This window comes from Colias eurytheme, chromosome 12 (genome assembly GCF_061535395.1).
Source record: "Colias eurytheme isolate Ceu_HAF_F1 chromosome 12, ilColEury1 Martin Lab GWU primary, whole genome shotgun sequence".
Classification (NCBI taxonomy): Eukaryota; Metazoa; Arthropoda; class Insecta; order Lepidoptera; family Pieridae; genus Colias; species Colias eurytheme.
Window position 1 is genome coordinate 9,022,080 of NC_142991.1, and position 576,716 is coordinate 9,598,795.

General features: G+C 33.1%; 21 protein-coding genes and 5 long non-coding RNA genes across 30 annotated transcripts in view; 13 read left to right on the forward strand and 13 right to left on the reverse strand.

The window, feature by feature from the left end:
• Positions 1-45,069: 45,069 nt before the first annotated feature.
• LOC149904201 (protein CFDP2-like) lies at positions 45,070-45,642 on the reverse strand. The gene has a single exon (XM_090108218.1). The coding sequence runs from the start codon at positions 45,640-45,642 to the stop codon at positions 45,070-45,072; it is 573 nt and encodes a 190-aa protein (XP_089964344.1).
• Positions 45,643-54,731: 9,089 nt separating this feature from the next.
• LOC149904202 (prolactin-releasing peptide receptor-like) lies at positions 54,732-56,054 on the reverse strand. Its single transcript, XM_090108056.1, has one exon. The coding sequence runs from the start codon at positions 56,052-56,054 to the stop codon at positions 54,732-54,734; it is 1,323 nt and encodes a 440-aa protein (XP_089964182.1).
• Positions 56,055-89,347: 33,293 nt separating this feature from the next.
• Positions 89,348-108,159, reverse strand: LOC149904203 (peptide transporter family 1-like). The gene is made up of 14 exons (XM_090108076.1): positions 108,102-108,159; positions 104,607-104,688; positions 104,159-104,300; positions 103,788-103,874; positions 103,179-103,453; positions 102,181-102,263; positions 101,670-101,840; positions 101,038-101,163; positions 100,659-100,781; positions 100,078-100,397; positions 97,954-98,158; positions 97,431-97,517; positions 92,439-92,588; positions 89,348-89,604 (listed from the first exon to the last, which is right to left on the reverse strand). The coding sequence occupies exons 1-14, from the start codon at positions 108,129-108,131 to the stop codon at positions 89,443-89,445; spliced, it is 2,043 nt and encodes a 680-aa protein (XP_089964202.1). The 5' UTR covers positions 108,132-108,159; the 3' UTR covers positions 89,348-89,442.
• LOC149904204 (uncharacterized) lies at positions 106,700-107,524 on the reverse strand. Its single transcript, XR_016457353.1, has 3 exons — positions 107,147-107,524; positions 106,959-107,038; positions 106,700-106,884 (listed from the first exon to the last, which is right to left on the reverse strand). It is a non-coding gene; the product is annotated as an uncharacterized LOC149904204 (long non-coding RNA).
• A 3,425-nt stretch (positions 108,160-111,584) lies between the features above and the next one.
• LOC149904205 (uncharacterized) lies at positions 111,585-120,263 on the forward strand. 2 transcript variants are annotated; one of them, XM_090108070.1, is made up of 7 exons: positions 111,585-111,750; positions 111,953-112,179; positions 113,304-113,421; positions 113,581-116,062; positions 116,517-116,782; positions 117,898-118,102; positions 120,083-120,263. In XM_090108070.1, exons 2-7 carry the CDS (start codon positions 111,963-111,965, stop codon positions 120,149-120,151), a joined length of 3,357 nt encoding a protein of 1,118 aa, XP_089964196.1. In that variant the 5' UTR covers positions 111,585-111,750; positions 111,953-111,962; the 3' UTR covers positions 120,152-120,263. The 2 variants fall into 2 exon arrangements, with proteins under 2 accessions (XP_089964196.1, XP_089964197.1); XM_090108071.1 differs by having other exon boundaries at positions 111,960-112,179.
• A 2,193-nt stretch (positions 120,264-122,456) lies between these two features.
• Positions 122,457-132,688, reverse strand: Abp1 (Actin binding protein 1). 3 transcript variants are annotated; one of them, XM_090107753.1, is made up of 9 exons: positions 132,507-132,688; positions 130,510-130,681; positions 128,921-129,158; positions 127,715-127,812; positions 127,314-127,390; positions 125,905-126,033; positions 124,713-125,434; positions 124,350-124,445; positions 122,457-123,983 (listed from the first exon to the last, which is right to left on the reverse strand). In XM_090107753.1, the coding sequence occupies exons 1-9, from the start codon at positions 132,587-132,589 to the stop codon at positions 123,832-123,834; spliced, it is 1,767 nt and encodes a 588-aa protein (XP_089963879.1). In that variant the 5' UTR covers positions 132,590-132,688; the 3' UTR covers positions 122,457-123,831. The 3 variants fall into 3 exon arrangements, with proteins under 3 accessions (XP_089963879.1, XP_089963878.1, XP_089963880.1); XM_090107752.1 differs by having other exon boundaries at positions 125,905-126,045; XM_090107754.1 differs by lacking the exon at positions 132,507-132,688 and adding an exon at positions 132,015-132,112 and having other exon boundaries at positions 125,905-126,045.
• Positions 132,689-133,907: 1,219 nt separating this feature from the next.
• LOC149904207 (ciliary microtubule inner protein 2B-like) lies at positions 133,908-143,204 on the forward strand. The gene is made up of 5 exons (XM_090107882.1): positions 133,908-134,059; positions 140,782-140,883; positions 141,329-141,481; positions 141,956-142,152; positions 142,560-143,204. Exons 1-5 carry the CDS (start codon positions 133,989-133,991, stop codon positions 142,790-142,792), a joined length of 756 nt encoding a protein of 251 aa, XP_089964008.1. The 5' UTR covers positions 133,908-133,988; the 3' UTR covers positions 142,793-143,204.
• LOC149904208 (uncharacterized) lies at positions 138,620-139,501 on the forward strand. The gene is made up of 3 exons (XM_090107729.1): positions 138,620-138,872; positions 138,955-139,056; positions 139,154-139,501. The coding sequence occupies exons 1-3, from the start codon at positions 138,785-138,787 to the stop codon at positions 139,363-139,365; spliced, it is 402 nt and encodes a 133-aa protein (XP_089963855.1). The 5' UTR covers positions 138,620-138,784; the 3' UTR covers positions 139,366-139,501.
• On the forward strand, positions 139,746-140,768 carry LOC149904209 (uncharacterized). The gene is made up of 2 exons (XM_090107883.1): positions 139,746-139,842; positions 139,980-140,768. Exons 1-2 carry the CDS (start codon positions 139,746-139,748, stop codon positions 140,171-140,173), a joined length of 291 nt encoding a protein of 96 aa, XP_089964009.1. The 3' UTR covers positions 140,174-140,768.
• Positions 143,205-144,661: 1,457 nt separating the features above from the next.
• Gorab (Golgin, RAB6 interacting) lies at positions 144,662-150,957 on the reverse strand. Of its 2 annotated transcripts, XM_090108151.1 has the most exons (5): positions 150,751-150,957; positions 150,403-150,635; positions 147,041-147,446; positions 145,989-146,129; positions 144,662-145,690 (listed from the first exon to the last, which is right to left on the reverse strand). In XM_090108151.1, the coding sequence occupies exons 1-5, from the start codon at positions 150,846-150,848 to the stop codon at positions 145,402-145,404; spliced, it is 1,167 nt and encodes a 388-aa protein (XP_089964277.1). In that variant the 5' UTR covers positions 150,849-150,957; the 3' UTR covers positions 144,662-145,401. The 2 variants fall into 2 exon arrangements, with proteins under 2 accessions (XP_089964277.1, XP_089964278.1); XM_090108152.1 differs by lacking the exons at positions 150,403-150,635; positions 150,751-150,957 and adding an exon at positions 148,359-148,574 and having other exon boundaries at positions 144,668-145,690.
• Positions 150,958-152,627: 1,670 nt separating this feature from the next.
• LOC149904211 (proline-, glutamic acid- and leucine-rich protein 1-like) lies at positions 152,628-165,311 on the forward strand. The gene is made up of 13 exons (XM_090108159.1): positions 152,628-152,837; positions 152,906-153,053; positions 153,156-153,276; positions 153,474-153,596; positions 158,644-158,780; positions 159,740-159,895; positions 160,408-160,503; positions 160,831-160,984; positions 161,911-162,026; positions 162,346-162,445; positions 163,366-163,545; positions 164,018-164,187; positions 164,443-165,311. Exons 1-13 carry the CDS (start codon positions 152,834-152,836, stop codon positions 165,242-165,244), a joined length of 2,307 nt encoding a protein of 768 aa, XP_089964285.1. The 5' UTR covers positions 152,628-152,833; the 3' UTR covers positions 165,245-165,311.
• A 368-nt stretch (positions 165,312-165,679) lies between these two features.
• Positions 165,680-168,308, forward strand: Tcs3 (Probable tRNA N6-adenosine threonylcarbamoyltransferase Tcs3). The gene is made up of 6 exons (XM_090107988.1): positions 165,680-165,885; positions 166,120-166,341; positions 166,777-166,927; positions 167,257-167,363; positions 167,515-167,681; positions 168,052-168,308. Exons 1-6 carry the CDS (start codon positions 165,771-165,773, stop codon positions 168,292-168,294), a joined length of 1,005 nt encoding a protein of 334 aa, XP_089964114.1. The 5' UTR covers positions 165,680-165,770; the 3' UTR covers positions 168,295-168,308.
• Positions 168,309-168,680: 372 nt separating this feature from the next.
• LOC149904213 (GEL complex subunit OPTI) lies at positions 168,681-171,281 on the reverse strand. Its single transcript, XM_090107995.1, has 4 exons — positions 171,081-171,281; positions 170,903-171,006; positions 170,623-170,752; positions 168,681-169,353 (listed from the first exon to the last, which is right to left on the reverse strand). The coding sequence occupies exons 1-4, from the start codon at positions 171,180-171,182 to the stop codon at positions 169,303-169,305; spliced, it is 387 nt and encodes a 128-aa protein (XP_089964121.1). The 5' UTR covers positions 171,183-171,281; the 3' UTR covers positions 168,681-169,302.
• A 1,863-nt stretch (positions 171,282-173,144) lies between these two features.
• Positions 173,145-180,402, reverse strand: LOC149904214 (mini-chromosome maintenance complex-binding protein). Its single transcript, XM_090108067.1, has 10 exons — positions 180,133-180,402; positions 179,832-180,014; positions 179,469-179,626; positions 178,966-179,155; positions 178,252-178,498; positions 177,935-178,052; positions 176,497-176,676; positions 175,746-175,989; positions 175,157-175,321; positions 173,145-173,402 (listed from the first exon to the last, which is right to left on the reverse strand). Exons 1-10 carry the CDS (start codon positions 180,235-180,237, stop codon positions 173,190-173,192), a joined length of 1,803 nt encoding a protein of 600 aa, XP_089964193.1. The 5' UTR covers positions 180,238-180,402; the 3' UTR covers positions 173,145-173,189.
• A 6,431-nt stretch (positions 180,403-186,833) lies between these two features.
• On the forward strand, positions 186,834-188,321 carry snf (U1 small nuclear ribonucleoprotein A snf). The gene is made up of 4 exons (XM_090108027.1): positions 186,834-187,036; positions 187,215-187,453; positions 187,544-187,809; positions 188,127-188,321. The coding sequence occupies exons 1-4, from the start codon at positions 187,033-187,035 to the stop codon at positions 188,284-188,286; spliced, it is 669 nt and encodes a 222-aa protein (XP_089964153.1). The 5' UTR covers positions 186,834-187,032; the 3' UTR covers positions 188,287-188,321.
• Positions 188,322-189,070: 749 nt separating this feature from the next.
• On the forward strand, positions 189,071-196,607 carry Ilk (integrin linked kinase). The gene is made up of 8 exons (XM_090108008.1): positions 189,071-189,334; positions 190,339-190,504; positions 191,230-191,414; positions 192,216-192,385; positions 192,756-192,901; positions 193,921-194,145; positions 194,592-194,780; positions 195,353-196,607. The coding sequence occupies exons 1-8, from the start codon at positions 189,246-189,248 to the stop codon at positions 195,539-195,541; spliced, it is 1,359 nt and encodes a 452-aa protein (XP_089964134.1). The 5' UTR covers positions 189,071-189,245; the 3' UTR covers positions 195,542-196,607.
• Positions 196,608-197,545: 938 nt separating this feature from the next.
• On the forward strand, positions 197,546-198,208 carry LOC149904217 (uncharacterized). The gene is made up of 2 exons (XR_016457351.1): positions 197,546-197,624; positions 197,702-198,208. It is a non-coding gene; the product is annotated as an uncharacterized LOC149904217 (long non-coding RNA).
• A 2,514-nt stretch (positions 198,209-200,722) lies between these two features.
• Positions 200,723-228,863, reverse strand: LOC149904218 (F-box only protein 32). The gene is made up of 9 exons (XM_090107624.1): positions 228,679-228,863; positions 228,437-228,487; positions 207,752-207,842; positions 207,313-207,502; positions 206,715-206,896; positions 206,056-206,148; positions 205,309-205,463; positions 204,398-204,506; positions 200,723-201,354 (listed from the first exon to the last, which is right to left on the reverse strand). The coding sequence occupies exons 1-9, from the start codon at positions 228,777-228,779 to the stop codon at positions 201,259-201,261; spliced, it is 1,068 nt and encodes a 355-aa protein (XP_089963750.1). The 5' UTR covers positions 228,780-228,863; the 3' UTR covers positions 200,723-201,258.
• Positions 228,864-230,630: 1,767 nt separating this feature from the next.
• Positions 230,631-230,959, forward strand: Ccdc56 (Coiled-coil domain containing 56). Its single transcript, XM_090108126.1, has one exon. It carries the CDS (start codon positions 230,696-230,698, stop codon positions 230,957-230,959), a length of 264 nt encoding a protein of 87 aa, XP_089964252.1. The 5' UTR covers positions 230,631-230,695.
• mtTFB1 (mitochondrial transcription factor B1) lies at positions 230,959-232,047 on the forward strand. The gene has a single exon (XM_090108123.1). The coding sequence runs from the start codon at positions 230,959-230,961 to the stop codon at positions 231,976-231,978; it is 1,020 nt and encodes a 339-aa protein (XP_089964249.1). The 3' UTR covers positions 231,979-232,047.
• On the reverse strand, positions 232,047-436,038 carry LOC149904221 (tRNA dimethylallyltransferase). Its single transcript, XM_090108121.1, has 7 exons — positions 435,861-436,038; positions 352,169-352,306; positions 350,454-350,854; positions 266,467-266,590; positions 238,964-239,079; positions 232,638-232,848; positions 232,047-232,447 (listed from the first exon to the last, which is right to left on the reverse strand). Exons 1-7 carry the CDS (start codon positions 435,996-435,998, stop codon positions 232,133-232,135), a joined length of 1,443 nt encoding a protein of 480 aa, XP_089964247.1. The 5' UTR covers positions 435,999-436,038; the 3' UTR covers positions 232,047-232,132.
• On the forward strand, positions 287,738-289,940 carry LOC149904222 (uncharacterized). The gene is made up of 3 exons (XR_016457341.1): positions 287,738-288,272; positions 288,396-288,457; positions 288,532-289,940. It is a non-coding gene; the product is annotated as an uncharacterized LOC149904222 (long non-coding RNA).
• On the reverse strand, positions 348,003-349,777 carry LOC149904223 (uncharacterized). Its single transcript, XR_016457342.1, has 3 exons — positions 349,257-349,777; positions 349,068-349,129; positions 348,003-348,993 (listed from the first exon to the last, which is right to left on the reverse strand). It is a non-coding gene; the product is annotated as an uncharacterized LOC149904223 (long non-coding RNA).
• A 1,291-nt stretch (positions 436,039-437,329) lies between the features above and the next one.
• Positions 437,330-452,038, reverse strand: LOC149904224 (uncharacterized). The gene is made up of 3 exons (XM_090107690.1): positions 451,719-452,038; positions 449,437-450,085; positions 437,330-440,799 (listed from the first exon to the last, which is right to left on the reverse strand). The coding sequence occupies exons 2-3, from the start codon at positions 449,972-449,974 to the stop codon at positions 440,252-440,254; spliced, it is 1,086 nt and encodes a 361-aa protein (XP_089963816.1). The 5' UTR covers positions 449,975-450,085; positions 451,719-452,038; the 3' UTR covers positions 437,330-440,251.
• Positions 452,039-537,146: 85,108 nt separating this feature from the next.
• On the forward strand, positions 537,147-538,651 carry LOC149904225 (uncharacterized). The gene has a single exon (XM_090108171.1). The coding sequence runs from the start codon at positions 537,147-537,149 to the stop codon at positions 538,581-538,583; it is 1,437 nt and encodes a 478-aa protein (XP_089964297.1). The 3' UTR covers positions 538,584-538,651.
• An 11,490-nt stretch (positions 538,652-550,141) lies between these two features.
• Positions 550,142-576,716, reverse strand: part of LOC149904226 (uncharacterized) — a 143,963-nt gene continuing 117,388 nt past the window's right edge. The window contains exons 5-6 of the long non-coding RNA XR_016457335.1: positions 558,010-558,068; positions 550,142-550,944 (exon numbers count right to left, since the gene is read on the reverse strand). This is a non-coding gene — a long non-coding RNA (uncharacterized LOC149904226). The remainder of the gene's footprint in view (positions 550,945-558,009; positions 558,069-576,716) is intronic.

The following is a 576,716-nucleotide window of genomic DNA, read 5'->3' on the forward strand; positions in this document are numbered from 1 at the left end:
CCAACAAAAAAAAAAGACGTGTGGCACTCGGGGACTGCCGCGGTAAAGCTATTGCATCCTATGCCTTCAAGCCACACCTCCGCGCCCGTCGGAGTGGGGAGCGTGAGGTTTTTCGTTACTAAATTTCTGGATTCGGTCCCCGCGCTCAAGGCCCGCGATAGAAGCTATGCAATAGCTTAAAAATATTGAGATAAAACGAATTTTACATAAAAAATAAATATGAAGGTATATTTTTATAACAAATACTATTATTATATAAATTTTCTACACTTGGATATTTAAAAAAAAACACAGAAAACGGTATAAATAATACATTGATCTCATTTCAATAGCTGTTTAGGGTAATATGCCTAATAAATGTTTGGGCAGTTTTATTTGAAATTCGGTACCTAATCGGTAGCTTAAATGTTGAAATATAATATGTTCGGACACAACCAGCACAAAGTGCTAATTAAATTATTAAAGCCTAATAATATCTTTGCTTACAATAGTACCTATTTATGAAGTATTACATCCTTCTACACAACCTAGTTTCAAAGTTATAATCGCAATTGAAAATGCGTATTCTATCAAATGACATATGTTTGGAATGTTAAAACTTTTTGCAAAATGGCCATACCGTACGATACTTTGTAAATTATAGCTCCGTACTGAAGGTACGATTAAAATGTTCTGAACAAGATAATTACTATGAAGAGTGGAAGAAAGAATTTTCTCCTCTTTAATTTATTGAAGTGAAACTTGTTTATCGGGGTTGGAAAAAAATTTAGTGTACCTAACATTTTTTTTACGCGTGACATTTTTCCGTTACGCGCCATCTTTTTCTTATCCCTACCACGCGTGATTCGACGTATTTCGACGAAAAATAAGGTCATATAGAAGTTACACTTCTTACGTGTGTACACTAGTACACGCACACATTTTTCTTTATAACCGTAATTATGCTGATGTACAAACTACAATGTACATGTGTAATTAATATATTTAAAATAATACACGCTTTCTCCCGCGAATTCATTCCCGATACTCTAATTTAGGTACTTAATTTTCTTTTTAAGTCAACTAGAATGTTTTGTACAAATGAATAAAAGGTTCTAGGTTCAATCTCTGATATCGACAAAAATGTCATAAATCAAATCAGTAGATAGTAACAGAATATAGACCACTATTTTTCCCGAAAGCGATTATAAGAAATCACAGGGGAAAAAAGCAATTTGGAAATAAATTGGGCCTTAAATAAAGGATAGACAGTTTCTGAGGTACATTGGTGATAAACTATTGGTATATCCTACTTCCTTAATTAATATTATAAATGCGAAAGTAACTCTGTCTGTCTGTCTGTTAACGCTTTCCCGCTTAAACCTCTCAACCGATTTTGATGAAATTTGGCACTGACAATCTTTAGACCCTGAGAAAAAACATAGGCTACCTTTTTTGAAGATGTGTGTGTGTTTGTTATTCTTTCACGAAAATATTACTGAACCGATTACAATGAAATTAAGCACACATATAGAGGGTAACTTGGATTAACACATACATAGTATAGGTTCTATCCCGGAAATCCTACGGGAACGGGAACAATGCGGGTTTTTCTTTGAAAGCGCGGGCGAAGCCGCGGGCGGAAAGCTAGTTACTGATAAACTAGAAAGCCTTTTATTATTGAAAAACAGAAACCATTCGTAACGTTTAACGATAAGTTAAAAAAACACGCAAACGTACAAACGAAAACAATACTTCTTGGGTACATTGGCACATTAATAATTGACTCATCTAAACACGTATAACTTGAGCTTATTTCTATAACTTTAAAAAAACATGTAATTAAATAAGAGCACAAAATACAGGTGCATTTTATTCCTTTTCTCGCAGACCAATGAAACGGGAAACCCGACACAATTGGAGAGAGATCACTCGCAGTACGGACAGCTTTACGTACTCGAACGAGAAGTTACTAGACTGTTAAACTAACAATTTCCAGGTTAAAATTTATTGCTGCATTATCCAGTTAAATCCTTATTAGGCGAGTCAACACAGAGTGAGCAGCCTCGTAATTGATGCGCGAGCGAGCTGATAATTAGGCCGAGGAATTCGCTTGTGATGTCATTTTCCTCGGCCGAGCCACGTCCACACTGACCGAGCTTCTTCACGCGGTAATTGCTTCGCGAGGATGCTCTCTCTATGTGGACTGGCTTTATTTTAATTAATGACTTTATCATACACACTTTATGTGACTTTGATGTGATTTTAAAAATAAGTGTTAAGTAATATTTTTTTATAGTTTTAAAATCTTGCATAGATACTCACATCCTCCGAAGACTCCTTAGCCGTGGCTTATGTTCGATTCTTACCGACTAAAACTGCTGGATGGACTTGATGTCTATATAGCTAGAATTCGTACACTCTAGAAGATTATCATCAGTCATCACTAGTAAAATTCAGTTGCGATCGTGATATTTCCATACATTCGCGAGGCTGCTCACTCTACTGCTCCCACCTCATAACCAATCATTAACTTTAAAGCTACTATCCAGGTAATTAAAAAGGTCGTTATAATATATTGGCGCGGTGGTAATTATAGACCATTGTATATTATCCTCTTAATCAAATGAATAGCTGCATTCTGATGTAACTGATGAGGCATTCTGGACATAGTTATTAGGATATTGCTCTGTGGGCAAAATTAATCAATGGCTGATGTTACTGAGATAAATGTATTAGGTGACATTTGACACTTTGTGCAGTTATTAATTATACGTGACGTGACACTAATGCGTTTTAATGAATGGAATAGAACGAATTAAATGGAAATTGTAATTGGTAGAGTATTAGGTATCGATCAATTTTTGAACACTAAATATGGTAAAAAAGACTCGTATTAGTTACACCTATATTTATTAAAAAAACCACCTAGCTTATTAAAAAAAATCATATCTATAAAATAAAGCAATTGATATCTTTATGTCTCTAAAACTTTCGGTTCAAATATAGTTTTTATTATATTCAAAACGTCTACATTTTCACCAATATGGACCTTTTCAAAGGTGTTATTATTTCACACTCACACAATAATATAGATTTCATGCTAAAATAATTATGTAAAGTTTATAGGTAGTAAAGGGAATCTTACGTCACTCCTAGCTCTATTAAAGGGGCATTACACAACATTTGCATCGGTCGTTTAACTTGACAGCGTCATCGTAACGTGACGTCATCGTCGTAACATGACGGCGTTGAAACGTTACGTCACTCATTTGTTTAATTAATTTCCTTCTTAGCGATATTGATTTGTTTTAGCGTTTCTAGAAGCTGCTAGCAATATTTGTGTCGTGCTTGTTAGATTTCTTTTTCAATCCTGACGAAATACTAAAAGAAAAATGTATTGTTTTCAGCCGTTTCAAAATATAAGCAGCTAAAAAGCCTTCCTTAAATTTATGTTACTTCTTTAAAGTTATATTATTTATCAGTCAAGAACAGATGAATGATCTAATGATTTAAATTGATTTATTAAATTTGTCTCTCTTTGGATTAAGATTTTTGTAAAGAAATTGAAAACTAAAGTCAACCCGGGCGGAGTCGGTGTGAAAAATAGATTTTAATTTTATAATAAAAAGGTGATAAATATAGGTCAAAGTAAGCTTCATTTTTTGGAAAGGACCAAAGGCTCCCTTTGAAGTTTGTTCAAAGGTCATGATCATGAAGCAAAAGTTTCAAAAATAGTTCTTAGTAAATAACTATGATCTATCATCACCCACATTTAATTTAGTAGTTATAAAAAATATTATTTTTGGTCAAAACGAGATAATTACTTTATCATAACTGAAGAACTACTAAAAACTATAGGTACCTATAATATAAAAACACACATTATGGTATGTTAGAAAATCCGAACGACAGTATGAAAAAAAAGTTCAAATAGATATATTTATTTAAGAAAGCTAGGAAACTAAATCAGATAATTCTTGGTATTTATTTATATTATAAAACTCTTTGCATAAATAATATCATAAACTTTATAAATCGTGGAATTAAGATATTCTGTGTACTGGCGATTAATGTCCTTTCTTTTGGTGTCGTAAAGAAAGACAAATTAAGTAATTTAATAGATTGTTTTCCTCTGTAAATCAGAATTCTCTCAGGAGCTAAATATATAGCCAATCCATTTCTCTTCATTAGCCACTTTAAGTCATCTCTAATGTTCCAAAATTTATTTGATATAAATTATTTATTCTTTTTCACTTTTGAAACAAATGATTGAGAATAAAAACTATTACATTCACTATAACAGTATATATTAGTTTCATTAAAATTGTATGAAAAATAATTAATAATATACAGCTAAAAAACGCGGCGTTTCAACTGCGTCATGTATTTCCCGACTTAATCTTTCATAAAATGTGTATCTGCGTTTTCATAGTTAATAGTTATGTAGAAGTTCTAACTAAATAGTGTTTGAACAACTAACAAACTAAATGACAGGATTAAATATTATGTCTCTTATAACGAGGAATTAAGTGCAACATTTAGTTCAAATAGATGTTTATTTATTTAAGAAATATAAAATATACTGAACGAATAAATCCATACTAATATTATAAATGCGAAAGTAACTCTGTCTGTCTGTCTGTCTGTTACTCAATCACGCCTAAACTACTGAACTAATAATTTGCATGAAATTTGGTATGGAGATATTTTGATACCCGAGAAAGGACATAGGCTACCTTTTATTGCGAAATATGTACCACGGGCGAAGCCGGGGCGGACCTCTAGTTATTTATAAAAAGGTTTACAACGTACGAAAGTATATGATTGCTGTTTTCATTAAAAAATTAATTACATAAACGATAATAAAAATTATTGTAAATGCGTGTATACTTCGTTCTAATACCTTACATCTCAAAAGTTATGATTAATTTCAATTTAAGTAAAAACCTTGTAATGCCTTTTGTCTAGTTTTTTCATTAAAATCGACCTGTCAATACGCTCTATATTTTTAACTAACGATAAAAAAGCTCTAACTTCAGCATATTTTGTGCTGTGTCCATTCATTTAGAATATCAGAGCGGTCCAATAATATTAAAATTTAGTTTTGAAAACATATGAATCTTTAAAATTATATTAACACAGTTTTCGAAGCAGCTATATTTTTGAATGGACGTCAAATTAACCAATGCTAACCAATTACGTCTTGATTAGGAATTATTCAATGGAGATTATTTTCTATTTATTCCAGTAAGAATTTACTTTATTTATCTTGTTTACGAAATATACAAATCATTAGTATTATAAAATAATTTGAATGTTAATTTATATTAACAATATACTTTCGAAACTTGTCTTTGTAATACAAAAAGTATATCCACATTTTCAAAATATGTAATATAGAAATGAATCGCGAAATGTGTTGGTAAGCAAATAACTCGAGAACAGCTGAACCGATTTCGTTAATTATTCTTTTTTTATAATATTCCTTGAAGTTTCTTATGGAGAAGCCGAAGCCGGGACGGACCGCTAGTAGTCAATAAAATAAAATTTCTTTTCAAACAGTACAATAATACTAACTATTGTGGTTATTGTCACAGTTTGTGAATTAAATAACAAGACACAAATTGCCCTTTTACAAAATTATTATCATCAACTCACCAGTACATTTACAAAAGCAAGAATGAACAGAGGGCTTAGCAACAACCGTTATTAATCATCCCGCTGTGAACTCTTTCTGTATGATTGATCGAGCCACACTAGAATTTTATTTACTTACGAAGCATATTCATAAACTCTATTTGTGAATCTTTTGTACGTTTTTTATTCAGTTTCTCATAAGGGTACATTGATAAAATATTGGCTGTGTTATATCTTATATATAAAATTCTCGTGTCACAATGTTAGTCTGCATACTCCTCCGAAACGGGTGGACCGATTCTCATGAAATTTTCTGTGCATATCGGGTAAGTCTGAGAATCGGCCAACATCTATTTTTCATATGTACCACGGGCGAAGCCGGGGCGGGCCGCTAGTATTAGCTAAAAAAAATGCTGAAAACAGTATTTCTGTAAAAAAACACGTACGTACATTAATTCATATTAAAGTTATAAACGTCTTTATTTTTAGAAGTATTAGGTTAGAAGAAATAGGTACATAAGAAATAGGTAATATTTGAATCATAAAATTGACTTAGTTCGGTTTGATTTCCTTTTCAATTTTTAAATATAAGTTAAAAGATTAAGATTAATACTAAAGTATCACTTAAACCTAATTCACTTAAAACAAAACCTCACCTTTTACCAAGTTAAATTTTTAATGCCTTAATTTCCCTACAGAAATGAGACGTTACCTCTCCTAAAATTAAAAGCACTTGACAAAATGAAACAAGAACGTTATAAAGATATCTAGTCTGTCAGTTTGGTTGGCACAACGTCTTACAGGGGATTTTCAACTTCATTAAGGGGACGTCCGCTATATTATTTCCGCTTTTCACGATTAATTTTAATAGAAAAAGTTTTACCTGTTTGTTAAGGGCATTTATTAAATCTATTATATCGTCGTCGTTGGCCTATGCGTTTATGGTGATGACAGACGGCTTATGGTGTGATGCATGATCAATGTTTCCTGTGTTGATACACTTGAATTTAAAATATAACTACACAGTATAAAGCAAGGTCGCTTCCTCTGCCCTATGTCTCTATGTATGCTTAACCCTACAGTAGTCGAGTATCTAAAAGTGACGTGTGAGGTTACACGCGTAGACCACGCGAGTACTGTAGGGTTAAATCTTTAAAACTGCGAAAAGGATTTTTATATGTTTTTTTTAAAGGTAGAGTGATTGAAGAGGTTTTAGATTATTATTTATTAGGTTTAAGACAAAGCGGACAGAGCTGCGGGCGGATAGCAAGTAATGAAATAATATATATATTACTAGCTTTCCGCCCGCGGCTCCGCCCTCGTTTTCAAAGAAAAACCCGTTCCCGTAGGATTTCCGGGATAAAACCTATCCTATGTCCTTTCTCGAGTATCAAAATATCTCTATACCAAATTTCATGCAAATTGGTTCAGTAGTTAAGGCGTGATTGAGTAACAGACAGACAGACAGAGTTACTTTCGCATTTATAATATTAGTATGGATATTGAGCTTCAGTTACCAATACCTACGTATATCTTTGATGCCATTATATTTTGGATAAGCTTTAATGCATCTGGATATAAGTGGATAAAGCTCTCGGATTACCCAATATTGAATTAATATGAACGAATACTTAAAGAGTGTTATCAATTAATATTGTGTAACGAACACAAAGACTGAAAAATTATAGAATCGTTTGATAATGCGCATGGAAAACTATTTACATAAGGATTAAAAAAATTCATCCCAATATTCTGAGCTTAGGCTAAATCTTATGCTTAGAAAAAGACATTTGAAAGGCCGTTAAATCGGCTAACCCAAATATAAATCTAAGAAGAACAGCTAAAAAGTTATTTATAAAATAATCACTAAAGTCTTGATTTCAATGAAAGGAAATGGAGAATTTATTCACAAATCAGTTAGGCTGGCGTCGGCCAGTCGGCCTCCGTCAATCCATCAGTCAATTCCTTTAGATATTCCTATTTTCGTGTGCTTTGATTAGTTGAGATAAACATCAGCTGTAATTTACAACGATATTATGTAATTAAGTCTATTATTTATGATATAGAACATTAATCTGAAAACTTTCCTACATGAGTAAAAATAATATTACAGATATAACATACAAGCATTGCCCTGCGGCATCACTCGCATTACTCGGCTCCTGCTGGTCTTAAGGTGATAATATATAGCCTATGACCTTCCTCTATAAATGGGCTATCTAACAGCGAAAGAATTTTTCAAATTGGACCAATAGTTCCTGAAATTAGCGCGTTCAAACAAACAAACAAACTCTTCAGCTCTATAATGTTATAGTATTACTATTTTGAAAATCATTCTTGTATAATTCTATTATAATAAAATTAAATTGCTACCGACTCTACCAATGCGTCTATTTTTTTAACTTTTTTGTTAAAGCACCAGGAAGGTTCTTATGGAGAGAAAAATCGAAAAAGGGGCAATAGGCATAACAACGTACGCTGGGGCAGCTAGTTAAATCTCAATTAATAAGTGAAGAAAGAGCATTGTACCCAAATTTTACTACCGATGATATAAATAAAATTACATACATTATATTCATTTGATTTGATTGATGATGTATTTGACGCACACACACATAAAATATTTATTTATTTATGGTTATAGTCGAATTCTTACCATTGTACGTACGACCACTAGTAAAAGATAAATCCTACTACTATTATAAAAGCGAAAGTTTGTAAGTATGGATGTATGGATGTTTGTTACTCTTTCACGCAAATACTACTGAACCGATTACAATGAAATTTAGCACAGAGGGTAACTTGGATTAACACATAGGATAGGTTTTATCCCGGAAATCCCACGGGAACGGGAACTATGCGGGTTTTTCTTTGAAAACGCGGGCGAAGCCGCGGAAGGAAATCTAGTACTTACTAATTAAGCAGATCAAATAAAAGGCTTGGTTTCACACTGAAATATTTAATGTAATGTAATGTGGATGTAATGTAACACAAAGCGGTATTCCATCATCTGACAACGTTGGTTGGTTCGCCCTTACGTTGTTATCTAGACTGATAAATAATTCAAATACATTAAAGGTACGATATAATTCAGTACATTTGAAACCCTGTTGATATGTAATGTTACAAAGTAGCTGTCAAACTTCCATTATATGGAGTAGGTATTTAAGTGTGTAATATAACGGCCGGCCGTACACAGATCGCTTCAAGCAGTTGAAGCCGACGGCTTAAAGCCGCGACGGTGCGGTGAACTATAGACATTCATTTACTGCCGTACACGGACTGCTCGAGCAGTCGCGACCGCTTCAAGCCGTCAATTCGCTGACAGCGCGAGCAGTCAACGACTGACCGCTCGACCAGTCCGTGTACGTCGCTCAGCCAGGCGTTACCCGGCAATTTCGACTATGTTCAACCTCTATAAAGTCTGGTACAACATAAAGCACAATACCGAAAAAAATATATAAAATAGGATGGTCTTTGATCTTTAATTGCTCGCGAGGACTTTTTTCCAAAGTTAATAGATTTCTAGAAAAAAAATGTGTCGTGGTCATCGATTTTTTCGGCAAATACTCTATAAACTTCGTAACCTGCTGACTTAGAGCTCTGAAAATTTTATGTTTAATAAATTATCAGTTACACAACAGTCCCTGACGAGGATTTTTTGTTTCACTGATTGGTATCTTTTTAAAAACAAAATGCGAGGAAAAAAGAAGGTGCAGCGGGAGAGGTTTGAGATCCGTCAAGTATGGTCAAGGTTATTAGCGCATGTATAAGCCTTAACTGCTCGAGCCGCCCGTGTATGGCCGCTCTAAATGTAAAGTTAAATGTTTATTATTTTATTTTTGAGTATGGCGAAAAACGAAAAAGAATGGCGTGCACACGAAGAGGCCTGTACTCAACTTTGGATTAAACGAGGAGAAACAATATTATTATAGAAAATAAAACAATTAAGTATGTGTTATTTACCAATTTCTATTTTCTTTTACAAAATATTTTTCGTTAAAAATACTCTAGAAGAGCCATCTTAGTAGATAAAGCCACCATTTTTCAATGTGTTTTTTTTATAACTACTCTTACTTTCTATGTATAGTGATTTTTTTTCTTTTTAAGCTTTGCCAGATCAACTCTATATTTCATTATTTCTGGAACATAAATTGTACGTGAAAATTATTCTAAAGATTACATATTTTAGTTAAAACAATACCTATATTCTATGACTTGCAACCTGAATCCATTGATCGCGACTACATATTAAATTCCTTGCGCTAAATACACAGTAATACCAACAGGTCGGTATTGTGTTGAACTCGTGTGTTATATACGTCATGTTACTGTTCATTATCATAATAATTTATTTAGATATTAAAGCATTTTAAAGTTCTAATCAGATCAAAGACAGGCAAACGAAAATGGTGTTATGGGTTGTAGGGGTGAAAAGTTAACTCTATTTACAGGGAAGGATGAAAAAATGTTCTGCTACATTGTGAAATAACAATTCAAAACCATCGTATTAACCATTGCTATTAGAATGATAAGAGATTTATTTTATTAACCCAGCTACCCTAGCACCACTCCAATAGATAATAATACATTTAAACGGACACTAACATACACAGAATGTTCTTACCTCTTCTTAAGTAAGTGTGTTTTTACCTATCTAATGTGTTACTTGTCAATGTGCTTTGTGTTACAATTGAAAGCACAGCAAGCAATCGAATTTCTCACCCAAAGGTATATCTATAAAATATAATTACGGCCTACGGGACACGTGTAGCTCCTAAAACCAACTCCCAACTGCATCTTACACTAACTTCATTTGTAAAACCTAGTTAGTCGGATACCGACCTACGACCCGTACCATGATGTTTTATAGCAGTATTATTTCCAGTGTGGGACAGAGATGGCGATAGATCCTGCTTATTATATGCGAAAAAAATGAAAAATATATTTATTTAATTAAAAACCATAAGTTTTACACAGTTACAATTGTATTTATGTTGCACGTTTTACATTTGAAAGAAAGAAAGAAAGAAACATTTATTCCAACACACACAACACATATATAAAATAGCATTGTAAATTTTAAATAATATGTAATAGAAGATATAAATATATGTGTGGTTGCATGCGCTAAAAAAGGAAGCCACTCAGGATACCTGAGGCATAATACCTCAGCACTGATTTTCAATGACCCCTTATGACATCCAGAATGTCAGCCGCTTTAAGTACTGGATAATAATAATAAATAAGGCTAAAAAAAATAATAATAAATTTGGCTTTGTCTAGGTTTATAATAAAGGTTTACCAATAGTACCCACACTAGGCAAGCCTGTATCGTGGGCACTGAGACGATTATACAAAAAATTTGGTGTCCTCGGTATAATCAACGCTGATAACAACACGTCCAAAAGCATTATATGACTAAGCTACAGGATAATCAAAAACAAGTTAAAAATGCAAAAGTTTTTGAGCATGTATGTATGCTTGTTACTCTTTCACGCAAAATTTGCTGAACCGATTTTCATGAGATAGAGGGTAACTTGGATTAACACATTAGTTAGTTTTTATCCAGGAAACCCCACAGGAACGGGAATGTGCGGATTTTTCTTTTAAAACGCGGACGAAGCCGCGGGCGTGAGCTAACCTACATAGCGCTGTCATTTTTCCATAGTGGAAATAATACTGCTTGAAGACATCATGGTACGGGGGTTGAATTCGTTATCGGCTTCTGTATAAGAGGATTTAGTGACATTGTGTAACTTCGTTTTGGAGATTACGGCCTATTAGATTGAGATTATGTGCAGGTGGTTTATATAAAGTTTGATTCAATAATTATGTAGCAGGTTTATCTATAGAAGGCCTTGGATTGCAGTTTACACGCTTTTGGAATACAAATGTTCATTTGCATGCAGATGTAGTTATATCTTCAATTAATACTCATATGAGTATTACTCATATGGTTTACTTAATAAATGAAAATTATACCAAAATCATATAATACATACAATACAAGACAAAAAAAATAAAATTCAATGCAGACTTGAGTACAATATTGATTATAATTTTCTCCTTTTCTTCCTATTATCAAATGCAGATTTGCAGAATTCAACTGTTACATTTTATTATAATACATATACAAATAATTTGGAAAATCCAAAAGTGCACGCCTCATAATTTTTTTTTAATAAATATTTATTAATTATTATTTTTGTTTATTTAATAACAATTAAACCACATCGAATCAGACCCTGAAAAATGAAAGGGTTCTATTCCTGAACATACTCAAGCGTAAGAGAAAAAAAAAGACTCGATAAGTAAAGTATTTCGGTCGCTATCGTGTTAACAAGAAAAAGGATCCGCACATACAGACACACGGACGTCCAAGACAGAACTTTTTTAAACTGTTTTTTAACTAGTTTAAATAACAAAAATGACATCAAAAATATCATGAACGTTAAAAATAGTGTTTTTTCTTAATATGTGTGTATATGTATTATCTTACAAGTGCAATGTATGATACATAAAGACATTTTAAGTTTGAAAAATCAGATGTTTTGCGCGAAGTGACAGTAGTACCCACCTCAACGCTTCGCTTCTGAGGCGTGCAATAACACATGTTTCTAAGATCGCACAAATTATTGCTCAAAATAAACATAGATTCACAATTTATAAGTCATTATGTTTGTAATAATATGAATCAAATGAAATCAAAATATGAATATGATTTGCGAACATTATTACAGCGGTTGCTATAAAAATAGACGATGTTTTTTGTAAGTGGCTATTTAATATTCAACATTGGAATTGTTATAGCGAAGAGAATTTTCCTTTATTTATTTCATTGCAAATGAGTGAATAGTGAATTTAATAACAAACAAACAAACAATGTTATAATAATTCACCGCCTACTTGGTACTTACACGTAAGAGTAATATTGACGGGTCTTGCTTTCGATTCCCTGGTGAGACTAAGAAAAAAAAAGACGTGTGGCACTCGGGGACTGCCGCGGTAAAGCTATTGCATGCTATGCCTTCAAGCCACACCTCCATGCCCGTCGGAGTGGGGAGCGTGAGGTTTTTTCGTTACGGAATTTCTGGATTCGGTCCCCGCGCTCAAGGCCTGGGATAGAAGCTATGCAATAGCTTAAAAAGGCACAAAAGGCTGATCACCTATCTTTCATAAAGATAAGTGATTAGTGATACGAGGACACGCAAGTTTAACTCTTTTGTTACCAGAATGCCCAATCTTTATCTAACTTAAACATTTTGAATCGTCATAAGTATACCTATATAATAATTAATACTCACCATTTACCAAAGTTTCAAAAAGCGCTTTCTATAGAGAACAGGTGACTTAAAAAACATTTTTTATTGATGACACAACAATGTTAGGTATTCTAGAATCCTGCAGACCCAGGTCATATCTCCAGGGATCTCGTATTGATGAAAATGGTAATTTCATCAACATTTCGAATCCTATACGGACCTTGGTTGTGACGGAAGGCGACTTGTTTATTTAAAGATTGGGTATATTAGTAGAAATGTTATTTGAACTAGCACTGACATTTTTTTGCTGTTCTTAGTGGTAAACATTTTAAACAAAACAGTTTAGGAGTAACATGTAGAGCGTGTAAAAATTAAATAACTTTTTCAAATTTAGCTTTACATTTTGGCTAAAAACTAGCTGATGATGATAATTTATTACCGAGCAATTTTTTTTCTTCGTCTCCTACGAGATTCGAACCCAGACTCTAGACAAATGGCAGACACGTTAAATATTCGAATCCGCTATCTATAGTAATTGACATAAGCGTATACGCTTTAAAAAGGTATGTACCTTTTACTAATGGTTCAGTACGGCAAGGAGGCGATAGAAGCATTAGAATAAGTAAAAGTGGGTGAAGTCGTAAATTGAATTTTACTACGGTATTATAACACACTCGGGACATACGAGCACCCTTGAAGATGTATTTTATTCCCTCATTCAATTTGTTCCCATGTGTCTAACTTATAAGGATGGATTATCTTGGTCGGTTTTGCTAACATTTTCGGATGTTGATACACTATGTTTATTGGCTTAAGAAATAAGATATTGGGAGATATTATTATAAAATTCGGGTCTGAACATGTTTATACACTATGTTTATTGGCTTAAGAGATACATATTTTGGAGATATTATTAAGATGTATATCTATGTATTTCTTTATGTAACTAATATGGTATTTGTATGTGTGTAATAGCATAGATTACAGGGTTATATAGAGTGTGTAATTTTATTAACATAACTCATTCTACTGTTTACCACCATAGAAAATTGTTTATACCTATAATTATCTATTAAGAAATTTTTGTTTATTAATATCTAGTACATGCTTGTATCTCATATAACACTTAAATTCCTCTAAACAACAGACAAAGCGATATCAAACATCTGAAACTTACATGACAAACTTACGAACTCATATCAAAAGCCGCAACGCGAATATCCTTTAATATTTACATAGATATTCATGTAAAATCGTGAGCGGCATATAAACGGGTTGTTGTTATTGATATTACAAGGGTATATTGCGAACATCACGCAGTTACTTCGACACGATCTCCCTTGTAATTATATCAAGGCGTGTGCGCTAAAATGCTGCATATCAAATAAGCAAGGGATGAAAAAAGAGTAACCGAGAACCTTAATTACTTGGGAACTGCGACTTATAATTTGTAACAAAAAGAGGAATTGTCACTTATGACTAGCTATTAGCGAATGCGGCCCCTTTATAATCTCTAATAATAACTCATTAATTATTTTTAAAACTATATTTGGGTATTCATTTTACAATTGACAGATAGTTTTGCTCAATCAGTTTTAGTAATAGCTAAATTTAATTCTCAAATATGTTTAAATAATCATTCGTTGAACACATTTTAGAGCATTATTTTCAATAATTATAAAAGTATACTAAGTAATTCGTACCTAAACAATTTTATACTCCTTGATAAGAAGTATATCTGCTCTACATTAGAGCAAAAGCAGCATTTTAGCGCTGTATCGGATAGATGTGTGAAATTCTACCCCATCTGGGTGCCACGAATAAATGCAATTACAAGAACAAACTACTTTCTATCACACCATACAGTTGAACAGCTTTGTAATGTGATTTGTTAAAGAAAGAAAACTGTTTATTGCGAACACATACGGTGTAAACACGGATATAAAAGTTATAATAAAAATAAACTGTGTTTTGTATTATTATTGCAATTGGTTGTAGATACTATTTATTACGATAATGATTGCGTATGTGAAAAAATGTTTTAAGTTTTAGATGACTTTTATGGTTATTTTTTCCTGGGAGAAGTATATAATATTAGTTGTCAAAGCGGTTTACACACTAAACATATTTTTAAGATTCACATTTTCCATTTAACATTGTTTATAGATCTATTTATTAAAATAAAATAGATGTAATATACGCACAACATGATCACAACACATCTCATAATTTATGATCATAATTGACAATAGCTTTAAAGCGCTTAACGCACAAAATTAAATCGCTGCAAAATAGCGCTAAAAATAAAGCTAATTCCAACAGCTATCAACCGAGGCGTTACAGCGCGTTCAGCTTTAAATGCAAAATAACTATGAAATCGATGAAGCCAATCCATCGCTTTATTGCTTCAGGCTGAATACATTACTGTTTTAATTACGTTCGCGATACGATTTTTAATTTCATCAACCGCTAGGTAAATGACTGAGGGAGGAACAAACAAAGCCCTTTACAAAGTAGACATTATTAAACCTATGTGAGAATGAGTTTAAACTACGGTTTCGCATTATCATTTTCATTGTAACTATGTTATATTATGGATGTATATATGTTCTCTGTTTATACTATTTTATTTATGTATTTTAAACTTTATAAATGCACCTCTTGCCCATAAACTAATACTTACACTGTTTTTCCTTGACCACCAGGTTGTCTGGAAGAGATCGCTGTCTTAGCGATAAGACCGCCTGTTATGCTCAACTGTGTCCATTTATTTTATATATTTACTTTTGTAATTTTTATGTATTGGTGCACAAGAAAGTATTTTTGTTTGTTTGTTTGTTATGTTTTTGGCAACGTCAACTTGGCGATAACTATTGATGGATATCAGCTTGATTTGTATTTTTAGAAACGTCAAAGGGAGTGAAGCATTTTTCTCATATCATTTTTTAAATCAATAATTATTTCACTAAAAAATTTATAATACGACAGTAGGATCACATACATCCCCCCAACGGTCCAGGCCTTGTCGCGGCGGAGGGGCTCAGTAGCTCAGAGTTATGGCCCTCTGAGTGAAGCGAAATTGGACCAGCGAGGGGCTGAACGGCTGGTTTAGAGTCGGGGAGATTCGACCGGCCCGACGGCCAGGGCTAGGTGTGGCCCAGCGGCCGCTGTGTGCGGCGTGGGATTGCGGCCAGAGGTCGTGGCTTGGCGGACCCCGTGTCCGCTAGGCAAAGGTGGCGCTGAACGGCAGTTGGGGTTGGAAAGCCTCGACTGACCCGACGGCAGAGGTCCTGTTTGTGGGCCAGAGAGGAGCCGGCTTTTATGCGGCGGTGGATGGCGGCCAGAGGTCGCGGCGCGGCGTGCTCGCTGGTTTAGCAAGCCACGCCGTGCAGCGGAGGGCGGGATCCCGACGCGTCATTGTGATGACGCGCGGAGACTCCTGCATAGAGGTGTGGGGCGGCGGCCGCTGTAAAACGGCCGTCTGCCAACTCGTAATCCGGTCCGTGGGGCCGGACCGAGGGCCGCCACCTCTGGTGAGGTGGGGGCTGCGAGGTAATCTCTATAAAAGTGCGCCGGAGGGTCCCCCGACGTGTAACACATCGGAGGACCTTCCGGCGTGCACCCTCCGGCCGGACGGTGTTGGGGTCGGGGGTTCGGGGGAACGCGGATGATGGAGCGGGGAAAGATCCATTGTCTGCGCGTTGGTGGCGTAAGCCTTCGTTCCAGCAGCCACCAGCGAGGGGGGTTCTAGTGGTGGGCCTGGAAACGGGCATCTGCTGGGCGGGACACGCGGTAGAGTCGTAACCGTTCCCGCAGTTCCGTCCAAAGCAGCGCGATGGAACAGAGTGGGGTTTTAGTCGGTAGAAATCCGACATAACCACGGCTCCATCCCCGGGAGCCGGGGGTATCTAAGAAGATTTCCCCACTATAAAAAAAAAAAAAAAAAAAGGATCACATACATATTTTTTACAAGGGATACTTACATCTATTAGGTACTTGCATAATGGTAACCAGTTTGAGTAATCTAAAAATAAATAAATACGTAGAATTACAAGCACTTAATATTAAATCATTTAGAAATATTCGTACCAGTTACTAAAAAAAGATACTAGTTCATTTCTCCCTGCAATCTTTTACACTTCCCTGTATCTACGTTAATTCTGTTAACCGCATTTTCTACCAGTCAAAGGATGCATCAATATTCATTAAGACTAGACCAGAGCCATGCATAAATACATTTTACCCGGCAATCTATTTGCGAATGAAATTAGCGAAATTAATTAACGCTTTAGAACACGTTTGCATTATAAGCACTCTTTTCTTTTGAACTTTTTGGAGACAAGATTTTGCGGTTCTCTCTTTTTCGTATATGGCTATAATGAGACAGTTATTAAGTGCTAGAAATAATAAAGGTTAATAAGCTATTGCATAGCTTCCATCGCGAGCCTTGAGCGCGGCGACAGAATGTAAAAATTCCGTAACGAAAAAACCTTACACCTCCCTCTCCAACCGGCACAGTGCAGCGATGCGATGCTATGCAATAGCTTTACCGCGGCAGTCCTCCAGTGCCACACGTATTTTTTTTTGTTCCCTATATACATTGTGTGTGGAAAATATGGAAAGAAAATAGAAGATAAGAATTTAAACAAGGAGCTTTGTTTTTACTTTACTTATCATCAGAATCGGTTCAGTAGTATTCACTTTTACTCTCATATTAGTGACACTTGAAATATAAATAAGGTCTTCATTTCACTTCGTATATGCGTAACGTAAAAGTAATACAAGTAGTATTTTGAAACTGATGAGAAATAACTATCTCAAACTGTTTGATTATATTTTATTCATAACCACGAAATTAATATTCATGAAAATGCAGTGATATTGAATTTTAAATTTCTGTCCAAAATGAATTTGATTTGTTATATCTTTGATTCAAAATAAAGTTATAAGTAAATTTTATTAAGATGTTATAGTACGAAAAGTTTTTATTATTCTAAAAATGTTTTTAAATTATCATAAATTATAATTAAATATAATAGGTACAATATATTAAACACAAACGGTATGTGTAAAGCTTCAGTCATTATATGTATAACTTCATTATATTATTACGACACAAAATATGTTATTATCGTAATATAGCACTATGCTAAACTACACATGATACATCTTAATATTACTATTATAAAGGCGAAAGTTTGTAAGGATGTATGGATGTATGGATGTATGGATGTTTGTTACTCTTTCACGTAAAAACTACTGAACCGATTACAAAGAAATTTAGCACACATATAGAGGGTAACTTGGATTAACACATAGGATAGTTTCAATCCCGGAAATCCCACGGGAACGGGAACTATGCGGGTTTTCCTTTGCAAACGCGGGCGAAGCCGCGGGCGGAAATCTAGTGATACATATATATAATATTATATCCTTTATCATAGTTATTATTGCACTACCCATTTATGTATTTATTCCTCTATTGTACCAAAGGTTGTCTGGAAGAAATCGCTCTAAGCGATAAGACCGCCAATTCTTGTACTTAGTGTAAGTTATATTTAAGTTTTTGTATTTCTTGTTTTATTATCTTTAAGTGCAATAAAGTATTTATAAATAAATAAATAAATATTATATACAACACTACTTATGATAAATATATAATATTATTTTTTTAAGCCTTTTATTTAAATTTAAGTTTTCCGAATTAGTTTTGCAAGTTGAAACTTAAAATTATAACAGTAATTTTCGTTATCCTTCATATTAAACCAATTTTATTAAGTTTGCAATAATATTCCAAGCTTATTTTTCTGTAGTTTTGTAAACGATATGATTTGCATTTTTATCGTTTGATCGTCGTTTCGTATAAACATTTCGCTAAGTACGCGTGACGTTTATTGTTCGATGCAATCTATTTATTCGTTATACATTTTTATAGCTGTGTTATCTTCCATGTAATGTTATGTGATTTTCCACTGGAAACGGGCCTGGAAACGGGCAACTGCTGGGCGGGACATGCGGAAGATTGCGAATGTGTACCCGCATCCCGTCTAAAGCAGCGCGTTGGTACACGGTGGGGTTTTAGTCGGTAGTAATCCGACATAACCCACGGCGCCTTCCCCGGGAGCCGTGGGTATCTTAGGCAAGATTTCCCCACTTGAAAAAAAAATTGATTTTCCACTTATGACTTTATATTATTATAAACACTAGTAAATAATTCTTGTCCTCCTAAAAGTAGAACTACTACTAAAAGTACACATAATGGTTGCCAAAGAATCACCACTAAAGAAGTTTGTAGGATTTCTTTTCTCTAACTGAAATCCTAAAAAAATATTACCCGGAAAAAGCCAGAGCGAGCAGGTTGGTTTTTATAATTTTTAAAAACATTAAAAATTCAATCAAGCTGCGCTAAATTAGTAGCAAAATGTAGAGACGAAGGTTCATTTCGAAACCTATGCTTATTCGAGTGAAAAATACCTGTAATGATTAATTCAAGGTCTCTAATGTACTTAGATCCTTTACACACATCACTATGTGCACAAATAAATGATTCAATAAACAATAAATATTTCATTTTAAACTTTATGACGTCATATTAATTTATTTACAGCCCATTTAGCCTATAGATTACACCAAGCATTCTTGGTTCCAAATTCGTTCGAACTAATTTCGCAAAGGGTTCGTATTAACTCTGTTATAATAACCCTCGATCGAATATTGTACACAATGTGTATGGCATTCAGATTATTTGGGGACAAAATTAATTGTTCTCACAAATTGCAAGTGACAGAACGGTAATCCAAACATTTTGTAAGACTTATACGTAATTATTCCAAGAATATTGTAAGGCAAAGTTGTTTAATTTACTGTTGTCAGATAATATTGGTCAGGGATTTGGCGCTATGCTCAACAACTTAGGGCTTAAAGTTACTAATGTTTGTACGCCTAACAGTTCATTTAAATATATAATCAAATCACTGGATAATTTCAGCTTTAATAAGAATAATATTGTAATTATATTATATGGGGACAGTTTAAATATAAATAATAAGGATATTGATGTAGGATTAAAAAAAATGTTAGATATTAGTAGTAAGACTAAATGTAAATTTATGTTGTGTACCTTGCCATACCTACCTGGTTTAACACAAGAACAAAATAGATTAATTCATAATATGAATTTAAAATTGTATAACCTAACAAATCATCATCGTGATGCATTTATTTACTTTGACATTAACTCATGTATTAAATCTTTTACTTTGACAAAGAATACAGTGTATCTGCCATATAGATATAAGCGTGAACTTGCTATGTTAATAGCATATAATATTAACCAGTCTGGTACATGTTCGGTATCAGACCATCAATCTACTATAATTTTATGTAGTAGTAATTTTATACATCAACCTAGATTAAGTGTAGAGAGACAATCTAGCCCTAAGCTAGATTTAAACTAGTATATAAGACAACAGCTAAGCAGTCTTTTTCCATTGTGCATCAAAATATTCAAGGCTTGGCTAGCAAATTGTTAGAAATAGAATTGTTTCTGAATGGTAACAATATTAAAATATTTTGTGTAACAGAACATTGGCTTAAACAATGTCAGTCGTTAGTAAATATTGAAAATTACAAATTAAAAAGTATATACTTTAGGACGCAGGCTATTCACGGAGGTTCTGTTATTTTTGTACATGATAGTGTAAAATGTAAAGAACGAACTGACATTGTTAGTCTTTCTGTAGAACGGACCATTGAACTGTCCTGTGTGGAGCTGGAGCGTTATGTTATTGTTTGCGTTTATAGACCCCCTTCCAGTGACTATAATATGTTTGAGACAGTCATGGAAGAAATATTAAAGCGTCTAAGCAGGAGTAAAAAAAAAGTTATAGTATGTGGTGATTTTAATATTGATTTACTTTTACAAACACAAACGGCTACACGAATTGTTAATTTGTTTCAGTCATTCAATCTATATAAACTTTTTAACGAACCCACACGAATTACACCTACTTCTGCAACTTGTATTGATAATATATACTGTGACTGCATCTGTTTAGAGAAAAATATTCTCAATACATTGACTTCGGATCACTGTGGCCAGAAAGTAGTTTTTGAATGGGATTGCATACCTACATTTAAAAGGATTAATGTTAGGCCTATAACTAAAAAAGGCATTAATAAATTTAGGAATAATATTAATAAAAACCTGCCCGTACTAAATGATCAATCCTATCCTAATAGTCCGTGTGAAATGTTTAAAAATCTTTTTAATTTAGTACATAAAGAATTTGAAAAAATATTTAAAGTTAAATCTTTAGATATTACCAAGGATTTACCATTTAGTAAATGGGCGACAGCTAGTATACATAGGTGCAGGAACATTCTTTATGAATTATATGGTATGAAGCAATATAATAAAGACCCATCTTTTCTTAGTTATGTTAGAAATTACTCGAAAATTTTTAAAAAAGTTTGTTTCACTGCAAAGCGTTTGTATATCAAAGAAAAAATACGCGACTCTGATAATAAAGTTAAAACAGTTTGGTCAATTATTAATGGTGAAATGGGTAAAAGCAAATCAAGTAATACCATAAAACTTGTAAATAATGACAGGGTTATTGACAAAAGTGCTGATGTTGCGCTTGCTTTTGAAGAATTCTTCAGTAGTGTCCCTGCTACTATTACTAATAGTTTAAATTCGTCTTCAGCACTTGCAGAGACCTTTTTGAGGGACCATGTTGCGGAGTGCAGTACATTATTTGAATTACGACACGTAACTGCTAATGATATTGTTACTGTCTTTAAGACGCTTAATCTTAAAAATACTTGTGATCTTTGGGGAATGTCCGTAAATTTAGTTAATAATATAATAGAAAATATTGCGCAAAATTTAGCTTCCATATTTAATAAGTGTTGTGACTATGGTACATTTCCTAATTTACTAAAGCTTAGTAAAGTTATACCTTTATTTAAGAAGGGCGATCAAGAAGACTGTAACAATTATAGACCTATCTCTATTTTACCAACATTAAGTAAGGTATTCGAGAAGTTAATATTAAACCAATTGAGTAGTCATTTTGCATCTAATAATTTACTGCACACCAAACAGTTTGGTTTCACAAAGGGGCGCTCAACCACAGATGCTGGAGTTGCACTTCTAACACATATATATAAGGCATGGGAAAACTCAAAAAATGCTCTAGGGATATTTTGTGACCTCTCCAAGGCATTTGACTGCGTTGAACATTGTACTTTGTTACGTAAACTTAATCACTATGGAATTAAAGGAAAAGCACAGAACCTCATAGCGTCATACCTGCATGATAGGATACAGACTGTAGTTGTTAATGGAGAACGTTCTAGCGGTGCGTCAATTAACATTGGTGTTCCACAGGGGTCAATTTTAGGTCCCTTCTTGTTCTTGGTATATATCAATGATCTTCCCTATTATTTGCAGGATAGGTGTGAAATAGTTCTGTTTGCAGATGATACCTCATTAATTTTTAATGTGGATAGGCATGACCCAAATGTTGACGAAGTGAACAGTGCTCTTTTACACATATCTGAATGGTTTACTGCCAATAATTTATTATTAAATGCCAAAAAAACCAATTGTGTTGAATTTTTACTTCCTAATGTAAAAAAGTTGAACAGAGATATTACCTTGAACGGGGAGGTATTGCATCCTACTGAGTCTACTGTATTTCTAGGGTTAACATTGGACGAGAAACTACAGTGGGGAGCCCATGTCAACACCGCTGCAGGTAAGCTCAGTTCTGCTGCATATGCAGTCCGAAAAATAAGGCATCTCACCGATGAAGATACGGCTAGATTGGTTTATTTCAGCTACTTTCATAGCATTATGTCCTATGGAATTCTACTGTGGGGCAGGGCTGCAGATATAGAAACTATATTTATCTTACAGAAAAGAGCCATTCGCTCTATATATAATTTACGTGCTCGGGACTCACTAAGAGATCATTTTAAGAATACTGGTATCCTTACTGTACCATCACAGTATATATTTAATAATATTTTGCATGTACACAAAAGCTCTGACTTACACACAAGAGTAGGAGATAGACACGATTATGGCACAAGGAACAAGAATAGAATTGAAATGCCATTTTTCCGATTAGCTAAAGTTAAAAATTCATTTATGGGTCAAGGTATACGCTTATACAATAGAATTCCTCACAATATTAAAGAGTTTAGTAGTTCTAAATTTAAAACTTACATAAAAAATGTACTAGTTCAGAGAGCGTACTACAGTATTCAGGAATATATGGACGATAAAGACCCATGGAGGGTTGTCGCGTAAAAACCACAGGACAGTTCTTTGGCATATTATGTAGTTAGGTAGATATAAGTTACATACTATGTAAATTTATTGACATTATTTAAAAGAGCAACTATGGAGTTTCTTGCCGATTCTTCTCCATAGATACTGCTTTCCGAATCGGTGGTAAATGTTATAAATACTATGTAATGACGATTCGAAAGTGCTACTAAATAGTAGTCTAATTGAATAAATGAATGTTTGAGTTTGAGTTTGTTTGTTTGAGTTTACTTTGATAAGATGTTCGGGATATCAACTTCTGAATTATTGAGTTGTAACTTTCATGTATTATTTATTTGTTGTTTCTGATATTCATTTCGTATAATTTGCTTAGAAAGCTAGTTTAAAAGTTAGCTATACCTATTCACATAGGTATAACAATGATTTAAAATCACTACATAATATAAAACAAAGTCGTTTTCTCTGTCTCTATGTATGCTTAAATCTTTAAAACTATGCAACGAATTTTGATGCGTTTTTTTTAATTGATAGATTGATTCAAGAGGAAGGTAGGAAGCATATAATTTATGAGGCTTTAAACAAAGCGAGCGAATCCGCCGGCGGAAAACTAGTGTACTTTAAAATAAAAACACACAAGTAACATCCTTAAGAAAGGTTACAATTAATCCATTTTTATACCAGAAAAATGTGATTAGCAAATAAAATTTTATACCCTATTCCTTGCATAACTTTAGGTTGCCAGCATCTTTCGAAGATACTTCTAGAAAAACTTTAAACTGCACTTTAAAAGTTCAGTTACGTTCCATTACTTAAAAATGCTTTTAAGTGTCCTTTGAAGATTTATTTGTTAAAGTGCCAATGAATATTTTAAAGTCTACGACATTGTTTTACATTTTTGTTTATTAGTTCAGAGACATTTCAATGCACTAAAGCTTAAATTGATTATTATGTTTTAAATTTATAATCTGAATATATGAATATAAGTATTTAGCTAAAGAAATGACGAAGTAAAATACAGATTACTAAGGGACGATTTTTCAATGCTTGGATAAAATTTATCCGTCCAATAAAGTATTACACGATAATAATATTAAAATGTCACAACTGTCACAATGTCACATTTGTCAAACTGTCAAATGCGGGCAATTAGAATACGTTTTTAAAATGGTAGTTTTATACATTATTCGACGAATAAGTTTTAACCAAGGATTGAAAAATCAGCCCTAAATGAATCATGATGTTTCATTTCAAGCAACTTTTTTCTTTAGATCTTAGACTCTAGACATAGAATTACTTGGAAGAAGAATAAATTATTTAATATGGTTAAGAAATAGTGATTTGTATTCGAACAATACAATAATTATAGAGGTATATCTGAGTGTATCTATATATGAAAATCCATTGAGTAATTCAGAAAAAACATTGTACCTATCCAGTAGAAAATGTTATTTAAAATATTTGTTATCGCTACATAGTATAAAACAAAGTCGCTTTCTTTGGTCTATGTCCTTATGTATGCTTAAATCTTTAAAATATCGCAACCGATTTTGATGCGGTTTTTTATAGATAGAGTGATTCAAGAGGAAGGTTTTAGTATATAATTTATTAGGTTTTAGACAAAGCGGGCTTATCCGCGGGTGGAAAGATCGTGGTTATATTATACATATATAAATAAAATAATTTAAGAGATTGAAATTCATTTCAAAAAGGGATTAAATATGGAATTAAGGTGAGATGAAGAGATCAGCTACAATTCCATTGATAAACCTATTTTTGTATTTTTCTTTTACTTTTCGTTGAAATGTCGTTATGCTTTGTTTATTATAAGTTTTTTTTTATGTCTCTGAGGCTTTATAGTTTCTAAGACTTGAAATCTTTTTATAGAGACATCAGCAAAAATAAAATATTTCTCAACTCGTTCGGAAACGAGATACTTACGTATAAAATATTTTGTGAACATTTTTAATTAACCGATCAATTAAAAAAAATCTATGAAGCAAAATTGTCGCGGTCCTTGAAATTCTTTCTTTTTTTAATTTCTTTTTCTTATGTGTCTGGCCAGTTACAATTATATTTTAACAAAATAAAAAAAGCAATGTTTTTTTTATAATTTTTAACAGACCAGTCCCAAGAGCGAATGATTAAAATAAGATTTAAAATCGTATGCTTTTACGCTCAAAACTTCAAACGAATTTCAATAATGGACCGTGCGTACCTATATAGATTTTTAACATTAATAAAGTCAATGCACCATTCAGCTCAAAGCCGGGTAATCCTTAAAGGAGCCGGGTAATCCTGGAATCCACTTTTATGAAGTTCTTTGTATCGGATTTGGTAAGTAAATTTGAAAATGTGTTTTAATACAAGAGTATTAGGCTGTAAACGTTGAAAGTACAAAGCGACGTTATTAAAACTTCAGAAAATATCAACAATATGTTTTATTATGTTATAATCTTTCATCTTCTTTGAAAAAGATAAATAATGGCTCCGTTTTCAGTTCTGACACCTTATTTGTCGTCCTGTTGAAGGTTTATTTACTTATACAAGTAATTTAATAATAAAATACTCTTTGAGATTAACTCATCTGATTGAATAAATACATAATACATAAGCCCTACAAACTCCATGTCTGTCACTGAAAATAACACGCGGTAATTTCAAGTGAATGCTTTCCACTAGTGGCTTTACCCGCGTTCTCTAAAACATACATCTTATATATAAAATTCTCGTGTCACAATGTTAGTCTGCATACTCCTCCGAAACGGGTGGACCGATTCTCATGAAATTTTCTGTGCATATCGGGTAAGTCTGAGAATCGGCCAACATCTATTTTTCATATGTACCACGGGCGAAGCCGGAGCGGACCGCTAGTATAATCTAAAATCTTCCTCTTAAACCTTTCGTTCTAAGCATACATAGGGACAGACAAACAACGGGAAGCATCTTTGTTATGTAGTTAGTTAATTAATTTTCTTCAATTCAAATAATATAAAATAGGCAACTTAATAAGAACTTTCTTTTCAGCCGTATTGTCTCTTATGACTCAATGATAACTTTTTAAAAGTTTTTTCAAGCAAATAAGTGTAAGATAATTGGACCTCGATCCTTTTTATTCAAAAGGCATGATTAATGATCATTATCTATTGTCTGATATAAAATTATTTCGACTTCGCGTTATCAATCATTTTAATAATTTGGTTCGCTAAGGTTTCTACTTAAACTAATACTAGTTATAATCGCGGCTTTGGTCCGTTTTATTTATTATTTTTTCTACAAATACATTAAAAAACCTAGTTTTTAAGATGGTTAACCTCTGTAGTCTATACCTTAGTGTTTTGCTGTTTAAGAGCAATCAAATAATTATTTTGAAAAGTGGCCATGTTAAAAGATTTAAATCGGTTGCTATATTCTACACTTCTACATAGGTACTTATTTTAATTGTTTACTGAAATAAATATAATACTAATATATAGCAATTAACGCCTGAAATTGTATTTTATGTGCCATTTTGTGATACCTCAGTTTGTAGCCAAAATGATGAGATAAACTTTCGCTTCCCAGGAACGTCGTATACTAAGTATATTTACTGGAATACACCGTTTCCAGTAGGTTGTTCGTCAAAGTTTGAAACTACTATATTAATACATTTGTTACAATTAATGTATATGATTGTTTAAATCTTAACTTCATTCGAGGAACATCTTATTTTGTGTCGACGTTTTGTTTAATTTCTGAAATAAAACTTTAAACTTTACTGTCATGCCAATAATTAAAAAGAGCTTACAGACAGAATATTTATGGTAGCAAAAACACAACTCCATTTTATGTAATATTTTCAGGTTCTATGCAATTTTAATATCGATCAATTTAAATTGCCAGTTATTAGACGAGATATTTTTATTTTCCCGCCATATTTTCTATACAAATGCTAGTTTCCAATTTCGAATATCAACAACGAATAATAGCTACAGACTGCGGTCTGCGACGCTCATTTTGTTGTTAGCGTGGTTATAAATTGGCATTTTAAAATGGCGTCTGATACTATATATTTTTATTGAGTGCTTTGTTATTATTTATCATTTTTATTTTTAATTCGTATTTTATTATTTGAAACCTACATTGAATAATGACGATTAAATGAAGCTTTTATGGGTGCCATCGTGGATAAAGTTTTATGTATTAGGTACTATACATATTAATCATTAGCCGCTCTTTGTATATATCTATTATAAGCTATCTTTAATACTAATATACTAATATATATTATAAAGGCGAAAGTTTGTAAGGATGTATGGATGTTTGTTACTCTTTCACGTAAAAACTACTGAACCGATTACAATGAAATTTAGCACACATATAGAGGGTAACTTGGATTAACACATAGGATAGTTTTTATCCCGGAAATCCCACGTGAACGGGAACTATGCGGGTTTTCCTTTGCAAACGCGGGCGAAGCCGCGGGCGGAAATCTCGTCTTTAATATGTGTTACAAACTTTATTTCTGTGTAGGTATGTACAATAAAGAGTATTTCATTCATTCATCAATTAATATATTATTCCAATATAACTTACCTGGCATATTACGCTGGATGTTGAACGCTAACAGCTTTCCTTTGGAATCTATATTCATACGAGTTTTAAGTACTGTTAGGTTATATACTAGAATGAAATTATTATTATTTATTTTTTTAAATATTTACCAAACACCTGATAGCTTCCTTACGAATAAATAAGTCATAACACAAAAAAACCATAACCAAACCTTAACTCCATTGTGGCATAGGTACACAAAAATCCAAGTTGAATAGTAATCTTCCTTACCGCGAAAAACATCGTATCCAGCCCCTGTACCATCTCGTCTTAAAGCGTTCTTTCCAGTGTGGAAAAAAGACAGCGCTATACAGGTCGTATAGAGCCATCGCATTCACACACTGGATATAATACTGCTATAAAACATACGGTTCCAGAACCTTCTAGTTCAAAGTATACGTCACTTACGTTATACAATATGTGAAACTCACTGAAGGGTTAAACCCGGATTGCCCTCACAGGTTGAAATAAATCCGAGCTTAGTAAAAAAACGTGATAAATTGTATCACAGAGGGCTTGAATGCTTCAAATGTATACACTTGAAACGGGAACAAAAATCAATAATAAATAAGGAAGGAATAGAATGTATTCAATATTTAGTTGTAAAGGAACGAAGAAACTTTTATCGCTTAGGGCGTAAAAAAAAATATGCAAGGTGTAATTTAAAAATCTATATCTACAAATGTCTTCTAACATTATAAAGCTGAAGAGTTTGTTTGTTTGTGTGAACGTGTAGCTAATCTCAGGAACTAGGTCCGATTTGAAAAATTATTTCGGTGTTAGATAGCTCATTTATCAAGGAAGGCTAAGACCAACAGGAGCGGAGCACTGCAGGTAAAACCTCGGCCCAGCCAGTGTATAATATAAATCTATTCAAACTAATAATATGATACCAAAAATTGTATAAAATCTATGTCATTTTCTTACGAAGAATACTAAAAACAGTTCTCTGAAATGAAATTTTACACGAATAAAATTTTTAGTCATAAAATCAAGTATTTTTATCGTATGTTAATTACCTATAATCACAAACATTTCAATGCATAGCAGTAGCCAGTTATTCTTTAAATTACATAGTGCTTGAAAGTAAACAGCTATTATTACAACAATAACAGGAAAAGAGAGAATAAATTTACTTATTCCGCACTGAATGTAAATGTGAGCTCATTACTGTTTTTGCTGAAATTGTAAATGATGAGTTAACTTGTATAATTAAAAACACATGTAAAATGATATTCATGAACATTTTAAGTACATTGTTATCTCCGATTTTGATACATGTTATATATTATATATAACATGTATCAAAATATATAGTTATATAGTATACAATTTCAGAGGAAATAAAAAAAAATCTGTTACAATTAGGTAATTTATAAAAAAGGAGCGTGTGTGCCGAGCACACGTGTCAGAAGTGAAACTTCTTTGGCAAGATTCAAAAATATCACAATCGTCGCCTTACTCCATGATGTAACGGTATTGCCATGATGTGACCTTGAAATTTTATTCTCAATAAATCATAGTCATTTTTTTAAAGGAATAGCAATAGCAGAATGTATTAGAACAATGTTATTATTGAATCTTCGATTTACTTTGAAAGTTGTGTTTCAACATAATTCTAGTTTATAGATTATCATCAATACAATACGATACATAATTTGAAACACGAAAGAAAAATTCAATTCTCTATGATTCTATATCCTCAGTTAAACAAATTGAGTATCCAATTTTGCGTCCGTTGATATTTTATACAGATCGTACAAATATTTCTTCAAAGACATATCTTGACCAACACGTATTTATTACCCATCAAGTAGGCAACTATATTGAGCAATGGCGTCGTCAATACAGTAATTAATGATCTAATTTGTAGTTAGTCATAGCAAATCAAATTATATTGTGATAGAACGCTCATCAAATCATTAATGTCATACTGTCAGAGTTTAAGTTGAGATCTCTTTAACACGCTTATTAGATTCACCTGTATGTTTGTATGTTGTTTGTATGTAATCGAGTTATTTATATTCGATTTTGACTCGCTTTATTGGAGGAGGAGCTCGCTTACTATGGGGTTTCTTGCCGGTTCTTCTCCATAGATACTGCTTTCCGAATCGGTGGTAAATTTTAAAAATATTATGTAATAATAATTTGAAAGTGCTTCTAAATGAAGTCTAATTGAATAAATAAATGTTTGAGTTTGAGTTTAAACGGACAATTTAAATTTAATCTTATCCTTCAAATCGTTTTCAAGGGTCGGTGATAATACAATGATTTCATCTCTACTTGTTTTTAGTATTGTTAAACTGTATTTATAAAAGATATACACAAATAGAATACAGGAACCATTATAACTCTCTATGTAGAGTAAACGTTACAAATGCTATAATTAACAATTCGCATTTAAGCTAAGGATATTGTTTATATTCAGAAAAAACTGTTATATTTTCTACCTCTAGTAACTATCTTAATATATATAAATCTCGTGTCACAATGTTTGTCCTCAATGGACTCCTAAACCACTTAACCGATTATAATAAAATTCGAACACCATGTGCAGTTCGATCCAACTTGAGAGATAGGATAGTTTAAACATGTAGTTACCACGGGCGAAGCCGGGACGGACCGCTAGTTGAGGTATAAGTATCACTTATGACGCATTGTCATGAGCCTGTTGCTTCATAATTCATATATGATTTATTTGGATTGAATTGTATGACGCATTTAGACCAAAAAAAGATAGAGCTAGAGCATTATTTCGTGATCTTTTAGTGCAAGTAAAACCTCATATTCAGTATTGTTCAGTATTAGAACATTGCATAGAATATTTTCGAACGCACTAAGAATAACGAAAGAATGCTCTACACGTTTACACTAAAATAATTTGACATAGTCAGGTTAGAACAAGGTTACAATGAGCATTCGCTCGTTTGATCTAAATGCACCGACAGAGGTTTCTTTTATTCTAGTATTTATAAACATTAACTAATTTTCACAAAAATCGCTTTAAATAATAGTATAATTAAACTGATGTCTAAAAACATTATTTAATTTACGCTGATCGATTCTTTATCTTTTACATATCCCATATAAAATAAGGCACCCGAATCCAATTTATTAAAATATGGATAAACCCTTTCTTCTGCAGAGATATTAGAAAATTAAAACATGCAAGAAAATTGCTCAGGGGCAAAATCTTATGCATGCAAATTTGTTACTTAAACTGTTTTGGAATAATGCCAAAACTCCCAAGATGCTTACTTAATAAACGTCCCTGTATAAATCGTTAAAAATTCTATCATTTTAGATCACGCTTCGTGATTTTCATCTTATTTATTTTTACAATAGCAAATTGTCCCTTTTTAATCCCATAATACCTAGAATAGTCATTTAGACTTTCGTAAATTGTGTTTTTTTTCCAGTAAGAAAAATTTATTTAAATAGACTTTCGTAAATTATTAAAAATACTTCAGTGTGTTCTATCTCTAATACATTTTCAGAATCGGATCTTTCTCAGAAATCTCGCTTTTGCATCTACCATTTTAAGCGAACATGTGTAATTGTGAGCTTACACAATCATGGTTAGCAGTTAACTAGATTCGCTGAAATAAGTTCATACATAAGTAATTTGGATTAACATATTATTAACTAGCTCTCCGCCCGCAGCTTCGCGCGCGTTTTCAAAGGAAATCCCTCCTAGTTCCCGTTCCTGGGATTTCTGTGATAAAACCTATGTGTGAATTAAAAATGAAGCTAAATTTCATGAAAATCGGTTCAGTAGTTTTTGCGTGAAGGAGTAACAAACAAACTTACGCCTTTAGTAGATGTAATATTAAGTAGTGCTTTTGTCGCGTTTTCGGGCACAGCTAATAAAATAACAAATAACAAAATACCAAAAACAAAAAATTAAACTACACCCATAATCAATACAAAACAAAGCATACAAAAATATTATAACACATTTCAACAATTAATTTATTTACGATTATAACCTGGTAACGGCGCCATAATTCCATTTGTAAATCCACAAAATCCAATTATCGTAATGTTCATTAACCATTGGATATATCAGCAAAAACAGTTTCGGTCAAATGAAGTTTCTTTATTTACCCAAGCGTGCTATCGATACGAATTATTCTGTTTCAATAAATACTCTTATTCCTTCACATTTCGATTGGAAAAGAAATAATAGATATTACATATTGTTACGAATAGTGGAAAGAATTTTCTTGATCATCCATTGATGGTGCTGAGATTTCGATATAGAAGTTATTTGAAAACATTCCATCCTTACTCCATCTCATATTATTCGAAACAAAAGATGGTAATAGACTTCAATTATGTGGATATGACTGGCCGATTGGCTTGGTTGGTAGTGACCCTGCCTTACAAGCCAGAAATCGTGGGTTCCATTCCCACCTATGGCAAATATTTGAGGGATGAACATATTTATGTTTGCTCTGTGTCTTGTAATTATATATACATATATATGTATTTATGTAATATTCATGTATGTTTATCAGCCATTTGGTTTCCATAACACAAGCGAAAGCTTACTATGGGATCAGATCGTGCCGCGTGTGAAAATTGTCCTGAAATATTTATTTATTTTATTAATTTATTTTACTCTGTATACAGATAAATAAAGTAAACATACAAGCAGCCAAAAATGTATTTTCGATACAAACAAAAAATATCAATATATGTATATCAATTTCACAACCACAATAACAGGAAAATTATTTGCTCGCGTCGAGTTTTATTGCAACACTAGCGACCCGCCCCGGCTTCGCACGGGTGCAATGCTGATACTAAATACACTACAGAAAAACTGTGAACGTTGTACAATATAAAAACAAAGCGGCCCGCTCCGGCTTCGCACGGGTATAAAATATATAGCCGGGCGGCCGCCGGCCGGTACCGCCGCAAACGCTACGTCCCGCAATTTTTAAATCTGTAATATCTTCGAAAATATTCACTTAAATCATACGGTGTAAAGGGCCATATAGATCTATATTAAATGAACAATGTATTCAAGGTATTTAATTGGTTGATTAATGCTGTATTGGTTAAAATCGTTTCGAAAATTAGCCATTATTTGTCGTAAAAAGTAAATGACAAAAATAAGTTATTGTGGGTTATCCATAAGAGATAGACATATACCATCGCGGACTTTTCTGTAGACCTTTTCAATGTGTATAAATACTTAGTACATTATTTTGATAAAACTCGTAGGGTTCAGCCTGCGTTTGCAATGTAAGCGGAATAAATGTAATTTTTTACGACATCACATTAGAAACCTCAAAAATAACAGTACTTCTCCACTATTTAATGGATGTTATTATACATATAAACCTTCCTCTTGAATCACTCTATCTGTTAAAAAAAACTGCATCAAAATCCGTTGCGTAGTTTCAAAGATTTAAGCGTACAAAGGGACATAGGGACAGGGAAAGCGACTTTGCTTTATACTATGTAGTGATAGTGAAGTTTCAGTTTTCTCGCGTTGAAAACACATTGTATACTTTTATCATGATCGATATATCTTTATGTATTGTCATATCACGGATATTTTCATCCGACTTCAAAAAATAGGTTCTTAAATGGACTGTTAAAGTGAAACTTTTATTACATCGTCTCAAACTTTTTGGTCTGTGTAGCTCATGTCGCGTGTATCGCGGCTGCCGAGTAGGTATACCTACTCGGCAGCCGCGATACACGCGACATGCGCTACACAAAGCAGTGTTCGGAACCGTTCGAACAGTTTCACTTTTACCGTGGTTTCATAAAACCACACAACATTTTTTCTTTTTAATTTCTATTTTAATTTAGTTAAGTTCTGCCAATTTGAAGGTGGTTTATTTTTTTGTATTTTTTTTAATAATCAGTAGGCAGACGTTTGAACACAATCCCATCTGATGGAAAGCGGCGATGTGGTCTACTTGAATGCACGTCTGTCTAGGAGGAGCCTTTTCACCCTAGCTTTGAAGAGGTCCAGCCCCCCTAGACAAGTGGCTTTCTATTAGCGTAAAGTTCAATAGAATAGATTATGAATGTATGAGATTGACGTAAGCAATCGTCGTCGTCGTCGTAAGCCACTTGTCTAGGGGGGCTGGTTAAACAAATATAATGAAAGTTGTGTTAAAATGACGCAGGAAGCAATATTCCGATAGAATATTTTCTAAAACTAGTGAGATGATAACCGTAACTGTAAACTATCATTACACACACCAGGCTCCAGCTGCAATGCATGGGAAACTATAACATAGTTTCGAAGCATTTGACTCTAGATTTTATAGATTTTCTAGTTAAATATGTCTCCGAGTATTAAAATGAAGATACACAAATTAGCAGTTGAAATTAGTTATTAAATGATTTAAAATGCACACGCTTTTTATAATATACAATACTATTCTAGATTCCCTTAATGTATATTTTGAACAAAATAAATAATTTGATTCGATCGCAAGAGCATATTACTGGCAGTTTACAGTTACTTAAATAGTAATTAATATCACATTTACCAAATTATATTTCTAGTCAAGAACGTAATTAAAAAAAGAAAAGAACATTTTTGATCTAGAAAACTCCACACGTTACCTTTACTAAGAAAAATATTCATAACGATAATAACCGGAGCGTATAATTAGTTTCACCTTTTTTATCAAGTCTGAACACTCGTGTTCGTAACACCTTTGGCACAAAGGGGTTTTATATCACTAGGTACATAGTATAAAGCAAAGTCGCTTCCTAATGTCTGTTTGTATATTGTATGTTAAAGCTACACAACGGAATTTGATGCAGCTTTTTTAATAGATAGAGTGATTCAAGAGAGATTATATGTATAATTTTTAGTTTATGTATATAATTTATAATGTATTAGACAAAGCGGGCGAAGCTGCGGGCGGAAAGCTAGTTGTATAGTACATATATTTTTTCAATTCGTATTGAAATACTTTTTACTGTATGTTTTAAAACTAGAGGTTGTAGTTTAATTGAAGTAATTTTGAATTTGAGAACAACGAAATAATTCCTTAATATTTTCTGAGTACCTACGTTTTTTCTCCTTCCTTGAATTTTAGTTCCTATTGTAGTCTTCGCATTTAAAAAAGATACAAATTGAAATTTATATCAGACATGACTTGATTTTATAACATTGAATCACATCTTTCTTGAAATTAAAAGTAGGTACGAATCTATACGTACAGACATTTTTTTTTAATTATTAGATAGCACAAACCAAATATAGATAGCTTTCTCTCATTAAAGAAATCGTCAAACTTTATAATATATTAATCTTTCAAACTGTATATTAAATTAATCTTTCTCTCATTAAAGAAATAGATACTTACCTATTTATAGAAATAATAATATAAAAGTAAAATCTAGTGATAGAAAACGCCCTCAATAATTTATATTCAATTCAAAACACGTGTCTCTGTAGTCTCTTATTTCTAAACGAATCGAACATCAGAGGATTTATATGAAAAACTAGAAAGAATCATTTCTTTCTTTGATTCAGTATTTGATTAGAAGCTGATAAAATTGTAGCTACATGAAACATTCTAATCTTACTAATGAGTATAGAGTGTATTACTTCTCTTTTGTTTCACAAATATATGAAGAAAAAATTGTTATAACAAATCAGGGGTTTTCTAATTAATAATTAAATTTAATGATTAATGAAAAACTTGTAACCTGCGGGTTTGATTTCTACGAAACGTTTTATACCTATGAAATAACAACCAAGTCCATAATCTTAAGCTGCTTTTCATCATCTACAAACTAATAAAATTCTGGCCATTCATAATCGTAACAAGAAATAAATCAACTGTAAAGTTGTTTTAGAAAATTACCATTCAATACAAAATAAACTATGCATTTAGGGATAAATAGTAATCTTAAAATACTGAAAAATATCAATCATAACGATCTTCAGATATTTTTTGTTAATTCAGTCATCGTTTACCATTTGTATGAGAAAAATATTAAAACACACATTCATGACGTGAACCTTAATAAAACATTTAAAAAGCTAAAACGATTAACAACCAAACTTTGGACACCGGAATTAATCGAATAAAAATTTAACTTATCTCCAAAGAGTTAAACGTGGCGAACTTTCAAAATGCAATTATTTAACTTATTAAGTGATTTAATGAACTTTTATTGAAAAGTATGCAGAAGTTTAGAGTTTTCTTAATGAATCCCGTGGTTTTCGCGTAAAGTTTCCTAAGACATTTTCGCGCTTATTAGGAATTTTTCTATTTATTTAATCATATTTTTTGTGTGCATTGTTGTAACGATTTAAGATTCCGCTTTAAATTGTATTTATTCGTTTTATTAACTATTAAAGACATTAAAATAAACTGAAATTGTGTTCCGATATGTAATCGATTCGAAAGTGCTTCTAAAAGAAGTCTAACTGAATAAATAAATGTTTGAGTTTGAGTTTAATTAGTAAGTTTATTACAGCTCTATGATATTAATTATTATAACATTACTTATTTCGTCACCGTGAAACTAATTATTTTAATGTAATTGTATTTCATTACTATATTTTGGACGAGAATTTCATTTACGCAAATAATTAATTAATTTACTTTAATACAGGTCTTATCCCAAATAATACTGTTGTATTATTTACAATAAACAAGTTATCTATAAAATAAAAGCTCATACAAAAATATATTAAGCTATACTACTAAAATTGCACTGCACTGCATTTTATTATCTAAGTTTATATTTACGAAAAAGTAAGTTAACGGATTAATTCTAAGAATTATTAATTATATATATGGTTCCTAGGAAATGTATGTCATTCCTAAAATAGCTTGAATATGTTAAATAAATTATAGCTGTAAGTATATTTTAATTAATCCAAAATCGTCCATCAATTCTGACTTAAAACATAACAATGAAAAAAATACTTTTACCAATTATATCTCACACACAAACAAAAAACATATCTGCTTCAGCAATATTATAATACTTTACTATATCAAAATGATGATTAATTATCTTTTATTAATCACTTATCCACAAGAGCTTCAAAATTATCGGGTATTTTCCGATAGGTTCGTTGCAAACAAATGAAGGAGTCAAGTTTTTAGTCAAGGTTAAAAAATAGAGTTCGAGAAGTGTGCCTGATTTAGTAAAAGCTCATTTTCACACTGTTTGTATGCATTTCCTGAGAACATTTACTATGGTGGTGTTTATTTCAAAAAATTATCAGTATAATACCATGTAGGTTGTACCACGTGACGTCGAATGGTGCAATTCTATTGGTCGATATTTGGGTCGGAAAAATAATCACAAATATATAACGCCATTAGTGTCAGCAAGTTTCGTAATATAAAGCAAGTTATCAGTATAATTTAACAGTTAACAATAATCTGTTAACAATGTTGCCAACTTCCGAAGTCGAACTTCCGAGTTGCAAGCGCTTGCTTAATTGTTCTCAATATATGTAAATAAAGCATTAATTAATAATATGTGTTGTCCTGTTTAATAATACTTCCTAGTAATCTTCTTTATATATAAAAATGAATCGCAAAATGTGTTGGTAAGCGCATAACTCGGGAACGGCTGAACCGATTTCGATAATTCTTTTTTTATTATATTCCTTGAAGTACGAGGATGGTTTTTATGTACAGAAAACGTAAATATGTACCACGGGCGAAGCCGGGGCGGACCGCTAGTATTATTATAAATGCGAAAGTTTAAGGATGTGTGTGTGTGTGTGTGTGTGTGTTTCTCTTTCACGCAAATACTACTGAACCGATTACAATGAAATTTAACACACATATTGAGGGTACATACACATAGGATATGTTTTATCCCGGAAATCCCACGGGAACGGGAACCACGCGGGTTTTCCTTTGAAAACGCGGGCGAAGCCGCGGGCGGAAATCTAGTGCTTTATAATTATTAATACATATTCAATAAAACATAGTAAAAAAAATGTATTGGAAGTATACATATATTTTTTTTAAATACATTCAGACTTATGTGTTTTCTTCCATCAGAAAATATAATATTATCTTCTTATATATAAAAATTAATCCAAAATGTGTTGGTAAGCGCATAACTCGAGAACGGCTGAACCGATTTCGATAATTCTTTTTTTATTATGTTCCTTGAAGTACGAGGATGGTTCTTATGTAGAGAAAAAGTAAATATGTACCACGGGCGAAGCCGGGGCGGACCGCTAGTGTTGAATAAAACGTTCGAAGGATTCAACAAAAAGAAGGAAAGATTTTAGTTTTTAAGCGTAAAGTACTTTAAAAGTGAATTGAAACATATTTACTGAAAGAACAATAGCTTATTCTAAATATAACCATCATCATATTTATATCCATTTTTCATACAATAAAATAATATCCTTGCAGTATAAAAATAATTTTTAAAAAATTTGTGTATGTTAAATCAGCTGAGATTTTAGCGCAAAATTACCCAGTCTTCCTGTGAATATTTTTATGTATAAAATTTTTCGTTTATGCTATGATGTAGGGTTGGCACCCATCATTTTAACGGTCAATGTCTATTCAAATTCTATGTTTTTAATTAGAAAAGTCTGTCTTCATTGACAATAAAATTTGAATTACTTTTATTTTAAGATTTTCTTACGATCTACATAAAATCAAAATTGGAACATTTATTCACCAAAACTTCTTTAAAAATGCTTTTTTATCATCATTTAACAAATATATTACCTATTCGAAAGCAGTTTCAACAGAAAACATCATCAATTTATTGTGCACAATAATATATTCCATAATAAACTTACTTAAAAGAACTTGTATCAAAAACATACCAAGTCAAAAATAAACTTCCCAGTCCCATAGGCACAAACTATATCCTAAATAAAATTAAGTAGACCCAGAAATATGTTTCGGTTCAACCCTGAAAGTCGGTCTATTCACAATTAGTGATATTGTGTGTGATGCAAATAGCTTGTGTCTCCTGGGACGGAAAAATGTTATAAAAATATACTTTTCAAGTCTCTACGTGTAGCGTGTGATTGCAATTATTCAGTGTGTTTACATATTTTTACAGAAATGTTTGTTGTAAGGGTTATTCTGAGTGTTTATTTTTGCCATTTACAGCTACTTACACCTACTTTTTATGGATTTTCTTTCGATCGGGTTTGAAAAAGTTCTCACATCTACTAACTGTCTACTAGTACTAACTATATAAATGAATACAATCCCATACAATTATGCTTTCTGAAGATAAAACAACAATTTTAATGTTAACCTACTAATTAATAATGATAGCCAGAGCGCCCAAAAACTTGTTATTAATCATGTCTTACACAGAAAAAGCAAACACATTGATATAACATATCATTTTTTGAGGGAGTCTGTTGAAAATTAAATACATGTGTACTAGCGATATGCCAGCTGACATTTTTAAAAAATCACTTTGTGCAAGCAAGCATTACAAATGTATTAAAGCTCTGGTGATTGTTTATAATATTGTATTTGGTTTCATATGATGTAGTGGGGGTGTTGTTTTTAATCTATGTACATCAAATGAAACCTACGTCATCTAGTGAGTAAGAGAGTGAGGAATGTATTACTTTTGTGACTGTATGAATTGTATTGATGTATCGGTTCATTCGTTCTTGCTCATTAAAGACACTTGCCTCTTGTTCGCAATCAGATACACGTTGATTTATTTTATTAATAAAATTAATACAATTTTCTTGATCACTTCTAACGTAAGTATAAGGCCTATAGAGTTTAGTATACGGCCTAAAAATTGTCTGAAATTAAGAAAAAAATAGTATTACACATAGTACAGAAATGGAAAACGAGTTTCCATTTTGTCATTCTCTGTAGCAAATAATGCTTATTTCTCGACATTGGATTCAAATCGCTGGTGTAAAATTAACTTCTGTTATAATAACCTAACTTTTGTCGTAAAAAAGTGTTTATTGTTCCTGTTATTTAGAAAGTACTTAAAACGTATAAATAACAAATTACGAAGTTTATAATTATGAAAGCTGGGAATATTCAATTGGATTGCTTAAATAGAATGTTGAATTTGTGTCTGGTGTTTCGTAGAAAATACTGGTTTTATAAAAGTAAGCAATAATTTTATTCAAACTTTGGTAAATTGATATACGCCTTCTCATAAGCCGCCAGTCATAAAGATACAAGCCGTTTGGGTGCCAAAGAAATATCTATACTAATATTATAAAGCTGAAGAGTTTGTTTGTTTATTTGAACGAGCTAATCTCAGGAACTACTGGTCCGATTTGAAAAATTCTTTTGGTGTTAGATAGCCCATTTATCGAGAAAGACTATTGTAGGCTATACATCAATACGCTAAGACTAATAGGAGCGGACCCACGCGGGTGAAACCGTGAAGCGCAGCTAGTCATATAGATATACATACACTCGAAAAATATAACACCTCCTTCTGTCGCAGCCGGGTTAAAGTATAATATTTAAATATTTTTACATTTACGATTCTACTCACAATTTTATATATTGTGCTACTGATAAATATTATTATTGGACAATAATATTTATCAGTGGCAGGAGACAGGAGTTGACACTCCATAACGGGATTTGTAGTTTTGCAGAATAATAGGTACAATTGAAATAGCTTGCCTGTTTGCGGTTAAAATATCATTACTAAAGTTGTTAAATTTTATAGAGAAATTATACAATCGGTTATTCGTTATGAAGGCATATATTTATTGAAATATATATCAAAGTACTACCGAAATTTAAAAGTATCTAAATGTTATAACGTTATTTATGGATGTTAAATTTATTACTTATTTGTGATTGAATGTACGTCTCTTCAATTTTCATATACGGAAATGCAATCAATTCACATCACACACAGTATAAAACAAAGTCACTCTCTCTGACCCTTTGTCCCTATATTTAATAGATAAAGTGATTCAAGAGGAAGGTTTTAGTATATATAGTGTTTAGACAAATCGGGCGAAGCCGCGGGCGGAAAGCTAGTTTCGGATACTAAAACCGACATATTGACTGTCTAGATTTATTGTCGAGCCAATTTAATAGGCAACATTTGACGTCTATCAATGTTATCTTCATAGGGTGGTAACCTGCTTAAAAACATCGATTAAAGTGAATTAATCGATACGGACTTGAAACATTTGTCAATCGAACTTGAAACACACGTCAATAATTTATTATGATTTTTTTCCCAAGTAATCTATGCATTCGATTCTAGATGTCAGATTTCGATTTTTAGAGTAACGTCTCTGGTATTTAAAAAGAAAAAAGGTTTATTGACACAAAATTGTAGCAACGTCAATTCTTTAAATCAGAAATTGTTTATTATGTTTAGAATGGTTTATCAGTTAAATCAAATCCTAAAATTACTTGTATCGGTGATTATTATTATAAATATGTAATCGTAATTGAAAAAAGTTAAGCAAATGTGCAGTTCTAACAAAACGAAATATCATTTTATTCTATGTCGTCGTTACTAGGTTACGTTGTTGAATTTTGTTGAACTGTCAAATGTTGCCTATTAAAATGGCTCTACTATAGAGTGATAAAAGCTAATATATTTAACGAAGCTAATAAAACAATACATTACAAAATCAGGTTTGAAACTGTTTAAAAATATCAGTAATTGATGGTTAATTTATTCTACCGTAAACTTAATATACATTTTGAACTTTAATGTATAGAGAAATCTCATCATAATTATCTGCTTTATCTAAGATTCCTTACACTGAAAAGCACATTTTTAATATATTCCATAATATTAAAGAAACCGCAGTCTGTTATCGAAGTCTGTGCATGATTGACAGGATTTTATTAAATTTACACAATCGCCGCGTCTGCCGGGTTCTAATTTAACTCCAACTTATTTTTTATGGGACCTTATTTGCATGATAAATCTTAATATTAATTAACAAAACTTTTGAAATTAACTGTTTGAGCGAACGCAAAGATTAGATGACGAGGAGAATCTTGTTTAATCTAGTGGTACGATATTTGACTGCCTTCTTGGTACAGTGGTTGACGTGTGAGCGTAGAACCGAGGAGTTCTGGGTTGGATTCCCGGTGAAAACGAAGAAAAAAACATTTCGCGGTCTGGCAGGACACAGAAGGCTGATCACCTATTTGTCCCTAAACAAAATCGATCAGTGAAACAGATGTATAATGCATCTGCTCCTTACCCCATTATGTCCCCACATGGGAGTTCACTTTTACGATATATAAATAAAAAAAAAAATAAAAATCGTTTATTTGTTTCAAAACACAGTTTACAATCATTTTAGAATACACTAGTCCCCACACTAGGATCCCCTGTGTTGTGGGAAACTAGTCTCTTCCTATGTTACAGAAGTATTTTTTAGTTTCTAAAAATTAAAAGCTATACATTGCATATGGAAAGCATGTTTGTATATTTCATTTGAATGATTTTTTTATTCAATAAAATTCGTGACTGTAGAAAAATTCGGCAGGCATAAGTTGTTATTTCAATTGCGTTTCCAAAACAAACACAACAATCTCACATTCGTATGCGAATTCCAGATTCTTTCCTACTCTATGTTTATAGTAAAATATTTTTGTATATACGTTACGATCCTTATTCATTTTTAATTAGCTTTGATGTTTCTGAATCAGCTATTTTTACTTTGACCTATACTAAATACTTACAGGAGATTCATTAATTACTATAATAATTATACCCGAGGAACTGAATACTAAAATAATAAATAGTCATACATTTAATTCTTGTATATTTCGGTGCAACTGTTGCTAAGTTTGTAGGTATGTTGGTCATTAATATTTAGTGTTGTTGTAGTATTTTATTCTCTATTAGAGAAATTTATGATTAAAGCTGTTATTAATATCACAATAATTTATTATTTCTTGTGGGACTGTAGCCAAAGATCCATAGAGCAAATAAATTTTGAACACATTGTAAAAAATTGTTTAGTCTGTTGGAGTTATTTGAACAAAAATAAGTCTGTTAAACATAAAGAATCCCAATATTATGACATATAATACTGATGTTTTTTATAGCGTTGGTAATGTATTTTTCTACATCCTAACCACATATTATGTGAATGAAATTATTTCGCCTCTCAGCTATAATTTTCTGTGACCTACATAGCGTGGAGCCCTAATAAAGCATTTCGTGCGTCACAAAATTGATAGGATTACCGCCCCCTACTGATTACTGCTTCAATCCTTATATTAGCTAAGAATTGGTATACAGGGTGTCAACTGAGATGAGAAATCATCAAAAACTCTATAAAGTACTTCACAAAATTGATTAAATTCAATATTGCTAAAACAAAATACATAGTTTTTGTTTTCAAAAACATGCATATTATGACTGAAACTTATACGAGTCGTTTTAATCATTCACTTCTCTTATGAAACCTATGCAGATATTAAATTACCATCAGAATTGAATAACACTAATGGTTTCAATGATGATGTTCTAACATCATTCTAAAATAAAGCATATATAACAAATACGTAATGCTTTTTTCTTCCAAATCGACCTCATATTTCAGACCTGTCCGAAACAAATCTTCGACTACCTAAAATATCATCCTGTATATTAGGTGCGAATTGGTATATATTGCTAAAAGATGCCTCCTAGGCTTTGTTTAATAATAAATGAGTTTTTCCAAGACGTAATCATAATATGGCTTAAGGTTTATCGTTTATAAAAAGCGGCCATAAGACATTTTTCCAAGAAAATAAGACCAGACTTTCGTTAATCTTTATGTTTTTTTTTATGAATGAAGTACTTTATAGATTACCTACTGAATTATTTCATAAACATGTTTTTAGTTTTTACCGTTACCACGAGTAAAGCTCTCGTGATCATAATAATAAAATATTCAAAACGTTGAATTTAATACGTTTAAAAATATTAATACCAATTGCCCAAATAAATAAACAATAAATTAATTTATTCACATACACAACTGATAAACTCATTTTGAGAATTATTTTTGGTCCTGTACTTTATATTGAATAAGATTTTATATATCAACTTATGATAAAGATATAGATTATTGACCAACTTTAACCTATATAGTATACTAGCTTTCCGCCCGCGGCTTCGCCCGCGTTTTCAAAGAAAAACCCGTTCCCGTAGGATTTCCGGGATAAAACCTATCCAATGTCCTTTCTCGGGTATCAAAATATCTCTATACCAAATTTCATGCAAATTGGTTCAGTAGTTAAGGCGTGATTGAGTAACAGACAGACAGACAGGGTTACTTTCGCATTTATAATATTAGTATGGATAGCTAAAGAAGATATTTCAACGTTCCAAAGTAACCAGTAAAAGTTATTTTAATAAAAGTTAAATTTTACAAAAATAGAGTAAGTTTATTACAGTCTAGTTTTATAAAAAATTATACAAAAATCTTGCAAAGTATTACTTTGTAATGTAAATGTAAGCATGTAAAACATAATGTAACAGGTCGTTATATAAAATTTAGTGAACTGAGACAATTTGCTTGCTTACAAGCTATAAAATTTATATTCTACAACCCTTATACCGTGTTTAGGAGGCAATATCGTCATATAATATCGATATAAAGATGATACGGCACATGACTGAAGTACCTTTTCTTTAATAGTTTCAAATAAAGTAAATTTTTGAGAAATCACGCTCTTTTCTTTAATTTTTTCTGATCTTTTTTTCAAACTTCCTTGTTAAGTGAAACTTCTTTGGGCGCATTGAGAGTATAATATCAAGGGTATAATCGTCATGGCATACCGACACGTCATGGAGTGAGGCAACAACTTTAGTATCTTGCCAAAGAAGTTTCACTTCGAATACATAAAAAAGCGTGTGCGCTTTTTTATTTAATTTATTTCATCGAATACAGCATATTAATAGTTCAAAGCCCAGTGTGAGATTTTATACAATTTATAAAATACATTATTGCAAGTTTTCAAATTTAAAATTCAACTCCAAATATGTAGAAACATAACTGTATTTCAGTGAACGTGACGGTACCGCTCCCCCTTTAAAGTGAAACAACTATCGGAAAGATCGAAAAGGTTGTTTTGGGATTCCCTCCTCCCTCCTTAAGTCGAAATCCTCGAAAACTCCAAAATGATCACGACCCTCAGCAGTGATGCTGAGGGTCGTGATCATTTTGGAGTTGTGATTTCCTAGTTATTTTACGCCATTTGTCTCGATCTTCTGCGATGTGGATTGCTTCAGGTACGCTAGTTTCTACGGTCGTTTTAATTTGATCTGACCAACGCATTGGGCTACGGCCTCGGGGCCTTTTTCCTTCTACCCTGCCAGTTAGAAGGACTTTAAGTTATAAAAGTCGTCAATGTCCTCTTCCTTGGCTTTTTCTGTGGGGGCATATATTTGTAAGATATTAAGAATGTGAGGTTTAGCATTGATCTTCAGGGAGATGATTCTGTCAGAGATAGGATTATAGCCCATTACGTATTTTGTCATATGTGAGGGAAGAAGAAAGCCCACGCCATTTGCGCTTTTGTTTTCGGAGCCAGAGAAGTACAAGGTGTTACCAGAAGCGGTTTTAAAATGTCCTTGGCCCCTCATATGTGTTTCGCTAAGACCGAGTATGGAGATGTGATGATCGGATGCTTCTCTATCCACGATTGTCAGTTTTCCAGCCTGAAGTAAACCACGAACGTTCCAAGTTGCGAAGCGGTGTTCTTTACGTAGAGGTATCCTTTCTCCGGAGTTGCTTTTACAGTTAACATTAGTTCTTCTATCGGATTCTTCACAAAACTCAATAGAAGCTTCGGTAGCATATTTCACATCACTCAGCCCGGTTACTGAGTGACGCCGATGGTCAGTCGGATCGCATGACATTGGCACATCTGTAGTTACACTTGTTTCCATAATGATTCTCATAGGATTTACTCATGGTGGGTTCCCACGTCCTTCCATGGCAGGATTTTAGAGGGGTATTTAGTCCCTCAGGATTACTGCAGCCCATCTTTGAGTCAGGTTAATTAACCGCCGCCTGACGCTCGGCATTGTTGATTTTACAGCTGGGTGGGTGGAGTCCAGCTAACCCTCCTCTTTTCTCATCCGGGCTTGGGACCGGTAACGGCAGAGTTTTGGGATTAAATTACTGCAAAATCTGAAAATGTATGTAAACAAATTACTACAGAACCTTACCTATTAACATTCACATTATAACATATTAAAGAATTTAAAAATAAATATTCCTATCGAGATTTCAAACTCATATTTCTTAGGAACTCTGAACTGCACCCTCAAACCAACTTACCAAAAGAAAACGTATACAAATGCACACAATAGAACTAATAATATATTGTTTACAAACTAGTCCATAGAAATAAAGTCCAAGACGATAGCACTGGAAACTATCGCTTAAAATTTCTTAATGACACCGCATTGCCTTGTAAAGCCGTAGTTTGTAACTACGTGAGATGTGCACTTTAATTTTATGAGTTGAAAATTTAATTTAACTGCTGCATTTATCCAATTGTAAGAAACACGCTGGCAATTAAAAGTAATGTTCTTTGATATTCAGAGCTATTGAAAACTATGATATTAAACACTAGCTGTGCCCCGCGGTTTTACCCGCATTGCTCCACTCTTGTTGGTCCTAGCGTGATGATATATAGCCTTCCTCGATAAATGGGCTATGTAACACCGAAAGAATCTCAAATCGGACCAGTAAGTAGTACCTGAGATTAGCGCGTTCAAAAAACAAACTCTTCAGCTTTAAAATATTAAGATAGCTTATAACATAACATAATAGTTATAATAGATTATAACATAATATCTGTAAACATAAAAATAAAACAATGAAGTAAGTGAAAATCATTTCAATGAGTCATTTTAAATGAAGCTTACGCTAGCAGAATATGAATGTAGCTTAACTTTACTTTCCTTCAGTAAAGAGTGGTGTGTAGGTGTAATTGTGTCACTTATTAAAATTTATTTTATATAAGACAGAGTAAAGTAAATATGTATGTATGTAAGCATATGTCTTCTCAAGAAAATCCTACTACGCTATCCTACTAATATTACAAATGCGAAAGTTTGTGAGGATGTGTATTTGTGTGTTTGTTACTCTCTCACGCAAACACTACTGAACAGATTGCAATGAAATTTAGCACACATATAGAAGGTAACTTGGATTACCACATGGGATAGGTTTTATCCCGGAAATCTTACGGGAACGGGAACCATTCGGGTTTTTCTTTGAAATCGCGGGCGAAGCCGCGGGCGTAAAGCTAGTACTTTATAAATACTAAGTCGTACTCTGTGTAAAGACACCTCAAACCACTGAATAAAATCTTCACTAAATAAAGAGCTATCTTACCAATCCTGAATATTTTGGTCACGTCCTACCATTCCACTGTTGGTTTAGAACCTGGCAAGGACTTGAACTAAATGTTACTATTGGAACTTTCTAGAATGTAGAATGCATAAAAGTGCAGTTAGAATTTTTAAAGACTTTAATGTAAACTTTACCTCTAAAAGCTCATTTGACACTTATTTATAAAATTTTACTTTAAAAAAGCTGTTAGATAATAACAGTTTTAATATAATTGTATGGGATAACAACAATACGACTAAAATCGATAACAATGATAACTACCAACAAATATATAAACTAGTAATGAGAGTTAGATATTAAGTGGCATTAAAACAATTGTGGTACTTAACAATAATTCTTGGATTAACCTGAAATATATCATTGAAAAAGCATATTGCATCAAGGAAACATGGAATTCAAAATTAACAAAATAAACTTGTATAAAAAAATGTGATAACCTAAGGTGATAAGAGTCTAATTGATGAGTCTAAGATGGCCAATAATAATCACATCGTTCACTTACTAAACAGTACATAAATAGAGAGTACCACTGCATTCATTAAAAGAAATAACGTAAAAGTTTGTAAAATATTTTTCTAATTTCCATAAAATCTTGAATAGTTCTTGTTATTGTGGTTAATTGGTTTCAAGGCCCCAATTAGTTAAAAGGTTGCTAAAATACCCTTATTTAAGTTACTTAAGTAACTAGATTGGACGTTTTAATTGATTTTAATCAATCATAGCGCTTGTAAACTGATTTCTTAATGTTTTTATTTCTAACTGGCTAACCACGACTTTGTTCAAGTTAATTTTGCCATCGTCCGACATCAAAATATGTTTAATTCAGGATCAAAATGTAAAGCTTTCTTCTGCTGAAGGAATTTTCAAAATCGATCCAATAGTTTATGAGTAGAACACACCGTTTAAACCAACAAAAAAATGAACACTTTCCGGTTCTGGTAGTATGTACTACCAGTCATAACAAATACCTATATCTAATTACGTACAACACATTATAATCTTCAACGTTTTCAATAAAAATACATAACAATAACAACAATTATATTTCACAAATACGACACAAAAGAAGTCAAAAAATATCCTTTGTGCATCATTTCTATAAGAACCTTACATGTTCCATACAAATTGAGAAGCAATAACCTTTGAGATCTCTATTGCTATTAATCATGTTCAAATCAAAATGCAAAACGAAAGCCTTTACTTTATTATTGGATTTTCATAGAAATTGTTTCGTGAATTTATTATGAAAGGTTCGACGCTATCTGTTACGTAGTCGAGCACGTTTGACGTTCACGAATATCTTGTATGCTACCTGCACTGATTTCATTACGTATTTTTAGTCTTGAAACTTTTGATAGTAATTTTTTAAATAAATTTCCTGCAAAGAATACAGAATAAATATGTATAATAAATTCTATACAATCTCCGAAATACTTACCCCATTAATTTGTACTAATTCAGAAAATTTTCTGTTTTTTTTTTCGAAATTAGTTTTTATTGTATGTGTAGTTTGTTTAAATGTGAACGTATACACCTAACGTTTTATAACGTTTGGTAAATAAATGACAATTATTTTATATCAGTAATTACGACTAAAAGAAATTTCTACGAACATGATTTTCTGGAAAAGTTCAATGTCACGATAGCAGCTAATATGTGCCATATAATCCCAGACACATGGATTTTTCCAAGAAAAAATATTTCTTGAAACACAGATTATATTGGGGAAATAATAAAACAAAATTAAATCCACGTTGATTCGTGGCATCATATTTTTTCATGGCGTTCTTTTCCGACTAAGCAGTAAATATGTAATTACAGTTTTAAGCGTGTATGAAATGATTCCGTATTTCAGTTAGTAATCACACTGGGTGGACGGAGAATGAAATTATTTTGGATTATATAAAAAAAGAAGGATTTAAGCAGTTCCGGTTGTTTCTTAACAAGAGCTATGACAAAATAATATAACAAAAAAAAGTGACATTTTCTTTACGGGCAATATATCTGATATATTTAGACATCGGATACATTCAGCGTAAATGCAAGATGTACGACAGAGTAGGTACTCTGTCGTACATCTTGTACGTATTTTTTTTATTTTATAGGTATAAAATAAAAAAATACGTGTGGCACTCGAGGACTGCCGTGATAAAAGCTATTGCATAGCATCGCATCGCTGTGCCGGTTGGAGTGGGGGGGTTTTAGGTTTTTTCGTTACCGAATTTTTACATTCGGTCGCCGCGCTCAAAGTATGAGGTAAAAGCTATGCAATATATATATATATATATATATATATATGCAATATATATATATATGCAATATAGCTATGCAAAGTTTTGATACTATTCCATCCATCATAGAGCTGCAAGCTGGTAAATTTAGAGTTCGATTCGGTACAAGGCTTGCATACAGTATAACATACAGAATTATATTAATTACTATTAGCTAATAATAGCTTCGACCTTCACTTTCAAGCTCAACGGGAACATTCCAACCTAGATTATATACCTAGGTAAATAGTGAAGACCCGTCTCCCCTAGTGGCTAGCGGGGTAAGGGGCAGATGAATTATGTTTCACTTCGTTTCGTCTTCTTCGTTAAGGGACGAGGGAAGTAGGTGAACAGCCTTCTGTTTTCTGCCAGACCGAGACATCTTTTTGAAGTGAAACTTCTTTATCGGGGTTGGAAAAAAATTTAGTCCAACATTTTTTCGTTACACGCCATCTTTTTCTTATCCCTACCACGCGTGATTCGACGTATTTCTGTAAAGTTGCATATAGTAAAAATTTTTTTGAACAATAAGGTCATAAAGTAGTTTCACTTCTTACGTGTGTACACTAGTACACGCACATTTTTTTTTTCTTCGTCTCCACGCGTCAACCACTATACCAAGGAGGCGGTCAATTTATGATTTAAATAGGTAAGGGGTTAAATAAAACAAGAATTTTACTAAACATTTAATCGTAGCTAACACAAGGTTCAACACATCCTCTAACACTAGATCAATTCAAAAGGCATTAATAAAAATATTCTTCGAATATAAAATTGGGAATATCTAGAGATTAAATCTATTATACATTATTAATTAATTATTGCTATCTTAATTTTAGAATTTAATTTCAATCAAACTTCTAAAATATCGTTGATTATCATACATTATTGCTTTTTGGAATTACAAAAACGAAATTATTTTGTGAAATATAATTGGAATCTTTTAACAAATAAAAATCACTACATAATATAAAACAAAGTCCCTTTCTCTGTACCTATGTCCCTATGCTTAAATCTTTAAAACTACGCAACGGATTTTGATGCGGTTTTTTTTTAATAGAACGAGTGATTAAAGAGGAAGGTATATAATTTATTAGGTTTTAGACAAAGCGGGCGAAACCGCGGGCGGTAAGCTAGTTTCTAATAAATATTAAACATAAAGCAATATAAATAGATGAAAAGATATATAAATAGAAGAAAAAATGTTATAACATTGTGATCATTTCATATGATTTATTTTGATATTAACTCTAAGAAAAATACCCTTGTAACCTGAAGTACAGTCTACAGAAATATTCATAAGATAAGAGACAAGTTTTATAATATAATAAACGTATATAATAATATTTTACATATTACTTTCTAAAAAACATTACAAAATTTTAATTTCACTTTTTCTTGAACGAACACCTTCCATACTTAGATATATATATCTTCTTATATATAAAATTCTCGTGTCACAATGTTAGTCTGCATACTCCTCCGAAACGGGTGGACCGATTCTCATGAAATTTTCTGTGCATATCGGGTTAGTCTGAGAATCGGCCAACATCTATTTTTCATATGTACCACGGGCGAAGCCGGGGCGGGCCGCTAGTATATATTATATATTTTAATTTATATGTAGAACTATTATTAATAGATATTTTCTTTTTCTTCGATATTAAGGCTTGTGTTCTGAATTACTTTTTTGTTTCACAGTGTACTCTTAAAAATAAATAATATCTTGTATATTTTTGAGTTTCGCAAAAACCTTACAAATTATCGTATGAAGAAAAACATTAGGAATCATTATATCAATGTGCGTATTAATATCTATATTGTATACAATTCATCGTTCTTTTAATATGTTTATTGAAGTGAAATTTCTTTAGGCGCGTTGAGAGTAGAATTACAAGGTCGCGTCATGGCAGTACCGTCACGTCACCTTTGAATCTTACGAAATTACGAAACTTAAAGAAGTTTCTTACTAAATCTTAAAGAAGTTTCACTTCTGACACGTGTGCTCGGCACACAGGCTCTTTTTTTTCTTTCACGATTGTATTTGCTTCAAGCCATCAAATCAAGGCCCAACAAAAGTGAGTCTATTGGTAATATCTAAATAGGCAAAAACATATAAACATACAAGTTACAACGTGATAACTTCAATATAAGTAAAAAAGAGTAATACAATACTTTACGTTAAATTTTCGCGGTTATTTTATACGTAGATCAAGTAATCATGAAAAACTGCGATGGGATGTATCACAAGAGTTCCCTTTCTTCTTATATAAAGTGAAATATATAATATGTATTTTGGTCCTATTTTGGCGTATTTTCCCAATGTTAAAAATCCGTTAAAAAGCTTTAATTCTCAATCTAACACTCGCATAAAACCAAAAAAAATAATTTTGTGCATATTAATATTCCATACGAATGTTCAGATCTTAAAGTTTTAAGGCTACTGTATAACTAAAGACAAACTTCACAACTGTAATAAAGTTATGTTTGTGTGGTTTGTATGTATGTATAGCCTTTCCTTGAATCATGTCGGAAGTATGGACCATAACTAGTAACTAATAACACGTGTAAGGATTAATATAGGCATTTAACATAGTCATATTATGTGATTCAATCATTAAAATATTTCTTTATTTACGGTGATGTTTTGTGAATTTCATACTGTATATGTAACAATAGGACAACAGTAATATATCTTCTTCTTTATATATAAAAATGAATCGCAAAATGTGTTGGTAAGCGCATAACTCGAGAACGGCTGAACCGATTTCGATAATTCTTTTTTTATTATATTTCTTGAAGTACGAGGATGGTTTTTATGTAGAGAAAACGTAAATATGTACCACGGGCGAAGCCGGGGCGGACCGCTAGTAAGATAATAAATATTATTTTTACGATAACATAAGGTATATCTAAAACATGATATAGCAATTCAAACTTATTAATACATATTTTTTGAACAAAAACGTGTTTGGATTTTTTATCATGTATTGCACATTTATTACAAAATCAAAATCCATTATGTTTATTCTTTGTAATTATTATATAAATAGTCTATTGAATCAACCACACTTGAAATACAAGTATAAAATTATAAAAATAATCACGTGATCAAATAGTGTTTCTTATCACAGACAAATAAACAAGATAGAATAACAAAGGTTATAACAATACTGATAAGGAAAATCTTAAAACATCAACAAAGAATAATTATTACACAAAATATTGAATTATAAAAATATGTTAGTATCACATTATATTTACAATAATAAAAAACGATTTTATTTACATGAAATTTCGAGGTACATTTATATTATTGCAATTCATTCTGGAATATTCATATAATACCAAGTATTTTATCTTACTTATCAATTTGTACCGTCATTTTTATTCAATTTTTCTAATACTTTTCTCTACAATATTTCAAACTGATAGACAGTGGCAGTGCTAAAGGACTCCTAAATATTAGTGCACGTACAAAAGAACCGAATTATTTCTATCCTAAACTTACTTTATACGGCTTCTTATAAAGATCAATGTTTTGATCAAGTCGTATAAATGTAAGAAAAAACTTTGCAAATAAATATATGTAAGGACGAGCTGGGTCTCAAATTACCAAGGGCAAAAAGTACATTTCTTCTTATTTATCAAATATAAAATAACTGTGTTTATTTCTAACAATTTATTGTAAATACAGCTGAAGTTAGAGAACACAATTTTCATTTTAGTAGAAACATAATATTGAAAACAAAACTTCAAACTTGAGAAGAGATAAAGGTTAAGAACAATGTTGATGGAGGACGCAAAACATCAATCTTAATAAGAAACCCGACAATCGGAGAATAACGACTTAGCAGCAAATCTTGAGTGCAATGGAAATTTCGTAAAATTACAAGACGTCTTGTGGAGAGAAACTCTTATGTATTTTAATCACACTGATTGTGTCTGACTGACTTCTAAAGTTTTAAATTCTCAAACTCATTTACTTGAAAATTTCATTACGTATTACATGATTTGGTATTTTAATACGAATAAATATTATTAAATTTTACCTACTCTATTTTTAAACGTCATTCCAAAACGAGAGGTGCATGGCATATCTTTTTATGTTTTATTTTTCTTATTTTCAATATGCATAAGTAAGTTAATTAAAATATTTCGAAAATCAGTATGGCGATTAATATGTTTTTTTCTATTATTAAAAGCAAATATCCTTTGTTTACTATTTAATATGCCCGCTTACACGTCAAAGACAACTGATCTCAGATATTATATAGTCTGATAAGATATGCTGAGATGCAGGTACATACAACGGCATGTAAACAACCTTCCCATATCAATTAATACCACTATAGTAACTATAAATCGCAGAAATTTAAGATTTCTTGTTGGATCACCTCAGTTCTTTTGAACACGCTCTTATTAGCTTTACCTGTATGTATGTAACTGGTTCGTTTAGACTTCATTTACACCCGCTTCAAACAGATTTACTTCAAATAATCATCATCAAGGATCGGTGACAATACAATATTTTACCTTATTAATGCGGTTTTTAGGATTTTTTTTATAAGTCAATTAGTAAATGGTTTGTTTGACGATATCTCATCAATACCTAAGGTACCTTTCACTGTTTTCCCGAATAATTCAGATTCGTGTTCATAAAATAAATTGACACTGTTCTCTGTCTATTTATTTCTCTCTCTATTTAAGTAGGTATAATAAAACAAAATAAAAATCATTAAATTGAAAATTGATTTAAAATATTTTAAATAGTGCACTTACACACACACAACTACAGTGCAGTGCTGAACACAAGAACAGTGCATTTCTTATTTAATTAAAAACTATTATTATATGCTAATTAATAGATAGGTATATATTTGCGAATTATTGCACTTCAAATTTGCTGCGCAAATCGTTCTATTCTTTTAACTCTTACTATACTCCTTATATATATTATTCATTCAAAATGTAAATCCATAATCATAAGCGTATTCAGAGTTGGAGAATTCTTCCTAAAATCATTCTAAAAATATCATTAGATAACTCTCCATATTCGTTTCTTCTCATACCTGGGAACGTCTCCAAAAGCGTACCTGGAAATAGAGATTTTTAAGTAAAAAGTTTCTGGAATACATTAAAATTGAAGAATTGAAGTAGATAACAATATATGATTAAACGGACACTAATTTTTAAAGTTGTTTTCCATAATGGAAAATTTGTTTTACCTACTTGGCTAAAAAGGGCCTATACCACATTAAAATAACATACGATCGAAAGTTAGTCAGAATACGCAACTTTGCTGAAACAAATTAGACCATACGTACCCGGGCAATCAACCGTTAGAATTGACTCTGTGTCGGAGTGCCATCAAACGACTCCTCATTTATAAGCCGCAATTTTACCGACTCCCTTCTCAAGTTGTAACTGGTCGAAATGTGACAATGTTTCACGTCCACATTCAAAAGGTCCTCGTTTAATTCGACGCCGCTCTTTTCAACGTCCGCGGCGGCACTCGGCTTCCTTTTATGCCTGAATGAAGTGCCCCTCTGCGAGCTCGACCCCATAAAACTGTCCGTCGCCGTGTTCCCATTGAACGTTTTCTCTGATTGACAAGCCCCTAATTGCTGCAACGGTATGTTCCCTCGCAACTGACCCCCCGTATCTATACACGGTATCAGTTGCTTGAACTCCTTGCGGAAGTTCTCGTTCATCCACGCGTATATGAACGGATTGTAACACGTCGAAGACATTGCTATCACATGGCATATGAAAAATATCAAAAAGTAAAAGCGCGAATGAATTGCGTAGATATAGTAGTCGTTATATAGATTTGTAACGTTTAAAGGCAGCCACGACAAGCCGAATATCGTCACCATGGCTATGAGCATTTGATTCGTGCGCCGCTTCCGATTTTTATCGAACTCCTCCTTTCTTGTATTTTTGCTCGCCGCTTTAGCTTTCGCTCTGTCGTTCAATTTGAAACTGACACACGTATAGCAAAATGCAATCACTGTGAACGGCAACACGAATTGCAGCACAGAAGTCACCGATCCGAATATACGCCGCAGTTTCTCCGACGGCCAAGTCTCTTCACAGAATCTACCGATTTCCAAATCGTAATACGTCATGTATATCGCGTACGGCAACGTAACCGTCACCGAAAAAGTCCATATCATAATAATAACTGTGATACAAGTCTCTATTTTCATTCTCGGTCGGAACGGATATATGATTACAAAAAACCTATCAATAGCTATAGACATAAGAGTTAAAGTGGATATGTATACGCTGCAACCTTGTGCGGAAGGCATCATGTGGCATAATAACGAGCCCCAACTCCAGGAACCCCGGAACGAATATAGGGGAGTGAAGGGGACAGCAAATAAGCAAAGTAGTATATCAGAAAGAGCTAGATTGGTTATGAACAAGTTGGTGACTGTCTGCATGGCTCTGTTTCGGATTACGACGTAGCAGACTAATAGGTTTCCGAGTAGCCCTAGCACGAATATAATGGTGTAAACGATGCAGAAACTGGTCTGGACCCATTTGTTGTCGATTATGTTTTCGTAATTGTGTATTTGCTGGGTGGGAGGCGCGCCATCTTGGGTGTCGTTGTACTTCTCCGTGACATTAAGTGCAGTGTAGTTAAGGGTGCCATTCATTCTTGTCGATCGAAGTAATTCCAGCTATAAAACTCGGCAGTATTTTCAGGAGATGTCAACTTTACGAGCGGTATTTAATGTTGGATCTGTAACAAAATATAATGCGTTTTAATGTTTCTGTTTTGAGGTTTCGCAGTATAAAAGGTATTATTGTCAAGGAGTAACACTACAACGTAGCCTTTGATTGTAAAGTTCTATTGTTGTTCTTCGAGAAGGGAATAGCTCAATAATTACTTAAGATATTAATAACTACTAAATAAATATAATTATTAATTATCGGCAAAGTCCTTGTATAGAAGCCTGTGAAATATTTAACGTATCAATGAAGATTATTGGAACAAAAACAAGTTTAAATACAAAATTAGTATCTCTGTGATGGCATATCAGACATTCGGCATATCCATGCTTATGGCGGTGATCTTTAAGAACTTGACTCATAAGATACCATTAAACAACACTCATTTAAAATCTTATTAGATACTAGCTTCTGCCCGCGGCTTCGCCCGCGTGGTGTTTTTTCGCAATAAAAGGTAGCCTATGTTCTTTCTCAGGGTCTAAAGATTGTGCCAAATTTCATCAAAATCGGTTGAGAGGGGGAAAGTGTAACAGACAGAAAGACAGACAGACAGAATTACTTTCGCGTTTATAATATTATAGTAGGGATAACACAATAAATTTTGTTTGGAATTCCAAAATATCACTTTGTTTAATATGTAAAACTTATGTAATTAACCTTTGTGATCATTAACAAAGACGTTATTACATATTAAATTCGTTTAATATATGCTAGCCATTGTAAAAGTTCGTACGAAACAAACAATAAGGAATTCCTCCTTTTGTTAAAGTTTTGCTATTAGCATAATAATTACGTATGAAGCATTGAACCCGATATAATTTGAAGAAAATTGGAAAGGTTATACAAGGCATAATTGATTTTCATTCTAAGCGGACGCTGAAATATACAATCGACTTTACTTGTTCAAGTACTTTGATAAAAATACTAAAACTTGTTAATTTATTATTGTAGTACTTTATGAGATAATTTTAGTTTTGGAAATGATGTTACAAGCCACTTTTAAACGACGTTTCAAAATGGATCTGAGGTCCTCAATTCTTAGCGTAGGTGCTTGTTTAGGGTACCAAATATTTATTTATTTATATAAATCAAAACTATATTGGATGCTTTTGATTTAAGGTAAGTACAAATTCTCTGAGTCTTTTTTCTGAAAATAACTTTTTTATTGCAACGTCGATAGTTGTTTTTTATCGTGTCTGTAACATAGGTACGAACATAGTTTTAAAAATAATTAATATAAACTTCATTAAATTTAATCTTACCTATATAATTAATGAATTAATTATAAATGAGCTGATTTCGAACCCTTTCTAGGTATAATCTTAATTTAAAACGTGAAAATGTCAACGATAGATTGAAAGAAAATTTAATCTTATTGCTTTTCAAGGAAGCAAGATTTGCCGAAAGGGTTAAAAAGATTTTTTAATCTCCGGAGATTGAAAGCATCCTGCCATCTTATTCTTTTACCTTACGTAATCCCAATAGTTCAGAGAATATACATTTCGATTTTATTAACAAAAACTTTTATAGTTATTATAAAAATTTTAAGAACTAGAATGAATAAAACCTTTTTGATCTTGCATACAGAATTTAATGAGATTGGTTGAATATCAATAGGTACATATTATCAGCAAAAGAACGCAAAAAAGCCAGCAGGCAACTACGAGTATTACTCACAAGTCATTATTATAATACTTATAGCAAAAAAAATACCAAAAACATCATTTTTATAATTATAGCAACAAAATATTTACGGGCGTCTGTACTTAAGAGGAAGTTGATACCAAAAAATCAACTTCCTCTTAAGTACAGACGCCCTGAATTTGAAATTTTACTTTTTAGCTTATAGCCTACAATGCACACATTTTTCAATATCAATTTTTCCCCGAAACGATATGGATTTTTTATTCTTTCAGAATGTTAGCTTCAAACGCTCGGTCCTAAGGGTGTCAAAATTCTTTCACTTCATTTTGCTTTTATACAAGAAGCTTATATCTAATACACTGGAGATTGCACTATGACCATTAACTTGTCACAAGAAAATATAACCTTGAATGACGTCAGTGTTGTTTTTTGTCTCTTTCTGTGGGTGACAACACTGGTTTGTATATTCAGGATTTTTCGAAATAAAAAAAACTAAAAATCATGGTCTATAAATAATTACGACATATATTTTTAACAGTATTTATATTATAATATTACTGGTCAACTTACATGAATAATTATCATCTTTATAGGTACATACCATTTTAATTGGTAGAGAATGATAGTTTTAAATAACGCTTGATAACTTTTGATCTCATACTACGATTTTTTAATTAAAATGAGTGCTACATACATTAAAACATCGTTTTGGTTACTCAAGCTTCAGTCTAAAACTTTTCAATATTCCAAAGGGAGAGTTGCATCGCTAGTGTTGATATGTGGTAACGATATTACAGTTCTCAGAAATTCGTATGTCTTTCAGGAGCTGTACTTACGGTTACTAATGGTTTCATGGTGGTTAATTATAATATAATTAAAATTACTTTATCAGTTGAGACGCAGTAACAAGAATGTGGTAAATAAAAAGGTATAGCACTTTTCAAAAGGTATTTTTTTTCTGATCCGTAATCCTCAGGCTTAAAGTGCAAACTGCATATTCTGGCATGTTGATAAATTTTACCCTTGATAGGCACTATGGACAGCCATTTATTTCTTTTTATTTCATTTTTGGAAAGCTGAAATACTTACGTAAAACAAAAAAATATTAGGTTAAAAAGTATAAATTTCAATGTAAAAAAGAACAAACCACAATATGTGAGTGCAATACCGATGTCGTGTGTCATTACTAGTATAAAAAATTTTAAAATGGTGTTCTAAATGTTCATCATAATATTGTTTAGCAATATGTCGCTATCCGTAAAAACCCATCATCATGGTTACCTTACTTGTTAAATTTGTTTGTTGAAAACTTGTTGAAAAATGATGAAAGTATTAGGAAAAGAACTTATTTAACATGATTGCTTAGTAAAATGATGATAAATTTGACGATTTTTGCCATTAAAATGATTCTAAACAGATAAATGCATGAGTATTGAGGAATATTGTAAATAACGTTAATATACACTTGCCTGTGAAATTATAGGCCAGAATTTGGTGTCCAAAAACGTCTGCAATTTTTCACAATGCAATACATTATTAATATTCGGAAAATATTTATTAAATACGCAACAATATTAACTTATTAATTCGAAGCGACGCAATTTTTTTGACACTTATGCCATATTGTCAAAGTGAGAGTTGCTACAATTTTATTATGGTAACTACCCATAATCAGGGAATATCGCTTTTTAATAATTGGTTCAGATACTTATTTTATTAAGCATAAATAATAATTGTCTCATCCAACAATGCTTCTGAATGACGTTGTTGGCAATTTATCAACAAACTCATGTACAAAAACTAACCTTTTGCACAGAATATTACAGCATACATAGTAGCCTTGGGAAAACTTCGTATTAACAGTGGCAATACCAAGTTAGGTGTGAAAGTGATAGAACACAACAATTTTCTTGTTACACGTCAAATGTTCATACCGAAATCTCCAGTGTATAAGATATAAGCTTCTTGCTTTTATACTTTTCGCTGTGCGATCTGTCATACACACCATGTGGAACAAACATTGTCAATAACAGTGAAACGAATAGATGAACACATAGAAATAAGGCATATTTCCATGTATTCTTATCACGCTCTTATATCTTGTCAAAGAACCCACGAGAAAGATTTTTTGGTAATCAATTTCAGTATAAATCACTGTAAGGAATCAATTTTTTTGTTAAGAAACTTTATATTACGAAGTCGCTTGTTCCATATCTGGTGTTTTTGATAACTAAAAGGTTCTGTGATTACTTATCCTTTTACACCTACCAAATGCAGGGCATAATACCTAGGCTTTGTTAGTTTGCAATTTTTTCTTTTTCATTGTATGTATGACTTACATTTGATTTGAAATAAAAAGCAATATTACTTTTACAGAGATATAGTTACACACACAGGTTACACATTTATAGCAATAATTGCACGTCGCAAAAGCAACATTTCCGCTGGAATTTTCCAGAATATCCCATCAAACTTCGAACAGTACAAAATGCAAAAGTTCATCTTTTGTATTTGACACTATTTACTTTTCTATTGAAAGTAGAGCGCCAGCTTGCAGCCAACTTCGTCCCAGCTTATTTAGGTTATGAAAATAATCACAATCAGTTCGTTTATCCGACAATCTCATTTATTTTACAAAACTTTGAATTGAAAACACTTTCAAAGGAAGTGAAATGGATTAAGCTGTGTTAAAAAGTTCTTAGAATAGACGACAAGTTAATACATCGGGAATTAACTTCAAACACACCAAACAGAAGACTTTAAAAATACATAAATAAAATAGTTTGTTGTTCATCTTTTCCTTAAATTAATTTAAAACTGTGTAAGTATATGAATGCGAATGTATTATATAGCTTATTAACTGCGGTATTATAAAATTACGCCATCACGCATGTTAATTCTAAATTATTAAAACCTCCTACCATAAATAGCATCTAAATTCTTAATAATGCAAATTGATATAAAGGAATTCTGTTTAATTTTAATTAAACAGAATTCCTAAATAATATACTTAGTGCAGTGCAGTGAAAATAAATTACGGTCCTGGTTTCCTAAGAGAAATATATGCATGCGGTAGAGCATATATAAACGTGTTTCTTCGCGTAATACTGTAAATAATGGATACTGGTGTAATACCCCTTGAAATATTCATTACAATTACATTGTTAGAATGCAATTTTACGAGAAACAAACTGTTACAAAGGGTTTTTGGATGCTGTGCGGTGTGTAAATGATGTTTTGGTACGTATTTGAAAGAAAGAAAATAAAGTTTTTTTTTAAATGATTAATATTCATTTTGAAAGACAGGAACATTTTAAACATGTAAGAAGATATTTTTGATCGTGAGGCCGGTATTGAATGGTACAGCATACAGCATTCTGTATGAATACAATGAAGTGCTACGGAAAATCGTAGCAATACAATGAAAATCGTAGCAATGCAATGGTATTGCTACGATTTTCCGTAGCACTTCGACTAAGCTACGCACAACCTACGCCAGCAACCGAAATTCCTCTCTGTCTCTCTATTTAGAATTTTTTGTTGGAAGGTATGGTTGGACAATCAAAAATTTTGTTATAATATGAATAAAACGATTAAGTGAAGAAAGTTTAATTTCTTCCACAGAGAACAATCATTTTTCTGGAGAAAACTTCAAATATTACAAAAAAATGATCTCCAAATTCTCAATTATATTGGAATAAAATATTTGTAATTCTTGCTCTTACCAACTCATCAAATACTATTCTAGGAAAGTTCATATCACGCGTATAAAATCGAATAAATTCCTTTCCATTTGGATACACTCTTTGTGCCAAATACACTCGGTCGAGTGCGAATAGACCCATATCTTGCAGAGGTTTCCTATAAGGCGGGTCTACACAGAACGTGCGGCCTATGCTTCGAATTTAAAACTCAAACCCAAATTCAAACATTTACTTATTCAATAAGACTTCTTCTAGAAGCACTTTTGAATCGTCATTACATAGTTTAGTTTTAACATTTACCACCGATTCGGATAGCAGTAGGTATCTATGGAGAAAAACCGGCAAGAAAATGCTTCGCGAGGAAATTGCTTCGCGAGGCTGCTCGCTCTGTGTGAACCCGCCTTTATCAATTTTAACATATCAATTTTGTATCAGCATTTCCTTTGTAAGAATATTGTTTATATGGGAATGCTGCTTTCGGGGTGAGAAATGAGAAAATCTTCAGATTGTTTTGGGTGATTTGAAACAGACATTATTGTTAGTTGTTTATATGGCGAATACAGGTGAAATATGTATTGGTAGTATATTATACATATGTATAGGTAGTTTATTTTACAACTCTAGTTTTCTAGGATACTTTTTACGAAAAACCCCTGTAGTTTTAAGTATATATGAATATATGTTTTTACACTCGGATTCAATTTATATAAATCTTATGGTATTGATTCAATCATAAAATATTTGGTATTTTTACGTACCCATATTGTATCCTTAATAGTACAATTTATGCCTCAAATGTAGTAAGACAGAGTTAGTAGTTATTCATTACAATGAATAGCAATCAAATATATATTATACATTGAGATAATATTACTACGTATGGAGGAGACACCACGAACAAAATCTGTGCGCCATTTTTTTGCTCTAACTAAGTTTTAAAAATTATTATTTAGTTAGGTACTTAACGATGAAAGTTATTCCTTTGCACTTTTCCGTATTATTTGTATTATTTGTGCAATATCGTAACACACACGAAGGCATGTTTGATGCGTTTCACTTTAAAACCATTAAAAAATACCGCTCAACATACGTCACATGACGTATGTTGAGTGGAACATAAGTGATGTAGGCGGTGTCGTCTCCTATTAATATTATCTCAATGATATTATACAAATAGTTAATTAGGAATTATCATAAATATTGAGTCTATTCTTCTGTTTCAAAATGGGACATGAAAGTATAAAAACACAAGTAACAGTAACAATACGTCGAAATATTCCGGTCATAATGCGACGTTTATAATTTATGTAAACATTATATTGCAATAAAATTATCATAAAACGTGAATAATAATTACCATAATCAGTTTAAGATATTCTCATCAACATTTATTCCAATTTTAAACCTTAAAATGGGGATATCAAAATTTTTAGGTTATGTCATAAATTTACTTACAAAATGACAACCGATGGGTCCACTGCGTTATTTCTTTTTTATGTAACCAGCCAGTATCACTAATACTAAAACCATAGATTAAAAAAGTAGGAAAAATAAGTATTAATACATTTGTTTTTGCGAGGTGTCAGCATCATAGCATGACATGCGCGGGACAAGTTTGGCGCATGCGTAGTAGCATCGAACACAGGTAATTAAAAGTGTTAAATTTCCGCTCACCGGCGTTTTAGGGCTTGACTTTGTATACGATAATGAAAAATACAGCTTTCGATCGAATAACTTTGGTACGACAACGTTTATTAGTACCTACGAACCATTTGAACGAATGAATTTTTATATTTTACCTCTAGTTAAAAAAAAACGTGGCAATATCACAACAGTAATTGTTTAAAAAAATTATATTTAAAAATCTCGCATATTTATAAACATAAAAATATTTTTTTTTACCACCACACAAGTTGTCGTAGTCGTCTAAGCCGTAAGCTTTCAACCTGGATCATTTAACTTAGCAACAAAACATAAACAATTTATGAGAATCAACGCAAATCAAAATGGTTTTATGTTTTTAATTAATAGTTGCTTGTCAAAATACATCAACGTAGACACCACAAGAGCCTACTCGTGTAAGTAATATCAGCCCAAAATAACATCAAAGGGTCTTAAAATAATTCTGTGGCTTTCTTCAGCATAGTAAATATAGCAAGTAGAGATAATTAATACTATATGAGATATTGAAAATCAATAAAATAGTAGCTAATAATAATTTTTTTGACATTTCAAGACACACCTTGGGCTTTAATTATTGTTTCTTATTCCACGTTACTTCAATTTTTTTATATCTCAAAACGCAAAAGCAATGATAAATATTATTGGAAATTTCAAATGCATTCAACGAAACAAAATCACTATAATGATAACAATTAAAGTAACAGAAGAATATTCTATACCCTCAAAGACACATCTAAATAATTTAAAACGTCACCACATAACACAAACCGTAAACATTCTAAAGTCGATAATACATATTTTGCAGCATTACCAAGCAGCACTGTCAATCTCGGATCTTATTCAAACAATTTCGCGCTAATTTTGTTCTTGTTTGAGGTATAATTGCGAGGCAATTACTAGCACGCCTCTTTGCTATTCCATAGCTATGTGGAAGAACATTAAAATGGCATACAAATCGTAATATACAAACTTGTGACGGCATGTGTGTTAAATGTATTTAATGCTTGTTTACAAAGGTCTTCTTCCTTGCCTTTGTTATTTGAGATGAGCACATCTAAGACATTTTTGTCGGTATTTAGCAGTTTGAGGCTATGTTTATTTCTATAATTAGGTACATATCTACTTATCTTATGAACTAAAATATTTTGCGAGAGGCGTATACGATATATTTAGCTTTGATTGACTTGAAGTTTCTACCATAAGAGACAAATTAAGCCTCAAGTAAGTCAATTAGCCTGATCTTAACGTCGATACACTGAGACAGTATATTGTGGTCCAATTACAGAATTGTTCACGTGAATACATCTGTATTTGCCACTTCAGTGGGAGGACAATTAGAACACTACTGATAATCTTGGGATACATTACCTAAATATCTATATTTATCATCTACGTCCAAAATTGAATTAAAGCCCTCCTCTATACCTAGAGGATCAAAGACGCAATTGTAATATAACCTACCCTTAGGTACGGAAAATAACTTACGTAGTAACTATTTAGTATACACAATATTATGTATATAGTATAAGCTATTTTTAACGCAAACCAACTAAAAATAAATACTAGCTGACCCACACAACTCAACTAAGACACTTGGTAGATAATAAATAACAATCATTTTTTTAACAAATTTCATTGATTCTCTGCTACTATTGCATTAGTAGCAAGATAACCTGCGGCATGAGCTTGACCTTCATTGACAATCAAAAACAAAATACATATTTCTTCTTCAAATTTAAATTATATAATATTAGGTACAGATTATTCACATAACGTATTTACGTGAGACACGGCCTAATCTACAACGAATTTCTTGTATATTTTAGGTACGCTTCTAACAACGTTAAACAAACAGAAACTAGCTTTCAGAATAAATGGTCTTTTAATCTGTGCATCGACAGGACAAATATCGTAGTGGAAGTCCCTAGCGTGTGTTTATTAAAGCCATTGTACGGAAAGTGAGTCGGAAATCGCAAGCCTATTTTCCGATGAGATATTACGTTACTATCACTGTTTTTGTTGTAACTTTTTGCAACTATTTAAGAACAATTGTGGCAAGAAACAATATGTAATATTTGTATTCATTTAAATATGTGTTCATTAATTAATATTTTGTATAATATTAGTATATTGAATTGTTTTGATTACGTTTCTATAAAATTTATTAAAAGTTGAAACTTGCTTGTTTGTATTTCGATTATTTCGTTTTACGAACGTTATTAAAACAGCAAGACTTTTTATTAAGTAACGTTCTCAAAACAACAGATATTCTCTACCCGTAGTGTTTCTTTTTTTGCATTGATTTTATAAAAAATAAGTCTTATTTCCGTATTTCTTTCATAACTTCCAGGCCTATCAAATGAGTCTTATTTGCTAAATAAACACAACCCACTCGGTATCAGCCAAACTCGCTAATGGAGTCAAATAAGAAATTATTGAGTTCTCCATCAGTGTCGACTTTCAGCTAACTTACAAAAGGTTGATCCATCATGCCGAAAACTTTTTAATATAAACATAACTTTGAGGTCATGTAGATATTTTTCTAGTGAACTTTGGATTACTCTTGACGTACGTTTGGACGTTCCTCGTATGAGATAACATTTTTCTTCTTACTGTAATAGAATTTATAGAGTAATGGAATCAAAGTAAAGTAACAAATATGTTAAATTATGTCTGCAAGCTTTAAAGTTTTATATTGCTCTTATTATAAATCGCAGTTGAAATTCATCCAATTTTTTTTTTTAATTTTTACATACAAGAAAAACGATAGATTTTTATGTCAAGGCATGACCAATTACTTATAATCCTACAGACACGTATGACAAGCGTTTCTAACCACTACGTGATTGATCGATGGAGGTGAATGACAAACGGCCTGGCGATCGGTTAATCAATTTTTTCATCAAATGGCTTGTCATGCAGCATGACTGTGTGTGCCCTTTATTGTAATGAAGAGGAGGTTTTTTTTGTCTATTTATAATTGATCAAGTATTTGACTACCTACTGTAAGTTAGACGGCTATACAGGGTGTAATCGTTAAGTGTGCACAGGCGATTATTCCGTAAATATTGCAGATATAAAAAACTGATATCGAAAGTACTTTACCTAATGAGTAAAATGACAATAATAACTTTTTTTAAATATAACGAGAAATATCTAAAAATTTAACTTTAAACACTCTCGCCTTGATAACATCTAGATTATACGTTTATGTAAAAAAAACCCACTGGCAGAGAATTCCAATCCGTAGCAGTTAAATTTTATGTTAAAAACTAATAAAAACCTATACTTTTTTTCAATGTATCAGATCTTGAAGTTACTCCTCCAGATTTGATGTATTTTGTATGGTTTTTTATGGATATAGGATTTTGTATGAAGAGCTTTCATTCTAACAATACAGTGCTCCAACACGATAGTACCTACATTTGTAAAGTCGAAATATAACATAATAACTACGTAGAAACTTAATTTCCTTTTCCAATGAAATGTAACTACATCGTTAAGAAGTCATTGCGACAAATGAGAAAAACTTAAAAGACATTTGAATACCATTTTGTGTGAAGTGAAATCTTTCTCAAAATCCATAGAATTAAGCGATATGGCAAGACACATTAAATTTGAACTCAATCGTTTGGGATAATCTTTTTTACTATCATAATGGTACTGTGTCTTTTTATGAAGGGATTTGAAGTGCTATTTTTCGTTCATAATTAGATAGAAATAGAAGATTAAAATATGAATAAATTAATACCAAGGATTTTTTAGTCACATCACCTGCGAATAATTAAGATTCTTGAATAAAATTTTGACAGATTAACAAGGAAAAAGGACGAAAAAAAAGTGAATCCTTACAACTTTTGCTCTATCGTACCAAAAGTGTTCAAGTGCTATAAATTTACGACCACTGACATAAATGATAAGCGGAAAATTATAATATCTTGAAAAGAACAAGTGTAATTCCATCTATGCTGCTAAATTTCAAAACCAACATAAAAGCGAGCTATATATTCCTTGTGTAATCTAGTATTAATTGTAACGTTTAAAATATTTAATCGTAATGAAACCTGTTGATAATTGCTCCAGAAACACCTCATAATAGACAATGCTAGATTAAGTATGGGAATTATTTTACATTTTTTTAGGGCGACTATCCACCAAACCTTATTTTTTAATTACAAACCAAAAATTTAACGACATCTTTTCCTTGTTGAATTTATATTTTTGGTTTTATGGCATTCAAATGCTTTATAAATATAAATTTATAAATTTACTATTTTTATTACATATTGGTTGAAATGGTTGTTAATCATCTAAATAGATGGCGCGCGGTGTGTCCCTCCAGACACATAAAACTGAAAGAATAGAATAAATTCGATTGCTCTGGCGGGTCACGAGTGGCTGAGTTGGTTAGGCATCCGCCCCGGAATGGCCCGAAAGGATGCGGGTTCGAGTCCCGCCTCGTGATCGAATTTTTTCTATTCTTTATAAATTTATATTGACATCTTTTCCTCTAAACTCAGTCTGAACTTAAGCATTCAGTAATATCTCCAAACTCAAGGTACGTTTACACTTACACGTGCCACAAACTTAACATGTATACCGCGTTATCAATAATCCTACATAAGATCCTCGGTGTTGCCAACGTTTATTCGTACCATAATCACTTAACCTCGTGACGTGACCAGAATTACTGAGAATTTTAGTGTCGGTATAGCTCCAAATTGGAAATATAGAAGACTAGCTTTCCGCCTGCGGCTTCGCCCGCGTTTTCAGAGAAAAACCCGTTCCCATAGGATTTCCGGGATAAAACATATCCTATGTCCTTTCTCGGGTATCAAAATATCTCCATACCAAATTTCATGCAAATTGGTTCAGTAGTTTAGGCGTGATTGAGTAACAGACAGACAGACAGAGTAACTTTCGCATTTATAATATTAGTATGGATTTAGCGTGTTTCTAATGAGACTTTGTACGTGTAGCTTGTATTTTGTAATAAAGGAATAGAGGATAATACTTGTATTATAAACGGTATCAGAGAATAGCTCATAGTAATAAGTAGATTAAATAAACTTGAAAATTTAAATTGAACTAAGCTTGACTAGTTTCTAATGTCCTAAATCATTGTTTTATTTACTGCACGATGATATTGTTATCATTTTTGTAGAATGATGTGAATTATTATAATAATTTCTCCGGAATATTAATTTCATTAATGAAATTGGTTGGTGGAAAAAGGTTAAAGTTTGATTGTATGACCTATTTAAACATCACCTGCATCATCACTACATAGTATAAAACAAAGTCCCTTTCTCTGTCCCTATTTCCCTATGTCCCTTTGTATGCTTAAATCTTTAAAACAACGCAACGGATTTTGATGCGATTTTTTTTAATAGATAGAGTGATTCAAGAGGAAGGTTTTAGTATATAATTTATTAGGTTTAAGACAAAGCAGGCGAAGCCGCGGGCGGTAAGCTAGTTTGCTATAAGTTTTAAATTCAAGAATCACCACATATTTATTCACATTAGTCCATTCACTTATATTGTGCTTATATTTTAGTAAATGTAACAATATTCAAAAAGACATGAAGTCTGAGCTTGTCAGAGTCACGCAATAACGCTTTCCATTTAATAGCGTGCTTCAGGGAATAGACAAATGGCTAAAGCCTCCGGATAGTCCTTTTTCATTACGACATTCAAATAAAGCCAGCGCTCTAAAGTCGAGACCGTCATCGTACCATAAAGTGATGTGGGTTGTGCTTTTAAATTTATATTTAAAACTAGCTGTTGCCGGCAGCTTCGCTTGCGTGGAAAAGATAAATTTTCATGGTATAAGTTTTCATCCCCTATTTTATCCCTTTAGGGGATGAATTTTCTAAAATCCTGTCTTAGGGGACGCCTACGTTATGACATCTACCCAAATTTCAGCCCGATACGTCCAGTGGTTTGGGTTGTGCGTTGATTGATCACTATATCAGTCACCTTTGATTTAAAATGTATAAGAAACAATTTTTACTAGGTACTTTTTAGGTGTTAAAATATATCTCATTTATCTAATAACTTTGATCTGGACGTTTTGTAAAAACGTAAATAAGTCTAAAATTGCTCAATTCAAAATATAGTATGGATAAAGTTTTTAACCAATAAAAATTATTAACCTATTAGGTCGGTACTAATGATTATAATATCAATATGCGAGTAATATAGGTAATCTTGTCGGATTTTAGAGGTTGTATTACATAAATTATTCTGTAACACATGTATCAACTTTGTTAACATTTGTGAGCTACATATTAGACTAGCTGTGCCCCGGAGTTTCACCCGCTTCCGCTGCGCTGCTTTGAGCATGATGTATTAGTCAATAAATGAAGAACCTAACAAAAATATTTTTAACAGGAATAAATAGTTCCTAAAACTAGCTTTTCCAATATGCATTTTACCAAAAATTAAACCGCCTTGATATTTAGTCAGAACCAAACTAAATCGAACCAACCAGAAGGCAACCTCATTTAAAAAAAGAATAATCAAAATCGGTTCGCACCATCGAAATTTCTGAGGTAACAAAAAGGTAACAAAGTCAAAATAAAAATATTCGAATTGTCCTTGTCATGAAGTCGATTGAAAATAGTTGTTTCGTCATTGTGTAGAAAGGAAAGTAGCAATTAATTTCATCTATTCCATAAACGTTTTAAAATAAGATACTCAAGGTTTTGAACGCCACAGCAAGGGCAGATTAAACTCAGGTCGATATTTTTACAGTTCAGCGAGCTTTGCTTTATTAGATAGAAACTTTGAATTTTGTTTAAAACTGTTTCATTTTAATTGGATTTTATAGCATACTAGCGGTCCGCCCCGGCTTCGCCCGTGGTACATGTTTACGTTTTCTCTACATAAAAACCATCCTCGTACTTCAAGGAATATAATAAAAAAAGAATTATCGAAATCGGTTCAGCCGTTCTCGAGTTATGCGCTTACCAACACATTTTGCGATTCATTTTTATATATAAGATAACAAAAACAACAGGGTTGGGCGATTCGGTCAATCTTCTTTATCAGACTTTACTCATTTTATTAATATCTTTTATCGCTCATGTTTCGGCTTTATCATAACATATTTGTAATAATAATATTATTTTCTCTTTTAAAAAGTTTAAACACTCCATCATCTTCCACATCAACCAACATCCCCTCTCCATTTTAAGGAGTTGAAGTATTAGGAGTTGATATTTTTCTCGCAAATTGCCTTTAAGAAGAAGAACGAAGCGAAGCTATGACAAAAAGATGTAGTAGTAGTGCCTTATTTTAAAACATTATAACTATAATTTTTTGAAATTACCAATAACCTTAAATCACCATAATGTTACAAAAAATCTCTATATTCCCAACATATTTTCCCACACTACATTATTATTGCAAACTTACTAAAGTTGCAGCATTTGCGGTTGTTGTTGCAGCAAATTTCCCTAATAACGATGCAAGTGGAATATCGCATTAAACTTGTTCTCTATGCATAATAACGCGTTAAGTTTGATCACGAAGAATATTGCTCAAGTTATCGAGAACAAAGTTACATGCCAAAGTAAAAGAGTGTTTTATAAAATGGATTTAAAAAAGCTGAAGAATTGGAATATCGTTTTATCCATTGAGGTATTAATTACTACTACGTATAGAGAGGACACCACGAACAAAATCTGTGCGATAAGCGCGGTGCGGTGGTGCGGGGCGCGCGTGGCCCGCCAAAATTTTTGCTCGAACTAAGTTTTAAAAATGATTATCTAGTTAGTTAGTTACTACACGATGAAAATATATGAAGATTATTCATTTGCACACACGAAGGCATTTTGAACAAAGCACGTGTTGATGCGGCAAGCGGGGGGCACAGACTATGAGTTTGAGACGCTTGGCTCTACTACAGCTCTGTTACAGCGTAGTAGTAGCTAGAATCGATGTCCTCTCTAGTACGTAGTACATAGTAACTCAATAGTTCTGTCGTTCTTTAGGAATAATTTGACAGATGTCATATGACGTTTGTGAATAGTGAACGAATTAATGAAGCGGTTACTGAACGAAATGATGTAAGTATGGGTAAGTATAGAATATTTATTAGATAAGATGTGTATTCTCATAACAAGGTATATTACGGTAACTAACATACTTTGATAAACCCATAGATGAAGAATTCTTTCCAAGATGCCAGATTTCCCATTTATGAGGTAAAATTTATGTAGCTGGCAGCCCAATTCTTCACACACACTAGCGTCTTTACAAATTGCCTTACACACACTACAGAAATGAGTTGCCGCACTCACAGAGCTATTGTTTTTAGGTGGGGCGGTATCTAGTCGTAGCGCGCGCGCGGAAGACCAATTCCTTAATCTAAGGATAAACCATATTCTTTATTAAAATACTATACGAATATGTTTGCAAACAAATTGAATTAAGATATCAGAAAAGAAAAATGCGCTAGAAGGCACATGTAAATTAGAGGACCCAAATAATATAATTTCACGGAAATGAATATTATTTTAATGTTATCCTTTTTAAGACAGATAAAACCCTTAGGCATAACATCTTGTGGGCAGAATAATTTAATAAGGGCTTTAATAATTTCTAAGAATTACGAAAAAGATTTTATTTATTATTATTTAGGAAGGATTTATTATTAAACAGCCATCTGGACGCCGTCCGGTTGGGCGTCCTAGGTACCGGAACCGGAAAGACGAAATCGCCAAAGACCTGCGCACCCACCAAATCGAAAACTGGCAAGAGATAGCGCAGAATAGACTAAAATGGAGGCTCTTATTGTCGGAGGCCAAGACTCTCTTTGGGTCCCTGCGCCACTCCAGTAAGTAAGTAAGTAAGTATTATTTAGGAAAATAAAGGCGAATTTACAATTCGATTGTATTATTAACTAGCTTCCGCCCACGACTTTGTACGTGCATCCCCATTTTTCCCGCAAGAATTTCGGGAAATCCCTTCTTAGCGGATGCCTACGTCCTAACATCTACCTGCATGTCAAATTTCAGCCCGATACGTCCAGTGGTTTGGGCTGTGCGTTGATAGATCACTATATCAGTCACCTTTGAGTTTTATATATGTTATAGTCAAAGTCCGATACACAGTCTCTTCGCGGAAGGACTGGTTTATCCTAGGTTTGGCCAAAGCCATCAGTCAATCCCCGAAATACATTTCAATTTCGCCCTTTGCCTGAAGTATTTTTAGTCAAACCCAGGAGCTCCTAACTTTTCAGTCAAACGTCGAAAATAAATTATTCTGTTTCGGTTTTGGCCTAGTCAATCCTAGAAGCTACTGCAATTCTTCTAAATTATTAAAACAATTAACATTAATGCCTCACCATGTCAGAAAAATGATTAATTTGTCACTTTAATTACCTAAGAAATTATTAAAACAATTAACATTAAAGTTAATGCCTCACCATGTCAGAAAAATGATTAATTTTTCATTTTAATTACTTAAGAAATTATTAAAACAATAAACATCAAAATTTTAAAAATGTTATTTTTTTATACTTAATCTTATACAAACTAACCTCCGTACCTATATTCCAAAGCATTTATTTATTTATTTTATACTTTATTGCACATCGTACAAAAGGCGGGCCTAATGCCACACGGCATTCTTTCAAAGCATCTCAAATATAAAAGTGAAAATCACGTAAGCTGACCAATCAGGTGTCAGAACTGGCAGAGTTAAGCGGTTCTTAAGACTTGAAAGCTGCTTAAATGATAAAATGCTTCCAAATATACGAAGATAAGACACTTCATACCTATATCGGAGTTTGACTCGTCAAACCCCGATTTAATAAAATTGTGTTTTGACGTTTGCCTGACCAAATTAGTCTCTCCCAGGTTTGACGAAAATTGTTTAGTCAAAGGCCGAAAATTTACATTTGTTTGGGCTTTGACTAAGTCATTCAGTCTGACCTGAGGATTGACCAGTCCAACCTAGGAGCGCCGGAGCTTCGGAGTTTGCCTATAACATATATATAGATACAGCATTTCCTCTAGCATGTGTTTTTTGCATGTAAGTTTTATATCATTCTATAGTACTCGCATTATAAATTCAAACATCTTGTGACACGTATTTAAACAGAAGTTTTCACTCAGAAAACACAAGCAATAAATAAAACAGCACTAACACTGAATCTCTCGCACTTTTGAATTTATAAGCGCAAGGAAATGGAAAAATAACAAGTACAGTAGTGAAATACTTTTATAACACTTCATATAAAACAAATGGTCTGATAGAATAAAATATTACTTCCTCTACGAGTATGACGCCGTACCTTTTTGTGAGACATCATATTTCACAGAATACTGAAATATTATATATTCCACGTTTTTGTTTAAAATAGAACAAATAATATTCTTGTTGTGTATTCATAATCATTTGTTGTGAATAGTCATGATTAAATTTATTTTGCTTATAGTAATAGAGTAACTTGAGTAGACTTTAAAAAATAATGTAATCAATATCAAAATTCATGACATGTTATCCTAAATACGAAATATTACCATAAGATGCTGGAAATTCACTCGAAAATAAATCCCGTATCATAATAAAAATGTGCGGGATAACATAATCGCCTGGTAGAGATCACTCTGAAGTGATAAGGCCGCCCCGTTACACATATTAAAGCTGTAACTTTGTCATTTATTATTTACTTTTATATTTTATACAATAATGTGTGTAATGAAGTGTCAAATAAATAATATAATCACAATCCGTCCTCACTGGGATCGGGAGTTACCATTTGAAAAAAGAAGAAGAAGAAGTAATATAATCACAGTAAAACATTGTTTCATTTATCAGAACACATAACAAATTTAGATTTAAAACTGAAACAGCAAGATACACTTATATTTAAATTGTAATACTTTTGAAACATACATTTTTGTATGCTTTGATAATGTCACGTAGCATCTGCATAACGAATCGCAATTTTGTTACGTTTATATTTTTGTGTTCAAATATTTAGTTAATTTAGCTTTAAAATACAACTGTTTCATATTTAACAAGTACTGTTTTAGAGACGTGTTAACTGTTAATTTTGACACAAAATGTACGTAACGCTGTTAGTATATTATCTGTGATAAAACTTATATAAAATACCTATAGCACTGGAGCATGGATTCTTGGAGCTTATTAATATTACCTCTAAAGAAAAATTATTTTTAACGCTACATCGAACGCTAATGAAAATGTCTCTAGGATGTTTATTATCTATAACTTCAGGATTGATCAGGACATTTTGTGGTCTTTACCACATGAATGCTTACTACGGTAAATGAAAATTTTAAATTCAATATAGGTATAATTAAGCCTTTTGTTCATATCTATTATAATGATCTAATCGGTGAAGGAAAATATGCTGATGCGTCGTAGAAACAAAATTTTTAATCATCATCATCAGCCCATATAATATGATGTGCCCACTGCAGGAACACGAGTCACCTATCCAGGCCATAATCCAACACGCTGGTCAAGTGCACATTGATATAATTTTTACAATACATGAATTTTCCCTTACAATAAATCCTTGTAACTAACCTCTAAGAAAGACTCTTTCCTTGCACTTACCATAAGTTGATACATAATCCTTACTAGTATGCTAGTACATATTATAAATGCGAAAGTAACTCTGTCTGTCTGTCTGTTACTCAATCACGCCTAAACTACTGAACCAATTTTCATGAAATTTAGTATGGAGATATTTTGATACCCGAGAAAGGACATTCGATCCCGGAAATCCCACGGGAACGGGAACTATGCGGGTTTTTCTTTGACTACGCAGGCGAAGCCGCGGACGGAAACCTAGTAATAAATAAATGATGATAACCAACGAATTACTACTGACATTTATCATCCTAAGTGCATTGTATCACGTCCAAGTACGTTCATGCCAAACATCAATATTCAAACGCTATACCACAGGCTATACGTCGTCTCAAATATCGTTTCAACAAATAGGAGCAAATACAACAACTAACGTATTTATTCACGCCTCCAGTCGCGTGGGTCCTATAACTGTTACACTAGGGAATGCAAATCCGTTTACTTTACAAAATCCGGATTTTGAAAAACGGATTTATACAATAATCCGGAGAATCCGGATTTAGCGGATTTTGAATGAAAAATTTGACTTTTCCGTTTGAAACGTTTATTATTATGTAAAATCAATAAAAAACATGAATCTTAGTTAAATCAAATGTATTTATATTTTTCAATACCTAGAAATTAACTAGACAAACTCTAAAATTCTAATACTTAAAATAAAAACTTTTACACTTTGGTAAAGAAAAAACATAAAGCAGACTCCTTGTCACATCCATCAGACATAAACATTATAACAAAACATTTAATATTTTCTTAGATAATAGAAACAACATAAATTGCAAACAGAGTTTTCATCATATACAAACATATTAAAACGAAACAGCTTCAATTTTCTAAATCAGTAAGCAAAATCCTATTTTGCTTTTTCATTCTTTATTAGTAATGATGACAGTCTTTCCATCAGAGTTCTTATTTTTATCAAAATCAGTAATAACAAAATTCAAATTTTCATGAACACAACTACACACAAAGTATAACTTCAATAAACAAGATTCTACAAAGTTAAAAAAAATACTTATTAATCATAGCTAAAATAAAACATTATAAATGGAAGCTACTCTATTACTTAGCCTGTCTTCACTCGAATACTCGAAGCTGCGTAAGCTGAAATACGTTCCAGTCGACGCTTCGAATGGTGATAAATTGTTGTAAACAAAAGTCAACAGTAATGCAATGTGATAAGATCTAAATTCAAACGTATTATTTCTAGGCCCGCTTCGCGACGTGTCGCGATTCGCGCCAAATTCGACTGCTTGCGCGGGAACGGGATGCACTTACAGTGCCATCTATCGTCTAACGCAAGAAACATTTGAACCTATAAATATTGTAATACTGTGCTAATATGTCCGAAAAATCCGGATTCCATTCTTTAAATCCGGATTTAAAAGCCTATTTAAATTCAAGCAAAATCCGGATTTATCGGATTTCGGGTAATCCGGATTGCATTCCCTATGTTACACCGATTTATGTTTCTGTTTCATTGTTTTTCTTCTTTCTATTCTGAATGTGCGATAAAATATAAGTCGAAAAAGACTATAAAGAGACAAAATACCAGTGTCAAAAATCGTTCGATTTATTTAGTAGTCTAGATAACTTGCCTGTTCATGTTTACTGCCTGTCAATATCACTGTAGAATATTTTAGCTAGTGTTTATTCCACCAAAAAACTTTACTAGAACTGCAAATAACCGTTCAGAAACCGAAAATTTAGGTACCCATGTACCCATACAAATCTATACCTATATTATAAAGCTGAAGAGTTTGTTTGTTTGAACGCGCTAATCTCAGGAACTACTGATCCGTTTTGAAAAATTATTTCAGTGTAAGATAGCCCATTAATCGATTAAGACTATAGGCTACATACTATCACTAAGACCAATAGGAGCGGAGCCACGCGGGTGGAACCGCGGAGCACAGCTAGTTCTATATAAATACAATTTAAGCCACAACATATCTTAGGAAATAATTCTTTAAACGAGTTCTGTCACCGTCTGTGAAACAGGAAGGAGATAACGTTATTTATTACCTAACTACCTTTTGTGCAGAACACAAAAATTTTTTTATAAATGTACTTCTTGCCCTGACAGTCCATTATAGTGTGATGTTGCTGAAAGTAATGTTTCCTAAACATGTGTTGGTGTTTTAATCAAATTCATACAAGAGCCTGTAGCGACGAAACATGTATCATATTATCATGTCATCATCATCATCAGCACATATAAGTTCCCACTGCGGGGACATGGGCCTCCTATGCCCATATTATCATATATAAATTACAATAAGAGCAATCTATATAGACAACAGTTATCCCAATTACTATAAAATTCGAAAGAGATGTACACAATTCATTCATTTAGGTATCTCAATGGGTTAGTAATATACAGCATTATTAAAGAACTATTAGTCCAAAAAATATTCAAGTATTTATATTAACAACTAGCGGTCCGCCCCGGCTTCGCCCGTGGAACATATTTACGTTTTCTCTACATAAAAACCATCCTCGGACTTCAAGGAATATAATAAAAAAAGAATTATCGAAATTGGTTCAGCCGTTCTCGAGTTATGCGCTTACCAACACATTTTGCGATTCATTTTTATATATAAGAAGATTATTAAATGGTGATTCACATAATAATATCTTATAATTAATAGAAAATGCATTATTATAGACGATAAAACATTGTTACTAGCATTCTGAAATGAGCCCTAAGGAGACGATATAATAATAACGTAATTACCCAACGTCTTTTAGATATAAAAATTAATATTCATAGCACTTTGTTACTTTACATAATTTTCCTTTACCAAACGCCATGAACGCCCTTTTTAATTAAAACTTGAGGCTATCGCTCTGGAAAGTGTAACTACAAATTAAATTGAAGTTTGACTAAAATACACTTCGACTTATTGTTTAATAAATATAATTTGAATGAAGTCAATAACGACAATAATTCAATTACGTTGGATATTATATCTTTAGGTAATTCGATAATTTCCTTGTGTTTTTTTTTCAAATTCAAAAAATTTCTAAAGATAACGCTATATTATAGAAATTTATTGAAGTGAAACTTCTTTATCGGGGTTGGAAAAAAATTTAGTGTAACATTTTATCGTTACGCGTGACATTTTTCCGTTACGCGCCATCTTGTTCTTATAACTACCACGAGTGATTTAACCGACGTATTTCTGTCAAGTTGCATATATAGTAAATATTTTTTTGAAAATAGAGTCATAAAGAAGTTTCACTTCTTATGTGTGTACACTAGTACACGCACACATTTATTTTTATCATTTCCATTTGTTAATGTTTGTATTAATAATTAATTATTCCAAACAAGAGACACGGTTGCCCTTTAACGTAGCCTATGGCATTTCGTTTCACACTTGAGATAATTGAAACAATACAATTATCAAACAATAGATCCATTCAAGCATCACAACGAAGATTTATATAAAATTACCCACAGTCCACATACCTACATCTATACTAATATTGTATAGCTGAAAAGTTTGTTTGTTTGTTTGAACGCGCTAATCTCAGGAACTAATGGACCGATTTGAAAAATTCTTATTATGTGTTAGCCTATTTATCGAGGAAGGCTATATTATATCATCACGCTAAGCGTGATGAATAGGAAAGGAGCAATGCGGGTAAAACCACGTGGCACAACTAGTGAAATATAAGTGTGTTAAAAATAAATAAATTATAAACAAACTATTTCATAGAGAAAGTTTTGAGAATACATTCTCATCCTCTAATACAATATGTATATCTATATAAAATTCTATTGTCGCGATTTTTTTAGTTAATCTTCTCCAAAACAGCTGGACCAATTTTCATAAAATTGTGTGTGAAATGCAGAATAGCGTTTGCTGGGACAGCTTGTATAATTATATCAAAAGGTAGAGAACGATATTAAATTTAAATACCTAGACCCAACATTTTGAACTATGAAACAATAGGTTCCCGTTTGAAATTATTTATTATGCATGTGGCTCATTGTTTAGTATTTAATATAATATGTATCTTCTATACTTCATTTAATGCCGTTATATAAACAGTTTTCACTGAATTTTGAATTAAAGCATATAATATTTCAAAACAAACGAAACATGATACCGAGTATACCTACATTGAATCGGGGCATTATTAAATTATTTTACCCTCACGAAAACTATAATTTCCCTCTAACAGAATTTATTAATATTTGACTATAAAATAAACGATATTTTCTTCTATGTTTACCTACTCACAACATGTTATATCTTAGTCTACATGTGCATGTTGATATATGTATAGGCCAAGTGTAGATATAGGTTTTCCAAATTACTGCTTTCGTCTCGTCGTATTATTGAGTCGGTGGTAAATGTTAAAAATATGTTATGACGATTCAAAAAAGCTTCTAGAAGAAGTCTAATTGAATGAATAAATATTTGAGTTTGAGTTCGATCGTAATTCATTATTATTTAGGTACTAGCGGTCCGCCCCGGCTTCGCCCGTGGTACATGTTTACGTTTTCTCTACATAAAAACCATCCTCGTACTTCAAGGAATATAATAAAAAAAGAATTATCGGAATCGGTTCAGCCGTTCTCGAGTTATGCGCTTACCAACACATTTTGCGATTCATTTTTATATATAAGAAGACTAGCGGTCCGCCCCGGCTTCGCCCGTGGTACATATTTACGTTTTCTCTACATAAAAACCATCCTCGTACTTCAAGGAATATAATAAAAAAAGAATTATCGAAATCGGTTCAGCCGTTCTCGAGTTATGCGCTTACCAACACATTTTGCGATTCATTTTTATATTATAGATTATCAATATCTATATCTACAAAAACAAAAAAAAACATTGACTGTTTTGTTATAACATGATTTAATTTCTGAATATTACTATTTTGACGATTAAAAAAAAATATAATGAATAACAAAAATAACAGAGAAAGAACTCACTTCGAACAGATGTTAAAACATTAAAAAGATTTGAGTTTCTTGTTCAAGAAAGTTCATAACCTTTTTTGTATAAAAATTTATTGGAAAAGTATTGCTACAAGATTGCTAGAGCCATACGGTATAACTTTATCTTCCTCATATTATTTAAATCTGTAGTTTCAAATGCATTTTTTTTATTTAAAAAAGTTTTTAGAAAATGTCGGTCTATAAACTGACCGGACCGATGTTGTTGTTTTATGTTTAACTGAATATATTTTCGAAACAAAATAAAAATGCAACCGAAAACTTATATCTCATAAAAAAACATTAATCATACAAATATTATTCTAATAAATTTATTAAAAATAACTCTTCTTCTTTGTTATGGCCGCTAAAATATAACATTATAAATTAAAACTTGTTAACCCTACCCTCTGTCTCTAATTTATTCAAACTTAAATTTTTTTATTAAAAAATAATAAGAGAATATACTCGCTATCCATCTAAACTAGTCTAACACAAACATTATCCATCAGGACCTATGAAAACAACGCCAGCAGCCTTCAATATTTGCTAATCTGCCAACTCTATCTACACTTTACTTAATTGGCAACTTTCACACAAACAACCGAGTTTAAATATAGATTATAATTTTTAAAATCGGACCTGCGGTATCTGAGATTAGCACGTTCAAGAGACAAGCAAACAAACTCTTATACTTTTTACTATACATGTACATATATGTATGTATTATACTTTTTACTAATGTTATAAAGCTGAAGTATGTATATATGAATTAGTATAGATATCGTAATTTTTGTGACGTTTGCAATGTGCCAGTAGGTATTAATTATTTAGTAATCTGTGGAATTGTTGCGATAGAGCATAGAACTTAAAGAAATTCTGTGTCTGGCAGGCAAAGGACAACTTTTCGTTTTCTGTGGAAAATCGATCGGTAAACCGGAAATACATATTATGATGAAACTATGCTGCCCTTTACAGCAAACAGGGGAACTTCACTTCATACTTGCTATAAATAAATCAATTTTAATAAATAAATAAATTTAAAACCAGTCTTGAAAAAAAACAAGTAAAACGGCGCTATAATTTTTTTTAATATAGAGTTTATTTTTAAACTCACTTGTTTTAAAAAAATCAAAGAAATTTATGAAAAATAACGATCGTATAATGATTATAAATTGAACTCTTAAAAACTAGTTAATATTAAGAGTAACTATGACGCCGCAGCTGGCTCACGTGGGTAATCTTTCAAACCACTTAAAAAAGGTTTCTCAGCAAAATATCGAGACACAATTTGATATTGTTAAGTCATTCACAAATTTAATTAGATAAGGTTAGGATTCGTTGACTTCCAGCAAAATTGATTTTAATCTATACTATAATCTATACTAATATTATAAAGAGGAAAAGTTTGTAAGTATGTATGTATGTATGTATGGTTTTCACGCAAAAACTACTGGACCGATTTCAAAAATTCTTTCACCATTAGAAAGCTGCATCTTTACTGAGCAACATAGGCTATATTGCATTTTAAAAAAAATTAGAGATCCTTACCAAAAATGCAATAATGTAACCCAAGGTGTAAAAAAATCCTCAATAAAACTTCTGTCATCGCGTGCGCTGCGGAATCTATTGAAGATAGAACAAAAAAATGTTCTACAGTATTATAGAATGGATCAATATCTACAAGAAAGTCCGCGATACCATATGTCTATCTTCAGTAGTTATGTTACTACAACAACTTTTTTACGTTTTCAAAGTAAATAGAAGTGCCGACAGTAATCAAACCATGTTATCCATACACATATATTAATCCTTATCCCATTAAATGATGTTTTATTACAGACTGTTTCAATACCAGCAAAATACTTTTTGTATGAAAAGAATTGGATATTCCATTCAAAAGATATAACGAATTTGAAAGTGTCAATCTACAGAAAATAGTAGGTATACTGTTCGAGCAGGCCGTAGTGCGGGGGTCACGGAGGAATTCTACCAATATGCGTCTTGACGGAACACAGTGGGGTTTTGGTCGGTAGGAATCCGAGATAACCCACGGCCCCTCCCCTGGAGGCCGTGGGTATCTATGAAAGATTTCCCCACTAAAACAAAAAAAAAAAGGCCGTAGTGCGGGACGGGGTAAAGGTGATTTTCATGTGATTAAAAATTAAACCTATAGTCCGACCTATAGTAGACTTTTCACTGTAACGATATCGCTATCTATGCGGGTGAAACCGCAGGGCATTGCTAGTAATATTATAAAGAGGAAAGGTTTGTTTGTATGTATGTATGTATGTATGGTTTTCACGCATAAACTACTGGAGCGATTTTGATGAAATTTGGCACAGATAACCTTTAAACCCTGAGAAAGAACATAGGCTACCTTTTATTGCGAAATATGTACCACGGGCGAAGCCGGGGCGGACTGCTAGTACAAAATAAATCGTTTACAGCGAAGTGTGACGTTGATCACGGCATCACGCGTGAACGGGTGGACCGATTTCGATATTTTTTTTAATATAATCCTTGAAGTACGAGTATGGTTCTTATGAAAAAAAACATAAAGATGTACCATGGGCGAAGCCGGGGCGGACCGCTAGTAATTTATAAAAAATAAACTTGACTTTTAAAAACATCTCAGTGCTCCCATGTTATTTCTTTCATGAATCTGCGTTCTAAATTATATATGTATATACGCCTAGTGCCTACCTCATTTCACCTACCTATATTTCTTACATAAATTCTAAAATAGGTACATCAATCTTATCTCAACAATCGTTTATAATCAGGTACCTAAGTGAAGATTTGTGGCGTTTATAGGAAAATCGTAATTCTGATTATGGAATATGAACTGAAGTAGGTATACGAATTTTTTCTTCTGTAATAATACGTCAGTTCTTTAATAAAATAGTGTTAGATAAATTAATTCAACGCAAACAAGAAAGTTTTGGTTTAAAAATACGAAAATGTGTTTTGTAACTAATCGAAAATAAACTACAACTGCGCAGGTAACTGGATTCGATTTAGTAGAAACCAATTTTAAAAGTTTTCAAGCCTGCATTCAACTACAAAGGGAATTTATCGGACATTTCTTTTAAAAGTTTTCTAGGATAAAAAATGTATATTGTATTGTGTCGGTGTGTGAATATTTATAGTCGATTTTTGAACATATTGTTTTTATTAAGGACCAGTTTTACGAATTGCTGATGAAGACACTGATTACCTCTACCTATTTTTTCTTTACAGATTAACTAAAAAACGTATACGGAAGTTGTGAAACAACTTTGGCTATATAGGTATGGTACTGAATTTATAAAAGTATGTGACATTTCGTAAGTATGGTAATTTGATGGTAATGATAGGTCAGATTTTAGGTATCGGCGTTGTGTAAGCATTACAGAATGTAACAGAAATGTTAAGATAATGATACGAATTGCGAATTCCGACTTCTAAATCCTAAGGATATTGTTTATTTCACTATATTGCGAAATTGCGCGCCAAAGCGATCCTAAATAACCTCGAATTTTATCCAATATGTTGCTCGCGCTAATTAATTTCCAATAGAGCGAAAAACAAACAATGCATAGTTGGAACTAGCCTTTTATTTTTATTTATCAGCTGGAATGAGCCTGTCCGTCCGAAACTGCCCGAAGTTTACGCTCGAAAAAACACCGAATCGAATATTAGTTTATTAATAATTAGCGACACGCCCCCGGCTTTGTCCGCTTTGTCTATAATATAATCCTAATAAATTATATACCTTCTTCTTGAATCACTCTATATATTAAAAAAGATCGCATTAAAATCCGTTGCGTAGTTTTAAACATTTAAGCAGTACAGGAGTAGGGATCAGAGAAAGCGACTTTGTTTTATACTATGTATTTATGTTATAGATTTTATTTACAAACTCAATAGTTTTGTCCATTTGGAAATAAATAATACAGAATTTATCGAATGGAAAGCAACCAATTTGGAACTACATATTTGGACATAAAAGGGGATTGTTTGACCTTTGTCAACGAATTTCTTAATGTTCATTCGAGTGTAATGAAATATCAGATATTTGGTAATCAAATTTTATTTACATTATTCTTGCAAGCTTCCTATTTTTTATAATAAATGAATACTTATGATGTAGTGTATTATTATATCACTAGCGGTCCGCCCCGGCTTCGCCCGTGGTACATATTTACGTTTTCTCTACATAAGAACCATCCTCGTACTTCAAGGAATACAATAAAAAAAGAATTATAGAAATCGGTTCAGCCGTTCACACGTGATGCCGTGACAACGCGAAACGGGTTTCATTTTTATATATTACTAGCGGTCCGCCCCGGCTTCGCCCGTGGTACATGTTTACGTTTTCTCTACATAATAACCATCCTCGTACTTCAAGGAATATAATAAAAAAAGAATTATCGAAATCGGTTCAGCCGTTCTCGAGTTATGCGCTTACCAACACATTTTGCGATTCATTTTTATATATAACTAGCGGTCCGCCCCGGCTTCGCCCGTGGTACATGTTTACGTTTTCTCTACATAAGAACCATCCTCGTACTTCAAGGAATATAATAAAAAAAGAATTATCGAAATCGGTTCAGCCGTTCTCGAGTTATGCGCTTACCAACACATTTTGCGATTCATTTTTATATATAAGATTATATATTATTATATATATGAATAGATGTATAGATAAAGAACATCCATGAACTTTTTGTAAACATACACTGACACTATCTATATGCATGTATTATACGTAATTTTTTTATTTGTAGAAGTATATTTAATAGGGAAGATAAAAATTTTTCAATTTTTAATTTCTATATTGGCGTTTAAGGTTAATTTTTAATACTAGCTGTATATCTTATATTTCATCCAGAATATCCTCATATATGCTTTAAACTCGTTTTTCTTATCGACTTAACTATTCATCCTATTCCATGTATATAAAAACGATATAACTTGAAAATTTTATAATATCCCTGCTGCGTTCGACTTAGTCAACTGTTTTAACTAGGTAACACCTTGGTAAGCCTGGATAAAAGAGAATATAATCCATACAACTTGTTTATCGCTATATCAGTTTTGTAAATTGACAAGAAGTTATGTGGTCAGAAATGATTAAAAACTATGAAAGTTGTAAGTATCTTATGAAGCATGTATTAACTCAATGTTAAAAGCAGTTTGCATTAATCTTCCGTGATTTCAAACTACTGAATAAAGAACACATATCTAAGGATTACATTAAAACGCCTATTCCTAAAATTCAGACAGGTAAATATTTCACATATTGTAATACTTACATTTCTTTTTGTTACACGTATTCACTAATACCTTTTATACATTTATATTGATAGACATGCTGCATCTACTAAATCATTATTACATGAATTATCATGTGACGACAATGTTTGAACCCTTTTATCCAGCACTAGCTGTGCCCCGCGGTTTTACCCGCATTGCTCCGCTCCTGTTGGTCTTAGCGTGATGATAAATAACATATAGCCTTCCTCGATAAATGGGCTATCTAACACCGAAAGAATTTTTCAAATCGGACCAGTAGTTCCTGAGATTAGCACGTTCAAACAAATAAACAAACTCTTCAGCTTTATAATATTAGTATAGATTGCCTAATTTACCAAATAGAACAATCACATTCAAACAAGCTCCAACAATATCCATACCCAAGTGCTTCCCTTTATACATCAATTAAAAATTTCAGCAGAAATGACCAGCTGTGACAACGCTCGACCATTCAGAGTAATTTTGGATTGATTAATGAACGAATCGTCCATCATGACGCTTTACCCTAATCAAGCCTAATATTATATGTGGTGTGTTTTGAATGTGTTTAGTATTAGATGGATTTAAGGGGGGTTAGGCGGTCAGCGAAAATTCAGCTATTCGGGCCTGAGGTAAGGGGTGAGGGGGTCCGCGTTTAGTATGGAATCAACGTGCTCGAAACTAAAAATCGTAAGCGCCATTCACATTTTTATCAAAAAGTGAATTAAATTTATCTAGTATTTTCTACATTTAAAACAGTCACGAAATCGAGAAGGTAAATACCTATGTATTTGTGATTTTATACGAATTATTATCGTAAAATACGGTTGTAATGAGCATTTATATGATATTTTAGAGGTAACTTCAGGATTTTTTTTATCGAGCAAAATTTTTCCAATCGTGTTTTGGAAACAGTCATCCCATCACACATACGTTCTGTAATACATATTAGAAATTTCAGTGCGAAAAAACTTCAATATTTTCAGTTATAGCTCATAGAAAACAGTCCATTTTTCCGTTTTCACCTACTAAGGGCCCTTAAGATTTAATTGGGCGACGTGGGTTCAGGTATTAAAGAAATATAGAAAGCGTTTTATTTGCCATCATGCAAACAAATATAAATCTTAATAATCAAGCTCACAGAAAAAAAAGCAATGGTGGTAAAAAGGACTCACCGTCAGCAAAGCAGCAACCATTAATTAAAAAGTTTTGCTGATGTATGTAGGTACAGAGAAAGCTAGAGACCTAAGAAAGGACAAAAGATTGTTTTATACCTGAAATCCTACGGGAACGTGAACTATGCGGGTCTATCTCGACTACGCGTGCGAAGCCGCTAGCAGAAATCTAGTATGAAACAATTAACATTTGAATCATCATCGCATTAGTAAAATAACATATCACGGTAGATAGTATCAAGTCATAACGTTAAATAAACGAGGAAACCAAGAAACTTGTGTATCATGCACTATGAAGCTTATCCGGTAATTTCTCACGCTGACTTACGAAATATTTCCGTAACAAGGCATTAATAACTTCACAAAGTACTACAGTTTCTTGCGGACAATCTTGATTGCACATTTGATAAAGTCCTGCTTCATATTTTCCAAGAGCTTCCTTTTAAACCTTACTAAGTTACTAATCTTTCTAGCTATGAAAAGCTTAACATTATGAATAATATAATACTATTGAATATTGGCCGTATTCAGGAATATTGTTCGTTTTAAAAGAAGGTAATAAAATATATGAATGAAGAAATAAAGGAATATGCAAAACATGAATCTCATCTTACCACTATTAGGTAACAATACAAACGGCAATTCCTTCGTGTATGCTTCATAAAGTTTTTTTCAAACCTCTAATTCATTTAACGTGCTATCAATTAGTTATCTATGAAAATTTTCTCTTCATTTTAAAACAATTCGCCAAATAATAATACAATTTTCATGCGCTTTGTTATTCCAAATATCGTGTTTTGTTGAAATATAGTTAAGACTTTATGTAGCGTGATTTTGTATTGTTTCAAGTTTCAATTATATAATCGTTAACAATTAAAGCGGTTATTTTGCAGTTTCGTTACAAATTGCAACCATTGTAGTTTCATAACAATAAACGAACAAGAGTTTCTAACAAATAAAATGCGCCATTTTTAAAGCCCTTTTACTGGTGAAAGGGAAATATCGTTTTTGATTTTTTCGTTTTGAATTTATGAATTTTTATTGCGGGATATTGATGAAAAGCCGTTGATAGAAGTGTCATATATTTTTGCACTGCATGATTTAGTTTTTCTGTACTATTCGGAACAATGACAATTAAAGAGCGTATAACAAAATATTTTATTTGATTTCAGCAGAATTTTTATTTATCTTCGTTTCTTTCGTCAAATAATTTGAATCTTATCAATCCCTTATTTAGTATGTCGGCGCAACGACGATAAACGACTACCCTCAAACTACTAAATAATTATAACTAGCTAAAGTTTACTTTGATCTTTTTAAATAAGTGGTTGATTCATTAATCAACCACTAATGAAACAATTAAATTAACGAAATAATTAATGTTTGTTAAAACTGATGAAAATTCATTGTAAAAATTCGAGTGGCAACACTCAAACTAATTCTTTCGCTTCGCTTTAAATACGAGCGCCCGACGGCACAGAGCACATTCACTCGCCGGCCGTTGGAGCGTTCGGAGCTCTCTCTATAATTACGACGAGGATAAAAAAGGCAGAAAAATACCCACAGGCGTTCTTCTTCGAGTATGAGCGCTTGCCCTGATGATGGTGACGTCGGAATTGCTGACGTCACCCTTTTTAAAAATAGCCTTTGGCCTTTTCTTCCGTCAAGTATAATAAAATAATAAATTGATGACGATAGTAAGTAGATACAAATAGGTACAATGTCATAGCTAAATTTTGGTGTGCAGTTAAATGTATAAATATAGTGAAATAAGGGTATTGAATAAGTGAGCATTTATTTTATTAAAAAAAACTAAAAACACACGTTATTTTAAATACATATATAGAAGCTGTGAGGGTCGAAGCTTCGCTATAAAGTTAATTCTATTTATAACAAAGGTATCCTCCAATCGATCTTTGACGACCGTCAATCGGTCAACTTGCTGTCCTAAAATCTATTTAACCAGATTTTAATATCTCTATGTACATGTTAAGACAAAAATATTAAATTTTTAATTAAAATGAAAAAAATATTAAATAATTTTTAATAAAAATAATGAATTTGTTTTCCTTATTTTTTTACAATACATTCACTCACACCCACAATCACAAGGCAAAGAATATTTGACCCTTTCCAAGACAAGAGATGAACTTCTAAAATACATGCTTACAATTTGTAATATACATAAACATTCCTTATTTTCGTTAATATTTATTAACTAACTATTTAGTTCAATTGAATTAATATCATCCAAACTTTAGAAGCACAATAAAAACATCGGTAAATATAAAATGTCGGTTCTAAAAATAAAACGTTCAAAACTAAAATAAGCAAGAAAATTTTCCATCACCATACTATACGAGTGTGTAATTACAAAAATAGATCAAATAAACTCGACGCAATTACCACATACAAGGACAAAATCATATCGATGTCGGGGTGGGATGGAGGGTGGAACTGTGGAACTGATTTTTACGAATTTTTTTTTAAAGGTAGGTTTTCCCATTTCAATTGTCCACTTCCTACCATTTGGAAGCGGAAATAATAATTAGTTTGTTGAAAATAATTTTATAACGCAGTCTCACCTGCAGACGAAGCCGAGGGTTAAATCAAGTAGGTACTAGGGAAAGTTTCAATCAAATCCGTCCAGTAGTTTTTGTACAAACAGTTTTACAGTATCAAACATCCATCCTCAAAATCCATATCAATATTAGTAGGATATAACCGATAGGGTGTGAACTTAAGTGCGTTTAAACATTTGGGTCAGGACCGACACTTATGGAAATCAATGAGGATATATTATGCGTCATATAAAAACCACAATAAAAACCGTCTTCCGGTTGTAAAAGATTTTCGTACGTAAGATATTTCCTTCTAGACGATGCTGAGTCGCATGTTTTGCAGATTTTTACTTTGATAGGGAGCGAGCATTGGCCAAATGATTATTACAGATTTTAAAATGAATAAAAATAGGAAATTTTAAATGACAGATTTCATTAAAGCACTGAAACTAAAAACTCACACACAACCTATAATTTATTACAATGGAAAACAACCAGAAAAATATTATTTTGTTTTCGTGAGAATTTTGTTTATAAATAAAAAACCTGTTAATAAATAAATTTGTTTATTTTCCTTTCTTGAAATACATTTCTTTATTTACCTATTTTGCATTAAGCCTATCTATAGCCAACTTATTTCTATACAATATCACAGTTCTATAATTTTAATTATATTATAATACATCTTCCACTAGTTTTACTTTTTGGTACAAAACTTCACTATTATTCCGACTCTTTTCCGATTTATCTTCTTTAATCTTATAACTTCGTGACATGTAGTACAATACTGCTATTGATGTAAACATCAGTCCTGAATATATGAAAGACTGCGTTTCCTGTTAAAATAGAAAATAAGATTATTATAAAAGTAACTAAAACTTTGATATTAATTTGAAACACTTAACGTATAACACGTATTTGTGCCCAAAATAATTATCTAAATACATCTTTAATTGATTAAATTTGTTTCCTACATAAAAAAAAATTATACTGACCTAAAATTAAATTGAAGTACCTAATAGAAACATCATTATGAGTTTTACATATACATAGTAGCTATATAATATACATTTGACTAAATTACTTCGATTATAGCCTATATACAAATGCCATTTAGTTTGTTTACTAAGAGCCTAGATTCGGCTTTACCAAACTCCCGTCAATTAGTGACTAATTGTCGCAACCACAGACGTACATTGAACAAGGGAGTGATACGATTAAATGTGCTCAGTGCTGACCGCATTCAAGATCCCCGTATATCATTTAAATTGTCATCATGATACATAATATTATATAACTACTTTAGCATTAGAGATACCTTTTCGTTAGAAAACCTAATTTTATATGTTATCTTTTCGATATTGCATGTATCTTTAACTACTATATTACATTCTCATTAAAACGATAAGACAAATACATCCTAAAATATATAATTAATAAGTACAGTTTTTTAAGTACAGTTTTAAGTACAGTTTGCACTATGAAATTTTGATGCCTACCTATATTTTTTTATAAATAAGTTACACTTTAAATAAATGGCAATAAACATACCCACAATAAATAGATATTGTACTTAATTCGCAATAAAATCCGACTCTATACATCTATTTAAACAAGATAAAAAGTAAAACAACTAAAACCCAACTACGACAAAAAACGACGCTGAAAAAGTATAAAACAAAAGTTAAATTGATGAACTAATAAAGAAGCTATTCAACGAAAAGATGTGAATTATATGCAATCAGCCCATGAATACAGGTAAAGTCACAAGCAAATGCTAGTAATATATATATATATATATATATATATATATTCAAAATGTGCAAGTAAAAAGCTTTCAAATGATACCAAACACGGCATATTTATCTTAACTTTATTTTTTTACGCTGTATGTTTTGTCCGCTAGAGGGCGCCACATTAGATTTTGTGAAACCCCATATAGCCTATAACCAGCGGACAATTAAGACGCTTCTAATGATATGTCATTTGTCGAATTCTGATAAGTAGTTTAGAAGTTACGAGGGAACAGATGAACATACATACATACATACATACATATATACATACATACATACATACATACATACATACATAGCCTGTCAAAATCATAACCCTCCTTTTGCTTTGCCGTAGTCGGGTAAAAAAGCGTTTCATTATTTTCTTTAAACCATCAAAAGCGTTCCGTTACACTTCACCCTTCTATTGTGAACTGTCAAAATGACATTTCCCGCATATCGGCCATATTGTGCTTCGAGGTGAAATCATTCCTTTGTTCTATGTATTTGCTATGTGGCCTTCGTACACGTGTCCACGTGTGAGTCTAGGTACAATACTAGATTCCTATACATGTCTAATGGACATTAGGTTAATGCCTAGATATATATATGTTAGACTAGAGCTTTATTACGAAAATCTAATTACAATCTCAATTAATGGTTATCTTGTAGCTATAATGTGGATAAAGGCTGTTTTGGGCATTTTAAAATCATATTATTATTAAACCTGTCATTTTTAACAGCTACAGCGAACGTGATTACGGAAGTATATTTCATTAAAACTATGTCAGGAATTTTCTAATTTTTTTTTTTGGCATTCTGCATTAAGGTAGTATTTTACCTTTTTATTTTATTCTTACAAAAATTTTTCCTAGACTTCAAAATATCATTCGTAAAAAATATTCCTGTACCCACCTAGATAATCGTATCATTGAATATAGTCAGTTGTTACATTTAAGTAAAACAATGTTTTCGCCTACGCTCACGTATTTATTTATGCCCAAACATAACCAAAAACTCCTTTATCCAATTGAAAAACATTGAAACGAAAGCACAGAAATTTCCCTCCTTTTAGCTATGTTAAATTTTAAAGCTGAAATAATATAATTTGTGGAGCTTTCGCCAGCGAGTGCTTTATGTTCTAAATAAATAAACAAGCGAGATATCATTACATTATATTTTTACGTTGGAAATACACAAAATATTTTCACAAAACTTTATCTTTAATGGAAAAGGTACGACTTTGTTGTCAAATCAAATAAATGTAAAAGAGCTCTTTACTCGGTTATTTATTATATTTTTATGGACTTTGACGAAAAACACTTTTATATTCTTTTAAAAACATAAGCTTTTTATTATTAAGTAACTTTCAATATCCCTACTAATATTATAAATGCGAAAGTAACTCTGTCTGTCTGTCTGTTACGCTTTCCCGCTTAAACCTCTCAACCGATTTTGATGAAATTTGGCACAGACAATCTTTAGACCCTGAGAAAGAACATAGGCTACCTTTTTTTGCGAAATATGTACCACGGGCGAAGCCGGGGCGGACCGCTAGTTGATGAATAAGTGGAACTGCTTATCAGTTTTCCAAATTAGTTTATTCGACCTGTTCAATATCTATTTTATTAAAAAACATATAATTAAATTACCTTAATTAACTTGTTCCATTTCGATTAATATTAAGTACCTACTCTTTAAACGATTTTAATATAATTTATCTACATTCTTTTTGATTAAATATTATCCAACCGCCTAGCAAATATTTCGTAGTATTTTCGATTACAAAACTATTTTTCATGATATCTACACAAAAGACATACACACCTACAATATAGACAAAATATAATTATATTATATCAATGATATACTAGTATAAACAAAATCATAATTACCTGTGTATAGTTAACAAAAACCCTTGTTATAACTATTATAATGACGTTTCCGAACGCCTCAGTGAGCAGGAAAAACGCCGTCATAACTGCTTTCATGCTGTCCGGAGATTCTTTAAACGAGAATGCATTCCCGGTTATTGCGAAAAGTACCTGTAATTGTTATTTATTTATTTTTATTTTAAACACTTTATTGTGCTGTCAACATAACAAAAGTGGGTACAATAGGACTTAAACTAGAACAAACAACACAGAGGGCGGCCTTATTACTAACAAGTAATCTCTTCCAGGCAACCAACAGATTGTGTGAAAAACAATATTACTATAGTAAGGATTAAAAGATGTACAATATTATACATCTTTTAATCCTTACTATATTCTTATCTAAACTAATATTATAAAGCTGAAGAGTTTGTTTGTTTGAACGCACTAATCTCGGGAACTATTTGTCCGATTTGAAAAATTCTTTCGGTATTAGATAGCCCATTTATCGAGGAAGGCTATAGGCTATATATCATCTCGCTAAGCCCAACAGAACCGGAGCACTGTGGGTAAAACCGCGGAGCACAGCTAGTATACAATAATATTATATACTGTAACAAGATTTCGGCCCGCGGCTTCCCACCCGTTGTCTAAACGTTAACAAATCGTATTCCTAAACTTTGTCTAGAACAACTGTATCTAATAATACAACCCAATCAAATCCTAATTATATTATGTACGTTTAAACATTCATTAGTAAGATCTTTAAAAAACTAACTTAAGTTAATTTTAGATTTAAATGTATTATTTTCACTTCACACATCCAATTCCGTATCTCTAATAAGCCTAAAACCGACTAGTTCAAATAAAGGGGCATAGACCAAAACTCATAACCTAAATTTGAAACCTAATTAGAGTTCGGAGCGAACAGGCTATGTAGCTAGTACATATATTCAGACGCGCCAAATAAAGTTACCTATTTTCATCTTCCTTGCCCATAAATTCGTCTAACTTTAACGCACAAGAAATCTTTATTTTATCTTCTATTTAGTTTTTACAATTACCCGTAAAAATTTTATAGCCATCCCTCACCTTGTATTTAGACCGGACTCTCAGTGGAGTTTCGTTTGCAAAAATCGCGGACCTAAATCTGACTTCTGATATATATTGTATAGATCCCAGACATTCTATAGACAGATGTTGCCAACCAGTTTTGTGGTCCCCCTGCCCGCACCCCGGTAATTAAATATGGCATACAAAGAAAAAAATAATAATTTCCAAAACATGCCGTGTGGGGTATCAAATGAAAGAGCTTATTGAGTAGATCACGAATATATAGCATACTATATACATTTCTTACACTTTCTCTAAGATTTTTTAGAAAATTTACGAAAATGGTCCATTTTTGAGTTAACTTTAAACCACTATAGATTGACAACTCATGAATATATTTTTTAAATTATTATTTTAAATAATTAACAATAGTCCATTGTTTACGATTCAATATTTCGTACAGTGAAATAGTTGCATGGGGGAGTGGGGGGAGCATTCAAAGATGGCGAGTATATTTTCAAGTTCATATAGTATATAGTTATTTTCATCAAATCCACCACATAGCTCACTTATATAATATTACGAACTATTGAATCATAAACAATGGACTGTTGTTAATTATTTAAAATAATAATTTAAAAAATATATTCATGAGTTTTCAATCTATAGTGGTTTAAAGTTAACTCAAAAATGGACCATTTTCGTAAATTTTCTAAAAAATCTTAGAGAAAGTGTAAGAAATGTATATAGTATGCTATATATTCGTGATCTACTCAATAAGCTCTTTCATTTGATACCCCACACGGCATGTTTTGGAAATTTTTATTTTTTTCTTTGTATGCCATATTTAATTACCGGGGTGCGGGCAGGGGGACCACAAAACTGGTTGGCAACATCTGTCTATAGGATGTCTGGGATCTATACAATATATATCAGAAGTCAGATTTAGGTCCGCGATTTTTGCAAACGAACATCTCCTTGGAGCCTGCTCTAATTATTATTTTCATGTATTTTACTACACAATTTAGATATAGCTAAAATTAACTATTTAGGCTGTTTTTTTTTAATTTACCTTACCAAATACGCTCAAGAAACAATAACCCTCTAAATAGAAATCCAACATTGAAGTAAAAAATACATCAGAATAAAAAAGTATCATATGTCAAAATGTATCATTAAAATACCCATCACGAACGTCGGAAAAAAGGGGAAAATTCTTCATTCTTTCCGCAAGTAACATAATATGGAATCATAATTATATGATAACAGGAAAACATAATAACCGCAAAAGAATATTAATATTTAAAACGAAAAAAACATGTAACACGTTTTGCGCGCCAAAACGCGATCTACTCAAAATCTACACAGGGAAACAAAAGCTTTACGCCACAGATAAGATAATAGTTACTGAAGCAATTTGGCTCTGGCAACACTGAATTGTCAATGCAAACGATCCAAGTTCCTTGGAATAACTACTCATTGACTCGACTGCAACGGTAGAATATAATGTTCGCAGTAATATGAGTTTAGCCTACTTTAGGGAAGATATTAATAGGCTAAGTTTGGTGTGAAAAGCTAGGTAATTATCCGATAAATCATCGGATTGTATAGTCCTACCATTATAATACATCTACACCACTAGTTTTTAATCAGTACAAAAAATTTTACAGGGTGTTAAGTATCCTTAACCAATCATACTTGTGTAAGAAATAATTAAAAACACTAACAAACAGAAATGTCCCAAAATTGTCCACATAAATATGTAAAAATTGTTAAACCTATAATTTAATCAATGACCCACACTAGGTATTGTGTTGTAATTTTCTAGCGTACGATTTCGAGTAGGTCCGCCGCACAGATCCATTGATAAATCCCGGCAAACTCGCGTCCAAGCTCGCCATTCGCCCATTCCTCACCCCGCCACCCCCTTTCCCTCTGCGGCCTGCGCCCGCGTCGCACCCCAACGGCCCCCCGCCCCAACGCGACAAACAGTGCCAAATTGTTAGCGGAAGTGAAAACTTGTTTTTTTTCGTCGCGTTTGTTTACGTTCTTCCCGGTACGATGTCATATCAATTCACATCACGGGATTATGTACTTATGCTTCGTGCGTTCTTTTTGAGTGGATAAAATGCGAGTGCAGCAGTACGTATGTACAGATAAGAAGTACCCGAGTCCCGAACGCTCGATCGCCAAATGTACGAACCGTGGTAAATGCTTACCAGCAGGCGTTGTCACAAAATGTTTTCGTGTAATGTACTAGCGTATTTTGAAGAGGATCCTCGACGTAGTACGAATGTCGAATAACGCTGCGGTTCATGAATTTCTCACAGCGGAGTTTGGAAGTCAGTGGATCGGTCGAGGCGGGCCTGCAGCTTGGGCTCCTCGCTCACCTGATCTCACACCCTTGGACCTCTTTTTGTGGAGTGAAATTAAGTGAACAAAAGTGAGCCGGTTAGTGTCGAACAATTAAAACAGCGCATATTGGATGAAGTGAAAAGACAAAAAAACGTAGGTACTTCTCTCGTTAAAAAACAATTTAATAAAACGTTCACGTCTGTGTATTGACAATGGTGGTGGAAATTTTGAAGGACAATTGAAATACTTGTAAGGTTAGTTAAGATTATTGTAAATACCAGCTGATTCTAACTTCTTAAATACGCCAAAATCGTTTTTTCTTTCATTACAAATTAGGTATTGTAAAAACAGCTGATTCTAACTTCTTAAATACGCCAAAATTGTTTTTTCTTTCATTACAAATTAGGTATTGTAAAAACAGCTGATTCTAACTTCTTAAATACGCCAAAATCGTTTTTTCTTTCATTACAAATTAGGTATTGTAAAAACAGCTGATTCTAACTTCTTAAATACGCCAAAATCGTTTTTTCTTTCATTACAAATTAGGTATTGTAAAAACAGCTGATTCTAACTTCTTAAATACGCCAAAATCGTTTTTTCTTTCAATACAGAATAGCTTATTTTATTTTGATATTGTTTCTTTTGTAATTACAAAACAAATTTTTTTTTGTACAATTTAATTTTTAATTTAATTTTTAATAACAATTTAATTTATTGTAAAAAGTAATTATGCCGGTCCTAAGCCTGGATGAAGTACCTATGAAGGGGAGATTTGAATTTAGGAATTAAACTAAATAAAGTTAGTAACTACCTACATGTCTTGTTTCATTTTATTGTCCAAGGTTAGGTAATACTATCAACGAATAAGTCAATGAACTCTGCAATGTGTCTATGATTTTAGTGAGACTTTCTTAAATAAACAAATGGTTATATCTTTGCTATTTATCGATATTATGTAATTCTTACATCATACATATGATAATAATGTATTCGCTAATATGTCCTTAAAGTTTTTGTACTGATTAAAAACTAGTGGTGTATAGGTGTGAGTGACTCTAAAAAGTTATTTTCTATTTCTATTAATTTACACATATTTTATAGAAGCAAAAGTCATGAACATAATCAATACGCGAAAGGTTACATGTATATCTTTCGAACACATCCCCCCAAATATCTTTGAAATACATCTTAACTCTACTAAGGTAACATTAACAAGTTTCAAATAATTACCTGATATCTCAGCTTGTTAAAAGTTATAAAGCGATTCGATTTAAAAACTTTTAACAAGATTCAGACAACACAGAAACTTTTGAAAAGGTCAAGTTAATTTTTTAAATTTGAGACGATTATTGGGTTATTTATAGCATAAGGAAGAAAGGCAGTGTTGACATTTAATGCCAGTTAATGAACGCAAAATTAAGCTTAGTTTAAATAATTTGTGACCGCAGTCACGTTCCTGTAATGCATTCTGAAACAGCGTAGTCTTTTATCAAAAAAGCTAATTTCGTAGGACGCTATTTTTCAGTACAAATGAAGTCCATTTTTATAATGTTGTCTTTTTTAATACTTATTTTTTTTTTTGTTTTTTGTGCGTAATTAACTTACCTCTGCTATTGAAATTATAATAAACTGAGGCAACAGCCAGGCCATAGTGATTGAATTCGGTTCAGTTATGATATTTATGGAAGTCTCCTGAAAATAATGATCAAATTTTAAATCCTATTCATAACATAAAACATTTTAACACTTATTGCTCTGAACTCAATAAATCTTCGTTTCAATAGAATTCATCTTAAAGTTCATTTTCAGTACAGTCATTCCTAAGAATAATCGAAATGAGTGTATCACCAAGAAGTTCTGCTCTTCCAAATGAAAACCACCAAAAACAACTTGCAAAGCACACAAAACGATTCAGCTACAAGCAAAAACACCAAACTACACAACACAAAGTTTTTTAACCCGCCTCGTTACAATTTACAAAGCACAAAATATTATGCAATAAAATCATCAAAGAACACAAAATTCCCTGCATAATCCACCTTCCTTGCAAAGTACAAAAACACATCAAGCAAAAAACACGAGACATTCAACCTAACACCCTTAATTAACCATATATTCCTTCACTCACATAATGATCTCCAACCATGATCGCATAAACACCACCGCTCAGCATACTCAGGTCCTTCGAGATGGAATTCACTCTCAAAGAGTACTCCGACGCAAAAACCTCAGTTCGCTTTGATATACCACTATGAATAAGACACTCTACTTCGTTCCTCCTTTCATTGAAAAGCGATATGGTTGACGCATTTACCTGTTTTGAGACGAAGAACCTGGAATATGTAGATTTTTCTTAAGGGAAGAAATACAGAGTCAATTGGAAAAGAACTGGCATATTTAAAAAAGGGTTTGTGTTCGCTTAAATAATAAATACACTGTGTATGAGTAAATATTCAAAATACCAACGAAAACCATTGAGATATTATTACTAGAGAGGGCACCACGAACAAAATCTGTGCGACAAGCGCGACGGCGCGGGGCGGGCGGGGGACTTTATAGATATTCTGCCTCTTATTTCTTATAAATTTAAACCAATCAATGTAACAAATAAATATTGTTAATCTTATTAAAAAAATATGAATAAACTTATCAATTAAAACCAATCAATGTAACAAATTAAAATTGAGTTTGAGACGATTGACTCTAACTCGTGTTAAAAAAGTGTAGTAGCGATGTCCTCTCTAGTACGTAGTACATGTAACTCAATGACAAAAACAGTGTTTCTTTTCTATTATTAAAATATTTTTATGATGTGTACAAAATATGTAATGATTACATTAAGTAATTTCGAATTCAAGATGGAATTTTATAGGAAAAGTTAAATAATGTAGCTACAAGTTTATATTCACGTTTGTATTCTTATTAAAAAAGTTACCACTCTCTATAGGTACATAAACATAAAGTACACGGAAATTACAAGTCAAAAACATTAAGGGAGAGGAAGAAGGAAGGAATAAAGAAAATATACTTATTGGGAAACTTTGAACCGGGTTAATTATTGGGAGGAATTATTCCGAAATAAATTTGGACTAAAACCTGTTCATCGATATTAAAATTTATAAATTAATACATTTGAACAAAAATTCATTTATATCGTAGTTATGAATGAAATTGTTGGATTTTATTTATTTATATGTACTTGAATTAATTATTACGGTTCATAGACACAAGATAAAATTTTGTTATTTTGTTTGCAGATAAGTAATCAAACATCTACCATTAAATAATAATACGAATAAGGAATCTAAAAGGATAAGGGATACCTACTTCTGAAAAGCTTAAAACCACATTAGCGATGTAAACAGCATTACGAAACGTCTTAACCATTTTCTATACACAAATTTTCCTCAATTCACCCCAATGTGGATTAAATATATGTATACGATATAAAAACATACGACGTGCATATTATACGAATGATCCCTAAATTGTATTTTAACTTTTCAGTGCAAAAAATTCGTGATATATTGCGAATGACGTCATTTATTTTTAATATAAAGTTTAATTATGAGTTATTTAAGTATTTATTTGGACAAGCAAAAGGTTTAATTGTAAAGCAGAAAAGGGTATTGATTAATACACATAAAATGCCCTTCCTACAAAGTTAATTTGCCAATAACTCTTGAATTTTTAATCACTACAAAGTCAAACCCAAGCTTTTGTATAATTTAATCAGTTACAAACATTAATTATAAAACTTAATTCAGGAAAAGTTAAATTTGACCGTCTCCGGCAAGAATGAACAAATAATTATCGAACCCGTATTAATGGCTCGAGCACGTGGAATGTTCCAATTCCTAGAAAAACTGGGATTTACTCGAAATAATTTCAGAACGTAGTGTTTTAAATTTCAAACCACAGTTTCAAACGCTAAGCTCCACAGATTTAGATACACGATCCAATTTATTAATACGGCACCGAAAATTCTGGAAATTATTAAAGAATCCGTCTAAAGGTTCAGTTGGTCTATTTTTCAGCTTTACGCAGACTACCTTTAGTACGTAGGTTTTTATTCGGAAAAAAATGACATAGCAAATTGTTATGGTTTTAGTGTGTTATGTACCAGTCATACTTTAAACATGCTTTAACCATACATTTATCAAAACATTGCTATATTTTTCATTTTTATAAGTCGTTATTGTTACATACATTCCACAAAATAAACAACGACATAATACGAAAGTCATCTCACCTAACAACAGGAAGTCCCGATTTGCTCTTATCAACATTATCCATAAACCTCGTCACTTTATCACCCGTTAAATAAAACGAAACAGCATTATTTTCCTCTAGCCAAAATGTTTCGTTTCGCGGCTCTATACAATTCCCGCCTAAAGTTAACGTCAGATTCTCTGTCCCTCTCGCAGGTATGTGCTTATTTTTGTAGAGCGAAAGAGAGGGAATCGTGTATATTATGTTTTGTTCGTCGTTATAAATTGAAACAGAACAAGGGTTGCCATTGAAAATACGAATTTGTGAATATCCCGCTTGCGGCAACTCTGGATATGTTGTCTGAAAATTGAGAGTATTTTTAGATGTAAACTACCTTAGGTATTAAAAAAATTAATAAATATAATATAAAATACCTATAATTTAATTAATAAGGTTAAGGTAGTGATTATTTAATTAATTCCCAAAAATCTCAATATTTTATCGTAAATTATATCGTTAATATCTAAAGGTCCAATGATTATTTTATAATTAGTTTAATAAATACTTTAATTAATTAATTAATATTCGATATTTTTGCTTCTTTTAATAAGAATTTCTTACCTTTATATATATTTCGACGAAGGCCGAAGCAATAAACGCAAACCCAGCCAATATCCCCCCCACTGTGAGCCTGTGTAATGGATTCTTCAAAATATTACGCTTTTCTAAATTTGGATACACGTACTAAAAACAGACATATTTCTTTATTATATTATTATAATATTGATGTTGAATAAATAATAACAAAAGCTAGATTTATTTTATTTCTTTTAATAAAATGACTCCTTACGAAATAAAAGCATGCCACAAATGTTACCATAGACAACCAAAATCATCGACAATAGAATTAAAAAAAAAAGATTCAAATAATTTTGGAACGTTGTTTCATATAGAAAAAGAAATGCTAACTGCGCAATTATAGAAGTGAAATCGGACTAACCTTTTGTGACAAAGGGATGAGAATTAAAATGCAAACGGGTGCAATCACTTGCAACTGATCTGGCTTAACCGTAATGAATCCCAGGGATCCGTTCATCTTTGTTGCTTGTAATGTCCATCTGGAACCCTACATTGAAAAGGTAATTAAACTTTACTATTTTCAAGTATGTTATCTTTTGCAATTGTAAAATTGTTCAACGTAGGTAAATATTTCAGCTTATCAATTAAACAAAATTAAGGAAATGTAATGTCCGGGATTCTTATTTTCTTTTATTATTTTCTACCTGAACGAATGAAAGAATATGTAATTTAAATAAAAATTTAGAAATAATAGAAGTACCTACCTACCTAGCTTAAAGTATTAACATGTATTTTTATGATAACTAACTGATTCTGAGACTACCCAAGTTGGTTTTTATAATAATTTATTGAACCTACGGAACCTATCAAAACTCTTACTCACAAATGATATGTTAACGCAAAAGGGATTTTTCAATGCACACGAAGAACGTTCCGATTAAAAAGAAGGCTTTTCGATTGAAAACGTTTTCTTTTTCTGTATTTTAACAATCTAATGGCTGAGACTTATGATCGGAAGAATAAATAAGAGATTGAAAAGGATTAAATTCTTACCATCTGATCTAATAGAGCCCAAAACATCGGTATTACAGTAAACAGCTTAAGTAAAGATAACGTTTTCTTCACATCTCTTATGAATGACTTGTCATACTTGTGTTGCACGGTGTCCAACCAATGATCATTTTTATTCATCTTTCCTTTTATAAGTGTGGCCTTTAAACCTACCTGATGAAATATGTCAATTTAGTAAAATCTTACGATTATAAAATTAATATCAATATTAAAATTGTATTTATTACTAGCTGTGCCCTGCGGTCTTACCCGCAGTGCTCTACTCCTGTTGGTTTCAGCGTGATGGTTTATAGCCTATAGCCTTCCTCGGTAAATGGGCTATCTAACACTGAAAGAATTTTGCAAATCGGACCACTAGTTCCTGAGATTAGCGCGTTCAAACAAACTCTTCAGCTTTATAATATTAGTATAGATTAATAATTCAGAGTCGATTTTACTAAAATTATTTCATAGTTATTATGAGACTAAAACTATAATTATTAAATATACTCACAAAAATGCACTTTACAAAATCAAACAGGACAGTCCCGTTGGGTTTGTTTATTACGTATCTGCTCTGTGCACTCACAAAAATAACTAAAACAAAAACATTATTTAGGCTAAGTTACCTTGTTTTTAGAATTATGTTGAATATTTTAAATGCATATTATGTATTAAGAAGTTTCTCGTCAGTAAAATTGGTTAAATTCCATTAAATTCTAGGAAAATTTTCGAATGGTATGACGTCATGATAATTTTTTATACATTAATTGAGTAAATATCAATATTTAATGCTCAAACATGATATAATAATAGATCTTTATCTGTGCTGTAATAAATCTTCAGTAGGTATTTCTAAATTTACGCAATATTTGAAGTTTGAACGATGATAATGTTATTTGTAATTTCAATAAACTTTCATTGTAACATTGGAATAATAAATAACTGAAAATAAACGACCTTTGTAAAGATATACGGAACTAATATCAATGATCAAGGCACTTGTGAATACAAAAGAGAAGACTCTATTAATAGTGATATGTCAGTTCATATCTAGGTGTAATAATGAGTTTCAGAATTTACTATATTCATATAGATATACCATAGACGTTGGTGGTTGAGTTAAATGCTTGAAAACTTGGCTAAGAAATGTATCTATTGTATACGTATACAAAAAAGTAGGTACCATTTGATTAAATAGTTCTTAGCGAAGTATTTATGAAATGTCACTTTTGCAATAACCAGCGTATCGTATGAAAATTGGACAATAAATTAACTACTGGAATGTAATGTAAACGTATTCATATCGAATTCAATAAATTTTCACTATAAATCTTTTATCCCAACCAACTATAGGCGATTTTTATCATTTGATGAATATTCTTGATATATCTGTGCTTTGCCAATAACGAAATAACAAATAACGAAATAAGTATTGCTTATATCAATTCAACCATTCAATTACTTAGATAATTTAACAATATTATACGTATATGTAATACCTTTACTTACCCATAGACAGTAGAACGACTAACCCAGGAGCGCCAAACGCGAGCGAATAGCAGTCTTTGTCCCCAAAACATTGCACCTCCGACCTCAATATTGGCGACACTATCTTCGCTATCACACTGCCCACACACAACACAAAGTATAAGATACTGAAGTAGATAGCTAGATACTTCTGGTGTTCAGGTGATTGCAATTGTTCACCACCAAACGCAGTAGTGCATGGCTTTATACCCCCCGTACCGAGGGTTATCATAAACAGGCCCAGGAGAGTGTATGTACTGAAAATAATAGTCAATTGTATTGTTGGCATTAAATACACATAATATTTTCAGGAAATAAAATAATTGCTCAAGGAAGAAGAATGAAGCTGAATAGAGTTAATAATAATGAATAGTTAGAACAAAGTGACGAGAAAAAAGAACACTAGCTACTGACATAAGACACAGCAATACAAAAATAGCCTTAGAAACTTTCTTGAAGACAAAACTATATCTGAAAAAAGTTTCAGACACTATAGTGACTCAGTTAAATCATTAATTTTGCCATATCCTGGCTGACTCTACATTTCCAAAGTTATTATTTAAGTGGGTTCTAGAATTCAAAAGCCCTTACTTTGCAGGTAAATTGAGCACTGGAATCGCAGTCACAGCCACTAATATATTGCCAGCTGCGTATATAAACATCAAATATAGAATAGTCCTAAAAAATAGCAATCTTTATTATCCTGGAAAATGAAGCGTATAAAGAAAATTATTACACATTAAAATGTATATTGTAGTGTCTAGATATATTATACGGAATGGCATAAAATGTCACACATGTAACTATAATAGTCGTAAATCAATCGAAAGGATCCCAATGAAATTGGGTCGTGTAAACTAGAAATATTGCTATATTTGTGGTCAAAACTTCCAAGAATTTAAGACCAGCAGCGTAGTCTTTGGACCGTCAAATATTTCTAATAACAACTCAAGCAAGTTTACCTGAACTTTCCGAGCCAGTTATCAGCAAGGATACCGCCGATAATTGGGAACACGTACACAAATGTAGTGAACACGTGGTAAGTCTCCGTTGCCCCTTCATCAGTATAACCCAACTTACTTCGTAAGTATAAGGTAAGGAATGCTGGAAATACAGTATTATTTCTCGTACATATTAGTTTTATAAAGATGGTTTCTTGATATTGTAAAGTTGGTTGCAGATGTTGTCACTAGTCAACACATAGGTTGAACCAAACTCGTTCTATTTACTTATTCATAATTTAGTGTTAAGTTGCTGAAAATAAGAACGACGATGATATCCCACTCAATTATACACTACATTTATCTATTCAAATCTTCCTTTATTCATTACCAATAAACATCTGCCTTGAAAAGCAATTCATGAAATTATGTTGTTCTAACTGAAAAAATATTCAACTTATTTCCATACCTTTCATGCCAGAAAATGAGAAGCGTTCACAGAATTCGGTGAGAATTATGAAAAATACGATCCTTGGAAAACGATCCTTAACCTGAAACAACGATTTTTATTATTGAAACACGCACCTAGACTAGATAATCTTATATGTAGTTATGTTTCTGTTAATATCCTGTAGTCAAAGACTGTGTGCTATATTGAAGCATAGAACCATAATATAGAACTCATGTTATTAAGTTCAAGAGATTGTTAGAACAAGCTTATCACAAGAATTTCTGGTAAGTATATAAATCATTTTAGCTGGACACTCAGCACTCTTTGTATCGAGGAAGGCTACGTAACATCATGCTACGATTAACAGAAATGGAGCATCGATAACAAAGTTGCAAAAATTTTAATAAAATCTTCCCATTGCATGTGTCAGATAATTTTCAATTGTAATAATACGAATTAATATTTGAAACTTTCCCAAATTGTATTTTATTGCCTCCATAATATAGTATAACTAACCATATGTATAGTATTAGTAATGTCATAATATATTGCAGATTATTACACACAGACAAACGTGCATTTTATTTCTACCTCTATCTATCCTATGTTGGTGAATTATTCATCTATTTACTGAGTTCCTTTGAAGTCTGAAGACGACAGCATTGACCTTTATTTCGTTTTTATATTCCTCCTATTTTTTTTTTCCTTTTACCAGTCTTTAATATATGTATTATCTTTTTATTATATACTTTTAAAAAAAAGCTTAAATGTATACCTATTACAAATTACGCGTAAATAATTTATAAATATTTTATAAGATGTATGTAAACATGTGTGTAACAAAGTGTTAAGACGATACACAAAAAAAAATCTACTGCTTGGCGGGCGGAGTCTAATAGCTCGCTATCGCGAACGCGGGTGTGCGCGAAGTCATTCTTGCAAACTCGACGCGCTGCCGCTGGCCGACTCGGGACAAACATGTATGGAGTCGTCTTACAGTTATAATATTCTTATACATATATTTAATTGTTGATTTATTGGTTTTATTTTCTTGCTTATAAACAAATAATCTTCTTTTTAACAACTACTTAGACATTATTAATAATTATTATTATTTCGTAATGTTTACTTTATTACAAAATAATACAGGTTATAAATAATCTTTAAAATAACAAAAAATATTGTTACTCTGAAAAAATGAAATGGTACTCAATAACGCGGACTACTGAATGGATTTAGATAGAATTTGATGCTGACGTAGATATTACGTCATGCCCAGAAATGAAAGGTAATATTTCTGAAAGAAGTTATAAACCCTAATTCTTCTCAGTCAAAGTCAAGAGTGGAAGATATCATTAATACAGTAAAACTGATGCGAAACTTTGGATGTTAATTTGTATATTTTTTTGTTAGTTGTTACTTAATCACGTCAAGACTACATTACCAATTTTGATAAAATATAGCTAATTGCCTGGATTTACACATAGGATACTTTTTATCCGAACTGAACACTTCTGTGGGATAAGACAGGATTCACGATATAATCTAATTCCACGCGGGCAAAGCCGCGGTCGGAATGATATTTTTTTAAATAAAAAAATTGTTAAAAAAAAACACAAAATATATTGACGCATGTATTTATTTTTTGCACTCTATTATAATTGTAATTATTCATTACAAATAATCAAAATAAAATAGCCAGAACAAAGTTAGGCCCTGGTAGGGTAGGTAGGCAGGTACAGCAATGTAAGACGAACACTGGCTTATTTATACCAATAATAATGTATTATAAACATTAAATTAAATTTACTTTCTAACAACAAAAATACATAATATTAGCTAATGTGAAAGCGAATCAACCAATCATCCCACAAAAATGAAATGTGCACACAAATATTCATCCAAATCGGTTCATGTCATTGGGAGGAGTGACTGCAGCGCCATCTTCCGGGCCCAATTGTGTTTCCAGATCAACCAGGAACTCAATTTAATATACTTACACAAAATTTTTCGAAATGAAAACTCACATTACTATGTAAATATGAATATAAACCTGTTTTATTACTAAGCAATTTCCCGCACAGGTGTAGTAAGTATAAATGAAATAAATATCAACATCAAATTCTTTATACAACATACTTATCTACCACCTTCTAAGAAATGTAATTCTTGAAATTATTTCGTATTTTTTTTAAATATAATACTACTCCAATGAGCTCCTGTTCCATATTATGTCCGCCATACTTCCACTAAGTTCACCATGATTTTTTATTTCTTTGCACTTTGTTGCTTTTTGCTAAAAATGGAATCATGCGATAAAACCAGTAGAGCTTTGATAACATACATTTTTGACTGAATAAAGGTACTTACGAAGGAATGGATTCACATTGTGAACAATCAGTGGGTTTATTTTCCTTCTGGATTCCGGATTTCTGAACAGATTATTTATGCTATAAATGAAAATATCTTACACATTCGTTATGTACTTAAAACAGGGGTACATATCAAACATCGTCTATAATACAATTATCATCAAATTTAAAATAAAACCAACTTACTTCATTAATTTGCTCCAATTGTAAGCATTCTTTTTCCTCCAACCTTTATGTTTCTTCTTCTTATTTTCTTTATTGTCCCCATTTGTCTCATTTTGTCTTATCGTGTTGTCACCCTTTTTTACAATTGCGCGAGCGACACAAGTTCCCCGTGTGACGGCCGTAGCGGGAATGACTCGTGCAGCGATCGGGGTAGGAAGGTACAGGGCGGCTCTCGCTATATTGGCTGGTCGCGCGCTAATTTCAAGTATTTCTTGTTTATTTCAAAACCATCGCATATTTCAAAATTCTAACACGGTAGACGTATAGGTTGTATATTTTATAGTTAATATCCAAAAAGTCGTAACTTTACGTTTGTTATTTTGAAGATGCCAGAGATTAAAAAAAAATAACAATGGTAACTTTGTATTTTTTTTCTATCGAGAAAATATCATGGAATCATGTTTCTAAAACGGTAGACGTATTGTGTTACTATTAAACTTTCTTGTCAAGAATTTTCATCACGACAACTTTAATAATATAAAAATTACGAAGGTTTGAAAAGGGCCGTAAATGTTAGAAAAATTAATTCATCACCTTAAATTAGGTACCTTCCTACTAAATATTGTATTGAGTATTGATTACTTACAGGGAATTAATTAGGAATTGTAATCGCTAAATCTTCACTAAAATATTTATCAAATGTTTATTACCAACCAGTCCCGACAGAAAAAAATAAAAACGTCTACACTAAATTTCTTTTAACATTTTTAAGTCCCTACTAAATCGTTTTTTTTTTTAATTGTTTACTAACTGTTTAACGCCTGCAAAGGAAGAAGATTAATAAATCACTGTGTGACTGTATATTTTTGTATTATTATTGACAAAAACTGTAACACAACAGTGTTGCATTTATTTTTTCCTATTTAACTGAGCTTATGAATGTATTATAAAGTAAAAAGTACGCAAAATTACTAACCTGTGTCTGAACATTATCTATTTTCTCCATTATCACACACCACCGACAAACACGTGAACACAAATAACAAGACAATAATTGTAATAGTAATTTATATCTTTGGTTAATCAAACATGCCGTCTCATACCGCTGAATCTATTTATTTTAGCATTACGTGCTCTTTGGTGTAACTCATTGACTTTGGGTTTGGAACGAAGTTCCTTATCGTGGTACTCTGGCTGGAGGCTATAAGCACAGTATTACAATATTATTATTGTAATAGGTAGGTACTGTGCTATAAGCGAGCGTCACGAAAAATCCTCACGACACTTTTGCTATAGTGCGTATATTCCTTCATTAATCATTTAACTCTTCAAAATATTGTTAATTTATTCAATGCAATAGGTACTTATTTCAATACGAAAGGAACTTCGTTCCATTCGGGTGTCCCACATGCGACACCTCAGTCGACACATCACTCATTTTATTAATGTTTTAGGCCTGGGTTAGGCATTCAATCTGTGACTTTCAATCGGTTGTAGTACTTGTTAATGTCTAGAATTTCAACGCGAACGCGACAATGTTGTGAAATTTTCTATTTTCTACTTATATTACGAAGAATATTTAGTTCGTCAGTCCGTGTCTTGGTTTGTAAAAATTTATCATGATCATTACTGAAATAGCTCAACTTTTGATTATAATCTGTTGGGTCTAATCTGCTGGACTTTCACCATGTGATCAATAAATCATTCTAATGTTATTTATTTCATGCCCAGTGGGAACAGATCCACATAATCCACGTTATAGGTAATATTCACTAAATCCAATTTATATTTACAAACACAATAAATAGGCTACAAAGTATAAACCCAAAGCATACAAAGTTTTGAATGAATGCGTTCAGTAGTTTCGGCTTGAGCTAATCATCGCATAAGACAAGGACGCGAGGGTGAAGCTGCGGACAGCAGCTAGTTATAAATTATGGTTTTAACTTTAATCTACATAAAGGTATTCCAGGTTTCGTTATATGTATACCTATTATGTGTACCTATCAAAAGCACAATTATTAAATAGATCTACAAAATACCCCTTTGCTGGCTGATATGTAAATCAAATTACTTGAAAACCTTTTCCGATGTATTCAATTCCCAAAATGTAAGTCCTTCGACAATCAGTTACAAATTCTACGAATTTTATTCCTTACCTACGAATAGGCTGACAATTTAAAAAATATAAATTCTTATTTTTCTCTTGAGATGCCTTAAATAAATGACTATCTACCTACTTAGAATAACTAATTTTAGAAACGGTGGTCATAAAACGGTCATTTTTCTAATCGAAATTTTGATTATAATCTGTTGGATCAAATCTGGGACATGACACAAAATCCCGAGGGATAATGTGAAATCTATACTGGGTCCGTAGTTTCATCAAATTCCTCGAATATCATCACTAAGCCTCGTATTCATAGTAAACATTTGCTGAGCAGCAGTTTGACAATGTTGCAGAAAACTTTGTTTAAATGTTGTCGCTTCTCGGGCGAGAACATTTTAATTTCTAGGGTGCAATATCGATTCTGCAATACGCAGAGTTGCAAATCTGCAACATGTTGATACAACTTTATTGTTTAACAAATGTTTACCACTTACCAGGGATATGGGGATTCCTAGCAAGATAAGTCAAGGTAGGTATGTCGAGGCGCCAAATCATTATAATTTATAAACTGATTACACAGCTTTTGCACAAGGCTCACGCGTGGAATTTTTATTTTTAACCGAATTGAAATTAAATACGAGAAAAAAGTTACTACTAGTTACTAAAAAAATGAAAATAAATTTATCGTTTCAAAATCGTTCCGCAACAAATCTTTTCTGCACTTCAACTTAAAAAATATAAAATAATCTGAACAGAGTTGTATTCGTATTAAATTATACAGCACATGTAAGTATGTAAACATATTCAGAATTCGTAGAAACTTCTTTTTATTTATAGTAAGGTAATCTGGGGGCTCGGCATTCGGCAGTCATGTCCCCGCCAAGTCGAGCGAAAAAGCGGCACGGTCGACGTTTCTCGAAGCAATTAGGGCCTCTTAGACCCCCTAAAACTTTGTTGTTAAAAATTTACCTATCAGGAACATCAAAATAAAGTTTACTCCTGAAGAAACTTTATTATTTACCACGCGTGAAGCAGGCGTGTTATACGATATAGGTATTTGAACACGCCTACGCTTTAGAATATTATCTACACAAGATGATAATAATACTCGGTGTAATGATTGTCCTCTACGTTATAACTTATAGTAAACATTTGTAGATAGTTCAATCTTGAGCCTCTAACAAAAATAAATAGTAATCGTAAGTCATACAAATATCGTTGTGAGATGATGTAATATCAAATAAATAAAACCGAAAAGTTTACTATGGAGATATAATATTTGTAGAACAAATTCATGTATTTCTGTGCAGTAGTAGGCGCATGATAGTCATATCCTACTTCCTATCTAAGTATATTTGTACATTCTTAATCCTTAAAGTCCTCATGACGAGATAAAAATAGGTAGGTGCACGTAAAAATACATAATGGAAGCAGTGCAATATAGAAATTATTCGGAAATTGTTTTGCATAAAGTTTTTTATAACCGTTCTTAGATCGTTAGATAATCCACGCGGGCATAAAATTTTTCATCCTTCCAACTTCAGCTAGAATATATTAATTGTTCTGTACTTCCAACACAAGTTTCCTGTCGCTATATAGACACCCACGCACAATAGAAACACGTGTAAAATTTGTAATTAGTAAACTTTGACCTACATATTGAATATATCTATCTAAGATCTATTTTATTAATACTTTATTAATAAAATAATTTGAGAATTCGTAAACTTATATTGTATTGTAAACTACGAAACAAGCAAAGTTTTCATCTAGTTCAAATAACTTAAAATTATATTCAATTTTATCTTGTTAACAAATGTCATCATTTAATACAAATTATAAATTATACTGTAATTATGAATGTCTCTGATATAAAAATAATTATTGCTGTAATGCAATGTACACAATCAGTAGGATTCCTAATTTATTATGTTAAAAAAAACGATTAACATATTTATAGTACTAGTTATATTAATTAAATCTGTTCATTAAAATATATTATTTACTCGATAACTAAAAGGCTTGTATCTAAAAAGTAAATTCGGTATGTCTGTCAATTAAGAGGAATAAAATATGAATAAAATGCTAATTACGTTCCATTTTAAGATTTTTGTAGTTTATTTATTCATTTATTTCTCATGTAGATACATCGATTTTTTTTGTATCGTATGATAAAAATTTAAATATATAACTAACTTTATCATAAATTTTAGTTTTCAAAAATCATAGCTACATATAAACCACAGAGCAAGTAATATATAGGATAAACCATAGAGCAAGATAAACTTGATGTTAATACTACGCTTGAAAAGGAACGTGCAAAATTTAAAACTTGTAAGACAAACGGACTTCGTTGACTCTTGGTCGACTCGTTGTTTGTTTTAATTTTTTTCCGCTGTAAAAATAGTGAAAAGAAGAAAAAGAGTAGAAATATTAATAAAATGTGGATACTGAGTGAATTACTTTAATAAAGACGTTATTCACGGATTGGTTTAAAACAAACTTAATAACTCAAGTAAGTTATATTTTCTTTATACATTTTCTCTATATAAAATCGTGAATTAGAATAAAAATCTAATGTATACATCTTATTTGTTTTGCTTATACTGTTTTCTCCGCATTGATATTATTCTAAACGACTTCAGAATATATTGAAATTCTATCTCATCTGTAAGACTATAAAATATCAATTTTCAATTGTTGTTTCATTTTGTTAGTTTTTAGAAAATGTCGAACAAATCAAGAATACCATCGCCCGCGCGTTCCCACGGTGCCGTTACACCAAGGAGATATAATCCTAGAAAGAGCAGAAGTGTGGGATCTCCGGCATGTTCCATTGGCTCCACCAGACTGGCATCTGTTGTTAAAGATGTTATGGAGTTGTCACCCATGATTGGAAGAAGATCTGTTCTGAACGATTGCACAGATATTATTGCTCCTCGAAGTAAGTTCAAATAAAAAATACTTTCAATTGAAACTCCTATAAAGAATTTAAGCAAAATATAATCTGTCTCAATATACACTCATAAATAGTTTTAATAAATCAGCGCTGTTCAGGCGTTGAAGCCCGACAGCATGGTTTGATAAATTATTCTATTTTTTATTTAATATAAGTATCTAGTTGTTAACATGTGGCATTAAATATTTTTTCTTTCTTTCTTCTTCTTCTTAATATGTTGGAAGTAGTCATAATAATAAAATATTATATGGAAAACTAGGTTACCGCCTGCGGCTTCGCCCGCTTTGTCTAAAACCTAATAAATTATATACTAAAACCTTCCTCTTGAATCACTCTATCTATTAAAAAAAACCGCATCACAATCCGTTGTGTAGTTTTAAAGATTTAAGCATACAAAGGGACATAGGGACAGCGAAAGCAACTTTGTTTTATACAATGTAGTGATTTGGGTGTTGCTTTCCCTGGCATTCTGTAATCATGTTTATAATAACGATGCGCTCTGACTTTTCACAGATGCACAATCACTTGTTCTGTTAATAAAACCTGCATTGAAACCTGTTATGTAATTTAAAAGATCTTAGTGTACATAGAGGTAGGCTCCAGGAATCAACTTAATTTTTGATACTATGTAGCTTGTTATGTATGTTTGCATGTTTGTGTATCCAGATTATATAAATCTGGATTGTATTTTTTACACTGCTTAATTTCTAACTACAATTACTTATTAGGTTCAAGTAATTGAGCATAGCAAATTTGTCTATATACTATTAATTAAGATTTTGTCTGCATGTGAAACCATGGGACACAGGTAGTCTATTATACACTACATAATTTAAAACAAAGTTGCTGTTGATGTCTTTCTTTCTCTGTGTATACTTAAATCTTCAAAACCAAGTGATAGATATTGAAGCATTTTTTTAAGTAGATATAGCGATTCAAGGTTTAAGCATATAATTTGTCAAGTTTTAAACAAAGCGGACAGAGAGCTTAATAAAATACACTGTAATGTTAAAACACCAATTATAACTCAGGTTTAATATTTGACATTCATCAACATTCATATTGACAACCATAACCATATAGAATTAATGAAAAAATTCAATTCATAGGGAATAGTTGGTGGAAAAATTTGGATGAAAATTCAAGAGAAGTGCTGGATGTGCTGCAAAATAAAGAAATGGTTGACGCTTTTAACATTCTTGAAGAATTTGATGTTGAAACATTGAGGTAAGGAATATTTTGTTATTGGTAAATGCATTGTATTCAATGATAAAAAGGTCAAATTCATATCGAATAAGATTGCATGCAAATACACATAACTTAATGTTTGTCATAGTAAAGAAATATTTATGTAGTATTTCAACACATTCTTTATTATTATTTCAGCCAAGGAACAAAGACTTATTCAGTCGATCTCCAAAACAGCAGTGATGAAGAATCAATAAAAAGCATTGTTATGCCACATCGAAAGTTATTTGCAGGAAAGGAAAACCCTACACAAAAAAAGTTTCAAGACAGAATAATGAATAGAAGAGAAACGCTTAACTCAACTGAAACACAAAAGAGTAGGATAGAGTGGGATAAAGATTTAAGTATAACTCCAAAAAGTCTCTTCAAACGTCAGGAGAAAAGACCTCAACCAGTATTTCCAGCAGCTTTACTCAGTATTTCAAATAATAAGACAATAACAAATGACAAAACGTTACCACCAATGCAGCCGAAAAACCAAGGTCGACACTTATTTGGTAATAGACCTGTTACTAAACAGAAAAATATGTTCGTCGATTTCATTGTTTCCGACAGTGAAGAAGAAATCCCAGATATGCAACCGAAAATCTTTACATTAAGAAGGCAATCTCTCCAAAAACGACGCGCAAGCTCTATTTCCAACATGAATTCACCAAGTCTAACTGATATAGAAATGGACTGGAAGCACTTGCCTTCTTCAACTATGATGGAACATCAATTTGAAGATCAAACAACCCCGAAGAATCTTAGACGCAGCATTATATCGGGAAATAATGAAAAACAGAATTCAACTCAGGATTTTGTACATGAAAAACAACAGCAAAGAGAAAAAAATGATGACAAATTGATGGACATGGAAGATGAAGCTGATGTAACACTTACAAATAAATCTGTTAAGGAAACTTCTAGAACTCTTAACAAATCTAAAAACAGATCAAACTTTAGTCACCGTGTATCTAACAATTCTTTAACGAAATCAAAACATGCTGAAAGTCATGATAATAAAAAAACACATAACAAAGAAAGGGAAGATAGTTTTAGGACTCAATTAAAATCTGTAGCAAAAGATCTGAATAAGAGTAAAAATAAACAAAATGTGAGCAAAGCTGCAGATACAATTGATGGTAAAAAATCAAGTGATGTTCAAAATAACGTAGAAATTAATGATATGAATGAAATTCAACAAGAATCAAGTGATGAAGAACTAGAAAATAGCCAACTTCGTTATGAAGAAGATGAAGCTAAAAGTGAAGATGTAGAAGACAATTCAAAAAATGCACAAAAACAAACCGACAAAAAATCAGTGACAATGAATGTCATAGATGGTAAATCAAGTCAAAATTTACACAAAACTTTACAAGATAATAATAGTAGTAAGACAAACAAAAATAATTCAAAAGCTGAACTCAACATATCAAAACGTAAAAATAGACAATCGGCGAATGATAGCAAGCGAGAAGAAAAACGTAAAACTATTGAAAAGAGTAATAAGAGTACAGGAAAACATACTGACCCTCCAGTTTCGAAGGAAAATATGGAAGCCATAAATATAAATGAAGCTGAGAAAGAACTAGAACAATGTCAAAATAACGATAAAACCGACGAATCTCACCCCAGTGAAGAAATAGCTAATTCCATACATGAAACAATTATCACAAATAAAAACGAAACAGTAAAATCACTAGAATCAGTTCTCAATGAAAAATCGATCGGCAATATGTCAATAATAGAAGGACGCAATACGAGCGTGAGAAAAACAAAGAGTATAATACCTAAGAATCTGACTATACGTCCGAGTTTAGCTCCAACACGCGACAGTATAGAATTCTCAGACGGAAACAATTCAAGCGCCAATAACACTCATTGGGATTCACACAGAACAACTAGACATACTATGCGACAGACTTTCGGTAAAGATTTTACTCCGAGAAAGTCCTTACGAACTTTGATTATGGAGAAATCAGCAAAGCGTCAAACTTACTTGAACGATAATGAGGAAATTAGCAAAATGCCGCAAGCGAATTCCACAGAATATCCAGAATTTGCAAGTGTTGCTGAACATATGGAGGTGGGAGAAAGTATTGAGGAATCAGGCCATACAGAATCGAATCAGGAAGAACAATTCCATGTAGAATCGAACCATGTAGAATCACGCCTTGCAGAATCCACCCAAGAAGAATCAAAGCATGCGGAAACAGAGCACGAAGATTCGGAGCATGTGGAATCGGATCATGAAGGATCGGACCATGTGGAATCGGAGCATGAAGAATCGGAGCATGTGGAATCGGAGCATGAAGAATCGGACCATGTGGAATCGGAGCATGAAGAATCGGAACATGCAGAATCAGAGAATGAAGTATCGGAGCAAGAAGTGTTAGACCATGACGTATCAAACCATTTAGAATCCACCAATGAAGTATCAGACCGTGCAGAATCAGACCATGCCGTATCAGACGATGCAGAATCAGACCACGAAGAAACGGAACAAGAAGTATCAGACCATGTTATATCAGACCGTGAAGTATCGGAGCATGAAATATCAAAACGTACGCGTCAGACCACATTAGAAGCATATTTGCAAAAGATTAAATTGGAGAAAATCGAGAAGAAACGGAAATTGGTAAGGTTTGACTTAAAATATACTTTTCTAAGTCTGTAAATATTAAACTTACAGGCTTATCACCTAAATTTGGTCGAGTGCAGTCCATTTTGGTTAAAAAACCTACTAATATTATAAATGCGAAAGTTTGTGAGGATGTGTGTGTGTTTGTTACTCTTCCACGCAAATTCTACTGAACCGATTACAATGACATTTAGCACACATATAGAGGGTAACTTGGATTAACACATAGGATAGGTTTTATCCCGGAAATCCCACGGGAACGGGAACTATGCGGGTTTTTCTTTGAAAACGCAGGCGAAGCCGCGGGCGGAAAGCTGGTATATAACAAATTTTCTATTCACTCCAACCAATGACTTATTTGGACTTTAAACTAGACGTATTTCTGCTCTCAAATATTTGCGTCACTAGTAAAAAAAAGTTTTGCTTTTCATAATTTATTCTTCACCTGCAGGACGAAGAAATAACGAATTCACTCAAAAGGCAGTTTGAAAATGCGCACATATTCAAAGTTCCACTAAAACCTGCTATAAAAAGAATACAAAAGACAAATACTAAACCCAAAAAATATGTAAGAAAACCTGCAATTCCTTTGGCTGTGTTACCAGACGAGATTTTAGAAGATTTGAAATATAAACCTCCAAAGAGATATCAACCCAGAAACGCATCATGGGCCACTAAAAGATTGTACAAGTTTCTGGAAACTAAGTTGGAGCCGAAGTAAGTATTTTTAAACATCTATGTGAAAATCTATGCTAGTAATGATATCAGCAAATTCGAATCAAGTCTTTACAAGCAAAATCTGCCTATTTGCCATTGAGGTATTATTATAGAGAGGACACCACGAACAAAATCTGTGCAACAAGCGCGGCGGCGCGGGGTAGCTAGTGAGTCATACATTTTGTAGATATTCTGCCTCTTATTACTTATGAATTAAAACCAATCAATGTAACAAATAAATATTGTTTATCTTATTAAAAAAATATGAATAAAATTATCAATTAAAACCAATCAATGTAACAAAAAAAAATGGTTGACTCTAACTCATGTTACAAATAGTTTAGTAGCGATGCCCTCTCTAGTACGTAGTACATGGTAACTCAATGCTATTTGCATCTTAGACCTGCAGGAATAGCAATAAGTTTACACTGAATCTATTGCTTAATTAGATTTTATAGTCTACTAGCGGTCCGCCCCGGCTTCGCCCGTGGTACATGTTTACGTTTTCTCTACATAAAAACCATCCTCGTACTTCAAGGAATATAATAAAAAAAGAATTATCGAAATCGGTCCACCCGTTCTCGAGTTATGCGCTTACCAACACATTTTGCGATTCATTTTTATATATAAGAAGAAGAAGAAGAAGATTGAAGGATTTAAAGACACTTATATCTACACAATTATTAACTGTTATGCTCATCTTGAATTAAGACGAGTATCAGCTATGCTGTATACTCAATACCATTTTATTTATAATTTACTAGCTGTGCCCCGCGGTTTTACCCGCATTGCTCCGCTCCTGTTGGTCTTAGCGTGATGATATAAAAAAGCCTTGTCGATAAATGGGCTATCTAACACCGAAAGAATTTTTCAAATAGGTCCTACTGGACCTACTGAGAGACTACTGTTTCTGAGATTAGCGCGTTCAAACAAAGAAACGTTTTAGTATAGATTATTTTAAACAAAGCTAAGAATTTATTTTTTTCGTATATAATATTTTGTTACTGTACAAAAATTTACATAACTTGTTTAGTATGTACTTTATTAATGATTACGAAATTATTTATTTACATTCCATTCTTATTAATTGTTAATTTATGTATTTTTCCTTCCAGATACGATTACAAATCCCGAGTTCGCGCGGAAAAATTAGTAGAAATGATATACAACTTCACTCGCGATATAAAACGTTTGGAAGTCGCGCCGCAACATTCTGTAGATGCGCTCAAATATGAAATGGCGCGACTCAATATTGTTAACACGCATTTTAAATTCTATGAGTTTATTAAAGCCTATATGCCAAGGGAGGTGCGGATTAAGGTGGGATTTATTATTATTATTTAGGACTTATTTTAATGTAAATAAACTATACAGGGTGTAATCGTTAAGTGTGCACAGGCGATTATTCCGTAACTATTGCAGATATCAAAAACTTTAAACTGATATAAAAAGTACTTAACCTAATGAGTAAAATGACAATAATAACTTTTTAAAAATAAAACGAGAAATATCCAAAAAATTTACATCAAATGCTCCCATACATTTAATATGAAATATGACTAAGTATTCTTAGCATTTAATATGAAAGATTTTATTGGATTTTGTGCATTCATTACTTCGCAAATTTTAATGAAAGTTTATTTAGAAACTGTAAATAGAGCTCGATATGGAATACAATGGTATTTCAGAACAAGGATGTCATTTCGAACATTTGCTTTGAACACAAAATGTATGAGAGCGTTTCATGTAACATTTTCGGGTATTTCTCGTTTTATTTTTAAAAAGTCATTATTGTCATTTTACTCATTAGGTCAAGTACTTTTAATATCAGTTTAAAGTTTTTTGATATCTGTAATAGTTGCGGAATAATCGCCTGTGCACACTTAACGATTACACCCGGTATATATCTATCTATATTTATAAAAGAAATTTCTTTCCAATTGGTCTATTTAAATTGTACTGCTGAATACCAAATTCTATTTTTGTTTATCTATATTGTTCGGTACCTAAATACGTATTCAGCCATAATCTTCACTAATATTATAAATCTGAAGAGTTTGTTTGTTTGAACACGCTAATCTCGGGAACAACTGGTCCGATTTGAAAAATTATTTCGGTGTTAGATAGCCCATTTATCGAGGAAGGCTATTTATCATCTCGCTAAGACCAATAGGAGCCGAGCACTGCGGGTAAAACCGCGAAGCACAGCTATTATTGTAAAATATATCTCTATGTAAATGTAATCTTGACCAAAACCGTGAAAAAACAATCGTGAAAGGATAGCAAACATTCATCCATCACACCCTACTCACTAACTTTCCCGTTTATAATAGTAGTGGGACTCTCCAAACAAAACCTTGAGAATTTAAAACATTATTGAAATTATAATATTTTCAATTCAAGGCTTTGTAGGCGATTAATTCGCTCATAATATTTTGCGGTTTTATTAGCTTACCGCCCGCGGCTTCGCCCGCTTTGTCTAAAACCTAATAAATTATATACTAAAACGTTCCTCTTGAATCACTCTATCTATTAAAAAAAACCGCATCAAAATCTGTTGCATAGTTTTAAAGATTTAAGCATACAAAGGGTCATAGGGACAGAGAAAGCGACTTTGTTTTATACTATGTAGTGATACAACATACTCATTAAAAATTATATAAAACTAGCTGTGCCCCGCAGTACTCCACTCCTGTTGGTCTTAGCGTGATAATATATAAGTAGCCTATAGCCTATATAAATGGGCTATCTAATACCGAAAGAATTTTTCAAATCAGACCAGTAGTTCAGATTTATAATATTAGTATAGAATATAGATTATTATTAAGCTAAAGATAGTTTTTCTTATAAAAAGAGCTTTTTAAGCTCCTAATATGTTCATGTTAGGAGCAAAAATGTTTCAAAATTGTGGTTAAATGTTCTTTTTCAGAGCAATCCAAATTAAATTGGTTAGCTTTTATATACAATGGAACACATTTTTATCTTATGAATGAATGAATGAAAATACTTTATTGTACACCTTATAGAATACATTTTACAAACTTAAAAATATAATATAACAATGTATTTTTAAGTTTGTAAAATGTAGGCGGCCTTATCGCTGGCAGCGATCTCTACCAGGCAACCCAGAAAAGACGAGGAAAATAAATGAGTCAATAACATGGTGGTGCAAAATAAATAAAAGTGCCAGAATAATAATTTTATTATATATATACTATACCTACATATATGCAGCTTACATTATTAAATATACATACACAAATAATTTTCTCATAATTAATATATTATTTTCTTTTACAGGTGGTACCATGCATATCAAATAAGATACCATTGCCGAAGCCGAATGTATTTGCGCCCATTATTCAATAGACTTTACCTGAAGAATTATTTTATTAAGATTTGTGTTTTAGTTTTGTTCCAATCATTTGATATCTGTGTTGCGTAATTTTATGAATAATGATAATAAATAATTTAAAATTTAGATTGTGTTTTATTTAACTTATTTTACAAATGGCTAAAAATACCATTGGTTATGATATAGCATAGGCATTCTATTGATATTTATGCAACTTAAGTAATAACTAATAAGCAATAGTTGTTAAAATATCAAACTTGAACTTTATATAAATTATCCACTTAATAGTGAATCTTTTAAAATCATGTCAATTTTACATAATATGTACATATACATATCCAGTAAATAAAGCCTTTTTTTGGGTTAACCTGGCACTAAATTCGATCTAACTTCTATAATAAAACAAAGCTGATGAGTTTCTATATGATACCGCTAATTTCATGAACTTCTGGATCAATTTTGATAATTTTTCTAAGATATTTACCTACGTGTTCCACAAGTATAAAATTCTCTCGTATAGTCATGTAGTATTCTTCTTGGAAAAGGATTTAATTTTGTGTATATTTGATATGTCTGCGCATAAGTCGCATTATTTTTAACCCACAGTTTTAACCCAACCCCTATGTTGTGTTCTACATTACATACCTATACCCAATCAGGTGGTCATATGAAGTACTTATAACAAAATAATAATGACTGTTTATTGTGTTAAGGTTCAAATTAGCTCAGCAGAGGGATATTGAAGAAAAATACGTGTATGTATTCACTTTGCCTGTTTATTTCACACTTATTCATCGTATCTATGACTATCAATACACAACAAAAATTCAATTAATGTAAAATTCTCCCGAACAATGACCAAAACTCAAAATCTCGTAATCTGATATTAGCACTCATTCACCATCGAAAATATCCACAACACATTCAAATAAATTCTCTCGTTCAGGAAATGGATGAGGGTAAATAATGAAAAGCAAGTTATCATTTAAACTAGGATTTATTTCGAAAATAGGATACAAATGTACACTATGCACTATGTTACAATACGATGGAGCACCATACACACTTGAAATTATAAGGTTGGGGTTACATAAGTGTACGTTGTGTTCACAGCGGTGCAAAAACGCCTTTATAATCGAAAACTAAATTGTAAATGCAACATTGAGTATAAAATAAAGAATACATTAAAATATCTTACAATTTGTGACTTATTATAATGATTTAATTATTAGATAATATTAAAGAATATTGACAAAAATCAATGACAACATAAAAATAAGTTTACAAATAATCAATAATAATAAGAATAGATGGCAATTAAAAATAAAATTACATAATATAATCCAAGTTATTTATGATAAAACTTTCATTAAAATTATATACAGTACAGAATACATGCAATACTTTACTTTATCGGTTCACAACTTGTCAAAAGCTTTTCGATAATTATTGTAATTACTTACCACAATAAAAGAGTGTCTTAGTAATTTTTATTAGTTAAATATTCCAAAAATTTCTACACATTACTTGGGATTACACGAACGTACAAAGAGTATAAAATTGGGTACAAATTGCTTTGGCACTACTAAGACACAATTTTGAGTACAATATTTACCTACAACTTTAAATACAATTCAGTAAGACATTGACTTACAAAATTAAAAATTAAATAAAATCCTAAATCTAGTTTCCAAAAAGTCATTAACTAAATTTGACTAAGACAAATACCGACAAGAGTCAGTCTTTTATTTATATAAATAAGCATTAGGCTCTTTTATTGCAGCAAAAGTGCTGAAACGAATGTCGTATTACTCAGTCCTAGTCGGTATCAGTGCAACATGGCAGTAACATAAATTCATTAGGAAATTAAGTCGAATAACGCATGTTCATCGCGAATCAAAAACATTTGTTAAATATTTGAAACCCAAATAAAATTTAAGTAACTACCTATGTAGTTATGTTCGTGAGTGAAGTTTGACATAAAGTTATTATGTTATTATATTATTTAAATCTTGTACCAAATATATTACATTGGGTTCAGCTATTAAAAAATGTTGTCATGTATTTTTCCTTTAGTTATATTGAAGTTCTATTGTAATGAGAAATAAATATTAATGCCAATAAGTTTAGAAAATTTAACTGAAAAAAGAAACCAAGCATTCATTTATATGATGCTTTTATACCAAACATCAAAAATTTTTGTTGTAATTATTAATATAGAATGTAATATTGATATGAAAGTTTATTTCAAAATAATTAAAATGGAAAACCTATACTTACAATTTTAAATTCATATGGAAGCATTTAAACATTGCATTTAAATAAAACATTCTACAACTATAGATAAAACTTAACATAGTAATCACAATATACATAGATAAAAATAAACTTGTCTTTACTTATAACTGTTTACTATATTGTTGTTAGGAATATTATTATTATTGCATATAAAATAGCACTCAGCGTTTCGGGATTATGGATTTAAATGCCTGCAATTAAAATAAGCTTTGTGGAATAGATACATTTAATAATTTAAAAAATAATAGATTTATATCGTACGAATGTTTTTATCGACCATTATGTAATAATATGATGAATGTAAATTTATAAGTTTAATGTTTAATCCATTATTTATAAAGATTAAAATGGATAATAATATATTATGTATACTAAGAATATGAACGAATAACGTGTACGTGTATATTAATTGGGTACGAAGTAATTGGAGAAAATTTATATAAAAATTAGACCTTTATAAAAAAAACCATATGCTAATCATTTTGCGAAGTTGGAGATGTATATCTATGGTTATACTATTAATAAATTATTGTGACATAGTAAAATGCAATTGTATCTATTAAATCACCTATTATCAGTAATTCTATCTATTATTGGTACATACTATTGCTTCTTTATTTATTAAAATGACAAAAATAATGTCTTCTACTAACAGTGACTATACTAAAAGTTGATTTTAGAAAGATTGAAAAGTTAAAATCTGTTATGTTTTAAAATTATTTTGTCTTTTAATACTTTCCTCTACTCTATCAAGATTCGGGTGCAAAATCTTGTGTGTGAATCTAAAATGTTGGCCCATAATTTAAACCACATGTTGAATCAAATTACATTTATCTAGCAAGTATACACCCCAATAAACCGTTTTTCTAGATATAATATAATCTATACCCTTCCTCCTTGTGACGGATATATTTTCCATGATTATTAGATGTTAAGAATTTGTATACTTACTTCTTACTTACTTAAATATGAGATGTTTTACATTTATATCAGAAAGAGTAAAAGGTGTTGGATATAAAGATAGGAAAAATAGGGATATGATTCTTTGGGTATCATTTTTTATCGTTTTGGAAATGCGATGTAAATTGTAATGAAAAATAAAATAAAAATTATATTTAAAAACGGAAACGGAAAAAAAATCGGATATCACAAAATCTGAATGAATGGATTAAAATTTCAAAATGATATTTTTTTTATGGCAACTCCATGCAATTGGCGGGAAAGAATCTAAAACGTCACAGCTGTCACTAGCCTGTTATGAATGAAAAAAAAAGAATAATTTGAAAAAGGAATAAGGAAAGACAGGATAGGATTTGATTTGTTTTTTTTATTTAGCGCGGGATAATTTGAAAAAGGAATAAGGAAAGACAGGATAGGATTTGATTTGTTTTTTTATTTAGCGTGGACTGCACGGTAGCAGTTCGACGTAGTTGGCGGGAAACAGGCCGAAGACGCCATGCGGCCCGAGCCCTTGCCACCAGCCCGCGTCTATTTGTTCGATGTGCGTGATTATGTCGCCCGGATCGAATGTTATCTCTGATTCGTCCGCTGCAATAAAACAATTATTATTAATTTACATGAATTAACAAAAAATATACATATTTTTATTCAACGAAAAGTTTGTAATCGATTTATTACTATGATATTATTTTTATGGTAATGTTAAACATAATTATAGAAAAAAAGTGGAATGTTTTGAAAAATATACAGAAGTGAAGTCCCATGTCCCCGAGTGGGGTAAGGGGCAGATGCATTATGTATAGAAAAATATACATAATACATATTAAATAGAGATTTGCATGTTAATATTTTTACATATTTTTTAAATTACGTGTGTACCGGAATTCCGAACAGTGTACTTGAGAAATAGCATAATAAACAAGATGACTTAATTTTAATTTAAAAATAAATTACCTGCTTGATAGTCATACAAAGCTCTTGCAGTCAGTCCCGGATCGTCATCCAAATCTTCGTAAATCGAACTCTCTTCCAGTGTCTCGGGAGATACATCTGTATTTACATTAAGAAAATTATAAATTATTAGAGACACACCTCATATTATTTTACTTTTATACATTTTTAAATCTATTTTATAAAGAGTACTTTCGACTTCTTTTTTGCTCAATACCACAACTAATTGCCCGTTAAAATGAAATAATTTTAAATCAATTACTATAAATCAACCGTCAGAGCCATAGTTTCTAATACTTGTTTCCATGGCTATGAAAGTACCAACCATAAATAAATTACAATTAAACAGATCTTTAAAACCCTCACCTTCATGTGTATTCCCGTTCTCCTTTTTATAATTAACATTCTCTATGACCGTGTTCTGTCTACTGAGTTCGGGGTCATTATTCTTACTGTACGGCGACCGTTTTATCGTACTAAATTTATTATCAGAGTCATCGTCATCATTTTCATTCGAACTCGAGTAAGACGCGTCGAAAATATCATTTTCCAGAATATTCTGTTTAATCATCGGCTCACATTGCTTCAAGTCCCTATAGTCTTGATATTCCGTGTAATTAATAGCGCTGAAAGAACTTGGCTCGTTTTCAGTACTGGGACTTAGATCTACAGACGGATCTATAATTGGTTCGTATTGTATCTGTGACGGAGTCTCTAAGCTCATTTTGATCTTGTCTATGTTCTTTAGCGGGCTTGTCTTTGGTTGTTCTTCTTCTTGCAGTGTTTTTGCGTTTTCGTTGTCTATGGTTGGAAGTTTGCCTGTGGGCGGTGGCAGCGTGTCTATGGTTGGTTCTGTGTTTATGGTTGGTTCTGTGTCTATGGTTGGTTCTGTGTTAATGGTTGGTTCTGTGTTTATGGTTGGTTCTGTGTTTATGGTTGGTGCTGTGTCTATGGCGGGTATTTTGTCTATGGTTGGAGATTTGACGTGCACAGGTGATGAGGGCTGTGAAGTGTTTTGTGAGAAAGCGTTTATACGCTGCGCTATCACCGAGCTTCTGATCGGTTTTTCTGGTGTGTTAGATGATGATCTGTAAGGATAAGGCTTTCTATAATAATAAATGCAAATTATGGAATTTTGAAAATAAACACCAAGATTATTAAAACACCAAGATTACATACCAAAACCAAATTCGCTTTTATATTACTGTTATTACTATACGAATAGTATAAAAGTTTTATACTAATTAATAATTCAGCTTTCATTTGATTTATCAAGTTTGTAAAGAGATTTAATCCATACAGTGGCAAGCAAATTTTGTTATAATGTTACTTTGAGTATTCTTTCCATCTACAGTATTATCACATTCCCTTTAAGGGCCGAATTCGTCGAATAATGTATAAAACTACCATTTTAAAAACGTATTCTAATTGCCCGTATTTGACAGTTTACGTGACATTTTCATATTATCGTGTAATACTTTATTGGACAGATAAGTTTTATCCATGCATTGAAAAATCGGCCCTTAGTGATATAACAAAATTAGTTTACTGTACTCGCCTGTGAATCTGCCCTTGCGCCAAGTTCCTCTGGAACAGGGCTCTCGCGGTCGCTGTGGAGGCTCCGATCAGTTCACGAGCCTCCGCTGACCGCTCGTGGGCCTTCGCCCCCGTTCTCTCTGGGCGAGTGCTGGAATTCACACTGCGTAATGTTATAGTATGAATGAATGAATGAAAACGCTTTATTGTAACACCCTTACAAACAGGAAAAAGACATACATATACAGAATAGAGACATGCACAAATGGCGGCCTTATGGCTTTAGTAGCCATCTCTTCCAGGCAAACACAAGATAAAAAACATAAAATCATGACAGAATGTGGTGGTTTAGCTGTAAGTATTAGATTAATAATTCAAAAAACAAAAATTCAAAAAACAATATGTACATAAACATACAGATACATAAGTGCATAAATTAAATAAATATCATATTAAAAATATACAGGGTGTCCCACTGTTGGTATACTAAGCTCAAAGGAGGTTATAATTTTGCATACGCTGAGTACGTAAAAAATAATTAAAAAATTCCAGATTCATTTTTTTTTCAAATAGATGAATTCTTAAAACTCTATGTGTACACCCATAACAAGCGAGCCGCCCAACTTTGCCACCAGCACGTGAGCTATCGTTTAAGATTATGTTTTCATAGATAAAATGCTCATATAAGAGAAGCGGTATATGCCGGCTGCGCGAAGCTAGAGAAGAAAACATGGATTTTCAGGAAAAATTTAGAAAAAATTTTGAACGTAATTTTTTTTTTAAGTATTTTTTACGTGATCAGTGTATGCAAAACTACAAATTCCTTCGCGCTTAGTATACCAATAGTGGGACACCCTGTATACTTAAATACAATAAGTTATCACTTTTTAATGTAATGTTTATTCAGTAAACGTGGTATATGCGATGCAAAAGATAGATTGTGACGTCAAACTTGTCAAACAAATAAATAGTCTAAATTAAGGAAATTAATTAAAATAAGGCAATGTTAACACTTAAATTATGTGATTGGTGTCAAGAAAGTGACTAAAAGTGTGAAGGAATAATTATTTTTGTATAGCATTTTATACTCATACATACAATAAAAAGAAAACTGGCGTCTGCCTTACATAAAAAAGGCTCAGCTCAATATACTTAAAGTATTAGGAACTTGATGAATTTTGCATTCATCAAGTCATTGATATCCACCTAATAATATACGCATACAAACTTGTGTAATATCCTCATAAAATATTTTATTTATAATCTTTATCGCATACAAAAAATAAAATACAAATTTCGCACGCAGGATATTTGATGCAAAGGGCGGCTTTATTGCTTCAAGCAATTTCTTCCAAGCAAGCCGAGCAACCAATGTATTAAAAAAAATAAAATAATCATCATAATTTAAGAAGTAATTTATAAAATACATACAGTTGTTCCGCTTGGTCCCGTTTCGCGGCTTCCCTCTCGTCTCGTTTCCTAACTTCTTCTTCCGCTTTCCTCTTTTCCTGTAAAAAAAAATGTTAAAAAAATAAAGCTAATATAATATCAATGTTTCCTTTAACAAGGATAAAGCCTGTTAAAAGAAACATTGATATTATATCAAAAAGTTCTTAAAAAAATGTATGCGTGTACTAGAGTACACACGTAAGAAGTGAAACTTCTTTATGACCTTAGAAAAGTCACGAGTATGGCGTAACGCAAAAATGTCACACGTACGGCGTAACGCAAAAATGTTACACTAAATTTTTGTCCAACCCCGATAAAGAAGTTTCACTTCAAAAATAACCAAGCAAAAAGGTACATAATATAAAATAATAAATAATTCAGACCTCTTCTCTCCTCTTTCTTTCCGCTTCAATTCGCTTCTTCTCTTCTTGTTCTTCTTTCAACCAAAATTGGTCCCTTTCTTTTGAGTTTATTTCTTGAACTGTAAAAAAATATTTAAACATCAACAATTATGATTGTAAATTTAATTTACAATTTATTTCTATGAATAAAGCACTTCAGGATCAATAAAACATTATAGCTTGTATAATTACACGAAAATTAATTTGATACGGGATAACTTGTATACATTTAAAATATCTTTACAAATTAAATGAAATAAGGCACAAAATTAAACACATCCATACTTAAAATTATGAGTAGGAATCACAATAATTTCCTAGCATTTCATTCAACGATCAAAAATCTACCTCTACGTAGCGTTTTCTTTCTTTTCTTAATTTCCTCAGCCACTTTCCTCGACAGTATAACGTCGTATCTTTGTGAATTCAATATACTATTCATTATCCGACCAATTATTTATATTTTAGTTGAATAGCATTCAAATGCTTAGAAATATAAATTTTTTAATGGCCAAAAACACGGGGTATTTTTTCAAGTATTTAAAAACTTATACAACTTGATTGTCTAAAACCTGAGGTGCGACTGTCGCGTGTGTTGAATTCATGTTTACAATTTGCACACAATGCACTGCCAATTATTGCATTGTTCCCGCGAAAATGGTAAACAATATTATACATGAGTATGGAATGCAACCCATTTGTTTTATGGAATTGTTTTTATATATTTATATTATTATAGGGAGGGGATTAAATTCTTTTGTTAGTGTAAATCTCTGAACACAATTTTTCAAAGAAAATAGCTTTTGAATTTGACTACTGTCCTAAAGTAAAGTTTTATTTTGTATATTTTGAAAATTAATCTTATTAAAGTCTATTTAATAACTTAATACATTGCCCTAATATCCTGATTACCCATTATTATTATTTTTTTGCTTTTCTCTATTAAATCTCAACCTCTTGCGTAACAAATACAGAAAAAAATGTATGCGTGTACTAGAGTACACACGTAAGAAGTGAAACTTCTGTATGACCTTAAAAATGTCACGAGTATGGCGTAACGAAAAAATGTCACGCGTACGGCGTAACGCATAAATGTCACGCGGACGGCGTAACGCAAAAATGTTACACTAAATTTTTGTCCAACCCCGATAAAGAAGTTTCACTTCAAAAACAAAACAACTTATTTACCTGGATTAACCTTCTGATAAGCAGTTCCCACTGGTCCACTGGGCGGCAGGTCCTCATTCCTATTGGACTTGAAGTTAAACGCTGATCCAGCCTTTGCCAACTGATCCAAAATGATTTTCTCGTCCAAATCATCCTCGGTTCTTGCATGCATGGTTGTGTGGAAACCGTGAAAGAATTGCGCAACTTGCTTGACGTGGTTCGCACATGTACCTTTACGGACTGTGGGAGCGCCTTCGCCCTAAAATGAAAATGATAGTTGTTATAAAATTGTTTGATTTTTAAGCTATTGCATAGCTTCTATCGCGGGCCATGAGCGCGGGGACCGAATCCAGAAATTCCGTAACGAAAAAACCTCACGCTCCCCACTCCGACGGGCGCGGAGGTGTGGCTTGAAGGCATAGCATGCAATAGCTTTACCGCGGCAGTCCCCGAGTGCCACACGTCTTTTTTATTTTTTAAAAAGAAAAGAAAATCGAATTTATTCTATTCTTTGAGAAATTAAAAATAATATGCTTGACTAACACTCTCTTTATTGTCATAGGCTGGTGCTTAAGGTGCTTATAGAAAACTTGCCAGCTAGTTTTAAACACATAGAGCTAACTTTATATAATCAAAGATCTCAATAGAACTAGAGACATTTAAGTTTATGATTTAAATGCAGATATAAAACCTTGGTACCGGCAAATATTGAAAATTAAGGAAAATTATAAAAAAGAATTAGCCAAATTGCCGTTTCGCCGTTAAAACATTTATCGATTCATTCTCATAATAAAGATTTACAAATTTATCACGAGTTATTTCCTCAATAAATTAAATAAACACTATAAAAAGCAATTTTAACACATGATTGCATTTAACATTAAAATAATTAACATTACATACATACACAATGTATATAGTGAAAGTTGTGTATCACACATTGTAAATCAATTCTTGAACTCTGCTGATATGCTTGTGATGTGAATAATTTATAATTATATTTATAGAATCTGCTGAGATATGAGCATTCATTTAAGGACATGAACGATTGCGGAAAAATTACATTTATTGTAATATACGTAAAATAAATTGTTTGTATTTAATATGGTCTACACATATGCTATTTTTTCATTTAATGTGTTGTCCTTTACATCTAATTTTAAGGATTTTATGCTGCTGTGATTTTATTTCTAACTATAAAATGATAAATTCTAATTAAAACACAAATACTTGATTAGCTAACATATCCGAAAATCAGATAAACAGATAGCCAAATATATAACAGGATGCAATAAAATACTTTAATTTCATAGAATTATTTCCCTACAACTGATTATAGAAGATAAAAAATAATATTTGATATTAGCTATGGCCCACGGTTTTATACTGCTCCGCTCCTGTTGGTCTTAGCGATGATATATAGCCTATAGCTTTCTTCAATAAATGGGCTATCTAACACCGAAATAATTTTGCAAATCGAGCTCTTGAGATAAGCGTGTTCAAACAAATTCTTCAGCTTTTTAATATTATTATTAAATATAGATTGTATTTCAAACTTGATTCACAATATATTTACAATAAACAATAGTTATTATCTAATCTGTACATACCTGCCAATTGATAAGGACATATTTAGATATACTACTATTTGGAATATCAACTTTAAGGAAGGCGTATTGTATCTTTCCACTGTTGAACTCATCAACAAGCTCCATTAGTCCGCCATCTCCCTTGCTGATAAATTTGAGATCATTTGTCAGTCCATCGTAACCGAATAATGCCCTGAAATTAAATAATATGATGTTATTAACACGATCTGACTAATAGAAAAAAAAAAGTGAAGTCCCGTGTCCCCTAGTGGGGTAAGGGGCAGATGCATTATGCATACATCTGTTTCACTGATCCATTTCCTTAAGGGACAAGTAGGTGATCAGCCTTCTGTGTCCTGCCAGACCGAGACATTTTTTTTCTTCGTCTCCACCAGGAATCGAACCCAGGACCCCTCGGTTCTACGCTCACGCATCAACCACTGTATCAAGAAGGCGATCTGACTAATAACTTCTAGCTAATCTTTAGTACAATCTAATGTGTAAGCCACAACCAAAATTAAAATATTATGAGCTACCTCACATATAAAGAGTTTTTGTAGAACATGGAAGGTTGATTATTACGGTTGATTATTACTATTAGATACATATGTTAAAAGTCATCATAAGACTACTACAGCTAAAAATATATGAAAAGATTTGTATTTACATATTTAACTCTTCCAAGAACAAACACTTGGTTGAAGCCTTATATAGTAGGTAGAGTTACTTGGTAACAAATACCTCCAATATACTTTCTCACTCATGTCAAGATATTTTTATTAATAAGGACAACAATAAATTTACTCTATTCTCCAACAACATTGTAAATATAAATTACTAGATTTCCGCCCGCAGCTTCGCCCGCGTTTTCAAAGGAAAACCCACATAGTTCCCGTTCTGTGGGATTTCCAGGATAAAACCTATCCTATGTGATAATCCAAGTTACCCTCTATATGTGTGCTAAATTTCATTGTAATTGATTCAGTAGAATTTGTGTGAAAGAGTAACGAACACACACACACACACATCCTCACAAACTTTCGCATTTACAATATTAGTAGGATAGGATACTACTATAGTTACTGTTTGTGCTAAAAATTCATTTTGTACAATAATGAGATAATTATAAAAATAGACAAAACAGTATTGAGGCTAATCATGGATTAATAACTAAATACTACTATTAGGAAATAACATTGTAGTTCTTCTTTTTCACGGCTCCTATCATATTACAACTTACAATGGTAAAGTAATTGATACTAGTGTTTTGTTTCTGAACAAAATGCTTGCAAAACCAGAATATAATATGTTAAAATTAAAGTAATTATAATATCTACTCTTATAAGAGTAAAAGAATTAAAAATAAATTATATTTTGTATGATTGCACGATGGAGAATATGAAAAAGTCATTTCTTTTTTTTGTGATAAATGGGAAATTTAAGAAATATACATATATGTTATTTTAATAAAATATGAGACAACACCTATACATAAATGAATACACCTACTATGTTATAATACTCACTTCAATCCCACACAATGTAAAATTGGCAATTTTATTTGTGCTACTTAACATAAAATTACACATGTACAGTTATGTGAAATAATAAACATTTATTCAAACAAAGTTGATACGTGTGACTCTAGACATTCGAATTAAAAACGAAATGCAACTTTCCATATATGGGAAAAACCAATTACAAAGCCTTTCTAAGTACATAAAAATTCATAACATATGCTTATGCTTGCATATTATTTATAGATGTTTTATTTTATTCAGTCGTTGCAATATTCCATTGTTTAGATTTTATTATATTCTGAGATCGTTACACATTATACTTTCATTTTTTTTTCGAATATAAAATATATATAAATGGTAACTAGGTTTTCAGGAAATAAAATATATTACATATATGAATACATCCAAGACAACAATCCTTTTACCATGTAGTTAATAATTTCTACTGTTTATTAATTTTAATAGGTAGGCTGTAATATTAACAATTAATGTGCTCACCAGTCAGTCTCACTTTTCTCGTCCAATACATCATTCCACGCTGCAACGAGCGCAGGCTTGTGTTTATCTAAGTTAATAGCCATTTTACATTATTTATTTAACAGCATAAAAATATTAAATTTTATGTAAAGCCGACAAATCGTCTGACTCACAACAATCTTTCTTGAACTCTACAAATTACAGATTAAATAAATCACTGGAAAATGTAAAGTTCATTCAACTGTCAGATACAGATAACGTATGGAATGATAGTCTGTGCTTCAGTTTTCTAAACAGATTATGGCTCTTTTAAAATATTATATTTTATTTAATGGACATTACAATTAAAAAATAATATTATTTTAATGTTTTCATAAAGTGTACTATATTGTTTTTTTATCATTCTATATTATTCTTACTGATTCATTTTTGCACGCCTCATAAGCGAAGCGTTGAGGTGGGTACTACTGTCACTTCGCGCAAAACATCTGATTTTTCAAACTTAAAATGTCTTTATGTATCATACATTGCACTTGTAAGATAATACATACACACACATATTAAGAAAAAACACTATTTTTAACGTTCATGATATTTTTGATGTCATTTTTGTTATTTAAACTAGTTAAAAAACAGTTTAAAAAAGTTCTGTCTTGGACGTCCGTGTGTCTGTATGTGCGGATCCTTTTTCTTGTTAAAACCGATAGCGACCGAAATACTTTACTAATCGAGTCTTTTTTTTTCTCTTACGCTTGAGTATGCTCAGGAATAGAACCCTTTCATTTTTCAGGGTCTGATTCGATGTGGTTTAATTGTTATTAAATAAACAAAAATAATAATTAATAAATATTTATTAAAAAAAAATTATGAGGCGTGCACTTTTGGATTTTCCAAATTTCTTTTGATTCAAATTATTTAATGATAATTCTTATCGGACAGATCTATCACCTGAATATCTTGATTGAAGTAAAGATATTTAATTTATTACACCTCAATAAAAATAATATCTAACATTGGACAATACTTTGATGGCACCGTTTCGTATTGTATCGTAACTTCCGGTTATCTATTTTAAAATTTAAATAGGCGCGAAAACGAAAACATATTGCCTCAAGTTTCCTCAGCTTCACAAAATTAATATTTTAACTAATTGTTAATGTGTATCCAAATGCTTACTTTATTTTTTTAGTACACGAGCCAATTTTAATAGCCTTACAAAGCAGATTATGTACATACATTAATATTCCTTATACTTATGGCTATTTTATTATTTTTCCTACTTTACTATTTTTATATAACAGTTGTCTCTATTTATATCCTAAACTGAATATTTATTTTAACCTAAATGCGCGCGCATTTTAACTTTGCGAGTGGAATATGTAAGTATAATATATACAATCGTTGCTACCATTCTTTAGTATCGCAAAACCTTTAACAGATGACTTACGTTTCTTAGTAAACGATATGTATTTACTACGATATTAAGAAAAAACTTTTAAAAACATGTGGGTGGATGTAAGCGGTCGTGAAAGGCAAAATTATTTAACACAAACGAACGGTTCATTCATACCTGGGTAAGTTTATTTTTAACTGAATACCTAATAGAAAATAGAATACTTTTTTTTGCGTTGTATTAGTTTGCGTGCAAATGCTGTGACATCAAGACACAAGGTAATTTACTATTACCACGGTCTATTAATATTAACTCGTCGAACTTGTAACCATTTTTGATCTCATGTATTGAAATAAATGGTAAACTTTAATACGTTTTATAATGGTTATAAAAATACTATCTAATTAAAAATTACTATTACTAAAATACTTATTATTTAATTTAATAATGTAGATTTCATAATATTATCTTTAGGTGTGTTTAAAACGTTCTTTATTATTCAAATTTTTGAATAGAATAAGAATTTATTTACCCGCGCCTGCACCTGTACTTATTCTGTTTACAAAACTATTTTTACTCCGAAAATAGAATACATAATAATATGTAAGATTAGGATAACAACTTGGTAAAAATTAAAAGAAGGTCCAGAAAGGCGGTCTTATCGCATTCGGCGTTCTCCTCCAGAAGAGCAGAGTAAAATTATAAAATGGAAGAGGGTGTTTTAACTTGTAATTTGTATACGTAGTATATTATTATTAGTCTGTGGTTTTAACTAATATTGACTGTAAAATTCGATTTCCTGCAATGTCCTACATCTTTTAATGGCAAAGTAGTCATAATATTATGTACGTTTCAAAGTCAAAAAGTAATAAAAGAGGCAATGCAAATAATCTTAATTAATGTATTTGGGGAAATTTGTTAATTGCTTTCGGTTACGTAAAAGGCATTATTTCGGTCAAAGCTTCGTTGTTGAGATTTTTTGGTGACGTTGTTCTTGACCTTAACCTCTTTATTAATTACAAACAAAAAAAAACACACTCTACTTACCTACCTTATAAAGTAACGTACCTTGGAGTTGTTGTCAATTAAACAAATCAAATCAGATAATATGTAGGTACCTACATATTTATTGATTTTGTTTAAAAATAGTTTAAACATTTACACTTATCATGGTGTTTCGATATTTTTGATATACTTTATAAAAATAAAACAAATGTGACCTCATTCGTTACTAACTAATTTCAATTCTTTATCAGTATCTTTTCATTTCGTTATTCTATTTAGAAAAAACAAGTAGAATGTAGAGTCTGTAGAGCTAGAAACCGAAATCAAAAAATACGTCTCAGAATGAATTTGATACAAAAATGACTCTATACCTAGGTATAAAGTACATGACGAAACCTTTTTGCACTAATTCCTCTGTCTAAGCCTAGATTAACCGGTCGCTCACCTATCCAGTTCATTATTTTATGTGTAGGTAATTTATAAAATAAATTGGCACAAGAACTCTGATCAGTATAACCCCAATAAACAAACGATTCATAAACAGACATTTATAGGGCGTCTGGAAAAAACTAAAAAAATAATAATGTTATTATGAATCTGAACGTATCTGTACTATGTATAGGGTAAATGTGGGGTAAATGCACCAAAAAACGGTTTTTCAAAATGTACTCATAGTATCTAGGTTTAAAAATGTTCCATAGACAAACGAGGAAAAAATATATTTCTAATGTAGAATATAAACTGTAGGTAGATCTAGTTTTGAAACGGACCGTTAGCGAGTGCCAGAAATATCGGAAATTTAAAGCTAAACTCATTCCCATTTCCCATAAAAGAAATACGATAAAATGGTTACTTTATAAATGTAAAATACAGAGAGATTAAAGATGAATACTGAATACACTAATTTTTTTATGAACACACTAACTTTGCGTAACTTTTTACGTTTGTTTACTTGATTTTTGAAATACTGCCTACTAAATGTGTGAAAAATTTTAACTTTTAGAAACTTACAACCATATTATAACTTTTAAAGCATAACTAGTTGATGTTATGGAAATTATAGTTTAAAGGTGAAGTTGCTAGCGATAGTTTCAACAAAGCAAGTTGGCAACAAGCCCAAGAACAATTTTTCTTATAACTAGTTACCTACAAAAAGTTCTTGAAAATTTAACACACAAATGCAATACACAATCCTTAACTAAAACCTTACTTCATATTACTCTATGCCTTACTTCCTACGGTAAATACGCGTTGTTTTAACAGTATTCTAATCCGTTGCGATTTTCACCTGTAAAAATTCGTAACTAAATCTCAACCTTCAGATTTACATTTAACCTTGAGGTAGCCCGCGACCTGGTGCCAATCGATTAACCCCATTGATGTAACTGATAGTCACAAGAATGTAGGGGATGCGCTATTTTTCGCTGCACGCAAAAGAAATGTAGGCAGATACAAATTAGCAACGGTGTTAAAGATCTGTTATGATGAGTCGATGGATTACATGTCTGAACGTTCACTTTATAATAGGCTTAAAAAAATTAAAAATGAATTAACTATATCGATTCCATAATAATATAATTTTCGAAGCTAGTATAAAGATTATTGAATTTGTAATTGTAAATAGTTGTAAATGATATGTATTTGTAAATGCAGTTGACACTTGACTGAAATTGTGATTCTTGAAATAGGTTCTTAAATTCTCCTAATTTCGTAGTAATTTCTAACGTGTTGCCGGCAGTGATAGCCGTAACTACGAAGTTATTTTTTTTTTATTATTATAAAACAAAAATATAGCGAGTTTATGTAAGCGTTATCTCAAAACAATGTGTCCATTAACACCTTCTTATCGACTCCTTTACATCAAAGCACTTTAATGCTTTCTTTGTATTGTTCTATTGTGCAGGCTTGTCTATTATGCTGTAAATGATGCTAAGATTTCAACACGCCTTCCTTTTATAAGATTTTCTTGTGGCTATACCACCCCATTTAGAAAACATAATCTATTCCGTTACCAGCTTACTAATAATTAATAATAGACCAAGTTGTTCCCTGATATAATTTATCGGGAAAAGTTTTAACGTCTCATAATTATTTACGGTAATCGTAAGCTGCACGAAATATAACTGAATAGTATTCTAATTAAAAGCTATTCAACTAATTAGGTATTCGACTTGAACATTTCTGCGTACAAAGTTGGTATAATTATGATTTTATCACCATATTCGACGCAGCAAGGCCGCCCCGCGCTCTCCGTTCCTGGCACCTAACTATATCTTCATGATATATGATTAGATACAGGGGTAAATTGCACTGCAAGATTGAAGATACCTACAAGATTATGTAGAACTTCATAGACGATAAACACTAGAATTGAAGCCAGCGTTCCCAACCGTACGATAATTATCGTACAAACACGATAATTTGGTGCCTACGTACGATGTACGATAGCATGTTATTATCGTACGCTGATTTTACGATAATTTCTATCAGGCAAAATTCGAGAATTTATATTATTTCACCCATACAAATATGAAATTTTGACGTGTTTTAAACTTGGCGCGTTTATTGAACATAAAGTGGAAATGGAATCGGTTCAGGTCTGTAGTCTGTACCCGTAGAGTGAGAATGACATTCTCACTCTACGTCTGTACCACGCGTAAAACCAAAGAGTATAATGAATATTATGCTTAGATTATACAGGTGTATATGTATAATCTAAGATATTATGGCACGTAAAACGTTTGGGTTTCAGTGTCCGTTGATTTGACAGCGGTAGTTAAACAAACATTAACTATAGAGAACTTGCATAGGTACTTATCAATATTACAATTTATATGATTTATTTATTTATAATTGACTTTATTCTAAAAAGTACGATAATTTCGAACCAAAAACGCCTAATGTACGATAATTTTACGCCCCTGGTACGATAATCAGCTCACTTCAGGTTGCTAACACTGATTGAAGCTTTCGACACTATCAGAAATAAATAGTTATAGCTCATTTCCATGCTATCTGATTTTAACTTCCTTCGTCGAACCCTGTATTTAGAATTTTGATGTTGATGAAGCACCAAAAACGTTTTCGTCGATTAGTAAAAGAGAAAAGAAATTGCATTTTACTTACTTTGATAAAACTAGGTCAAGGAAGTAGAGCGTAAGGTAGACGTCAAAAAATTCGCCTATTTTTCATTTGAGCTAGGAGCTAGGTAATTAGGTATATCGTCGCACAATTATATTTTAAATTTGTATGATAACTTAAAAAAAAGTCGGTATAACTATGTAATTGTACCATGGTTGCTATATTTTTTTAAATATGACGAGGTATTTTCACAATTGTGGAAATTTTCTGGAATTTCAAGCTTTCATTTGCTAGATGCTAAAAAATACTCAATTTCTGCTCAATCCAAAATATCAATACATTACACCTACTGTTGATAGTAGGTAGAGCCGCAGTAGGCCTTGACGAGTCGCGTGTAACGTTGAAATCATTGATCTGTTTAAAATTTTATAACAGTTAACAAACCAATATTTGTTAAAATAGTTCCATACATTATTGACAGCTCTACAAAGGTTAGAGTCTGTGGTTAGCGCCTTGCGAGTAGTGCGTATGCCGTATGTAAACATTACAACCCAAATGTTTTTTCTTTTAAATACCTATCTGGACATGTGTATTGAGTATAGATAGTATAGTTTCGTAGTGTTGATTGCTGTTGCATACACATGATTACCCTTGTAAGAAATCAATGGAAAAGAAAACAATAACACGTTTTTACCAAGATATTGTGATTCGCGGTATCGTGAGAACTGCGCACGTTTGAAACGTCGCTAATGAAGAATCGCGTGAAAGGCGAAACTTACGCATAGATAATACGCGCGAAAAAGATAGAAAACAAAATTAAATGAATTCCAAAATCAAAATTCTAGTAACTCTTTTATCTATGGTAATTGCATTTGATAATAGACGATGTTTGTTATTCAGGGGAATGTGTGAGTAAAAATACATTTTCTGAAATTTCTATTAAGCTTATAGGTCACATCAAAATAAAAGTATAGTGAAATTTACCTTTAGGTGTGGCACACTGTCCTCGGCACATGCATCCATACCATACGCGATGTAATGGTCAGACCTTATCACAGAAAACATGTGATGAACCGCAGGTTTATGTACTAGGTAAGAAGCAAAGGCGAATTTTACTATTTTTTTGTGAAAGTAAGGGGATAGATAAAATAATAGGTGATTGATATAATGTATCATTTTTAAATTAAAGGATATACGTGTGGATGGTCCAGATGTGATTGCAACGGCGACCTTCTCCTGGACGAAAGATCTGGTACATGCATTACATCTGATGTCTGTATGGATATTCCAGAAAGATTACAAGCAAGAATGGATAGAATGAAGGAGCGTAAGAGGGGCAGAAGGCTCCGGATGTCAAAGAAGATTAAAATAACTGAAGATGAATTGACGCATTTGATTTAATATTTTGATTTATAAACATGCGTAATTAATCAACGGAATTGATGTAGGCACTAGACAATACAGTAAACTCAGTAAACTGGTTGAATATTAAAGTATTTTTATCGGAACAAAGACTCTTTTTTATAACTAAAATATAATAAAATCATTAACCAAATAAGTAAATAACCAATGCCTTAGGTACATGTACCTAATGCCGCGCTCTAATGACAATGTAACTTTAGAAACTTTTTATTTTTGCGCACTTTACTACCTACTTCATTTGTTTCTTATTTCCATTCATGTTCTGTTTATGTTTACTGAAATAAACGGAAATCGTTTTATAAATCAAAATGACACAATAGCGCAAACCACCAGTGTGATCACAGTTCTCCGCTATAGTTATGTTAATTCTTTTATTTTTGTGTTTATTGCAATTTACTGGTTCAATGTATTACGCTAGAGTTGGAAACCCTGGTTGCCTAATGTATAATTCAACATGTAAGTACGTACATAAATAGAAAATGATCCTAAAATATAAACATAGGTACGTAATGAATAAAGTCAACAAGCATAATTCATTGGATTTCCAGATAGACAATTAAAAAGTTAAATCATTTTTGTTTTCAAATTCACAGGCGTAGATGAATGCCCACCTAACATGCATAGAGTGAACAGCGAATGCCGCCCAACGCCCTCACAACGCACTTGCGACGAACCCGTCGCGTTATCTATGGGCACCATTTGCGACTGGTCGCGTTGCGACTGCGACTTTCCGTTCGTGCTCCACCTCCCCTCTGGATATTGCTTCGCGTATGAAGATTGCCCCTGATGTCGGTTTTATTAAATCAAACCCGTGAACCGTTAAATTTATAAATCTTCCAATTCCAATAAATAAACGATAGGGTGAAATAAAATTCATATTTAAATTGTGTTTCATTTCGCAGCAAATATTTCTGAATATTGGCTACCAACCTCTAACCTATTTATATTTTTAAAACATGTTTTTACTTATTTAGTCTCTGAAATTAGAAGCGATAGCTACAACCTGAGTGAATTAGATAGTTAGGACATAACCTAGATTTTGAGTTTAATTTTTCAATCAATAAAGGAACAAACGAAAGCAACAATGTATCATGTAGGCTATCTAATAGCTTACCTAAGCTAAGTAAAAAAAATGAAAAACTTACTTAGGTCTTAGTTAGGTACTTAGGTAAGAAATCCTGCATCCCCGCATAAGGGGAAGCGGCGAAGGCGAACATTCCACTTGAATCCAAATTAATAAAGTTATGATAGCCTTCTACAATGCAATAAAATAAAACCTTAGATTTAAACGAATACCACAGATAAATGCGTTTCAATCGTGTACTAGACGGTCTCGCTTGAATTGCATTACAAGATATTCAATAACCAAATTAATTTATCTCTTATTTATTATAGATACACTGGCCACTGTCCCCTGCTGAAATTTCGTTACGGAAAGTGCTATGGCGACAACACAAGGCAGATCTTAAGAGAAATTCGTTCCAAAGGACTTTTTAAGTAAGCTATCGGCTATAAAAATAAACTACTTAATTGGAAATCAGCCAGTGTTCTAACCGAACAGTAAAATCGTATACTTATGTAAATAAGGATTGAGGGAAAATCTTGTCATACACTTTCATTAGTTACCTACTTATTCACACTATTACATTTACATTTAAAGCACTGCTATTGCCTATTACTCATCTTTATATCAATACTTAGGACATCGTTGATCAGTACTATACCTACTTAGGTACTATGTAGTATCTATTTAGTATTCTGTGGTATGTGGTATACTATGTGGATTGTAAAGCCTGAGTAGGTAGGTACGATTAAGTAGTTCATGTTCAATAAAAACTTCGAACTGCTTTCGCATTTTGTGTCGTCAAACGTCTACATGATTTGTCTATTGATTGAGTTACCTGGGGAAAAATAATGTCTAAAACTTTATCTACCCCTACAGCAAGCCACTAGAATACAGGCCGGGCGATAACTACGAGATAGACAACATGCCTCGGCATGAGCGGCCTTCACGCGACGTGTACGATGGAATACGAAACCGACAACCCACCTACATGACCGGATACACCGGATACGTTCCAGGGATGAATTTTGCGTAATAACTATTAATTTCCTAATCCTATCTAATATTATAACTATTAATTTCCTCATCCTAACTAATATTATAAATGCGAAAGTTTGTGTAACCTATCCTATGTGTAACACATAGGATAGGTTTTATCCCGGAATTATCCCCACGGGAACGAGCACTATGCGGATTATTCTTTGAAAACGCGGGCGAAGCCGCGGGCGGAAAGCTAGTGATGCTATAAATCTTTACCAAATTCTATTAATTAAACCGTATTCAGAATTTGAATCTTGAAATATTACATACGTAAGTATGCCTTTGTTTCTCCATTAAGGACTTTTTTATGGTCAATCCGTTAACGCCTATCGGCCAAATGAATTACGGTATCCTTTGTATGCTATCGCTTCTGTAAATTCCGAAAGTAATATTGCACTATAGAAGTTTTAGCTAAAATTTGACCTTCCATAACATGTTCAATAACCGTATTAATAATAATTCTAGATACGGTAAATCATACGGTCGCACAGCAGACGACTGTATGGCGGACTTCTCTCGTAACCAACGACAATTGAAACGTAAAGCGGATTTGAACAAAACCTATGTGCGCTCAAGAAGCGCGCCCAAAATGGAAACGATTCACTCAAGAGACGAGATCAGACGCGATTTAAGCAGATTTAGGGAGATCAATAAATATAAAGGTAAGTTTTTAAGTGAAACTTCTGGCGCATTGAGGGTAAAATCTCAAGGTAGCGTCATGGCAATACCGTCACGTCATGGAGTAAGGCGACAATTTTTGGTATCTTTGAATCTTAAAAATATATATTTATAAAGCATTTGAATATTAAATTTATATTTATAAAGCATTTGAATGCCATAAAACCAAAAATATCAATCTTTGAATCTTGCCAAAGAAGTTTCACTTCCGACACGTGTGCTCGGCAACAAGCTCTTTTTAATCAGCAATCGATGTTGAGGCAGTAGCTGCACGTTTATCTACAGGAAAATATGTGCGAGTACTATAAATAAATTCAATATTTATAGCTACAATGAAAACAACTTGAACATCACTATTATTTAATGGTCAAAATCATATTTAAATTTTCAGAAAACACAATATCACCAGAATTCCCGCCTATAGCTGGCTACACTGGACACATACCTCGCATCAAAGGTTCGGAAGCATCTCTCAGCCAACGATATCATTGCGCAGCAAAACGAGGATTGGAACTAATTCAAATTGAGCGGGAAAATCGAAAGGAATTACAGAACGCAGACGCTAATATACGCGCCATTTTGAAACCGAACGATAAAAAGTATTCCTATTGGAATTGGGGATAGCATACGGGAAGAAGAATGTTCTTTACCAAATGTAGGTAAAGGACGTTCTTCTTTAAGCAGAATACAGTATTGTTAAAAGTAAATGATATTATTTACCGAAGAACAGTATTTCTCGTTGTTAGCGTATTGTAAGCGTTAATATGGGCAATAATGAAATAATTTTAAAAATATTGTTTACAAAATTGTCTCATAACACAAATACAGTGTTATAGCAGATTTTATTACGGTAATAGTAATCATATATGCGAAAAGCAGAAAATTCATATTATGTTTTTAATAATTTATAGCTGTTACCCTCACGAACTTTTACAAAAATACGTTTTTATGTCTATGTTTTTATATAAATACTCCATCCGTCCTAATAACTTTTAGCACTTCATAATATTATATTCAGAAGATTTAGTTGAAAGTAGGGTTTGGGAATTCTCGACAATTTCAACGTCCCGGGACACGAGACAGGCTACGATCAAAGTCCCGGGACTTCCCGGGACTTCGAGACTTTTTTTAAATATAAAATTTGAACTTTGATTTCTGGTGAAACGTATTAATAAATAATTTGGAAAATCCAAAAGTGCACGCCTCATAATTTTTTTTTAATAAATATTTATTAATTATTATTTTTGTTTATTTAATAACAATTAAACCACATCGAATCAGACCCTGAAAAATGAAAGGGTTCTATTCCTGAGCATACTCAAGCGTAAGAGAAAAAAAAAGACTCGATTAGTAAAGTATTTCGGTCGCTATCGTGTTAACAAGAAAAAGGATCCGCACATACAGACACACGGACGTCCAAGACAGAACTTTTTTAAACTGTTTTTTAACTAGTTTAAATAACAAAAATGACATCAAAAATATCATGAACGTTAAAAATAGTGTTTTTTCTTAATATGTGTGTGTATGTATTATCTTACAAGTGCAATGTATGATATCAGATGTTTTGCGCGAAGTGACAGTAGTACCCACCTCAACGCTTCGCTTATGAGGCGTGCAAAAGGGATTTTTTTTTAAATCAACATTAATTATCGGTTAAATCAACATTTATTAAACATAAAATATAATCACAATAGTTTTAACTTTAATATGTCAAATAATTGGTATGTTTATTCCTATAATCACAGATTAACTTTTAATTTAAAACAATTATTAAATATTATTATAAAGAAACTTAGTAACAATCATACTAACTTTAATATCATGTCATAATCATATTAATGATAATTTGGTAATTTTTATAATCACAGATTTGTTTCCTTATCTGTAAAACAGACTTTTGAATCAGTCTTTCAAATTATTAATCAGTTAAAAAAATAAAATTACTTTGATTTTATAAAATAGGCTTTTAAAAAAATCAGAGCATTAACAGCTTTGTCCGACAATCTGATTTTTGTAGTAACGCCACCGGACAAGGAAAACACTCTCTCATTTTCAACAGAAGTCGGTTGAAAATAAAAATTAATACAATACATACGACTATCGTGTCTCGTCTCGAGTCTCGACCCAAAAGTCCCGGGACACGAGACAACGAAATTTACAAAAAGTCCCGGGACTTCGAGACACGAGACGTCCCGGGACCCAAACCCTAGTTGAAAGTGGTATTTTAAACAAATCCGTCTAAACGGGCTCACAGACTAGTACCCACATCTAACTAAGAAATATCAATAATCAACTCGATCTAAACACACTTAACTATAACTTTTTTCAAAATCGGCAAGTATACTGTCAATACAATACTTATTGCAAGGAAATAAAAACAACTCAACGCAATTATCAGATAATGCAAAATGAACTAAAAATAAGTCACAAAACCATGACCGGTGACCTGGAAAGCGTTGCAGTATTAATTAAATGTGATTATTTTCAAGCATTCCAAGAGTATATGGAATAGTATACTCTTTTTGCCAATGCACAAAAACATAACTGGTGCAATCATTATTTACTTCGCGTAAATATTTACTCTTGTGCTATGTTTCTTTTACATTTCCAGACTTTAGATTAAATTGATAAATTAAAAGATGTTTTATAAATAAATATTCGTTTTATTTCTTAAATTTTTAAACTTAAATATACACTTATTTATAAATAATTGCCCTTTTTATTATTAACAATTTCTAATAACTATGCATATTATGTTATTAATTATTATTAGTCTTGTTATGATATTGTGTTATACACAATTTAAAGAAATATAAAGTACATATCCATTTGTACACATTATAAGGCACATAATAACAAGAAAGTATGATTATTATAAAAGGTAATTGAAAAATAATGAATATACGAATTTTAAATGCATTATAATCGATAGCGCATTTAAAAATGCTTATCTGAGCCATAACATTCATTTTACATTGATACAAACATACCTCATTCAATACAAAGCTTTGTACTACAAAAGTAAAAGAGTATAAAAATATACCTGTAGTTTTAAAAATGTCATAGTAATACCATTATTTATATACTTGTCAAGGAATCTCTTATCTAATATCATTAGATTAACAATAATATCATATATTAGAGTTAGCACCTTAGTACATTAGATGCCATATTGCACCAAAAATTGTATTAAATTTCTATTCCCATGTCTATAACTACATATTTATAAAATTCTATTTTTCATTAAAAATTTCCACCATCTTACCAGTCTTTTCGTCTACTCCATCTATAATAACAGGCCTATCTTCTGTTGGTGTTACCACACCTGACATTTCATTTAATTCTTTATTTTTATCGTTGGCAAGTTCTAACATAAGCGTTTCTAGTTTCTGAGCTTTTCTTGTTTCATTATGAGTTATTAAAGCACAAAGATGTTCAGTTAACAATTCCTTCTTCTCTTTTTCCTTTTGAAGTTGTATTTTTGCTTGCAGAAACTCTTTCTCAATTTTTAAATAATTTTTTCTGTAAAAAAAGTAACCAAATTGTTAATAAAACTAACAGGATATGTATTTACGTATTTTCTACCTTTAAAAAAATATGTTTAGGTTAACAAATCAGTTTAAGAATACTCAAATGAAGTATACTTACTATTAAGCCATGAATATACAATAAAATAAAATAAACAAGTAATACTGAAAGGACAACAATGCCTCAATATTATCATTAGAAAAACTTTATTTAAAATTAAATAACACTTTTTACAATTATTGTCTCCTATGATCATATGACACAATAAAGAATAATCGAAAATATATCTTACTCCGCCTCTGAATAACTGATGCATGCTTGATCAATTTTTTTCCTCAACACAGCCACATCTTGTGAAAACTGACCATCCAATACTTGTAATTCCTTCTTTATTTTTTCTAACTTTTGCACTTCTTCTTCTGTTTGTTTCGTCCTGAAAAAAAAAAAAAAATAGAACATTTTTTTTAATATATCAAATTACTGCAAAATTTTGTAGAACACCCCAGAATCCCATTCTTCTATACATTTTTAAAGGATTTTATTACAAAAAATAACACAATAGTTAAACTCTACAGCAAATTAAAATTAGCACTTTGTTATAACTGAATTAAAATAATAAAATGGAAAATTTTATAATTTTTCTTACCATATTGCTTTAGTTATGAGATGATAAAACTTGTTTACCATTATCAAAGTGTGAGAATAAAAATTGAAGAGACATGTTAACCAAAAAGATATCAGAGATAACACACTTCAACGTGATAAGGTAAACATTACAAAAAATATTTCAATGTACATATATTTTCTCTATTTAATGTTAGCATGGTTATTTAATCATAATGTTTGGTTACATTCATTATCATGTTACAATAATGTACATAATAATATATTTGAACATCAAATCACAAAAACCACTAAAAAATATGTTATTATTATTTTATGAAAATAAATTTGAACATTCTTCTACATCCATATTTAAGTATTTAAAAGTAGCCCAGAGCTGGAAATGGAAAAAATATTTGTATAGCAAAGAAATGGAGTTAAGACTTCAGAGTAAAATATTAAAAAAAATCATAAATGTATTTTCCATTTTTAATTTCTATTTAAAATAAAAAATAAAAATCTGTGTTATGTATATATGTCTCTTAATCTAAATAGCAAGTAGATTTCAATCACATCTATTTACAATTTTTACAAACAAACCGAACAATATTACAGATACAAGAGAAAAACACCTTCATCATCATCTTATAGAAAAAAAAACTATTCACAACTATGTATAGATGTGAAACTTCATAACAAATTTTCTTCTACATAACATGCTCTATTCAAAACCACAATTACCTGTCAGCCAGCGCTTTAGAAAGCATTTCTTTCCTTTTCTTATTCTGTTCTTCCATCAACTTCTGCCTCAATTGAAGCTCTTCTAACTTCACTTTATGCACCACCAATTCATCTTCTGTATAATTATCAACACATCTAATTACGTCAGGTGCGACATTAGAATTATCTCCTGTCTCATTGCTTTTTTCAGAAAATTTTTCATTCTGGTCAGTAGTCATATTAACATTTAATTTTTGAGATGGGTGTGGTGGAGATTGTGTGGTAAGACTTAACCTACACTTTTCAAAAAGATCCGTGTTGATATCATCTGAAAATTGCTTTTGTAGTGAAAGCGGCTTTTTAGGTGTCCTTTTTGGTATTGAGCCAATTTTTTCAATCCTCCTCACTGTCTCTATGCTTCTTTGATCTGAAACAATATTTAAATTAAATAATATACTTATACCCATTGAAGTGCCATCAGGGTGCTTGATACATAATATATTATATTGCTTAAATATTCAAATGATTGCATTTAGTACCTTTGTATAAGTAAAAGCAATAACACCTTATTATTTACAAAACAGTATTCATCAAGGAACAACAACTTAGAATGAGTCATGAATTACATCATTTATATATCATAAAAAGTAATATTTTACATGGTTCAAATATCAGTCTATGGGTATTTTATGTATATGTATGATATTATTTTAAAATTCACATTAAAAACACTTGGATTAATTTTTATCATTTAATGAAATGAAATCTATGTACACATAATAAATCTGTAGAAGGGTCAATTCTGTACATTGAAAATATTGAAAAAATAAATAGCAGGGGGTGTTACTGGATCAATACCAAACCCAAATATGTGATTAAAAAATTTTTTGTCTGTCTGTCTGTCTCTGTGTTGAGGCATCACGTGAAAACTAACAGTTCGATTTCGATGAAACTTGGTATAATTATACCTTATTATCCTGGGCATAAAATGGGATACTTTTTATCCTGGAAAAATGCGTAGAAAAAAATAATCATAATTTTTCCGCGCGGACGGAGTCGCGGGCGGAAGCTAGTAAAAACATATTTTTAAAAGAATAAGCATCAAATACTTACAAACTCAGCATACAAAGTACTTAGTTACTACTGTTTGAATCACTCACAAACCTTGGATAACCGGAAACTTTATCGTATTATCGTAGTGCTATGTTTTTGTATTTAATAAAGCATAACAATTACAAGTACTTATGTGAATCGAATCCGAATGAACAGTTATGTGAAGTGAACGTTCCATTGACCCAATGGGAAAAATTAAACAATAATAATTAGCACTTGAATTTACCGCTGTTTTTCTCAGTCTCTCCAGATTTAATTCTTTGTAAATCTTCTTCACTAAAACCGGCGAATGTTGATGACATTTTTAACTGACTAGAAGATCATCAACAGTTTTGTATTGGTTGGGTATAGCTGAGAAATATAGAAGAAGCCGAAATAACACATTATTTAGTTTAAGAAATCCATGTTCATAGACGAATTTACTACGTGTATGCGTGAAATTGACAAATGACAAAATACTTGCTCTGTGGACAAAATCAACTACGTAAGAAGAGACAGGATTACCATAGATAAAAATAAACTTCAAGAAACGTCAAAAGGCTAGATTAGAATAGCCAACATGACAACTTCTAGTGTCTGACAGAGCTACCAACATAAGTGCATAATGCTGTGCAGGCTGTAGGTACCCTCGATATCGATAATTATTTTACTTGTATTTGTATTCTCTTTGTTTTACTTGCACTTGGGTTAAATAAAATTGTAATTGCTGTTTAATTAAATGTTTTAATGAAATAAAGGAAACCCGAACAAACAACCATTTATTCACTACTAGCTTCCGCCCACGACTCCGTCCGCGCGGAAAAATTAAGATTTATTTTTTTCTACGTATTTTTACGGGTTAAAAAGTATCCTATTTTATGCCCAGGATAATAAGGTATATTTATACCAAGTTTCATCGAAATCGAACTGTTAGTTTTCATGTGATGCCTTCACATACAGACAGACAGACACAGACAAAAATTTTTTTAATCACATATTGGGTTTGGTATCGATCCAGTAAAACCCCCCGCTATTTATATTTTCAATATTTTCAATGTACAGAATTGACCCTTCTACAGATTTATTATATGTATAGATAAATACCCATCAGTATACATATACATATAATCATAACAAGATTCATCATTTTGCATCAGACACATGCAGAAATAAACAGTTTTATTTGATACAAATACAAAATGACTATTTATTACGAATAATTAAAAATTAAAAAAAAAAATACTATTTCAGAGCAAAGTTACAATATGCATCAACTCAAGTCTCAACCACTTCTTATCTAGCGGAACTCGTTAATTGAGCAATTTTATTTATGTCAGCGTTTGATTGCTCTCTTTCAGTTAATGACACATTTATTTTCTTACATTCATTTCTAATGAGTAAAATTGACAATTTTGTTATTAACGTGTGCATTAAGATGCCACTGTGTTCATCACACATCCAAGTTAAACTCACTTCCTTGTACATCATTACACAACAAGATTTAACAATGTCATTGATGTGTAATAAATATTTAATATCAGGCTCAAATATGGATACACATAAATTAACTGTGTTGCAGAGGTTCAAGGTCGGATATGTAAGACAGAGCTTGTCCTTCCATCATTCTTTAAGAGCTATATAATTATATGTGTTATCACTCCCTGGCTTCAATGTCCTTAAACTGTCGCAGCATTTCAAACAGTGACATCTTTTAACCAATACAAAGGCTAGATAACCGCTAACATAAACAACTGGTTGATTTTCAAAAAGCTCAAACCAGTTGTTATCTGTTTCGGGTTCAATGTCTGGCAAATGTAAAATAGGATCACTATCATATTCATCATCTATATCAAGTGTAACTGGATACGAATGTTCTGATTCAATTAAATCATCGACATCGGCATTTTTAAAAACTAAATCATGAAAATCTAAAATAAGTTGATTTTCGTCAGGGTCACAATTAGCTCCTCGAATAGGAGTACTCAATTTCGTCAATATGCTCGTTTATGCTCGTTTTCGTTAAAATGGTGACACGTTGGATTTTGATTCGTTGGCGAATGTTGCCTAATTAAACCGAAAAGATTCTCTATAGTGTCTTGGTTTAATTGACGTTAATTAATTTTAGAATTACATTGATTTTTTAGTTTTGTACAAACTAATTAACTTCTCCACAATACTAACACAAATAATTTGCTTTATAATTTTAGTATTTTGAATTAAATTATTGTAATATATATACATATTTAAGCAATAATATGAATATGTGAATATATCATTATTATGCTACTCACCTTCTCGCTGTTCTTTGAAGAGGTGATAAGGAAATATAGCCAGAATAGTGTCTGAAAGTGGCGCAGAAGTCAGTCTTACTGATGGTATAGCTGTTTTTTTTAGCTGAGTTCGTTTTTTCTTGAAATCACTTTCTTTGAAATGCTTTCCACACACAAATTTTAACTGATGCAGTTTTTCAATGGGTACATAAGCAAGATCCTCTTTTCCTGACATTTTCACCCATTCTCTACACCTGAAAATGAAATGTCGACAATGATGAAAAATTATAACATCTGATAAAGTAAAATATAAGTTTTATGAATGAAAATACAAAGATAACGCTGTTGCATAAAGAAATTTCTACTTACTGCAGTTCATCTAGAGGAAATCTAGCCATAAAATAGCGTTTTATCCCGTCTTTTCGCTCCGATCTCAAACCACATATTTCACATTTTCTGTACGCCATTCTTCGCAACCAGTATATCACAAACCGCACAAAAAAAACTTAGGTTTTAAAACAATTAGGTACTTATTTTCCAACAAGTGGTAAATAAACTTACCAATCATTACAAAATGTAGTACCGCTAACCACAAATTACAATATGGAGTAATGTCACTGTGACAATGACGGAGAGTGAAACACACTGAGGAAGTGAGCGAGACAAATATAGTCGCCACTCGGAGCAATTTTGCTCCGAGAGTCGCCATGAAAATTTTGCCCCGTTTCATATAAAAAAAATTTTCTATGAAGTTGCGACAGACTGCTGTAACTAGGCTGTAACGAAGCATATTTTGGTACTGCAGAGTGCAGCAAAGGCAGCAAACAGCAAACTTTATTTTCACAAACACGCCCATCTGTCAGTGTCATTCAAATACCGAAACATCCTCGTATTGGGAAAGTTGAAGTCCCCTAATGGGTGGGACCACAAAAATGAAGAAGGGAAAGTTTGCCAATATTTCGGACTATATATTAGTAGAGAGGTCGCCAATGCGAAAGTATGAAATATGTATGGTTTCAAAGGCGACACGGGCTCCCTAAATTTTATGTGACTTTGGATTAATATTCTGAAACAGTCACACATACAATCAAAACGGAACTTTAGTATAAGTAATATGATTTATTGGGTCTTTTTCTTTCTATGTACAAGACAGTTACGTAATTGTAACATTTTCGCACGATTCATTTTTTATTCACAAATTATGCCTTTTTTAAGGATTATTACATTTTTGAAGTTCTTTATCGGGGTTGGAAAAAAATTTAGTGTAACATTTTTTCGTTACGCGTGACATTTTTCCATTACGTGCCATCTTTTTCTTATCCCTACAACGCGTGATTCGACGTATTTCTGTAAAGTTGCATATGTAGTAAATTATTTTTTGAAAAATAAGGTCATAAAGAAGTTACACTTTTTACGTGTGTAGGTACCCTAGTACACGCACACATTTTGAAGTGAAACTTCTTTATCGGGGTTGGAAAAAAATTTAGTGTAACATTTTTTCGTTACGCGTGACATTTTTCCGTTACGCGCCATGTTTTTCTTATCCCTACCACGCCTGAAGTTGCATATAGTAAATTATTTTTTGGAAAATAAGGTCATAAAGTTTCACTTCTTAGGTGTGTACACTAGTACAAGCACACATTTTTTTGAAGTGAAACTTCTTTATCGGGGTTGGAAAAAAAATTAGTGTAACATTTTTTCGTTACGTGTGACATTTTTCCGTTACGCGCCATCTTTTTCTTATCCCTATCACGCGTGATTTGACGTATTTCTGTAAAGTTGCATATAATACATTTTTTTTTAAATAAGGTCATAAAGAAGTTTCACTTCTTACGTGTGTACACTAGTACACTAGTACACTAGTAGCCGCGGTGCTGGTACTACTACGCGCTGCGAGAAATGCGGAATCACCTATATATTGCGCATGGTTACTGTCGCGCTCGTTAATCGTAATATAATCATTATTACTCAAATTCTCTATTTCTGAATTTTGTGCAGGCTCTCTACATTTCACTAAGCGCTATAGTTGCTTGCCGAAAAGAGTAAGTTAATTACATAATTAATTTCACCTACATAAGAAAATATTTAAGTTCTATTATAGGTACATATTTTAAGTATAGAACGATGACTTAACCCAATCTCATAATATTCATACATTTTAGCCACTGACCTTAGAAATATCCAGCAAATTATGAATTTGGGTTAAAACTAGTTCGTATTCTTGAGAAATCTCTGAGAAATAGGAACGTTTGCCGTCAATGTCAAATTGTATCAAGTGACTTTTTTAATTTTTTGTCAATGTCAGATGATTTAATAACGTGCATTGAAGAAGAAAGCAAGATTAAATTTAAATTTTATTTTTGTATATTAAATGCATATAATAAAGTGTGTATAACTTGAGCAGATATTAAAGCACTTTCTAATTTGTTAGTAAAGTGTTACGGCACCGAAAATGAGTAAGTATTATAGCAGCATGTTCGCATTGTTAAATAACATGCAAATTATTAAAAAGTTACCCTTTCAGGTCAAATATTGAATAGAATAAGTGAAGTGGACCCAAACAATAGTGAAGCTGTTAAAGAAAGTGTCGGTGTTTTCTTCCAAAATTTATCAAAACATGTAGATCAGGACAGCATTAGATGGCTTCGAGCCTTAGAAGACGTGATCAACCGGTATTATAACCTTAAATAAATAACAGAAATACATATAATTCATCAACCATTCTGTGATAATTATATCAACAGCAAAAAATTAAATTTTTATTCATATTTCAGTTTTCCCAAGTACTGCATCAATCATCGAACAACATTTGAATCATATCTGATTCATTTTATTGATTCGCATAACAATAGCAATGTAATTGCTGCAGCAAAATGTGCTCATCTATTACAACAGGTAACTTCCATCAGAATATACTTTTATTCACCATAGAGAGAGATAATTTTTTATTTTATAAAATGTTTGTGACTTGCTGACTTACTGATCTATCAATGCACAGAAAGTCTGTAAAGGCAGGTAGTTGAGTTGCATGTCTTGTTGTCTGTTTACATATTCAATGGTATTGTACAAGAATGTTTTATTTTTTTCTTTAGATAAAAACTACAAATCCAAAATTGGGATGGAGACGTCACATGATTCTGCTGTGTTATTCAGCTAATAAACTGATGGGTAAAATATACTCGACTACCACAAGTACTTTGAAAGATGATGTTATGGTATGTTGATTTATATATTTTTCATTTGTAACAATTATATAGATTCAAAGTATAAAAAAAAAATACGTGTGGCACTTGGGGACTGCCGTGGTAATGCTATTGCATGCCTTCAAGCCACACCTGCGCGCCCGCCCCCGTGGGGAGCGTGAGGTTTTTTCATTACGGAATTTCTGGATTCGGTCCCCGCGCACAAGGCCCGCAATAGAAGCTATGCAATAGCTTAAAAAGTTTATTGGAAAGAAGCATTAAAGATAATTTTAATTGTAAATTTTTTCAATTGTATTAATAATACATCATCAATACATATAATAAAATTCTAGAACAGTGGTGTCTGTACAATGAAAATATATAAAAAAAAATTAGCAGGGGTTATTACTAAATCGATCCCAAACCCAAACTATCGTTAAAATTTTTTTTGTCTGTTTGTCTGTTTGTCCGTTTGTCTGTTTGTCTGTATGTTTGAACACGCTAATCTCAGAAACGGCTTATCCGATTTAAATGCGGTTTTCACTTATATGTTGTGGTAATCTTCATTTAACATTTAGTGTTTATTTCATGTCAATCGGTTTATAAATAAAAAAGTTATGACCATTTAAGTATTTACGGCGAACATTTGCTACTATTATACAGTGTACGATAAAACGTAAGTTATCTTTTATACGCTACAGTTATTTCTATAAAATGTCCAGGTGATCACATCGAAAGTCCCCAAGAGTGGGGTGGGGGTGGGGGGGTAAGCTGAGGTAGTAGGGGGGAGGGGTCAAATTAAAATTATGCTTATTTTTAGGTAAATTTTATACATAAAATGTCCTTTAAGTTATGTCGTATTATAATATTTTTAACCCCCGACGCAAAAAGATGGGTGATAAGTGTTTGACCGCTATGTGTGTCTGTGTGTGTAAGTATCTGTTTGTGCCACCGTAGCTCGCTAGCAGGTAATAATGGCTGGCGTCCACTAGGCGGATCGGGCCGGGCCGCATCGCAACGCAAAAATACGCCGGCCTATGTTTTGTATGAAACATCGTCCATTAGCGACGGATCGGGTCGGGGCGGGCCGCAACGCATTGGCGGATATCGCTTCGCAGGCGGATTTCTGCCGGCGGTGCGCTGCGGCCCGGCGCGCCCCGACCCGTATAGTGGACGCAGGCAGGCGGATGTAAGCGGCGAGCGTCTGTTAGATAAAATCCGCCTAGGCGGTCCGCCGCGCCCCGTACAGGTGGACACAGGAGCAAACAGCGCGTCCATTAGAGACGGCCCGTTGCGATGCGGCCCGGCCCGATCCGCCTCTAATGGACGCCTAGCATTAGATGCGGTTTTTTTGTTAGGCAGCATATTTTCCGACGCTTGTTCTTAGATAAACTGTATCAAAATAGGTTAATCCATTTATTATACCTAGGTGTACATATAGAGGTAAAAGTAGGAATGAAAATAACTAAAGTTATCGAATATACTTTGATATATTAAATGAAAAGTAAACGACCTATCAGTAACAATAATATTACGATTATAAATTTCGTGGCCAGAAATAATTTAGTTTTAAAAAGCTAACCTAACCTAACCTAACCTAACCTATCCTTTTCCACCTTATAGAAATTTTTCCTGACGTATAGAAATTTTCCTGGCTTATATAAATTTTCCTGACGTATAGAAATTTTCCTGGCGTATGGAAATTTTCCAGACTTAGAAAAATTTTCCTAACCTAACCTAACCTAAACTATCCTTTTCCACCTTATAGAAATTTTTCCTGACGTATAGAAATTTTCCTGGCTTATACAAATTTTCCAGACGTATAGAAATTTTCCTGGCGTATGGAAATTTTCCGGACTTAGAAAAATTTTCCTAACCTAACCTAACCTAACCTAACCTATCCTTTTCCACCTTATAGAAATTTTTCCTGACGTATAGAAATTTTCCTGACTTATACATATAAATTTTCCTGACGTATAGAAATTTTCCTGACGTATAGAAATTTTCCTGGCGTATGGAAATTTTCCGGACTTAGAAAAATTTTCCTGACTTATACGAATTTTCCTCATCTGTATAAATTTTCCCGACGTATAGAATTTTTCCTGGCGTATGGAAATTTTCCGGACTTATACGAATTTTCCTCAGATAAAATTCATTCATTTATTCCTACTTTTACCCCTATATCAAATAAATGGATGAACCGATTTTGATAAAATTTGACCATTTGTTTCTGACAGGTCGTCTATGCCTGGAAAATATCCGGAAAATGCGTGAAAATGTCCGAAAAAAGCGTGGGAAAATGCCCGGAAAACGAAAAATAGGTCGACTTAACCTGTAACCCTGTATAGTCCAGGAGGAATCGGCGCATGAGTACCGAAAACTATTCCACCTCAATTTTTTTACGTGATCCTCTTCAAATTGCCCTACTGATGATATAAATGCATGTTGCCATGGGGCAACCCGGTGCCATATTGTTTAAACCGAAATTGTTTAAACAATTGCAAGGAATTGTTATTTTTCAACCGGACAAATTTTTTTTATATTTTTTATCGAAATACCAATAAAAAAGGTCCAATTACTTTTCACGATAAAGTTAATATTTTCAAAGATATGAATTTTTTAAGGTTTGAAAAATCTCAAATTTGGGTACTTTCGACCCATGAAAAATATATTTAAAAAAAAAATAATATATAAGTAATATTTTTTTTTCAATTCTCTATACAATAGTTAATAATATTGTTAATAGAGATTTAAGAAAATTTCATTGTTTATATCTGTTTTTTAATTGTTAACTTCGCGCGCTCACAAATAATATAAGTTGCATACTTCTATGTGGTTGTGATTCAGAAGACTGTAAGAATATAATATATAAAAATAATATTGATAATAAATAAATACTTATTTTTAAATCTTGTTTTATTATTTCATACTTCTCCATCTATAACTTTCGTTTGAAGAAGTTATTCAATGTAATTAATAAGGTAAAAGACCTAGTTATTGACACTTTAAATTTTATTTTAGTTAAAAAAAAAACAAATCAATTCTAATAAATTAATAAATATAATTTTTGAATTAAAAATTTTAAGATCTTTGGTTTTTTGAGAACATTTCATTCTTTTAATTAAAATCAAATTGCGAGTGTCAAACAACTAGGCCAGTGTCAATAACTGGGTCTTTTACCTTACTTGCTGTTTCAATAACAAAAAAGTAATATAAACTGACAAAAAAGTAATTTTAATTACATGTTTCAATTTATGCTTAAATAACTTTAAAAAAATTGATTTCAGAAAAAAATATATAAGAAACAAATTGTAGACAATTTAATTATTAATAAGATTGCTCTCTTTAGAAATCTTGATAAAGTTGATAGTTTTTAAGATAAATGATAAATAATGATTCAAGACACAGAGAGGCCGATGCAGCGCATGAGTAAGAGAGAGACGGCGATACTTAAAGGTAAGCGGCGCGTACTTGTGAGCGCGCGAAGTTAACAATTAAAAAACAGATATAAACAATGAAATTTTCTTAAATCTCTATTAACAATATTATTAACTATTGTATAGAGAATTGAAAAAAAAATATTACTTATATATTATTTTTTTTTTAAATATATTTTTCATGGGTCGAAAGTACCCAAATTTGAGATTTTTCAAACCTTAAAAAATTCATATCTTTGAAAATATTAACTTTATCGTGAAAAGTAATTGGACCTTTTTTATTGGTATTTCGATAAAAAATATAAAAAAAATTTGTCCGGTTGAAAAATAACAATTCCTTGCAATTGTTTAAACAATTTCGGTTTAAACAATATGGCACCGGGTTGCCCCATGGCAACATGCATTTATATCATCAGTAGGGCAATTTGAAGAGGATCACGTAAAAAAATTGAGGTGGAATAGTTTTCGGTACTCATGCGCCGATTCCTCCTGGACTAGTATATAAAACCTGGGTAAAAGTGGGAATGAAAAAAACGAATGTTGTCGGTTATACCCAAGTGATATATCAAATGTAAATAGACGACCTGTCAGAAACAAATGGTCAAATTTTATCAAAATCGGTTCATCCATTTATTTGATATAGGGGTAAAAGTAGGAATAAATAAATAAATGAATTTTATCAAATACATATACTCAAGTGAAGTATCTAATGAAAGACATGACGTGTGACATGAAGTACAATAAGAAATATTTTATCGAAATTGGTTCATCCATTTATTGGATATAGGTATAAAAGTGGTAATAAAAAAATGAATTTTGTTAAATATACCCAAGTGGCTTATCAAATGAAAGGGCATGACATGACGTGAGAAGTATAATGAGGCATATTTAATCAAAATCGGTTCATCCATTTATTGGATTATAGCGGTAAAAGTGGGAATGAATAATCGAATGTGGTCAAACAATATACTCAAGCGGCATATCAATTGACGTGTGAATTACAATTAGTCATGTTTTATCAAAATCGGTTCATCTGTTTATTGCATATAATATTGGCACCTTAGTGTTGATATAGTGGGGATAAATAATCCAAATGGAGCACCAAACGTGATATGTCGTGTACATATAAGTACAATTAGACATGGTTTACATCAAAATCGGTTCTGCCATTTACTAGGGGTGAAAGGGAAAAGTTGAAAGTCTGTGAAAGTAGAAGGATATGGGAGCGGGAGGATAGCCATATCCTGGAGATTTTGAACTCTTCTGTAACAAAGTTTTATAGCTCAGTTTAATTTTACTAACAGTTACTTTATGTTATTATTTATTTTATTTCTTAACTGTAAAATAATCTGTAAGTACTTATAATTTAGTTGTTTATGGTAGTACGTGTTTCAAGACGTGTTTACTCAATAATTGTGTGTTAAGTAGTAACTACTATGCAGTCACTATTCCACGCGGACGAAGTCGCGGGCACAGCTAGTATTGCACTATATTTTTTAAAACCTACCATAAAGCATCTTCACAATGAATGAAAAAAATGCACTGTAAAAAGAAATCACATTTTTTATTATACAGAAAGTCCTTATCTAGTAAGTATTATTTTAATATTATGTAAAAAAAAACTGTTTTATTTTCCCTTTCAGAATGATATTCAGTCAAATATGTCTCCACTTGTAGAAAAATTGTTAAATGTAACCAAAGTGCCAAAAAATACAGAAAGGACGAAAATATTAAACAACAGGCTAAAAAATGTTTTCATCTTCATACAGGCTATGCTTGTGTAAGTACTTTAATAATTTATTGGGTATTTTAAGTTTAATGATAAATAAATAAAATAACTTTCAATTTCAAACTTCCCTTGTTTGTATGATTTTTTGTTATGTTCCTTCAAATTAGCTATACTAACTGAGGAGCTTCGGAACAAAAACCGCTAAATCCACTTTCTAAGATTTTTGACAAATCGGAAAAAACGTTTTATTTCTTTGTTTTTTTAGGTAAAAGAGAGTAGAAAATCTTAATATATCAACATTAGCAACATTGTTTGGTGGCCAAAACAACAGATTCGTGTGTGAAGTAATAAACGAAAAAAAAAATGGATATAGCGGTTTTTGCTTAGACTATCCGGATTTATCGTTTTTTGAAAAAATCAACTAAGGATTTATCGCTATGTGAAAAAACCATTAACATTTTTGGTTAAAACTAAGTATATGAGGAATTAAATAATTAAAAATAAAAAATTGATATATCGGTTTTTGTCTCAACCTTATAAAAATCTATCAAATTTATGTAGGATTTATCGGTTTCTGTTAAGATATCAATTTTCTTTTACCTCATCAGTGGATTTATCGGTATCTGTATAGATCATTTAACTTGAAGCGCATTTTTCTACTAGATTCATCGGCTTTAGAACAGATTCAATAAGCTTATCATGTAAAATTATGCAAAAGCATCGAAATTACAAAAAAAAAAAAAAAAAAAATACAGCATGGCGTTTATCGGTTTTTGTTCCGACCCTCCTCAACTATAATAATCGGTATTTTTAGGGGCAAATTGAAAAACTATAGTATTTTTAGCATTTTTAAATAATATGTAGGTATGGACCTTCATATTATTTAAAAAAAAAGCTTTTCTAGTTGGAGTTTCTTTTTATTATGTGCAAAGATGGAGCTTTCTTTTATAAATTTCTTAATACAATGTTATCTAAAACTAATGAACATTTATTTATTATAAATATTACAGGGAAATATATCCAACAGCCAAACCAATCCAGCCGCAAATGATTCTAGATTTAATCGTGCAAATATTAAGTATAGCTCGAGTGACTAGTGACACTATGGAGGACCTTGTTGCTATGAAAACGCAAGCACTGCGCACATTGGATGCACTTATAGCTTGGTATGTACTATGTAGCTTGGTTTTGAAGGTTTGATTTTTAATTATTTGTGAATCTAGAAATATATTTTTAGTAATAGAGATATATAGAAAGAAAAGAAGGAATAATTCAGCACCACACCAAACAAAAAGGAAATATAATAAAAATAGTAGTAGTAGCAGAAGAAATGGATCATTAACTGTTATTTTTTTATTATTATTACTATTGAATCCTTCTTGGTAGAAGTGATATTTCAAATCAATGGAAGTTTTATTAAATTACAAAAAAATGTGTTAAAGTTTACATGAATATTTTTTTGCATTTGAGTTGACTTATCTAAATTTCACTGGTTTTTTTTTAAGCTTTTGCATAGCTTCTATCGCGGGCCTTGAGCGCGGACACCGAATCCAGAAATTTAGTAACGAACGGGGACGGGCGCGGAGGTGTGGCTTGAAGGCATAGCATGTAATAGCTTTACCGCGGCAGTCCCTGAGTGACACACGTCTTTTTCCTTATTTATAATTGTATGTTTCAGTCTAGGACCCAATCTGATACCATATTCGCCACTGGTATTCAGGCTGGTGATGCAAACATTGAGATGGAGTTCCGATAATCCCAATGATCATACCAAGTAAGTTTCTGATTGTTTATTTTCTTTTATAATCTGTATAGAAAAATGTATGTTTTTGAAGTCAAATTACTTAGGTTTATACTTAAAATGAATAAGTAAACAATTTGATGAATAAGTAAAAAAAAAAGTTTATATATTTTATCTTTACATTCCTTTGTTATGTAGGGTTATTTGTATTTATTCTACAGCAGATATTCTTGCCATTTCTATTATGTTTTCAAGTGATAACAATGTAAAATATGCGATTTTTTTTTTGTCTAATTTATATATTTTTTAATTTGTGGTGTTTAAATTCATGTATTTGAATAATTTCATATCTTTTTTAAGAACTGTCCGTCGACACGCATATACCACCTTACGGCAATGGCTCACAGTGTTGCATGTATACAAAATGTCGGAAAGTCGCAGCTCATTGGAAGACGAGTTGACCACACACATCATTAATGATATAACGCCGCCTAAAAAAGTTGTTGAACTTACTGTAAGTGATATGAATATTTGTTGTTGTTAGTGTCTCCAACATTTAAAATTTCTTAAGGCACCCGTAACTAGAATGAATAGGTTCTTTTTTATTTAAAGCTAGCTGCTCCGCGCGGTTTCACTCCTGTTGGTCGTAGCGTGATGATATATAGCCTATAACCTTCCTCGATAAATGGGCTATCTAACACCGAAAGAATTTTTCAAATCGGACCAGTAGTTCCCGAGATTAGCGCGTTCAAACAAACAAACAAACAAACTCTTCAGCTTTATAATATTAGTATAGATTAAAATCAAATCTAATTATAATTCTAATACAATATTCTATACTTTTATAATTTAAAAATAGGGTGGTATTTTATATATAAAAATTATCATGTATTATTGTATTCTGGCATGGACGTATAAAAAAAGGCGGACACCGTTTTACGAACAAACAACGTGAAGCCACCGTAGTAAGCTAGCGATCGTGTAAAGACAATGAACACGCACACATTCACACCATAGTAAGCTAGTCGGCCGCCATTACGTCGTGAACTACCGACTGATTAACTGCGTCACTGTTTCACAAAAAATATTTAAAATGCCGCCTTGCGTGGTTAAATGGTGTCGCAACAGTACAATTTTAAATAACAAAACACAAGGGATTACATTCCACAGGGAAGCAAGTTATTTCTTTTATGTTTTAATGACAAAATTATTACGGCAAAATTTATAGAAAAAAATACAGCCGCCATTTTCATCAGGACAGCTGTTGTCATGGCAACATGGCACACACACATGGATGTGTCGCCGCCATTACTAGGCTTCACTCAATGTTTAGGCGATATACCGTCCGTCTTTTTTATACGTCCATGTATTCTGGTATCTTTGTGTTATTAATTAAACTGTGCAAGTAAATTTTCAAGTTTTTATATCATTTATTATTAGATGGGTCCACAACCAACGAGAAATATGAGTAAAAAGGCGCAGAAAAAGCTGAAAGCCAGACAAATTAACGAGAGTGGTTTGGCAGCTCATATGCCGGGAAAAAATAAGATATCCAAGTAAGTATAAACTAAAAATAACATTGCTTTTTTTATTGAAGGGTTGTTTAAACCTGTTATTGTTTCGGTATTATTTGTCAATTTTCTCATAATTGTTTGTTAAAGCATCTTCTATCCATGTTTTTAGCATATTCATTTTCCTCTATATATTTAAAAAGTATTTATTTTATAAATTTGAAATGGGATAAGAAGGTAATGAACATTTCTTTATAAATAGGAAAGCATCTGGTTTATTTGTTACAAACAATTTGAATACTTATATAAATCGCTTTTTTATGAAAATAAAATTTTAATGAACATAATAATGATTTTGTTATAGATCGGAAGTAATGAACAACGAAGTAGCAATGGCGGCGTTGGATTGTGCGGAAGCATTGTTCATTGTTGGCGGGATATTTTTGAAACCAATCACACATAAGGTGAGTTTTTTTACTCTTACCACACCCCGGACACTTCATACAAATTTATCGTTTTGACAGTCACACTGTAGAGACTGCAAATGTGTGTGCTAACGCTTTATGGTTGGCACATTTGTGACTAGTGTAAAAAAAATTCACGTTTTTCTGGTGAAATACATCCGTAAACAGCACAATATCTAACCATTTTCTACGAAAAACAATAATCACAAATCCAAAATAAAGTTAATTTGATTAATGTTGTCAATCTTCGTTGCGTATCGTCCTTGCATAAAAATGCGGACCATTTTTAGACTGATCGTGCGGGGTGAGGTAAGTGTTTAATTTTGGCGGGAGGCGGAGAGTGTCCATTCTGTAGCGTTTAGCTACTATTATGTATTCTGTGATATTACCGTCATAGAAGGTCCGTGTACCAGCAGTGGGAATGTATATGGGCTGATAATGATGATTTTTATATTCTACTTCTATATTATCAGATAAATAAAAATTGATACATGTAATTTGTTTTCCAAAACTAACAAATTGTTAAAAACAATAATTTCAAGTTTGAAATTAAGCTGTACATTTTAATATATGTTAATGTAAATGAATTGCAGCTTGATTTTCAGTAATCTTTTTTTACAGTAAAATGTAAAATAATATCTAGATTTGTAGCAAAGAAAAAAAATGCATTTCACATTTGCATTTAAAACGGTCTCGTTTTATATATTATTAGCGATCCGCCCCGGCTTCGCCCATGGTACATATTTCGCAATAAAAGGTAGTCTATGTTCTTTCTCAGGGTTTAAAGATTATCTGTGCCAAATTTCATCAAAATCGGTTTATGAGCCTATTCATTACAATCAAACAAACAAACAAAGTTTTCCTCTTTACTTTTAATATTAGTGTAGATAATAAATATAAATAATAAAAATCTTTCACAGATATTCCAAGAGCGTCTAATCCGCGAATGTTTCAACATACAAGCGTACAGCGAGGCTCACAGTGTAGCGTTATTGAGAACGTTAGAAGCGGTCAGGAAATGTAGTCCACATTCTGTGCCACCGCCTACGCAATATTGCCTACAATTGTATGCCACGTTGGTTAATAGCGGGCAACATGAGGTTAGTGTAATAAAAGCATATTTTTATAATTAAATTTTTTGTTTTTAGATAAACTGTGTTTAGTGTGAGCATTTAATAGTATAAAGATTGTAAGGATACATGGACATAAGCATTGATATTTCGAATTTTAATAGTAGTTTAACATTGTAGATTACAACTACCACATTATATTTCTTAAATTATTTTGGCACGAAAAATCGATTTAACCAATTTTTTGCAAAATATCGTAGTATCTAGAAATAAACGGAGCATAATTATTTCTTAATAATACTCTGTGCATAAAGTTCCAATTTCAAATAATAAAAAAAAAACGCACGATGAGCGCGAATCATAAATTGTTTCGCGCCAAAAATGAAGAATACTTCATACTACATTATACATATAATTATATAGGTTTGCTTGTAGTGTTATTTGTTTTTAATCATTGATTTAAATAGAGGTTGACATAACGTTTTGATTGCTTTAATTTCAGATCGCGACGTTCTGTTCAAGAGCATTATTGGATATAAGATTGCATTTACATTGTTCCCCGCCATCTCTGAACTTTGCGCTGACCGTAGCTCCTGAAAAAGCAACGGATAAGAAAAAACGAGTTTCTGAAAAGAATCGAGCCGTTTTGGAATCACTGTTAGGAAAAGACAAGTAAGTTATATGTGTATAAACTGAAGATATATAAGTGCCTAACATACACATTTTTTATGATTTTATAACTGAATAAATGTTGAACATTTTTAACAGATTTATTAATATGTTTGAATGTGATTAATATTCCTCTTTATATTTAAGGATTAAAAAGATCAACATATTGATAATTTACCTAAATCTAATAATTTAATCCAGTTAACCCTTTGACTTATGTAACATTTTACATATTAATATTTTATTTCTATTTAACAGGATGCCACGCACTGACTTAGAGGACATAATTACAATAGCTGACGAACCAGCGAAGAAAAAGGCGAGATTAGATGAAGACGCGGATAAAATAAGTCTTAGTAGTGAAAACATGAGTTCTGTAGAAATAAGTGACGATTCTGGTACCGAAGATGTACAGGAAGTTAATCAAATTGAAAGGTCTAATTCTGGAGGGGCTTCAATTCAAGAAATAGATAATGAAAGTCAATCTACTCAAGAACGCGAGTCCAATAAAGTGTCGGAAATGATTGTAACTTGCCAAGACGATGAACAAACTCTATGCTTTGAAGATATTCCTAACAAAAGTACTGAAGAAGGAAACATAACTGAAACAAATATTAGTATTTCCAAAGAAAATTCAGACATTTCTTTACACAACGCTCCAACACAAGTGCCATTAAATGATTCAGTTGATACTTTAGACGGTGAAGAAAGACATTCCTTAGAAGTTACCTATGATTATCCAAATACAGGAAGTGAAAAAGTAAAAGTTCTGGACAAAATTGATGACGCCAATCTCCCAAGTACTAATGAAACAGACGATATTCAAATAACTTGCGGGCAAGTTATCCGAAACTCTCAAGATATCGATGCAGAGGGGAAATCTGGGGAAATAGAACTAGACAAGACACCAAAAGTCAATGGTATTGAACATAAAGAAACAGATATAAATGTAGAAATGACGGTTACGGAATGTGATTCTACTCTAGTAGCAAAAAAGAATGCCCTATCTGTAGAAGATATGATGGCTGATTTTGTAGACGAAGTAAATGATGACGCCTAAAAATTAATATTTGTTATGTAATTTTGTATTTGTTTTAGATTAATTAATTGCATTTAATCATTAAAAATTTGTTTATTTCTCGAATTTATATCCTTCATAAGTAGGTTCTAGGTGGTTCTAGCTAATTAATCCTTTTACAACAAGCCATTTCTATAAACTCAATAGTTCATCTAATTGGAAGGCACCACAGGGGGCACCTAATTTTCATGCAATCTTAAATGCTAGAACAGATAAATAGGAACTATTTCAATACGTATTTCTAGAAACTGCAATGAAACGAAGTCCCTGTTTAATTTTATCATAGCTTAGAGTATACAAACTACCTAAGATTCCAAGATTCGTCGAGAACTATAATAAAATATAGTCTGTGGCAATAATTTTTTTATCTACAATTTCGTATGACAATTGACATTGACAGTTATTTATATTTGTAAACAAAAACACGTTTCAATTTTATGATCGCAATATTTTTGCCTATTTTGCAATAGGCAAAAACATTAATTAGAAATTTGTAACTATAAGTAACATGGTAGTAGCAATAGGTTTCGAAGGCAGTGCTAATAAACTCGGTGTGGGAATTGTTAGAGATGGAGAAATACTTGCAAATTGTCGGCGTACATACATAACACCGCCAGGAAAAGGTATTTTGAACCATTAGTGGCTTATCAGTGATATTGAACGTTTGTAATTGTGTAGATGTAATTGTGTAGTGTTTTAATCCTGCTTTAATAAAAAGCCAATAGTAATAATTCTTATTAAAATATACATAACCTATAAAGGTTTTGAAATTAGTCCTTAATACGTTCTTTATTCATTATTAAGTTGAAAATGATATTTGAATTTCATGTATAACTCATAATGTATGATCTATTTAGGGTTTTTACCAAGAGAAACAGCCGAACATCACAGAAACAATATTCATGAAGTTCTTAAAGAAGCCCTTGAACAATCGGGTTTAAAACCAGCAGATATTGATGTAGTGTGCTACACAAAGGGGCCAGGGATGGGCGCTCCTTTGAATGCCTGCGCGATTGTTGCCAGAACATGTGCAAAAGTATGGAATAAACCCATCCTTGGTGTTAATCATTGTATTGGCCGTATCCTTTTATACATTTTTATGTGACAATTTTGAAATTGTTATAATATCCTACCATATATAATATCCACCTTATCTATTACATAAAAGTTTGATACAAAAAAATAGTTTTAATGATACATTTTGCAGTGTCTAAATTTGTATTCACACCCAGCCATCATTCTCAGCTGTACCTACATATCACTACATAGTATAAAACAAAGTCGCTTTTTCTGTCCCTATGTATGCTTAAATCTTTAAAACTACGCAACGGATTTTGATGCGGTTTTTTGGTAATAGATAGAGTGATTCAAGAAGAAGGTTTTAGTATATAATTTATTATGTTTTAGACAAAGCGGGCGAAGCCGCGGGCGGAAAGCTAGTTTATTATATTTTAATGTACCAAAATATGAAAGTTTAACAATTTAAACCAACAATAACCTTAACCAATAATCAGATATAGAAATGGGTCGACTCATTACGAAAGCAAACAACCCCACGGTTCTTTATGTTAGTGGCGGCAACACTCAAATTATTGCTTACTCCAGGCAGCGATACAGGATATTTGGGGAGACTATAGATATTGCAGTTGGAAATTGTTTAGATAGGTTAGTAGCAAAAAATTTATTTGTTTGAAAAAATAAATCCATTAATTTTGTTACTATGTATGTATTATCTTGACAGATCTATACATATATATAAAAATGAAACCCGTTTCGCGTTGTCACGGCATCACGTGTGAACGGCTGAACCGATTTCGATAATTATTTTTTTTAAATGTTTGTGGAAGTCCAAGGACGTTTCTTATGTAGAGAAAACGTAAATATGTACCATGGGCGAAGCCAGGGCGGACCGCTAGTATTTGATAAATGAACTTATTTTCTATGAAGAAGAGTATAGATAACTACATATATTAATATTTTGAAATGGATTTCAGGTTTGCCAGAGTATTAAAATTATCTAACGCACCAAGTCCTGGATACAACATTGAACAAATGGCTAAGAAAGGAAAAAAGTATTTACATTTACCATATTGTGTAAAAGGTTAGTATTATCTCTTATGAATAGGTCCACTAAAAATAATTATTGTATAAATCGATCAGATTAACCATTTAACAGATCGATATAAGTTTTTAAATAAAATTAAGGGGCGAAATATGCAAGCTATGTATACAATAAAATAAATTATTTTCAGGTATGGATGTCAGTTTCTCAGGCATTTTATCATATATGGAGGACAAAATAGATGATTTATTAAAAGAATATACACCAGAAGATTTATGTTATTCCTTACAAGAAACTGTATTTGCCATGTTGGTCGAAATCACTGAGAGAGCCATGGCCCACTGTGAATCTGATGAGGTAACTTTAATTTTGTAAAATAAATAATTTTAAGTATTTAAAAACTGCAAATTAAAAAGAAGCATATTCAATATTCTCTATGTATTCATATAACATATTAATAGTATTAAAGATTTATCTGGTTATGAGTACTTTGCAATAAAACATACAGAATGCCTACTAAAATATAAAAAAATTAATTATTAAATGAGTGTAATGCTTTTGTACTTTAGCATTGTGTGGTATAATATAAATTCTACTATCTACATAATATTATGTAAATTGTAAGTTGTAACTATGAATTTAAAGCTTTCCTTGATAAAATTATAAAAAAAAAATTCGCAATATTAATTTTTTCCTATTAAATAAATTTAATTTTATAATTTTTCAGGTTCTAATCGTAGGCGGCGTAGGTTGCAACGAAAGATTACAAGACATGATGGGAGTCATGTGTTCAGAGCGAGGTGCCAAAATATTTGCAACGGATGAACGGTTTTGCATAGACAATGGTGTAATGATAGCTCACGCGGGAGCGTTAGCGCATGCGTCGGGAAGTAGAATGGATTTCAATGAATCTACAGTTACACAGAGATATAGAACTGATGATGTTTTTGTTACATGGAGATGCGATTAAATGATTGTTTGAAATTGTTGTTTTTATTTAGCTTCAGATATATATAAGGGATTGATTTGTGGATGGATATGAATACGAAAGAAGTAAATAAAATAAATGCAGATAAAATATTTAGTCTTCAAAATATTTTTTGAAGATGTTTAGAAATAGCTAAAGATTAGTTTTTAAACTCTAATATATAAATTGCTGCCTGTTGAACCATGTCCTATTGTAAGTGTACTAGTTATTTAATTACTTCAAAATCGAAACATTCAGCTTAAAAACAGACCATAAAAAAATCAGCCCTATGTACATATAATGGTAAAAATTTTAAAAAATTCCATCTAAAATATATTTTTTTAAGAATTAAGAAAGTATTAGGACAGAAGGTACAAATAAAAAGATAATTAAATAGAAATCAACTATATTTTTTCAAATAACTCATCAAGGATCATACACAACAAAACATTTCAAACATGATAAACTAATTATTGCATTGCATTCTGTAAAATAATAGGCATATAAGAACACCATTTAAATTATTAAACTTAACAATAATTTTCACTTAAAAATTATACAATGACAAAAATGCATGAAACCAAAACTGTAAACCTCAGCTTATATAAAACAAAACTGTTCATATTTTACAATTCCAAACCTACATTTACTAATATCTTAAACATCAATTTTCTGTAATAAAGTTACAAATATATTTACCATAGTATGTACTTTCAAGATTTGATAGTTCTTTAATTAATATATTTCATAAAAAAAACTCTTTAAATAAACATTTATCTTGTCTTTTCAATAAATTAGTAATAATCTTTTCAGCAACATAAGACATAGTCTTTTTATCTAAATATTGAATGTTTTTTAATTACTCTAAATAATATTGCTCTGAAACATTTTGTTACAAATTCATAATAGGTATAAAAACTGATTGGCAAGTAAAAAAAACATTCATTATTATCCAGTATTTGTTCTATGGGATTTTACAATATTTATGTAACCATAAGTATAAATTTAGTCTCATAAACTGCTTGCTCCGTGAAGACCTGTGTACACAATGATCCATGTGACCTGAAACACAAAAGATTAGAAATTATGAAAATTAGTTATCTAAACAAATAAATTTTCATTTCATTTCATTTCATAATATTTATATTTAGTTTGTATGGAGAATAATGAAAATGTTGGCATATTCTATTCAATGCATGAAAACTAGTAGAATATGTTTAAATCATAAAATATTAAAATTATTGTGCAATCTCCTTGAATAAGCATTGTGACCTGATAGAAAATTTGTTTTGATCTAGTCTAAAAAGTCCAATGAATAAAAATGTAAGGTAGGCAATAAGATTTATTCAAGTAAATATTTACTCTTTTATAGAAATAAAAAGTAATACAGGGTGTCCAGTGGCAGATTTCAATGTTTGAGGGCTTGTAAAAAAAGAAGTATTATTTCTAAACAAAATATTTTTATTAAAGTCAAAAGAAGACGAGTGCGGATTTTATCTCCTGAAAATTACATTTTCCAAATGCCGCCCTTCTACTCTCACACACTCCTCAATCCATTCCGCATGTTGAGAAAAACTTGTTTGCAAAGGGAACTGGGAATTCTGTTTATTTCAGCCCGGATATTTTCCTTCAGTTGTCTTATGGTTGTTGGATTTGATTGGTAAACCACAGTTTTTAGATAGCCCTACAAGAAAAAGTCACATGGACTTAGGTCTGGTGACCTGGGTGGCCACGGGATGGTGCCGTTTCGGGATATGTGCTTTTCAGGAAATAACTGCCGCACTGAATTCATTGACACATTAGCAGTATGAGCCGTAGCAAATCTTGAATAATCTGAATTTAGTATGGATGGAGCTTAACCTTTTTTCACATAATGACCTGAAAAACGATTTAGGAATTCCCAATATCGACGAACGTGTGCGAAGTGATAAACGAGGATTTTCAATTACAGAATTCATAACAAGTTTAATGTTTTCTATCGTGGATACTGATGGTGCTGGTCCCTGCCTAGGGTTATTAATGACTGAACCTGTAGCCCTAAACCTTGCTAGCCACGACTGTATCAAATTTATCGAAGGTCCATCTCTTAAACGTTGAATTTGATAATGGTTATTAAACCGACGGCGTGTTTTTGCCAGCGAAATCACCCGAAGAGTATGCCTCAATAGCATAAGCGCGATGCTCTCCGCTCCACTGCTCCATGGCGACTAAAAAATCCGCAGAACTCACGCGCTGAATGACACCCCCCGCGTCCCCCTCGCACGTCGCGTTTTAAAACTAGAAGCGTTCAAACATTGAAATCTGCTGCTGGACACCCTGTATAATACTTACTAGAAATCCAGCAAAAGATGTCATAAAGCCTTCTTTAGTAATTTCCCACATCCCACCATATTCCTCCTCATCTACATTTTGAATATTGCTTACGTAAAAATATATCACTGCAGCATTCACAACCACAAATCTAAAAGAATAATTTATATTTAGTTTGATTTAATTTACATATGTAAATAAGTAATGAGATGACTATAATTTAATTAGGATATACTAATTTAAGTACGATACAAATTTGAAGCCATAAACGCATGAAATAAAATAAATAATAATAACTTACAATACAAGACCAAAAAATCCTTTAAGTGGCAGCAGACCCCAACATAAGCCTAAAATTATGCCTATCGCTTGTCGCATCCAATAAATTACGTCTAGAAATTCTTCCTAAAATAAATTAAACATTATCAGTAAAGAACTTCATTTATAATCATAGAAAATCCCGTGATAGCAATAGTAACCTTGTCGGGCCATTCAGCATTTGAAGTAAATGCTCTTTTCCACACTGAATTGTTTAATTTGCTTTTGCTTGAACTATCTAATGATTTGCTTTTACTTGACATTGTGTTTTATTTTAATATAATTAGATTTATTAGAGAATTTAATTTATAAATCCAATCAATAAATAACACCAGCTATAATTCGTGAAATGTACACGTCACTGTCATAATGACCACAGAGCAAGTAATATAGTAAGAGACGGCACTCAGTACTTCGATTTCGAGCTCACGCACACATGCATGTATTACTTAGGTCAAATCTTATATACCAACCTATGAAAAGTTTACGTCAAACATGACCCACATTGCTGCCAACATTTAAAAAGTAGACGTTGCTAGTGATGTCTCTTTGTGAGTGCTAGTATCGATAAAACTTCATATCGATATCGATAAAATTATCGATGCTGGGTAACAACACTAGTAATTCTCATCCATATATTCAAATTTATAGGAAATTAAAAATAAAACAACAATGTAGATCAATAAGTTTATTATAATATTAATTATATAATAACATTTTTATATAATATTAAAACACTATTATCAGCAAAAATGGATAATTCCATTTGAATATTACTGAATATCTTTATTTAGGCATGTAGAACTGAATTCGGCTGAAATATTATGTGAATACAACTTGATTCACATTTTATACTTTTCCTTGAAATATTTTGCGGGATTTCTATTAAATCTCGTTCTAAATTTCGATACCAATATATCGTTGCCGGTCGGATCGCCATATTGGAATTGTATATGAAGAAGCCGTTGTTTTCTTTGGACATAATAATATCTCCTCCAATTGATTCTACAGCCAGAACATGACGTGTTAGAGACCTTACTCATAAATTGTTATGTAATTATTATGTTTTATCTTCCTTAGGGAACAGTCATTGGGTACATATTGCAAATATTTAGTCACAAATCACAATAATTATTACACACAAAGATTTTAACATTGTTTACACAATATAACACTTTTTCTCCTTTTTTCACTTTTGGCAGAAATATTACAAATTAAAAAATGTACTGTACATTAACTGAGTAGGTAAATAACAAAATTTACGATATACGAAGAACAAACTTTGTTTAACATCCACCAAAACAATAAAATAAAACGCCATTTTGAATTCAAATTTCAAAAAACAAATCAACATCAAGACGTTGTCTATGCTTAAGTCTTAACCATTGACAAGAAATTGAAGAAAGAAAGAAATAATTTATTAATGTACTAGCTTAAAATTAAAATGTACAAAAATAAGGTTTAAAAAAAAAGAAGAAATAATAATAAATAATTAAAACTAAAATATTAAATCTTTTATTATATGATTACATCGGAGAGGCCAACATTAGAAATATTTTTATTTTTTCTAAATGTTGGCAAGCCAGACTTGACCTTAGGTCTTGGAAAAGTACAAAATAATTTGAACTCTATGTCAATTGAATGAAGTTTAAAATTGCTTGATAATGGAAGCCTAACCAAAACGATGTTCTAAGTGTCGACCCACTGATAATGACAAAGTGACAATGTAAAATTTACGATCCACTTCCGCTTTGACCAGAAACCAAATAAAAATTAATGAAAAATCTTAACTTATTTTCACAAATGATTTGATTTTTCTTTGATTGTGCATTTAAACATTCGCGTGAATAGCGATGAGAATAATGAGTATTCGTCTTGTAGTAGTCAGTAGTTCACGACGACACTCGTATTCGAATGTTTAAGAAATAAACTGAACGTAGCGAAATGCGAACCAGACAAGGATCAAATTAAATTGTCTTCTTCAGGATGATGTACTTTTCAGTTTGTTTTCAGTACATAAATAGTGATTAAGCACTGAGACAAAGAAATATATAGATATAAAAACGCTGTGTGTGCGACTCTAATCACAGAAAATTAAGGAATGAATGCTTTTTACTGATATTTTATTTTATTGGCATATGATATTGATATTATATTCTTCTAATAACCAAAACATATTTTCGATGAAATCCATAGACATTAAATGCGATAAAAAAAACTCCATATAAAAATAAATACAAAAACATTTATTAAAAAAGCGCTACACATAATTATGACAAAGGCGGAACTCTATTCTTCAATCTTTTTAGTCTTTCTTCCTCCATTTTCTTGGTGATATCCCAGCATTCCTTGTTGAGTGTATCGAAGCCGCGGGACAAACTCACGAGTCGAGCTAAAACTAGAAGCCTGTGTAGATCGTCTGCAGTTACGGGATTATCTGAATCCGATTGACTCCGCATTTCTATAAAATCTTCTTCGACAAACTGAAATATGAATGAACATTTAATATTTTTACGTGACAACGTCTTATAATTCGATAGCCCGCTGCACGCACGAAAAAACATGACTCATGCGGCGTTACCTCGCTCTGAGGCGTTCCATGGTTTGAAGTGCGAGCGAGAGCGCGGAACGAGCGACAAAGAAACACAATCGGACGTTGTCACGTTCAACTATCGTCAGTAAACCGACTTTACAGACAACCATTTTTTTTCTAAATATTACTGGTATTTGTGAAATCTAAACATTTTATATGGATAAATAAGATTTAAATGTCATGTTGGGTATTATAATTTATTTGATTATTTCTATTCATTATTTTTATTGCATACAAAGTACAAACTTCACACAAAAGTACATTTGATGCAAAAGGAAAAAAGTAAATGCTTAAAGAACAATGCCCATTTTTCACCTGAACATGTATAGAAATGAAACAAATCTTAAAATTTTGCTTATTTTATTGTGAACTCATTACGCTTATCATTTTTTTATCAGAGACGTAGGAAAAAAAGATTTTTGTTATTTTTCTAAACTCGTACAAACTTCTTAAAAAATGAAATTATGGTTTTTGAACGTTATCTGTAGAGTTGCTACGTTCCGTTTTACTTGCTGGCGAGTGACGACTGGAGACTGACTTTTACTATTTTAACTAGTTTTATTACTGTTTGTTATATTTTAAGTACTTAATTCTTTTACCTAAATAGTAAAATATTATGAACATTTATTAAAGTCAAGTAAAAAATAATACGAACATTATCAGTTTACGTTTAATTATGATGATGATAGAGTGAAACGGATTGTTTTGACGTTTGACAGCCGCCTGTCATATTCGAATCGGCGCAGTCTCTTTCGTTTTGGTACCTACTACCTAATTACTAATACGCTCCGAGACTAATACCTACTTGGTACATATGTACTGCCTACATATTTCCATAGCTATTTGTGTTGATAATTTGCCCGCGACAATTCCTAACCTACAAAGTAGTAATTCGTATTTTTTAAAATTCCTGGCGTTTAACTGGTAAAAGTGAAAACAGGGAATTATTCCCTAATCAAGCACGCAGTATTCCTGCTATACTTGCGGTCTATACATAAACTTTCTTTATCAGGTTTTCAAATGTATGGAAGGTGGGCATTGTCCTTTAAAGAGATATTTTGTTTGTTATTATTTTTACGGTCACAAAAACTATTTAATACTAGCTTCCGCCCGCGACTCCGTCCGCGCGGATGTCGGTCTTCGCGTGGATGGTCTCCATTTTGATTAACTCTGACAATGACATCTTATAAATATCTATTGGACCCAAATACGGCTAGGCCTATAATAATACGCAACGTGTGTTCACGGTTTTACAGAACAACGTCTATGGATAAAACTGAAAAATTAAGATTAATTTTTTTTCTACGTATTTTTCCAGGATAAAAAGTATCCTATTTTACGCCCAGGATAATAAGGTATAATTATACCAAGTTTCATCGAAATCGAACCGTTAGTTTTCACGTGATGTCTTCACATACAGACAGACAGACAGACAGACAGACAAAAAATTTTTTAATCACATATTTGGGTTTGGTATCGATCCAGCAACACCCCCTGCTATTTATTTTTTCAATATTTTCAATGTACAGAATTGACCCTTCTACAGATTTATTATATGTATAGATACTGAAGAGATAAAATCACCCATATTTGAATTATTAACATTATTATGTTAAATTTTGGCATCATTTTATAAAAATATACCTGCAAATCCTCTGTAATGGAGTATTTTATGAGTTTCAAATTAGTTAGATACATTCTAATGGTGTTCATGATTTCCTCTTTAAGGTAATAAGTAGCTGCTTCTACTATGGCGTCGAATATTTCCAACGACGAAGCTTCTGGCCGAAGGGACACGTGATAATCACTCTGAAAATAAAGAAAATTAATAATTAATAAAATATTATAAATTTAAAATGACATAAACAATACAAAAAATATTATAATTTTAAATGTATGGTCAAAAAATAAAGGATATTATTGAAGTTGAAGAAAAAAATCGATTTATTTGGTAAGTATCTAAAAATAAATTAACTTAAAAATTATATCATTTCTAAATTTGTTTCATGAGAAAAGTAATGTTTATGATAATTTCTACTGTGGTCTATAGCAAAACGATAACAAAACTTTAAGATTGCATTCAAAGTAACAAAAAGACAGTAATTATGAGCACAACTTATGAGCATGAACTACAATAATTACTATTGCTAAGTGCTAACACAAATATGAGTATTACTAGTTGACTTTTTTAGTTAATTTTAAATCACAGAATCTTTATTTTAAAAATACTAACAGGCAACAAACTCTTCCCTTCCGAAAGAACAAGCACAGATATATCAGAATCAAACTCCATTTTGTAATATTTGAAGTCATATTCGACTTTCTGCAACTTTATAAGATTTCCCAAAGCCGAAATATTATGAACTCCTGCGGAATCCAATTGTCCTTGTTGCATTTGTGTCTCATCGAGTACTAAATGTGTGTGTTTGCTTAACTGGAGGACTCCGCTTGTTAGTCTGTTGCAGTCGTAATCTTTTCTGAAAAAAATGCCCATATACAAAAAAGCTACATCATTTTGAAACAAATTAAATCAAGTGGATCTTATAAATATTTTTAGTATGATGCTTTTATTTTTAGTTTTACAGCATTCAAAATTAAAATGCTTAATAAATGCTAAATAAAAATTAAAGTATTATAAAAATTCGGTTAAAAATATACTTTTCAAAGTATGTACTCATTTGTATACTTTGCCAAACAGGGATTTTTTGACGTGACAACGTCTTATAATTCGATAGAGCCGGCTGCACGCACGAAAAAACATGACTCATGCGGCGTTACCTCGCTCTGAGGCGTTCCATGTAAGGCTTGAAGTGCAAGCGAGAGCGCGGAACGAGCGACAAAGAAGCACAATCGGACGTTGTCACGTTTAACTATCGTCAGTAAACCGACTTTACAGACAACCAATTTTTTTTATAAATTATGATGATTAACACTGAATTAGAGTAAATTTTAGCAGTTTTAACACAAGTTATGTCTGTACTTACTTGGGTAGTAAAGCCATGGTGTTCATATTATCCACAGTCAACGGTAAATAGTAGCTTTTTGTAACAAATTGTTTGATTATATCATACAACTGTTTGGCATAGTTGGGATATTTCTTTGTCGGCAGATTTGACATGTTTAGACAGAATTGACCAAGAGATAGTGTATCTTGACGGAGGTATCTGTAAGTTATCACATAATAAATATCTATTTTATAAGACAAACTAGCAAACCCGGCGAACTCCGGTTCGCCACCAGATGGCTTCGTTTTATGTAACAATTCATTTTTTCCCGCTTTTCTGTTGAAATTTTTCCCGAATTTTCTTTGTTATAAACCTCACGGAGCCCGAGACCTTTCCAACGAATGCAAAACCGTGGAAATCGGTTCGTGCTTTCTGGAGTTATAGCGTCAGGAAGGAAAACCCGACTTATTTTTATATAGTAGATATATGATTAGAAAAACAGTTAGTCGGAAATTATACTGTGTGAAGAATCACATCAACACACAATTTATTTTTATGTTTTCAGTTGTAACATGTTTTCTTCAGAATATGAAATACTAAAAATAAACATACAGCCTCTTTGTGACATTTCATATCATTTTTTAATAAATAGATATCTAAAATATAAATAGTACATAAATAATTAGGCATGACGAAAGATTTTGAAATCCTCTTCCAGAATGTGTGTATACGTTTACTATACAAGAAAAACCCTATATTTCGGTAATATACTTAAATTTAACGAAGATAAAAGCCATTTTCCAAAAAATATTTATTAACTGTGCCAAAACAGCTCGCAGGTGTCATGGCGTAGGCGTGACGTCACATTTTGGTAAATACGTAATTATTTGTACGCATTGCGAAGAAAATTAAAAAAATATTTATTTAATATGTGTTATAGAAACGAATTTTAAAGTTTATAAGTGGTGTGCAGTATTGCAGTGTGAATCCAAATAAAAGTAATGCTCAAAATTGTGTTAGTAATTATTTTAAGCGAGAAAATAATAAGAAATGATCGTATAAAGTTGGCGCGGAGAACCCCGAAACATGTATTCGTGAATTCGCAATTATATTTCTGTTCTGAGTCGATAAAGCATACGTAAAACAATAGAAAATAAATAAAAATGCGTATTCTCAACATATTCATAACAACAAAAAACATCTGACGTGAGTTGTTTACTTAAGCGTGACGTCACGCGTGTTTTAGTCAAAATGGCCAACTGCAGTATTTCAATGTTTTATTTTATTGATAATCTCATTAATCTTAATGTTTTTAAGATTTCTAAGTCACTATATGTAATTTATCTATTATACATTTTCCCTTAAAAACACTAATACGATCATTTATGGATACTGTCGTCATGCCTAATACCAATATGGTTTTGTAGTTTTTTTTTTAACCATGGACACATTATAGAGATAAACAATAGATACTTACACACATGCAATGAGGTGACATATTAAATACTCAGCCGCTAACTGATCTCCCAATAGTAGTTCTGTTAATGCTTTTAGTAAATGCTCCCTGGCTGAGTTTGCTTCTTTTAAAACATTTTCTGAAAATTTTGGGTGTATTAGAAAAATATTACGTGACTAAACATAGGGGAACTGTTGCCATAGGTTATTTACTTCCTTTGAAAATTTCCATGATATTTTCTAATTGATCTTGTAATCTTCAATGTCTTGTCTGCATAATTTAAGTGAAAAATCACTATATTACAATAGTAAATATTCTCATTTTTATAATAATAATACCTTTATCAACACCATCCAAAACTAACGGATTGCAATGGTCCAACTTCTTGACATACACAGCATGCAATCTCGGCACAAGGCTCGGGGGAGGGTTGTGTGTGATCGTTTCTACTTCTGTTTCAATAGTTGGTTCGATAAGGGAATTATTTTCTGGTTGGAATTCACCGGAAAGTGCCGGATCAACTGATAGGAAACCTACCACTTCTATCATGTCGTTTAGTTTGAGGTTTTCACTGTCGTCATATATCTAAAAATTTGTGTATTGATTTATTTAAATAAATAATACCATATTTATATAAGTTGTACTAGTTTTAGGGCCGATTTTTCAATCCTTGGTTAAAACTTATCCGTCCAATAAAGTATTACACGATAATAATAAAATGTCACCTGTATACTGTCAAATACAGATAATTAGAATACATTTTTGAAATGGTACTTTAATACGTTATTCAACGAATAAGTTTTAACCAAGGATTGAAAAATCGGCCCTTAAAGAAATAAGGTATTTTTTTCAAAAATTTGAAATCTAAACGCAAAATCTCAAACTCAAACAAAAACTTAAATGTTCTACAAAATTAATTTTTATTAAGAGTTTAGAATTTCATAGCCTTTTCGTAGCAATATAATGACAATGAGATAGTTTATTCATGAAATTGTTAAACAACATTTTTAATAGCATAGTACAAATAATAACAAAGGGTTTAGTATACAAACCTTTATAATACATGACTTGCCAGCAACATCAGGCAAGGGGAAATTCAATAAATGCTCTCTAGAAACAACGTTAGAAGGTTCTGTCACAATCTCTGCGACTCTTGGCTCTTTCTTCCCCTCACTACCTTCAACTTCCATGGCATCATCATCACATTCGTCATAGCTGCGTTTTAACTTGGTTACGTTCAGCCTGAATTTTCATACGAGTTTTTTATATAAGTATTATATTTATGTAATATTCAATTGTTTTAGGGCCGATTTTTCAATGCTTGGTTACAACTTATTCGTCGATTAATGTATAAAACTACTATTTTAAAACATATTCTAATTGCCCGTATTTGACAGTTTACGTGACATTTTAATATTATCGTGTAATACTTTATTGGACGGATAAGTTTTATCCAAGCATTGAAAAATCGGCCCTTAAAGATATATTTTTTTTTAGAAATAGCATTTAAATTAGATTTTGAGGTGATTCGAAGATTTAAAAAAATATGTTTAACCTCTTTGAAGTATTTGGTTGCTCTTCAAGGTGTTTTAAGTGGTTCTTATCATTCTCTATGTTTTGAGCCCAGTCATTTAAGCCAGGCAGTGTTACAGCAACCATAGTCTGTCTCTGTGCGCTCTTTAGGTTTTCTGTATAATTGATTTTTTCATTTTCCTGTGAATGATAAGAAACAACTAATAAAAGTACTATCGTATTAAATTTTGTTTATATTTTTGAGTGGAGGTGGTTTTAAGCCTGCTAGCCCCTTTTTGATGTACAGTTTCATACATAGCCATTTTAACTGACAGACAAGCTAGACAAAACATATCATATGGCTGTGAAAAACTGAAACCAGCCATAATACTCATGAAATTCTTACCAGAATCGACGCCGTGTCTGTGTATTTTCCGGACTTTGTTTTAATTTCGTTTGTAACTGTATTGAATACCTCAAACTCTTCAAAATAGAACTCTGGGTTGTGCATATCCTGAACCATTCCTCGAAAGCGAGCCAGGCTTCCATCAGAAAGATTGTGAGAAGCATTACAATTAATGAGAGGTATCTACAAAAATAATAAAGGTTAACTAGAGGTCAAAATAGAAGATTGAGCCAAATTTTGGTATGCATTTACATAGAAAATTAAGCGGAATATTGAGTTACAACGTAAATTATGCTATTACCTTGTACCAATTTGGTAAATTTAATAGTTTTTTCTTCCAACTTTCTTCGTTTGCTCTCCACACTTCGGGAGTTACAGTATCAAAATCATAAGCAAAGTCGTGCATTTTTAATATCTCAATAAATATGACACTCTTTCTAATTTATAAAGATTTAATTGAGACAATAATTTAATTTTCTGCCGATTTTACGAATATTTAATTCAATGCAAGTTAAAACTAAAACAGTAAACAATAATGAAAAGCGCGCGCAGCGCGAATATTTAATAGACAACAGAGTACAGACCAAAGAGGCAAACTGCTAAACATCACAGATTATTGATAATTTTAATGGTGGCAGTACACATGGGGCCAACGTGTTGGGCCAACGGGTTGGGCCAACGTGTAAAGAGCTACTTGGCGGTATGTTGGCTTCATTAGCCTAGTTGGCGCCAATATTGGCAGGCCAACCGAATGTTGTCGGTTTTTTGTGCACACATCAAAGGATCTTGGCGCGCTCCGCAAACAGCGTTCACAGTTCACACGTTGGTGTCTTGTTCAGTTTGTTGCTACTCGTCAGCGGAGACAGTATCGTTGCGCGTCAATGAAATTTACGTTTAACCTTGTTCCGATAGCGATGGAGGCCCGAGGCGCCGATGTGGACAAGCAATGAGGTTTTACAATTCGTAGAATTGTATCGACATGAAGGAATAATTTGGAATCCACGGCATGAACTAGGCATGTGCACCGATCGGCGTGGCGCACGCCGCCGGCCGTTTCAGTCACGCCGACGCCGCCGATTTTTTTTCCGGCGTCATCGGCGTATATAGTTTAAATAAAGCATTAGTATGTTCATAACACGTGTTTGTGTTTGTTGTTTGTTGTTCGTTGTTCGTTGTTCGTTGTTCGTTGTTCGTTGTGCGGTGTTCGGTGTTCGGTGTTCGTTGTTCATTGTTCGTTGTTCGTTGTTCGTTGTTCGTTGTTCGTTGTTCGTTGTTCGGTGTTCGTTGTTCGTTGTTCGTTGTTCGTTGTTCGTTGTTCGTTGTTCGTTGTTCTTTGTTCGGTGTTCGGTGTTCGGTGTCCGGTGTCCGGTGTACGGTGTCCGGTGTCCGGTGTCCGGTGTCCGGTGTCCGGTGTCCGGTGTCCGGTGTCCGGTGTCCGGTGTCCGGTGTTCGTTGTTCGGTGTTCATTGTTCGTTGTTCGTTGTTCGGTGTTCGTTGTTCGTTGTTGGTTGTTCGTTGTTCGTTGTTCGTTGTTGGTTGTTCGTTGTTCGTTGTTCGTTGTTCGGTGTTCATTGTTCGTTGTTCGGTGTTCGTTGTTCGTTGTTGGTTGTTCGTTGTTCGTTGTTCGTTGTTGGTTGTTCGTTGTTCGTTGTTCGTTGTTCGTTGTTCGTTGTTCGTTGTTCGTTGTTCGTTGTTCGTTGTTCGTTGTTCGCTGTTCGCTGTTCGCTGTTCGCTGTTCGCTGTTCGGTGTTCGGTGTTCGTTGTTCGTTGTTCGTTGTTCGTTGTTCGTTGTTCGTTGTTCTTTGTTCGTTGTTCGTTGTTCGTTGTTCGTTGTTCGTTGTTCGTTGTTCGTTGTTCGGTGTTCGTTGTTCGTTGTTCGTTGTTCGTTGTTCGTTGTTCGCTGTTCGCTGTTCGCTGTTCGGTGTTCGGTGTTCGGTGTTCGGTGTTCGTTGTTCGTTGTTCAGTGTTCGGTGTTCGTTGTTCGTTGTTCGTTGTTCGTTGTTCGGTGTTCGGTGTTCGGTGTTCGGTGTTCGTTGTTCGTTGTTCGTTGTTCGCTGTTCGCTGTTCGCTGTTCGGTGTTCGGTGTTCGGTGTTCGTTGTTCGGTGTTCGGTGTTCGTTGTTCGTTGTTCGTTGTTCGTTGTTCGGTGTTCGGTGTTCGGTGTTCGTTGTTCGGTGTTCGTTGTTCGTTGTTCGGTGTTCGGTGTTCGGTGTCCGGTGTCCGGTGTCCGGTGTCTGGTGTCCGGTGTCCGGTGTCCGGTGTTCGTTGTTCGGTGTTCATTGTTCGTTGTTCGTTGTTCGGTGTTCGTTGTTCGTTGTTCGTTGTTCGTTGTTCGTTGTTCGTTGTTCGTTGTTCGTTGTCCGGTGTCCGGTGTCCGGTGTCCGGTGTCCGGTGTCCGGTGTCCGGTGTTCGTTGTTCGGTGTTCGTTGTTCGTTGTTCGTTGTTCGTTGTTCGGTGTTCGGTGTTCGGTGTCCGGTGTCCGGTGTCCGGTGTCCGGTGTCCGGTGTCCGGTGTCCGGTGTCCGGTGTCCGGTGTCCGGTGTCCAGTGTCCGGTGTCCGGTGTCCGGTGTCCGGTGTCAGGTGTCCGGTGTTCTTTGTTCGGTGTTCATTGTTCGTTGTTCGTTGTTCGGTGTTCGGTGTTCGTTGTTCGGTGTTCGGTGTTCGTTGTTCGTTGTTCGTTGTTCGGTGTTCGGTGTTCGTTGTTCGTTGTTCGGTGTTCGGTGTTCGTTGTTCGTTGTTCGTTGTTCGTTGTTCGTTGTTCGTTGTTCGTTGTTCGTTGTTCGTTGTTCGTTGTTCGTTGTTCGATGTTCGTTGTTCGTTGTTCGTTGTTCGTTGTTCGTTGTTCGTTGTTCGTTGTTCGTTGTTCGTTGTTCGTTGTTCGTTGTTCGTTGTTCGTTGTTCGTTGTTCGTTGTTCGTTGTTCGTTGTTCGGTGTTCGTTGTTCGTTGTTCGGTGTTCGGTGTTCGGTGTTCTTTGTTCGGTGTTCATTGTTCGTTGTTCGTTGTCCGGTGTCTGGTGTCCGGTGTCCGGTGTCCGGTGTTCGTTGTTCGGTGTTCATTGTTCGTTGTTCGTTGTTCGGTGTTCGTTGTTCGTTGTTCGTTGTTCGTTGTTCGTTGTTCGTTGTTCGTTGTTCGTTGTCCGGTGTCCGGTGTCCGGTGTCCGGTGTCCGGTGTCCGGTGTCCGGTGTTCGTTGTTCGGTGTTCGTTGTTCGTTGTTCGTTGTTCGTTGTTCGGTGTTCGGTGTTCGGTGTCCGGTGTCCGGTGTCCGGTGTCCGGTGTCCGGTGTCCGGTGTCCGGTGTCCGGTGTCCAGTGTCCGGTGTCCGGTGTCCGGTGTCCGGTGTCAGGTGTCCGGTGTTCTTTGTTCGGTGTTCATTGTTCGTTGTTCGTTGTTCGGTGTTCGGTGTTCGTTGTTCGGTGTTCGGTGTTCGTTGTTCGTTGTTCGTTGTTCGGTGTTCGGTGTTCGTTGTTCGTTGTTCGGTGTTCGGTGTTCGTTGTTCGTTGTTCGTTGTTCGTTGTTCGTTGTTCGTTGTTCGTTGTTCGTTGTTCGTTGTTCGTTGTTCGTTGTTCGATGTTCGTTGTTCGTTGTTCGTTGTTCGTTGTTCGTTGTTCGTTGTTCGTTGTTCGGTGTTCGGTGTTCGTTGTTCGGTGTTCGGTGTTCGTTGTTCGGTGTTCGGTGTTCGTTGTTCGGTGTTCGGTGTTCGTTGTTCGTTGTTCGTTGTTCGTTGTTCGTTGTTCGTTGTTCGTTGTTCGTTGTTCGTTGTTCGTTGTTCGTTGTTCGTTGTTCGTTGTTCGTTGTCCGGTGTCCGGTGTCCGGTGTCCGGTGTCCGGTGTCCGGTGTCCGGTGTCCGGTGTCCGGTGTTCGTTGTTCGGTGTTCATTGTTCGTTGTTCGTTGTTCGGTGTTCGGTGTTCGTTGTTCGTTGTTCGTTGTTCGTTGTTCGGTGTTCGTTGTTCGTTGTTCGTTGTTCGTTGTTCGTTGTTCGTTGTTCGTTGTTCGTTGTTCGCTGTTCGCTGTTCGCTGTTCGTTGTTCGGTGTTCGGTGTTCGGTGTTCGTTGTTCGTTGTTCGGTGTTCGTTGTTCGTTGTTCGTTGTTCGGTGTTCGGTGTTCGGTGTTCAGTGTTCGGTGTTCAGTGTTCGGTGTTCGGTGTTCGGTGTTCGTTGTTCGTTGTTCGTTGTTCGTTGTTCGTTGTTCGCTGTTCGCTGTTCGCTGTTCGTTGTTCGTTGTTCGTTGTTCGTTGTTCGTTGTTCGTTGTTCGTTGTTCGTTGTTCGTTGTTCGTTGTTCGTTGTTCGTTGTTCGTTGTTCGTTGTTCGTTGTTCGTTGTCCGTTGTCCGTTGTCCGTTGTCCGTTGTCCGTTGTCCGGTGTCCGGTGTCCGGTGTCCGGTGTCCGGTGTCCGGTGTCCGGTGTCCGGTGTCCGGTGTCCGGTGTCCGGTGTCCGGTGTCCGGTGTCCGGTGTCCGGTGTCCGGTGTCCGGTGTCCGGTGTCCGGTGTCCGGTGTCCGGTGTTCGGTGTTCGGTGTTCGGTGTTCGGTGTTCGGTGTTCGGTGTTCGGTGTTCGGTGTTCGGTGTTCGGTGTTTGGTGTTTGTGTTTTTATTTGTGTTTGGATCAATAAAGAGGTAAAGCATAAAAATATGAAAGGCAAGTCAGTGTTTACTGTTTACATTATCACTACATACTATGAACTACAAAAAAATAAATACCAATCTCAATAATTTAGATGTTTTATTTTCTATTTATTATATTATTCTAGATGTTTTTCTTATCTCACTTTTATACAATGCGATAAAAAATGAATATATTTATAAAATGAGTAAAATAGTATTAAAAAGTTACTTAAATAAATAAAATAAAAAAAATAAAAATTGTTTATTTCTTTTAAACAAGTTTTCATCTTGGGTCGGAGGTAAGTGCCTTCATTTAAGTGATAAATTTCACTTGTGTTAGAAGGCGCTTCTCTTCCTTATCAATTACTAGGCATTAACAATTAAAAAATAAGGTAATGTTAACATAAAAACACTCTAAAATTGGTAGAATGGATGTATGTGTGTGTTTGTGTGTGTGTGTGTGTGTGTGTGTGTTTGTGTGTGTGCGTGTGTGTGTGTGTGTATGTGTGTTCGCATATTTTTGTCTGTGTAATGTACAAGAATTTAAAAACGGTGATTTTTTATTTTATTTTACATTTTCATTTTACTCCCTACTAATTACATGTTTTTAAAATGTCTTCTGCTTCTGTATAACTAATTTCTTTAAGCCATTTTAAGGTATGTTTTTTACATTCGTTGTAACGATTTCCATATATATTTAAAATTTTATTTACATTTTTGTATAAAATTTCTGTCTGTCTATTGTACTGACGCTTACTAAATGATGTTTTCGTTTTATGAAACAGCGGAATAATATCCCTTCTTCCTTAGATTATTAAGTAATGATCTAAGCCTTCTTCTACGATTGGTTATGTTAGGGTCGTATGTAATGGTCTTATGTTTTTTTAGGATAGTTGCAAGAATATATAATTTGCGTATAGATAGTAGGCCCGTTGTGGAGTAAAGGAGTTCAGTAGAATATTTGTATGGTTTAAAATGCATAACCTTGATTAAAGCACGTTGTGCACGTTCTCTTCCAAAAGTTTTGTTTTTGTGGCTCCGCCCCACACTGGTATACAGTAGGTTAAAATTGATTGTGCTAGTGTCACATATATTTTGTTTAGCAAATCCTTATTAGCAACATGGCGAGTTCTTAAAAATTAAATAACAATATACAATGAGCATGGTTTTGATCAAATTGTGCTTTATTACATAAATAATATTATCATTTAATATAATAATATTATATAATCTTTTAAGTTTCGTTTTATAGGTACCTAATTAAAATTAAATTAACTGTAAAATGTACACGTTTTAAACATTTGAAAAAATCTAAACATAATAATGTTTTATTTATACAGAAATAAAAAAAAGGACAATAGAGATTGGAAAATGGTATCATCGCAGACGGCAGAGTACATTCATTGTTATTGATGCATATGTACGTAATAATTAAACGCACTGTATAAATAAATTGCCGTGGCTGCAAGAACTTCTACGGACTACGTCCATCCTTGAAGCGCCAATGCAGAATGATCAGTACGCCAATGTGTGAACAGGAATCTTGATATCCTTCATTTTTTCCCAACACGTTGGCCCAACGCCTTGGCCCCATGTGTATTGCCGCTATAAGTCTATCGATCTAAGGGCGTATTCAGAAAGAAAGCTTGAAACTTAAAAGCGCTTATCGGCGCTTGTCATGTTCATATATTTTCCTGTCAGTGCTGTCAACCCGCGCAGGAAAATATATGAACATGACAAGCGCCGATAAGCGCTTATAAGTTTCAAGCTTTCTCTCTGAATACTCCCTATGGGCGTATTCAGAAAGAAAGCTTGAAACTTATAAGCGCTTATCGGCGCTTGTCATGTTCATATATTTTCCTGCGCGGGTTGACAGCACTGACAGGAAAATATATGAACATGACAAGCGCCGATAAGCGCTTATAAGTTTCAAGCTTTCTTTCTGAATACGCCCTATGCTATCGACAAATCTTTTAAACTATAGTTTATGGCTGGCGTCCACTAGGCGGATCGGGCCGGGCCGCATCGCAACGCAAAAATACGCCGGCCTATGTTTTGTATGAAACATCGTCCATTAGCGACGGATCGGGCCGGGGCGGGCCGCAACGCATTGGCGGATATCGCTTCGCAGGCGGATTTCTGCCGGCGGTGCGCTGCGGCCCGGCCCGCCCCGACCCGTCTAGTGGACGCAGGCAGGCGGATGTGAGCGGCGAGCGTCTGTTAGATAAAATCCGCCTAGGCGGTCCGCCGCGCCCCGTACAGGTGGACGCAGGAGCAAACAGCGCGTCCAGTAGAGACGGCCCGTTGCGATGCGGCCCGGCCCGATCCGCCTGTAATGGACGCCTAGCATTAGTTTACAGTTTTCACTCTACTCTACAATCTATAGCACTCTTAAGTCTTAACTCTATACTCTATGCAAAAAACATCTTCAGCTTGCGGCTTGGTGATTTTATTTTCAGTTTTGTTTGTAATTTGTATAAAATTTAAACAAAAGTTTGTTATAAAGAAGTAAGATCAACATTGGAACGAAGTATTATCATTTAGTTTCAAGAAATAAGTTCTTAGTCTATTCTTACGTGAACTTATCAAACACCGCCAAAAATGAGTAAGTTTACCCTTTTTTCACGAAGAACTCCGGATGCTTTTCGAGATTTATGTTTATAGAATGATTTTGATTTTCATATACAAAGGAATTGGTTTATTTCTTCAATTACGTTTCATCCTAGGCTAGAAAATTACAGTTCTATGAATAACCTACCTAACCTAAAACATTTTGTTTTCAGCGATGGACATTCGGCCCAATCATACTATCTACATAAACAATTTAAATGAAAAAATTAAAAAAGAAGAATTGAAGAAGTCACTGTATGCTATATTTTCACAGTTTGGACAAATATTAGATATAGTGGCACTAAAAACTTTGAAAATGAGAGGGCAGGCCTTCGTAATTTTTAAAGAAATTTCCAGTGCTACTGTAGCTTTAAGGAGTATGCAAGGATTCCCGTTCTATGATAAACCAATGGTAAGACCAATTATAGCTATGTTTTCATCTTAAATACAAAAATTATATTTTGTTATGATTTCAATTTATTTGTTAATCGTCCGTTCCCAGAGAATACAGTACTCGAAAACAGACAGCGATGTCATTGCCAAAATCAAGGGTACATTCCAAGAGCGGCCGAAGCGTCCCAAGTTACCCAAAGGCTTGGACGATGGCAAAAAGAAGAAGAAGGATGCTAACAGGAATGCCGTACCTGGCTTTGGGCAACCTGGCTTACTCAATAATGTTAATGTGGAACAGCCACCAAACCAGATTCTCTTCCTCACAAACCTTCCTGATGAAACGTCAGAGATGATGTTGTCTATGTTGTTCAACCAGTAAGTTTGCATTGAAATTTAGCTATTACATTCTAGCTTTTTATAAATATGGTCAATTTAAACACGAACAAAATAAGGTCATTTTGATAAGACTATATTTTAGTTCATATGCTGGATAATTTTAAAAACAGCAAGAAAATTGAACAAAAGTATACAACTATTCATTCTTTTCACTAAGTCACACTGCCAATTTTAATCCATCAGTCCTCGGAATCACAGACACAATAGAAAATCTATTGTGTCGCGCCCCGATCGGGCCTTACGGTGGTCAATGGGTTAAATCCTACATAATATATAAATAACATCTTTTTTTTCAGATTCCCTGGTTTCAAAGAAGTCCGTCTTGTGCCCAACAGACATGACATTGCATTTGTTGAATTTGCAAATGAAATGCAGTCTGCAGCAGCGAAGGAGGCCTTACAAGGATTCAAGATCACACCCACACATGCAATGAAGATTACATTCGCTAAGAAATAGTGTACTTATATTTAATAAAGAATAATTTAAGTATTTGAGAACTGTTTTGAGCATTGCACTACGCCTTAACAGCTCTCCGGCTGTGACTAGTCATTAAGTTCCTAAATATATCTTTTAATTATCCTTCACCAATTCCTCATTAGCTAACTACCAAGCTACTAATGAATATGATGAGATTGGATTAGTCATTATAATAACTTAAGTGTGAGAAATTTCAGAAAATATCCTAAATTTTTTGAACATTAGTTTGATTGCCTGTATCAACATAACAGCTAAATCTCTTTATATAAAAACGAGTCCCTATTTCGATTACAATAATTTCTTTTTTATAATATTCCTTGAACATTGTTCATGAACAAGGATGGTAAATGGTTCTTATGGAGAGAAAAGGTTAACATGTACCATAGACTATATACTTAATACAGAGAACATGTACCACGTCCACGGGTAAAGTCGGGGCGGACGGCTAGTAATAAATATAACAAAAGTTTTGCATTCATCACGATCATTATGTCATGAGATTTTGATAATAAATTTCAAAAAAATTATGTACTCTCAACCAATAATCAGAAAATTACAAAAATAATACTTTTTGTGTATTTACTGGCAATTAATTGACTAATTGGGCCACATTATAATCCGACCAGAATAAAAGGTATACAGAGAAGAGTGATAGCGAATACAAATTCTTCAACCGCGGTCTCTATAACAAAAAGAGATGGAAAATCAAACATGACACTTTTATCAGATGGTTGCATTACCACAATGTTATTTTGGGAGATTGCGAAACTGTCAAAGTCAAATCTAATGAATGACTCCATCCGTAGTTATTTTGACTAATTTTTGTTTAAGATTTTACTTTAATTCGTTTACTTAATATTGTTGTGATAACATTCTTATGAAAATACATAAAATAGTGAATTTTTGTTTGTATTGTCCCAGTTTAAGTGTCCAAAATCATGGAAGATATATTTCAGTGGTGCAGGGAAGGAAATGCTTTGCAGGTGCGAGTTTGGCTGGATGATACTGAACATGATATGAATCAGGGGTAAGTTAACACTATAATTAACCCTTATAAATCAATAAATATTGATATAAATGTCCTTGCTATCCATAAAAGGTCAGAAACGTACGCAAACATCGCCCACAATATTACTCAATCCAAGGTGTGCCACTACTGTTTATTTTTTATTTTACCAAAATTATTTTACTTATAATTATTAGTAAATCTTTATTACACATTACTATTTCACATAAAACCGAGTGTGTAATATTTTATTCATTCAAATAATTGTTTTTCAAAGTATTCCTACCTCTAATATATAATAATTTATTTTTAAAAATGATTTACTTATGGCTTCAGATATAATTTGCTTAATTAATCAGCAGGTGATAAAAGATTAAAGACATTTTAAAAAAAGATTGTAAATGAAATACTATTGAGTGAATCATTAACAACCAATTTTCCTGGAACTTCTGGAAATATAATGGGATATTTTTCCTCTTACTGTACTTATCTAGCTACTGGCAATTTAAACATAACGATTTAATAATGAACCTATGATTTATAAATATATATTTTACTAGCGGCCCGCCCCGGCTTCGCCCGTGGTACATATGAAAAATAGATGTTGGCCGATTCTCAGACTTACCCGATATGCACAGAAAATTTCATGAGAATCGGTCCACCCGTTTCGGAGGAGTATGCAGACTAACATTGTGACACGAGAATTTTATATATATACTAGCGGTCCGCCCCGGCTTCGCCCGTGGTACATATGAAAAATAGATGTTGGCCGATTCTCAGACTTACCCGATATGCACAGAAAATTTCATGAGAATCGGTACACCCGTTTCGGAGGAGTATGCAGACTAACATTGTGACACGAGAATTTTATATATAAAAGATTTTATATTTATTATTATTATTACACACATATAAATTTTAAGATTTCGAGATCGAAATTTATCAATTGTTTTAGCAAGTCTTGCTCTGCCTATAAAGTTAACTATTATACTTATAAAAAATTTACCATCATTTTTATATTCCAGAGATGACCATGGGTTCAGCCCTTTACACTGGGCCTGCAAAGAGGGTCACATCAAAATTGTTGAGATGCTCATGAAACGAGGAGCAAGGATTAATGTCACAAATATGGGTGATGATACTCCACTGCACCTGGCCGCTGCACATGGGCATAGGCCTATAGTTCAATTGGTAATTGGTTTGTTAATGAATTAAAATAGTAAATTAGAATCACTTAGTTGGTGTTTCCTTTTCAGGGCCTTTTTATAATATCCAATATATGCTTAAATTCCTATTTATGAAAAAAAAAACAAAACTAAATAAGTAGTAATTTTATTGTACACATTCATGATTCATCGAATTGTGCTTGTTAACTTGAAAGGCTTTGTCAGATAGAACACATATTTCGCACTACCTTGCCTCTGCACACTGAATTGTTTTTATTATCATTTTTACTCTGTATTTACCTCTTGATGGAACTGCACTTTTATAGTTAAGATTTTTAAATAAAGCACACAATTCACTAGTTACACTTTTATTTACTTTCAATTTGTGCAGCATAACACTGTAACATTTGGCAAACAGAGCGATATAGCTGTTACCCAATATAAAGTATGTGTTCTATCTGAAAAAGCTAGAAATTTAATATAACACTAGAAATACTTAGGCTAAAATATAACAACAGTTTTCGTTTTAAACTTCTTTATTGTTACTATAAAATAAAAATGTTGTGTGGTTTTATGAAACCACGGTAAAAGTGAAACTGTTCGAACGGTTCCGAACACTGCTTTATACCTACTCGGCAGCCGACCGTCACGCGACATGCGCTACACAGACCAAAAAGTTTGAGACGATGTAATAAAAGTTTCACTTTAAATATAACAAATTAAACTGAATTTTAAATACCTTCATTCCAGCTTTTACAAAACCGTGTGGACGTCAACTTCACAAACGAACACGGCAACTCGCCGCTGCACTATGCCTGTTTCTGGGGCTACAGTGCGATCGCAGAGGATTTGGTGCTCGCTGGGGCACTCGTCTCACTGGCTAATAAGGATGGTGATACACCATTGGATAAGAATAAGGGACAATTGGTGCAGAGGTAAGGTTGTGTGTGAAAGTACTTTAAAAAAAATTGGTTGTTTGTAAAATAGGTTTACGATCGAGATGTTTACGTGATAACGTCTTATTGGTGGCAGCACTCGAGATGCGACGGGAGATCGGTCCGTCTCTCTCTCGTTATACCTGCGATCGCGCTCGTGAGGTTTTGGTGTGACACAAGTTTCTGAACATGTCACCCGACTAAAACGATTTTAAAAACGTTATCACGTTAAAAATAAGTAAGTGTTTAGAGTATAAAGGCTTTATTATTATCAAAGTGTTTAGAGTAGGAATTAGAGCTGATTAAAGGCCTTGTATTGATTCAAAGCTATTTCTGTTTGTGAATTAAAGCGGCATTATAAACTGACCAAATGATTCTTCATTCGGTCTATATAAAAAAATGTTATAATTACTTTTTTTTTATTATAAAAGGACGTTGGAATATGTATTCATTCATGTATTATGTTTGTGCTTTAAAAAACATAATAATACATGAATGAATATAATTTTTTTATTAGTTTTTCATTTTACGTAAAGAAAAGAGCGTGTGCGTGCCGGGCACACGTGTCAGAAGCGAAACTTCTTTTCCAAGGTTCAAAGATACCAAAATCGTCGCCTTACACCATCACGTGATGGTATGGCCGTGCCGCGACCATGAAATTTTACTCTCAACTCTTCTAAAAAAGTTTCAGATCTAAAATACAAAATACATTACTTAATTGAGCTATTGTAACTGAATATGTACTTAAAATATCCAATACTCATTCACAATGATACAAATATCTTAACTCAATTTTTATAGACTCCATGAGCTAGCAGTCAACCAAGGGCAGGACCTAAAGAAGATTCAATTCAAGGATCAATCGTGGCTCGGTCTTAAGACAAGAAGCAGGGACGCAACATTATCTCGTCACAAGGGAATCAATATCAACGAGCTGGCTTTGCATACTCGTATTGCTGTTACGCCATCTGGTGAGAAATTTTGGTTTTTATCTGTTCAAAATTTTTGTGGTCATATTTATAAAGTTATTGTTTGCATGTTGCAATTGTAATTTTACATGTACATTCATATAAAATTCGTATTTTTATATCATCAGGTGACGCGTCTGCTCGGTTGCTCCCTATACAATAAAAAAAAAAAATCCAATCTTAAATAGAATCCAATTTGTAGAATTTTGCAGCTTTTTCTATTGATGATATAATTTTTGTTAGTTGAAGTCAACATAAATTTTTTAATCATTGTTTCCAGATTTACGGCATATTTAGGTTTTTTTATTTTAATGTCACATAATAATAATAGTATTATATTATCTGTGTTAATATATAACCTTTTTTTAATTAGGTGAAACATGGCGCGGGCGTTGGCAGAAGAATGATATAGTAGCGAAAATAGTGGCCGTTCGTGAATGTACGCCAAGAATACAGAGAGATTTCAACGAGGAGTTCCCGAAATTGAGGATTTTCTCTCATCCCAACATATTGCCTGTGGTAAAAAAGAAATATTTAATTTCTATAATTATTGAGTTTGTTAGAAATTGACAAAAATATTTGGACAAGATGTTCATAAAATTAATAATTCAGATGTTGTTTTTGTAAGCATAAAATGAAGTTAATTTTTACTGTAATCTGATTCTAGGGTATTTATTGTGTCGTAAAAATTGTATTATCGCAATAATTGTCATTACTTGCTTTTGTTTTTACGTGGAATATCTAAACCATGTTAATTTTAAAATTTCACACATCTATACTAATATTATAAAGAGGAAAGATTTGTAATTATGTATGAATGTATGGTTTTTACGCATAAACTATTGGACCGATTTCAAAAATTCTTTCACCATTAGAAAGCTGCATCTTCACTGAGCAACATAGGCTATATTGCATTTTCAAAAAAATCAGAGATCCTTACCAAAAATGCAATAATGAAACCCAAGGTGTAAAAAATTCCTCAAGAAAACTTCTGTCATCGCGTGCGCTGCGGAATCTATTGAAGATAGAACAAAAAAAATGTTCTACAGTATTATAGAATGGATCAATATCTACAAGTCCGCGATACCATATGTCCATCTTCAGTAGTTATGTTACTACAACAACTTTTTTACGTTTTCAAAGTAAATAGAAGTGCCGACAGTAATCAAACCATGTTATCCATTCATATATATTAATCCTTATCCCATTAAATGATGTTTTAATAGTAGGTATACTGTTCAATACAATGAGCAGGCCGTAGTGCGGGATGGGGTAAACCGTAAAGGTGATTTTCATGTGATTAAAAATTAAACCTATAGTCCGACCTATAGTAGACTTCTATCTATGCGGGTGAAACCGCAGGGCATTGCTAGTTAGTTAATATTTAGGTGGGTTGCTGCGTATCCCCACCGTCTCTAGTGGTGATATCACTCCTTCATGTTGGTGCGGGAGGGCGCGTAGTAGTGGACACTGTGTACTGATTTTTGAATATTTTTTTTTATTGCCTGTTTCCTAAAGATCTCGTATGTTATTTGTAGGTGGGTTGCTGCGTATCCCCACCATCTTTAGTGGTGATATCGCAGTATATGTCGTGGGGTTCTCTCTACTCGTTACTCCACGGTGGTGCGGGAGGGCGAGTGGTAGTGGATGCAGCTGCAGCACTCCGTCTCGCACGAGATGTAGCCGCGGGTATGGCGTACTTGCATTCGTTGCAAAGGGACCGCGTATTGCCGACGTATCATCTGAATAGCAAGCATGTTATGGTGAGTACGAATTTTATTAATTTTGCGGTAAAGGTATTCTTTCTCAAAATTAAAAGCCATAAGAAGGGCTTTTTTTCTATAATTTACTGTCTTAAATTTATTTTTTTTGTGTTAGTACCGAATTTTGCCACTTAATTTTAATTGCATGTCTTTCATTAATTTGTCTTGTGTAGGTCATTTTTTACGTAATATTTTTGTATGACATATCATTTTTCATGACACAAAAATTTTACATGATAAAACATTTTTTCTTCAAAAATTAAAACAAAAAGAAGTTTTCAACTTGATTATTAACGTTGAGCATGTTTGATATTTTGGAATGGTATCCGTCTTACGCTTTTTCGATCAGGTCACGTGTCCTGACACGAATTTAAGATTTTATACCCATTACAGAAAAAGTGCTCAACGTCGCTAAAGAAGTTTTCACTTCAATATATAATTTCTAGATCGACGAGGACCTAACAGCTCGCATAAACATGGCGGATTCCAAATTCTCGTTCCAAGAGCGTGGGCGTGTTTATGCCCCCGGCTGGATGTCCCCCGAAGCCCTAACGAAGCCCTGCTCCAAGCGGAACTGGGAGGCGGCGGATATGTGGAGCTTTGCGGTTCTACTGTGGGAACTGGCTACTAGAGAGGTGGGGATTTATTTATTTAGACATACCAATAGTTTAAATTGTACACCAAGTAGCTTATATCTAATACACTGGAGATTTCAGTATGTTTTTTTATCCCTTTCACACCTAACTTGGCAAGTGGGTGTGAAAGGGATAAAAAAACATACATGCGTCACTCAAGGCCATATTTTCTTGTTACAAGTTAATGTTCATACTGAAATCTCCAGTGTATTAGATATAAGCTTCTTGGACCATATAGATATCCAAAGGCAGACCAATTTAATCTGATATAAATCTGAATAAGCTGTTTCGATAATTGAATATCAAAGAGGTGAGTATAGGAATAAAAGCGAGTGGATGATACACGATGCAATGACAACTGCGCACTTTGCTTAGTTGTTCTACCAAGTCTCGACCAATAAGGCAGTGAATAGGGGAAATGATAAAAGTAAAAATAATCATTATATTTTTTATTTCTAGAGATTTCACTTGATATAATTTAAATTAAAAAAAAGCGGTTGATTTATAATACTTCACAGTAAAATGGTTTGCGAAATGACAGGGTAAATAAAATTATGTTTTACAATTTGTAGGTGCCATTCGCTGACCTATCTCCAATGGAATGCGGCATGAAAATAGCCCTGGAAGGACTCAGAGTTACCATCCCACCGGGCATTTCGCCTCACATCTCGAAATTGATCAAAATCTGTATGAACGAAGACCCCGGCAAACGACCATCTTTCGAAATGATTCTGCCGATTTTGGAGAAAATGAAACGTTAATCTGGCAACACAGTCTTAAAGTGTCTATACGAAATTGGCGCAAATCGTTTGGGCAAGTATAATTCTTATAGATAATAGTGTTAATTTTTCAATGGCTTAGTACATTTTGTATACAAGTCTTATGAATTTAAAACAAAAAATAGAAGAATGATTTGGTTTTTCATAAAAGAGATTATGATAAGTGGTCATTGAAAAATCAACTCTAGTAACCGGAGAAAATGTATTAATCCAGTTGCCATAATAAATTAAGCTATTTATTCAATACAAGTTTTGTTTTTCAGATATATGATTTGGTACAAATATCGTTCACTTTTCTTTATATAAGTACAATAATGCACACGAGTCTGAGTCATGTTTTTTCACCTAAATCGGACTTTCGAACGACAATATTTTTATTATTTTATATTAAATGCTCGATTTGCTAAATCTCCTTGTTTCTTATACGATATATATAAATAAGCAATTTATGTATAACAATCCAATGAGGGCCAGGGCCATAAACAGAATTATTACGATTTATACAATTTTAAATAAGAAACTTATTAAAAGAAAGTATCATAATACATATAAATTTATTTTTGATTTTTGGTCATAAAGGTCATAAAACCCTTCTTATAAACTTTCTTAGGATTAGATAAACTTAACAGGTCATTGTTTCACATATTTTATACTAAAAATATTTTTTTATTATTAGATCTGTGTATCTTTGTGTTTTAATTATTGTAACTGCCAGTATTTAATATGTTGTTAGATTAAGGTTGTGTAATTTAACTTATGAAATTGTATGTTTTTTTTATTCTTATCTTTTTCTACGAAATGGTGCTAGACAGCCCTTGAAAATGAATAGACATGAAATTAGATCTATTTCCACAAATTACAATTATTTTTATTCATTGTGTTGTTTTATCTAAATAATGTAAAAGAGGAACAAAGTGCAATTTACAAACTTATGAACCTCACGGTAGAATAAGATTAACATTTAAAATATTAAAAAATAGTGTAAAAATATATAATTTACTTTGGAGGTTATTGTTGTGTACTAATTATATGTTAAAAACTATTAAATGTGTTATAAATACGAAATAATAAGATGTAAAAGAGAAAAAGTATGTAACAGAATAATTTATTATTTTTCTAAATTATTAATCTATGCCAACAATTAATGTGCCTTGAAATGTAATACATGATTAAACGCTTTAAATGTGCTTTGATACATAAATATATATTAACATAGTAATTACAACGTAGGTTATAAGAATTATTTTTATGTAATATTGTAATTTAAAAAAATTAAATAAACTAACTTTTTTATCAACTGGACTTCTTTATTTATCATTTTCACTCCAAAACTGTTCCCTTTTCCCTTTACACACCTACACTCTACAGTTGCACTCTTCTATCCTATGTAAAACATTTTAGGAGTTCTTTACAACTTTGCTTATTATTGTAAAGCTGAAGAACTTTGTAAATATGATTGAACCACGCTAATCTTATCCACTACTAGTCTGTTTCTTTCTTGGGTACCTAGTCAAGAGGCACAACAACATAAAATATTTGCATCTTATGCAGACGATGTGTAATATTGTGTAAATCAGGGCGTTGAAAGAAATTTATATTAAAATACAAGTGAAGAGATTTTTTGTTGTTTAAACGCGTTAATCTCAAGAACTACTGCACCGACTCCTAAAATTATTTCAACGTTGGTATTATCATGTATTATATCCCTGATCCCTGAGTGCTATAGACTGTATAAGAATACCTATATAATATAGTTTTGTATCAATAAAAGTGCTATGCTATAATGACATAATTAGTATGAAAACCACTGTCGCCAGTCGCGGTCGGTAACGAAACGGGGAGCTTCCAATACTAGTGACAAGCGGGCACGCCCAAGCCACGCCCACTTCACACCTATTTGTTTCACTTGTTTTTACTCTTCACTGATATTATATGGACCGTACATTTTTCAAAATGGCAATTTATTATCAATTATGTCAGTGACTGCTGACAGCTAATGTAAGTTGTAACAAAATATGTCAATTGAGACTTGAGAGGAGATCTGTCAATAATGTTAAAATTTTTGGTGAGATCTGAGATAAAATAATAATAAACGCTAATTTTGTTTATTTACTTTATTTTTCGTTATTGTTATATTTGTAGCAAAAGCAAAAACGAAGTTATTCAAAACTGATCAAGGAATTAAAGATGCCGAAATTGCATTATTAATCAAATAAAACCGGCGACAAATTAATTAATGATTATAATATGGATAACACCAGTGATTCGAACTTCTTGCCTAAAATAACAGATGTAGAATGGAAACTTGAAGTGTTGACGAACACACCAGGCGTGGGTTCTGATAATTTATTATACACGATCGTACTCAAAACCGACAAAGAAGATATTCGATTTACATGTGGAACGCAGCAGATCCAGGATTTGGTTTACAAACTAAAAGATCTTGTAAGACATTGCGAAAAGGTAAAAACAGAATTTTCTTGAAAACAGTGCAAGATATACTCATAGATTAAGAATGAAACCATTCCAATACAAGTTCCTTGTATTTACTTTTGTAACATTTACTAACTATAGTTCATAAGTATTGTATTTTTGTAAGTGAATAATAATTTATAAATATTTAATAAAATGTGAGAGTAAAAAGAATTATTCATTTCATTTTTTTCCATTTTCAATGCAACTAACTACAAATAAGTAGTTATAATGATGTTATACAATTTACCTTGCATATGGGAAGGCTAAATAATTTAAACAAATTGGAGTAGAGTTAAAAAAATTATGAAATATATATATTTTGTGTGGTGCTTTGGGAGAGGCCCATGTCCAGTAGTGGACAGGAATATACTGATATATGTATTATAATGTGATGGTCTTTTTTTATATATTTATGTTCTATGTTATGTTATATGTATGTTCTTCTACCATATCCAAACTATATTAACACCATGAAGTTTGAATGATTTTTTAATTTAAGTAAGTATAATATGCTTTATTCACAAATAGGATAGATGTAGGGAAGAAATAAAAAACTCCATGTTCAAAATAACTTTATTCCAAATAATGAGACAATCATTGACAAAAAAAACCTCTTTATAAATCACAATCACAGATCAACTAAGAGAACTACAGAGTAAGAAAGCTGCACTTAACTCATAAATTACATGCAACTACAATTTTCGTAAAATTATCTTAAAATATCACAATATAACATCTACTCTACGGTTCTACAATGAACAATTTTTATTTGATATCAGACTTAGATTTTAAACTCACTTAAGGTAAATTGTGGCAAAGTATTTATTATAAGAGAAATATGGACAGAAATACAGATGTTTGGTTAGGCCTGGCATACCGCATAATCAGAATACAACCAGTTATAGTAAGAAATCTTAACCCTGATATTAGTCTTAACTTAACCTAACTAAATATAGAGATGTTTGCTCCAGCAAAATTATTCTAAAAATCAGAGTCGAAAATCAGTCAAAACTGCATTTATAACCAATCCAAGGTAGCATAAGAAAGCATAAAAAATTATCAGTAATAATAACTGGAAAAAATCACTTGAATGGATTTCAGTGGATAGGTATCTATAGTCAATCTGAATAGTTGAACAGTATAGATAATATTATTTGTTAGAAAAATAGTCTTACACATGTACTTTTACTATTTTAGAAATCTAAATACTTATGTATGAAATCACTACTTATTTTATTGCATTGAACAGTCAAATATAATATGCAATAGAGATCATAATTTTATGAGTTTTAGTATTTTCTTTATTTCATATTATTACCTATATGCAACTCTACTGATTTTTTTTTGCTATGCACATTTATTTAACATAAAATTATGAGTGATGGCAATTCTAAATTTTCTAAGTACATAACATCTGCAAATAATCCAAATATGTAATTTTACTTATAATTATAAATTCCACAATAAACACAAATCAAATACATAGCCTATTAATAAAAACACTAAGAACTAAGCCACACTAAATAGTCATGAATTTAAATATCACAAAGAAATTAAAGCATCTACGATTATTTGCGTTAATAAACAAGAATAGTATATTGTTTTTAAATAATAATTTTAATCTTTTCGTAACTGCCACCTTTAACTTGACTTAATTGATATAATCTGCAAAGATAACCTTGCTTGCTGCTTTGTGTTGTCTACATTTAGTTTTTTTTTAAATAACTATTGATTATTAGGTACATACCTAATCAATAATCATTCTAAGCTATTGTTATTTTTCAGTTTTCCAACTCAGTCAACGAAATTTTTGTAATTGTGTATAAATTGTTATGTAAATTATATAAGTAGTGGTATATTTATCAGACAATTTTTTGTATTTGTAACATTTTTATTCTAAGAATACTGGCGCGGTTTAAGCAAATTTTAAGAAGTAAATAAATTGCACATCAGTTATAAATGTGTGATAGTTTCACGATATAAAGCTTAAAATACAATTTAATTATACAGAATTCGCAATTACCATAAATGTTATACAAGGGCCTTAAATAATTATTATTAACATTTAAAACTGCCTCTTTGAATAAATACAATACCAAAAATGAACACATTTTATATAGCATTGTGATGTTTTTAATTCTACATCAATTTTGTATTAAACTTAATAATACTATGATTATTAGTTATGATTAAGTCATGGGTTACGCTTACATTTTAACTTCAATAATATAACTCCATGTGATCATTTCATTGACCCTTGTGATGTTTTTCTAAGGCGCTGACTCCACGAGCGAGAGAATCGCGACGAGTCCGCCCTTATATCGTCGGATAATCTCCACGAACGAGCGATAATTCCGCCGCGTATCGTCACGAGTCGTAACGGAATCGCAGCGTTTCCGTGGCGACTCGTAACGGTATCGTCACGTTTCCTTGAAGAGAACTACGAGAAGACCAGAGGCAACGCTGAAATGACGCTGCGTTTGACAGCGGACCCGCCGCGCGCTCGTCGCTAGCCTGCTGCTAGTCGCGGTGGGCTAGCGACGATGTAATGACGTTTCGCACGCTCATTGCCACTCGTCCTATCGCGGCGATAATATCGCCGTGTCGAGACGGTTCCATAGAGAGTGTATAGAAATACGTGGCACGACGATAATATCGCCGCGATTCTCTCGCTCGTGGAGTCAGCGCCTAACACCTAATATGAATTTTTTGCAAATATTTGCTCATTTTATGATGACAAAATGTGACTAAATTATCTGCTTACAATATTATTATATTAAACATATTTTTTTTTTTCGTTTTAGCTTAAAATCCTAGAAGATTAGGGTAACATTATTTAATAAACTATTGATAATAATCAACTAAAATATTTCATCCATTGGTGACGTCATTGCAATGATGTATTCCCGACTTTTCCCGCGCTGGTTCTAATTCCATAAACCTTCATATATTTTTTATATTAGTTGCCATTTCATTATTTATTTTTCGATCGCTATTCTCTTTCACTGGTGTTTTATTTTTGAAGTGAAAACTTCTTTAGCGGTGTTGAGCACTTTTTCTGTAATGGGTATAAAATGTTAAACTCGCGTCAGGACACGTGACCTGATCGAAAAAGCGTGACGGATACCATTCCAAAATATCAAACATGCTCAACGTTAATAATCAAGTTTTCACTTCTGCAGGCACTCCCGGAGTGCAACCCGTCTTTTTTTATCTGGTAACATTTAAAGCGAGAAGAATTTGAGGAAGGCCGCTGGCGGTACGGTTTGCGGGGGAAGTGGCCCGCCCGCTTCTTTCAGGCGTTCGCGATATTCTGGACACTGGGATAGAAAACAAAAGAATTATAATATATTTATTTTATAGAATACTGAATAAATGATAGTTTCATGGTTTTTCGAAAATATTGGTTAGGCCAAATAATGTTAATTGAAATCTTTATATTTAATGTAAATCTGTATTTACTCCTGTAATCGTATATCAAGTTAAATAAATGGACACTAAAAGTTAGATTTGTAAAAATATAACGTTAATAGATTAATTCTGTGCCTCCAGTGAATAAGGGAATAACTCAAAAACAGCACTTTTCAGGAGAGACAAAAAACTATGTATCAATACTAAATCTTTATTAATTCAAAATTTTAAGCTTGTATGTGTAAGATATGATGTTAGACTATATTTTTACATATGAACACATATTGTAACAACCCCAGAAATATACTTTTTTCGTGTTTTTTTGTAGTTGTGGCCTTATGAACGAGTACTTCATGGAATAACTCAATATATTCACATAATTTTTTTTTTACTCTTTGCAATATAACGACTTATGCCCTTATGCACTATATTCATAATCGCACAACACGACTTATATTATTGCCAGTTTTGGTTTTATAGAAATGATGTGACTTATTATGCTTGAAATTTGTGTACTTTATGACTCAATTGAGGCTTTTTAGTGGAAAAACTATGCACGTAGCTTGTAAAACGAATGAAATCAACGGGTTTTTTTTATCGTTATTAGATAATAAAAACAAAACATCATTTAGGTATTTATGCATTTAACCCTAGAAGTCCAATCTACGTAAATTTGACGTATGAACTCTTCTATATTTACCATCGAATCGCTGCAAAATCCAGAACCAACTTATTAGCCGTCGAGACCTAGCAGTACATAGTTGGCTCATTCATGTAAATTCCGCCATTTGGTTGTAAAGAGGATGTTGTGCGTCATTTTGACGTAACTGGGCTTTTCGTAACTTTTAAAATTGTTTCAAATTTTTATTTTGTGATTTATTTGAATAATTTTTTTCCAAGTCACGTTTCACATGATATCTATAGTATTATACTATAGATTGAGTATAAAATGGGATCCAGACAACTTTTATACTAGGACGAAAAACCTTCAATTTTAGTAAATGACGATTATTGTCCTCCGCTGGATTTGGACTTCAAGCAAAGGGATTGGGTGGCTGAAGATGTTGTCCGGAGTAAAACCGAATATGTTATGGGGTTTTGTTACCCATGTATAATGAAATTCGTAGATTGTAAAATAAACCTTTAATCGATCTTTCAATAATACAGTACTATGTTGTTAATGCTATACAATGTTTCACCAATCACCACAATGAGTCTAGTCTGTACAGGTTAGCAGGAGACAATCATTGAGTATTGGTATTAAATACGTATCAACTGCGTATTGCGTTTTGCGTATTAACTATTGTCCTAGTGAATCATTTTCACTATCGTCGAATCAATTTAAAATTCGATCAAGTGCGTTCCGTTTCGGAACGCCACAGATAATAAAATATAGAAAATAAAAGTGGCAACGCCACAATGTCATGGTGGTATACATTGAGGATACAAGCACTATAAAGAGATAAGAGAAGCCCGAAAACCATATTCCTGTATGTTCAGTTAATACAGGAAAAGTTATAGGTGGTCAGTGGCGATATTTTACGGCATGATATAGAATACAATTTCTATATCATATAATATCAAAATAATGTAGATAAATGCTAATGCTTCCTTCTAGGGAAGAGCGCTCCATCATAGGCCACATCTCAGCTTACCATCAGGCGAGATCGTGGTCAAGCGCTTCCCTATCACACAATAAAAAAAAAATAAATAAAGAAAATACAATGAACCGCAAAGATTTTATGAAAAAATTAAGCACAGATTTGAAGGTACCTTGGATGCAAATACGACTTGTGGCACGCACTTTGAAGAGAATCTACGTGACAATAGCCCAAAATTTCAAAATATGTGGTACCAGAGTATCCATAAAATGTTTACGAAAATGCAGGACCAAAGAAGTATCGATATTGCGGATTTTTTTCCTATAAAAAAGGCAAATTACCAAAGCACAGTGGCTAAAACGCTATATGCGGAGAAAACAATATTCATAAATTGTCAAGACTGGTTATAAATACTTTTTTTTTATGCGACTATTATAGACTATAGTATTATTGTCTTGATTATTGTAGTTAGATAATTATTTTGAAAAAAGATTAAAAACGAGTTATTTTTTAAAAACTTACCCAATTATAAGAAGAAAATATAAGTTAAACATTTTTGTTTGCTTTTTTTAGATGATTCAATTATCGTTCTGTATTTATATAAACATAGAGTATAATATCATTAAATGTACTTAATGTGTTAACTGTATTTTTAATATCTATTGCAAAAAATAGTTAATTTCCATAGAAATATATTAGTATCCCAAGTTAACTGATAAATACCTTTTTTAAAAAATATAAAGATTTGTTGTTGCAGATTTATTGAAAAAAACGATTTAAAAAAAATAAGGAATAGTGTGTGTTATACAATAGCAACACGGCATTAATGCCAAACTGTCTCATGTCGTCACTTGAACCAATGACACTAAAAGAGTTGTTCCTTTACGCTCATGTTAGAAAAATGACACAAATGCGTTTATACTAAAATAGTGTTAGGACTGATGGAACAAAATGAATTAAGTCTTTATTCAAAAAGTATAACTACACATATGTCTTTGTGTTCGTGGGTACTTTTGACTCGAGACGAATAGTTCCTTTGCGATTGCCTAAAATGATGGATAAGGTAACTTATACCGTTAATCACACCCTACTTATACCGTTTGGGTCATTCGAAAAAATGGGTTAGGACGCAGCTAGAGATATGACCTTTTGATATGTTGTGTATTTTGACGAGCTGAATCCAATGGTGCAATAAAAACCAAAGGGAATAACTCGTCTTACTCCCTTATTCACTGGAGGCACAGAATTATTGAATTAGGCAAAATATAAGAATACCTCATTCTTATAAAACTAATACGAGTATAACTATACTATTATAATATTTTTGATAAGTAGGCAGTAAAATATATACCTGATCAGCTATACAAGGGTGTCCTAAAGATCGCCAAAACAGGCACTTGCAGTGACGGCACAGGGACAGTGTCTCCGCGTACTGTGCATCTTCGCGTAAGCCGTATAGCCTGTAGGTAAATAAAAATATATTATACTAGAGGTCCGCCCGTGGTACATATTTCACAATAAAAGGTAGCCTATGTCCTTTCTCGGGTATCAAAATATCTCCATACCAAATTTCATGCAAATTGGTTCAGTAGTTTAGGCGTGATTTAAGTAACAGACAGACAGACAGAGTTACTTTCGCATTTATAATATTAAGTATGGATTGCAACATTAGTGTAATTTTAAAATTTAATTCACACTCAAAATAGTGTGCTATACATGGTGTGGTATTTTAGATTTTAAAGGGTACAATATAATAAGGAATAGAAAATTATCCCATATTTAAACAAATTATTCATCATGCAAAATGCATAAGTGTTGCCATACATGCACGATGGTGTAATAATGATTGACATTGACAGATAAAATACGTTAATTGAAATGAAATTTTCACGTTCCGCTCCAATGAAGCGCGGTCGACTGGCACGCCTTTAAAATTACTATATTAATTTTCGATGAAATTAAATTAATTGGACGTTTTTATCCTTTCTATTTCCATTTGTTACACAATGATAATACATAATAACAATATAAATTCAAACTTTAATTAAATAACTAGCAATTAGTTTGAATATAGGAGCTTTTATTTAAGTGCGATTAAAAAAACTTTGTTAACTTATAACAACAAATTGTTAACACATTGGACACAATCTATATGATAATAAAAAATAAAAGCTTGTCGCAAGATTAAAAATTTTAGTAGATAAAATTATTGGCATCAAATCTCGACTTCTATTTTATCTATGGTTCTTAAAAATTACTTACTTTCTAAGCTGATGGAAGAGTTTCTTCCAATCATTATCATCTGTCTTCGGAACTGAGTCGATCTGTTGTGACGTGAAATGGAAGTTGACTAGTTCGCGCCACACGCGTTGTTCAGAACAGAGTGACGCCATTACTGACCAGGCTGATGATGCTGACTGGAAAAAAGTAAAAACATTGTTTTAACGTGATAACGTTTTTAAAATCGTTTTAGTCGGGTGACATGTTCAGAAACTTGTGTCACACCAAAACCTCACGAGCGCGATCGCAGGTATAACGAGAGAGAGACGGACCGATCTCCCGTCTCATCTCGAGCGCTGCCACCAATAAGACATTATCACGTAAACATCTCGATCGTAAACCTACTTTACAAACAACCAATTTTTTTTACGTTTCAAATTAAAAAAAAATTGAAGTGGCTGTGGAAAGTATTATTGATAAAATATTAAGGCCTGTAGGCACCTTGGTAATCTATCTCTAGAGTCTAGGTTATCCAAATATTTAAGATTCGCTATATAGTTTCGTGTATTCGTTCGTAATTGTATTTATCGGTTTTGGAATTTGGTATTAATAGAATAAGTTATTACTAAGGACAAACAAAAGCTATTTTTTATACAATTATAATCATTTATTTTATTAAATACAAAAAAAAGCAAAAGTAGAGCATGATGAAAAATTTTTCACAAATTTTTTAAATAAAGTTTAACGACAATATTTCTTGCAAATAAATAATTATTGTATACAACTTACATCCAAATCCCTGTGGTCAGCTATCCTTAATAATATCTCCCTGATACATTCTTCAGGGAGATCATGCAGTTTCGGCACTACTTCTGGACCAGGCTAAAACAATTGAGTTAAGATTAACATCTACTCTAATATTATAAAGAGGAAAACTTTGTTTGTTTGATTGTAATGAATAGGCTCATAAACTACTGGACCGATTTTGATGAAATTTGGCACAGATAATCTTTAGACCCTCAGAAAGAACATAGAACTTTTATTGCGAAATATGTACCACGGGCGAAGCCGGGGCGGACCGCTAGTTAGATATAAAGACATTCATTATTTGTTTGTCATGATTAAAATTTTTTTTTTATTGATGATAGGGAAGAGCTCGACCACAATCTCGCCTGATGATAAGCTGAGATGTGGTATGCTATGCAGTATGCTCTCAGTAATCCGATTAATCCTGGCTTTTAATGGCCAAGTACTGGCCAAGTCAATTTTTTTTTCTCTAATTTTTCACTCACCTCTTGTATAAATCATGCAGATGCTAACAGAAATCCTATTTATCGTAGCAACCAATAGCCAATTATTGGCCAAATCACATCATCTATATCGATAAATCCGACAACACGGCTTTTCCTAACACGAATCCTTCTCTTATTCTTCTTAATTTCACTTACCTCCTGTATCCGAATGCTCTCAGCGATTCTATTAATCCTGGCTATCGCATGGTCATGGTGTCCCCAGAGCGCGCGGGAGCCCAGTGGTCGGCCCCAACACGCGCGTCTCTCAGCTTCCCGTATAGCTGTTAGACCTACTACTAGAGCCCGTAATGCGTTTAGATTTTGCTTCGATGTTGCAACTGTAAAAAATAACCTTCCTTATTGAAATCGGTAAAATTATACTGAGTTGAAGTGTATAGGGTACCAGAATTATGAATGACATATGAATTAGTTTTTAAGTTTTAGCTGTAATTATCAGGCATAAATATTATGAATAGTATCTATTATATAAACAACATTAAGTCTGTATTTTCTATTGTTTGAGTTGAGTTTGAGTGAGTCTCCCCGTGACCACGCTCGCTGTAAAGTGTTCGAAACGTCGGGAAAATAATATACAGAAATGAATAAATCGCGTTTAAAATCCGTTTATGTAAAAAATAAATAAATAAAATAAAAAGTCTTTAATTTTCTTAATATTAAGTCTGGATCAGGATATATGTATGCTATTAGTACCTCCATTACTACATAACCATTTTTGAATCGTTTGGTCACTCACCTTGATCAGCAAGTTGTTCAAGCATAGACAAGAGGAGTTTCTGCGCGGCACCCGGCAGGTGCGTTAGTCTCTGGCCGCACAGCAGCAGTTCCAAAAGAGCGCAGATGTAGTTGAACCGCCGAACGTCACGGACGGCGGATGAGAAGTCCAGACGACGGACTGCTTCTGATAGACCGTTGAAACCAGCTATCTGGAATGCGGAACGTTGGGTGTAATATTGCCAGTAACAGAAAAATTATGACATACTTAGTAAACAATAGCTATGCTCAAATGTCATTTTCTCATGAGAAACTATCATTATTTTTTGATTTGAAACTTGCCTTCAGTCTTTACAATCCATATGAAACCTTTCAAATTTGCAATTATGTATGTGTAGATAATTATAAATTATTAAAACTTACAATATATGCAAATTAAATAAAGGACTGCAATTATGTACCTCTCTTGTGCATTTGATTGTGATGTGACAATGAGGAGGAACTCTTGCGACGACATCATCTGTACTTTTATCACCTTCGCCATCTTCGCTCCTAAAACAAAAGAAGTAAATATGACGTAAACTGTGATTTTTGTAAAAAAAAAAGTTCAAACAATAAATTCATTTAGGCAAGTCATTAAGTTTCGATTCCTGTTGCCACCTCACCGGACTACGTGATATGTGTTTTAACAATGTTTAGGTAATGGTTAGGGAGCCAGGTGCAAATTTGGTTAACTATTTCCTCTCAAGAGATAATTCGTCAGACGCATGAGAGTATAGTATTATAAAGCCTCGTGAACGTCAGCTGGCGCTCGGTTGGGGGGGTGAGCGGTTGTAGCCTCCCACGCACATAGGAAAAAAAATACATTCATTCATTCATTTCCTCTCAGCTAAAAATTTGTCAAATTGTAGCTAACCCAATATCTCAACGAAAAATACAACATGGTGTATTATACGTCAGCTGGTGTCTCGAACATGAAAGTTAAATTTAAAGAAAAATTTATTTTCCGTTATTTCCTCTCAAGCAAAAATTTACCTGATGATAGCTTATATGTAACTGTGGATAAATATATACAGTGGTGGACGTTTAATTAGAAACAGGTAACACGATGAAGTAGTCATCAAGTTTATTTAACATTTGTGTATTAAAGTATTAGAGATTAAGCATTATTTCATATGTAATAGAACACCCGTTTATCTAGTTTTATAATAAATTGCTTAATTTTAATCAAACGTTAGCTTAAATTAATAAAATCAAACAACTTTAGGTGAAGTTTGATTTCCGCGTATTTTCAGTCTGGACAACAAATTAGAAACAGCATGTTTCGAGTGTTCTAAAGTCAAAACCTATTAAAATGCCGTCAATATTTTTTTCATCTATAAATATTTGCACCGTTTTTTAAACATTCTATCTAAAAGTTTCTGAAAATTAATTTACTTTGCAGCAAAAATGGGTAAAAGTAAGATTCGTGACCCATCAACAAGAAAAATAATTTTAAGTTTACATTTTGACAAAAACTGGAGTTACAGGAAAATTGCAAATCATTTAGAGTGTTCGATAAAAAGATATTCAATGTTACAGTCTATTTCAATAAGCATGGTAGTTCTGATCAAGTGTCTAGAAAAGCTGGACCATGAAAAATCACTGCTCGCGAGGATAGGCAAATGATTCTTTTGGCAAAAATGGATCCATTTAAAAGCTCAAATTCTATTATAAAATTAGTTTTTTCCGAAGATGAACCACGCCATGTGTCGATGAGATCGGTTTTCGGGTGGTAAGTCGAGGCAAAATTGTTTGTGAGAGACGCCAGGAAAGTACAGCTTCTTATTAGGCAGGGAACGACGATTTGCATTTACTAAGAAATATTGTTTGAGAACAGTCCACCAGTGAAAAAGTTTTATTTTGGGACGAAACAAATTAATTTAATCAATTCTGATGGCAAAAGATACGCGCGTCGTCCAGTTAACCATACCTTAGATAATAAATTAAAAACAGTTAAGCAAGGCGGAGGAAACATTATAGTATGGGGTTGTTTTTAGATTGTTATAATCTTTATAGACAACAACGGCTTTACAACGTCGTGGCTCCGATTGTAAGAGATTTTCACACGTTTGCAAAAACATATTTCCTAATAGAATTGGAACCTTTAAATGGATCTATCTTTGCGAAAAGAATAATTTACCTATCCTCGCGAGCAGTAGTTTTTCATGGTCAAGCTTTTCTAGGCACTTAATCAGAAGTACCATGCTCTTTGAAATAAACTATAGCATTGAATATCTTTTTATCGAACACTCTAAATGATTTACAATTGTTTGATTTTATTAATTTAAGCTAACGTTTGATTAAAATTAAGCAATTTATTATAAAACTAGATAAACGGGTGTTCTATTACATATGAAATAGTGCTTAATCTCTAATACTTTAATACACAAATGTTAAATAAACTTGATGACTACTTCATCGTGTTACCTGTTTCTAATTAAACGTCCACCACTGTATGTCAGCTGGCTGTATCTTGGTGGAAAAACCGTCAGCTGATACGGGAGGCTACAACCGCTCTTCCCCCCAACCGAGCTCCAGCTGACGTTCACGAGGCTTCATAATACTATACTTTGATGCATTTTACTAATTACCGCTTGAGAGGAACTTGGTCATAAAATCTGCTGCTGGCTCCCGGACCATAATATAGACTCCTGCATCAGAAATCGCATAAAATCGCTATGTAATTAATCCTAAAATCCTTATTAGTAGTCAAAAGCATTCCAAAAGGAAGTTATAACTTGAAAACGGCTTATTATTTGGAAACAAAAGACAGAACAAGAGCAGTGTTAAAATTATTACCTAGTAGAACAATAAATGAATAATCAAATAACCATAACTAGGCTACATTCGATCAACCAAAGCAAAAAAACCGTGCCACTGCATTTTACATTCGTTTGACGTCCTATTTCCGCTTCAACAATGACATTTTCCTTTATGCTACCCACATTATACAGGGATAAAGCTCTGTAATAAGTAGGTCTCATATTTAATTCATTAAGTCTCATGAGCACTGACCCACTAAAAAGCGCACAGGCTTTGACATATCCGCAAACTTTTTAGTTTATTTCCTACATTTAAGCCCTAAACTCCTAGAATCTTTACTCCTCATACATTTAGAGAACTTTCAATTTGATAAGAAATATTTATTTGCAATAAAAATAAAAATTTAATACTGTTTTATAAGAAATTACGTTAAAATTCCTGTATTGAGAAATGCTAAGTACTTATGTATGCTTTAATTACATATTCTATAATTAAATGCGAAATCTACTTAGCATTTAATCCACATGTCTGCACCTAGCCGACGCGTACGACAGACGCGACGTGGTCGAAATAGATCTTATATTATTAAAGAAATATCTAATTTTATAAACAGTGTTCCGTCTTTAGATTAATCTGTCCCTTCCAATACTAAAAAAATGGCCAGATAGTACGAGAACCCACACCAGGATTAGTGCGTTCATAGTTTTTTTGCTAAAACCAAAATTTTATGTATATTTATAATTAGGAGAATATATTATATCGACTAGGTTGCCAGTCAAACTTTAGCCGCAAGCATTTTAAAATTTTATTTCAAATCGATTTTTCGGTTAACATTTCGTTCACTTGTTATTTTAATAAGAGAGGTGGATAATCGCCTGAACCTTTTGGTGACCCATGTGCCTGCACTCCTGCAGCCATTTATTAGTTTATTGTTATATACATTTTGTTTATCAATCCGTGAAAATTGTAGGAAATAAAATTAATTATAGTTAATTGAAAGGCACATGCATGCACAATGTAACACCAGTTACTATTTATTCATTATTCGATGATAAATAATTCATTACTTCATCGCCTTGCGTTTTTAGCTGCAGAAATTAATTATATTTATCTACAACAATACGTACAAATGCAAGGAAACCTTTGAAAGTTATAGAAGACGCTAATGTTTTATAGATTACGTACTTTATCTTATTTTAATGACATTATTTATACTCGTACACGTAAAAGAAATATACAGTAGAATCCTTTTATTATGAGTCCGGTTATATTAACCACACCATATTCATATAAAATTCTTAATAAAAGTCGGATAAAATGACTTCGTTTATAGTGACATATCGTTTATTGTGACCAATTTTTAATGAATTGTCCAGTTACTGACCGAAATGAATTCTAAAACTTTCAACAGTAATTTCTGTTTGGAAAAATTGTGATATCCGAAAACTCTTTTTTTTGTTTGTTATGAGTCTTAATGTGTAGGCATCTCTATTTTGTTAACAAAAACAGGAGATTGTTTATTTTCTACAAAATGCTTTGTATGGCGTCCGTTTATTATGACGTGTTTGATATTCCCCTTCAATGTCATTATAAACGGATTCCACTGTACTTTAATACACATGCAGAATAAAAATATGTTAAAAGAAGAAAGATTTTTCTTCATAAAATATTTCGAAAAGAAAGAGAAATTTGAATGTATGTAAATAACATACTAAAAACTACAGGGACGAATTCAAAAATACTTTCCCCAGCAGAACTACATGATCATGGGAGGAAAAGTGTATTTTATTATTCTTTATAAATGAAAATAAAACATGATATAAAGTAGATTTTGAGTTTATAAATTACAAACAATCTCAATATAAATGTAGTTTAGTAATAATAACTATTATCTGTGGTAGTAGGCCAAAACACGAATTTGGCATACAAATATTTACATCAATACGACTCACACCTGACTCGTTTTATACAAGAGCCAGTAGAGACGAGAGGTCAACTTATGTTGGTCAACAATTGGCGGGTCATTGACATCTGACTCACGGTATATTCTAAATACAGATAATCTGCAGCAGTTTTCATATAAGCTTTACCATTTTATATGTAGGTTTGTGTATGTTAATGCAGATTGTTTGAAGCGAATAAAGACTAAAGAACAACATTGCAGTTAATCTGTTCATAAGAATAATTGTTTACGTAACATGTCGCATGTTGTTTCACAAATAAAATGTAAATAGAACTCTTATAATAAAAACTAAGCTTACAAAATAATGTTGAATATACATACATTAAGTTTTAAATTAAATTTTCCTAACAAATAATATGAATACATAACTTTTAACAATTAATTTGGTTCTTGTGTGATCAATAAAGAATAATTTTAAATCATACATAATATTCACCATAGCAACTATAACGTGGAAATAATCTATGAACACATTTCATTTCGTACTAATATAATTAATAGGCATATAACGCAAATATTAACCAGGTTAATATGTAAATATAATCAAATTAAACCAAGAAGGTTTAAGTTTACACGCAAGTATATACTTATGTAATCATTATGAAATATTAATGCAGTCTCTGCGATTAGAACTAGGTCATGATCCTATGAGCATAGACAAATAGACGATCGATTTGTTTATGTTTATTTGTATACGCAGGGTCGATAGCCTCGCCAGTTATCAAAATAGAAGAAAGCATTTCTTTGTGTTTTGCAATTGCAACAGTTTAGCTATTTGTATCCGGAATTCGGAAACCGTTTATATTGTTAAGAATGTATTGATTTATCCGTTCGGATACACGTGTCATATTGTTTAGGTTTATTTGTTTAAAAGTTTACAATCCACTCTTTTAAGAAAATTATATAATTTGGATATTCAAATAAGATGCTTGGGTACTGCTTAGGTATTTTAATCCCATCAAATTGTTTGAGTTAGGTACTATAAAATATTTAATTCGTCAACGAGGAATATGAATTTTCACTTTCTACGAGTTTAAACAGTGTCTAATGGTTGTTATGACATAATTACTGGCATTAAAAATAGGTGTGAAAGTGACAGCGTCTCAGTCTCGTTAAAATAATTAGTATTCGTAACGATAATTAATATTAAAGCACGTGCAGATAATCTGTGAAATCTAAAAATATATTCACGAGATTATATTACATTTTCCTACAAAATTAATTGTATAAATAATCACATTTATCTACTGACTACCTGCGCTCCGCGGTTTCACCCGCGTGGCTCCGCTTCTGTTGGTCTTTGCGTGATGATATATATAGCTTTCCTCGATAAATGGGCTATCAAACACCGAAATAATTTTTAAAATCGGACCAGTAGTTCTTGAGATGAGCGCGTTTAAACAAACAAAAAACAAACAAACTCTTCAGCTGATGATGTATATTATGATTCTATTTTCAAGCGTGCTTTAAATTATTTAAAAGAATAATTAAGCCAAAGGAAACAAATATCTGTTTCTGTTTTATATTGCTTTGACGCTCAATGTTAAGATATCAAATGACACTTTATAAATATCTACACCATACGACGTACAGATATATCATATTTTTAACAAAACTACTGCCTATTACCTTGTACGAAAGGAAACAGTCGCTTTCACATTAACTATATGAAATATGGATTATTAATGGGAGAGGAAAATTACAAGAAGCAAGTCTAAAATAGAACGGCATTGCACATTCGCCATTTCCCGTGGCCTTCCGCGTACAACCAAGAGGCGATACATGGTACAACAAAGTATAAGTATTTTCACTTATAAAATAGATCACGCTACTTTCAGCTCTATATCACTATATTAAGCATTACATTAGCATCAAATATAACAAATTTAGTTGAGATTTAACATTCACTATACGATTGTGTCGTGAGAGCTCAATTTATACTGGTTTACTTTCATACGTATACGTAATACTGCATCATTTCAGTATGACAATGTAGCGAACTTCATTGCAATATTAATTATCAAAGTTCATAATAAAGGTCATCTTCTGAACAGAAGAGTATAATAATACTTTTTATACGAAGTGGTTTTGGAGAGCCTATTTCAGACTTCTTGATCGTTGACTATCATAACGAACCTTTACAAAGGCTTTTATTTAGTGTCTTAACCACCTTATCTATACTAATATTATAAAGCTGAAGAGTTTGTTTGTTTGTTTGAACGCGCTAATCTCGGGAACTACTGGTCCGATTTGAAAAATTCTTTCGGTGTTAGAAAGCTCATTTATCGAGGAAGGTTATAGGCTATATATCATCACGCTACGACCAACAGGAGCGGAGCCACGGGGGTGAAACCGCGGGAAGCAGCTAGTGTTCTTATAATATGATATTGATAGTAATTAATTAATTATTATTGAAGTGAAAATTCTTAATAGGCGCGTTGCGAGTAAAATTTCAAGGTCGCGTCATGGCAATAGCGTCACGTCACGGAGTAAGGCGACGATTTTGGTATCTTTCCAAAGAATCTTGCCAAAGAAGTTTCACTTCTGACACGTGTGCTCGCTCACACACGGTCTTGTTTATTCACTACTTACATACCTATTCCTTTCTATTTTAAGATCTGCAGTTATAGAGCTGATGATAGAGCAATAAAGATTGCCATTTAAAATTGCACAAAAGGACATTACATTGTACTATCATTATCGCGGAGAGAAGGCCATTTCAATCCAGCTATCCGCTGTGGAGTCAATGTCATGGATACATTATACTAAAGGACGATGCAAAGTTGCATAATACTTGATACCACATTATAATGTCACTTGCTGATTGAACGCATGTTGCCTAGGAAGCAACGCTTTTTGAAATACATAGGAAAGTTGTAGTTCGTCAATTTGGCCCGAACGTTTTAAAAGCACAGTGTTAATTACGACGAGAATTTAATATTTATAGCAAATACAATAGGACAAATGGGGATAATTGAGATATATTACAAACTAACTGCGCTCCGCGGTTTCACCCGCGTGGTTCCGCTCCTGTTGATCTTAGCGTGATGATATAATATGTATAGCCTATAGCCTTCCTCGAAGAATGGGCTATCGAACACCGAAAAAAATTTTCAAATCGGACCAGTAGTTCCTGAGATTAGCGCGTTCAAACAAACTCTTCAGCTTTATAATATTAGTATAGATATGCTATAAAATTATTTTGTTCCTAACTTCATAATAATATGGTATATGACCTCAAATGTAAGTCTTCATCAGAATAAAACTATGTAGGCATAATATAAACGTATTTTAGGTATTGCAAAAATGGTCCGGGAGCCAGCAGCAGATTTTATGACCAAGTTCCTCTCAAGCGGTAATTAGTAAAATGCATCAAAGTATAGTATTATGAAGCCTCGTGAACGTCAGCTGGAGCTCGGTTGGGGGGAAGAGCGGTTGTAGCCTCCCATATCAGCTGACGGTTTTTCCACCAAGATACAGCCAGCTGACATATATATTTATCCACAGTTACATATAAGCTATCATCAGGTAAATTTTTGTTTGAGAGGAAATAACGGAAAATAAATTTTTCTTTAAATTTAACTTTCATGTTCGAGACACCAGCTGACGTATAATACACCATGTTGTAACCAGCTGACTATTTTTTTTCGTTGAGATATTGGGTTAGCTACAATTTGACAAATTTTTAGCTGAGAGGAAATGAATGAATGAATGTATTTTTTTTCCTATGTGCGTGGGAGGCTACAACCGCTCACCCCCCCAACCGAGCGCCAGCTGACGTTCACGAGGCTTTATAATACTATACTCTCATGCGTCTGACGAATTATCTCTTGAGAGGAAATAGTTAACCAAATTTGCACCTGGCTCCCTAACCAAAAGTATCATATTATGCTTTTGTAACAATTCCGCAAGAAATGCCATTCGATTTGTTAGTTGATGTACATTCTCCTTGATAAATTGCAGCCATATTGCATCGATATTAATTCTATGTTTATGAGAACAAAATATCGTTTCGCGTATCGCAATTTTTTTATTAAGTTTTAATTTTTATAATTGCCTTTACATTCTAGCTACGCTAACACGACCAATATGCACGACCAATCGAACAATATTATTATAAATAGAATTTAGATTCAATATTTCGCGTAAAAGAAAATATTAAACATCATAGAATTTCAATTTATTTGATGAAAATTTCTTCTTCTCTAGACTTTATTGAACTGCTGAAAAGGCCGAACAGACTGAACCAAACATTTGATTATCTCAATGGTTGAAAATCAATTTGAATGTACTGAAATTTCTAATATAAATCATTAGATACCTACAAGTTTTCGTTACGCGCAGTAGCTACGGTAATAGCCCTTTAAATTGACAATACTTGTGTCTTGAACAATGTAAATGCAATTTGGGGTAATTTTTGTGAAAGTTTCTAGTGTAATTTTGGTTTTATATGAACAATGGATTTTACATATTATATCCGGCTTTTGGTGCAATAGTTTATTTAGAATTTTATTGTTTTAACATATTCTACAAGTATTAGAAATAATCTAATCAATTTGACTTATTTGTGTTTGTGTGTTTGTAGAAATTACAACTTACGAAAGGACTAGGAAAATTATTCATTTTTGGAAGAACTTTTTTCACCAATAACGTAACGTAGTACGTACCAACAATTATATGTAGTAGGAAAAAGAAAATTGTGATCATTTATGTTACATTTGCATTAGTGACTTCAAAGTTTAAAATAAAGATGGATGTGATAAAAATCGCTCTAAATAGAGGTTTTTCGTCGTTGCGATAACGTCGAGAACAAAATATGTATTGCCATAAATTTTCCTCATCTATGCTTGAAGCTTGCTAGAAGGATCAAAAACCGTATTACAAGACAACATTTTGTTGGCACCACTTCACATGTTAAGGTTTGTTAAGTTTTGTTAAGTTTAAATAACTCATTGTTTTCGGAGCGCGAACTGAAATCAAGTAATTGAGTTACATCAGCAGATTGAGTAATATAATTATGAGTAAGGCTGTGCGACTTTGCTAAAGACGCGGTTAACGAGGAAAAAAGAAATAGGTATTAATTAATTTATAATTTACAAATTTTCCTATTTTATTGTTCTATTCACAATACAAATTATGTTGTCGAGCGAAATTATAAAGGTCGCGGAAAGAAAACAAAAAAATGTTATAGATTGTTGATTTCATTTAAGTACCTACCCAATTACCTAAATCAATAATATTTTAGTGGTCGCAAGTCGCAACTCACACATTGTATAAAATATTTTGAATAGCTTTTAAGTTCATTAGCTCGATAAAACTAATTTCAATACGATCGGTGGGTACTTTTTTATGATATGTATGATGAACTTGCCAACAAATGTTTGCAGTTTGAGTAAAGTAGTTCATTCATCAAAAGGTTTTCTAAAAATTTACCAACAAGGTTAAATCTGATTTGAACGACGAACTCAAATATCCGTCTGCACTAGAATAAACGGAAAATTTAGCAACTAGAGTTTACACCCAACCAAATATTTACAATGCCATTAAACAGTTATGTTCTTAGCAATCGTGACATTTAACGGTGCCAAAGCAAAAGCAAAACACTGAACGCATCTTTAGTTCTATATCGGGAATGAAATTGCACCGAAACCAAGGGTGATGAGCATTGGTCGACGAACGCTGGCAACTTGCCAATATATGGAACAGAACAGGGGGCTCAAGATCGCTGACGGCGCTTTACGATAATGTCCTAATTCGAAATTTAAAACTATGTCAAGCAAATGGCGCGCGATTTTGTACTTTTTCACAGTCCACAGATAACAAATATTTCAGGTCGCTGCATTGTGAACTAAATTTTCTGGTAGTGACAGATTTAGTATTTTATATTTAAAATATTTTGCTGGGTTTATATTTAGGTATTATTTATACTTCAAAGCAATCCCGTTATTGTTGATAAGGCATTTGAGCATTTCAGTTCCGTGTTGTTAAACTGTATTTTATTATCTAATCTTTGGCATTAATCGTGAAGTTGTTGGTAAAGTGATGCGCAATTTTGCTTTTAGAGAACTCATTATATTTTATATACTTATATTATGTATGATATTAATAATTAAGTTATATAAAAATGTGAAGCAACTGTTAGGTATTTGCTTCATATTTTCGCTTCATTTTTTTAATCATTGATGCGTTTATTAAAATGTTTTAATGACTCAAGCGCGGATCCAGGGGGGGGGGTCACGGGGTCATGACCCCCCCCTGGGCTAGGTCCACGACCTAAGTGGACCACTAATTTAATATTAACTTTTTTAAATTAACAAATTAATAGTGTTCAATATGATGTTTTTATTGAATTTTGAGACACAAAAGTAATATAGAACAATGAAATCAATTACAAACGGTAACGGAAGAGAATATAACAAAAATTATAGAAAAAGTTTATTAGGGTCGACCTGTGGTCGTAATTTAAGGACAAATAACAGGTTTTTCGATTTAAAAAAAAAACTATAACTGCGGAATAAAGTATAATGGTAAAGTTGTATGTAATTAATTTTTTTTTTCTACAACTTTTGCTGTTACACTTTTCACACAAAACCTCAAATATCTCCTATATATCCTCCCGTTCGTGAATAAGACATAAAATAGCAATTTTTTTTTAAATTAACACTATAAAATACAGTCAAATTACAACAAAAAATCGGCCAAGTGCGCGTCGGACTCGCGCACCGAGGACTCCGAGCAAACATATGTTTTCATTATGTTGTATCTTACAATTTTGTTAAAAAGGATTCTTTATCTGTGCTTGTAAGTGCTTAAGTCGTTGCTTTTAACCAAATTTCAAGACTGTGTTCACGGGAAGTACCTTGTAGGTTTTGATTGATGATTCCCTTGCAAGTAGTTGCGAATTACAGAATATGCGGCTCTAATTGCTTTATCTTCAGATTGCGTTGACATAGAATTTGAATTAAATAACAGATTTAAGTTATTATAGACCTGAGTTCTGATGTGAATATCAATTAAATACATGTAGACGTTCATGAGTAAAGGGATTGTAAGTTTAAAATTATTTAAAAAAAAAATATTTTTATTTAATTTAATTAAATAATTAGGGTTTTCGCAGTTATTACTTTTTACTCAATTTCAAGACTGTGTTTACGGTACAGGGTGCTCCCTGCAGGTATTGATTCCCTTGCTAATGTCGAAATCCTACGGTCTACGGTCCCTTGATGCTGTGAAAATTCAAACGATTTAGCCAACGCAATCAAAAGATGCAGCTGTAATTGCTGAAATTTTTCGACACTTCCTAAGAAATCAAAACCTACAGGGTAGTTCCCGAGTACACAGAGTCATGAAATTTAGTACAATCAAACGTCTTATAACGCAGACTAGCTTACCGCCCGCGGCTTCGCCCGCTTTCTCTAAAACCTTATAAATATGTAATATACTATTCCTCTTGAATCACTCTATCTTTAAAAAAAATGCATCGAAATTCGTTGCGTAGTTTTAAAGATTTAATCATACATAGGGACATAGGCACAGAGACAACGACTTTGTTTACTAATTGCGAAAAGCATGAATTTTTCCTTAGATTATAATATAAAAAAATATTTTAAAAATTTTTTAACATACAACCCTGTTACTCATGAACGCTGACATGTATTAACTTAAAATTCATACAAAAAACTCAAGTCTATAATACCTTTACGCTATAATAAAATCAAACTTATATGTCAACGAATCAGAAGATACAGCCGTAAATGCCGAAAAATTTCGCAAATTTCGACATTCGCAAGGGAATCAAAACTCAAAACCTACAGGGTACTTTCCGTAAACTCCGAATCTTGAAATTCGGTACAAAGCAACATCTTACAGTACAGATACAGGAATAATTGCAAAAAATATATATTTTTCAAGACCCTTTTTCTCAGGAACGCGTGGAGGTATCAATCTGAAATTCATACCGAATACTCAAATCTACGGTTCCTTATAGCTGTGAAAAAATCAAACTTATAAGCCAACGCAATCAAATGATACAGCCGTTTATGCCGTAAATTATCGCAAATTTCGACAATATCGCAAGGGAATCAAAATCTATAGGTATTGTACTACTTCCTGTGAACACAGAGTTCTGAAATTTGGTTAAAAGCAATGTCAGCACAGATGGAGGAAAAATTGCTAAAACATACATTTCATGCTTATCAACATTCGCAAGTGTTGCCAGGAATCAAAACCTACAGGGTACTTCCCGTGAACACAGAATCTTGATATTTAATTTTTATTTAATAGAAACTTACGTCTTATAGCACAGATAAAGGAAAAATTGCAAAAAGGATAAATTTAATATTAAAACATATAAAAATGTTTGTACGGAACTCTTGGTTCGCCAATCCGACTCGCACTTGACCAATTTTTTTTAAATCCACGTATCAATTAAATTACCAAAATATAGCTTTTAAAAATTGACCACGTCTATGTGACCCCCCCCTGGCACTAAAGCTGGATCCGCCCTTGTAATGACTGCAGTTACACCAGAATAAACAATAGAGACGCAATGATCATAATTACAAATCGCAATAAAAGCATTAGGTAGGTACCAACATGAGATGCAACGCACTTTCACTATCAAGTATCAAGCAACTTTTACTTTCATCCCGACTGGAATGTTTTCAGTGCTGTTTTTCATTTTGTAAAATAGAACGTGCATGCTTGACATGATTCTGGAGAGCATTCATAGCTCACGTTCGATTTCAATTAAGTTTTTGTAAATTTTATGAAAAATAATAGAAGATACATAGACGATAGCCCATTATTTTGCAGATATTTGTTGGAAAATAAATATGTAATAGCAACACTCACTATATAATTTAAACATAAAAATAGAAAAACTTTAAATAGAAAATGGCTGAAATCAAATGGTAATAAAAAATCAGGATTGATTGAGAATTTAAATAAAATGTTTCCACAAAATGAAAATTAAAATAATAAGCATAGGATAAAGACTAAAGAGTTAACATAATATGGAAACTCATGTTACCTATACCTGCAGCTGCATAATAAATTGGAAAGAGGGTTCTACATTTCTTTTTTGTTTCTTGTTTCGGTTCTACGGTTCTACGCTTTTTTTCATTCATGTCATCATGTGTTAATTTGAAACTTGTTAATTAGAAGAGACGCATAATTTGAAAATAAATCCCAATTATCGAGGCTGGCGTTTAATGAGATTAAAATCGATTCGTATTCAATGCAATCATTTGTAGGTACGTAATAATCACCAGTTTAACATTAATTTGCGAATCCCGTTTCTCGCAGAACTAGACCACTATACAACCTTGACCTCATTTGAAATATAGGACATGTCGATGTCGATTGGACATTTTTTATCTGTGCACATTGCGGAACAAAAGATTTTTTTATGAGACTTCTAAAACTAGTTTTAATGCAATGTAAGCTAGTTGATTAGTGTTGCAAATTGGAATAAATAATCTAATACTTAATTACTTATTTAATTTTGTATTACATAATACAAAAAAAAATTAGATAAGAATTTTGGTAAACAGTATTTATAAATTACGTAGGTATCAAGTCGGAAAATCTTACACACGGTCCGGTATTTTTGGACTGGCAGCATATATGTTGTAAAAAGTATGTGGAGTTTTCCGTGTTCAATGTTCATGGAGAAAAACTATCTCAGTACAACCTACCTACGTTTAATTTATGCAACGCTGCTGCAGCAAACGGGAATGTTTTAAAATAAATAGCCAAAAGTTTTTATAAATTTCCACTTTTGCTTGGTCAGCACTCAGCATTAGTAGTATTTATTATTATATTATATTCATATATATCATTAGTAATATAATTTACGTCATTATAGTTGCATTAATAAAAAAAATATATCTACCTTTGTTCATCTGTACCGTGCTGATAGAAACAAAAATTTGGAAAATCCAAAAGTGCACGCCTCATAATTTTTTTTAATAAATATTTATTAATTATTATTTTTGTTTATTTAATAACAATTAAACCACATCGAATCAGACCCTGAAAAATGAAAGGGTTCTATTCCTGAGCATACTCAAGCGTAAGAGAAAAAAAAAGACTCGATTAGTAAAGTATTTCGGTCGCTATCGTGTTAACAAGAAAAAGGATCCGCACATACAGACACACGGACGTCCAAGACAGAACTTTTTTAAACTGTTTTTTAACTAGTTTAAATAACAAAAATGACATCAAAAATATCATGAACGTTAAAAATAGTGTTTTTTCTTAATATGTGTGTGTATGTATTATCTTACAAGTGCAATGTATGATACATAAAGACATTTTAAGTTTGAAAAATCAGATGTTTTGCGCGAAGTGACAGTAGTACCCACCTCAACGCTTCGCTTATGAGGCGTGCAATAAACAATATTATGCTGATAAATTGGAAATTTCAATTATTTGTTCACTCTTACTTCAAATAACATTTTTGTTTCCATCCGATAACTAAATGTAGGTAGAAGTATTTTTGCACGCCTCATAAGCGAAGCGTTGAGGTGGGTACTACTGTCACTTCGCGCGAAACATCTGATTTTTCAAACTTAAAATGTCTTTATGTATCATACATTGCACTTGTAAGATAATACATACACACACATATTAAGAAAAAACACTATTTTTAACATTCATGATATTTTTGATGTCATTTTTGTTATTTAAACTAGTTAAAAAACAGTTTAAAAAAGTTCTGTCTTGGACGTCCGTGTGTCTGTATGTGCGGAGGATTTTCTTGTTAACACGATAGGGACCGAAGTACTTTACTAATCGAGTCTTTTTTTTTCTCTTACGCTTGAGTATGCTCAGGAATAGAACCCTTTCATTTTTCAGGGTCTGATTCGATGTGGTTTAATTGTTATTAAATAAACAAAAATAATAATTAATAAATAATTATGTATTAAAAAAAAATTATGAGGCGTGCACTTTTGGATTTTCCAAATTATTTTCCTATGCACCCCTTTTACTTGTGTGCTTGTGGGTAGATTTACTTGTCACTAATTAATATAACTATCAAATTATGTTGGCTGCCTTGGGCGCTGACTCCACGAGCGAGAGAATCGCGACGAGTCCGCCCTTATATCGTCGGACAATCTCCACGAACGAGCGATAATTCCGCCGCGTATCGTCGCGAGTCGTAACGGAATCGCAGCGTTTCCGCGGCGACTCGTAACGGTATCGCCACGTTTCCTTGAAGAGAACTACGAGAAGACCAGAGGCAACGCTGAAATGACGCTGCGTTTGACAGCGCGCCCGCTGCGCGCTCGTCGGGAGCGCGTGGCGGGCCCGCTGCTAGACGCGGTGGGCTAGCGACGATGTAATGAAGTTTCGCGCGCTTATTGCCACTCGTCGCATCGCGGCGATAATATCGCCGTGTGGAGACGGTTCCATAGAGATTAGAGAGTGTATAGAAATACGTGGCACGACGATAATATCGCCGCGATTCTCTCGCTCGTGGAGTCAGCGCCTTACTGACTAAATTCGTGAAAAAGGTAAGTTAACTTTTCTTACAGTAAAAATCCATCCATATCTAAACTATAGCTGTCTGTTAAAGGGATATTACTAACCATAACGTAAATTGCTTCAACCTTTACGGTTTTGGGTGCGGTTGATAGGGTGTTATTTATAGAAGGAATGACCTAGTCCTTTTATTAGAGTAATGCACGAACGGTTAAGGAAGTAAGCCGGAATAATTCAGTCAAAATTCCCTTACTGTCCATAATTTCTTCTGGTAAGGAAGAAAAGCTATTGATATTAGAAGCATTTAGTATTGCGTCAAATGGTGTATTTTGGTGAATGATAGGTTAAACCACATCGACTATCTTCGAAATTTAATAAAATAAAAGCGACAAATACATTCAAGTCTTTGCCTATTTACAGGAACTTCTTGCAAAGACGATGTTGGCTTCACTTTTTTAAGGGAACGTCAGAGTTTTAATATAATTCACTTTACGTGAAATTTCTAGCCACGTTCATTTAAAAATTGGAATCAATGCAACCGTCACATTGAGGATTAAGGTCAAAATATCAAGGTTAAAACCCTAAGCTATTTCAGAGCAAATAAAGAGATATTTTTCATTTCTCTCTCGGATAGAACAATGCTCTCGTTCAATGGTTCCGCGGAAGTTTCATTACAATAATTGTTTTCATGGAAATTTCTGGAAAAACTGAAGTTTAGTTTGGGATTTTGGAACGGAAATCTGTGGTTGGTTTTGGGTTTGATATTGACGTTCAGCTAAATATGTTTTACGAGGTTATTTATAGGGATATTGCTCGCGTTTTGTTCAAATGTTTGGTAGCTATTATTTATAGTACCATTTGCAAAGTATTTTAACTTCTACTCTTGTTAGGATGTATCATATCTTCTACTTACCATCTTAATTCCCAAATTTCCTATAACTTAACGATCAAATATGTAGTAACTAAGTAGTTATTGTTCGCTTATTTATTTCACTAAAAATGTAAGTTTCGATGCTGAAGTTCTAATTGGAATCTCAAAAATACTTCTTAAACCTATCATTAGATTGATTTTAATATGATTAGCTATAAAAACAGTTTATCTATACACGAGTGAACGGACGCAAGTATCGTAGCAAGACCGTCACAGTGTCAATTAAATTTCTACAAGCATATCTTGGTAAATTATACCTTTACCTACATAGATAACACTTTCTAACCACAGACCCTGTGGATTATAACTGAATCCGTTGTAGGGAGAAATCATGAGTAATTTTCAATTTCAAACTCATAATTTTACTTAAAAACCATTTTAATATAAAAGAGAAGACCATATTGAAAATGTTTCGGACTGGCTATTCTGTTTTTGTGTGAATATGTATTTTTTAATTCGTAGTTCGAGTTCGTATAACAAAACCAAAACTAATATAGGTCTTATAGGACAATATACTTGTCAATTTCAGCAATTGGCGAAAGATTAACGAGAAAAAATGATACCAGGTAAGCAGGACACCATGACCATCTAGATATCTAGTATGTATAAGAAAATCGACCAGTTAAACAGATGTGAAATGCATCTACTCACTTGGAAGTTATCCCACAAGAGCCCTTGTCCTCTATTTTGGACTAATTTGGACTTTATGACAGACTAGATTTCCGCCCGCGGCTTCGCCCGCATTTTCAAAGGAAAACCCGCATAGTTCCCGTTCCCGTGGGATTTCCGGGATAAAACCTATCCTATGTGTTAATCCAAGTTACCCTCTATATGTGTGCTAAATTTCATTGTAATCGGTTCAGTAGTTTTTACCGGAAAGAGAAACAAACATCCATACATCCATACATCCATACAAACTTTCGCCTATATAATTGTACTAGATTTCCGCCCGTGGCTTCGCCCGCGTTTTCAAAGGAAAACCCGCATAGTTCCCGTTCCCGTGGGATTTCCGGGATAAAACCTATCCTATGTGTTATTCTGATGTACCTATAAGCTATATTGTGGTAAAGTTTCATTCAAATCCATTCAGTAGTTTTTACGTGAAAGAGTAACAAACATCCATACAAACTTACGCCTTTATAATCATAGTAATAATAGGATTAAGAAAGATATGGGATATACCGTATAATGTATACGCGTATCGTAATGGTTTTATAATTTCGAAACATTTATTTAGTTAGTCGTGTCGAATACATTTGGTTATGATTTTGGATATACGATTCGCAATAAAGATAATACGAGTCTGTGGAGAAAATCAAAATTACTACATATGGATATGGTACGTAACCTTTCTAGCTGAATTATTCTACTGAAAAACTTTTTCACGTAAGATTTATATCCAGGAAGAACGGTAAATGTCCTTGTAAATAAAAATATTGTCTTAATAAATACTCAGGACGCAATTAACTCAGGATGTTCGAAGTTAAATATAAAATTGCTTTTCCATGTAGAGTCGAGGTATTTGAGTCATCCACGTTTCCTCATTTGGAAGTGATTTGGAAGTTCGTGCCCTAATCCTTTTTTTTTTCTTTTTGTATATGTAGGTAGTTAATTTGGGAAGTTGAAGATTAAGAAGTTTATAAACATTCGAATTCGAAACGGATAAACGATTTAAAATGGGGTTCTTAATTAGTAAATTCGATATTGTCTGTCTAATTTGCATCCACTTCTCAGAAAATCTATTCTAGTAAGTAACCATTTTTTACTTAATTTCAGCGTATAGGTAGATGGGAAATATTTTATCAAAATCTATTAACCTACCAAAATCTTTGCATCTAATTCTAAATGATATTTTGTCAGTTTATAAAAACCACGCACATCAATCGAAAGCCAACATCTATTTCAAAAACCATGCTCTAATTTAGGATGTCTGAAAGTCTATCCTCTCTGGTATAAAACAATGCAGCTATTCACGATAGCTGCGGTTTAGCAACAAATTGATTTCCCAACAATATCCGTCGGCCCGTTCATCTCGGCTGACCTACATTGGGATAAATTTCATGCCTAGTAACTTGCGAACATCTCAGCCTATCATTCAATGTTTTTTTTACAGTTTTGTAAGACGCTATTTATAAATGTTAAAAAAAAACAATTTGAATTCCGCTATTAACTAGAAATAAAATATTCCTAGGTTATTTTTAACTTTTTTTATTCATTTTTCGTGGTAGGTACATGTACATAACTACATATACAATTTGAAAAAATTCTACGGCGCTTCGAATCTAACAGGAAGTCTTACGGAAACATTCTTATACGTAATAAAGTTAGGGTATCATTTAAGCTATCACCAATTTAATTAGTTTTGTGTTTCTTAAATAATAGGGTTTGTCCTCAAAATAGTAGATCTGTCACCAAAATGTAGTCACCAAACAATGCAAAATCAGTTCCACAATAAATCACCTAAAATCCTGAGATATAAGGTCTAGTACCAAATAAATGTTTTTGTATGTATTATAATAGGTGTGTCCTAATAAGTATTTAAGCAAACTAATTTAAAGAGATCACCAATAAATCATATTATGTTACCTACTAGAAAATTGCATTAAGTTCAAATAAAAAATTAGGGTTGTCATCATCGTTTCAACCAAAAGATTCTGCTACTTAACTAGACTCCCAAGGTTCTAAATTTCCACTGGTAGTATAAATTATATTTAAATAAAATTTTTAGCAGTAAATAAAACAATTAAAGTCAAAATAATCAATATTTATTGTTTAAAATAATTACCACTGAACAATCAGCGCTGGTTTAAAATAGCTGGCTTATGGCTAGCAGAATAGTAGATAAAACACTTAATTAAAGTTAAAATAATCAATATTTATTCTTAAAAATAATAACCACTGAATAATCAGCTTGTCGCGCCAATTTGTCTCCGTCCCTTTGATCATTTTTTCATTAAAATTATAAATTGATGTATTAAATACTATTAATTTAATATCTGAACGAAATAAAATGTTACTACTGTATTGGTGACAAAATATCAAATAAAAAGGAATCGCAGTCAGGGATCGATAATCGATTTATTTGGTGACAGATCTACCATTCTGAGCACAGAGCTATTATTTAAGTAACAAAACTGTTATTATAAGAACGAAGTTTATATTCATGTAATGCAATATAATTTTATTGGTTATCGATCTCTTATTTTACACATATATTAACATTAATTTGATAATTCATACCTGGGAACATTTTTTCTTTATCTGAGAACGAAAATATTTCGTGGTGATAGATCTATTTATTAGGTGATACAACTTGATGACGAATATAAATTTTGGTGATAGAAAATATAGTTCCCATAAAGTTATAACGATTTCAAAATTTCCCAACAACCTAGTTACCTAGGTTAGGTTTCCAATTTAAAATTTTAGATGGAAGATAAAATTTCTCTTGCTGGGTCAAGATAGCATTACCTGTATTAGGTATATCATAATTTATGGACATTTTCTAAATTACTCTAGTACCTACTCTACAAGGTATATAAGTTTATGTTCATAGTACATAGTTAGGTACCTACGATGCTTTAGTAGGTACTTAACCAAGTTCCTATTGTATACGATTTAATTATGTATCAAAAATAAAAAGAGCAGTTGATATTAAATTTTCACAGCTTTTCGGGCTTTATAAAAGCTAAGTTTATGTAGGTACACTTCAAACAAACGATACATTATAAATTCTCATTGCAATTCTAAAAATAAATAGTCCGTAAGTCTATGCTCATTACATATATTACTTGCTCTGTTATTACATGTTATAACATATACCTACCTACTTGTAATAGGTATACATTTCTGGCTCGAAGGACACCTACAATACGCGCCTGCTCTAATCAATATTATGACAACAGAAACAGCTGATCGTAACTCATGTTTACAGCGAAGGAAAATAAATATCGTACTTACCATTTTTGTTCCTTATCGTCTGAATTACTAAAGTTAGAAATAGCTGCATATCTGCAATACAAAACACATACAAGCTTTTGTTATTTCAAACTAAACTAAATTATTGTTAAAAATACAAGCATTAGAAATGGCAAAATTACATTAATTAAGTAATAGTCAGTAAGGAAATACTTGGTGCTCTCAGTTGCGTCGATGGGTAACAAACGAACAAAGGCAAGTTAGTTTTGCAAATAATACTCTACCTTTGTGCTGTGCATTCAAGAACTTTTTTCTTCTCCCAGCCTTCCTGTGTTTTCACCCACACTTCACCAGGCGATCGCCAGTCTTTCGATATAAAAGGCATTATTTATTTAATTATACACAAAGTTCCGTAAACGTAACAAAACACACGAGCAAACCTCCGGAGCGAGACGAGAAATATTGGCGATTGCACCAGTGTTGCTAGGGGTAGATAGTCAAAAGTAACACGACACTGACCAAAAAGTAACATTTTGTCGAAAAAAGTAACATTTCCTTTTTTATTGTGGAAACTGGGGAAATACGTTATTATGGCAATTTATTAGGGTTCCGTAGCCAAAATGGCAAAAACGGAACCCTTATAGTTTCGTCATGTCCGTCTGTCCGTCTGTCCGTCTGTCCGTCTGTCACAGCCGATTTACTCGGAAACTATAAGTACTACAGTGATGAAATTTGATGGGAATATGTGTTGTATGAACCGCTACAAAAATATGACACTAAATAGTAAAAAAAAGAATTGGGGGTGGGGCCCCCCATACATGTAACTGAGGGATGAAATTTTTTTTTTCGATGTACATACCCGTGTGGGGTATCAATGGAAAGGTCTTTTAAAATGATATAAAGTTTTCTAAAAAACATTTTTCTTAAAGTGAACGGTTTTTGAGATATCAGCTCTCAAAGTCGTAAAAAGTATGTCCCCCCCCCTCTATTTTTATAACTACGGGGTATAAAATTCTAAAAAAAATAGAGGTGATGCATGCTAATTAACTCTTTCAACGATTTTTGGTTTGATCAAAGTATCTCTTATAGTTTTTGAGATAGGTTGATTTAACTGTAATTTATTATATTTGCTGCTACGGAACCCTTTGTGCGCGAGCCCGACTCGCACTTGGCCGGTTTTTTTTTTTTAAACAAATAGCTCAACACGTAATTGATATGGGTAGGTATCAATTACGTGTTGAGCTATTTGTCACACACACATCTATATAGTATCTGTAGCTCATCTGCCTACGATGCGCACTAAGCAATTTGTGCAATACACGCGCTCTATACTATTGTAATATATACTCTAAGCTTAAATACGTTCCTTGACCATTTTATTAAACGTAAAAATTCGTATAAGCCATGCAACAGAACATGCCGGTTGGCGACTAACTTCACTTCAGTTTCGTATTCTGTGTGTATTGGTTAGAAAGGGATGGCGATACTAAATTGCGAACAAGGTCATACTAATTTGTTCTTGCACGGCTTGTAATAGGCAACTGTTCATCGAATAATCGACTGGCAATGCTGAAAAAAAACAGACAACAGAAAATCTAAAAAGTAACGCAAAAGTAACATTTTGTGTCGTGTAACATGGAAGTAACATTGGAGGGTCAAAAGTAACGTAAAATGTTACAAAAGTAACGTTCTGGCAACGCTGGATTGCACTTGTGTTTGACGAAGAAAATACACGTGCGAGAGCGAGACGCTTTGTTTAGAAAGGGACGGACGCGCGCATGGCTTTCGTAGGTGAGAACTGAGAAACGTCACAAACAGCTGTTTTCTCAGAGCAATGCTGTTTTTGTATTCGACTGCATAAAATCCCACCAAATCCAATAAGATGTATATTAAATGTGATCTACGAATAAAAGTTTTTAAATGTAAAAAACGATGTAAAAAACTGTACGATCGAAACGTAAATGTAAAAATTTAAATATCTAAACAGATTTGCTTAAGTAACAATTTCTTCGTTTAATGCTAAGGTTTAATGTTTTATTCGTTATAATGCACGTTTATTGGACATAGTCGAAATGGTAGCTTATAACAAAAAAGTGAAAATTAAAACACACGATCACGAATAAGATGTTATAAAAAAATTTTTTTATATAACATTCGTTCACTCACTCAAAAGAACGATGAACGAAGAACTATCAGTAAATGGCAACACCGAAATGTCTATGGACATTGGCAAAAACCATTTTTAATCTATGACATAATTTGTTGTTGAGGTTAGGACTGAAAAACAACTAATTTTCCGTAATGGGAGATACAAATTTGAAGCCCAAAATTGATGCTGGTGATAAAAACCCAGTATTGAAACAGGCAGAATTAGATTACATGAAGATTATTGAACAGAAAAATCGTGAAAGGGTGGTTAAATTACAGCAACTGAGTAAACGGAATAGATTAACTGGATTTTCGATCGGAGCGGGAGTGTTTGGAATTTATTTATATTCTATGTTTGCTGTAAAGCAGGAGACCTTCCTTGACGATTTTGACGAACCTGCTAAAGTGCAACAATAATGGCTGCAGTAAAACATGCAACGCAAATCAGGTTACCACCCTTACCGAGTATTAAAGATGTCATTAAATTATACAAATTGCGTGCTCTGCGCGAATTATCACAAAATTTTCTTATGGAACCTCGACTGATTGATAAAATCGTTCGAGCTGCTGGTGATATTCAAAACCATGTTGTATGTGAGGTTGGGCCTGGCCCCGGCGGAATTACACGATCGATTATTAAACAAGCACCCCGTAAACTCATATTAATCGAGAAAGATCCACGTTTCTTGCCATCTCTGGAGCTTGTTGCAGATGCATGTAAGGATAAATTAGACTTAGATATCATAACTGGTGATATATTAACTACCGACATAGCTCATTTCATTCCGAAAGACATCAAAACTGACTGGGATGATTCTCCACCTCCAATAAACCTGATCGGCAATTTACCATTTAGTGTTTCTACAATTTTGATCGTGAGATGGTTAGAAATGATTTCAAAGCAAGAAGGCCCATGGGCGCTTGGCCGCACAAGAATGACATTAACATTTCAAAAAGAAGTCGCTGAAAGAATGGCTGCTCGTATCTTAGATAAGCAAAGGTGTAGGTTATCTGTCATGTGTCAGAGCTGGTGTAATGTGAACTACAAATTTGATATCCCCGGTGACGCTTTTGTCCCAAAACCAGATGTGGATGTAGGGGTGGTCACTCTCACACCTTTGAAGCGACCATTGATGAAGCAACCATTCAAACTGGTTGAAAAGGTAGTGCGGCAGATATTTTCTATGAGACAGAAATATTCTATACGAGGGGCTCAGACCTTGTTTCCGGAAGATGTGCGAGAGGAAATGGCACTCACTATGTACAAAATGGCTGATATAGATCCAGTAACCCGTCCCTTTCAAATAGCCAATGGAGAATTTTCTAGACTATGTGATGCTTACACTGAAATCATTAAAAAGTATCCTGAATTTGAGAACTACGACCTCAGAGCACCTAAGAAATTAAACAAGAAAGATGTAGAGAATGAAGCTTGATTTCATTTATTGTTATATTTTATTTAGTTTGTAAATATAGGGAAAATATAGTTAATAAAAATCAAATAATTGGTTTTTTATTTTATTTTTATTATTAATTTTAACATTTGAACATAAAAACTTGCACATTACACAATAATATAAATAAAATAGCTCAGTCTGTGAGTGATTGTTGTTCCCTTTCTTTTTCTGCCATTTCAGCTTTTTTCTTCAGAACTTTTCTATGTTTATTAGAAGCTAGGTGTATAGCATATTCCTTATCACCTATAATAAGTCTATTACACACATCACAGTGATTTGACGAATGCCCATTTAGTGTTAACCTCTCTTCATTAATTTTTGGTTTTAGTGGTTCATATTTGCAAGACGAATTTGACATAAAGCTGTCTATCACACATATTGCTTTGTTAAGTACTTCTTCATCCCATTTGCTTATATCTGTAGTGTCCAATTCAAATATAGGAGGAACCTGAAAATTTAAAATTTATTATAGCGCCATCTACATTAAATTCAGATACATTAATTTTGAAGCGCCATCTATTGTACTATTTAGTTAGTGTCCGTATTTCAGCTACTCGACCATAGATGGCGCTGAAATTAATTATAAAAAATAATTGAATTCGTTAAATTAAGAAAATATTAAAACAGAGAATACGTACCTCTCTTGTGGGGATCTGTAGAAACCTTCCTCGGATCATTTTATTTTGCCGTCTTGCGTACCTTCTGGTACCAATTTTCATATTTTCAATACTTTGTTCTAGCAATTTTCTCCCCTCATCGCTGTTCTTCTTTTCCTCTGGCAAAATCAGATATTCGTGAAATTCTTTGAAACCCAGTGTCTGGAAAACGCCTTTGGTATAATCTGGAGGTCTGGAACAATTGTAGTAATATTATTGTAGTAAAATGATAAAGGTATTTAATACGCCGCGCTGTGGAGAAAGCGAGTTTGAATTTTACAATAATACTTTTAATTACAATCTAACATTTATACTTAGCTCCTCTAAATATTAGATTCAAACAATAATGTTATAAGACACAAGGTTCTCAACAGTTAAACAAATGCTATAATTGCACTTATTATACTACAAGTCTACAACGTAGGGATTTGTATTATATTGTAATATAAATATGCCGGTATTCTTGGCTATTAGCCAAACGTTTTCATAATTAATTTGTCTGAACAATTTAGCAAAACGTAATTAGCTTCGTAACTCTTATTCTTGTTACGTTGTTTGAAAATTAATTTATTATAAAATTGTTAATTATTTCTTTACTGGAGCATAAGCTGGGGTACAATTGCTAAATTATTTATAGAAAATTAAAACATCGACCAAATTATTGGTATTAGGCTTTCTATTTTTGTATATATGGGAAATTGAAAAGGAAGTGTTTTGTTACCTCGAGTATCTTACAATTTTGTTTGAATACATAGTTACTTCGCTATCATAAAATAAGAGGAATCATAATAGCCGCCATAAAAATAATAACACGGTAAAGAGACAAAAAATCGGACAAGATAGAACCACGCAATCATGAATCTAATACGCAATTAATTATTGTCGAATTACATAAGAGGTCGTTAACCTGAGATTTAAATGCCGTCGAGTGATCGATCATATGTTGACATTGGTACCGAAATATTGATTCGATTCATCGATGTAATTGAGAAATATCGATTTTAGATCGATATTAATGTTACGATAAATAAAGCACGCCATTTGAATGGTTTATTTGTTAATTTGTGGCAATAAACGAAGGCAATATTTCAATGAATTAATTAGTGTTTATTGATTGATTTAAGCGGTGCCGGTTGTGTTTTTTTTAAATATAAACATACATAAAAAATATTTCCATTTATTCTTTTTTTCCAGTTTTTCATGTTTGATTGCGGACTATTTCTAGGTTATAATAATGTAGGTACTATATTAATAGGCTAAAGAGGTGTATAGAGCAGCAATAGTCTAAACTCTTATACATATATGTACATATTATATTACTTTTTGGTCTAATACGTTGCTTTTGCATGACGAATTTTATTCAAGCACTAGATTTCCGCCCGCGGCTTCGCCCGCATTTTCAAAGGAAAACCCGCATAGTTCCCGTTCCTGTGGGATTTCCGGGATAAAACCTATCCTATGTATTAATCCAAGTTACCCTCTATATTTGTGCTAAATTTCATTGTAATCGGTTCAGTAGTTTTTACGTGAAAGAGTAACAAACATCCATACATCCATACATCCATACATCCACACATCCACACATCCATACAAACTTTCGCCTTTATAATAGTATTAAGATTAAGATAAGATTAAGATATGATTCGGAATCCGACACAGACATGTATCAAGATAGACTAAGCGAGTGTATGTACTTCCCGTGTCCAAACTAAGTTTATGAAACTTACTTGACGCTGGCCTACACTCAGTCCGCGCTTGCAGTTCGCCAAGGAAAGACGTGAAGCTGAATAAAGTAAAATGCCGAATTGCGCCGTTATAAACTGTAGAAACTCCACAGCTGTGAGTGGCCGAGTTAGCAGAGATGTTTCCTTCCACCGGTAAGTAATTTTCTAATCAGAATATGCACTATTTATTTTAAAATCAAATTAAGAATATCTGTGGAAAACGATCGTGACAAACACGGATACCAAATCATACGAAATGATTCGGAATACATTGCGGCTTTTACTTGGCACGGTAAAGATCGCGTCGTATGATAACAAGCAATGAATAGCGTCTTCTCATTTTTCTGTTCTCATTTTTCTGTCCAATTTTGTGGTTAGTGATGTTCATTTGATGCAACAGTTCTCGATTCTAATCGATTTTATAATCGAACAGAAAAATGATAATTTGAAGGAGCAATTTTTCAGAATAAAAGGCATAGATTTTTTTTGTCATTTAATACGACTTGACCTAGAACTTTTAAGTATTTTAATACAAAGGTACTAAAAATAAATAATATGACATGGACGCCATTAGTTAAAGTGTCATCTTGGGAGTTTTTTAAGAAAACTCCTTATTGCTTAGACTATGTTTGTTTTTTCAGTTTTCCAAGTAACCCGAACATAGAAGGAAAATGGATCGATGCAACGGGACATAAAGATTGATTGATTGACAGTTTCATTACTTTCTTTCGATGGCCTCTCTAGTACGTAGTACATGGTAACTCAATGGGCATATGTAAGAAAAAGCTAAAACACATTAGTTTACTTGTTAGAATATTAAAAGGTTTATAACTTTATTTTATCATCCCTCTGTCTATGGTAATTATCATTTTTCTGTCTTGAATCGATTTAGTAATCGATTACGATTCATTTATTTGACTACCTCTTAGACATAGATCTAGTTTGATCTGATTTCTTTCGATTTACTTCGATGGGATAGGACGATACTAGAATCGCCGCGCGAGTGGCGGCCTAATCGATTTAGCGTAAAATGAAATTAACATCACTAAAAAGCGCTCGTGACGTCATAACGCGTCAAGGTCAGTACAAAAAATATGACACGCTTGGTTTTCATACAGATCGCGGTACTTGCGTTGTCTACTTAAATATACATGTCTGTGGAATCCGACAATAGATGCATAGAATTTAAGCGAGTAATTGTTATTCCTAGAATTTAGATTTACATGTTTCAAGACAGAGATAGAGATTCTAAACTACTATTTCGCATCCCGCTTCCGCACAGATAAAAAAGTAAATCATTTTATCACCGTAAAATGAATACTGAAGTACTGAACGTACTATTGAAAAATCTAAATTTAAAAATGCAAAAAATACGTTAAATTTTGAAAAAAGATTACTTTGTGAATGGATAGTGTAAAAAAATCTTGGAAACGGGTGTCGCGACCAGTCGACATCCATTTTTTGTGATCGCATTTTGATGAATGACTTCGGTTTTTTGTTTCGAGTGTTCCGTTCGGGAATGACTAGACTAGACACACTTGTCACGTCCTCAGTAATGAATTGCTTTTGATGTGTTACATTTCATTATTTACGTATTATTAACTACGAATAATGGACAATCAATATCTATATTATCCTTTTTATTATTTTACAATTCTGGCTAAGGTCCTGTAGAAAAAAAAATGTAGTGCTATAACAACCATATTATAATAGTCGATCAATTAAGATAGCTTGGTCACAGTATTACAATATTATTTCCTACAGTAAGGAAACGCCTTTGATGTCGCGCGATGCCGCCGCCAGCGTAGGTACTTACGCTGCCACACGAAAATACGCTAGGGTTGCAACAAATGGGAAATAAAACAATTGTGATTATTAATATTATGATGAAATCATTTATTCATATGTACATTCAAAATAATTGCGATTATTAAATCTGATGTAATTATTTGTTCATAAATATACATATAATTACAGATATTGCACTGCTAAATATTATTTACGTGGACACTTTATTTTTGGATGTTCTTAATAGGCATGACGACAGTATCCATAAATGATCGTATTAGTGTTTTTAAGGGAAAATTTATAATAGATAAATTACATATAGTGACTTAGAAATCTTAAAAACATTAGGATTAATGAGATTATCAATAAAATAAAACATTGAAATACTGCAGTTGGCCATTTTGACTAAAACACGCGTGACGTCACGCTTAAGTAAACAACTCACGTCAGATGTTTTTTGTTGTTATGAATATGCTGAGAATACGCATTTTTATTTATTTTCTATTGTTTCACGTATGCTTTATCGACTCAGAACAGAAATATAATTGCGAATTCACGAATACATGGTTCGGGGTACTCCGCGCCAACTTTATACAATCATTTCTTATTATTTTCTCGCTTGAAATAATTACTAACACATTTTTGAGCATTATTTTTATGTGGATTCACACTGCAATACTGCACACCACTTATAAACTTTGAAATTCGTTTCTATAACACATATTAAATAATTATTTTTTTAATTTTCTTCGCAATGCGTACAAATAATTACGTATTTACCAAAGTGTGACGTCACGCCTACGCCATGACACCTGCGAGCTGTTTTGGCACAGTTAATAAATATTTTTTGGAAAATGGCTTTTATCTTCGTTAAATTTAAGTATATTACCGAAATATAGGGTTTTTCTTGTATAGTAAACGTATACACACATTGTGGAAGAGGATTTCAAAATCTTTCGTCATGCCTATTGTATATTATACCATTTAACTAAGTAATGTATTCGCATTGGGATGTACAATCTGATTAGATAATAATGAGGACAACATATACATAGCTTTGATTTTAATTCAACAGATACAATTAATACAATCTTTCTGAAATATTGTTTCCTTCTGGGATTTCAATGTAGATTTACATCCGTAAAAGGAACAGTTTTTGCGCGCCATAATAGAATATGTAAGTACCTATGTATAATAAAATTATTACACAAAAAATACGACTGCGTCGTCCTTTCGCAATAGTTAATGCAAACTCAGCGTGATTGCATTAAGCGGCCCGCGTCGCCCGACCCCCCGCCAGTTCCCCTCCGTTTCTCTGCACAAGTACATTCGTCGCCATACTGTAGGAAATATGGTAATACTGTGGCTTGGTTATAGATTACAAAGACATATATCTTTTGAAAACAGTTGTACTATAGGGTTGTCAGTTGTCACTCATAATATACGGTAAATTAACAAGCGAGACACCTGGGTCCGTATACGCGTGAGACGAGAAAGATTTTGCGGTTACTACTGTAGTGGGGTTAGTGTAGATAGATTTACTATCTTGATACTTGTTAAGATGCTTTCAATTATTATGAAGCTTTTGCAACTACCAACTAAATTGTTGGTAATAAGGTAACGGATTTTGCACGCCTCATTGGGGTGGGTACTACTGTCACTTCGCGCAAAACATCTGATTTTTCAAACTTAAAATGTCTTTATGTATCATACATTGCACTTGTAAGATAATACATACACACACATATTAAGAAAAAACACTATTTTTAACATTCATGATATTTTTGATGTCATTTTTGTTATTTAAACTAGTTAAAAAACAGTTTAAAAAAGTTCTGTCTTGGACGTCCGTGTGTCTGTATGTGCGGAGGATTTTCTTGTTAACACGATAGCGACCGAAATACTTTACTAATCGAGTCTTTTTTTTTCTCTTACGCTTGAGTATGCTCAGGATTCAGGAATAGAACCCTTTCATTTTTCAGGGTCTGATTCGATGTGGTTTAATTGTTATTAAAGAAACAAAAATAATAATTAATAAATAATTATTAAAAAAAATTATGAGGCGTGCACTTTTGGATTTTCCAAACTATTTTAAATTTATTTTGGATTTGGTAAAAATTGAACGAGTTAACCGTGCTTTTTAACTTTTAAGTAAGTTCAAAATAATGGTTGATTTTCATTTTCATACATGATACAATGAGTTTAAAAGTACTTAATTCAGAAATAATAATCGTACCTACGTCAAGCTATACAAATTATACATAATATTTAGTATTATTTAAATTGCTTTTATAAATAAATTATTAAAAACAATTGTTCACGATATAAAAATAGACAACATACCTATATGAAACATGAGACCATAGAGAACCGCAGCAGATGCGGTGTAGGACGTTGCCCGGCCGCCATGTTTATTTTTTTTATTCTTTTCTTTTTTCAAATTTGTTTATTCTTATTGACCAGTATCTATCAGGATTTTTACTTCTTGCTAATATTAATCTTGTTTTATTTTTATTGTTTAATTCTTTTAAGTTTAATTTCGAATTACTAACTATACTCTTTAAATATTTAAATGATTTACATATTTGTAAATATATTTATTTTTGGGTATAGTGATTAGTGAAATGGCTTACAGTTGGTTAATTAAATGATACATTTTAATACCATATTTAATTATTCTATAAATTTTTAACCCGGTCACATGATACAAGATGTATATTAATAAACTAATAAAAAATCTTCAATATGAAATCATAAAATAAAAAACTGTAATTACAAATATTATAAGGTACTTACTTTCCATCTTGAATACGTTGCTTATTGTGTCTGTCGTGGAAACTCAACAACTCTTCTATCAAACCTTCTTCTATCATAGAATCAATTCTCGCATTGAGTCTCTCGTCATGAATACTCTGAAAAAAGTAAGACAATATACACATCTATAATACATCTATACTAATATAATAAAGAGGAAAAGTTTGTATGTATGTATGTATGTATGTAGTATGTATGGTTTTCACGCATAAACTACTGGACCGATTTTGATGAAATTTGGCACAGATAATCTTTAGACCCTGAGAAAGAACATAGGCTACCTTTTATTGCGAAATATGTACCACGGGCGAAGCCGGGGCGGACCGCTAGTATTAAAAAAAACGAAATTAACAAAACGGTCTTTAAGGCAATATTTTATTCATATAATTTGTCATTGGAACTTTGGTTTTGTCAAATCCGAGTATGTAGTGCGCTGATATAACACTGCTAATATGAAACAAAAACGTTTTTCAATATTAGGCCATTCTCCCATTGCAATACGCACAGGCGATTCAAGTCTCGGAGACTAGTCGCCGCGGAATATTTCACATACATTGTACCGGTAGCGTAGTGTGCGAGCCTACATACAAATGTATGTGAGATACTCCGCGGCGACTAGTCTCCGAGACTTGCAGGATACTTGAATCGTCTGTGCGTATCGTAATGGGAGAATGGCCTTAGTTGTTTTGCGTCTTGAACCTTAACAATTGCTGACAAACAAACCAATTTCTAAGTTCTTTAAGAAACTAATTGATATATTTCTTTTAGTCTATTGATAGACGTGATCGTTTTTCCTTCACATATTATAATTAATAATGTCCAGACAAATTATATAATTGACCACTTTATAACATCAACATTGTACAGTGATAATTATAGATAAGGGGCCAAAGGCGTACCGAAGTCCTGTTGTCATAAATTATAATACTTACATCTGCAATTTTAATATCATTAATTAGTGTGACTTATAAAAACAATAATTACGTAACGATTGTATTGCAATTTAACCTCGGATTGTACTACGCTTGTTCAGGCGCAGTTCAAGGGGAGTTTACGAGGGGGTGATGTAGAATTGTACCTATCTAGCAAAAGTTACATTTTTTGTCAGGCAGTGTTATTTATTAGGACACCACCAAACAGAAGGATTCGGTGGGATGGTAGGGTACAGGCATACGATACAAAGCACAACATATGCATAGGTAGTTAGGTACCTACTGTTTTTTCTGGTACTTATTTATCAAAGCCAGAATGATGTAGGTTTGGATCTATTGTTGAGTTACAGTGTAGGGTACAGTTACTGATAAGGACACTATTACTCTATAGGAAATTCTTACTGGATATAATACTGTTACAAGGAATTACACTGTTGGTTGATAGAAAACTTTTTCAAGAGGAAACTGGTACGGATGGCACTGTTCGGCAAAACAATGCCATTTTTCATCAGTTAATCGTTATTGGGTTTGATATAAATAATGAAATCCTCAACACTGTTCACTATTTTCCGATATTTCGTGTGATGTACAGAAATGTAAAACAAAATACCTTTTTGAATTGGTTAAGTAAGTTCGCATATATACCTGATTCCACGATGTATTGTTCTCAATATTCCAAGATCCTAATCATTGTATAATTAATACTAGAGGTAATTAATAATATGCAATCGTGACTGCATTTACGCGGCAAGGTATTCTACGTAATATTATGTGAATAAAATTACTATGTTCGTGGAATTTATTGAATTGAGTGAATATGACGTCATCGTGGTATGTACAGAATCTGTGGTATTTATTTTTGATATTAATTACTTTATGAGTATGTTTTCTAAAGTATCATTAGAACAGACGGGAAACTATTTCTATTAGGTATTGAATTTTAGCAGTCATGTTCTTACCTACTGTATTTAACAACTGTTTTTTGCGATCCTTATAGAAGGTGTTCAAATTTCTGTGCCCTGGGAACTAAATTGAGACAATTTTCTGCGAAGCTTTATAGTCGATCAAACTGAAACTGCTTGACAAACTTTTATGTACGATGCTTCATGATAGGAACATATCTAAATGGTTGGTAGAATATTTGTCTTTACACAGCTTTATTTATTTTCAAATAAATTGATAATTTTGAATCTGTGGCTCTTATACCTACGAAAAATCCAGATTAAGACAAGTTAAGTGAAATGAAAATTGCAAATCCGCATCTTTCATTTATTATTTTCCGCCGATATCATCTATGTCTAACTTATAGATAAATATCTATAATTCTTAGTACACACGATCCATTTACCAGGCGCCACACACAATTACTTCGTTTCCTTGACTCAGGTTAAGTCACATTACTGTTCGAAGGAAAATCGTAAACATGAATGTTGACGTCAATTTAAATTCATGAGTTATTGAGAAGTTATGACAATTTATAATAATATTATTATAATATACAATTTATTATATAATCCGATTACGTTATTGCTAGACTCTCAAACAAATTTGATCCTGTACTTATTTCAAAACTATGATGTATTTTTTTCAGCTATCTCAGTGCTTTTCCTAGGGGCTAGGTACAAATTACAATATAAGAGTTCATCTGAATTGCTTTAGAGTTTAGGTGGTCTGTGGTGGTAATGTAACAAATAAATAGATTGTAGTTGTAGTATGTATTGAGTATAGTTTATACTATGTGTATTTATACTTTAAGAAACGGATCGGTTGTGAATTTAACAACGTTTCGAATTAGAGTATCTTAAAGGTTTTAAGTTCTAATCTTGGGCAATTTAGACGACTTGGGCAATTTTTGGCAAAAATAGACGAAACGCAAGACAAAGAAGTCTTGCGTTTCGTCTATTTCGCTACTGTCTAAAAAGTTAAAGTTACTTATATTTATAATTAAATAGACAGACCAACGAACAAACATCATTTTATTTACCTGTATAATATCAGGGAATATTTTATGCTCTGCCTTATCATAAAAAGCATACACTATTTACATAATACATACATATCACAACTTATGAAAATTGCCTCTGCTATAAATCATTTAAATGCTATAATCATTTATCATATGGAAAAGTAACAAATGATTCAACATTTATGGGGTCAAGGTATTATTACCATAGTATAAAGAGAAAAGTAAGTTATCTTCGAACAAAGGTACATTGCCGATTGTATGTAAGCGGAACGCTTTGCCGCTCATGTTCGTACGCAAGCTTGACGCACGCACACAACGCCGCTCGGTTCCTACTCATGGACCGATCTCGTGAGGGAAGCGCCATTGCTGTAAGCGGTCGGTGTTTGTTTATACAATTGTCAATTATTTAAAATATCAACGTCACAAGTGAAAACCCTGCGTCTCTCGAGTTTAGGTACCGTGAGCTCCTAAACGCCGATAGTCGGCCTACTTCTTTCTTTATACTATGGTATTAATCTAGGCATGTCTTAAAGTATAATAACATACCAACTTGGAGTATTTATATATGTTTATTTATAATTCAAGGATCATAGTAATAAGATAAGATACACAAAGTTGTTTAGGAATATATATGGAATTCACTTGATTGTAATAATTAATATCTTGGTTCAAGTTAGTTTTTGTAATTAGAGGAGCGAACGAAGCAGATTTTTCCTTTTTGCATTGATTTTATGTATTACTAGCAGTCCGCCCCGGCTTCGCCCGTGGTACATATTTACGTTTTCTCTAAGTAAGAACCATCCTCGTACTTCAAGGAATATAATAAAAAAAGAATTATCGAAATCGGTTAAGCCGTTCTCGAGTTATGCGCTTACCAACACATTTTGCGATTCATTTTTATATATAAGATTATTTGTTAATACAAATAATAATACATAAAATCAATGTAATAAAATATTACATAATAATAGACGTAATATTTTCTATATCAAATCCAAATTAGAGGGAAAGCTTCTTGTGGTTACTAGCTACCTACCAGCTTATTTTGTATCTATGAATAGCCATTTTCATAAAGAAAATCAATTTTGCCGAAAAAAATAAGTATTTTTAGTGAACTCTAGGAATCGATCAGAAAATGTTTTTCGTGAATTTTTCCATGTTTATCATTCTGCTATACCAGAAGAAAAAACCCCACGATCACCACGATTAGCATTTCCTATCGCATTATTACTCTTCCACGACATTAAATACCCTGTGACATTAAAAAATCAATGTCCAAGTACTACCTCGGAACACTGCACGTCAGGACTTGCCCTATAATACTCAGGGAAAGGGGTTAAAAGCTACCGTCCGAGGTCCATTGTCCTGCCCTCATTAGGAGCCTGTGCCGTGATCAAGTGCCAATGTCTACTCACTTTTATTACAGGGTTGCCACGTGCAACAATGCAAAAAGAAAAAATAATATACCATTTTTTTCGTACACAAATTTTGGTAGGTTTTAACTAGTAAATAATATGTAGTTAAATGTTGTAGTGTTATTGAACGTTTAATAGAAAAATATTAAGTATGTTTATGTGCCACAAAATCTAAATGTGACAATTATGTTCTGTATGAACGATTTAATTCAATAACATAGTATTGTATGTATTTCTATTTAATGTTAAGTTTTTCACCGTATCTTTGTTTAACTCATTCGTGTTTTATACATTGTTGTGTAATAATATATCGTTCGTAAAAACAACTGTCTCAAGGAAAACATAATATATTATTGCATCGCTCGTCGACAACCCTATTCTTTCTCATTTTCTTGTAAGACATTGTTTATCGAGCAAAAACCGGCGATGCTGAAACTGAAATCGATAAACTCGGAATCAAAGGAAGGGTGCTTTCTTTCAATGGGTATGCTTTTTGCATTTTTGTATACCGTCGGTTGGAGAATCGGAATAATCTCACTTAAGATTTCTGCGCTATGTCGTTCCATTAAAAAAGCCTTGAAGTAGACTTATTCTGAATGTCTGAGAAATTTTTCTAGTGAATTTTAAGTTTGATTACATATTTGTGATGTTAATTGAGCTGTTATAATTCTAATATCCAGTAGTATTTTGAAGCAAACCTGCTATGAAAAGAAACCTCCATGAAAATTGGTGCAGCATGGTTATAAATAAATATAGAAAAAGACATTCAGGGTGTCAGCCTTATTGCACGTTTCACATACTACATCAACAATGTGCTATAAGTTAAATAATTTTCGTAACCACTTAACTATTTATTGGGTACCCATCTAAAACATTGTATGTTAATCTATCCCTTTCAACACACAATATAACTTTATTCAAGATATAATCCATAAGTAACAGGTAAATATAATTGGGCTGACTATAGTGGCTATACTGACCCGGACCATAAGCTAACGCGTCGAGCGCCTGCTCGATGCCCTCACATGTTAAAAGATAATTTTATTACACATAAAGCACTTGTCCAGACTTTTTTTTACATTAGACGAGGAAAACGACCATAAAGGTCATCCTGATAACCACAATTCCATATAAAAATGAGCATCCTAATGACTTAATGCTAACTCTCGAAGACAAATTAAAGGGATAGAATGATACGATCTTAGCAAAGTCATAAACTTGGTTGAAGGTTTCGCTTCGATACCATCTCGAAAGTAGACCCGTGTTAGACTCGTCAAAGAAAAATAAGGGAGTAAAGGTAAACAGAGAATATTTAATAATAAAAAGAACAAAAGACGACTTTGTATAGTTTCTATTGGAACGGCATTTAATGTTTTATTAAAGTAAATAAATAGCCTAACACAATCTACGAACAATTTAACCCATTGAGCCCCGAACGGCCCGATCGGTCCACGACACAATAGATTTTCTATTGTGTCTGTGATTCCGGGGCCTGAGTTATTAACAATTTAACTAATATTCGATAGCACTCTCACAGAAGTAAGATCGTCGCATTTTATCTACTTCATCAAAGCAATAAAAAGTTGAAGTGCTGCAAGCATATGATGCATGCTTTCTATTGTCCCTCGTAGTTTTCAGCAGCAATTCCATACAGATCTCAATATTTTGTATGACTTTAAACCAAGATATTGACAAGCTACTGATTTCGCATGTAGCATAGCATGTATGATGTACTGGTATATCTCCATAGTTGAAATAAATGTTTTTATAAAGTCTATATAATATAATTTCTCGCTAACAAAATGTTTTATAGTTCGAATAAATGAATATTATTATAATTATTTTTTAAAAATAGATAAGTACCTCGGCGTGCCTACTTAACATTTTGAAAAACCAAATTCAAATTCATTTTTTTTGAAATCCAAATTACTAATTTTGTTACGCGTTGTTAATATGTACTATATAATGTGCCATAATCATTGCCATAATAAAAATATATGACGTTCCATTCATGTCAAAGCGAAATAAAATTACCAACAAAACAAGAACTATTGTTTTTTACGCGTCTAGTAGATACTATTCGCATTTTAATGTAATGTTTAACAAAATTCAAGTCAATTATCAGTTCGTTGAACTCGGTAGTGAATACTAAGCTGTCTAGGTAGTATTTTTTCCTTGTCTAGAATTAAAATTATTGTACTATATTGTTCACATCAACCGTGTGTATCTTGAAATTGGTGAGGTATTTTTATGATTTATATTTTTTGTGCTTTATGATGACGTGTGATGGTTACATACTTTTTAGTTATATTACCTACTTCCTTTGGTTGAAATTAGGTTCATTTAAATATCTAATTAATAAAATGATACGATAGGGTGTGCTAGGAATCATGTTTTTGTATTTTATAATTGTTCTAATTCATATTATTAATCTAACGAAAATAGGCACGTGCGCAAAATTTATGTATTTTTTGTTGTCTTTTTTTTATTTAAAAATTAAATAGTCGTGGCCCTGAACGCAATTGTTTTAAACACTCGAAATTTTGAATAGAATGTCAAGCAAAGTTAAATAATTGCTTAGATTTCCGTTTTGAAAAAAAAAATTATTTCAGGGCAAGGTTTGTTGAAAATTCTATCAAATATTCTGTTTAAATTAGTAAATAAATATCATGCTATCGTATCATAAGTAGGTGCTAAAGTTGACAAATCTTATTGAAAAATTGGCATTCTTAATTAGGTATACTGTTGAGTTACACAAAATTAATACATAATAATTTTCATTCTTTTAAACTCCAGTCTAGATTTATACTCATACGAGTCACCTCGTTAATATTCCAATTAGTTTAATTAACTGTCTTCATTATGTAACATGCAATAAAGACTTGTACTGAATAAAGTTTATCTTTTAATGTCTTATCTTAATACATACACTACATTGATATTTTTTTAACTTTGAATCACCCAGATAAAAAAAAATACAGGTGACATAAGCTTATAAAATAGCGCGAAAGCGCGAAAGAGTAAAATAGAGTATAGCGCACAGACATCCCGCCGTGTTTAATTGTTATTTTTTATCTGTTGTCTCGAATATACTCTGTCACGCTTTATAAATTGTTATAAGCACGTAAACTCATAAATTCATAAGAATGCTTTTAAAGCTAAATAACACGATATGTCCGGCCTTGACTGCTTGTGGAATTTTTGACAAGTTAACTTCCCATTCATTAAATATTTTTAATAATATATGCTCATCTTACTCATACATATGAATGAATCGTAAAAAATAATGTGATTTCAAAGAATAATCTGCTTATTGAGTTACAATTTTTTATATATAAAAAAATTATTATTTGAAAAAATTTGAAATAGGTACATATTTCAATAAAATAGAGTTATCACTTATCAAGTATTCAATGTATTCATCTTACCTCGAATTATGTTTAAATACTATTCAAATTTAAATATTTCAGCATAAATTTAAAACTATTTCTTAGTTATGTTCATTTATCTCAATAAAATAAGTTTTATGAGTGAAACGATATAATTTTTCAACACGTACATCGCACATAAATAATCTCCTCATATAACATTCTTACAAGAAGAAGAGCTAGTGCGTATATAGACGCTTTCTTGATTCCAAGTTTCCCAAAATATTAACAGTAGCAAGTTACATAAAGACAGCACATTAGAAATATACATGTCAAGCGCGTGTTTAAAAAAAAAGTACGAGACCAGAGACTAAATTGGAATTGACCTGTCAAATTCAAATATAGAATCGAGGAGGTGCGATGCGACGTCCCGCGTCTGTCTGATGCGTCGTTTTGTATTAAGGGTGTGTCACACGAATTCGATTTCGATTTCTTCATTGATATATGAAATATTTCAATCTATCAGAATAGACATGTATGATGATATTTTAATTGAATTATAGATGTTACAATATAATATACCAATGTAGTCGTGTGACATGTTATTGTATTTTGCAATTGTTTTGGACTAGAAACTAATAAAGCTCTTAGTCGAGTAACAACATTCATTAATTCTTCATCCTTATAGTTTTACCGAAGGTTTAAATGGAATCTTGAATTTATGACTGTATCATTTTTATTAGGAACTCGTATCTGAAATACAATATTTATATTTTAGTATGTTAAAAGCCAGCCAAAAGGGATAAGAACTTCGCCCGCTACATAATATCACGTGTGTGTAATAGCTTCTATTAACACCAATAATCTTTAAAATATATCGTTACCGTATGTTAGTGTGAAGTGGCAGAACAATTTCTGCTCCATGAGGCCTTAATGACTTGGGACGGTCTATTTTTAAACGGTTGTCAAAACGGTCTCTTACATGCTCTTACATACTCTGTGTCCATATTTAAAAAGAATAAATGAAGTTCAAATTGTTTGTTGTGGTAAATACATGTATGAATTAATTCTACCGTCGCTACTCGCTGATATATTAATTCGAATATTATTAAAGTAGGATTTATAAACACGTGTTTCATTAATATTCTAAATTTCGTCGAGATTTTTACTTTTTAATATCTGTATGTATGTTTAACAATTATATAAACACAATGCAAGTAAAATTGTATTCAGCTTTTCACAATTTTATTTCGGATAGTAACACTACACATAATGAGACGGAAGTTTTAAGTTCTTTACCACACGAGCCTCTCTATTAAATAGCAATTCTGCTTTTCTATTACAACTCCTACATATACAGCAATTCCCAAAAACGGTTCCATCCAAACCTTACGCTATGACGTCACTCAATTCCACTTCCAAGAGGTGGACACGAGCCTATTATATAGATATTCTGCTCTCCTATTACACCTCCTACATAAATAAGAATACCCAAAAGCGGTTCCAACCAAACTTCACACAATGAGGTCACAATTCCACTTGCTAGTGCTGGACCACACGAGCCTCCCTATTAAATAGTAATTCTGCTCCTATTACACCTCCTACATAAAGAAAAATACCCAAAAACGGTTCCAACCAAACTTCACACAATGAGGTCACAATTCCACTTGCTAGTGCTGGACCACACGAGCCTCCCTATTAAATAGTAATTCTGCTTTTCTATTACAACTCCTACATAAACAGCAATTCCCAAAAACGGTTCCAACCAAACTTCACACAATGACGTCACAATTCCACTTCCTATTGCTGGACTACACGAGCCTCCCTTTTAAACAGCTATTCTGCTCCTATTACACCTCCTACATAAAGAAAAATACCCAAAAACGGTTCCAACCAAACTTCACACAATGAGGTCACAATTCCACTTGCTAGTGCTGGACCACACGAGCCTCCCTATTAAATAGTAATTCTGCTTTTCTATTACAACTCCTACATAAACAGCAATTCCCAAAAACGGTTCCAACCAAACTTCACGCTATGACGTCACAATTCTACTTCCTAGTGGAAAACGAGTGACCTCGAGCGAGCTAAAGTCGTAAACCTATTATATTCGCGGAGCATTCAAGGAACACAGCTGTTGTATGACCGCCCTTGACTCGTTCGACCTATACTTGGTGACTTGGCTATACGATTATTTATAATCCCAATGTATAATCTATCATATACTAAATAGGCTAATGATGACGATGAAAGTAATATATACGAGAAAGAGTCGTACTGCGGAGAACGTCAAATGCAAGGCAAATTTTTGTGCCTATGTACTAAGGGATTTTTTGTAAAGATAAAGGATTCTTTGTCGTATATTTATTGAAAGGCTTGATAAGTGAGACATCAAGGGACCTGCAATATCGTTTCACTTATAGAGGTATTCCACTTACCCAGTGTCTCAGATATACAGGTATATATAAAATATAAATATCTGTCTCATTTACAGAGGGTTCCATTAATAGAGGTGAGAATACAGGTTATTTCAGTTATACAGGTGCGATCATTAAATAAAACAATGTGTTATGTATATAAGAATGAGTACACAAAAAATGTTATCTCAGTTGCAGAGGTTTATGCATATAAAATTTACTCGCTGTCTCATTTATAGAGGTAACTATGATGATAAATCGAAAGAACAAATCCCAGATATATAGGATTACCTCGTCCCACTAACAGAGGTAATTCAGTGCCAGAGTGTTGGGACCTCGGCATGAGTTCCAGTTATGGAGGTTTCCCACTTATCCAGGTCCCACTTAACCAAGTTTCACTGATAACCTTTCATAGCAGTGAGAATAAATAAAGGAGCTGATTGATGATTACAAATTACAATCATGATGTACTTTCAAACTTACATGACTTGCATTTTGGTTTACAAGTTAAAGTAGTTTTAAGATTTAAGATAATAATCTATTTCTTATTTGAAGGAATAGGAAAGAGATTATTCCAGAATAAAGCTTGGATAATTGTATAAAAATTAGCTCAGAATTTAATCTTTTACGTTCACTACCTATTTCTGAGCCGTCCGACGCACCTGGCCAATTTCTTTGTTTAAATGAATTACTATCGTTCTATTTTCATTTCGCTATCAAAATTAGTTTTTTCAATGATAATGAAATAAATTATCGTGAATAAAGATGGTTGGGAGTAACTTTTTGAGGAAGTAGTATATGGACCCAGTATTGTTTTCAAACTTACTTTTCTAAGTATGCCTTTTAACTCCTTATCATTCTAAAATGTGTGTATTATGGGATGATAAGCAGATTAAAGTTGACCTATACCTATGTTATATTATATTTATTTAAGTCGGTATAGCATTGCTACAATTTTGCCAATGTCCGATATCCAATTTTACCAATGGCTTTATTCGTGACGTCGATAAATGTTACAATAAACCCAACCATAGTTTCCATTCGCATATAAACAACAAACTGTTGTTATTTACTTTAACTGACAACCTAGTTGACTTTTCACTTGTCAAACTCACAGCTCGTGTAAGCTTAGCGGGAAAAAATAGTTATAAAAACTCAATCCATTGATCTCTCGAAGCGGCGGGAGTCGGCTCTCATCACGATCGCAGGTCTCACGTATGATCATTTTAGTGTTGAGTTTTATTCGAAACTTTTTATATCGTGAGGCCATTAGACGCTATCATTGATGGCTGGCCGTTTTTGCTTCTATGTTGAAAAAAAAATGAAAAAAAAACATAGACAATCAACGTCACGAGTTCGCGCCAAAATTGAAGGCGTTGCGGATGTCACGTGAGAAAAATATGAATTGAAAAAATTGAGGCACGATCGTGTTTATTATTTCAATTTATGGTTATTATATGCAAAGTATAGTATAAATACACGAATAAGGATTTTCAGAATGAATTATCGTGTTTATGACGTATGTTTCTACTCAATATAATTAAGAGTTCAGAAATAATTTACAAATCCTTATAAGGCAACATTTTACGTTTAATTTTAATTAAAATTATTTCTCAAAAAACTATTTGAAATTATAATGGTACCTATATAATAATATATGCTCTTTATATTTTTCGTCAGACGACAAATTTTAAATTTCGAACGCTGTATTGCCAATGCGTTCAACGCAACCATAGCCAAATAATAAACATTCAAATTTTTTGTCTATGATTAGTCGTGAGAACATCTTGATCGATGTGATTGGTCGGCACTTTTATATTGACAGCTGATTTTGATGAGCGGCAACACAGCCGTCTATACGTGATTACTGTATATATTTTAGGTTAGAATTACTTTTATGTGAGAGTTTATTACCAGTAATAGTAATAATGTTTATTACATTCTTCATGTAAAGTCATAATAAAATAAACACTTTGTATATTTTCGTCATCTATGATTTCAAGGCACTCGGTAACGTCACGGTTTTCCCTTATTTGATTATAGTGAGATTAATAAAGTAGTGCATATTATTTTCTCTTATAAATCTAATTTTATTTTTCAGGAAAGGCAAGGGCACCCGTAAAAGTTTTAAACATCGTTTAAAATGTTGTATTCAAACCGTGGGCTGAATATAAGTTAAGACGTATTATTATTATCATACGAGTAACCGATATTCCATTTAATAAATGTCTTGATATTATGATCTTAACGGCCATCTTTCGATGACGTTCTCATCTCAAATCTATTACCGTTAAGTATTGCGTATTTGATACTCAAGCATTTCTTAATGAACTTGTAATGTTTTTGCGTATCTAATCCGATGATATTTCTATGAAGACTGATTCGCTAGACTATCGGGTTTCTTTTGGTTAATCACCTACAGATAAATTAGCGACATCTCCATAAAAAGATATTTAATTAATCAAGATTGATTGGATAATTTATGTAAATTTATTACATTTTATAACAGATTATTATTGATGACTGAGTTAAGTATCTATGTAAATATTGATTTAAAGGTTGTGTTAAATTGGTCATAATTTTGAAGAGGCAAAATTTATAAAAGAGGTATAAGTAGAGTAGCTTGTTTACTAATTTTAAGTTGTTTTTTGATGAAATCTGTTTTGTTTTACCGGTGCATGTACATTAAAAGAACATAGAGACAGGGCAAGAGCATTCCTTCGCGATTTTTTAGTGTAAACGAAAACTCGTATTCAGTGTTGTTCAGTATTAGAACATTTCATATCTTTTCGAACGCACTATGAACAACGAAAGAATGCTCTACGCCTGTTTGCACTAAAATAATTATTTTACACAATGGGGTTAGAATGAGTATTCGATCGTTTGATGTAAAGGCAGCGTTATAAATAAATAAAGCTCTAAATATTATATCTCTTTATTTATACTAATATTATAAAGCTGAAGAGTTTGTTTGTTTGTTTGTTTGTTTGAACGCGCTAATCTCGGGAACTACTGGTCCGATTTGAAAAATTCTTTCGGTGTTAGATAGCCCATTTATCGAGGAAGGTTATAGGCTATATATCATCACGCTACGACCAACAGGGGTGGAGCCACGGGGGTGAAACCGCGCGGAGCAAATAGTATACCGATAACTTCATTAAATCGCTGCCCAATTTTACAAATTCTATAGTGAATAGTCTAAAATAACACTGAACTCTGCCACCAGGTCAAAATCTTATACAAACAAGTCCTAATGGTTATGCAAATGGATGTCACTCGGTTTGGACGGTGCGCAGTGGCAGACAAACGAACTGCGTAAAGTATTGTGGTTTGGTGCAAGAATTACGCGTAAGCGATTTGGAGCTTTAAAGAGCGTTATGTAATCATGTTAATCGTAAGTCTCCATATAGTGTAAGTATTTTTATGTAAGTATTGTTACTGTAACCTTTTGCGAGCGTTTTGATATTTTCTTGTTTCATTAAGAAATGTTTATACAATTGAGCCTGCATGATAGATCGATGTAACAAAATTGTTGATATTAGTATAGATTATAAGATAAGATTACAAAATAAAGATATTTTGTTGAAAGATTATACAAACAATATTTCAAATACCACTTAAAATAATTATGAGAAATGCAACAAGAAGAATTTACTATGATAAGTTATGGACTATTGCTTTTTACTGAAACCTTTTTAATGGAGAATGTTCACTAATTTTGATTATTAGCAATCCATATTCTCTGTCAAAAATAAATAATACTAGTGAAAAAATTACTTCGATACGTCAATTAGTTTCCGATTTAGAAGTAAAACAAGTTGTAAACGCCCGGTGATGGTGTGACGTCACACCACAACACGCTCAATCTGGCTCACTCAGTCCGCTAGCGATTTTTCGTATATGCGAATCATGGACGTATAAAAAAAGACGGACGGTATATCGCCTAAACATTGAGTGAAGCCTAGTAATGGCGGCGAAACATCCATGTGTGTGTGCCATGTTGCCATGGCAACAGCTGTCTTGATGACAATGGCGGCTGTATTTTTTTCTATAAATTTTGCCGTAATAATTTTGTCATTAAAACATAAAAGAAATAACTTGCTTCCCTGTGGAATGTAATCCCTTGTGTTTTGTTATTTAAAATTGTACTGTTGCGACACCATTTAATCAAGCAAGACGGCATTTTAAATATTTTTTGTGAAACAGTGACGCAGTTAATCAGTCGGTAGTTCACGACGTAATGGCGGCCGACTAGCTTACTATGGTGAGAGTGTGTGCGTGTTTATTGTCTTTACACGATCGCTAGCTTACTATGGTGGCTTCACGTTGTTTGTTCGTAATACGGCGTCCGTCTTTTTTTATACGTCCATGATGCGAATTTTCCGTGTTCTTACATAGTACATACTACATATTATAATATTTTGAGAACATTGCAGCTGTTTTGCGTTATCCTTTGTTTTCTATACAAGTTTTAATCTATACTAGATTGTGCTTCTGCTCTGCTCGTATGGGCTAAGTATAGGTAGATGGCTAGTAAGATTTTTTCTTGTTTTAAGTTGAGAATGATATGGAGAACTATAGGTACTAAAATATAAGTTGGTCGGGAGAAGAATTAAACAAAAACAGGGTATAGTTCCACACAAATTCAAATGTCAACAGGAAAATGAAGATAAACCTCAGAGATCAGCAGTGCAAAAACGCAATCGTATAGAATACTAGCTTCCGCCCGCGACTCCGTCCGCGCGGATGTCGGTCTTCGCGTGGATGGTTTATTTCTCCATTTTGAGTAACTCTGACAATAACATCTTATAAATATCTATTGGACCCAAATACGGCTATGCCTATAATAATACCCAACGTGTGTTCGCGGTTCTACAGAACAACGTCTATGGATAAAACTGAAAAATTAAGATTGTTTTTTTTCTACGTATTTTTCCAGGATAAAAAGTATCCTATTTTACGCCCAGGATAATAAGGTATAATTATACCAAGTTTCATCGAAATCGAACCGTTAGTTTTCACGTGATGTCTTCACATACAGACAGACAGACAGACAGACAGACAGACAAAAATTTTTTTAATCACATATTTGGGTTTGGTATCGATCCAGTAACACCCCCTGCTATTTATTTTTTTCGATATTTTCAATGTACAGAATTGACCCTTCTACAGATTTATTATAATATGTAATAGAATAGATTTTGAGAAACCATTAAATAAAGATGAAACTATGGCATGACTGTTATTTTATTAAACGAATAATAATTAGTAATTACTATTATTGGACTATTAACGAAATTCGCGGATGAAAACCCATCAAAATACTGCGCAAGCTATAACACCTACTACAGCGCTGCCGACTTGATACTTACGCGCGGCGGTGCGTTGTGACGTGACGTCACAAGCGGTCACGTGACTATTAGCGGGACTCGATATTTTTGGAAACTTTGAATGCGTATAAAATCAAAACTACTTGGTATTTTTGACTACGACAAAAACTAGTGTATTTGTATACATACAGTCTTTACTGAGACACAATTTCAAGGGATTTGGCATACCTAGTAACATTCTTCATTATAACGAAATGGCCTTGTGGCATATTCATGAAAGTTAAAACAAATAAATACGTTTAAAAAATCTGTTCTGTAACAACACATGTGCCATACCTTTTTAAACAATCATCCCCGATTATAATACTATAAATTATTCAAAACAGACAGTAATATACATAAAAACAAAAACGTGACGTAGCAGAAACGATAACCAAAAACCCTTTTACACAAAAAAACTAGTCTCTCACCCAGTCTGTGCACGGGTTGACACGGAAAAAAAAATATACTTGCTCGCCCATTCATAATTTTCTGTAGGCACTATGCAATGTGCAAAGTTAGAAATTATAAAGAATCGTTTACAATAAAAATATTTAATATCTGTACTTTACATTATTTAAACAGGAAATATCTGATTAAATAGGCTCTGAAACTGCTGAACCATATTTAACATTCTAAAAGCTACAATATACTTATAATAATAATTTATTTACTCATTGAAACATCATTGGTCCACTTGTTAGTAACAATTTTCTTATACCTATGTTAGTAACAATACCAAATTTAATACTTGATAACATAGGGTATTTTTAATTTTTTTTTTATCCCATATACATATAGACCGGGAGATACTGACACAAAATTTCGAGTCATTTGTAACAGGATGGCGGTTCTACAGGGGTCTTAGTACGCAATGACAAAAAGAAAAACGATGGCGTGAACGCTGGTACCGGCGGCTTAGTCGCGTGGGCGTTAGTCGAACTCGTCGGAAAATAGCGAAAGTCAAACGATTTGTAACAGTATGGCACTTATTTTTCCTGTAAGTTTGAGGATCAACAAATATAAATACAAAATTTCAAAGATCTTTGTGTTGGAAATCTTCACTTATATAAATTAATAATAAATTAAGTTTTCAAGTATGACAGCACTTTTTCCCCCTACTAGAAGTATGGCAAATATAATAATGGTCACATTTTATCAAATACTCTCCAAAAATCCAAATGCAATACTGGTACAAAAAGTTTGGCGAAATAAAAATTTTTTGCAGATTTTCGGCGGTATGGCGACCATTTGGAATCGTCCGAAAAGTATGGCATGGCGATTTTCGTAAATGGCTGCACGACGATAGTTACCTGTGCAAAAGTTAGCCTGGTACAAATGGTTGAATGATTGTTTTATTTAAATCAACACATTCGCGTCGGTATGGCGGGCTGTAAGTCACACCGGAAAAGTATGGCATGACACTACCGCCTACTACTTTTTTATGGGCTATCGGTAAATTCTAAAATTTTTGTGTTACAAATCGTTTGGCTTTCGCTATTTTTCCGACGAGTTCGACAAACGCCCACGCGACTAAGCCACCGGTACCAGCGTTCACACCATCATTTTTCTTTTTGTCATTGCGTACTAAGACCCCTGTAGAACCGCCATCCTTGTTACAAATGACTCGAAATTTTGTGTCAGTATCTCCCGGTCTAATATGTAAGGTTTTGTCAAAAATCGCGTCATCTTCTCACTTTTACGCCGCTAAACGCAAGGAACCATGCGTTAGGTATACTTGTAAAACAGTATTTTACCAAATATACTTTTTGTCGCGCCGCGCGGTGTTTGACAGATCTATTCTCGGCTAGAACAGAACTACGATACTTCGGGAACTTTGTTTGATTTTATTTATTTGTGTCAACGAATTTAGAGAAAGCGTAATATCGTACTAGAACTGCATGAATCTAACTATGCGGCTGTTATTCTAGTTGCTAACGTTAGTTTCTATAGCAACAGCTTTTTTGCTTGTATATTGCAATAAAAATTACGTTTATAATTTCACAAAAATAGTATTTATGCAAATACAAACAGATAACAAAACAAAAGACATAAATACAAGTTATGTACTTTGGGAGACAAGAGCCTAATCGGGGTTAGAGAAGGATTGGTCTGAAAAAAAAAAACGCAAAAGAATTATCCTTTTTGAAAGTTATTTCAATAAATGACACTCAAAACAATCTATTTACACGCCACTTACAAACGCATTACGCACGTGGAGATGAACTGATAAATCAAATTATTAGCTAGCTCATAGCTATTACTGATTGATTGCTTGTAATTTGAACCGAGTACCGATATAGCCGCAGCTTTACTTACAAACTTAGCTTATAAAGCTTTGGTTGTATAGAGAAGCGTAGCGACAAGCGATAAATTAATAAGTATGGGAAGATTTCTTGTGAATGTTTGCTTATAATTTGAACAGCTGAGTGCCGATTTGTAGCTTTAGTTATAAAGCTGTAGTTGTGTAGAAGCTTAGCGAGAAGCGATAAATTAATAAGAGCATTTATATATGATTGCTTATGATGTGGACTGTAGAGTCCTCAATACCGATATCGGTTTAAGTTTTACTTTTGTAGCACAGCGTAAAGCGCTAAATTAATTGAATATATTTGATAGTAAAAGTAAAGTATGCATATTAATTTAGGTGCTTAGTTAATTATATTTTCACTAAAAAGCTACACACTTATGAAAATAATACAATAGAGCCAAGAGCAGATTGGCAGATGTCACATGTCGTGACAGTTTTTTTGGTTCTACAACATGTCAGTCACTACGGTATTTTCCTTCACCGATTGGATATTCTGTGGTGATGTAAAAAAATGTGTGAACCGATATAATTTTTTGCCTGTTCAGTGAGTGTCTAATCATCGACTTTTTTTATTTATAACGGAGGTTTTCAGAGCTACATATTGAGAACGGTTACTCATTTGGCTTCATCTAATTCTATTAGGTAGTTAGCTTTGAGCTCCTAATTTGTTGATGAATTTAAAAAAAAAGTCCCTGTTCGTTAACCATTTGTAAAAATCATTATGCTTTGACCAAAACCTTAACTTTAAATAAAACTACATATCTTAATTGTTGGTCAAGTTTAAGAATTAATTTATCAGTTCTGATTCTCTTTATTTAATGCATTCATAAATACGTTAATTATTATCTTCTACATCACACCTTATTGTTAAGAAGGTATATAAGCATAGTACAAGGAGAGGTATAAGCAACCAATTTATTCAAAAATCTTACAAAATTTCTTACTTTTACATACTTTAATGTAACAAAAGAACATTCACAACGAGACATTCAAGAAAACAGATTTGAAGATAAAATAAAGAATTTGTATTTTTATCACACCAAGGCCTAGACAATCTAAACTATTAACTAGGCATCACACAACTTATCTTCTTAATACATATTATAAAGGCGAAAGTTTGTAAGGATGTGTGGATGTATGGATGTTTGTTACTCTTTCACGTAAAAACTACTGAACCGATTACAATGAAATTTAGCACACATATAGTGGGTAACTTAGATTAACACATAGGATAGGTTTTATCCCGGAAATCCCACGGGAACGGGAACTATGCGGGTTTTCCTTTGAAAACGCGGGCGAAGCCGCGGGCGGAAATCTAGTATTATAATAAGTTCATCTTTATACGTATAATTAAGCCGCATCATACTAAAAGTTTCACAACATATAATTAACATTTCTCACACCACGAAAAAAGGCTATTATTATAATAACTGACGTTATGCAAAATGAATCGGAACGATTCCACAGACTATAAAAGAAAAAAAAAACTGTTTACATTCATGGCCTTTGGTGCGTAAACAATAAACATATAGGTATTCTTACCAAGGTATTCTAACTAAGATGTAAGGCATCGTATACCATGTAATTAAGAAATACCACATCAAATAATGTTGTTGAAACGTATTATGTTTAACTAGATTTCCGCCCGCGGCTTCGCCCGCGTTTTCAAAGGAAAACCCGCATAGTTCCCGTTCCCGTGGGATTTCCGGGATAAAACCTATCCTATGTGTTATTCTGATGTATAAGCTATATTGTGGTAAAGTTTCATTCAAACCATTCAGTAGTTTTTACGTGAAAGAGTAACAAACATCCATACATCCATACAAACTTTCGCCTTAATAATATTAGTAGGATCTACTTCAAGAAATATTGAATTCTCTACGAACAGTGAATGGTTATGAATTAAAAGCAAACTGCTTTCTCTTTTTAAGGAAATTGAACAATATTATAATTTGAAAAGATCTGCAATAGGATCTAGAAAGTTAATATATTGCCCTTACAACAGTAAATATACTGAACAACATGACAAGGATAATCTTCAACCTGTTATATAAAATAATATTTTTATATCTAATAAAGATTAACAAACACACTTTCGCATTTATAATATTAGTAAGGAATTTATAAGATATTAAATTAAATATCTATTAGTAAAAAAAAACCAAAACAACCAAGAGGTTAATTCTAACAGCAGGAGGTTCATCATAACATTACAAAATTAACCAAGGGATCTGTTAGGAAATAAAACGACAATTTGTTAATATAAATAGTCAATAAATAATCATCTTTATACATAGTACATACTCCAATATGTAATGTACCTAACACTTTTATGTGAATACCGGTTCAACAGAATTAGAACTATTCTGTGTGATAACCGATTTTAATTCCGGGAAAAATCGTTATTTTTACAGTATGAGAATTTAATTTGTAAGTATAAAAATATCGGCTTTATCGAATTATGATATTCAAATCTCCTACGACTTAAACAGCAATTTAATTTACATTTAACGTAATTTCCTTACAAAGTTCATTATAAAATCTCCCCTCAATAAACGACGAGCTTTCAATTTCCTCATCAACAAGTAACAACGAATGCAATGACCTACCATAATATACATGGAGTTATAATTGTGTTAAATGTAGGAAAAATAAAAAGCAAAGCAGGTGTTCACCTACAGGGTGATGCAAAAAGTTCGTCGGTTAAACATTAATTGATACCATAAATCGAACTTGACAGTGCACTGGATGATTTCGCATTTTTTTGCATAATAATCGCTATATGAAAACGGATAATTTGAATAGACAATATAATTGCGATTTGTTCTATTAACTATTATTTATTACTTGATTATAATAACTGTTTTATCTATGTCAATAACACCACCGATACACATAGATATCTTTTTCTAGTTTTATGAAAAAGCATAAAATTGTAATTACTTAATTTAATCCATCAGTCCTCGGAATCACAGACACAATAGAAAATCTATTGTGTCGCGCCCCGATCGGGCCTTACGGTGGTCAATGGGTTAAAGCTAAAATTGTAAATTACTTAATTTAGTATAGCCATGTCTAGTTAAGCTAGAAACAAAAAATGTAACGTATTTTATGTTAGGCGCGAGATTTTTTGCTGTGCAAAATTTGATGGGTATTTACGCGTCACTGACGTGTTAATATTCATAGTTTGTAATTGGTATCAGCATGACATGACGAATAGGATTTCACGCCTGTTTGTAAACCCCATTAAGGCCTATTTTATACATTTTTTACACTTCAAATACGTATGCTATTTTTGTTAGTGTATTTCATATTGATTTCATACTTCACTTTTGTTCAGTATTATAAAGTAGCTTACCGCCCGCGGCTATGCCCGCTTTGTCTAAAACCTAATAAATTATATACCTTCCACCTTCCTCTTGAATCACTCTATCTATTTAAAAAAAGCCACATCAAAATCCGTTGCGTAGTTTTAAAGATTTAAGCATACAAAGGGACATAGGGACAGAGAAAGCGACTTTGTTTTATACTATGTTGTAGTGATTTGTAGATTATAACTATGTAGGCATTCATATCGTCTAGACTCTAGACTATTTCATAATCAGTAATTTAAGAAATGATTAAAATATATTATTTTTCCATTACTATTATGAAATTACATCTACCAAGGTATAATATGAGACAAGTCGGCGTCGGCGACACTTCAGAATAATGCATGTGCGCAGCGTTTTGAGGGATAGGGGTCGCTTCTGTAACTATTTATTTTTCGAAATTATATAGTTGGACTAATGGCATAAACACGAGAATTTATAAAACCTAAAATAAATGTAAAAGCATATTTAAAGCAATAGAATAAAAATCATAAGAACTAACAAGCTACAAAACTAAGGTTTTGTGGTGTGCAGTATTTACTTAATAATAATAATAGTTAAAAAAAACTAAAAAACACGCTTTTTATAGAAAACCGAACTAAAAAATAGAAAATTTTATCAAATTAGTGTATTGTCATCGGTCCTCAATAAATCTACAAAGTTTGAACGAAATCTGGCCGTTTAAAATGGGTCAAAATCGAGCCCAAAGAAGTCGGTTACAAACAAACATACAGGTGAAGCTAATATAAAGCGTGTAAAAAGTCCCCATATGTTTCGCATACAGTATCTAGGAAGCAGTATAAATATCACACTTTTTATTCAATAATATTTATTTAATACAAATAAAATCACCCTGTATAAACCCCACTAAATGGGGTGTATCGCAACAGGTGGGTATAACCACGCGACATACGCGTGCCCTCCGAATTGTATTCAAGATACATACTAATGCACCGTTTAGTAGAATCCTTGTTAGCGTTATCTCTTTTATTAGCATCGAGATAGAATAGGACAGAATGATAGGTAATCCTCTTAATAGAATGCAATGATCGGGTAAATTAAGGATAAAGGCCCCCACGAAGCTTCTATCTTAATTGTAAAGTAATAAAAATAATGAGTATCATTGTTAATGATCATATTAAGTTATTAAAGTTCAGGCATTGTATATTTAATACGTACCGCTATTTAATAATTATGGAAATTAAGTTTTCGCGTATTGCTCTTTGCTTTGTACTTAACTTCAATACTTGTAGAGAGGTAGTTATTTTTCTTTTAAGACTTTCTTTTTATTATATTAAGATTTTATATTTAGTACTGACAACCAACACGTCGAATGTTGAACCAAGGAATTTCCATCCTACAACATGAAAGTAATGAATAATTCGCTATTTTCAAGTAAAAATAAACTAAAAACGAAAAAGCCAACACCCTTGCTATTAAGGTTCACGCGACCGATCCAACGTAATAACGAAATAAATAAAAAGCACTGACCTTTATACGAAGAAATATTACTACAGATATATGTGTATTGTGAATTATTGCTGTTTTACAGGCTGTTTTAAAAGATTACATTGCAGGACGCACGCATCGCACCTGCCTTCGACCACAGACGTCATAAAAATGTATTGTATACGTATATACTGTATACGCTTTCATGTACATATATGCAAATATTTCTTATCTGTATCAATTAGTTTACATGAATATGGATATGGTTTATAGATTAGTAGTTAGCTTCTTATGATAGGTCTTCGCTATCGTTGATATATATATAGATTTGTTTAGACTTCTTTATACAATGAGCCTAAAGTAAAAAAGCTCGTAAATATCTCGCTCTAGAAGCAAGTTCGGAACTAGGTACATAGAATAATCAATTTGACACTTTTCCAAAGATATTTGAACCATAGAAAGTGGAAGCTTCGTGTAATACAATAAAAATATCAAAATTGCTCATCAAATACCGGATATAGAAAGTTAATATTTTCAAAAGAAATTATTTGATTATTGAAACGTTATTGACAAATCAAAGGATAATCTTGTTACATTTAAGGTATGATTAAAATATTGTAAATGTGTTAAATTGAATTCTTACCTCTTTTATATAAATTACGTTTCTTCAAAGTTTTTAAAAATATGGTAGAGTGCTTTCTCATAAGTAAGTATCGATATAATATTTATATTTTTTGGTGTTCCCTCAATTCTGATGCCAACTAATTCATATTAAATATTTAGATCCTGTTTCACATTACGATATTTCATAATCTAATGTACAAGTATTATTAATGAATCATATAAACAGATAATTTAAAGTGGAACATCTCATATAACCATAGAACTTAAACATTTAAAACGCATATAAATATAGTAAGTTTTTACAGGGCCTAAAAACAGTCTTTATTTTAGCATACAGCTGCGTAACTCCTTATAGGTTCCTTCACCTGTACTTTATAATGGATAGTGCTTAGTTATAATCGTCTCTTACGGTGCATTTATACCAAACGAGTGAATACTCACTTATAATACCACAAGAGCTTCAAAATTATCGGGTATTTTCCGATAGGTTCGTTGCGAGTGATTTTTCCTGAAAAACTTGACGACTTTATTTGTTTGCAGGGAACCTTGAGGGAAATGCCAGATAATTTTGAAGCTCGTGTGGTATTAGGGGGATTATTTTTCCGTCCCAAATGTCGGCCAATAATTTCACAATTGAATTCAACCTGTCAGTTTGACGTGTGGCAACTACCAGAGAAAATTTTCAAAAAATTATCAGTATAATACCATGTAGGTTGTACCACGTGACGTCGAATGGTGCAATTCTATTGGTCGATATTTGGGTCGGAAAAATAATCATTCTTACCCCACTATGTCAAATTATTTTAGTTTAAACAGGCGTAGAGCATTCTTTCGTTGTTCTCAGTGCGTTCGAAAAGATTCTATGCAATGTACTAATACTGAACAACACTGAATACGAGTTTTCGTTTACACTAAAAGATCACGAAAGAATGCTCTTGCTCTAGCTCTATCTCTATGTTCGTTTGATATAAATTCTCCGTTATATAAAGTACAATTATATTGTCGGTGGTTTTAGCGTTAAATTCCACAGGTCACCTGTTTGTGTTCGTTTGTGAGACTGCGTTTCATTGTCCTTTTTGTTATGCAATACTTATTTAGTTATTTATATTATTATAGTAAGTAATATCGTGTCAATAAAGAAGCAGTAATGCTCGTTTCCTTTTTTCTCTATAGCTATTTACAATACGACCGCCTCCTTGGTACAGTGGTTGACGCGTGAGCGTAGAACCGAGGGGTCCTGGGTTCGATTCCCGGTGGAGACGAAGAAAAAAAATGTCTCGGTCTGGCAGGACACAGAAGGCTGATCACCTACTTGTCCCTAAAGAAAATCGATCAGTGAAACAGATGTATGCATAATGCATCTGCCCCTTACCCCACTAGGGGACATGGGACTTCACTTTATTTACAATATGCATAGTAATGATGATGTAATGAAGTGTGAATTTCGAGTTCAATTAGAACTTTAGTATTGTAAAAAAATACGTTTCACTCTCAAAATTGACGCCTAGTTCCGAGTGTTACTTCTAAATTTAGTGACTATTTAGTAACACAACAAACAACATCTTAGACGCAGAAAGAATTATTGACAAAAAAAAAGTTATACGATTCTAAATACCCTTTACCACATTCATCTTACAGCAATCTATTTCGAATGCACAACATCATACAAAGTATCAACAAGCACATGCACACATTTTTCATTTTTATAATGTAACGAGTCTCAAAATAAATGTGTCACATATATCAACACGGTAACTCCTTAATCCTGACACTGTATTAAATCCATACATATTTCCACAAGGTGTACCTAGAAATAATGATTGCTGGCCAGGTGTGTGTTAATGGTCTGCTCGCGAAAAGAAACAAGAATAAAGTTTAACGACATTCAATTCGGCCGGTTAATGTTAACAGCCGCTCGGATAGGTTTTAATGAGACCAATTGACCACACGCATACGTGAATTCGATTTGCTGGGCAAAATTGTTATGCAGCTGGTGATATGCGTCACATATTGTGATTATTGAGAAATCTGAGTCTGTTTTTATTGATTGAATTCAACTTGATTAATAAAATATCTCCTTGAAGTATCGTGCGTAGCGTGGAGCCTGGAGAGGCAAATAAATGTATAGCAGCATAGTTTATATTATGTTACTAAGGAAAGCTATGGAATGTAAACTCAAACTCAAACATTTATATTTTACTAGATTTCCGCCCGCGGCTCCGCCCGCATTTTCAAAGGAAAACCCGCATAGTTCCCGTTCCCGTGGGATTTCCGGAATAAAACCTATCCTATGTGTCAATCCAAGTTACCCTCTATATGTGTGCTAAATTTCATTGTAATCGGTTCAGTAGTTTTTACGTGAAAGATTAACAAACATCCTTACATCCATACATCCATACATCCATACATCCATACAAACTTTCGCCTTTATAATAGTATTAAGATTAAGATTAAGATTCATTCAAATAGACTTCAGGAGCACTTTTTAGTCGTCAAATACATAATTTACCGTTTACCAGCTTGTAGCTTTTTATAGTGAAATAAATTTTGGAGTCCTTCTAGATATTTCAAAGTTTGACTTCACAATACATACATATTTCAAACCACACACGTTAAAAACGTATGATTTTCTTAATAACGAATTGATAAGATTAATTGACAGTTCCAAAATACACCCATATCTGTCAAACTCCCAACACCTTTCAAGTATCATCTTCATAATTATTAGAGCCGTCAGGATTATCTCTATCTAACCTTTTCAAACAAATGGGGTGCGCTCAAATATAATACTGAATTCTTTTAACAAACAACAATTCCTCTAGTTAGCGGTATTCCCTATAAATGGTTGTTTCGACGTGTGCGCAGGTGAACTATAACCCTACTACGCTATTTTATACCCTATTGGTCTAGATATAAGGTTGAAAGTTCCAAAATGCATTGTTGCAGATGCGTTGCAATGCACCTGCCAATCTCGGCACGAGCAGGTGATACGTTGTTTATATTTTTTTAACCCCTAGCGAAATAGGGTTGCCGACTTCACATTTTATTTTGTTCTTTTTATATGCGAGATATAAGCAATTAAAACGTTCGTATCGTTGAACTGTAGGAATATTTCTGAGTTCAAGTTTCCAATGCAATGTACTAATTATAGTGTGAAATTATTTTGCACTTGATTACCGGTAGCTTATATTGTTTTACTAGATTTCCGCCCGCGGCTTCGCCCGCGTTTTCAAAGGAAAACCCGCATAGTTCCCGTTCCCGTGGGATTTCCGGGATAAAACCTATCCTATGTGTTAATCCAAGTTACCCTCTATATGTGTGCTAAATTTCATTGTAATCGGTTCATTAGTTTTTACGCGAAAAAGTAACAAACATCCATACATCCATACAAACTTTCGCCTTTATAATAGTATGTACATATTAAGATAAGATTAAGATCTGTACTTATAATTAAACATTTTTATTGAATACTTTTTGATTATTAAATTGATCAAACTCAAACATTTATTTATTTATTCAATTAGACTTCTTCTAGAAGCACTTTTGATCGCAACCCTGTTATTGAACCACCATTATAGCGGGTCGGTTTTCAATATTTAAGGGTAGCTAATTAAGCGATCTAATAGCTTTTTATACAGATCCGATGATAGTAATTTTATAGTATTACAGCTATTCTGAAACACATTAAGATGAGACGCAACAGTTTCTTGATAAAACATTTATCGTAAATTAATTTTAAATAAAATTCACCTGTTACAATAAAATCGTGATTACTTTTTTGTTTCAATGTTGTTCACCTGTACATTATTGTACTATGATTGTATTGCCCTTTAAACGTAAATACTTTTATAATTAAAAATGTGAACTACGGATGTTTTGAAATTATCATTAAGGAGCAATAAAATTGTTGTATATAAACTGTTGCTTCCTGTAAAAATATTTCAGACCAGCCAAGCGCGTGTCGTATACGCGCAAGAGGTTCCGTACCAATACACAAAAATTGGCAAAAAATCTCGTTAATTCTGTAGTCCTCTTTAAATATTTATTTTTCGTTCCATTTGTATGTTGTAAGCTTTTGCTACGGAACTCTATATAAAAGGCAATTGTTAAAAAACTTACCTGAAATTTTCTTGTGTTTGTTTAACACAACCACACTTAATGTAGACACATTTAGAAAAAACAATAAATAAAGTGTGTTTTAAACACTTTGAAATCAATAAACTGCCTTCAAAATACGTTAAAACGTTTCTGAATTAGACTGACCTGTTCACATTTCAGCCAAAACAAGATGGTTGCCCCGGGTCGCCTCATCTCTCCCTCACTCAACTTCTGCTCATCGAGAACTTCGCTGTGACGTCGACCAGATTTCAACCAGACTTCTATTGACCTAGAGAAAAAGGAAAAAGAACTTAATTTTTAAAATTTAATTGACCTGGAGAAAAAGGAAAAAATACAAATAAAACTTTGTTCTTAAAATTAAATACAATGATTGAAAGCTTATTAAATTATTGACTGTAAAGAATCATCGTGACATTGGGATGTTAAGAACTTATTTATATGTACAATTTTATATGTATTGATCAGAGTTGAGTGACCCAAATTGTATTTTAAAATGTTTGAGAAAGGATAGTGTAAGACAGTTAGGCGGCAGGTCACGACTCAGGTGATTTGTGAATGGAGTTCTTGAGGAGTTTGCGGTTTGCTAATAGATCTTGATGGTTAAGTTTGAAATTAAGGAGGAAAATGTATTGATAGAAATGATTTAGTAGTTTTATAGGAGTGATGATTACAGTTAGTACAAATGTATGCTATTACAAGTTTTTTACGACGTTCCAAAAACGTTCCAATTCGTAGCGTATTTTTTTATATATCACTACATAGTATAAAACAAAGTCGCTTTTTCTGTCCCTATGTCCCTATGTCTCTATGTATACTTAAATCTTTAATACTTCGCAACGGATTTTGATGCGGTTTTTTGTAATAGATAGTGATTCAAGAGGAAAGTTTTAGTATATAATTTACAGTAGAACTCCAATTATCCGAACTCCGACTATCCGAATCGCCGATTATCCGAATCACAAAAAATTGTCCAAAAAAAGTTTAAGTGCGCTATTATTCTTCCCCTAACAAGAATATGGAGAGGATGATGATGATAAAGACACAGTATTACCATCCTACAGTATGGCGACGAATGTACTTGTGCAGAGAAACGGAGGGGAACTGGCGGGGGGTCGGGCGACGTGGGCCGCTTAATGCAATCACGCTGAGTTTGCATTAACTATCGCGAAAGGATGACGCAGTCGTATTTTTTGTGTAATTATTTTATTATACATAGGTACTTACATATTCTATTATGACGCGCAAAAACTGTTCCGTTTACGGATGTAAATCTACATTGAAATCCCAGAAGGAAACAATATTTCAGAAAGATTGTATTAATTGTATCTGTTGAATTAAAATCAAAGCTATGTATATGTTGTCCTCATTATTTTCTAATCAGATTGTACATCCCAATGCGAATGCATTGCTTAGTTAAATGGTATAATATACAATTAAGAACATCTAAAAATAAAGTGTCCACGTAAATAATATTTAGCAGTGCAATATCTGTAATTATATATTTATGAACAAATAATTACATCAGATTTAATAATCGCAATTATTTTGAATGTACATATGAATAAATGATTTCATCATTATATTAATAATCAAAATTGTTTTATTTCCCATTTGTTGCAACCCTAGCGTATTTTCGTGTGGCAGCGTAAGTACCTACGCTGGCGGCGGCATCGCGCGACATCAAAGGCGATTCCTTACTGTAGGAAATAATATTGTAATACTGTGATAAAGATGCGTTGTCACTAGAGGAAATAAGAAAAATGATTGCAAAAATATTTAAAACATGTGAAAATTTCATGTTTCTTTCATTTAATTCAATAAAAAAATAGTGCAATATCAAAATGTAGCTTTTATTCTCTCCAATGGCAATATTTTTTTTTAATCCGATTATCCGAATATTTGATTATCCGAATGGGTCCCGGTCCCCATTAATTCGGATAATTGGAGTTCTACTGTATTAGGTTTTAGACAAAGCGGGCGAAGCCGCGTGCGGAATAATATATTGAACATGAAGCAACTAAATTGAATTATATACCAATACAAGAAGTTAATCTAAATTCTCTTCCTTGAAATAGAAATAACATTAAAATAATATATTTTCTCTAAGCGGAAATGAAAAAAGTGCTATAATTGCCAACTTGTTATTTTTATAGACTTCTTATTATTTATTTTTTAAAGACCTAATGACATTGTTTTATGTACTTTTTCCATATAAAGGGCGACCTGTTTTACATACGCTTCAACAATGAACCCACGGCCAATGGTCAATAACATTAAATCATTTATTTAAGAAGACCATATAAATATCAATAAACTGTGACTCAATAGCCGGAACTCTTACACTTATGAATCAATTATTAGCTATGTCATCCATCTTTTTGATAATCTCTGTCATAGTTTGCGAGTGGGTGGTAACATTTACAGTATAATAAAGCTTCTCAAATTAGTCTAATGTTCATTTTGATATTTAAAATTAATGAATCGTAGTATATATTGCAAGTATAAGGACTGCATTCCAAGTCAGAGGTCGTGGGTTCGATTCCCACTCAGGGCAAATATTTGTGTGATGGACATAAATATATGCTCTGTCTCTGGGTATTAATCCATACTAATATTATAAATGCGAAAGTAACTCTGTCTGTCTGTCTGTTACTCAATCACGCCTAAACTACTGAACAAATTTTCATGAAATTTGTTATGGAGATATTTTGATACCCGAGAATGGACATAGGATACTTTTTATCCCGGGAAAATGACGCAATCCCGGACACCCCACGGGAACGGGAACTATGCGAGTTTTTCTTTGACTGCGCGGGCGAAGCCGCGGGCGGAAACCTAGTTATCTATATAAGTATTTATTTAAAATTATATATGTATGTTTATCAGCCATTTGGTTTCCATAACACAAGCGAAAGCTGAGTATGGGATCAGATCGTGCCGTAAGTATGTGAAAACTGAAAATCGTTCTGAAATATTTATTTATGTATTAATAACTAGCTTTCCACCCGCGGCTTCGCCCGCGTTTTCAAACAAAAACCCGCATAGTTCCGTTCCCGTGGGATTTCCGGTATAAAACCTATCCTATGTGTTATTCTGATGTATAAGCTATATTGTGGTAAAGTTTCATTCAAATCCATTCAGAAGTTTTTACGTGAAAGAGTAACAAACATCCATACATCCATACTTACAAACTTTCGCAAACTTTAGTAGTAGGATTTAACTATTCGTAGAGGTAACCTATTAAAAACTCGAATTTCTATTACCCGAATCTTAAAATCCCGAAAACGGTTGTTAGAACTTTTAAAAGACAGATGTTATGAATGACAACTTTTTAAAATTCCTTTTTTAATTTCCCAGATGAATCAATTTCCAGATACACCAAAACTAGATTTTTAAAAAGTATTTTTTTGTTTCCCGTATTCTCATAATCCAGATATAGTTACTTATACCTACCAGATTCTCAGAATACTTTTTTTTGTTTCCCATCGTACCATTTTCCAAATACACTATTACCAACTTTTCATAATCTTTTTATTTGGTTCCCATATAATCGTATAGCAGATAAACTATTGCCAGATTTTCATAATCTCTTTATTTGGTTCCCATACAATCGTGATTATACCTTTACTATTGCCTAAAAATAAACATTACCAGTAAGTAAATTGTTTTACTTGCCCATTACAGAAAGGTTTAAGTGTCAAATTCGACTCAGTAGGTTAGGTTAGGTTTGAACCGTGACCCCCCATGCACGAGCCGAGCGAGCGAAGCGAGCGTGCCGCGGCAGCGGCCGGCGAGTGCCAGAACCGACTCGCTATTGTTTTACTTGCCCATTACAGAAAGGATTAAGTGTCTATTCAGTAGGATAGGTTAGGTTCGTGCTGCGACCCCCTGGAAGGATTTCGTTTTTCTGGATATCGTATATGAATTTGAATTTCAAAAATCTGGACATTGTTTGTCTGGATATCAATCAACTGTATTTCAAAAATTTGTGTTTTAAAAATCTGGCCTTCGTGCATATGGATTACGGTCATCTGGATTTTGTGCATTTAGATTTCGTATGTCTGGAAGTTCATTCGTCTGGATTGTAAAACGTCGTACAAATGAAGAAATGGGCAAATGAAATTTGGAGTTGCGATTATATGGCAAACAAAACTTCGAAGTTTTAAAATTCGGGGTTATGAAAAAAATTCCAAACGTTTTCTGGATTATGATATTCGGAATATTAAAATTCGAGATTAAGATAGGTAACCATTTGTAGATTATAAGTTGTTGAGCTATTATTTTAACTAAAATAACGTTCTTAATAGCAAGTGTCTGCAAATAAAAATTATAATACGACTGACTATAATGTGATTGTATGATTACATATTTGTTAGTTTTAGAAATAGATTTGCGGTTTTTGGTTTTAATTGAAGTGTTTAGGTAAGGGTTGTTAATCATTTTCAATACGTGTTTGAAATTATTACACACACAAAATGATTGACGTCAACAATTCAATCAAAAAAATACCTATTTACATCCCTACTAATATACAGGATGTCCCACTGTTGGTATACTAAGCTCAAAGGAGGTTATAGTTTTGCATACGCTGAGTACGTAAAAAATACTTATAAAATTCTAGATGCATTTTTTTTTCAAATAGATGAATTCTTAAAACTCTTTGTGTGCACCCATAACAAGGAACCCGCCCAACTTTGACACCAGCACGTGAGCTATTGTTTAAGATTATATTTTCATAGACAAAATGCTCATATTAGAGAAGCGGTATATGCCGGCTGCGCGAAACTAGAGAAGAAAACATGGATTTACAGGAAAAAATGAGCAAAAAATTTTTGGCGTAATTTTGTTGTTGAAATTTTTTTAAGTATTTTTTACGTGATTAGTGTATGCAAAACTACAAGTCGCCTCGCGCTTAGTATACCAATAGTGGGACACCCTGTATATTATAAATGCGAAAGTAACTCTGTCAGTGTGTTACGCTTTCCCGCTTAAACTTCTCAACCGATATTGATGAAATTTGGCACAGACAATCTTTAGACCCTGAGAAAGAACATAGTACCTATACCTTTTATTGCGAAAAAACACCACGTGGGCGAAGCTGCGGGCGGAAGCTAGTATTTAATATTTATAGAAAAAGGTAGCATATCTTTGATATAAACTATCATTACTTAAAACCCCTCTTACACGCACTTATTACCAAACTCCCAGCTTGGGTCATATAATTTTTCTTAAAACTTAAAGTGGTTAGATTAGACGAATACATGAAGGCATTCTGTTCGGTTTCCATTGAAGTGGGCACTTAAACAGTCGTAAACCACCATACCATGTTATTGTGATCTTTATCAGAGATGTTTTACTGTCCTTACAGTATCCTAGCAACGAGTTGTTTGTTATGTTATTGTACATACGTTCATCTTCTTATATATAAAATTCTCGTGTCACAATGTTAGTCTGCATACTCCTCCGAAACGGGTGGACCGATTCTCATGAAATTTTCTGTGCATATCGGGTAAGTCTGAGAATCGGCCAACATCTATTTTTCATATGTACCACGGGCGAAGCCGGGGCGGACCGCTAGTACTTATATAAGTAAGGTAAGGTACTCGTAATACCGTTGGGTAATACTTAGGAAATTTAGGAAATAAAATGTCCATATCTTTGAGTTTTTGAGACGTTCTTTCAATGATTTCGATTAGATATATCTGGATACCTGCAATAGCTAGCAATAATTAAATAACATAAAAATAAATATTTTGTGCAATTAAAATAACGTTTATGAATCCCGTTAAAGAAAATTTATTCAGTACACATTAGATTACAATATTGCAATGTAAACAATAACTAAGTTGCATTTTCATAAAGTTGAAACTGTATAATAAGTCTAGCTTTCCGCCCGCGGCTTCGCCCGCTTTGTCTAAAACATAATAAATTATATACTACTAGCGGTCCGCCCCGGCCTCGCCCGTGGTACATATTTCGCAATAAAAGGTAGCCTATGTTCTTTCTCAGGGTATAAAGATTATCTGTGCCAAATTTCATCAAAATCGGTCCAGTAGTTTATGCGTGAAAACCATACATACATACAAACCTTTCCTTTTTATAATATTAGTATAGAAAAACTTCCTCTTGAATCACTCTATCTATTAAAAAAAACCGTATCAAAATCCGTTGCGTAGTTTTAAACATTTAGGGCCGATTTTTCAATCGCGAGATAAACAGTCTAATAACTACCCCTCGAATAGATTTATTCAATTATTTATCTAACTCATTACGGCTCACCTATTTTTCAATCGTGATTTATTTGATGAATAACTATCTGACCAAATATTTCCATATTGGCAGCACTGCTCTCGGAGTGGCGAAACAAACATATTAAATTAGTCAGGTTAGAGCGGGATAGAGTCAAATCTTGCAATTTGTCAACAACCGTCATTATGACTAACGTCAGGAGTGCACTTGTCTTCTATGATTGTTGATTGTTGTTTTGATTCGAGTAAAGAGTTTGGTTAAATTTGTGTTTCGATTTATATAATATTTTACGATGGAAACGACATACTTAAAGGCAGCGTTCGGCAAATTTTCAATGGCATGGTCATCAGTACTATCAAAAACATCAATTTCAATATGATTTTAATTGATAACAATAATTATATAGAAAGAGGTTTAATTGTTAATAATTCTACGCTCTATGTTATGACATACGAAAATATCTCAAATTTGACGCGTCAGTTGTCAACTCAAACGCCTAACAGTCGAATAGCGCGCTATCTGGCCGTTGGAGCGGCAAATAGATTTATTCCTCAAATTACTTAGTTATTCGATAGATAAGTCCTATTCGTCTATTGAAAAATTGAATATTTTGTTAACTGAAGAATAAAGTCTATCTAGCTGTTTATCTGGGCATTGAAAAATCGGCCCTTAAGCATACACACGGACATATATCAAGATAGACTAAGCGAGTGTATGTACTTCCCGTGTCCAAACTACGATTATGAAACTTACTTGACGCTGGCCTACACTCAGTCCGCGCTTGCAGTTCGCCAAGGAAAGACGTGAAGCTGAATAAAGTAAAATGCCGAATTACGCCGTTATAAACTGTAGAAACTCCACAGCTGTGAGTGGCCGAGTTAGCAGAGATGTTTCCTTCCACCGGTAGGTAATTTTCTAATCAGAATATGCACTATTTATTTTAAAATCAAATAAAGAATATCTGTGGAAAACGATCGTGACAAACACGGATACCAAATCATACGAAATGATTCGGAATACATTGCGGCTTTTACTTGGCACGGTAAAGATCGCGTCGTATGATAACAAGCAATGAATAGCGTCTTCTCATTTTTCTGTTCTCATTTTTCTGTCCAATTTTGTGGTTAGTGATGTTCATTTGATGCAACAGTTCTCGATTCTAATCGATTTTATAATCGAACAGATAAATGATAATTTGAAGGAGCAATTTTTCAGAAAAAAAGGCATAGATTTTTTTTGTCATTTAATACGACTTGACCTAGAACTTTTAAGTATTTTAATACAAAGGTACTAAAAATAAATATTATGACATGGACGCCATTAGTCAAAGTGTCATCTTGGGAGTTTTTTAAGAAAACTCCTTATTGCTTAGACTATGTTTGTTTTTTCAGTTTTCCAAGTAACCCGAACATAAAAGGAAAATGGATCGATGCAACGGGACATAAAGATTGATTGATTGACAGTTTCATTACTTTCTTTCGATGGCCTCTCTAGTACGTAGTACATGGTAACTCAATGGGCATATGTAAGAAAAAGCTAAAACACATTAGTTTACTTGTTAGAATATTAAAAGGTTTATAACTTTATTTTATCATCCCTCTGTCTATGGTAATTATCATTTTTCTGTCTTGAATCGATTTAGTAATCGATTACGATTCATTTATTTGACTACCTCTTAGACATAGATCTAGTTTGATCTGATTTCTTTCGATTTACTTCGATGGGATAGGACGATACTAGAATCGCCGCGCGAGTGGCGGCCTAATCGATTTAGCGTAAAATGAAATTAACATCACTAAAAAGCGCTCGTGACGTCATAACGCGTCAAGGTCAGTACAAAAAATATGACACGCTTGGTTTTCATACAGATCGCGGTACTTGCGTTGTCTACTTATATATACATGTCTGTGAGCATACATATTAGGGACATAGGGACAGAGAAAGCGACTTTGTTTTATACTATGTAGTGATGATGTGTATAGTTATAAGGTACGAAGTGTTTACATGAAGCAAAATCAACATAACAACGCGGTCTACCGCGCACTGTTTCACGATTAAACACCGCTCCAATCCGACTTAAAAATAAATCAATAACCAATAACACAGGTAAAAAAACTGAGTGCTTAATAGACCAGTGTCCACGGCTAGACATGATTTAGAAAAAAAAATAGTGAGCAACAGGTGCGGGGCGTTGACCTCGCTTACATCAGCGCGGGAAAAAATGGCGTATTAAAATCTCAGTTGTCAATTTCCTTATTATGTTTCGTTTTTTCGCGGCTTTGTTTATTTTTATTTGAGCCTGAATAGAAGAATTTGACACAGGTGTGTCGCGATTGTATTTTTTAATGTTATTTAGTTTTCCTCTTAGAAATAATGTTATAAAAAATATGTACTTTTCGCGAGTCGACAATGGACAAAAGAGATACGATCACACTCAAGGACTTCAAAGATTTAGTTGTATGTGCCACAATAACTGTAATAGGCCTTTATAGGTACTTTATGGGTGTGCATAAACGTACCACCTAACTACCTTACTTTGTGATCCTTTATACAATTTAGCGTGGAATATGTTACCAAATACCAAGTAAATTTAAAATAATTCATACAGATAACATCAGAAATAAAACTTTACATGTTACTGTGGTCTAAATTAGTACCTACGTTATTTTAATCTATATTAATTAATTCTAAGTTTATTAGCTAATAAATTCCTTAGCTAATAAAACCTTTTTTTCGCACAAACAAAAAGCCTACATTTAAACTCGAATCCACCGTTCACATGAACAACGTAAGTGTATTTGTATTCAAAATATAATTACCATTAGGGTTATCGTACAATTGCCTCGATGGAATGAAGTCATTCTCTGCCTAATGAACAGTTTCCTGTCTTAATCAATGACTCGACCGCGATATCTCGACATTTCGAGGGCCAAAAAAAATTTATTAATCGCCTTGCGAAAAAGTGAACATGTGTTCTTAGAAATTGTCTTTTTTATAAAGGGCGCTTGCTTTGTCGTTTAACAATGCTACATACATCCGTTTGTAACCTATTGAAGAAATAGTCCTATTTCCTGAGTTCTTAAAATTGTAGAAATGATGCTAAAACGGTAAAAGTAATACATACCTATAAGGGACAATTTAGTACCTTGCTTTACTCCCATCGGGGTTTTATAAGTTTAACGTTTATCTGTATATATGTTATGGATTGTTAGATCTGAGTATTTTTTTTATAAAATATGTGTAAATTGCTCTCTCTCTCTATGCCAAAAAGTTTTTTGTCAAGATTTATTGATATTTGAAGCTTTCAGAATTTGAGAGAAGTAAATAATTATTCCTTTTTACTTATTCCGTTACGCTTGCGCGGGACTTTTGAGTATCTTAATAATGTAATTTGAATACAACCTTAGAAATTAAAACAAACAAGACAGAATCACGTTCTACTTTTACTTTTAGAACCAAAATACAAAGCCGAGAAACTAAAACGGTAGTCACGAATAAATGTCTATTTTTAGCTCACTTTAAGGTAAATTAATAGTACAAAGGGGCATCCGGCCATAGGTTTTTACGCTTTGGAATGCCGAATTTCAAAACGTGTCAACAATTGAGCCCTTATTATCATCGTTTAAAGCACAAAATGCATTGGCAGCCCTGTTGCTAGGGCCCTAAATTTTACTGTTTACAAGTGGATTTTCAATTTAACTAAGTTTTGGAGGCATCGGTAGTCATGGTGACTCGTAAATGTGTGATCTTTTTCAATGCGATGACGCTTCTTTTCGTGGTAATTACTTCGTGAAAGCAAACAAATCAGTTTAAAATGAGGCGCAAATAATTGAGACGTGTACCTTTTGTGCTTGAAGAAAGTATATCATAACTATTATTTGTACTGTGCAATTATTAATCTCTAAAGAAATCTGTAATGTATGTAGTTAGAGTATAACCCTATTTCTTTTTATCTATTTTACTATTTATTAATTCATAGTGGGTCATCTTCTCATACGTATATAAGAATGTATCCTCCACCTACTGCAATGAATAATCTACCGTAGTTTTGCTATTGCAATGCAGTTTTATTAAATTTTTCATCGCGATACGTGCAGTGGAACATAGCTTAAAAGGCGTTAGAATTAGTAAGTCGAATTTCGGCTACTATACAAAATTAGTTGTATTAGAAACACGTTTAATTTTTTTATGTTTCCAAAATAAGTATTTTTAGATAGATACACGTGGTTTACAATTATAGTCCCTTAACAGTTCATTCGCCTATAATGATAAATGGATAAAAAATTGAGCGTACATATAATTAGGTAGCAAAAACTGTTGTCCATAGTACCTATAATCATTAGTTATTTTTTATAATGAAATTAATCGGTAGTTATGTGTCACCATAGTTAATTATTCTTCGATATTACCTACTTTATTAACTGTAAAGTTATTTTTAAAGTTTTCGTAGTGTGGGTTTTTTGGGTTTCATTATGGTACTGCTTGATAAAATTTTTTTTACTAAAATAAAGTAAAATAGTTACTTGACTTAGGTTTTTTTTATCAGAGATAAGAATAATTTTATTCATTGTTTTAATTTTTATCAAACGTAAACTATGCAATAAAATAGCACATTTCTAAACATTTGACATTCTGTAGTTTATTGAACCATCAGTTTAAAAAAATAAAATAAAACAAACAGTTCTTAGAATTAGCTTAATTAAAACATTAGCGAACAAACCTAGAAAAAATCTTCAAACGTCTTGTATTACAGCAGTCATTCCATGATATATGTCGCTAATGATAGACCCATTCAGAGATATAATGTTTAATAATTAATTGAGCATCGAAACGATCCATGGGGCTTCATTATTATTTTAAAAGATTTGTCACCGAAATAAGTGTGCGTTTCCACTGTAGTGAGGTACTGTTGTCTAGGATGACTTTTATTAACAATAAGTTTAATTATCGTTTTTGGTGATTTTGTGATATGTATTGTTATAGATAAACGTAATGACAATAAAGCTTATACAATATACACATAGTACGAAACTCTGTAGCGAAGCTTAGATAATTGTTATTATAGTAGAATTTCTAATATTTTATGACTCTAATTCAATAATTCGTTCATAGAATAAATTTTTCGATATTGCAAACATCCCGAAGATTATTACCTAACAATATTCATTATCTAAAAAGGATAAGAAACATACATTTAATCATCAAATGTGGATACAAGCACGCTACAAGGCTACACCATAACATTTCCCCGTTTATTTCTTCAATAAAAAAGAAACAATTCATATTATATACGAGATTTCAAGAATCTTACTAATTGATATATTCATATAATGTCACAAGTTCTAATTCTACATTAAAAAACCTTACACATTGAAGTCTAAAAACCTGAACTAGCTGTTGCTAGTTCTCGTTATTACAAAAACCGTGTCGTCCAACAGTGGACACGATCACTTATCCGTCACATATGTTCACAGCATGTGACAATAGCGCAGGTGGCATCCACATCCACATACATCTATAATTACCGATAACTAGCCTGTTGGTCCGATATATTCGGCCATTCAATGCCTTGTGAATCTGTGAATGGTTTGCATGTGTGCGAATTGCCTGTGTCTGTTCTAATTCAACAGTATATGACGTGTTTGTGTAATATAGAATGCGAATTCTAAGCTTTATTGTTAGAGAATACACGATAGGATTCTATATAAAGGTAAGGGTCGATTTCTGGGAGAGCTTTATACAAAATGTTCACCATAGCGTTTACGTCGAAGAATACATGACATCTTGTAGGTAGTCTATGTAGAGGATGGAGTCCCTTTACCAGTAATATGGTACCAACGACAAAAAGCTTTATTTGTTCTGATGAAACAGCACATAACAGGACAATATGTCTTATTTTTATGGTAAGATATTTTTATGAATACCACCACTTAAAAGACGCTCGTATTCTCTTACATATTCACATCCAGACCTATCAAGATCTTCGTTTACAAAAAGCTTAAATAAGTTTCGAACTTATAAACCGACCAGTCGATATTAACCGTTCACCACACAATAATATCGGTTACATCTCAAGACATAATGGGTACTTTCATCCCAAGCATCTCCGGGCGGACAAACGCGCGAAACAAGCGTAAAACATTCAAATACCTTTACGCTCATTACCAATGACATGATCAGACAGCCGTAAAATCGATCCTTGCTTACTGTACAACACATTGCACCGTTTACAATATAACATCACGCGATTTTCACCTTTAACACCATGTCATAAGCAACAGAATAGCGTAGCGCTTTTTGTCCTTAACCCCATCGATGCGTCGCTATCGGTCTAGTATATCATCTTTTGTGCTTTTATGGCGTCGAATTAAAATTACGTCACAATTAAATGTATGTAATCGATTAATAGATTGAATTCCGCATCCCGAAGTATTTCCTTTCGAATAGTTTGGACTAAACTTTTTCTGGCGTAAAGGATTGTTATTATTTGATGCAGGCGATCCAAAACATGAGTACAGTATATCGGATAAAAAAACGTACGTAAATCCTACAAATAATTAAATATACTTGGAACAGCTAGAAGTAAAAATTCAATTAAACTGATAATATGAATAAAGTTCATAGTTATGTAAACAAAACAAATTCCTCTCTTCTAAGTCTAACCACTATCAAGAAAACCCACAACTGCGTTTAACCTGATACGTACTTGGTCGTTAATGTTGTCATTCGTTTTTTTTCAAAACCTTAGAGTTCAAAAAGCTGTCAAGCCGAAACTTAGCTTGTTTGAACTGATCAAACGCGACAATAACGTCCATAAAAGATAATTTACAACCTATATTTCAAAGGACGCAGACCACGCAAAATATAAGTTACTGTGACATTATACATTGCTCTCATATCCCATAACATTCGCCGTATGACATTTAAAATAACCCATAACCGTGGTTCGATCAATTAAAATTTATTACCATCTATCGTTGGCTCAATAACATGACAAAGGTGGACCTAGGGTACTACTTAGGTTATTGTCCTGCGAAAGATTATTAAATTACCATTTTATGCCTTCAACGTTTAACCTCTCTGAGTTTGCGTGCTAATCGATGTAGGTACCTAACGTTTGAAACAACAACGCGCGCATCCGATTTTTGAAATCTTAACGTATTCAATGCTCAATGAATTTAACATTGCAATTTTACGAGTGCGTAGAGACACAATACAATCATTGTTTGTCAAGAGTGGCAAAACTATAGATAAAAATAAACATCTATTCATTCAAGTAGGCAGCTTTCAAAAGCACCAATTAGGTTCCTATCACCGGAAGGCAGTTTCTACAATGAAGAATAGACAACAAACTCTAGTAGTTGTTGTTTTTTTAAACAGCACGAGTGACGAGACCCGCCTCGTAATCAAACTTTTTATATTGTTTCCCAGTTTGAAAAATGATTAAAAATACTTTATACAACGTGGAACAAATAATTTACTTTTTGCTATAGAAAAAACTTTGATTATCTACCAAAATACAATCCAATTAAGGTTTTTAATAATAATGAAGGTTTCAGTGTTCCCGTTTAGAAAACATAAAAAATCGTTAATAACGAAGAAAAATATTAAAGGTTATCCGGGGCCGTCTAATTGACGCCTCGCGGAAATTTACACGAGCTGTTAAGACGTAATTACATTTTAACACGAAAACGCTTAACAAGAAAATATTGCAACTTCAAAATTGGTCCCATCCATCACGGCGCGGTGTAAAAACAGGTAAAAACGCTTAATCTATGACAAGTGTAGTCCTTTCACTTGCCCGCATGCGTTCAGTTTCAATTACCTCTCGCCTTGAAGGAAACCTGGGAGGGAGCGGGAGGGAAATAGATATGTGCATACACGGGAAAGAGCGAGGGATACAAACAAATCGTGGGGTCGTAAAAACCATGCCATATGTCGTACGACAGATGGCCCAGACCGCAGCTCGTCACAGGTTGATTTACTTACGATGAGTTGTTGTCAATTTTTTAAAAATACTTCGACATCGGAGGTGAAAGTTTCGAGGATAGGGTTACAAAACACAACAAACCTTGCGCAAAGGCTTGAGCAAGGATAACATCAGTATCTTCATACATTGTAACAATTTGAAACAAACATTTGACATGCACATGACATGCACCGTGAGAAGCTCTGCTGAAATATTTTTCGAACTGTATTATTACGTATTACGTATATTGTAAATATGTATAGTTAATACCAAACTACTACTTATTATACTTATTTTAACAAATCACATTAAAAGATTTAAACAACAAGAAGCAGACAATAGTTTTGTCCTATCCTTGTATAAATAAAGCAAATATAATAATAAATTTGTCGTATCTTGTCAAATTCAATAGAGTAAAGGTGAAAAAAATTAAACTATACGGTACATTTTCCAATTTTTATTTGACTATTCAAAATACTATAATTTTACTATACATAATATGACAGAATAAATAGGTTAAGGTCAATTTGGTGAAATCTCATCTTAGGTGAATACCTATGACCCACAAGTTCCTGCATTCAAAGACGCCTTCACTACGAAATAAAAAAGAGAAAGAATTGCATTTGTTCAAGGCCTTATTATGACAATGTAATAATTAATGGTGTGAAAAAACTTCGAATCTACATAAAAACCACCATATCTCGTTTCAACTATTAGGTAAATCGTTAGAATCTTCACACTCGCGTACACAAGTAAATAAAAAATAAACGTGAAAATAATAAAATCAACCGTCACGCTTATTAATTCGCTGAGTCGTTACATAATAATATTTATGAATGATACAATCCCTTTAATTGCTTATTTAGATAGAAATCTTCCTGCGCGAGCGCAGAAACGGGCGTGACGTCAGCGGGCGATGACCTCTATGGGATTGGGTTGCAATCTGGATCAGTGCAATAATCTGGTGCAAATTTATAAATATTATTTTTTTATATAAACAATATTAAAAAGCTTTATGCCATTAACCGACAACGAACATTCTAATTTTTTTTAACTAAGCATGCAAAGAAGATGTACAAAATTTTTAAAATTGCCTGTATCTCTGCTCACCTGTTATTGATATGACTTATTAAAGGCCATAATCTATCAGTAGAGTAAATTTTAGCCGTATCGGTTTTGTTAACAAAAGCTTTGCAAGCTTTTTTATCGGAAGGAATATTCTCCTGACTCCTATGCTCTTTTGCACGCCTCATAAGCGAAGCGTTGAGGTGGGTACTACTGTCACTTCGCGCAAAACATCTGATTTTTCAAACTTAAAATGTCTTTATGTATCATACATTGCACTTGTAAGATAATACATACACACACATATTAAGAAAAAACACTATTTTTAACATTCATGATATTTTTGATGTCATTTTTGTTATTTAAACTAGTTAAAAAACAGTTTAAAAAAGTTCTGTCTTGGACGTCCGTGTGTCTGTATGTGCGGAGGATTTTCTTGTTAACACGATAGCGACCGAAATACTTTACTAATCGAGTCTTTTTTTTTCTCTTACGCTTGAGTATGCTCAGGAATAGAACCCTTTCATTTTTCAGGGTCTGATTCGATGTGGTTTAATTGTTATTAAATAAACAAAAATAATAATTAATAAATAATTATTAAAAAAAAATTATGAGGCGTGCACTTTTGGATTTTCCAAACTATTTTAATAAATAAAATTAGTCTAATACATATTAATGAGGAAAATACGGAAATATCAAATAAGAGACATGATGAAACAATATTTAGTGTCATAAGTAATGCTTCGTAATGCTGCTTCAAAATATCTGGGTGAATTTAACGAAAATAAGAACCGCAAGAATAATAAACTAAATTATAATAAAAGCTATAAATAGCACTGCAATAAGAAAACGGAATCAGAATAAAATAGGTGTAAATATCATAAAATTATCATTTATAGCATCTTGCATATTCACGTAATATAATTAAGCCGAAAATAGACATTATCAAAACTAACATTTCAAATCAACTAATCGTTTATTCACACAAGTCACAATTTATACATCTCTTTCTCTCTTCAATAAAGCTCTATTAAATAGACTGAGAAAGAAAACTGCTTAAGTAGTCCCTTAAACGGTAATAACACCTCTAAATAACTGAAGATATATCACAGAATGTGATTCTATCAACATTACCATAAAGCTAGATATAACTTCGTCCGCGCTTACCGTCAAATTAAGAAGATAAGGTTTAGACAAGAAATGATCATTACCATAAATTATACAATTATCGCAGGCGTGACTCTGAGTGCACATTAGCTTATGTTTTATGGACACTTTCGTATGAATTATGCTAATATGAAGATAAGCCTTAAAAATTATAATTAGGTTATAGAATTAATAGACAGAAACAATTCGGTTTGTTTACTTTTACATGAAAAAAATATATTACTTATTCATAAATTCGTGTGTTGTTTGATTATCATTAAGTCTGTTTTATTACTGTTTATGTAATTGGTTATTAAAAGGGCTATCTCTTATATCTCGTCATAACCAGTAGTTCAAAAACACATAAATTTATATTTTAGAAGAGGTTTATTTGATACGAAATCTCTACCTATACATTAATATTTTTCATCGTACGAAATAAGCACTTACTAGTTGTCCAAATCAGTTTAAAATATTAGCTATAACTATATATATCTACATACATACATAACGTAGTCTTTGTAAAATAAAAATATCTCTACATTCAGCTTAATATGTACATACTTAAATTTATGTACATAAAGTGCTGTATCATCAAACATTATGTTCGAAAACAAGAGTGTCATTTATCATCCCTTAATTTTCTTGTATCACAACACATTTTGATTACAAATCATAATGAGTTGAAATTTACGGCTTATCTTCAAGAATATTGTCGGTATTTTGAAAAAACATGTTTCCATTTCATAAATCCTATGCACAGGTAACGATAATTTTAAAAATCTTCCGTTAATGTCTTCCTACATACATTTCAATGTTTCCAGGAAGCACCTTTTAATACTGCGTAAGCTAAACACATTGTTAAAAGTTCCCTTTAATGCAACCCACATAGTTAACACGAAATCTCACATAGTATTCACGAAAAGCATTTATTCGCTCGCATAAATAGCCAGAAAACAAAACAATGTTATGACACGGTTTCATCGCATGAAACTATGTAGATAATTTTAAATTGGACTGCGGGAGAGAAAACAAAAGAAGTCATCTGACCTAAATACATGTGGGTGTTGAGAGAAAATAGTTAAATATATCTGAACACGGAGGAACAGCTAAATGTTAGGCGTTCTTGTGTAGATATACAATACATATAATTATGTTTGAAACATTTAGAGTCTGGCCAGACAAAGCTGAACCCAGTAAAGGGCGGCAAATTTAAAAAATATGGACCTGGTAACATCGGCTTATTTAGGAATTTTTTTTCATAATTTTGATATTCTTAGAGGTGATCATAGTATACGGGTACATAAGGTACACAACACAGCAGGGTTTAAAAGTAATTAAAGGATGTGGTAGCCCTGTTAATAAAACATTTGACTTATATATTTTTTATTATATTTACTAATCATTGTAACTCTTTGTATTTACTAATCATTGTAAATAAAAGCTGCCGCACAGCTCCCTTTATAGTTTTACCCATATTTCAACACTAAAACCAATAAATTTGCAAATAATTTGAACCGTTTTCAACAAAACTGACAACTAACTACGCGGAAACGCCATGATGAAATTCCAGACAGTGTGGCCGCTACAAAAAACACTGGGTTCAGCTTTGGCTGTCCAGACTCTATTTATTTAGTCATGTATTTTATTAAAATGCTTTCACAAGAACAGATTCGAACGTCCGTATATTTTTAATAAAAAGCACATAAAACAGGAATACTTTGGCATTCTCAATTTAAGTTTTTGAAGATAAGAATTACGAAATGTATGTACTAGATTAACTTATCGCTTTTATAACTAGTTCTATAAATTATGTTTTATATGAGGCAATAAACCAGTGCACCTAATTTTATCAAAATTCGTAACCAAACAAAAAGAAAAATATGTATTCACATCTTCGCCACAACTACTCTATTTACAGTTAATTATAAATATTAAAACATAATAGTAGGGGAGCCCAAGAGGGGATTTTGGGATTTACTCGAGCGCGTCAGATTACTATAAGGGACGGTACCTTAGCTATTCATTAGTACCTCTAGTCAATATGAGCAGTTATGGTTGGTGGGTGCGCTCAGGGGCCCCGCTGGAAAATTTGAATAATCCATAATTTCCTAAGGTTGAGCTCGAATCGTCAGATTAGCGAAATGGGGACTTCTTATATTGTAATTAACCCCCCCATTTATTAATCTGACGCGCTCGAATAATATTACTTAAATTTTTTACCCTTTCTTCATAGCGATTAAATCGCCACTTAAATCGTCAGATTAACGTATACTTTTTTTCAGTGACGTCCTGGAGCATGCAAAATATCAATATCTAACGCGCTTGAGTATTTCCAAGCCAATTTTTTTCTTTTTTAAATTAAAAAAAATCAAAAAACCCTTCCCCACCGCTAAAAGTGAAAACATTATAGGATCTTTTTTTCTCGCTATGGTCTAATCTACCAATTCAAATAGGTTCTCGTGACGCTCGAGTAAATCCACATTTAGCATCCTGGGCTCCCCTACTATAAGAATCTAAATCAAGCTACCATATATAAATATCATACGTAAAAAGCAAACTCTTGAACTTTTGCACGAATAAGGAAAAAAAATATAAACCAAAGCAATGTAACCAAAAATATGAATAATTTACTCATAAACATTGTTGCATCATCATCAACATGGTGACTTCATACCAGCCCTATATAAGGGAAATCTATCTATCTTCTATTTATGAACTGAAAAGACTTTCCACAGATTAAAAAATAAAATCCATTCAACAACTTAGTCTAAACATAACTACAAAATACAAATAGACTTGCTTCAGGCAATCCCTGGAGGCGTTTTCCTTTAAATACAATTTTTCAGACGATATGAACATTGAATGAATTAAAGCGCCCTTCGGTCCCTAAGACGTAGTTGTCTGCCCGCCTAAAGTTCACGCCGCCCTTCGTCATAGATCAATCAAGGGCACGCAGACGTGCCTTAAAGGGCCCTACAAATTCATTCACTAAGACTAACAAAAAAAAAACCCTTTAAATATCTCTGTTATTATTTGTGGACGTTAAACAACTGCGTAAAATAAACTCTGTTAAATTTAGGTGGGAGTACTTCCGTATTTAAATTCCCTATTGTAGCTAATACAAGTCTTTAGCTACAAGGACTGTTAAATCATTCTTGCTCTTAATTTGTCAGCTTAAAAGATCCGGCGATAAATCGATTATTCATTTAAGTGGGAGTGTAACAGGATACAAATATGCATTTATGATAGTAAAACACCGATAGTTGCTCTCCAAGCGACTTTAAACCAAGGTTCTGTGAAATACAGACGTACGTATCAATCGCGACATACTTCGTACTAATTTACTTACCAGAATAAATTAACGACATTTAAAAACAAGAATAAATCTAATCTAGACATCTAAGTAACAGACTAATTACCCAAATCATAAAACTGATTTATCTTGCGTCATATTGAAATTTCCTCATACTTTTGTCGAATTTTATTGGTCAAGTGGCATTTTTTATTTACATAGTTATGCGATCTAGTTATGATTGGATTAATTATGTGGAGATAGAAAGGCTTTGGTCTGAAGGTGACGTGCATCGATGCATACATTAAGATAACGGTTGTAGTAGTAGAAAGGAATTAGGTATTTGTAGCGTACAATGATAGGAACTTTTAACTTCGATTATTGATAAAATCTTCTTCAATTTTATTAAAAAATAAAATCCGGTTTTAATTTGACCTCATATGGCTCCTAATTTATATAGTAGTAGGAAGGAACGGGACAAGCTAAAGGAAATTGTTAAGTTGAAATAAATAACACACACAACTATAGTTTTAATATTGTTTAAAAGTTCATTGAATTGTATGAGCATTAACATAAACCTTTTACGAACGTTCATAAATCAATGTCCACAGTGGAGTATCTGTTCCTGCATAATCTTTGTCCAATTTCCCGCTAACTACGCAATAGCTCTGAGCCGAAAATCTCTCCCAGCTTCGTTGTGTACGCAAATGTTGTCATTGACTTTCACAATGTCGCCCTTCACTGTGTCAAAGATTCTTTATTCGCCCTACAGACGTGATTCTTCGTAAAATGAGAAATTTATTTTTGTTTTTCATCACCTTTGAATTTTTGGTCTGAATATTTTTAATAAGCTAACCTTGATTTATTACGTGAGGGTTTGAACGTATGCTTACATATTATGTTGTTTTACATTAACATAGGGGAATTTTTCTTCTAACATAAAAATAATTAATAAACAAGTTTTCGAGTTGATTTTTCCCTCACTCATCTAAAGAACCAGTATGTTATGTTATATTCCTTAAAAATAAAGTTAAAAAATCTTTACCTCCATTCGTCTCGATATAAACTGTACCAAAAGTACAATACGACAAAAAGTGCGTATAATTTAAGGTCAGCAACACATCCGCAGCTAATTGTTGTTTATGAGCGACGTCGTTTGCGAACAGATGACATTTCCTTCCCGTCGCGTACAAAAATTAGGAGGAATTGCTGATATTTTGTATTTCAAAATATGAATGAATGAATCGTGTAAAATATTGATATTTTTAAAACGTTTATTAGTGGTTATAATAGTTATTTAATTATAATAACAATACAATAATTTTAGAACTTTGCCATATAGAATTCCCGTATACTTATCAAAAGAAAAATTTCATTGAGTTGATAATAATATACTATTGTCATATTGTATGTGCATTTATCAAATGTTAATCCATACTAATATTATAAATGCGAAAGTAACTCTGTCTGTCTGTCTGTCTGTTACTCAATCACGCCTAAACTACTGAACTAATTTGCATTAAATTTTGTATGGAGATATTTTGATACCCGAGAAAGGACATAGGCTACCTTTTATTGCGAAATATGTACCACGGGCGAAGCCGGGGCGCACCTCTAGTTGTATATAAATAAACATACAAAGTCTTTAAGGTGATGAATTAATTTTTCTAACATTTACGGTCCTTTTCAAACCTTCGTAATTTTTATATTATTAAAGTTGTCGTGATGAAAATTCTTGACAAGAAAGTTCAATAGTAACACAATACGTCTACCGTTTTAGAAACATGATTCCATGATATTTTCTCGATAGAAAAAAAATACAAAGTTCTCATTGTTATTTTTTTATAATCTCTGGCATCTTCAAAATAACAAACGTAAAGTTACGACTTTTTGGATATTAACTATAAAATATACAACCTATACGTCTACCGATTTAGAATTTTGAAATATGCGATGGTTTTGAAATAAACAAGAAATACTTGAAATTAGCGCGCGACCAGCGAATATAGCGAGAGCCGCCCTGTACCTTCCTACCCCGATCGCTGCACGAGTCATTCCCGCTACGGCCGTCACACGGGGAACTTGTGTCGCTCGCGCAATCGTAAAAAAGGGTGACAACACGATAAGACAAAATGAGACAAATGGGGACAATAAAGAAAATAAGAAGAAGAAACATAAAGGTTGGAGAAAAAAGAATGCTTACAATTGGAACAAATTAATGAAGAAGTTGGTTTTATTTTAAATTTGATGATAATTGTATTATAGACGATGTTTGATATGTACCCCTGTTTTAAGTACATAACGAATGTGTAAGATTTTTTTCATTTATAGCATAGATAATCTTTTCAGAAATCCGGAATCCAGAAGGAAAATAAACCCACTGATTGTTCACAATGTGAACCCACTCCTTCGTAAGTACCTTTATTCAGTCAAAAATGTATGTTATCAACGTTCTTCTGGTTTTATCGCATGATTCCATTTTTAGCAAAAAGCAACAAAGTGCAAAGAAATAAAAAATCATGGTGAACTTAGTGGAAGTATGGCGGACGTGATATGGAACAGGAGCTTATTGGAGTAGTATTATATTTAAAAAAAATACGAAAAAATTTCAAGAATTACATTTCTTAGTAGGTGGTAGATAAGTATGTTGTATAAAGAATTTGATGTTGATATTTATTTCATTTATACTTACTACACATGTGCGGGAAATTGCTTAGTACTAAAACAGGTTTATATTCATATTTACATAGTAATGTGAGTTTTAATTTCGAAAAATTTTGTGTAAGTATATTAAATTGAGTTCCTGGGTGATCTGGAAACACAATTGGGCCCGGAAGATGGCGCTGCAGTCACTCCTCCTAATCACATGAACCGATTTGGATGAATATTTGTGTGCACATTTCATTGTTGTGGGATGATTGTTTGATTCGTTTTCACATTAGCTAATATTATGTATTTTTGTTGTAAACTTAATTTAATGTTTATAATACATTATTATTGGTATAAATAAGCCAGTGTTCGTCTCACATTGCTGTACCTGCCTACCTACCCTACCAGGGCCTAACTTTGTTCTGGCTATTTTATTTTGATTATTTGTAATGAATAATTACAATTATAATAGAGTGCAAAAAATAAATACATGCATCAATATATTTTGTGTTTTTTTTTAAAACAATTTTTCTATTTAAAAAAATATCATTCCGACCGCGGCTTTGCCCGCTTGGAATTAGGTTATATCGTGAATCCTGTTTTATCCCACAGAAGTGTTCAGTTCGGATAAAAAGTATCCTATGTGTAAATCCAGGCAATTAGCTATATTTTATCAAAATTGGTAATGTAGTCTTGACGTGATTAAGTAACAACTAACAAAAAAATATACAAATTAACATCCAAAGTTTCGCATCAGTTTTACTGTATTAGTGATATCTTCCACTCTTGACTTTGACTGAGAAGAATTAGGGTTTATAACTTCTTTCAGAAATAGTACCTTTCATTTCTGGGCATGATGTAATATCTACGTCAGCATCAAATTCTAAATCAATTCAGTATTCCGCGTTATTGATTACCATTTCATTTTTTCAGAGTAACAATATTTTTTGTTATTTTAAAGATTATTTTATAACCTGTATTATTTTGTAATAAAGTAAACATTACGAAATAATAATAATTATTAATAATGTCTAAGTAGTTGTTGGAAAGAAGATTATTTGTTTATAAGCAAGAAAATAAAACCAATAAATCAACAATTGAATAAATGTATAACAATATTATAACTGTATGACGACTCCATACATGTTTGTCCCGAGTCGGCCAGCGGCAGCGCGGCGAGTTTGCAAGAATGACTTCGCGTACACCCGCGTTCGCGATAGCGAGCTATTAGACTCCGCCCGCCAAGCAGTGGATTTTTTTTTGTGTATCGTCTTAATAATTCACATTTACAACTGCTAAATGGGAACATCTTTACAACCTTTACTTTGCGTCAAAAAACCTTTTGAAGATAACAGCTTTTTTAAACCACATTAGATATTCGAATCGTAATTAACACCATCGTTTCTAATGAAATCTCTCGTTGTGAATCAACATAATTACACAGGTCCATCAATTCTTGAGCCGCAGACAGACGAGCGAACATAAAACAAGTACAATTAACATGTGTATAACGAAATAAGTTAAGATGGTTTTCAATCTGGATCTAAAATAAATAGTTTATGAACACATACTCCCTTAGGGCTTTCGTATACAGATTCAATTATGGTGTTAGGGTGTAGCTACACTGAGCAAAATGTCGGAGTATTTAGAGTGTAATTAAGATGTAGGCAAGTTACACACTGTTAGTGTGGAATGTTTTGTAACTGTTTTATGACGATTAATTGGAGCTAGGCTTTATTGAATATTTGATAAAAGGTGTACGTAAATTGGTGATATTAAAATTCGAACGAAAACTGTCTTTATTTTCATGTTCACCTAAACTTGTAAACTGCAAGGTACTGTACTAAGTAGTAATAAGTAAATTGCAAAACTTCTCATAAAAAACTTTAAATGTCATATTTAAATGAATTTTCATCCCTATAACATGCGATTTGAGACAGTAATAAATCCTCAAAACGCACGTGCAAAGCAGCCTACATCTAAATGGACACGTGATATACGAGAGACAATAAATTGAATGAGGCGTACGTGCCACTGTGGGAACCGAGCGCTCCCGGTGTGACCTCATCCTAAGTGTGATTTTGGTATGCATTTATTTTTAAATTTTAATTATTTTGAATTTGTTTTGTTCTGTGTGATGTTGGGAGTAATAGGTCATTGTCAATTTTGAATTCATTTTTATAATAATCCAATTTTGTGCTGAAGTTTATACTATAGTACAAAAAATGTCTTTTATTTCTTGCCATAAAGGTTGCCTGTAAGAGATTTCCTTTTAGCAATAAGATCTTGATGAGAATTAATAAAAATCGGTAAATTTGTTTCGATAAAAACACAGTGACTCGAGATTAATACACTAAAAATATTGTATACTCTGAAAATTATAAATAAATTAAATATGTACAATCATATGAATTACTAAATAGAACTCTCAAGTCTCATTTCCACAAATACCTCAATACCAGTACCTTATCATCGTGTCTAATTGCTACGGAATTTTAATCACAACTACACCCATAAACGATTTCATTTTAATTGATATAGCAAGTGCGGGTTTTTGCAAACAATTCTAAAGCAAATTGATGTGCACTTCTCGAATGCCATGACCTTATGTGAAATACTATCTATTTGATGTACTTACTTGAAGCTAGTTTTATAATAAACTATATAAAAATACTTTACAGTTTGTACTATTATTTCTAAACTGCATTACATGATTTTTTTTCAAAGATTTTTGATATTTTTTATACATAATTATATGCCTATATTATAAAAATGAATCGCAAAATGTGTTGGTAAGCGCATAACTCGAGAACGGCTGAACCGATTTCATTAATTCTTTTTTTATTTCCTTGAAGTACGAGGATGGTTCTTATGTAGAGAAAACGTAAATATGTACCACGGGCGAAGCCGGGGCGGACTGCTAGTTATGTATATTTGCTCTATTTTAATTAAACAGAAGAATTTATGAAAACAAAATACTATCAAATAATGAAAGTACATAATAAAATTGCTAACTTGATCCCGTAATGCGAGAATAATGGTGTTTGCTTGAATTTCATCACTTTATAAATTATGTTAATTAGACCTTTTTAGATGGCCAACGAAATTCCCTTTAGCATCAACTGAAAAAAAAAAAACAAAAGCATCAAGTTACAAGGTCAACGAACTCACCTGATCTCAAAATACGCGAATGGCTTTGAAACAACTAGACTGTACTGTCCCTTTGTTGTCTGGGCTATGAATATGTCGTCTATTACTATTAATTTACGAATTAAGTACGACTCGAATTAAATCAAGTTATGAGTAATATTTGCAATGAGTACAATGAGTGCTCTTCAGCCTATTGGACCCTGCTGCAGTATAGATTATTGTAATTGTTTTTCTTTTAATTCCTATCTCTATAATACTAGTATCTCTATAATGCTAACGATATAATGATATCAGAATATGACATGATATCTAAAGAAATTCTGCTCTATTTACTTAATTAAATATGGTTCCTTAATTTATTAATCCTTCATCAATTAAAAGAAAACAAGTGCACTCTTTCTTCACCTATCCTAGTTACTTCGTCGTCTTTTGTTTCTTTCTTCTACCTCTTAAGAATCCGGAACAAGGAATTTGCAAGGGTCCTATTTCTGTTAATGTTCATATGCGGTTGTATTTACTTACCATTAGGCGATGCACCGGCTACTTTTTGCAGAAAAAGCCTTTCAAAGGACTCACCGACTTACAACCAGTCTATACTATACTTAAAACTTATCTTCATCGTTTTGAACTTACGAACATTGGTAGAACTCGAATGTGATTTTCGAATATCTATAGTAAGTGCTCTCAACTGAGTTTGAATTTATCTCTCGAATATATTTCATTTTTCAAAGACGGTTGCATTTTATCGACTTCAGAAGCGAAATATTAATTGAACCACTTTATCTTATGATTACATTCGTTTTATTTCTTCTTTTCAGGACAAAACTGAAAGAGCCAACTTGCCAAGTTAGGTGTGAAAGGGATAAAAAAACATACAGGCGTCATTCAACGTCATATTTTCTTGTTACAAGTTAATGTTCATACTGAAATCTCCAGTGTATTAGATATAAGCTTCTTGGTAATTACATTTAATTAATTGATTACAGGATACCATCAAACAATTAAATAAATATATCACAAATAATAACCAAATATATCAAGATAAACCCTACAGTGCAGTAAAACTTGTCCAACACACTCATAAAATCACCATAGTATATTCGTTGACCGATCTCCAAAGAAATGGGCATTTGGTATCTGGTCTCTAATGCCGCCATTTCAGCCGAGATACGCAATAATCTGCTGTAATGTTATTCGCGACGCGTCGCGGAGGGCCGACTTAGGCGACATGCATTCCTCTTTGGTGCGTCTCCTAAAATCGCGGAAATGCTTCGTATTTATATTTTTACTAGCTTACCGCCCGCGGCTTCACTCGCTTTGTTTAATACCTAATAAATTATACACTAAAACCTTGCGTGTGTGCCGCCGAGCACACGTGTCAGAAGTGAAACTTCTTTAGCAAGGTTACCAAAATCGTCGTATTACTCCATGACGTGATGATATTGCCATGACGCGACCTTGAAATTTTATTCGCGTTGAGAGTAAAGAAGTTTCACTTCAAAATTAATTTTAATGTTTTGGACGAGTTCACGAATAACAGGATAATTAAATCTGCAATAGCTTTTATTGGTCAATAACTCTCCTGATGGTAAACTATTATTTTGCTTTTTTTGTTTTACATTTTGCTAATCTACTTGTATAATTAGAGCTAAAGATTCTCCCACATTGGAATTTCGTTTGAATTGCAGTTATTTAGCGCAATAAAATGCATTAGCACACTCCTGCATTACATAATTTACATAAAATACAGATAGAGCAAAACGTTTGACAGCCCAAACGTCACAATGACATATAAGCTGATTTAATGGCCGCTATCGGAATGTCTTCGAGGCGTGGATTAGGGGCGGATATTGCGTTCTTGTGAGATGAATTTAAAAGTGCACTATCGATTGCTTTTAGCGATCTGGGTGAACGAATGATGAATTTTCTTTATTTTTCAAATTTTAGGCTATTGCATAGCTTCTATCGCGGGCCTTGAGCGCGGGGACCGAATCCAGAAATTTCGTAACGAAAAAACCTCACGCTCCCCACTCCGACGAGCACGGAGGTGTGGCTTGAAGGCATAGCATGCAATAGCTTTACCGCGGCAGTCCCCGAGTGCCACATGTCTTTTTTTTTAGTACTTTGTAGGTTTAACTTGAGAAAATTTGCTGAGACTATTCAAGTGGATTTGAACAAAACTAATTATGACGGATCAGTGAATATTGTGGTTTATCATCACATACGGATTATAAGGCTAGTTTACATCTCATCGGAATATATTAAATTATGTAAATATTGTTCGTTACACGGATCGTTAGCTCTTTCAACTGAATTTACAGCGTGTATTCTACTATAGTCTTAAATACTATAGTCTTAAAAAGATATAAGATAAATCTATGGCATTTGAAATCCATAATGATGTTTAAGAGTTACAGCGATACATTGTAAAGAATAAGTAATATAAAATAAATAAAAATAAATTAAAATTTATTAACAACTTCAATAACAAAATACATATATGCTAAGTTAATCCAAACAAGACTCCGAGATTGTACACAACTGTCCACCACACGGCCAACATGAAAAAATCTTTGTACATATAATAATGTCTGAGCTGTGCGGAATTTTTTTCATTAAAATGTCACGTTAATAGTCCTAGGGGATGGGGTGGCGTAATGTACCCTACGTAAGTCGATCCTCGAGTTGTGATAATTTATGAGAGAAAACGCGTCGTGCGTTCGCAAATAATTTTGTTCAGCTATGTTGGTGGATGATTGAGGGCGGCCTTGTATTTTGAAAAAAGATGTTATAATATGATATCTATACTAGCTTTTGACCGCGGCTTCGCTCACGTTTTAAACCATTCTCGAATACAGCTGAAGACAAACAAATATTCAGTGACAACCACAGAGAAGAAAGTAGTAAAGAAGTAGTGGTAAAGAAAAGAGCGTATCAGCCGAGCACACGTGTCAGAAATGGAACTTCTTTGGCAAGATTGAAAGATACCAAAATCGTCGCCTTACTCCATGACGTGACGGTATTGTCATGACGCGACCTTGAAATTTTACTCTCAACGCGCCTTAAGAAGTTTCACTTCAAAAAAGTATACAAAACTACAAATCTTTGCTCTTTACTATGTACAGTAGCACCTCGTTAAGTCGAACCTCGATAAGACAAAAACCTCCAAATTTCGAAAAAATGTCTTGTTCCCTTCCCTTCAAACCCGAAAACCTCTATTACTTGAAATTTTGTCCCTCTGTTAGTCGAAATAATCACCGAGTCCCTCCAAGCCATTTTGGTACATATTTTCACTCTATAACTCGAAAAATCAAATTTGACCTCTGTATCTCGAACATAGCAACGTTTTATTTTACAACCAAAACACTATTGTTTCTTAGAAAACATTTTAGGAGTATACGATAATTAATTTATGGATCACGAAACACGTGTTTGCGTTAAGTATCTGATGACGAAATTATCGATTCAGTAGCTCAGAAAACCGATACTAATGATTACATAGAAGATGACATACATAGAAGATGACATAGAAGACGTGAATAGTACATGCGCTCCATGGGTTTCCATCAAAGAGGCAAGAACCGTATTGAATACCTTACGAAATTTTATAAAGCAAACCAGTATCTTTGAAAAAGAAGAATTTTCTGCTCTTTATAGATTATAAAATGCTAGAGAACAACCAAATTATCTAAAGCAAAAAAAATACTGACTTTTTTAATGCCATATTTTTTATTTTAAAATGATTTGAAATAATGTTGATTTATAATAAATAAAAACATGTTTGTGACCTCTGCAAGTTGAATTTTAATTTATTTTACTTCTGTAACTCAAAATTGATAAGAATAAACCTCAAACTCTTTATGTCGAATCAAAATCCGCCTAAGTCGAAATCCTCCATAAGTTGAAAACTCTATAACTCGAATTTTTTGGCGTCTCCCTTGATATTCGACTTATAGAGGTGCTACTGTATTTTTTTTTTTTTTATGTATAAGTCGGCAAACGAGCTTGCGCGTCACCGTACAGAAAGCGATGATTGGCGCCGCCCATGAACAACCACAGACTCTGGAGTATTGTGGTTGCGTTGCCGGCCTTTGAGGGAGGAATACGCTCTCTTCTTGATGTAAGTGTAGATGTTAAAATATGAGTCATGAATGAAACATAAGAATAGCGTGAATTTCCCAAAATATTTGCGTGTTTTTTCATCAATTAATTATGACTCAGTCATGAATTCTGTTCTCACGAAATGAAATTTTCTTTGGTCAAATAGTTATACATAATTGCTTTTTCGCAATTTTAAGCATATTGTGTAATAATTCGTAATTGTAAAACTGTCCGCGTTGATCACTAAGTTTTATGGTTATAAATCTAAGCTTATAACATTACATGTAGGGGAACTGGTCAATCAATTCAATACAAATATAACAAAAGGAATTGATTTGGAATAAAAAGAATATAAAATATTTTTATTACGAATTTGTCAAATTTTTTATTCTATCTACTATAGATACAATTATCACTACATACCTAATATAAAACAAAGTCGCTTTCTATGTCCCAGCTATGTCCCTATGTCCTTATGTCCCTATGTATGCTTAAATATTTAAAACTACGCAACGGATTTTGATGCGGTTTTTTTAATAGATAGAGTGATTCAAGAGGAAGGTTTTAGTTTACCTATTATAATTAAATATGTTTTAGACAAAGCGAGCGAACCCGTGGGCGGAAAGCTAGTTGAATATAATTTATGCATGTCTTTTATGTAGACTACTCAATTCATGTTGGACATATCTTCTTATATATAAAAATGAATCGCAAAATGTGTTGGTAAGCGCATAACTCGAGAACGGCTGAACCGATTTCGATAATTCTTTTTTTATTATATTCCTTGAAGTCGTGGATGGTTCTTATGTAGAGAAAACGTAAATATGTACCACGGGCGAAGCCGGGGCGGACCGCTAGTTTTACATAAAAATATAAATTAAAATTTGTTTTGATTTTAAGCATGACATCAATACCAATAAAAAAAATAAAGATAACGACTTTAGTAACATTAATGCAATTATTAAATTGGGACAATTGATAAAATGTTGCCATCACTTAAATAACAAGGAAGATGTTGCAACTGGTTAGTTTTTATATGACATCGGATAGGTCAGGGTAAAATATGATATAATATTATGATATAAATGCAAATGTGTTGCTAAGTGTAAATATTGTACACTATTTTATAAATAATAAATTACTAGTAGTGATAAAGCGATAACGCAATTATGTAGAACTAATCGCCTATAAACTATTTTGATAATACATCACTACATAGTATAAAACAAAGTCGCTTTCTCTGTCCCTATGTCCCTTTGTATGCTTAAATCTTTAAAACTACGCAACGGATTTTGATGCGGTTTTTTTTAATAGATAGAGTGATTCAAGAGGAGTATATAATTTATTAGGTTTTAGACAAAGCGGGCGGAAAGCTAGTATTATAATAAATCTAGTATTATAAAGCTGAAGATTTTGTTTGTTTGAACGCGCTAATTTCAGGAACTACTCACTACTGGTCCGATTTGAAAAATTATTTCGGTATTAGATAGTTCATTTATCGAGGAAGGCTATACGCTATATGTAATCACGCTAAGACCAACAGGAGCGGAGCAACGCGTTACGCGGGTAAAGCCGCAGGGCGCAGCTAGGAAATGCTAAAATTCGCGTGAAATCGCGTGGCACAGCTAGTTAAAAATAAAACACTATTAATAATACATCACATAAGCGTATCAAAAATTTAAATCCATTACGAGTGATTTATAACTATCAAAACTGTCCTATATACCACATAATATTAAAAGTAGGTCACTACAAAATATTATCGACATAAAAGTTAATATAATCTTTGCGAATTACATAAAAAATATGAAACATATAAAACGTCAGACGCTCCGATATAATTTACTTTACAAGCGTCGACTTTATATTTATTATTGGTCTAGTAGTGAAAAATGTTAGGCAAGCAGTGATCTATTGTACAAGATGAGGGTTCAGTATATAAAAATAAACAATAGATTTGTTTTCATTCTGATTACCTTCCTTCATTGTGTCATCCTCATATGTAAAATGTGTAAAGAAATAATAATTATTACTCAAGTCTGTTCGAATTAATCTCTTTTTTTAAATATATTATGTAAGTATGTAACTCTATAGTATACAGTTTTCACATAAGATAAAGAGTGAAGAGTCGCAAAAGTTATATTAATGATAATTCATCAAGAAACGATATACACACGGACCCCCAAAAACAGTGACAAGGGAACATGCCAAAACGTTATGTTACATCGCATCTTTATTGTACCTATTAAAATATATTAAAACGACTCAGCGTGGGTGAAATTCACCCACTACGTCTTCCGTGACACACTTCTTGTTAAGGAAATTCAGTATTAAAGTGTGATCTGTCCTAATTTGGTTATTTCTATTTAAGTCTATGAAAACCAGTGTATGTAGACCTCTCTGTTGTATCGAAACGCGGTTGTTGTAGAGACAAAGATATGGTAGCTTCCTTCAGCGTTTATGCTGGTGCTAAATTTACTTCGTTAATCTAGTTTATAAGTGCAGTTTTAAATCTTTTTTCAATACCATATATTATAATTTATAAGGTTATTTTTATAATTTTATAGAGTATAAATTATTCTTTCGTAAAAACATACATTCGCACGCGGTTAAGTAGAGATTACTCTACTCTATAAATTCATCGAATATTTGTATTACGAATTTACGAGTCAAAAGGCATTCAGGATAAAAATAAGTATACTTGAAGGAAGACAAAAGTTAATAAAACTAAGCTTTTAAATACAGTTTATAATACATATAATCGTCGATGTACTAATCGTCGATGAAGCGTCACCCGCATGGCTCCAATCCTGTTGGTCTTAGCGTGATGATATAGCCTTCCTAGCCTTCCTCGATAGATGGGCTATCTAACACCGAAATAATTTTTCAAATCGGACCAGTAGTTCCTGAGACTACTACTCTAAATCAATACATTGCTAAAGTTTAAGAAATTGTATATAAAAATTGTAATAACACGGGAAACCACCTGGATATCATTTTTATAAATAGCCACACGAAAAAACCTAGGAAATATCAAAATATCCACACGTACATAAAACCCTGATTTTCAGCAGAACATTAGTTACATTTTAAACAAACATTAGAGGTACTAAAGCCTAGGATTTATTGCGGCCCCGACACATTTACATATCTTCGATCTGATTGCGTCTAGGCACTCTGCATTGCGCTGGTCAGTGTCTAATATAGCTCTGGATTAAACCTTAAATAAAATGTTGGAAAATTGCCGATAAATCTGAAAGTATTGGCGTGTCATTGATGCTTCATCACACAAATAGTGAAAATGCTTGTTGAAATTAACACAGAAGCTTTCATTTTGTGTGGTTTTGGAATGGGTAAATTAGACGAAAATATTTGTTATTACGTTTGTCTATTGTGTAAATTAATGTAACAATTATAGTATATAACACTAGCTGTGCTCCGCGGTTTCACCCGCATTGCTCCGCTCCTGTTGGTCTTAGCGTGATGATATATAGCCTTCCTCGATAAATGGGCGATCTAACACGGAAAGAATTTTTCAAATCGGACCAGTAGTTCCTGAGATTAGCGCGTTCAAACAAACATACAAACTCTTCAGCTTTATAATATACTAGCTGTTGCCCGCAGCTTCACCTGCGTGGAAAAGATAAATAAATATGATACAAATTTTCATCCCCTATTTTATCCTCTTGAGGGTAGAATTGATCAAAATCCTTCTTAGGGGACGCCTACGTTATGAAATCTACCTGCATGCCAAATTTCAGCCCGATACGTCCAGTGGTTTGGGCTGTGCGTTGATAGATCACTATATCAGTCACCTTTGAGTTTTATATATTATATCGATATATTATCATCAGTATAGATAATCACACTATACTTCATGAAAATTGTTAATAGACATTGCTTCGCGCGTAAATGCGTTCGCGCGCTTTTTTTCTTCTTCAAACAAAATGGCGGGATTGTTACAAGATTAAATAAATATTACACTATAATAATAAACTGCCGTCGTCACATACGACAGTAATAAATGTTTGATCATATTATAGTTTTTTGTGAATCACGTTGTAAATTCGTAGGAAAGTTTAAATAGACTTAACGGTTGGACACGTCGCGTATTCTTTTTATTAATTCTTGTATATTTAGTGACGTACGTAAAACTTTATTAATAAATTTAATCTATTTATAATACAGTCATTTAGTTATATTTTACTATCTTTTCGTTCACAGGTTGGACCCATTTGCTACGGATTTTTCGGAGTTCAGAGAAAAAAGGTCTGATATTCAAAAAGAAAACCTTTAAAAGAGATATGGCAATTGTTGTCATAAAAACAATAATAAGCACTTGGGAAAATATTTTATTAAAATAATAGACAGTCACTTATATTTGCTTGATTCATTTTATATTATGTACGTAGATGAAAAATAATAAATTCTACATGTAGTGAATGAAAATAAAGTTTCATGGCCCCTTGTTGAGAACGGGCCAGACATGTATTAAATCGACTACAGAAGGGGAAAGTAAATCAAGCTTTTGTGTTGGATTGTTAGAACGATAACTTTTTAGGTTTCAACATTTATAAAGTGAGGAATTTGATTTAGGTTTTTTCTATGGTTTACTGTACCTATATTATAGAAAATAATATATGAGTAGACTTAATAAATAATTTGGAAAATCCAAAAGTGCACGCCTCATAATTTTTTTTTATAAATATTTATTAATTATTATTTTTGTTTATTTAATAACAATTAAACCACATCGAATCAGACCCTGAAAAATGAAAGGGTTCTATTCCTGAGCATACTCAAGCGTAAGAGAAAAAAAAAGACTCGATTAGTAAAGTATTTCGGTCGCTATCGTGTTAACAAGAAAAAGGATCCGCACATACAGACACACGGACGTCCAAGACAGAACTTTTTTAAACTGTTTTTTAACTAGTTTAAATAACAAAAATGACATCAAAAATATCATGAACGTTAAAAATAGTGTTTTTTCTTAATATGTGTGTGTATGTATTATCTTACAAGTGCAATGTATGATACATAAAGACATTTTAAGTTTGAAAAATCAGATGTTTTGCGCGAAGTGACAGTAGTACCCACCTCAACGCTTCGCTTATGAGGCGTGCAAAAGCTATATTTATAATTCAGTCGGATCTGAAATCTCAATCAGCTAAATTTATTTTATTTAAAGTAAATATTCAGCTACAACCTACACAGCTTTTAGAGTGTTTTAAATTAGTTCGTTATAAAAAAATAATAATGGTTTCAGTACCAATACTAAAGATTCCTACAAAATACTAACAAATAATCATTTATCCAAAAAAAAAAAACAAACTCGTAACCAGTGACCCGATTTAAGAAACAGAAAATACAAACAACAAACGTCGAATTACACAGAGTTAAACAAGAATACCACGGACAGGTTAGAAAAAAAATGTAAATGAAAAAAAAAAATGAAAAGGCGCGAAATTCAAACATATACGAATTAAAACGCCACAGTCCACAGACGTGCGATACAGGAATAGAGAACTGTAAAAAAAATCGATCTAAAAAAATCGAACGGAAAGGCGCGAAATTCAAACATCATCGAATTAAAACGCCACAGCCCACAGATGTGCGATACAGGAATACCGCGGACCCAGTGACCCGCTCGACTCCCGCGAGGTGACAAAAGAGCTGGTAATTGCGGAAGACGCGCGATTTATCGGCGCCGCCGCGGCCAACGAGATTATCGCGGCACGTTGCTATGGATAGGTACTATGTGGCCGCGAATTGTGGGACTGTTTTATTTATCTATTTATTTTTAATTATTACAACTTTTAGTTTGATAATCTGTTTGTTTGTTTTAACCACCAATATCAATAAAATATTTATAAGTTAAAATTAGCTTTTGATTGTTGCTTGAGCATTTAAGATTGTATTACAAACTTTAGTATTAAGACAAATTAGCAGTTTGCTGACCATTTGATGTGGAACATGTGTGGAACGATTTTTTTCAGCGATCATAAATATTTTGTCCTGATAATGAATTAATTACAGGTACCTATTGCGTATGTTACAGTCATTCTAATATTAATATGAGATAGCAATTAATATCAAGTTATTAGTTATACAGGGTGTCCCGCTGTTGGTATACTAAGCTCAAAGGAGGTTATAGTTTTGCATACGCTGAGTACGTAAAAAATAATTAAAAAATTCCAGACGCATTTTTTTTTCATATAGATGAATTCTTAAAACTCTATGTGTACACCCATAACAAGCGAGCCGCCCAACTTTGCCACCAGCACGTGAGCTATCGTTTAAGATTATGTTTTCATAGATAAAATGCTCATATTAGAGAAGCGGTATATGCCGGCTGCGCGAAGCTAGAGAAGAAAACACGGATTTTCAGGAAAAATTTAGCAAAAAATTTTGGACGTAATTTTTTTTTAAAGTATTTTTTACGTGATCAGTGTATGCAAAACTACAAGTTCCTTCGCGCTTAGTATACCAATAGTGGGACACCCTGTATAATAAAATCACGATATTTTTCTGTTCCTACTAAACTTCAAGAAACAACGAACGTAATAAAATATTTGCGCAACAAATTACAAATCTTGAGGCATAGTCGTAACTTAACAATATTATAATATACAACATACACTTTCTTACATTTTAATATACAATATTCAATGATATAAATAAGTCTGTAAGTATGTATACAAATATGTACGAATCTAAGATTTTTTTTTATCCCCTTTTATCAAAAACCATGGCGCCTGCGTGGTGGAAGAGAAATATTAATGTAGGAAAATTCTTCAAGGTTTGATCGGGTGCTTTAAAATACACGGGAATATACGAGTCGCACGTACTCAGAATCACAATAAATTGATCGTTGTCATCTAACATCGTTATGGGGCCCGTCTTTGTACTGCTAAATTAAGTTGCCTAGTTGTAGAGTCATTTTTCCTAGCGGTAAACGTAACATTCTTAATTGCCGGGTTATATAATACTTGCAGTATTGTATTGGGCTGGTGTCGATTGGATTTTCTTGGCGAGCTAAAATGTTGTGCGTATTTTAATTTTGGCGAAAAGTTTATTCTATTAAATTTTATAGAAATGTGACAAACGCCGAAGTGATTAAATAGTGGACCAAAGAACGGCTTTTTAATCCTAAACATAGTCTTCCATCAGCAATGGCCTCATTATAGTTATAGGTGGTTATAGTATGAAATTATTGTAAATCAGAACCGAAGTTCCCGAGATTACCGCGTTTAACCAAACAAACTTATTCTTCGGCTTTATAATATTAGTAGGTACCTACATATAGATAAAAATTTGCACAAGTACAAGTACCAGGAGCCATTAAATAGTTTTATATACTCATTACTCAACTCTATATAATCCCCATAAGTACCTTATCTAACAGGAAAACCATAAGGAATTGTCGCCTGATAAATAATACGTGCTACATTTTCAAAGCAGCAAAATATAATAAATAATAGAATAGAAACGCTCTATTAAATTTGTTTTTTTTTAAACAATTCAGCTATACACAGGTAGGTACATATTTAAAATCTTTGAAATCCTAAAATGAAACCAAAATTTGTATTCATTTTACTTAACAATGTTTTCGTATCAATATTATATTTTAGAACATCTATTGTTTCTATATTGTTTAATAAACTGTATATAAACTGTTATAAACTGTTATGTGTTAATACTAATCGGTCACCCATCCATAAACTCACTGCTCGTTAAATTGCTTAACCAACGAATCTTTTATCTTTAGCCAGGTGGAAACTACCCCAAGTGAGTGTAAATTAATTTATGCTTACCCATGATCATTCTTTGCTAAGATAATCCTAATCTTTTTAAATTTGACGCGTCTTTAATTTTTATTAGTGTTTCTTTTAGTTTTCCGTGTTTATGTGCCAAATACGACATACGTTGAAACGTATTTTAGAAAGCGATTACGATTATAGAATAGAATTTATTGTTTAATCTGTTATATGTTTATATACAATGTTTAATAGTGGTATATGTATATGTTTTGTTTTCTTAAGAATTAGTATATAGTTGATGCTTATAGCTATAAATTTTCCATCATGGTCGCGGAATAATTCCAACCAATACCCGCGGCCCCATCATTAAAGCGGCTCGACGGAACACAGTGGGGTTTTAGTCGGTAAGAATCCGACATAACTCACGGCTTCCCCGGGGGCCGTGGGTATCTATGCAAGATTTCCTCACTTAAAAAAGGGTATTTTCCATCATAACATATTATAGGTTGTCATGTATGTATGCTTACTACGCAAAACTACGCAACGGATTTTGATACGTTTTTTTAAATAGATATTAAATAGAGTGTTTCTGGAGGAAGGTTTCAGTATATAATTTAGTAGGTTTTAAACGAAGCCGCACGGAAAGCTAGTTCATCTATACTAATATTATAAAGAGGAAAGGTTTGTAATTATGTATGTATGTATTGTTTTCACGCATAAATTACTGGACCGATTTTGATGAAATTTGGCACAGATAATCTTTAGACCCTGAGAAGAACATAAGCTACCTTTTATTGCGAAATATGTACCACGGGCGAAGCCGGGGCGGACCGCTAGTTTTTATAAACTATATAATAAAAAGCGCTCTTATTCCCCTTTATTTATATAAAGGGGAATGAGAGCGCTTTTTATTCATATATTAAACTTATTGTTTCAAAAAGCTTATTTCTACACTAGATTTATTACACCGTTTCGCCAATTGTATAATGATTAAGACAGCAACAGACCTTTTTCACTTAAAAACCGATTGGTCCATTGAAAAGTTACATTTGGGGTCGCATTTTTTAGAGGACGCAATTTTATTTTTTTGATGTGTAGTGGGGGTCAGTGTGAAGCTATCACCAAGTTTGTGGGGTCGCCACCCTTGTCCCACGGCCGCCATCTTGAAAATAGCGGTTGAAATGGTTTTTACGATATATCTCTTAAACTATTTATCTGATAATAAAACAATGTTAACATTATTCGTTGCAAATTAAATTCTCTACAACTTAGGTTCAGTAACTTTTTGTCGTAGAACTATAAGCAAAAAAGTTATAAGCGAAAATGTTCAGAAATTAGAGATGTTTATATTTTTCAATAAAACTTTTTTTTATAAGTTTACGAAGAAATTATATCAGACCATTTTTGTAGATTGTTTTTCGTAGAACAACTTTTATTTACAACATTTTTTCATTAAGTAAATAGCTAAGGTTTTACAGCCATCCGAAGTGAGTACTATTTTAAGTACTCTTTACTATACAGAATACGATATTATGTGTTCCGTTTGACGTCCGTAGTCCATTATGAGAGAGTACATCGCCTTTTTCCCCGTGAAGTCGCTAGATGGTGCTAGTTTTAAGCCCGTCACGTGGTACCGCCGCCAGCGCCGCGAGTGGTGGGGGACAAAACTCACCACAGTCCCAGCAAGCCACCAGAAATATTCTCATTGTTGCGTCGTTTTTCAAACCGTACGCAAGTCGTTAGATTATATGTAATTTTAAAATACTGTATTTTAAATTACATAATAATTTAAATTTAAATAATAATTTTATACGAACTTTCGAGATTGAAGTAGAAAGTTCAGTTTTTTCTTTTTAAATAGTTTTTATTTAAGTCCGTTACGTTTCATAGTGCAATGAATATTCAAGTGTTACCTGCGTTATCGTTATTTCAAACGAATAACGAAAATCGGATTTATTTGAAGTATAAATCTGCAACCACGAGCGTGGCATCGCGACCATAAGTCTATAGCACAGGCCAAGGGCCTACCGAATCGTGTCGAGCGTCTTAACAGCGCGTTTTCTACGTGTTCCGAGCTGAGTTCTTCTTGTCCGGGGTCCAGCGACGACGAGGAGCCGCCGCAGCGTGTATGGCGCCGCCAGCGCGCGTTCAGCCGCTCGTGTGCAGGTTTGAGATTTTGTCTCAACACGGTGAGTCATGTTATTAATACATTATACGTGATTTACGATGATTTCAATACAAATCTTTCAACGTTAATGGTTATTACTAGATGTTACGCGTTAGATAACCTATTTTCACAAATATCGGTTTTAAGATAGTATATTAATTGCCGAAAGCAGATTCGAAACGTGTTTCGATCTTTTGATTTTATTCCTCCTTGAATCGTATTCGCTACGCGGACATTCTAAATGTATGTGAATTGTGCCTTCCTTTTCCGAATTGAGGGTAAATATCAAAAACGAATTCTTAATCTCGTTAGATTAGAAAATTCATCCGATACGAGTCGAATCAAGTAGAATGTAGTTGCCTATATCTTGTAAGCACAATAGAAATAGGTAAATTTTTACGAATTCTCAAAATTTATTAATAATTTTTGCCTGACGCATTAAATTAGTCCAAGACTCTGTGCCTAATTACTGCTAAATTTTAAATGCGACTTCTATTCTCTATACAAATAAACTTAAGAATTAATAGAGATGCTTTGAAGGGGATTATTGATAAGTTTAAAGTCATATAAAATTCGTCCCGCTGTGGAAAGAATTTTTAACTTACTAACATGATTAGTAGCATATGCAGATAGGCGGATTTGATAATTTGGTTTAAAACTCGTCACAATCAGTTTTTACCAGTACATTCAATAACCGTTAAGATCGACTTTTTAAGTCGTTTCAAATCATTTCATGAATACAAAAGGAAACACCAAAAGAATAAAAAAGGGGGGGGGGGGAGATTTTCAACAAATAAAAGCTTAAATTAATCTCGTCACCCTCGAATACCATGTAATTCGAAAACCAGCCATAGTTTTCACTTAAGAGGTAATAATACTTATTTATTCTTTAACTCTGACATCATACTTTGTCTTTGAAGATTCAAGTCACTATTGAAAATCAGGGGTTCGTCAAACGAACACCATGACTATTGTTAATCACCCCTTTTCATAATTAAAAAAAGCAAGTTCTGCAAATACAAAGTAATTTTCAATTTCACACCCACTGTTAACTGTGACATGACATACTCAACATAAAATCATAAATTTTTGTATTTGCGAGGCTATCGACTACCCGTACGTATCGACGCCTCCTATATCCTTGTATCACTATTGTATACCATATCGATATTATAATTATAAATACATCATAAACGAAGGTCAATTACTTAAGATAACGTATCAGCCCTTCGGGCTAGCGTCAGCTCAAAGAATGTTTGCAACAGTCACAAACTGGACTGCTGAAGAACCAAGGGGCTGTGGCCTTTACTTGGTGATTTACATGGGCAATGATTTGCGTTCACCAGAACAGCATGTACACCACATTGAAACGAAATGAAATGAAATGATTTATTTTGCAAGAAATGTGAAAAATTTACATATGTTATATTGTTTCATTATTCCGCACAAATAGTCAATTGATTGGCTTGCAGAGACTTTGGAATTGCAATTCAACTCAATTCATTTCGAAATAAAGTTCGTCTCTAACCTACTTTGGAATATCAATCCGATAGAATCTATTCTGACACCCGAGCGTTGCTAAGATTTTCTACGAATGGTTTGGAGCACGGAAGCAAATTTGAAATTGGCGATGGAAATTAAATTGAAAGTGTCAGTGCCTAAAAACAGGCTTAATAGCAGGCAGTTGGTCCCTCAAGCAGGCATACCACCTCTTAGGGTTTCTCAACTTTGCAACCTTCATCACCCTCCGGGGAAGGATGCACTGCCGCATGCTATAGCGCCAAGGGAACGCCTCTCGGGGCTTATTACCTTTGCAACCTTCATCACCCTCCGGGGAAGGATGCACTGGCGCACGCTGCAGCGCTACAGAAACGCCTCACAGGCTTATCAGTTTTGCAACCTCTATCACCCTCCGGGTAAGGATGCACTGGAGCACGCTGCAGCGCTACACGAACGCCCCACGGGCTTATTATTATTTTTGCAACCTCCATCACCCTCCGGGGATGAATGCAGTGGCGCAGCACGCTAAAGCGGTACAGGAACGCCTCTCAGGCCTTTTATTTTGAAACCTTCATCACCCTCCGGGGATGGAAGCACTTACGCACGCTGCAGCGCCACAGGAACGCCTATCAAGGTTTGTCATCGTTGCAAATTTTATTACCCTCCGGGGAAGGATGTACTGACACACGCCACAGCGTTACAGGAACGCCTCTTTGGGCTAATCAACTTTGAAACCTTTGTCTCCCTCCGGGGAAGAATGAACTGCCGCTCTTGTTAAAGATCTAGTTCAAGAACATCTTTTAAAAGCAAGTAAGTGAAAAAACAAGTATAATATCTACCAGCCGTACCCAATTCACAGGATAGTCTTGGCAGTGAATGAAAGGACCTTGTACCCAGTGCTATTGAAATGTTTGCAGTAATAGCTTTCCTAATCTTGACTATCGAGGTAGTAAGAAAAAATTTCATTCAAAGGCAGAACGAAATCTCTTTGACAAGAGTTATTAGTTTGAACGTTTGAACACTTCACAACCTTCTAGGGCTGTACAGCTAGGAAGCCGAATTCTCGCGCAATTGCACCGGCTCCTACTACAACGTGCTCGAACAGTCGACACAAACATTTCCATTCAGAGGGGAATTCTACAAATAAATTTTAATCACAGCTCAAACAGGTTATTTCAAGTAAGACAGTCTTAAACAACCAGCTCTATTGCCTCGAGTTCATTATAATAGTACCCAAGTGGAAGAAACCCTCTTTGCACCCAGACCTCAAGAGGCGTGCTACTATCAGGATAAGTCCTCTCAGTCGTTCACTGACAAACACGCACAGGTTCAGCTCCAAAGCAAATACAGAACCTACAGCTGAAAGTATGGCTCATTTTGAATAGGTCAACCTGTTGTACACCTTGAGGGACAGCTTAAAAAAAATAAACATACATAGACTGCTGGTGGCCACTGACCAGGCTATAAAAGGATGCTAAATACTTAGCTAAATTATGTATAACTGACGGTTTAGTACACTATTCTTATACATAAAATCAGTCGGTTTGTATTAAAATAAAATTATATTAAAATTTCATCTGATCATTTAAGCAAACATTACCTTAGCTAGAACAAATCTTTCAAAATTACAAATCCGGAAGGCAAGGAAGGTTATTCAAAAACTCTTATAGAGATATTTTTAAAATAAATCAGCATAATAAAAATAATTATTTAACTATGGGATTTATAAAATTAATAAAAAAAAAAAAAAAAAAAAATTGTTTGCATTTATTAACGCGCAGCTACTATACTGTTATTAGCTTTTGGACGTGTTCTCTATTTATTCCTGTTTACATTGCAATTCAAAACAATGGGTCGAGAGTGAAGACGCGTTTACCTCGCATTCCTTAAGTTAGCTAAATTATTGTCACATATTATGTAAATATGAATCCAGTTTCAAGCGCATTTTCCAATCCATAAGAGGTTCTCTGACTAATCTGTTTATTACTACACAGCATCTGGTGAGACCAGCTACAGCGGCTATCATAGGTGGCAGGGTAAAGTGAGCTCTTTTAGAGTCGAGTTTGAAATCTGGGTAATGTTACATAGTTATAGTAGCATCATCAATCTATTTAGAGAAATATCTAGATATGTTTATAAACATTTTTATTTACTTACAAATTTTTAAAGAATATAATAAATTCGATCACAAGGTGGGATTCAAACCCCCGTCTTTCCGCCACAGGGTGGAATTATTATTATATTATTGTCGTAGTGTATCTAATACTAATCAAAATAGAAGTCATTAGTAATCACAATCGAGATTTTTCAGCCTACTCAGGTTTAAGTGCAGGTTATACTGATTAAAATGTTGACAAGATATACTTGTAGTATATTTGTGGATGTATTTTATGCATGGTATTGAGACAAATTTTCAATAATTATCAAAGTCATGATTTTATACATTATATACTTTGTTTATAGGATGTATATAAGCTTTTTGGGGCATTACTCTTATCACATTGTTGCATCTTATTTATCAAGCCACCAGGAGATATCAAACAACTCTCTCATAATGGACTACGGACGTCAAACGGAACACATAATATATAAATTTTACCTTAAAATAAAATTTGTATTATGTTTCCTAAGACGTCCGTAGTCCAGATAAGGTCTTCCTGGTGTTATTTTTGCACCATTCATTCCGTATCATTTATGAGACGAACAATGAGAATATTTCTGGTGGCTTGCTGGGACTGTGGTGAGTTTTGTCCCCCACCACTCGCGGCGCTGGCGGCGGTACCACGTGACGGGCTTAAAACTAGCACCATCTAGCGACTTCACGGGGAAAAAGGCGATGTACTCTCTCATAATGGACTACGGACGTCTTAGGAAACATAATACAAATTTTATTTTAAGGTAAAATTTATATATATTATGTGTGTACTAATAATAATTTGTCACCAGTAATTATTTTATTTTTGTTATAATAATATTTTTAATAATTAATTTTACAATATTATTAATAATTAATTATTGAATCTTTTTCCCACAACCCAGGAGGTAGAGTCTGGAAGTGCGTTTTTTTTACGTCGAAAAGCAGGGCTGAAATATTCTGCAGTGTGCTTCCATTGTTGTGGAGTCTGGGAAAAGAGCCAATAGCCAATTTATTATGTATAGTTACTACTGAAAAATAGTACTCACTTCTGAGCGCTGTAAAACCTTAGCTATTGACGTAATGAAAAAATGTTGTATATAAAAGTTGTTCCTCGAAAAACAATCTACAAAAATAGTCTTATATCATTTCTTCGTAAAATGATAAAAAAAAGTTTTATTGAAAAATATAAATAGCTCTAATTTCTGAACATTTTCGCTTATAACTTTTTTATTTATAGTTCTACGACAAAAAGTTACTGGATCAAAGTTATAGAAAATTTAATTTGCAACAAATAATGTTCAAATTGTTTTATTATCAGATAAATAGTTTAAGAGATATATCGTTAAAACCATTTCAACCGCTATTTTCAAGATGGCGGCCATGGGACAAGGGTGGCGACCCCACAAACTTGGTTTTAGCTTCACACTGACCCCCCCTACACATCAAAAAAATAAAATTGCGTCCTCTAAAAAACTCAAGGTCAGGCCTAAAAAATGTAACATTTCAATGGATCAGATAATTAGTATACAAAAGGTATATTCAAAATATTATGACGTATAAAAAATCCCACGCTTTAATATATTCACAAGAATCCGTTGACAAAGGTTTACCAATAAATTAGTTACTAATGTGTGTAATAGTCAAGGCCTCATAGAATTATGACGACGCGTGTTAAACTACTGTAATGTGTCGTTTATACAAATATATAATATCAATAAATCAATATATATTCGTGGGTTAATTGTTTCCTGGTAGATATATTTCGTATGCGAATTGCACGTGTTGTAATAATCCATACTAATATTATAAATGCGAAAGTAACTCTGTCTGTCTGTCTGTTAATCATCACGCCTTAACTGCTGAACCAATTTGCATGAAATTTGGTATGGAGATATTTTGATACCTGAGAAAGGACATAGGCTATTTTTTATTGCGAAATATGTACCACGGGCGAAGCCGGGGCGGACCGCTAGTATTATGTAAATTAAAATTAATCTTCGTTCATCAAAGCTTCAAAATATTCAATTAGACCCATCTAAACCGGCATTTTTTGTAACATTGCACTAGTTTGGAATGTAGCTTATACCGTAAGCGTAAGGTGGACAAAAAAGTGTACATTGTAATTAATATTTAATAAAAAACCAGTTTATATTTCTATAGTTTTTATGCTTTTCTTTTACAGGTGTTCTCTTGGTGTTCTTGTGAATAATTTCTGACGTGACAACGTCTTATAATTCGATAGTGCCGGCTGCACGAACGAAAAAACATGACTCATGCGGCGTTACCTCGCTCTGAGGCGTTTCATGTAAGGCTTGAAGTGCAAGCGAGAGCGCGGAACGAACGACAAAGAAGCACAATCGGCCGTTGTCACGTTCAACTATCGTTAGTAAACCGACTTTACAGACAACCAATTTTTTTGTCTCTTTTGAAAGTTCCTTGTGTCTATGGTATATCTATTTAATGATTAGATGGTTAAGGTGATTTGATATTATGAACATCAGTTATTATTATTAGTTTATGTTGCTTAAAATGGTAAGCATGAGGATATCTTTATTTTTAAGTCGGATTAGTTACACCAACACAAGAATGATTGGGCCGATTTATATGACAATTCAGGATTGTTATAATATGTTTTCAAAAGCTATAGATTATAGCATCATATTTAATGAAGACCTAATAAAAAAAATTAACAACTTTTATTGTAATTAAAGTGTCAATTACGCAATAAAGGCCATTAAAAAAAAAAACACATACAGATTTCAAACAATTTATTACCTACAAATCTAAACTTTCATAACCAAAAAGGTACACCCAACTGCATATATATTTCACAATTACGCCACGGACAGCTTTCTAGGACCTACTTAAAGCACATTGTTTGTCAATAGCTACGCAACTCCCTTCAATATGTAAGTGGCACACTGAAAACATTAGCACATGAAATTTTGATCACGCATCGGCCTTCCTCGAATCCAAAACGAACAAAGGCAAGATTTCTAGGTACAGTCAGCTGTGTGGATGGTGCGCAGTTTATATTATTTTATTTTAAATAACAATATTTTACGCTTCTGACTACAAATATGCTTTTGCTGCTAAGCTTCAAAAAATAAAAGTTATGTCCCGATGTCTTATATTGACTTAGAGCAAATAATTGTTACATAATTAGCTTACATACAATTTCATATTACAAAGACATTCATTTCTTAATCTTTCATAATTCATTAAAATACCAATCTTTCAATCACATGAAAACCAAACAAACAATTCCCACTTCTTATCCATATCGAAATAAAACGTATCTTCATGCTTCCAAATAATCTCAAAACAAAATTCAACACAAATCATCAGTCAACTGTACCCGCGTAGCAACAGGCAACATCCAACGCTAGTGTTGCTATGCTAGTTGCGAAACAGTTAAATGTTACCACATTTAAAAATTCACAGCCGTCCCCATGGCCTTGCCTAACTTCCTGTCCTTAAGATATACCATTCGCATCGCGTAGGGCTTAGATATTAGCATACAATTTTATTTATTGTTAATTCTCGTATTCACCATATGTAGGCAAATTGTATGACCGATTTTTTAAGTGGCCGGCCTAATTCTGAAGGGACTTTTTCAGAAGGTTAAATGCTTGCGAAATGTCGAGTTGAAGTGTCCTCTAGTTTTATTGTTATAAAGAATGTAATGTGATGTTGATCTTACGTAGAGTAACATAATATGAATATAATCTATATACATATATAAAACTCAAAGGTGACTGATATAGTGATCTATCAACGCACAGCCCAAACCACTGAACGTATCGGGCTGAAATTTGGCATGCAGGTAGATGTCATAACGTAGGCGTCCCCTAAGAAAGGATTTTAGAAAATTCATCCCCTAAAGGGGTAAAATAGGGGATGAAAACTTATTTCATGAAAATTTATCTTTTCCACGCAAGCGAAGTTGCAGGCAACAGCTAGTCAATAATATATTTTGAGTTTGAAGCAAAATTCACATTGTTTAGATAATAATATAAAATACAAAATTTTGAAGAGTTAAAAAATCTATCTAATCTAATCTAAATTTATTAGCACGACGCTAAATATATGGTTATTTTCCGATAATATAATGTGTTTCAGATTACTTGATTGAAGGAAGATAGAAATAAAGAAGCAAGAAAGTAATAATTAAGATCAGTTAAAAATGTTTCAGAATATAATTAATAGATTCTGTATATTGTCCGTAAATTAATTGAAAATTTCATTTATATCATAAATTATTAATAATGAAATAAAATGCACATGTACCAATGTTCTACTGAAGATTGTAATATGCGCTACGAAGCTACACTGCCTACGTACTACGACACTGCAAGTCGTTGCACTTTACAAGCATTTTGTCTTTATTATATTATGAAATATTAATATACTTATGTGTTTTTTTTATATTTTCTGTACATGACCTTAATGGAAATTAGAAATTCATTCCAAAATTTCAACTGACAATAATAATTGTTCTTTTGAATAACATGAAATCTAGAACAATGTAGCTTTTATGTTTCAGCGTTTTAAAAATTCCTTTAAGCAATTTCGAACATATATAAAAACTAGCTTTCCACCCACGGCATCGCCCGCGCCGTCAAAGAAAAACCCGCATAGTTCCCGTTCCCGTGGGATTTCCGGGATAAAACCTATCCTATGTCCTTTCTCGGGTATCAAAATATCTCTATACCAAATTTCATGCAAATTGGTTCAGTAGTTAAGGCGTGATTGAGTTACAGACAGACAGACAGAGTTACTTTCGCATTTATAATATTAGTATGGATAACACAAAAAAAAAATGATATATTTGTTACATTATAGCGTAGTCCAGTGGTCTATATTTAGGCGTAGACTACTCAAGACCTTGAAAGACGCCAAATTAATATTTTATAGCTAATTTCTTAATCCACGATACCAGGCTACGTGGTATGATTAAAATCTATATTGCGACACCTCACACAACCGCGTTTCATTCATAACCCAATAAACGATGACCATTGTTGTATGTATGTTGTGAAATAATATGAAATCAGACACTTTATAAAATGTCTGGATTCGTATGAAACATGCGGCGTTATCATCATTTGTTGGAATAAGGAAAATACGTAAATGTTTAACCTTGTACATAGGAATTCGGTATTCAAATAAAATTTAATTGAATATACATATCGTTGCTGTTATTAATAGATAAACTTAAGTGATTTAAGTTGATTGAAAAATACTAATGGGATCATTGATTGATTCGATTCAATCGATGGTAATTGTTACAAAATATGAATTTGTCTGCTCTATTCACACATTAAATACAATTAACTTTAATTATAATATGAACCAAGAAATATTATTAAACATCTACCAAACAAAACATAAGCAGAAAATGAGACGAACATCACTTACTACCTTTCTTCGTCGTACACGAATTAGCACCGGAAACTTCGCATACATCCTATTTCCCATGTTACCCACAGCACAGATACCATCGATTGACCATGGGGAGTCCAGATAGACATAAAACAGATAAGATATAATATATTCCGCCGTCGTTTGCAAATGGCGTATATTCGTAAGGTCGTGTCAATGACCGATAGAAGGTTAGTTTTTTTCGCGGAAGGAGGTGTGGCTAATATCTGGTTTTATATTAGGATACACTTGTGCGTAACCAACCTGTATCAATTAAAAATAAATACATAAAGTATAATGATGCTATAGAATCATATGAATATAATAACTTTATACAAGTTACAACATAAAAACGAACGTGTGAGATGATGAATGAACCTATTCAAATAATCTGAACCTATCATACTATATAACATAGTAATGGAATGGAAAAAAAAATATAAAAAAACCAATAACTACTATTATATAAATTCATAATATTTTACACTGGTAAGCCGACTTTTCTCGAATTTTCTGTAGCAATCCTAGCGCAACTAATTCTACCTCCATTTTTCTCCGCAAATTTTGATTTAATAGTTTTTCCACATAACAATTAATGTAGGGGTATTATTTATATCACAACGTGAGATTATTATGCCCTATTACTTATTAGTTTGAATAACTTTCAAAGCTAAACTTAAAATACTTACTAAACTAAAACTACACTTAAAAATGTTGTCCAAATTATGATATAAAATTTATACCTTTGCCTATACACATTTTAATCAATGTTCCAACAAATAAATGATTTTTTAACCACTAGTCAACTTATCTAAATACTAGCTGTGCCCCGCGGTTTTAACCGCATTGCTCCGCTCCTGTTGCTTTTAGCGTGATGATATAGTGCCTATAGCCTTCCTCGATAAATGGGCTAACACTGAAAGAATTTTTCAAATCGGATCAGTAGTTCTGGAGATTAGCGCGTTCAAACAAACAAACTCTTCAGCTTTATAATATTAGTATAGATTTAAAACCGCTACAAGCCAACAATCGGAATATCAATTATTACTATTCACACATCCGTCCTATGCCTATCGTATCGCCACAGTATCGCCACACCCTGGACACTTCATACAAAATTATCGTTTTGACAGTTTCACTGTAGAGACTGTAAATGTGTTTGTTAACGCTTTATGGTTGGCACATTTTTGACTAGCGTAAAAAAAAAATAATTTGGAAAATCCAAAAGTGCACGCCTCATATTTTTTTTTAATAAATATTTATTAATTATTATTTTTGTTTATTTAATAACAATTAAACCACATCGAATCAGACCCTGAAAAATGAAAGGGTTCTATTCCTGAGCATACTCAAGCGTAAGAGAAAAAAAAAGACTCGATTAGTAAAGTATTTTGGTCGCTATCGTGTTAACAAGAAAAAGGATCCGCACATACAGACACACGGACGTCCAAGACAGAACTTTTTTAAACTGTTTTTTAACTAGTTTAAATAACAAAAATGACATCAAAAATATCATGAACGTTAAAAATAGTGTTTTTTCTTAATATGTGTGTGTATGTATTATCTTACAAGTGCAATGTATGATACATAAAGACATTTTAAGTTTGAAAAATCAGATGTTTTGCGCGAAGTGACAGTAGTACCCACCTCAACGCTTCGCTTATGAGGCGTGCAATAAACAGCACAATCTCTAACCATTTTCTACGAAAAACGATAATCACAAATCCAAAATAATAAAATTACTTTAAGTCAATTTGATTAATGTTGTTGAAAAATATGGACCATTTTTAGACTGATCGTGCGGGTTGAGGTAAGTGTTTAATTTTGGCGGGAGGCGGAGAGTGTCCGTTCTGTAGCGTTTAGCTACTATTATGTATTCTGTGGTATCGCTATAAAAAGGGCCTCACACAGCGGTGACGTCACTTAACGGAATCATTCTTATCAAAAACTGTTGCTATGCGAATCTGAAAGCGACAGGCTTGAGAATGCCAATTATTTATTGTTATGTTCTGCCACTAATCGACCGAGCTTTTTGGGTTCCCTAATTATTAAAAATTTAAGTATTTAGTTACTACTTTTTAATTTTTTTGTATTTTGTATTCATGTTGTGTAAAGAAAAAGATCTAATTTTAAGTCAAATATTGATAAATGAATTATAATTAAGACTTACCTACTAATTGTAATGACGACACGAAATCATTATTTCATCATGCTTTTTTATCATCATTCTATTTAATAACTTCCATTATTTATAAACTATTATTAAGTCAATTTTATATTTATCCATACTAATATTATAAATGCGAAAGTAACTCTGTCTGTCTGTCTGTTACTCAATCACGCCTTAACTACTGAACCAATTTGCATGAAATTTGGTATAGAGATATTTTGATAACCGAGAAAGGACATAGGATAGGTTTTATCCCGGAAATCCTACGGGAACGGGTTTTTCTCTGAAAACGCGGGCGAAGCCGGGGCGGATCGCTAGTAAGCTATATATTCTAAAAGCCTAAAAGTAAAACAATCCACCAATAAATTAGCTCCATGTTTTCATAAGAGAAAAAAGGTAATATATCATCTCCTGAAACAAACAGATTATAACGAGTGGAATAGAAAACGAAAACAAATAGGGCAATACATCCATTCTCGAAAACTTTCACATTTATCATATACTAGCTGCGGCCCGCGGTTTTACCGGCGTATATATTTTTTTCCTTTCAATCCTTATGAAATATCAGAATAAACAGTAGCCTAGGTTACTCTTTATCACATCTGCTATATGACAGTGAAAGTTCTGTCAAAATCGGTCTAGCCGTTCCAGAGATTAACCGTAACAGACACAAATTGTAAATTTTTTTTTTGGTACATGTACCGTATGCATTAAATTAAAAGCGGTTATTTCAATATTGCAAATAGACACTCCAATTGTATTACATATTGGTATTGTATAGAATTTAGATTATACAGGGTTACTTGTAAAACACCAGCAACCTCGCAGGACAAGATAGCTAACATCATAAGTAACAACATTTGTTCTACGACTTTTGGCATAACGCAATAAATTATTTTTAAATGATTTTTTAAACTTTTATTGTACTCTCCTTACATTTGTAAGTCTATGTTCTATTCATTATCGGATGGACGACGCGACGCCCCCTTCCCCCTCTCGTTCGCTTTTTGTTTACGTAATTTTTGGGAGGCGTAGAGTTTATAATATTCAGACGGAAAATTAAATGAATATTTATTTTTGTATGAAAATAAAATCGAACAAATTATCAAAAGTCGTAGAACAAATGTTGTTACTTATGATGTTAGCTATCTTGTCCTGCGAGGTTGCTGGTGTTTTACAAGTAACCCTGTATACCAATATACGGAACTCCTACGTCGACCCTCGTATACATTTTTTGCCAAACCCATGCTGTTGCTAAGCGATGAAAGCTATTTTAATCGGGTTAATGCTATTCATGTTGAACTTTTATTTCATTCATAAAATACTCGAATTCGCCATAAAAATACTCGCTTCGGTTTTCTATTCTCGATCATTATTATAAACCTATTTCGGTAATCATATTTTACGACGTCGCCCGCAGAGTTCTGGTTAAAAATACATTTTGCACAATACTAAATTTGTCGGTTAAACAATATTACAATGCAAATGTAGCAAAAGTGAGGATGTATGACTGAATATTTTTTGTATTAAATACGAATAAAATTACGATTAACACTAATTGGATTGCTTTTTAAATTTATGAATTACTGAGCATTACAAACACAGAAATATATTCTAGTCTCACAAATATAATCTAGTCTTACTTATTTGTACAAAAAATGCAATATCTAAAATACAATGTAAAATTAACGACGAAAAAATCCTCTACATCAATTTGTAGAGGAGTTCTCAATAGAACTATTCTTAATTTTAACGTAGATTAAAAACATGAATTCATACATAGAAAACCACCATACCTAAATCATCCTTTCATAGACTACTATTGACAACCCTAATCCCTTTATCTATTTCTATCTCATTTTATAAAACACGGAAGTAGCCAGCCCTATCGCGAGTAGTTCAAGGCCACATCTCGATAGCGCGGTGGGTGGATCCAGTCTCCGATTACGTAATTTGTAAAAATATTTCCTCGGAACCATCTATTTCGGTGTACCTACGTATTATGTAGTAGGCTGGTCCGTTTGTTCATTCATTCTCACGTTACATTTGTATAGGGATTATTGATAGAAGTCTAGAAGTAAAAATATACAATACAAGTTTTTAAGATTAATGTATGATGGGTTTTACTAGCTGCCTAGTCCTCTGTACTATGGTCCTGTTTATGAATAACCTTTTTTTTTTAAGTGGGGAAATCTTGCATGAGACCCACGGCCTCCGGGGAAGGGGCCGTGGCACAGTATTACCATATTTCCTATATTGTAATACTGTGGCCGTGGGTTATGTCGGATTCCTACCGACCAAAACCCCACTGTGTTACGTCAAGCCGCATCAACGACGGGGCCACAGGTATGGTAGAATTCTTCCGTGACCCCATCAGCGGCTGCCCGTCGCCAGGCCAATCTGTTTTGGCCAATTTGCTAGCCAACCAGCACTAACCTCATGGGGCGGCGTGAGCGGAACACGTCTCACGCCACCACATCTCTCCGGACGATGGACTAAATATAATTTCGCTACACCTACTGAAATATATTTATAGTCAAACCTAAACCCCTAAAACTTTTTTATATACCTATCCTGGTTTATATATATAGTTCCACTGACCGACAGACACACTGCCCGCTATCTGAAACAATATATAGAGGGCGCGGCTCGATATAAACTTTAATGGCGCGATATAAAAAATGTCGTCTGCCCTTGAACTGGGGACTAGACGCAACGTGGAAACGAGCGAGGTTATGTAAGAGTTGGTTGTTTGGATGTGGGTTCCGTATGATTTATTTATAATAGGTATTATGTATATAGGCAGATATTATTTAAATTCAGCTGGAGAGAATTGAGTCTGGATGTACATTTTTAAAATAAATAAAAATACTATTGCTATATGCTTAACATAGTGTAAGATGTTGTACAGTATTTAGGCGGTCCAGTCGTATTCAAACTATTAAAAAATGGCTTGAGAACACCTATTACTATTCTATAGATATTTCAACATTACAGTTTTGTACAAAATTTTAACTAAGTACTTACTTATATACCTACGTATGCTGTGTGCTCATGTACTGTGTAGGTAACGAAACAAATACGCCAATTAAAATAATAAAACATGATTATCGTGTGTTCATTTGTAAACTATTGATAATTTTAGCAAAAACTGTAGCAAAAAAAAGTACCAAAAACTGAAAAATAATAAAAAAAATAATTTTATCGATTGTAACAATAATTAACTAAAATATTAATAGAGCAGAGCCTCTCTGCACAGCAATGGGATAAGTGTGGATTAAAATAATGGTATTATAATAGGAAATTATTCTCCACGGATCTCCAACCGCCGACCTAGATTGTATGCCAAATCCTATGCGAATTAATCGAATATAAACCTGCGTTACTGGCGTGATCATCGCGTCATTTAATCTTTTATTTTTAAACATATCCTCCGCTTGACAATTCGTTCCCGAGATCTATAGATACCTATGATTTGATTTTACACGCACATACTTTATAAATAAACTAGCTAACCCACGCAACTTCGTCCGCACTCGATAGGAATATAATTGCAACATTTTAGATTGATACTCCGCTCCTATCGATAGTAGATTGATTTTATATGGGCTAGTCTTCTTCAGTAGATGGACTATACAAAAATATTTTCAATTCGAACCAGTTAGTTCCTGGTTGCGTCTTCAACCATACAACTCTTCAGTTATATATAATATTATATAATGATCGATAGATTCAAGATGCAACAAACAATTAAACATGCTTGCTTAAAAGCTCTTCCTAAGAAATACATATATTTTGCTATCCATACACTATAAAAGCTGCTTAAAAAGTCACACATTATGACACAATTACACGACCAAATTTAATAGTCCCATCCAAATTCACCAAATTTAATGTTCGATAACCAAAATTTAGCTGCACCACAACTTTTCCGGGGTGGCCACCTATAAATCTACATTTACGATACCGAAACAACCACGTGCGCTAAACAAATAGTGGTGCGATGAAAGAGAATTATCCACAATAGATTAAACATGTCCGTTTGTAGGTCAGTGACGTCAAAACAAATACTTTTATACGTATTTACACCTTCCTGCTGTCTTGTTGCTGCTTTTCACCTTGTAGTTTGTTACATTTAAATCTATGGTGGAACTTTATGGGTGTTTTTGACGTTCTAGTTGCTGGGTGGTCGTTGGTAGAGATTTATATTATAGTCTGAATATGTTTCAGAAAATATACCTAGTATATGGATTGTACCTCATAGCAGAGACAGTATTACTCCCTATGGTTATCTAAGGTTAAGCGACAATCGCCAATGTTGCAGGATGCCTTTACCCTTAAATATCATTTGTTATCCGTCCCTACACATAACAAATGATCTAATTTTTTGAAGACCTTTTCATTGATCTTAAACTCTTCTTCTTTTTCAATTTAAATTGAAAGATGATTCATAATAAAGAGCATAGTTATTGTGTTCTATTTGATATAGCCTATCAAACTCCAATAATGATGGCTAAACTTGATAAGGAACAACTCAAAACTCGAAAGCGCTACGATAAATTTGACGAATACATGAACACTGAACATACACCGTACGTCATACATCAAAAAGTAAACATAAAACCATAAAATTATATTACCATCAATAACGTTAATTACAACAAGTTCCGAGCCTTTCATCAAACCTATATATCTCCAGAAACAGAGACAATGCTATCAAAAGTTAACTTTCCATAACGTTCCTAATTATACACTAGCTTTCCGCCTGCGGCTTCGCCCGCATTTTCAAAAAAAAACCCGCATAGTTCCCGTTCCCGTGGGATTTCCGGGATAAAACCTAGCCTATGTCACTCAGAAATGATGTAGCTTTCCAACAGTGAAAGAATTTTTCAAATCTGCCAAGTAGTTTCGGAGCCTATTCAATTCATACAAACAAACAAACAAACAAAAAATCAAACCTTTCCTCTTTATAATATTTGTATAGATACATAACCGCCATACATTGCTTACGTCAAACCTCTTATTAAGAGTCCCTCGTTACATTATAATTGGGTTATAAAAATTGTATAGTTTTTGATTTTCACGCTACGCTGCCCTGACGTGGTCTTTCATGAATACGCCACGTTCCCATTCATAATAATATTATGAATAAATAATAATTATTTAGACTGTGAATATTTGAAATTGAAACTTCCTTTTATAACGATATCTCTCTTTAAGTTGAGGGAAAGTAATTAACTGAAACAAGCTTGATTTAGTACTATATCTTAATGTATATTCTATACAATGATAGAATGTCCGCCGCAAATAAAATTGGCATGGTTTTTAGCAGCTCTTCTAAGAACAAGGAATAATACCTTATAATGATTATAAGGTATTTAAAATGGTAGAAAACTGATACAATAGCTAATAACATAAATTTTATCTTTTCCTCAGATAATAGAAATAAGTATCCAAGTTCATATTAAGTTCATTTCTTCATTGGGAAAACCTTAGCAAAATGCTTCTTAATGTTTGTGATCGTCTTTATAATCGACATTTAGCAGAGAAAAGCCAGTTATGTGCATGAAGACATGATTCCGGTATTTCATATTATCCAAATTCTTTACACCGACCCTTCGAAACAGAGAGGAACCTTCATATTTCCAAGTTGTCTTTCAACACTACAAAACCCCAAACACTTCGCAGACGATCTGTGACGAACCGAGTTAATTAAATTAAAATAATTTCATTATAAAGCTCACGTCTCCCATCAAATGCTCGTCACGGCGGCTTAATATTTGATGATATCTACATATATCAAGTTTAGGGAGTTACAGGTTATTAAAGTTTCAACTGTTTTAATTATTAATTGGCGGTGTTTGGAGCCAAATACGTTAACGTTTAAGGGTGGATAAATTAATAATTATTAAGTATGTTTAGCTGTGTACACTTCCTTCGCTTTGCCGTGGGATCGATCGATTATAAGATAAAGTAACGCTATCTTATTGGGGTAAACGACATCGTCTTTAATAAAAACTAATCCAACCTAATATTATTATACATGGGAAACATGTAAGAACGTTTGTTATTCAATTATGCAAACTGTCTGTGAAGTTACGAAAAAAATTCGAAATAAAGTTTATATTTTTTGTGACGGTGTTTTATTGTTTTTTGACTTAAAAATATTGCTTAGCAAATTTGAAATTTTACATAAAAATACACTATATTTTTTCCGTTACTTTTTATTAAAATATATATTAAAATTCATACTATCATTTTATGGAAAAGTTTTTAGTTTTGAGTACATTACACAACTTAGAATCTCCATTTAACATTTTACTAAAGACACTACTTCCGAAGTAGCTTTGTTTAGTAGCCAGAAGCTCTTATAGGTATTGAAATTGAATTTGAACTTTATAAAGACGTTAAAACACTATTGTTTATGGTCGATTGCTATAATAAAGCAGCCATTAGGCGCCGGCAGCGATCATTGTGCCTCTATGCTCAAATTATTTGATGCAATCATGTACCGATGGCATTTTAAGTGTAGCTGATAAATTGTAGAATGTTGATATTGTTTTGTATTTGCCTGCTTTTGGATATACCTAGTTATGATTAGTTAAATCCGGATTAAGGGATATTATTTTAACTACTACTGGTTTGGAATCTTTCTAGTATGAAGTATGTAAGCGTAATTTTTATGATAAACTAGCGGTCCGCCCCGGCTTCGCCCGTGGTACATGTTTACGTTTTCTCTACATAAGAACCATCCTCGTACTTCAAGGAATATAATAAAAAAAGAATTATCGAAATCGGTTCAGCCGTTCTCGAGTTATGCGCTTACCAACACATTTTGCGATTCATTTTTATATATAAGAGAAGATGTTTGCTACTCTTTTTCAAGAACAGCTAGCTAATCGGATGTGTATAAAATTTTAGAAGATGCTAGTCTGGATTACCAAACATGCTTCTTTTTATCAAGGTACCACGCGAAACCGTGGACTTGAACTATATATAGCAAGACCATAATACTAAAATATCACCGCAATCACTAGATTATAAACCTTTTTTCTACAAAAACATCTCCAACGTTCCTGGTCCAGGTAACACTCCAGAATATGAAATGGTGCCAAATGACAACAATTTTCTATCAAAAACAAAAGAATCGTGTCAATCAGTTGAAATCCCAGATAGAATTACCGAGTAACAAAAAAAAATACAGCCAGGAAAACAAAAAAAAGTACAGTGACCTCCTTCGATTTTTGGAACAATTCAAAAATAATGTTCGCGCGCAAATACTCTTCAATGTTGGCATTACAAAATATTGAAATTAATTCCTCATGAGGTGTTGTGTTGAATGAATATAATGGAAATGATTCGAAGATATGTTACGTGCGCTCGTAAACTTCGTGGGTATAATGAATGATAAAGCCTCATTTACATTGAAGACTTATTATGTTGTGTTGACAGTAATTGTTAAATTTATATGGATATAATATATGTACCTACCTATCTCGAAAATGGCTTGATTTATTCTTTTTTGTTTTAGGGTATTTTTGCGTGGTTTAAGATTAGTATAGTACTCGTTCTTTTCTTGTAAATGACTCACAGTTTAGATAATGTTTTGTAATATTTAAATTAAATGCGAATATTATGCGGACGCTTCCAATTATTTTTTCTTTTCGGCAACATTATGATATTTAAAAATAAAACCAACAACAATTATGCTTCGCTAATTTCTAAAGCACGTCATAAATTAAACTTTGTATGCTTTTTAATTAATACAATTAATTATGAGTTACTTAATGGCGGTAATTCTTATATGGTTTAAGTAATTAAACAAAAAAAAAATGATAATTTAACTATGTATTAAGAATAATCATGCTATTCACCTCAAATGTAAAAAAGTCACTGGCCATTCATAAATTTAAAAAAAAAATTTAAAATAAAAAAAATGTCGCGCAAAGGAAGTGGCCTAAACGTTGTGTCAACAATCTGTCAAATGTAAATACGGCATTATGCGTGTTGTAGTGATCAATGGGTGATTGTTAACACGGCGACGCACGATACCCCTGTACGGTTAGCAAATTATATCAGGGATACATTAAAAAAAAGTTTTGTTTGTATAGCATTGCATGGACTTAAGCCGTTCCTAGACGATAATGCAACATGGTATGCAAAGGGAATGCGTTATTTGGTGTCATGCATGAAACTGACTAATTGGACTAATTGGACTGATAAAGGTCTTGACTCTAGATTGATCTGGATTCTAATATAGATAAGATTTGAAATGAATGACATGCAAACTACGTGCTGGCTCCTGATTGATGAAGCTTTTTTATTATGCAAGTTAGACTGACGGTTAAAAATGCATAATTTGTAATTTCTGGACGCTCATGCAGCATGACCGTCTAGAGACTACTGAAGTAAGAACAATTATGATTATTATAGTATGTACTTTGAACAGTTTGATTATTATAAGAAATTCAATGTAAGTAACCAATGATAAAATAAACGAACGAACAAATAAAGCAATGGACACAAAAAATCCAATAAACTTAATGTATCGTTAAAATGTGCATCAAGTCGATTTATATCCCGTAAACCCATTAAAATTTCAATGCAGTAAAAACAGTATGCATCTACTAATATACACATACTAATGCTATAAAGCTAAAGAGATTATTTGTTTGTTTGAAAAAGCTAATCTCAGGTACCAAGGGTCCGAAAAATTACCACTTTTAGATAGTCCATTTTAATTATTACACTTATCCAATAAAAGCGGACTAGTGCGGATGTAACCGAGTCAGAGCTAGTGTAATATATTGTAATAACCTAGTGTATAATATACCGGTAAGGTGAAAGAATCGATTTCCAATCCCGCCTCGTGATCGTATTTTTTCTATTCTTAAAAAATATATTTTTAAAGTAATTGAATGCTAAAAAACTAAGTATAAAAAATTAATTTAATTTTCTTATACTTAATTTATAGCTTAAAAAACTTTTTTTGCTATCTCTACACGGGTACGCACATAGAATACCGACGGAGCTCACGTGGGAAAGGCGCCGTGGCTAATTGTTGATACTGTGATTTATGTAACCGACTAATATAATAATTAACTCCACGGGCACCACGTGAAACTGACGAACATAATTATTTAGTACCAGTGATATTCATTTGCATTTCTACCAATTTCAACAAAGGAGGATGTTCTCAATTGCACTGTATTTTTTGGGTTTGTTCAATTAGAACTTTCTACTGTGTGAACCGATTTTGATAACAAAGTATTTTGTTAAAAAACAATTCTTTTTCAATATGTAATTTATGTGTGTTTGGTTTTAGATTATCACATACCTACTATTTACTGGTAGAGACAAAATAAAAATAATATAATATGTCAGTTTCGCTCAGCCAAAATGTATGCAGAAATGGTATTTATTTATTAGAATTAGAGGTCTATTAAATTGTATTTTGCATGTAAGATTCGTTTTGAGACTAAGATAATAGTCTCATTTTTCAATATGCAAGATGTAAATTTACTTTAGTATACAACTAAAATGTTCAGAGAGATTATCCTGTAATCTTGGTACAAGTTTGACTTATTTTCCTTAGGGAATGAGGGACATCTAACAACTAAACAATAAGGCTGCTATAATAATTTAACATTGACGAATATGAGTACATGCGTACATAATTGAGTTTATTTAACGTAATACAATGAGTTTAATCATTGAATGAAATAACGGGTTTTTTAGCGAAGATTGAAGAATAAAAATTAGATGGGTAAAGGACTAAGAGCGTAAACGCACTATGCGGGTAGCCGCATTGCGGGTAGCCGTCCGGCTGACCGCAATCACAATTATGTACGTAATATTCATTTCTATGCGCACTGTGCGGTCTGCGGTAGCCGCATCGCAGTGCGCATAGAAATGAATATTACGTACATAATTGTGATTGCGGTCAGCCGGACGGCTACCCGCAATGCGGCTACCCGCATAGTGCGTATACGCTCTAAGGAATCGAAAATATAATATTTAATATTGCTAATTGCTCTAATTCCTGAAAATACCTTTTGACATTTGTCCTATGCTAAACACTGCCTTTTCTTTTATAAGGTTTGCTACCCAATTAAAACAATTACTATGTTATATAACAACATATTGTTGATGCTATTTATAATTACATTTCCTAGCTTCAAATTTCCTAATTAATAACTAATTGTTCAGAAGATGACAATTCTCTTTAATCATCATCATTCATCACCATCACATTGCGAATTGACACCATTAACTAAATTTTACTCGACTCCCACAGGAAAAAAAATCACATAGAAGGACAAAATGTGCCAAGTTTGAAGTTATAACAAAAAACAATTTGTTAATAATTTTTTTGGCCTGTGAAAAATTAGTACTAATTCGTTTATCGTGGAGCGCTAGAATTTGTAACAATTATTATTTTAAGTATGTTATAAACTGTATTCGTTTTCCTTAAATTAGTTAGGTATAATTGTATGATGAAATATATACATTGATGACGAAATAATGGATTGATTCACATGAATAGAGATATTTTATCAAGTTATAGAGCGGTTTTATCGTTATCAAAGATTAGTTATAAAATACTTCCTCAACGTTTGTGGTAATTAAACAAGTGAAAATCTTTTTAACTACTTAAATAAAAACTTAAGCCAAAAACTTAAATATTTAAAACTCCGCAGCGCCAGCCCTAGCACCGTAAAACCCAATAAAACATCACATCCACATACCAGAGGCGTTATTCACGCATAGCAACAGGGCATCCGAAAAACTGTGTTACAATGCTCGCGATAATTGGCACATGGACACCATCACGTGTGCGATAACGATTTATCTCGCGCTATCTTCCTAAATATATTCGCGTTTATTACTATAAAAATGGCCGTGGCGCCTACTTATCTGTCAGAATTTAGGACTGTCACCATTTGAATCGTACTAATAAGAAAAACGCGAAAATCATAGAAAATACAATTTTGTGAATCGTACTTATTAGATAAATGCTTGGAATAATGTATGAGTGAATGATTGTTTAAATCTACTAACACTCTTTCACGTAAAAACAGCTGAAGAGATTTGTATAAAATTTGGTACAGAGATAGATAATTATAGTCTTGATAAGTATATAAGCTAGTTTTAATCCGCGTACCACACGAGTGAATTCGCGGGATCAAACTAGTATAATAATGTAATAGAATACAAATACACACACAATATAAAGGTACATACTATACGTTTGAATTTAAGTTCGTAATAGACTTCATGTAGCGCTATATGTCAAAGATTTTTATAGTTTACTAGCGGTCCGCCCCGGCTTCACCCGTGGTACATATGAAAAATAGATGTTGGCCGATTCTCAGACTTACCCGATATGCACAGAAAATTTCATGAGAATCGGTCCACCCGTTTCGGAGGAGTATGCAGACTAACATTGTGACACGAGAATTTTATATAAGTACTAGCGGTCCGCCCCGGCTTCGCCCGTGGTACATATGAAAAATAGATGTTGGCCGATTCTCAGACTTATTTATTTATTTTATTTATTTAATTATTTATTGCACACACAAAAGACATAGAGACACACAAAGTACAGCTAATAGGAAAAAATGTGTACAAACGGTGGCCTTATCGCTAAGTAGCGATCTCTTCCAGGCCACCGTATGTAATTAGTAAGGAGAGACGTTAAAAGGAGGTGGGTGAGCAAAAAATAAGGCTTTAGGAAAAAAGAAAAATATAATTATAAATATTCAATATATATTATAAATATATGTATAATATCATATACAACAACTATATAGTAGTAAATAGCAAGAGAAAGCATAATTATAAATATTTAATAAGTATATCATAAAGAACAAATATAATATAGTAGTAGGTATATAACAAAGAAGAAAATAAGGTAACAGTAAGGAAATAGATGAAGAAGCTAAGCAAGAGAAAGATAGTGTGACTTAAGAAGGTGTTTAAAACTCCTTAAGGATTGCGCTTGACGTACTTCTAGTGGACTTACCCGATATGCACAGAAAATTTCATGAGAATCGGTCCACCCGTTTCGGAGGAGTATGCAGACTAGCATTGTGACACGAGAATTTTATATATAAGATAAGAGATTTTATTTAATACAGTTTTAGACAAAATAATGGCTATTCTATTCATATATTTTTGTATGTTTGTATTCATTAGCATTAGTAAAGTGTATATTTGGGTCTTTGAAGGTAAACTTTATTTATAAATATTGATAAACACACCTCCGAAACCGGCCTTGTGGTGTTAGAACTAAATATTTTTGCTTATTATTTGAAAAATGAAAACATCTAATTATGTCGTTAGTATGGTACTTAAATAATATGGATATTTTGCTATATAATCCATGTAGGTACGTGAGTTAATTAAAGTTTTTCTTTGGCAAATGATCGACTCGGAAAAACAACTAACTATATTTATCTTAGACACAGAATACATAATAGTAGCTAAACGCTACAGAACGGACACTCTTCGGTCAATTCTTCTTTATACATTTAAGGGAACAAAGCGCGTAAATTTTAATTTCAAAATTAAGACTCTTTAATTATATCTTCGTTGTTTCCAGGAAAAAATGTTTCGTCAAAATTTAATTTCGTATAAAATTATAAAAAATGTAAAGTAAAAATACTAAATCAGGCAGACGCGTGCGGATCATAATTTAGTTAAATTTATTTAAAACAGAACACTAAAATGAAAAAGATAAAATCGCCATTTTCCCCAATTTATAGTAAACCGGAATAATTTAATCTATTTTAATGGTATCACCTAGTAACAGATCCGCAAATTTAGTTTTTGTCCACTTAGCAACCGAATTATTTAAAATCGCAAATTATATATTATCTGTATCGTCGTTAGTGTGACCGACATTAGTTATTCTAATAAGCCCTTCCACTACCAGTTAATTAAAAAATTAAAGATATTAGGTGTATAAAGAATCTTAATTTAACAAAGCGAGATTCCTTCCTTTCGATAAGGATAAAATGGCCAAGTCTTACAAGGTATGAACCTTACGAGAAAGAAATCTTTAAAATATTATCTTTTAATTACTATTGGCGTTCTTCTATTTTTAAGCATTAAATATAAGTTAACAAAAGATAAGCTAGTTTAACGAACCTTTACAAAAAAATTGTTACATCGCAAGCTAAAGATTACAAATTACCATTGCTAATTGTAATTAATACAGAATCTTCAACCGCCTCTACAATTACAACTGACATGGTGACAACGTGCCAAAAAATTGTCATTAAGCCGTTACTGCTCATTAAAAAACCGAGGGCGATGCCCTTAAAACATTCGTACACTTGTAAATTGTAATATAGTCACGTCTATAAACGGAAATAAAAAAAATCTAATACGCATTTGGTTTCATTGTTCAGAAACTCGATTCAAGGGCGAAGTAACCGGCCATTATGCAAAATATACAAATAGTTGTGTGTTCTTGTAAGTCGTAGATTTGTGGGGACAAGAAATACGTTTGTAGTGACAATAGAGACGTTAAACAACAAAGCACACATTTTAATAATTATAGTATGCTAAGACACATTATTAACATGAATAGGTTCGTTTTTCCAGATTATGTATCGTTTACAAATAAAGATGCAATCCAGTTTGATATATTTGTAGTCTGATAAGTAAATGAAGATTTCATTTATCCGTCAAATAGGAATAAAAAACATTGCTGAGTAGCCCATATGCTACAGATATCCTAAGTGCCCTTTTTCGGTAATTTCTCAATGGGTGATATGAAATAGCATAGATTTTTTTGCATAAGAAGTTAATAAGGTGCCACATTGTTTAAAAGAAAAGTATCTCCTAAAACTTTGACCTAAAAACGACATTTTCTCGTAAATCATTCTAGGTACTGTCTGTTTGACGTGGTCTTTGAGGCGTGTGTCAAATTAGACTGAGTTAAAATGTGTCAAATATTGTTTGAAAATGCCGATGTACTTAAAGTTTTCTTCGAGGAAAAATACCATGAAAATACCATTAAAATGAATTGATTGACTGATCTTTAAAATTTACCACGATTTACGTATTGAACTAATAACTTTGTGATAAAGTATTTTTAAAAGTTATGTAGAAATATTTCTTGAAGTTATCTTCGAAATTAAATAACTGGGTTATGGGTATACTTTCTTAAATTTATACCAACTAAGGGCCGATTTTTCAATGCTTGGATAAAACTTATTCGTCCAATAAAGTATTACACGATAACATTAATATGTCATGTAAACTGTCAAATACGGGCAATTAGAATATGTTTTTAAAATGGTAGTTTTATACATTATTCGACGAATAAATTTTAACCAAGGATTGAAAAATTAGCCCTAAATCCACGAAATGTGCGTAAAATCAAATACCAGAACTATAAAAAAATATTGGTGACATTGTCTTTTCTAAATTACGTCTTTTTATAAAATTTTCCATAATAAAAAACTAGAAGCGTCACAACTATTAAATTCACACATATCATCATTAAATGACGTTAAACTAAAAAAAAAATTTATATATCAGTCTAAATTTATTCTAAACTATTATTAGTAGCTAAATTATTATTTTATTTTTTTTTATTTTATTAATTTACCATTTAGTAACACTATATAACCTTTACAAATTTTCGCCAAACTGTAAAACAGTTTGTTGGCGTATAGAATAGAATGAAAATAAAAATATACTGTCGAATAGAATGGGATTCTTTAAATATTTCCATAAGAAAATTTTATGCAAGTAATGTAGAGTAAAAAATAAATAATGAAATAATAAAAACTAAACTTTTTTGAAGTTCTCTACGAACTAACGACTACGACATACGTTATTTTTTTAAATGTCGGTCTTTGACGGCTTAATTATGGCTAATAGTCTGTTAAGTTTGAGAAACAACAATCAATCAGGGCTTGCCTCGATTGGCTCTATTTCTGTAGTTTACCCTTACCTACTTTAATATTTTTTCCCCTATTTTATTGCTTCAGTATTTAATAATTTTTAAATGTATTCACAGCAAACATGGAAAAAATACAAAACTTTCCTCTTTATTATTTTATTTATTTGTATCACATACGTAGTTATTTTCCTGCATTCAAGTAAATGTTTATTTTATTCTCTACTGATATATAATAAGTTCAAATAATAAATTCAGCCTTCCATATCTTCAGACAATTATATATTCATAAAGCACGACTTAATTTGACAAGGGGGTATTTCGAATTGTATGATTTTTGGCCAAAGCACCATTATAGCATGGCCTGTTAATTTTTACGACTTAAAAATTATACACTAGGCGCAATTTTAGATTTTGTGACCATTTTTATCTATTGAAGTTAATTATTACCATATTTGCCAGACAGGGATAATTGCTGTTAATTTAAGACGTTTCTTTTTAGGTTCTTTTTAATAGATTTTTATGTAAGAACAATTACTAGATACCTACACGTGTATGGTCTGTGTGAGACTATGTGCAAAAAAATATTAAAATTTTTAGTTACGTTATTAGGTAGATAAACTGTAAATCTACTCCTATGGATACTAAAAAAAAAAACGCTTTAGGCTTTAAAGTTGTATTAGATATTGTTTAGTAAATTATTTTTTTATCAGTGCTTGAGCCTAGGCAAGCACCTAGTTTAAAATAGCATTTTCAATTAGTACTTAATAAAAATTATTTAACCGAATCATAAAGTCAATATCTTATGCATCCTTGCATCGATTGTTTCTTATCAACATAATTATCCTTAATTAATAATTAAGAAGACAGAGAACTTAATTAACTCAAAAAACATCAATTTACCCGACAAATGCTTTACGAATAAAACATAAAACCGATAACAAATCGGCTTAACGCAGATTACAAATGGCTGCACTTCACAATGAATTAATTTTTAAGCCGAAGATCGATAATTTAAGGAAAAAATGATAACTCATGTGCAGATAAGATATTAAATGGATTTATCGTATGGCCATGGCGAAATAAATGGTTGAACCAGGAAAGGCATATAAATCGAATTAAGATAAATATGGTTGGATATGTTAAGTTTGCGAATTGCAAATAACGCATAAATATAAGAATAGGCGAACGAGTAAATAAATTTAAAACATGCATGTAAATATAATACAACCTCCGGCTACACAATATGGGAGCAATGTTTACTTTTTCCACAGTATCATTTAGTAGCTACTCCAAGGCTTGAATGAATGAATGAATGAAAAATATTTGATTGCACACTTAATACAGGATTATAAACTAAGGACCATATAAGTAACAACATGTACAGAGGGCGGTCTTATCGCTGTAAGCGATTTCTGCCTGACAACCCGAAAATTTAGAAGGATTACATTGTGGTGGTGGTGCATTACAAACTTAAAATTTTGATTTGAACTAAAATAAAATGAATAATAAATAAATATACAATATAATTATAATTGAAATAATAAATATACATAAATAATAAATCTATAAATAAATACATCATAATATATATATTATATATGTCACGGCTAAAGGTAGGTGAGAACATAAACTTAAGATTAGCCGGCTAAACTTAGGTTTATTTTCGACGAGGTGTTAATGTTAGTTTGTTCTATCTTTAGCCGGCTAAACTTAAGTGTAACCGCAGGCCCGTGGCTAAAAATGTCGGGGTGGGTAGATTTGGTTAGCGCCGGGCCGGTGGAGGGCTTGAGGGGCCCGCACAGTGCCAGAAAACACTCGCCCTGTTCCTTACATGTATTATAGTAACCAAATCTACCCACCCCGACTCAGGGCAGAAAGCTGGCGGCTAGGTTAGGTTAGGTTAGAACTCTTAAGACCCGCACGAGCCGAGCGAGCGCAGCGAGCGTGCTGCGGCAGCAGCCGGCGAAGTGCCAGAAAACACTCGCCCTGTTCCTTACATGTATTATAGTAACCAAATCTACCCACCCCGACATTTTTAGCCACGGGCCTGCGGTTACACTTAAGTTTAGCCGGCTAAAGATAGAACAAACTAACATTAACACCTCGTCGAAAATAAACCTAAGTTTAGCCGGCTAATCTTAAGTTTATGTTCTCACCTACCTTTAGCCGTAACATATATAAATGAGGAGAGGCTTTAAACTCTTCAACGCGTAAGCAATAATATAATTAATAAATCGCCCTTTCAATAAAAGCTATTAAAACATACAATATTAATCCTAAAAAGTCTGCACACAAACGTAGTAATTCAACAAAATACACACACACAGCTATAAACCCACACATACATGTAAAATGTTAAACATTGAATCCCTCTTAGCAAAGATTCAGTCGAACAAGCATTCGTCTGCTTCAAGTGCATCGAGTTTCAATTTCTTTTTTATACGTACGGTCAGTTTGTGCTGGCTGGATTTCTTTTCTTTTGAACTTATGTATTGATTTTAAAATACAACCAATTGTATTATAGGTAAAAAGAGAATAGTATAGATAGGTTGTTAACGCTCTGGGAGCATATAATTAGCCAAAATTTACTTAATTTATCTCTTTATCGCTCACATAATTGATCATGCCATCTTACTTTGACGTCTAATCGTGTACGTGCGTTAGTGGTTAGTAAGCCATTTTTTAAGATCGAATGTTGTGTTGGTAACCTATCTACATTTTTTACTGTACTTTACCCGGGCATAGCCTATGTTCCTTTCTAATAGTAAAGAATTATCTAAAATTCGCAAACACCAAAACTTTTCTCATAATAATATTGCTGTGATTTTACGAAACAGGTTTCATTCTAATATTGGGAATTGAAATGAGTGGAAATCTTCCAATCTATATATATTTTAAGGCGACGTAAACATATTATAAGATAGGTATTTCATCATTTACTCTTTGGGATAGACGGACTGATTAACATCATTTAAAAATAATATTATATGAATACACAAAATTAGGCAATAAACTGAGTATTATTTATTTCTTAATTGAAGTAAAGAATAATCCATAAACCTCATATGTAATAGACCGTAGGAACTCAATTAAAATTTTCCAAGCAAACAAAAACATATCAAACAGCCTTAATAATGCATTTCAAAATATACATGCGAATACGCAAGTTAATCATGCATTTGATACTAACTTAATTTTATGATATTCGTCGCTACATTAGTGAGGTTATAACAAATTTTGCTGTTTCTAGGAGGAAAATAGAGCTGATTACTGATATCAAATGCTATATATAATAAAACGTCAGATAAATTCCGACGTTTTATTTATTCGGTTGTATAATTTGTACTTATTTACACAAGTAAATATTTAAAACAAAGCTAAAAGGAATGTAGAAGTAAATTGTTCGTGAGTTTCATCACTTAGTTACAGTTGCACTCATTGCTCTGATGCAAAGAAATAAATATAGCTATAATATTATTATTTATTATGTAAAGGATTAAAAAAAATAGTAATAAATACTCTTCAGTCTTTTACCCAAACGTCTATACGCCTTGTTTAATCAAAAATAAATTCTTTCTCAAAGAAAAACAATTAATTTCCAATACCTAATAGACGTAAATTCCATCAATTCTGAATTATGTTAAATATAAGTTCTAAGAAGATAAGTGAAAAGTCGTGTAGGGATTTGAAAACGTGTTTGTTTTATTTAAAACTTTATAAATTTTAAATAAAATAATCACTTTAAATGGGTGTTAAATTATTTCTCTAAAATTAAAAGCAAATCAAACTAATTTTTTATATTTAATTTAAACAAATAAAAAATTGACAAATATAATAAATTTTGGTCATAAATATAAAAAGTGTAACGTATTTGGCTTAGAGACATTTATTTAAAAGAATTAATAACGTTTTCACACAAAAAATAAAGAGGTAAGATAACGACTAACGAGTCTCTCAGAAAAAATGATAATATGCATAATTTTGCAGTTTCAAGGTGCTACGTATTTGAAAATCATATTTCAGTAAAAATAAGGTTCAAAATCGATTGAATTTATTTCGTAATAACTCATGAATGGCCGATCATGAATGAGCTGTGACGACACAAGATGGCGGCTTTATAAAATGGCGCGAAACGCTTGCGCTTTTAAAATATGGACCAGCTTGAACAATGCACGGGACTTATAATTAATTATCATTTAATTATAATACCAAATATGTATATACCTACATTGTATTAAAATAAGTTATTAAGTGAGACAACTACTTATAGTTTATTTTTTATTTGGTTGATATTAAATTGTACATGGAATTCCAATATTTAAGTACGTAAATATTCACCAAAATAAAAGCATTGATCCATTAGCCATTTTTTATTTTTTTTTAAATGCAGGTAATAGACCTTTTTAAGAGGCAATGTATTAAAATTTTGCCAATACACAATAAACAAAATAAAAAATCGACACACAACCTGCATATATAATAAATTATTATTATTAAAATCTGTTAGAATACAGTGTCCCAAGAAGTATGGATATACGGAAGCCAGGAGGTAGAGGACCTAGAGGGCGATCCGAATCGGAGTTATGACGTGTTTTTTCAATTTTCACCTTTTGCCGAGTACGATGAGATTTTTATTTATGGTGACGTGACTTATTGCGGATATATTATTGCTTATATAGATGCTTGATTTGTTTCGAGTGCAAAGCTGAAAGATAGGCCAATTCAGTATGGTCAGATTAACTATCGTTAGATCTTTGAATGGAATAAAAAAAAGAATTGAATGCCAAAAAAGATAAAATTACCCAGTATGTTCACAATTTCAAGGGCCCGTAAAAAAATAAAATCACATAAAAAAAATTTCGTTTGGCTTTTAAAAACTTGTTTTATCTATCAGATAACTACTCTGAAAATTTCATTTTATTATTCATAAGGCTTCAATCGAAAAATTTAAATCTAAATGTGGCAATTATCACTACATAGTATAAAACAAAGTCGCTTTCCCTGTCCCTATGTCCCTATGTCCCTATGTCCCTATGTCCCTTTGTACGCTTAAATCTTTGAAACTACGCAACGGATTTTGATGCGGTTTTTTTTAATAGATAGAGTGATTCAAGAGAAAGGTTTATATGTATAATAACATCCATTAAATAGTGGAGAAGTACTGTTATTTTTGAGGTTTCTAATGTGATGTCGTAAAAAATTACATTGTTTCCGCTTATATTGCAAACGCAGGCTGAACCCTACGAGTTTTATTAAAATAATGTACTAAGAATTATACACATTGAAAAGGTCTACAGAAAAGTCCGCGATGGTATATGTCTATCTCTTATGGATAACCCACAATAACATTTTTTTGTCAATTACTTTTTACGACAAATAATAGCTAATTTTCGAAGCGATTTTCACCAATACAGCATTAATCCTTAACCAATTAAATACCTTGAATACATTGCTCATTTAATATAGATCTATATGGCACTTTACACCGTATGATTTAAGTGAATATTTTCGAAGATATTACAGATTTAAAAATTGCGGGACGTAGCGTTTGCGGCGGTACCGGCCGGCCGCGGGGCCGCTATGTTTTTATATACAACGTTCACAGTTTTTCTGTAGTGTATTTAGTATCAGCATTGCACCCGTGCGAAGCCGGGGCGGGTCGCTAGTCTTATATATAAAAATGAATCGCAAAATGTGTTGGTAAGCGCATAACTCGAGAACGGCTGAACCGATTTCGATAATTCTTTTTTTATTATATTCCTTGAAGTACGAGGATGGTTTTTATGTAGAGAAAACGTAAATATGTACCACGGGCGAAGCCGGGGCGGACCGCTAGTATAATATAAATATTATAATAGTAAAGTAAAGTTAACTCATGAAGCAGTACTGAGTTCTTAAAACCCAGTTCTAGAATAAGATTTTACTAATACTATATATGAGCTATATGGCCTGATATAAATGAATTTTATTTATTTATTTAAAACCGGCCATTTAAACTATTTAATAATCTGTGCAAGTTTAAAGAATATTAACTATAGAAACTAGATTAAACATCCTAATAGAAACATCGTTCATATGACAAACATCCGTAATACAAAAACAATATTTCCCTTTCTTCAAAGTCGGTTATTAACAAACAGACCAGATTTTAAAGCATTCAAAAATCGGCACGTGTTGATGAAAAACGTGTTTTCATAAGAATAACCCTTCATTGTGATAATAATGAAAAATCTTAATGACCCTTTTCTTTAAATTAAACAAGCCCAATGAATAGCCCTTCAACGCTTAGTTAAAAACAAAAATTGTTTATTCTTTAGAAAATTAAGTATTTTAAGTACGCTTCACTTTTAAGTCCATTTTCGTAACCGAGTTTCACAATGTGTTATTTTTCCTTTTAATTTAGAAATTTGTTTCTTTATAGGGTTGCTTTTGTTCAAAATAATATAAGTATAGCTTTATTGTTTGACTAGCTTCCGCCCACGACTTTGTACGTGCATTCCCGTTTTTCTCCGTTCCCGCAAGAATTTCGGGAAATCCTTTCTTAGCGGTTGCCTACGTCCTAACATCTATTTGCATGCTAAATTTCAGCCCGATATGTCCAGTGGTTTGGGCTGTGCGTTGATAGATCACTATATCAGTCACCTTTGAGTTTTATAGATATAGATGTAGTAGTAAAAGTAGCGAGTTAAGGCAAAGTTTAAGGACATAATATACAGACAATTGAGAACCTCCTCGATATTAAAGTCGGTTAACAAAAATAGACAAAAATTATGTCATTCAGAAATGACCCTTGTGTAGTAGAAGTTAAAGCTCCATCTATTAACTATAGTGCCATTTTGATTCGAATTACAGTATAAATCACGCGATGTGGCCTACATACCAGCTACCTTTATTACTGCCCTTTATAGGGCTGTCACATTCAAGTAAATAATATATTTTACTATATTTCAGGTCTGGAGATGAAGAAGATGATATAATCACAGTATTACCATTATTCTGTGATATAATCCTGTGTTGAAGACACAAATAGAAGATCAGCCTAAACGCTTTCAGCTAAATTAATGTAGGTTTTTATATTTCATAATGGAGCCAAGACAAGAAGCGACTTTTAAACATCACTTAAACAAACTATAAATTGAAATTTGTAATAAATAATAAACATATATCCTTGTTTTATTTCATTTCTAGAGCTCTATAAAGAAGTGTTTAATAGAACAACCAGGTCAGAAAGTTTAATAATATTATGTTTCATTTTTAAAACTAAGTTTTGACAGCCCTACACGTGCTATCCAGCCACCAAGTGAACCAACTATCGACTTTCCTACTTCCTTCGACATACTGCGAATAATTGTCCAGCTATCCACATTATTGGCCTTAGAATTTACCTCATTAAAGTTTTGAATTTTAGAAAATGTGAACTAAAACATTATTCAATTTCTCTTGGTTTTAGATATTTAGGTTGTATGGTTTAGCGAGCATTTTTTTAAATATTCGCGGGTTTAAAATCAGTCGCGAGAAAAAGGCCGCTTGTCTTATTATTAGTAAAAAAAGTACTCAGTTCAAAACCGCGACGATTTAGCTGTAGTACTGTAGTAACAAATGTACTTACAATGTTAGTGATTTTAACAATACAATTTGTAAGCGATTAGCATGCGAGGCACTTGACAGTTGACACCGTTGCCTCACCGGGCTATATTAACACCAGTGATACTAATCAAATAGTGGTTCCGTCTTTCTACTCATGTGTAGTGGTGAAGGGCAAGGGAGCTAGCGTCAGCAAAAAAGTGCGTGAAAAATATTTTAATACATCGATACGAGGTAAAGGCAAAATTAAAAAATAAATATGTTTAGAATATGTACCTATATAATGATATTTATTGGTAAGTAAGGGGGCTTGCTTTAAAAGCCATTATGATTTTAAATACTCTACTATCTATCTTATCATCTTAAAAATTATGAAGTATAAACATATGGAAATAGTGAAAAACAAAATCGTTTAACAGATGCGATTTGTTCCAGACATAAGTTTGTTCAAACAAACAAGTTATTCACCTAAGCAATTAAGTTGAAAATTAATTACTTTTCTTTTTTTTATCTATAAAATGCTTACCGATAAAAACAACAATATTATATAATTTTTAATATATACTTTATCTGCAGACCGTACTTTAAAATTTGTACCAACCTTGGGGTCATTAACAAATAGCGTCCTATGGTCACACGAATAAACATATTTAATTGGATATTTATTTAATTATCCAACAAGTTCGGTTTTCATTACGAGAACAACTTGTTTTAATGATATTAATCATCCTTACATTATTATGCTACAGTAAGCATACTTTTAGAAAATCCGGGAATATAGTAAGCTTGTAAAAATAATGTACAAGGTTTTAAAGAAATATTCATACACAAGTGAGAAGTAAGTGGAATTTTTTACTAGTTATTCAATTCCCTATAGGCAGCAACCTGAATTCAAAATTGAAAATAAAAGACGTGTGTCACTCGGGGACTGCCGCGGTAAAGCTATTGCATATAGCATGTCTTCAAGCCACACCTCCGTGTCCATCGGAGTGGGGAGCGTGAGGTTTTTCGTTACGCAATTTCTGAATTCGGTCCCCGCGCTCAAGGCCCGCAATAGAAGCTATGCAATAGCTTGAGCTAGACTGTTTTTTGTAGCCAAAAGTCGTTCTGACTGGAAATCTTCTATTTTCTTCACCCCTTCAAATAAAAAAAGACAATTGTTTAAATAAAATCTAGTTACAGCATCTTAGACCTAACTTTATCTGGACCAACTTATACCTCGTGATGGTACAAAGACCGCCCTTTCTGTTCACACAATTGCCCGGGCTTCCTTATTGCCAAAGTGACGTCATCTCGTGCCATATGATCATTCGAGCGATGCTGTATACACATCATCTCACGACACCCACCGAACGTTACTTAGCGTTATCCCGTCGCATTCGATACTAAGACTTACAATTTATTGGTTCCGTTGTATTGTGTCTCAAATGTGCGGCTGTTTCGCTGAATGCTCCTCAACAGACGTTGTTTAGTATGTATGCAGCTTTATATTAGCGGATGTTCACACAGTCGGATGTTAGCTGGAGCTCTAAAATTCTTATTAAACGTTTGTTTATATCATTATGTCGTTAATAACGATGCTAATTATGGGAAAATTGTAACAAAATTTAGTACTGTTTTTTGTGAGATCTGTATAATTACACTTATGTTTTTCTTATCCTGTGGATATCTTCAGTGATTTAGGTGCTAAGGATGTGTAAGTTATCGATAGAACAAGTTTAATTTGACTTGTGAGAAGTACTATTTAATAAAATTCTCATAAGAATTAAAGAAATTAATCCTAAACTATAACTTTTCGAAATATAAAAAAATCCTACCTACTAATATCATAAATGCGAAAGTTTGTGAGTATGTATGTTTGTTACACGCAAAAACTGCTGAACCGATTTTCATGAAATTTGGCGCATACATAGAGTTACCTCTATGTATGCGCCAAATTTCATGAAAATCACTTGAAAACGCGGGCGAAGCCGCGGGCGTGAGTTAGTACTTAGTAACTAATAAAATTGAAGACATCGTGGAGCGAGGTTAGATTCCTTATATTTGAATACAAATGGCTAGATAGTACGATAATAATTTAATTATTCGGTTTAAACTTGAACCTGTCTACTATAAAAGTTATATTGTTTCCGGTTTAATGGTGACTCAAAAGCTTCCTTTCTTGCTGATATATGTATTATAGCTATACCTACGTATAGATACTTATATAATATAGATTTTGATATCATAGCTGTTCTACTTCACTCAAACTATTAAACACAAAAATAATTTTTCAATTCAAACCAGTTGTTCCTGAGATTTGCGCGTACTAACAAACTATTCAGTTTTTTAATATAAGTAGGTATATCTAGACAATTTCAAGGATTCGAACCTACTACCATTCACCACTGAATCACAAGGTCATTCCTAGTTAACTGCTAAATATAATACATAATGAAAAAGATGAGCCAGCGCAATAAATTTGTTGCCTTATTACTATGAATACATAAACTATAGTGGATATTTACATGGAGATGGCCGGAACACTTCTACAGGGTTGCCACTGCGAACAATTTACTCACAAGTAAATACCCACTTTAACTGTATAAAACATACATTTAATATTCTTTGACATTTTTATTTTTTAATGTAGTAAGTAAGTATTACTTTAATTTTACCTGATCATAGTTTTTATCGTATAATTAATTTACTGTTCAATAAATATACTTTATTGTATTAATTTGATAAGGTAAACATTATTTAAGTATACTTTATAAAAAAAAATTACCCTCAATTTTTACCAAATAAAAAAAACTCCAACTCGACAGCCCTAAAGCAAAGACAAGCCTTGATCCACTTAGGGCCTAGCAACTGGCGGAAATAAGGAACCCCATAGACTGACCCAGTTCACTAACTATCTGGGCTCCATGACTCATAATCGAATTATAAGTTTCTTTCCGCTATTGGGCCTTTGGGTCACATGTTCATGTGTTAAAAATTATTGTTCACAGAGCTTAATAAAATAACTATGAGCTTGTTAATTATAATATTAGAAGATACGCATTTTCTATTATGGTCCAGTATATTATATTTATATCCAGTATATTATGGAAAAACTAATTTCATACAAAAACTATTATATAAAACTATTTTGAGTTGTATTAGCGTTCAAAAGCATCAATTGTCACTTATAAACATAAATGTCTTTATATATCTGTACATAGAAGTAAAGTTAGCACTGTTTTATCCAAAAATACTCAACTGATTTTCAAAATTCTCTCATCAGTGCAAAGCTACATTATTCCTTAATAACATGGTCTATATCTTCAATATTATACACACAAAACCAGGGCAAGTGTCTAGTTAAGAAAAACTTGAGAAAATGATGTATCACATCGGCGCCGCTTCCTGGAACACTATAAAATCAGGCTCGAAATTTCTTTTGGCACGAATCGGGGAACATGGCGGCCATATCGGATAGGAATTAATCGAATTACATTAAGTTTTTAGGGGTTTTTTATGGGTGGGAAAATCGTGTGGATGTTTGAAGGGAAATACACGTTTTAATTAATAAATTATTGTCCATACAAAAATGGCAAAATTATAGTGTTAAATCTTATAAGTTATAACTGAATCGTTCTGATTTAATGCTTAGAATACTTGATTGTACTAACTTAGTTAAACATGAAAAAAATTGCAATAAAACTAGCAGTTAGTTTTAGTTCTGAAGGACCGTGTCTGTAACACCTGAACCGAGAAGGATAAAATTTTGCAAAAATGTCTCTTTTGTTCTTCAATGTCACCTTGACCGTCTGCACATACTTAACCCAAACTGTTAAGTCTGGCCAAATATTTGACAAACGTGTTCATTGAATTAAATTATTACCAAATACTTATTTAAGCCAATATAACCACATGTTCCATTAACCCATATCAATTATAAGCATCCTACATCCTCTTTAATTTGTCAAAGAGGCCCCAACATAAGGGAAAACACGTCAAAAATATTCACAAATTGTAATATGACCATTTACACGTAACACGCACACATAGGCGTTTCGCATGTGTGCGTGTGTTACGATAAATAATTCGGAGTTTATCAAAGGGGCCACGTTTGTGATATCATAGTGGTGACCATGAGATAGGCGAATCGGGGATTTTCTGTAATTTTAGTGTTATAGCATTAAATGCAATTGAAACTAAATTAATGGAGTAGAATAAAATCAATTGCTGAGGTGCAAATTGCAGTCATGGGTAGTCTAACGTTATCACGGAAAAATTAACAGGTTTGAATTCCGACTCATAATCAAAACACAAAGCACTTAGGTATGCCAATATCTAGTAATCTCTAATATTTATATGTATGGTTATGTAATGCATATCATGTTGGCTTTGTAATTCGTAAATAACAAATTTAACAAGACACAATATTTGCGTTACATAATAAAATATCTATACGATGGCAAAAGTTCAATGAGATAATAATGACAGGCATTTTTGTGTGATCGAGTATAATAGAAATGAGTCACTAATGGTGGTTTAATAAATAGCACAATTGATTCCCATTACATAACGAATTTATGGACGTGAGTTGCGTCAAGGAATAAGGAAAGAAGAAATACATATTGTCAAAAATCATAAGCATGCTTATAAAAGAGATGAAAATGTATTTGAAGTATTTGAACACATTGCGAACAATTCAGCCTCATTAAATTCCATCATTAATCAAATATTTTCCTCAATTTGACCTCATTAACAAAACAATAAAACATCAGTACTCATTTAACGCAAGCTGTTGTTTATAAACGCAATATCCGATAACTTACATAACTTCACAACTCAATTTAGCCTCTATAATTCGTCAATTTCGGTTCTATTCAATTAAATTTTCGTCCAAAGCTAGCGAAACACGTGTCCACCCTATCGGATAGTAAAGCCAAGGTCGAATTGCGCACACTAGCAAACTACGAAATCCTTCACCACGGTCAAAGACCCGCGGAAGTCGCGGCGCCCAGTCCACGTTGACCTCCCGCCTCCGAACGATTCCCCTTACAAGTCCATTATCGAAGTACTGCCGATACAACAGAGAGGTCTTGCTCGCTGGTCGATGTTTTATGTCATCATGTCAGTTGGCCTTCAAAACGATGTTTATGTTAATCACGTGGACCAATAGTTCTGTTGCTATAAGACGTTTAATATTCGCCTTGGTGACGTCAAATGCTTAAATAAAATGTTAAATAGCTCATTAAATACCTAGTTAAGTGAGTCGTCCCGGTTCGCCGGCGTATATATGTTAGTAATAACCTTTATAAATTTTTGTATAACAATTATTGTAAATGGCAACCCATTGAACAAGAATGAGGATACTCTATAGTCTATGCTCTATGGCCTATGGCCTATGCTATAGAGCCACTTTTTTATTCCATGAATCTATGGATTAAAAAAGTTACTTTCTGACCTACTAAATGAACTGAATACATCTATCACATGATCAATTATGGGGCATTAGTTCACATAGATTAATTAGGGTAAAAGATATAGGTCGCCGCCCGCCGCGCCGGTTCGACTGACGACTACCGTTCTAAGTAATTATTTTGTCATACGAAGCTCGAATTGTGTCGTATTATTTTAACAGATAAATAATGAAATAAGACTTATAATGATGACGAGGCTTACCCAATTTTTTCATCACAATTGTTTCAGCTGTTATCTAACGTATTTGAACAAATGAAAAACGTTAAACATACATTAAATCTTTTAGCAGTTAGATACTACCTACATTACAACAGTGACGTAGCTATATTTAATTTTTGTTCCATCATAAAAATTAAAAGTTATATCCTTTCATATTCGGCGCAGCAGTTCCATAGTTTATTTCGAATACATACACAAACATGACCCCTTATCATTAGTAGACAGTAGTATAAATAAACTTTTCATAGAATTAGTTCATATGACCTACTCAAAGAGTCGAAATGATGCAATATTTATACATTTGACATATTATTTGTCAAAATTTAATTACCCAATGAGCCAAGTGCGAGTTGGACTCGCGACACTGGCTGTACTATATTAACTATTCTGTGACTAAGGGTTCCGTACAAATAAGTTAAAGAGAAATTGCTCACCCATCTAATTTATGACCGAGCCAACCGTTGTTTTACCTCGATTTTTTAATATTTGTTCTTATACAGAAATCTCTGAAAATATCAAATGTCTATCTATCACTGTTCAACCGACGGACAGACAGACAGCGAAGTCTCAGTACCTAATTTTTTATCCCTTCGGTACGGAAAGTAAACGGCCAAAATTATAGACTGGAAAACTGTATACATATATAGCTGTCTCGCTCACCAAACATAGAGAATACATATTTAAATATATTCGCAATAGATTAAAAAAAACTACGCTTTGTTAATTGAAGCAGAAAAAAGTTAAATATTTAATTGTTAACTTGTTAATACAGATAAGATAATAAAAATATATTTGTATATATTATCAATTATGTATTATGTAAGACTATAATTTTTGCAGATATTTAATTACGTAAGGAATAAATTAAGTTACAATAAAAAAAAATTATCACGCAACAAATGCCGTATTTTTTAAGTATTAGTTGATTAGTTTTCACAATAAAAAATATATTGTTAGTTTCGAGTTTCGACCATAGACTACCATTAATTAATAATCTGTCATTTTTATGTATTCGGGAGCCGCCATTTTGAAATCTTTCTGTTGTTTCGAGAGTTAGCTAAATTTTTTGAAAATTATTAAACGTAGAAGTGACCTATTTGAAAATCACCGAGACGGTACAATTGTAAGTTTTAACCGTGTTTTTACATTTATACTTAAACAAATAGGTAATATTATTTTGTATTTAAAGATCAGCTGTTAATGTTAGTTACAACCAATTTTCAGTTAGTGTATTTTGACTACGTTAATCGGTTTTCTTTATTTAAGTAGTGTGTTTCTTAGCGTTGGTGCAATAATTATTTATGATATTATCGTTAATTGAGACATTATAAATCAATTAATCAAATCATAAAACTTATTAGATATCTTAGGAGCCGATTATAAATTCTTCCAAAATGAAAATTCCAACAATAATCCTGTGAAATATAGTATTTGTTAAGAATATGTTTTTAAATCCATTAGATTTAATCTATTGATTTATTATCAGTACAGATAATTAAAATAGTTGCCATCCCACTAATTATTTCCCACCCTTTTAAACTTAATTCAAACAATATGTAGCTTCGAATAGGGAAGTTCAATAACGAGGTTACCATATTTATATATGTTAAATAATTCAAGAAATTTCATAAGAATCCATAATACATAATATACTAGCTTTCCGCCGGCGGCTTCGCCCGCGTTTTCAAAGAAAAACCCGCATAGTTCCCGTTCCCGTGGGATTTCCGGGATAAAACCTATCCTATATGTTAATCCAAGTTGCCTTCTATATATTTGCTAAATTTCACTGTAATCGGTTCAGTAGTATTTACGTGAAAGAGTAACAAACACACACACATTCTGACAAACTTTCGCATTTATAATAAAATTATTAGTAAGATTTGAATAAAAAGTAGTTGAATTAACTCGCCAGTTGATTTACCATTTCCTCTTGCGAACGACCCTATCGATACAAAATAAAAATTCATACCTACACACCGTTTCCCAGAATTATTGACTCACGTACAGGAAATGTTAAGGGTTACCCAACGACGAGATAAATTGTGGTGTAATAGGCGTTCACATAGATAGCAGATAACACACATGGATCTAATTACAATGCCTTAGAGGTCATAATACACAATAATTTATGTGAGAGATGTCGTCGACGATCCATTCATAAGACTTGTTGAATGAATTCTTTTAATTACAGAATTTGTTATAAGCGATTTGATCTTGAATTTAAATGTTAATAATGACATGACATATTGCCTGCCGCCTCATTTAATTAGTATGCGTTTATTTTGGTGTATTTATTTGCGTTTTATAATGTTTATTTTATGCGATTGAGTGGTATAAAACCTTTGCATAAGAACATGTTTACGTCGCCAACAACATTGCTAGTGAAATATGTGAGACATAAAAATACATAGATTAAGGTTTATTGTGCAAAAACTAACTATTGCGGTATTGAAAGCCTTACTTTATACGAATCAATGAATATGTAGTTTTGTGAAATCTGGATACATGTCTTTTAACAAATTATGAAACATAATAATCAATAATTAATAGGATATTTTTTTACAAGCGTCATCTATGATTCGTCTATTATCAAATTTTAGTATAAACCTTTTAACCTTTTATCTATTTAAAGTACCAATTAAAAATTATAATCAACTGGTTTAAGACGATACACAAAAATAAATCCACTGCTTGGCGGGCGGAGTCTAATAGCTCGCTATCGCGAACGCGGGTGTGCGCGAAGTCATTCTTGCAAACTCGCCGCGCTGCCGCTGGCCGACTCGGGACAAACATGTATGGAGTCGTCAAACAGTTATAATATTGTTATACATTTATTCAATTGTTGATTTATTGGTTTTATTTTCTTGCTTATAAACAAATAATCTTCTTTCCAACAACTACTTAGACATTATTAATAATTATTATTATTTCGTAATGTTTACTTTATTACAAAATAATACAGGTTTTAATAGGTGCGGTCGGAATGATATTTTTTTAAATAAAAAAATTGTTTAAAAAAAAACACAAAATATATTGACGCATGTATTTATTTTTTGCACTCTATTATAATTGTAATTATTCATTACAAATAATCAAAATAAAATAGCCAGAACAAAGTTAGGCCCTCCTGGCCCTGGTAGGGTAGGTAGGCAGGTACAGCAATGTGAGACGAACACTGGCTTATTTATACCAATAATAATGTATTATAAACATTAAATTAAGTTTACTTTCTAACAACAAAAATACATAATATTAGCTAATGTGAAAACGAATCAACCAATCATCCCACAACAATGAAATGTGCACACAAATATTCATCCAAATCGGTTCATGTGATTAGGAGGAGTGACTGCAGCGCCATCTTCCGGGCCCAATTGTGTTTCCAGATCACCCAGGAACTCAATTTAATACACTTACACAAAATTTTTCGAAATGAAAACTCACATTACTATGTAAATATGAATATAAACCTGTTTTAGTACTAAGCAATTTCCCGCACAGGTGTAGTAAGTATAAATGAAATAAATATCAACATCAAATTCTTTATACAACATACTTATCTACCACCTACTAAGAAATGTAATTCTTGAAATTTTTTCGTATTTTTTTAAATATAATACTACTCCAATGAGCTCCTGTTCCATATTACGTCCGCCATACTTCCACTAAGTTCACCATGATTTTTTATTTCTTTGCACTTTGTTGCTTTTTGCTAAAAATGGAATCATGCGATAAAACCAGTAGAACGTTGATAACATACATTTTTGACTGAATAAAGGTACTTACGAAGGAGTGGGTTCACATTGTGAACAATCAGTGGGTTTATTTTCCTTCTGGATTCCGGATTTCTGAAAAGATTATCTATGCTATAAATGAAAAAAATCTTACACGTTCGTTATGTACTTAAAACAGGGGTACATATCAAACATCGTCTATAATACAATTATCATCAAATTTAAAATAAAACCAACTTACTTCATTAATTTGTTCCAATTGTAAGCATTCTTTTTTCTCCAACCTTTATGTTTCTTCTTCTTATTTTCTTTATTGTCCCCATTTGTCTCATTTTGTCTTATCGTGTTGTCACCCTTTTTTACGATTGCGCGAGCGACACAAGCTCCCCGTGTGACGGCCGTAGCGGGAATGACTCGTGCAGCGATCGGGGTAAGAAGGTACAGGGCGGCTCTCGCTATATTGGCTGGTCGCGCGCTAATTTCAAGTATTTCTTGTTTATTTCAAAACCATCGCATATTTCAAAATTCTAAATCGGTAGACGTATAGGTTGTATATTTTATAGTTAATATCCAAAAAGTCGTAACTTTACGTTTGTTATTTTGAAGATGCCAGAGATTATAAAAAAATAACAATGACAACTTTGTATTTTTTTTCTATCGAGAAAATATCATGGAATCATGTTTCTAAAACAGTAGACGTATTGTGTTACTATTGAACTTTCTTGTCAAGAATTTTCATCACGACAACTTTAATAATATAAAAATTACGAAGGTTTAAAAAGGGCCGTAAATGTTAGAAAAATTAATTCATCACCTTAACACTGATCGTTTTCAAGTAGTTATTAGCTGAGTAAAATCTTATAATTTCTCAAGTCGATACTTACAAACCCATATACGAGGCTTCATATTATTTACTTGCTGTGCCACGCGGTTTTACCCGCATTGCTGCGCTCCTGTTGGTCTTAGCGTGAATCGTGATGGTAATCTCGATAAATGGGATATCTAACACCTACCTTCCTACCTTTCTACCTTTCTACCTTCCTCGATAAATGGGATATCTAACACCGAAAGATTTTTCAAATCGGACCTAGTTCCTGAGATTAGCGCGTTCAAGCAAACAAATTCTTCAGCTTTATAATATTACTAGATTTCCGCCCGCGGCTTCGCCCGCGCAGTCAAAGAAAAACCCGCATAGTTCCCGTTCCCGTGGGATTTCCGGGATTGCGTCATTTTCCCGGGATAAAAAGTATGTCCTTTCTCGGGTATCAAAATATCTCCATACCAAATGTCATGAAAATTGGTTCAGTAGTTTAGGCGTGATTGAGAAACAGACAGACAGACAGAGTTACTTTCGCATTTATAATATTAGTATGGATAGTATAGATAATATCTTCTCACGGTAGTTACTTAATAGTAAAGGTAAATTATAGCCACTTACCTCAAAACTTTACGTCGATTATTAGGATGCAGTCGCGAAGCCATTACAGGATCAATACTTTTTAATATATCATGAACTTCTTCACTTGTCATTTTCGCTTCATTGTCAACAGCTTCTTGAATCTTTGTTTTGCTTATTTCGATTTGAACATCTTTTTTGTCATTATCATTAGCTGCATCATGTTTATTTTTTATTTCTTCATCGTCAGTTTCAGTTTTAATTTTTTTACCTCCTTCTGGATCTTCATCAACAAAGTCTCTTTTGCGTCTACTACAATCCCACAGTAAAGCATTCGTGTCATCCATGTCTTCAACTAATATTTTGTATACAATCGACTCGATGTAATAATTTGTACCGCCCACTATGATGGGAATTTTACCTTTCTGTGTTAAATTTTCTATCTGATACAAAATTAAGGATAAGTTATTGATAATTTTCAGACACTTAAAATCATTTTGCAATCATTTTGCATCCTATTTGACGCGTCTGATCTATCTTATTATAGAAAGTGCGCAATAATCTACACAAATAGTGAAGTAACCGAGCTCCTACGTTTATAGTTTAAGTTTTTGTGTAACCAATAAAACTGAGCAGTAAACTCAGCAAAAGCCTACACAGAGGTAATCCGATTTAACGATGAGCGGCAGAAATTAGTGGCTTGTAGGTGTCAATCGCATTAAAGTTTATTAGTTTGGCTCAGTTATTTGTATATTTGATGAATAAGATACTGATAAACAGCGTAGGTTGGTCTGACTGACATCTAATACGGTTGTATCCATAACTTTATTAATATTACTGGATACCTCACGATGTCATGCTCCATTTTGGTCTTAAATTATTTTACGTAATGCTAATAATTATGAGTGATTATTTTTGTAATCAATCATAAATTTATCTAGGTTATGCTCATTCTCATTTGGCTATCCAGAAACACAGAACAGAATAAAGACTTAAATATAGGTACATACTTCATACTTTTCATTTTTATATTCTACTATTGTATTAAATCGACAGAACCTAATAGAGTATCTGTAACTTTATGTATCATGAAAAAGGTTTCGGAATCTTTCAAATATCTCATTAAGTTTATGCAACACAGTTTCAACAGAGCGCCGATAATTGTCATCTGTTCTCGCATTTGTGTAAACAAACTGGTTTAAATATTGTCATTAATTGTGAACAATACGCCGTTAATTCTATCAGAGGCTTGCATTCCAGGGCTGGCCGCGGCTGAGTCAATAAGTATCTTCAAATAATAAGACTTGCGTTAGAAGTTTTTATATCACTATGTACCAATGTTTACGAGTCTCATACTTGGGAAATTCATATTATGTATTACAATTTGTATACAAAGAAAATGTATGATGTTATGTCTTTTCAATTAGACAGACACTAATCCACGGGTAAATTTTGCTCAAAGTCTATACATTACATTTAAACTTAAACTAAAATACTCTCAGTCTTGTAATGAATATTACATATTTTACAATCCTTTATTAATTTAGATATAAATTTACCTCTCAAATGTAGGTTACATTTGAGAATTGTGTCTAATGCATTTGATACATTATAACATTTGGGTAAAATTAATGTAGCTCCATAAATACTATCCTTACTTCGATTAGTCTATCTACGTTATTTTTGAAATTCCTTTTCTAACAAGTTTCCAATTCTCACACTTCGCTTCTCTAATCATTTATATTACAAAAGGATACAATTTTAAGAGCTCTGTTTCTAAAGTCAACAACAGTGAAGTTCTGATTCGGTTCCAGTATATCCAATAAATGATGTGGTACGAGATCCCGTTCTGTCTTCGACGCCTTTGCTGTCACTATATCAAGTCCTTTGTAGATCTGAAACAATTAATGTATAATTACAATTCAGACATACAATTTTTTATTGGTGGATAGGAAAGCGCTTAACCACGATCTCGCCTGATGGTAAGCGAAGATTTGCACCAAGATTGAACGTGCTTCCCTAGAAGGTACCAGTTCAATCTACGCTTGTGTGTTTGTAAAAATGTTCCTCTTATAGAAACTAATATGCTAATACGTTATGAATTCCAGATCGAATCAAAAATACTAAACAGTGCAATAAAATACGGTTATGTATTAAGTGTTAAAAGTTACTATAAATATTGGTGAAGTCCTTATCCTTAATCATTTACTATGTAATAAGCTATCGAACACAGCATTCGTAGCAGTAAAATAGATTCTTCTGTATTTACTGTTGCAAACGATAACGTCTCTGGTATTGAGTCTAAATTAGAATATTTGCAATAAATAACATTATGTTGATGATTAGGGATAGTTAATAAACAAAATAATTAATTTTATCAATGACCAAATAACCTCTCCTTTCCTAAAAATATTTGGATAAATGTATTTGTTTATAATGTTTTTTATTCAGCATCAGATGACTATATGTTACATATAAAAATCTGAGTCATATTTATTTTACTAAAAGTTTTCCTAGTAATTACTTTCTTATCTCTTGACATATTGCCTTATATTTGTTATTTATAAAAATATGTGTGGTATCTTTAATATCTGTAAATTTGTTTTAAAAGTGATTATATACTATATTCGGATATCGGGAACGGCTTTTCATTAATCAGATAATGGAGGGAATTTTTTACAATTAATGCTTGCTTTTTACAAATATCTGATTAGGCTGTGTGATTATTTCGAAATACTTAATGTATCACCGATGCGTTTTAGCTAAATATCATCATCATGAATATTAAAAGGACTTGTATTTATTTTGATTTAATGTTATACTAGATCTGCCGTCCTTTAACTAAAAAGCCGTTAACCAACAAATGGTCAATTTTCAGTTTTAAATGTAGGGTGACAGAGTTCAAAATTCTCTATCTTTCTGTCTAAGAATCATTTCTCTAGCATTAATAGTTATAGAGATATAAAAATATTGTAAGCCGTTAAATAACACAATTTTCAGCGATTCCATAACTTGAAAGCGTCTAACCAACACTACTTCGCTAAATTTCCTTTAAAGTACCTTAACCGCCAGATTTAATAATTATTTTTTAGCTTTTTACTTGACTAAAAGTACGTTATCAGATTATACTTGACTATAGAGACGCAAAAGGACTATAACTGCTTTATGATAAGCTTTCATATAACTATTCCAATATAAATCCTTACCTTATTTGCAGTTACTCGCCCTTAACGCTTTTTTAGTTAAGTAATTTTATTTAGGACAAATTCTAATAACACTTTTTTGCTTAGCTACAAAGCAGCTAACCCTCATTTTTTAGCTAAAAGGCAGTTATCCGATACTGGTGATGCATCAGTTTTGGGGATGAGAGTGATGATGAAATAATGTCGCCCCCAAGCAGAGTACCGATTGCTTTTGATTTTCTTTTACAAGACGTATTATTTCTGATCAAGTTTACTAAGTTTTAAACAATCTAGCAGCTAAATTACGGAAAATATAACAAGTCAAAGTTACGAAAATTTGGTAGATAATGGTTACGACATTGCGAACTTTCAATCGTATTTCTCTGTTTAGACTCTGATTTGGCTCTGTAACCGAGAAAGAGGACATAGGCAGTCAATACTATTTAATTTTTAAAACTATTTATTAATAATGTAATTTACCCCTTGGGTGGAATTAGTAATCGACTGTCAAGCAATGTACTAGAGACGGTGATACAAAAATTGTTATGAGTACACTACCTTTGACCCGCTGACGGGGAGACCATTTTGCCACTATTGCTATTTTTTCTTTTCTTTATATTAGATTATTTTTTTACATGGTAGCAAATAAAAAGTTTTCTACCTCCTGCTATTTTCCACATATTCTGGTATATTATATTTTCTAAATGTGGATGAAAGAGTCTTCTAATCATTTGATAAGCGGTTCTACATTATTTATTAAGAGCATCCCACATGAAAGTCGAGCTTGAAGCCCTATTGAAACCAGGGTGTTTTTTTCAAAAACCTCGTGCACAAGTCTTAATTTTTTTTTTCAGGAAATGATTTATGTTTACATTGTTTGTGGTTCTATAATATGTACTCACATATCCGTGACTCGTATGATGGCCTCGCAGAAGAGTATTTATAAAATAACGTTATAATTGCAATTCTAAATGAAAATACGGTTCCAAAAAGAAAAGCGAGAAGATTTATCTTTAATCTTAACCCCTTAATGAGCCTCTGTAATGAAATAAACGTGAACATGACGAGAAATAAAGGTTAATTTTATCAACAACTTAAAAGAGTCATTTAGTAAAAGAGTTACAATACTTGTTACTCACAAACAGACGCAAGAACCATTAATTTAGATAGTGTTTAAATCCTTAATACTTAAACCTAAAAGCTTTTGATCCTTTTCCTTTCCATTGGTTGACCTAGAGGATGTAATTCCCGAGAGCAAAGCCTAAGACAGCAGCAAATTTTTAACATTAGTAAGATTAAAATTTAGTACAACTATATAGAATCATAGTACAAAAGTATCTAAAAGCCCTTAACCGTTGATTATAAAGTTTTTGAAATTTAAATTAAAGCGAAAGTCATAGCTTAAAAGTAGTTATAGTAGCTTAACGACGTTTTAGGTAAGCATTTTATTACTAAATAAAAAAAAATCCCGAAATGAAAATAAAAATACTAAATTACTTAGCTAAAAAGTCGTTATGGTATGTTAACGGCCGTCTTGTCCTGTAAATAGTTAAAATTTTCAGATTATATGCTGAACTAAACGAGAAAAATTGAATTTAAAAATAAATTATAACAGTTTCTGGGTAAAAACTATTATTTATACATAATATAATTAAATTTCGATCGATGTATCTCACAATAATTATTCTAAGTGTCATAATTTTTAAGAAATAACGATTTCCGTGTTTTTTGTCATTTACTCGAAACTCACTTCGTGGGCTTAACGGCTTTCTAGTTAAAGGACGGCAGAGATGTACTCTCTCGCTCTCTCTTTCAACCTGTGTTCGTCCACTGTTGGACGTAGGTCTCACCCATGGCACGCCACTTAGCCCTATTATTGTACTACTAACTACTACTAATACTAATACTAGATGTGATGAGATTTTAAGAAAACTATAGCTATATTATTTGATACTTTTCTGAATACTACAATTTTCTTCGTGGTTTTAGGTTGATGTCTGTGGTTGATGTATTATTTCCGTTTTATCGTCCATTTTAGTTGACTTCAATGCTAATTAGCAGTTTGTTTTGTACATAAAGTGTAATTCTATTTTTGTCTCAATTAAAATGCAAAGAAAAATACACGCGTTATTAAGTTTTATAAATTTTCAATTATGGAACGTCTCATACAAAAGCTTTACTCCACTCATCAGACTTCCAACATACATTAAAACACAGAAACATACAAATGTGAGACACATAACCAAAACAAAAGCCGTGAAAGCGAGGCAATAAACTTCCAAAAAAAGATATTTAACACAAAAGACAAACGAAATAACCCGGCTATACAAAGCCTTCCTAAAATAAGTCAATACCTCGATTATGCTAATACAGGTAAAGTGTATGAAATATATGTAACAGGGGCGCATGAAAAGCCAGTGAATAATGCTAGTGGCACATTTGAATATTCATAAATCGTTACACAAATAAAGGTGAGATTAAGTGGGAGTATATATTTTTGGACCGACATTTGAAACGAAAGTGGACTATAATAGCGTATAAATTGTATTTATGGTTGTCGATTTAGATGGCGCCAACTTTATCTATTGTTTTTCTTTTGTTATCTGTGCTTTAGTTGTAATAATAGTCAAATTAAGAATACTAATTTTAACCTCTTCGTGTTCTGTTCTAACTTCTGTTGCTTATATTAATGGCACAATCAATTTCACCTTACTTCTTGTGATATACTATCCGCTAATGAATGAAATGTACGGAGGATGCCAAAGTATACCCACCTAAATATTTAAACGCTTCTGTATGACCAAGATTCATCTATAATATAATATTATAAAGCTGAAGAGTTTGTTTGTTTGAACGCGCTGATCTCGGGACCAGTAGGGTCCGATTTGAAAAATTCTTTCGGTGTTAGATAGCCCATTTATCGAGGAAGGCTATAAGCTATATATCATCACGCTAAGACAACAGGAGCGGAGCAATGCGGGTGAAACCGCGCGACACAGCTAGTAAATAATAAATAGAATACATAAGCATCCAAATATTATTGATAATGAAGTATTGTTCCAATTTTCTATCCCGCATATTCTATTCTTAAAATAAACTGAGCAAATCGCAGATAAAACCGCGAGCAACAATTAGTTAATAAAACAATCCATTCAATCAATCCAACAATCCAACTGATAGCTTCATTATTACTATTACTCAATCAGAACGAACATTTGAATGTCACGCATTATCGTACTTACGCAAATAAACTAAATTATAATAAAAATCTTCTTGAATGACGTTATCTAGGGTCAGGGGTCAGTGATTACGAAACTTGGACCCTTCCGTCATGAAACAAGAGCAAATATGTCACCTTGGGATGTTCCAATTCCAAGTTGATAACATCTTCAAAATTTTGACCTACTTGCTCTTAATATTATGTATTTGCTTTGTATATACAGTGTCTGTGTAGCTATATTATGTATAATCACATTAGCTTTGCCCTAGTAAAAACTTGAAAATTAATAGATTGATACAATTTTGTAGGAGAAATGATTCTCAAATTAATATTTTTGATGTCCACGCAGGAAAAAGAATAGTTTTGTATCAGTAGTAATGTTATTTTTTAATCTTGTAAATAGTTCTCCACATTAACCTTCTGCTTTTAATGTCCAGGTTAACATAATGCAGCAGCAACTGCAGCTGTAAGGGTAAAACCTAAGGCGGTAAAGGTGGCTGTGACATAAGCAAACTGTACTTGAAAGACCACGGGGCATAGAAAGACGACAGTGCCAAACTAATCATTGAAATCCCGAAGAACTGGCCTCCTTGAGAACAAAAAGTAAGATATGTACCAGACTAAACTCAAACTCAAACATTTATTTATTCAATCAGACTTCTTATAAAAGCACTTTTGAATCGTCATATCATTTTTTACATTTACCACCGATTCGGAAAGCAGTATCTATGGAGAAGAACCGGCAAGAAACTCCATAGTTGCTCTTTTAAAATCATGTCAATATTACACTATGTAACTAGTTCACTGCTACGTTCTATGGATCTATCTACAACAGGTCCATCAAATCCAAAGGCATCTAATTAGCGCTATTAATTCTGTTAGCCTATTTATACGCAGTTTACGCAACGTCACTAGACACTACATATGTCAGACTCGCGTGTGCTCAACACGTGACCTGCGATCAATTCGACGCCATAACACTGTTTATCTTTCGTAGGCCTCTGAATAGACCAGTTTAGAATTTCTTTTGGCGTCTTTATATTTTTGGCTTAAATCTTTACAGATTACATCAATTGTGTTATCCTGATTATATCACCTTTATCTCAGAGATTTAGATTTCGATTAATCATTAAGTCAGTGTTGCCTATTTGTTAAAGTTGTAGGACATTGTAATAATATGTAGGTAATGGCAGAGCAGTTATGTAAGTTGTATTTTTTCTTTGCATGGCACAGCAAGCAAAGCAGCAGGGCCAGGCCAACAGGCAGGGTGATTTTAAGAGTCACCACCGGCTATTAACATTAGCAGCAGTAGTGTTGTATGTTTGTTCAACAGTATCTTATAAGTTATAACCTACTTATCATAATTTGAAGTATCAATGTATCTTCATAGTTGTCATATTTAATTCAGTAAGAACAGTGCAATCATAGCTTACAAAACACTATTCTTTTTAGCGAAGGTTTTTTCAATACGTAGTAGGTACAATAAAATAATTGCCTAGAAGGCATAAATTCTTTCTCACCAAGTTTTTTTCTTCTTACATTGTAACCGTTTTATTTACAACTCAATTTAGAAATGCGCAATAGTGCAATTCAAGTTATCTGTATTTGAACGTGGTCAGGTTTTTATCTCACTGATAAGTACTATCTTTTTACACTCGTACTACAAATATATGATGAATTTCAAACTGTTTGTCCATACATCTAAATTTGTGAATGTGACAAAATTATTACATTTCAAGTAGTGTATGACTCTTCTTTAGAACACTGAAAATGGTGACTATACCTTTAATGTAACGAATAACAATAATTATTATTTAAAAAAAATATTGCTATGAAACAGCAGATTTTTGTAGTGTTTTAAATCATCAAAATTAACATTAACATAACAGAACATTCTAGTTCTTATAATACGTACTTTCGTTATCCTTTACTAGATGTGCCCTGCGGTTTTACCCGCAGTGTTCCACTCCTGTTTGTCTTAACGTGATGATATATAGCCTATAGTCTTCCTCGATGAATGGGCTATCTAACACCGAAAGAATTTTTCAAATCGGACCAGTAGTTCCTGAGATTAGCGCGTACAAACAAACAAACTCTTCAGCTTTATAATAAATAAATAAAATAAATAAAAATCGTTTATTTAGTACATATACATTGACCTAAATTTAAACTCGACGATCGCCTCAATAATATCAGTATAGATAATTATAAAGCTTCAAATGCATTACATTTTCCAAAACATTAAATTTAAAACGGAAAAGTTCATAAACACTTCATTTCTACAAAGAGTCATCCAAAATTTTCCTAAACGCATATTAAATAAAAAAATACGTCGCAATAACTAGTCGCAGTATAATTCTCAAGATAATTTTACGTTACGTATCGATTTAAGATTGCACGTGATGATACATTCTCAAAATAAATATATCCGAGAGCTCATTAATGTTAATATGTGAACAAATCTGTATTGAATATATTGGAGTTATAGGCCGAGATCTGGTTGCCTTGTTTCTAGTTTTAACTGGTTTTAAGGAATAAAAAGTTCAAAAGGACATATCAATGAAAATGCAATAATTGGAATAATTTAATAGTAGGTAGTATTTTACACAAGAGGGGAATAATTTGTAAATTAATCTTATCTGAAAAAATAAGTTAATTTGTAAATGGACTTGAAGATAAATTGAAGTATTTTGTAGCTTCTTTACTTTAAACAAACTTTGAATTGTTTGCTGATAGATTATAAAATAGAATAGCATAGAAAATAATACATCTTTTCGAGCCTCAGATTACAGCCAGCATTTATGAAAATTCTGTTAAATATCCCACAAGATTTCAAATATCCTATTCTTATAAGAACCCATAATAATCCCTGTATAATCGTGACACACATTTCAAAGAATACAAACTATATAACTGTTTAACAACAAACAACAATAGGTAAACTATATGTTATGTCTAGCCTAAAATAAGATATCGAAGAAAAGCGGCAACCCAGCTCCCGAACTAAAATAATCCAGCACAATATTTCGATTTGATCAGAATGAAATATTGTGCAAACATTCACCTTCGTTCACCTTCATCGCGTATCTCAACTTATTGCGGTAGGACGGATGCTGCCCAAAATATCATGACCCCTCCCGAGATACATATACTACACATATAGAGGTCATGATAATCTGGTTTCAATTCCGCCATTTTAAGACTTAAATTTATCATTGATAAGTACATTGAATGAAACATGTGCGTATCGTATGCATGTTATGTAATGGTAAATAAATTTTTATATAATACTAGCGGTCCGCCCCGGCTTCGCCCGTGCTATTTACGTTTTCTCTACATAAAAACCATCCTCGTACTTCAAGGAATATAATAAAAAAAGAATTATCGAAATCGGTTCAGCCGTTCTCGAGTTATGCGCTTACCAACACATTTTGCGATTCATTTTTATATTATAGAAGATATTAACATAATACACAATTATCTATGAATAATTATGATTAGAGTATGGTTGTTTAAGCCTGTTGCCTTGAAATGTTCAACTGTTGAACTGTTTGTAATTTATAGTTTTGATTGCGTTGTTTTGTATGGCACGAGCATGAAAGTACCTTCAGAATACTTCAATGTGTATATTATGTTTGTAGAAAAATTAAGAATAGATCTGCTTTGTATTCATTTACAAGAAAATACGTTAAATTAAGAAAAGGTACCTTAGGTAAAGGAAGGATAATATATAATATATTCTGCGGACGCGGTTCTACCGAATACCCGCGGCCCCGTCAATAAAGCGGCACGGCGGAACACAGTGGAGTTTAGTCGGTAGGACCCTGCACTCAGCAGGGTGAGTCCGACATAACCCAGGGCTCTTCCCCCGAGTGCCCTGGGTATGCCTAAATGCATTCTCCACTATAAAAAAAAAAAAAAAAAAAAAAAAAAAGGTAAAGGAAGGATAACATGCATTTTTATCAGGCCACGACTTTAATATTATTAATATGGTCTTAGTTTCTAAAGATTTTCTCCAAGCGAGAATCGTATAATATTCCTCGCTTGTATAATCTGTGCGCTACCAGACCGAAACCGTTTTTTGCCTCAACCGGGGATCAAATCTAGGTCTTCCTGGCAGTTATGGACAAGCCACTAGACCATGGAGTATTTTATTGGCCATATAATATTAAAGTGGAATATTACAGAAACTAAAACACTCATGAAATTGTTGTATTGTCACCGATCCTTGAATCCATGATGTACAAAGTTTGATTTAAATCTGTCTGTTTAACGTCGGTCAAAATCGACCCTAACGGATTCGGTACAAGCCTTAAGGATTCGGTAACATACAAGCATACTGGTGAAGCAAATAAAAAAAGACGTGTGGCACTCGGGGACTGCCGCGGTAAAGCTATTGCATATGCTATGCCTTCAACTTCAAGCCACACCTCCGTGCCCGTCAGAGTGGGGAGCGTGAGGTTTTTTCGTTACGGAATTTCTGGATTCGGTCCCCGCGCTCAAGGCCCGCGATAGAAGCTATGCAATAGCTTAAAAGCGTGTTAAAATTAATGATATATACAAAAGTTATAACCAGCCAGGGGGGATAAACATTGTCTTAAAGCAGTATTGTTTCCAGTGTAGGAAAGTGATGCAAGATAACTTTATTATAACTCTGTCATCTTTCCACACTCGAATGAATACCGTTTTAAAACATCATGGTAACCCACCCCCCTGGCAGAAATACCTTTATTTTCATTTTAATCGAATTGTCATTCAAGCGATAGTATAAAATGTATTAAAAATTTCGGCTTATCAAACATACAGCTTTTATTTATCAGCAAGGATAGGTGTGCGAGGTCAACAATTTGCGTTACATATGTATATGTCGTGGCCATATCGTAGATTTGCTCATTTCATGAAATGATTGATCATTTCACGAAATGGTCGCATTTCATGATGTGGCCAACATAGTTTGACCAGATCGTTGAATCGTCAACGTTTCACGATTTTGTCAGCCACATTTGGCCAGATCGTCGTATATATACAGTGTGTCCGGACATGACATACCGATATTTGAAGGGGCTATTCTCCAGGTATTTTTATCGACAATTCAACCCCTCTACAGTCCCCTACCTCACCCCCCTCAAATATAGGGAGTCCATAAAATATTTAAAAAATTCAGAATATTTTAAGAACTTGTTTATTGTAATTTAAGTTAGTGCCGCGACAGCGAATCACTTTTTCGAAAAGTAACAATTATAATAATATAGTAGGATATATAAATATAGTTATAGGATTTTAAACTCATTTTTTCTTGAATATAAGATATCCGCAGTTTCCATAGTACTCGAACCTCTTCGTCGTATATTATTTGCTATTACTTTCTTCATAATTAAACGAATTATGAAGTTTTTAATGCGAATAATAAAATTTTTGCCAGCGGCCGCCAACTTCACACATAAACACAGCGCTTGCAGCGCCTCTACCAATGATTAATGTAACTACTCTACGATATGATCAAATAATTTTGATCATTTCATGAGAAATTTATTAGAGAATTTTATTTGGCTATATCTAGAAACGATTTCTTATCATTGATCTGCTCAAACCACATCATGATGTGGCCAATAGACATTCAACCATTTCATGAAATGCGACCATTTTGTGAAATTATCAATCATTTCATGAAATGAGCAAATCTACGATATGGCCACGACATATAGATATCTACAGAATGATGCGTAGTAACTATGTAGTATTATTAATTATTATTGCTCGTATTTATGTAATAAATTGCGCATGAAGTGGGATTCGAATTGTGTGATAAAATGTGTTAAAACTTAAAAATATACTTAATACAGAAAAAAATATTTTTGGAAAAAAATAATACGCCATTTAATAAAAATTAAACGAAAACATTATATTTAGGACTAGCAAAATATAACCTTTCTCCTGGTGTATGTAATATTATAAAAGTGTATTTTGTCAATTTGAAAATCTCTAATTTTACTGTCTTTAAAAAAATATATAAAGCCAAGACGTCGCTCTTTTTTCTGCTGGAAAGAAAGCCACACATACAAACTTTCATAATTCATTCATAACAGCTAATATTTGTACTTACGTTATTATTGATAAAATTTATTTAGAACATTTCTTGTCACCAATAATAGAAGTTTCTAGAAGTCTAATATATATTATTTGTTTCGCTTATTGACTGTACAAAAACCAATTTATTTTTGTAAGGATTCTCTATTTATTTTTATCTCAATCGTTGATTACTTAATACTAAAGGTTATTGCGATTTAGTTTGAAGGATTATGAATTACGTATGATTCGTTTATGCGCATATTCGGTCTCCATTGTCATACCTATTCGATTCTAACATTAAATTAGGTAAGTATGTTAATTAAATAATTGTAAATTATTGGTTGGCTTGGTTGGTAGTGGCCGTGCCTTCAAAGCCAGAGGTCGTGGGTTCGATCCCCACCCGGGGCAAATATTTGTGTGATGAACATAGATGTTTGCTCTGTGTCTGGGTGTTAGTTAATTATCTATATGTATAAGTATTTATTTAAAAATTATATATGTATGTTTATCAGCCATCTGGTTTCCATAACACAAGCGAAGGCTAAAGTGTGGGATCGGATCGTGCCGTGTGTGAAAATTGTCCCGAAATATTTATTTATTTTTATTTAATTATTATCGATGTTACGACATGAAAATACAAAACAATGAAATAAATAACAATATATCACGATGACACAGCCAGAGCTACCAGTTAAGACTAGAAATTCTTAAAAAAAAAACTAAAAAACACGCTTAAACTCTTGAAATAATTGTATTCCATGTCCATCCTATCCTATAAATAACAATATATCACGATGACACAGCCAGAGCTACCAGTTAAGACTAGAAATTCTTAAAAAAAAAACTAAAAAACACGCTTAAACTCTTGAAATAATTGTATTCCATGTCCATCCTATCCTACTAATCCTACTAATATAAATGCGAAAGTTTGTGAGCATGTGTGTGTGTTTGTAATTCTTTCACGCAAATACTACTGAACCGATTACAATGAAATTTAGCACACATATAGAGGGTAACTTGGATTTCATATAGAATAGGTTTTCCTCCCGGAAATCCCACGGGAACGAGAACTATGCGGGTTTTTCTTTCAAAACGCGGGTGAAGCCGCGGGTGGAAAGTTGGTCATTGATAAGTGGACAAATTGAATTAAATGTCTCCCTTCAAGTGGGTCAAAATCTATTCTAAAGTAGCAACATACAAAGTTAACATACAAATGTAGCTAACAAAAGCGTGTTAAAAATTCAAATACGCAGTTGCAAATTAAAAATCCGTACTGTGTAGATAATGATAACTTGAACCTTAACACTGTCACGTGGAGCTATTTATTAATTTTTAATTGCACAAGCGCCGAATACCTATATATTTATTATTTATATAACTCGTCAGGTCTGTGTTGCTATGCTGATTCGCGCGCCTCACTGTTGGCGGAAAATATAAACTTACTCAAACGCGTAGACATGCGGTATTAATATTGTTTTATTTTTCATTATTGTTTTCTATAAGTTGGTGTTGAATTCGTGACTGTTTCGTTAATTGCTAATATAAGGATAAAACGGAAAACATTGCTGCGTAGAAATAATTTTTTTAACACGATATTTTCAAAACGACCTCGTGATATCCCATCGATATTTCATACAGAGAATGAATATTCTGAAGCATTTTAAAGGTTTTATTCCAAATTTTTCTATATCGATCATAAATTGTCCTATCCAGTACAAGTATATTTTATGCATATTACCACTCTTGCAAGTTACATAAAAATTCCTAAAGCCATTCAAATATAAAAATACGAAAACCGAAAGCGAACCTCGCGATCACTCGAGCCGCAAACCGCGTAAAATTCGCAAGATAAGGCAAATCAGCCAAGGCCATCCGCTTATCGACGCAACTGTACTACTGCCACACAAACTACGCACACTATTGTATTCCCACACACGATCCATACACCTTAACCCCTTGACATAAAGTCCATTTTTGAACACTAATTCACTATAGACATCAAATGTTAAAGTCAAACAGGTTTTATTTAATTGACTGCCCGATAAGACGGTTTCGTCATTGACAAAATTATTAAATTCACTCGAATATTATTAAATACTAGCTGTGCCCGCGACTTCGTCCGCGTGGAATAGTGACTGCATAGTAGTTACCACTTAACACACAATTATTGAGTAAACACGTCTTGAAACACGTACTATCATATACAACTAAATTATAAGTACTTACACATTATTATAAAGTTAAGAAATAAAATAAATAATAACACAAAAGAACTGTTAGTAAAATTTATTACTAAACTGAGCTATAAAACTTAGGTACAGAAGAGTTCAAAATTTCCTGGATGTGGTTATTCTCCCGCTCCCATATTCCTTCTACTTTCACAGACTTTCAACTTTTCCCTTGCACCCCTAGTAAATGGCAGAACCGATTTTGATCTAAATTCTAAACCATATCTAATCATACCTATATATTATGTACATGTCATATCCTTTCGTTTGGTACTCCATTTGGATTATGTATCCCCACTATCACCCCTAAGGTGCCCTATATGTAATAAACAGATTAACTAATTTTGATAAAACATGACTAATTGTAATTCACACGTCATTTGATATGCCGCTTGTTTATATTATTTGACCACATTCGATTATTCATTCCCACTTTTACCGCTATAAATCAATAAATGGATGAACCGATTTTGATTAAATATGCCTCATCATACTTCTCACGTCAGGTCATGCCCTTTCATTTGATATGCCACTTGGGTATATTATTTGACAACTTTTATTCCCACTTTTATACCTATATCCAATAAATGGATGAACCAATTTTGATAAAATATTATGTCTTATTGTACTTTACACGTCATGTCTTTCATTAGATACGTCACTTGAGTATATTTGATAAAATTTATTTATTTATTCCCACTTTAACCCCTATATCAAATAAATTGATGAACCGATTTTGATATAATTTGACTTGTTGTTACTGACAGGTCGTCTTTTTTCATTTGATATATCACTTGGGTATAACAGACAACATTCGTTTTTTTCATTCCCACTTTTACCCCTCAAAATCGGTTCATCCATTTATTATATAGTATAATAAATGGATGAACCGATTTTGATTAAATACCTATGCCTCATTATACTTCTCACGTCGGGTCATGCCCTTTCATTTGATATGCCATTGAGGTATATTTGACAACTTTTATTGCCACTTTTATCCAATAAATGGATGAACCAATTTTGATAAAATATGTCTTATTGTACTTTACACGTCATGTCTTTCATTAGATACGTCACTTGAGTATATTTGATAAAATTCATTTATTTATTCCCACTTTTACCCCTATATCAAATAAATGGATGAACCGATTTAGATAAAATTTGACTAATTGTTTCTGACATGTCGTCTATTTTCATTTGATATATCACTTGGGTATAACCTACAACCTACATTAACAACTAACATTCGTTTTTTTCATTCCCACTTACCTATATAAACAACTAATGTAACAAAAAAACGCATCTAATTCGTATAATACCCGTTAGCGAGCTACGGTGGCACAGACAGACACGCAATACACACATAGCGAACATAACACCCCTCTTTTTGCGTCGGGGGTTAAAAATATAATACCTACGACATAATTTCAAAGACCTTTTATATAAAAAATTTACCTAGAAGTAACCATAATGCTATTTGTGCAGGTTTTAGACTTATGAGCAAAAATCTAAATAAAGTTCCTTTGACCCCCCCTACTACCCCCTCAGCATAACCACCCCCCCCCCCCACGCTTGGGAACTTTCGATATGATCATCTGGACATGTTAAGGAATAACTTTAGCGTATAATTTACGTAATAAAGTAATTCATGTATAGAATGCCTTAGCAAATGTTCGCTGTGATTACTTATATGGTCATAACTTTTTTATTTATGAACCGATTGACATGAAATAAACACTAAATGTTAAATGAAGCTTACCACAATATATTAGTGAAAACCGCATTTAAATCGAATAAGCCGTTTCTGAGATTAGCGTGTTCAAACATACAGACAAACAGACAAACAGACAAACAGACAAACAGACAAACAGACAAAAAATTTTTTAACGACAGTTTTGGGTTTGGGATCGATTTAGTAATAACCCCTGCTAATTTTTTTTTACATATTTTCATTGTACAGACACCACTTTTCTAGAATTTTATTATATGTATATTGATGATTTATACCTACATATTATATCTTATAAATGGATGAACCAATTTTGATAAAATATTATGTCTTATTGTACTTTACACGTCATGTCTTTCATTAGATACGTCACTTGAGTATATTTGATAAAATTTATTTATTTATTCCCACTTTAACCCCTATATCAAATAAATTGATGAACCGATTTTGATATAATTTGACTTGTTGTTACTGACAGGTCGTCTTTTTTCATTTGATATATCACTTGGGTATAACAGACAACATTCGTTTTTTTCATTCCCACTTTTACCCCTCAAAATCGGTTCATCCATTTATTATATAGTATAAATGGATGAACCGATTTTGATTAAATACCTATGCCTCATTATACTTCTCACGTCGGGTCATGCCCTTTCATTTGATATGCCATTTAGGTATATTTGACAACTTTTATTGCCACTTTTATCCAATAAATGGATGAACCAATTTTGATAAAATATGTCTTATTGTACTTTACACGTCATGTCTTTCATTAGATACGTCACTTGAGTATATTTGATAAAATTCATTTATTTATTCCCACTTTTACCCCTATATCAAATAAATGGATGAACCGATTTAGATAAAATTTGACTAATTGTTTCTGACATGTCGTCTATTTTCATTTGATATATCACTTGGGTATAACCTACAACCTACATTAACAACTAACATTCGTTTTTTTCATTCCCACTTACCTATATAAACAACTAATGTAACAAAAAAACGCATCTAATTCGTATAATACCCGTTAGCGAGCTACGGTGGCACAGACAGACACGCAATACACACATAGCGAACATAACACCCCTCTTTTTGCGTCGGGGGTTAAAAATATAATACCTACGACATAATTTCAAAGACCTTTTATATAAAAAATTTACCTAGAAGTAACCATAATGCTATTTGTGCAGGTTTTAGACTTATGAGCAAAAATCTAAATAAAGTTCCTTTGACCCCCCCTACTACCCCCTCAGCATAACCACCCCCCCCCCCCACGCTTGGGAACTTTCGATATGATCATCTGGACATGTTAAGGAATAACTTTAGCGTATAATTTACGTAATAAAGTAATTCATGTATAGAATGCCTTAGCAAATGTTCGCTGTGATTACTTAAATGGTCATAACTTTTTTATTTATGAACCGATTGACATGAAATAAACACTAAATGTTAAATGAAGCTTACCACAATATATTAGTGAAAACCGCATTTAAATCGAATAAGCCGTTTCTGAGATTAGCGTGTTCAAACATACAGACAAACAGACAAACAGACAAACAGACAAACAGACAAACAGACAAAAAATTTTTTAACGACAGTTTTGGGTTTGGGATCGATTTAGTAATAACCCCTGCTAATTTTTTTTTACATATTTTCATTGTACAGACACCACTTTTCTAGAATTTTATTATATGTATTGATGTTATATTACACTGATATTAAATGTTATACAAACTGCTTGTGAATTTAATTTATTATTTATGTTAGACGTAGTTTGTATTGTAATTGTTTGCATAAGTTAACATAAGTACTTCTGAATGTTTTTTTTTAAATATTATTATAGTGTAGCACGCAAAATGACAAAGCCTTTCTAGTCCAGTCTGTGGGGAAATGTAAAAGCCTCCTCCAACAAATTTAAAGGATATTTTTTAATATTGGCTTTTTAAGGCTATTTTTTAATTAAACTGCTGATTTAAAAAATAGGCAATCAATGAACTTATTTATTTAAATGTATTAATTTTTTAAATGTATTAATTTATACATATTATTTTGTGTTTAAACTTTTGAAATTTTGCATAGGTACAGCCATGGCCTAAATTCGTAGAGATTTATGATATTATTAAATGTTCTAGCATATTGGTAATTATTTTACCGGTTAGTTCGTCAGTCGTCACCGATTGAAACCGTGTGGCAAAACTAGTATTTTGTGTACGTTGCTATCAAGTTACTAGAAAGTGAATATGTATGTAAAAATGTAATATTTGTATGCAATTAATGTTTTGAGTTTGAAAAAAAGTTCTTCAACTTGGAATTTTTCAAAATCTCCCTACTCAATCTCCCAGTTAAACCCATCGATCAATGAACTCAAGTTAGATCAGTAGATGTTAGATACGACAGCGTGTGGGCGATGACGTCATACTCCAGATATGAATGAGCGGCCTGCGCCCACGCATCACTTAAAATACGATACTTACTACACTTAGGCCGATGGCACACAAATTGATGTTTTTTTATTGTCTACTAGCTTTTTTGCAAACTGTGTTGTTTTAAACTTAACAAATTATGTAAACGTATAAAAACCTTTCTCTAAAAAAAAAAGCCGCATCAAAATCTGCGGCGGTACCGGCCGGCCGCCATTGCACCCGTGCGAAGTCGGGGCGAGTCGCTAGTCCTATTATAAATTCCAAACCAATAACTTACCAATGAACGAAAAATATCTGTATTTCGTATTTATTCACACTTCTTGTAATTTTATGAAATATTACATGAATAATTAAATAAACGAATATTATTGCTAACATTTATCAGATATTATATATATAGACAAAACATATTATGGATTCTCTATTTATTTCACCTTAAGCAATGTCAAAAATTTTCCTATTTTTATACATAACATAATATTATGTACACTGTAGCAAATACTTGGTACTACATACTCATAAAAGCTGAAGAGTTTGTTTGTGTGAACGCGCTAATCTCAGGAACTATTGGTCCGATTTGAAAAATTCTCTCGGTGTTAGATAGCCCATATATCAAGGAAGGCTATAAACTATAGTATATTATCACGCTAAGACCAACAGGAGCGGAGCAATGCGAGTGAAACCGCAGAGCACAGCTAGTCCACCATAAAATTAGTCATACACTAATCCATACAAAATTCACCAGCAACAGCGCCCACTGTACAAAAGAATCACAATACCAGTATGATAACTGTCATCGAGTGAGTGATAATCCTGCCCAGTGAAAGTATACTAGTACATGCTAGTACTCCGCCCACATTTCACCCACACCGTCATTATAGCGCAGATGTGACCTATCACTTGAAACCACGCACAATGAACTGATCAGTGCAGGAACAATTAGTTTATTGGCTTATTGGAATTGGATATTTGGGTCTAAATGAGCAAAGAAGTTACAGAAATTGAGCAGTGGTTGAATTCTGAAAGAGAATTGCATTCGAGATTAGACGAGTAAAAAAGCCTTCTTAGTATTTAGTCTGTGTTTTGGCAATAAGAATGTGTTGATGATGATTTGAAAAGAGAGTAGTGGTCACATCATCAATGTTCTAATCGACACCTGTCGTAGAATCAAATAATTTGGAAAATCCAAAAGTGCACGCCTCATAATTTTTTTTTAATAAATATTTATTAATTATTATTTTTGTTTATTTAATAACAATTAAACCACATCGAATCAGACCCTGAAAAACGAAAGGGTTCTATTCCTGAGCATACTCAAGCGTAAGAGAAAAAAAAAGACTCGATTAGTAAAGTATTTCGGTCGCTATCGTGTTAACAAGAAAAAGGATCCGCACATACAGACACATGGACGTCCAAGACAGAACTTTTTTAAACTGTTTTTTAACTAGTTTAAATAACAAAAATGACATCAAAAATATCATGAACGTTAAAAATAGTGTTTTTTCTTAATATGTGTGTGTATGTATTATCTTACAAGTGCAATGTATGATACATAAAGACATTTTAAGTTTGAAAAATCAGATGTTTTGCGCGAAGTGACAGTAGTACCCACCTCAACGCTTCGCTTATGAGGCGTGCAAAAGAGCAGTGTAAGTTGTGTGAAGTCAATAATGTACGAAGTAAAGAAAGAAAAAAAGTAATATGGGAAACACAATATGTAACAAAGATCTCAGAGCATCAATTTGACTATCAAGTTAATGATGTAATACAAATTAAAAAATGCATTTTTAAGATGTTTTATTAAATAAGATTTATACCAAAAAACAATTACAACTGCCTTAATTATAGTAAATGCTATTAAGAAGGTAGTGATACCCACCATACATTTAGGCCACCATCTGCCCAGATCGAGCAAAACAAAAACTAATTACACTATCACATTAGGCGATAATGCTAATCAGCCATAAATTACTTGGACGGAAACACAACCACAACCTTCCTGCCGGTTATCGTTGGACATGAGAATTTTCGGTGACGATATAATGAGGAAAACGATAGCGAACTATGGCTGAACCGTTAAATATAATGAGGTCGATAGCTGTTCTGGGAACGCATCCGTAGATATTTCGTATTCCATTTTGAATTTTTGGCGGGAATTCTTAAGCATAGCTTATAACGGCGTTTATATTATCTGTATTCTGCCTTCTATTATCTATATTTTGGAAACGTTAGTTTTTGAAATTGGTAAGTATTAAAAATACTTTATAAAAAAATTATATTTCACTTCTATAATTTTGCTTATTATTTCTGCTTATAAAACAGAATTTTATCAGACGATTTAATTTAAATTCAATTGCAGCATAAAATGATTAATTATCTATATACATACTCTATAAATTAAATTTAAAAGAAAATTAAAGATATTGTCTTCGTAATATATTTTATCGTAATGCACTCATGTACATAGACACAGATATAGACATATAGCTATAAAAACATATCCTAAAAACTAATAATCCAACCAGACATATTACAAGACATACTTAATACGTTAATAGTTTAATCAAAGAAAAACAACAGTAATAAATTTCGCTTAATTACCATAAGGTGAAACCGAATGATATTAATGTTAAGGAAGGTTAGACTGACCTTAGAAAGACTGTGACTAGACGGTCATAGGTTCTTCATTAATAACTACAAATTTTATAAATACTAAATTTATTTAGTATTATATTATAACGTTTATACTAGGTAATATTTTCTTGTTACTTAGATGTGTATGAAATATTTACAAAACAAACTCATATTTAAACAACAAAAGTAGGAAAAACTAATATAGGTAACATTGTAAAACATGTAAAGGATCGAAAATACTGTTAGTACCTACAAAATAATTAAATTAGGTACTTCTTTGTAAGAAATAATGTGACGAAAAATAAATTGAACTCAATTTATATCGAATTGTGTCATGTACATTACTGTTAAAATCAAATCTTATTTTATGAAAAAAAGTTTAGATTGCGTTAGTAAGTACTCACAAGTACCACACTGATTATGGAAATGCTCCAGTACCTACATCCAGCTATATATTTGAAGTTGTTTCTCAACTCGACTGCGTCTTGGCGGGCAAATTTTTTATAAAAAACGTGTTGATAGTTCGAATTTTTAAACATCGTATAAAATAACATCTTTAAAAATGACCCTCTATACTTAACATGCTTCAGCACATTAAATTATTTATTCATCTTACAACACAAGTGAATCTTAGGACCCCCATAAATCAAAAAGGTAGGTCAGGGTTCTTGAACAAAGGCTCAGGAACGGGTTATGATGACCTCCAGACGTTTACGGACCGACATATCGCATTTTATTCGTATGTGCTTATTCTTATTGATCATTCTGAGTATCATGGTTTTTGTTAATTATCTGTGTCTGTGTGTTCTTGGAGGGACCATGAAACACGGCTTTGCCTAGCAACGCCATTGCTTTTAGCAATTACATTTTTTTTATGCTATAGGATAGCAAACGAGCAGACGCGTCGCCTGGTGTTAAGCGATACACGCCGCCCATAAGCATCCACTCCACTGGGAAGTGGATGTGTTGCTGTCCTCAAAGGCATTTGGAAGGAGTTAGGTAGAAGGGGCGAGGATGGGAGGGAATGAGGATAGGGAAGGAGAGGATGGGTAGGGGATGGAAAGGGATGTGGGCCTACATACATAATTTATTTAACAGCATATTTAACATATTAAAACGAAAGCATTGTTAGTTAATTTTCAATTTTTATACATTACTATTCAGCCTTTTTAATATTTGTTTCTTATAATTTAATATCTACTTTCAATATTTTCCCCATTATACTTTTATTTCAATAAATCATTATTGTATCATAATTTTACATTAAATACACGTCAATTTTAATTAATTACATAAATATAATCAACAGAACTATAAGCAAAGACAAACTAAAAAGTAAAAATCTCACAATTTTTTCAATTCTTACAACCCTGCAAAAAAGTTGATCAGTGCAAAAAAATTAAGAATCTATCCGCCGTAGATTACTAAAAGCTTACAATAAAACAAAAAGAGCCTTTACCGTTCCGCGAACAAAGGATTTTCAAATAATTAGATAATATTCTGCGAATTTCAAAAGGTTACCTGGCCAATACTTTCAAGGATCATGCTAATGCCTAGCTTAGACTATAATTAAAATGTTTTTGTAATTCGATCAAACTTTAAGACCGAACCTTTACCGTTAGCACACGAAGGTTGTTGCAACTTGCAAGAACATACTTGATTTTGGCATTGATATGAAACAATGTGCAAATGTCTAGATTTCAACTAATAACCTGTTTGTAAGTCTAGACCTAGCATAATAATATTTATGCCATTCTTTTAAATACACAATCTATAAAAAAGTAATTTGAATAATTGCATATATTTTACGTAAAAACTAATACCAGATAACGTATGGAAGCGTAAAATGTGACGTTAGCGAAATTTTTAAAATTTTTCCACATTGTCATATCAGCTACAACTTCCACGCTTGTACATTAAAGTCGATCATTTTCTCAGGGTATAAAGTAGAAAATCGATTGCCCCGATGGAGTGCTTGCAACTAAAGTGGTACAGGCATAAATTTTCATTTGAAGGAATAGAGGAATTTCAGTAATAGGAGCAGAAATGAACAATGTTCTCAGTGTAAAGTTACAAAGAATGGAATGTTACTTTAGCAACACAATAGAGCGCGGCAACTGGCCGTTTTTATATTGCCATTTCACAATAAAAATTGAATTATGGTATTCAAAATAAACAGAGACGATATTTAATGGCTGAAGAATTAAATTTGTGACCCTTCGTGAACTTTTTACAAGGAATTTATAACATTTTTGCCTGATTCGATCCTTTTACGAAAACATACTAATGTTCTGTATACCCATATTACCCAATGACACCCAATAAAAGTATAAAAAACAAAGAATTCAGTGAAAAACCAGTTTCTAAAATTTGTACCTTATAATACGAGTAGGAATTTGAATCGTAACAAAGTTGCCTGTCGTTATTGATATTGACACGTCATATCCATAACTTAGACCCTATCTTTTTTATTAATTTCATTTTAAAAGTAGCCCAATGACATTTCGTTAAAATATCTCAATATATTTTTATTTTGTATATTCTCTGGAACGATTGAATCAAGTTTTTTTCTAAGTATTTTTTAATTTTTTTTTAAGTAGTCCAAGGAAATTCCGGTGGAAATGAGATTCTTCACTCTCTAGCTTCCTAACGATCTCTAGACATAAAAATCATATCATAAAATCACTCCGATGCGATGTGAATGAGAGACAAACATACATTTGCATTTATAATATTTATTTAAGGATTTAAAGGCGACCTAATATAGGCTCTTTTTTATCCAGCAATTCCCACGGGAAAAGGACTTATGCAGGAAAAGCCGAATGTTATCGCCTACCACACTGACGAAGTCGAGCTGAAGAGATTATTGGTTTGAACGCACATATCTTAGGAACTATGGATTATTTTTATTTATTTATTAAAAAAAAATAAACATTTTTTGTGTCATAAGTCCATTTATTGAAAAAGTATTTTATAGATCATATACGACGTGAGCGAAACCGCGGGACACAAATAATATTATATATGTATATGTATATTGTGCTCGTTAATTAATAATTTATTAAAACCACCAATTTACCCGCTCATTAAATGTACACATATTTAGGCATTAGTTAAAATATTTTTCCTTTACGTATTATGAAAATTACCAATTTCGATAAAGCTTTTGCCTTATAAATAAATAATTATTAGGAGGAAAATATTTTTTTTTTTTTTTTTTTTTTTTATTTTATTTTTTTTTTTGGGCATAGTTTTATTCGCAAAACGATGTTTAAGTTTTACGGTAAATGGTCACTTAGAGGTTTCAAAATTAGTTATTTTAAACCTTAAAAATAATAATAGTTTAAAAAAACTAAAAAACACGCTTTTATAGAAAACCGAACTAAAAAATAGAAAATTTTATCAAATTAGTGTATTGTCATCGGTCCTCAATAAATCTACAAAGTTTGAACGAAATCTGGCCGTTTAAAGTGGGTCAAAATCGCGCCCAAAGAAGTCGGTTACAAACAAACAAACATACAGGTGAAGCTAAAAATCGGTCAAGTTGTTTTGAATACGTTATACTAAGGATCGAAAAATATACACTTGAAGGTTTTTGTAACTTTTATCAATATACAAACTTATTTATAAAAATACTTAAGAAAATGCACGTACAAAATACACAAGCAACTTATTCTCTCCCAAAACATATCTTTATCGATATTTATTAAGACATTGATTGACCGATACCTCCTGTCCATATCTTTTATTACACGTGTTAAATGTTTCAAAAATGAAATAATGTACAAAACGACTTAAACAAATATTTCGGCATCAAATTACTCAGTACACGACACACATATACAAGCACACATTACACACGCACACACATTCAGACGCGTACACACACACACACGTTCACACGTTCGTATACACATATACGCACACATGCAATATCCACGAAGCAAAGGAATGCATCCTACATCGTAAAATACATTGAAGATTTTTCCGCTGCGCAAAAAAAATTCACCCATATAATGCACACGTAGAATATGTAAACATTACTCAATGCGGGTTCACTGACCTCGCGTTACGTGTTGTTTGTATTATGCGATGATGCACTCAGTCGTTTGTTTTGACACTTACTAATATAGACTCCTTCGCAATTTTATCTATGCGCGAATCGTGAGGTCTTTAAATCGCATCTATACTCTACGTACTCCCGAGGTCTTAAAATCGCGTCTTATATTGGTTTGTTAAAGATTGTTAGACTGTCATGAAAAGTCTTATTATAGTACTGGAAAGGCTTTGAATGAACTTTCATTCATGTTAGTTGTTAGTTAACTGATTGTACATTTTAACGTTACAATAATGTCTCTAAATGTGTGTGAACACAGGTAGTACCACAGTAGTACTTAGTTTTACTATTTGCAAGATATTGTTGAACTACATTTTCTTTAACGAAATAAGATAAAAAAAAAAAACCAAACTTATTAGCCGTATATCTGTTTATGAATAAAATTATCTATTTAGATAGCATTCGTGAAATTTTAACAATTATTTTGTAAATTGCAGATGCCGATGCGACGCCAGTAAAGAATTGATGATCGAGCTAGCCTCTATAGGTACAAATATTTCAGACTATCCTGATAATCCATAATCTCACAATAAATACATCTTTTAACATAAATATTATTCGCTCTACTAACCTATATCATTCAAGTCTATTCTTTAACTATATAAAGTTTTTGTATCAAATATAACAACAGATACAAGCATTTCTTTCACCAACAATGTACTTGCAGTCGTCAGAACATTACACATAGTTAAATACACGACATGCACCGTTCATTGAAGATATATCTCCGGTATAAATAACAATAGAATGTCGAACAAACAGTACAGTATATCAACGCAACCGAATCTTATAATTGACATGTATATTTGAGTTATGATAGCTTCTGATCATTTGTCATGTGGAAACAGGCTAAGACGTGGTATATGACTAATAGAGAACTATGGTGGTCGTAGTTTGGTATTTAGACCTGCAAAATAATAGTTTTGAACTGTAAGAAGAATCATTGGTACTTCTGATAACATCAAGAAGACTTACCCATTTTTCTATCTGTATAAAAGTGTGAATTAAATTGGTACCTATATTAAGAAAATAAGCTTGAATTCCAAAGCTATCTTCCAGTCCAGTAGGAAATACAGGTTTGTCGCGTGTAATGAGATCATTTTGCCAATCCGCATTCCTCAAACATAAAGATGTATATCACCTCTGAGGGAAATATTGAAGAAAAATATGATTAAATGTCTCGAAAACATACCGGTCCGAACCTAACCAAACCAAATTTCGTACCAAAAGCTCATTATGCCTTTAATAAATTCAACACCTAGTGCAGTTCCTTTTAAATATTGCAAGTTACTCCAATTCCCGCTAGCTATAAACATTTTTCCCACAATAAAATAGCAATTCTGTAAAGACGAGCCCACATATTTGCATAGCAAACCACTACTTCAACTATTACGTAAGTGTCGCACTCATACTCGGCCTCAATAGTACCTTGAGTAAATTCCTCGCATACAATAAAATACATCATTGTCCACAAATAGAATGCAAATAATATTCCCTATCAACGCTCTAACTTACCGTTAACCAACAGACACAGAAAGAAACCGGCAATTTTGAAACGCGTACACGACTCTCATAAAATTTAAGAACTGTCGTTACATTTCAATTTGATGGGTTATTCATGGAATTGCTACACTATTAGGGCAAAAAGCCCGTGATCTTAACGTTACCGGTACTAGAGGTTGCCTTTTCAAATCGGTAGGGTTACAATGACGTCAAGCCGCATACCTTTGAAGAGGAAAACGTATGCAGCCGGTTCGCGGAACGCACTGTTGCACTATTTATATAGCTGGCAACTTAAACTCAACTGGGTAGTGTGTACTGTTTGAAAAGCAACCCTAAAGCTTTCGTGATAAGGTAAGAATTAAGTTGGGGGCACAACGCGGACTTTACGCGGGAAAACGTATTGCATTTGACGGCGGTGAGTCAACCATTAGTATCGATACATTCGCGGCTTCGTGATAGTGTTTTTAAATCGGGCGAAATCCGTTTTGGGCCCAGATGCTTGGAATGCCACCGTGGTCAAAAAACCAGTAACGATATATCAATAAGATTGTATGGCTACTATACTGAATTAAAGGTTTTTATGCGTCGCTTCATTGGATGTTTGTGGTACATTATTTCAATGCGAATTGTACCGAGGTATAAGGCGTACATAATGTTATATGATATGTACAACATTTACGTTAATAAATTACATTAGACAAGTATTTCATGGAATATTATAATTTGTTTGTCTTGCCCTTGTATTACTTATTGTGTATCCTTATTTGTACTCTCTGATGTGCACAATAAAGATTTTTTTTTTATATCTATCCTAAAAAATAGTACTGCCTAAACCGACTTTGATGAAACTTAATCCACGAGCTGAGTAAATCTCTAAGATAAATCCCCTTATGCAATTATAACGGGATTTCTTCTAAAACATACTTATTTATGTAAATTAATCAAATGGTAGGTACAGGTAAAGTACACTTACATCATACTCAGGTGTTATCGTAATACGTGTTTTACATTAAAATTGTAATTCCACGAAGAAGAAACAAAATATGTATTGTATGTATATAGAAACGTCAAAAAAGGATATTGAGTCAATTTTATAAACCTGTGAACTCTATGAAAAATAACTAAAAAAATACACTTCAAGCCATATCTTCAAAAAAAATCTCAAGCCTCGCCAAATTACGTTACTTTCACACTTAATGTTAACACTGAACTTGTAATCCGAGACGAATTCAGAATCTGACATAAAGTATGTCAATAATTTGCAAAGACTCCATGGCTGGCAACGAATAATCCCCGATGTAAGCATGGCAATTTCGGTTAACATTAGGGCGATGAGAATGCGGTTTCTGGAAAGATCGGTTCACACTGGGTGTTTTGATTCTTGTATACTTGTAGTATACTACTAAACTGTGCTACGAGATATCAGATAGCACTATAAGTTGAAATAAAATGAAAAGAAAATCCTTTATTGCTATAGAATTGAAAACAAAAAACAATAGACAATAAATTTAAAATAAGCAAAGGACGGCCTTATAATAGGCGGCCCTAGGTAATGATTTCTATGAGGCAACCTTTACAGTAGAGGAAGTATAAGTTGTGTTCTGAAGCCAGTGTATACCAATTAGAGAGGATATTTTGCAGAGATAAGAAAAAAGTAATTTTTGGATAAATTCGTCACCTCACATGTTTAAATTAATAAAGTATTCATTGTAGGTTTAATGAAACTATTATTTTATTACACAAAAAATATAAAAAGCTTGCATGCTACGAAAGTTCTACAATTAAAGATAATCAAAACTTTCATATGTTATTTCACTTGTGTTCTAATAAACGATTAGAACACCCTCCAGTTCAAACCAAAACTAAGAACATTTACAATTCATTGTAGAGAAGCTTATTTAATGTGTTCTCTACAAATAATTGTAAAGCTTTTTTAAAAAATAATACCGTTATCTTATCCCACAAATTTAACAAAACAAATAAATAATTATAATTTAAATCCCGCCCAGTGTACCACCGGCCGAAATCTCCAAGCATTTTGGCCGCAATATGACAATCGAAATCAGGTAGTCTATACGCAAATGTAATGTGTTTTATACTGACCCTCGCTTTGACCGCATATTTTTATTCGCATTTTTCTCTTATATGTTTTTTTCTTGTTTTTAATTATCTCTCGATCGATCTTTGTCGGTCAATACAAATAAAATTGAAGGGTTTGTTTGTAATGTCAAAACAGATTTTATTAAATGTACCTATATGGAAGTGTGTATGGTAGGTTGCAAGTGTATAGGTATGTAATTTTCATTGTTTGTGCCGGCTAATCCTCGTTATGGCTGCACCGATTTTGATAGGACTTTGCTGAAATATTGATTGTACAATTAATTTAAACAACATCTATTCACTACATGCACGACAAGTATTCACATTTCACAAGTTAAAAAAACTTTTAAATCTACTAACTCATTGAACCGATTATGATGCAACCGAAAAAAACGGATAGTTCAAACCACATTCCCACCCAATAAAGTGTTATCATTTCGTGGTATCTGGGGAAAACCACTGCAATACCACATATGCAAATGATGTAACATTTGCTATGCAAAGCGTGTGTCGTGATAGACTAGTGATTTTACTATTAATATTGTAATTCGTGAAAATAATAGATTAGTTCGACTTGATATTATAATAATATGTGGAATATCAATTCTTATATAATACTAGCGCTCCGCCCCGGCTTTACCCGTGGTACATATTTACGTTTTCTGTACATAAGAACCATCCTCGTACTTCAAGGAATATAATAAAAAAAGAATTATCGAAATCGGTTCAGCCGTTATCTAGTTATGCGCTTACCAACACATTTTGCGATTCATTTTCACTACATAGTATAAAACAAAGTCGCTTTCTCTGTCCCTATTTCCCTATGTCCCTTTGTATGCTTAAATCTTTAAAACTACGCAACGGATTTTGATGCGTTTTTTTTAATAGATAGAGTGTTTCAAGAGGAAGGTTTTAGTATATAATTTATTAGGTTTTAGACAAAGCGGGCGAAGCCGCGGGCAGTAAGCTAGTTATATATAAGAGAAGATAGATTTGCTGCTTTACAGACGACATAGTAATATGGAGAAAAGTGATAAAATTTCACAGCCAAAAGCTCATAGTTGCTTCTGCTATTAAGAAGAAAGATTTAAATAATTACAATAAAGTTCTTCTTTTAGCAGTTTTAATGTTTTTCATAGTCATGTGAAGTTCAGAAAATTTACACACAAACGCAGGCGAAGCTACAGGAATAAACTAGTATAAAACAAACCTATAAATAAATGATACCCCCAGTGGATGCCACATATTGTGCATTATTTAAAAATGGCGTAGTATTTTAAGAATAAAACAAAAAAACAGTTTCGGCAGCGCAAATTCGTCACCGGTCGGAGAATCCGGAAACCAGACGCATACTTGTGAATAGCCAAATGTATATATACATATTATGTACATACATACATACCTTCCCGTGTTCTCTTCCTGTATACGTGTTTGTAAAATTAATTTTAAGAGAAAAGTTTTCTATACCTTTACTAGTCTTAAATAATAGCGATAAAATACAGATCAAGTAGGTTTTTATCAGATATTATTTTTATGTATATCAAATACATACTATGACCGCCTCCTTGGTATAGTGGTTGACGCGTGAGCGTAACGCCGAGGGGTCCTGACTCCTGGGTTCGATTCCCGATGGAGACGAAGAAAAAAAAATGTCTCGGTCTGGCAGGACACAGAAGGCTGATCACCTATTTGTCTCTAAAGAAAATCGATCAGTGAAATAGATGTATAATGCATCTGCCCCTTACCCCACTAGGGGACATGGAACTTCACTTTAAATAAATACTATAAAGTTTAGATACAGCTGAAGACGAAGACTGACTAGTCTTCAACATCAGAACTGTAAACGATTTTGTATCACCTACCTTAGAGCTGTTACAAACAAAAAAATTAAATTCCCCATATCAGAAGTACTTTTAAAATCGAATCCAAAATATCTAGTTACAATTAATCATCTTTTTAAAAAAATATCTCCAGGCGGTTTAGCAATTCCCGAGCTTTCGAATAGCATTAATAGCAGCCAAGCGAAAGCATGACTCGCCGCCATAGTGATAATAAGTAGTGCTAAATCTTAAAACCTAGGGTCACTCACCTCAATGTAAAGGCTGTATCTTGACAATGCTATAAAATTACTGATAACTTACAAGCGAATTCATGCTTAAAATTTATGTACAGTACAGGACGTATTCAGTTAATTTTAATAGAACATTTATTATAGGTATGAATAAAAAAAAAATTATTAATTTTGTTTTCAGTTATCTAAGAATAATCTTTTGATCTTTTTTTCAGAATAATTCACCCGTGATATTGCTTGCCAAAAATAGGTGAAAGTATGATATATTAATTATAGTCCGGGATACATCGCCCATTTTTGCAAGTGATTACTATCAAGCTAATTTTTCGTGAGTAGCTTTATTTTGATGAGATGCCCAATAATTTCATGTATGAAACTCTCGATTGTGGTAGCTACCAGAGGAAACAAGGATAAAATATTTTGATTTGATGGTTCTCAAATATTAATTACTAACTGAATGTTTTTTTTTGTTCAATCTCAAGATAATTATCTAAATTATTCGAAAAAATATTTGTCCTACAAAATCTATGGTTTAATCAAAGAGTCCCCCTTTCCAATGTGTATCGATAACGAAGTCATCATAAATGATTACTAACAAGATGTTTTTTTTATTTTCACTTATTTAATACTTATATAATTCAACAGACATATTGTCCTACAAATTGCGTAATAAATATTTGAGAACCGACAAATCAAAAATTTATATCCTTGTTACCTCTGTAAGCTACCACAATCGAGAGTTTCGTACATGAAATTATTGGGCATCTCATCAAAATAAAGCTACTCACGAAAAATTAGCTTGATAGTAATCACTTAAAAAATGGGCGATGTATCCCGGACTATTAATTATTATCTATACTAATATTATAAAGCTGAAGAATTTGTTTATTTGTTTGAACGCGCTAATTTTAGGAACTACTGGTCCGATTTGAAAAATTAGTGTTTCATGGAAAATTTATTTATCAGTTAACTTAGCAACAGAAAAAAATTAAAGCACTTTTAAAACTTGATATGAACAAACTAGATCTTTAATTTCGACTTTGAATATGAGTTTGAAATATAAACGTCACATGTAGTACACAAAGATTAGTAGACCATCAATCGGGTAGCCACACGCGAACCGCGAAGAGCAAGATAAGCATCATTACATCGCACTACATACTAAACTAATTGCTCCAGATCCGACCGTGTACAGAGACGAAGCTAGCAGGGCCAAGCTGGGGCCCCAGTCGAGTGACTCAGGGCCTTCGAGCGCAGGGGCCTTGAATTTGTTTAACTTGCTTGAATTGAATAAATAAAGGTTTTTGAATTATGTTCAACCTATACTGCTGTTAGAAAATGACAATACACTGGTATGCGAAGACTCTACCAGAGAATCTCGATTGAATTTTCGAAAATGTTTCCAATTTTGAAAATAAATTTAATTTGATGCATCTTAGCTGGTCATGATCTTTATTTAATAATTACCTGACTGAAAATGGTGATGTTATGGAGAAGAATTATGTTTTTCGAGTGTAGGTTTGTATATTTCTTTGGTACGTCCTAGACCCTAAACGGCTTGTCGCATCTTTATGTGAGTGGTTTTTATAGATTCGCCTTCGTCATGAGAATGATATTCATTTATGTGAAAAAAATGCCGCCAAAAAGTAAGTACCATAATTGGCAATTTTGTTTTAATAATAATATATTTTGTTTCAGATCGTTCGAGGCCCTATTCTTGCTGGGCCCTTGCGTCACGAGGCCCTATTCATTAGCTGGGCCCTTGCGCCTCTGTATGTCTAGCAAAAGCAATTATTAACGAATACTGACCGGTTAATTCGGCGAACAGATATGTATCGATAGCATTGTATCGAGCTGTAACTGTGCTTCAACAAAACGAGATGTCATGCTGTGGACTGATACGTTTGGAATTTTGGATCATTTAATTACTTTTCTTGGTATCGCTTTGGGATTAGAAAATTTGCGACCGCTTGTTTTTATTGACTGCTATGTAATATAACAATTGGTTGAATAAATAAAGGTTCAAGATGTGTTTAGTTAACCAAGACTGCACAGCTGTTAGAAAATGACAATGGTAAGGTATGTGAAGGTTTGCATGGTAACCTTATACACAAGCGAACTTTCTATCCAGATAGAAGTTATTTTATTTTGTAAATTAACAAGAAAATTTGTATTACAAAAAAATACAAACCAATCGAAACAAATTTAGGTATTTTTTAATTCTAATTATATCTTAAAAACCAAGATTAAACCTTCGTTAGTTCGATAATTTACTAAATAAAATATCTAAATGATAATTCGTAAATAAAAAATATCTATATGATAATTCGTAATTTAAAAATGTTCACATTCTTAACGATATTAAAAAGTCCTGCTTTCTGCCAGAAGACTGATCAGCTGATCTTCTTTTCATCCATAAGAAAATCTACCAGTAAAACTTATAAAATAAATCTACCCCATAGCCAACAAAGGGCACATATAATTCACAACACTGTTACCAAGGGCATGAATTACATACAACGTACTTTCTCTCGACCTGTTACATATAACATACAATAGTATATAACCTGCATACAATTGAACTGTATTTTATCAGACCAAACAGATCCGGTTAGAAACATTCACTTTTTGGGTTCCGTTATTTGAGATTAAGTTAGAAATACTCGTATAAATTTGCTAATCCTTATTTTTATTACTAAAACTTCGTCATTATTTCAGATGAAACAGTAATACCAGTTTTTAATTAATCTTGCTAATACAGTGTATTCAGCCATGCAGCTTTTTATATACTTAATTTTACCTATCTAGTTATTTATAACGCCCAATATACTTTAGATGTTTTTAATTCTAATCTAATCTTTGTACACTGCATCTCGAAAGTCAAAACGATTGCATCTATACTTAATTTTTAATTAATTTGTAATTCAAATAAAACTGGAAGTAAGCAATACTTCAACGAACCTGACATTATTACAGTAACCATCTCAAATTGCCACTTTATAAAAAATACAATAATATACAGAACCCCGCATCGCAACAGACATTCAAACTTAACTGCATCCGTCAACGTTAACGAAGTTTGGCAAATAGCAATCAATATGAAAAAATAATTGATCCAATACATTTGTCTTATCAAAAACTGATAACCTCACGGATGGTACACGGATGCTGTAAGTTGTTGTTTTGATCGCAAAAACAGCCTGACAATGTATTGAGATCGATACTTATTATTGAAAAAGTATGATAACGTTAATTACTCTTAAATTTTTGGTCATGCATTAAAGTTGAAAGATCATTGAATATCGAGATAGTAGTTTTTATTTATAATAGATGTATCGCGGTAGGTATATTTACATACTCTCTATGCCCCGTTTAATCGTCTGTAAAAATTATTTAAAACTTAAAAACTTTTTAAGAATATAAAAAATTCGATCACAGGGCCGGATTCGAACCCACATCTTTTTTCCTAGTCTTTCATCTTTCACATTCGATTCAATAGAAAGATAATATCTTATTTACAAAGCATTTAAATGCTATAAAACTATATATCAAACTAGCTTACCGCCCGCGGCTTCGCTCGCTTTGTCTCAAACCTAATAAATTATACACTAAAACCTTCCTATTGAATCACTCTATGTATTAAAAAAACCGCATCAAAATCCGTTCCGTAGTTTTAAAGATTTAAGCATACAAAGGGACATAAGTGTATTTATTTTATTTTTTATTTATAACACTTCATTGTACAAAACAATATAGGAAATTTGGTACAAATTAGTGAGGTACAAAAATTTTGCACAATAGGCGCCCTTATTGCTACACAGCAATCTCTGCCAGGCAACCTGGTAGGAAAGGAAATGTGAGAAGAATAAGGATAGCGCAAAAAAGAAATAAAAGAAAGAAGTAGTGATGCTTTAACCCCTCAGCTGTCGCGGCGCGCCGCGTCAAAAAGGTGCTGTCTGTCGGAGAAATTCGAGCGGTCGGCGCTGATTTGCCGATTTTTTTCGATATTAAAATTTGTGATATAAACTTTAACCTGTGACACTCTTGTAAATTTTGATGCTAACTAGATAACCAAACTTTATATTAGTTACCTTACTTACTCCCTGGCGTGTTTATTTTACTTATTAGAAGCATTTTTTCCCACACATTTTGAAAAAATATGACATTGTAAAGAAAAATACTCATAAAAAAATAATATCAAGGTGTTTTAGATTTTTATTTTTGTATTTTCACACTAGAATAGACAATCTTTTGAGTGAATATAACAAAAACATAGGTTTATTTTATAAAAATTCGAGAAAGTTGAGTATGAATATCATCGTTTACGCATGAAAATAAGTGGACGCGATCTCCACATATGTTCATACAAATACAGACATTACAGTCTGCTCCAAAATTAGAACATTTCAAAAATTTTTGCTACTTTTTTTTTATTTTTATTTTATTCAAAACTAGATAAAAACTAACAGTAATTTTTACTTTTTTTAAATATTTAGGTTTTTATTAATGTTTAAAAATCGTCTTATTCCTAAATGACTTCATTCTTATTTCTTATGGTGGACTTTGTTCTAACGTCTGTATGTATAACGTCTCCACATCAATTTTAATTTTAATTTATTTTTTCTTAAAATTAGCGATCAAGAAAATATTTTTTGTGGTAACAATAGCATTATGAAGAAATGCTTTTTATTATTTATTTTTTCATGCTCTTAATTATTATAATATAGTACCTATAAAATGAAATGTTGTCCAACTACAAATCGAAAGGCACTGCATCCATACAGAAAAATGTCTAAGCTGTACAAAAGTGAAATCTACATTTAATTATACCATAACTTAATTATAAACCGTTACATTTAACTTATAAATCAAAAATTTAGGAAATTCGAGTTTTAAATATTTTTTATAAAATACAGCTTATGTTAAGGATAAAAATCAATAAACTTAAAGATTCAAAATAAATAAACAATTATTATACATCTAAATGTTTTATTTACTTAAATAAATTTTACTTAACTGACAGAAAAAAAAATTCTTATGAAGCTTTGTGTCTGTACTATTTATATACTCATGTCACATGTGGTTGTAATGTGTGGTGTTGACGCCAACATTGGCCAATAAATAGGAATATTTGCAACTTAGCATAAATAACGTTAACTTCTGTTCATTTTTTCTTATACATCGGAGTTCGGACACAACGACCGCCTCGAGACGACGATTTATTACCACGAGGTTCCACTTGAATGTGATCAGGAAAGTGATAAACGCTATCCAATCTAGTTGTACTTCAATACATGCAGTATTTCCAAGCATATTGTAATTAAGATATAAACTAATCGGTAAAATTGTATTAAAATCGGTTCAGTAGTTTAGGGAGTCCATAGTACACAAACAGCATGAAACTTAAAAAATATTTTGATTGGAATAAAGTAAGACGTGTTATGTGTAGAATTTCATGAAGAATCCTGGTATCAGGAATTAAAAGCTGTAAATTCCCAAACACTAATCGTGTTAGTATTATTATCTGTTCATTTGACAAAATATACAGAGTTATATTTCTTGATTTCAAATACTGTTACGTCCTATTGTTAAAGTAAGCCTTAGAGTGTCTTGTCTTCCATTGCCATAAGAATCGTTGTTTGGATCCATTTGAATTCTCTTTTATTGATACTCAAATGCTTACGAATCAGAAAAGGTTATTCTATCAAATACAAATTTTTATTTTCGAAAGAAAATTAAAATATCAAGACGGAAGTTTATTTTAGGGTTACCTAACAAATAAGTTATTATTGATTATGTAGTTTAAACAGCAATGTGATATCTTCAAATAGAAAAATTGCATTCTTCTTCTGGGTAATAGAAGCAGTTTTGAAACCAAAAGGTAAAAATACAATAATTGTTATCGCTAGTCATTTACAAAATGAGAGGGTAGATTTATATTTGCAGGCGTACTGCAAATGATGCATTTCATTCATTTTATTAAATAAGTAATGTTCCAAGGCTATTTAAAGTCATGAATGCAAATAAAAATAATCTTCAGACAGCGATCTACATCAGCTTTAACATTCGGTCTACGAATGTACTACATATAGTACATAAGAATAAAAAACCGGCCAAGTGAGAGTCGGACTCGCACACCGTGGGCTCCGAACAAACCAATTTTTAAAGTGAAACTTTTATTACATCGTCTCAAACTTTTTGGTCTGTGTAGCGCATGTCGCGTGACGGTCGGCTGCCGAGTAGGTATAAGGCAGTGTTCGGAACCGTTCGAACAGTTTCACTTTTACCGTGGTTTCATAAAACCACACAACATTTTTATTATGTTGTAACTCCGAAATTTTATGTTTTTCGAAATTATTCTTCAATCTGCGCTATAAGACCTTATTTTACCCCAATTTCAAAACTCTACGTACACGGAAAGTACCCTGTAGGTGTTGATTCCCTTGCGAATGTCGAAATTTGCAGCATAACCCATTGAGCCCCGAACGGCCCGATCGGTCCACGATACAATAGATTTTCTATTGTGTCTGTGATTCCGGGGCCTGAGTTAATAAACGGCTTTATCTTTTGATTGCGTTGGTTTATAAGTTTGATTTTTTCACAGCTTCAATCGACTCAAGTAATCAATATAAATTTCAGTTTTATGTCACATCACGCGTTCCTGTGAAAATGGGTCTTGACAGACAGATGGGCAGATGGGATGGACAGACGTGATCCTATTAGGGTTCTGGACCCTTAAAAACCAAACCCTTTGGGATGCAGCCATTAATGCTGCAATTTTTAGCAAATTTTGACTTTTGCAATGGAATCAAAACCGACAGGGTACTTCCCAAGTACATAAAATCTTTAAATTTGGTAAAAAGCAATGTTTTATAAAACAGATATAAGAATAATCGCAAATAACATGATTTTTTTAATTACACTTTATATAAAAAAAAAATAATAATTTCAACTTACAACTAATGAACGGTATGTATTAACTTGATATTCACATTAAAAACTCAGATTTATAATACACTAGCGGTCCGCCCCGGCTTCGCCCGTGGTACATATTTACGTTTTCTCTACATAAGAACCATCCTCGTACTTCAAGGAATATAATAAAAAAAGAATTATCGAAATCGGTTCAGCCGTTCTCGAGTTATGCGCTTACCAACACATTTTGCGATTCATTTTTATATACATACTAGAGGTCCGCCCCGGCTTCGCCCGTGGTACATATTTCGCAATAAAAGGTAGCCTATGTCCTTTCTCGGGTATCAAAATATCTCCATACCAAATTTCATGCAAATTGGTATGGAGATATAAGATTTAAGACGCAATCAGAAGAAATAATATTCATATGCGGCATATTCTGAAAACCGCAACTACTAGCAAGGGAATCAAAACCTACGGGTCAAAAGTTAAGTGGACTTGGTTAAAAGCAAGGTTTTACAGCACAGATAAAGAAAAATTCACTAAAAACACTAGAAGTTAAAACATAATAAAAAGTAGGTTTGTTCGGAGTCCTTGAAGCGCGAATCGTATTGAGGTTCAAAACTATAATAAAACATTCTTCCAGTTTTAAAGAAATAACCCCAAAATATGTGTAAAAACATCTTTGGACTATCTGGGTTTCAAAAATGACAACTCCCGTGTTGTCGTTCATTTTGAAATTGTGAGACGACAGAAAAACAAAATAAAAACAGAATCAAACATAATATATGCCAACGCAATCAAAAGATACAACCGTTTATGCTGCAAATTTTCGTAATTTTCGACATTTGCAAGGTTATAAAAACTTACAATAGCAACGTCTTATAGCACAGATAAAGAATTCTAAAATATGAATTAAAAGATACCTACAGCATAATTAAAAAAATAAGTTTGTACGAAGCCCTCGGTGCGCGAGTCCGACTCGCACTTGGCCGGTTTTTTATTTTTTCAGAAACATATGGTTCCCCAATAAAAAAGTAATATGTTGCATTTTTATTAAGGTAAGAATATGTTGTACAATTAATGTGTTAAATTTCTTTTCCAGTTTGTCCTACACAAATTACATAGTAACATAGTCACTTTGTCCTATATATAGGTCATAGTGAAAACCATTGTTCCCGATGTAGGTTTTTTTTACTATTTTTCCAGCATATAATATACTAAAATTAAAGGAATTCCATAGAGGTTACGGACTATAATTTGTATAGTTGATTATATCGTATTAAACCTGAGGACAATAAATACCACAAAAACGATACCCATCAATATAAACAAAACATATGTACATTTTATATTGTATGAAATTGAAAAATTTAATTGAAGACGAACAATTAAATTTTTCAATTTCATACAATATGCGAACATCCTGTACGCGAATTTTACGGGGAAATTATTGTCGGTTCTGAATTGAAAACGAAATATCTTTAAAATGGAACACAGTATCAAATTTTGAATTATATTATAAAAATCTTCATAAAATTTCTAGTAAAATGATGTAAAAAACAAATAAAATATTAAAAATAAAAAACCGATTAACCAGGGGTCAAAAACTAAGCAACGTACAGTGAAATGGTAGATACATATTTGGAGCCATTATTTGTGGTATAATTATTGGTAATTTTCATTATTTCGGCACATAAACATTAGGATATATAGTGAATAATAATAAAAAGAACAATAAATACTTACCGTTTATCAACTTTCCGCAAAATTTTACATTTTTTAAAACTTTAAAATTTAAAAGTTACTCGACTAAAGTATGACATAATTACTGTTATATTTCGAATATTTATCGGTCAAATTATTAAGTGATGGACTTTAAATATTCAGTAATTCATAAGCTATCAACTAAATAGTCGTTTATGCATATTTGAACTATATTTGCGTTACAATGAGCTAATTTCCAACCGGCGATGATTTGGCACAGATCTGTGCCACGACAGACAACGGGTACAAAATTTTTGGCTCAGATCTGTGTTCCGACAGACGAGGGTTTAAAACTTATTCAATCTAATACGTTCATAACGACTGAAATATTATCTGCCAATATATTACAATTAGTTCATATTGTAACTTACCTGAGAACAATAAAATGTTTTATTAGTTAATTTCCTTTCGATCAATATAATTTTATGGTTAACAATAAAAGGGAGTGGTAAAAGCTGCGCAAACTTACATAATAAATATATTTATTTAACTAAACCTTTCAAATGTATTTGATACTAGCTGTGCCCTGCGGTTTCACCCATGGAAAAGTCTACTAGCAAAAACTTTGGCAACATACCTATATATTTCAAATCTGAAAAAGTAGCCTATTTATTTTCATTTAGAAATTTTCTAAAAAATAATCTATTTTATTGGAATCCAATTGGAACTAAAAATAGTCACGAAAAATCGTACAAGACAAGAAAATTTATATCATTCCTTTATTAAAAAAACTACACCGTATTACCATTTACCACTCAATTTATTGTTCATAGAAAAGAAACACTGCAGTCATAAGCTTCTATTTCTCCATACAGGAAATTTCTAATCATATCAAATAACATTAAGAAGTAAAGGCGTGAAAATATACGCTTTTTAACACCTGCCGGCGAAAACAAACAACCGAAATACTCCCACGGCTATAAAAAGTCGAATTTAATAACATCTCATACAATTATTGTTCAATTTGGACCGCTTTATGTAATAGGGAACAATTAATCACAACTAAGTTAAATGCAGCAAGTTAATTTTATTGTACGTGAGTTGAATTTAAATAAAACGTGATAAGACAAACTATTTTGTATTTTATAATTGTTTTACAAAAAGGTGTCTTTAAAAAAAGATTATGTATTTTTATTTTAAATGGTTTAACTTTAGCATAAAACCATCTATTGACTAGATTATTTAGTAATACATATAAACCTTGCGTGGCTCGTTAAGTAATTAGTTATTAGACATTCCTACTTTATTACGATTTATTAAAATCCAAATTCGATCTATCGTTCAAAATTCTAAGATTTTCAACAATGCAGTTCCATCAAGAGACAACTACAAAACGTATTACTTATCTTATATTTCACTAGCGGTCCGCCCCGGCTTCGCCCGTGGTACATATTTCGCAATAAAAAGTAGCCTATGTTCTTTCTCAGGGTCTAAAGATTATCTGTACCAAATTTCATCAAAATCGGTCCAGTAGTTTATGCGTGAAAACCATACATACATACATACACACATACATACAAACCTTTCTTCTTTATAATATTAGTATAGATTATAACTATCTGTGCCCTCCGGTTTCACCCACGTCGTACATTGCATTGGCAATAGTTCATTTATTGAAGAAGGATATAAACATTATACAGCCTATCGCCTACTTCAATAAACGGAGTATTCAACACACAAATAATGAACCAAATACTTCCTGAGATTTTTGCGTTCGAACAAACTATTACTAAAGATTAGCACTCTTACATAAAACCATTCTATTGACAGGTTGTGACGTGTGACGTAACTATCCAAAGCAATGCCAAGGCTGGAGTCGACGACCGCCGCATCTCGGCTAATTAGTGGAGCCACACGTTGGATTTGTTGAGGACAATGTGGGACTGTGGCTGCCAAACGTTTTGTAATAATGTATTTCAAAGTAAAGCAATTAGCTTTGGAATGAAAAGACATTTGGTGTTTTATTATGTCGTTAGATTTTTTAAGGGAATAATGTGTATCGATAAAAAGAGTACAATGAGGTGTGTATGTTTTCTACGATTGGCAAATTATTGAAAATAGTGTCTAGTAAGACTCAACCACAAAATTGGAAACTTATACTACTGCGCTTTAGGATCATCAAATAATAAACTAGTTCAATAAAATGTTACGCGTACATTCATAATCCGCGACGCGCAGCTAGTCCAAAATAAAACATGCGCACGCGCACACCGTCCCAGACGCTTACACGCACAGTCACCCTATCGTTAATCCGTCTTAATCAGTCACTGCCAAGCCAGCGGGCGTTTACCGTGGACGTTCATTTATTATGCAATTATGCGTACCTATATGTATGTGTATGTACACACCCGAAACTAAGGTATGCCACGCATGATCGGATCTGTTTTACATAGATAATTATCTATGTTTTTTGTACGTGTTTAATTTGTATTCCGAATTTCGTGGGCATGTGAGCTTTTTGTCAATTAACATGTATATGTGTGCGTAAATCGAATGTAAATCGAGTGGACAATTTGAGGCTTTACTTTTTAGCGGGTTCCGATAAATCTGCTTGATTTATTAAAATATTCTCAAGTTTCACGTGCAAGAATTCAGTTGACTGAGAGATGAGATTGGATGGGAACTACGATATTTTTAGGTAAATCATGTGTGGTAGGACCTATCTATATTCTAGTCTTTTTGACACATGGAAGAAACATTAAAAAGCTCAAACTCAAATATTTAATCATTCAGCTAGACTAATTTAGGCATCACTATTTCAGAAAGAGGATTTTTTACAAATGAACCGGTAAGAAACTTTCTACTTACTTACTTCCAAAAAGAAAATTAAAGGAGTTGAAAATTGAAAAAGTACTTTTGGGAAAGCCGATACTTCGCACTTAGTAACGGAATATAAAATATGAGGCTTATTTTTAGTGAAAGATTTGCTCTCATTCAGTTACATCAGTTGAGAGAAAAAAAAATATTTAACTAAATTATAAGTATAACTTATGGTAATCCTGTGAATTTTCAATCCTAAATTCTAGAGTTTCCTTAGGTGCAACACTAAAAATCAAATGATATTTATACTCTAAAGTACCCTAAAGCAAATGAAAGCTTTTCACTATTTAAATCCTCTATTCAATTTGAGATAAGTAGTTTATTCACATACAATTCTATTAAAATCACCAAAATTTCGCTGCTTTACTATCCATCATCCATCTCCCGTTAAAAACAACTTTCCACGTCACGTCGGCAATGACGCAGCAAGCATCCCGGATACGCTAAAGCCAATTCGCACAGGAGTCGACCAAAGCAATATGTAAATGCTAGTCTCGGCCATCGCCAGGTGAAGGGCACGGGAGACGCTTACTGAATGCCAAGCCAGCTTCCTGTTCTTAGTTGGGCAACATCCGTTGATGTCATCCATTATTTTCATCTAGAAAGTTTGGAGACGGAATGAATAATTATGTGAGATACTCGTGTGTCATAGGAGCTAGGTTTATATTTGTAAAAGTCTAATTAGCTGCATATAATTATTTAAATTACGGTTTTTTTTGAACTTCATGCTGATTAAGGATATGAAATGAAGGCTCATCTGCAAAGAATATGAATGATGATTTTAACCCATTGAATTCATATAGGAATAGAAAAACAAATGCAAGACTATGACCGGCTACTCACCTACCTGCAGCAGGGGCAATATTGGAATTGCACCCTTAATTGGCTCCTTAATTGTGAAGTGTATAGGCAATGAAAGAACAGAACAGTTGAATTTGCTCCGAACGCCGTGCAACCGAGAGTGTTCCAATATTGCCCCTGTGGCAGGTACGTGAGTAGCTGGCTTAATAAAGCGTCTTGAAGCATATAGAGATACCTCTGACAACCAAAACACTTCTAATGCCATAAGTTAAGACTTTAAAACATTAACAAAACAAATCCTCAAGAATGTCCACATACATAGAATGCCCATACCATTCCTTAAATCAACTAAATTTACATGGACACTAAAACTTAAAGTCCTCACAAATTACGTTCACAATTATACAAATAAAACTTTATTTTCATTCAATTTACATCCATTCACGAATCAATATCATCAGTCAGATACAAACGAGTTTAAATAATTATTCAATAACGTTCTCTACACGAAAATCGAATAAGATGAAGTAAAAAACACATGGGAATAGAAACGGGTTTTCGTGCTTCGTGGTAAACTGTCAAATGTTACCTTAAACTTGAAATACACGATTTGTTCTTGATAATGTTAGAAATTTATCTGAGTATCTATTAAAAAACTGGCGCAAAATAGACAGTGCTAGTCTTATATATAAAATTCTCGTGTCACAATGTTAGTCTGCGTATTCCTCCGAAACGGGTGGACCGATTCTCATGAAATTTTCTGTGCATATCGGCCAACATCTATTTTTCATATGTACCACGGGCGAAGCCGGGGCGGGCCGCTAGTAATTATATATTTCGTGGTAGTGTTTTGAATCGTTCCTTTGTGATAGAGAATGGTGCACTACATCTAGTTCTAAAGATTGGTATTTTGCGATAGAATATACTTTATGGAACAATGGTAGAAGGAGAAGAGAATTTAAAAGAGAAACAAGCAGATGCGCCATTAAAGAAATAAAAGGCTTACTATTTCATTATTAATATTAGTTCTATTGATGACAATAAAGAAAAACTCAGTTTGATTCTGCTTACAGGTATAAAATATTGTAAATAACTTAGTTACTAATAGTTTCATAAACATAAGCAGGGATACTCTAATCCTTTTTTCACGATCGATTTAACATGCATTGCTATCTCATTTATCCAAATCACAAAAGAAATACATTTTCAATTTGAATATAAATTTTAAAACGAAACGAACATAACGAGTTGAAATGATCCGACAAATTATCATTAAACATAATGTAATCCAAAAGGTTTCCACTTTACCAAATATTTCAATGGGAACCTAAATCGGTGTGTTTTTGTAAAAGGATCGTTTAATAAATGCAATATGGCCATTTGGATATTGGCCATTCTCAAAACAGTTACCATAGGTGGGCGAGACCCTTTTTAAAATATATACAATCAATTCAAACGTCTAAAACCATTAACGTTGTTATCAAATATAGAATATATTAAGAGGCAAAACATTCCCATGTAATTGAATCTGAAATTTAAAAATGGTAATATAATACTCGACAAATTATCTTACACTCCTGTTCGTATTTAATGAGAATCATATCTAACATTTCTTTTACCACACTTATAAATTTTTCCACGACCGTCATCTAATTTTCGTAATAAATTATTCCATTCCACACACTATTCCAATAGGTGTTAATTATTGATTTACTTAACACTATTAAAAGTACAAATAGTAAATATTAACGTCCATAACTCCATGAATATTCAAAGAACATTAAATTTCTGATGTCACAATACAATCGCAGGCCCTTTGGAATTTGTCACAAACGCGAGTTTAAGGTCTGACGGCACTAGGCGTATCTACGCAGCGTAGCGACACGACGCGACACAGCTTAATATTCTTTCTAGGTACATAATTGAATGAGCTTATAGCCTATAACGCACTACGCGACACCTAAACCTCGGCCAAATGAGACCGATTGACATACGTCGCGTGGTGTCGCGTATTTACGCCTAATGCGGTCGGACCTTTACTATAAATATCGCATAAAACGGTTATGTGTTGATAGCATCGCGGTATGTGAACCGATACAATGTTGCACGTCCGGATTAAGGGCAGCGTCATCTTGAGATATAGACGATATCCTTGTATTAACACTGTAAGATTGGACGAAGAGCAACAGAACTTCTTATTAAAACGATCATGTTATCGATATAGTAGTTTAGCCAAATGCAAAAATCAGGAGACACTAAAATAAAAATACAAGCTTTCTGGAACGTAGGTACTCAAACATGAAGAAAATATTTTTGTACACACTACAATGATGACCACAGAAAATATAATGAGCGGCTTCAGAATTGCACAAGAGTTATTTAATATATTCAAAACGATAGAAATATATACACATGAAACATTAAACAGAAATAAGGTGCTTAAAGATGTTTATTAAGACAATTATTGCTTAAACGCTTCGGTATTCACATTATGTGTGTCTGACAGCGACCTTAGCGAATTCGATATTTTAAGGATGTAATAATAATTTTAGGTTGTAGCATTAACATAAAATTGAATGGTCTGTGAGATTTGAACGTTAAATAGATTAATCCTCTTATTTTATAAGTCCAAGGTTAACGATTTGTCTGCTGCGTATTACGTCAAGTTTTATGATTGCAATTACTCTTCGCAAAGCTAAACTATACAAATTTCAAATACGACACTCCAGTTCAATCGTTTTATCGCAAAACTGTGAATAAGCTAATATCCAAAATTAACACAAACGTACAATCCAATAATCCATCGAAGCCAGACGGCTCGGTGCAAAACAAACACAAATACGACCAAACAAAGTGTGGGTTAGTAATACATCCGTTTTGTAATAAAAGTATAAAAACAAAATGCCCGAAACGGCCATTTCGAATGAGCTAGAAACCGGCGTAGCAACTGAAAACCACTTTTGATTTCAGCCAGCCTACTGATAGCCTACTGACGTGTTATGCTAATAGAATTACCTACAGTTCCGGTTATAAATGGAATCTCTTATTCAAGATGCTAACCACGCCGTGGTGGAAACAGCCATTATTTTTAATTTAATACACAATATTCTGATGTGGAATAAAACATGAATTATGTCCGTTGGACGAGTAACAAATATTGTTAAGTTATGATAGACAATATTATATTTTTGTTCATTGAAGCAAAAGGAATCATTTCATATTGTTATTAGAATAAAAAAAAATATCTAAGTAATCGAGTTAAAGTTTTGAAATTCAAATGGCTTGATTCAAAAATTGCAACTACATAATATATTCGAGTATTTTGAAGAAACAGTATATCTTAATATACTTTTTATTTCAATTAAAAATTAATAGAACGTAGTGTTAATGTATTCTATGTTTATCTAGACATAACAGATGTTAAATTAATATTTATATGATAGTTTGGTTTGGTGACATTTAGACGTAGACTTCCGTATGCGTTCTACAATAACATTTTATGTATACCTTATACAACGCAGTTTCATCAAGAATTTCAAAGTTATTAGATTGTTCTTTTTATATTTAAATTTATTATTTATTATTATAAAGACTAATTTAAGATCTATCGACTTTATAATTTAAGAATATGAGGGGGCCAAGTGAAATGCCTTGAGAGACTCCTAAACTCATACTGGTAATATAGATTATACACGCATAAATTTACATATTATTTTAACAATTGCGTACTATACATAACATTTCTTAATAAATTTGAATTATCATATTCAATGTTTATTTTACTTATTTCTACCTGTGTTTATCTTACATCTATTGTTTCATTCTTCAACATATAAAATTAACGTAATGAATAGTCATTTAAAAAGCTAAAACATTTTTAATTAACGTGTGTACAAAACTTATGCAAAGACGGCGTAAACAAATGTATTGAAACAAGTATTGGGCAACTGATGCATCAAAAGATGACTATTCTAGTTTTAAAATCTTCCTATTACCCTTTATTAAAACACATCCCTAAAAACAAACCTCAACAAGCAACAATTACAAGTACCAAACTACGTGTCAATGTTCCCAAAGTGAACTCTATAAAAGGCAATGTTCAAATCGTTGCCATAATCACTTCGCCTGTTAAATAGCAATCACGAGTAATTCACAACTTGGCACACAACATATAATCGTGATCCGATATTATACAATCAGGTAGATTGGTGTCGGATTTTGCACCTCCAAAAATGTCTAACCAGCCATTAAATTTGTGAAGACTTGTTATCTTTTGGAATGTGGTTTTGGTTCGCTCCTGTGAAAGTATTACTGGATTTCTAGTTTCTAACTTTTACGACTTGTAAAATAAAATCTGATTAAGCAAAAAATTGATTAGCATTTCTTTATAACTTTAAAAATGCGGTTATCAATTTGACTCATAAGTATATTGTAATATTATTGGAACTGTAAAATATTCAATAATATGCAAAATTTTATGCATGTGTGTATGTATCTGTGGATATCCAGTAACCAGGCACTATACTAAGCTAGATATTCGCCCGCGGCTTCGTCCGCGTTTTCAAAGAAAAGCCCGCATAGTTCTCGTTCCTGTGGGATTTCCGGGTTAAAAATGTTCTAGCCTAGGTCTTCAACTACGTAAATACCAAATTTCATTGTAATCGATTCAGTAGTATTTGCGCGAAAGAATAACAACCATCCATCCATCCATTCTCACAAACTTTCGCATTTATAATATTAGTAAGTTAAGTAGTCGGAATTATTTTGAACAGAACAAGTTCCATGAAAATCTAATAAATAATCAAAACATACAAATATATTATATGTATGTTTTCTATAAGTCAATCTATATTACCTATCATTTCCCACACCCAAATCCAAACAAACCAATAGGTATATATATATAGCTATAGATGACAAAAACAACGTAGGTATTCACCGAGTGTTTTGACCCCGAAAGTTACAAACAATATCACACAACACCTGGCTGATGTTTCTATATCGCGTATCCATATTCTTGTTTGGAAGTTTAGGCCCTTCATACACAAGGATAAAATCTCATATAATCTCATATAATCAACGATTTAAGTCTCTAACTACGTTTGCGAATACCTGACCCTAATCGTTTGGTATTGTTAGCTCCTTCGCACACAAGGCTACGATTTGAGTCTTCAAGCGACTATCGCCATACAAATACATCAACGACGAAACATGACTTAAACAATTTAAACAATTTATTTATTGTGTCACAGATTAAGTTTTGTGTACGAACCTCAATTAATTTGTGTGGAGGTAGTTGAGTAAGGGAGATTCGAGTAGCTCTGTGTACGAAGGGGCTAACGACACCAAACGAATAGTGACAGGTATTCGCAATTGCTAATTTGAAATTAAGACGCTTTAGTGTTAGAAAAAGTTTATTGGATTTTGTTGTTTGTTTTTTACTGATGACACGCTAGAATGTTTTTGTAGAAATATCTTTTCAGTAAAAAGCAGTCTAAAAATAGAATCTAGAATTAGAAATGTGAACACAAAGGCTAGGTTTAGAAGGTAGAAATATTCCTTAATCTCAATTTATTATGCTTAATTATGTCCAGGTCTTTATTCTCATTAAATTAGCAAGCACGTCTACTAATTAAAATATAACACGCGTGTATCGAATACAATCATTATTCAATCATTCGCTTATCCAAAACAATGCAATAATAGATAAATATTAAAAAAACAGACTTTAGTCAGATAACATGGTATTGTACTGTCACCGATCTTTGATATGTGCACAAATTTTGAATTATATCTGTCCAATAGATAGTGAATCAAAATCGAGTCTAAAGGAGTTGGTTACAGGCAAACATGCGAAGCTAATAGGAGCTAATAAAATGGCTAGACAAACGAATATTCAATTATTAACAAGAATTTCATTCAAAATATCCATGAAGTCTTTATGTCAGACTGATCGTGATTCCAAGAAATGCTTGGCCATTTGGCAATCGTGATGCGTACGATTACTTAACTAGTCTTCAGATATACATTGACCTGAGCGAAAAAACTATTACGTCTATCGACGAAAAACATAACAATTTCTTGTAATTTCAATTTAAAAATCCCGAGAATCACTTGACATTTTCTATAGCTGGAATATTTAAGAACACACTTGATGTATTAGAAACAAAAACGTATTGCATGTTTTTCTTACAGTAATTAGAATCTGCATTTTGTATTTTAACTTATTACAAGTTCAAACACTCGGACGTCATATATCTAGACAAGACTACTAAAAATAAATCAAAAGCCATCCAAAAAAGCGCATATCTCACAGCCAGGTAATCCAACTAAATTACCTAATTCACACCAAAACGATCTCAACCGAATCAACATTTCGCACCGCTGCATCGATTTAAGAAGTTAAAAAACGACCAAAAACATGCATAGCAATAAACCGGATTGGTACTGCCGAGGTACACACAGACAAACTGAGTATTACGATAGGTATTATATTATATATGTTGTCAGGTGAATGCTCTAGTTGAGTTGAAGGCTACATATTTGGTCAGTTTTTATTTATTAGTGCCGACTTGTTATATGGCGGCTATCGACCTGCTCGAAAAAATCTGAGTTAAGATCTGCTTATTGAGTAGTTACCGCGTGCAAAAAATTGATGCGCAATGCTAGAGCTAGTGATAAAACAAAAAATGCTTTATTTATGTCGTATATACATATTAATGTATACATACATAATACGTGTATCATCAAAGTGATAAAAGAAAAATATATACGTATTATGTAAGAAAATAAGCAGCTGTCAGCCTGCCCTTTGAAATAATATCCCTCATGAAAATGCTGAATGATGAAATTAAATAATAGCAGATAATTAATACTAAATATTACATTAAAAATAGTACATCGACGCTAGACGAGTCTATGTTAATATGTTAATAACGACTAATGGGAGATTATTAAAAAAACAAACAAGCAGATATTGTTAGCTAAATAAATATAATATTTTTACCTAATAAATCATAAGTTGTCAAATATTTTGTACAATATAGAGATGCCCACATACTTATTTTGATTCCGTACACGACATTCCCTAGATGATGCAATATAAAAACCAACCATCTTTGACTTTTTTTTTTGAAAAATCTTCTTTTAAATAAATGCAAATCGTTTACTTCTCCTTGTGAAACATAGGAACCTACAAGTTACTACATTGAAGCAGCTATTCTTGTTAATATTTTTTTTGTTTTTGTGAAGTCCGATGTCCCCAAGCGGGGTAAGGGGCAGATGCATTATCCATAGACCTGTTTCACTGATCGATTTTTTTTAGGGACAAGTAGGTGATCAGCCTTGTGTGTCCTGCCAGACCGAAACATTTTTTTTCTTTGTCTCCACCGGGAATCGAACCCAGGACCCCTCGGTTCTAAGCGCACGCGTCAACCACTGTACCAAGGAGGCGGTCATTCTTGTTAACACAGTTAAATAATTATTTAAGCACATTAGCAGCGAATTTATTACTTTTAAATGAAGATTAATTACAGATAGATTACAAATCCAAATTTTTACTGCTCTTACTACATCAGATTATGTAACAGATAGAGACATATAGGTAGTATTTAGTAAAACTAGCAAAACTTTTTTAGCGATTCTACCTATTTGGTACAAAATGATGCTTTTTACACCATGTGACGCATTTTTATACACAATCACGAATTAAGTATACTAAATTCCTTTCATAGATAGTATATATCTTCATTTTTAATAGCATTTCTCGAAAGAATAAATTAATTAATAATTATCTTTGTTTACTACTAGAATAAGTTAAATCCTTAAAATTCCATTTTTTTCAGACTGTATTCCGTGTATTGGATAACACCAAGGCAAGGAGAAAACGAAGGCAAAAGAATATAAAAGAAGAAAATAAAAAAAAATCGTCAGAACATCTAGACTTAAACAATATTAAACTTGACCCTTTCTTATAAGGTTGGTTCGATTAAAATTCGACCATAGCCACAGCTTTTAATGGAACCGTCGACGCAACGCCTGCTACGCATAATAAGTACATTTAAATTCCCTGTTAAATTCATTGACTAATAATATGAGGAAGACGATGTCTGTGAATGAAATTCTAGATAAGAACAATATATTCGATTGTTTATAAGATATTGTTTTGTAAATTTCATTACGTGCTTCTTTCAAAAATTTAATATACTTTCTCAGATGGGCGATAAGAAGTTGGTCAATGGTCATACTGGGATGTTACAAATAACTTCTATCTCATCTAATCTATTTTGTTATAGTGATTATGGAATATATTCTTATATGTAGATAGAGAAAGCAAAAACAAAAACTCCTAAGAAACTATTATATCAGCGACCAACATCGTAACCAAAAGCCAATAAAATTTGTTAAAACATTTTTGATCGCCTGTAGCTCTTATGTTTCTATGTAATTTATAAATTAAACATATTCAACTGAATCAATAATTTTTGTTCTTTTATTACTGAGTTAATCACCCTTTAAATTTAAATTTATAATGACTGCCAGCCATAAAATAGGTCTGTTATAAAAAAATCAGGTTAACAAATTATTAGAACGAGTTATGTAAGTGTAAGTGCCTCCAAATGAAATTGAATTGAAAAAAACTGTTTTCTTAGCAAGGTTTATAAAAGGTCTAAAGAAGCCTACATAGGTTACACTAGGAATACATAAATCGGAAGCGAAACCTCCGCATTTCAAGGAAAAGACAAACTTTGAAAGCAGACAATCTGTATCAAACGAAAACTTAAGTTTAGGGCTTCGTAAGAAGATGAAAGAATCCCCGGTACTCGATTGAAAATCTAATTGAAAAGTAACAATTTGAACATAACATTATACTAATGACTTTGAATCGAGTTTTGAAGAGGGAGCCATCAAAAGGGCCGGGTTCGCAAATATTCGTTTATGGTCATACCTACATCCTTATAGCGTAAGAGATGGTAAATAACTAATATAACTGGGAACAGTCTTTTAAATTACAAATTTTCTTCACCCTTTGTAGCGTCTGTTTATTAAATTTTTTAATAAAATTGGAAACGTAAAGGAAACTTCGTCATGAGCTTTTTCATTGTATGTATTTGATTTTAATGAGAGAGAGTGGAATTTTGATTGCATTTCAACATTTTTCATTGATGTTCCTTCTGTTCGTACTACCATGATGTTATTTATCTATTTATTCGCCTGGTATTTATTGGTAAATGGGCAATTAAATATGAAAGTTTGTGTGTATTATAAAAACCGCATTGCTTCGAATTGAAAACTCTCAACGTATATTCGTAATAGTCCATTTATCGAGGAGGCCAATATACGTATATTACATCACGCTACAATACAGTCCGCTATATACGGAGCACCAAAAAAAAGCGTTTGCAATGGACATCATTTTTATTTTCAAAACAGACATTGCCTAGGAGCAAAGTTAAAAAATATTGCAAAAATGACAAAATATATGTTTCCATAGCAAACGAAGTTGCAAATATCATCATCATCTCTTATACTATATTTATCTGTCCGTCCCGATGCCCTTCCGCGCTGACTGTAGTTGAACTTTCCTATCATATGCGGTAACATGGCCGGAAAATTGTGTGTTTATTTCTGGATCGTTCATATTTAATATTATGTATAGTATTTCTGAGATATTTTGTTAAGGTCAGTGATATAATATTTGTTAGCTGTATCATGTATGCTATTTACCTTAAGTATATCTTGGTTATTTGAATTAAAATGTATTCTTGCTGACCCGAGTGACGATGTCCTTTCGTGAAAATATATTTTTACATTCCTTTAGAAACTTCTAGAAGCAAAAGAAACCTACAAGAAAAAATGAATTCCAAAGTTATAATATTATAACCATAAGTTACAAATTATTAAATTACGCAACAATATCGTCAATAAAAATCTATACTTAAAACTTATTGAAAACAGTAACAATAGTTACCTGAATTTCCATAATCATAGATACTCATGCAATCAAACATAAGTTCATAACTGCCATAGCGCCACTAATTCACTCCTACAATAAAACCACGTACACATATTGCATCAAGTTCAAATGCATACTTGGCCTATAATCACAGATTATACAACTCTGTATACAATGTAATCTTAACCTTATGTGCCACAGTATAGAACACCTTTTTGATTAAATATTTAGGTACCGCACATTTCATTCACGTGCTAAAACATTTTCTTTACGCTATGTAATTGATTTCCTCTGATCTCGGTTATGGCATTCTTAATTGTTATTCCGACGCTACACTGACTTTAAAATATTTCCTTATCGTAATTAAATTATGTTTAGCAACATTCATTCTGGGGTTTTAAGAAGTTGGAGATTTTTAAAGGGCTATTTTTCTCATTTAGAAATTTAGAATCGCTGTTATTCTACAGATAACTACTGTAAATGCCAAATTTCATGCATATTTTATAACATAGGTATCTGTGTTCTAAATAACGATAAATAAACACATTTTGCTAATAATATTTGCTAGATAATGACTAAGATTTTCATTGTAATATTTTTTTACAAGTCTCACAAGTATCATAATTATACCTAACTATAAAATAGTCAATTTCATATAAAGGTCACAAAGCATAGTTCTACACTAGAATCGTAAACAAACTCCTCAAACATTGTTGCAAAATCACGTAGTAAACATTTATTAACATACATTTCTATCCCCATATCTTCCTTTCTCATTGCCAATCCACAGAAACACACGCACTCAATATCGTCTCAAATAAATCAGTCACCAAAAATATCAAAACGCTTCAAGAACGGCCTCTAACAAAGGAATTGTATGCAAATGATCCACATTTAACGATAGGTCAATACCGCGACCTATATCCAAGTATATTATAGTATACTTCATTTATTTTAGGTCAGAACGAAATCAATTAGCCTACAAGCGTTTGGGAGTAGTTCCTTTATTTCTGTTTCTGAGAAAGAAAGCAAATTATATGACACTAGCTTACCGCCCGCGGCTTCGCCCGCTTTGTCTAAAACCTAATAAATTATATACAAAAACCTTCCTCTTGAATCACTCTATCTATTAAAAAAACCGCATCAAAATCCGTTGCGTAGTTTTAAAGATTTAAGCATACAAAGGGACATAGGGCCAGAGAAAGCGACTTTGTTTTAAATACTATGTAGTGATGCAACCCTGCATTTTTGCAAACGAACATAGAGCTAGAGCAAGAGCATTCTTTCATATTTTCACATCTATACTAATATTACAAAACTGAAGAGTTTGTTTGCTTGTTTGAACGCGGTAATCTGGGGAACTACTGGTCGCATTAGTAATTGCATAGTCACAAATGCATTTTACTTTGTCTTAATATTAATAAAACAACCGAGAAATTAAAACAATTGTTTTATGTGTGAAATATTTTTTAATAATAACTAATAGGTATGATAAATTCCTTAATATTTTGTGTTAACTCTACATATGTTTGCATATCTTCTCTTATATATAAAAATGAATCGCGAAATGTGTTGGTAAGCGCATAACTCGAGAACGGCTGAACCGATTTCGATAATTCTTTTTTTATCATATTCCTTGAAGTACGAGGATGGTTCTTATGTAGAGAAAACGTAAATATTATGTACCACGGGCGAAGCCGGGGCGGACCGCTAGTTTGTAATAAATACATATAAATATAATTTAAACTCAGTATTAAAATTATATGGAGAAAGTTTAAATCGAAATATGTACGTATTCGTTGTATCAAATGCGGTCATTTACAACCTTATTACAAAGGGATAAGGTATGGAATTATTTACTGTTCAGGATGTCAAACCCATTTCTTTTTACGAAGGGAATTTTAATGGGGTTGTTTGAGTATTATCATTCGTATGGGGCTCGTTTCTATTGGGCTGCTGTTACAAGAGATATAATAGCGTAAGCGATGGCGATTACAGTCTACAGATTCCATTTATTATTTTAGACTTCTAGCCAGATTCTATGGCGCAATGATCCAAATAGAAGTGTGCCATTAAAACACAGACTTCTCTATTAAGTTATTACAATATTGCCACCAAGTATTAGAAATCTAGCAACTGGGCTATGCAATACATAAACATGTTAAAACTTACAATCATTTGCCACATATCCTGATTTTACTGTCCATCTTTCCTTCCTTGAAACTGCGTTTGTACAATATTAGATCATAAAACATTACTAGTAACACATTATCTTCCGTAAATCAAACTTATTTTTAAACTAGATAAAAATTAAAATCGGTTCAATCCTTCATAATTCAACAAGGTTCGCTTACATACAACATTTATAGCTTGAGACAAATACACAACAAATATTCTAATTCTTTATTTGCGGAATTTAGTTACAAAGATGTTAGTTATTAATCTTCTTATACACTCTGCTCCTGCTAGTTGAGCATGCAAATTTACACACATACAAACATCTACACGAATCGCTCCGCTCGTCGCGCCGCTATCGCTTATCACAACGTCCTCAGGCACTCCATGTGACGCTAAAAGGGCAGGTTGCGGTCCTGGTTATCTACACCAGCCATTTTTCTGCTTTGCTTCGAGGGTAGACAATAAAAAGAAAACATAATGAGTTCTTCAAAAACTCAACCTTTGTGAAATTGCTTATCGTTTATGAGAAATTTAATTTAGATCGTCTGTTTGATTGAGATTAGGTAAAGGGTTGGTAGGTTATTTTGATGTTGCTGTCTTTTCGAGGGTTGATATTATGGAGGAGCATTTATGATGACCGCCTCCTCGGTACAGTGGTTGACGCGTGAGCGTAGCACCGAGGGGTCCTGGCCCCTGGGTTCGATTCCCGGTGGAGACGAAGAAAAAAAATGTCTTGGTCTGGTAGGACACATAAGGCTGATCACCTACTTGTCCCTAAAGAAAATCGATCAGTGAAACAGATGTATAATGCATCTGCCCCTTACCCCTATGATAGGGCGACAATAACCCATAATTGGTATTTGGTCCAGGAAAATTAAAACATTACACCAAGTCTTTTTACTATTTAACTTCATACTCTAGTTATAGATTATGAAAAACACAGTATTTCAATCGATCAATGAAATTATAATTCCTACTGATATCATATAGCTGCTAAAGGTAGCATTCGGATCTGGGCAGTCGCGACCCGGCAGCCGCTGCCCCGCAGCCGCGACCGTGGTCGCGAGGCACCGCTTCGTAGGGAATTGTATGCGATAGTGTCCGACGCAAGCGACCGAGCCGCGCGGCCAAGGGGCGTGGCTTGCTCGCGACTTTGGCAGCGCCGCCGAGCCGCTCCGGGAGCAGTACGGTCGCGCTGCTGGCGACGTTTACCGATAAAAACGACGAGTTTTTAGTTGAATTAATTGCTAAAAATCCACCACTTTGAGATCCTTGACTCAAAACCTATAAGGATAATGTTATGATATAATGAATCGATTTTATTCCTCTTTGATGATAGTAAGACCAACATTATTTGGTCGTCCTCTTCTTCGTCCTCTATCAGTCTCTTCACGAGTTCTCGCTTTCGTATATTTGACTATTATTTTGACTGAGTGCTGTTTGACTACTGCGCGAGGCAGTCGCTGCCCGGGTCGCGGACGCTATTATCCGTAAGCTTCTGGCAGCGCCGCACAGCAGTGACAATTTTCCCGGCTGCAGGGCCGCGGCTGCCAGGTCGCGACAGCCCAGATCCGAATGCTACCTTAATGCTTCTAATAGCCAAGTAAGACGGCAAACATTTTATTGAAAAAAAAAAAATGTTGTGTGGTTTTATGAAACCACGGTAAAAGTGAAACTGTTCGAACGGTTCCGAACACTGCTTTGTGTAGCGCATGTCGCGTGACGGTCGACTGCCGAGTAGGTATACCTACTCGGCAGCCGCGATACACGCGACATGCGCTACACAGACCAAAAAGTTTGAGACGATGTAATAAAAGTTTCACTTTAAAAAAATATTATTATTTACTAGCAAATTTTACATATTCGGTTCACAATTTTGCTGTGTCTTCTGAACTAGGTTATTACCTGTGTCCACAGACATACCTGTGTCTCAGAAAACAGTGCCTTCCCTTATGTATGGTAGTAAAACTGGCCACCTTTCGTCTATTTCAATTTTCATCTTCTCAGCCATTTACTTTCTAGGCAAATAACTTCAAATAACCATTAAAACATACATCAAACTAAACTAGGTTGTAAAGGGAAAATCAGCGTGCCTAGGAAATGCTCTAAGTAGGAACGGGCCAATCCGCTAGCGCCCTACGATTTACGCTCCAATCCTCTTATTACTGGAAGCCCTACAAGCGCATCAATAGGTAGTCTTCAGTCTTGATTACTACTACCCTTACATGCCCTATGTCATAAAAACTTAATTGAAAACAATAGAGAAACAATTTTGACGTTTGATATTGATCTAGTCTATACTTAATATTATAAAGTTGAAGAGTTTGTTTGTTTGAACGCGCTAATCTCAGGAACTACTGGTCCGATTTGAAAAATTCTTTCGGTGTTAGATAGCCCATTTATCGAGGAAGGCTATAGGCTATATATCATCACGCTAAGACCAACAGGAGCGGAGAAATGCGGGTGAAACCGCGGGGAAGTAGTATATAATATTATCTGTCGTTTGGTATTGAGTTTGGAAACGTTTTGTTATTTAGGGCTGATTTTTCAATCCTTGGTTAAGACTTATTCGTAGAATAATGTATAAAACTACCATTTTAAAAACGTATTCTAATGAGTATGGCAAGATAAAACTAATCTCAGATGGCGCTGCGTACGGTTGTTCTTAATGGCGTCAGTTTGACAATCTTGAAGCGTGTAAACAAAGCAAAAAAAACACATTCTGGGGATTATTACTGTCGATTATTCGACAACATGGATGCGAAACTGTATGCTACTTGGAGCGTGCTTGAACTCAAAGCTGAGTTAAAGAGAAGAGGGGCCTTTGTAAAAGGAAGAAAAGCTGATTTAGTGGAAAGCTAGGACTCCTACAGAAAATTCTGTATGTTTGTTTTTGCATATGTCTAGGCCAACTTGGACCTTTGAAATCAATTCTCTTACAATGTTTGAACAATTAATATCATAACTGAGTAACTTATTATTAAATAGTTTGTAAATTTATTATGTTTTTCCTCATTTTTCTATGGTAGCAAAGAATACAGTTGTGTAACTAATCTTAAGTATTTAAGTTAGAATTATTGAGGCTAAAGTAATTCAGGATTATATTTATACATAATAAGGCTATGGCTCTTTCGTTGTCGCTTTTTTAACTTTCGGGGCTATAGAGTGATGTTTAATAGTTTTTTTTCCAGGTTGGAGATGTATGACAAAAACTGTAACTTTAATACACCACAACTCTCTCCAAATGCAATGGAACCCTCTATTGTACTTCCACCACTGGAGATGTACCATGACACAGAGGTGGCTCGTGACAAAATTTTATGGGTGTTCACTTGAAATAAAACACTGAAAATACATGGTGTAAAGCAGTACAATTTATCAAAAAAATTACTTATAAAGGAAATACATACGTCTTTCTTTTTGGTGTGCAAAAATATCTATAACTTAAAGCGACAAGACATTCGTAAAGCACTAGCTTTACGAATGTCTGTTGTTGCTTTCATCACAACCACACAACCACGGTGTTTTCACATAATATTGTTCGGATTTAAACACACGCGTAGGTATATGTTTTCGTTTTTGTCGTACATTTTTGCGTAAGGTCAAGTTCAGGCCGTGGCGGTCCCTTAGCTTTCAATTCAAGCCGAATTTGTAACGTTTTAACACACTTTTTAATGAACGCCATTTTATAATTGTTCATTTTAACACTCACAAGTAATACTGATAACTACAGACTATTTCAACACGTATCTTATGATTTTAATTAGAAAATTCCCGAACTTGCATTCGCGCGCGTGCATTGAAGTTGACTCGAGTGTTTGTTTATATAGGAGTGGCAACGTCGCGCGCAATCGCTGTCCTGTGTACGGGCGCCCGGGCGGTAAAAACGAACCGGCAACGTTTGCGGGAGCGGCGCTCCGAATTTTGCTACTTTTCCATAGAAAATATTAGTTTCACGCGCAGGGCTCTGGCAAACTTTCTCTTTCACTCCTATTGGATTTCGTATTAGGAAATGTACTAAATCTTTTTTCATTGGAGCGCAATCGTGAGCGCTCCGCTTCGCGCGTTACATAATACAGTATTATACAGGTGTATGGGATGATGGAATGATGGATATATTAATTGGTATTGACAGTAGTTTTTTACGATTATGATTGATTTTAAATAGTAATAATTAATATCAATAATGAAATTAAGGAGTATGATTTTATTATAATTATTTATGGGAGTTCACTGCACCAGCGCTCCTTAGGGCGAGCCGCCTCTGCCATGACATAAATAGTAACTCTTTGTTACCACCAATTGAAAGACAATTTATTAGATATTATTTTGAAAGGTAAATCTATAATTAATGGTTTTAATTTATTGTGATGATTGTTGCTATTTTACAATAATACTAAAATTTTCTGTAATTTTGCAGATTCAACAAAAAAACCGATGCGTCAGAGAAATAATATGAAGCCAGATTCCTCTTATTGATAAGATCTGCATTTGTCGGTGGATACTTCTATATAAAAATAATGGACCGCTGGCAAACGAGTACCGTACGCTTCTCGCGAAACTTTTTTCCACGTACCACCACCCTGTGGAACAGTCTACCCCGTTCAGTATTCCCGCACATGTATGACATGAATTTATTTAAAAGGAGAGCCTATACCTACCTACGACAGTCGGCAACAGCCTCACAAAGGTAACTTTGTAAGTGCTCATGGGCGGTGGTGATTACCTCACTAGGTGACCCACCTGCTCCGTTGCCCGCTCTAATATAAAAAAAAAAAAAAAAAAGATTTGTCCAGAAGACAATGAAAAAACTTTCTTATAAAATTGACATCAAGATAGATGACCAGGGTGGTATTGAGGAATGTCATTGTGAATGTCCTGCCGGAGCAGGTACTGAAGCACACTGCAAACATGTTGGTGTGGTATTATTTGCTATACTGCATATGCACAAAGATAAAATAATATTAATAACAGAGTCACAAACGCAGCAACTCCAAACGTTCCACAGACCAAAAAGAATATTTACAGGAACTCCAGTTAAGGCTCAAAATCACTCACTTGAAGTAGATGGATGTTCACTTGATTGCTGTTGAAAAAGATCCTTTTGAAGGTTCCTTTTTGCATGTCTTTCGTCTCTTGCACAAGCACTGGCTGATATTTTTTTTTGGTTCCATGAAAAGAGACTCGGTACTGCGTCTTTATTTAAAAACTTGTGTGCACAAGGCAAACCTAAAAACAAGATGAACAATTATGTTTTTTTTGACATTATGTAATGTTATTAATTTAGGTTTACAGAGATAGTCATTTTCATGAAAATGATCTCGACATAACCTCGTCGTTTTTTTAGGCTCAAAGTTTTTAATCCTTACGGCAGCTATCCACTTTCTTCTTATAGTAGGATTTATTGGGAATTTGTGAATGCCAACGTTTTTACACCCAATTACACAACATTTAGTCATTTTGATGATATTTGTGAAGAAATTCTATATGATGCTATACAATTTGACAGATACTTTGGAACAATCGTATACAGCGCCACTTTGACAGTTGTCTTCCCCATTGACTGTGACCGTGACATTTTAATATAATCGTGTAATACTTTATTGGACGGATAAGTTCTATCCAAGCATTGAAAAATCGGCGCTAAATGACGCTTTTATTAGCTTCACCTGTATATTTTTATGTAACTTTGGAGTCGATTTCAATCCACTATAAACGGAAAGATTTTATTCAAACTATGTACACTTATAATCGGTTACAATACAATAATTTCATAAGTCTTAACTTTATTTATCATTAATTTAAAGAAAAATTGAAAAGAGTTCACGCTAGTAATTTGAAACGTCTACTAAAATAACATACTTAAAGAATTCGCATTGTTTATGAATGCAATTACTGTAGTTATGCGAAAAATAGCATTCGTAAAAATATAATATTTCACGTATATTATATTACTAAAAACTTTGTGTTAAAAACAAGGCTGTTCATTCATAAATCTATAAAATAAATATAGCTCGCACAGATGTAAATTTTATATACAATTTAGATGTATAATATTTAAAATTTAATTTTTAATTTATTAAAGATTACGAAATAAAGCTCAGTAACACAGAACACCATTATAATGTATAATTAGCAGCAAATAATTTACCATAAATTATAAGTCGTTTGGCAATTCTATTTCCATGGCTACCTTGATACCTAGACTGGAAGTATATATTAAAAACTACTACTATTTGGAAAGTTTCGAGACTACCGGTAATGGTAGGGTTGTCACCTGCAAATTAATAATAATTAAGGTAATGAAATTAACGGCCTTACTAACAAAAAGTTAAACAATGGATAAATTTCTACCATTTTCTACCATAGCTTTGTCCTGCTCTTGCTCACATGAAACGTCAATCATAAAAACAAGACAGGTTATTGCAATATAGGTAACTTATCCATTGCAAAGCGAATGGGTAACATTTTATTAGTTAGACCGTAAATATTTTATACGATTTTTATATGAAAATTTCAGTGTTTTGCTAATTTGATTTGCGTGGATAAAATATACCTTAATAAAGCAAAACTCTGACCAAAACTTTTAAAGAAAGACTAGACGCTTGTTTCAACTTCGTTCAACAAAACATTTATTTCTTAAAATATTAATCAAAATTGAAGATAAGCAACTTAAGGCCATATAAATCTACCCCAAGTCAAATAAATCATTCACACAACCTACGAGGGTGTACACTGTACATGTAAGTACATCAAATCGCCAACCCTAAGGTAAGTCAGTAAACGTGTAATAGGATCGTAAAATTCGTAAACCGACATTTTGGCCTTGTCGGGTCGTTGTCGTACCGCAGCGTCACGCGGTTAGGCGAGACGACTCGAATAATATTACAATTTGGACTTACGTATTCTTTACATTATATTATACACGCGTAAACGTATTTATTATAATATATCCTAATAAATACATAGTATAAAACAAAATCGCTTTCCTGTCCCGATGTCCCTATGTACGCTTAAATCTCCGGATTTTGATGCGGTTTTTTTAATAGATAGTGTGATTCAAGAGGAAGGTACTTATATCTTTATTAGGTTTAAGACAAAGCGGGCGGAAAGCTAGTAATATTATAAACGCGAAAGTTTGGGATGGATGTAGGTATATTGTAATTTGTAACTCATTCACGATGAAGGATTGAAGATTTACAGTAACAACAGATTAATTATATATCAAAATAACACATGCGCAAAAATATATTTTGTCTTTTCAGGTAAAACCGCGAGACACAGCTAGTATACACTATAACTTGGTTTATACGTCGTGTCAAACATATGTTTGTTTTGCAAATTATTGCTATAATATATTTGAAATGATCGCACCATTGCATGTAACCATTTACGCATATAAATATCAAGTTAGCGATACACATATTTATCTTAACATACATATGATACATTTTTCGCTCAATATTTATTACTTGTTACATCATAAATTAGATTACGTATTAAATAATAGGCCAGACAGTTTTCAAGAAAATTTATAATATTTATCCATTTTTGACTGGTGTTATTATTTAATTGTTTCTATCCTATCCTACTAATATTATAAATGCGAAAGTTTGTTAGGATGTGTGTGCGTGTGTGTTTGTTACTCTTTCACGCAAATACTAGGTACGGAACCGATTTCAATGAAATTTAGCACACATATAGAGGGTAACTTGGAGTAACACATATAGGATAGGTTTTTTCCGGAAATCCCACGAGAACGGGAACTAAGCGGGTTTTCATTTGAAAACGCGGGCGAAGCCGCGGGCGGAAATCAAGTTTTATATAAATAATCATCAAAAAATAGACCTTATATAAATTAGTATTTAACTACTATTTTCGGAGTGCATGAAAGCGTATAAATAAAATTATGAGTTACTAAATTTTTTGTAACTTAACGTACACTATTTTTTTACCAACTATAATAGGTGCGTTATAATTTATAATTATTTATAATTAAGCTTTTTCTATAATTTTTTCTACGTATATTTAATTAAAATCACAACGTATGCCATTATCTGAGCATTGCTTTGTGTTATGAATGTATTTTTAGTGTATAAAGTTATTATGAAGTCATGATGATGTAGAAAAATATTATTTATGTTTTAGACTTTCAAAAACTAAACGAATACTACAAAACGTTGTTCTACCTCTATATAGATAGAAATAATGCATAAACACAAAAGTTTTTAATAATTTTGGTCAAGTAGATACGTACCGCGAAGTAATGCAGATTGGTACCTATTATTCTTGTCTACTAACTATCCGCTCCCGGCTTCGCCCGCGTTTTCAAGGAAAAACCCGCATAGTTCCCATTCGATTAGGATTTCTAGGATAAAACCTATGTGTTAATCCAAGTTACCCTCAATATGTGTGCTTAATTTCATTGTAATCGGTTCAGTGGTATTTGAGTGAAAAGAGTAACAAACATACATATTACATACACACATACATCCATCCTCACAAACTTTTGCATTTATAATATTAGAAGGATAGGATAGAAATGCATCATCAGGAATAATAATTACTTATTAAAATATGTATTTGGAATGTGAAACTATGCGGAATTAATTTAAACACGACTTATGGCTTTTAAAAGTAAAAAAATTTGCATTATTCTACAAAAGATAGATACAATAGTAGATACTCATAACGTAAAATATGTAGACAGAAAAATGTCAAAGTTTTAATATAAATGCTTGAAATTTAGATGTGAGAAATAAATTTGTATTAATATAATAATACAAATAATTATAGACATGATGCAATTTTAATTAAAATCAAGTTTTGTTTTAGATCGTTTATTATCAATATTTATAAAGCATTATATAATATATTTGTTAGTTTTATTATGAAAGAGATGCTTAGAATGTGTGTAGATTTTTCACCTTATCAATTTTCAATAAAACTCTTGAGTATCTATGACAAATATTCTCTGCTCAGGAATTTCATTCAACTTTGAATAAAATGCACCACAATCAGTTCAGCATTTTTAACATTAACCTAAAAATTGAATAGAACTAAACACAAACCAACATACGCATATAATAGTATAGAGCATTGTCAATTTTCCATTTAAATGCCAACCTCATCAACTTCGATGTTATTATTATACATCAAAGTTTTCCAAAATAGGTACATCTTTCTTATATATAAAAATGAATCGCAAAATTTGTTGGTAAGCGCATAACTCGAGAACGGCTGAACCGATTTCGATAATTCTTTTTTTATTATATTCCTTGAAGTACGAGGATGGTTCTTATGTAGAGAAAACGTAAATATTATGTACCACGGGTGAAGCCGGGGCGGACCGCTAGTATATTATAACAACAGCCAAATCCTCATACCTACATAGGAGCCTTTGCCAATTTCCCATTCAATTGAGAACCATCTCATACCATACATCAAAGTTTATCAAATATGTCACATCCAGAGCATGATGTAATACTAAGGTATGTGTGACGTCACATCTGATAACTCGATCCGAAACGAACTAGAATGAACCCGCTAAAGGTCACGGTTGCTAATTTTGGTAAGGGATTCGTCACAGGAGGTGTGTCCTTATTAGATTTATGGAGACTTCCCTGTTATATGTTTGTACTAGATTTGGCTGGATACTGTAGAATTATTATCCAGCCAAGTCTGTAATAGAATCTAAGAGTCATACTTGGTTGTTAACCTAAGAACTTTAGGTATAGTAAGTAATGAAATAAGTGAGGGTAGTTCTATGTAATATACCGAATACACTGACAAATCCGCACTTTCAATTTTACAAAAACTTAAGTTTCCTACTGTAACAAGTAAATTTTTCGATTTCCGTTTACTTACTGACACAATCTTCAAAGAAACATTTCTATATCAAATACACATGAAACATCGTTCTTTTGACAAAACTGATTTCCTTTCATATTTATTATATTACGTTACAAATTACAATTTACGCAGATCATCAACCTTCGGTCACTCACATTCTCTATACCCGTAAACAAAGCAATAGTTTCAAAAAACTACAGCACCATAATTTGTTTACAATCCTATACGATGACCCGCCAAGGCCGCGGTGTCACGGGCCAAGCATCACAATGCCGGGTCAGGGGAGTCAAACAATTTCACTTTCATACAGAAATAGCCGATGTCGTAATCCGATCCGTTTCATGGCACACTACGGTGAATCTTACATGCGTCGCTTCAGTGATTTGTCTAAGGTTTGGCTTTTCTGACTAATAGAATGCACTTAACTTTTAGGAATTTTAAGGAACGTTGGGATGAGTAGCGCAGGTAGCTTTGAATCCGAGATAAAAACAATGAAAAAAATAAAAATAATTACAAGCTAACATGGATTAATGAAAGTGTATTTAATATCAGACTGACTGATAACTGAGATAATTTTCTCATTATTACGTGTACGCTAATCCAAAGTTTATTAAAAAGGGTATTTCCAAAGATAAACCGATTAATTTGATAATAGAATTGTAACAAATACATTATCATTTAATTCATTAATCGTCAATTTCAAGTCGTGGATTCACTTTTTATCTCGATTCATATAATAATTTTACTAAAAGAAAACTGACACTAATGGCGAATGCTTCAAGGCACGGTTACGTGGTGACACTAATGGCGAATGCTTCAAGGCACGGTAGTAAAACTGCTGCTAAACTTTCTTTACCATAGCCCAAATCAACAACGTCACAGGATCGACAGCCAACATCCCGGCATCTCGTGACTTCCTATTGATCAATGAACCCCAAAAATATTCGGATTTAATAACCCGAATGGTAACGCCCACGGATCTACCCACGTCCTCACACATTTTCCCGTTACTAGGCAAAACCGTCTACCACTAAATTTACAACTTGAACTCGTAATCCGGCGAGAATAGATTGACTATCCATTACTAAAATATTTGGAACATATTTAGATAAACATGATCTTTAAACAATGGCTATTAAATCACTCAAACATTGAATATAAAACGTGCGATCAACCAATAAGACCAAGACTACCATATTTCTACATCTTCATTTGCATCATTGAAGTTCACCTATTTTTAGTAATCGGCCAATGTCACCGTAGGAAGACAGGAAACGTACAGACTTAACTGCACTAGTTATGAAATACGTTAAACGTATTTAACGGATAATTAACAAGCCAACGCCGTGTTAAATCAACGCAACACTTGTCCAATCAATTAAAGAATCACGAAATCAGCTCACGTATTGATTACCACGAATTTGGACCGCAATTATGATAATCCAACCGCACCTGTTGCTGTACTATGCGAGCGGTTTGCATGTATCTAATTAATTAACATTACTGAGAATAACGCGGGAATTTCACAATTGCAACGGAAACAGATAACTTATCAGAAACAATTACATTAGCGGAGGCTTTGATAGACTTGTTGATGGATCGTCAAACGATGTCTTACGGCCATCGAATGTGAAGCTATTTCGCTTACAAGAAACTGATAAAATCGATTGAATAATTAAAATAAATCTACACTGTAAGGCGTCTTTAAACAATTTTGTTGCAAACCAAAGCTCATTTACTACCATAAACTAGGTCTCGTAAGCTTCTCACAAATAAAAAAGATACAAAATATATAACACTAGCGGTCCGCCCCGGCTTCGCCCGTGGTAGGTATATATTTCGCAATAAAAGGTAGCCTATGTTCTTTCTCAGGGTCTAAAGATTGTCTGTGCCAAATTTCATCAAAATCGGTTGAGAGGTTTATGCGTGAAAACCATACATACATACATAATTACAAATTTTTCCTCTTTATAATATTAGTATAGATATAGATGAATCATCATGTAGACGTTTAATTTGATCGATATTGATACCCTTAAGCCTGCTAAGTGCTAATGGAAAAACTAATAAACCATTTCAAATTCGCCAGCGGTATATAAATCTTCGATCTTGATTATTAAGTGGCCAATGAGAGCCAATAAAAAGTCGCATATCATTAACGAGATATCGATATAATTTGTGTCACGAATTCATTAGTGTTTAGCTACTCAAATTACAGAGAAATCCACTAACCTCCATATATTGGCTTGGCAACTAATCCTGTCATGTCTTTTCAACAGAAAATGCTGTAAAGTATCATTACAAACAAAATTAATTGGCCATATCAGTAGCAAAGGGATCAATGCATTTTGCTTGTTATTTGAATATTATACGTAATTCTATATTCATATCACAGGGAGTGTAATAAATTCCGCTTTGATCCCGACTCAATTTTTCCCAGATCAGAGAACCTCTTGTTAAACGTTCTGAAGATATTATCCGCCAATTTTTTTGAAGAATGCCAAATTTGTGTTCAACACATCTACCAAAAATCCTACTTCATCCTTTACATATTTTTAATATATTCTTTTAAATCTTTCTTACTTAATAGCCCATACGACGTAAGTCTTGGTTCCAGCTATACATATAACTATGCGTATATTACCACTTAACACGTCACAACTTACTGCTCAGTACATTTAGTTGTTGGGCGGAATTTTTCGCGTCCGTGATGTCATATGCCAGCGACCTACCGAGGCCATAGTCTATTAGATTAGAATGTTAAATTTGCCTCTCATTTTTCTGTCATTGATCCCCGATACGCTCTAGAGTTTTTTAGTGGTCCAAGCGGTTCCTAATCAGGCAGTTATTATTTTGGTTGCATGCTGGACATGAAGCGTTGACTTGTCGAATATTTTTGTAACCTTAGAGATGCTGTTTCTATACAATGTTATTACAAAAGAATAATATTTAAAGAATAAACATGCAAGAAACAAAAATAATGTATTAATCAAATACCAAACAAGCAATAATCATTAGTCTGTTGCAATTAAACATATGACAGTGTTAGAAAAAAACCAGACTAGACAAAATAAGGAAGTCTACAAACTGAGCTATTTCATTCATATATTTGCAGTAATCTTACTAATGTTTTTGTACAGTACTATCTTTTGTGCACCAGACAAAGGTCTACAGACTTTGTGGTAAGCAATAAGAAAAAATCGGTCAAGCGCGAATCAGACTCGCTACACCTAGGGTTCCGTACAAATAAATCAATTTATACAAAAGAATTGGACACCCATCCAATTTACGACCATGCCAACCGTTGCTTATCGTCGATTTTTTTTTATTGTAGGTATGTTGATAATCGCGACAGCAGAAATTTAGTCAGCTCTGAAAATTTCAACTGTATCTATCGCGGTTTATGAGATACAGCCTACTGAAAAAGAAAACAACGACAACGAAGTCTCAGTTATAGGATCGCGTTTTTTCTTTGATTGCGGAACCCTAAAAAGTCTTGCAGTCGGGACTATCTGTTCAATCTATTACACTGCGATTGCGGTCTTTGTTCGGGAGCAATGGGAATATTATGTCGTAATTATAATGTTAGTTCCCTTAGATATTTTTCATTTGCATTAAATTGCTTCTAGATTAGAAATCGTTGAAGTGTATTCACGTTTTCATTTTTTCGTTGTCGGGACCCGGGCTTCTTTTGTGAAAGCATTGTGGGGTCAGACAGGGTGTTTTGTTGTTTAAATGAAAATAAGTAGACATAGCAATCCTTCTATAGATACTGAATTATTAGGAAAAGAAGTCAAGTTCGCATTTTTAACTATGGAACTGTCTACTATCTATTAGGATTTGAGACTGAAATCTTATTATTATAATAAGATCATTTCATAACGTTTTGAACGCAAATGAACAGTTACTCGAGCATAAACATAAAAACAAGTAAATTACTATCCAATCAAAATATATCACGTAAATGTACAAATCTATCCGTGATTAAACCACGTATTAGTTTTATCCAATTACTGTTATGAAAGGTTACTCATTCCCCACGATGACTTGCCTAAAACCGGTCACAAATAAAAACCAATCAGTATTAAATAAACAAATCGTTATTGTGTTATTACAAGTATTAACAAGGTTCATCAGATTAGTCTCTTATGCTCCTGTTAAGTAACTACATGTAGACATGTGTAATAAGGAAAATACAAACCAAATTGGCCTTTTTGTATGAGAATTGAAAAGGGTTAAACTATTCTATTTGTAAAGCAAAATTCGGTATAATTTCTAACATCCTCGCCACCTACCACATACTAATAATGTTTGATATAAGCTGTGATTTCCCCTATAAAATAACTGTCATTTTTGCTACAGCCTAGCTGTCAATAATTTATTTGACATAACCCTGAAGATTGCCGCCGGATAGTCATCGGATGTGCCATGTTTAAATGACGCACGAGTACGACTACCCTCATTTTTATTATAAGTAATTAATGACAACGTGATGCCGTGACAACGCGAAACGGGTTTCATTTTTATATATAGATTAATTAGTTCAATTTTCACATTAACCCATTGACCACCGTAAGGCCCGATCGGGGCGCGACACAATAGATTTTCTATTGTGTCTGTGATTCCGAGGACTGATGGATTAAAAGTATAATTGACGACTGCTTGTGTAAGTTCTAACTTTCTGAGAAGAAAAGATAAGAAATCATCAATGGAAAAACAGTAAGTATAAAAGAATATTGAAAGGGAAATTGAGTACTTAACAATAATTTGCATAAAAGATAGTCAGAATACATCTATAGAGATATTAACTAGGTCTAAAGCGAAAGTACTAAAGTTCTTATCTGTATCAACCCTACGTAAAAAAATATTCATTGTTTAAAATTCTGTGACATTTTTCTAACATTCCATCGCCTTTTCTTTAAAAACACGAGGTAAATGAACTGTTTTAGAACCATTAAACACCATTTATGTAACAGCAAATATTAAACTAGCTGTACCATAATAGAATATGACATATACTCAAAAATAAATGTTGATACAACTGCTTTAATAAGGCATAAATCTTGGGACTGAATTTCAATGGACTGTCATGGGAGCATTAGAAATTCTGATAAACCTTTTGTCGTTTACGTTGACGGCTGTATGAGAATACGACATTGGTCGAGGTCGTCTAGGAGACATTATTATAACATTTGATGTACTACCGGATCAGATGCTGTTGATTAATTCATATAACAAATATGCCCCGCGGTTTGACCCGCATTGCTCCGCTCCTATTGGTCTTATTGTGATGATATATAGCCTATAGCCTTCCTCGATAAATGGACTATCTAACAGTGCAATAATTTTTCAGATCAGACCTGTGGTTCCTGAGATCAAAGTGTTCAAGCAAACAAAGAAACAAAATCTTCGGCTTTATAATATTAGCATAGATGTTGGAGAAACCGCTGAGACTAAACTTAGAACAGTTTGCGCGTATGTTAAAACACTCGAGCCGATTTTGATATCATAAATCATTGTTATACATGAAATTATATTGCTGATATTGTAACAAATAGTCCTAATGTTGCGGGTATCACTGAAAATCAGTATTAAAGCAATACAACTGCTTGCAAAAGAATATCTAATTGTACCCTAAACTATGTTGTTTTATTGTTCTTCATCATAGACTTTCTAAATGTTTTGATTATATTATTTTTATAATAAAAGCATTGTTTCTACAATTCGTCTTACATAAAGAAAATAGACAACCTATATTTAGTTCTAGTCAAATAAGCCGAGAGTGACCAGCCTAGTCAAATGCACCTCAAATCAAACACAAGCAAAACAGTAAATGTTAATGTAGAAAAGGAAAGTGTTGATACAAGCCAAGCGTACGAAAGTGTTAAGGCCCCAGTACACAATGGCGTGTGATGGGCCATGGCATACAATGCACAACTGTAGGCCACGATCACTTATTGATCACACGATGGCCCATGGCTCATTGCTGCGTGGAAAACCACTTGCGATGGAACATGGAATTAAAAGGAAATATCACAAGCACGCAAAATAAACATTCACCATCTAGCAATGGGCCATTGTGTGAACACTACAGGCAACACTACTCCACGATTACTTTGAAGTGTGTCCGAAAAACCGACATCCCTGCGCGCCATGGCTGACAATTGTACGCCACGATATACCATTACCCCGTGTGGGTAGCGATTGCCTAAAGTGGGCCAGCATTCACCATTGTGTACTGGGGCCTTTACATTGCCAGGAACATTGCCAATTGATAGAACCAAAAGGAATATATATTACGCCAAGTGATTCGGAGGCTAAAATTATAGCGATGACACCATGTTGTATCAACGTAGAACAAATGAATTGACCGATTCCAGTCCATTTGGGAATATGTATGCTTGTTTTCAGATTTACTCACGAATGTATGCACTCATTGTGTTCCAACTGTTGAGTATTTACGGATATGATTATTATACAATAAGCCCTTTTTCATTAAGTACAAAATACAGACTAATGTAGGACTTATATTATTTAAGGAAACATTATATATACAAATTATAATTAGAGAAACATTATATATGTATTATTATGGTATTATTATACAAATAATGTTCATCTATACTAATATTATAAAGAGGAAAGGTTTGTATGTATGTATGGTTTTCACGCATAAACTACTGGACCGATTTTGATGAAATTTGGCACAGATAATCTTTAGACCTTGAGAAAGAACATAGGCTACCTTTTATTGCGAAATATGTACCACGGGCGAAGCCGGGGCGGTCATGTATAAAAAAAACTTGAAAATGTAAGTACTATTGTTGTACTTATATTAGACGCGTCTGAAAAATTTAAACAATTCAAAATAAAGGTCAAAATTAGTAATGCCTATTATATCCAAATGCCTATTAAAATTGTACATTCCAATTAAGGACATGATTTCATTATCACCTTTGCGCAGCCTTGTCTCAAACGTCGATTATTTGTTTACGAAATTCGCATAAATTTGCCTATGTCACGTTGACAATGTATTACTGGTAGAATAAAGAGCCTAACAACATGGATCATACGTATTATATATGGTAATTTTATTGCTCTTCCGCCCTTTAAATTATACGCCATTGAAATTTTAATTTGTTCAACTACTTACTTGATATAACTCCGTCGTAAATTATGATTTTTATATCACACTAGCAGTTCGCCGCGGCTCTGCTTTCTGGTCGAGTTGATAAGGAGTAAATTAATAAAAATAGCAGAAGAGAAGAAGTTTCAAAATAGGTTTAGTAATCTTTGATTAATTCCAACTAACAGACTCACATGTTGATACCGCTTCATAATATTTCAGACGATGCGGTTCGAATTAGTATCTTACTCGAACATAATTCTAATTAGAATATTTCTTTGAAAACTCAATTCAATTAATTATTAACAGCTATTAAATTCATTTAACTCTTATTTGATATCTAAGATTTCAGTAATTGATTAACTTACACCTATATTATTAGTCTTATTGGATATCTTAGAAACACAATTTAGAGCTAGCGCGCACGAGCAACTTTGTCTCCGCAACTATTTTGTCTCTCCCATCAATTGTATGGGGAGTTGCATCGCTACGTGCGCGCACTTTCATACTAGCCCATAGGTGGGAGAGACAAAATAGTTGCGGAGACAAAATAGTTGCGGAGACAAAGTTGCTCGTGCGCGCACTGTCTTACTTGTTCTAATGTCTACAAATTTCTCGACCTGTCTCGAACTAAATTTACTAATATAAGTCCTTATATATTATTACCTATTTTTTAAATTTGATGTCGTGTGTGTGAACAGATGATGAGTGACGTCTCTGATCATCTGTTTCTAAACTTGAAAAATAATAAGAAATATCATGTGGTTAATATTTTTTGATAAATTGAACTTTATACTATTAGAATTTCAACAAACTGATCTACTGCTGCTCTCAACGCCAACTGACATCGATCACGTAAAATTTATACCAGATATTGAAAAATTTACACAAAAAATTAATTTTATTGCCAAACTAATGTGCCTAAATAAAAATCTGTTATCGACTTCACTTTTCGACGGCGCCATTCATTAAAAGTTAAAACACATCGGAGTGTTTCTTGTTTGTTTTAAGTGCGTATTAAGACTTTTTTTTTCATTGAAATTATAGGTACATTTCATTTCTTATCTGTATGAATACGATGATGCTTTTTCGCACCAAAATGATTATATTATAGGCTAGATACATTGCTTGTTCACACAATCGGTTTTCTTTACAGAGTCCTGCCAATTTTGTATTATCGATTACATGCACCCACGGTAGATATTAGGTATTTCCACAAATCTAATAAATAATAATAAATAAATCATTTATTTCACTTAAAAAAATTTACAAATTAGAGCGACCCAGGCTCCTAAGATAGTAAGGACTGTTTTTCAGGAGCCTGTGTCTGGTGTATCATTTATATCAATACTACGCCCATTTTACGTACTCTGGGCAATGAATGATCTCATGATGCGTCAGACCCAAAACACCCATCGCGGACAGTTCATACGCTTTTATGGGTAAAGTCAAAGTGACTTATATTTGCATAAGTATGCGTGAGCGTCGCAGAATTCCGAACTTTTTGTTTATAAACCTTACTGTGTTTTAGCTTAATGTAAGTATTTATTTTGAAACCAGCTGTGCCCCGCGGTTTTGACCGCATTGTTCCGCTCCTGTTGGTCTAAGGACTAAGAGTGATATAAGCCTAATATACCTACAGCCTTCCTCGATAAATGAATTATCTAACAGTGAAATAATTTTTCAAATCGGACCCGTTGTTCCTGAGATTAGCGCGTTCAAACAAACAAACTTCAGCTTAATAATAATTGTATAGATTTATATATAACTGATTATAAAATTTACAGAAAACTGTGGATATCCTCGTTTATCATAGTGAAGCAAAAGTTCGAAGGCCGATACGTTGTTTTTTTGACAAAAAAAATCAATTTGATTGTGAATTTATTTTCCCTTTTTTCATTAAAAAATTAATTGCATTTGAATTGCTTTAAAAAAAATTATGTCACTTATTATCGTTTCTTTACTTTTTTGTCGATTTCTTAAAATCGTAACTAAATGAAACGTTAAAAATTAATATAGCCGTGTTATTAATTTTAGATATCATTTATAGATTAAAATATGTTTTTAGCATATATAGATTCATCTAGTATCTATTTAACGATCTAACAAAATAACCCCCTCACCTTATAAAAATCTTCACCAACAATAAAAATATACTTACAGAAATCGTCAATTTTTTATGATTTATGAATGTAATTTGACCGTAACCTTATATCACCTTAACCTTATATTTTTCACTAACACAATCGTCAACCGAATGAAAATGAAAGTTGTTTTTATTATTTATCTTTCAACTCGTTTGAAGAAATATTTATAAGTAATCCCTTTTAAGGTATTATGACCTTGAACATTCGTGCTTTCTGTAAAACCTCATCTGTACAAACTGTTATTGTTTATCTATTCTATTGCACGCCTCATAAGCGAAGCGTTGAGGTGGGTACTACTGTCGCTTCGCGCAAAACATCTGATTTTTCAAACTTAAAATGTCTTTATGTATCATACATTGCACTTGTAAGATAATACATACACACACATATTAAGAAAAAACACTATTTTTAACGTTCATGATATTTTTGATGTCATTTTTGTTATTTAAACTAGTTAAAAAACAGTTTAAAAAAGTTCTGTCTTGGACGTCCGTGTGTCTGTATGTGCGGATCCTTTTTCTTGTTAACACGATAGCGACCGAAATACTTAACTAATCGAGTCTTTCTTTTTCTCTTACGCTTGAGTATGCTCAGGAATAGAACCCTTTCATTTTTCAGGGTCTGATTCGATGTGGTTTAATTGTTATTAAATAAACAAAAATAATAATTAATAAATATTTACCTATTAAAAAAAAATTATGAGGCGTGCACTTTTGGATTTTCCAAATTATTTGTGTTTTTCTTCGGGTCTACAAGAACTACTGAACCAATGTTGATGAAACTGTAGCGCTTCTCTTAGTTACTTAATTTAAAATTAATTTAAAGTTTTAGTATGTATGTATGACTTAATAAAGTTTAGCGAAGTTTAATGTAATATTTATCCCACCAAAAACATTTTCATGTAAAATGTTGCCAAGACGAGCCCATATGACTCGCACTGTCAAAAAGTTATCAGATCTCATGTGTAGAGCCAAGCTTCTAAGGGCGTATTCAGAAAGAAAGCTTGAAACTTATAAGCGCTTATCGGCGCTTGTCATGTTCATATATTTTCTAGCCCCTGTAGTCTCGACACATTAATCGACATCGATGTCGACCGAAAACGGTCGGTAACTAACGATGTTCAATAACTATAGTATGGACCTAAAAAATTTAGTGTTGTTTTTCCAAGAAATTTACCCTGATATTATGGAATATATAGTAAATTAAAATTAGTTACTAAATACAATAATACAATAATTACATAAATTTTTCGGATTATTACAAATACAATTGCATATGAAAAAAGCACATTTTATGCATAAAAAACATGGCAGTTAATTTAATTTTAATCAAATTCGATATTTTTTTATATCAATCGTTTAATTAATGTTCTATTTATTACATATTCATGGAATCCAAAATTCCATGTATGGCAATCTCCTTATTTACTTTTTTGACATTTGACATCAATCAATCAAAATAATATTTCTATCAAAATAAATATGAATTTTGTGTTTTCAAGAGGATAATTTTTAATTATGTTCTTAAAAATCCTATAAATCTATGGGATAACAAATATCCTAAGAAAACATCAATCTGCGTTATGTTTTTATATAGTTAAAGCTATTAGTTTTAGATTACTAATATTTTGTTATTTGTGAAGTGCAATAAAATTCTAATCAAAAGAATCTAAAAGCTCTACAAGATAATTCTGCTCAATTCGAAGCCTTTCGAGAAATCTTTAAGACATTATAGAAACGGACGGAACTAAAACTAAGGACGGAACGGATAATTTGTATCACTTGTATTTTTAGCTTGTATTATTACATATATTATATTATGTGCATCATTGTATATTTTATTACAGTTAATAAGCAAAGGATGAATATATGCAATTGATTTAGCGGTTCACGGGTAATTATTTATGTGTTAAATATAAATATTTATCTATAAATTTTATAATTTATAGATGAACAAGTTACTAGAATTATGTTGATGAGAGATGATGGTTTTGAGCCAAATTTTCAACTACGCTATTATAAACTGTTAAATTAAATTTTTCTAATAAATTTTTTTCTTAATTCGATCGTTTTTTATTTGTATTCATCTGTATAATTTTATTATCCTAGAAGTTCAGAAAGAAATTAATCGAATATGAATGCAATAATTTAGGCTGAATAAATGCAGACAGCAGTACACTACATATTTTAATATTTATTTAATATAATATAAGAGGCTTCTTAACATTTTCAATAAAATTTTGAAACCATCTTAAAAATAAAACATTATTTGTTTATTTTATTTTAATTGCAATAACTTTAAATAAGAGAAAACAATATTGCGTTAAATCATGTAGCATCGGAAGTTTGAAATATCTTTTTTATTATAAAATTATAATAATCTATAATTTTTCCGACATTATCAACCGTATCTACAAATCCACACAAACCGTAAGGCCCTTCTCCCATTACGATACTTCTAGAATACGATACTCGAGTAGAATACTAGTTAGATATTTGCTCGCTACCCGATGCTCACATATTATGCGACTGAAAAATGACTAAATTCATCATTATTGTGCCTCGTTTTTGTAGACGGACGCTATGTCGAGCGATTCCAGTGACGACGTAAAAGTAGGAAGTAGGTACTGCAGGATTCATCCATATATTGAAAGAAACATAAATTGTAGTTTTTATAGCCGCACGAGAACTACAACATGATGATAAGAATTTTTTATCTTTCTACCGAAGAGATACGCGCGAAACGCGACGCAAAAGCGACCAATTAAACTAGTCGCGGACGTGGAGGATACCGATAGCGTAATGGGAGAAGGGCCTTCGAGATCTTGTCGAGATCAAACGTCGGTATCATAACGATTGACAATGTCAAAGAATAATTTGTTTTGACAATATTCGAATGTGTTGCAAAGAAATGATTTTCCAAATCCATGAAATCTATATTTTATTTATTTTTCATATATCTACGGAATTGAAATAATGATGTTATTAATTTAGATAAAAATGCATTGCTACAAGGCTATTATTATATAAATATTTTGACGCATAACGGAAAGTTTTGTGAAGAATAAAAATTATAAACAAATATGTATCCATTGTATACTTCCATCAAATTGGGGAGAGGTATTAAGCGACATCATTTTCATTGCTGAAGACGGGACTATAAATTAGCTATCGGTAATTACCGACTAATTTGTACAGACTAGGGCCTGCGCGGGTTACCAGCACTGACAGGAAAATATATGAACATGACAAGCGCCGATAAGCGCTTATAAGTTTCAAGCTTTCTTTCTGAATACGCCCTAACACTACACGTCCTAACTCTACAAGGCCTAACTTCACAAACTCTACACCTTAGTCAAAATGTGTGGCTTATAAACATAAATCTTGTTATAATTATTACAATCTTGATTGTAAGTGCAAAATTAACGTAAACAAAAACTTAATTATTGTAAGCAAAAATATAATCAACATAGATAGGAAATTTCATAGATAGATAACTTACAAGATACTATCTTAAGTACATAATAAATATTTCATAAGTAGGTAAATTATTTAATTTTATTACAATTAGACTATTTCGAGTTAGTTTTTTTTTTATTATTTTAGAAACCATCGAATAGGTATCTGCAACCTGTGAAGGTAAAGATTAATTTTTGTGATACTTACCATTAGAAGGACAGGTGTACCTTTATTTTTCAATGTACATAATATTATATGTATTTCTATTTATTTATGGGTCATATCTGTGACATTTGTTTTTAACTTAAGAGAATCTAGGATTCATGTTAGTTATGTAAGAGTGATTCTAAACACATTAAAATGAAATAAAAATATATTTAAATTTTAATAATTTTTCGTTCATTCCACAGTTCAAAAAAGCTCTATACTGTAACTAGCAGTCAGAAGCAAAATAGAAGGACTTGTCTTGTGGATTCCCTCCCGCCAAACTTCAGAATAGAACGTTCTACGTCACAGGGAGCATTACTTCCCTATCATCTCCTTTAAATTCCTTTTTTTTTTCGTGCAAAAGGCCAGGATCATTCTACCATTTTTACGATTTTTGACGATTTTTTTTCCCGCCAGGACTCGTTCTAGAACGTTCTACGCAGGCAGTAGTACAGTCAACCCGGCATCGGAGGCACCGCGAGGTGGCGCAACCTTGGAGGATACGACGAACCCACCGCGGAATGCTAACAGACGAAGCCGAAATCGCACTTGCCGACGGTATGTGCAAAATTCGCAGATGAAACGGACCTTGGCCGACTAGTTTTATTGTGTACGTGCGTGATGGCTATGGTTTGCAGACAGGCTTTTGTGCGTCGTTTGTATTTATGGGGTGTAAGGTTGGATTGTCATAATGAAATTAAAGCTGTTTCAATATCAAATACTATGTTTTATTTACATCCTTTTTAAATGTAATAAAACTTAATTTGAGAAGAAATAATCCGTGTTTATAGCGTATATGCTTGAAAAAAAAAACAAGAAACTTAAGTTCTTAAATTTAGTTTATCATTTGTTTTTCCAAAATACTTTTGAATTGTTCTATATTTATGAATTTACTAGAAGAAGACGAAAACATCGATATCACATAAGTAGGATACATTACATACCTATTGCATGAAAATAAAAATGTCACTTTAGCAAGGAGTAAGGTTTCATCAAGATCACGCAAGTTATGGAATCGACGAAGATTCTCGAAAGCGAGAATGAGTAAAAGTGGAATAGGTATTTGTTTTTACAATCAGTTACCGTTTAACATAATGTTAGGCGAATCTGTAATTCAGACTGCCTCTCCGCTCATTTTGTTTTAAAATAGTTTTATGCCAACCAGCCTACCTTGAATAGACTTTATTTCGTCTAGGATTCAGTTTTTCAAGGTTCAATTCAAACCGTGCGTAAGGTCGTCTGCTGAATTAAATTAAACACCATCGTTTCCTTTGTTTGAAATCTAAATTTTGCATAAATAAATAAAAATCAATTTTATATGTTAATTCTGATGTCGAAATGTTGCAAAATATTACGACGTCATTTATTAAATTCTAATATTAAATGCTTTAAAATTATACAATATGCTCTTTTACAACTAAAGTATAATAAATTAATGTTTTGAGGTCACCGCTGATGTAAAATCAGACAGCTTTTAAGCATTCGATATAAAAGGCTCCTGAAATATGGATTATGTAAAGTGGCGATAAAGAATTGTGTAAAATACTTGTATAAATGAGCAGATGTTTGTGAGACAGTTCATAGTTGTAAGATGCGATTATTAAAATCAAGTACATAGTTATTTAGATGCATTTATCATATATATTATAATATTAGCATATTATCATATATCATATAAATTCTCTCTGAAGCATTTTTGAACGGTACTTCAAGAGATCCTGCTTAGAATTGCGTTTAGCAAATATTTGTATAAAACGTCCCTAGAACATTAAAATATGCAGGGATTTATTACAAAGTCATTAAAACAATATAAATACTCTATCAAAGTAGCTCTTAAGAAATCTAATAACTACATGTAACATTTCAATAAAACACAAGTTAAAAGCGAGCATATTAAAATTCCCGATCAGAGTGTTCTAAAAGACACCATTAAAATCTAGTTCAATGTACGCATTCTTCACATCTATAAAAGTAGCAGAAAGGTGTTAATGAGGGTTCACGTGGGCACTAATTTGGGACTCGTTTAAATGCACAGTAAAATGTTTCATTGGCCCAGTTCCTGGAACAGTTATTACATGATCCGATATACCCTTAGTATATACCTATTATTCACTTTTATAACAGGGTTACGGAATTTGATAAACAAAACGTATTTTTGTTCTGTGCTTTTCGGATTTATGGTATAATCTTGGATGATTTTTTTTTGATACAGATATTGTTGGAATTTTTACAACGAAAGAGTACGATTTGGTAATTAAAGCTATGACGATGTTTTTTTTTTTACATAAATGTGTAATTGAATCGTCAATAAAAGTATCATAAAATGGATAATTGGAATACATTTTTTTAGATAATACTGCAAAACAAAAGATTTTTAAACACATGACAGAATGAAACTACTAAACTTGATTCATCTGTTTTGTTTTTATAAGTGGAAAGCCATCAAATGCTACAATTTTACATGATTTTCATGTCATGCGTACTACTAAATTTGTTATTATAACTTCCTTACGTCATCAATTATTATAAATAATTATTTCTCATTTATACCACCAATTGCATATTAAAAAGTGTTTAATTATTAGTGATTTATCTGATTGTCCAAGACATACTGCAGTGACAGCGACCTGAGCGAAGGCTACTCGACGTCTTATATAATTCGAGTAGACAAACTCGGACACTGCGAAATTCCCATGCAATTATAAATTGTTTATGTTTTTTAATTACTGGTGATGGGCGATCGCTTTTAGATAATATCATTTAACGGTTTATTTTTAAGCTATTGCATAGCTTCTATCGCGGGCCTTGAGCGCGGGGACCGAATCGAGAAATTCCGTAACGAAAAAACCTCACGCTCCCCACTCCGACGGGCACGGAGGTGTGGCTTGATGGCATGCTATGCTATGCAATAGCTTTACCGCGGCAGTCCCCGAGTGCCACACGTCTTTTTTGACTCTCATGGGCGTGGAGTGTTAAATAATGCATTTTTATTAGTTGGAATGGAATACGGGAAAAGTCACGGATCGTAGTCAGAATTAAATTATTATATTCCTCCGTTTCCAAATTATTACTATTTATGGTAAAAAAAGTAATTAGTTGTATCTAAAAGTAATCTCAGCCCTCAGGCGATTATTTACAACAATGTTGCCATATTATGTAATTTTATAATAAGCGCACATGCCGGTGGGTGGTATGAAGTGTGTTTTATGACGGATCATAATGAGTAATACATAAAATATAATTTAAAAATTATATTTTTAGCGTGGTATCTCATGTTGTGATATCCATTCCTGTATTCGTAATATCATGCTGCACTATTCACGCTATCTTTCAAGGTATCGTCTGACAACGTATCAAATCTAAAAACTTAATTTAAATGCTGTAATTAGTTATTTTTTGAGAAATAAAAAAATCTAATAAATACTTTAATTCCAGTGAATTTTGTATCATCCGTTATTTAAACAATCATTATAAAATAAGACATTTCTCCCAAACAATATACGGTATACCTATTGTTTTTACCTATTTCTTCCCTTCCTAAAGTCTAAACAGAGAGCTCCCATTCAATTAAAAATAATTGATATTATACATAAATTTTACGGGATTATCGTCAGTGGTGCACAAAAATAATGTAATTACAAAGATGCAAATAAAATGGTTAAGTAAACGTTTTAAAATCTGCACGACACAGGCGGAAGGGTCGTGAACTAGCTTTCTATTGTCTATGGAACCCTCGGCGGGAGAAAACATGGCGGAAGTGTCATTTTTACCGCCAATTTTGAAACTAAATTATGTGTCACTGATGTCTAGTTCCTTCCCGTTATTTCATTTTCATTATCTCTTTTGTATTCATTACAAAACTTGAAGATAAATTTATACCTTCTAATTTTCTTTGAGCTTTCCTATTTTAAAGCTGAAATATATATTTTTATGTATGTACAAGTATTCAAAATATCATAATATTCGTTTTAATGTTCGTTATCATGTAAGTAAAGCATACAAAAGAAAAAATCTAGCTCAGTATTTTTTAAATTTATATTGACATCAAACATGTTTTTAGAAAATTAAGTTTAAGGCGTTAAAACTTGTTTGGGCAAAAAATAAAAAAGAAGTTTGTTTAATATTCAAATAGCCAAATTTAGAATCTATTAATTTGATGCCTATTAATACCCTTTAACAGTGACATTCCTTCTGTTTCATAACGGATATAAATCCAGAATCTAGATTCTAGATGTCCGTAAAACCTAAACCTAATGGACTAAATTGATAATTATTACTTATTGACACGATAAACTAATAATATAATATGATTTTCATGAATTTTGTAGAGTTAGATAATTTGATCTATCTCATGGAAAGGCAAGATATTGTACTATCACTAAAACTTACATTCCACTGAATATATACATACATAAGTGCATAAAATACACATATTATGTTTAGTGAAGCATATTGCACAATATTTAGTATTATAGAATGTTGCACAACAAAACATAATAACTGATCTATATTTGTGATCAAAAGTCAAAACACAAAAAAAGTAGTGTCCGACCGAAACTGGTTTCCAGGCCGAAACCGAAACCGAAACCGAATGTTCGGCCGTGGCTTCAGTTTCGGCCGAAACCGAAACCGAAACCGAAACTCACGTGGTCAAGTATGAAATTTCTAAAAATACTGAACTTTGGTGCATTTTACCTATTATTTTGCCTTAATTAGGGCATGAAATGAAAACACAGTATATTAAATTTGTTGTAATAATTTATTTAATATAAAATAAAAAAATAATATTTTTAAAATATTAATAATAACAATTTTAATTTTTATTATTTTTTCAAATTAAATTCTCAGTAAAATCAGTCATCTAAATCAAATCAGTAATTGTTACTGTTAAGTACTTTAAATACTAAGTTTTGGTATTTTGAGATCTTTCTCTTTATTAAAGAGTCTTTAATACTTTGGATTGGTATTTGTACTTAGAAGAATAATCAGTCTCTTTTAGGTACCTCTTATATAAAAATAATAATTATTAATTATAATTACTATTACACCCAGTTCCAATCTCAAAAATTGTTTCCACCAGCGTGGGTCAACCAACGCTTTGACAGCGTCCGTCAAAGCGTTGCCGAGGAAAACGAAGTTAGACGAGCGTGAACGTGTGTGAACTAAGTTCACTGAACTTGTGAAATGAGTTTCGGTTTCGGCAAAAGTTTCGGCCGATTTTGGCCGAAACCGAAACTGTGGCCGAAACTTGATTTTTGGCCGAAACTCGGCCGAAACCGAAACCGAAACCGAAAGTTCGGTCGGACACTAAAAAAAAGCAAGTTAGTACAAATACCTTATTTATTATAAGCAAAAAAGTAGAAATTTTAAAGTTAAGAATAATGTTGCTGACTTTACAAAATAAATAGTAATTTTATGTCAAGTTGAGTTTTATTTTTTGTTGGATGATCTATCAAAATCTGGTGATGACATGACATTAAGGACTGCGCGGAAGGATAAGGAAAAGGAAGGGAAAAGTGTAAAAGAAAAGTGAGGAATCCTTTATTCTAATGTGATAATATATTTAACATAAATAAATTACCATACTAACATTATGATGAAAACAGACTACATATTATCAACTAATACAACATATGAAATATTTTGAGAGATGGAAAAATGAAGGCTTATTATTAATTATTTGATTAATCGTTGAATATTTTTGCATTATAGTTTTCTTAAATTCATTCTTAATTGTATATAATACTGAGCACAACAACGTTGAACTTCACCCTAAAGTTCGCTCATCATTATGATTTGATAAAATGTCAATCTTCATCTTCAAGTGTCGCTTTGGCTCCGCTAAAGCCACTAACTCATTTTTTTTCTAGCAATTGAGCATTTGCGTCTACAATACTTAAGCTGTACCTCTCCGCTGAAAAATATATTATTCTTATAATAATAATTATTGATGATTACTTTATACACTTTTGTCAATCATTTAGCGGACTTGCTAAATACATTGCATACTTCTATCAATGCTATCATTTGAATATTGAGATGAATTCATGATTATGATTATTATAGTTTTATCCATTGCTACTCTATAGCTGTGACACAGTTGAGGCTAAACTTTGCCGAGCAGTGTTTTAGTTTAAACACTGATTCTTCATTCCGTTAACATTTGTCTCCAAAAATGTTGAATTTTTAGTTTTTTTTGTCAACTTTTGATATATTTTTCTACATTATTTCAGTCATACGAGTTACATATAATGTATCCATACATTCTTGTTTCTGTATTTATTTTACCGTTGAACGAGGCATGTGTACTGGAAAAATTCATTAATTTCTTTATTTCATGATACAAATAGAAATATAGGTCAATTTAAATGAAATTTGACAAATAAACGATACGCAGGTTTGCTATACATATATTTATGTAGTTGTTAAAAATTGAAAGGACAAAATCATATAGATTTCAAGCAAGATGTAGTGAATGAGGTCTAAATAGACATTATAGGATATCTATAATATAGCAATAAATACTGTTGAAAGCTTATTGTATTTTACTCTAAATATAAATTTATCACGTTTTAATTTGTCATTGTTGACCTTTTATCTAATGAGCTTAGATAGAATAATGCATCTTCTAAACAAATGTTATTTATAAAATATGGACATTTATAAAAGTTAACTAGTTATAATTATTTCTTTCTATCTTATAACATATTTTCATAACAGTTTTAATATTTTATACCAATTATGACGAAATTACGTGAGGTTATATTTACTACATTTTGTTTGAAGTTATTTTCAACCGAATCTTGATATTTTCACCTTTTTATACAACTATCGTATATAATCGTTTATACATTTTACAAATTTATACTCACAAAATAGTATACTCCTGTAAACATCCGATTAAACTCGTACAAAAACAAGTTTTGAGGTTAGAAAATACTTACTTGCATTGAGTCGGCACTGATTATTTCTGTTCCATATCTTTGAGCTAATTCCAAACTAAGTTTAGTTTTCCCTGTTCCTGTAGCACCTAATATAATCACCATGGGTAATTTCGAAGATATTATTGTTCGAAGAGCCATCGCGCACAAACACAAACTTCACACACGTGACACGTAACTGACTTCACTTTTGTTTTGATGTTGAAGCTTGAAGGATTGAGTGATGCGTTTCGTTTCAAGTAAATTCGTTGAGTATGTCATCGAATATTTATATAAATATGTTTGTTTCAAATAGTCGTGTTTTCATAATAATATATTGTATATTGCATTGCATTCTTAATTATTATTATAGCGTGGTTCATGTAATTTGTTTGTAGCTATATGTACATTGTACATTATAAATTACAATAGGTAGGTACCGTTTAATAAGTAAGTAAACTATTTCCATATCTGACAATAAAATGCCTAGTAACTTGCGTTTTAATGTTATAATTATTCTTATAAATATATTCTAATATAAGTAACTAGAGGTCCGCCCCGGCTTCGCCCGTGGTACATATTTCGCAATAAAAGGTAGCCTATGTCCTTTCTCGGGTATCAAAATATCTCCATACCAAATTTCATGCAAATTGGTTAAGTAGTTTAGGCGTGATTGAGTAACAGACAGACAGACAGAGTTACTTTCGCATTTATAATATTAGTATAGATTAATGTTAAAATATTGACATCCGTATCAATAAAAAAATCAAATTTATGCTAATCTTTTCTTTCCATAAACTATTATAAATGTGGATTTCCCTTAGAGCATGTATGGATTTCCTAATATAAGACGAAGCGAAGGCGTGCCACTATTGAAATTTAATTTAATTTAAGTACTTATATTATATGCATTCTTTAATGAGTTTCAATTTGGTATGGAATAAGGAATAGAGATAATAATCTACCATCTAACTTAATTTTAATTCATATAAGGTGCAAAGTTGTGGCAAAGACTAGATAATTTATTATGTATGTACATAGTATTACTTAAATATTTTAATTTTTAGCTTCAATCATATCACTTACACCTCTTTCAAATATATTTGCTTTGTTTCTACTTTATAATTAATGTATATATATATTTTAATAGAAAAAAAAAACCTAATCATTATTCAAATTAGTAGCCTTTGTTGTGTGTGTGACATACTAGTCTAGATGACTAGGCTGAATGAAAGTGTTTTGTGAATTTTAATTTCAATTATTATAGGCAATTGTTTTGGTAATTACATGACAAAAGTATAGTTCTAGAATAGAATTACTTTGAAAAAAAATAGGTTGAGCTATGACGTAACCTTTTGATAAAAATTAGAAATGTAACATGTAAATAATTTAAGTTAATTTAAATCATTTTTTGTTGTTTCTTTGTCTAGTCGTAAATGTGCGTGTGTTTTCTTAGGGTAAAGGAAAGGAAGTAAAAAATAAAAATGCAGCCATATTTTTTTTGCAGCCGAAAAAAGCAGAGTTTAGGAAACACTTCCCATCGTACCACACAGGTACATAAAATCACAGAATCTACACGCTAATTCAGCCTTACCCCAAACTACACCAAAAACATATAAAAATCACAATCAATAGCCAACTGCTTCCGAGCTCTGCTTTCGTCCGACCTTCATTTATTATCATATTTAATGATTATCTTAATGTTTTTGATACAAATAATTAAGGAACAAAAACCAAAAAAAAACTTTTCTCCTCATAATAATAGTATCCAAAAAACTCAGGACGTGGTAAGTACACATTATCATGGATAATTAAAACGTCGCTTCAAAGATTGCAAAGTGCAACATTAATATTAGGCGGAATCTATTTTGCGCCTTGCATTCTCTGTAGCGACGTGCGTACAACCGTCGCCTGCGCATCTCGCACCATTGGCCACCGGCCTCCATCTTTAAACACACCAATCGACACTCAAATAAAAAAATTATACACCCCTTCGACTGGTCCCTTCGAGCAAACGACGGTTAGATCTTACATACGGATACTTTACAAGAAAAAATGTAATAAAAATTAAACTATAACATGACTTAATCATCCCAATCTTAATTTTAAAATATACAAACGAAGTTGCTAGGTAAGATTTATTTCTCTATTTCGTTTGGCAGTGTTGGAAATGTGCCTTGACAAATAACGTGCATTGATTCGTTCGTTTAAAATTATCTTGATCTGGTTACTAGCGATTATAAAGCTGGCTTCCCTTATCATTAACCGTTAACTACTGACTTTTTCTTACGTGAAAACTATTTTTTAAAACGTTATCACCACAAAGAAACCAATGTTATTTTCAAATAACTAAATCATCTATCTTTATTATTTATGTCAAGTTTAACAAAAAATTAAATGCAGGTACAACATTCGAGAATTCGTAACTCTCCAGTTATGAAAAAAAAATTAAAACAATTACTAGAAAAAAATACTTGTTAATATAAAAAAAAAGATGAAATACACCTACGTCCTATACCCTATTATGTACACTTTACACCTACTGGAAGATAAACTGCGAATCTTTAACACGATACCTATTAAACCTCTTCGTGTGCTACTTATAAGAACAACGCTATCACTAAGATAATATTTCTCACAAAAAATATTTTTTGCAACTAATTCGAGTATAAACCTAATATTATTATTTTTATATAATATATGTACATAGCAAGGCACATTCCGCACACAATTAAAGCCTTCAAATTTACATATCTGTTGACCATGTGCTTGATAAAACATCAACCTTTTCAAAGCCTGACCAGAAACAATAACAAATCTTCGCCTCTGTACACTATGCCAAGCCAGCGACCCTTTCCGGCCAGGCTTTATCGACTTTATCTTAACTATCGCGATACACTAACTTACTGCAATAAAAATATTATATAATAAAAAAGAAAATGCAAAATTTTCTATTAGTAGGTACTATGAGGAACTATTTCGTGGTTATTTTATGTTAGAACCCTATTCGGGTCACCTGCAAACGTAGGTTTTGATGTTATTATCAAAATACACAGTCTATTTAAAACGGACATTTGTCACTGAGATTATAATTCACTGGTTTAATCACTGGAATAATTAGCGTAAAAATAAATGAATATCAATATATTATCATGTTACATATAAACTTTATTTTAGCTTTGTAAAATAAAGTTCGAATACACTTACACGATGTTAAAATGGATAATAATGAGAATGCAATGATAATACATTTTAACACGCATATTAAATTCCACCTCGGACCCTTTATTTTGTCTCATTGACATAAATTATTAATCAGTGCCACGACTGTAAAATCAAATTGTCTATGGCATTATAAAAACTCGAAATTTTATTGACATACGCGTGCTCGAGTCGATCATTATTATAAAATATTAATAACTTAGTTATGTATAAAATGCAATAAGGGCGGTGCAATTTATAAAATCTATAATTATTGCTTACTATGGTCCAAAATTTATATGGTGTTAAGTGAATCTGAGTTAATTGCGCGACTAACATATAAAAAACATGTAAAATTGTTAAAATTTACAGATAACAAAAACACTACAAAACCATAAGCGAACTAATCTAAGTAGTTTAGACTTATAATAATATCAAGTTAAAACAATATTGACATCACTACCCGTCTCGCCCAACAAGCGAGGTATGGGATTAAAGAGAAAATTCCTACGAACCGGGCCGAAAACATATATAATGGCCAGCGCCTCCACAACAGCTATCCGTAAAGCCAACAAACTCCAGCCAGCCTATACTTCAGACTATATCACTACCGATCTTATGTACAGAGTCGTTAATATACAGACTGCCACACGCCCCTGCCCTACACTGCCTGAACCAGCTATTCTTAATAAAAAAACTTACGTCATTGTATGTCGGTTAAGTAGTCAACATCAAGTAGGTAAATCTGTATCCGTTCTGTACTATTTTATTAATTAATGAATCAAAAAAAAATTCAGAGGTAAAACCAGTCTACTAGTTTACGAAGCAGTCTGTTACTATTTAAGAATATTTCACTGAAGACTTAGGATTTATCAACAACAGCTTTATGGCTCACTTTGGCACCGCAATACATCGTTTGAGCAAATCAAACCCACAGTTATTGCTGCACAGCTACTTTACTTTACACGCGATCCACAGAAGCAGAGTAAGCCGTAAAAGCTGATTAAATACAATATTTAACAAACGATTCAAACTCCCGCTCGACCTATATCGATACACACTCGAAGAATGATCGTCGTCGTTATGTTACAAATATATTGTACAAAATTGAACGGGATGGGATCGTTCGCCAAAGAAGGTAAGTCAGTCCATACGCGTCACACGGAAGACCGCGGCTCTCAAGAAACTATTACCTACGCGGGTCGGGCACGCGCTCAGTACGGGCGGTAGCGCGCCGACAGCATCGTGCGCAGTTTCTTCAGCTTGGTGATCAACTTGTTCTGCTGCTTTTTAAGATATTCGCGTTCCAGTTCTTCTTCCCGAAGTTTGCGACACAGAGCGGCCGCCTCGCGCAAGATCACCACTTTCGGCGCGCGATCCTTGTCTCTCGTCGCCGGTATTTGCTTTTTAAGTTCGTCAAAGAGATTTTTGAGGCCGATCCGCCGTAAGCGTTCCATATCGTTGTGTATGGAGCGGCGTTCGATCTCAGGAGACTCGGCTTCCGAGTCCGTGTCAGTGTTTGAGCGTCCGCGTCTGCCGGGGCCTCTCCGCCGCCGGGGCACCGAAGCAGCGGTGACGCCTGTAGGTGGTATTAAACGTTTTCTAGCTACCGGTCTAGGGGTCATGTTCACTTCCACCGAAGACTGTATGTGGTGTCTTTCGGGAGCCGAAGACACGCGCGGATAGCAATCCACGCGTACATGGGACGTCGAAGCCAACGGCTGGTGTGACGTTCCGAGCGATACCACATCGATTTCCTCCTCTGCAACAATAGAAAAAGTTTCGTTAAAATCGAGTTCCATTCAAGGCGATCGACTAAATGATAATGTGTAAAAAACTTGTGTCATTAATTAAAGAATGGCATTTTTGTTGTGTATCGCACACAATTGCAGCGACAAATAAAACCCGTATGCGAGGCTCCATTCCCTGCATACTTTCATTCATAGATCGTTCGTTGCGTTCGCATCACCATAAAAGGCGGGCGATTGTCGTAGTCATTATAGATAGTTATGAGTGAGTCTAGATGTGGTCGGGATGCGATTGCAGTAGTCAGGTGGGAGGGTGTATAGGTGTGAGAAGGGGGGAGGCCGTCGACCCCGCCGTACTACCGCAGCGTCTGTCGACATCGATCCAGACGCCTGACGTCATGGATATTCGCGCCAAAACGAGAGCGCGTGCGCGGTTTCTACCGCAGCGTCCGCACTCAATGGACGCTGGGTTATCAACCGGTGGACACGCTTTCCGGCGTCTCTCTGCCTCTACGGAACTACCTTTCAGCTTTCTGATTTCATTTTCCCGCTCATACGTTCCCGAATATTAATTTATGCAACATACAATTATATTACCTACTTATATTAACGAACGTATTTATATTTAAACCTATTGACGCAATTATACACCTATTTACACTGAATAAAATATTTGTTGGACACGTACGGAGTTGGTAGCCTCAAAAGTGATAGCCTCAACACGGGCGTCTCCAATATATATAATATACCTGTTTTTTCTAGAAACAAAGCCATAGGACTAAGTCTCCCAAATGAACAGGATTGAGTAAAGCACGATAAGAGCGAGTGAACTAGGTGCACGCCTAGAATGTCTTAAGTATGTAATTTGAGTCGAGCGGAAACTCGGCCTAAATTCCGATCGTTTCTGCAACCATTGCAATTTAACGGAAAGATTGTTGAGGACAGCAATACCGACAATGTTATTTCTATGAATGAACGTAGATAATCTCGTATTCGACTGCGGATGTAGTAAAGTATCTGGCCGCTCGGCCGTGTCATATTTACTATGCACTACGGTCTACGAGCCGCATATTTCGCGGAAATCACCGTATGCGCCGACGCTATCCAGTTACAGCAACAAATAATTATGTCAGCGGTTCAAAGGCTTGACGCAACCACCTCCTAATACAAATAAAATTAACTTTCGTTTTCATCCCGTTAACCAGAAATAGAAGCGTAACGTGGGCAGCTGTTCGATTACGGAACGGCGCAATTTCAGGGACGTCAGTGTAATTTGCAAAATACGAAATAAAATCGCATAATCAGACAAAGCGACGATAAATTTACACACCAACACAATCTTTTTATTCGATTTCCGCATAGTTGCGTAGCCGCTTATCGCAGCAGCTCGTCGGTCTAATTTTATCCTTCAGGCGCCGATCGTCAAACAGAGTGTGTGACGTCTAAATGTAGGCGTGAAGGATCCATTGTATGAGGCTCGGTTTTCACGTGACGATTTTCTCTTTTCCCCTGGCGCCATAGAGATTAACGGTCGCCTAGAGTATTTGTTACGAGCCCGGCATGTAAACGATACGCCTGGTATTGTCGCGGCCCGCCGGCGATCTCCGGTCTACTGCATATCTATTATATCGACATCACTCGAGACGATTCTCGGATACCGCGACGTTGCAATTCCATTAAACTAGATCATAATCCACTTTTTAACGATCGGTTGGCGATACTAATTTATTATCTATTGTGGAAGAGCTGATCGCGCGAGTTTATGAGATGCAATTGCCGTTTTGAAAACAGCTGTGGCAGTGTCGTGCAATCTCCCACTCGATAGATTAGTCACAATTTCTAGGTACCATCTGTCTCACCGTGAGAACACAATGACTCATAGCACAGTTAATCTTATAGTCTAGACTCGAGACGTATTGAATTCGCGGTTCGAAACTACATACGTGTAATCGAAACAGGTTTATCTAATACTCCCGCCGTGAATACAACTTCCTTGATTGTCTAATGGGTTCCCATGAGGTTTTACTGGTATAATATTCCATTTAATTCGATGCTTGAAATAGTTTGAAAATTATTTGCTTATCACAAAATTATAACCGTCGTACAATTTAAATAAATTAGTGAGTTAGAAACAAACTCTTTCCTGATCTAAGTGAAAGGGGATTTCAATGAGATTGTTCAGCCGCGGTAATTGTCTACGACTTGGCCTGTCTGTTTCCAATTAACGTTTAAATGAACACTTGTGAGATTCCGAGCGCCGGAGTAATTGTATTATGCATTTAACAGAAAATCCTGATTCTATTCCCGCATTTACATAAATGCAATTAATTGTTTGCACTATTGAAATATATGTATATAAATATGTGATTGAATTCATTGAATTTTAAATGGGCAGACTAGCGTCAAAAATGACTAATCTCGGTTCTTATCATATCAGGCACATGTCCACTTATCGTGATTTCGAGAGTGGAATGCAGTAGTAACAATGATGTCGTCAAGTGTGACCTGCTACGGCTGGGGCCACACGCTCCGCTGACTTCGATCCGAGGCCAAGTTCACTGGCATTTGAGCGCGATAATTAAAAATTATCGTGACGCGCTCGCGGCTCACGCCATCCTATACAACCTGTTTGATACGCCCGCCGTATTTCATAAAAAAGTAATTCTAATGCTGCTGCAGCATCGCTCTGCTTAATGGACTTCCACTGCGAAAGACTTTGGAAGTGACTGAGCAGTTTTATTATCGAACCCGAAATACGTTCCGAAGGTACGTTCATTATATTGATTATCGGCTACGGACGAATTAAGCCGATATCACGTTTAATATAGGATAGATTTAGATAACGCAAGACGTAATTTGCAAAAGAAATTCTTTCGTTGCTCCGCGATTAACGCATCGATAATACGCTTAAATTAATCAACCTGTATACTTAATGTCTAGTGAAATGCTAATTAGTTTCGATACGAAGCGCACCAGTTCTACAAGACATCGCTTATAATTTTTAATAGTACACTATCTCATTGCTCAACCGTCGACCGGAAACAACTTAGGATAATTAAATGTTAAAAACACAGCTTTGCCCAAAATTACTTCATACTTATTACCCACAAATGTTTAGGGCGTTTCCCATCACATGTCACTTGTCAGTCACAACTTTTAAGTACCTCAAAGTATTTAGTCTCGCTATGAACAAGCGTGCGACTTAAAACAACTAGGCGGTATTTTTGGAATATTACGCAAGCGAGAAAAGTCGGTCATCTGGGCTGCGGTTAGCACTCCAAACTCGCTGCCTTCTAAAACAGGCCGTGGTAATTTATGGCAGGCGTTATGGCGGATCGATTGGGCGTTCGACTCGGCCTTGACGAAGTTTGTACGGAAGTTCATGGGCGAACGTGCGCGTGGAAAAAATTATCTTTTTGCGTATTCTCTATTATACGGCTATTAATGGAAATTTATAATTTTACGCGCATTTTATTTGCCTTAATTAATACAGAAAGACGATCTTAAATTGAATGGCTTTTATAATGAGGATGTGAATCGTCGGCAACTGTGCCATTAATTAAACTACAAAGCACAATAATGACCTATCTAAATGTCAACGAGGTCAAGAGTAGACCATCGAGACCCCAACCGCTCCAACAAGGAGTTTCCGGAGTCTTTTTTTGGAAACCGGTTGTGTTGCGTCACTAATTTTCTGTAACCAACCGATCACCACACCCATCGCGATATATAAAACTGGTAATATCAATATATTCAACGTGGCCTTATCACCGTGTGAACATACGAGGCACAAGACATAAATATTTTATGAAAACACGCAATAAGCGATTTCATATGTTGTAGGGCAGCGTTTAGATTTCTTAAATATTCAACATTGGGCAACTTGGCTAGGAATGAACGGTCACGTGATGTCCTCCGATTTTATGTTAAATATGTATGGTTTTAGGAAAAATACCGAATAGCATTAATGAAGGTAATTAATCAATTAAAGATTAGCATTCAATTACGCGTTTGAATTACGACATTTTCAAAGTGTGATTTGCTTTGTAATATGTGTACTAATAACTATATCATGTATTTATTCATACCCACAAAAGAAAATGTAAAGTCAAATATTGGTATAATTCGTAATATTAAAAAAAAAACTTATTTCGGTGAGATCAAGGTGACTGAATTTATCTCGTTGCCGTGGTGTTATCGCGCCTACTTGCTTAAACTTTTGCGTGATAAGACAATACAAATGTATGTTACTATGACAAGTATTATTTTTATCGGTATTGATAGTTTTATGAAGGCCAAGCGGGGGCCGCTGAGGCGTATAAATTGATACAACTTCTGTATTTAATACTACTGTGATAAAGATTATTTTAATCTGCACCATAAACTTGGCCGAATCTTGGCCTAGATCTAGACTATAAATTAGGTAAGCGTACTACGCGAGTAGCTGACCTGTAGGCAGGTAAAATGGTTTGTATAATTTGCACTAAGCTCTTTTACTTGTAAGCAACACAATCAATAGCAAAGTGCGTTATGTAACAGATAACGTTATCACCATTGTAAAAACTAAATCGCCTGACAATTACAATACCCTTAATCCAATAAGAACATAAAGTCACGATATAAACGAGTGATAGATATACCATATCATATCACCTACTGACCCAGAATTTCACGAATCGAAAATATATCTTTCCTTTGCAATTCTTTTAATATTCGCGCGATAACACCAAGGCCAGTGTACATCTACAATCTTAGTAACACATATTATGTAGCGTGGTGAATATATTTATCAGCGAACGCAATAAAAGCGTTTTAATATTTCATTAAATTGATTTTAACGCTGTATTATAAATCATGTTGAAAATGAAAAACGTAAGTGGGATATTCTCTAACACAATTTACACAAGTAATAGTATACTTAGTAATAAGGGGTATACGTCGTCCAAATAACCTTTACGACCAACTGATTTTATAGGCACTTACGAAACCGTGTATTAATGTAAGGTATGTGTGTCTAATAAGAATAAATAATTAATCTAGACCATGTATGTGAGCGGCGTAGGCTAGGCTAGCTGTAGGCGAGTAATAGCGTACGATATTTAGGTCATACATAGTACCGAATGTTAGTGCATATTGTGAAAGTACCTACGCCTTTACTAACGTAATCATTAAGTATACTTTTAACACGCTTTAAAACATTTTAAATGATCGTCATAATGGCGTACCGGTTTCGACGCGGAAACTGTTGAATTTACATTGTTGCTATGGCGATGTCTGCCACGTCTCGCGTACCTACTACAAATATTTGTACAACGCGGTTTAAGTGCTAGTTCAATTTAAAATTAAAAGTGCCAAAAAAATTTCGCACCTAAAACTAATATTGAGAGTGGAATGTGTGACCTCGGTGATTGATACAGCGTTTCGGACACACAAAACCGGATACATTGCTCTAAATAGCCCTTAAAGGAACTCACAATACGAGCCGCCCTACTTGAGTCGCCTACTTAACGGGACCGAGAATTTAAATGTCATAAATATTGTTTGCGAGAGCAATCTGTCAAGATAATATGCAGGTCAAAAGCACCTAGCGCCGTTTACGCTTATCAGTGTAGTTTATTGGGTTAGCTCGTAATAATAGAGCGCGAACCGAGATTAGGCTCGACAACGTTCCGTTTTACGGATTCCAATAAAAACTACATAAAATTTTCTTACATGTCCGATGCGTTCGAGCCGCACGGTGTTTGATAATAAACGTGATTTATTATTCACAACGTTGCCACACCGATGGCAAATAGAACGCCAGTAAAATGAATGCGATAAAATAAATTATAATGGCATAGTTGCGTTACAGTAAATTGGCGCGAAAAATGTGACAACTTTAACCGTACTTGGCTCTAAGTGCATGACACGATAAAGCCGCGCATGCGCCGTAAAATTTCCTATTGGAACAACAAAGTTTCATCTCACTACCCAATAAATATTTACTCGATTGATTAATGGATATAACATACTTGTAATTGACTTTTGAGATATGTCTATCAGATTGTCGTGCAGACGGAGAATAAGTACCGAGGTGAAACCGGTCCGGCGAGAAGCAAGCCCCACTTCAATGAGATTCCACTTTGTGCCGTTGCATTCTTATAGGAGTAACGGACTAGACTCCAGTCTCGCGGCGAACATGAACCTATATTTATTTTTAACCTTAGCTTTATAACCTATATAGTCATGTTGAATAACAAGTACTACGAACATAATTATACCGAGTGCGTTTTAAACGCATGCTCATCGCGACCTTCTTACTAGCTCTTATCGACGATCGTTAAAAAGCCGTGATAACAGACAATGTAAGTATAGTTGTAATATGAAATATTTATACGACATTGATTCGACATTCGTCAATTGCTTCCATGATATTCAGTCCTTCGATAGTTTTAAAACATGACGTCACGAACGCAACTATTCTCCGAGCAACCTATTATCATTCAAATAAGATGCCGTGCCAATCTAATTTGAAAACTAATTAATTGGAGTGAAACTATGTCTTGAGCATAATCTGCGCTAGTTTTCAGTTTAACATCGAAACTTTCATCGAAGAATGAAGCGGAGCGAACAATGCTTAATTGAACATCAATTTGATTTCTAATTCCTAATCAAATACGAAATATAAAACGGGTGAACTTCGGGGAACGTTCATCATTTTAATGGGCGTCCAGACGGTTCGGCTGTTAACCCTGAACTTTGGGAGGATGCGTCAATGTCGGGACCCGGTCGACGCACGAGCGACCTTACGGACCCTGTAAGAGGACGTCCAGGACTCCTGATCCAGAAAAATTTGCCACGTCTTTTAAAACTGAGAACTTAATGTTAATTATAATGGGTGTACATTTTTGCACTTTCGTTCAAACTAATAAGATTGAAGTAGATATATATAAGAACTTAGAAGTATACAATTGGAAAAAAAAACTGACTAACTACTATAACATGGCTACCTAATAGAATTACGAGCTGATAACACCGCTGCCCACCAGAGACTAAAGAGCAGTAACAGCCCTTTTGTGATTTTTCGTTTTATTAGTGATTCTGAAAGCGGGTTTCTTAAGCTTTCTATTGAATTAACTTACTTATTTCTAAGACTATAAGAATGGTTTTTATTTAACAGTTTTCATTTACTGCAAACGAAAAAAATTAACAATTTGGCGTGATTTCCCAACTAAAATACAGTATAAATTATACTGCAGATTAAATTTTAAGGTTTCATAACTAAAATGCAGTAAGCAATATAATTTTACAGTTCTTTAGATAGTTTTATATTTCTGGAAAAAAATTAAAAAAAAAATTAATACGCAGTAAAATTTACCGCCATACAAGCTATTTTTACTGCAAATTAAGAAAATACAATTTATTGTCACGAACTCCCAACTAAAATGCAGTAAAATCAAAGCTTGTCGCATTTTAGTTGTGAATACTTAACATTCTTTTATCATTATAAACTGACTAACACGCAGTAAAATACAGCATTACTGCAGATTAGTTTGGATAGCATAATGACACAGATATGATTATTCCTAGCTAAAGTGCAGTTAATGTTTTAAATACTGCAACTGTGAACTAGCTATTTTTCTTACTGCACTAGTAAATTGAACACTTTTTTCTTAAAAAACTAACTAAAATGCAGTAATTTTTTGACCTTACTGCATGTTAGTTGGGTTTCTTGACAAAATAACTGATCCAAACGCAGTAATAGGGCTTTTTGCTGCATTTTACTAAGTTTAAAATGGTATTTTTTACAAAAAAGGCTATGCAGTAATAGGCACCAAAAAGAATAAATGGCCATAATAAATTCAGTTATTAAGATATATTTTTTTTTATTGCTTTAACGTGTGAACCTATGCCTTTACAACCTTTCTGCATTCAAATTTTTTTGCTTATCATTCTGTTGATTTTTTAAAATCAATTCTTAACTTTAAATGCGTTTTACTCGAAATCGTGATTTTGCTGTTACTGCACTTTAGTGTATGGTGGGCAGACCGTGTTGTCAGTGGATATCAAAGTGACAGATCTCCAGGAGCCTATAGAGTAATTAGGTGTGACATCCCGAAGATGGCATTAAGGAAGGTTGGGACGTTCAAGGTCGAAGGCGAAGGTTCCGGAAGCGGGTGCGTCTAGACAAGGGGGGCGCCGGTCGATACGCAGTTTCCCGCGCTCCGACATCACGCCTGCGTCCTACGACCGGGACCCATCTTGTACATTTCTTGAAACTCTAATTAAAACGCGCCCAAGACGCACTCCATTTACTATACAACCGTCAAACGACTTCCTAACTACAATACCGCTTCTAATTAATTCCTAATCTTAATCCCGATCGACTATTTCTCACAGTTATTACAAGTAATAATGATAGTATCAATTTTAAATTAATCAAATTAATAGTCATGAAAATGAAGTAACTTAAGCTAAGACCTTTACGCACGCGATTATTTTTTTCCGACGATCAATGAATGGAAAATCAATTTGACTTTCAAAATGACAATTTCAAATTCTAATCGTTTAAGTGGCAATTAATGGTTTTTAATGAAGGTGACATTCGTGATACCTCCCAGCTATAATAAACATTTAAAAGACATTTAGTGTAAAAACGAGAAGGTACTGACCTGATTCGCCAGAGTCTGATGGAGTTTGAACGCCTAGGTAGTCGAAATGTTGGCGGGCGAGCGTGTATGAATGGTCAGCTGCCACAGCTGCAGAATCTCGGAGGAGTCTCAGAGCGGTGCCGGCGACATCCACGGCGTGTCGGAACTGCGGAGGTTCATCGCCGTCCAGGGAGGGCGGTGTGTCAGGCCGGGCCGGCGACATGTCTCTCCGAAGGACACTCTGCCCAGGCGCAGCCGTTGTCAAGTCGGTTGGAACGAACGTATTCGGATGCCCCGAATCTATACATGATCCAGCCCACATGCAATCGTGGTGCACGATATTGTCCTTGTGCTCTTCCGGAGTCTCCGTTATCCTCCAATCCCCTTCGCTTTCTTGCAGTAAGTTAGTGAAATTAGCCGGTGGGACTAAGTCTAATCTCTCGGCTTCGTATTGCACTTGTGTCCAGAATTCTGAAGTTTGTGTCAAGTTCATTGATTCTTCGTCCAGCGACTCCCAAACGTCGAACTGGAGTATGTGAGCGTCGATTGGTGGCGACATTTTTAAAATATACCTAAATGCTAACTAGTTTTAAAGCTAAGACGAACTCGTCGATATCACAGGGCCCTCTTATCACAGGGACGATGCGCGCGATTGTTGCACGCACACCGCCTGCAACAAAAGAAAAAAATCCTTTAGAAAAAAAAGCTACACTTCAGTTTAAAAAAAAATTCAAATACGATCGCACAACACTATGTCCATTGACAATGTTAACTATAACTCACTAAGTACCAAGTTAAAAAATAAAAAAATGATATAATATTGAATTCACCTATTGCACTAAGTCACTATTGTTGTTGTTGTTATAGTTAACTTGTTTAATAGAAATGAAATAAATGCAAAGGCTGATGACCCTTGCGTTCATACACTAGTACACTATAATATAGCAAGTGTCCACGACAAAGCCAGAATTGAGACTGAAGTCTGGATGCGAAAACAAACGTTTTTAAAGGGTATACCGTCCTTGAGCACTATCCCAGTTTATCTAACAATAATTAGTTATTGTTCATTTAGCAAAAGCATTTTTTTATTTTCTACCTGGATTGTATTCCGCGAATCGTTCCCCAGTCAGGTAAAAGCTTTAGAAATGTAAGATTGCTGTTTACTAACGTAAAATGGCGCGAAGTTATTGTTTACCAATAGAGGCAAATGCTTGGCATCATTTTCCCGCTTCGATGTTTTCCTTTACACATTATGTAATATTATGTACTTGTTTAATGGTCATTAATAATAAACATACTTGGACGAGACAGACTTAAATTAATTATTGTGCGACAATTCCGGAAAATACAAATTTTATAATTGCGGTTTCCTGATTAGTACCTACGTATTTTATATTATTACTTTCTATTATATTATCATATTATTTTATATTATATTATCATTTTATATATATTTACGTTGTACACTAACAAATTTTTTTTATCATATTTTTTTAAAATGAACAGCATTTAGGTAATTTTGAAGACGCATTATGGACCTATGAAATAATTTACGGTCTTTTTAAGTTCATTAGCAATTAACATTGATAATCTACACTTATTGTAAATTTACTACTGCTACTACGTATGTACTATAATATTTATTCATTATTTTTAAACAACTACAATTTACCTATTTTTAGATAATTACATATGAGGAATATTAGATAACAATAATCGAATATTTTTGATTTTATAACTTTCACAATTCTATGTCTGGATATAATATAAATTTCTAAATTATAGTATTCATTTCATAGTGTATATATTTATGTGACTTGTATATTATTTGCAAATAATAAAGCAATAAAATGGCATCGGCACTCAGAACAATCAGTGATTATTTGCCTCGGAAAGTGTCACAATTGTAAACTTCAATTGTGAAATATTTTTACTACTACCTACTACAATAGTAAACAATAATACATAAATTTCTCATATTATTCATTATTTAATTCGTGTGAACAATTTGGAAAATATTTAATATATCGATTGAAATATCACAGAACATTTTCCCTGTAGGTATAGATTTAGTAATTTAATAGTATCCTATCAGCAATTACGTCTATTGCAAAAATTACGAAAGCATTTTGGATGCCGGTAATTCGCAAAAATGCCTAACCAAGCCTCGGTTCGCAAACGACAACGCCCCGTCGTCGTATACACTAAATACGTACCTATCTACCCGCACTTAATAAATCTTATTAAATTATAACAATTATTTCACAGGATCACTAAACACATCAAAAGAAAGAAACACTCACCAAAAAGTTTTGTGCAAAACGCAATCCGGCTGCAGCCGGCGAATTACACAATTTTACACAAGATTCTTCAGAATCTTCGACAAAGTTTTTTCCGTACACACTGCGTAACACTCACTGAGAATATGCGATTGGTTATACAGTGTAAATTAAATACGGTACTTCTTCCGAGACCTCCGATTGAGTTTGTCAAACACTGAAACATTATTCGGGTGCCGGTTCTAAGGAGAGCCGCGCGTGCTTTTCGTGTGACGCCGTGAACACGACTAGCGCGCGAGGTTGCGAGCGAGTAGCGTACTGCGTAGCGGTCGCCGGCCGACGGCGCTCGGGCCTGACGCGGCGCGCCCGTCCCGCGTCTCCCCCCGCGTGTGGCCCCGCTCGCCGGCTAATTTGATGCCATTCACGAAATACGCTGAAAATACGCCGTAACTTCAACTTCACACGTTACCAACAGTAGTACAAGTCATTTTTGTGCCCGTCTGAATAGTAACATTGCACAAAAAATGCAGTATAACGAAAGAATTTATCGAATCATCCGGCGTCTCGCGGTGCGGGGGGATACTTGAGGAAGGAAATCAGCGCAACGGCATTCGACGGACATAGATGTGTGCGAAGTTGGTCGTACAGAGGCGGTTTCTGTGGGTGGAAAATCGAGCTAGGTAGTAGGTAGCGTCACTTGGCCGGCGGCTCTCGAGGAAGGAGATCGTATGTCGCTTTTCTTTTTTACCGTCGGCTATATCGAACCTAGTCTGTCGACATTCCTAAGGCAGCGGCTTATGGGCAATGCTGCGAACGAGAAATACCTGAACGATTCTGACGAATTGCAAGCCGTTATTGCTTTACGTCTGCGAAAACAATTAGGCCATAACTTTTAAGTACCCACTACCTAGGTACTTCCATATAAACGAACGCCGACACAAATGCTCTTACCTAATAAGTAATATGAACCTTTACAATAAATTATAACGGATATAGTACACTATTACTTTAGTTACCTAGGTTCCTACAGCTGCAAATACTTAGTAGTTATGTTAATAAGTTCAATCAATATTGTATGATTTCATCAATCAAGATAATTTTATTATATTTGAATAAATTGAACAGTTTCATTTAGAAAACAATTAGGGTAATTGCGCCTGTTCGCGTCCACTTAGTGCAGTTGGAAAGTTTGAAGGAGAAAATAAAAATGTTCCAGAACAAATTTCAACTCAAAATTTATGTAACGTGTTCATTACATAGTCTATTTTAAGATTTACTTTCAATTGTGTTGGAAATATCATGTGGTTTTTATTTATCTAGACAAATAGCAGAATTAGGCGTTTTACCCAGTTCGCGTCCAAAAATTCCAGTTTGCGTCCACCCGTGGACCAGTTCGCGTCCACCAGCTTAGAAAAGGAATTAAGAGTGTATTGGGTGATATTTTATCAGATAAATGCAAATAAAAATTAGATTTTAATAAATTATTTATTTACGAATATAGTTATTTAATAAAAACTGGCCAAATGCGAATGGGACTCGCACACCGAGGGTTCCGTATTAACCTGGTTTTTTTTCATATGTTTTAACTGTAAATGATTATTTTTTCAATGTTTCCCTTACTTGTGCTATAAGACGTTGCTTCGTACCAAACTTCAAGTGTCTGTGTTCACGTAAAGTACCCTGTAGGTTTTGATTCCCTTGCGAATGTAGAAATTTGCGAAAATTTGCAGCATAAACGGCTGTATCTTTTGATGGCTTTGGCTTGTAAGTTTGATTTTTTCACTGCTTCAAGGGACCGTAGACTTGAGTATTCAATATAAATTTCAGCTTTATATCTCCACGCGTTACTGAGAAAAAGGGTCTTGACAGAAAGACAGACCGGCAGACGGACATACAGACGGACGGATATCAAAGTGATACTGATGTATGATATGTGATCTACAAGGATTCCGGTTTTTCCTTTTGAGGTTCGGAATCCTAAAATCAACACATTATTAATATAATTCACTGTAAGGAAACTGGAAAAACTTATTTATATTTATCTTCTCATCAATAATAGAACTAAAAATTAACAAAAACAAAGTTACGTTATGTAAATAAATAATAATCAGTTCTATTAAGATTACCTACCTACCCTATTTTTTAGTTTGTAATGAATTAAATTTCTTTTTTGTTTATATTATTTTCTTAACCACAGACTTATTGACTCTCATTCTCAAAGATACTAGTCTCATTCTTAGAATACCCATTTTAAAATGAAAAAATAGCATAAAAATTTGCTAATTTGAATGAAAATTTTAATTATCAACTTGTAGTCTTAGTCAAAAATTTAGTCTATTTTAAATTACATATTTTAACAAACAATTCATTGCTACGTATTGAAAAACAATGTGGACGCAATATGTTCTATTGTTATGCACTATAGGTATAGTTTGCGCCCACCATGGACGCAAAATGGAAGTTGTACAAATTCGGTGTAGTAATTCGCGTCCACCTTATTTTAGCTATTAATTGTAAAATAAATTAGCTGATTTATAATCCATACTATTCCATGTTTTATTAGCAAAGTAAAGAAACAGTTACATATTCAAAAATTCACATTTAACAATAAGATACTTACCGTCAAACGCGACGCTGCGCACTATTTTTTTCTCAAAATCCCGCGCGTTTTAGCTTTCTCGTTTAATAGCCAAAATTAAATATTTTTTTTAAATAGGATAGGCGGTGCGCAGGCATATTTTGAATATGTGTGCATGTCTCATATACATTGAGGTATTATCGGAAATTTTTCTTATTACAATTTTACTAAAAGTATACTTATTTTCGTGAATTTTCTAAAAGATATCCGCAAAATGGACGCGAATAGGCATGTGGACGCGAACAGGCGCAATGACCCTAATAATAAATAAATAAAATAATATTAAAAAAACGATATTGCAGTTGAAAGGTTTATATTTTTAGGGTTCCGTAGCCAAAATGGCAAAAACGGAACCCTTATAGTTTCGTCATGTCCGTCTGTCCGTCTGTCCGTCTGTCCGTCTGTCACAGCCGATTTACTCGGAAACTATAAGTACTACAGTGATGAAATTTGATGGGAATATGTGTTGTATGAACCGCTACAAAAATATGACACTAAATAGTAAAAAAAAGAATTGGGGGTGGGGCCCCCCATACATGTAACTGAGGGATGAAATTTTTTTTTTCGATGTACATACCCGTGTGGGGTATCAATGGAAAGGTCTTTTAAAATGATATAAAGTTTTCTAAAAAACATTTTTCTTAAAGTGAACGGTTTTTGAGATATCAGCTCTCAAAGTCGTAAAAAGTATGTCCCCCCCCCTCTATTTTTATAACTACGGGGTATAAAATTCTAAAAAAAATAGAGGTGATGCATGCTAATTAACTCTTTCAACGATTTTTGGTTTGATCAAAGTATCTCTTATAGTTTTTGAGATAGGTTGATTTAACTGTAATTTATTATATTTGCTGCTACGGAACCCTTTGTGCGCGAGCCCGACTCGCACTTGGCCGGTTTTATTTAATAATCTATGCGTGCACCCGATCCTACTTTCCCGCCATAAGGTTCAACGACCCTGCATTCCTTGCGTCGTATTCCCGCAAAAATAAAAATGCAAGTCTACCAACTTTACAAGTTTCGCAAAATTATACATACATTCTGTTTCTTTTGTATTTTATTTATAACAACTTAAAATATTGACTTATGTAATTAGTTTGCTTGTTAATATGTATTATTTTATTAGTGAAAAATCGTTCACAAATAAAATTAACTAAATATATTATAACTTAGATTTTAATTATTTTGGATTGCATTATGTATATTGTTGATAGTTAAAATAGTAAACGTGAAGCTAAAATAATCTTATATATAAAAATGAATCGCAAAATGTGTTGGTAAGCGCATAACTCGAGAACGGCTGAACCGATTTCGATAATTCTTTTTTTATTATATTCCTTGAAATACGAGGATGGTTTTTACGTAGAGAAAACGTAAATATGTACCACGGGCGAAGCCGGGGCGGACCGCTAGTTGTTAATATAATGAACAGCAGTGGGATTTTTATTCTATTTTTCTATTCTATTTGCTTGTCTCTCTGTTTAATAGATGATGTTATTCTACAGATAATAATTATTAATGTGATGACTAGGTAATTGAATTTTAAACTGATAGTGTTATATTTTGCATGTTATTTGTCATATTATTATCTGCAACTGTTGTGAACGAATATAATAATGATAGGATTTTTAAAGCATAATTTTTCAACCATTATGATTAAACCGTTGACAGTACGTTTAAATTAGGTAAGTGTTTAATCATACATATAATTATAAACATACTAGCGGTCCGCCCCGGCTTCGCCCGTGGTACATATGAAAAATAGATGTTGGCCGATTCTCAGACTTACCCGATATGCACAGAAAATTTCATGAGAATCGGTCCACCCGTTTCGGAGGAGTATGCAGACTAACATTGTGACACGAGAATTTTATATATAAGAAGACTAGCGGTCCGCCCCGGCTTCGCCCGTGGTACATATGAAAAATAGATGTTGGCCGATTCTCAGACTTACCCGATATGCACAGAAAATTTCATGAGAATCGGTCCACCCGTTTCGGAGGAGTATGCAGACTAACATTGTGACACGAGAATTTTATATATTAAATATAGAATTTTATATAAGGTTGGGTCGCCTAAGATCGGACGCATATGCCGAAAATTTTATACGTACTGTATTTTTTATTTTATTTCTCATGATTCGATGTCGTTTTTCTGTTGCGGTCAACTGTAAATTGATGACAAAAAAATATTGTTTAACCCCTAATTTTTTGGTTTGCGTAGATGCTATCTATCTAAGCAAATTTAGAGCCTAAAAAGCAGACTTTTTTCGACTTACCATAGTGAAGAAAATAACAGTTCGGCCGAAGATCGGACTATGTAGTATCTTCACTTCTATGCGTTTAATAATAATGTTAACATTAGGAAAACATCCGGACTTACGTCCATACATTGAGCATCAATGATTGAGTCAGGAAATTCCTCAAAAAATTTGACAAAGAAGTTTTTTTTTTATTGCGTTTTTTTAGTCCGGTCTTCCCTCCTCATCCTAATTAAGTTTCTCAAACTTTTATCCTCCGTGTTCTAGGACTAAATAATGAAAATGTACCTAAGGTCTGATAGTCATAGCGTCATTGGATAGTTAAATATATTAAAAGTTAATAATTATTGCGCATTATTGCATAAGGCGCAGTCAAGAGCTAAACTTCGGTCCGATCTTCGGCATTGGGAGGGAAGATCGGATCTTGGGTTGTGAACGTCCTAGGCGTAATCAAAGTATACAGATGGAAAGAGGATTCGCTAATTCTGCCCCAAAATAATTAATTACATTATTTCAATGAAAGTACTCTCCACAATCAGCCATCAAAATTTTGTAGGTAAGATCGGATCGACGATTTTCGCCACAAAATACACCTTTTCTGCTGAATCACCTGTGTACACGTCCCGTCTGGTCGCTGGCCGGCCGCAGAGTGAAGAGAGGGGCAGAACAAAATGGCGGATCTAGTAGTGTTGGTAGCAGTAGAGAATATTGCCTAGTTTGCGAGTTATTCCATGCATCCGATCTTATGTCACATCCGATCTTAGGCGACCCAACCTTAGAATTTTATATAAGATTATCATTAATATTTTCTTATTAGAGATACGGATAAAATGGGAAAATAAGCTATTTTTGTATTTATAGGATAAGCTCACATGGCAACTATTGAATCGTCAAATAAATTTTATCGAACGCTTACACGATTGTATTATGATATTTATGTAGAAACTTGCATATTTGAAACGAATTAAATTGCAATTGCATTTACATAACTTTAAAAAAACTCAGCAAATTCATAATACATGCATGTATCAACTAGTAACCTGATATTAAATTTAAAGTATGTATTGTGAAATTCGTTTCCTGTCCTCCTTAGCAGTCGTTTCAAAACCGTAGAAAAATTAGATCAAGCTCGCCCCAAACCGTGGCCCTTTTAGCAAAGCACCCTTCAATTAATTTCCCATTCATACAACCCTTTGCTTCAACAAAAAATAGATACGCGGGAAGTTACACTTCCGAGCTTTAACTATTTAAAGATGTCAAACAATATAATATCTATCTACTCATATCTCAAACATCTCGCTACGAAGACGAAAATATTCGGCCTATTGTGTACCTCAAATCCGATCGAATATTATTGTACGAATATTTCTTTTCTCTTTGTTCTAGAAGGGTTGGGGTTATAAAAACCCGTTATAATCCGCGCGTTTCCCGCTTAAATAGGTTAACGATAATAATTTAGTCACTTAACATTTTGACATGTGACATTTTGATGAATTTTGACAAGCCCATAGATTATAATAGAACTGTATTATATTTTTATTAACCTCAAAAACTGCGTGCAGTCGTAAATCGGGTTTCATTAGGGTTCTTCATCGTAAAACATGTTCAAGTATTTTTATGGTCGTTCTATAAATTCACATGGTAATGTGGATTACAAAACGAAAGATAATATTGACGTTGCAATGACTGAATTAAAACGTCATAACAATAAAATTGTCCGTGTGTTCATAGATAACATGAATTATTTGACTTTTTTTGAAGATGCTTACAATATTTCGTTAGTACCTTGTTAGTACTTATTGCGAGTTTAAATGTGATTTATCATGACGTAAGGAGTTGGCTTATAAACAAGACATTATTACATATTGCAAGGCTGTTTCTAGGTCGTTTTGTTTACGTGCAATTGTAATGTCAATGGCCCCAGTTAAATCATTGCAGAAAACGAGTGACGATTTTTTTTATTTACTTATTTGAATAATAAGATGAAAATTATTCGGTTATCACGTCAAGTTATGAAATTAATTGTAATGGAGGGTAAAGTTTTAACAGTTACCTAGGTATATTATATGCAATAATAATTAAAATAAAAATGTTGTGTGGTTTTATGAAACCACGGTAAAAGTGAAACTTAGGCACAAAATTATCGTATTTGTACAATAATTATTATCGTACGGTTCGACCGTCACGCGACATGCGCTACACAGACCAAAAAGTTTGAGACGATGTAATAAAAGTTTCACTTTAAAAACAAGCGAAGACGGTAACGCTATTTCTTGCATATTCGGTTACAAACAAACAGTATCAAGTAATTGTCTTTATATGTGTGTGTGTGTCCTATGTCCTATTTACAGAAGCCCATTTTGCACGCCTCATAAGCGAAGCGTTGAGGTGGGTACTACTGTCACTTCGCGCAAAACATCTGATTATTCAAACTTAAAATGTCTTTATGTATCATACATTGCACTTGTAAGATAATACATACACACACATATTAAGAAAAAACACTATTTTTAACGTTCATGATATTTTTGATGTCATTTTTGTTATTTAAACTAGTTAAAAAACAGTTTAAAAAAGTTCTGTCTTGGACGTCCGTGTGTCTGTATGTGCGGATCCTTTTTTTTGTTAACACGATAGCGACCGAAATACTTTACTAAATACTAATCGAGTCTTTTTTTTTCTCTTACGCTTGAGTATGCTCAGGAATAGAACCCTTTCATTTTTCAGGGTCTGATTCGATGTGGTTTAATTGTTATTAAATAAACAAAAATAATAATTAATAAATATTTATTAAAAAAAAATTATGAGGCGTGCACTTTTGGATTTTCCAAATTATTTTATTATTCAGTCATATCTAGCAATAGGTATTATTACAAGTTACAAGTCAACTGTTTTAAATTGCGTTTGGCCTCAACACCTCTACAATGTATCGTAAATCATGCGGTAAGTCTCATGAGATTTTTTATAGCAATGTTAGGCAATTTTATTGTTAAAAAAATATTAATAATTATCATGATCAATGAAGAGATGATGTATATTTTACCTAGTTAAAATATTTAGAGTAAAAAAATAATTATTCTGAACAGACTAAACGTACCTAAGGGCTAAAAGTATGAAATACGAACGGATTCGCAATTCTTAATAAACTTTATTTATCCCAAATAATAATAATATTAAATAGACGTAAAACTTCGTTACATCTAGCAATAACCATTGTCCACAGATAAGATATTCCACGAATCAGAAATACAAAATATTTTACAAACTCTTGTTTTAAAACTATTGTTCGTGATTATCGCTTTTTAAGCCCTTTTATGACTGCTGAAAAGTTGTTAAAAATTTCTCTAGAAGAATGGATTGCAGTGTAAACGGATTAACGTTCATGTTTATATTACTTATGTAGAATTAAAATTTGCGTATTGGGGAATCGTCAAATAATCTAAATAATAAGTAAGTTGGTCTTTTGTATTTTATATTCTGAAATATGTTGATATTTAAAATCCCGAATTATAATGAAATACTATATTATAAAGAGAGTGCATATATTTACAAAATAAACAAATTTTTTTTTATATATTTTATAGTCCAAAATTAACATAATACATATTTTTATTTCCTTCCGTATTTCTTTTAATTTATTCAAACTCCTTTCCTCCCTTGTTCTACATTGTCTATGTTCCGAATCGCGAAGCAAACACAGCTTATGCGTTTATAATGTGACATAAATCAAACCCGTGACAAACGGGGTGGTAAATACTAGTAACACCACCAATTTGTCACTACACGGTACAGATTAGTCCCATTATATGCTAAAAAAGTAACTAATCTCTTTTTATTCTTTAGAAAACACCCCTCCGAAAGGGTTTGGAGAGCTTACGGTGAAAGTAGGAAATTATGAATTTCAACTCAGCTCTTTAGAACGTTTTGTTTGAGTGACAGGAAGGGCTCTTTTGAAATTGTGATTGTTAAAATGTTAGTTTAATGAACGCAAGAGAACTTAACTATTTGAGTGGAGGGATGTTTTTTACGAATTGGGTCACGTGTTAGGAGATTGCTACGTGTTTATTACCTAGTAGTTAACATGTTTTATTACGGTTCAAAGGTCGCATTTCATTTTCAGTAGGTAATATTAGTCTATGCAAGAGAGAGGAAATTTAGCTTCATAGATCTTCAAACTACTTGATCCCTTTTCGCAAAAAAAAAAGAGATTTCAGAGAACAGAGAGGATTCCACCGCAAACTTATTTATGTACCAGTTAATTGCTTCTTCATTTAGATAAAATTTAATCAAACCCTACATAAATTTTAACAGAGGTTTTTTTTATCTGGTTTTACGTCAATCCAAATCCATTCGTACAGTTTATTCATACATCAATTACAAAGCAAACTTTTCACGAAATAAATAGCCATATTGCTTTGACGGATTAACAAAACTCCACTATAATAGAGTATTTAAATCGATAGCTATGCATTACACCTTGCTTTCTTTCCCACGCCCGCGCACTCATTGATGTAATAGAGTATAATATACATTCTGGTAAATGTATATAAAATTACAATTTTCTTTGTCAGTCTGTCAAGCGTCAGATTTCTTTGCTAGTATCACACCTGCATTGGTATTTGGTATAGCCGTGTAGAAAAGTGCGATTTGTATTTATTTATCTAGAATTTTACTGTCTTACGGTCATACCACAAAAAACTTAAGACACGGTTTATCTTTAAGCGCGGGTTGTCTTTAATCTGATTTTTTCGTATTTCACATAGACAACTATTAAAGTGACAGATCCCTGGTTTAAAGTAAGACTGCGTTTAAATTGTTTTGTGGTTATACCATTTATGTTTTAAAATTAATCTAAGAGTTAATTGTAGTGACAAAAAGAAGGTATAATCACAGACTAATAATAATATACTACGTGTATAATTGTTCTTTGTTTAATCTTAAAATGGCGTGTAACATAGTAGTAATAAATCCTGTAAATTGTAATAAATATAACAAAAGAGAATAAGTATAAGATTGTAGTATTTTAATCGCATTAAATAATCTAGCTTATTGTTTTTACGACCAACTGCGAAATCAATAAATAGTTTTTGTTACAATATGTCCGGTTCTAAATATTTTAATCTATAATCCTTTAAGGTCTAAAACAGGTCATAAAGATAACATAATCCCCGATAACAGTGCTTAGAAAACAATAGAAGAAATGATAAATGAAATTTTCGCGAACTATTCATAAAATCTCAATGAATTGAAAAACAAAACAGACTAGATCAATGAAATGTGTCGACGTATTTTTTACAACTTTGTCAATGAGGCGTTTGCATTTTTAATTGTTTTAATTCACTAATAACTGTTAACCAAAGGACGGACGACTTGATTGAAGGGGTATTGGTGAAGCTGTCACTGGTTGTAAAATATTATGGAATTTTTTTTTTGGAGGAGGACTTTGGAGGAGGTCTATAGGTATTTAACAGAATGCTATGGATGTCTTGCTGATATAAAAACTTAATGTATATTCATTGTACTTAAAATGTGCTTTTAACAGATCGGACATGTACTTAATTTGAAGGTATCTATAAAAAAAGATCTTTTTGCATTATTGGTTTTTCACATGCCTGTACTTATAGATGCGCGAGCATGAAAGGTGTTATACACTATGTTTCGATATTTACAATTATCATACGAAACGTTTTTTCATTGGTGGTGTTTATTCTCAATTTATATGTATACATAATATACCTACAATTTCGTAATTATTTTAACTTTGACAGATTTTAAAAAGAACGTCCTTTTCCTTGCTTTCTTTTTTAATTACAGTTAATATTTTATACATTGTATAGATATACTAGCGGTCCGCCCCGGCTTCGCCCGTGGAACATATTTCGCAATAAAAGGAAGCCTATGTTCTTTCTCAGGGTCTAAAGATTGTCTGTGCCAAATTTCATCAAAATCGGTTGAGAGGTTTAAGCGGGAAAGCGTAACAGACAGACAGACAGTTACTTTCGCATTTATAATACATATTAGTAGGCATAAGAAAAGCTTATTTTTTTTGTCAATTATCTACTTATGTAGGTAGGTATATGTAGGTAGTTCCTGCAAGTCTTATTATAAATGGCGTTGCGTGTTTGAAATGTTTATTTATATAAACAATTTTTATTCATAAAAAGACTAAATTATTTATTTACTATTCCTTTGTTTAATATTAATCCATAGAGCCATACGATTTTACCGTTACTTTTTACCTGTTTATCCAAACATCTGCCGCTGATGTTGGTACAAATGATTTTATGTTTAACTAACTACAAAAAAGGAGTCTAAGGAGTTTATATATTCCATACTAATATTATAAATGCGAAAGTAACTCTGTCTGTCTGCCTGTTACTCAATCACGCCTTAACTACTGAACCAATTTGCATGAAATTTGGTATAGAGATATTTTGATATCCGAGAAAGGACATAGGCTACTTTTTATCACGGCTAATGGGATAGGTTTTATCCCGGAAATCCCACCGGAACGGGAACTAACTATGCGGGTTTTTCTTTGACTGCGCGGGCGAAGCTGCGGGTGGAAAGCTAGTATATTTATATACTAAAGTTTGAGTTAAAGTATGTAATAGATGCAATTATTGTAAAAAAATTAAAAAAAGAGATACTGGACTTTGATCTCTTAAGTTCTTTATTTTATCTCGTATACTTTGATGAGAATAAGTTATAATTTTCATCTGTAGGTACTTACATAATTATTAGAATATCCATTTTAAATTAAAAATTGCGCTTATTCGTAAATTTCTTAGCAAATCTGATTTTATTTTCAAGTAAATGAAGTCGCGTGTAGTAGCTAGTTTATAATAATAGTAAAGTAAATAAATTATATGTTTTTAAAGCCTCATTCAAGTCTATTAGGTATTGCATAATCTTATTGATGTCATTGAAACAATAGACGTAGTTATTTTTACTATTTCAGCACATATTTCTAATAACATTTAGCGAGTCTTTGAAATTCTATATTTTGTTAGTCGTTGCTTAACTTATAACAAATATCTATACCTACTTAAACTAATTATAAAGTTTGTTTGTTAGAACGCGCTAATCTCAAGAACTACCCATTTATCATCACGCTAACGGCTAAGTTCAACAAAAGCGGAGCCACGCGGGTAAAACCGCGGAGCGCAGCTAGTATTAAATATACATACTAGACTAATATACTTTAACCGGATTTTAACACGCTTTTATTAGCTTCACCTTTAGGATTGTATATAATCGAATCCTTTACACTCGATTTTTAACCACTTTAAAGTTTAAACGGTCATATTCAAACTTTGTACACTCAAAGATCGGTGACAATACGATAATTTTATGAGTTTAAGCATGATTTTTTTAACTGTATTAATTATTGAACACTTACACAAAAACTGATAACTATGATTAGCTGTGCCCACGACTTTGCTCGCGTGGGAGTCGATATGACGTAGTTTTTCCTACGTTAGTATTCAGTTCATTCATGCTTTTATTGGTCATATTATGATGTAAAAGGCTTGTAACATTCCTTGATGAAGAAGCTATCCTACTAATGTATTTAAAATTGCCTGGAAGAAATGGTTTATAGGAATTATATAGGTACAATATCTTTTGAACCAACTATTTATTTTTAAAACTAAGTACTTCACTCTATATACAATGAAGAATAAATAAATAACATAATTGCAACTAGTAGTTCCTGAGATAATAGCGTTCAAAAAATCTCATTTTTCATTTTGCAATATAAACTTATTAATGTAAGTAATATACTATGGTAACATTTATATATCTAACACTAGCGGTCCGCCCCAGCTTCGCCCGTGGTACATATTTACGTTTTTTCTACATATAAACCATCCTCGTACTTCAAGGAATATAATAAAAAAAGAATTATCGAAATCAGTTCAGCCGTTCTCGAGTTATGCGCTTACCAACACATTTTGCGATTCATTTTTATATTATAGAAGATTAAGTACAGATAATATGACGTCATTTTAAATCTAACATCAAACCAAAGCTACGTTACCTAACCAAATACCCATACCCGAATATACTATGCCAATATCAAGGATTCGCTGTCCTTGATCCCACGCTTGACCTTGAGTCGTTCCGCCCTTATCAACAGGGATGACGTCACACTCCACTGCGCCACTCATTTGTTATCTGTGGCAGCTTTCCCGCCAAAATTTGGGCGCGGAAATTCAACGCTTATAGAATTCTCACTCATGTGATAATGTGATTATTACCAAGTTATAACCGTGGTGAAATATGATTTCAAATTTCAATTAGTTTTAAATTGACTGTACGAGTATATTAAGTTTTTAGGCGTTTATTTGAACAAATATGAATCTTTTTTTTTTTTTATGTTATGGGAAGGCAAACGAGCGGACGCACTGCCTGGTGGTAAGCAGGTTGCGTCGCCCATAAACCATAACAGAGGTTATGGTTGTTGCCTACCAGGATTAAGGGATTTGGAAGGAATTATGGAGAAAGGGGCGAGGATGGGAGGGATTAAGGATAGGGGAGGAGAGGATGGGTAGGGGATAGGAAGGGATGTGGGCCTCCGGACCCCTCACGAATCTACATATTTTGATCATGATTTTATATACATTTTAATGGAATTGATTTTGCAATAATTAAAACTAAAGCATAGATAAAATATGTCGTTTTAGTGTTTGCGCATATTAACGTAATTGTTGTTTTCTTATAATTAGGTAAGTTTTTATTTAATTTTTAAAGAAAAACTTGTTAATACTAAGGCGTTGATAACTATATTTCTTAAGAGCTTGTTAATATTCTTTCTAGTATAATAAGGGGCTTAAGGTATTATGAAATTCTTTATTATAGCATTTAGAGAGCGTATCAAAGGAAATCTTAGTCTGAGCCTAGGTTTAATCCGTTTGTAGTTGAAATATTGAAGGTTTTATGAAAATTATTATGAATGGTCTGGTGAATTGAAGACCCTTTCTTATTGTATTTAGATATTATGTGTAAAATCATTTATGTAAAAGTATTTATTGAAATGAGATTTTGTTGTTCTGAAAATTAAGCCAATAGATGAATTCAAAGTAAACCATAAATTTGGTACTGTTAAGTGCAGTATTATTAATTTTTCTCTTATTAAGAATATCCTTAGTGTAATTAAAAGAATATTTTACAACTGAAACCAGTCACGTCCTTTCAAATTACATCGTAACAATAAATTTTGTACATCTACATATATATATTTTATTTTCTTACAATTTCACAACCGATAACTTAATGTTTGCATTAGCCGGAAATCGAAGGAGTGCCCGTCTATAGGTACCATTGGACAAACTTATAGATTACTTACACAAACGCTACTATACTGATAAAGAGTTCATTCATACTATTTATTTGAAGACAGGATGTTTGATTATATTTCTATCTAGAAATTATAGATTTTTAACTTAAAATTCAAAATTCAACTAGACTTCTTTAGAAGCGCTTTTGAATTATTGTAAAATAGAGAAAAATAATAATTTACAACCTATTGTGTTGTATGATAAATAACGAGAAATTAATTTAATTTCCTGAGCGCTCTTGCCGGTTCTGATCTGTAGAAAGTGATATGGTGGTAAATAGTAAATATTAATCGATGTATATACTAGGTTATACGGATACTAGGTTTCCGCCTGCGGCTTCGCCCGCGCAGTCAAAGAAAAACCCGCATAGTTCCCGTTCCCGTGGGATTTCCGGAATGCGTCATTTTCCCGGGATAAAAAGTAGCCTATGTCCTTTCTCGGGTATCAAAATATCTCCATACCAAATTTCATGAAAATTGGTTCAGTAGTTTAGGCGTGATTGAGTAACAGACAGACAGACAGAGTTACTTTCGCATTTATAATATTAGTATAGATTAGGAATTAGGATGATTCATAAGCCCTACTGAATGACAGATATCATGACCAACTATATAGTATAGTACTTATCTAGATAGTTGAATAAATAATCTATCGTTTCAGTTTGAGTTTGAGTCAAACTGTATTACAGACACATATACTCAGCAAAGTTATATATTTTTAATTGAAATACCATTAACCAATTCGTTATTATAATACTAGCAAACCCGGCGAACTCCGTTTCGCCACCAGAGACACCTTTTCTTTGCTATAAACCTCACGGAGCCCGAGACCTTTCCAACGAATGCAAAACCGTGGAAATCGGTTCGTGCATTCTGGAGTTATAGCGTCAGGAAGGAAAACCCGACTTATTTTTATATAGTAGATAAATACACAATTAAATTGCTATAGAAAATTTTCGTTGTCCCTTATAAATAATAAAATACCGCTCTTTTCTATAGGCTTAATCCGATTAACATGCAAGTAAATTCGCAGACACTGACTCATATTTGTATCAAATACTAGCGGTCCGCCCCGGCTTCGCCCGTGGTACATATTTACGTTTTCTCTACATAAAAACCATCCTCGTACTTCAAGGAATATAATAAAAAAAGAATTATCGAAATCGGTTCAGCCGTTCTCGAGTTATGCGCTTACCAACACATTTTGCGATTCATTTTTATATATAAGATTTATTTGTAAGCGATTAAATTCATTAAAGCCCGGCTACTCACATACCTGCCGCAGGGGCAATATTGGAACAATCGGCAGTGGGAGCAATTTCAGTTGCTCTCTAAATTGCCCCTGCTATACACATCACAATAATTAAGGAGCCAATTCAGGGTACAATTCCAACATTGCCCCTGTAGGTACGTGAGCCGGCTTAAAATGTAAGTGAAAATTCCTTTAAAATCAATTGATTGATTATCGGTTATCAAGCCATTAAAATACATTCGACACGTAGAAATATCGATAAGCATAATTCGGTTCTAATTATCGATATGTTATCGATAATTTTACGATTAGGCGTTACAATAATTTAGGTAACGGGGTTAATGAGATAATGAAAATTGGGTATTAATAAGTTTCTATAGTTTATTTGTTCTTTTGTGAAGTTATATTGATTTACAATATATAAATATATATAACTAGCTTTCCGCCTGCGGCTTCGCCCGCGTTTTCAAAAAAAAACCCGCATAGTTCCTGTTCCCGTGGGATTTCCGGGATAAAACCTAGCCTATGTCACTCAGAAATGATGTAGCTTTCCAACAGTGAAAGAATTTTTCAAATCTGCCAAGTAGTTTCGGAGCCTATTCAATTCATACAAACAAACAAACAAACAAAAAATCAAACCTTTCCTCTTTATAATATTTGTATAGATTAGGGTATACGTAAACATATAGGTATGTTTATACCTCATTCATTTTTGTGATTTTATTACTATTTATTATTTAACGTTTTTAATGGTACTGTTTAAAAAGCCCAGGCTATCAATTAAACGACTGGTTAGGCTAGTTGGTTGCAACACACATAATATTACGGGGTTATAATGAATATTGTGTTTACAAATAATAACCTAAAATATAAATACACTAGCGGTCCGCCCCGGCTTCGCTCGTGGTACATATTTCGCAATAAAAGGTAGCCTATGTTCTTTCTCAGGGTCTAAAGACTATCTGTGTCAAATTTTATCAAAATCGGTCCAGTAGTTTATACGTGAAAACCTTAATGATCTAAGGTGAAAACCATACATACACACATACAAATACAAACCTTTCCTCTTTATACTTAGTATAGATAATACTATGACACTTTTTACTAAATATATTGTAAAGGGGGACAAACATTAATGATATTACTAATTAGAAATAAATTAGGACAACATAAAATATGAGCTTTCCTAATAAACGCAAAGATAGGTCTAACTAATGCACTCAAACCATTAACGGGTACACGAAGCGTAAAACATAATTTTGTCAATTTGATTTTTTATTTGACACCTCCGTAACGATTGTTCGTCGAAAATTGACGAGTCACGGTTGACACTATGTTGAAAATAGGCACAATTTTCACAGAACTCTCCAATATTTTTGACCGAACAGAAGTTAGGCACAGACCAATTTGACAACGTAAAATGTGCTCTATCCCACAGTAATAAGAACTACCAACATGAGTAAGGTGACAGTAATGCCAACTTCAGGGCGTTCTATAGATTTGGGGATTGGTGGTTGATAACTTGATAGGCTCGGCAAATGTACAAATTATGATGTTACATGCTATGCATGCTTGCACAATTATAGTTGGCTCTCATGGACTCATGGGTTAGATACTCCTTGGTGCAGTGGTTAAGGTATAGAATTGAGAAGTTCAGGATTCTTTTTCTCATAATAGCTTCATTGGCTCATAATATTCTGGTTATGATATTTATTACTATAAAATTGAAAGTTTGTAGGTTAGTATTTCTTTTGAGGGCTTTGTTTACTCATATGTTTGGGCTTTTCTACTACTTCTACTTTTCTAGTTTAGTACTTAATACCGTGCAGAAGATTAAGAGACATATAAAGGGATGTAACCTGTATGTGCACTACATTAATCGTAAATATAGTCCAATCGTATATAGTATATAGGTATAGACGGTTTACATTATTTGATTTGTTACCTTACAACATGCGCTATAATTTACAATACGAAGTCCTGTCAAAATCGTAACAGTTCTTATATTGTATACTAGATAATCGGGAAAAATATTTTGATTGAAAAGCAGTTACCTACAAAGACGAGTTCAGTTTTCAAGTTGAAGTAACTTCCAAATCATAAATTATTGTAACAAATCCGAACAAAGCGTAAAATATTATTGAAATTTTTATAATTTTTCCGTTGATTAAACATCAAAACATAAAAGGGAGATTGTTGACCTCAAAAATTTGCGAGTCAGCCTATGTAATTAACAACGGACATCTTTGAGCGAATTTGATTCATCAATAATCGCATTTAGGTTGATAATTGATTAAATTTATTAAATCTTAGGATAAAGCTCGAATTTGTGTAGTCACTTAGGTTTAGGTGGTATAAGCAGCGCCCTGCGGTGTTACTCGTAAAATGTTAACATTTCCGAGGAACAAAAGATCTTTCCGGCATAAACTGTAGTACTATTGTTAATGCAGATTATAAGCTGTCTTTGTGGCAAGTTTCATTCAAAACTGCTCAGTCGTTTAGGCGTAAAATAATAACAAACATACACAAACCATCGAAAATCCATAATGTTTTGTGTGTTGAGGTCCTGGGTTTGAGTCTCCGTGAAGACTTATAAAAAGTCCCCTGTCATAAGTTCATTACGTTGAGAATGTGTTATTTTATAACACAAACCTTACGTACATCTTTTTAAATAGGTACAGGGTACATTGCAATGTAAATTGTTGAAAATTAAGACTTAAGAGCATTAAAAGAGAGGAAAGATGTAATCCTAAAAAGTACCCAATAGTATTTTAATACATTAATTAATGAGTTTAAAAATGGTTAACACAGTAACATTAGGTTGTGAACCCGTGACTTTGCTAAGTGCTTACATTCAATTTAATGCATTTTATGATAGACGTTCTTCATACATAATATCATATTTAAAAAAATAAATAAATAATAAATAATATTAGCTTTCCGCGCGCGGCTTTGCCTGCTTTGTCTAAAACGTAATAAATTATGTACCAAAACCTTCCTCTGAATCACTTTATCAGCTTAAAAAAGCCGCATCAAAATCCATTGTGTACTTTTAAAGATTTAAGCTACATAGTACATACATAGGGACATAGGGACAGAGAAAGCGACTTTGTTTTATACTATATTGTAGTGATGCTAATTAAAATTACTCCATCCGAGATTTAACATCCATTAAGATCAATTTTTTGATAAAAAAATGTTTCAAATTTTAATGTAAAAATAGAAAATATCTACTACACTATATCACTTTAGGGTACATAAAATAACTTTCAATTTGAAAACCCTTCAAAAATTCTCACACTCGCAAATATTACAATGTTATTATAACTTTAGCAATACCTTTATAATAATGCAAGTATTAACTTAGAAAAATAACTTAAACGCCGCAAGCTAGGGATGTTTTGTCAAGTTTTTTACTTATTCAACTTATTCACTTAGATTTTAAAGTCACGCAGTTATAGAAGATATTCAATTAGGGTTTAAAAACTTCTCAGACGGACCTTTATAAGGGTCTTTCTGATTTTAATGATATTTATAGGGATTATATTATTAGTGTGACTAGCTCTTGCCCGCGATGTCGTTCGCGTCTTTTTAACTTTTTACTTAATTGCTTTTGCAACCTTCAAATTAAACTTTTAATATATCATTATCTGTATCTTTACTATATTTGCAATATTATTATTATTTCCAATATAAATTCCTATTTAAATTTAATATTAAAAAAAATTTTGAGTACAACCCTGTATAATATTTAATTAACAAGGCGGGGACATCAAACATAATAAAAATCGGTTCAGCTGTTCTTGAATATGTCATTCGTTTTCTATATTTATACATAGATGAACGATAAGACAAAGTTTTAACTTTTAACGAATAAAAATAATTTTGCAAACCTATCGAATAAAAAGGAATTGCACCTTCAAAACCAGTAATTTATCTCTTAATTTATATCTAAACTAGATTACCGCCCGCGGCTTCGCCCGCTTTGTCTAAAACCTAATAAATTATATACTAAAACCTTCCTCTTGAATCACTCTATCTATTAAAAAAACCGCATCAAAATCCGTTGCGTAGTTTTAAAGATTAAGATTAAGCATACAAAGGGACATTGGGACAGAGAAAGCGACTTTGTTTTATACTAATGTAGTGATGATGCCGCATGGTAATTCCAATAAAAAAATACAAATAATAATGTGTATTCTCTTATAAACTAGCTAACACACGCAATTTTGTCTGCTCAAAAGGAATATTTATTACATTTTCACATCACTTTTTAAAAACTATGAGGATTTCCTTCAGCAATAAATTCTCTATACCACGGACTTTTTTATTTTGATTTATTCAAAGATAGATTCTTAGATAAACACGTTTAACGAAACATACCAGCTGTATAATATTAGTATAGATTACACATATCTACTACTTAAAGGCTATTTATAAAGCAACTAGCTGCTCCGCGCGGTTTCACCCCCGTGGCTCCACCCCTGTTGGTCGTAGCGCGATGATATATTATAGCCTATAACCTTCCTCAATAAATGGGCTATCTAACACCGAAAGAATTTTTCAAATCGGACCAGTAGTTCCCGAGATTAGCGCGTTCAAACAAACAAACAAACAAACAAACAAACTCTTCAGCTTTATAATATTAGTATAGAATATAGATTAATCTAAACCATCCAATTTAACTAGCAGATACCTTAATTTTCCTACCGACAGCATTTCGACGGATTCTCGAGACGTGGGTGCGATCTCGTTGCCAACTAGGCCATATGTCTACGTATCTATTTATATCTGCTTGTTACATGTAATAGATTGCTGGTTTAGTTCTACAAGAATGCCTTATCTAATAGCTAGGTGTAATACTGAATGAGCAATGTATATTATGTATGTCAAATGGGTCGTTAAAATTTCTCCCGCTTCTAATGATTACACGCGATAGCATTGTTTTGACTGTCGCTAATTGTGCAATTTGTGTGTTTCCTTGTATATGTCTAGAAGTCAATGATACATTCCTTTCCAAATTATAAAAAATAATTGATTAATTTATAAACCTAATTTTGTAATTATTTGCATGTGTTTACCTTATCGTGCAGTGGTCCAAAAATAAAGTTATTTTTTTCTTTCTTTCTTTAATTTTAGAAAAACATAACGGTCTATAAAACCATTATTTATCTATCACTTAATTAAAAAAAAACATACAAATATATATAGACCAACAACGTCCATAGACTGACCAGTGATCACACTCTCTTTATAGCATCCCAAACGTATGTAGACGGTTCACGGTAGAATAAACAGAGTTTGAATGTATACTTTTACTTCAGACAGTGGCCCTGAATATACTAATTTTAAACATAGGAAGAAACATACATAATATATCAATTCATAAATTGGGTAGGATAAATAAAAATATTTTCCAAATAAATACCCTTTATTTAAAGTGTTGACAGCCTTATTAGTTTAAGGTCTATTCCTTACAACTCAGCATGACCATCTACTGATTTAGAGGAACCATCTTTTACACTTGCCATGAAGTTGTTGAAAAGACATCTTTATCTTAGTGACGTATAGCTGCATCAGATCAGCATCTTGTTTCACCAGGATCCACAATTCTGTAAAGAAAACATTAATTAAGACTTATCTATACTAATAATACTAATAATATTATAAAGCTGAAGAGTTTGTTTGTTTGAACGCGCTAATCTCAGGAACTACTGGTCCGATTTGAAAAATCCTTTCGGTGTTAGATCGATAAATGTATTGAGGAAGGCTATGACCAACTATCATCATCACGCTAAGACCAACAGGAGTGGAGCACTGCGGGTAAAACCGCAGGGCACAGCTAGTTATTTATAAAAGTAAACTAACTAATAACTATTACCATTACTTCTACCCAAATTTAACCAAAATCCGTTGTAAATTATTCCATACTATGTACTTTTTTTTTTTAAGTGGGGAAATCTTGCATAGATACCCACGGCCTCCGGGGAAGGGGCCGTGGGTTATGTCGGATTCCTACCGACCAAAACCCCACTGTGTTCCGTCAAGCCGCATCAACGACGGGGCCACGGGTATGGTAGAATTCTTCCGTGACCCCGTCAGCGGCTGCCCGTCGCCGGGATTGAAAATTTACTACGTATCCCTTGATTCTTAGAAAGAAGGTAAGACAGGTTATCTAAAGTTACCAAGTTTATACAAAATTCTGCAATACGAGAATACAAATTACTCAGATTAGCATCCCAATTATCCTAGTGAGTACTGGACATTAAAATGCTATAAATTAATCAATTTCAACTGATAATTTTACGCCAATCCCGGGAAATAGTAAACGCTATAGTCGGAAACCGATGTTTTGATCATACACCGATTTAGACGCTAATAATTGTGTGTTTACGTTGTAATGGTAATTACGATATATTTAACTGTTGGGCGGTCGTGTGACGTCATTTAGAGTTGATACAATGTGTATGTATTGTGTTGGTATAGCTGGGAAGAAAGGTGTACAATGATTTGTCTGTAATAGGTGTAATTGTAAATGATTACTTACTAATTTTTGATCAGAGTATGTTGTTTTTATTTTTTTATCTCAATAGATACATTCACAAGTTTCAACCCAAATAATGATACCAGTTTGGCGAAAAATTTCAAAACTAGAGAATTTTTAGATTGGAGTTCAAATCAGATTATCTTTTGTTTTAAGATTTCACTTCCTAAATCCTAACTTAAGACATTTCATCACATAGCCTTAAATCTTTAACTAGAATCTACAACAACTTCTACACATACAATTTCAACTTACAACGAGCTTCCCGCTAAAAACTGAAAACAATTTCACAAACACCAAACAGCTGTACAGGAAGGTAAAAGACCTTTTACGGTTAAACCTTTGGGTGGTCATAATTAAAAACGCTAAGGTCACAGACAGCACGGAAAACGTACATTTATTATGCATATTATAAGAATAGCGAAGGAAATAAATGCTTCTAAAGGGCGCTCTGACGTTACTATATTACATGATCGCGTGCGCAGGCGCATCACGGATTGTTAGGTCTGTTCCATAAAGCAGAATGTTAAATATAATTGGTAGATTAATTGGAGTTAAAATTGTAACGGCTTGGGAGTTCTGTTTTGGATAAACTGACCTGAGGTTACCCTATAGGTACTAAACAGGTCTTAAATCTATACTTAATATTATAAAGCTGAAGAGTTTGTTTGTTTGTTTCTTTGAATGTGCTAATCTCGGGAACTACTGGTCCGATTTGAAAATTTGAAAAAAAAAAATCTTTCAGTGTTAGATAGCCCATTTATCGAGGAAGGCTATAGGCTATATAATATCATCACGCTAAGACCAACAGGAGCGGAGCCACGCGGGTGAAACCGCGCGGTACAGTTCTGAATAAGTAAAGATAATCCTGTCAGAGTTCATTTTAAAACAAAGTTTATTAAACAAAGGTATGAATTATTAAACTTATCAATACATCTTAATTGACTCTAATATACCTACCCTATGTATGGTAATTAATATTTTTTCAATATTAATCTAAAGTTATGCGAAAAAGATACTCTGCTACAGGCTTAATATTCTGTGAAGGGTTGCAATGAAAAATGCATTTCTTTTCATGGGTTCAATGCACTAAATTATGTTCGTGTTTATGTTTGTCTGTTTGATATTAAAGTGGTATTTATAAACAATTTGGTCTGATAGTTGAACAAATAATTGCAGTGAATGGGATGAAAAAGTACGTTTTAAACTACGATATATTATTATTTACGCCATGTTCCAAGATTAATGAAGATCCAGCTAGCCGTTTTTATGCAATTGACTGACGGACATACAAACTTATTTTTATTTTAAATCAACAGTACATAAAATTCGTACATATAATAAAAATATATGTATTTTATTGGGGATTACACTATATTTTCTACCATCGTCTGGACTAGTGTGCCATTTCATTAAAATTAAATTTACTATGAATATTTTCGTGTAAGTATACTTCTATCCTACTAATACATATTATCAAAGGATATGTAGAATAATTATGAATGGCTAGATATTTGTTAGTCTTTCACACAAAAACAGCTGATCAGATCTGTATGAAATTTGGTACAGAGATAGATTATCGTCTGGATTAGCATATAGGTTACATTTTATCCTCACTATGCGAGTGAAGCCACTGGCTCGAGCTAGTAACATTATACATATTATTAAATGCGTTTCGTGAAATAAAACCTCATTATAAACCTAATATTTTATTGATTCCTGCGATACTTTCAGCTTATGTACAACATTTTTGTAATATCGTATTTTGCTAACAGACATATTGGAAATGGCTTCTTATATTACACAGTAAAGCAAGGCAGTTTCTTGGAAAGTTATTGTATGAATTTTAGTAAACATACCATCAGCAAATTGTCGATCAATAACCCACTATTGTGATTATTGCAAAATATTTCATTTTACTATTGTATGTGCGAATATTTATTAGGCTGTAGGTTAAAGGTAGTAAGTGTAAGGTGTGAAGTACATTGCTGTTATTATATACTACTTATGTAGCTGTTTTAACGACTAGGAATCAATGTATGTTTTGTTATACGGTATAGTTATACTCAGGGGCGTAGCTACCGCCGTATCTGCCGACTGCCGTATCAATTATACGGGGCCCCCGCGCCAAGAGGGGCCCCAACGTGCGCTTTTGTGAAAAATCTTTACCCTTCCTAAGGGCCCCCAAACAAATTTTTATACGGGGCCCCGCCAAGGCACGCTACGCTTCTGGTTATACTATAAATTTAGTATCTTTCCTTGTCATTTCTCTTTTTAAGCAGAATATAAAGTTTTTTTCAGAATCCTGTACTTATTATTTAAAATAAAGTTGGATAAGTAAAGTCAAAACTCAAGAACAGCGCGACTGATTTTAATGATCTCAAAAAAGTCCGAGAATTTCGAAGACCACTAAATCAGTATCTTTAGAGAATTATGAATACATCTTCCTAAGGCAGCCAACACATCTTGCTAATTTAATTTACAAATATATATTTATATTTTATACTAGCTTTCCGCCCGCGGCTTCGCCCGCGTTTTTAGAGAAAACCCCGCATAGTTTCCTTTCCAGTGGGATTTCCTGGATAAAACCTATCCTATCTCTCAAGTTGGATCGAACTGCACATGGTGTGCGAATTTTATTATAATCGGTTAAGTGGTTTAGGAGTCCATTGAGGACAAACATTGTGACACGAGATTTATATATTCAAGATATTTTAATAAAATATTATTATTTAATTTAAATCAATAATGAGCATTCGATTACAGCCTTACTGGCGCCAACCAAAACGCACCGAACCAAGAAACAGTTTGAAAACGTAAAATTTATCACTAAGCAGACGAAGAGTCCGTGACGGCTTTAATAAGATTATAATTATAGGTAGAGGCTACTATGTAACTTATCTGCATAATATCTACTGTAAAGCATAATATTGCCTTCTTGGTCTGCTGGGTTTTTACAACCAGCGATCAATACTTGATTATGTGGCTTTAAAAGATAAAGAAGTCAACGTGCCGCCGATCTGTAATAAATAAAACATACAAATATGTACTTAAAAACATTAAGTTAGGTGGGTACCTACATAGGGATGAAACACACACACACATTTTAAGTATGTAAATTTTTTATCTTTGTCTTTTTTTGACAAAAAAAAGCTGGGCTTTGGAATAACCCCATTTTTGAGAATACAGGATTAAAGTTCACATTTTATTCCTTAATCTGAGAATTATAATAACTGAAATTACCTACAGTTATCTACACTAACCTATGTACTAATCTATATATATACTAATATTACAAAGCTGAAAAGTTTGTTTGCCTGACCGCGCTAATCTTAGGAACCACGATTCCGATTTGAAAAATCATTTCACTGTAAGATAGTGCATTTATCAAGGAAGGCTTTGGCAATGCGAGTAAAACCGTGGGGCACAGTTAGTTTGTTATAAATAAAATCTTATCTTTCACGTAAAAACTACTGAACCGATTACAATGAAATTTAGCACACATATAGAGGGTAACTTGGATTAACACATAGGATAGGTTTTATCCCGGAAATCCCACGGGAACGGGAACTATGCGGGTTTTCCTTTGAAAACGCGGGCGAAGCCGCGGGCGGAAATCTAGTAAATAATAAAATATGATAGTGTTTGTCAAACAATAATTTTATTTGTGCAGTTAGGCATGAATGAACGCATACTTTAGCGCGGAAATTTCCATATTCGTGCAAAATGTCAGCATTCAATGTTTTTAATTGTTATTTGGTGCATTTGTAAAAGAATTTATTAAATGATTGCGTTGCACTATTATACATATTGAATAACGTTTAAACGTTACAATATAAGAATATGTGAATATAATAACATCATTTTTTTAAGATCCTATATTATATATTTTAAAAAATGCTTTTGTTTTACCGCGGGTGAAGTCACGGAACTTAGCTATGCAATATATAAAGGTAATAACTCTATAGTTTGAAAGTTTTTCGAGAATCATCATCACTACATAGTATAAAACAAAGTCGCTTTCTCTGTCCCTATGTCCCTATGTACCTATGCTTAAATCTTTAAAACTACGCAACAGATTTTGATGCGGTTTTTTTAATAGATAGAGTGATTCAAGAGGAAGGTTAGTTTTTTAGTATATAATTTATTATGTTTTAGACAAAGCGGGCGAAGCCGCGGGCGGAAAGCTATATATAAACTAAAGAACCGATTTATATCATTCTCTAATTTAAACGAAGCTAAGTACAGGAATAAAGCTTTGCTAATGAAATATCTAAAATAAATGGTTTTTTAAACAAGCACTAGCACACACGCACACACCTACACGCACGCACACGCACACGCACACACACACACACACACACACACACACACACACACTCATTATGTTATGTTTTTTATCAATATTATTGTAACTAGTTTATATAGTCTATTCTTGAGAATGATATTATGTTGTATGTAATCCTTATTGGCTATTTGTTCAGTTCATCAGCAAAATAGTGGTCTTGTTAAATGTAAAGCTGTTGGATTACCAAAATAAATAAATAAATAAATAAATAAATAAGTACTAGTTATTCCTGAGCAACAGGCTACCTTATTATAGTTTTATTCGTTAGGCGGAGTCAGAGGAAAAGCTAGCATCTTCACGTAGCCGTGCCACTTATCGATATATACAATTATACATCGGTACATCTTTTAACACCTTTTTAATATTTGCTTAACCGACAAACTCAAGGTTGTCTTATATGTATGTAAGTGAATTTTGGAATACAATAGTATTAAATGATTTACGTATGTAAATTATGGTTATTCAGGTGGTTATTCTGTACATAGCTTAAACTATTTCTGTACGTGGTTTTGCTTGCATTCCTCGGTTATACAATATTCACCCCTTACTTTACGTTCAAGTTTTATTTTTTGGTCATAAAGCTTATAATATATTTTCAGGGATATTTCTTAAGACGTTATTAATATGAATCCCTTGTGCAGTAATTAATTCAAAATGAACCTAACAGATAGAATTTCATTTGCATTTATAATGTAAGTGGATAACTATTATGTTAATATTTTTTGCAACTTGCTATATAGCAATTTTTCATTGGAATATTTCTAAAATAATTTAAATAAACTTTTCTTTCTTTCTTTCTTAAATAAATAGCACGGATATATAGAATACAAAAAAATCGCAATTAATTAAATTTTCTTATGAATTTAATATATTTTGAATTATTACAATAATACTATATCGTAAAAAGTTCTCAGCAAAAAATACATGTTTTTTATTATTTATTTACTTTCCAAAGATCAGTATCATTATAAACGAGGTGCCAACCCATCATGCCTTATGTCTCACACTTGAGAATTTTATACATCCAAGAAACAAGATATGAGATGGTTTAAAGAATATTTTATACAGTCATTCGTAGAATACCGCACTTAAAGTCAACTTTCCATGGAATCTTTTAGTCGCACGTATCAAAGTCTGCATTAGTTTCAAAAAACCTTGCAAAATACAAATATTTTTGAAAAAATTAAAAAACATGCTTCAATGAGATAAACTGAAATTATTGTATTGTCACCGATCCTTGTTATGTGTACAAAGTTCGAATTAAATCTGTCCGTTTAAAGTGGGCCAAAATCGAGTCAAAAGAAGTCAGCTAGTAAGTAGTACATGCATGCATCCAGACGAAGCTAATAGAAGCCCGAAATAATTAACATAGTTTAAAAAAACATGCTTAAACTCATGAAATTTTTGTATTGTCACCTGTATACCGACAATACTGATATGTGTACAAAGTTTGAATTTGTCAAAATTCTTAAAATTATGAATGAACTTCTTAAAATTCTTCAAACCTTTCTTAAAACCAACGATCATAGTTTAACTTAACCGACTTGATCCTTGAATAAAAAAAATTGGGCAAATCATTCAGATCATGCATCAAGTAGATGCAGTACATTGCACCACACATTCCAGCAGTTTGTTGACATGGGACGGAAGGGCGGGATGCGAGTTGCATACGAGCGGCGCAGACGTCGGCCAGACTACGCTAGCGCCATTTTTATATCACCTTCCTGTGGGTAGGGCTGGCACTTTGTAGTTAGCCTGATACTGATTGAAATTTTAAGTCTGTGATAAATGTTTGAAAACAGATATTAGAGTGAAGGCTTCAAGAATGTTGTTGATTTAAATTAATAGAGTAAAAATAAAATTAATGTTAATTATTAAATAATAAACTTTAGAATTTTCGAATAAATCGCATATGGACAGCACAAATACAAGTTCTGTTAAGTCCAATTAAATCTTCATCTGAAAGAAGTTAAGATTTTTTTAATTGCTATAAGTTGTAATCATTTAATAAATATGCAAAATTCTTAATTATGTACTTAAACATTAACATGACTCTAGTGGTAATCAGACTTTGCAACGAGTTTGCCTTTGTTTATTATTTTACTTAAAAACTAACAATTGACAGCCCTATAAGCTTCAATTGGTATCAATAGCCATTACATCACATTGTCTCATCTTGCCGAAAGCACAATGCAGTGATTCCACACACGTACCGCGCCAATATTTTAATGTTTTTTTTTTTTATTTTAACGAGACACAATTTAGTCATCCGTCTACAATTCTTCCTTTTTCCTCCTATACGAGTCTACGTATAAGATATAGTCTTTATTATGCTAGTGGTCCGCCCCGGCTTCGCCCGTGGTACGTTTACGTTTTCTACCCGTAAGAACTGTCCTCGTACTTCAAGGAATATTATAAAAAAATAATTAACGAAATTAAACTCGAGAACCGATTTCGTTCAGCCGTTCTCGAGTTTTGCGCTTATCAACACATTTGGCGATTCATTTTTATTATAAAAGTAGTATACTTATACTACTGCAGTATTAGTAGTCAGATTTAATAATGACCTAAGTGAAGCAATGTCTGTGTTTCCAGATATTATGTCATCGATGTGCATGGGCGTAGCTAGCCATGGGCACAGGGTGGGGCAAAAAAAAACCGGCCAAGTGCGAGTCGGAGTCGCGCACCGAGGGCTCCGAACAAACCTACTTTTTATTATTTTGTAACTCTAAAATGTATGTTTAAGCAATTTTTCCTTTATCTGTGCTATAAGACATATTGCTTTTAACCAAATTTCAAGACTTTGTGTTCACGGGAAGTACAATGTAGTGTAGGTTTTGATTCCCTTGCGAATGTCGAAATTTGCGATAATTTGCAGCATAAAACGGCTGTATCTTTTGATTTTGATTTATTCACAGCTTTAAGAGGCCGTAGACTTGAGTATTCGATATAAATTTCAGCTTGATACCTCCATGCATTCCTCAGAAAAAGGGTGTTGACAGTCAAACAGACAGGCAGACTTTGTTGTCCGTCAACGCGTGGCGGTATCAAGCTGAAATAATAATGAATAAATCAACACAAACAAAAGATACAGCCGTTTATGTTCTAAATTTCATCCCTATATTATATAGTTTATCTTTCTAATACAATAATATGATTCCTTTTTATCATCTAAGTAAATGGAAAAATAAACCATTTCAAATCTTAGAGCATTAAAATGCTCTAAGTTTCAAATGGTAGACATAACTCAGTAAATAGAGCATTTCACCTCGCACTTCCGATTCAATTTCATTTTTGTTTTAGGTTAAGGGTCACTTATTGACCATAAAAACACAAAATTCTGATAGATCCAGGTGGAGCTTTGCTCGCAATCTTATAGTTTTTGACCGATATCTCGAAAACTATCTACTTTAGGGCAAAAGTTACATAGACTTTTTTGTAGAAAGTCAAATTTCGCATCTTTTATATCTTGTAAACTTTTTTGTAAAACTTACTGCATACGGTTTATGGCCTATTTAATGAACCGGTTTATCGTTTTTGGCTAATAACTCGTAAAATATTGGATTAATCAATAAAATACATGAATGTAGTTTTTAGATAACTTTATTCTCTACAACTTTTGTTTGAAATTTTTTTTCTAGTGCCCATATTTTTAAGAAATTGAGAAATTGAAATTGTACGTTCAATGTAGAAATGCCGCCACTCGGCGGGTGACGTGGCAGGCCAAAAGTTTTTTAACGGATGTAATGAAAACGAAGAAGAAATTTCCAATGCAAGTGGATTTTCGCCGAATTTTTTCGAAATGGCAAAATTTTAGATTTTTTTTTACTTACAGAATTTTTTAAATACATTTTTTTAAATATTTTCCTTTCATTTCCTTTTATTTTATTCTTGCATCCGAATATAAAATAACTACTCAATATTATTTAGTTGTACGAAATATATACGAAACATACATACCTACCTTGAAATTTTCTATTTTTCGCCCGGTAATCCAACATTAAACGTTAAATAACTCAAAGAGCATTAGAAAAAAAAGTTTCAAATAAGTAAAGTAATCTTAAAAAATGGATATATGCATTTCATTGATTAATCCATATAATTATAATTATAATTGAGTAAAATTTGTAATTTTTTTTTAATAATTATTTATTATGTATGTATAATTAAGTGCTCATTAAATTTTGATTATATAATATTTTTAATAATTTGACGAATATAATTGTAATTTTAAATTTGTAATTTATTTGTAATTTATTGTAATACTTTTCGTGGTATATAATCAATGTTATTAAGTTTCTTTAATTTTTTTTTAACTAATATTTTTTAATAAATTGACGAATTGTAATTGTAATAAATATTTTGAACGCTGTAATTTCCTATAATTAAAGGTGCAGAAGACCATGTACTTAAATAATTAGATGTAACAAATGTAATCTGTATCCTTTGTTGGAAATTCTAAATAAATAAATAAATAAATCCAATATTTAAAGAGTTACATGCCAAAAACGATTAACCGGCTCATTAAGTAGGCCATAAATCGTAAACGGAAAGTTTTTCAAAAAGTTTACAACGTAATAACGTATATAAGATGTAAAATTTTACTATCTTCAAAAAAATCCAAATATTTTTTGCCTTAAAGTGGATAGTTTCCGAGATATCGGCCAAAAACTTTTATTTAGGATTGCGAGCGAAGCTCCACCTGGATCTGTCAGCTTTTTGTGCTTTTATGGTCAGTAAGTGACCCTTAACCTAAAACAAAAGTGAAATTGGATGGGAAATTGAGTGCGAATTTGGCTAAATAAAAACAGCTTTATTTAATGGGTAACAGTACTACACTACTTTTTCTGTCACCAAAGGTGGTTTATATCATGCAACATAGAAGCGCAAGCTTTTTGTGTCGACTGACAACTTTCGAGTGAGAATTTTTAACGGATATTAAGTTTTGTAGTCGGTACCTAGATAATTAAGTTTTTTTGATTTGGTTAGGTACCTTCCAGGTCAGAGCCAGGGTGGGGCAAGTGCCCCACCCTGCCCCACCGTGGCTACGCCCATGTCGATGTGATATGATTGCGAAGATTCGAACCTATAACGGTCTCACGGTTGTAAGTCCTACTGCCAATCAAAATATGACAAGATCGATAATAATTTAATAATATCATATTTTTTAAATTATTGTTTGTATTTCCAATGATTACTTATAGACTTCATATATTTGCGTGACAAATTGTCATATATCTAAAATTAAACGACCACTCTAAGGATCACTCATTTAAATAAATCGAAAGTTAAGGTAATAAAAATTTAAGATCCTGTCTTTAATTCTGCCGCACCTTCGGCCACCACCTATCTTTTACCATTCATGAAACTTTTCAAATGTTAAAACTATCTATAAGAAGGTAGCTAAAAATAGATTGTTACATCGAAGTACAAAGTCCATGAAAATTCTTGATTGACACATAACATAAACGTTATTTTATTTCACGTCAAGAATTTCGACAAGACGAGGTCGCTACTGAGGTTCTGTTTATTCTAGTAATTATATTAGCCCTTACACCGTGATTCTTTGATTTACGAGTACACATGTATCGATAGAATGTGACGTCACAATGTTAGCTTTAAATCGTGCCGTAGTTTTTTACTGAAATGTATCTAAAAGATTACTAAATAGTTACTACGTAACATCGATCGATGATTATAAGTTATAACACTATTTTTTAAAGTTGAACAGTATGGATAAACTTGTTATGTGACGTCTTAGTGCCCTGTTAAACTGACTATGTTCTTGTTTTATATACTTTTTAAAATCGATCTTAATAATTACTAAGATATTATCACATTCACTATATTATGGCATAATATGTTGTATGGTGTGTTTTAACTTTTAATAGTGCCCCGTTTGTTACAAATTGTGCCTATGAAGCTTTGTATACTTTTTTGTAGGATGATGTATCGATACCTACTAAATTTTTATGCATGATTCATGCAGCATGATGCATGCACCTTGTTTTGTTTGTCCATTTCACAGGTGTAGTTAGAAGTTCAGAAAATCATTGAACAATCGTAACCATGAACATCTATACTATATTACCTTCAATCATATTACTCCGAGATAGCTTACGTAGCACATAAACAATTTTTTATCCGAAAGGTTCCAGAATTTATTTCATCTTGATACCAAATTTGAAATTTCATACTGTATATAGCATCAATGTCCAATATCATTTTTGCATGAAAGAGTAATTTAAATAATTCATTCTCACGAACTTTCGCTACGATTTCTACGCAAATTTGATTCAAAATTTGTGTACTTTCTACAAAAAATTATCACTCCATTAGGGTGACCATCGTCAACTCTGACCCTAACCTATTACCCAACGTGGTGTCACCAATTTACGTAGAGGCCGTGGGACAAACTTGTATGGGAATATGAATCTATTGTTTTTGCTAAGTGACGAATAATAGCGAATGTCCATACAGGGGTTTATTATTTTATTTATGTTCAATCGATTTACCTGTCGAATGTGTGAACTGTGTGTCGATTGTAAAGATTTGGTTTAATATGTACTAAGTACTTTTTGGAATTTTTATAGAATCATCTGACATCGTTTGACGACAAATTTAAGTTATATACTTCACAATATTGCCTAAAGCTTAAAAGGATGTTTATGTTTTTTGTGGAAATAAGGCGAATAGATAATACCTTTACAACAACTGCTTCATTTTCAATCAAACGTAACCAAGCAACATCTGGATAGACGAGACATTTCATTAGAAATCCTACTCAAATCGATTCACGAGTTACGATGCCACAATCACCTACCTAAACATATACCTAAATATCCCATTTATATGGAGTTTAAAATCCCAATTTTTTATAGTTTTTATCTCCATTATGCACAAATCTTTACTCATTTGCGAATGTCATAAGCAAGCGGGAAACAATACCTGCGCGTGACGTTATATTGTTTCGTTTTGATTTCCTGAGAAACTGTCATCGATATGGGAAAATCTATTAAATATCGGAAAAACACGATAGTACATTAATTTCATTGATGCCCTGTGTAGTTTGGTTTTGCAATTTTGCAATTTGTAGTTTTAATTTATTTTTAAGTTGAATTTTAACTAATGCCTACGGTATACCTGACACGACCACCCTTTACGTGTTCTTTTTTTGAATAAAATAGGTTTATTGTTTCTTGTTATTATGTAGATAATATTAAGATTTTTAGTATATTTATTTACTGCATAGTATTATATAATTCATGCAACTAATCAAATATAATATAGGCACATAATTTAAATAAAATGGGGCCAAGCATGACGCATTCGCAAAATTAATTACTTTAGCGATGTTCGAATAAACATGAATTAATGTTATCAGGCTGAATACATTTAAAACAATAGTTTTATATTGTGCATGATGTAATTTGTAATTTTCCTCGTCCTTGATAATTCATCTTAGTTCTAATATTTGATAACACACTTTTTTTTGCAGTATTTAAATAATATGTTCTGTTAGGAACTTACCACCTATCCCAAACATAAAATTTTCATAAAAATCGGTCAAGCCGTTTCAGAGGAGTTTGTTTACAAACATTTTGACCACTATGACTGGTCAATAAAATCTATGGACTACTAGTACGAGATCCGGCTGCAGGATCAGTGCGCTCATCGGTTTTTTGCTGAAAACCGAATTTTTATGTATATTTATAATTAGGAGAATATATATCGACTAGGTTGCCAGTCAAAATTTGGCCGCAAGCCTAATTAAATTAAAGCCTAATTAAATCCGGCCGCAAATAAGGGTTGCTGGCTTATAAAAATTATAAATATAGGATTAGTGCGTTCATCGGTTTTTTGCTGAAAACCGAATTTTTATGTAACTATATGTATTTATAATTAGGAGAATATATATCGACTAGGTTGCCAGTCAAAATTTGGCCCCAAGCATGTTTACATTCAACCTTAAATATTCAACATCTTTAACAGCCGGCACCCTTATTTGCGGCCGGATTTAATTAGGCAACCATATATGATAATAAATAGAAAAAAATTAGCTTTAATTTGATATATGATTCATAAATGTGCGTTATGAACGTAAAAATGAATCGAAATCATACCTGTTTGCACCAGGCTGCCAAGATGTTGCGGCCAGGTGAAAAGCGGCAACCGTGATTTTTTAGAATTTTTATATCATTTGACGTGATGTAGACTACATTTTATTCAAAAAACAAGTGAACGAATTTTTTTCCCAAAAACCGATTAGAAAAATTTTAATTAAACATGCTTGCGGCCAAATTTTGACTGGCGACCTAGTCGATATATATTCTCCTAATTATAAATATACATAAAAATTCGGTTTTCAGCAAAAAACCGATGAACGCACTGATCCTGCGGTGGGATCTTAAGACTATACGTTCCAATTACCAAGTATGCTACTGTTATATAAAACAGACGAATATTTTTATCCTTTTACACGAACAAATCACTGAATATTTATCAAATTCTCAGAATATTAATAACTAGATTTCCGCCCGCGGCTTCGCCCGCGTTTGCAAAGGAAAACCCGCATAGTTCCCGTTCCCGTGGGATTTCCGGGATAAAAACTATCCTATGTGTTAATCCAAGTTACCCTCTATATGTGTGCTAAATTTCATTGTAATCGGTTCAGTAGTTTTTACGTGAAAGAGTTAGTGACATATCACACTAGCGGATTGCGAGCGGTTTCAAAGCGGAGCGGGTGCGCAACGAATACGTTGCGGTTGCGCAGCGAATTCGTTGCGGACGCGTGGCAGATGCGCAACGTTTACGTCGCAGTCATGTACACTCATTAACAAAATGGAATCCGTGCTGGTTGTTACTTATAACTTGTGATAGTATAATAATTATGAGATCATTATTTTTTACGAGTTTCATAACATGTTAATGTTTAGGGTATTGTTTTATCTATTAAATCTTGGTCGAAATGCAATCAGATAACTTAATTGCTCATTAAGAAAGTTCATTAGTGAAATAAATGTTAAAGCTCCTTAACTAAAACAGGGCTATCTTATTATTAGATAAATAGCAGTGAATAGAAAATTTTATCAAGCAACCAGCAACTCACTATCACTTTGCTCATAATTAGGTTCACAAAATCTCTTTATAACATACGTTGCTATGGGAGAGATTATACTGGTCAGTCGTTACATACTTTTGGAATGTATGGTACATTCTAAAAGTCCTAGTAATTCAATTTTATAGCACCTTTTTTTAACAACTCCAGTTGTTATTACATCTTTAGTTAACTGTTAAGTAAGTGCATTTCCACAGTACGGTTAAAAAATTGAGTGCTACAGAAACGATGGAAATATTGAATGGAAGTTAGGCAAGGCGGAAGGGCTGGCTTTTGTGCGAGAGTATACAAAATGACGCGTCCGCAACGAATTCGCTGCGCAACCGCGGCGTGTTCGTTGCGCGCCCGCAACGTATTCGTTGCGCACCCGCTCCGCTTTGAAACCGCTCGCAATCCGCTAGTGTGATATGGCACTAACAAACATCCATACATCCATGCATCCATACATCCTTACAAACTTTCGCCTTTATAATATATATATTAGATATATTAGATCTACACAAATATCGATGACATATTCGGTGAGACCATGTTTTTATGGCTTAAATTTTATATGCCATATATCTTAACACTAACAAATATGTTGTTGCAAAAAAATGCCGTGTGTAGCTGCAGTTTATACAGTGTGATCTTTAAAGAAGGCTCTAAATGTTTTTATTTTAATTGGTATTCATACTTTGAAACATTAATATTAACACTTAATTTAAACAGACAAAATCTATATTTTTTAATAGTGAAGCTTCATAAGACTTGAAAAAAAAAATCAAAAAGTCACACTGCTAAAAAATTTAAAAAAAATAAAAAATAAAATTATATTTATTTGCCAAAAGGAAAGGTTATTAAAATAAGTACAGATTTCGACAGCGGACCCCGCACTAGGCACAGCCTGTCTCGCGGGGCCATATAACGATTGTACAATGAAAATGTAGGTTAACAAAGGGTCCAACACGCTTAACACAATGCAACTTTGAACATGATATTTAGCTTATTCAACAATTATTGTACAGTTATAGTATTCTTAGAATCTGTTCTGTTTGCTTATAGTCTTTGGACACTAGAATGCTTATTACTTTATTAGTTTATATTTAATATTGAGTAACGTGTACTGCCGGAAGTTAATAAGTTTACTAAATTTGTTGTATAAGAATGGGAACATAAAATTTTGAAAACGTTTGGAAAAGAAACATTTTGTCAATGGGGTTGGTGCTCTCAATAGCCGTTTTGATGTATTTAACAATATCTAATGAATATCCATGGCATAATTTCACTTATGGTATATGTGTTTTTCTTATATGCAAAAAGTAACATTATAAACACAGCCTGTATATCGATCAACATGTCATTCAGTTTTAAAAAGCTGTTTATACAATATATGAGTTTTATGTTGCAAAGAAAAAACCTTAAAATATGCATCCGTCCCATATCGTCATTGTTTATAATAAATACGATTTTAAACTTAATGTGATTAGATTTATTTTAATAACGTACTTAATTTGAAGGATATTGCAGTAAGTTTTTATAAAATAATACAATCGGCAATCTGAGCCCCGCGGTTTTATTGCTCGGCCGCACTGCTTTTGGTCTTAGCCTGATGATAATATGTAAGTTATCTAACAGTGAAATAATTCTATAAATCGGACAAGTGGTTCCTGAGATTAGCGTGACCAAGAAAACAAACTAACTCTTCAGCTTATAATTTTAATATAGATAAGGAACAAAATAATAACCCACAAGTAAAGAATTATGTTGTTAAACATGTTCATAAATATATTTTCTTTGTTTCTTTAAGAGATTGATCCGGTCACCTGAAGCCAACAAAATACAATGAGCCTGTAACATTCACTCGAGTTAAACAAGGGTATTAAATACTTAAAAATGTGTCAAGTTATTGTCGCTTCACTAACCCTTTAAAATCACAGCTAGTGTTCGAAATGTCGGGTTAACTTGTAATAAAAATACTTTAAAATCCGTCAAGAAGTCTGTCCTACTAATATTATAAATGCGAAAGTTTGTGAGGATGTGTGTGTGTGTGTGTGTGTGTGTGTGTGTGTGTGTGTTTGTTACTCTTTCACGCAAATACTACTGAACCGATTACAATGAAATTTAGCACACATATAGAGGGTAACTTGGATTAACACATAGGATAGGTTTCATCCCGGAAATCCCACGGGAACGGGAACTATGCGGGATTTTCTTTCAAACGCGGGCGAAGCCGCTGGCGGAAAGCTAGTAATTTATAAACGCGTATAATCATGTAAACTCAACCGCAAAAAAATCATTAATTGAATTTTCTTAGTTGCCTTATTTTTTTTCTTATACATTAAAATCAAGTTAAGTTTTAATGTATAAGATAAAAAGTTCAAGTTAAGTGATAAGATTGCTTGTCAAAATCTGCACAGTTTCGGACAATTAAAAATTAATAGCTTCTTAAATCTGTTGGCAAAATATGCAATAAGAAACATATTTAGCGCGGAGTGAACGGAAATCGACCATAAAAGGTTCAGCAAATATTCTGGCATGCATGCATGCACGGTGCATATGCTGATGGACTTCGATAATGAGAGTGATAAATAATGTATTAAATACGAAAGTCTATCTGTACATCATAGCAACAGTACCTACATAGCGTATAAGGATACGAAATTTTTTTTAAAAAAAAAGAGCGTGTGTACCAAGCTCACATGTCAGAAGTGAAACTTCCTTGGCAAGATTCAACAAAAATCGTCGCCTTAATCCATGACGTGACGGTATTGCCATAACGCGACCTTGAAATTTTACTCTCAACGCGCCCAAAGATCACTTCAAAAAAATTTCCCGCGATCGTGACTAACGGGGCACAGATAAAGAAAATTTCAAAGATAAACATCCTTACTTTTAACCAGATAAATAATCACAACTTTAACCGAATCATCTAAACTTCAAAATATCATTAAAATAGTAGTTATACCCGCACAAATATTTTATATCACAAATTTTAGTTTCAGCACTCCAGCACTTCAATATTTCCGCCATCTTGAACACCCTACACAAGCCCTACACTGTAGTTTTATTTATTTTTAAACAACTTTTACTATTCATGGAAAACCATGGCTATATTTGTATTATTATAATTATAAATACTGAGGTCTGGTTATTAATTATGTTAAGATTTACGCTAAAAATAAACTATAATAATTAGTAGACATTTTGTACACATTTTGTTGGGTTGCGATCTGCTCCAGAAATTGATATGTCGCCTATGGGTCCGGCAAGATCGCGACCTGTTGTGTGTATTTAATTTAAATAAATAAATAAATAAATAGTAGATACATCTATACTAATATTATAAAGAGGAAAGGTTTGTATGTATGTATGTATGTATGGTTTTCACGCATAAACTACTGGACCGATTTTGATGACAGATAATCTTTAGACCCTGAGAAAGAACATAGGCTACCTTTTATTGCGAAATATGTACCACTGGCGAAGCCGGGGCGGACCGCTAGTTTTAGATAAAGTAAAAATGTTGTCGTTATTTAACAACACAATTACTGTGTTATTTACATAATATTCCTATATAATATTTGATGTAATTGTTTCTAAGCAGCTATTAGATTAGTGATAAATAATTTATGAGACTAATTTCAAGAATTCAATATAATTTTAATTAATGAAAATAAGTGTTTTCCGTAACCGAATTTCACGACCGAAAAATTCCTTCTCTTACGACTTACGCAATCACACATGCGATTCGAACAATAGCGTTAAATTAATCGCAAAATGGCGTCATAAATTAATGTGGTTATTTATAGCTTAATCTGTACATATAATAAAATCGTACGAAAATCAAAACTGTACATTAAATATTTTTTTGAAAGAATACTTGAGCAGCGAATCAGCGATCTAAAAAACTATAGATACCGAAATCCAAAAATATAGTTTTTAGAATTTTGTATGTTTGTCTGTATGTATTTCCGCGCTAATCTCAAAAAGTAATGCATGGATTTACTTCAAATTTGGTACAGAGATAGCTTGAGACCTGAGGAAATAGGAGAGATTTTATCCCGAAAATCCCATGGGAACGGGAGCTATGCAGAGGGTTTTTCTTTGACTACGCGGGCGAAGCCGCTGGCGGAAAGCTAGTGTATATATAATTACTAGCTGTGCCCTGCGGTTTTACCCACAGTGCTTCACTCCTATTGGTCTTAGCGTGATGATATAAATTATAGCCTATATAGCCTATATAGCCTTCCTCGATAAATGGGCTATCTATCACCGAAATAATTTTTCAAATCGGACCAAGTAGTTCCTGAGATTAGCGCGTTAAAACAAACAAACAAAATCTTCAGCTTTAGCAATATTAGTATAGATATATAAATGTTTGCAATGTCACGAGTCCAAGCACGTGATAAAGGAGAATCGAAGGAAATCCGCAAATCTTGATGAATATTTGATTATGTATTGTTAACGATACACATGTATCGTATTTACATATCTTGTACTTGGTGATTCATTTTAGTGTTTCAGTTGTAAACCTTTTTGTGTGTATTTTGTTTTATTATAAAAAAAAAATAATCTGCAATTTTGCGAATTGAGTAAGTAATACCTAAATGGGAAATTTCGATTGATAATATTTTGTTTTAATGAAAATGAAAATATATTTATTTCGTACACACAATTTTCAATTACAGAAAATGGATGAGTCCTCCAAGTAGGTTTACAAAAACCTGTGTCATGAGGGAGTCCTCATGACACAGGTTCTCAGGTTCTTCCTTAACTAAAGTTTACAATTAATATAATACGTGTGCAGATGTATGTTTGTGAGTGAGTGAGTGAGTGTGTGTTTAATACATATATGTATATGTATTGTCGGAGAAAAAAGACTACAGTATGAGTACTGTTGAGCATACTGAATTTTACTAGATTTTTAATGTATCCACATTTTTTCAATCAATCAATCAATTATCAATGTTCCAATCGGTAATTTGGCATACATGTTAGCATGAAATTAACTCTCAACACAAATATAAAAAAGAAATAATATATAAAGATGACATATTTAAAGTGAATAAAATACTACATAAAAATGTTTAATTCCCCTAATTTTACTACCAAAACCATATTTCCTTGAAAAAAGCCGATTATTAATAAATAATAATCCAAGAATGTAATCGACAGTTTCAATTTAAAAAATCGATACGATCTTAACAGATTAAAAATACGGTAAAAATTCGAATGTACTTCCCTTTAGATGTTATCTGTTTATCTGACAGATAAGGTGGGAGATAATCTTTAATTGCATAATTAAGTATAAATAATTGGAGGCTTTCTCGTATTACATTCTTCAGGTTGATAAAGTCGTTGAAAACACACTAAGAACTTGGTAAAAATGTTTAACCAGAAGGCTTTTTTAGGAAATAAAGAACGATTTTGAACATCAATTTATAACTGAATTATTTTTTTTGTTATCAACTGTAGAGCAACAATTAATTAAAGGCAATACATATTTTTGTCTATTTTTCAACTTGTCTGTTGATATAAAACCAAAATTTAACTTTTTTTTTCGAAATATTTCAACAAAGTTGAGCGCAAATATCTACATCGTGAATTATCTTTTTTGAAATTTATTTAGAATTTATAACATTTCCAATGTTCATGATCCAAAAACAGCAATAACCGAATAAAATTAAAAACCTTTTTTCAAGTTAAAATTATAACTAAGTATAGAGTTTCTTGCCGATTATATCTGTGAAGCAACATTTCGAATTTGTGGTAGTTTAAAAAAGACATAATCATTAACATTTGTAATATATACTCGTAGATAAATAAAAAGTTTTGAGGTCAAATTCGATTTAGGCATTTTTGTATAAATTTACTGAAAAATAATGTTTTTGAAGTGAAACTTCTTTAGGCGCGTTGAGAGTAAAATTTCATGGCAATACCACGTCACGGAGTGAGGCGACGATTTTGGTATCTTAAAATCTCGCCAAAGAAGTTTCACTTCAGACTCGTGCGCTCGGCACACAGGCACATACGTTCTTTTTTGCATGCATGTTATACATAACTATGTACTACTTTTAATGTTTTGTTTCATCGTCTTTATAAGAGAAAATCATTTAATAACATTACGACTAAATACATCTTAGTAGTTAGTAATAGTTAATTAATATATAATATAAATCTCGTGTCACAATGTTTGTCCTCAATGGACTCCTAAACCACTTAACCGATTATAATAAAATTCGCACACCATGTGCAGTTCGATCCAACTTGAGAGATAGGATAGTTTAAACATGTAGGTACAACGGGCGAAGCCGGGGCGGACCGCTAGTTAAAATATAAAAAGCACTGTTATCATCTAAAGCGCCGTTTTTAACAATATATTAACAAATATTTCTATGAAATGCAAAATGTAATCTAAATGCAAGCTTATCCTTATCTAACAGATATCTACTTCCTACTCTGTAATTCTAAAAATTGATTCCAATATTTGGTTTGTGCTTGAAAATCGATAATTTGTAGTTTGAAGTAACTGGAAATGTTTGTGACCGTTATTTTGAATTTCGTTTATTATCAGCTACTAGCTTTCCACCCGCGGCTTCGCCCGCTTTGTCTAAATCATAATAAATTATATACTAAAACCTTCCTCTTGAATCACTCTATCTATTAAAAAAAACCGACATAGGGACAGAGAAAGCGACTTTGTTTTATACTATGTACTTTTTGTAGTAATGTATTGATTGTTTTTTTCAGGGCTGCCTAAATAAATAATTTCAATCCGAACGATGTTATAACTTATAGCTTTCTACAATAATTATTATACAATGAGAATAAAATTACTTTTACCTGAGTTTAAAAAATACTTAATTTTGCTATAACAATTTCAGCTATCACAAAGCTTTATCCATAAGAAAAATGCATAAGATAGTAAAGATAATCATAACACGTTTAACCAAATAAATATTCGAACTAATAACACACAAAATACATTTATCTAAAACAAAGCCCAAAAGCTTTCCTAACAAAATCTCTTCAAATTCTATTCTATAACCTCCATTTTTAAAAACGTCGTTTCAAAAGTCAATTTCCAAATTCAAAGAATTACGTCACAATTTTGATAAGCTATCTCTATCTAGCTATCTGGCTTTATCGCGGCGCCTGCGCGGGCGCCGGCCTGACAACGCGATAAAATTCTTACAGTACCTAATCTATAATCTAAATACTCTTTATAATTTTTATCTAGAATTCATTTACAAGTAAAATGTTTAGGTGGGGTGATATGGGTTAATTATTGTACCTTTTTCCAATAATATTTCCAATAAAATTATGGATTTTATCATCAACATCTTCAAAAGCTCATATTTGTTCTTCTGCCCTATGTCCCTACGCCTTATGAGGGCTTAGGCAAACGACCGTTAGAAATTTTAGTTGTACAATTTTTCCATAATCTTTGACTCCACGATTATCAGTTACATTGCAAGAAGTATGTCTCTAATACAGCAAATACTATTATTAATTATATTACGTGTGTTGGAATAACTAACAATTTACGTTTTTAATAATAATTATTATGCTTATAGTTCCACATGCAATTTATATAGGTTTCTTACTACTTCTTGTCTCTTATGTAAGGCCGTATTCAGAAAGAAAGCTGGTAACTAAATATAAGCGCATACCGGCGCTTGTCAGTGCTGGTTCGTTCTACACAAAGGAAGCAGGTTGAAGCAGACCAATACAGATTTTATATGGTAGTGCCCAGCGCTGACCAAGGCGGGCCGCGGGCGCATATCGGCGCGTGTTCATATATTTTCCTGCGCGGGTTACCAGCGCTGACAAGCACCGGTAAGCGCTTATAAGTTTCCAGCTTTCTTTCTGATTACGCAATATTTCAAAACACACATTCAAAAATCTCCTCCACTTTTTAACCGACTTCAAATAAATTGAGGAGGTCATCAATTCGGCCGGTATATTTTTTTTACTCAATTACCTGCTTTTGTATTCTAAAAAGCTTATATAATAATAGACTCATGGGAATATATATGTAGTTGATCCAAAAAATTAAGTCACGCTTGTTCTTCAATCATAGATAACCATAAAACAATGAATCATTGCTTTTTCTATGAACTTATCACTACTATTGAATTCGATATATTTATTACCTGTATAATGTATATATATTACATTATCTGTGTCCATATATTGTGTATCCGTATCATAATTTGACGTTAATCTTCTTATCAATCATCATGTGACATCTTCCGTAAGTCTATCGTACTAATTGATAACAGTATTAAATTTAGTGCCTAATTTAACGTATCAGAATAAAACAGAATGTTCTTTATTATCTGACCTAATAATATTTTTGAATTATATAATTTAATTCGGCTTTTAATCCCAAATATACAACCCATTTCTCTTAACTCTTGTTAGCTAGCTACTAGTTATTATTTCGTGCTCTCGTACGTAAGAGCTAGCGCGCACGAGCAACTTTGTCTCCGCAACTATTTTGTCTCTCCCATCAATTTGTATGGGGAGTTGCGTCGCTACGTGCGCGCACTTTCATACTAGTCCATAGGTGGGAGAGACAAAATAGTTGCGGAGACAAAGTTGCTCGTGCGCGCACTGTCTAAAAAGAATGTACGAAATGAATATAACGACTCATTATTTCACCTGGCAACGAAAATATAAAACAAATTTGACGCATAGGAAGTTAAGATTATTTAAACTCCTTGAAGAGTATTTATCAAACAGGAAAAACCTTATTTAATTATCAACGACAATGATATCTTTTCACAATTACATTTCAGTCCCTCGATGAGTTTGAGCTTAGCCGTTTGTTCTGAATTAATTGAAATTCACATCTATACTTATAAAGCTAACGCTTTTGAAAAGCTTTGATGTATTTAATTTATAAATAATGCTTCCTAATTATTCCTTTTTATATGGGGACTCATGGGGGATCATGTTTTAAATCTTCATCAAACAAATATATCTGTAGCTGTCTGTTACCTTTTTAATATAAATATAATAGATGATAATGAATTTATAAAGAACTAGGGCTACTAATGATCGTGAAATAATCCTTTGAAAACAACTATAACCACTACCTTTTTATACAAACATACTATGACGTATAAATAAAAATCTAACTTAAGGTGATTGCAACGATCTGTTCCCAGCCAATATCCCGCTAGATGGCGCTGAATTCTACATTTCTAGTTTATTTGAGTTTTTGCGTAATTGGAATAGTCATCAAACCTAGGAATAGTCATGGCGGTTACTGAATATTATATTTTATTGAAATATGTTATATCATTGCCTTAAAATCCACCCAATTCGGTAAAATTATGCGTTTTAACATCTGTCATTGCATACAGGGTCGTTTACACACACAGACGTATACAAAAATGATAAAGATTTAACTCTAGATGGCGTGAATGTAAAGCGCGTCACACACGGTGAAGATACTACCTATAATATTTTATCTAATCTAGTAATATTTTATATTACAGTATCTTAAGGTATCCGGTATCAGCGTTCTGACCATCATTTTTCTTTTTTCGCTGTAGAACCGCCATCCTGTTACAAATGACCCACAAAGGAGAATGACCACGGGTGGTATCGGTAAAATTTTAGTTGTGCCACGTATTCGTTATATTGTTAATTCCTATTTGTATTTATAATGATCATATGTATCAATATTAAGTCTTAATTAAACCGGATAAATTGAAATAATAGTAAAAGTAAAAGTTTTTCTTTTGAAACATGTATGAACTTTCGCATTAGTAGGAAGTAGGATTGTTATAAAAATAAAAGTTATATTTGTTGGCGTAAACTATTTTATTGTAATTTTGGGAAATAAATAATGTCAAAATTGATTACCTACAATAAAACGCAGTTTTATTTTATTACCTACATTACACTATTGTTTTTTTTTTATCAAAACATGTATTTGAAGTCGCAAATATGATATTATGCTGATCCAAGCATTTTCACTCAAAACTAATATCACTAATGATTTGTAAAAGTAAATTATTTCAAAATACATTTCATAACCAACAAGTAAGAATAATTATTCATACAACAACAAATCAAAAACACTATTTACTATGGAAAAAAAACCAGGAAGGTGAAAAACATATTTACGATTTCGATGCACTCGACTTTTAGTAAAATAATAGGTAAAAATATTATTATGGTTTTGATCACAGACATATCTGTGGTTTTGATTTTAGCTACTAGTATCAGAAAGCTGCGTGTTCAATGCACGTCGGGGTCCCACAACTGTGGAGGAAGGAAGGTAGAATACCTCCATCGAATAAGTGAAGTTTCTCGACATACTCGATTTGCCGGCCGGCCTCAATGAAGATTGTCCGAAAGTTGTATATGTGCTCTGTAACGAAAAAATTTCGCTAGCGCGATTCAGAGTGAGGTGTCGTACAATATACCTAATGAAGTTTTTCATCTTTTTATTTTACTGCAAATACAAAATAAAAATTAAACAATGGTAATGTAAATTCTAAACAAACTACTACCAAAATACAATTAGAACAAAAATCATTTGACTTGTTTATTTCACCCAGAGGCCAGAGGCGGCTCGTGACAAAATTGTATAGGTGTTCACTTGAAATAAAACAACGAAAATACAATAGCGTTCGGGATGATTTATTACAAAAAAATTAGCACCACATTTTATAAATGTCTATAACACTAAAAATTACAAAGTACAGGCTATTTCAAAACGAATTCAATGACTAGGTATCAATAATTAGTAAATCACCGAATTTGCATTCGCGAGCGTAGGTATCCAGTGTTTGTCACTGACGGTCACTGACCTCTATAACTTATAGTTATAGAGGTCAGTGGTGTTTGTTGTGTAAACATGTATGTATTTGAGTAGTTAGTAGCATATTATATTCTGAATTTCTGATCCATGCCTATTCACTCAAAACTAATAACACTAATGATTTGTAACAGTAAATTATTTCAATAGGTAGGTATTTGAACATTTCCCAACAAGACGTAAGAATAATTATTCGTAGGTATACAAGATACAATAACAAATCTAATACACTATTTATTATTTTATTATTTACTAGCGGTCCGCCCCGGCTTCGCCCGTGGTACATGTTTACGTTTTCTCTCCATAAGAAGTAATAGCTAGAGAGCTAGCGCAAAGCTACCTGTATGTATTTGACCAGACCTGGATTTTTGTGTGTTGATTCCCCTATACCTACTATACATGAGATGAGGAGTCACTAAGCCCAGAGTGGTGGACGGGGCGCGCGCTTAGGTAAGACAGGTGGAAATTTTTGGCGAACTTTGAAACCATATGACCACGTCTGCCATTTTGATATTTGAAAATAGATTATTATTACTATCGGAAAATAACAATGGCAGACCATTATCACGCGGATAACATTCTGGCAGACACTTATGAAAGTGCTGAAAAAAATACAATTTTGAAAGTATTTGACCAGATCTGCCATTCATATATTTTATTTATTAGGGTCTTAAAAACTTATTTTCGAAACGGCAGACATTTTCATTGCGTACAGACTTCAGCAGACAACAAAACTTTACAGACTTCAGCAGTCAACAAGACTTAGCTTCTACATGGTCAGATGTATATATGTATTACGTTCCCTGACCTTACATCAATGATTTACTTTATTAATGTTTTTATGGTCATTTACATTTAATTTTGAAAACTATGGAATAAAATTTATAAATTTGATGATACAAAACTAAATATACATTTGTAAAGAATCTCAAATATAAAGTTGTGTTGCAAATAACAAATCATCATTTAAATATTTAGTTTATTTCTTTATTTAAGAAACAATTAACAATTACAAAACAACATAAAAAAACACGCATGCATTTATTGAAATGTTCATTCATCATCACTAGACATGCGCAAAACAGTACGTCAAATAGTAATGCAACATCACGCATCTCTTCCACGGAAGTGATATTACTCCGTAACATCACACATTACCCGATCGATTTTTAATGAAATGATGACCGAGTAATGTTTAAGGTGATATACGTGAAGTATTACAGATCATATTGAAAAATAGCAATAATAACTGCAATACTTATTAGTTATTACATATCGTAAAATTACAATTTAAGTAAATATTTAAAAAATGTAGTTGATTTTCCTTCATACTTGGCCACGTACTTTATGTTGTTTGTTAATAATTGTAATGAAAGCAAGCAAATGTACAACAAAATAAAAAAAAAGTGAGTGATGCGAGTGATGTTTGTAACTGATGCGTAATGCGTGATGTTGCATTACGTGTCAAAGTGATATTACTTTTGTACTATTACACGCATTACCTACCCATGTCTAATCATCACTATCGTATGGCGTTGTGTGACTCGTCTTCATAATCCATTGAATCGGATTCTGTAAAAGTAAAACGTAAATTATATAATAAAAGAAATGAGTCATTATAAACTTACCTAGTAAGGCAATGCCTTTGATGTCGCACGATGCCGCCGCGCCGCCAGTGTAGGTACTTCTGCTGCTACATGAAAATATGCTAGGGTTGCAACAAATGGGAAATAAAACAATTGTGATTATTACTATTATGATTTAATCATTTATTCATATTATGTACATTCAAAACAATTGCTATTATTAAATCTGATGTAATTATTTTTTCATAAATATATAATTATTATTAATTACATAATATATTGCACTGTGAAATATTTACGTATCACTTTATTTTTGATGTTCTTAATTGTCTTTTATAAAATTTAAGTGACGCATTCGCATTGGGATCAACAATCCGATAAGAAAAGAATGGAGACAACATATACATAGCTTTGATTTCAATTCTACAGATACAAAATATACAATCTATCTAAAATGATACAACGGATGTTTCCTGCGTTTTCTCGTCAAAATACCGAAACAACGTAATTATTGTATAGTAGTTGGGCGTGAAAGTAAAAAAACAAATGAAAAGTGTTTTCCATATGATTATTTATTAAATTTACGCGATTAAGAATAATTTCAACGATACAATTTAGTAACCGAGAATTCAGAGGATTAAAGAAAATACCTGCCTGATCATTTTATCAAACTCTAAAAGAATTATGGTTATTTCGCATCACTCGGTTTATTAGTTTGGTAATAATTATTAAAGGTAGTTACAACCCTAGCCATTGAGTCGAACGGTAGGCAACACAATATCGACTTTGTGCGGGTACATATGGTACATTTCTTCTTGCTGTGAAGCGTAATTATTATTATTAAGATTTTTTAGGCTATTTTGAATCAGCTGTTCTAATTTAATTCTAGAAATTTATTAAAACGTGATTTTTTTAAAAGTATATTATGAGTTTATAAATACCTCAACCAATAGTTATTGTGTCCTATCCTCATTTCTTTATATCTTGGTAGTTAACTAAAGTGTTAAATTTACATAACCTCAACAACAACATTTACACTGCCACTGCACTAAAACTAAACTAACTAGCTCTCTAGCTATAAGAACCATCCTCGTACTTCAAGGGATATAATAAAAAAAGAATTATCGAAATCGGTTCAGCCGTTCTCGAGTTATGCGCTTACCAACACATTTTGCGATTCATTTTTATATATAAGACTAGCGGTCCGCCCCGGCTTCGCCCGTGGTACATGTTTACGTTTTCTCTACATAAGAACCATCCTCGTACTTCAAGGAATATAATAAAAAAAGAATTATCGAAATCGGTTCAGCCGTTCTCGAGTTATGCGCTTACCAACACATTTTGCGATTCATTTATATATATATACTAGCGGTCCGCCCCGGCTTCGCCCGTGGTACATAATATTTACGTTTTCTCTACATAAAAACCATCCTCGTACTTCAAGGAATATAATAAAAAAAGAATGATCGAAATCGGTTCAGCCGTTCTCGAGTTATGCGCTTACCAACACATTTTGCGATTCATTTTTATATATAAGAAGATAAGATTATGTGAAAATAACCAGGAAGGTGAAAAACATATTTACGAAAACATAGTAACATAATATGGCTGTCGCTACAATAATTATATTTCAATTTTATCTTTTTATACCTAGTAGAACTGGCCGACGAATAAAAAAAATCGTATTAGAATAAATACAATAAATTACGGAACAAAAAAAGGATTGTAACTGAATTAGGTATGTTTGTTTCTGGGCGCACCGTTTTCGACGACGCGACGCGCGACGTAAGCGTATAGGTATAGGTACCTACTTTGCTAAAACAAACTAATAAAATTGTGTGTCTGTCTGAAAATTCGGAAAAGCATATTTTGCAAGTTTGTAATTACTTTGATAGTTTACCGATTTATAATAATTGTAATTGTAATTGTATAATATATAATTTGCAATGTGGTGAAATTTCATAAAAATCACGGGCCAATTTTTTGTTTTGAATCCCACCGAAAATATAATTGCGTTATTAGAATAATTAATTACTATACCTACCCACGATCAATTATTACAATATAGTCTCAAATGCATACTAGAGAAATATTGCAATTTGATTCAATTAAAATGCATAGCATACAAAAATAAATTCACAACACAAGAAATTCCGCGCGCAAATCATAGCGCGTGTCAATGAAATCAAGAATGTTTTATATCAAGCCGACGCGGACGACGACGCGACGCCGAACAAAAGTACCTACGACGGACGACCACGCTTCGAGTTGCCAAACAACATGAGTAATAAATTGTTTACAAAAAAAACAAGTTTTCCATTTTTCTGTATGAGTAGACAGAACTTCAAAACGCCACCTGCTACGGTTTATATTATGAACGATTGTTATAAAAATAAAAGTTATATTTGTTGGTGTAAACTATTTTATTGATCAATAATTTTGGAATTTAAAATTGTCAACATTGATTACAATAAAACGCAGTTTTATTTTATTACACTATTGTTTTTTTTATCAAAACATGTATTTGAAGTACCATATAATATTATGCTGATCCAAGCATTTTCACTCAAAACTTATATCACTAATGATTTGTAAAAGTAAATTATTTCAATATACATTTCATAACCAACATGTAAGAATAATTATTATTATTCCTACCTACAACAACAAACCTAAAACACTATTTACTATGGGAAAATAACCAGGAAGGTGAAAAACATATTATTATTTACGATTTCGACGCACTCGACTTTTAGTAAAATATAGTAGGGAAACATAATATTATGGTTTTGATTTTTGCTACTAGTATAAGAAAACTGCGTGTTCAAACTACTTGTTTGTCTGAAAATTCGGAAGTACTTTGGTAGTTTACCGATTTATAATAATATTGTATATATCGTTGTTTAAAAAATATTCAAACACAATAAAATATGATATATGTACTGATTTATCACTGGTTTCAGTGATGAACTGATGAGTCAATTATAGCCACTATACTTTCGTCATACGTGTGTATGATTGATGTGATTTGCAACGTGGTGATATTTCAGAAAAATCACGGGTCAAATTGTCCCACCGAAAATATAACTGCGTTATAAGAATAACTATACCTACGATAAATTATACATAATACAATATAGTCTCAAATGCATACTAGTGAAATATTTTATTTGAATCAATAAAATAAAAAAATAAATAAAAAATAATAATAATACAAAAATAAATTCACAACATAAGAAAATCCGCGCGCAAATCATAGCGCGTGACAATGAAATCAAGAACTTTCGAGCCGACGCGGACGACGAAGGAGCCTAACAAAAGTACCTACAATCATAGGCGGCTCGTGACAAAATTGTATGGCCGTGTTCACTTGAAATAAAACAACGAAAATAGGTACCTACAATAGCGTTAGCAGTACAAAAAAAATGAGCACCACATTATAAATGTCTATTTATACACTAAAAATTATAGAGTATTTCAAAACGAATTCAATTATTATTTAGCAATAATTAGAAAATCCCCGAATTTGCATTCGTGATCGTATTCATAGTGTTTGTCTACACTAATATTATAAAGAGGAAAACTTTGTTTGTTTGTTTGATTGTAATGAATAGGCTCATAAACTACTGGACATTTTACCAATGTTTGCAAGTTTGTGATTACTTTGATAGTTTACCGATTTATAATAATTGTATACTTATATCATTGTTTAAAAATATTCAAACACAATATGATATAGGTACTGATTTATCACTGGTTTCAGTGATGAACTGATGAGTCAATGTTAGCCACAATACTAATCACTTTCGTCATACATGTGTATGAACTATGATTGATGTGATTTGCAATGTGGTGAAATTTCATAAAAATCACGGGCCAATTTTTTGTTTTGAATCCCACCGAAAATACATATATTACTAATTGCGTTATTAGAATAATTAATTACTATACCCACGATCAATTATTACAATTTACAATATAGTCTCAAATGCATACTAGAGAAACATTGCAATTTGAATCAATTAAAATGCATAGCATACAAAAATAAATTCACAACACAAGAAATTCCGCGCGCAAATCATAGCGCGTGTCAATGAAATCAAGAATGTAATTTTATATCAAGCCGACGAGCGACGACGCCGAACTAAAGTACCTACAGTACCATTTACCTTCAGTGTACAATACAGTTTACAGACCTACGACGGACGAACAATAATGAGTAATAAATAAAAAAAAACATAGTTTCTAAGGTCATTAGTTTTATTTTATTTTATTGTTATTTTCTTTGAACGATTGGAAATGAAATTACTCAATTTTTACACAGAACTTTGATTTATTAGAATTATGCTCATTATGCATAAGATAACGAACGCGAATGCACGACATCTAGCGCGTCAATGTCTAAACATCGCCTTTCGTTTAGACATTGACGCGCTAGATCTGTAATAAGTATATAGTCTATGCGCTAGATGTCGTGCTTTATGTCGTGTTTCGCTTGGCAAAAGTCACGCACACTACTGTAGAAGTGTCAAATTTTTCCGGTATTTTACTGTTGTTTTTCTAAGTAAATATTGTAAATTATTGATTAAAAAGGTCGAACGCGCACACATTTCATTATAGAGAAGTGATAAAATGATTAGTTTTAAAGAAATAGTGTCTGTGTTAAGTGTTTAGAGGTAATCAAAAATGTATGGAGGGACGGTCGGAACATCAACCTTAATGCGTGACAGACTTGAAATTTTACTCGAGTTTACAGTACATATTTTAAACTTTTAAATAGCAACTAAAACTATTACTTGAAACTGCCTCTATATTCTTCGACAAATTATATTGTAGTCTATACGCAAATAGATCTGTTGCGAACACATTCTCTCTTCACTTTCTATACTATAACGTCTGTAGCCAAGAATTTCATCTACTCCATTTTCTATACTATAAAATTGATGACGCAACGCCGATGCAACAGGAAACACATTGGAGTAGTTGACATAAGCGACGGTTTTGACTGATTCCAGCACAAATAAACATTTCAAAACAAATGTTTTATATACACACTTGAAAATGGGTTAATCACTCCGATAAGATAGCGTGATAAGGCGCTATGTGTACGGAGACTATGCGTTTTGATATAAAAGGTATAAAAAGTAAGCCAGTTTTCAGTTAAACATCAAGATTACTTAAAAATCATTCCATTTTGTGTTGGTTGGTGCGGGTTAATGTTGCCTTGTCACTTGTCATAGAAACTGTAACCAAAATTCACATTTTCATTTCTCATAGCTATAGTATTAATTCAAATTATATTTTAACATCTTGAGACAGGCCGACCATCGACATCTAAAGACTTTTGAATAATCCATGTAAAAATCAGTTTTATGTATGTTTGTTGCGTACAGAAACAAAGATACACATTAAAAATAATATCCCAAAAATATGGAATCATGTATCATTTTGGATTATGCAGCAGATGCATTACATCTGTTTCACAAATCAATTTACTTTATGTCCTAATATATTACTGTCATTATGTACCTTACTAAACCACAACAATTTCGTTGTTCCACAGAAATCTAATTCAGAGAAATTATAATAAATAAAGTTAAAGAACTAGAAACACGCTTAAACTCTAAATTATTTTATTGTTACCGATCTTGATAAGTGTAGAAAGATTGAATAAAATCTGTCCATTTAAAATGGATTAAAATCGAGTCTAAAGTTCAGATTCACCTGAATGTTTTTAGGTAATAAAAGCGTGTTATAAACAAGTACTGTTAAGTAAATTTGCACTATTAAATAAATAATTAAAATAAATATATCTCCGTAAATGTAAACGTGTGGTCACCGAGCACATTCCGTAAACACTACGGCAGTATGTATAAAATGTTCCTGTAACTGCAGTGGACTGAACATTTATCTGCTTCATACGATAATACTGAGGAAATACGATTTGTTTCACGTGAGAATTTATTTACTATTTATCTAACTAGATAAAGTATGGCTTGGTTGTGTTAAATTTATGCAGGTAGTCTTATTTTTTATGGCAATTAGTAATTCTTGATAGAAAGAAAAAGTGATATTCGTTGAAAAAATTAGAAAAAATAGATATACAGGTTATCTATATATATACAATGAATGTTTGTCTCTATATCGTATATTGTGCATCAGTCCTAATACCCACAGTATACCAGAGGCAAAGCCGGGGTGAACAGCTGCTAGTTTTAATAGTAGTCGTTTTGAAGTATCGTTTGGGCTTCCGTATGCAGGATTAAGGAAGTACTTAAATTATTATCATATACTAGTGGTCCGCCCCGGCTTCGGCTGTTGTACATGTTTTCTCTCCATAACAACCAACCTTTTACTTCCAGGAATATAATAAAAAAATAATTAACGAAATCGGTTCAGCCGTTCTCGAGTTTTGCCTTAGTTTTGCACTTTTACCAACACATTAATTAGCGATTCATTTTATTATATAGATATAGTTTTTGATAAAACATTATTCTGAATGTAAGACGAATTGACATATACTAACTTAATGATAAAATTAACACTAATTAAGGAATAATTACATTAATGACAGAGTCTAATGAAGTACGCATTTTTAGTGCACCATGACTATGAGTAAAGTTTTATTACAATCTTGATAACAATTTTAATAATAAAGACAAAGATCTTACTTTTTATAGAGTCTCTCGTATTTTAACTATAAATAACCTTATTAATGTATAATCATTTGTGTCAAATTATATCTAAACTTTTGTAAAATTTATTTAACTCTTAGCTACAAGTTATTCCCAGTTTCACATATTATAGACCACGTCTAAATCACTAAAGATATACCTTCTGAAATTTCGATTTTAAATTAAGCCTATAAACCTCGGATATGCACCGATCTCCATAACAAACATCAAAATCAGCCCAGCTGTTAACCCGCTACACAACAGACAAACATACATACCAACTGACATTTAAAAAGCAATTAAAGAAAACCTACAAGGTACAATTTGCATATGCTCAATATCTATCAAATATGGCATGCACTTGCATCAAAAGACAAACGGACAAAAAAACATTTGCACATGCATGTTTGCACTAAATTAGCGGTGACGCCTGCGCAGTTTCCCACAGACTATCTTAGGTAGCGTCAGCAAAACAGAGTCCTTGCAAGGACTTCTTCCTTAAGAAATTTCCTTAAAAACGTTAGTACGTTTTTAGTTACTGATATAAAAACAAATTATTTGTGGAAAAGTAAATGCCAACAATAAATAGAGAATCATTTTCCTTAAAAACATGAGTCGCTACTGAATTGTTCAATGGCTTTGTACTAGGTACCTATACAAAGTATTCCCTCTTTTCTAAGTAGCATTTTCATTCTTAATTCTTAGAAAAAAATACCAGTGGCGTTAGGTAATAAAATCATCTTGAAATTTATTTGCTAACCCTACAAGTACAGGATGTTATTTCGCTTCTCATTGAGCACACAAAATAAAGAATGTCTGGAGTAATGAATGGCCGCTCGTTCGCGCCGATCGCCATTCACTCGTTCTTTCGTTCGTTCTTCACTCCTCACTAATTTATGGGTACATCTATTTGTCTTTGAAACGGGTCAAGGAACTCTCATATTTCATTTTCAAATTAATATTCTTCAAGGGTAACAGACTAAATTAAATAAAAGAAAATTGTCAAGTAAAACAGTCTATTTCCTATACTTTGAATAAATGATGAAATGTGTATTTATAGAATTCGCTACGTGTCTGTTTCTGAAACTTTGACAGATAATTTGGCATGAAAATTCTTGAATATCCGAGGTTAAATATGACAATTTCATTGATAACAAAAGGATTTAAATATATTCTTTTGTTTCCTTTCAATTTCCTTTTCCGCAAATCATTCTATTGTTTTTCGTAACATTTACTTGTACCTACTTAAATAAATAAATAAATAAATTTAGATTATGAACCTTAGTCTCTTGAGTATCAAAACATAAAGTATGTTTTAAATTTTTTACCTATAATTGGTTAATAATACTGTTGCCTTCCTCTAGTGTGCCTTATGTGAGTGTGAAGTCCCATGTCCCCAAGTGGGGTAAGGGAAGGGGCAGATGCATCATGCAAACATCTGTTTCACTGATCGATTTTCTTTAGGGACAAGTGGGTGATCAGCCTTCTGTGTCCTGCCAGACCAAGACATTTTTTTTTCTTCGTCTCCACCGGGAATCGAACCCAGGACCCCTCGGTTCTACACTCACGCGTCAACCACTGTACCAAGGAGGCGGTCAGTGTGCCTTATGCTTAGGTTTTATGCCTTTAATTTCAAAGCTCCTACTTTCCTACGTCACAAAAATACCGTAACAAAAGTAACGTAAACCATAGAGTATATATAGAATTATCGTGATTCCGCAGTTCACAGCTCTCTCCCTGTCCTGCAAATTGGCGTGAAACTAAATTAGCAATATCTAGAGCCCTGATGGAGGCGTGACAAATGCTTTCATTTGTACTGTTTTAGTTTATGTGGTTATATGGCGATCACGAAGTGTTTTGAAAGTTCAAATTTATATATAAAAATTAATAAAGAATAGAAAAAAATCGATCACGAGGTGGGACTCGCATCCTTTATTTTGAAAGTTGTTAAAATACTGTCATCTAAATTACTGTAAAATTGTAATCTATTATATCTTTTTTTAAATACTAATTAAAAGTACGTACCGATACATACTACTCGTTTTTTTAATAATTAATTCATTGATGTATATGAAAATCTGGACTAGATTTAAGAGTGTTTACTGTGTAGTAATATGAAACTATCTAATATCTATAAACTACAGTCAAAATTAAGGTGTTCGAACCGTTAAGATTACTAGTCCGTTTTCTTATGGGAAAAGGTATACATTTTTGAGTAAAGCAATGCCATTTGGTACGAATGTTGTACTCGTCCACCTAAGCCCAAATCGCCTGGTAGCCAGTGTCTACTCCCCGGCAGAAGGGAGGGAGGGGGGGTTATAGAACAGAGCGCCCGGCGCTCGGAAAAAAAATTCTGGCGGATTCATTTGGCCCTTTGAGTCGAGTTTGGTGTCGTTATTAGGTAACTAGATGATGCCCGATTCATTCCCCATACCAGTTTTTTAGGGTTCCGTAGCAAAATATGTCACAATCTTTAAAATAATAAACTTTTGGCAGTGGCAAAATCCAAACAAACCAGTATATTTTTATATTTTTGTATCAAACTTGGTTTATAAAAAAATACTGTCTGAAAGGCCATTTCATGCAGATTATAAAAACATTAACATGTAACATATATCTTACCATTTTCAATGTGAAATAAATTATAGAAAGTACAGGAACGTTCGTCAGCGCAGCGTAGGGGACGGCTAATAGACCCGAAAAATAAGCAATAACATAAAACAAAAACCAGTCAAGTGCGAGTCTGACTCGCCCATCTAGTGTTTCGTACTTATTTGTCCTATACCATGTTATCTTGTCTGGTAGGACCTGGTTAACTGATACACACACACTTTCGTCTTTATAATATTAGTGTGATTTTTAATCATCTTTAAATTATAAATGAAGTCAGGTAACATTGTTAAAAATAAAGATATATAATAATAGAACGTTTTTGTATTAATAATAATGACAACCACCTCCACAATTAAATAATTCGGTACATTTGAGCTGGCGTATAAAACACTTCAATCTGGAATTGCAAGATTTCACGCACCGACATCTTATCAATTCAAAGCTTCTCTTTTCTTTGTATTTCAGATGGGCAAGGAATATTTTGATTTTTTTAGGTCCCTAAATATATACAGCCTGTAAAACTGCCCTTAAGGTGTGTTGTTTAAGGGCAGCTTCTGTGGGAGACAAATTTTCGATTTTCCTGTCCGTTTTTGTTAAAAATTTGTTTGCGACCCTCATTTACTGTCACAGCGGGGTACAATGTGAAAAACAAACATGTACTTATAATAATTATAAAAAAAATATAAGTTCTGGATAAGAGTAAGTATCCTTAAAATATCGTGACCGTCCTTACCTATCATGCATTGTAATCACAAACTTTTCAATTTCACTGTCTGCATATTTGCCACTGTAAAGTGCTTCAAATCCTCGTGTGACATTCGGATATGCCTTCTATACCTTAATTGCAGGTGTACCTGTAGTTCTTTTAGACCTTCTAGCTTTGGAACACACGATATAGTAGTAGTAGCCAAAATAATGTTAAGAACAGTCGACAGATATGGCTAGTACAGAATATCATGTATTCCAAGCTAGAAGGTCTAAAAGAACTATAGGTACACCTGCATTTGAGGTATGGAAGGCATATCTGAATGTCAATGGCATGGCCTGTCCGAGTGTCGAGGATTTGAAGCACTTTACAGTGGCTAATATGCAGACAGTGAAATTGAAAAGTTTGTGATTACAATGCATGATAGGTAAGGACGGTCACGATATTTTAAGGATACTTACTCTTATCCAGAACTTATATTTTTTTTATAATTATTATAAGTACATGTTTGTTTTTCACATTGTACCCCGCTGTGACAGTAAATGAGGGTCGCAAACAAATTTTTAACAAAAACGGACAGGAAAATCGAAAATTTGTCTCCCACAGAAGCTGCCCTTAAACAACACACCTTAAGGGCAGTTTTACAGGCTGTATATATTTAGGGACCTAAAAAAATCAAAATATTCCTTGCCCATCTGAAATACAAAGAAAAGAGAAGCTTTGAATTGATAAGATGTCGGTGCGTGAAATCTTGCAATTCCAGATTGAAGTGTTTTATACGCCAGCTCAAATGTACCGAATTATTTAATTGTGGAGGTGGTTGTCATTATTATTAATACAAAAACGTTCTATTATTATATATCTTTATTTTTAACAATGTTACCTGACTTCATTTATAATTTAAAGATGATTAAAAATCACACTAATATTATAAAGACGAAAGTGTGTGTGTATCAGTTAACCAGGTCCTACCAGACAAGATAACATGGTATAGGACAAATAAGTACGAAACACTAGATGGGCGAGTCAGACTCGCACTTGACTGGTTTTTGTTTTATGTTATTGCTTATTTTTCGGGTCTATTAGCCGTCCCCTACGCTGCGCTGACGAACGTTCCTGTACTTTCTATAATTTATTTCACATTGAAAATGGTAAGATATATGTTACATGTTAATGTTTTTATAATCTGCATGAAATGGCCTTTCAGACAGTATTTTTTTATAAACCAAGTTTGATACAAAAATATAAAAATATACTGGTTTGTTTGGATTTTGCCACTGCCAAAAGTTTATTATTTTAAAGATTGTGACATATTTTGCTACGGAACCCTAAAAAACTGGTATGGGGAATGAATCGGGCATCATCTAGTTACCTGATAACGACACCAAACTCGACTCAAAGGGCCAAATGAATCCGCCAGAATTTTTTTTCCGAGCGCCGGGCGCTCTGTTCTATAACCCCCCCTCCCTCCCTTCTGCCGGGGAGTAGACACTGGCTACCAGGCGATTTGGGCTTAGGTGGACGAGTACAACATTCGTACCAAATTTCATTGCTTTACTCAAAAATGTATACCTTTCCATACAAGCATGCCCATAAGAAAACGTACTATACATTCTACGACGCAATACTTTCCAGCGTTAATTACTGAGTAAAATAAATTACAAAATGTATAAAAAAGACTTTTAACATTCCAATTTTTTCTAAAAAAAGAATCTTTCGCTCATACTATGTACTTATAGATGATATTACTGTTTGACGTCATATATTTCGTCACAAACTCGTAGTTTCTAACGTTTTCTATGCTATTTGTAGATTGGTGTATCACGCATATCAAATGCATCTTATAAAATGACTCAGGGAGTGAAAATGGTCTGTTATTTATAACATTCCGTTACTTTTTTTTAAAGCTAAGTATGCTTGTAAAGTCGGTCTAACATAAATTCCAATTCGTACCAAGTTTTAAATATGACTTCATTCCTGTTCAACATATGATGCTTATATACCACATTAATACATTATATGCATTGTCACATCTAAACCGCTGGCCGAATTTGGATAAATCTTGTTATATTGATAGATGCGAGCTCTGAAGTACGTGCGCGAAAACAAAACTACAAATGTGGAAATAGGGGAAAAATATTTTAGACTACAAGTATTTAAAATAACTGTTATCATAATATTCTTAATAATCTCACAGAGATTTTTATTACGTAAAGTTCAATGACCCGTGTTATCAAAAACTGCAATATATTTGATTATGGTGAGGTGAAAGTACTTTAAAGTAAATACTTACGTCTAGGTCTTATCTATATCCTAGGAATTCCAGAAATTCCTAGATTAATGCTAATAATATATAGAAAGATTAGCAAATGTTATGCATCTGTCGTGGACTCGTGGTCGTGGCCATATCGTAGATTTGTTCATTTCATGAAATGATCGATCATTTCGTGAAATGGTCGCATTTCAATTTATATCTTTATTTTGAAGTGGCTACTAATAAAACAAATATTTCTGCATGTTTATGTATTACCTATCTATTGTTAAAAATTGTCGCTCTGTCACAATTTATATACATTTTTACAAAAAACGCGCGTAATAATTATGAAAAGAAAATTAATAAAATATCTACACACAGATCAAGAATACGTGAATAAATCGAAATTTCACGTCCTTACATAACTTACGTGAAACAACTTAATCTGCTTTCAGATATAAAATGGCGCTCAGTCACGAGACATAAAGCCACTAACAATTACCGGAGTTTCTTTTTGGCGGCAAAATTAATGCTTTTCGAATTGTTTTAAACGCGCCGCTCGTTTTGACGTGGTATTTTAAATATATACGTTCCGTTTAACGGTTGTATTGGAGCGGAAATTTTCTGTGGTGAGATGAGTTTTATATATTATCTATAGCACTTAAACGTCTCTTATTAATCTTAATTCATTGTATATTGCAAGAACTAATTAATTTCAAAGATATTGGCTATACTTTCAAAAAATAAATGCAAAAAACTGCGGATTGAAACTGCAAAAATTAATCCGAAGTTCTAAAGTCCCAAGAAATATGCAGGTTTTAGAATATTTCTAATCAATTTTTTGTATTTATGAATTATTATCATTGCATTGAAGAAATCTCACCATTAGCTAAATTGACCTTTTAAAACCTTTGAGATACATAATAATTAATAAACATCCTTTCTTATTACAGTAGGTAATTATTTTGCAAGCGTACCCGTGCGCTTTTCTATTCCTAGAAGCTTCTCCCATAATCTAGTAAGTTAGCTATTAGTAAAATAATACATAAAACCCGTTTTAAAATATAAAAAAAGTGACCCATTTCAAACAAAATTGCAGCGCGCAAGCAGTATGATAATTCGTCGATAAATTGCGGCTCAATAAGGAGAATGATTAAAATAATGCAAGGTTCGGAACGAGGCAGATACAATCTCGATCAGCAACTACTTATTAGTACGTGAAAATATTAACATCACGAGAGTTTTCGTAAATAACGAAATTTTGCGCGACACGGAACGTGTGTTGCTGGATGGGCCTGTTTTTATAATAAAAAATATTAAAAAAACTGCCTCGTCCAGCAATAATAATATAATAAAATAAATAAGATAATTTATTGCTTTCAAATACAATTATACGGATATATGTATACAGAATACGCTCAAACTTATTGCATAAAAAAGGAAAAAATACACACAATCTATTTAAAATTTTATTTTATAAATTATATATGAATTTATACCTCACCTGAATTATGTATTATGTGAACATTATTTTCTTTCGTTGAATATTCTTGATAGCATTGTAATATTCAAAAGTATAGCTATTTATTTGATATCGTTCAATAACAAAATATAGTTATTTGCGCCGAACACAACACTAATTAAAATTGTAATGTACTAAGAATACGCCTTTAATAGCAATTAAAAAACATAATGCAAAAAGTCTAGTCTAGCACTTTAACTCCCAGGTTCAAAGAACAGACCTCCGCGCACGGTTAAACAAAAAAAAAAAGAAAAAACAATCTGACAGCGCTCCAGATCAAACGGGCAATCAGATATCAGCGTGAATGGGCTCCGAAATAATGACGAATTTCTCGTAAGCCCCCGGGGCCATTCTTTTTATTTATCAAGGTTAAGTGTTGTCAATGGGAGGAATTTAGAAGATTGCATAGAGTTTGCAGATGTGAAATGATAGTCGTAATGTGTTGTTAAAGTTTTTTAGCAAGTCCGTATTGTGGCTGGAAAAGCGTGAAAAAAAATAATATTTTTTTTAGTTTTCTATTTTTTTTTTTGATGTTTCAGTGTTTGTCTTAACTTATTAATCTGTTACAGCGTATAGTTAGTGGACTTTTCATTTTTTTCTCAAGTTTAGCAAACAATTTATAATAAATAATAATACCTACATCGTGAGGTTAGTCATTGAAGTATTATATTATAAAAGATATTGTATTAAAATACATTCATAGTAAAAACACTTTATCTATCTTTGCGCATCTCGTGAATTGATGAATGATTGTGTTTTTCAGAAATATATTTAACCAGAAAAATATTTAACCATGTAGGTACGCATACAAATGTGCAAAATGTGCGTGAATAATTTTTTATGCTATACTACATAATTTCAAATTATTAAAACCTTGAAAATATTTCAGCTCAAACTATGAATGGACTGATTAAAGCGGTGAATTAAAAAATAAACGTCAATGTAAAATATTTATAAAAATCCCTAAACAAATAGTTTTATTACTTTACAAAATAATTACGATCAATGGTACATTTATATTTATTCCACAACCTAATTACAAACCAATGAATCCATTAATCATATTACCAAACCATCCACACTCATCAAACGAAGCGCCTTAAAACCACGCAACATAACCTTACTACGTAACCATGACAACAAGTGCAACCAAAGGGATCTTTCCCCAAATACCCAAACCCGTTCCCGGGGCAACGACCCGCGCCCGCGCAGGTATTTGCGCTGATTTCGGCACAAAATCGCACTCGGTAACTTTGTTTTTGCACCGCCATTATTATTATTAATTGGATCACTGAGTTGACCGTCGTTACAATGTTGCCAAGCGTGATACTTTTTTATGTGGGTCCCGTATATGTATACGATGATAAAAGTAATTAACACTATAAAATAATAGACATTTTATTAATAAAACACGAACTCAGTTAAAAAACACGAACTTAGTCTCTGAGAAACAAACATGTGCATTGTGCACATACATACAAACACATATGTATATATGCATTTACTTTTAACAAGCTAATTTTTCACCAGAATCATTTATAAGTTCTTGTTGTTCTTTTTGAATTGTTCGGAAAACTAATCGATGAAAATGAGCACTATTTCAATAGTACGGTAAACATATAATTTGGTTTCTAGATGGATGCCTATTGTGACTAAGGATTCTCATTTTTCTCAAAATAATTTGTAATTTTCCCAATGTTAAATTAACACTAATAACGTTTTCCAATTTCCCCACAGAACACCAATATCGTTTCTCATTTTATAATTCGCATATATCAGATAGCTGGGCCAAAAATTGGGCTGCATTTTCAATGTCCAACTTGATTTAGTAGTGTAAACATGTCAATTTGTACACTGCAAAGTTACGTTGGCACGTCTGGGCGTAGTGCTGGTATACTTTATGAGGTGTATTCGATTTTGTCGGGTTATAAATTTCGAATCGAATCCACAGTCCCTTGCACGTCACAGAGTAAATAAATCGGAGAGCCTCTTAACTGATTTGGTTTAAAGGTACGCAAAAATTAGCAAAATAGTGTTTTGGGCTGGAGTCATGTCAAAATATCTATTGTATTCTATTTGAGGATATCTGCAAATCAAATTTCAGCTAGTTTGGTTCTCAGTATTTTTGGTCCTATTATATAGGTACTTATGCTATCGATACTAAAAAAAAGGGCCTACGGCATCAAATATTGAGAAAATTTGATCTCTGATTTATGGAAAAGTCTTCTGCCCTAATTAAAGAATAACCGCTGAAATAAAAAATCACAATAATTGGCAATTTTTTCGGGGTTCAAATTTCTTAAGCCCTACCACAGAATAATTATTAGTACAGGCCCTACCTATCAAGTCATGTGTTACCTAGTAACTAACTCTTCCTTTCTATGACTTTTCTTGAATTAACTAACGCCAAGAAATGTCAATTACACCCATACTTCCCCACTCTGTGTCCACTCCAATTCCAAGAAGCGCTTGGTATTCGGTCGGCGTTCTGTTTATATTAACTTAATGAGAGAACAGCCTGTTTTTGCGTTGCAAGACGCGAAGGCTTTTACCGAAAACTTTATATGAAATTGTATCACTGCTTTTTGCGCAGTACTTACCGGTAATGGTCTCTGCAATGAGCTCATTGGTGCATTATTTTGATTTAAGTCACTTAGCTTTGTAGCCGAGGCGAGAGATATTGCTATCAGGAATTTATTGTTATTTTCTTTAAAATTGATTGTGTTAACGTTTAAGCTTTGTGCAATAGGTTCAGTCTGTATTTGCATATCTGTTGCTATCCAACAGAATTTGATACAGCTCTTTATGAGAAGTAGAAAGACATTTAAATAATTATGAGCTTATGACACACTCTTCCCTTAGTAATCTGTACAAAAAGTAGTCAGACGCAGTAGTGTCAATACAGTATGTACGTTAATCACTTGTGTTTTCACTTTGTTTAAAAATACTTCGCAACCATAACCTTCTGTAACCTTAATTCATAAATAAACACTTATTTTTTTAACATCAGTTGTATTTTTACAAAGACCACACAGAGGCATTCAACAGCTTAATCATTATTATTTGTAAATTAATTAACAACGGGTCTCAGAACCCGTTTATAAATATGGATTTATCTTGAATATGTTTGTACTGTTTAAGTGTAAGTACACCATTTTGTATTTTGAAAAATGTAAATTTTGAAAATTAAAATTGTCAATTGGACATAAAAAAGTGTTGCAATAGTGTTAAATACACAGTAGAAAATATTTTCAAACATGTGAAAGAAGATATTGAATTTAAAATATTTTTATAATGATAATTATTGAGGAACCCTGTCGGATTATGCAGTTGTTAAAAATGCCATAATCCCCCTGATCTGCCGAACATACCATGACCAGCCCAACATGCTACCCACTAGACCGAGACATAACAAAACATTGGTTATTCGTTGGCTCATCGCAATACATTTGCAATAAGTCGAACATAAAACCAGCCATTGGTCTCGTTATTTTTTCCCTCGACCATCTTTACGTAACCAATAAATACATAAAAAAGTGTTGATTAAGCGCAAAAATCAATCGCGTGAGCGCTCTTTCTTTGTAAATTTTAAATTTGAAATCGTTCTTGTGTGAATTTTTGCGTTTCCTCCATGTTAATATGCTATTAACGGCTAAGAATGTAGTTGCCGGGCAAATTATACGGGTGATCGGTGTATATATGCGCCTGCTACGGCAGGAATACCCGTTTATCAATATTGTCTGCTGTCTGGAGGAAATAGTATGGGGTTAGGCTCTGTACACAATGCAAGACTTTATTTAATTCGAAATCATTGCTACATTTGGAATCCTGTTTGATCGCTCTTCGATAAGGGTCTCGGAAGGCTGATTGCTTATTTGTCCGTAAAAATTAATCTGCTGGTATATGATTGATAAAGGGATTTCTGTTTTATTGTAATTGCACTTATTGTTTGAATACTAAACAGACAGTTATACTGTATACCTAAATGTTACTTTGTATAATTGTATTTAGTCCTTTGCTATCATGATTCATTTTAATTTAACAGTATATTTCTCCCATATATTGACGATATAATCGATTTTGGAATGATATTTGACTGTGCCTCTAACAAGTAACTAGATAAAAATAAAGTTAATTGAAAATTAGGAATAAATATAAAACTTGTTGCTTAGATAAGAAATACATTATGTAACGGAAAATTTAGATTTTGAGAGTATTAACTGACCGGTTGGCTTGCTTGGTAGTGGCCCTGCCTTCCAAGCCAGAGGTTGTGGGTTCGATTCCCACCCGGGGCAAATATTTGTGTAATCAACATAGATGTTTGCTCTGTGTCTGGGTGTTAATTATCTATATAAGTATTTATTTAAAATTTTATATGTAAGTTAATCAGTCATCTGGTTTCCATAACACAAGCGAAAGCTTAGTATGGGATCAGATCGTGCCGTGTGTGAAATTTGCACTGAATATTTATTATTTATTTATTTATTTATTTATTTATTAAAGTTTCAAATACAATTCAATTACATTTTTCCCTTAGGTTATACTTTTACCAAAACCAAGTTTCAAGTTATCGTAACTACATCATTTTTATTGATGTAATTAATTAAAAGTAAGTTGACTATTGACCAAATAAAAGGCCTTGACATATTCTGAGCTTCGAGAAAGTTGTGGAATTTTCGAAAGGATACTTTTATAAGGCTGTCAAGTGACGTCGGGTTAATAATTGATATCATATATATTAAATTACGTTCACTGACTTGTATAATAGTAACGGGAAATACTTGTTTTTGTCTGTCTGTGCAAAGGGTTGGATGAAACGCGAATGTTCATTTTGATCAAAACAAACGATTATGAATGCCAAGTTTGAGTGATTTTAACAGTACGTGGTGTAGGTTTAATATTTTTTATTTGTTTGAGGGTATATTTATAAATGTTTAGTATGTTTTTTTATGTGGGTACATCATATGCATGCATTGAGTTACTATATACAGATTTAAAGAACAAAGCATATTCCATACATGAATGTGAAGATTATGTATATTTATTGAATACTAGCTGCTCCGCGCGGTTTCACCCCCGTGGCTCCACCCCTGTTGGACGTAGCGTGATGATATATAGCCACCGAAAGAATTTTTCAAATCGGACCAGTAGTTCCCGAGATTAGCGCGTTCAAACAAACAAACAAACAAACAAACTCTTCAGCTTTATAATATTAGTATAGATTTATGTTGATGCCTGAACTACTGAACAGATTTTAATACAATTGACAGAAAATCTGCTTTTTATTAATATACCTTTATGAACACGGCTTTATCGATACAATACCGATATTTCAATGTTAAGAAATATCGCCTATCTATTATTGAATAGCTGAAAAAAGGGACTGCATATGGTATTAATAAATATGCTAATCGTAATAGCATACATTATTTGGATTATTGTAATTATCCAACCAGAAATTTGAAAAGGTTATCCGTGTTTATGATTAACGGATTCTTCATAGTTTTTATACGTCTGGCTTTTTATCAGAGATAGGCGCGTGTCGAGACAATGTTTTAGCAGTGCTTTTTAAGTTATGAAAAGAATAATAATGTTGAATAAAATGTTAAGATATAATAATTATTACTCTATATACATATTATTAATGTTATTTTATACCCGTCTGCTCGGAAACGGATTGACAACTTTTTATGAAACTTCGGTAGGTCTGAAGAATTGGCTGAAAAAATACATTAAAACCCCGATGTAAGGAGTAACTATTATATTTTTAAATTTTCTGGATAAGCTAGTACTAGACTACTTATATAATAAAATTATAATGTAATATCATACTTATGTACTATATTTTGAAAAGTCCAAACTACCACAGTCATATAGTACATTCACTAAACACTTTTGAATAAATTTTGAATATAGGTATAGATAGATTTTGGAAAGGGACAAAGGGGAAGTTTGGTGCGGAAATAAATTAATATGGTAGGGTTGAAAATGGGGACGGCTTCAATGCAGGCAATTGCAATTATTGCAAAGTGCACGCAAGACCTAAGTTTTGTTTGTTTGTCGGTCTTTTACGTCGCAACGGAGGATATTTTTTTAATGGGATGGTCAAAACTGGTTTGCCTACTGTTTATTTTACACCTGTATAGGTACTACTACAATAGTAACTGTCCTGTGCTGTTTCTTTTAGAAATATATAGGGATGCTTATAAATACCATGTGCTTCTTTTATTGCAATAAGGTTAGAAATCAATCGCTTGATCACATTGATTGAAGTGACAAGTGCAATTTCTGCATAGCAACAGCGAAGACCGGCATATCCGTGTCCTTTGAAGCATGGAAGCGCTCACTTCAACAGCGGTTACCCATCATCACACTGGCCGCGCCTTACGCTGCTTAACTGACTCGTTCACTGACCGAGTATGTACGCCATACAAATGCTATTTGCATTGAAAAACTTAAGATGTCAAATGTCACTGTTCCCCATAACGAGCCGAAAAACCGCCAATCGTGTGTCTGACAGCGGTCGCCATGGCAACCGCTCCAGTACAAATAATTGGCCCCAAGTAGAGATAACATCAAGGGTTTATTCGCACTACGGGTCACCTTCAATACTTAGTATGAAATAAAGATTCTCGCTGTCTGTATGTATGCTTACAACTTTTAAACTACGCAACCGATTTTGATGCGGATTTTATAACAGATAGAGTGATTAGAATAAACCGAGCGGGTCCCTTGTCATATCCTACTAATATTAAACTTAGAAAGTTTTTTGAGGAAACCTAGTAGCTTAAAAACCAGAACAGCAAATTATAAGCTATGTATTGTTATTGTACTTGCTTTGAAGTTTCTCCGCGAGTAAAACCGCGCGGCGCAGCTAGTAATCTCTTTATAGCTATTTATATATAAAAAATATATGTTTAATGTCTATATTTGAAGTTGCAAATAATTAATAGCACAGATCGTATCAGGATTGTACTAGATTATGACACCTGCCTTATAGTCACCTGTTTTTATTTAGTTGCTATGGGTATTAAATTGAATACCAAGTATTAACATATTATAGATAATGAATCTATCTATAGAAGAATAAAATTGAATTATTTTACTGTTTATGTCTATTCATATTTTTAAAATTTATTATTAGGTCTACGTTTATGTTTTTATTACACCAAAACTTCAATATAAATAATAGAAATGGTCTTTTAATCAACTATGAATATTTGACACATTTCATTCTATTTTTTTCAAAACTCCACAAAACATCAGCAGCACTAAGCAATATTATTTTAAATACTATAAAAATATTATATAACATAATATTTAATATCGCAAAATAATTTCTCACGCAACAGTGCGCAAAGATCCCTTTGACATACTTGAATGCATTTCACCTGTACTTATTTAGGATTCAAAGACCCCACGACCAGAACGCTGTCCCGTTCCTTCCCCATAAGTCAGAAAGAGACGCAATTAAACATGTATTTTGAACCTCATCCGTCATTTTTGGCAACCAGATCGGTATTAATTGCACTATATAATTACTTATGAGTAAAATTCGCGTAGATGTGGAAAATTTAAATTACATAAAGTTTGGAAGAACAATGATTTTTTGGCTATGGTTATTTTATTCTTCTGGTGTGAATACAGAATTACTAAATACTACTTAGTATTTAGTAGTTATAGTTAGACGAAATAAAAGGGGATTAAGAAAATAAGTTTTTCTCTAAAGTTTGTAGTAGGTAAATATCCGCCCTTTTGATATTTCTTAAAATTAATCTTACATACACTAAGGCCTAGGATGTTAATAAAATCTTCTGTCATAGGTCAATGACTTAACAAACTATAAAAACATTAGAAAACACCTCCAATTCCTCAATTTCCAGAAGTTTCCGAAATATCTGAAACACGTATAGGTATTTTGATTGTTCCCGTGGGTGGCCCACGGCAACAAACTGTAAAAACTTAATAGATTTCCTCGAGCGCAGTTAAACGCGAATTATATTGCTCACACACAATAATGAACACTTTTATTTATATAAAAATTGTAAAATAAGGTTCTGGTTTACTGATGTTCTTTGTTTTTCGTGTTTATGTCTTACAATGGATAAAGACATTAGTAAATATGTCAATTTGCATCTAAAAAGCATAAATATCATAAATTGCTTCGAAAAATTAAAGTTAATACTGAAATTTTATGAAAGTAAAATATGGCTGAGAATACTGGAATATTTATGACAATATACGTTTATCCAGGCAATACGCGAGTGAAGCCACGTGCTATGGTAGTATAGCTAAAATAATCCGGCTTTAAAAACTCTTTCTAATATAAGTCAATGTAAGAATTGATCCCCTTGCATGTATATTATTCATGTTAATTCTCTTATTGGTGGAGGGTCACATGTCCTCCTTTGACGATTTCGGCCGTAATCCATAACATTAGCTTATAATATGATACATGATCGATTTTTGGTTGGGACTCGGTTCCATAAAAAATATTAGTTTTATCATGTTTTCCCCTATATATGAGAAAATGGCTCATCACTACATAGTATAAAACAAAGTCGCTTTCTCTGTCCCTATCTCCCTATGTAGGTATGCTAAAATCTTTAAAACTATACGCAACCGATTTTGATGCGGTTTTTTTAACTAGAGTGATTTAAGGAAGGTGAGGAGAAAGGCGGAAAGCTAGTATGGAGAAAGCTAGTAATCAGTTGAATTTTACCAACTTGAAAAAAAGGAGGTTCTATGTTTCTCTATTTTGTAACTATATTCACCGATTTCTTATAGAATTATCGTAAAAATGAATTTTTTGAGCCAACCATAATTGAGCCGCTATAAGTCGAGATTTAAAATATTATTACACGTTTAAAATATTTCAATATAAACCGAGTCAATTATGGCGTGTGAAAAATCTGAAAGTCGAACGAATCGTATTTATTACATTTTGCAAATCAATTTGAATGCACAGCATAATGTTATGTTGGTATTTGATTGTGTTATTTTATTATAATATTATGTATTTATTTAAAGTGATAGATTTAGACTTAAATTATGTTTATTTAATTTATAGCATTTTGTTTCTAATTTTACCTGTAGATTTAGATTAAGATTTTTTAAGCTTTGCATAGCTTCTATCGCGGGCCTTGAGCACGGGGACCGAATCCAGAAATTTAGTAACGAAAAACCTCACGCTCCCCACTCCGACGGGCGCGGAGGTGTGGCTTGAAGCCATAGCATGCAATAGCTGTACCGCGCCGCGAGTGCCACACGTCTTTTTTATTACACGCTTTATATTAGCTTCACCTGTATGTTTGTATGTTTGTAACCGACTTCTTTGGGCGCGATTTTAACCCACTTTAAACGGCCAGATTTCGTTCAAACTTTGTAGATTTATTGAGGACCGATGACAATACACTAATTTGATAAAATTTTCTATTTTTTAGTTCGGTTTTCTATAAAAAGCGTGTTTTTTAGTTTTTTTAAACTATTATTAGATATTTATTTTTAGGCAGCCCTGAAAAAGCCCTGTATTCTTAACTTTTTATAGAAATGTCATATAGTATCATATCTTTAAGGGACTTTTACGAATCATTTAATTTAAATCTAAATAACCATTTCCCATGCCCAGTTGATATGAATGTGTATCTTAGTAGGTATTTTATATGTAAGTACCTACCATAATACATTATAGTTTTGATTGTGAATCTTTTCCGATTCCAACAAATAAAAAAAAATATTTTATTAACTAATACATAATTATACATATTAACCAAAACTACAGATCGAAGTTGATTCAATCTATAAATCAGTTAAATATTATCTTTAAAAATCATCAAAAAAAAATAAAAATATATTATTAAAATAATCTTATCTTAATAGTTAATACTATTATAAAGGCGAAAGTTTGTAAGGATGTATGGATGTATGGATGTTTGTTACTCTTTCACGTAAAAACTACTGAACCGATTACAATGAAATTTAGCACACATATAGAGGGTAACTTGGATTAACACATAGGATAGGTTTTATCCCGGAAATCCCACGGGAACGGGAACTATGCGGGTTTTCCTTTGAAAACGCGGGCGAAGCCGCGGGCGGAAATCTAGTTGATAATACTATCATAGCAACGCCTACATACCTAACAGAAAACTATTCCGAAAAAAGCCACTTTACCTCAATTCACAGGCTTTACTTACATTGACGTAAAGCAATGACGTATGTATGTGTGCGTAGACATGATAACACATTTTTAGTTGCATGTAAGTTCAACTACTGATAACGCACCTTCTAAATTAATACAATGCCTGATAAGATTGTGAATGACTTGACAAAGTTATATAACTGGTGATGAAAAATTATTCTATATTAAACTAGCGGTCCGCCCCGGCTTCGCCCGTGGTACATATTTACGTTTTCTCTACATAAAAACCATCCTCGTACTTCAAGGAATATAATAAAAAAAGAATTATCGAAATCGGTTCAGCCGTTCTCGAGTTATGCGCTTACCAACACATTTTGCGATTCATTTTTATTAATAAGATTAAGATTCGTGTTCAATAAAAAGTACATTTGCATGCAAATTACATTTTATAATATTAAGTTGCATCATATTTTTGTATTTTACCTGATTAAACTCCGAACAACCAAAATAATATTGTCTTTTTCAACTCCCAGAGTAGGTATCTACATACGAACTTAGAAAGATAGGAAAGCTGTATTATCATACATCATTAAAAAAAATGTGTGCGTGTACTAGTGTACACACGTAAGAAGTGAAACTTCTTTATGACCTTATTTTTCAAAAAATAATTTACTACATATATGCAACTTTACAGAAATACGTCGAATCAAAGAAGGCGCGTAACGGAAAAATGTCACGCGTAACGAAAAAATGTTGAACACTAAATTTTTTTCCAACCCCGATAAAGAAGTTTCACTTAAACTAGGTAAAATTAACTTAGATGATTATAAAATTCGGGAAGCCATTCCTTTCATAGACATATTAGTAGCAATTCATAACATAATTGTTTTAGCAATTTATTAAAACACAACCATGTTTTAAAAATAAACCTACACCAATTTGCCCATTGAACGTCCAACATAAGCGCATCAAATATTTGTTCACTGCACACACACATACACGCCTCACTTTTTTCTTGTCAAATTATCGTCCCGTGAGTTATATGCATTAATTTGCATTCAGTTCCCATTGGCGCGGAATTTCATAAAAAGCCTCGAGATCAATCACGGACAGTTGATTATCTGAAAACGGGTTTGGGGTCGATAACCAGGCCGAATTTTTCGGCAACTCTCATGTAGGTGTTGGAACGAGCCGGTTCGCCAGAAGCGTGTGCGTTGCGCGCGCTTTTTTAAATTTGGAAGCGGTGTTTATTTTTTATTCGTAGTTGACAGCTATTTTGTGTATCTATGTCATACCTAAAAGGAACGAACGAACGACAAATTACAGTTCATTCATCGAATAAACTCTTCAAAATATCAATTTGATACATAACAGCATTGTATAAATGATACTCTAAGAGCGTATACGCATTATGCGGGTAGCCGCATTGCGGGTAGCCGTCCGGCTAACCGCAAGCACAATTATGTACGTAATATTCATTTCTATGCGCACTGTGCGGTCTGCGGTAGCCGCATCGCAGTGCGCATAGAAATGAATATTACGTACATAATTGTGCTTGCGGTCAGCCGGACGGCTACCCGCAATGCGGCTACCCGCATAGTGCGTATACGCTCTAAGATTCTCAAGATATTATGTGTTCTGCAAATAAATCTGTTGAATTTGAAATATAAATTTTCAAGCAATCTCTGTTTTCTTTTTCATAATGGACGTTCATATAGGTACCTACCTACAGACTAGAAGTAGGCAAGTTTTTGCTTTCGAAATATATAACATCCCACATCCATGATTTATACAACATGAAATTTTTTTTTAAATTCCCAACATGTAAAAAACATATATTAAATAATAAATACAAAAGTCGCACCAAAATGTAGTGTATATAAAATTATCTCAGTACTCCGAAAGAGCGCTTTCCTTTGCTGTAAAAGGTACACTTTGCAAATTTTAATGAGGCCCGATACAATTCAGCCACCATTCTTCTGAATACCTTAATAACCGCTTATAATTAGGAGCACGGACAAAAACTTTAATTTATTCTTCATATTCTTGAATGATAATTAAATGATTCTTTTTTTCGTTGAACTGTGCTATGAAATATGTTATAATTATTATAGTGTTTGTGATGTTTGTGAATTTTATGCAAAAATCGCTAGTCAGATTTAGATGGGAATTTAGTGGGGAGATAGGTTATTAAAACACATACACTGGATAAAAATACGTTTTATTTATACCATAACTATTATTTACGTTAATTGTTCACATATTCATTTAATGGTGACAATTATTTCATCTCTAAAACAAACAAAAAATCAATGTAAAAAAGTAAAAGTGTAGTAAAGTAATTCAAATATTTGTTATCGAATTTTAATTCCTAATATGTATATATATTTTTATTACATTTTAAAGTACTTGTGATATTACATACTACATATTTTCGGAATGTTATCAGTTTAGTTCCAGCTATAATAATCTTATATATAAAAATGAATCGCAAAATGTGTTGGTAAGCGCATAACTCGAGAACGGCTGAACCGATTCCGATAATTCTTTTTTTATTATATTCCTTGAAGTACGAGGATGGTTCTTACGTAGAGAAAACCTAAATATGTACCACGGGCGAAGCCGGGGCGGACTGCTAGTACATAATATGTTTGAGTGAAGCATTTGATAATAGAGAAGAAGTTTAAAAATACAGGAATTATACAATCAACCTGAAATAATTATTTTTGACAAAAAACTTAACCATCTCCAAAATTATTATCAGAATTAGACCAAAAAATTGGAGTTCACGGAGGGCACAAACTTTGAAATTAAATCAAATACAAATCAAAATCGGATCAACTATTCGAAAGTTTGTAAGTAACAAACAAAAAACCTAACCTTCTCCTTTTTCGAAGTCAGTTGAAAAAATGTTTTAAAGCTCTAACTCTATGTACCAAAGAAAATATCCGGTGCTTACATTCTTTGACTGAAACGTAATCGAAATAAGAGTCAGGTATCAAAGCTTAAAAAAAGCTTTAAAAGTTCCTTCTATTAATCATAGATAGATAGCACTTAGTGAAATTAGAGATCCAACCATTCGAATGTGAACTTTATACCTAAACATATAAGGTATATTTTATACTAGCTGTGCCCGCGACTTCGTCCGCGTGGAATAGTGACTGCATAGTAGTTACTACTTAACACACAATTATTGAGTAAACACGTCTTGAAACACGTACTATCATATACAACTAAATTATAAGTACTTACACATTATTATAAAGTTAAGAAATTAAATAAATAATAATACAAAATAACTGTTAGTAAAATTTATTACTAAACTGAGCTATAAAACTTAGGTACAGAAGAGTTCAAAATTTCCAGGATGTGGTTATTCTCCCGCTCCCATATTCCTTCTACTTTCACAGACTTTCAACTCTTCCCGTTCACCCCTAGTAAATGGCAGAACCGATTTTGATCTAAACCATGTCTAATCATACCTATATATTATGTACATGTCATATCCTTTCGTTTGGTACCTACTCCATTTGGATTATTTATCCCCAGTATCACCCATAAGGTGCCCTATATGTAGGTAATAAACAGATTAACCAATTTTGATAAAACATGACTAATTGTAATTCACACGTCATTTGATATGCCGCTTGATTATATTATTTGACCACATTCGATTATTCATTCCCACTTTTACCGCTATAAATCAATAAATGGATGAACCGATTTTGATTAAATATGCCTCATCATACTTCTCACGTCAGGTCATGCCCTTTCATTTGATATGCCACTTGGGTATATTACTTGACAACTTTTATACCTATATCCAATAAATGGATGAACCAATTTTGATAAAATATGTCTTATTGTACTTTACACGTCATGTCTTTCATTAGATAAGTCACTTGAGTATATTTGATAAAATTTATTTATTTATTCCCACTTTTACCCCTATATCAAATAAATGGATGAACCGATTTCGATAACATTGGACTACTTAATTGTTTCTGACAGGTCGTCTTTTTCATTTGATATATCACTTGGGTATAACAGACAGCATTCGTTTTTCTCATTCCCACTTTTGCCCTACATATAATTATTGGATGAACCGATTTTGATTAAATATGCCTCATTATACTTCTCACGTCAGGTCATGCCCTTTCATTTGATATGCCACTTGGGTATATTCGACAACTTTTATTCCCACTTTTATACCTACATATTATATCCAATAAATGGATGAACCAATTTTGATAAAATATTATGTCTTATTGTACTTTACACGTCATGTCTTTCATTAGATACGTCACTTGAGTATATTTGATAAAATTTATCTATTTATTCCCACTTTAACCCCTATATCAAATAAATTGATGAACCAATTTTGATATAATTTGACTTGTTGTTTCTGACAGGTCGTCTTTTTTCATTTGATATATCACTTGGGTATAACAGACAACATTCGTTTTTTTCATTCCCACTTTTACCCCTCTATTATATTAAATGGATGAACCGATTTCGATTAAATACCTATGCCTCATTATACTTCTCACGTCAGGTCATGCCCTTTCATTTGATATGCCACTTAGGTATATTTGACAACTTTTATTGCCACTTTTATCCAATAAATGGATGAACCAATTTTGATAAAATATTTCTTATTGTACTTTACACGTCATGTCTTTCATTAGATACGTCACTTGAGTATATTTGATAAAATTCATTTATTTATTCCCACTTTTACCCCTATATCAAATAAATGGATGAACCGATTTTGATAAAATTTGACTAATTGTTTCTGACATGTCGTCTATTTTCATTTGATATATCACTTGGGTATAACCTACATTAACAACCTACATTAACAACTAACATTCGTTTTTTTCATTCCCACTTACCCCTATAATATATTATAATAAACAACTAATGTAACAAAAAAACGCATCTAATTCGTATTACCCGTTAGCGAGCTACGGTGGCACAGACAGACACGCAATACACACATAGCGGTCATAACACCCCTCTTTTTGCGTCGGGGGTTAAAAATATAATACCTACGACATAATTTCAAAGACCTTTTATGTAGAAAATTTACCTAGAAGTAACCATAATGCTATTTGTGCAGGTTTTATACTTATGAGCAAAAATCTAAATAAAGGTCCTTTGACCCCCCTACTACCCCCCCACCCCACGGTACTTTCGATATGATCATCTGGACATGTCAAGGAATAACTTAAGCGTATAATCTATACTTATAATAAATCTGTAGAGAGGCCAATTCTGTACATGAAATATATTTAAAAAAAAACTATGAAGGGGTTATAAGGGATCGCTACTGATGCCAAAAATGCAATCAGTAAAATTTTTGTCTGTCTGTCTGTCTGTCTGTCTGTCTGTCTGTCTGTCTGTCTGTATATTCGTTATAGAAACAAAAACTACCAGACGGATTTTAACTAAATTTGGCACAATTATTCTTCATACTCCTGGGCAGGTTATAGTAAAAGAATCATGTAAATCGGTGTAGAAACACCAAAGTTATACATGAAATACGTTATAAGTCATCGCGCGTGAATACAGAATCATGCCATAAGGATTATTTTTGTGTATCAGTTGCCGCGTTCGACGCGCTGCGCGGCGGGAGCTATAAAAATTAAAAAGGCGGCGGGTCTGCACCCGTTTCGCGTTGTCACGGCATCACGTGTGAATGGCTGAACCGATTTCGATTACTTATTCTTTTCAATAGAAAAGAATGATCGAAATTATTTTCAATAGAAAGGAATATAATAATATTCCTTGAAGTACGAGGATGGTTCTTATGTAGAGAAAACGTAAATATGTACCACGGGCGAAGCCGGGGCGGACCGCTAGTTTACGTAATAAAGTAATTCATGTATAGAATGCCTTAGCAAATGTTCGCTGTGATTACTTAAATGGTCATAACTTTTTTATTTATGAACCGATTGACATGAAATAAACACTAAATGTTAAATGAAGCTTACCACAATATATTAGTGAAAACCGCATCTAAATCGGATAAGCCGTTTCTGAGATTAGCGTGTTCAAACATACAGACAAACAGACAAACAGACAAACCGACAAACAGACAAACAGACAAAAATTTTTTTAACAACAGTTTTGGGTTTGGGATCGATTTAGTAATAACCCCTGCTAATTTTTTTTTACATATTTTCATTGTACAGACACCACTTTTCTAGAATTTTATTATATGTATTGATGATGATGGGTGTTGTGTTTGCGAATGTGTTGAAAACTCGAAAGTTCAAAGACCTTCACCCACACTAGTCTATATTTTTTGTTTCAATTCGCAGTAACGATGAATCGTATTTGAATAGACATCGGTCATCGATTGTCCGCTCTTAATATTTATATCGTGATATAATGGTAATGTAGATCATTGGAGAAAAAACTGCTTATGCAATAAGGCTGTTCCTGTAGTATCGTTTTTTGGTATGAAATTTATTATTATGGTTGTCGAGGTATTTCTCGCTAAAAATTAAGGATAATTAAAGGCAATAAGTGGGTATAATTATGTTTTTCTGTAAAGCCTCTTTTTGGTTTAGAGTTTCCACAGTCTTGGAACGTGAACCTGCTTTCAATGACAAAGTAACGATTCAACAGTAGCAGAGCGTAAATTTGATATCAATTTCACTTTAAATTTAAAAGGTAAAGGTTAATTTTTTTTTTTTTTTATAATAGAGCGGGTAACGGAGCAGGTGGGTCACCTAGTGAGGTGATCACCACCGCCCATGAGCACTCACAAAGTTACCTTTGTGAGGCTATTACCGACTTTCGAAGGTGGGTAAATTATCTTAAATTATGTAACTATGTTGATGATAGAACTTGAAAACAAAAATTAAAGAAAAGATCTTTTAAACTTCACCTAATTACTAACCTTTACGGTCATAAACTAGATACTAAATGCATTTCCAATTATTCTTTGTACACAAACGCCGCGTTCAAGCGCTCGTGCATAACACGCCTAATCGTTAAATATTAATGATATTTGCTTCCGACAACAAGACATTTCACGTGTTTATGATCTAATTAAAATAAAACGTTTTTCAAACAAAACTTTCCTTATACAATAAAATACACATTTACTGTACGGTTTATTAATTTTAGCTTTTTATATGGAAATACGGAAGAAATTGTATCAATCTCGATATACTGTTATATATTTATTGAATCTAGATTAATTTAAATGAGAACTAGCTTTCCGCCCGCGGCTTCGCCCGCATTTTCAAAGATAAACCCGCATAGTTCCCGTTCCCGTGGGATTTCTGGGATAAAACCTATCCTATGTGTTAATCCAAGTTATCCTCTATATGTGTGCTAAAATTCATTGTAATCGGTTCAGTATTTTTTGCGTGAAAGAGTAACAAACATCCATACAAACTTTCACATTTATAATATTAATAGGATTATAGTCTGAGCTGAGACCGTTACATTAAAGTAATTATTAACAAATATAATTGGAATGTCTGTTTTAATATAAAAAAAAACTTTCATTAACGAATCTATAAACCTACTTGTACTTAATATGTATTATAAAGCTGAAGAGTTTGTTTGTTTGTTTGTACGCGCTGATCTCAAGAAAGAACGCGGGTAAAACCGCGGGGCGCTAGCTATATAATTGTTTCGAATGCCCTGACAAAATTTATTTTTAAACATTTGTCGGTTTGATGACTTGCAAATTAGTCTATATTTAACTCGTGAAGGTTTTTACCCAGTATTTAGGTACATTAGTAAAGCAGTGATTTCGGTTATCGTAAAACATCTATGATAAAAACGTGAAAATGATACTTCAGAGTGACTAAGCTATATTTTTTTTTATTCGTTATCTAGTTTATTTATTTAGGTCTTATAGTAGCGACAATACTTCGCGATTTTTTTTATCTTAACTATGATATTTAGAGATTTATAAAGGAAAATCGACTTTTTCGTGTCAATGATAAGCGTATTAGTATGGTCTTAATAAACATGGATTTAAATACAAATTAATTATGTTATATTATGAAGATTAAATCAAAATTAAATTAAATTATATTATAAAGATTAAATCGCCTTCGCGTTTAACCAGCATCGTACATGTCCTTTATTAATATGGTTGCCTGGAAGAGATTGCTGCCTTTTGTGCACTTACCGTATTCATGTTTTCTTGTTAAATTATGTTTTTATTACTGGTACTTGTACAATAAAGTGTCATAAATAAATAAATTAAATTCATGTCAGACACTTCATGCTTAATTTTCAGGTAATATATTATTTTTTCCTGTTTTATTTTACGAATTTATTAAACAAATAAATAAGTAAACTTAAAATTATTAACACATCAAAATTACATCAACTAAAGGCCAATGAATCCTCAGTCCCAAGAGTAGATACAAACAATCAAATAAATATTATATGTATTACGATTTAGTTCCAAAGACATTTAAAAAACTCTATTACGTCTTTCGTTCTAGTAGATGTAGTTTTTAACTAATCAGTAGTTAGAACTGATAAAATCGTTCAAAAAAAGAGTGACTGTTGACAGATGTCTAGTCGACGAACTTTGGTTGGCAGGAAAATGGATCTTTAAATAGACAGGACGCTTAACAACGAAACTTTGAACTGAATTAACCTGTAGTCTAGTTTGTATATTGTAAGTATATGTATCATGTTAAACTACGTATAGATTAAGTATATTATGTACTAGCGGTCCGCGCCGGCTTCGCCTGTGGTACATATTTCGCAATAAAATGTAGCCTATGTTCTTTCTCAGGGTCTAAAGATTATCTGTGCCAAATTTCATCAAAATCGGTCCAGTAGTTTATGCGTGAAAACCATACATACATACAAACCTTTCCTCTTTATAATATTACTTATTAGTATAGATTATGTTATGCTACGTATTATAATATACGTAGTTGTAAGCTGAAGAGTTTGAATGAACGCGCTAAAAGAAGTAGATTCGAATTAGTTTTGTATCGAATAGTTCATTTATCGAAGAAGATTTCATTACTTATTAATCTGGCTTAAAAATGAACCTACAACAGAACCTAGAGGTTCTATATAATATATATAACATATTATGTCCGTAATAAGTCGAACATTATAATTGATGTATGGTGCTTAACCCCATACCCACGGGACTGAAATTTGACGTCAGAATCTACTGTTTACATGTTCCGACTTCCGTTGTCACGCTAAAGTCCACTTCCTAATCAAGCTTTGGTTTCTACGGAAAATTTGACAAATATTCTTCTACAAAATTCATCTATCTATTAATCGAAACACATCTAAATATCACCGATTGAGACGCAAAAACAAAGACCGCATGTAAAAATCGTCCCGTATGACTTTCATATAAAAAGTAATAACAGTAAATAATTCATAACAGTACACTGATATTATCGATGTAATATAATAGCGGTTAACAATGCGGCTGTAACCAATATCGAGTTCAACTTTGTTAATTGATCCCTTACTATTGAAAAACAACGAAACAATACATTTATTTGTTCATTGTTGATAGTATTTTGTCTGTATATGGAATTAAATCGCGGTTTATTGCAGCACCGGAAAATACCTAAGAGGTGCTTTAAATCCATACTAATATTATAAATGCGAAAGTAACTCTGTCTGTCTGTCTGTTACTCAATCACGCCTTAACTACTGAACCAATTTGCATGAAATTTGGTATAGAGATATTTTGATACCCAAGAAAGGACATAGGATAGGTTTTATCCCGGAAACCCTACGGGAACGGGTTTTTCTTTGAAAACGCGGGCGAAGCCGCGGGCGGAAAGCTAGTTTGCAATAAACTCAATTTAGATTGTGATAGAAAATTTGAAATTATTTCAGATGTACTTAAAAATAATTTTGGCAACTTAACAAGTAAAATGTTCGTATTAACTACAAAGAGAGGAATTTTTCTCCTTATGTTAACAGTATTTAAATAAGCTATCACATGGTTATTGGTTAGTAAGACTTTTAATACAGACTAGCTGCTCCGCGCGGTTTCACCCCCGTGGCTCCACTCCTGTTGCCCGTAGCGTGATGAAATATAGCCTATAACCTTCCTCGATAAATGGGCTATCTAACACCGAAAGAATTTTTCAAATCGGACCAGTAGTTCCCGAGATTAGTGCGTTCAAACAAACACACAAACAAACTCTTCAGCTTTATAATATTAGTACATATTACAGATTATATCAATCGGTGACAGGTCACTAGTAGTGAATGATGAATCATTTGAAATCACTCCTACATCTCGAACCGACATTCCATTCACAGATCATCGGGTGGGTACTTTTTATTATACAATACAATTTTATATGTTTAGAAGTAGCAAAAACTAATAAAGGTTCATATTTAAATATAATGGTAATTGTTTTTTTGTGCGATAATAAGGGTACTTGTCATTATAATAGTCGTTATTTGTTAAATTTCTTTTGAATGTATATATTTAGCACAGCGTAGGTTAAAGAAGCTTAATATATTTGTGCTATAATTATTTTATGTTTGTTTTTAATCCTATTATTACGTTTCTGTATATTATCATGGTTATTTATATATTTTTAAACAACAGATTATAAATAGAATTATTCAGAATACTCTCAGTACATTTTTAACTCCTTTTTTATACCTTACTTAACCATAATTAAAACTTCACATTGTAACACAGCTACACGAATTCCTTAAAAATTCCCATTTAATCTTACGAATACGGAATGCCGAAGACCAAAAATAATTTACGACTACTTAAATTTAAGCAAACGTTGGTAATGCTCATTAATTCATTAATTAATATAATAAATCTCGAGTGGACATAAAAATACTTCAATTATATCATTACGGTTCGTTGCTGTGTGGAGTAAAAAATAGCTAAGGGTGAATCGGATTAGTGCTTCGAGGGTTCACTTGGGTTCAGTTTAACCGACTGCATAAAAGTACTTCGTTCCTATGTTTGTATTATGGTTTATTGTGGAAATGGAAAATAACGAATGAATTAGGTATAATATTTTGAATAAAAGATACATCTGCGCTTCCGAAGGGAAGTAAAAAATTGTATAAGTTTTCTTATCATGTTTCTTACTTGAAACAAAAAGGTTTTATCAAAATGTTGATTAGGTACTTGGATTAAATGATGTAGATCAAAATTTTCAAATGAAATGGTTGATGTTTGAAAAATTTTGGCTACATTCACGATTTGTGAATAGGTATTTATAGTTTTTTTTATATACGATTACATTGTGGTGGTACAGACAAACACACACGCACATTTTAACTGTAAATTTTAAGATGTCGGAACCCACTCGTTACGGAGCTGTGATGTTTAAAGGTGATTTATTACATAATTAATGACAAATATTTCTTAACGAAGCCCCACTTACTTGTCATTGTTCATTATGTCAGTATGTTCTTGTTTTTACTTTATAATTATAAGGATTTAATACTTTATTTTGTAAGTTCTTATTTTATGGGATAGAGGGAATCGCAAATTAAATTGTTCTATACGTTGCACTTGAGAACGAGTGAACGAATCAAAGGAATGAATGACTTGTGAGTAAGTGAGTGATGTTCTTGTATTATATATATTTCTTTAAAAACGTATAATTAAGGTAGACTTTTTATTAATTTACATAAACATTGTTATTGTTGTGTGTATTGAAATAAATGATTTCTTTCTTAGTTCAAACTATTCTTAAACAAAGTCTTACATTTAATTATACTTTTTAACTAATAAACAACGTTTGAATATATTTTACTTATCAATAACTGTCGTGGCCACACGGCCCCGTTTCTTAGTAACAAGATATAATCTAAAAGAACTAGGTATCTAGGACAGGCGCTGATTAAAAACTAATACGTACTAGGAATAGGCCAGAATATGAATAGTCACATGATAGTCGCCTGAAAATATCTATGGGCATACTTTTAAGTAATCTAATCTGGTTGTAACATTATAATTTATAAATACAAATTTGAATTTATAATTTTCTTGCTTCCAAACTTTTGAAGTTAAATTTAAGTTTTAAAATACTTAAAACTTTGAATTTGGGAAGTTTAAAGTATATAAATAGAAAAATAAAACTTCATTTCCTCGGTTACCTACGCGATAGCTTGAGAACGACTAAACTGATTTCATCAATTTTTAGTTTTAGTTTTTGTTAAAAAAGCACAAAATGTATAGGTCATTTTGTGCATTACTTTAAGAAGAATAAACTACAAATTAAACAAACGACTTTAATTACTTAATAATTATTTTAGTCTATTCATAAACCTAAGAATTCGATCATAGGCATTGTAAATAGTTAATACAACTTTCTAAGATCTAGGTTCTTTACGGTATCGTCAACCTTTTGTGTAGTGACGAAACTATGTGTACTTTTGTTTCATAACATAATGATAACTACCGTTTAGCTGTTGCCGACTTGGTCACGTGAAATAAATGAAACATAACCTGACAAAATCGCTACCAAATCAGTTTTGTCCAAACTTCATTTTATTTCAGTAAATAAAAGCTTGGAAATATTTTACTCACTCGGAATGTAATGATTTAATATTAATAAAAAAACATTGTTTAATCAACTCATAAATCAACTTATAAAAAAAAATTACAGTTTTCAACTAGGGACTTTGACATTTGGCGTGATTTCTGTCACACGTGTTTGGGTTATTAATTTAGTGTTTTGGCTATTTTAACAATAATATATTCACTTTGAGCTGTTTTGTGTTCGTCTTTAAGTGACATATCACACTAGCGGATTGCGAGCGGTTTCAAAGCGGAGCGGGTGCGCAACGAATACGTTGCGGTTGCGCAGCGAATTCGTTGCGGACGCGTGGCAGATGCGCAACGTTTACGTCGCAGTCATGTACACTCATTAACAAAATGGAATCCGTGCTGGTTGTTACTTATAACTTGTGATAGTATAATAATTATGAGATCATTATTTTTTACGAGTTTCATAACATGTTAATGTTTAGGGTATTGTTTTATCTATTAAATCTTGGTCGAAATGCAATCAGATAACTTAATTGCTCATTAAGAAAGTTCATTAGTGAAATAAATGTTAAAGCTCCTTAACTAAAACAGGGCTATCTTATTATTAGATAAATAGCAGTGAATAGAAAATTTTATCAAGCAACCAGCAACTCACTATCACTTTGCTCATAATTAGGTTCACAAAATCTCTTTATAACATACGTTGCTATGGGAGAGATTATACTGGTCAGTCGTTACATACTTTTGGAATGTATGGTACATTCTAAAAGTCCTAGTAATTCAATTTTATAGCACCTTTTTTTAACAACTCCAGTTGTTATTACATCTTTAGTTAACTGTTAAGTAAGTGCATTTCCACAGTACGGTTAAAAAATTGAGTGCTACAGAAACGATGGAAATATTGAATGGAAGTTAGGCAAGGCGGAAGGGCTGGCTTTTGTGCGAGAGTATACAAAATGACGCGTCCGCAACGAATTCGCTGCGCAACCGTGGCGTGTTCGTTGCGCGCCCGCAACGTATTCGTTGCGCACCCGCTCCGCTTTGAAACCGCTCGCAATCCGCTAGTGTGATATGTCACTAAGTGTTTAGTCTGTGGTTATAGTGGTAAGTGTACTAACAATTCACTAATATGGGCCCTGATCCACCCGATCCTAAACCCCCGGACGTCCAGGAAAGAAGCATGGAATTGGACATCTCTCAGAATAAGAGGCAAAGGTGTCCGTCACCTGAGTCTACAGATGAATCTCCAACCAAACGCTTTGTTCCATCTGATCCCATTTCACTTGTTAATCCGTCTATATTTGTTGATCCTATTTTAAATAATCCTATAAGATATAGTGGTGATGAAGTTGGACCATACATTGTCCACGTATCTCGCATAGAAAACGATCCTTCTGCCGGCCTGTCCATCCGTCCGATCAAATTTGGATCTTTCTTATATAGCCAAAAAGTACCTAATATTTTAAGAGACGGAGTAAAATCTGTTGGCCGCAACAGGATATCGGTTGAGTTTGCATCAGCTGAGGATGCTAATAATTTTTTATCTTTACCTGCTTTGGCTGAAGCTAAATTTAAGGCATTCATTCCTACCTATCATATCACCCGCATGGGTATTGTAAAAGGAATACCGATAGAATGGACCATGGATGATTTGGTGGAGTGTGCAGAATTCCCTAACAGGCACGGTCGCATACTTAAAGCACGTAGACTTAACAAAAAAGCTAGCCTTGATGGAATTACAACTTGGGTTCCATCCCAAACGGTGGTTCTAACTTTCTTAGGTCAAGCAATGCCATCAAAAATCTATTGTAGATACACTTCACTTCCTGTAGAAATTTACCATTACCCTACCATCCAGTGCCACAAGTGCTGTCGCTTTGGGCATATCCGCGACCAGTGCCGCTCAAAAGAGAGGTGCTACAAATGTACACAAAACCACTCGGGTGACTCCTGTCCCATTCCTGAATCTCAAGCACTATGTGTCCATTGCAATGGCACTCACTTTGCCATTGACAAAAATTGCCCGGAACACAGCCGGCAAAAGTCAATTAAACTTTTGATGGCCACAGAAGGTATCTCATTCGAGGAAGCCTCTAAGCTTACCCCTTCAGTGTACAGACCCTTTTCGGAAACAGCCAGTTTCGTTTTTGCGCCTAGACCACAACAATCACCTGTTTTCCCCACCCCTTCTATGAAACAATCCAATAGTGTTCGTCAAACTCGTCCTCTTAATAAAACTTCATACAAAAAGACCTATTCGATACCCCCTCGCACTCATGCACCACTAGGTAAAACATATGATGTAGCTGCACACCGCCAAATAACTCAGGAATTACCCTCTACTCAACCGAATGGTTGTGCTTTATCCCAAAACCCAGACCCCCCGGTTGTACTTAGCTCTAACGTTGAGCTTTATGTTTCAGCCTTAGAAACTTTTCTTAAAAAAACAGATTCAATACCGACCAACGTTGCCCATAGACTTATAAATCTCATCTCTCTATTTAACAGTAATGGCCCTCACAATCCTCCAGTGGAACGCTCAAAGCATTCGTCCGAAATGTCATGAAGTACTTGACCTTATTTCAACCCACAACCCTATAGCTTTTGCCATCTCGGAGACATGGCTAGTTCCCGGAAGTCACTTTCGGATTCCTGGCTTTTTTTGTCTGCGAGATGACAGAGCCGATGGGTATGCTGGAACAGCACTTTTACTTAAACATTGTTTAAATTTCTCTCGTATTCTATTGCCTATGCATGATCAGCGTATTAACGCTGTGGCTGCAAGATGCAATAATGTCTCTATTATTTCTGTCTACATTTCTCATCCTCATCCTTCTATTATACCTGATCTTTCACTTATATTTTCCTCCGTACCGTCTCCTCTTTTAGTATTGGGCGATTTTAATGCTCAGCACACTTCTTGGGGATCTTCTGTTTGCAATACATTTGGGCACCTGCTAATGGATCTGCTTGATGACCTTGACCTCTGTGTAATTAACGATGGATCTCCCACTAGGAGAGTCCTTCCTAATCAGAGTCTCTCCTCTGTAGTTGATCTATGTATTTGTTCTTCCTCCTTGGCTCCATCCCTCACCAATTTAACTCTTTCTAGTACTCATGGTAGCGACCACTTTCCTCTTCTCTCTTCCCTTTCCCAGTCTGTTATCCCATTGACTTCCCCTTTCCCACCCCTACTCATGTATAGACTTTGTAAAGCAAACTGGCAGGATTATGCTACTGGTCTTGACAATCTGGTTGAGTCCCTTCCTTCCGTTTCTCTTCATAACAATTTATGTACTTATTCTGACTTTGTGGATTGTATTAAAAACGCAGCAGCGAATAACATCCCACTTAAATCCGTTTCCAACTCTGGTTCTCGCAAAGTCTCTCCGCCATGGTGGGACGATGAATGCTCAACTTCTGTCAACTCAAGGAGAGAGGCCGAAATTCAGTACAATGCTTCCATGTCCGTTGAAAATTTTATACATTATAAAAGAATAGCCGCGCGTACCAAGCTTTTTCTTAAAAATAAAAAGAAAGCAGGCTGGCTATCATTTTGCGAGAGTCTGTCGCCTAGAACACCTGCATCAGTTATTTGGAAGAACATACGTAAATTTCGTGGCTCTCTTTCTTGTAACGACATAGATTCCAATGACTCCTCAGTGTGGCTTGAAGAGTTTGCTGATAAGTTCTCCCCTCCCTTTGTTCCTTCTTTAGATTCTTTTCCTATGGCCACTGGTCCGCTCGTCTCATCTCATGACAACAATATGGAAGCCATATTCTCCCTGGAAGAGCTAAATGTATCCCTTAGCGGCCTTTTAGACTCTTCTCCCGGATTAGATGGCATTCCTTATTCTTTCATACGCCAATCCGGTCCCATAGCCAAGCAGTACTTTTTAAACTTAGTAAACTCCTTTTATGAATTCGGTTACATCCCTGACTCTTGGAAATCACATCTCATAATTCCTTTACTAAAACCAGGTAAACAAGCCTGTTGTGCCGACTCATATCGACCAATCGCTCTTTCTTCGTGTCTGTCTAAGATAGCTGAACACATGGTTAAAAATAGACTCGAGTGGCTTGTAGAAAATAGGAGACTGTTATCCGGGTCTCAATTTGGATTTAGAAAGGGTATGAGCGTACTGGATTGTTTAGGCATTTTATCCACTGACATTCGATCGGCCTTTGAAAGAAAGCAGTATTTGGTAGGCGTTTTTTTAGATATAGCGTCAGCCTACGACAGTGTACTTCTTCCGGTACTCAGAAACAAATTGTTACAGCTGAGTATCCCAGTGAGGATGATACGATTTATCTGCAATCTTTTAATGTCAAGATCCATTCAAGTGCGTCATAACTCTCATATTTCTTCCACTAGGCTTACCTGGAAGGGGCTCCCTCAAGGATCGGTTTTAAGTCCTCTCCTATATGCTATCTACACTTTCAACTTGGACACGACGGTCACATCATTCTGTGACATACTTCAATATGCAGACGACATAACCTTATTTGCTCAGTCCCATGACATGGATGAAATCACCTCGCGCCTTAATTCAGCTTTGTCGTATCTTCGTGATTGGCTGTCGGATCATGGTATGACTGTATCTGTACCAAAATGTTGTGTTGTAGTTTTCACTAAAAAGCGCCACATTCCCGCACCTACCTTAATACTGGGCGATGAACCAATTCCAGTCACTAATAAAGTTAAGTATCTAGGCGTTATATTGGATTCAAGGTTATCTGGTTCCCCACATGTTAACTACATCAGTCAAAAATGCGAAAAAGGGATTAATATATTACGATCTCTGGCAGGAGTATGGTGGGGGGCCCACCCATACTGTCAGAAACTTATTTATAATGCTGTGGTGCGTAGTCACTTAGACTATGCTTCTTTCATACTCGATCCATGCAATAAGACGGCACTGAATAAACTAGACAAAGTGCAATCTCGTTGTCTACGCTTGATTACCGGTGCAATGAAATCTACCCCTGTTAACGCCCTGCAGGTTGAGTGTGTTGACCCTCCCCTAGCTCTCCGCAGACAGTATCTGTGTGATAAATATTTTTTTAAATCCATCTATAACTCTTCCCATATCCTTTGGCCCAAACTCCATAATCTCCTTCAAATCTCCACTAATCAAAATCTCCGACCCTCTGCTAATTTTTCTTGTTTACTAAAAAGCTTCATAAGATTCACCCGTCTGCCTGATCCTACTGTTCAGTTTGAACTTTATCCTCTCTTCTCCGTTAACTTCCAGTCACTTACGTACAATCCACCCATACTTTTAAATTGTGGCATAACTAAAGATACAATTAACGCTAATGCTACATTTAATGAAATTGTAGCCAATAAATGGCCCAATTGGCACCTCTTTTTTACCGATGCCTCAAAAATGTCCGATATGTCATGTGTGGGAGTCGCTGTTTGGTACCCTCAATCCAGCATTATTCTCCAGTTTAAGTGCCCCCCTTTATCCACTGTTTACACTGGTGAAGCTACAGGCATTCTCGAAGCCCTCAATTTCATTAACTCTCACAACCTTGATAAAGCGGTTATATTTTCCGACTCATTAAGCTGCCTCCAAGCCCTTCTATCTAATCCTTTTCGATCTAAATCCTGTCACCCCTTGATTTTAAGAATACGTGTGGTGCTTCTAAATTGCCTCAATAAGGGTCTCCACATTCAAATCACTTACATACCAGGTCATACTGGTATAGGCGGTAATGAGATGGCTGACTCTTTGGCTAAGTCTGCTACGCAAGTGGGTTGCAATACTCACTTCAGTAATTATAGTCAAGACCTTGTTCCACTATCAAAATTGCGTTTGGATGGGAAGTGGTTGAATCTTTGGCAAGAGTCCAGCCGCACAAAAGGTAAATTCTATTGGGATATTCAGCCTAATATTCCACACAAACCGTGGTTTTTCCGTTTTCGCAAATTTGACAAACTAGTAACATCCACTATCTGTCGACTCCGCTTCGGCCATGCGTGTACTCCTGTCCACCTGGCGAAAATTAGAGTACGTGATCACTCTATTTGTGAGTGTGGTTTGGATGAAGGTACTACTGACCACCTATTCTTTGAATGTACCAAGCTTCGTTCTTCATTACTGGATGTCCTCCCTCCTGAAATCCCTCGTCCCACAAATTTTAAATGTTTGTTGACATTAGTGCCTTCCAAATTTGTTGAAATTCTATCTAAATTTATTTCCTTTAACAAACTAAAGTATTAACCCCTTATTATATTTATAAACTATATTAGTGTATCCTGTAGTCTGTAATATATATAACCTGTATTGTCTTATGTGTTTGTTCTAGCCGCTCCAAGTTGATCAAAATTTCTGCATTTTCCCACTCAGTTCCAAATGTTAAATGTCACAACCGAACAAGTCTAACTGGCTGAAATTTGAGTCCTGTCTCTCCCATATATACTGGACATTGGCGAAGTCCCTTTTTATTGGGTGGAGCCATTAATTAAGAGAAGAAGAAGAAGAAGTTTTCAACTAGGTCAGTAGTCAGAGAATCATTTAATGGATTTATATTATATAGTGTACTTTAAAATATTATATAATATCCGCATGTTTACCATCTCTGTCTAGACCAGACTTCAGAGCTAAAGCCTAGACTCGCCCCGCGGCATCGTTCGCCATTTACAAGATCAAATATCGCTTTAATATTATATGATACATTAATTTTATGGTCAGTCATTTAAATTTCTTTCAAACGAGCTCTACTTTCATAAATTAGTGTGTTATTAAGTTTTTATGATTGTTGCAAGTCCAATGGAAAAGTTTTTTTACAATATTCTTGTAAAGTGATCGATATCCGACGTAAAAGTAACGGTCTCTCAATATTCTATTGTTAATGTTACGTAATATAATAAATTTAATACAAATATAATTGTTGTCTTATTTCAATAATTCTTTCTTAGTTCAATAATCTTTTCAAATTAACAAATATATTTCATTAATAGTTTTGGTGCCCCGCGGTTTCACCCGCATTGCTCCGCTCCTGTTGGTCTTAGCGTGATGATATGGGCTATCAAACACCGAAAGATTTTTTCAAATCGGACCACTACCGTTGCTGAGATTAGCGCGTTCATACAAACAAAAAAAATCTTCAGCTTTATAATATTATAAGTAATAAGATTTAAATACATTACGGTGCTTTACATCAAACGAACATACAGCTAGAGATAGAACAAGAGCATTATTTCGTGATATTTTATTGTAAACGAAAACTCGTATTCAGTGTTGTTCAGTATCAGAACATTGCATAGAATCTTTTCGAATGAACTAAGAACAACGAAAGAATGCTCTACGCCTGTTTACAATAAAATAATTTGATATAGTGGGGTAACAATGAGCATTCGCTCGTTTGATGTAAATGCGCCGTAAGAAAGCGAGGGAAAAAGATCATAAATCATAAATCGGCTAACCTCAAAAAGTGACATATAATATTCCTTTTATACCTAAAACTCCTAAGTATAATGATCCTCTTATAAATACAATAAAAGGATACTAAGTGTCCCCAATCCCACTTATGTACCAAGAGCCTATTCTACCGCTTTTGACATTTTATTCAATCAATTTCCTTTGATGTAGCTACATAATCAAAACCTTGGTTTAGATAAAAATTGGCTTATCGTTATTTTAACGTTCATTTATCTAGGATATAAGTGAAGTAGGTACAAGTAGTTTGGAAAACCTTGATATTTTTTGACGACGCGGTTGGCGCAGTGGTAAAGTAACTGCCTACTGAGCCGACGGTCCCCGGTTCGATCCCCGGTCAGGGCAAATATTTGTGTGATGAACTCAATTATTTGTTCTTGGGTCTGGGTGTTATTATCTATATATGTATTTATTAAATATTATATTTATCGTCGCCTAGTACCCACAACACAAGCCTTAATTGAGCTTACTGTGGGACTAGGTCGATTTGTGTAATAATGTCCTATAATATTTATTTATTTATTTATTTATTATTTAAGATTGCGCCCTGTAATAGCGAGATACGTCTTTATGTTAATTCAATTTGTAATATATTAATGTGTTCAATTTCAACTTCTACGACTTCTTCAACGACTACTTGGCTGCTTTGGTGAATGCATCTGCATAAAGAGGTCCTAGATTTGATCTCTATTCGAAACTTTAAAATCTATGAATAAAAAAAATGTAGTCGTTCTCTAGAAAAAAAACTCAGATCCATAGATTACTATAAAAGCCTATATTTTCTAGTTATATTTATTACAAACTTTTGCTTACTGCATATTAAATGGCAATAAAATTAATTTTTATGTCATTTCTATGTTAATACAATTGAGACATCTATTTGTATCTCACATAACTCCAATTTAATGGCCAATACATTATATTTATTCTAGTGAAAATAATACAGTCTTTTATTCATTATTTCATACTTAACTATACGCTTCTCCTGGCTCCACCTGGCTTCACTCAGCATAAAAAATGTCACTTGGTGAAGGCTAATTGAAAAATAATATAAAAATCGGTCAAGTAGTTTTGTATTAAATCATAACAAACAAACAAATATTTCGCCTTTTATTAGAATTTAGAATGAATATAGATAATTTATTCAAATAATTTTAATATAAATTAACTCGCTAAAAAAAACATGTCCAAGTGTTCGATATCCACATGACAACAGACTCATACTTTTGTAAAAAATAATTAAAAAGAGTTCAACAACCTTGATGTAAGTGATAAGGTTTGTCACGTAGTCTTCGACCAATGGTATCAATTCTGTGTGTTTAGATTGTAACTAATAACATGTGTATAGATATACTAGCGGTCCGCCCCGGCTTCGCCCGTGGTACATATGAAAAATAGATGTTGGCCGATTCTCAGACTTACCCGATATGCACAGAAAATTTCATGAGAATCGGTCCACCCGTTTCGGAGGAGTATGCAGACTAACATTGTGACACGAGAATTTTATATATATGTCACGGCTTAAGGTAGGTGAGAACATAAACTTAAGATTAGCCGGCTAAACTTAGGTTTATTTTCGACGAGGTGTTAATGTTAGTTTGTTCTATCTTTAGCCGGCTAAACTTAAGTGTAACCGCAGGCCCGTGGCTAAAAATGTCGGGGTGGGTAGATTTGGTTAGCGCCGGGCCGGTGGAGGGCTTGAGGGGCCCGCACAGTGCCAGAAAACACTCGCCCTGTTCCTTACATGTATTATAGTAACCAAATCTACCCACCCCGACTCAGGGCAGAAAGCTGGTGGCTAGGTTAGGTTAGGTTAGAACTCTTAAGACCCGCACGAGCCGAGCGAGCGCAGCGAGCGTGCTGCGGCAGCAGCCGGCGAAGTGCCAGAAAACACTCGCCCTGTTCCTTACATGTATTATAGTAACCAAATCTACCCACCCCGACATTTTAAGCCACGGGCCTGCGGTTACACTTAAGTTTAGCCGGCTAAAGATAGAACAAACTAACATTAACACCTCGTCGAAAATAAACCTAAGTTTAGCCGGCTAATCTTAAGTTTATGTTCTCACCTACCTTTAGCCGTAACATATATAAGATCAAAAGAATAAATAAAACTGCTAAATGAGTAAAAATTAACGTCCTTACTAATAAAAAGTTAAACAATGGATAAATTTCTACCATTTTCTACCATAGCTGTGTCCTGCTCTTGCTCACATGAAACGTCAATCATAAAAATAAGACAGGTTATTGCAATAACTAATCCATTGCAAAGCGAATGGGTAACATTTAATTAGTAAGACCGTAAATTTTTATTAATAACATATCAATATTGTGCATTAATCTCAAAGTTTAATTGATACAATTTACAAATAGAATGAACATATCTACCATTTAATTCTATTTTTATTTCATTTATGTTTAATTTTTAGCATCACAACTCATATATTGATTCAATGTTGGTGTAGTAATGAGTGAATTAAAAAGAAATCGATCAATTTTATAAGAATAAGAATAAGAATAAGAATAAAATAATTTTTATTAGGCACACCAAATTACCACCACCAACACAAACAAAAAAAAAAAAAGAAACAATATAAAAATACACTCTTAAATATAATCTAACATAAAAATTAAAACTAAGAATATGATTTGTGTGGCGACTGGCGACCTAAAGGGTAAGGCCGCTCAGCTTATGCTATGCCGATATGGTCAGCATAGCGCTGGTTTTCAGGGCCCCACCAGACAACAAAATGCTTAAGTCTAAAGTGTCTCTCTCTGCTGTTAGATAATAAAACAATTAATAAAGAAATAAAATAATTATATACGTTTGCATGTATAGAATATAATATATTGCGGTTATTTTACCCATATTGTGAAATACATATACTTATATACATATATATATATATATATTTACATAATAATAAATAACCACAGTTTATAAATACATATAAGGAATTAAAAGAATACAACTATATTGCATACTATATAATACGTATATATTATAATAATAATAAACTGTTATATACAACGCAACTAAGGTTTTCCGACGAATTCGTTAATCAAATGTTTTTTATGTTTATTCTTAAAAGAATTTTTAGATATTGACTCACGTATCGGCGGCGGTAGGTTATTCCAACACTTAGTTGCGTTGTATACAAAGCTGCCTCTAAAGGCGGTTGTATGGTATCTGGGCATAATCATCATGTATGTTGATGCTCTTGTGAAGTGTGAGCCATCACCTACCCACCTAAGTTTATTAAAAAGGTATTTTGGTATCTGTGACGTCACCACCTCAAAAAGCATCACAGCAAAGTGAAGGCGCCTGCGTCTTTCCATATTGAGGGTTTTTGCCTGGATTAGATATGGCGTAACATGTTCTCTTGGCGGTATGTCCCAGCAGAACCGAGCACACGCGTTTTGAACCCGCTGTATGGCATTCTTGGTCCTTGCTAGCAATATTGCACCGTACATAGTATCTCCGAAGTTAAATTTCGAGAGAACTAGTGCCTCACAGAGCCTTATACGTAAGGGTGTGGTGATATAGTTTCTGATGCGATACAGTAGCTTTAACCTATAGAAACAGTTCGATATAGTTGTGTGGAAGTGCTTTTCGAATCTGAGGTTCTCATCGAATACAAATCCAAGATTACGAGCTTCTACGACACGATCTATAGTTTGCCCTTCAATTTTTAATGTTAAATCGTATCCAATCACTTTTTCGACCATCCTCGGTGTCCCTAAAACCATAAATTTGGTCTTTGTAGGATTAAGGACAAGTGAGTTTTTCTCCGACCACTGTGATATGCGCATCAGGTCCGAGTTTAGCTCAGCAATAGCCTCAGGAGTTCGGGACGGATGGAATGAGATGTATAATTGAATATCATCCGCATAAAGATGGTATCGACTATGCATTATCTCGCTGGTGATATCGGAGGTATATAGTATAAAGAGAAGTGGGCCCAAAATGGAGCCCTGTGGGACTCCCCTAGTTACCATCCTTTGCTGAGAATACACGACCGACCCGTCCTCCTTACGAAGTGCTACTGTTTGTGTACGATTGCTGAGATAGCTACTGAACCAACTGACCGCTTCCTTGCTTAACCCGTAAAACGACATCTTAGATAAAAGTAAAGGTATATTGATGGTGTCGAAGGCTCGAGTATAGTCAAGAAAGACAATAGCAGTGCTCATGCCCGAATCTTGCGCGGTCAAAATGTTATCAACAATTTTAATAAATAATGTACTAGTAAAAACAATAAGAAAGGTACTAAGACGAACTAGTTGAAACGCAACTAGTTCAAAAAAAAATTATGAAAAATAGAAACGCACTCAGTAATAATATTAGTGTAAAATATACAATAATAACAATCAATAACAACAATAATCTAAAAGCATTTAAATTGTACCGATTCGCTAAATTGTAAAATGTACTACACTATAAACACACACACCTACGTACAGCCTTCGATATAAATATCTCGTATTATACACAATACTAGCTTTAGGTTGTGTACACACTGTGATTTTTTAAATATTTTTCTGTTCCAAAAATAATTTTAAAAGTTGCAGTATAAAATATCCAACAATTTTTATAAAATTTCCTACGCATTAAAACTGTCTTAAAAAATTTAGTTTCTTTAAATTTTGTATCTTCTCTTAATATTCGATTAAATCAGTTTATATACTTAAAAAAAATGCGAAAAAGCTTTTAAAATCGGTAAACTCATATATTAATTATAAATAAATTAGAGTTTAACTGTATTGCTAGCTGAAGATGTATGTATTCATAAAAATTGAATATAAATATTAATACCTATCAATTAAATCAAACCAAGAACCCTATATTTATGATACAGATTATCCACTTTTATAATAATTTAATTACTATAATCTATATAATATATAAAACTCAAAGGTGACTGATATAGTGACCTATCAACGCCCAGCCCAAACCACTGGACGTATCGGGCTAAAATTTGGCATGCAGGTAGCTGTTAGGACGTAGGCATCCGCTAAGAAAGGATTTCCCGAAATTCTCGCGGGAACGGGGAAAAACGGGGATGCACGTACAAAGTCGTGGGCGGAAGCTAGTAATATATATATATTTACATGTTATATACATTAATAAAGCCTATTTATTATCTATATTTAGTATTTACCCATTAAAATCGTTCTTCAAATATTTTATTATTGAAGAAAATTTTTCACCCATTACAAAACTACATTTCGATACATAATAGATTTCATTCAAGTTCTCGACCGATTCCAATAAAAAGCATAATAGAAATAGTATGTATGGAGCCTTAATCAGCTGGCACACTTTTATTTGACCCAGTTTTTCCGAGCTAAAACTATTTATTGACAATTACACCCCCGCGGCAGTTTACATGCTTCCCGTTTCGTTTGCAAACTGACTGATTTATTTTAAAATTTGCAAAATTCAGTTGTATATTTTCTGATTCCGTTGTTTATAGCTTCCTCGTTGTGAAGGTTTTTATCATTTAGAATTGGTTATGTGTGAAAGAAGTGAGTATAACGTGTCATTGTTCGTATTTTATTTCTTAAAGGATGGTTTTATACTTACATGTTTCATAGATATCTACTGGGTTCTATTTTAGCAACGATACGTCGTCTTCCACCACCCTACTATATACACGAAGTGAGTGCAGCTGTTTAATAGTCTGTAGACGACTTCTTCTCTGATGACCTTTGTAATGTCTTTCTTCAATAAATAAATAAAATAAATAAATATTTCGGGACAATTTTCACACACGGCACGATCTGATCCCATACTAAGCTTTCGCTTGTGTTATGGAAACCAGATGGCTGATAAACATACATATATAATTTTTAAATAAATATACTTATATAGATAATTAATACCCAGACACAGAGCAAACATCTATGTTCATCACACAAATATTTGCCCCGGGTGGGGATCGAACCCACGACCTCTGGCTTGGAAGGCAGGGCCACTACCAACCAAGCCAACCGGCCAGTCAATACACACCTATTTTATCATTATCAGATATTTAACCATCACAAATTGTCATCACATTTTTAAGACTTGTGAAAATTAGGATTAATTAAAATTCACTACTTAAACATATTTTCATGACATCTTGTATCTTGGTTCAATAGCTAAATGAGAATAGGTAAATGAAACCTAGCATTTCATACTTCTAACCAGAAAATAATCCTTTCTCAAACTACGCATTCAAGAGAAATTATTCTCAACATTGCTATAAAGTCCATACTGCTATAAATTGCTTCCATTATCGGTTGTATACACAGTTGTCATTCTCAGCCGGTTGTAAAGAGGTCGCAATGTCCTAATGACATTGAATTAATTGAAAAATGACATTCGACCTACAAATGACTGGCTGGGAACATCGCAGTTTTGGCGGCAATTATATCATGTCGCGAATCGAAACAAACATACCATTGAATTTTTTTTATCTTGTCCTGGATTGTTGGAGTGTGTTCATTGATATTTTTAAAAGTGTTGAGTATTTTTTAGATGTAAATCTACTTTTGAAATAGAAATAAAAATACTATTCCTAGGAAAGTAATCGAATAACTAATACTTATGAAAATACTTAATTAATTGTAAACAAGTAGGGAAGGAAAGGAAAATAAAACATACTCATAATTAAAAATAGTATTTATTCCAACTGATTCAATTATACATAAAATAATCCATTCATTACAATTCCAAATTAAAAGATTGCATAATCAATAATTTTTCGCGTAAAAAAAATTAGAATGCAACTCTGGGTATGCCATGCAGGGCTAAAACTGAGATTTAGGCGATAATCAAATTGACCTAAGATCTAGTTTTATAGGCACGACGAACATTTGATCTCAGACTATAAATTGTTGAAGTAAACATTTCTTAATAAATAATGTAATTAAATTAACACAATACATTAACGAATCGACAAAGGCATGTCAGTGTAGCAGGTAGTCTAACCGCACACGAATAAAAGATAAACATTATATAAAATTAAATAATTACTCGTCATGCACACTCTCGTTGATATCGTAAAAAATAGGAGTCATGCGTTAGAATGTTTAGTGGTTGTTAGTCAAAATTCAAAACAGATAACCTTAAAACTAGAATAAAACTAAAACGCGTGAACAATAAAAGTGCTCTGACGGAAACAATGGGAATGTTGGAAAGGTAAGAGAGTCAACGAAATTAAGACTAGAGGATCATTTACACTGTTTCCGCGAGAGCCTTATAACATAAAATGGCGACATTTTAACGTCTATTTTCTTCACTACAACAATTGTCCTGAGAACAAATGAAATTGCAGTAAATATCTGTCACAGTGGTAAGAGATATGATATAAAATATGAACTAAGTGATCAGGATGAACTGCAAGTTTCCAATCGTTCTGGTAACGAAGAAGAGGGTAGAATATTTGTAGCGAAGATCGTAGACGTAGTTCTGCATCAGACGTCACGCAGGATCTGTAACAAACAAAGAGATTATATTAATTTTAATCTATATCTATATGTATATATATATATATATATATATAAAACTCAAAGGTGACTGATATAGTGATCTATCAACGCACAGCCCAAACCACTAGACGTATCGGGCTGAAATTTGGCATACAGGTAGATGTTAGGACATAGGCATCCGCTGAGAAAGGATTTCCCGCAAATTTTTGCAGGTACGGGGAAAAACGGGGATGCACGTACAAAGTCGTGGGCGGAAGCTAGTCCTATTAATATTATAAGGGCGAAAGTTTGTATGGATGTTTGTTACTCTTTCACGTAAAAACTACTGAACCGATTACAATGAAATTTAGCACACATATAGAAGGTAACTTGGATTAACACATAGGGTAGGTTTTATCCCGGAAATCCCACGGGAACGGGAACTATGCGGGTTTGCCTTTCAAAACGCGGGCGAAGCCGCGGGCGGAAATCTAGTACCATATAAATGACTGAAATAATAGTCGATACATAAATATCGAATTACGCTAAATTTTAGACCAGTTTCACCACTTGCTAATAATGTTTCTGATAGCTAATACTTTTTGGCGTTTAATTTCATACATAAGTCATTCTAATTGACAGATAAACTTAACAGAACAAATCCAGAAGTTGTGAAACTGGCCATTTATCTTGTACATTATAGAAAACCTACGCGTTTTTATAAATCTATTATCACGCTGCCAATTATACAACTGAATGAAGATTTAGAATCAACATCACAAGATGTCTTTGCAGTAATAAAAACGACTACATTCATTCGAATAAAACTCCCTAAAAACTACATTAACATCAAAAGCCTAGCCTGTAGCTACTCCTCTATTGATCTTTCCAACAAATATTTCCATAAGCGCCACATTGCTTTTACTAGACCAGGCTACGGTGACGTTGCAGATATTTCAACCTATTGTTGGTCTATTATCAGAACTCACTAATGGTACGTTTGGCAAACTTGCTGAAAGCGGGGTACATACTCAAAATGCACTTATGACACCGTATCGAATCTGATTATACAGTCAAGGGAGAGAGATTAATTTTTGCTCAATGACTGCGCTTAAAGCTAATAGCGTCTTCATTATGACGGTGGACAGATGTCGTGAAGTACTGCTGTGCGATTTTTTGCAATTTCTCTTTGTTAAAGTAAAGCAATGAATAATAATGCTAGAGACGTGACGAAAACTGTTTATCTTTGGATATATGTCCCAAATGATCGATAACAATCAAGATTATAGAATCTTTTGTATATAGGGCACGCACGTGACTAACACTAACTACTTTTTAGTTATACGACAACTATGGAAGCACGAAAGCAAATATAGCAACTCCAACATGTGTATCACGTGGCTCATTCACATAAAGAACTACATTGACCGGAATTAGGTCATCGCTGAAATATCTATAATTTACCGTATCCCACCAACATTAACATGACGCGACGATATCAAACGCAATCGTACCCAACACATGCCTCACAGCTATAATATCGGCGCGAGAATTAAAAAATCACGACTACACGCATCTTCAAACAATCTATTTTCGTGATAGCAACAACGATGGGACCTACTTAATAAAACGCCAGTCTTTATCAATCCGTTTCGTCATGGCCTCGATTTCGCCCACGCCCCACCGTATCGCCGCAATTTACCCCGTTTCTTAATCCTAAAGATATTATATGACCTATCTTATCAATTAACTAAATTGCCAATGGTCCCTCGATAGGAAACCATCGTAGCGCGACCCTCGACCGACTGTCTCCTCGTACAGAATAGAGCTCCGAACTCTTTGGGTTCCCAATTGCGATCTCTGCCAAGAATGTCCCTTTCCCTAACATTTATTATGTCTTGGTTATTCGCGTCTAACCTTAGTTAATCTCGTTTTTAAATTGTATCATTCGCAGGCGTGGCATCGACATATACCTACCTATATGTCGACATCTAATTATAATTGTTCCAGTAACAATGTCTGGGTGTTTAGAGAGATATTGTATAATTAATGTATTTTGAAAGTTGTTCTAGATAAGCCATGGACTTATTGGTTGATACGCCGATAAGAAAGCAAAAGCCACTGGTTTTAATCAGCGAGCTAGACCGCTATTAGAAAATTAATCTATTACAATTGTAAGAGATATTTGTCATGCCTTATCTGTGGCTTATGAGCGTGTAAAAACATAGATCGGAATTGATAGCGTATTCAAAGTTTCTAATAGAATAATTGCAGATATGGGATCGGTCTTTCAAGGCAAACTTACTAACCATTAAAACACGGATTTTTTAAATACTAATGAAATATTATTGTATTTTTAACTCATTTTTAAAGTGTCTGAAAAATATTTTGTACGCATTACACGCATGAATTTATATATAAGTCATTCTGTTATTTGAAATTTGCAAATCAATATTAGCTAAATACACAATCCTTGCCACATTTAAAATTTCCAAATAATCAAAAACTTTCACTATTTATTCATTACATAATACCTATTGTGCTAACTAAAAAGAGACAATTTAGAGCCTATACGCACTATGCGGGTAGCCGCATTGCGGGTAGCCGTCCGGCTGACCGCAAGCACAATTATGTACGTAACCGCAGACCGCACAGTGCGCATAGAAATGAATATTACGTACATAATTGTGCTTGCGGTCAGCCGGACGGCTACCCGCAATGCGGCTACCCGCATAATGCGTATACGCTCTTAAACTCCGAAGCGAATCGTTCGAAAACAATTGTTCAAATAAAAGAAGTATTATCAATTACACAGCATTACAATGTCAACAAACGAACAGACAATTTTCACATTTTTCATTAGCACTGTTGCCACGTTACGACCTGTCTTTAATTAAAATAAGAATCGATTTACATAGCCCATATATATACATATATACACAATTAAAGCATTAACGTCATTACGAAACATTTTCCTAATTGATGTATAGAATATGTTGGCCAAGTGACACAATTTCCATTGTTACGGCCGCAGCTGAGCAAATTGTTCATATACCTATGTGTTGTGACGCAACACCTGCGCACACATATGCGATCGTTTGTGCACGACGTGTGTGTGTGTGAGTTTTATATATTATACTTCTCAAGTTTGTCGTGTTTGTTACTGAACTTATTCTAAACGGCTGAACCGATTTTAATGACTTTTTGTGCCTTCATTTGGATTCGAAAATGATTTAGATTAACATGGCTAACGTAAGCGAATACAAGCAAGAGCATTTTTTGGCTAAATGTTTGTCAAAATTTTCAAGGCAGGCAAGGATTTGCTTGTTCAGAGATTGTTTTAAATACGTGTCTTATGAGTTGTGAGGGTTTGAAAAAGATCGATTTCATGATATGTTTATTTTTGTCTAGATAATAATACAAGAATGTGGGCAGTGGGATAGACTATTTTTTTTAAATTACCTTTGACAACGCGTGCGAACCCGCGGGTAACAGCTAGATTCTATATAAAGTGTAAAGTAGTATATTTTCGAACCCACACCCCTCTGGAGCAATATCTAATACATCACCACTGAGCTAACAGGTCAAACCCAACGATTATGTAAAACGAGTGAGTTGGACATAATTGCACTTGGTCAGTGCATCGTAAAATGAACATTGAAGAAGGGTGTAATCCTTTGAGGATGCTTAAAACCTATTTACTATGTGGTTATTAGTAAGGATTAGTTTAATATAGGCATTATAATAATGATTATTAATGCGTGTGTTTGTTTGTCTCTCTTTCATGTCGCAACGGATCGATTTTATGATGATGAATTTTGTTGATATAGTTAGGCGGCTAGAGAGTTGAGATAGGCTATTTTTTATCGCTTTGAAATCTCATTCCCTCATTCCCATGAGAATTTCCTTTAGCTACGCAGACAAAGCCGTGGGCGGAAAGCTAGTTTGATATAATTTTTATTTATATTGTGTACTGGCATATACCTACTTTTAGTAAAAGCATTGGAAAGAAGGAACGAGAAATATTTAAATATATTGGAATGAAGTGGGAGTCGAGCATGCTTCGGCACGAACTGGGCCACGCTCGCACCGGGGAAGGTACCACACCCTCACAGAATATCGGCGCCATAGTGACAGTTTACTGTCGCGTTCCGTACGGTGAGTGAGTGGTCCGGAGGCCCACATCCCTTCCTATCCCCTACCCATCCTCTCCTCCCCTATCCTTAATCCCTCCCATCCTCGCCCCTTTCTCCCTAATTCCTTCCAAATCCCTTAATCCTTCTGGTAGGCAACAACCATAACCTCTGTTATGGTCTATGGGCGACGCAACCTGCTTACCACCAGGCAGTGCGTCCGCTCGTTTGCCTCCCCATAACATAAAAAAAAAAGAATACATTTGAATTCTTAACATGTACTCTCCCGTAAAAGCCCTAACACAACTAACCCAATTTTTATTCCTGTGATCATTTAATATGATTTATAAATCGTTATTAACTTTTTTTTTGCTATTACTTTCACGAATAAAATAATTTACACATATTTACATATTTTGAAATATTTTTCAAAATTCACTAGAGAAATGTGAGTTCACATTTAAACGCGACTGCCGAATATACATACCTACATACTTATATCTCAAAAAAATTTATAACATACTATTTAGGTCAAACTACGACATAAAATCGACACTTGTATCGTGCAAATACAATTATATGAACTTCACGACATCGTATACAGGCGCCTACATTTATAAACAAACCGTTTTGGAAAACTTCCATGCTTAAAAATCAATTCACAATTCGCTAATGCACTTAGGGTGCGACCACAGACACGACCCAAGCGACAGCGGGTAAATAAAAATACTTAAACTAATTAACATTAAGTAAAAACATGTTAAATGTTCCTTGCAATGAACCATACAAATGTCGCCGTCATCTGGTGGAATCTGCTATTGCACGCCTCATAAGCGAAGCGTTGAGGTGGGTACTACTGTCGCTTCGCGCAAAACATCTGATTTTTCAAACTTAAAATGTCTTTATGTATCATACATTGCACTTGTAAGATAATACATACACACACATATTAAGAAAAAACACTATTTTTAACGTTCATGATATTTTTGATGTCATTTTTGTTATTTAAACTAGTTAAAAAACAGTTTAAAAAAGTTCTGTCTTGGACGTCCGTGTGTCTGTATGTGCGGATCCTTTTTCTTGTTAACACGATAGCGACCGAAATACTTTACTAATCGAATCTTTTTTTTTCTCTTACGCTTGAGTATGCTCAGGAATAGAACCCTTTCATTTTTCAGGGTCTGATTCGATGTGGTTTAATTGTTATTAAATAAACAAAAAAAAACTCGGCTGTTTTTTTTTTTTTTTTTTTTTTTTGAAGTGAATTTTTATATTTTTATTGAAATTGATTCCAGAAGATTACTGGGAACTTTAAAAATTCATTTTGTTACTTTTATTAGTAGGTACGATCCTTATAAGTATTTTAGTGTATTCAACCAACTTAAAAAAGTGTGACTATTTTACAACAATTTGAATATGAATTGTATTATTGTATACAATATCGAAGCTTTTTAAGAAATGTATAAAATACTTTTTTAAGAATTATTATCATACATAATATTATGTTACCGGCAATATATTAAAACCGGCATTGTATGCAATTCTTAGTAAATGTATGTTATTCCGAGAAACAGTCGGAATGAAATAAATTAAATTCGTCACATTACCTACTTATATCTTTAAATCTGAACTTTTCCTAAGTAGCAAACACATTTGCAAATGTGGGTGGTTTTTGGGGTAGCTATTAACCAATATGAGGTCAAAACTAAAATCCAAGATGGCGCCGACGAAAATTTGAAATCTTTTCGTCATGGGTGTCATTTTCATGGTTTTTGGGGTAGCTATTAACGAATATGAGGTCAAAACTATAATCCAAGATGGCGCTGATGAAAATTTGACTTTTTTTCGTGATGGGTGTCATTTTCATGGTTTTTGGGGTAGCTATTAACGAATATGAGGTCAAAACTAAAATCCAAGATGGCGCCGACAAAAAATTTACATCTTTTCGTCATGGGTGTCATTTTCATGGTTTTTGGGGTAGCTATTAAACAATATGAGGTCAAAATTAAAATTCAAGATGGCGCCGACGAAAATTTTACACATTTTCGTCATGGGTGTCATTTTCATGGTTATTGGGGTAGCTATTAACCAATATGAGGTCAAAACTAAAATCCAAGATGGCGCCGACGAAAATTTTACATATTTTCGTCATGGGTGTCATTTTCATGGTTATTGGGGTATCTATTAACCAATATGAGGTCAAAACTAAAATTCAATATGGCGCCGACGAAAATTTTACATCTTTTTTCTCTTACGCTTGAGTATGCTCAGGAATAGAACCCTTTCATTTTTCAGGGTCTGATTCGATGTGGTTTAATTGTTATTAAATAAACAAAAATAATAATTAATAAATAATTATTAAAAAAAAATTATGAGGCGTGCACTTTTGGATTTTCCAAACTATTTGAATAATATAATATAATAGGATTCATTTATTCGCAGTAAAAATCAAATACATAAATAACACACACAAGTAAAATAACAGTTTACCACGACTCAGCATATGGTTAAGACAATGACTAAAACAGGCCAGTATTTTCATCGCTGTTTTTCAGCCATAGCGTGATTTGATTGATTGACTAGCGCGTTCATTGAATGACTAAAGAACATTTAATCGCTACATTCGTGAACACAACCTTAACAGTATGGGAACCGGCAACGTGACCGCGCAATGAAATTTATTTTTCCTCACTTTTGGCATGTAGATTTCACGGTACCGATAACAGCGGGTACCTTAATTGTTTGACAAAACGTTAATTTCATTTACAAAAACTTTAAATGCATACAAATTGCGACACGTCACTGTGCCGATAGGAGCGATTAAATATTCTTGTTTTAAAAAAATTGCAGTGAAAAAAAGACATAAAAACTACATTTGGATACATTACTACAATTAATATAGAGATAGTAAGTATGTTCTTTTTACAAAAGTAATTACATTTTAATAATATCTCACCATTGCTGAAAGTGGTAGTATACTGGTGACGCTATAGTAGATACCGAGATAGTAAATATCTGAAACAATAAAAAAGGACCATTTAGTAAAAAAATAAGTACAACATATTGGAAGTACCAACACTGGATCCAATATAAATCAAGAGCCTAAAATACATTTTATAGCGACCTTACATCACACAACTATTGTACGCAAAAGCAGCGTCAGCAAAGTCCATATTAAAAAAGCAATTTGAAAAAAAATCCCATCACACACACACAGACACACAGACACTCGCAAATACTTCGAGATGGCTGCCTTCTGTCTGGAACTAAAAATATGTTAAAATCGCGAGAGAAAATCAATAATAACCCCGCCCGCGCACACATAGACGGTAGCCATTCATCAAACGCAGCACGCACACACGCGCGCCGACTGCATTGCATCACACCATTCACTACAGTACTACGGATAGTACGGCAGAGTACTATAAATGGTTGCGTTTTCCGACCTATATAGACTGCCTGGGCGTCGCTGCAATCTCGACTCTATAGCTTAGGTACTACGGTGCAAGTGGCTTGGCAGAGATTATGCAGTGTAAATTCGTTTCAATGCAGCAGAGTTTCAGTCGGTTTTCGCTTTGCCGCGGATATAGGACGCCGTCCGCTCTGAGAAGTCTACCGCGACAGACGGCTCTATTTATAGATAATGGCGATTAAGTTTAATGCAGTCATGTCGGCTATCGATTGTGATGCACCAGGCTGTACCGTTCGGAATGAAGTTGGGCTGCATTCCTCAACTTTGATTGGATATTTGCGCAATCTGGCGTCATTGTGACGGTTGTACTCGAGAATACATTTGCAAAGTTTTAGACGTACTGATTGCGATAAAACTGCAACGTACGTGTTTGTACTTAACAAACATGTAATATCACTTTTTGATAATTTCTTTATTGAGATAAACGATAAGTACTTCGTTATATGTTAAAATAATATAGGTACTTATTATACTGTTTTCATTAAAACTTTATACACCTCCACGCCATAAACATCATCCGCGCCATTTTGTCTCCCATCAAAACGCAGCTATAAAATAATCAATATAGTTATCTTTTCAAATAAAACATTTGCGAATTTATGTCGCCATGAAACCCGGGGAATAAAACAAGACGATTTTATGTGTATACAATACATATACATATTAACACACATGACTCCGTTTTCATTTGACTAAAAGCGTCTGCGTAGATTAGTACCTAAATTGGCACTCAATCACATTTTAACATTTAATACTGTACATTATTAGTACATTAGATGTTCTGTTCTGTAATAAATAAATCTCATAAACATCCACAAAGTTTGTTAGAATAATTAAAGACTCTTGCGTTAAAAATCTTTTAAATAAATTTCTCAAGATAGAAACTAACAAGACCTTTAAACTACATGACCATATAAAAATAGTTACTACAGTATCTAACCAACAATAATTAAGAGTCAAGTTTAACCACAAGACAGTTAAGACACTAATAAATTCCAAGATGTCACAGTACATCATTTTACCCAACTTTGAGTTTTATCAGATAAGGCTTATCAGTCACATGTTTAATTAAAGCTCATTGGGCGCCACTCGCACGTGTGCTATCTTGTGATATACGAAAATACTGCCCGCGGCTACGCCCTTTTTTTTTTTTTTTTTTTTTTTTTCAAGTGGGGAAATCTTGCCTAAGATACCCACGGCTCCCGGGGAAGGAGCCGTGGGTTATGTCGGATTCCTACCGACCAAAACCCCACCGTGTACCAACGCGCTGCTTTAGACGGGATGCGGGTACACATTCGCAATCTTCCGCATGTCCCGCCCAGCAGTTGCCCGTTTCCAGGCCCTCCGCCACTTGCCCGTTTCCAGGCCCTCCACCAAATGCCCACCCCGGGGCGGCGCAAGCTGTACACGAGCTCACGCCACCCGCTCGCCGATGATGGATTGTTCCCCGTTCCATCATCGGCGTTCCCCAAACCCTCGACCCCAGCACCGACCGGCCGAAGGGCGCGCGCCGAAAGGCCCTCTGAAACGTGATTCACGCGTCGAAGGACCCTCCGGCGCACTTTTATAGAGGTTTCCCTCGCAGCCCCCACCTCACACCAGAGGTGGCGGCCCTCGGTCCGGCCCCACGGACCGGATTACGAGTTGGCAGACGGCTGTCGCAGGACAGCCGCCGCCCTACTCCCACCTACAGGAGTCACCGCGTGTCACAAAAGTGACGCGTCGGGATCCCGCCCCCTGTTTTGTTGGTAGTTAGACTACCAACAAAAAACAACGCGCGCGGCCTCCGGCCGCCATCCACCGCCGCAAAGCGCAGCCCCCTGCCAGTCGGTCGGAACGAGACCCAAACGAGCCCCGATCGACCTTCCAACCCCATTTTGCCCAGCCAAATTGCCAGGCCGCGACCACTAGCCGCCATACCTCGCCGTACCACAACGGCACCTGAGCCAATCCTGGCCCCCCGGAGGATCCTAGCCAGCTAGCCAGCCATCCAGCCAGCCAGCCAGCCAGCCGGACAACCAGCCGGTGACAGCAAGCCAGCCAGCCGCCGCGGCTCAAAGCAGCCAGCCAGCCAACCGGTGGGACAGCCGGTTTCAGCCAGCCTGCCAGCCGGCCCCCTAGCCAGCCAGCGAGGCAGCCGGTGTGACCAGCCGGTTCCAGCCAGCCCGGCCAGCCGGCCTTCAAGCCAGCCAGCCAGCTATATGGATCCCTGGCCGTCGAACCAATCGTGTCGTCAGACGACAGACCGGCCTTTCAGCCCCTCCGCGTCCAATTAGCTTCACTCAGAGTACACAAGTGCACTCCAAGCTACTGAGCCCCCCCGGCCACGACAAGGCTTGGAACTGATGGGGGGGCCGCGGCTACGCCCGCTTTGTCTAAAACTTAATAAATTATATACTGAAACCTTCCTCTTGAATCACTTGTTCTATTAAAAAAAAAACCGCATCAAAATCCGATGCGTAGTTTTAAAGATTTAAGCATACATATAGGGACAGAGAAAGCGACTTTGTTTTAGACTATGTAGTGATATATCGACAGTACATTCACCCCCACAAAAACTTCCAATTTTATTATCATCGCAACAATGTGATCGTTAAATTCAATTCTCGGTAGCACATTTAAAATCGCAAGCGCCGGGTTCCTGTTACGGCAGCTATTAACATTAACCCTGTGGTTATGCAGTTAGGGACTACACACATTTAAACGAATTAGAAGTTTACCACGACAAGGTAACAACTACCAAATAAATTGTAAGTAACATTACTGAGCTTAAAGCAACACAAACTGATGAATAAGATGTGTAACAACACTCTATTCAGAATGCATAAATGTTATACGCAAAATTTGCGTTAAATCAAGGCTTGAGATTGATAAGATTTGAAATCTGTTAAATGCATGGAAGCGTTATAGTTGTCTCATCCATTATTATCAATCTAAAGCAAAGTTGATGGATTGATTTATCAACACAACGTCGAAAGCGTGAATTTTGCAAATCATCCCTTTAAGAATGAAACGGTAACATGACTCAGGCCTATGCGTACTTTAGTGAGAAGACGATTTTAAACCAATCCTTTTATGACTGAAAAAAATAATGTCTTAATTTTACACAATCATGATCTAAGAATCGTCAAAAGTGTGTAAAATATTCCTAACAATCATATTCACACACCAATCGGCACCAATTCTTATTCCATATGCAGAACGCAAATCAATTACATATCAAACCAAATTTCGAACATTTATTTATTCAATTAGACTTCTTTTAAATCATTATAACGTATTTTACCATTTACCACCGTTTCGGTAAGCAGTTTAGACAGTTTCTAGAGCGAAGAACCGACAATAAACTCTGTAGCTCTTTTAAAATCGTGTCAACTTTCTTCCACTATTTCCCTCATAAGTTTTCTTACAATCCAAATCCGCACGACTACGTACTGACAAACGTCACGAGTCCCCCCGTGTCACGCAGAATAATCGCAATAATGTGCCAACATAATCACAGTGTATCATAGTCCATTCATAATAGCGTTGACACAAATGCAGTACAACCTTAACATACAATGTGTTACAATGTTGATCATTTTAGTTTTTCATTTGTGGGGAGATTGTTCGATGGACGCGATTAACTTTTACGATTGTGGCGCATAATTAAATGCGAGGTATCGTGTGACATTTAATACAAGCCTGTGTCTTATTATTTTATGGGTTTAGAAATCAATTTTGTTTTAAGTGCCCGTCCGAGATTTTTTCGCGCTCCATTACTATACATTTACACATTTCACCACTTTACAATCTTTGATATCTCAAGAATGCATCTTATTTTCTTCTCCAGGCAGTAATATATCTCTTAACTCAAATTCACCTACCTACCTATACAATAATTAATACTACCTATAATAATTCTACCTACATACAATAATTAAACGAAAACTGTCCGATGCCAATACACGGATTTTTCATAAACTTTATCTCTCCTTGCATAATGCAATTTCAATTTTCACTGCACATTGCAAGTGACAAAAAACAACATTGTTTACAAACACACATGAATGACGCATCGCAATCATTAAGTGCCCAAACTTTACAACCAAACAAATTTACAACAACTAAATTCTCAAAGGAAAGTTTCACATCTTATAAAACACCAACCAACCAGTTTCATACATTTATTACTTTATTACTTTTCGTTTTGCATTCCTTGTTTAACGACTTGCATTTAATACAGGCAGCCAGAAACGCGGCGTAATAAAAAATATTAATAATTTTGCAATCTTTATTAGAGTTTTAACATTAAAAGTGTGCAAATTATTTTTTTTACAATACAAGCTACCAACATCGTGTTGTAATGTAGCGAACTTATTGAGACATTAAATTTATTGTATCTTTGTTTAATTAAAAATAATTAAAGTGTCATAAATTGGATTGCTTTTTGGTATATAAAACGAAAACCTGATAATAAATAAACATAAAAATAAAAATTACCACTGTGAAGAAGATACTCATTACATATATTGATACTAGCTGTGCTCCGCGGTTTCACCTCCGCTCCTGTTGGTCTTAGTGAGATGATATAATATAATATAGCCAATAAGCCTTCCTCGATAAATGGGCTATCTAACACCGAAATAATTTTTCCAATCGAAATCTCGGTTCCTGAGATTAGCGCGTTCAAACAAACAAACTCTTCAGCTTTATAATATTAGTATATATCTATACTATAGATAGATAGAACTAAAAAGAAGAATTATTTCACAAAATTTATACACGGCGTATATTTTAAGGAATCTCGAATTCGGGGTGCAATGGCTGTATACCACCTAACGGCCAAAGCCAACCTCACCTGCTCGCGGTGCACCCTGCCGATCAACGGACGAGGCTCTGGCGTTATTTTCTAGAGTGGTAGGACTACAGCTGCATATAATTTTTTATTTATTTATTATATGCAGCACAAATGGGCTGTAGTCCGTCCGGCGCGATACCACTATCTCACAAAAACCGGCGTAAAGCGTTGAGCGTTTCGCATAGGTGAGTGAGACATTCCGGAGGCCCACTTCCCCCCCCCCCCCCCCCCCTTTTCCCTTTAAAAACATGGCAGCGGAATTAAAAGATTTATTACCCCAGGAGGGTACCAACACGCAAGGTGCTGGAGAATCCCTCCCTGAGCACTTTTGTTCAGGCTGCCCTGTGTATTCTGGGGAGGGCAAAATCCCGCTCAATACTCAAGCACGAGGCAATAAGAGCAACAAGTCCTGTGCACGCCCTTCTACGCTCTGCGTCAACTTTTGCAACATCAGGGGCTTACACTCAAACATCAATGCCGTCCACTACCACCTTGAGACGGCGAAGCCGGCCTTGCTCTTTTTAACCGAAACGCAGATATCATCCCCCTCTAATACAGCTTATCTCAGTTACCCAGGCTACAATCTGGAGCACAACTTTTTACCCCGCGCTGGTGTATGCGCCTTTATCCGGAATGATATCTGCTTTCGACGCCTCCGCTATCTTGAAGGTAGGGATCTTTCTATCATTTGGTTGCGTGTAGACTGCGACGACCACCCTCGCGTCTATGCTAGGCACGCATACAGATCAGATACAGATCCCATAGCGGTAATGAGGAAACCGACCGACTCATCGAGCATATACAATCGGCGGCAGATACTATGCTCAATCAGATACCCTGCGCTGAAATTGTAGTCCTTGGAGATTTCAACGCCCATCACTCAGAATGGCTTAAGTCCCGAACAACTGACCACGCGGGTAAATCTGTTTTCGACTTTGCTCTTGCTTATGGTCTTACTCAAATGGTACAATCGCCAACGCGAATCCCTGATGTTGAGGATCATACGCCTTCCCTGTTGGACCTACTGTTGACATCTCACCCGGATGGCTATCAGGTCCATGTTGATGCCCCTTTAGGCTCATCGGACCACTGCCTAGTGCGGAGTGTAGTGCCAATCTTGCGCTCTTCACGGCCGGAGCGTGTTGGCCGTCGACGCGTTTGGCACTACAAGTCAGCAGATTGGGATGAGATGCGTACATTCTTTTCGTCCTATCCCTGGGGCCGTGTTTGCTTCTCGGCAGACGATCCTAGCACCTGCGCAGACTCTGTTGCCGATGTGATACTTCAGGGCATGGAACTTTTTATTCCGAACTCTGTTGTACCCATTGGTGGCAAGTCCCAACCCTGGTTTGGTCTCTCTTGTAAAACGGCATCACGCCGAAAACAAGACTGTTACCAGGCCTGGGCTAATGCACTCGTGTCTAGTGATCCAAACGCCCATACACTTAAGAGAGAACTAAACTCGGCCTCTAGGTCCTTCAAAAGAGCAATTGCAAAAGCAAAGTCAGAGCATATTGCTAAGCTTGGCGAGAAACTTGCCCGACTTCCTTCGGGAACGCGCGCCTTTTGGGCACTCGCCAAAGCTGTGCAAGGAAACTTCTGCAAGCCTGCACTACCATCTCTGCGCATGGAGAATGACTTGTTGGCCCACACGGCAAAGGAGAAGGCCGATCTTCTTGGCTCCCTTTTCGCCGCAAACTCGACTTTGGATGACATGGGAAACTCGCCACCTACCATCCCGCAGTATGAGGGCTCTATGCCGGACATCCGGTTTACCCAGAGCGCTGTGCGGAAAGCACTTTTTGCCCTAGATGTCCACAAGTCGAGTGGCCCCGACAGTATTCCTCCAATTGTGCTGAAGATGTGTGCACCTGAGCTAGCACCGGTCCTCACGCGACTCTTCCGGTACTCCTACTCCACAGGCGTTGTCCCGAACTCATGGAAGACAGCGTTAGTGCACCCAATCCCGAAAAAAGGCGATCGCTCTGATCCGTCCAATTATCGACCTATAGCAATCACCTCCTTGCTCTCCAAGATAATGGAATCCCTTATTAATCGCCAACTACTGAAATATCTGGAGGATCACCAGCTGATTAGTGACCGACAGTACGGTTTCCGTCGCGGTCGATCAGCTGGTGATCTTCTTGTATATTTAACTCACAGATGGGCTGCAGCGATTGAGAGCAAAGGTGAAGGCTTGGCGGTCAGTTTGGACATAGCGAAAGCCTTTGATCGGGTTTGGCACAAAGCGCTCTTAGCAAAACTTCCATGCTATGGGCTTCCCGAGAGACTTTGCCAGTGGGTAGCCAGTTTTCTCACAGAGCGTAGCATGAGTGTCGTTATCGACGGTTCTTGCTCCGACCCTAAGCCTGTGAATGCTGGTGTCCCACAAGGTTGCGTTCTGTCTCCCACTCTGTTCCTTCTGCATATCAATGATATGCTGCTCAACAGCAGCATTCATTGTTATGCAGACGACAGCACTGGTGATGCAGTTTACACCGGCCGTAGCAATGTCTCTCAGGATCGCGTCATTGAGTACCGGAACAACCTCGTGTCTGAAATTGAGGCTTCTTTAGACGAAGTTTCTAATTGGGGTCGACTAAACTTAGTCGAATTCAACCCGAAGAAGACACAGGTTTGCGCGTTTACCGCTAAAAAGCTTCCCTTCGATGTAACCCCTATTTTTCAGGGCACTCCTCTATCAGCCACAGCTAGTATTGGTATTCTCGGTCTCGAAATCTCGAGTAACGTGCAGTTTTCCTGTCATTTGGAAGGCAAAGCCAAGTTGGCTTCTCAGAAACTTGGTGTGCTCTGTAGAGCGGGACAGTATTTCACGTCGCGCCATCGCCTCAATCTTTATAAGGCGCAAGTCAGGCCGCACATGGAATACTGTTCCCATCTCTGGGCCGGAGCACCCCAACAATACCTCCTTCCATTTGACCGCATTCAAAGGAGAGCTGTACGACTCGTTGGCGAACCGAGTCTCACCGATCGGCTTGATACTCTGGCATTGCGAAGAGATATCGCTTCCTTATGCGTTCTCTACCGCATTTACTATGGGGAGTGCTCTGAGGAATTGTTTGGAACGTTACCCACCGCTGAGTTCCATTACCGCACAGCCCGCCATAAACAGAAATACCACCCTCACCACCTTGACTGCTGGCGGTCGACAACTGTGCGCTTTAAACGAAGCTTCTTTCCGCGCACAACCATCTTATGGAACCAGCTTCCTAGTACGGTATTCCCGAATGGTTACAATCTGGGGACCTTTAAGAAGAGAGCGTATTCTTTCCTAAAAGGCCGGCAACACACTTCCAATGTCCCTGGCGTTGTGGGTGCTCATGGGCGACGCTGAACGCTTACCATCAGGCGTCACGTCTGCTCTGTTGCCTCCTCTCTCATAAAAAAAAAAAAAAAAAAAAAATCTTCACAGATGCTAAATTATACTTCAAAACGTAATGATCAAACAGATAATTAAAGTAACGTATGATTGCGAATAAGATCAATACATTATATTTCAAGACGGTTTTCCCAAATGCATCACGTTGAATCTAATAATAAATTCATCTTTAGTACCGGTAATACGGTATATTGATTTATTCGAAACAACACATTCCTCATTGTTAGCCAAAACTTATATCTCACTAATATCTGAACATGTTACATGAGTAAAAAAAGAACGTGTATGCCGAGCACACATGTCACAGTGAAACTAATTTAGCAAGATTCAAAGTTACCAAAATCGTTGCCTCACTCCATGACGTGACGGTATTACCATGACGCGAACTTGAAATTTTACTGAAATTTTACTCTCAACGTGCCTAAAGAAGTTACACTTCAAACATTATAGTTTTTCGCACTAATATCCAAATATGTATAAAAAAACAACTGCTATTTTTTATATGATTTAATTTCATTCGTCATTAATTACATCTGCATCATACGTAATGAATTTCCACGTCTTCAATCAAAACTGTCATCTTGACAACTCCGCGGTGGTCTCAAAGATAAATCTCTTCTTCAACTCAATGGCGAACCACTTAGGGCTCTTGTATGTTACGGTGAAACATCTAACGTGTCATTTGGAGAAATGCCTAGTTGGGCTAGATCGCGTTTCTTTTGTGCCTAAATGGCTAGTTTTTGAGAATCTGTCGAAAATGGACACTGAAATATCAAGCCTAACGGAATGTTTGTTGTATGCTTTTTTTGAATAGGGTACTAAACGCTATTAAAGCGTAAGATTAGGAGTAATAAATAAATAAGTAAATAATTTAAAAGACAATAAAATCTAAAACTAAAACAAAAATGATAAGTACCACCGCAGTCTTGGTAACAAAACTACTAATAATACTTATAAATTGCTACCTTCACACTTAACATTGAACACTATCCACTACTCCTATTCAAAAAATACTTCCATACAAAACCCGCGATGTATATAAATACATTAATATAAATATCATTGTAACGCTATCATTCGATCAGCAATTGGTAACGGTTTAAGTAAAGGATCTCACGACTTGGTTTAATGTCGGTATTTCCCTCATGGGCGCGATTTTTTGCTTCATCTAAGCGCCAGTCATTACTATAACAATACTAGAATTCTACTCGTGTATTCCCTCTTATTGTAACTGGATAAAAAACTGTGTACGTAGGTAGGTACTCAGGATGCGACTTCGTTTACATTGGAATCAAATTATTAAACCTATAAGATGCTGTAAAAAGAACTCGCAATCAAATCGATCTCGACTTCTTAAATTTTTAAAACATGAAGGCTTTTTTTCTATTTCCATCACGCACATATTATTTAATTTTACAAACTGAATTTTGTATGCCGTAATTATATGCTAAGTCCTATCTATGTTCGGCAACAATTACGAAAGTACTTACCTAAGCTACGTCACAAACACTCATATTTTTAATTAATTTATAAAATTATCATACAAATTTCTCTAACCTGTCAAACTCCAAAATCCATAAACATTTGACACTATTAGCAAAACGTTAACCTGCTGATAGTCGCTACAAAGCCGTTCACAGTCAAAATTGATCACAGCATAACCTGACTACCATAATAAAACGAATCCATCCAAACCGACCCACCCCTAATTCATTTTCAACCTTAATACCCAGATCATAAGGTTCAAAATAGCTCGTCGGTGTAACAGTCGTGATTTACGTCCCCTGCAGCGTTCCCATAGACTACAATTTATATAAAACCTCAATATCATTAGTTTCGTTGCAATAAGAACAAGCCTGGCACAATCCCGCGGCTTTTGACCACGTCCTGTATCCACGGAATATAATAAATAAATAAATAAGAGCTGAAACGTTCCGAATCAATTTTAAATGAACAAAAAAAACAAAACCATCTGTATTGCTGCTGTTTATATTGTAACAAAAGTATAATCTGTACATGATTGATATAAATCACTACTATACCTAAAACAAAGTGGCTTTCTCTGTCCCTATTTCCCTATGTCCCTTTGTATGCTTAAATCTTTAAAACTACGCAACGGATTTTGATGCGATTTTTTTAATAGATTGTGATTCAAGAGGAAGGTTTTAGTATATATGAGCGAAGCCGCGGGCGGTAAGCTAGTATTAAATAAATTCAAATTGATTGATTAATAACAATGATAGCATCAGGCCGTTAAGATTTTATGATATTTATTAATTTGTCTGTTACAAAGTGCTACATAAAAATACAATGTGGTAAATCTGAGACTAAATACAGAATAAAACATTTAAATATAAAAAAGCGTGTTAAAAATACATCAATACAGCAATCATAAATCTCCATCACTACTCAATATACGACAGATTATCAAAACGTACGTATCATTAACCCTATATAGTTACCAATGTCAACCAGAACAAATTCCCACACAAAAAACTCCATACAAAAAAGGTCTAATCCTACCTCCTTATGCAACAAAGAATCGATGTAACCCTCTCGATTTAAATCGATATAAAATCGGATATCCGGCATCATCGTCCCACGCCCACAACATCACTATTAATATAATCTGTATCCAACCACGTGCGTCGGAAACCAATTGTATCCACTATGCAATTGCAATCCTTCCCAGAATCGATATTTCTACCTGAACTTGCGTAACTTCTTTTGATCGTTCCAAAAACTTCACTGTTTATTTTTGGGGAAAAAACCTTTTATCACACGCTATAAGCTCTGGTTCCGTAGATATATCGTGTGTACACTTTGATTGATTTGCATAAAGGGTTTTTATAATATATTCAAACTGTTTTATGGTTCCCATACATTCTCTCGAACATATCTTGGTTGACCTTTACACTCCATAAAGATTCCTATCATCATGTCTTTGTGTGAATAAATTAAACATTGAAAAAAGAGTACCTACGCTTACCAATATCAGGTACATCCCAAAATTCCTAGAAAATTGGCCTGTACAGAACCCAGAAGTAGAAAGCTTTGTTCAAACAATCCTATTCATCAAGGGATCTCCAAATGTATCGGCGCAGTTGTCAAAGCATCGCACAAATCAAACTCGATATTGGTCAGATAACTTGACAATAGCATTTCCGATCCTAAAAAAACATTGTCCGATAACAATACTTATCGGGACCTAAGCTACGGATTTTGATGTATTAGGTGTGAAATGGTTGACGGTTCTTTAAGCATTTTAAACTAGAACATTATAATATGCTAGATCCTACTAATATTATAAAGGGGAAAGTTTGTATGGATGTATGGATGTTTGTTACTCTTTCACGTAAAAACTACTGAATGGATTTGAATAAAACTTTATCACAATTACTTATAGCTTATACATCAGAATAACACATAGGATAGGTTTTATTTGAAAACGCGGGCGAAGCCGCGGGCGGAAATCTAGTACATGATATAGACAGAGCAATAAGCCTCAATTGGCAATAATACAGGTAGGTAAACTTGTGAAAAACTTTTTGCGATATTCCAAAACTAATATAATCGAGCAGCTTCGTACAACGTGCCCCGACATACATGACCGTTTATTGTATTCCACAAAAAGGGTAATCGAATCTCGTAAAAATAATATACAGCAATCAGTATAACGGCATCACAACGAAAGTTGTTAACAACCAAAGAATCCGAACCGTTCGAAGCACGAAGGATAAATTGTTTCTCTTATTGAGATATCGCCACATCGGTGAGCGGGGACAAAAAGCACCAACAGTATTGAAGAAAGCCGATATATGTTTAAGCGAACGGGTTCTATCGAGACTTTCACACGGACATGTGTAGCGCGAGGCGGATGTCGTCGCGATTACGGCCTGTTATTATTGCTGTATTGTGCGACCAAATTGCGGAGCGTCTCGGCTTCCCATCCGGCCGCGCTCGCGCACCAATCTTGACCTTAACCGAATTGGCAATGATGCTAAGTTCGATTGCGATCGGCCAGACGCAGCGGCGGAGTCACCTGCCTTGACAAAAGAGTTTCACCGCAGGCACCTGCCCGAGCTCCTGATTTATGACTGCGCTGCAGAGAAAAGCGCCTTTCTATACAAAAGCTTGAACTAGTTTCGAGCGCATCGCAAACAGTTTTCGCAGAGAATATCATTGAATTCGCAATAAACTTATGAATTACTGCACATTGAATGGCCGCATTACAATGCAGTTTTGTCACAGAACTGTTTGCGTCTACCTGGATACATTAATTTAAAACTTAAAGAATGTCGGTGCCCATGTAATCGATTAGCTCGCCATTCAAAGCAATGTTTTTCAGTAACGAGCTACAAAGGTTTACTATCAGCATTCTATGCCAAGTCGTAAAAATGGTATCATATAATTCCTTACATATTTAGATCACATTTACAAACATAATGTGCGCATAGATGATAAAAATAGCTTAATGTACATTGTACACTCGGAAAGATATGAACTAACTCATATAAAGTATTTAAGTAGGTTATCATCTTAATTATGTTTTGGATCGTTTAATTTCGGCGGCGGCAATAAAAGGACAGGAAGGTCATTTAACGTACAATTACTATTAATCCTATACATATATGAAGTGATAGATACTTCCAAAAATGAGTCTACTTTTACACATAATACTTTCTCATAAAATAAGAATTTTAATCAAAATATTTCCGAAAATGTATAGTGCGAAGCTACAAATATTTTAGTCATATCGAACAGTCGTACTGACAAAAAACCTCCAATCAATCGCATTATAAACAAAACAACCGTACAACACACAGTACTTAAAACCAATTAATCATTAACATTAGCATTTGAATGGGCTGTAAAGTACTAGGCTCTCATGAATAAGCGGTGACCCTGTTCGCAGAGGCCGGTTCCCGCCGGTCCATTGATGAGACCAGACGTGACGTCACACCTCAGTACTCTGCAGTCTGCAGCCGACGGGACTGTTTAGTCTTGATCGTTTAATTATGCCGTGCTAATTGCCGCAGGTTCTCAGTTTACGCGGTAACATTAGCTGTCTCATGTTGTAGTACAGTTATGTTCGGCTTACCTACAGAATCTGACATTCCTTTTTCGGTGCGTAATTGTGTTGGCTATGTTGGCAAATGGCGTACGCATTATTTAAATTAGGTATGTATGTATAGTACTGGGTATTGCTTACAATGAGAATAGTATTGTATAATCTATTCGAATGAAAGATGGTAAAATAAACCAATTAAATAATTCACTTTGCTCGCCAAATACCTGTTCAATATGTATATTGCATGCTATGTAGGTGCTTCATCGAATAATATCATCGAATAATAGAACTCATAAAAAAATCATACGTATTACTAATACCGAATACTATTTGAAATACATAATACTATAGCTAAATTTCAGTTTGCGTCACCTTTTATCTTTTCTGCCTAACCAATAAAAATTTAAGTATTTGGAAATTGAAGTTTTATTGATTCACACACAAACCGACCATCACTTCAAGTGTCCAGTCCCCGTACAATCTAGTGCTTTTTTTTAATACCTACAAAACCTACATAATACCTAGTACTTGCGTCCATAAGTCATAACCTACCCCACTCGGCCAGCGTGCAGCCGGCGCCCGGCCCGGTCGGCAGATGTAGCGAAACAACATTGCATATCTATAAACTGAAACATTTGTTCATTCAACTTGTCTTGGAAGCGATTTTAATTCGCGAAAAAACAGTACCTATAAATTATAATATCTGTGTCTCTTTCAGAAAGTAGAGAACTTTCTACAGAGAACAGCCAGTAAGAATAGTTGTAAATGCTCTTTTAAAATCAAGTCAATGTTACAAAAAATATTTCAAAACAAAAATGATCATGATGCCAGTGAACTCTCCTGTTATAATCAACATTATGTTGGACCCACACGGCACAATTGCACAAATGGCTTGCGCAAATATATTGGCGATGTATGACTGTATAGCATTCACATTCCCCAATAAACACCGTGGGTATCTAGCGCTTTAATACGATTCCCATAATAACTAGTACTTACGTCCATAACCTACCCCACTTGGCCGCCTGCAGCCGCCGTCCGGCTTCGCCGGTCGGCAGATGTATCAAAACTACTTTGCATATAATATCTATATAATCAACTTTTATTAAATCCACACGGTACAACAGCGCAATATGTTTGCGCGAATAAATTGGCAATCTGACGGCATAGCGTTGGGTGACGTCCGATGTATTGTTTAAGTAATGTCACAGAATACTTAATAGTAGCTATAACCAATAGCTAACGCAATATCAATAACGCAACGCGTAAATCGTTCGGCGAGAAAAAAAATTGCAGATTTTCGGCGTTATGGCGACCATTTGGAATCGTCCGAAAAGTATGGCATGGCGATTTTCGTAAATGGCTGCACGACGATGGTTACCTGTGCAAAAGTTAGCCTGGTACAAATGGTTGAATTGTTTTTTTTTAAATCAACACATTCGCGTCGGTATGGCGGGCTGTAAGTCACACCGGAAAAGTATGGCATGACACTACCGCCTACTTCTTTTTAATGGGCTATCGGTAAATTCAAAAATTTTTGTGTTACAAATCCTTTGACTTTCGATATTTTTCGGACGAGATCGACTAACGCCCACGCTACTAAGCCGCCGGTACCAGCGTTCACACCATCATTTTTCTTTTTGTCATTGCGTACTAAGACCCCTGTAGAACCGCCATCCTGTTACAAATGACTCGAAATTTTGTGTCAATATCTCCCGGTCTATCAATTGACTTTTAAATTTGCACATCAAGGTATATCAGAAACTATTGCACTAAATAATTTTATGAATCTTTCTCCCAATCAATGAAGTAGTAATCTTTATATCAGACTTTGTGTTAATAACAGTGCATCAATGGAAAATTACTGAATTAAAAACGTATATAATCATCACCTTATAAGCACCTATAAGGTTGTCTTGTCTACAGTAATAACCGTATGATTTAACGAATCCACAGCCTCAAGCCTGTGTGAACAATTGCACAAAAGCCGGTTATCGTGTAGACCGGGCATAATAAACATTTAATGGGCACATTAAAATCGCACTGTGCACATATAGTTTATAGGTAAGTGAAACGTTACACCCGTTTTTACCAACCCCTTGAGTAAGGGGATTCTTGAGTGCGTTTTATGGGCCACATACTGGAATAAAGGCATCATGCGTCCTATTATATTTTTATAGTTATATCCATATCGTTTCGTATTTTGATAGAATGTGATAAACCACTTGAAGAATTTCAATGATGTTTCTTACACGAAAATCGTGAATGAATAAGGTTACTAGTGAACCAGAAATATTTTAGGATAAGTATTAACGATTGAGTTAAATTAACAAAATAAAATTATAATAAGATTCTATTTTTAATATGTACTACCATAAAAATCAATCTCAATCCATCAATCAATCTATATATTTGACTATTACCCGACTAAATTGGAAAGTCAACAAAGTGCCAAGAATAATAACTCTATACCCGCTTTACCAGTCTTTCCATCATATTAAATGCTAAGGTAAAAGTTTAGAGCGAGGCCTTATATGCACCGCACTTTCATATGAGCTTTCCTTATTAAAGATACATTGTATTTCAACTAGAATGCGCAGGTTTATATCGAGGCTAAACTGAATTTAACAATCGATTCATATTAAGGCTAGAGGATACATATATATTTTCATAGCAGTAAAGAAATATCAAATAATTTATTAGACACAATATGCGCAAATGTGCGGCACATTTGCTTTATGCCTTTTACTACACTTGTCTAATCATATTTTTTAAAGAACCTGCAGTAGCTCAATACTTATACTTACTTAGTAGTAGGTTTTTACATAGGTATTTTTACATTTACGTTTTGAGACCTTTAAAAATAAATAATACCAGTACAAGAACAATAATCCCTTAGGTTTTTGCGAATATAAATAACCTACTTATAGCAATATACTGTTACCCATATACTGAACTTAAATAATACTAAGTGACCGTGATTAAAATTAAAAGCTTAAACATATAAAAAGTTTTAATTTTGCAACACATCCATCACCGTTTAATACGAGTTGCAGCTGCAGCTGGTGAAATCATTGCATCACTGTTAGATAGTGTCTACACGGTATTTCAAGCATGACATGCGTTTACTTGAACTGTGATGCTGCATGAATGACCAACAATTCTATTTATTCCTTTTTTATACAGTTCGCGTTCAGCCTGAATATAGTGCGCGTGCATGCAAAACCTGCAGAATACAAAATAGTAAGCTTCAGCAATCAACTACCAGCACGTTGATTGCATGTCACTCATTTCAATCATTAAATTAAATGATAATTCATGCATGCATGTTATGCTGCATTACCGTCTAGGTGCTACATTACAACGCCAATAAAGTTAATCAAGGCAGAGTAAATGTCACAGAGAGGTAACTTTTTAATACAACTCGTCTGTTGCACGCTATAATGAATATCCGCTGTCCGCTTTTACTAAATATCCATACTTGTAAAAAATGGTACAGGCCAATTTATAAGTGAAATTTTAAAGTGCTGTGATTATATTGGCCTTTAAAATATATACAAGCCGTCCCAACCCAGCTCTACTAATCTATTTTTACTTTTATGGTATACTGTAAGACATAATTTATTAAAATTTTTAATGAAATTAACAGAATTTTCTTTAAGGGCGATAACGTAGTCCAGGATCAGTTTGATGAACTTACTACGTTTCGAATCAAATATTACTTCGTTTTGTTCAATGTTATGACTTCAAAAGTAGTTTCCGCTTTTTACTGTAGAAGATGGCTCCAAGTCTCCAACTGCAATAAAATTATTGCTGAAACTTAGTCATCTATAAAGCATCATATTTATTATTGTCAATGTCATATGAAACAAACATCTATGTATTTATATTTCTCATACTACCATAATATACGGCCCACAAGTATCCAGTGTTTAGTTGTTCAATGCAGCATAATTTTTGATTCGATCGCTTCGCTGCCCGCATTACCCAATGAAATAATCACCGACCCCCATTTATAGTATTTAAATCATAAATGACGTAGCGTATTGTTTCGTTTATACGAAATGGGGTTTATCAATGAACCAGGGCGGATATGACTCAGCTTTGGGGGTTTGTTCGCGATTATTTTGACCGTGTGACGTCATAGGGAACTTTTATTAGCCATACTCCATCCCCGAAGTCGTTGGAACAATTTGACTCATCTAATTTTTGTGTAAAGGTGTTTTGTGTACTGTGACGTCAATTTGTAGAATCCCTTTCGTGAAGGGTGACAGAAAAGATCTACTTAATGACAAATTAATAGCTTTGTCGTTCAATCTTCGAAACAGTTGGATAAATAATGACGGACATTTCAGATAAGGGCGCTTGTGCACTACAAGGAATTTTACTGTCCGGCATTCCGATTTTTTACGGTCCGGTGTGGCATGAAAAAACCGATGAATTGCTTGTGCACCTGTCCGTCTTTACTCGGATCAGTGCGGTACAGTTCAAGGAAGTTTGGCGGTATAATGCTATCATAAATGATTGATTTTGCATTTTACAAGAAACGATTAAAAAATATAGAAGGTGAAATATTATATTACTTCGTTATAATAAAAAGTAAAGTTCCGTAAGAGATTTAAAATGCGTGTTTCACTTATTTATTTTAATCGGTGACGAGGAGCTAAAGCTATTCCCACTTGAACTTTAACTTACCAACACTTACTTAGATAATAATTATAGGTCAATGCTTGGTCAATGTATATAAAATAACAATACCGACTTCTCAAATCTCATTGCCAACTAAAAGAAAGTAAAACAAGAGCTTGCTTTCAATTGGCATATGCAGTAAAAACAGTAAAATCCAAGCAAGTGGGCATTCGAAAACAATTATACCTACA

What these genes read in the sequence shown, in the direction of transcription:
- LOC149904225 (XM_090108171.1), top strand. Translation starts at nt 537,147, where the DNA reads ATGGGCCCTGATCCACCCGATCCTAAACCCCCGGACGTCCAGGAAAGA.
- LOC149904213 (XM_090107995.1), bottom strand. Translation starts at nt 171,182, where the DNA reads ATGTCAAGTAAAAGCAAATCATTAGATAGTTCAAGCAAAAGCAAATTA. An exon ending in ATGCTGAATGGCCCGACAAG is followed by an intron (nt 171,007 to 171,080) that starts GTTACTATTGCT and finishes AATTTATTTTAG; the next exon opens with GAAGAATTTCTAGACGTAAT. An exon ending in GGATTTTTTGGTCTTGTATT is followed by an intron (nt 170,753 to 170,902) that starts GTAAGTTATTAT and finishes TTATTCTTTTAG; the next exon opens with ATTTGTGGTTGTGAATGCTG.
- LOC149904214 (XM_090108067.1), bottom strand. Translation starts at nt 180,237, where the DNA reads ATGCACGACTTTGCTTATGATTTTGATACTGTAACTCCCGAAGTGTGG. An exon ending in CAGACACGGCGTCGATTCTG is followed by an intron (nt 179,627 to 179,831) that starts GTAAGAATTTCA and finishes TATCATTCACAG; the next exon opens with GAAAATGAAAAAATCAATTA. An exon ending in AAGGGAAGAGTTTGTTGCCT is followed by an intron (nt 175,322 to 175,745) that starts GTTAGTATTTTT and finishes CTTTATTTTCAG; the next exon opens with AGTGATTATCACGTGTCCCT.
- Tcs3 (XM_090107988.1), top strand. Translation starts at nt 165,771, where the DNA reads ATGGTAGTAGCAATAGGTTTCGAAGGCAGTGCTAATAAACTCGGTGTG. An exon ending in TGTTAATCATTGTATTGGCC is followed by an intron (nt 166,342 to 166,776) that starts GTATCCTTTTAT and finishes ACCAATAATCAG; the next exon opens with ATATAGAAATGGGTCGACTC. An exon ending in CCCACTGTGAATCTGATGAG is followed by an intron (nt 167,682 to 168,051) that starts GTAACTTTAATT and finishes ATAATTTTTCAG; the next exon opens with GTTCTAATCGTAGGCGGCGT.
- LOC149904203 (XM_090108076.1), bottom strand. Translation starts at nt 108,131, where the DNA reads ATGGAGAAAATAGATAATGTTCAGACACAG. An exon ending in CTCATTTTCTGGCATGAAAG is followed by an intron (nt 104,301 to 104,606) that starts GTATGGAAATAA and finishes CTGTATTTCCAG; the next exon opens with CATTCCTTACCTTATACTTA. An exon ending in TTATAATTTCAATAGCAGAG is followed by an intron (nt 92,589 to 97,430) that starts GTAAGTTAATTA and finishes TAACAATTACAG; the next exon opens with GTACTTTTCGCAATAACCGG.
- snf (XM_090108027.1), top strand. An exon ending in CGTTCTATGATAAACCAATG is followed by an intron (nt 187,454 to 187,543) that starts GTAAGACCAATT and finishes GTCCGTTCCCAG; the next exon opens with AGAATACAGTACTCGAAAAC. An exon ending in TTGTCTATGTTGTTCAACCA is followed by an intron (nt 187,810 to 188,126) that starts GTAAGTTTGCAT and finishes CTTTTTTTTCAG; the next exon opens with ATTCCCTGGTTTCAAAGAAG.
- mtTFB1 (XM_090108123.1), top strand. Translation starts at nt 230,959, where the DNA reads ATGGCTGCAGTAAAACATGCAACGCAAATCAGGTTACCACCCTTACCG.
- LOC149904201 (XM_090108218.1), bottom strand. Translation starts at nt 45,642, where the DNA reads ATGGAAACAAGTGTAACTACAGATGTGCCAATGTCATGCGATCCGACT.
- LOC149904218 (XM_090107624.1), bottom strand. Translation starts at nt 228,779, where the DNA reads ATGCCTTTTATATCGAAAGACTGGCGATCGCCTGGTGAAGTGTGGGTG. An exon ending in AGAGCATTCGGATACAGGAG is followed by an intron (nt 206,149 to 206,714) that starts GTAAGTGAAATT and finishes CAATTGTTTTAG; the next exon opens with CCTGGTCCAGAAGTAGTGCC. An exon ending in CTGACCACAGGGATTTGGAT is followed by an intron (nt 205,464 to 206,055) that starts GTAAGTTGTATA and finishes ACTTTTTTCCAG; the next exon opens with TCAGCATCATCAGCCTGGTC.
- LOC149904221 (XM_090108121.1), bottom strand. Translation starts at nt 435,998, where the DNA reads ATGGCTCTTCGAACAATAATATCTTCGAAATTACCCATGGTGATTATA. An exon ending in CAACGTATTCAAGATGGAAA is followed by an intron (nt 232,849 to 238,963) that starts GTAAGTACCTTA and finishes CAATTGTTCCAG; the next exon opens with ACCTCCAGATTATACCAAAG. An exon ending in TACAGATCCCCACAAGAGAG is followed by an intron (nt 232,448 to 232,637) that starts GTACGTATTCTC and finishes TTAAATTTTCAG; the next exon opens with GTTCCTCCTATATTTGAATT.
- LOC149904205 (XM_090108070.1), top strand. Translation starts at nt 111,963, where the DNA reads ATGTCGAACAAATCAAGAATACCATCGCCCGCGCGTTCCCACGGTGCC. An exon ending in TTTGATGTTGAAACATTGAG is followed by an intron (nt 113,422 to 113,580) that starts GTAAGGAATATT and finishes TTATTATTTCAG; the next exon opens with CCAAGGAACAAAGACTTATT. An exon ending in GAAACTAAGTTGGAGCCGAA is followed by an intron (nt 116,783 to 117,897) that starts GTAAGTATTTTT and finishes TTTTCCTTCCAG; the next exon opens with ATACGATTACAAATCCCGAG.
- LOC149904224 (XM_090107690.1), bottom strand. Translation starts at nt 449,974, where the DNA reads ATGTCGCCACCAATCGACGCTCACATACTCCAGTTCGACGTTTGGGAG. An exon ending in ATCAGACTCTGGCGAATCAG is followed by an intron (nt 440,800 to 449,436) that starts GTCAGTACCTTC and finishes CTATTGTTGCAG; the next exon opens with AGGAGGAAATCGATGTGGTA.
- LOC149904208 (XM_090107729.1), top strand. Translation starts at nt 138,785, where the DNA reads ATGAATTCCAAAATCAAAATTCTAGTAACTCTTTTATCTATGGTAATT. An exon ending in TTTGTTATTCAGGGGAATGT is followed by an intron (nt 138,873 to 138,954) that starts GTGAGTAAAAAT and finishes ATTTACCTTTAG; the next exon opens with GTGTGGCACACTGTCCTCGG. An exon ending in ACCGCAGGTTTATGTACTAG is followed by an intron (nt 139,057 to 139,153) that starts GTAAGAAGCAAA and finishes TTTAAATTAAAG; the next exon opens with GATATACGTGTGGATGGTCC.
- LOC149904207 (XM_090107882.1), top strand. Translation starts at nt 133,989, where the DNA reads ATGTGGGTGGATGTAAGCGGTCGTGAAAGGCAAAATTATTTAACACAA. An exon ending in AACGGTTCATTCATACCTGG is followed by an intron (nt 134,060 to 140,781) that starts GTAAGTTTATTT and finishes TATTTATTATAG; the next exon opens with ATACACTGGCCACTGTCCCC. An exon ending in CGTTCCAAAGGACTTTTTAA is followed by an intron (nt 140,884 to 141,328) that starts GTAAGCTATCGG and finishes CTACCCCTACAG; the next exon opens with CAAGCCACTAGAATACAGGC.
- LOC149904209 (XM_090107883.1), top strand. Translation starts at nt 139,746, where the DNA reads ATGTTAATTCTTTTATTTTTGTGTTTATTGCAATTTACTGGTTCAATG. An exon ending in CCTAATGTATAATTCAACAT is followed by an intron (nt 139,843 to 139,979) that starts GTAAGTACGTAC and finishes TCAAATTCACAG; the next exon opens with GCGTAGATGAATGCCCACCT.
- LOC149904211 (XM_090108159.1), top strand. An exon ending in TTGGATGCACTTATAGCTTG is followed by an intron (nt 159,896 to 160,407) that starts GTATGTACTATG and finishes TGTATGTTTCAG; the next exon opens with TCTAGGACCCAATCTGATAC. An exon ending in GGAAAAAATAAGATATCCAA is followed by an intron (nt 162,027 to 162,345) that starts GTAAGTATAAAC and finishes ATTTTGTTATAG; the next exon opens with ATCGGAAGTAATGAACAACG.
- Ilk (XM_090108008.1), top strand. Translation starts at nt 189,246, where the DNA reads ATGGAAGATATATTTCAGTGGTGCAGGGAAGGAAATGCTTTGCAGGTG. An exon ending in ATCCCAACATATTGCCTGTG is followed by an intron (nt 192,902 to 193,920) that starts GTAAAAAAGAAA and finishes TGTTATTTGTAG; the next exon opens with GTGGGTTGCTGCGTATCCCC. An exon ending in TGAATAGCAAGCATGTTATG is followed by an intron (nt 194,146 to 194,591) that starts GTGAGTACGAAT and finishes TATAATTTCTAG; the next exon opens with ATCGACGAGGACCTAACAGC.
- Gorab (XM_090108151.1), bottom strand. Translation starts at nt 150,848, where the DNA reads ATGGCGTACAGAAAATGTGAAATATGTGGTTTGAGATCGGAGCGAAAA. An exon ending in CTTCAAAGAACAGCGAGAAG is followed by an intron (nt 147,447 to 150,402) that starts GTGAGTAGCATA and finishes ATATTGTTTCAG; the next exon opens with ATCAAAGAAGCATAGAGACA. An exon ending in TCTAAAGCGCTGGCTGACAG is followed by an intron (nt 146,130 to 147,040) that starts GTAATTGTGGTT and finishes TTTTTTTTTCAG; the next exon opens with GACGAAACAAACAGAAGAAG.
- LOC149904202 (XM_090108056.1), bottom strand. Translation starts at nt 56,054, where the DNA reads ATGAATGGCACCCTTAACTACACTGCACTTAATGTCACGGAGAAGTAC.
- Ccdc56 (XM_090108126.1), top strand. Translation starts at nt 230,696, where the DNA reads ATGGGAGATACAAATTTGAAGCCCAAAATTGATGCTGGTGATAAAAAC.
- Abp1 (XM_090107752.1), bottom strand. Translation starts at nt 132,589, where the DNA reads ATGGCTATTAACTTAGATAAACACAAGCCTGCGCTCGTTGCAGCGTGG. An exon ending in TTATCAGAAGGTTAATCCAG is followed by an intron (nt 127,813 to 128,920) that starts GTAAATAAGTTG and finishes ATTTTTTTACAG; the next exon opens with TTCAAGAAATAAACTCAAAA. An exon ending in GAACGGGAATACACATGAAG is followed by an intron (nt 124,446 to 124,712) that starts GTGAGGGTTTTA and finishes ATGTAAATACAG; the next exon opens with ATGTATCTCCCGAGACACTG.